General features: G+C 45.6%; 3 protein-coding genes and 1 pseudogene across 9 annotated transcripts; 2 read left to right on the top strand and 2 right to left on the bottom strand.

Annotated features, from left to right (window-relative positions):
- Nucleotides 1–33,894: 33,894 nt before the first annotated feature.
- LOC126539049 (multiple PDZ domain protein-like) lies at nucleotides 33,895–331,751 on the top strand. Of its 2 annotated transcripts, XM_055075156.1 has the most exons (12): nucleotides 33,895–34,669; nucleotides 130,539–130,956; nucleotides 298,536–298,650; nucleotides 301,524–301,678; nucleotides 306,661–306,764; nucleotides 308,152–308,235; nucleotides 314,896–315,022; nucleotides 316,168–316,246; nucleotides 317,575–317,605; nucleotides 319,041–319,160; nucleotides 321,814–321,980; nucleotides 323,863–331,751. In XM_055075156.1, exons 4-12 carry the CDS (start codon nucleotides 301,549–301,551, stop codon nucleotides 324,119–324,121), a joined length of 1,101 nt encoding a protein of 366 aa, XP_054931131.1. In that variant the 5' UTR covers nucleotides 33,895–34,669; nucleotides 130,539–130,956; nucleotides 298,536–298,650; nucleotides 301,524–301,548; the 3' UTR covers nucleotides 324,122–331,751. The 2 variants fall into 2 exon arrangements, with proteins under 2 accessions (XP_054931131.1, XP_050041716.1); XM_050185759.3 differs by lacking the exons at nucleotides 33,895–34,669; nucleotides 130,539–130,956 and having other exon boundaries at nucleotides 298,001–298,650.
- LOC126539282 (U2 spliceosomal RNA) lies at nucleotides 290,195–290,375 on the bottom strand (annotated as a pseudogene).
- A 9,586-nt stretch (nucleotides 331,752–341,337) lies between the features above and the next one.
- LOC126539048 (probable RNA-binding protein 46) lies at nucleotides 341,338–402,359 on the bottom strand. 3 transcript variants are annotated; one of them, XM_050185758.3, is made up of 9 exons: nucleotides 402,101–402,358; nucleotides 387,027–387,981; nucleotides 365,023–365,197; nucleotides 362,876–363,101; nucleotides 361,029–361,128; nucleotides 348,271–348,396; nucleotides 346,285–346,414; nucleotides 344,699–344,812; nucleotides 341,338–343,018 (listed from the first exon to the last, which is right to left on the bottom strand). In XM_050185758.3, the coding sequence occupies exons 1-9, from the start codon at nucleotides 402,139–402,141 to the stop codon at nucleotides 342,954–342,956; spliced, it is 1,932 nt and encodes a 643-aa protein (XP_050041715.1). In that variant the 5' UTR covers nucleotides 402,142–402,358; the 3' UTR covers nucleotides 341,338–342,953. The 3 variants fall into 3 exon arrangements, with proteins under 3 accessions (XP_050041715.1, XP_050041714.1, XP_054931130.1); XM_050185757.3 differs by having other exon boundaries at nucleotides 342,936–343,018; nucleotides 344,599–344,812; nucleotides 402,101–402,359; XM_055075155.2 differs by lacking the exon at nucleotides 402,101–402,358 and having other exon boundaries at nucleotides 342,936–343,018; nucleotides 344,599–344,812; nucleotides 387,027–388,304.
- A 9,321-nt stretch (nucleotides 402,360–411,680) lies between these two features.
- LOC126539047 (uncharacterized) lies at nucleotides 411,681–430,686 on the top strand. Of its 4 annotated transcripts, none has more exons than XM_055075152.2 (7): nucleotides 411,681–412,158; nucleotides 414,829–414,957; nucleotides 417,776–417,837; nucleotides 420,389–420,550; nucleotides 422,550–422,772; nucleotides 425,287–425,347; nucleotides 430,501–430,686. In XM_055075152.2, the coding sequence occupies exons 1-7, from the start codon at nucleotides 411,927–411,929 to the stop codon at nucleotides 430,550–430,552; spliced, it is 921 nt and encodes a 306-aa protein (XP_054931127.1). In that variant the 5' UTR covers nucleotides 411,681–411,926; the 3' UTR covers nucleotides 430,553–430,686. The 4 variants fall into 4 exon arrangements, 3 of the variants coding, with proteins under 3 accessions (XP_054931127.1, XP_054931128.1, XP_050041710.1); XM_055075153.2 differs by lacking the exon at nucleotides 430,501–430,686 and adding an exon at nucleotides 426,424–427,640 and having other exon boundaries at nucleotides 411,682–412,158; XR_008614134.2 differs by lacking the exons at nucleotides 425,287–425,347; nucleotides 430,501–430,686 and adding an exon at nucleotides 425,045–425,155 and having other exon boundaries at nucleotides 411,688–412,158; nucleotides 414,829–414,989.
- Nucleotides 430,687–433,241: the final 2,555 nt, after the last annotated feature.

Below are 433,241 nucleotides of genomic sequence, written 5' to 3'. Positions count from 1 at the left end.
GACGGACCGCACGCATGCATGCGCACTCACTCACTCACTCACTCACTCACTCACTCACTCACTCACTCACTCACTCACTCACTCACTCACTCACTCACTCACTCACTCACTCACTCACTCACTCACTCACTCACTCACTCACTCACTCACTCACTCACTCACTCACTCACTCACTCACTCACTCACTCACTCACTCACTCACTCACTCACTCACTCACTCACTCACTCACTCACTTGCCTGTCATGCTATAACTGATTAAAGTTCATGCGTTCAAAATCGCGCGCACACAAACACCCACATGCCTGAAATTCTGAAAAGTAGCCAGAAATGTCGCCAACTGCGGCAAAAACTGTCTCCAATTGGTAGCCAAAAAAGTACGTACGGTGCGACAGATCGACAATTGTGAATTTTTGACGCGGAAATTAAGAAAGAAGGCGAGAAAGACATCAATGAGGGTCATAGCGCTGGAAGACACGGGCAGGAGCGAAACAAGAACGACGAGCACTAACTTTCAACTCAGTGTTTATTTCTAGAAAACCACAACATTTGTAGGTCCTCACACCGAAAAGGACCCAATCACCGCACATGAAGACGAGCCGCTCCCAGGAACCCAAATTCACTTGTGGTCAGTGCACCTGAAGGGGAACCAATGCAGCTATCAGCGGCCCTCGCTATCAAAGCAGCTTCAACAACTTCTCGCCTAACGTTATCTAAATTTTTATACAAAACAGAACACTTCTTAAGGGTTTACACCCACAATCACCGCAATGAACACAGACATGACCATCCTGGTATCCGTTCAATTTCGAGTTACGTTCTGTTAACCTTTCATTCAGGCATCTCCCAAACTGCCCAATGTAAACTTTTCGGGAAGATAAGGGAAGGCGATACACCACGCATGACACAAAAGCCAAGGGGGCCGGTGATTTTTCTTACAACCTGCGCGTTTTTTGGCAAACGAATCTGTAGCACTGCATAACCTGAGCAATTTTTGCGGAGCGGAGAATACTACATCTACTTTCACCTTTCGTCCAAGTTTCTTTAGTGCGCGTGAGACATTATGCAAATACGTCACAACCACCTTTTTCATATTGTCAGAACTGCTTATGTACGTGCCCACTCTGCTTCTTTACCTTCTTCAACGCACATTCTGCTACTGATACAAGTACATGACCAAAGTAACCTGCATCCAATAGGCGCTTTTTTTTGTAAGTCAGGGCTTCTAGACATTTTATGGGGGCATGATTTGCGGAGCGCATTGTCAAAACACAATTTAGCGATTGCTGTTTTCACTAGCTTAGAATGGGATGAATGATGCGGAAGCAGCATCGTATTGTCACGAGGATGATATTCCAAAGAAATATGATTCTCGAACAAAACATTCTGAAGTAGATGAACTGGATGGAATTGTTGACCGGTATTTCATGTGTTATCACCACACTATAAAGGCATCGAGAAAAAATATTAACTGCATCAGTTGCCGAATGAGTGCAATCAAATAGGACTACGTAATCGCTAACATATCTAAAGATGTTGGTGATCCTTACTTCAGACATACAGGTTTCTATGACCTTATCACAATGGGCCATTTTGAACATTTGTATGCTAGAGGAAAGCGCTTTTTCGGTTGTGCTTTTCCTTGCGGGAACTCCAGAAAGACGAGGAGTGCGGTCAGCCTTTCGCTAGGTCTTCAGCGTTAGTCAAAAGGTACGAATGCGTTCCATATGTGTGCCGTATATTCTGAGGCGGCAAAACAGGACTCCAGATCCTCGTGACTTTGACAATGAAGGCCAGTTCCCTAAAAGTGGCTGAATGACACTCTTATTCGATGTTTTCGCATTCCACAAGTATTGTCAATATGGCTACTGAGCTTTTTTTTTTTTGCGCAAGAATGGCTTCAAGTCTGTCGCAGGAACGGGTGTGGACCGATTGCTAGGTTTCGTTGCTATAGGAGTTGCTATATTGGCTCCAAGCTCGTTACCGACTATACACCTGTGCCCAGGCACCCGACATATTATTACTTGTTGGTTAGATGCATATGTATGAATAGTAGTGAACAGAGGTCCTTGATTACAGGATTTTTATGTTTTCGTAGCGATTGTAAAGCTTTGACGACACTAAAGGAATCTCTGAATATGGTGGCTTTTGGGAGCTTTGCTTTCTTAATGTGTTTAGTAGCCGACAGTATTGCATAGGACTCTACCGTGAAGATACTGGTTCCAGGGTGTATAAGCTCGGATTCCGAAAACGATGGGCCTAAAGCCAAGTAAGAGACGCCGGATTGTGACTTTGATTTGATTTTTGCGACTTTATGTTTTGTTACATCTATAAATGATATGTCGCATTCAAGGCGTTACCATTACCACGGCAGCAAAAGCTTTACTGGAGCCATTAGGCAATGCTCGAGGATTGGGACACCCATTCCATCACTAAGTTTTCTGATCCGCATTGAAAAAGGGTTCCTCACTGAGAGTCGATTACGGAGCAGTGCAGGACATGTATCCTTAACGCATGACATGTCATACCACCGCTACCACCGCTCTCACGGCGTTGAGAAAGAGCGTGCGGGTTGGCGTTCGTTTAACAATTTTGGTTTATTGTGTGACCACCCTTAGTGCGAATCACCCTCCCGGTGTTTCGGAGACTTCAAAGCGCGCGAACGCACCAAGTCACTGATCAGTCAGACCATGTTGCGATGCTACACGTCGCAAGTACGTTTCGAGAAGTTGAGAGTACGTAATGACATCGCTGGCCCGAACTTCACTGCGGTGCCGCTAATTAGGTTCTCTGCCTCCACGGCTATAGCTTTCTAACGGCGGGCAACAATATAGGATAACGTCCGCGCGCTGATGGTATCGTAGGAAATAAGCTAATGGTTATTCTACACTAAATCAATGTAATTGTATCTTTCAGTAATGCTAATGTAGACCAAGATCAAAGAGAGCTGCACCATGTCACCCCTTCCAGGTGTTTTGGAGTAGGAATCGTTTTAGAAAGCCGCCCTCGTAAACCGTCGCAGCAGAGTGCTTGAACGCATTGTTGCACTTTTTAGGGATGACAAACCTGCACAAGCGACCCCAGAACTGACAAGTGGTAACTGTTATTGTTAGCCAGTGCTGCGTACTTCATCGACTGTGTGCATGTGTTCTGTTTCTCTCTCTCTCTCGCTCTCTCTCTATCTTATTCTTATATTTCTACGTCACCCTCCCTCAACCACAAACGTAGGGTAGCATACCGAACTTTTTTCTGGTTAGCCTCCCTGCAGTACTTTCTTCTTTCTCTCTCACTCTTGGCGCAGGTACAATTCGATAACGTGATTTCCGTTAGAGCGTTCAGTGGTTCAGCATTTGCCGTAAGCCTGTAGCGCAACTTAGATTACGCCATTTCGCAGCTTTAATTACTGTCACGTACTCCTTTCCCCAACATTCTTCAGTGGGCGTGCAAATGTCGCGCAACTGCATGCGCACTTCAAGCGTAAGTAAATGCGAATTCAAGCGCGTCTTTTCTCTCGTGCACGCCGCGGCATTTCTCACCGCCCAATAAAACTTCGGCATAGTTTAAGGTAAAACTTAGCTAACCAGGCAAGAAGCGTGTCACGTGGGTTCGGCAGGAAAAAGATGACATCGCACTGGCGGGTGTTTAGAGAGGAGAGAAGGTATCTCCGCATGATATACGGGGCATGGCTCCACCATCGGTCACCTTTCACTCGCGGGATGCTAAGAAACCTTTATTTTTGGCCTCGTGCGCGGCTTATCATCGTACTGTCTGCCTAACAATGTCCATTACAGGAAGAATTGCGGTCCAGAAACGTACCTTCTTGTACCATCGGTGCTGCGCCAAGAGTTTTTGCAATTTTGCAAGCCTGCCACGATTAGCCATGTGGGGGACACCTGAGATTCACTAGGACGTTAGGAAGGATACGACAGAAGGATTGCTGGCCCTGGCTGCTTTCTTCTGTGCAATGGTAGCTGAAAACTTGCCGTGATCGGCAGCGTCGCAAGAAACCGCCCGTTACACCGGTTGGTTTTCTCCACCATGTAGGCTCTCCTTAGGCATCGTTGTAACAAATAGAAATGGATCTACGTGGTCCATTTCCAGTAACCTCGCCTCGCAACAGATGAATAGTCGTGTGCTACCGACTACTTAACCTGGTACGCCGAAACCGAAACTATTCCGCAAGGAAACTCTTCTGAAGTGGCCAAGTTCTTTGTCAGCCACATCGTCCTTCAATATGGTGAACCCTCTGTTGTCATCGCCGATGGCGGTGCAGCATTCACCGCCGAATGAATGTAGGACGTTCTCCAGTTAACGCAAGGCTCGCACCGCAAGAGCGGTGTGCATTATCCTGGTGCACCCAATGGTAGCGATAAACCACGTGATCAGCGTGTGCCAAAGGGAGTGCTGGAAGCGCGGGGAAAACTAATATGATACTCTGCAACTTGTTTTTCAAGTGACTCTATGCTACCGATGAGAATTATTGCTCCGCGTTCCGCAGGAATTTGTGGCGCAGCGACAAAGCCTCGGATTGCTCTCCTTGAGGAACCCACATGACGCGGCTTCCCATCCACACAGCACCGCAGATAAGTTTTGAAAGATTGCATTATCGAAGAGCGCTGTCAGATATAAAGAAGGGGCTACGTAGATATATATCTACACGGGCAGAAAGTGTCTGACCAAGGCTCAGAATGCTGATCGCACTGAAATACTGCGATCGCATGCCATGCACAACAAACGCACTCTCTGTGCTACTTACAGAGCCTGGTTTTGGAAATAGAACTTATAACTCGGTGCAAACTCAAGTTTCCCAGTACACAAACATGCAAAACGCAGAAATGCTATCCTTGGACAACTTCTGAACGAGTTTGAATAATATTCACTGAGTCGAAAGGAGAATGTCAAGTTTTATCGAATGATCAACACGAAGTTTTGAATCATGTCCTCGTGGAAAATTTCAATATATCGTGCAGAGTTATCAAAGGATCTAGTTCGCAGCTCCTCAGCACGATACCAAAAGTAGATATTGCGATTTGGCAGACAATATCATAGCGTTGAATGGTGACAAACACGAAATATTAGGCTACGATTCACGCAAAATCATTAAGCTGATTTTCATGAGTTTTCGGAGAGTACGCTTTAATAATGAGCGGTACATTTCGAAGAATCCCATGGAAAACACGTATTTTTGTTCTAGATATACAGCTACGAGATCTCGAGATGAAGCTATCCTTAAGGAACACTAATGCAATAGAAAAGCAAATTTAGGCAGTTTGTAGATGCAAATGAGTGCGTGGGAAACAAGCAAACAGACAAATGAACAGCACAGTTTTTCAATCATACCAGTTCCTAAACCCGGCTTACAACTCTGGGCCTGCTCACGTGCAATTCTGTGGGGGTTAATGAACGTTAACTGACTGACGCGTCACCATTGTGCAACAATATAACACTCAACACCTATAGCTTTCGAAGAAGTGCCTAATACAGCTAATATGAACGAAAAAAGAAAGTGTTGATTGAAATTAACCCACTTGCTTCGCTTTGCCTGCATGCGAATATATTTGTTGTTGCAGTGGGGAAAAAAAGCAGCGTTTTAGGGTTAGCTTGGTTGTCCCCAGGTGACGCAACTATCAGCCTACTCCCACACTGCTCTGCATTCGCTGTGCAGAAGATAGAAAAAATTGGACCTTTACTGACTTAATACTGTTTTAGCGCATACTTTTACGAAAAACACAAAGGGAACACGGACGGGACAGGCGCCCCATATACGAAGTTTCGCCACTGTTTTGACTGACGAGTCATAAGAAGAACAAAAAAAAAAAAAACAGAAATAGAAGCAATGGTTCTTTTTTTTTTCTCTCGAGTATTTTCACATGTTGTCAAGTTTTCCCTGAGTTTGTTTCTTTTCTTTTTGAGTAAGGACGTTTCGTCGTATTAATCGGAAAGCAATGAGCACGGCTTATACGCACATGGAGTGTGCGTGTATTTCTTCGATGCTTTTGTTTGAACTTGGTGACGCGGCTACGATGCGAGTGAATAGTAAATACCGAGTCTGCATCTTAGCCCGATCAGTTGCACTTCTTATTCGGAGATGGTGGTAGGCGTGCGGAGAATAATGAACCAGATACGGAACGCTGGGAAAGAACGTTAGCTCCTTCACGAGATAAATCTGCCGCAATAGATTTGAATTACTCTCTTTCGCTCAGTGTTGAGGCTGTGGCTACTACACGACTGCATGCAGTACATTCGAATTCACCTCATCGGCGTACCACTGCGTTCCCTATCTCGAAAAGGGGTCAGTGGCGTGCGGAGAACGGGCCACCGCCAAGCCGGACGAGAGTAAGTGCATCGGCAAACATGCTCGTCCCTCGAGAGCAGCAATCTATCGCAACGTACGGAAGCGGCGTTATGAACAAGCTCTCGGGCGGCAGGAAAAAGAGCGGCCACCGCGGTTCCACCAGCGTCCCAAAAGCATGCGCCACAACGTCCTCGCATTTGCTGAACACCTTTTTTTTCTTCTGCAGTACATGTATTGTAGCCCTCGTTTTATCTTTTTGTTTATTTTACCTTTTTCAGAAGCTAAGCGAACATTTCCGACGGGTCGGTTCCTGCTTATCGTGTCTCCCCGAGCGGTACACTGTGTACAACAGTTCGAAAACAGCAGAAACAGTCGGTCGCTTATCTGTCGAACACGTCTAAGCACTCTCCGGCCGCAAACGATTCCCCCGTCAGTCCTCCGTCCTTTTCTATACCGTCTCCTTTCCTTTTTCAGTTCTATCTACGGGCGGGGATGCCGGAAGCGAGCGTTTCCGCCCAAAAAATTGTCAATCCCGACACATATAAGCAACAACGTATCGGCACATTTTTCGGCGAAACGCGTAGTGCGTGTGCTCGTGTGCCGAGCCGGGCGAGACGGGCAACACGCCAAGTCGTGATGGAGAAACACGCGCTATCGCCGCTGGCGAGGTGGACCACACTTTTTCGTTGAGTTTGCGAACTGTCCCGGACGAATAAGAGAAAACACGACGCGCGGGAAAGCGACACGGTGCAGATACATTAGCGAGATGGTTGCTGTAGAGCAGAGCGACCGATGGTTTTTTTTTTTTTGGCTTTTCTTTACAAGGATATCTCACGCGGCCAACAGTCTGTTTCTATGATCGTACCAGAGACTTCATACAGCACTTAGAAAAACATCGCATCTCAAATTCGATATCGTGAAAGCATGTCCTGTTCATAGACAGCTTCAGCTAGACGTTCTATTCACATTTGCCAAATGAAAAACGCCTGGAATGCAGAAATGATAACATTAGGCGACCACTCAAGCCATCTGAATGCAATTTTCGCACGAGCCTTGTATCAGAAGAACAGGTGTGTTCATTTGTTTTATAAACGTTCTAGAGACCAAGCAACGTTCTCAAAAACAATATGCATTTACTAGGCCGTGCAAGAAAGTCTTGTTCGTAACAACTTTTCACTTTGTCGATTTGTTTATTCGAATACGTGCCAAACGCTGAATTCTCAATAAGGTATATCGTACCATACAAATAGATCAACAAAACAGCAAGGCATCAGTTGTTAGTAGCGCGGTGTCCTGTGTGCCTTTTCTGCTGTCGAGCGTTTCTTTGCGCTAAAGCCTATTAACAAAGAGATCAACATTACCAACTCCTCCAAGCCTAAATGTTAGTGCGAAACCGATATCGGCTTGTCCAAGCCAACAATTTACCTTGTACCCGAATTCTCTAAAGCTAGCACGTCCTGCACTTAAACTAACTCCATCTAGCACAACAAATCACTGCGCCAAACTGTCGCTGTATATTCGATCATGTGTATTGAACTTTTAGCCGAGCCGATGCTGTCCGATGCTGTCGCTGTGATGTAAACGTAGCTTTCAGGCTTTTGCCTACTGAAAGAAAAAAAAGAAAAGAGCCGTATGCCTCACAACTTCCATATCCAATACTCCCACGTGACATACGGGAAAAAACGAGTTCTTATATGGGATCCCATATGTTTCATACCTGATTATTGGATACGGTAGTTATGGTGGGCATGTAACATTTTTCTATAGGGTCGTATCTTATTATTAGACTGAACTGTATCTGCTTAAATGAACACAGACTAAGAGAGTTGTTATATACAATAAAGCGCCGGAGACGTTTAACTGCCTGACGGCTTGGCATGTTACTCCAGGTGTTGTGTGAAAGAGAAAATAAGTACAAATAAGTACATACAGCAGTGGTAAAGTTTACCTTTGCGCTTGGATTTTTCGGATGGTGTTGAAACTACACGCAGGTGCCAAGTGGCATGAAGCAGCACGCGAGGCAACTCCTGCTGTGCGGGAGGAACAGCGCCTCGCCATCTACCGGGCGTCTCACAACGCTAGCGTTGTGAGATGTCGCCATTTGTCTCGCAGGCGTCGCATCTTGATAGGTGCCCGAGATGAGACGGACTGGAAACCGTTGGCGTTATTCAACATCCAGTCAAACAGTACATCAGTTTAGCTCGACATTTAGTGCTCAGACTGGAGCATATATGTACACAGGAGCTCAGCAGGAAAGCATAGTGCGTTATTAGTGCGCATGCTCAAAACGCTCGTGACATCAGCGGAGGGCAGAACGCATGCATCCTGGCTCCGCCACCAAGACCATTGACCGCGTACACTTCGCTTCGTCGTTTTGGCAGCCAAACGCGACTCTGCATCTGTGGAGAGCCTCCGCAAGCAAGCAGTCCCGCGCCGCCAGCGAGGCAGCGGGACAACGACAAAGGCGTCAGCGCTGAAGCGTCATTGCGCCTCGAGCGTCAGTATGATTGCTATCGTGATGATATATAACATAGAAAGTTATCAAACACACAAAAAGCGCGTACACCCACATAAGTGCACAAAAAGTCGACTTCGTAAAATTTAACGGAATGCTCGTGCTAACTCTAATAATGATATTTCGAACAAACTACATCCCCCCTCTCGCCCTCCCCCTCCCCCCCAAATTTAATAAAGTAACAGCACCGGTAGATCATCTCGCCGAAGTTGCTTTTTCATTGGAACTTTACTACGTGAAAAGCAGTGCTTCCCGTGTCCCATCCCCAAAATACCTTTGTGAAAAACTAATGCGACGCAAAACACCGCACAAGCTCGGTCGACGCAAAGAAAAAGAAAGAACAAAGAAAGGCTCCGTAAAGCCTATTTAGGAGACAGTTCAACGCCCATGTCCGTTTGTCGCGGCGCAGCGAAATCACAACGGGTGAGGTTGCTCCTCGTTTGGTGGGGCAACGTAGGAATTCTATCGCAGGTTAAAGTGCGCAACGCAGTTTCGGTCGCGCGCGTTCGCATGACGCAATCCCATTTCCGAGCCTGACCTCGCTCGCACAAATGCGCTTGATCTCATCTTGGGTCGCATTTTCGGCCGGAGGCCTTAGCATCCCAGGTTATGCATCAATAGAGCCACGTTTATGCAACCCCGCATGCCAAATGCAAGTTGCGCACTTTAAAATTGAAGGCCGCGATAGTCTGGCGTGTACCTCATGAGCGAGCTCTACAGATAACTTTGCGGAGGCTCTTCGCATGAGCCAGACGAACGGTGATACGGGGTTTATGACATTCCAGGGTTCTGTCATGCGCAGGACGTGGCGGACGAACACAGCACAGCACGTTAAGCATGGAGACAGGTGTATACACAACGCGTACTTCTTTCTTCCGTCTCTGCCTTATGCTTTGGGAAATGTGGCACATTACTGCGACCGCAGCAAAGCGCTCGAAACTAGATTTGCCTCTTGCTGGCCGGTCGTTCATTCCGTTATGCTGACGACCACCGTTGTTGTCATCGACGTTGTTTTGTCGTCGTCAGGCCGACTTCTCATCCTGGGGACGTATTCTCTGACGATCACTCTCGGGGTACTATCGCGCGACTTCGCTTGAGCTAGTGCTCAATCAGCCAGCCACCTCATCCGATTTCGCTCAAATATTCAATTAGCGTGCGCTTAAAGGCCGCAGTGATAGCAATGCCGAAAGTGATCGTCCCCGAATAGGTCCCTTGAACTTCACCACCGAAAGAGGTTGCAGAAAAGAAAATATTTTGTCACCACGACTACCAGCACCACTGAAATTCAAACACATGTCACTGCACCAATGTGCACTTCGGAGGCGGGCGCGATAACCACTATGCTAACGCGATACAGAGAAGCAATGTCGAATGAATTAAACAAGGCACGTCATCAGTCTAGGATCAGGCAAATCTAAACACAAGTGAAGGAGGCGACACCAGTCAAGTGCGTCGGTAGAGCGCTCGTACATCCCACATGTGTGAATTATCTCTTTGTTGAAGATACTTCTGGTTGTTCGCAATAGTCCGGGATTTCTATTCATCATTCTTGCTCTCCAGAGTCTATGCAAACCAAAAAAAAAAGAAAAGAGAGATCGCGCGGCAAGTTAATGGCTTTTGTCACATACTACCTGATAATGACTGGATCATTTTCTCTCTGTTTGCCATGTTTGCTATCCTCCCCCCCCCGTTTTCCCACTCCTAAAAAAATGCTGCACCAGCACAATTGCCTTTTTTGCGTTCTTGAATAGGCCCCGTCAGCACCGTCAGCACCGCTGGATGAACTTTATTTACATTACATTGGCGAGCGCACACACACACACACACACACCCACGCAAACACACACACACACACACAAACACACAAACAAACACACACAAACACACACAAGCACACAGACACACACACACAAACACACACTGAAACACACACACTAACACACACACAAGCACACACACACAAACACACACACACAAACACACACACACCCAAACACACACACAAACACACACACACAAACACACACACAAACACAAACACACACAAACACATACACACACAAACACAAACACACACAAACACATACACACAAACACAAACACACACATACACAAACACAAACACAACCACGAACACACACACACAAACACACACACAAACACACACACCCACACAAACGCAAACACACACAAACACAAACACACACAAGCACACACACACACAAACACAAACACGCAGACACAGACACAAACACACACACACAAACACAAACACACACACACACTCACACAAGCACACACATACCAACACAAGCACACACACACACAAGCACACACACACAAACACAAACACACACACACAAACACACACACACTCACACAAACACAAACACACACGAACACAAAACACACACAAGCACACACACGAACACACACACAAACACAAACACACACGAACACACACACACACAAACACACACACACATACACGCAAACACACACACACACGCAAGAACACACACATAAACACACACACAAACACACACACACGCAAGCACACACACAAACACACATACACAAACACAAACACACACAAACACACACAAACACACACGAACACACACACGCACGCAAACACACACAAACACACACACGCACACAAACACACACACACAAACACGAACACACACTAACACACACACACAAACACACACACATACACAAACACACACACAAAAACACGAACACACAAACACATAATCACACACACAAACACACTCGCAAACACAAACACACAAACACACAAACACACACGAACACTAACACACACACGCACACAGACACACAAACACAAACACACACACGCGCACAGACACACAAACACAAACACACATACACACAAACACACACACTAACACACACACAAGCACACACGCACAAACACACACACACAAACACAAACGCACACACACGCACAAACACAAACACACACACACAAACTAACACAAACACAAACACACACAAACACACACCCACACAAACACACACACACAAACACGAACACACACGAGCACACACACACTCACAAACACAAACACACACAACCACGAACACACACACAAACACACATACACACGCAAACACACAAACACAAGCACACGCACACACAAACACATAAGCACAAACACACACAAACACGAGCACACAGACACAAACAGAAACACACACACACGCACTCACACACGAACACACATACAAACACACACACACAAGCACCCACACAAACACAAACACACACTCAATCAAACACAAACACACACGAACACAAACACACACAAGCACACACACACAAAGACAAACACAAACACATACTCAAGCACACATACACACGCAAACACAAACACACACACAAACACAAACACACACAAGCACAAACACACACGAACACTAACACACACTAGCACACACACACAAACACAAACATGCAATCACAAACACAAACACACACACACAAGCACACACACCAACACAAACAGACACACACTAACACAAACACAAACACACACGAACACAAACACACACACGCACACACACACGAACACACACAAACACGAACACACACACACACAAACACACACACACACACGCAAACACACATACACACACGCAAACACACACACACACACACACAAGCACATACACACAAACACACACACACACAAACACAAACACACACACAAACACACACATACACAAACACAAACACAACCACGAACACACACACACAAACACACACACAAACACACACACCCACACAAACGCAAACACACACAAACACAAACACACACAAGCACACACACACACAAACACAAACACGCAGACACAGACACAAACACACACACACAAACACAAACACACACACACACTCACACAAGCACACACATACCAACACAAGCACACACACACACAAGCACACACACACAAACACAAACACACACACACAAACACACACACACTCACACAAACACAAACACACACGAACACAAAACACACACAAGCACACACACGAACACACACACAAACACAAACACACACGAACACACACACACACAAACACACACACACATACACGCAAACACACACACACACGCAAGAACACACACATAAACACACACACAAACACACACACACGCAAGCACACACACAAACACACATACACAAACACAAACACACACAAACACACACAAACACACACGAACACACACACGCACGCAAACACACACAAACACACACACGCACACAAACACACACACACAAACACGAACACACACTAACACACACACACACATACACACACATACACAAACACACACACAAAAACACGAACACACAAACACATAATCACACACACAAACACACTCGCAAACACAAACACACAAACACACAAACACACACGAACACTAACACACACACGCACACAGACACACAAACACAAACACACACACGCGCACAGACACACAAACACAAACACACATACACACAAACACACACACTAACACACACACAAGCACACACGCACAAACACACACACACAAACACAAACGCACACACACGCACAAACACAAACACACACACACAAACTAACACAAACACAAACACACACAAACACACACCCACACAAACACACACACACACAAACACGAACACACACGAGCACACACACACTCACAAACACAAACACACACAACCACGAACACACACACAAACACACATACACACGCAAACACACAAACACAAGCACACGCACACACAAACACATAAGCACAAACACACACAAACACGAGCACACAGACACAAACAGAAACACACACACACGCACTCACACACGAACACACATACAAACACACACACACAAGCACCCACACAAACACAAACACACACTCAATCAAACACAAACACACACGAACACAAACACACACAAGCACACACACACAAAGACAAACACAAACACATACTCAAGCACACATACACACGCAAACACAAACACACACACAAACACAAACACACACAAGCACAAACACACACGAACACTAACACACACTAGCACACACACACAAACACAAACATGCAATCACAAACACAAACACACACACACAAGCACACACACCAACACAAACAGACACACACTAACACAAACACAAACACACACGAACACAAACACACACACGCACACACACACGAACACACACAAACACGAACACACACACACACAAACACACACACACACACGCAAACACACATACACACACGCAAACACACACACACACACACACAAGCACATACACACAAACACACACACACACAAACACAAACACACACACAAACACAAACACACACACACAAACACGAACACACAAACACACACAAGCACTCACACACGAACACGAACACACACACAAACACACACACAAACACACACACAAACACACGCACACGCATAAACACACACACTAACACACACGCTAACACACATACAAGCACACACACACAAACACAAACACACACACACAAACACATACACACACACGCACAAACACAAACACACACACACAAACACACACAAGCACACACACACAAACACAAACACAAAGAAACACACACAAGCACACACACAAACACAAACACACACACGCACACAGACACACAAACACAAACACACACACGCACACAGACACACAAACACAAACACACATACACACAAACACACACACTAACACACACACAAGCACACACACAAACACACACACACACAAACACAAACGCACACACACAAACTAACACAAACACAAACACACACAAACACACACCCACACAAACACACACAAACACAAACACGAACACACACGAGCACACACACACAAACACACACAACCACAAACACACACACAAACACACACACACACTCAATCAAACACAAACACAAACGAACACAAACACACACAAGCACACACACACAAAGACAAACACAAACACATACTCAAGCACACATACACACGCAAACACAAACACACACACAAACACAAACACACACAAGCACAAACACACACGAACACTAACACACACAAGCACACACACACACAAACACAAACATGCAATCACAAACACACACTCACACACGAACACACATACAAACTCAAACACACACACACACACAAGCACGCACACCAACACAAACAGACACACACTAACACAAACACACACGAACACAAACACACACGCGCACACACACATGAACACACACAAATACGAACACACACACACAAACACACACACACACAGGCAAACACACATACACACACGCAAACACACACACACACACAAACACACACACAAACACAAACACACACACGAACACAAACCCACACATGCGTAAACACACACACTAACACACATACAAGCACACACACAAACACAAACACACACACACGCACAAACACAAACACACACACACACAGACACACGCAAACACAAACACACACACACAAACACACACACAAACACACACACTAACATACACACACAAAAACACAAACACACAGACATAAACACACACACGCACTCACACACGAACACACATACAAACACACACACACAAGCACAAACACACACACAAACACCAACACACACTCACACAAACACACACGAACACAAACACACACGGGCACACACACACAAACACACACACAAACACAAACACAAGCACACACTCAAACACACACACACACTCAAACACGAGAACACACACACAAACACACACACACAAACACACGCAAACACACACGAACACACACACACAAGCACACACACACACTAACACAAACACACAGGAACAAACACAAACACACACACACTCACACACGAACACACATACAAACACACACACACACAAGCACACACAAACACAAACAGACACACACAAACACAAACACACAATCACACAAACACAAACACACACGAACACAAGCACACACACGCACACACACACACACACACGCAAACACACACACACACACACACACACGCAAACACACACACACAAGCACACACACACAAACAGAAACACACACACAAACACAAACACACAAAAACACAAACACACACAAGCACTCACACACAAACACTAACACACACACAAACACATACACACAAACACAAGCACACACAAGCACACACACGCACACAAGCACACACATGCACACAGGCACACAGATACACAAGCACAAACACACACACACACAAACACGCACACACAAACACAAACACACGCAAACACAAACACACACACAAACACGAACACACACACACAAACACACACTAACACAGACACACACAAACACAAACACACACAAGCACACACACACAAACACAAACACACACACACACAAACACACACACACACACTCACACACACACAAACACAAACACACACACGAACACAAGCACACACACACAAACACAAACACACACACAAACACGCAAACACACACACAAACACACACAAGCACACACACACTAACACGAACACACACACACGAACACACACACAAACACACACAAGCACACACACACGCAAACACACACACACAAACCCACACACACGAACACACACACAAACACACACACACACAAGCACACACACATACACACAAACACACACAAGCACTCACATACTAACACAAACACACACACACAAACACAAACACACACAAACACAAACACACACAAACACACACGCACACAAGCACACACACACAAACACACACAAACACAAACACACACACAAGCACATACACACAAACACAAACACACAAGCACAACCACACACACACACACACACAACCACAAACACACACACACAAACACACACATACACACACAAACACACACATGCACATACACTCACACACACACTCACACATACAAACACACGCAAGCACACACACAAACACACACAGACACAAACACACACACAAACACACACAAGCACACACACACAAACACGAACACACACGCACAAACACAAACACACACAAACACAAACACACAAACACAAACACACAGACACACAAACACACATAAACACACACACACACGCGCGCGCGCGCGCTATGCCTAAGAGTTTAATGAAAAACCAGCGCAATAGAAGCGCTTTGAAATTAGTTCAAGGTTTTGCCAACCTTGGTTTTGCACTCAACACAGCTTCGGAGAGCGGCGACGTCTGGTCGTGCATTTCGGAGGCCAAAACAAACACTGCTGCAGCAGACGGGAGCGACATTGCCTGCATTACGTCGAAGTTGATTTTGACAAAGTCGCGGGTTGTTCGCGTGTAATTATTCGTCATCATGCTCGCGAAAACAGCATTGTAGGCACAAAGCAGGCGCGACACATGACAATAACGATGATTCTGGAACGTGGGACCTACCCACAATTGAGGACGCGCTACGAATCGCATGCTTGATGGAAAACAACGTGATCGCTGCCAAGAACAACAACAATCAAGTTACACCACCCTGAACAAGTGTCATAAACTTTTTTGTTTACTAAACAGATCCGAGTACATGGTTTTATAAACTCATACAATTAAACCAAACAAAGCCCGCTTATTTATGCCTGAGGGTGCCAAAGTTTTAACGTAATAAACGAGAAGAAAGGTGGTTAGCAGAGGGGCCCGATTTTTATTAGTCATATCATAAGTAGCCAACAAACACTGAGACCAAGGATAACATAGGGTAAATTACTTGTGCTTAATAAATGAAATAAAGAAACGATAAGTTATTGGAAATTAAAGTGGATGAAAAAACAACTTGCCGCAGGTGGGAACCGAACCCACAACCTTCGCATTCAAGTTCTTGCGCGTATTTTAAGCTCCACAACGCGCATTTAAACCCCACCTAGAAACGAAGTTACGCATATCACAAAAACGTCAAAAAGACATTGTAAAAACAGCACTTACAACCTGCTCGGCTTGGGCCTGTGCATACAAACAATCTGCGCACAGCTGCTCAGCGTGAGCGTTATTGCGCATCCACACAACGTTCACACCGGTAGCGGAACCTAGAACTCCGTTCAGGCTCGGTCACGAATCCGACTAAGCGTAGCGTGAGGGTGCATCTACTTATTTCCGTATTTTGGAACGTTCCTCCACTCAACACTCCACGTCGACTAAAGAAAAGTAAATAGCAGCGCCATCCCTCGACAGAAGTGGCCGCTGCGCTTCGTGATCATTCACGGCAATTGATGAGAAGAGTAGCATCTTGATCAGTCGATGTGCGGCGCTGCGCTCAATCAACTCAGTGGAGTGGAGGCAAAACTTTCCAGTCGAGGGTCTTTTGGGTATACGGGCGTTAGTTTCGTCGTCATTTTGCAGCCAAGGCGCTGACTTCGCGTCGCTAGCGTCAGTGGTAGACGCTCTTGTTAGGAAAGCGAACTCAACACCGTTCTCTGTATCTACCTGAGTGTGTAAAATGTCAGCGGAGCAGAGCGTAAAGAAAGGCTATGCTAAAACATGTCTAAAGCCACAAACTACTAATGCAAACAACACTGCTCTTTCTTTGATATAGTAGAGTTTATAGTTGTGTTTCATATTATTTCGCACAATTCGTTTCTTTCCTTTTTCGTTTTTTAACTTGTTACTTAAACTTATGACAGTATTCTTTGTCCACACCTTTCACCGCTCCCCACGACCGAATTCTTGGCAATTGCCCCGCATTGGGCGAGCACAATCCTTCGAGGCAGCAGCGAAGCAACGAGGCAATAAGCAAGTAAGCAAAAACAAGATGGCAGTCTCCACAGTGGCAGGATGAATGCTCCAGTCACCATGAGTGAGTTCAAAGCCGAACGAATACATAAATAATGCGTGAAGTCTGCTGTCATTTGTTTATGTATCAGGCGGTTTAAGTGCTACACGCGTATTCCTTTGAAGGGTTGGCGCGATGACACGCAAAAGTGGCTGGACATTTGCTATTAATTTATAGCTGGTAGTTCCACACATCTACTATGCTTCTTATCCTTTCTGTCTTTGTCTTAAGAGGAAGCTTTAGCTCGGGCCCAACTCCACCGCGGCCTATTCAAATACATGTAAAACGCAAGAACGTTTTTCTGAGATAACCCCCAGGCCTAATTTAATGAAATTTGTTGCATTTGAGAGAGAAAGCTGAATTCTAGTGACTGTTGGAAGCGGAATTTCGATTTGCGGCTTGAATTTCGTTGAAAAGATTTTCAAATATTCGACTGTCTGAAAAAAAAATAGAAGCACTAAGTTTACAAATTCATAGCTATGCATCAAGAACAGATATCGCGGTTCTGTAAACGGCATCCATTAGATCATTCAAAGCGGACAATTGCGATATGTCAATTTACATCTTACGTGAACTTGTTACGTTGGTTACAAGGGTTCTGCAAAAGCTGTATTTCCATATTACTGAATTTCTTTAGATTCATGTGTAACATATCAATTTTGTCCGCTTTAGAAGTACTATTAGATGCAATTCACAGAATTGTATTATCGCATTTCGTTGTTGAGTTACAGAGTTGCAAACTTGATAGTTTTGTTTTTTGTAAATTTTCGATTTTCGCCTATTTTTATAAAACATTGAACGCCTAAATCAAAAATTCAGGACCAAAAGTCACTAGATATTGTATTTTTCTTTTATATGCAACGGACCTTGTCAAATTTGGTGCAGTGGTTGCCGAGAAAAATTAATTCTCCTTTTACATGTATTTAGATAGGAGCACTCGAGCTAAAGATTCCTCTTAAGCGATGATGCCAGCCATGAAATGTTACCAACAACACAAATTTGTCATCCTAACACGTCTCGTATACTTCAAATCTAGCTCCGCTTTACTGTAAAACGATGAAGAGATGCGCCAAGATGTTCCCACGTGGGAGAGCTATGGCACCGTCGGCTAAAGCTCTGCAGAACTATAAATAAAGTTGTTGCCAACCCAATGCGCCAAGATAGCGACGGAGGGCAGAAAAAGAGGCTGAGTTCTTGATCGATCACAGTGGCTAAGCACAGTACTTTTAGCTAAGTAAAAGGAAATAGGTGCCACGAATTAGATGAAAACATTTCACGGTACCCTTGTTTTGACGTCACGTCGATATGGCAAATCAGCTTCGCTGAAGCCCGCATGGAGGAGGAACACTCACCAAAAGGTCCAGCTGACTGGGGCTCAAAGCTACAAAAGAAACCCATGTGGGTTTCTCGGAAAGCAAGCTTTGCAGCCGAATCCAAATTGGTCCGGACCCGGTTAATTGAACTCGAAACCAACGCATTCGCAGTCAGTACGGTCGTCCTATTATCTGAGCCATTCCGCAGGCTAGAAGATTGAAGAGCGAAGCCGAATTCATCGACCAATCGAGGAACAGGGACACATAACATGCCAAACTAGGTCGCATCTTTATCGAGCGCATTGGATGAAAGCCCAATGCAACAAAACGGCGCACTGTAGGTTACGTCACGCAAGAGTGAAGGCATCAGCAAATGCAAACTATGCATAATACGGTGTCAGTACGATCACCACGACCACTTGACAACGCCGACAGGCCTGGCAAAAACAAGACACAGAGACAACAAGACCAGGGGTCATCCTTAATGTTCAAACAGAGGAACGGAGCACGCTACACACTCATCATTGCGAGAAAGGGCGACATCTTGCAAGCGTTCCGACCGGATAAAGTTCGACGAACGCACGACCAAGCGTAGCTAAATTGATTCGCGCACCCAAGGCGCCCGACGGTGCACCGCACGGATACTCGTACTCGCGTGGAAGTGGATGTGGAACGAGCTCCTGCTTTCGATTACATGCCCTGGCCTTCATTTATTTTTCAGTCGCAAGCATTTTTTTTCATCATCTACCTTTGCCTACGTTTTCCAGAAAAGTAAAAAAAAATTGAGTGAGGAGTTGCGTCGTGCTTGAGGAGCTGCCCGCCTGCTCGCTTGATCGATTGTTGAGAACCTTTGAGATGAGCGCTGCAGTGAAACTTCTCCTCTGGAGAGAAAGTGATGGCACAGCGAGCGTGAGAAGAGGTTGGTTGCGTGCGCGGTGCGGCGCACTCGACCCGCTTGCTGAAGGTGCTGTGTGTGTGCGCGCGCGCGCACGCTGTACTTGGCTCCCGTTTGCGTGCAGGAGGTGTTTTTTTTTGTTCTGATCATTTTGAGAGAGTTTTCTCGGATGAACAACAGAAGCGTTCGACGTAAAAGAACTGAGGCAAGAAAGACAAAGAGAGAGAGAAAAAAAAGGGGGAGGGAAGTGCCGCACATACTCGCTCGTAACACAACTGGAATCCAGGTTAATGAACTCGGCTGCACACTTGATGGGTCGCGCTGCGTATGATGATTCGCACGCTAGCGCGAACATATAAATAAAGCTTTTCACTCAATCTACCAATCGTTAATGCGTAGTCACTGGACTGAGGTTAGATCAAACCCAAAACGCTAGCGCGTCCGGGGGAGTAGGTCGTATTTTCTAACGTAATCAACGATTCGAGGATGTTCCCATTGTAATACGTAGCTATCGCGTGCGAGCTGTTGTTTACGCTGTTAGGCTTTGCTGCTACGTGTGTTGTTCTTGTAGCGCACACTGTCTTGCTATTACGTCGTGGCACCGCGGGAATTCTTAACAAAAATAATTCTTCACGGTGAAAGAAAGAAAGAGTTGAAAGAAAGCTTTGCAGTGAAAGAGAGAAAGAAATAAAAATTTAAGAATGAGAAAAAGGCTTCAGTAGGTCATGATATACATCCGACTAGAAATGTACACTTCTCATGGTTGCCTACCATTCCATACAGTTTGTGTATGTGTCTGTCTGTCTGTCTGTCTGTCTGTCTGTCTGTCTGTCTGTCTGTCTGTCTGTCTGTCTGTCTGTCTCCTTTTCTGAAATTCGTAATTGTATGGATTGATAAGTCGAACACACGGTAGCTAAATACGGTATACGTGCTTGTGAATCTGGGAGAGAAGACAGCAGCCACCGATCGAAAGAGTTTGGTCGGAAGGATAAAGGAGAGAGGGACAAGACTCAGTCCCACTTTTCTTTGTGCAGTACTCTTTCCTTTGCTTCGATATCGACTGGGACGTCAATACTGGAGAATAGGGCCAGACCCCATTAATGATGTTCGTAGGAGACCTCTGGGAAGGCGCATAGCACGCTGATAACTCCGACACGCATAAAAGGACCGGCAACGACATCGCCGCCAAGAAGTGAGGATACGACGAAGAAGTCCCACTGCGACGGCAACGGAATGAGTCCAGCATGTCGATTGTAGTTGGGATCTTAGCCGTCCTCGGCCGGAACTCGGAGACCGAGACGGATACGCTTCACCACTGACGCCCGGCAGACCGCGTCGTAAGTTTTTCTTCACCCACTGTTTGACACTCCTTCTGCCCAGTCATTTTGCCACATCTTGCTACATATGCTAGTTGGGATATCACGCGGTGAGAGAAGACTCAACTTCACTCTCGCAAGCGATGAAGTTGCTGTTTTGTTGGACTGTACCACCCGTTTCTGCTACAACGATCTGATGTTATCGACAGAAAGGGAACGATAGTTTCGGGGACCAAGTTTCGTAGCAGCTGCGTAGACACAAAAATTCAGTGGGTAATCAAAAATACGATTAAGAATAGAAAATGTTACTAACAATATGCAAAATACCAGTTAACACTGACCCCAGTAGAAAAGTTTTTCCATTATTTATCATCTACGACGTAAGAACACTTTAGTGCAGATATATTTCGTTTTAAAAACAATAGTGGTCCAAGGTTCTGCAATTATTCCATAACTATTCCTTTAAAGTACAAACATTTATTCCTTATAAGCTGCCGTGAGTCTACCTTCCGCATGAAGCACCGAACCTTACGTTGAAATATTGAATATAAAAAAGCAAAGTTGAGATAAAGCATAATTATTGTCACGGCACTGACAAGCGTTTCTCGCATTTCTATATTTGACCTCACATTTTCTTCAATTTTGCATGCACATTGTGCCAATTCTTCAATCGTCTCCGCTTCAATTATACCCAGCTAAGCGAGTTACACTCAGAACTTGTAAAAATATTATGGATAGACCATCGAAGCTGATTATCTAAGTAGGCAAAGGGCTTTTCGTGCAACACCATGGATCATGCAACACTGGATCCGTGCAACACTATAGATCGCTGAATACCATGGAACGAACCAGCAAGACTATCAATATGACATTTTTAAGACGAATTCCGGGGCTTTACAAGCCAAAACCACGATTTGATAAGAAAACTTTATTGGTGTGTTGCTGAATAAAGAATGACGTTCTGGTGAGGATGCTTTTGGGCGAGTAAAGGCAAACGTGTCTAACAGGTCAATGAATTTTCCTTTAAATCTGGAAGCTTTTCCTTAGTTGGTAGTGCTTTACATGTTAGCAAAACGCACAAGCTTGAACTGAACTGCCAGTGTGTCTGCTTTTTAACGCAAATAGCTTTATTTGCTCCATTCGTCTATTTGCATGCTTGTTTGCGGTCCATGGTCGGTGGTCGGATTTGCGATAGAAATGCGCCCACGGAATGGGCGCACGGTCTCGCGTAACCGAGTTGTGGAGAGGGGAGATGGGGAGTAGAAGCAGGGGGTGTTGTCTTGCGCGTTCTCTTTGTAAAGCGTCCCGTTAGGAAAACATTCGCTCGATGACTCATTCGTTCGTTCGTTCGTTCGTTCGTTCGTTCGTTCGTTCGTTCGTTCGTTCGTTCGTTCGTTTGTTCGTTCGTTTGTTCGTTTGTTCGTTCGTTCGTTCGTTCGTTCGTTCGTTCGTTCGTTCGTTCGTTCGTTCGTTCGTTCAGTTCGCTTGCAGTGACAATCATCGTCAGTGGTTTCTGCGCATTTTTTTACAACGCAGCTCTTAGGCGCCCGTTCACGCGGCGAGCGCCCACATTGTCCCTCGTAACCGAACGAACGAAAACAGCGAAGGATGAAAACCAACGTGGAGCGCAGCGGAAGATGAAAGACGGCGATAGCGAAGAGAGCGCGAGGAGGAATTTGGAGGAGGGTGCAGCGGAACCATGAGGCGGCGAGCGGAGGAGGAGGGTACGGCGAAAGCGTGAGAAGAAAAGCGCAGTGTCGCGCAAGACGGGCTTTCCAGCTACGATGGCTAGCAGATGGCGCCAGAGGAGCGCTCGTCGTCGCTATGGAAACAAAGCGCTGCGCGAGCGGACGTCCATCCACGGTGGATACTGTGAATCGCGCCCAGGCGTCACGCACGCGCGGCCTTTCGCGATCTCCAGATTATCGAGGCAGTTCGTGCCACGTTTCTCTCCGTTTGTAATGTGCCGCACGAGACAGATTGGTCGCGCCAGTCAATATGTCGTGAAATGCAAACACGGATACTGCTGCGCTCAGATTTCGCATTAGGGAGTATCGTAGTCATCGGTGAGTTTTCCTTTCGCTACTTAGGAGACCACGGAACTGCAGTGTTTATGGCGCTGTGCTGCTAAAATGCAAAAACGACCGAGTACCCTGCATTGGGTGCAGGTGGTCTCCAGGTGGTCGAAATTATTCCCGAGTCCCCCACTACGGCGTACCTCATAATCATAGTGCGGTTTTAGCACGTACGACCTCCCCCTCCCCCATTTGACGAAAGATAACTTGGAACGCTTCCGACCTCACGTAAGAATAAACACTGCCGTCATTTTTACCCCGCAACGACATAATCGATCCACGCACATCAGTCTGAGAAGCCCCCACAATTGAGCGACGGCTCCTCACCGCCCTTCGTAAGGCTACGCGTCCAGCCAACAACACAAACGGGAATTCCCGTCTGCGCGCGCATTCGGTCAGACACGGAAAGAACGCGCTCGGCTCCCAAAGAATGTTCTTGGCTCTTAGTTGTGTTCGTGTTGTCGAGTCCTGGGGCGGTATTGTCGAATGATCGCATTCGCAAGAATTCCCGTGATTCGGCACCCGGATGCGTATGATCGTAACCCTGAAAGTGATCGCTTGTGAATACCACCGCAGAGTTGATGCGGAGATGTCGTGTCCATTGGAGCTGGAAGACTCTGGAGACTAGAAGGCGAGGGTTCGCCTCCTTTTCCTGAGCTTTCAAACAGTGCAGATTACAAACGCAGCCTTTATTTTCAAGAAATAATAGCGAAGACTAGGTGTGCGAGTGTTGCTCAGCCCAGCTATTCGACCTCCTGTACATGCAGAAGGTGAAAGATATGTCACCGAGTCAGCTGCGGTCATGTGCAATGTGACACCGGTTCGTTTGACAGTGGTCACTATCACTGGTTTGACAGTAGGCATAAGTGAAACGGGAACAGAAACAATTGATTGGAAGGTCTCCTCCGCATAACTACTCGTCGGTGGAACATGTAATCACATTGTGACCGGCTTCTAAGCATGCGGCTGTACCACGTGTACGTCTTGCAGTCTGAGTAAGACTAGGATAATATATTCTGATTCAAAAGCAGCACTAGAATCATTGGGTGAATATTGTTTTCTTGTCGATTACCTCTCGCAGTCGCGTGTGGGCACAAAGACACCAACCATGGCTTCATTTTCAGAATGGAGTTGAATTTCAGTAGACGTCCCGTAACATTCGTATAACTGGAAACGAGCTAGTGGACCGACTGCCGGCTGATATTCACTCCGTGAATGGGATGACCTGCCCGGAATTCGTTCAATTTGAACGCAACTTGTGTGGAAGAAAGCCTTATTATCTTTTATTTCGTGCGTATGTAACATGCGTGTCTTGATTACGAAGCCCTTTCATATTAATTTTGTGCTTCCTGCTTACTTCTTTGTGGTTGTGCCACTTTTCGCCCTATTATTTCACTATGGCTAGTAATGGTTTTGTAACAGCGTATCACATGTCATCAGTGTATGTATTTATGCGTCACGCCGATGCCTGTCTGGATGTTGTTTTGATGACCATGTGCATGCGCGTGGTCATTTGAGAGCGCAAAGCTCTTATGAAGAAGCAGCCGGAGTTCTTATCGAAGAATGAGTGTGGCATGCTTTGGGAGGTGTTTACTTGTGGCACTTTATTGCGCCATGTGCTATGTATAGGTGGCGTTCCCCTTATCCGCATGTGGGAATCAACTGATACTTCCAGCGCCACCTCCTCAAGGACCAGTTCAGAACCTCTTGCAGCGTCTGCGACCCCAGACACACCTTCAGTAGCTCTTAACTAGAGCGACTGAAAGTGGTGGTTATGACGAGGGATGAATGCGAAAACGCTCCTATTAATACCATGCCACCATGCAGCGGTACGGTATGGTGGTGCCGTACCCCCGTCCGGTGTTTACTGTTGTGTTACAGTACACTACCATCGTCATCGGCCCACTGAAATGGTTAGACAGCCGCAAGAAGTCGTGGTTAGTTTTCAAAGAATGCCGAAGATATTAATAAGTAACAAATAGCCCCATACGACCAACTTGTAAGTGGCGTAGAAAAGAATGAATCTCGACAGATTTCAAATTTCAAAGTTTTGCGAACAAGCTTTTTGGCAGGCTGTGATTCATGCATGAACGTCGGTAACTAGCAATAGGCGGAAATAGAAACAAGACTTCATACTGACAAATTTCGTGCATTCTTAGTATTAGTACGATGTTCGACAAAAAAAAACCTCCGTGTCACTAAGTGATGCAGCTTTTTTTTAGCAGAGCACGGCGTTTTCTTGTTATGTTGTAAAGCCTTTCAGACGCGAAATAAATTCACACTTCCTATAAAATCAAGCTTACACGATTTAGAAGTTTTAAGAGACCCACTTCGACGCTATAAAGACATCAGCTGACAGTTTTCATCCTTATCTACGGCCCTCGAAGCAGCACCAGAAGGAGTAAGTGACAGAAACCTTAAACATCTCTTCCAGCGCTAAATGCGTTTCTGGTATAAAAGCTCAAACTGAAGCGCAACTGATTGCACGAGATACCTACTACGCGTCAGTTCGTGTTTTACCGAGACCGTACGCGTTAAGAGCAAAGCAGCGAAGATGTCTTGTGGGGGCAACAGTATAGGGTCTACACGGACAACTGCTCAGACACCGTCCAACAGACGTCCGCTCCCATTTTCGGAGACTGTTCAAAGGCGGCGCCACGCGTTTCCCTCAATCGGTAGTTTATCCTTTGTTTCTTTCTTTTTTCTTTTCCTATTTTTTTCTTCGTTTTCTATTCCCAGCCCACGCTCTCTGCTAATCCTCTTTGTGCGCCCTGTCAATTGCCGCCGCATGGACACTCAGCTTTCTTTTCTGTATTTTGTACAGAATATTTTCCTGTTGGGCCACTCTTTTCCAAATACGATCAGGTCTAGTTCGGCCACTCTCTTTTGCACGGACAGCTCAAAACGTTACTGCCGCTACATTCGTTGTATCCTTTTCCAATCGCTCTTTTTCCTTCTTCTCTTGGTTACTTCTCGCTTAGTGGCCCGACGAAGACAAGACAGTAGCACAGAAAGCGGAGTTCTTTTTGCACGCCCGTTAGTTCTAGCTGATGTGTCCACGAGACAAGAGCAGGGAATGCACCACGAAGGCGAGAAATAAGATAAAGAAAAATGGTCCGCCATTGTCGGGCCTGGCTTTGTTCCGCGTTTTCTAGTTCTGCGTGCACTTGCTGAGCCCGCTAGGGAAGCAAGAAACGACGTTGACCTTTCGGGCTACACACTGATTAGACTGGCGTCCTCTGACCTTTCTAGCTGCGTGGCAATGAGAACTAATGACCGCCTAGTGTCGACAACGCCTTAGGGTGTCCCGGATATTAACAGATAGCCAATGTGGGCGGCTAAGGTTGACTAGTTGATTGGTCTGTTTCTTTAGTGGTGTTCCACTGATTCCACGCGTGGGCACTTGTCACCTCTGACCAGAATCTTGTTTTGCTGCTTTGTTAAATCCTAATGTGTAATACCCAAATGAAGATACAGGAGGAAATAAAAAAGCTGAGTTGATAAAAATTATAGAGAAGTTGAGGATTTTGTATGAGTGAGTGAGTGAGTGAGTGAGTGAGTGAGTGAGTGAGTGAGTGAGTGAGTCAGTGAGTGAGTGAGTGAGTGAGTGAGCGAGTGAGTAAGTGAGTAAGTGAGTGAGTGAGTGAGTGAGCAAGTGAGTGAGTGAGTGAGTGAGTGAGTAAGTGAGTGAGTGAGTGAGTGAGTGAGTGAGTGAGTGAGTGAGTGAGTGAGTGAGTCAATGAGTGAGTGAGTAAGTGAGTGAGTGTGTGAGTGAGAAAGAGAGAGTCAGTGAGTGCGAGTTAGTTAGTTAGATTTGGTTGGCGCACGTGAGTCTGCGTGTGCATGTTTCTGTATGCGACGATGCCGGAACCTCGGAACCACCGACGAGCATTGTGGGAAAGCCGAGGCTTGCAGTTCTCCGCGGGCGCGATATCAAAATTCTGACAAGATGAGCGATGGCCGATGTAATTTTATCAGCTGGTGAAGGCGCCAACCCGGTTACTTCAATAGCCTGGTTAGAAACTCACTGCGGGGCTCAGTAAGACGGCGCAATATCCACCGAAAGCCACGCACTCTGTTATCCACGATTTGTTCCGCCGTAATAGCACACCGTTGCCCGGTATGTAGTCGCAAAACTGGCGACACGGTAACATTGAGAAGTTACATTAAGTTTTCTACCTATGTTCTTTAAATCCGGACAGCGTGTGTTCAAATTTTTGAGTTCGGATATATTGCGTCGATATATGACGAAATTTGAAAACGCTCGCGTATTTAGATTTCGAAGTCTTCTTATATCGCAGTCTCACAGTATGGCGCGCCTCATAATATTCTGGTTTCGAACCACAAAGCTCCAGAATTTATTTTAAATTTTGCACTATTTGCTGGTGCATTGGAAACGTTAAACAACAATCAATCAACCGGATCGTAGCGTACACTACGACACTGCCTCAGAGGAGGAAGAACCTTACTGGGCAAAAAAAAAAAAAAGAACGGGTGAAGATAACGACACCAGGAAATGAACAATGCCTGAAACAGGTAGAAATGACTCTGTTCCTCGTATCGGATCACCTACTTTCGAGAAGAGCTTCTCGGGAAAGTCGCGCCTTTCCACGAAACCAAGGTACGTCGAATAGAAAGAATCACAAAAGCCCTGTCACTATACACGGCTGAGTCAGCCACATAATAGAGAGAGGCCGCACATATACAGTGGGAAACGGATTGTGGTGCCTCTGTAGTCCCTGGTGGCGGGGAGCCGAACTGCGAAAGTCCAGAGCAAAATCGATGGAGCGCAGCGCCAGCGCGACTCGCATAAGAGAGGCCGTGCTTTCGCTTCGCGAGGAGCGCTTTGCATGCGCGGAGGCAACGTCTCTGCATTGCCGCTCTGGTTCAGCGAGGGCTTAAATTGGCTTAATCAAGATAGATGGCGAAGCGCCACTCGAATGTTATCCCAGCAGTAAAATGGTGGCTTATTAGCGGAATTTAGAGAGACAGAGAAAGGGGGGAGAGAGAGGATTAAAAGGAGAAGGAGAGAAAGGAAAAGTAGAGAGGCTAACCAACTGCGCTACCGGTTTGCTACCCTGCGCAGGGCAAAGGCGTCAATGGATTGAAAGGGGAAACAAAGGATGGATATTTGTAGTTGCCTTCTGCTCCGCGTGCTACAAGAAAAACAAAACAAAAACGAAATGAAAGGACGACACAACTAAAGCGACGAAAGCCCAAACAACAAGCTGGATTATTCGTGTCAAAAGCATGCGGGGACGTCAGCGAGCATTCCAAGTTGCCAACGTATGGCCACGTATAAGCATGATTTTGCCATAAAAAAAAAAAAAAAAAGGTTGGCAGTTCGTGTCATCGCATTTTCTGTCGGTGTCGCCCTTTCCTTCCGTGCTTTTCCCGTCTAGAACGCAGTGCAAGAAAACCACTGTCAAGCGCATCTGCAGCGAAATGACCTGTATAACGAAGGAGTAATTATGTCGCACTTCTTTTGTCAGCTGCTGTGCGGTGCGCGCCCTTTACAACGAATTGACCTATGTAACGAATGATCGCGGAGGTCCCAAGCACTTCTTTATAAACAAAGGTGTTCGACGGTATAGGGAGGTGCACTAGTTAGACGTAGTTTCTTCCATTGCTGGAGGGAAGGAGAAAACTGGAAGTGCTTTCTTCTGGAGCTGCACATAGAGATTACTTACGTGTGTTGACTTCGACGTCATCGTTACGCGCATTCGGCATACCTGCGGTTGGCGCGGCCGAAATTACTGCAAAATGTGTGTGTCTAGCTTTGGTAATAGTGGGAAAAGATAAACCCAAAAGGAGTCAAATTGTTTTTTTTTTGCAGTGTGGCTAGTCAAAACACCGCTTCAGTAAAGATTGATGCTCCGCATTTTAAATTGGTGCTTAAGACAGGCATTCTTCGGACGACGAACCGAAACCAGCATCTTAGAGCGAAACTGCCTATGCAACTAGATGCAGCGAATGATGCTAGGCTAAACCTGGATGAAAATTGATTGAGGCAGGCCTCCATAACATGACGATGATGACGATAATAATAATAATAATAATAATAATAATAATAATAATAATAATAATAATAATAATAATAATAATAATAATAATGTTTATTTTCATCATGACATTGATGAAGGAAGGCAGGTAAAAGCTGCTCTTCTTAGGGGCAGCTTGACAAAGGCCTACAGCTACCTTTGTACAAAACAGTCAGCAGTAGCAATTATAACAACTTGCAACATACAGCAAAAACAACAACAAAAAACCAAACGATATCTGAATTTCATAAATAGACAAAGCACAAGAACAAGTATAAGAGTGACCAGAGAAGCACTGGAATTTAAAAACCTAGCACATGCGGTTTTCGCAATTTCGCTGTAGATGTGAAAGGTCATGTAGAAAATGTCGGTTATCTTTCACTTCGCGCCTAATCGCTACAGTTATGAGTGTCGAGGTTGTGGACAGGTGAAATTGCAGCCTGCTGAAACAATTCACCCGTGTGGGCCTCATACGGTAAGTTAAAAAGTATTCTGATATGTTTATTTTGCATCAAGTATAGATTTTGCAAGTTCGTAGGAGTTGAGGAGCAGCATACCAAAATATAATAGGTGAGGAGTGAATAAAAAATTGATCTATAACGTAAGACCTTTACTTTGAATGGCAACGCACTTTAAAAGCTACATGTCATACCCACAAGGCGCGACAACTGGTTCAGTGCACTATCAATATGTTCGTCCCAAAGCGATTTTTATATGTTTGACCAGCTCAATTTTCATATTACCATATGTAAGTCGCAAATTATCAATTGTTGGCTTACTTTTTGCCTAAATAATACCACCTTTGTTTTACTTGAGTTCATGCTTAAATTATTAAAACGTGACCAGTGTTCTAGTTTAGCCAGAACCTGGCTCATTCTTTCTGGAGTGTTATGCAGAGTCCGAATTAGGCAAACTGTAAAAAAAGATTCACGCAAAATCTCCTCTGGGAGGTGTCTAAGTATGCGTAAGCACTGTTCCACTAGCCTATCTTCACACAGCCCGGTGTAATCATCAATGTTATGAAACTCGATCCGGCCAGTACAGACGACAGTGCTGCAGCGACACGAACTATTGCGGACGGCGGCGCAAGGCACATCAATGACGCAAGTACCACAACTGACGACGCCAGGTGCGCTGATGATGCTCCTATCAATACAAGCCGTTATCGCTCTTTAGCGCCCTATGCCTCTCCGTCGAACCAGTATCAACCGCGACTAAACGTACTCCGGCGCCGGCTGCGTATCACACTGCCACGCGGACCGTATCTTCAAAGCGATCTGCGACACCGACAGAGGGCGCCGACTGCTGATAGCTTCGCGTGCTGTGTTCTCGCCGCTCACTTATGGTTGGAGAGGGATGCACGGCGCCGTATCTTGAAAGCGATGTGCGAAAGGGGCAGATTGCGGCATGTACTGAGAGCTCCGTGAGCGCTGTGTTCTCGCCGCTTCGTTGGCGTTGGAGTGAGAGCGAGCGTGAGGGTGTATTCACTCGCTGCTGCGGGCTCTATCTTGAAAGCGATCGTCTTAAGGGACGGAGGGATGGGCGGACGGACGGTCTGACGGTTTCTCTCGTTGGGTAAGTATCGAACTGCTTACGCATTTAAAATGAAATCAAGGAGTAAGCTAGTCACTCAAGTTGGTCTCTCAAAAAAGAAAGGGTTCACTCATTTTGTATCTTACTCACGTCGTATTTCATGTGCAAATACTTCGACCTTGTCTTCTTTACTGTGGATACTTGGTTTGCCCGTTCTTCTTTGACCAAGAGGCCAGGTCGTGGATGCCGGATATAATATTCCGGATACATATTCGCCCTAATTGGGCCCGTTTCATTAATTTTACCTACCCTGCGACTAATACTAACTTCTTGTGGGCACTGGCGAAACCGCCTTTAATAAATCATAGACTCGTACGAGCCCTGCTTAGCCCAAGCGAGCTCGCCCAATTCCCCAAAAGTGCGCTGTGCGGCGGCTTTGCCTCAGCAGACTTATATCTGCGGCGGTGCACCCTTTACGGAAGTATAATGTGGGTAATCTCTTACTATATTCACACAATTACGTCCGCACTAATAAAATTGTCTACGCTGAGACTAATTGTTGCTTCTTGTATAATTGAAACCTACATATTTATAACACTTGCGACTCTCTACGACACTGCGGAAGCGCGCAAGGGTTCTTTTATTCAGCGGCCTTGCCTCAGCATGTCTATATTTAGGGTGCTATCCTCTTTACAGGGGCACAGCGTAATGTGGATAATAGTTTATTATATTGACGCTAATTACTCCCGTACCGTTAATTTTATCTACTTTGCGACTAATTCTTGCTTCTTGTTTCGTTGAGAGCTACATTTTGATGAGACTTGGGGACCCGCTACGACGCTGCGTAACCGCGAAAGGGTTGCTTATTACTTTTTCGAAGTGGTTAGAAAAAAGCCAGATTCCAGAGACACCAAACCAGCGTGAAGTCAGGTAAGAAGATTCTGCCTTTAAGAAAGTTAAGATGTGGCGCTTAACGTCCTGAAACTGTGAGTGGTTTATAAGGAACGTGGTGGTAGAGGGCTCCGGGTCAAGACTGACCAGCTGGAATTTTTCCCATGCACTCAATGCACAAGAGTGCTTGCATTGCGCCCCTACGAAATGCGGCCGGCAAGGCCGGCATCACGCACACGACTATGCATTCAGTAGCTCGACGCCATGGCCACTGAAGTACGCGCGATGGTTTGATTCTCTGAGAAAGGAGTGTTTGGGTGCTGGCCGTGCCCCTTCAAACAGATTAGGTCTGAAGCCTCTGTGGAATTTTCTGTGAGACAGTGAATTGATAAATTTCTTGTGAAGGTAATGTGGGCATATTTAATTTCCTCCAAGTTCGCATTACTTTTTCATGCTTGTGTTGGCCTTGTAGTCATAAATATTTTTTACACCCTCCCTGATCCGCGAATTTGCACTGCTACCGTCTTGCCATTATGTTATAAACTTCTTGGAGTGTTTTGTGTTTTCATCGTCCTATTTTTGTTTTTTCTACTCACGGTTATGAATAGCCTGCCCTATCTGTGGCCAAAGGTCTCATGTTTCACACTGGGCTTCATCTATGTGTCGTCTCGGACTGTCCTGGACGACTCGAGACACTGCATACACAAAGCTCATTGGATGAAGGTACCTCCTCTGGCTGGCCGGTACTGTCAGGGATGGATAATCTAAGAGGCCCACCGAACAGTAAGTTTTAGCGTGTCCGGGTATTTCACTATACGCAATGGCGTTGGCATAATCCCAGGTTACCGGAGAAGTGTGCGGCCAGCAACAACGCTGGTAGCGACATCCTGCGACGCTTCATTTAACCATAGTGCCTTATAGATACGTCTGTCATGCTCCATGAGTGTTGCCATCGAAAAATCCTACAACTCTTTAATAAAGAAGAATTAAGAAGGATTGGTCGTTTGGTCCTCATCGATCTACTTCCATTCCACGCACGCGCCCAGCCGTATAGCTCCCCGCCATTCAGGGTTTCCCCGCTCCCCTCTTCGCTCACCTCTCGCCCTTTCCCACCCTCTTGAGAAGAGAGAAGCTTTCACACGTGCCTCCAAAGCCGGTCCGTCGCATTCGGGCTCCGGCGTCTCGGCGCATCGCATCCTCCTGCGCGCGAAAGAAATAGAAAGAGATCACGACGGAAAACCGCGGTCGCCAGAGTTTACTATTCTTTCCGCATGAATGAATGGAAGGCCGCAGGAGGGAGTCCCGAAAATCTTTATTTTACTTTAAGTCGTTCCCGTTTCCGTTTCCCAAATGACGTCTCCGACTCGGACTTAGAGCATGCTCCGGCTCGCATCGCACAGACACGCGTCCAGGTTCCTCGGCGCATCTGAGGGTCTCTCGCCACGGCCCCAAAACTCGCGTCAGGGAAGACCTCGAAGTGCATCCAACTACTCCGGACACGCTGCGTCGTCTACAAAGAGCCGTGCCCGTACGTCGTTCTTCAATTTCAACAGCGAGGAGTGAAACAACTGTAAAGCCGCACTCGGGCTTGAGCGCGCTCAATGCAAACTTGGTTTCTCGTCGGTCCGGCCACTGGAATAAATTGGATCACAAAAGATGGTGACGTCGACCCGCTTCACGAGTGCGTCTGGCCGTGGGAACGATCGTCTGCTCGTCGCCTGCATATTCGGTGTATTCCTCGCCGTTAGTGACAGGTTTTGTTCGGTGCAGTGAAGAGAAAAAGAGGGCTGACTCGCTCGCTTGCGGCTACTTCGACGGAGAGAACTTTGCGATGAAAGTGTGAGTTTGAAGTGATGTGTTGTGGGTCGATAGACGAAGGAGTAACACTGGTCACCGAGAAGTCCAGGAATAATTTGTGTGTGCCTCGTTCGGTGCGAAAGGTGAGTCGACGCCGAATTCCACTCTTCTCCTCGCGCTCTGAAAACCACAACCACTTGTGGCGCCTGCTAGCGCGCGCGGTTGTTATTGGGCTTGGACAGCACTTACTTCGGCGTGAACAGTTCATACGCTGAAATATTGCATAAGAGACCAGTAAGGCCAATGAGCACATTATATTTCACGCTGTTGTCTGTAATAACTGTTTAGGAGTGGGAAGGTAGGCTACACAAGAGTCGGCTCACCCAATACACGGTTGAGAAACTGAAGCTATCCTTTTCCCCATATAAACCGCGCGCACATTTCACCGACATAACAGCATACTACGTCTACAGGTGAAAAAGTTAATATAAAAAAAAGGAGAAAGCTCAGCAGAAGCGGCCTATATGCACTGGCGTTAATCATTTGAGGTTCATGCCCACTATGCCATAAACAGACTATTTTACTAGCAGAAACGAATGTCACATTGTTTTAGTTGTTCTAAAAGCAAATACAAAACGCAAGTGTAGACTTCAAGAAAATCTACAAATCGAAGCAAATTAATAAAGTTGATGACCACAATAAGTTCTCTTAAGGCTACTGAAGCGATATTATATTTAGCTCACCATGACGATGGACCCAGCATCTTGTTTAAATAGTAAAAAACGCACACATTTATCCGAGTGACTCAATTTATCGCGCACCTAGGTTCTCCGGTGATCCTGTTGCAGACAGTTTATGAGAAAGTGCTCAACGGAGGCGTCTGAGGTGTCATAGTAGGGGCTGTTGGATGTAGTCTTCTTTCTCGTGCAAAGAACAAAACGTTCTGGGCATACAAGTGATGTCGATAGGTGCTCCGCATAATGGATTTCCGTTACCGCAGAGCAAATGCTTCTACCATGCCGAGTGGATGGTGTATCGCGTAAAAGTGCGAACACCACGAGATCTGTATTTGAGTGTTTCTTTTTACTTATGTGCGTGAGGCCATCTCATCCATTACGCACCGCGTAATATTTTATAACAGAAATTCCGCGCTTACATTTTTTGTCGACTTCTCCACGCATCCTGAAATTTCGATGAAGAATGTAGTGGTTGTAAGGGGAAGTATCGACGACGACGTTCTTGATTCGAGGGCACGAGTACAGACCGCTGTGAGTTTGTTTTGTCTAGGGTTCCAAGCTTCAAAAATGTTTGTAGTTGAGGGTACGCGAGTGCTTTAATGAAGAGCGTAAGCTGCGTAACTTCCACGCCACGTCTGCATTCAAGTAGGTTTGTAGCAGGACCTGTAAAAAACCGCAATTCAGGCTAAATTATGGATTGTAATGGGCGTGGCTATGTTTTCCTTTGCGCAGACGACATTCCATCGAGTTTCCAAGTTTTCTGCTCGGCCACCATCTTGTTTGCAGAGCAATGTAGCCCGCACGGTTTCCAACTGCGACGCTGTTTTCGCGATGAATTCTGTTCTGCCGGCTTCATCTCAACGGGAACGAGATTTAGGGCGGCCGCTTCGCGCATAGCTTCCTAGTTAGTTGTCCATGGCAATTATTGGACTAGAGCCGAGGACAGCATCATCATTCTATTTTATGTGCAGTTGTAGGACGAAGGCATTTTGCGGCGATCTCCAATTTCACCTGCTTTGCGTTAGCGCACTTCATCCTCTGTCCGCAAATATCTCCATCTCGTAACACCGCTCACGTCCTCCATCTCGATAAACGACATTCACTTTTCTTTTTTTGGTGGAACAGTTCGGTTACTTTAACAGACAACCACCTTTAAAAGAGAACTTTGATTACACTTCACATTGCATCGCAAACACCTCACTGACGTTAATTGTCTTCGGAATTGCGCGCAGTTATGCATTCCTAACAAAGGTCTTTCAGAAGCGGTTGACACCTTAGTGTAGATAACGCAACGCCACGCTTTGCGTTACTATTGCTGCAATCAAATATGCATCTCAAACGGCGCTCGTTCTAAACAGAGCGCTCTATCAGCGCGGCTTGCGCTTTGCGGTATTTTCGAGTTTTCCGTGCTATTTATACGTACGTCCATGAATACATTCCAGTGATGCATGTCGTTGTATGACGTAAGAAAGCCATCCTTTAAGAGCTTCCAGCTTTGACAGTGCAACGGCACTCACTTTTCTAAAGCGGTGATTTATATACATCCAGATCTATCGTTTTGATCCAACCTAGGGGATTTTCGAAATGCGTTGGCGGCTGACAGATTTATGTGCGCACACATTGTATTTTTTTGCCATTGTCGTTGATTGGATCACTTGCCGCTACATTGGGATCGGCCACTCGGCGCAACGAATATATGAGATAGAGGGTGTCCCATCTAGCTTTAGCCTGAATTTAAAGATATGCGAACGCCAGGCAGCTGGACAGCACCAAGGTAATGTTTGCCGTCGCTTGGAGATACTAAAGTTATATTTTTCATTCTGCCTAATTACATAATTGGTCGTAGTTAACTTATAAACTTCTCAAGTATCATAATTAGATGAAAAGTGTCAATGAGAAAATTATAGAGCGACAAGAAAAACTCCCGATACAGGTTTCTGCTGCTCAATACTTGCTAGATAAAAGTGTTTTTTCCGAGCGTGAAAGAAGCCCGCGAATACACACAAAGTGCCTCTAGCGGTCAGTCGCTAGCCAATTTTGTGCGCGTTTGCGGGCTTCTTTCACGCTCGGAAAAAACACTTTTATCTAGCAAGTATTGAGCAACAAAAAGCTGTATCTGGGGTTTTTCATGTCACTCTACAATGTTCTCATTGATACTTTTCAGCTATTTATAATATTTGAGAACTTGATTATTTAATTAACACTAATTATTGCAATAGGCGGGATGAAAGTAATAGTATGAGTATCTCCAAGCGACGGCAAACAACATCACGTTGGTTCTGTCCAGTTACGGGGCAATCGCATATCTTTTAACTCTGGCTAAAATTAGCTGTAACACCCTGTATAAACCATGTATAGCTACAAAAAGTGACCTCAGTGGTAGGATAGATATTGATACGTGCGATACGAAGTGTGTTTTTTTTTATAAAAGAGTTTTTTTAGCATAGCGTGTGGCAGATTGCCTAATTGTGGCCCTTGAGCTGGATTACTCGAAGCGGCGGACATTTATTGCGCGAGAAATATACATGCATATGATCTAATTAACAACAATCATGCAATGAACTTTTCAATTAATTACTTTATGGCACACATCGCAATTTACTAATTGCAGCAGGCGAGCTTGGAAGGCAATCTTCTATTATTGCTGAATATTTCAATGCACAGTGCCCTTGCTGACTTGCGCACCGAAACCTAAGCACCGCGCTCAGTCACTGTGACGTCATTGATTTAAAGGTACTTACCAGGAATAGGGCCGTTCTCATTGGCGCAGGAAAAAAAATTAACAGAACTTGAATACAATGCGGTCCTTATTACTGGACAAACGTAAGGAAGTCTAGGAAGGTCCGCGTAACGGCCACCAAAATATTCACCAACAACGCGGGCGGTGACGTCACCCGCGGTATGCTATAGCGCCTCGTCTGGTTTGCCAAAGTTTCATTCACGGTAATGAGTGACCATTCGGCTACCGCAGATATACCGTACACTAACAGAGCTCAGCCTGATATTCCTCCTTATTCTGTCGTCAAGAAACATCGCAAAACAACGCAAAAGTGCGGCGAACAGTCGAGTGCGACAGGCTGTCACCTACACTCTGCCAATCCAGTTCCTCGTAGAATGGAGCTGTATTGTTCGCAAAGCTCTAGCTCAGTTGTTTTCCACACCAATCTGGTGCCACAGTGCAAGAACAATGGGCCCTCTATGGAAGGAGTTATTGTGCTACCAATTTGCGCGCGCACAGACGTTGAAAGAGTAGACAGCTTAGCCTCGTTGAAGAGAGGCACTCCACGTGCGCTGGCCAGAGTTCCAATTTTTTAGGGCGATACAACGAGGCTTTAGAAGTGCACTCCCACCTTCAGGCCTCTTGTTTCAATGAAAATTAGGGTTTGGGCATCGCGGGAGTGCATGGAGTTTCGAAATCAGCACCGCGGTAAATCAGGACGATCTAGGCCGAAGAGATGTCGCAACTCAAATAAAAGGAAGTGGCTATGGTGCTGGGCTACTGAGCACGAGGTCGCGGGGTCGAATCCTGGCCACGGCGGCCGCATTACGATGGGGGCGAAATGCGAAAACACCCGTGTACTTAGATTTAGGTGCACATTAATGAACCCCAAGTAGTCAAAATTTCCGGAGTCCTCCACTACGGCGTGCCTCATAATCAGAAAGTGGTTTTGGCACGTTAAAAACCATCATGTAAAATAAAAGGAAGGTTCCAATGAATTCAGTGTTGATACTGTACTTTAATTCTTTGAAATGATAAGGTACATTATGTTCTGATATTTTGAATCACAGACGTCGTGGCTCATGTTGGACGAACTATATATATATATATATATATATATATATATATATATATATATATATATATATATATATATATATATATATATATATATATATGTGTATATATACACACATGTAAAGTGCAACTGACGACGGTTGTCCGGTCCGGACTACCACCAGTTGCACTAAGCTCCTCCAGGAGGCAGCGTGTCGTGAACAGCACATTGGAATGCGGTGAACGCGGTTTCAATCATGGATCTGGTACATCAATGAGATGTGACGTAATGTTAACACATTTCTCTCGCAATCGCCACTAAATTACCATTTTTTTAGAGTGGGCTGGGAGGTGAGGTGTTAGCGCACGTACTCGGTGTGCCGCCGTCCGCCCCTTCGGCGACACCCCCGCAATATAGGACGTCTTAATATTCTAAGAACAAAATGGCGCTGACAGTATTTTGCTGTTACGAATTGCCGAGTGCAGTGGTACGATTATAATAGCGTGCATCACTGTTTAGATTACAGTTCGTTATAGTATACATTGTATGCGCGCTTAAATTTGCTAAGATAGTTGTCGAAACATGAACACACACGCACACACACGTGGGCCACATGCTGCCCGCATTCATCCGAAACACTGGCAGGACCATAGGCCTGGCGTGAACGCATTTCGCCACATAGCCGCACCAGCGCTGCACTCAACAACGCTACACAACGCACTTGAGCAGCGCTAGACTGTTGCTAGCTGGGGAGCTATAATGCAAGGGGAAAATTGCTGAACCGCTAGTTCCACAATGTTGCAGCGGCACAGGAGCAACGCGCGCTCTACGCCGACACCCGAAATGTAGCAAGGCAAAAAAAAAAAAAGCGAAACCTGGGTTAAACACATCAATGCCAGCGCTCTGCGAGTAACGACAACACATGCTAATGAAGGAGCCCAGTGAAAACGTTGTACCAAAGAAAGTTCGAGAGACGAAAGCCCTGTTTCCCGGGGGCCCGAAAACAAACTGCGCAAGGAAGATGGATGTCTGCAAACACAACCTTTCGTTGCATTCATTTACTTTTCTCTGCTGAAGATGCGCGGCTTGCATGCGTTCCCCTTGCGTGTTGTCTGACAATTAGCCCCGACTTGTGAAAGAGAGAAAATAAAAAAGAAACTAAAGTGTCCCCTACGAACCACGATTGTTAACACGTAATGGCTCGTGTCAAGTATAAAAGAAAATAAACAAATATGAATATTTATGCGGAGAAGGCAGCCCTGAAAAAAAAAAAAAAAGCAGTCAGGAATCACACACCGCGAAGTAGAATAGCAGCGCCTACTATGCTGTCCTTATAAAGCGCTCCGCATAGTAAAACATGGGACCTCTGTCAGCCACTGGACACGAGCGAGTGCTGACGGGATAACATGCAACCTGCTTGCACGGGTTTACCTGGTTGCACTGTGGAACTGGTTTGCCCTGGTTTGATAACCGGTCTTCCCTTGCCGGGCGGAACTGCTCCCGCAACGTCTACCTTCGACAATGCAAAGAGCGCCGACACTTTGCGCGCTAATAGCGATAAGCAGCTCTGCCTTTACGCACAGCCCAGTGACTGAATCCCTTGCCTGTTTTCCCTCCACGTGTAGATAATCATGTTGTGCGATTAACTCCCTGTTACGCCAGCCTCCTCAATTACGGCTTTGCTATTGGTTTCTTCCACTCAAACTGTTTGCACCTACTGTACATAGTGTCGTTTGTATTACTCTTTAAAGGTACCAGAAAAAAGGCTCCGTAGCTGGTTCCTGGGCCCTATAATAACCGTTTTATTTATTGATCGATTGATTGAGTGGCTGATGCATTGTAATTACTATACGGTAACCACAACTCATGACAGCCTAACGGAACTGACAGCGTGGGCGGAAGGGCTCCCAATGGCCGGTTTTCCAGCTCCTATCACTACTGTGGCAGTAAGGTGAACGAACCTGACTGGAAAATGACCCTGCGCATGCCTACATGCGAGGCTACATAACATCGTAAAGCATTAATACTAAAAAAACACACACACTATAGTATACAAGCACACGTACCTGACACCAAAAGGGTTCGTGCACTGCACGCTTTTCGGGAAACCTTGTAACGCAAGGAAAGGAAAATTCGCATAAAACCACGTGGAGTCCAGCGCATTTACATTCAGTACTGAGCACAGACCATCAGCAGATGATTCGTTCTCGCGAAAAGCTCGGAGTCAATTGAGGCACACGGGCTTTGCTTTTCGACACGTTTGTATCGCAGCAATTCGTCTTGTGGTGATGTAAGCGGCAAATGACTTCACCCTTGTCATCGCCCTGCATTTTCTGCGCAGAAGGTTGCAGTAGATAGGTACCGGTTTATATGTATCACATTCTTCGATGCTTCGATATCACATACACACGCCCCCGCGTGGTCAGTCTTCGCGGCCAGCTATACGAGCTCGAATGTCGGGGTATAGTGTTGTTGTCTTCGGCATTGCCATATTTCTCTTTCTTTACCGTCGTTTGCTCGCACAATCCCTTATTCATGCGAAATGAATAAAACATTCTTTACTGGGGGAACTGTGTATCGATGCATCTTATGGGTGAGGTCCACACGGAAACGTAAATACGTGCAGTTTCCTGTATACGCGCGGTAAGATGTATACAAGTCGCTTCCTCGTCGATGCAGCGTGGCGGGGCTTTTTGTGCACACGCTCACCCGCATGAAACAGATCTATATGTAATGTTATGATGACAAGTATCGGAGTGCCGTCGACATATGCTCGTATAGAGACGGGTCCTGGAATGTTTCATCAGGGTCCAAAAACAATATTTTTATGCATCATGAATTTTACGAACAGCGCATATATATATATATATAAAGCTTCGTTGACGTCCTATGTGTACTTTCAACACAGACAACTGTTGATAGTAATATTAGTATTACTAGCACCACGTCAGTGGAGATCAAAGTGGGAACTGGCTCCCACTTCGGGAATAGGGATTATACGCTCTTAAACATGTAATATTTTATTAAGGTACCCCAAGATTTTTAACCCCACAGTGTCATCACATGCCGCGGGAGCAGTTCGTGACGACGTCACTGATCTTGACAGCGTCTGCTCCAAGCGTTTTCGACGCATTCGTTTTGAAGATGTCAGCAAGACACCCTTTGCAAGATGCATAAATTCCCGTAGATTCAACGTGCTGCACGAAGAAACCTTGTATTCCGGGAAACGACGCCAGCTTTTTACTGCGCAGCCGTGACGATGTTGAAAACGCTTGCAGGCGCTTTCGGTGAATGCTCGAAAGGGCACCCGAATAGGTCCCCTGGCTTTGGAAACGAGAGATTGCGAGCGATAAAGTGTGGGGCGCGTCGATAGAAAAGAAAAAAAAAAAAAAAGAAAGAAAGCAGCATGAGCCTTACGCTTGCTTAAGTGCGCACCGCTTTTTTTTTTTTTTTTTAGAGAGACGCGAAACGCAGACGCAGAGGAGAAACACTGCAGAGAAGGCGAGTGAATGAACGGAGAAATTGAAACTGCTGATACAGGCGCTGTCGACCTGCGTCGCTTAAGGGGACACAAAGGAAATACCGTATACACCACTGCAAAAGCTGCACGACAGTGGATGACGGAATAGAATGTAAATGTAAAAGAAAAAGATTTCATTAGCATATAAGCGGCATGGCCAACTATGCCAGACACTCTATACTTAGCCCTTATGTTATGAAATGAAACCATGTATACCCAACTTATTTGACACCTTTACAATGCGTAAAGAAAGGAGCTCCAAGATAACTTTTTCTTTTTTCCCTGCCTGTATCCAAGTAACGTCTTAGTTAATGAGTCCCGTGTACTTTCGCGTACAGCGTTACGGAACTATAAGTTTGCTTGCGTAGCACACAGGAAGCATTACACTGCGACTCTCGCTTTCCTAATGACATAATTATGTTCCCACGTCGGCACATTAGACACGCAACTAATGGTACTTGAAATCTTTCCCGTTGTAGCAACGTGTACGGAGAACGACTGCTGGAGTTCTTTCGTGCATTAACCTGGAACTCTGTGCCCGTTGAAATAAAGGTTGCCAGAAAAGTTTCCGTGTAGACGCTTTCACATCTGCTCTCGAGTATCAAAATAATTTCTTCACAATCAATATTCGTAGTCTTGTTTTGAATGCACTCTCTATTGTTAAACGAATATATCATGCTTTCTCAGAAATCTTTTTTATCAGGCCTGTAGCTGACCTACAGTGACCTTGTATTCGACCAGATATTAGCCGGAGGAGCTATTGATCCATATAATTTTGTGCCCATCTTCTTTCGGACAACACGCTTTAATTAAATAATTAGTTGATTGATTCCTTGATTGATTGAAGGTTAACAAAACAGGAAACTCGTGCAAAAACAAACGAACGTAACCTAACTAGTTTAAAGCATATTCGATGTTCTAAGCTAGCGGGTTTTGTACAATAATGGGCAATAGAAGTAAGAAGACGTTAGGGCTAACTAGAACGTGTTCCTTCGTTTCTAATTTCGCGAATACGTGCAACATCGACACAACTGTATTTAGTACGCTAACTGTGAAGCCCATGCCAGTCCTTGCAGCCAGATAAATAGGGGTGCGATATTACGCTCTCGAGTTAGTAACTGCTAAAGGCGTTTTACTTTCTAATTTTCCAGTTGCGTTTCATTTGTCCGTAGCTGTACACGTCTACGTTATCTTTACCATCCCACAAGGCTGCGTACTTCAAGTTCCTAAGACACAAAACGTAGCAGCAATATCTGGCCTGAAGACAGCATTGGCAAGGACAAAGACAAGCGTAGGACGACAAAGAAACGACAACTTCGGCAAGGCGGCGACATCCGACAGCGGCACAGCGACGACATGACGACAACATAGACATCTCTGGTCAGGGGTCGCATCCCCCGCGGACAGGAACAGAGCTTTATCTACTCGACAGTCCCTTTTCCAGGGATACATGATAGTGGCAAACACGGTGATGACAACTGCGATGATGACAAGAACGACAGACGCCCCGATAGCAAGTTGAAGTAGGGTAAAGGGTTATAGTTGCAAGAAAAGGCAACATTCTCTTATTCGTGCAATAGCCACACCCACCAGCTTTTGCGCTGAACGTCGAAGGAAAAACGCGCGGATAGTACGCGGATCTATACGGTATACGCGAGAAGACGTGAACTGGAAAATAAATGCGGGCGATACACGCGAATTCGCAAATAAAAAAAGGGACGACGTAAAATACAACTCGAAACCCAAGTGTTTTCCTTTGTGACGCTCAGCCCTCTGCAGGCATCCCTTATTCGGAAAAGGAAACATTGCGAGCTAGGCATCGCCGCAGTCGACACCTCGCGAGAGCGGTGTTCTCTTTGCTCCTTTGTCAAGTCTAGCAATTCATTCCGGAAGAGATTGTTAGCGTACGCTTGTTGAAACTCCTCGCGCTCGAACGCTGGCTATTTTAGGACCGGGATCACGGAATATTCCAAACTGGAGCGCAGCCGCGTGCAATATCGCCGCGTGCCCGAGGTTGGCGGAGCCCCTATTTATTATGCAGATAAGGGTTTCATCGGCCAAATTTCGCTGGGACTGCTTCAATAAGAAGCTTTTTTTTCTTCGTTTGTTTAGTTCCCTCGCAATTTGCACATCCTTACATGCGCACACGCTTTGATTCAACCTAGAAGTATAGAGCCTCAGTTCACAATCAAGCGACAGAAACTGAGATAAAACGATACGTAAATCTTGCAATATATGATGGGAAAAGACAGATAAGGTCTCAGATTAGAATAAGGAAAGGTGGACGCGCACAGACACTAAGGTATTTCACAATACCGAATGAAAGCTTAGGATTTCGAGCTGAGATTTTTACTGATGAATACTGATGGAAAGTTTTAAAATGCAATTAATTGAAATGTGGGGTCTTACGTGCCAAAACGACGAGCTCATTTTGAGGCACGCCGTAGTGGGGCACTCCGGAAATTTGGACCAGATGGGGTTCTTTGACGTGCGCCTAAATATAGGTACACGGGTGTTTTCGCATTTCGCCACCATCGAAACGCGGCCGCCGTGGCCGGGATTCGATCCCGTGACCTCGTGTTTGGCAGCGCAACGCCACGGCCACTAAGCAACCACAGCGGGCTGGAAAATTTTCATACAATGGCATGACCTCGTGGCATATGAAAAAAGAAAAGCGTCATGAAATATTCTCGGCGAGGAGGCATTAATGAAAGAAACGACAGGCCTGAACAATGCTTGGCAAGAAGAAAAGGAGAAATAATTAGCCGGCCTTAAGGAGTAACACGAATGGCGCATAGACATGCAAATTGTAATAACAGCTTTAACCAGCCGAGAAACGCTAACACGATTAGAGACAGTTGGGGAAGGCTAAGGGCTAGTCGTCACCACCATAAAAGCATAGTAACGTCTAGCTTTAAAGAATGGCTTTGACATTACGTGGGCTCTTATTTTGGGGTTGGCGATATTGTCGCCGCGTCTAAATGAAAAGCAGACTCGTTATACCTCACGTTCAAAAAAAAAAAAAAAGACAAGGTAAGAAAAATAGTTTCTTTACAAAACTTACCAACTTGCTAGAAGCCAAGCCGACCAGGGGCCTGAATTTTCTGCCACAAGGCACAAAATCAAGCATGTCTTGTCTGCAGTATACGTGCGGCCTTAAGAGATGATCAGAGTTTCATGCTACCAAGCACAGCTGTCGGCTCATGAACAATAAGTTGCGTGGTTTTACTTCGCCAAAGAGAAAATTTGGGTTTGAAGGACGCCGCAGCGGGGGCTCAGTGGACGAGGCCTGGTGCATTATACCCACCATCGAAAGAGGCCGTGTGACATCACAAAATTCACCGACGATTACGATACTCCCTAGTGCGAAATTTGAGCGCAGCTCAATACATCTTTTCACTTAGCGTGTCAATATTTTGTATAACGATTATATAGGTACACGGTTTATATTAGGAAGAGAACGACGTGAGTAGCGTGACTGGCGCGGACAATCTGCCTCGTGCGGAACGTTGCGAACGGAGTGAATTGTGGCGCGACTGCCTCGCTAATCGAGAGATCGCGAGAGGCAGCGCGTGGGTGAGGCGTGGGCGAGATTCCCAGCAGCTGCCACAGAGCCCGTCTTGCACGGCATTACGTTTTTCTTACGTTTTCGCCATACCCTCCAACTCCGCTTTCCGCCTCATGGTTCCGCTGCACTCTCCCAAAGACCGCTCGTGAGGTTTACGTAACGCTACCGGGTCGTACCAACCGAGCATTGAATCGAGTTCTAGCAACGCGTCTTCGAAAGTCTGAGGTTTACTCTCCAAAATCCCTTGGCAAGATGTACGCAAATCTCGGTTAAGCTTGTCTTCTGATTCAACCATTTCGTGTGGTCTTGTATGCGCGCCGCAAGGGTCGCATTCATGCAAACGTGGCTTCGGAGCAAGACGTCTTCTGCGTTACACACTGCGAAAGGCTTAGCTTTCTCAAGATTGCCTCGGAGCGATGCCGAAAAGAGCCGCAAAAGAGACCCGCATCAGCGAGTTTTCCGCTTCGGGATCGCGCTCGCGTTCTAGCATTATCTCGTGAACACTGTACGAGATTAGAGCGCATCGGCAACATCGGCAGCAAGAACAAAGCGTGCGAATGCCGCCAGAGATTTCAGCTGAGAGCACGTACAAAGACGGAATTGTAGTTTCGCAATACCACTCGACAATGTGCTCAAAGGAGTGCGCTATTCCCGTCGACAAACGAGGCTCAGAAACCGCAGCAGTTGCTAGGCGCCTTTTTCTAATGTGGAGGAGCAACACAAAGCTAGTAAGGAACGGTGTGTCTGTGGAGGGGAGGGGCGGGGAGGGGTGGTTGTGGAGCTGGCTTAAAGGCTACGGGGGACACGTGCCAAAGGACTGCAAATGATGAGCATGGTTGCATCAAGAAAAAAAAGTAAGTAAAAAAAAAACACCCATGAGTACAAGAACTGTAAACCAACGCGAAAAAGAGAGGGAAAGAAAGGAAGAAAGAAACGAAAAAAAGTATTGGATTGAAGATTCTTCGAGTCATTTTCTCTAGCGCGGAGTTAATTTTCGATGTTGCAATCTTGTGAAATAGCCCATTATGTTGTTCCGTAGTGGTACACTGATCTGCTGTTTGTAACAGGAGTGCCTACGACATGCCCAGAGTCGGAGAGCAAGTTAATTAGCTGGGATCTAACGGAAGACGGGGCAACGTGATAGCTGTGGTGTAGAATTACGATCGTAATGGCCGCTTCGATGTAGTAGGAGAGCATGGGCAGTGCTTATATAATACCAGATCGTACGCGAAACACAAGCAATTTACTGGACGGATAACCATGTGAATGTTAAAAGTTTGATGTATTGTCGTGTTATTCTTCTTGCTTTTTTTTCTTTCGTGCAGCTGTCAGGTTCACTGAAGTGCTTGGTTTTCGATAATCACATGCGATAAGTCAGTACTCACTGTCGGGTTCAATTAACAAATGAATAAAACCAGTTGGGTCAGTAAATCAATGGATGAATCACATTATCCCACGAGGTGGCTAAGCGGATGCAGCTCCTTTCCTGCTGACCACAATATCCACTGTTTGCAACCTGACAGCGGCGACCGCACTCCGCTGCAAGTGGCATGCAAAATACTTTGGCCCATACGATTTGAGATGCGCGTTAATGAAACCCACGTGGTCAAGCCTGACCAGAACCACTGCAACCCGGGACCTCTAACAACCGTCAAAACCAAAAACAGTAATACGCTACGTCACAGCTTTGTTTCTGATACTTCGAGATGACAAAAGCAGTACAGAGTATTTACCTGTGGGGGTTACCAGCTCAGGATCCAAATGCTCAGCATCATTACTAGCATTTCTTTTACTGCTTTCATTTAGGCAAATTAAACATTTTCATGTCCAGGTGCGGGAGGAGCTAGAAAGTGAAGTATACCTACACCTTAGGCATAGGTTAATACTTCAAGAAAATAAAACAGCGCTACAATGACGCCGACTAAAAGAAGAATGTGAACGACGGACATGCGCTAGCTTGCTTGTCCATCGAATTCTTTCTTCTTTTATTCCGCGTCTTCTTCAAATATGTTACACCAACAAGCCCACATCAAGCTGCTGCTGCTTCAGATAGGTTAATGCACCCCTGTCATAAGAAATAAGGGTTATGAAGGGCTGAAATACAAAGGATGAAGCGAAAAGGAAAATGACGAAAAAAAGCGCTGTGCCTAGGCGCCAGAGTGAAATTTCTCTCAACCCCTCTGTTTTGCAGGCCACATTATTTACACGGCCACAGAGGTTGACAAGCGACAGCGCTAAGTCTACAATCCATCAAACATGGCGGAACATTTTGGACCCTACCCATCTTTTCGCGAGCAGCAGCTGGCGACAGTGATTGAAACGTTGGCCGCCATCGACAGCGCAGGAAGCGCTGTCGCGGCCAGCGAACACGTGTAGAAAGAACCTGAGTGGTCGACAATTTTTTTTTCTTTTTTCCATATACAGTCGTCGCGAACTGGCTAGATACGTCGTGGCGGCTCAGTGGCTGCGGCGCACACAAGGACCCGCCGTGGTTGCTCAGTCGCTATGGTGTTAGACTGCTGAGCACAAGGTCGCGGGATCGAATCCCGCCCACGGCGACCGCATTTCGATGGGGGCGAAATGCGAAAACACCTGTGTGCTGAGATTTAGGCGCACGTTAAAGAACCCAAGGTGGTCAAAATATCCGGAGTCCTCCACTACAGCGTGCCTCATAATCAGAAAGTGGTTTTGGCACGTAAAACCCCATAATTTAATTTTTTTTGAGCACACAAGGCCACGGATTCGAGTATCAGCCGCGACTGCCCCATTCCGATCCGGGTGTAAAGCAAAAATAAAAAGTGTCCTGTTTCTCAAAATTTTCAGCAAGTTAAGAAACCAAAGGTAAGCAAAATAATCTAGAGCCCTTCATGAACCAGTGTTGCTTTGTGGCATTAAAGTCAATCAATCAATCATCCGATTTTCTCAGCAGAGCAGAAGCCAAGTGACGGATTGTAGCCTCTGTTTTCACCTTTGCAGTTCATCTATCCCGCAAAATCATAATTGGACATTTTCATATCTAAGCATTGAATTTTTTTCGAAACGAAAAGCTTTGGAGGAGGCCTACAAGGAAACGCAAGTTTTCACGCTACATCAGACCCACTATAGCACGATAATTTTATACGAATGGACCAACCCACGCCTTTTCTTACAGCGCCTAACTGTCCTCAGGATCATCACGTACTACAAGCCGCATTGAAACCCTAGGGGGGGCGGAAATCGGATGCTTGTATAAATATCGGCGCAGCAGCGAACCTAATGACGAATGTGTCCCATACAAAGAATCCTTGTGCAGAGAACTTCGAAGCTTAGCTACGAACGTAGCTAGAGTCTGTCCGTATAGCTATTGTCTATAGATTCCCAATATAGCGGAGGCTAAAGAAAATTTATTTCCACATCGACCAACACGAAATGGAAGACCCGGATTGCCTTTGAGAGGCCGCAGTGACTCAATACACAATTCCCGCAAAGGAAGTGTTCATTGAGAAAGAATGTTTATCGGGAAAGCTGCACTTGGTCACCCCATTCGAAAGCACACATCAAGATTTGTCATCGCTTACATGCAAATCTTGTATTGCATCTCATATACTACGCGGCCTCTCGTATCGCATGCGAGCAATAATGCAATGCCGACTGCCCATTAGTGTGCGTCTACGCTACTTATGAACAAGTACTAATCGATGATGCAGAATATGAACAAGAATTGCGAGTCGACTGCGAATAAGTCGCCCAGTGCGATCGAAGCAGATCTCAGGAGCAAAAAAATAAAAATAACAATAATAAAATAAAAAGAGATTAGAAAGTGGCCTTTCGCGCGAGTAAACCTAAATATGGCGATTTATTTAGTTATTGGATGAATGAATGAATCAGAAATGTTGGGCACGCACACAAATACCCAATCAAGAGCACTTAGATAAAGGCAGTGCGCTCCAATCGATACTCATTTTAGTGGGCGGCACAAGAGATTTGGTACAATGTACAGTTAACTGATCGGGCAAAGGAAACAAGAATGTGAAAGCAATGAGATACACTAAAGTAAGCATCAATCAGAAATGTAGGGAAGTGTTGAGACATTTCAGAATGAATGCAGAAATGGTGAGCAAAATATAAATAATACAAACTGAACAATACAAATGCTTTAATAAGGGAACAAACAAATCGACAGAGATTTGAGAACTTGAATATAGAAAACACAAAAAAAAGTAGGCGTCAGATGCAGGAAACAGCGATTCCGTTTGTTAACAAACTTAATAAACTTTCGGAGCTCCAGTGCGTACTTGGCTATTATTCCAGAGTCCAAGCAAAATGGCGATTATCAAAACGGTAAAGCGTTGAGCTCAAAGAGGCGACGATTACCACCGTGTGAGTGCCAACATGAGGAACATACTGATTGTACACGAGCGAATGGAAACGAAGATGAAATAAAGCTACTGCGAAGCTGATCTCCAATCTTCGGATGTGCCCCGAATCAGATGCAGTATGTTGAGGTTAAAGGTCACGTCTTGGCTAGCTGGACGGCACCGACTCGAGGTCATTTCTACCCCCAGGGGTCTTTCGAGTCAGCAAACTAAGTGGCTGCTAGCTCAGAAAGTGCTCATTCGTGCTGCTTATGTTTGGGTAGCCCGGGAGACGCAAGTCATTTCACGGCTGTGTTTTTGTGTTATTTTGTGTCTTCTTGTGGGAGAAAGAGCTCTCACTGCTTTGGTATTGTTCTTCCCTCAGTGCAGCGAAAACAACCGCTCGCGAAGTCAGAATTACATGACAGCGGGTTCTGCCATCGTCAAGCGTTTACGCCAGGAAACCGCGGAAGCAGCAGAGAGACCAACAAAGAAAACCGCGGATAGCATTGTTATTCATGCGAGTACAAATGTTTGCTTTTAGATCGTTTTTGGGAGGAGAGGCCCCATCGGGGGCGCTCGAATGACACGCAAAAATAATTTACTGGCGTGGAAGTATGACCTATTTTCTATCAGGACGGAGCATAATCACCGAAGCATAGACTGAGCCAAGGCTAGCAATTGACGCACGCGAGATTACCATGAAATCAAAGTATGACTTCAAATTATTACACGGAGTATAGAAGAAATCCACTGCTCCCAAGGTCACAAGCCGAACGAGAGGGACAGACTCAATTCAATATTTTATGCAGCAGAGTGCAAAAACGCTTTTGTACTACAGCCCAGGTGCGAGTTTGAAAATCCCTGGCGGAACAGTGCACCCGAGAGAACCCACTGCGGCGTTTCCCATTGAGCTCAACGTGTTGCGTCGGGACCTTAAATGCCATCAACTAATCAGTTCTGCTAAGTGTGCAACTACTTGAGCAGAAACAGCGTAAAGCAACAGGACGTAAGGAACGGACCGGCAACGCCATCGGAAGGGGCAGCACTGTTGCTTGTCCCTTTCCTATACGCCTTGTTCTTTTGCGCTGTTCTTTTTTTTTTTTGCTCGAGTCATGAACCAACCAACCCAGGTGCATACGCTTATGCTATTCGACTACTTTGTTGCCTGACTCCTGACTCCTGACAGCGAAATAAAGTACGAAGTCTATGCGGAATTCTGTAGGCGCAGGTGTCAATGAAATAAATAAAAAAAAGCATAAAGCGTTAGAGGACAGTGGTTAGAGAACACGTGACTCACAACAGTGAAGAGAGAGAGAGAGCGAAAATGATAAATTAAATACAGGGAGTTTAACCAGGCCTGAGCCCGGCTGGCTACCCTACACTGGGGAAACGGAAAAGGGGAGGGAAAGGTTAAAAGAAGAAGAGAAAGTCCACTGGGGATATCGATCGGTCACTCAGTCCGGATCACAGGGGGTGACTCAATACGGTAGCTTTCTAAATATCGCAGCAGCGCTTTTGTGGCCTTTTGGAGCTGCGATATGCGAGGTCATGGTCCCAAATATCTCGTTCAAGGTGAACAGTTTTCTATCTAACTGATTTAGAGCTGTGCAGAGGTCAACTCTTTTATTTTCAAAAGATGGTCAGTAGCACAGTAGACGTTCTATAGTCTCCTCGACAACTAAACAGTGAAAAGTTTGAATTCCACCGGTAGAAGAAGATATTTTCTGCTCAGCAGAATTTAGCAACCAACCGCCCAACCTACCGCAGGGAAAGCAGTACACGATGACCCGTTTCTGATCCGTATAGTACGCCTGTGGGCATTAAAATTTAAGTATACTGCTGGCATGGCCGTGTAGCTAAGAATCGCAACATAAGCATCAGTGGTCGTACACGCACACATGCGTTGTGGCGTCACCTTGCAATGTTGCATGTACGGCGGCGACATGTGTACAGCCGCCTTCAGACCTAACCCGAACAAAGAAGCCACATCTATTTGGGCTTAATTTATGCACGAGCTGTATGTAGCAAACATTGAATACTTTGACAGACACATGAAAAGGGCACTATACGTAAAAAATTATGTCAATTCTATTTGTAAGTTACCCTGCTAACAATGCACAAAAAACCCGCTCTCATCGAGAGGAAAACCTTGGCGCGCTGTAAAATAATTTGCACCCTCAAAAGTGAATAAGGGTGTGAATTAATTTAGAGTGCAATGCAAAAAAGACGCAAGCGCGAAAGACGGGTGGCGAAGCCACTTTTACGTTCTCCCACCAGTTCGCTAAAATGTCACGGATTATTACGGTATCTGCTCAGCCTAGTTACTTCATTTATCGATAAAGATCAAACGCTTGACACATTATAAGAGGAATGGGGAAATTTTAGCAAGTTTCAAGAACTTTCACTGAGCTTACAACGGTCCAAATAGGTAACAAATACTTTGAAACCCGTGGCGTCGCGCAGACTTACCTGCACTGGAATTTCGGGGCGATAACCAAGAAATGGAAGTTCGACTTTTATTTTATGTTTCAGAAGCAACTTATTACTGTCGAACTGAGAGATTGCCTTTTGAAATAACGGTTTATTAGTATAAACCAATTCAGATTTCCTATTTAGTACAAATTCAATACAGCACACTCAAAACAACCCAACCAGATATGCCCAGCGCCCTTGGCCGGAGAAGCAAAAAAATGCCACTTATAGGGTCTTAGAGTCAAGCATGGGTGTGACTGTGCGTACCAGCACATGCATGTACGAAAGAAAAGTGCTTTTTCTTCCTTTCTTTTTTCTCTTTCTTGGCACCTGCAGGTTTATACTGTCTCGAATTTGTACAAACGTCTTCCTCGTTTGCTGTTGAGCACAAAGAATGCCGCAAAACTTTATCTCAGTTTGGCGCATTCTCGCAGGAAAAAAAAAAAAGGATCACCGCGGAAACCACGGATTCCAATTAGCGAGCGGCGTCGAATATTTTTCGAAGGGTGAGTCAGGCGTTTCGGGGCACGCATAATTAGTCGTGAAAAACAATTTCCGGTGGCACCGAAAACCGGCGCAGTAGTCTGGCGCGGGTGAGTGGGGCCAGAAAGGAAGGTTGGAAGAGTTTTGGGCTGATTTGTTTGTTATGCCGGGGTTTAGGGAGAGAAGAGTGGGAAAAGTTGGATGTGTCCTATTCTGTGCGGATGTAATACATGAGGTCGCGAAGCAGTGCTCGTTTTAGCCTCCCCTTGGTTCGAAGGCTCTTTGCCGAGAACCGATGCGGAGAACACACGAGGTTCAGTTTTGCTCCCGGCTAATTGCCCGTGACCTACGGAGAGCCGCAGGGCACTCGGCTCATTAGGTCACTGGATTACGTTACGTTACGTTGCGCTAGGAGCACGCGGAGGAGGGCACCACGCGGAGTGTCTCGGCCCCTGTTCCTCCCGCTGAATAATGAAACGAAGTTTAGAGAGATAGAGTACAGCGACTTAGGAGTGGAAAAAACGAAAGACGACTGCTTTTCAGGTGACGATTACCAAATGAAAAGTAGTATGAGACAGGCACAATTATTACGAGTTCAGTCGTATTGTGCCTCTGAAAACCGGACGAACGAACGAACGTAATTAGCACATTTACCAGCGCGCAACGGCTGTTTGCAGCAAACGCAGACCTTTCAGGCGCTACCTGTAATTCAATGTTTGCCACTGACGCGGTAGCTTCACAGGATTAATAAAGAAATAAAAGAAAACGCCTACTTATGGACGGAAAGTAACATTAGGTTGCAGGAATCCTCAGCTGGCGCAGTAGATGTACGCCGCGGTTACGTTGTTGCTTCATTTTTTTTAGCCATATGACTCGACTCTATTGTACATCATTTCTACGCTGGTATGTGATTCCACGCGCTGTGCTATGCTTTCCTCTTCTCTCTTTCCCTTCTTTCTCTCCTCCTCTTCAAGCGAGCGAGCGCGGCGTCAATGTCAGCAGGCAGTCGCTCTTCTAGACCATTCATTTTTTGTGTTCTGTTTGTACGTGTTTTCACGAAAGCTGTAGTAACAATGGCAATTCACACGCTGCCCGGCAGAAGGTGCTCAATTTCGGCAATCGAAAATGTTAGACCAAGCCACGTGATCGTCCGAGTCCCTGGTTAAAGAGAGCGAGGCACCTGCAAAGAATGGCCCACAATTTTTTTTCTCCCGACAAAGGTCCGACGAATGCAGCGTTCTTTTTGGAAGCCGTAATCACGCAGTTTTAGTTTTTTTTTTTTTGCCGCATATTTCGGGACACAATCGCTGTATAGAAAACAGGCACAACTAAACCAGCGCAGTTCTGTCGCTAACTTCTCATTACGCTCTAATGAAATCTGCTTCTAAAACCTTCGTTCTCCTTTTTTTTCTGCTTCAGTTTCTTTTCTTTTTCATACCACGCTTACGTTTAGTTCAAAAGAACATGTATCTGAGCTAGTTGGAGCGCGACATTTACCATAATGGACGCCCAGCAATAGACGAGGGACGACGGAAGAAACACAGACAGGCGCCCTTCACAGCACAAGCGCCTGTCTATGTTGCATCTTGTTCTTGTTCTTGTTTCCAAGTGAAATGGCGCAACCCACTCTGGGGAATCGGCCATGAATCAAGCGGCGAAAGGCATGGTAGCATTTATTTTTTACTAGATATGGGTGAAATGAAATGAGTGTATTGTAACTGGGGTTTAACGTGCCTGCTGTTACAGGAATCTATGTTACTTCTACGTTGCTTCTTCGTTATTAGTCTTTTGCTGCGCCACAAATCTTGGTAATTTATTTTTATTTGTTTGCCGTACCTGAGTTCCAGGTGGCACCGCAGCTCTCGCTTATCTAGCGAAGCAAACTTCGCGAGAGTAGCGCCGTTGCTCGTCCCCACATTTTTCTGTTGTTCAAATGTTTTGCTATTCTGCAGATTGTTTCTGCAACAAAAAAGAAAAAAAAGAAAGAGACGGAAGGCAGGCTGTTCTATATAGAGTTGGCTTACCCATGTTCCCAAATACACTGCTGAATAATTTGTAAAGTAATAAATAAACAAATACACTGCTCAATAATTTGTAAAATAATTAATAAACAGAAAGCAAAATCAATATAATACCAGGCACGACGCAGACGAACACTAATAGGGACGCCACGAGAAGCAGTTCGCGATGCGCGATTTAATAATAATAATAATAATACTTTATTGATGACTTGAGAATCATTACAGTGTAAGAAATCGGGCCTGCCAAAGCCACAGTGGGCTTGAACGGCAGTGCCTGGCAGACAGCGACAGAGCCATCAGAAACACATTAGACAACAGCGAGAAAAAAAAACACAAATGACAGGCTTCCCATCACGCATTAAAGTGTCTAAGAGCCTTTCTAAGACCATATTTCGTTTTCACATCTTGTATGCATAATAGTTACGGAGTCTTCGACCATATCTCGTCTTACAGCGGGGTGTAACGTAAGGATTCTTTGGTCTCAGGGAACGAACAGGCACATAAGGAATTTTATACTGACTTATCCAAAAATGCTTTAAGATAACAGTTTCTAGCAGCAAAGAATTGAAATCAGGTAAGGACAAAGTTTTGAACACATCAGATTTGGGGGAGACATCATAAGCAACATGCTTCAGAATGCCACGAAGGACGGAGTTGACCCGGTTTACCAAATGTTGAGCGCCATGACCATATGTAGATATCCCGTACCGGATCACACTGTAGCATAAGGCATGTGCCACAAGCTTTCGGACAGACAATGGCATGTAAAATTTTATATTATACAAAACACAAGACACTGCGCGAAGTTTTTGACAAATATATAAGAAATGAGAGTTCCAGGATAAATCACTGTCAAAAAACACGCCAAGGTATTTAATTGAACAAGCGTATTGCACTGGGGCACACGAACAGGGATTGCAATGTGATGTGTGCAAATATAATGGGGACGATAGGGTAACTTGCTTGACAGGGTTGTGGAAACAGATTAGTTGAGTTTTGGACGCATTGATATGGACTACATTATTCTGAAACCAGTCCATCACTTTTGTTGTTGCCATTTGTAAACAAGAGATGGCGTCAGTGTAACTTCGAGCGTGTGAAACAAGGACAGTGTCATCAGCATACTGATATAATTTGACGTTCACAACATTAGATAAATCGTTAAAATATAAATTAAATAATAACGGACTTAAAATTGAACCTTGGGGGACGCCAGCTTTAATTTCGGTCAGGTTGCTACGAAATTTTCCAATAGACACAATTTGGTGCCTATGAGATAAGAAGTTTTTCAGAAGCCGCAAAAACGCACCCCGAAAGCCTAGCAAAGAAAGTTTGGTTAGCAGTATACTATGGCAGACGCTGTCAAACGCTTTGCGGACGTCTAAAAGCAATGCACAAGCAATCTGTTTGTGTTCAAACGCAGAGTTTAGTGTATCGGAAAAATCTTCAAGCAGCAACTGCGTACCCCGATTCGGAACAAAACCATACTGGCTAGGAGATAACACGCCATGATTGCTTAAAAAGCTGCTCATTGTCGTGAGCAGATGTTTTTCCAATATCTGCCCAATGCATGAAAGAATTGAAATAGGCCGGTAGTTTTCGATATTGTTACGTGCGGCACTTTTAAAAAGAGGAATGACCAGCGCATTTTTCAGATTATCGGGAATGATACCAGTGGTAATAATAGTGTTTAAAGTGAGTAGTAGCACATCTTTTATTGCTTCGAAAGTTCTACGCAGCTCTAATATTGAAATACCATCAATTCCTGGAGACTTGTTTGGTCTTAGACTGAAAAGGATTGATTTGAGGTCATGTTCCGAAAACATGGGAAGAAAGGCGGATTCTGAAATGCTAGTTTGCAATGTGCAAATATCTGAATGAGGTCTTGTTACACCAGACACATTTGAAAAAAAATGAGTTAAAATCATTAGCGGTGGCAGTACCATTTGAAGAAAAACGAGACATCAGATCAACATGGCGATTAGCGTTTACATCACCACCTCTAAGATTGTTAATTAGGGACCATGTTTTCCTGCTGTCACAACGAGCGTCCGTGAATTTCGCTCGTAAGTTATTACGTTTTGCAAGACGTATCATAGCATTGACCTTATTTCGAAGCTCTTTGAACCGAAGCCGCAAAACAGTACAATTAGGACTTCTCTTTGTTTGAACCCATAACAAGTCTTTTGCCTGTATTGCCGCGAGTATTTCTGTCGACATCCATTTTTGGTCCAATTTACGTTGTTTTATTTTACAGACCCGTGTAGCTGCAAGCCGGAAATCGGTGAACAGCGTTACAAAGTTGTGATAGGCGTCGCCTGGAGGAACAGTCATCAAAAAGTTATGCCAGTCGTGATTCATTACAAATTTTTCGAAAGCCAAGGGGTCAACAATTGAGATTTGTTTGATTTCGTTTGGAGCAACCAAGTTGGTAGTGTCATCTGTTAGAGAGCAGCAGACCATGTAATGATCAGCGAGTTTCGTTGTAATAACGGCAGATTTGACACTTCAGTTATGTGCACGTATATTTATATGATCTATGCAAGATGTGACAAGATGACCAGCAAGGAATTCTTCGCGTGTAGGTTCACAGATCGTGTTTTGCAAGCCCCATTTGGAAATGACGTCGACATAATTGCCAACTGTCGTTGCTGAAGGGCGTAGCGTATCTATGTTGACATCCCCAATTAGGCAAACATGGTCCATTGACGACATCGAGGCCAGGGCAACATCAAGTTCATCCAGGAATATACGACCGTTGCAACACGGTGGGCGATAAACCGCAAGCAGAATTAGTGACAAGGAAGGTGCGCAAAGACGCACTGCCACAATTTCAGCTTGGGAAAACGAGAAAGTCAGCTCAGTTGTCGCCCATGTGTCCCGGATGAAAACTGCCACGCCTCCTCCCCTTTTAATTGGCCTAGTGTATGAAAAAACTTGGTATCCAATAATCTGATACTGATTGATGCAGGCGGACGGAATGTTAATCTCGGTAAGCACGATCACATCGAAATAGGAGTTCAAAGGAGTAATTAAGGCCTGAAAATGGTCCCAATGTTTTCTAATACTGCGAATGTTGACGTGAACAGCACGGAAGGCGCAACAATTAGGATCTGGAAAGAAACTAAGAACCTCGTTTAGATTAGTACATGTCTTGAAGGCAACTTTGTTCATGCTCATGCAATACTCTCGAGATCAGATGCCTTATTGATATACAGAATAGGTGCATCTTCATCCCTCTTAGCCAGTATCCTGCCGTTTTTGGTCCAAACGAATTTAAATTTTGTTTCTTTGCCTTTCTGCCTTGCAAGCCGATACAGCTCCCGTTGGGCACGCGAAAGATTATCGTTGAAGTAAAGCCGCGGAAAGGTACTATCTTGAGCAAGTTCACGTAGAATCCCTCGTGCAGAAAGCCATTGCTGTTTGGCCGAAACAGTGTGCATTTGCACAAGGATTACAGGAATGGCACTGCTGCGTGCGGGAAGTCGGTGAACGGCAGAAACATCGGTCAGTTTGAATTCAGAAATGTTTAGCTTCGCCGCCAGTCCTGACAAGAAGGAAGGCAAATCCTCGCTCGTTGGGGTTATATTGCAGGCCATGAATCTCAAAATTGCAGCGCCGGCTGTATTGCTCTAATTCGCTAAGTTCAGAGCCAACCTTCTCAAGCAGCTCAGCCTGGGCAACAATTTAATATCTGGGACCGTCAGACGTGACCCATCGCACATATGAAGGACTCCACACAAGTATTTTCATGTTCTTCTCGTTGATGGCGATGATGGCGTTGTTGTCGACGAAGATGATGGTGTTGTTGTTGTGTTTGCGTCGTCGTCGCATGCTGTGGCTCGTGTCCACTGTGAAGGATTGTTCAGGTCTACAATCTTGACGGTGTCGAGAACAAGGCACGAGTAAAGGTCTTATAAAGAACTCCGGCTTAGCCAGTAGCACCGAGAACCGATTAGCTTCAAAATGGGAGAGAACGTTACGCAAATGTGGTGGCAAAGGAAGTACGGCTCGTCTTAGCTCGCCGGTGGCATGAGCTAGGCACGCAACCCAGCACGCGGACCACGAGTTAAACATAACCACACGTGCTTCGCACAATTAAAAACTCGTCGTTGACCCTTAAGTACAAGGTCACTTCTAAGAGAACAGCGAAAGGGGAGAGGGGGAAAGGCCTTGAGGCTATACTAAGAAATCTTCTCTGCGCGAGCCCTCATTAACACCGACCCGGTGGCCGCACCTTCGCTTACCGCTTCGCTCGAGATAAACGCGAAAACGAGCCCTCGTTAGGCGCAGCCTTCGTAAACAGCGCTGCCCTCGTTATTAAAACTGCTCTTACAAACGAGGTTCCCTCATTAACACGTCTTGCACTTCATAACCTGCTAGCGAAGTTTTAAGGAGGGTGGTTAGCCTTTGCTTCGTGCTCGTGCGGTCACTTGGAATGTTCAGAGAAGTGGTCAAACCGTTCGATTTTACTAGTTTATTCTCGCTGCGTCTTCCACTCCTGTCACGACACCGAGAAAACTCGAGCTGCCAAATTATAACTAATACATTTTCTAGCAAGCGTGTAGTAGTACTAGCAGCTTAACTGTCTTTAAAAAAAGTAATACAGCTTTTCCTTTTCTTTTCTTTACAGAGTGTGGTTAAGATTGAGCAATGTTCACATATTCCTAATTATAACCGTGAAAGCTGGATACAGCTGGGAACAGTTTCCTGGAAGCAACAACGACATGACGATTAACTTATTGAACGGTAAGGAAACGTTACAAGCGGTCGCATTACAGCCAATTCATTTATAACTTGCGTCGGTCCCGACTAGGCAAACTGAACGAATTCCGAAGGCAATCCAAAGCCCCATAACATTTCAAGTCTCTATCAGAGAAGCATAGCGAAAAACACGGACCAAAAAAAAAAAGGAAAGAAAGAAAGGCGTAAGACATACACAAAGTGACTAGTGTATGCATTGCACCTTGTTGCCCTGTCCATATCCATCCTGGTCAAAGCACTAGCTTTTACATAGTAAATAAAGTGACGAGGTTGTTACTCATGCGTTCTACGCATGGGTATCTGACATAATGCGTAGCGCACCCGGCTATTTTACAGGGGCTCATTTTAGAATGCCACCATCAGGCAAATTTCCTTTCTCCTTGAAGACGTACCAGGTGAAGCCAGATATATCACAGGCGTAAAGAGGCTGGTACAGGGAAAGCGAATGCCTGGTATTAAAAAAAATGAAAAAAAAAATGAAAAGGCAATTGTTACCAGGAGGGTCGCCTTTCGGCTCTATAGAGGAAAGGTATACATGGAACATTATTGCTGAATAAACAAAAAGAGGTACATTAAAGGTACGAACAAGAAGGCGACAGTGAGTTAAGAAGAGAGATAATAATAAACAGGGGTACACAAATAAAATATATTCGTGCTAGAGAACAGCTTCAGAAGGAGACACGTATCTCCGTTACCCACAGCAACGCAGCAACAAAAGTTCATGCGATTTTGAAGCTTTCGCCGAAGTATACCTTTCGGTGCTTCTGCGACGATAGGCATTGCTGTGCCCTGCTTCTTCAGTCACAGTGCATCCATCTGCCGCTTCTGTGCGAGCCAGTGTCGCGTGGACCCCCCATGCTATGCTAAGTCACCAAATTCTCATCGACGCCATATTCGCCTAGACAGGCAATATTGTTCCCGACCGGCTTCTCAAACAGCTTTCTTGCTAAGGACATACGTTTCCTGATTTAAATAGTAATAACTGTGTAACTCTGTATCAATGGCATTAGCAAATGACTGTTCGTGCATAATCACCCTCTAAACTTAGCTGCTGTGTTTTGATGTACTCATGCTTTTATATAGATATTATCTAATTACTAGAAATTATTTTACTCGCATGTCCAATCTACAACCGATATTTTTCTTTCTCCATTTATGTGTAATCTTGAACTACCTTTTGTGTTGCTTAATTGCTTCTAGTATCTTGATTTGTATATTTTATCCTGCCTGAAACCTTAGTTGCCATCTTACTTGTGTTATATTTTATACGTGTTTTAACAGGAGGTGCGCCACACAGTTTTTACTTTGGGACCTCCTTCTGCATTACGTTTACTATCTAACGAAAGAAAAGTGTTTGTGCTTAACGACATAGTAAACTCGAGAAACGCGTCCTATTCCACTAGATCCTCGGACGTCTCCCGGTCATTCGAATCGACTGCACAGCCATGTATGCCAGACGCGGGTGTTTGCTGATCGAAATGGTTTCGCGTGTAACTTTTTTCTACGCCGCAAAACTTCCCTTAGAAGCTCGCTTCCGTGGTGCTTCGCTAGGCCTCCGGCGTGTCCATTTACACAGTAAACATACCGGCAACATCGATCCTTTTTTGCTCGAACACGTACAACCAACCTCGGCTTCTAATCGATTCCCACCGCGGTGTCGAGATTTTATCTCGCCCTTTTTAAAAAGCCAAACAGTGAGGGCACACATGAGCGTTCGTGCGCTCTGCTACGTTTGAATTCCATTACCTCAGGCAACGCTGGGCTACCCATCGGATCCGTAATCTCGGTGCTGGTTTGCAAAGGAAGGAGGCCTGGGTTTTCCCTGCAAACAGTAGACGGCGTGAGTTGTCAAACTGCGCCTACACATTCCTACAAATGGTGCACATTCTGATAATACTCGTAACAAGATAGTTAGTACACATTCCAGATAGATAGGCGTGACCGCACCAAAACAACGCGGAAGGAAATGAGGGCTAGAGACGCTGATTTCGATGAGAAGCTGTATGTGTTAGTCTGTTAATTACTTCTCATGCTACTACAGTTGTTGGGTGATAAATATGTTGATCACCGAAGCACACAGACGGTTCATGCACACACGCACTTGCATATATAAACGCCAATGCTGCTTATCAAGTCTCATTTGGACCCGCATATGTTAGAAAAGATAGGAGCACATTCTGGGCGATGCTCATTCATTGGTTTGCACTGTAAACATGACAAAGCGGAAGGATTGTTCCAGCCATCTACGAAGAGCTTCATTATCAGTTATGCATGCCTCTAAGTGGGGCCGCTGTTACGGATAGCGAAGCAGCAGGTCTGTTGACATGACCGTGAGTACGAGTTCGAATTGACTTCGGCGCGATCACCAAAAAGGCATGACGCTCAGAGCTGATTTAAAAACGCTTCAGTGGAAATACCGTACCGTTGAGTGTAAGACATCTAAAACACGTGCTGAAGAAATATCTCCTTTTTACGGGGGCGAGAACAAAAACGCTTTACAATTACTTTCGTGTACAAAGTTTTGACGCGATTACAAATGAACGAATCGCTCGTGTGGGCGCCTTTAACGAAAAAAAAAAAAGAAAGCAGACGGCAAGTAACGATGGTTCTGTCTGTTCATGATGCATATTACTTTTATTCTTCTTAATCCTCCGTGTAAATTAGTTGCACCTCAATGGAATGAATCCAGGCGAAATTTCCTTCTGGTTTTTTTTATTGATTTTTCCAATTAAAAAGAGAACAGATTTAGGCATGAGGTAGTCATTATATCAAGGAAATTCCGATTTCTAGGCCTTCTTATCTCAGTTGCAATAACAATTCGAGAGCTAATGAGATGTCTTCTGCAAGTTTGTCCCTCGCTGCGCCAAATTGACCCAGGCTGATTAGTTTTCCTCTCATCGTGTCAACCGTCACCAAAGAAAGCAATAAGTCAGGCGCCTTCGGTGCACATGTTCTCTAAGACAGTGATACACATTCTGCATTTTGAGGTTAACTAATTCGTTAGATGCCCCCAACGCCCCTGTATTAGTTCTTCTAAAAAAATGCATGTCATGGCTCCAGCTTTTTCAAAAACAACAGTGTCGCACATGCGCAATGAAACCACATTAGGAGCGCATGACCGACACCACGTGGGAACCATACGGGTAGCGGTTGGCCAGTTACGCGGATCACTGCCGATCAAAACACAATGTACACGCTTTAGAAGTGCCCTAAAGCACAAGCAAACAAGCGAGGTTCGTGATCAGCCAGTCGGAAAGCTGTCGACTCCAATATTGCTTATTGACACCTGTCTCTCGTCATCCTAGCCTACTTGATGCGCAATGTTCTTTGGCAGGCCTGGCAATGGCGTTCTGCACCCATGACACAGGGATGCGCCAACTTTCTATAATGTTATCTCTTCTTTCTTTTTTAGTGCGTGCAAGCGCCTAGCAACGGCTAACAGTGGTATTCTCATTTATGTGATCCTAAAGTTAGATGTCGGCGCCTGTACGCAGCACTGCCTGCTCTTCATCAAGGAGCGAAACGAAAGAAAGTGCAGGGAAGAGAAAACAACGACACATAAATGCTCGTGCGCATGCGTAACGTGAGCACAGAGATTCACGTGCACGACGAGTTGGCCAACACAGAAGAGGCCCGAACGTGGCACAGCCATAGTTATATGACTATATAGGATAAATATGGTAAACCCCTTGCTGTGTCTAAGTAGCCCTGGCTTTATCCGCGCGACAGACTATGAACTCTGTTAATGCGCAGACACTAGGTGTGCGCGTTTGATTGATTAGTTCCAAGTGAAATGGCGTACTTTACTATTGGCAATGCGCAACACATCGCCGGGGAGAAAAAGACAAAAATGAAATGCAATTTTGCAGCAAATGTAAAGGCATGCTGATAGTTAGTAAACATGTTGAGCGGTCATGGTGCGTGGACAATCCCATTTTTCTTTTTCCACGTCTTCTGTGAGTTTTTTTTTTTTTCAGAATGCAACGTTCGTCGTAGGTATGAATGGAGCTGCGCTGAAACGAGTGCCGGGTCGTACGCCTGCCCTACTGCATCGCGTGACACAGTTTTTGGATAAACACATTTATATTCACATTCGCTCAAGGAGATAGCTAGAAAGGGCGAGTCATCGGCTGTACCCTAGCGCCAATCGTTCTTCCTGAAATACTACTGGCATTTCTCGTTTATTAGTGGAATCTCTTGCTTATTGCTAAGGACGCCTTCCAGCACATACAAGCTCACATTTCATCGGAACTTATATCGCAGGTAAACAACTATTCCCCAATTCGGAAAGGTTATAGGGAAAGTTAAAGCCGACCTTCCAAGAAGAGACGCTCTTAAGCATCGCTGCTTCGTAAAATCTCAGCCCCAACAGTTGCTCGGGGACGCAAAGATCCCGAGACTGTTTTGAAATGGTCCAGGAGCTTCACGACGTTTTCTTTCGTTTTATTTATTTATTGATCTATTTTTTTTTAAACGGATGCGACGCTTTCCGCTGTTGTTTTGGGAGTGCCGTATAGGTTGGTCAAATATTTTTATTCCTGCTGGGAACTTCTACGGAGAAGAAGACTACCCTGGGTCTTCGAGGAGGTGCCATCGGTTTTCGTTCACAACACGTCGAACACATCTTAAGTATACGGGAATATTTGCGCTAGAGAGACATTCAAATGTGAGAAATTCAACGTGAACAGACGAACTGACGTAGCGTGACCGCTGCATCAATTGTCGGTCTACCCTGACATGCTCGCCTCGAAACTAGCTAGTAAATAAAGCTCTTGTTGGAATTCACATGTAATGTATGGCCATTCAAACTTCGCACAATGCTAAATGGGTGGATAGAGTAAATACAACACATAGATGGTGTCGGTTTTCCTGCCCTTCCACCCCCCCCCCCCCCCCACCCTCCAACATATGATCGCAATATTCCATTGTTAGTCGAAGAGAAAAGGCAGTTGCTATAACATCCCTTGCCCCTTAGAATATCGCCTACGCGTTCATACAAGCATATCAGCTTTCGTATAATCATTCTAGCTGTTTAAAAATGCGATAGGACTTGTAGAAGGGGCCGCAATATTCTGTGCCTGCACAATTAAAAACACAGCCACGTTGTTGTAACGCACAGAATGTATCACTATTAAGTGATACATTCTGTGCGCCATATGAAATGACTGCTTCCCGTGAACGATCGAAAGAAAAGGGAATGGAAGCAACAGCGGTTGGAAGAAACACTTGTAGCAGAAATAAACATATCCACATAAATGTAACGGTTATAAGCGTCCCTATGGGATTTACGACTGCATGATTCAATGACGCAAGTAATAAAGCAATAGGCTCAAATATTCAACGTCGCGTATGCGCGTTTCGTTGAAGAAAACATTGGAGAGTTTTTTTTTTTTTTTGCATCTAGTGCCCGACACAACTAGCGAAGCTACGGATATCGTTACATGCGCTTATGGGATAGATCAGCACGGACTGAACTCATCATTAGATAAATCCTGCAGTGTTGTATTCAAGCGTCGGTTGTAGTAGGATGTGGAACGTATCCTGGAATACGCAACTACGAAACTCTTACTCTAATTGAGCTCTCTATCACTCGACTTGCAGCTTACTGCCATCCTGCATGCTACAATCTCGAAGGCGGCAACGAAGACAACTCTAACCTCGTGGTATAATGGGCACGAAAATTGCGGACGAGCAGGAGATCGACATAATCACGTGATTGAAACAGTCACACAAGGATTTTGTTAAAGATTGCGGACGAGCAGGAGATCGACATAATCACGTGATTGAAACAGTCACACAAGGATTTTGTTAAAGACTCCAACGTGGTCAAATGTCGAATACAACACTTTACCTTGGTGCACACCATATCCCACCCGTCTCCTTGGGACGTTAAGTTAGGCAGCAAAGTGGTACAGTCTAGTTAACCTCCTTTCCTTTCTTTCCTCGCCTCTCTCTCTAAACTTCTTTTTTTTCAATGTGTCGACCGTACGAAGAAAAAGACAGTGAAGCAAAGAAATAAAGCACGGGGGAAATTGATTCTCATACTTAATTGCAATGTCGAAATAGTCAAGTAAAGCGAAAAGAAAGTGCATGTAAAGAAAGTGTACGTACAAAGTTAGCCTTGACAGTCTTAAGCCAGCTCCGCTCGCTGGCAATGTGGCTGAGAGGTTTTTTTTTTCTTTTCGTAGGCATCACGTGGTACGTGAGCTTAGGAGCAGGCAGCTCGCCAGATTTAATTTTGGTTTCTCTTTGGTTCAGTATTTATACATTTCAAATAAGTTGTGACAAAAGGAAAAAAAAACATCGACCTCCTCGGATTCCTTCAATCTTCTTCCCCACTGTGGTTATTACATTAATTCATCCGGGAAGGTTTAGTACAAGAGACGTGTTCTCGGCTGCATTACGCCTTTAAACGGAAATTTATTTGCGCCATTAAAGTTTTCAGAACAGGCTGATGAACATTTTCACGCAAGGAATCCAACCAGACATTTACTCTATGTTGCTATAAATGAATGTTATCCTTGGTTCTCCTCTGACGAGACCAGGGTATACAACCGGGCGCATAATTGAGTTCTTACATAATTGAGCTCGCTATAGCGCGCGCCTAGATAATGAGGTCATATGAAACTTGAAACTGAGGCTCTTCTGACGAGAGGGCGTTCATTCCACTCCTGCTCGCCGCCTGCTCAAACACAGTAAAGCTATTTTCGGCTTCATCAGCGTTCTGTGTAAGGCGGAAGGCACCGAATTCGCGGAATGTTCATTAGGAGCTCGTGTTTCTCCTTTCTTTCACACCACGTGAAAATACGGACGGAAATAGAAGCTTGCCTGGGGCGGAATACACTCAAGCGTACTTCCGTTGGGGCATTAGCCCCCATTAGGAACCTTAACTGCAACCCGGCGAATCTTCCTGCGCTACCGTATAATTAACGGAGATTAAAAATTCACTTCAATTCAGATATAGTGGATACTAGTACAACATATAATTGGACACAACAGATAAAGCTTATGGTTGAATATTGCAGAAATGCGTCATGCCTGCTTCTACGCCCGCATCATGGCTGTGCATGATGTGGGCGTAGAAGGGGTCTGTGCATCGAAGCTTTACTTTTTTTTTCATATCGTCGCAATATTGGGCTAGAAAATTGGGAGCTGCGAATGGGCGGGTGGTTGGCGACTGGCTGGAAGCAGGGTGCTTGCGACATTCGAGTTTTGCTATGAACTACAAGCCGCAACCCACAGACAATCGTTCTTAAGAATGAGAAGTTGATTGTTCTAACAGAAAAATTGAACAAGTTTGTGTAAGTTCATTCAGGAATGAACAGTCCTGGCGTGTTCTTGTTGCAATAGTTAGCTGTTGTCGTTGTTCTTTTTATAGTTCTTGCTGCTCTTCTTGTTCCTCTTGCTCCTGTTCCAGCTTCGCTTGTCTTGTTGTTCCCTTTGTATAGACAATGGCGGATTGCCCGAGGTTCACCGCGACAACAACTTTGTGTCCTTCGCTGTGTACTTAATCTCCGTCGCATTGTTCCTTCACAATGAATCTTAAGAAACCGTAGGTCATTCTCCCGAAGTACTCTCACGTATTTTTTGTCAGTCATAAAGACTTCCGACTGCCCCTCTTTCAAACCTGGTGTCAGTTAACTCGAACCTCATTACACTTACTAGGTGCGATCATCACGTGAGGGAGCTATACAGGTAACCTGCGTTTTAAGGGTTTGTACCACGCCTTCCTGGCAGCTTCGCGTAATCTCGGCTTCTCATTAACGTCCCACGCGTCGGCCTAATCGAATCTTCAATCTCGAACATAGATGGCGCATGCTCTTATCCTCGTGGGCACCGCGGAAATTGTGAAGCACCTTTTAATTAGCGACAGGCCCGTCAGCTTTGACAGGAGATTAGCGCGCTACCCGAGATCAGGCGGATGCGAAAGATGAAGCGACCCTCGGATCCGCAATGCAAGCGAGAACGCGTTGCGTTGCATACGCAGTGCCTCCTACGTACAGAATATTCTCAGCATACGACGATATACTGGCTTGATGACCCTTCGGCCTGTGCGACTCCCTCGTGCGGCGATGATGAGGCTGGGAACTCGCTTGTTCTGCTACCAGGTATGCTAATTAGGTCGCGTCCTGACAATCAGCGGATAATTAGAAGGGCGACAAGGCTGCCCGCTAATGCAATAAGTCGGCGAGAACAGACCGCTTTCGAGGCACCCTCACATGCGGGGTAGTATAGCCATGTGATGGGAGAATTATGAAATGTCGACGGCAAAGGAACCTCATTAATCGCGTCCATCCCGGGCCCCATTTAAACATCGTTAACCTTTCGCCAAGATTTGTATGTTTTTATACTGTCGAGAGGCGCGCTCGATGACACAGAGCTCAGCGAGTACAAAAGGCGGGGGAGTTTTATCGCTAAAATGTATGCCATTTGACATGTCGAAGATGAAACTTTGCACAACCTGCCTAACCATCGATCTGAGTTACAAACAACTACAATTAAATGATAAATTTCAGTACAAGAAGGGCAGTGGGAAATAAGTACTTCCATTATTTGATTTGTTTCGGTTTTTCGCTGGTGCTACTACTATATCTACAACATTCTGTTATATTGATGAACTTTCCGCACAATTGCCTTCAGTATATCAGGTATCGTACACTTTCAACGACAGTTGGAAATATCCCCGACGACTACGATACTCTCTAATGCGAAGCTTCGTACGGCTGGGAGCTGGGAGCTCGGTGGAGACGACACCTTGCCAAGCAGTGGTTGGAACAACAATAGGACATGGAACTAGTCTGCCTGCTCGAATAAATAAAAGCCCGAAAAAGAAAAACAACCACTATACCAAATAAATGTTACGCAGATCCAACACGCAGGTTCAAATCCATGGGAAGCGAGGCTTCAGTCAAGCGATGTGTAATAAAAAGTATACAACTACAATTGTGCGTCCTCTCAATGTATGCAGTGTGAGACCTCATGCAATACTAATGTTTGCCCACAGCAAATGTCGCAACTTTAATTCTCACGCATTCTTTTCTTTTTATGTCTACAACCTCCATCGCTCACCAGCTATGCCGAAATGAAAACACCAAATTAAGGTGGATGCACAGCGGGAGACGTCTATGAAGCTATGTCACGAAGACGAATGCGGTGTATTGCATTTGTCGAGGAAGTACTTATGATGAGAGCGTGTATGCACAAAAATGTACGACACACACTTTGCTGCATTTTGTGATTCTGTACCTCTTGTGTCGAAGTGGCACATAACCGTCCTAGAAGAAGGACTGGTGAAGAATGCGCACACATCCGGTGGCACGTAGCGAATGACTGCTAGAAAGAAAATAAAGTAAATCAGATACTTCATTCATTGTATGGCGCTATTCAATTAAATGTCTGTCTAATAATGAGGTAACCGTTATCCGTCATTGTATGTTCAAGCTTTATGACATTTTTGTTTATTACTGCACTGAACAAAGATGGGCTTAGTGATACAATATTGGTGGTCGGAATTAAATGGTTATATAATCCCGTTCACTGTTATAAGTATTTCTCCCAAGTATATTATCTTCGTACATATATCCACAAATTTATCTGCTGAGATACTGACCAACCCAGCAGCAGGAGCCATGCCAAACCGGGAAAGTAGGCAAAGGAAGTCTTTCTTTTAAAAAATATCATCAATTGTGAATTCTTCAAGCCGGAGGTTATGAACTCGTGATATGACACATACCTGTATTTACAAGCCAGAGATTTTAGGCTCTAACAAACATTTGCAACATAGATAAAGAATGAGAGTCAGAGAGAAAAGGGGAGCCAAACAAATGAATGAGAGCCACTGTGCACAAAATCATCTAAAACACTTTGATAACTATCGGCACTAACAATGAGGCCTTTCTCGGGAATCAAAGCGCTTCCCTGTATGTTTTTTTTTTCTTTTTTGCAGGCTGGTTACACTCTGCGATTAAGACTGTCACTGCAGATTCGAGGCCATCACTAAATTTCCCGGTGAAAATTTGGTTAAGGCCATCTCTGTCTCAAGGAACAACGGGCACGCATTGCTGCCGTCTTTCACGGCATTTCGATATGTCAGTTCTGCGCGTAAGAACAGAAGCAACACAGACGTGCTGAGCTTCTTTCGAACGCCGGCGTAAGCGCTAGTAGCTCGAGTGCGAAACCTATTTGTGTGAGACGAGTACAGTCCGTGAACACTGTTCTGTGCACCTAGCGGAGTGTGACATGGGATGAATTAAGTGCGACTCCCGACAAAAATATTCCAAGAGTACTACAGCTGCGTTTGCTTCGTAACTCGGATAAGCTGTAGTCCTTCGTATCGAAGGCAGGTGGCTCTGCTGTGCTGTTAACTTCGATGGAAGTACTTGACTTGCCGCGACACTTGAAGTTCAGCTTCATAGTATCACGTTTCAGGTTGGCCAAAACTTGCATGCTATGTCAGAAAGAAATGTCCCTTTAGCGTAAAGCACAATAGTGACCCCGTTCCTACCATAAAAGTTTGATTGCACTACTATGTTTATTCCAACATTCCTGAAAAAAGTGTTCGATTTGCCCAATTTAAAAGCAAAAGAGAGATAAGAATACATAACACAAAGAAACGAAGAGCGAAATCAAATAGAAAAGACTCCTTGACAGTCGTATTTTCCTCGTATGCTAACAAATTTAAAGAGCGTGCGCTGAAAACCGCTTTTCTTTTCTTTATTTAGGACAAAGTATCAGGAGAGAGAAGGAGAGGGAAGGTTTCAGGGGGTTACAGCGTAACAGCTTGCTTCGTGTGAAATGTCTTCCGATTTTATTACTGATGATGTCGGGATAGAACGGCCCTGTCACCTCAAACGTGTATATATGTTTGTTCTCTATTTAAATAAAGGGGATAGCGTCGATTACATACGATATTTACTCGAAAATAGGTCAAACACTAAAAAGTCGACCTTTGTCTATTTAACTAGCCGAGAAATGAAAAATAATAATTCGAATATAAGTCAACCTATATCTGTTTAAAAAACAAAAGACTTTGATTATGACACATTTATTTACCGTAAACTCGGCTACAGAATATCTTCATTCGATGCTACAGACTGCATTCTCGTCAAAAGTGCCAGAGAAGTCGTCCACTTCGAATTCTTCGCATGCGTCCTTGGCACGACAAACAACGTCTTCCTCAGCGCCATCGAGTGCGCTGTATATGCAGAATTTTTAAAACCCACTGGGATAACCTCCAGACTGGCTTTACGGCAGAAACCCGTTCGCTCTGTATTTCTGCAAGCATTGTTATCTCATCTTTCTGTCTCTTCGTTCCCGTTCCTCAGAAGAGGGTAGCCAACCAGACTCATTTCTGGTTAACATCCCTGACTTCTCTCTTTATTTCCACTTCCTCCTCCTTTGCAAGCATTGTTCCCGAATACAGTTCGATACCTAGTTTTGCTTAACATTTTCTAAATAAGAAGGTTAACCCATATTTGAATAAATACGGTATGTCTCTTGCGTTAATCTCCAAACAGAAAGCGAAAGTGGTTGACTACCTATATGTTCTAAAGTGTGCTCCCAATTGTGCACTTTCACAGAGAACTGCAACGTATCTTTTCGTTTCGAGCGTCAGGACACCGACGGCGGAGTAATAGCAACGCTACTAGGGCTACGCCCGGGAAAATGGTCCAGACAAAATTGTAAACTGTTCCAATGACAAAAATAGAGCAATTTTCAGTGGCATCGCATGTTTTATAATAGTGGTACGCCCCGAATAGAGGCGGTACATTAAGGATGACAGAGAACCGAGCGTAGGGCCGATTACCTTGTTTTTTTAAAAGGAAAAACCGGAAACTCTTTGGAGTACTTTCAGCCTCATCGGAGAGACACCGCTATACTGAATTCAGAAAAGGAGCAGGCAGAACGTTGTCAGCAATAAATTAAATAAACTGGAAGACGTTGAGAGAAAAAAAGTCAAGGAGCAGTGGCATGCTAACAAAAAAAAAGGAAATAAAACAGTCGCACAGCACAAAACACAAGAGAAAACGGGAAAGAGTCTTCTCCAATAATTTTGTTCACTCGGAAGAGACAAGGCAATTTACCTGGCATTTTACTGCGTTTTACCGCAACGAAACCCTGGTCTAATTCTTTTTTTCTTTCCTAACTTCATAATCTTTTTCCGGCCTGCGTGGACTCACATGTTGGGAAACACAAGCCGATTATCTTATTTTTCATAACGCTATAACTTTTTGTGCACCGTATCTTCCACCGCAACTTTTCAGAGCCGACATTCAGAGAGCTTCCGGTTATGCCGGAAGCTGCAGCAAACCAGACGCTAATACGATTTGCCGAAAGGGCAGTCATGCATCCGGTTGACCGTTAATCATGCATGACCGCCTTTCGCAGGTCCATTTTGTTCCATCCATTATTCGTGCAACCCTACGTAGGCCGACGTGTCTCGCTATATTGTTTGCGCTGGCATACTTCAAAAAAATATTTCCTCATTCATTTGGAAATGAATATGTGCGTCCACAGTGAAAAAGAGTCCTTAAGCAGCATAACTTCCAGCGCGAAACGTTTTCTGCGGACAGTACTTTGTGTCCTGTACTGTAAATTTTTGACAAGGAGGAATTGTAGATTTAGGAAGTAGCTAGGAGGATCTGAAGCGAATTGAACATCGTTTCTATAAATTAGGTTGGGAAGCTATGCACTGTTACAGAACTGAACCTACGACGTTCTAATACACATGCATATCCATTTGTCAGACATATTCACAAAAGACCGCGCGAAACAAAAGAAAAACCTGTCTCGTTTCCTATAATCATCTTGATTCTTTAAGCTTGAAGGTTAAGATTTAAATGGGTTTCTTTTAACCAATGATACACAGCCTCCCCCTAGCTGGCTAGGTATCGAAGGACGTACTTAATTCGATGAGGATAGCAATAGGCGCTTGTTGGTACGGCATATCTTATTTTGTTATAGCTTGCGCTATAACAAAATAAGATGTATTTAATTCATTGACGACACCTTGAATACGAGTTACCATCGAAGTCGATAAACTTTGTCTTGCACGTCACAGCTAAATGTACTAGTGGTGAGTCACCGGTAATAGCGGGTTGTCACACGTATTGTATTAATAAAATGAAATTGTGCCCTCTAATGCCGTGAAACTGGACAGTGGGCCATGACGGACGCCGTAGCGGGAGTGAGTACCGGATTAATTTGGCAATCTGGGGCACCTCGACATATACTTAAATCTAAGTACAGGAGCGTTTTGACATTTCGCCCTAACTCAAGTGCCACTGTGGCGGCGGGCAGTCGAAATTGGGACCTCGCGCTCAGCATTTGAATGCTATATAGCCACATACCCACCATGGTGGGTTAATAATTAATGATAATAATTAATAATGAAATACTTCTATGTCATCAACGAAGCAGGGATTCGAGACAATACAGCATTTATAGCGCACTCTCATAGGATTGAGTAGATGAATACCTGAAATTTCACCGGAAGGCGTCACCCATGAAAGCTCTTGCAAAACCGCGAACTTTCAACACGCGGCCCACAAGGACCTCAACACTTGTAGACACTTTTCTATCAGTGGCGAAGCGACTCCTTCTAGTTTTAAAGGCACAGCTGTAGTTTTGGAGGCACAAATGTAGTTTTGAAGGCACGAAAGCCGAACGTTTTATTCGAATAAATCTTTCCGACCTACTCGCCAACTCGGCAGGCTCAACACCCCAACGAGAACTTTAAATTCGCTACTCTAGTAAGACAGGAACACAACACTTGTAGACAGACAGTATGAGACACTGCTTTTAGGAAACAAACTACGCTTCACAAGGAGTGTTTGCCTAACCGAAGCAATTTTTTTTTTTTTTACTTCCTATGGCAGACTCACTATCGTTGCAATACCGGTTCACCGGGCTTCACGATATCATCGCGGAGGCTCAACAAATATCACAAATAGCGAGACCATCTACAATCAGCACGGAAAGATAAATCCTAGACAATATCTTGATCAACCCCATTTGGGATCCAGAGCAGTACACCAAAGTTCGTCAAGAAATCCCAGACAACATTAGTGTCGCACCACTACCCAGGAATATGCGCCCGACACATTGCATCAACAGGAGGGTTGCACGAGCCAGGGCGCTAATCAAGAAAGTGGATAAAGGGGCAGAGGGGCCTGCACTGTCGATGTGGTTGCCTACAAGAATCAAACTAAGTTCGCGGCGGCGATAGTGGATCCCGAGGGAAAATTCACCAACTGCGCCACGGTTTGCACTAGCAAACCGGAAGTACCTGAACGAGTTGTCATTGCATTGGCACAAACAGACGATACATACACAGAAACACATAGTGACTCGAAAACGGTTATTAGAGCTTTCAAGAGGGGGCAAGGTTGCCCCACAGGCTTCGAGAATAATTATCAAAGTAAGCCGCAAAGTAATCAATTACATTTGAGAAATGCCTCAGTTACTTTTGTGGGGAAAGTATTGGTAACCGTAATCAAGTAATGTCTGAAGGGTTGCAGAGGGCGCGTTGAGAGGGCCGGGTCAGCTCGTTCTCTTTACGGCATTAGTGCGATGGCAATCAAAGTATGGCGTAAAGTTAAAGTAATCGATTATATTTGAGTAAATGCTGAGTTACGTTTGTGGGGCAGTAATTGGTAACCGCAATTATTTACATTTTCGACCTAAGTAATTGTAATTGGAATCGATTAGCTTTTTGTTGTTGTTGTAGTGTGCCCACGTCTGCTTAGAACTGAGGCTCATTGGAAAGTAATTCTTTATACAAAAATTAATACGCAGGCACTCACTGCCGGAAACTAATCGATAATAAAGGTAAAAAAAAAGGCAGGTAATAACGCGGACGCCACCTTGTGTGTTACCTTTGACCTCAAGTTGCCAAAAAAAAAAAAAATCTGGTCAACCTCGAAGTCTACGAAATTTTTTTTCTCTTCTATTTTTACTATGAAACAAACGCAAAAAAATATAAATATGCCCTCTTCGATCCGGCTGCAAGATCAATCGTATTTTCTTTTTATTTCCGTCTTCATTGTCGCGTAGGTTCTGGGTAGAATAAAAACCTCGAAAAAGTCTCCCAGCCAACCACATGCTTACTGCGTGGGTCGGATCTTCGGCAATGACGGCGGGCGAACTTAATGGGAGACCTGCGTATATACCCTTAATTCGACGGATGCCAGCCATAAAAGCGGTCCTAGCCGGCGGAAGCGATTAGTCCTGCTCGCCGGGCACTAAATCGGGTGGTGGCCCATCCGGATGCCCCGAGCTCCACAGTCTGCTCTCTTAATCCTTCGACCACTGACTACATAGTTGTGAAGCTGGCATACGTTTCTCCGCGCTCGCTCTTCTGTTTTATCCCCGAGCTTAACTCTGGATTCTCGCCGGAAACGCCAGTAACCCGCAGCTAATGTAGACGTCGGTGCTCGGCTTATTGCGTTGTTGATGTAATAAACGATACCGCGGTGACGAGAGCTTAGCTAGTGACGTATTTCTTATCTCTTACATGCGACCCGCCTAACGCTCGACGTATTTGTGCCATACGGTCGTCGATGGAGTGACTTTCTGTTCGCCTCTAAACAAAGGCTGCTGCTGGAGTTATGAAATTTGCGGTAGCTTCCACATCTCTTTTATTTTTCGACATTATTGAAACTACCATGCCTTTTCTTTCTTTTTGTTTCAATACTCTGGAGCGTTCCCGAACGAAAAAGGAAATACCAAAATTGCTTAAAGAAATCAGAGAACAGGAAAGTACAGGCTAGTCGCGAAACGGTCACGGTGCAAGCGAACATTTTCACTCGAATCACGGATGCAAGTTTGGCGAGTGGAAGCATAATCTTTAAAATACCACAGAAAGTGTCATCAATCCTGCGTAGCGAACAGAATTTGATGGCTAGCATCTTCGAGTAGACGCAGGTTTTCGTTCCACGCGGTGTAACATTAAAATTCTAACCATGGGAGCTGTCCCACAATGCGTACTACGAAGTGCCAGACTAACTGCGAGAGACGTCGCTTTAACGGGGTGCACATATAGGTGCTATGTCCAGCACATCTTCGTTCGTGCATCTGCGGGAAACGAAGGGTCAGGCGCGCACTCACTGACAGAGAGACCAATGTTTTGTCTTTCGGGCATTCAATTAGGTTCAAACACTTTGTCGACACACCCCTGAGTTGCTCACGTTTTTTAGCACGGTGCACAAATGAGCCATCGTGAAGATAATAACGGCACAGAAACGCCCTCCTCATTAATAAAGCTGGCCTCAGCCCGAACTTGATGCGCTCTTCAGCACAATTCATTATTACCGAAAGAAAAGCGCCTTCCTATCTCAAGCACCAGTATGGCAGACGGAAACAGTTACACTGGATAAAAGAGAGCGCCCCTTGTCATACGCAAGATTTTCTATTCTCATTAGGAATAATGAAGAAAATGATACAGCGAAAGAAAGGCAATGAGTCAGAACAAAGTCAATAAAACATGCAAAAAAGATTGATTCGTGAGGTTCAGAGAGAAAGAGAGAAATAAAATAGGAGCGAGGTTAATGACCACAGAAAAAAAAAATAACGTCTAGTTGGCTGGCCAACGCATAGCGAATGAAAAAAGAAAAAAGAAAAGCTTATAATAAGATCAGATAGGAAGGCGGTGAACGTGTATACATGAGCGCCGACGGCCACCACACATTGAAAGGCTGTCGAACAAAACAGTCGTTTTCAAAAAAAAAAAATTATAAAAGCGCTCTCATTGCCCTCTAGACAAATAATCGGTAAAGACAGTGCTCCGCTAGCGTTTTTTGCGGTCAGTGGACAATCATCCATGCGCCGCAGCGCAATTAAAACTAATTACCTTTGCCTGCAATATGGAGGCTAGTGGCACAATAAGTTTGTCTATGTGCTCCTCGCAGTCGCTTACAACAGCTTGTATCATATGCATCACTGCCAGCCATAGCCAATAGTTTAAGGTCCCAAGTAACTGTGGGGCTACAAGGAATGCGGTTATGGAGAGCTCGGAAAATAATTTCGACAACCCGCAGTTGTTTAACTTACACTTAAAATGTATGTGCGAAAGCGTTTTCTTTTTTTTTTTTTTGCATTCTGCTCCCATCTAAATGCGGCCGCCGTGGCCAGAGTATCGAACCCGCCACCTCGTGCTCAGCATCAGAACGCCAAAGCCGGAGCTAAACCGACGGTTAAAAAAAAAACAATTAGCAAACGTCAGAAATTTTGCAGGCTCTGAACCCCTTCGCTCCAACATTCGCAGGTTCCCTCGATCGACAGTGCCATCTCGTGAAGAGAAACTTCTCTCCGATGCGCTCAACGTCGAGTTTTCGCCATCCACAGTACCGCTGCTGTGGCCTCCGAGATGCATGCCCTGAGGCCGCCATTCCCAGAGTCTGCGTGGCGCCCAAAACCACGCGGAAATCAAGCGCGCACGTTGCACGCTATCTCATTGGTTAGATCATAAATATAATAATAATAATAAACAGAGGGAATAGGCAGAGTTTTCCTTTCCCCCATCATAAGCTCAACAGGCCACAATCTAGCACGCTCCGCATGCTCCAGACGGGGTCCTACCCCTCCAGGGGCTTTCTGAACATGCTCCACCCGGAGATTGACCCACTCTGCCCAGATTGTGACACTGAATTTAGCTCATTAAATCACATGCTCTGGCAGTGCCCTGTGTTACAGGATTTTACCAAAGAAGAAGACTGGACGAAGGCCATCACAGACCCGAGACCGGACGTCCAGCTCCTGGCTGTCCAGAGGGCCCGTGAACGAGCGGAGAGGCATGACCTCTCTGTTCGGACATGGGACTAGCCAACGCCTGGGTAGGGACCTGCAGGCCCCCGCTTAGCTCGTCAGGACCCCAATAAAGTCTTTTACTACTACTACTAGTAGTAATAAACGGCAGTGGCGGCGGAGGGCAAACTTTCGTTTTTCTACGCCATATGACAAAGGTAAAGCTTAGAATGAGGAGGAGGCCTGACGACGGTGGTCGCGAGAGGTCGATGGTGTAATGGAAAGGATTTACTGATGGACACGGAAAACTAAGTTCCGAGCTTTCAACTGCTCTTTCAGCAAAACGAAATGATATGCCCGAATAAACCGTGACTTACATGGAGCTGGAAGTAAAGTTAAGTTTCATCAGCCTGTTGAGAACTACCAAAAGTGGTTGACCGGTAAAGGAATCTTTATAAACACCAGCACGGGTTCCGTACTGGTGTTTGCCTTAATATGGGCCGCAATGAGTGGTTTCTACCTGCCTTACGAAACAGCAGACAAATGCGCCGCCGAAATCCTGGTCTCTGTCATCCCTGACAACCCAATGGGGCTGCCACTAGCCCCAGGGGAGTGTTATATCTCTACCCACACCGACGCCTCTTGAGGGCCGAGGAATGGCAAGCCTTGGAACAGAAGACAACCAGAACACAAGCAGAAGAAAAAGAAAGAAAGAAAGAAAGAAAGAAAGAAAGAAAGAAAGAAAGAAAGAAAGAAAGGAAGAAAGAAAGAAAGAAAGAAAGTAAGTAAGAAAGAAAGAAAGAAAGAAAGAAAGAGAAGAAAAAGAACACTTGGAGACTACAGGCAGCCTGTCGACAGGCTCGATGAAATGCCCCCAGAGACGACACACGATAGGCTGACACGGATCCGAAAACAAAGAAAATTAAAACGCTGACGTCGAATGTGCGCAAGAAGGCCATGAATGTCAAAACACGAGTGTTTCGTGCATCAGACCAGCGTTTCGAAACAACACAACCTGTGTCAGTGTTACATCTTATGACACTTGTTTATAGGCTGCTATTCTCAAAATTCTGAGGAATACGTTCATCAAGAATGTAAGACCTGGTACGAGCAAATTTAAATATAGAATAGTGGGGCAATAAACCTGCATATACAGCCTGTCATATAGCATGGCAAGGCGTATAGCATGCGTATACCTTAAAGTATGCGAATATACAGCGGCGACGACGGCGGAAATTCGCTCGGAGTGTTCATATAATTACTTTCTCAATAAAAGTAACTTATCGAGACTTTGGCTAGTCAAGGGGTGTTTGTATAACATTCGAATGGTTGGTTCACTACGATTCGCGCCGTGCATCTTCCCAAGTGACGTCATCATTCATTAATCGTAGCGCTTAAAATGACCCGCCCACAATTTCCTCGCCTCCTTCCTTAAGAGTAACAAAAGCTGCGAAACATGCCACACGTTTGCTTTATCGGTCAAGTGCTGTTGAGACCACGCAGACAATATTTAGGCCTCGTCTACGATATTTGTGACAAATCAGAAGAAGCTTTACAGTCGCAACACAGCATCAATTATTGAAACTAAAACATCACTTAAGAGTTTTACCAACATAATTACGCATTTTACGGAAAGTTAAGATTTTTACTGTGAAATTAAGACAACATGTCGGAAACTACAAGATTCGAAACGAGAAGATTTTATAAATAGCTTTTCTTATCCACCAACCGACTCACCAAAGAGCCCCGAGTTGTCTGTTTGCCGGCAATCGCTGGTAAACGGAAAGTATTGTGTAGTTGAAACCAACTCGCAGGGCAAGCTGAGAATGTTCTTATGAACTACACTTTTGTTCACAAGCTCAGCAAGCAGGACGAGCAGAAGGTGCAGCCTGTAGAGCACGCCGTATTCAGCTGGTTTTAGCATCTTTACGCAATCCAGTCATGAAATCGCCAACAATGATTGCTTCAGTGCTTGGAGAAGTCTCAACACAGTTTACTGACATTCACTCTCGTTCGCGCACGACGAAGTCGATAGGTGTGCGAGGAAATACAATGACTCCTCCTAAGGCTTCACTACAAGCACGACAAGGGCTACAAAACAGGTTCGCGCATTAGCTGTGCACACAGCTTCCTTCTGCGCAGCTGTATAGCCATACTTTGGATATGCGCGGCTGCCTGCAGTACGTACCTTGAGCATACAGAGAAGACCTTTTGAGAGTGATGAAGGCAAGGAAAGTGCATTCGTCTTTCTCGAAAGTGAGAATATTATCTCCGAGACCTTATACGAAAATGCGGGAGCGGGATTTCTGACGCCGTCTAGACGGCTTCGCTCGTGCCCTGAGGGCAGTCGACATCCGGAGACTATGCGACTTTTCCCGTGTGTGTGTGGCGACCAATACCACGCGACGGGTTGGGATGCCGTCAGGCTGGCGTACGCTTCAATTTCTAAGCATTCAATTTCCACTGCGGCCGAGGCACGCGTCAAGGAGAGCGCTTGCACCCGTTTCAACTGGAGGTTTCTCGTGGTGTTTTCGTGCCGACCTCGGACAGCGGCGTCGAATACTCTTATACAAGGACATCTGCGTTTTAACAACGTGATTCCAGAGACCACACATCAACATCTTCGCGGGGCTCTCATCTTAGATTTTTTGAACTCCCTTTGCGAATCGTCGTCTCCTTCACGAGCATTTCCCAACAAGTTACTTGCCTGATTGAGCGTCTTGTGTTTTGCTGCACAAAACTGGATCATTTTAATTGATGGATTGATGACCTCTGTTTGACGTCCCAAAGACGTACACTGTTTTTTAAAAAGGCCGTAGCGTTGTACAAAGGTTAAATACGACCGATTAGCTAGAGAGAGAGTGAGAGAGAGCAAGCACAGGAGAGGCAGGGAAGTCAACTAGACGAGCGTCGGGTTTCCTACCCTACACTCGGGGTAAGGGAAAAGGGGAATAGAACGAGGAAGAGAGGGAGAGAGAGAGTACACATGGAGGGAATACACATGGACGTTACAAGCGGTCTCTAGCTAGGATTTCCTAATATACTAATGAGCTTCATAACAAAGCGTCTTTTGCATTCCCACCCTTTTGGAATTCGGTTGCTGTGCCCAGAATTCATTGTCGCGGCCACGTACTGAGCAGCAGAGCAACGTAGCCATTAGGCGACCGCGATGGCTTATTGGAAATTACAGTGTGCCTTTACACCGACCTGACTGATTACTTCTTGACGCCACTGATTGCATAAATAAAATGGATCGCACACGAGCAGCCCAGCAACCGAACCGATTTTAAGGCAATTTTACGTATGCAGTGGCCTATGTTATTCCCGTAGAAGTTATTGAAAAATATCTCGCGTTTTCTACTGCAGTGTGCGCGCTCAAACTTCGCAGCAAGGTCGCATTTTACGGACCACTCTCATTCAATGCAACACTTAGAACTGTCGATTGTCTGGTTACAGAGAAGGCGAAAGAGTGCAAAATTGCCCTCGTATGTGACCCACCTGACGTGACTCGCCTGATTGCACGTGCAACGTAATATGCACGTGCAGGCTTGGTTATATTTTTAATTCTAAAAGCCAACAGCACAAATAATGTTCGTCGAGTTTCATTCCCGCATCAGAAATCTAATAAAAACCTTAGTAATCAGCCTCTGATAGCAGGGACAATGCTTGGATGGCCGTTTGATAACTGTAAGTTTATAGCAGCATAATGATCTAACGCCATAATCCGTAAAGATGATGGCGGCTAGTTGCAGGTCACGGCGACAACGGAGGCATGCTGAAAGACTGGCCAATGACAGAGGCTGAAAACCCAATCCTTAAAAACTATCTTGGGTTTCTTAGTGTCAAGTCGTTTCTCTAAGGCAGTTTGGTTGTACTCGTGAGCAGTGTTTTTTAGAGTGGGCAACCGCGAAGTCGCCCTTTCTAAGCTACAAGAGATGTGGTACGAGCTGCAGAACGAGCGAAGATACTCGACACCTTGGAGCCCGCTTACTGTACGCCCAGCGTAGGAAGCTTCCGCCATTAGCCGCGCAACGCAATCCGTAATTGACGTCCTTTATCACAGCTTCGTTTCCCGGTTAGGCACGCATTCATTGCACTGGGAAAGTTGAGGTTCCTTGAAAAGACTGCGTTTTGCAATCTGCGCAAGACGACGCCTCGCAGGCTTCGCACTAACGAGCAGCGGCTTTATTTTCCTCGTTCGCTGTTAAAAACATGCAAATGCACGCGCTGATTTCAGATTCGCGCTTCCGCGCTGCATTCCAAATCAGAGCCACATATGGAAAGCCTTCTGTGGCTGCCGACTCAACACCTTCAATGGTGCTCGGTGAGACTGTGTGAACTGAATATTTAGGATCTCGAATAGAAGAAGCTCCTCGGATGAAAAAAAAATGAAAGGCGGGAATTGGGAATGCTTTTGACTGACAACAGCGTCGAAAAGCTAGTTAAGGCATTGAATGTCGCAGCACAAGCGGCGCATTCATGCCTGAGCGTATAGTGTCAAGCAAGTAAGCGTCGGCCCACTTCTTTAGCTAGGCACTAAGTGTTTCGTCGTCAAATTCATCAAACGAAGTCAGTAGGTCGCTGTGAGGAAGTCATCACGGAAAGCCGGCATTTCTTTATGTCGTTGCTAAAGGGCATAGATGATAAAGTTATTAGTTTATGTGAGCTCCAGAATTTGGGAGCACAGATGTGGTCGCCTAAAAGATATAGTACACCTATGCTAGCATAATGGCAGAATTCATTTTCGCGCTAACGTATTCGTTTATTTACATCAACCCATCACGACCGACCGATGCCAGTGATGATGCCTAGCTAAAGCCCTGCTTCGCCCACTAAAAAAAAGGTTAAAAGGTAAAAAACCCGGGGCACTTCGCCGACCAAATAAAGACTTAAAAGAAAACAAGACGTTTCGGCTCCCACACGGGAGCCTTGTTCACAGGTAAAATAAACGAAAGTGCTCGAGCAGCTCGCTTAAATAGTCTAGAAAACGTGACGCAGGCAGCGCGCATACACTGACGGCAGATTGCCATCGCTCCTGTTCAGAGTGTGTGGCGTAGTCTGGATCACTCGTCAATGTTAAGGACAAATTACCAAAAGAGAAATTCCCAGGTGTTGTGTACGTTGTCCCATGCGCGGATTGCGACTACGTGTACATTGGCGAAACTGGTGACTTTGAAAGGCGTCTTAAACAGCACAATTATGACGTCAAAAAAGAAAATGTGAAATCCAGTGCCTTGGCTGAGCATGCCACTTCAAGCGGCCACGCAATCGACTGGGGGAAGGCACGTGTCCTTGCCAGGGAAAAAGGGCTATCTCGACGCCTTTATCTTGAGTCCCTCATGATCCAGACTACGCCACACACTCTGAACAGGAGCGATGGCAATCTGCCGTCAGTGTATGCGCGCTGCCTGCGTCACGTGTTCTAGACTATTTAAGCGAGCTGCTCGAGCACTTTCGTTTATTTTACCTGTGAACAAGGCTCCCGTGTGGGAGCCGAAACGTCTTGTTTTCTTTTAAGTCTTTATTTGGTCGGCGAAGTGCCCCGGGTTTTTTACCTTTTAACCATGTTTCATCCCGACCAGACGGGCTTCCGTCAAACACTGAACTTCACTGAAAAAAAGAATTGTAACAGAAGCATTACAATATATATGCCCTATATTACAACAGGGTAGCAACTGGCACATGCTCAAAAGCATGCGCGTATAAACTGTTTCAAGCGTATTGCTCCGGGCGTATTTGAATGTTCCAGGCAGAACATTCAGAACGAGTAATCATGCCCTAAAAGCATGAACCTTTTAACAGAATAGCTGGCCCTTCACCCACGGGCTAAATATTGATTTGCATCAAAATCTGAATACAAAAAAAGAATGGTGTAAGGAGACTTTAAATTTGAGATCCATCTGATGTGCCACGCTACAGTCACGTCAAGCAAGTAGCGGTTTAGAAATTGTTTAACTGCACGAGAGAAACTGTGACTGATTGTGAAATATGTGTGACTGATTCTCATACAAGAAGCAAAAGCAATCAACATTGGTGATGATTATCCGAATCAAGCATACTTATATTGTAAAATGTTCAACCTCCACGAAAAAAAAAGATAAGAGAGATCGACATAAGCAATTGGCCAAACAATTTCATATCAAAGGCCTTATGAACCTATGTATGTTAAATAAATAAATATAGCCTAGTTAGACAAGCGGAGTCTCAGAATGCTAGTATATTCATGTGCGTAGGTCAATTTTCTCAATATGCATTACTATGTGATACAAAAAGGAGGTCGTGTACATCACATAAAAAAATAAAAGGTCCGAACTTGTCTTTTGTATACTACCCTCTTTGTACTATCACAAATTCTATGTGCCCCTAATATATTATACTAAATATTAGTTTCGTTTGTGGTTTAAGTTATGAATTTTTAAATAACGCCATCTTTCCCCCCGAAAACCGTCTTAACCACTGCGGTGCCTTCGGGTTCCACGTATTAGTCGAGGCAAGTATTTGAGAGAGAAGCAAGCAACAAAAACAAACAAACGAATGAAATACTGGTCTTCACTGCGGGAAAATGCAGTTGTTGCAGTAAGTGAGTTCACAGCTGAAGGATTCGCTAAAGTCTGCTGTCGTTTTAAAAACCTCCTTGAGAATGTTGTGGCCTGACAGGATAGTTATCATGCATCACAGTAACAAAGCCCGAAAACAGACTGCTTGTGTACCGTAATATCCAACGAGTTGCCAACATCAAGGGATGTGAGCGAAAAAACAAATGCGTTTTTTGACTGTGGTTCGGGTTCAATGGTTCCACGTTCAATTCGGAACTAATTAGGACAACAATCTCACGTTTGCTAGCGCCGCAGAGTTGATTTTGATGAGCAGCGGTCAGGTGGCAGCAGAAAGCACTAGCTTTGGATCTGTTAGCTTGCGTTTCAGTCAGGCGTGAAAAATCCGAGTTTTTGGCAGTGCCGCGCTGAAGAGCTGTTCAGAAAAGTCTTGTTTCTCCTCTTTTTCGGCATTGGTGAAGTGTTGATTGTTTTAGTTAATGTGTAGCGTGCAGTATAAAGATGTAGCACGTTTTACAAGGTTGCATTTTGAATTGCTAAATCTGACTCGTGCGTTTGTGCGAGACCCACCGAGGTAAGTCAAACAGGTGTAATGCCCAAGTACAAGCAACACATGCGTGTTTTCGTTGAATAAACTTCCCGTTGTTAGTAGCGTACTACCGCCGTCGAATGAAACGCGAACAGCGGAGCTAGTGGAATTAGCATAAGGAAGGTATAGTGCGCGCCATGCTGTCATCACCATCGACAGGCGCGCACATTGGTTTGAACACACTGCCTGATGCTGCTGCCCCTGTACTATACTATACTATACTATACTATACTATACTATACTATACTATACTACACTATAATATGCTATACTACGCAATAATATACTATACTATACTATACTATATATACTATACTATACTATACTATACTATACTATATATACTATACTATAATATACTATACTATACTATACTATACTATACTCGTCCTATACTGCGATATTTTATATGTTCCATCTTCGTTTATGTTCTTTTTTTATTGTCAGACTGACGGCCATCGCTGCATTGGTAGTGCACCTCGCGCGTAATTCGAAGGTAGTGGTTTCATTCCCTGCTGGCGACAAAGTTATCTTTTCCTCTGCACACACTTGCCCTTTTCTTCATTAATTAATGTAGATCCACAGTTAACTCCCCTATCATTTCCTTGGCTTCATTCGCATGGTCGTAATCAATACAAATCGAGGCCATCTGTTTCCCACGATATACACTTATGCATTTTAACTCAATAAATATAGCCTACTTAGACATGTGGAGTCCCAGAATACACAAGTCTGACCAGAACGTATTTTGATTTTCACAACATACATTATATAGATGGTCAGATCTTATCATTGCCCACTACCCTTCTTCTACAAACACCCGCCGTGGTTGCTCAGTGGCTATGGTGTTGGGCTGCTGAGCACGAGGTCGCGGGATCGAATCCCGGCCCCGGCGGCCACATTTCGATGGGGGCGAAATCCAAAAACTCCGTTTATCGCGCATTGGGTGCACGTTAAAGAACGTCAGGTGGTCAAAATAATTCGGAATCCACCATTACAGCGCGGCTTATAATCGCGTCGTGATTTCAAGCAGTGAAACCCAAACAAGTGTATTCATTTCGCAAACGTGTTTATTTGGGCGAGAACTCATCCAGAATGCTACTGAGCACAAAAGAAGGAGGACTATGAGAGGAAAAATCACATAACTAATAACTCAGACAGACACTAGGGTATGCAAACAAAGGAATACATGTCCGGTTATTAAGGTTGTTGTTTTTTAACTGTAGTTCAAAGTTCCCAGTCGGGTTGAAGGCAGCAAAGAAGTCAGAAGAAAGCCGTAGCCCAAGTGCAACTAGTGACGAGGATGATGTGCAAGCGGACCAATAGCGTTGAAAAGTGGCCCGGCAACGGGTCCGCCCGATGCACTACTTTTCAAGCCTTGTGATGTTTGAAACCCGGTTACAACGTGATACAAAGAAGATTAACGGTGCGGACAGAATTCATCCGCGGGGTTGCAACATGCTGTTCGCCATTCATCTCAGTTCGGCCTGCTATATGGCCCACCCACGGCACGCAACTCACCATTCCGACACCAGCTCTGTACAGCGAAGAAATTTGAGGAGGAGCCCAAGCACCTCCCCCTAAAATATCCAATGTCCTCGCGGAAACAAAATACCCCTCACTCTCCAGTGCGGGGTCATATTACGCTTGAGTTAGCCTTGTAGAAGTTTACATTCTGTACCGATTAGTAAAGGGAAAAAGGTCGTGCTGCGCTTTCAGGCACGAACGCATAAAGAAAGATTAAAGCGACCAGTTGGGCGTAAAAAGGCGTCATAAAAGGCTGAACAGAAGTGGAATGAGCCCTCCTTTTTTTTCCTACACATATTTGGAGAGCCCCTGCAAACATCACTTCCATTTGAACGCAACCATTTCTGTTATCGTGCAGTTCTCAGTCTTCCTTCTTCCACAAACGGCTATAGATTAATTCCATGCGCATTGTAATATTTCATTTTCATTCGTCGAAGCACACAGTTTCTTCGCTCCCTGATTTCGGAACGAGGCGAATTCAGCGCGCCTTCCAATTCCGTCGTTCATAAAAAAAGGGGGGGGGGGGGAGGTAAATGCGACGCCAGGTCCCATTTAGAGCCTTTAATATTTAACACAAACACGCCAAAAACGTATTTCCGCTCAGCCCGATTAAATCCACCTTTCTCGAACATTCCTTTCCGGAGCTTTCCATTTCCTCAAGCTCGTTTTCTTTTTCTCTCCGTTTTATCAGCGAAGGCTAAATGATTGTGACCAAGTTCAGATTGCTTTGTCATACGTATATAGTCGAAAGAAAATACGAACGTCACCTTTCCGGTGATAACGGAGTGCGCAAATACCTCGTGAATTCTTTTGAGAATTGAAGCGTCAACAATCACACTGTATTAAAGGTAGACTAGAGGTAAGCACGACGCAGTTCTCCGCTTCTGAGAATCGCTTTAAAGAAGTTGAGTTGCTGATCAAGACGTTGAGTTACTGAATAAGGAACAAAAGGGACAAATAAGCGCACTTTGGCGGAAGAAACATGCCGCTTCGCCATCTTGTGAGTGAAATACAAACTAAAAAACGTTCTTACGCAGCAGTGTGAAAGCAGCTCAACACGTTCTTGATGTCAACAGCGAGAATCACTCCATCGAAACATCTAAAGAGCGTTCATTCCAGCCATCCCCTTCTGAACGCGTGTAGGTGGTGTTTGTCCAAGCGCCCAAAAAATATGTTCCATCGTTTCAAGTACGAGCCACAGTGCAAGTGCAGCAGTGTTGCTAAGGAATTGCCACTTGTTTTATGTAACTGCAGGCCATACTCGGCAGAATGGCCACCTCCGGATAGAGAGAGACAGTGCACGCAACTGACGCGATGCGTCACGTTGCGCTCTCGATATCAATAGTTGGCACTTGTGGATGCGAGGAGAACACTCACCACTCATTGCGCCACTGTCCTCAATTTCAAGCACTAAGACAGTCCCTGTCAAACACATTGAGGAAATTAGATGATCGTCCTCTGAGTGAACAGACAGTACTAGGGCACCGTACCCACCGATCGTCGGCTTGGAAGGCAGTGAAGGCCCTTTTTGTGCTTTCTCAGAAGGTCTGGCGTGCGCGAGCGGCTTTAACTCAGGTACTGTTCGTGCACGTTTCTATACCTTCTCTCTCTCTTCCCCTTCTCCCTTAACCCAGCGTAGGGTAGCCAACCAGACTCTTTTCTGGTTAACATCCTTGCCTTCCTTATATTCCTCTCTCTCGCTCTCACTCGTTCTAGCTCTCTCTTTCTCACTTCCTGTGACGTAATCTTGAACATTCATTTTCTTTGGTTATTGTGATCGTTGGCTGTTGGCTCCAGCTATAAGTGCGAATATTTTGCAAATATTTTCGGCTTATGAAGAGAGGCGTTCCACATAGAATCACAAAACACGTGGAAATCAGAAAAGTACGTGGAACGATGCCTCACATACTTTAACACGGTTCTAGGTATAACTGTGGAAATGAACTTTCCAGATAATAAATTCAGGTACGGGCAACTCTCTTCCGGTAGCACTAGATATTTACGCGCATTAAATATGCGGAACATATTTCACCGTATTTGTTGTTATTGCGGACATAAAAAGCAAGAGGTTCAAATGTATGGAACGCCATTTTTTTATATTTTGAGACATTTTGTTCGACGCTGTTCCATTTAGGTTAAAGCAAGATATTTTCAATGTTTCTCATAAATATTTTCAGATCTTTTCCACTTATGGCTGGAGCCTAAAAAAACAATATTAAGAGTGTAATAAATGCACTCTTACCTCTCCAAAAAATTTGGACACATTTCCAACTACTGTTTTTTTTTAAGTGGTGTCACGGAAACCAATTATGCGACTTCTCTCTTTTCTTGTCACGTGAAATGCATAACTAGGTCTTGCCCGATGAAACACCAGGTGGCACGTCAGTACTTTTACCACAAAATAAGAACGTAAAAATTGAATATAAATGAGAGCAACCCCAGGTAAGAAAAGTACCAATATCGACACGGCGAGAAAATCGAATTCATCGCTCACTGTATCGCCGGCGGCTTCGTTTCACCTTGAGAATATCTGAGTACGCTACGCAAGCGCCGTACAGCTACGTCCACTGTCGAACGTGCAGATAAATTTCGAGCTCCCAGTAAGCGCACCGCACATATGAATAAAAGATTAACTCGTCTTTCCTTTAGAACAAACGACACCGAACGAGATCGCCGCAAATCTAATGCTGCGCTGGATGCTCCGGCTATACTTATTCATTCATATAATAACATAACTGAGGCCACAGCATGAAACTTCGTCTTCGGTACATCGAGACCTATCGAATTAACTTTTAATGTGCACGTCGTTTTCTCCACCAAGAAAGCCCTTATGTTTTGAATCGAAGTGTTTACTAGCTTGCCAGGAGATCCCGGCCTCGAGATTACAAATTGTGGGCGCTGCCCGAACCGTAGAGAAGAGCTTTGGCGCAACCGCTCAAACTCAGCAACGCTGAGAAAAGTACGCACATACGATGTGGAAAGCAGTCGAAATATTTCGGACAACGCGCTTGCTCAATGACGGTCGAACTTAGGGAAGTATGCAGAATCATCGCGATAACAGCGGTCACGTTTAAAGCGCCTCCGTATGCATAAATGATGGTCGTTCCTTACGGCCACGGCCCCCCGAATTCAATTATACTCATGAACAGGAACAATAGACGCACGTTTTCTCGGCATGGCAAGATCGGTAGCAGTTTGAAAAATGCAGCATTGAGGGCAGAACAAAATTACTCAGATCCCACGCACTGCGGGAATTGATAGCATTGCTAGCAGTTCGCTGTGCACCTTCGTTTCTTTTCTGCAATGAATTACCAGATGTACCCACGTTTTTGCCTAAGGCCAGCAACTGTATGCGTAACAGAAGCGTGTTACGTGATGGTGACGACAGCAGCAACGGGATGATGACGTGTCGACGACCATAACATGACGACGAGAGTAACAGCATGCCGAATCTTTCGTTGCACTCCGGTGAACAAGCATTAGAACAACTCTTTAAATTCCTTCATCTATTCTGCTGGATTTAAACAACACCTAAGCAATACAAACAACATTTCACTCCAATGGCCTTATAACACTGGTGTATATTCTGAAGTTTTTGTAGGTACTGGGTATGTGTTCTGTATGCTATGTAGCGCAGCGTTGAATAATGCTGCGGTAAACACACATGAACCGTGGTATGCGTTGATATTGTCATAAAAAGTTTAATGTTTATGTTAATGTATCTGAATTTTCTTCGTTTCCTTTTTTTCTTTAATAATGCAAACTATGCGTCCTGAATTCTGCTTTTCTCACTTTATCACCCCACTACAGTTATCACGCTTTTATCAAACGCGAAGCGTACGGTCGGAATATTTTCGGCCTGGTCGCGACTCCACAAGCCTCTGTGTATGAGAATTCAGTTGTGGCCCTGGCGCGTTTATGCCTGTCCGTTTGTAACCGAAGCGTCCTCACAGGTACTTCCGCACTTGCCAAGGAAATCGCTTTGTCGCGACTTGAAATAGTTATCAAGCTTATTTATAGGTTTATTTAATTCTTTAAACGACCAATGTGAACCGATACTTTTGGGAAGTTAGCGCAAGGAAAACGACGAGGCTTGAAGAAAGGGACAACACGAGTTGTTGTCGTTTTCGTGTTATCCCTTTTTTGCGAGTCTCGTGTTTTGCTTGCAGTAACTTGGCAAAATCATGTATCGCTAACTGGCCTACACCCACACTCTGCTACGAACCGAGGCGCAAGCTATTATCATCACGTCAGTCACCTTATCCCCTATTATCGCATGTGATACGAGATGAAGGCCAAACGACACAATAAACTGAGAGGGACACTTTAGCGAGAAGCTGGAGGCCTTAGCCTAGCTAACAATGTGGCGTAATACTTGGGAGTATTGTCTGTACTGAGAAACGGAGCTTCTCTCAGGAGTGATTAACAGCGGTATAACAATGCATGTCGCTGAAGCCAAGGTCCCCACAAGGGGACTCATCTTTGTCAGTGCAGCAACTGCTTTCCTTAACAGCATTAAGGCAAGTTGTTAGAGAAAACAGTTGTTGCCCTGACGAAGACAAGTTGTAATGTCAAAACGTTGGCTTATGCGACAATCTCTGTTCTACCACTGCTAATCCCTTCAACCCTCCATCTTCCTTTAAACCTCATTCTTGTTTCAGATTCATCTCATTCACTTGTTGGCTAACAGCGCTAACGGCCAAAATTTTTCAATGCTTGCAGAAACTGTTGCCCTCGATTTCGCACGTCATTACATTCAAGATAACTTCTAAAATACGTTAGCACAAAAAGCAAAGGACATCAACAATGTCTGCTCCTACATATTGTTATAAACCGTGCTCCTTAATCGAGCTGAAGCTTGCTCCAAAAGCTTTGAAAGTGCATACTTACTGTTCTAGCTCCCTTATCTTACTAACCGCTCGGGGACCTTTGTTGCAGCCGCCGGATGCGAGGTTTCACAACGGGTACCAATTAGAGATTCGTCACTTACGACACACGTCAACCAAAGTACTCGCGTTAATTGGGTGTGCGTGTACGTGCATGCAACGGTGGCGCAACTCGTGCCTCAACGATTACGAAATTATGTTCACCCCTTAAGTTGCTCGAATGACATCATCGCAAGTCTTGGAAGGAAGAGGGTCCTCTCGAAGAAGCCGCTCCAGATTAGCAAGACACTTGTTAGATAGTTTCGTGCGAAGAGTAGGCAACCTTTAGAAGCCAAAGAAAGTTCAAAGCACGCCTCGTCAAGGAGCCGATAATTACGCCGTGAGGAACTTGCTTCGATTCACCCAAGCAGAGGATAGAGGTACCACAGTTCTTTTTATCAGTCTATAACCCAGCTCTTGTTCGTTACTTTTGCAGAAACTGCAATAAGTTAATCAGCAGCACACTTCTGGGTTTTTTTTTCGATAATGCCTCATATTGTGTGCGGAAGCTCCGTCTAAAGATCAGTGCATATTATGAAAAAATAAATGGAACACATGGCGGCGTTTGTTGCTCAGACATTGACCACTGGAAGCAGGGACAATACAAACTCCTTGAAATCCTAGCATTGTTACGACAAAAAAAAAATTGACCAGAAAGAAAAGAGGAAGACGAGAACCAGCGCTGACGTCGCCACCGATATTAGCAAACATAAAATGTGTCTTTATTCGCCCGTCTATTTCGCAGAAGCTCCCAAAAATTCACCCCGCCCTGAGGTCGGTATGCGCAAACACATAGCCAATCCACCACTTATTCGTCAAGTTAGTGGCGACCAAAGTATCGAGAAAGTGCACAAAACACTCTTCGCAGTGGCATTAAAGGGGCATATCTGATCTAACGCGTATTTTTTATAACAGGCACACAAGTGGAGGCTTAACGCTACCACTGCTTGTCCGCTAAAGCAGTCACGGAAACAGCCAATCCCCCCATACCGCGTTCAAAGAAAATATTCTCGGCGAGCATAAGAATCAGAAGCCAGCTCCTTCAGAAGCCCACATCTCCGCCTCTCTTCATTTGCGATCGATCACGCGATGTCTCATACAACAACGTGAGCATTGATTAGGTACACTGCGAAACCACTAATTTATTGCATTCAGAAAATTTCTCATTTAGCAGTGCGAGAACTGGGTCCGTGCGCCCGACTAATTCTGGTGATTCACGCACGAGGCAATAAACGAGGCGCGTGCTTTCGGAGATGGTCGTCATAAAAATATTTGCGTTGCCAGCCCAATTATGCACAGTGCGCTTTGAAGGTCACGTGCTGGCTCAGATTAAACACGAGTGGCGCCGTGGTGTCTGAGAATACTCGGCTGCTGCACGCGATCACCCCACACACGTTTCCCGAAAAGAAAGTAATTCACCTCCAAAAATCATGTCTGCGCAGAGCAGCCAATATATAGTTATTCGACATAGTCCTTCTCGGCGTTTTACGCAAGTAGTTTAGAATTGAGGGAGCAGACAGGATGGAAATCAGCGAAAGGAGTTCCGATATATCCACCACAACACCCGGCCGCAATTTCCGCAGATACAAAAATTACGCCATTCTCCCAGCAATCCGTAGTCGAGGCCTGCTAGACACGCACGGCGGCACCACAAGCACGTTATTGCACAAGGAGTTGCGAGTGTTGAGTTTTCCTCATCACGCTCAACGCAACGCAAGTCATAAACGCTCTTGCGCATAAGCTCTTTCTAATAGCATTATTCCATGGTAAGCGCGTACGCGGCCTTGTTACGATTTCACGGCAGACCTATCGTCCACACACCTCGTGCGTGTCGTTGTTATTGGGGAAGTAATAAAGTCGCCTGATATAGTGACGTGGTTTATAAGTGGAGAGTAAACAGTGGGAATTGCTGAATACAAAAAATTGGAGGACGCTTAAGCTTCGCCTTCAAGAGTGGAACGCGACAGCGTTCCCGTCGACCCGCCAAGGGGTGTAGGACAATGGGCTGCGGCGCAGCGATCACTTACGAGGCGCCCAGCATCGGACGCGGTGAGCGTCGAGCAACGCAGCGTTCGGCGCGGCAACGAAACGTGCGCCTGAGCAAGCGGAACGAACCAAAGAACTCGGTGTCTCGGAGGGGGAAACGATGCACGCCAGCCAAACGTCGTCGGCACGGGCAGAGAGTGCACGGGCACGGGCAGAGAGCGATCTGAAGAAAGGAGGACGCTTGATTCAGCAACCCGTGAGGGAGCAAGGCGAAGCGTCGTCGGGAGAGAGGGAGTCCGGGCCACGGCGCGCCTCGCACCGGTCTCCGCACAGCCCCAATGCGCGCGTGGCGCGCCACCTGTCGGGGCAGCGCCGTACATTGAGAGGAGGGGGTCTTCTGTGTTTGCCGCAAGATGGCTCTGCGCGTGCGGAAAGCGCAGAAGAAATGTAGCGGAAACGCACTTCGCTACTCGTGTAACTGCGACTTCTGTAAGCTACATGTTCGTAATTACCGATATACACCACAGTATAACTTTCTACAGCTCGTTTCTAAGGCAACACCGCATTCACTAGAGGTGCTTTTGTACCGCTTTGAAGCATCGAACTCGTGGCTGATTGGTAGCGTCTCCGTCTCACACTCCGGAGACCCTGGTTCGATTCCCACCCAGCATATCTTGCAAGTTGTTTTTTATTCATGAAGTGCCTGCCGGGATTTATCACTCACGGCCAACGCCGCGGACACCGACGACACCGGGTTTTCTGCGACACGAGCTCCTTAACGCTGTCGCGTTAATATTTAGGAATAAAGACGGCACATTCCCTGCTGTGCTTCTGTGGGCGCGGGGAGCCGGGGAGTGGGTTGCTACGAGATTACTTAAGATTGTTGTTCGATAACCGCGTGCTCCACTTTTCATTTTGGTTCGCTGTCTTCGCCATAATGAGTGGGTTTTAATACTTCCAACTTCGTATCAGATCCAGTACTACAGGTAGGTTGCAGTCCACCGTCACATCACATTCACCGCGGAATCACCGGTATTGCGCTGGATTGATCTCGCAACCTTTTGCGCATTCTTATTGACGAAGGCAAGCCGTGAGACAAACATACTAATTGCAAGTTATCCGCGGCTCCTTTACCTCGGTGGAATGTAAGATTCAGTGTGTTGCCTTGTTTTAACTTGAGACTGATTGACAATAGCAGTTGTGCTCAATGTCCAAGACCTCGTCAACTTCGCGAAGCCACTGAATGAACTGGCGGTTGTGCTTGGACGCTCAGTCTCTGAAGTGTTGGTCGACAAAACAACTGCGCCAGGCACGTAAGTTATAAAGCGCAAGTTATAGATTACTAACAGTGCACGTTATGAAGTATTAACAGTGCCAGTTATAAAGTAGTGGCAAGTCAAGTTATAAAGTATTAACAACTCCCGTTATAAAGTATTAACCACGCTTTCGAAAGTACTTACAGTGCAAGTTACAAATTACTAACAGGGCAAGAGTACTATGCGGCCTTTCCAATACTTATGACATTTGCCGTAATTCTGCCGTCAACTGCCGTCATTTTCTCATCTGAAGAGTTACGACGGACATTCGCGAAGTTTTCCCGAACGTATGTCGGTATATCAAACGCAGTGGTGACGGACGTTGACCACTTAGAGAATGAAACAGGCACCAGATCTAAACATTTAGCAGGCGATAATTTACTGCCTGCGTCCGCGTTCAGAGCCACAATTTACGCAAGAGTTTGTGCCAAGGTGCAGTTGTACGCAGACCATAGCGCTGAAATTATGTTGCATTTGCATATAGCGCTGCCACGCCAATCGTCGAACTTCGTTTGTGTAACTACCGGCCGGAAGAGCCATCTGTGAGACCAGCGCACACACTAGTCCTTGAGTACTGACCAAACTTAGAAGACTAGGCCAGTTATCTAACTTATTTGAGCATACACAGTCCTATACTCGCTGTCATGAGGAGTGAATCATCTACGGAGCACTGGAACACGCACCATAATTGACGGTAATGTGCGTTTTGGCCATCGCATTCTCACCGATAAGTGTATATGACGGCTGAAACATTTTATTATCGTTCATTTTTGCTAGGCAAGATACAAAAAACTGGAATCGAAATTCCCAGTTTTCCTGAGCAGATTGAATTAAGTATAAATGATGTGGTTTTACATGTTTTAGGTAGATTTAGGAGAATATGCCACTTATCTAGCTTACTTAATCATAGAAAATCCCATACTCGCTGCCATGAGGATTACTGAATACCCTACGGAGATATAGAATGCTCTCAAAAATCGCAGATTTGTTGACAATGAACATATACAAACTGACAACTCGCACCATAATTCACGGTAAAGTGCAGTAAGGCCATCTGATTCTCCAATAAAATTATATATAACATCTGAAACTTTTTCCTTCGGTCATTCTTGCAAGGCAAGATACGAGAGCGAATCAGAAAGTCTATTCCCATATGTTTTTTTTTTGTCAAATTACGGCTGTAAATGCGAAGTCAACATATCCATTTCCAGCGGCGGACCTTCCTTAGTCCGGCCCGGCCTTATCTGCCGGTAGCTCCGCGGCAAGGCGCTGCTGTCCGTTGTTGAAGATGGCGGTTGTGCTTCACACGTCCACGGCCTACGAGCAACGAAGCGTGATTTGTTTTCTATGTAGCAAAGGGCGAACGCCCATCGAAATCCAGAGGGAAATGCAGCCCACGCATGGGGAAAGGTGTCTCGCTTCGATAAGTGTGAGCTTGTGGTCTTGTAAATCCGCAAAATCTGTGAAGCCAGAACAGCAGTCCGACAGTGGTTCCAAGTCAGCCGGACGAATTTTACCACAGAGTCATTTCAAACTTATTGCTGAGATGGGACAATTGTCTGAACCGGCGTGGGAACTATGTAGAAAAATAGTGTAAGGTGCGTAGAAAAGTGCATATTTATCTGTGTGTACCTTATCTTGGCTAATAAAATATAGGGCCAAAGACTTTCTTATTCGCCCTCGTACAACAAACTAGAATCGAACATCGCGGGTTTCGTGAGTAGATTCAATTAAATGAATATGAATTCTGAAATTCTGCGGATTTAGGTGACAAAACCACGACATGATTATGAGGCATGCCGTAATGAGAGGACTCGGGAATGATGTTGGCAACCTGGGGTTATTTAACGTGCACCCAATGCAAGGTACACTGGTGGTTTCGCATTTCGACCCCATCGAAATGCGGCCGCCGCGAACTGGCCGATGCCGAAGCGAAGAAAGCATTCGAAGAACAAGAGTCACTGCTTGCAATTCCTTTTTCAAGAGCGGATGCCAACTGCCTCCTCTCCAGTGTCATGCGAAAATCGACAGAAAAGCACTGGGACAATCCGGATAATCGCCACAGACGACTCCATAGATTGGACCCTACCATGAAATTTAGGCTACCACCGAAAATCCAACGCATTTGCGCCAGTCTTCTGCCCAGACTAAGGCTGGGGGTAGCGTTTACGCACGGATACGTGCACCTCCTGCGACGCACCGAGTCTCCAGACTGTGAGTTGTGCAATGTGAATGAGACTATAGGTCATGTGCTTTGTGACTGCCCTAAGTACGTGCCCTAAGCCGTGCGAATTCTGCGACCCGTCTAGCGACCTCTCCATCGTCACTGCCTCAACTCTTTCATCTAGATGATGCCACCCTCCTTTTATCAAGAAAGGAGCACCTCCGGCGCCGCACACGTGCTCTCATACCTCCGTGTGCGGTAAACCTCCCCCGCGGTCTTACCCGTGCAGAGGAGGTTGCGCTTCGGAGGATCAGGGTCGGGGTTGCCCTCACTCATGCCGTGACTAGGAAGTGGCCGCACTTTCGCCCGTTATATCCTTGTCCTGAGTGTCCACTCTGCAAGTCGCGAAATGCTGAAGCCGACATCCACCACCTGCTGTGGGTTTGCCCTGCACTGAAACCCACGAGCCTCCGGCACCTCGCAGCAGCGGGACTCTCGCCGCATAATCCGAGCGATTACACTGCTTGGACGCAGGGACCGCATTATCGATCCCTCTTGGACTTCATTAGGTCAGCAAATCTTTTTTTCATTCATTTAATCATCCTTATTCACCCCCATCACATAACCCTGTATGCCCTGAGGCATTTACCCTCGCATTAAAAAAAGTACGTGGAAGAGCGTCAAAAGTTGAACAATGACCTTAGGCGTCTTGACAGCCCACCGTTGTCGGAGGACTTTATTTTAGGCCCTTGGCCAGACGCTCAATCGAGTTTCAAGGCCATCCAGGCGTTACTGAACTTTTTAGAAAGTACGGGCCTGGACTATAGGCTTTGAGCATGCCAAATTGCTTGCCATATGTTTTACATCTTCCTTCTCGTCATCGCCACCTATTAGGCATCTTTCTTCCCTCTTTCTTTACCTCTTCCCCTTCCCCCAACGCCGAGTAGAGAGAGAGAGAGAGAGAAAATAATGTAGAGAAAGGCAGGGAGGTTAACCAGAGGTAGTTCCGGTTGGCTACCCTGCGCAGGGGGAAGGGTTAAGAGGGATAAAAAGAGAAACAGAGTAGAAGGGGGAGATAGAAAGAAAGGGAGACAAGCACGAACTAAGCGCGTACACTACAACGCCGAGTAGCTGGTTAGAGGAATATACCTCAGGTCGACCTCTCTGCCTTTCTTATCATTAAACTTCTCTCTCTCTCTCTTCTAGTCAGTAGGCTGTGGTACGGAACAGACTGAATGCGACATAAAGCGACAATACTGTGCCGATATCAATGTAAAATAGAAGTATAACGTGTCACTACTTGTTGCTGGACTAGTTTGTTCATACTTATTACAGTGGTAAAGACACGAAACCACGTGATGAAATCAGGTGCGAGTGACACTCTTTCCTAACAAGATATTTTTTTAATGCTGTGCGCTTTCGCCACCATTATAAGTGAAAGAGAAAGCTTTTCATTGTTTCTTATTTATTTAATCACATTACCTTACAGGCCCCAAGAATGGCATTGATTAAGGGGGGCAACAGTGATTACATGGCAAAAATAGCAAAGTGCAACATCGTTATAAAATGTTATCATGAGGATGGTACCAGCAAGAGTCACTTATTTAAATTTGGATATTTACGGCCATCATAATTGAATCACGGAAAAAGCACTCGCTCGGTGGGTAAGCTTTGATGGACGTGAAACGGCAGTAAGATTGCGGCAGGGATCGCGGGGGTGGGGTGGGGGGGGGTTAAAAACGGCGCACGTGGATTAACTTGATTCGGGAGTTTATGCTCCGTTACCCAAGCAGTCATTGCAGCAACGGAAGCTGTGCAATTTCGAAAGAGAATGGCTCTCTCGAAACGACTCTGCTTCCCGCCTTGCATCTCACTCGTGCAATGCGTCATAGTCCGTGATATGACCACGCCATTCCGCGAATGGCTTATAACGCTTCCTCGCGAAACCCGTACGGCGTTGCGAAAGCAACATTTAGTGGGACCAAATCGCAGCTTGAATGTAGAGAGCTTTTCTTTTTGTGCGTAAAAAACGGGTCATGACAGACAGCGACCTTGGCCCTCTTGCGAAGCTCTCGCAGTGATATGGCTCTATTGCGTCACCTCTGGTTAGGGGTGGCTTTTACCAAAGTTTACTCATTTCTTATTATAATTGCGCCCATCCCAATGTGTGACTCTTGCAACTCTAAAGAAACCATCGAACACATATTGTGTTTTTGTCATCATTAGAACGTCGAACGCGTGAGTCTTCTGACAGTTCTAAAGAGGGCCTAGATAAGGCAGACCATTTTCGGAAACAAAAGAATTCTTGGATTGTGGCCCTGTGCTTCAGAGGCTTACAGAGCAGCGCGTGCTTTGGTTCCATGTTACGACGTCGACTGGCCTCAGCAACAAACTGCAGACGCGATGGAGCCGCACCACATGCTCGCACTGGTCCTGCTTCCCCCCTCTCTCCTTTCTTTCCTTTCATTCCTTAAACTTCTTTATCCTGCGTACGTTAGCAAACAGGACGAGTGTCTCATTGCCTTGCCTCCCTTTTTACCTTGTCCTCGTCCTCTCCATTTCATGCAAGGCTTCGTTTTGCCTTTCTCTGCTATATGCATTGTCAGTGTTACGCATGATGAGCAAAATTTGGAGAGCTCTTGTGTTTTTGTATTTTATTTAGCATTAGCGCTCAGAGAAAGTGCTGCAAATTACGTCGTAATTCGGCCTACCGTGGCTTCTTTGGCGTCAATGATTAAAATACAATATTGGGAAAGTATTTTCCTCGATTTGGACAAGAAATGCCGAGCCGGATACAGATTTCTTTTTAATGAATGACCATTCTTTGCGGATACCCCAGCAATATCTCTCCATGGCGCAAAAAAGTCGCATCCTTTATCTGCAAAATAAATGTATAGTTGGTGAATACATTTAATCGTTATAATAGTCTAAATTTACATGATTGGTAGCTTTAGAATCGGTAAGGAAGGAATGTAAAATGAAAAATAAACATGGCATTTAAAAAATTGTACGTAAAGGGTACTGCCACTGGTATTTCTGAAGACTTTTCGGAAGCAGTACGCAAGAAAAGAAAGATTTTGTGGGACTATTCAAAGGCACACAAACAGGAAGGCGTTAAAGCTACCCTTAGTTACAATTCCCTACTTCTGAACGGGCAGAAGTGTGCGATGATGTAACAGTGCACGTAGCCTCGCAGAATTGACTGTGCCAGACTAGCTCTGTCAACCTTATTGTTCTTTTATCGAATTGTAGGAGCCCAAGAATAGTAAAGATTAATTTTCGCACTCATAGATACAGTCAAGGCTTCAGTCATTTTCAGCACCGAATACTGGTCAGATCCAGACGTTGGTGATGCCGACGTATTTCCAACAGGGTACACTTGCTACAAAGAGGACATAAATGGTCATGTAGGAGGCGTGTTTCTTCTCATAGGTAGAAGCATTAGGCCTTTTCAGATCCAGGTTGATGTTGGCATAAGCGAAGCTGTGTTTTGCAAACCAGAACTTCCGAATAATATGCTCTTAACAGTACGTAGCTTTTGCCGTCCTCCAAATGCAACACCATACGTTCTCACTCGTTTTCAAAGCATAATTGATGGAGTGCATACAGATACCATGACTATTGGGAAGAGTTCAATTTACCGGATAATATATGGCGTACATCGAATGCCATTACTGGAATATGCAATACAGAAATGACGCACACAGTGAATCTGTATGCACTGCACCAGCTAGACTTCTCGCCAATGCGAGAAAACAATATCATAGGCCTGCTGTTAAAAAATCCACCTCATCTAGCATATTCAACACTTGATTCCTGGTAAAAGTGACCACCAGGCTGTCGTATCGGCAGTGTCACTATCCTAGGTTAAAACCACAGCCCATATTAACAGACGAGGGTACGATTACAAAAAAAAAAAACAGATCTATATGGTATGAATCATGTGTTAGACGCTTAGTTTATAGTATTTGAAACAGAAGCCATGCGCAGGAGTGTGAACGAGTTGTGGCGGTTGTTGAATCAAAATTTACTGCAACTACGTGAGTGGTTTGTCCCATGTTGGGTGCTGATGGCACGACGAGGTAAAAACAAACCTTGGTTTAAGAAAATATTGCGACAGTTCGCACAAAAAAGGCAGGTAATTTATTGCGCCTTTTGCCGAACACCATCAAGACAAACAGATGAAAAACTTAAATAACTCGAGAGGTTAAAGAAGTCACACGCAGTGTCAAAGACAGTTATTCGGAAACTATGCAATCACGATTAAAAGGTAAACCAAAAGAATTCTGTAGATACGTGGAAAAGAAGGACAAGGATGTAGTAAATATTCCCTCTCGTGTCCGGTTATGTCACAGTTCATGAAGACGCTGACATAGCAGAATGCTTCAACACCTATTTCTGTTCCGTTTTCAACCCTGTAACATCGCATTCTGTGGACGAACCAACGCTGCTCCAAACAAGTGACATGAATGAAGTTGTAATAGGCATGCGCGGCGTGGAATCGTTGCTTGGAGGGCTCGACTATTCTAAAGCCTGCTGTCCTGATGACTTACCCAACTTCCTGTTCAAATCATAGGCTGGAAGGATATTCAAGCACCTGAAATTAATTTTTGACAAGTCTCTGCTCAAAGCCTTACTTTCTGATGACTGGAATATGGGTATTGTAGTTTCTGTTGATAAGTCTAGCCCTAGAAGCGACATTTCAAGCTATCCTCCAATATAAATGACGTCCATTGTATATAAAATACTACAGCACATTCTATGCACGAGCATTGTAGCTCATTTAAATACTAATTCTACGATTATGTCCTACCAACACGGATTTCGCAAGGTTTTTTTTTTTTTTTGTGTTACACAGTTAGAATGCACAAACGTTATTGCTTCTGCTTTGTAAAATGGCTTTCAGGTGAATGTATCTTCCTCTACTTCAGAAAGGCTTCCGATACGGCACGTCATTCATTGCGCATACGAAAAAAAGGGCTATAATATAAAATTCACCCGCAGGTTGCCTCATGGGTTAAAGAATATCTCACCCTGCGCCGGCAGTTCGTGGTTGTCAACAGGGTTCAGTGACGCCCGCAAGAAACATCCGATACACCTCAGGGCTCCATCTCGCGGTCTTTGCTGTTTTTATTTTATATAAATGATATCGGGGAAGGTTTGACATCGCAGTTAGGGCTGTTTAAAGATGACTGTGCGCTATATAGGGTAACTAGCAGTATGGATGATGCCAGCCTGATTCAGCAATACATGAATGGTGCACCAAGTGGCGCATGCCGCTAATCCTAACCAACACAGTCAACATGACATTTCTCTTACACATTGAACAACAATGTAATAGCCAAAGTAACACAGTTTAAAAACCTAAGTGTTCGGTACACCCCAGAATTATCACGGCAGAAGCAGGCAAGGAAAATACTACGTTTTCTTCGCTGTAACTCCAGATCTTTCAGCGAGTCTACACGAGAGCTGCTGTACAAAACGTACGTTAGGTCCGTTCTCCATTACGCCTGTGTAGTGCGGGACACTCCGACGGCACGTGACTTTGATTAACTGGAGAGATTACAAAATCTAGGTGTGTGGTACGTGTCAGGTCGATACCAAGCTAATTTGAGCACGTTGCGTGTGCTAAGGATCAATTTAAGTGGGATACCTTAGAAGTGCGACACATAAAATTTCTTCTGAAGTTTTTTTTTTTTTTTTCATTCCTTATACTACGGTACAATTGGTATACAGAGGGACAAGTATATAATGCCGCCTCATTACCGGTTAAGTGTACCATGAGCTAAAGGTATGAGAAGTTCCGTGCAAGACAGTACAGCTTAAGAAATCATTTCTTTCCAAAAGATAGAAGAATGGAATAGTTTTCCAGCCGGTGTTGTCAACGTCGTGTCAAATGATATATATTTCTGTCTTGTTGAAGTTACTCAGTTTTCCCGTTTTCTAGACGTTTTTGTTGTACTGCCTATGTACAACTTAACGTGCTCTGAAACTGCAGTGACAAATTTTATTATTTGTTAGTAGCACGAGCATCGAGTGACATTCTTGCTTCGAGCCTGACACTTCCGGTTCACCTCCTAAGAAGACCGGCGCGAGAATCCAAGATAAATCATAAAAAATAGAAAAAATAGTACAGTACAAAATTCATGGGTTTCATTATAGATATTATATCATGGCATAACTTTAATTACAAGTTGGCTTATTGAAGTGTGTGGAACAATCAGAATGAATTAGATATGTCTGAGACGACTGGGTACGAAATTTAAAATAAATAAGAATATATAGAAAAAAATCGTACAGTACCAAATTCATGGGTTTCGTTATAGATATGATATCAAAGCATAAGTTTAGTTACAAGCTGAGTTACTGAAGTGTCTGGAATAATTAGACTTAATTAGAAATCCCGGAGACGATCGGGGACGAAGCTCAAGATAAATCAGGAAAAATTGAAAAAACAGTACGGGTCAAAATTAATGTGTTTCATTATAGATATAATATCAGAGCATGAGTTTACTTACAAATTGAGTTGCTGAAGTGTCTGAATAATTAGAACTTGAAATCATGGATTACCGCACACCACTGCACAGAATCGTAGACTTTAGGGAGCCGCCATGGAAGCGCGACCTTGGCGAAATTGCTGGAAACCCAGAAGTATAAAGCGGAAGTAATGGCGTCACTAATGGCGTCACAAACAAGAAGGTGGCATGCCATTTAACCGGCTAATTATTGGAAAACGGTTGCCTCCGAGTTCGATTCGTGGATCGCGTTCACCTAAAGTTAACCTAAAGAACACCACCGCCGAGCTGCGGGTCACCAAAGTCACACCTAAGTCAAATATTGGGGTCGCCTACCATTCTTTAGTTTTCCTGACACGTTATCTAGAAATAAATCTTTTGTGAACGTTTTAGCTGTCCGCTTCCCCCCCCCCCCCCCCCACCCGTAATGCCTTTTGGCGCCTGTGGGTACTGAATAAATATAAATAAATAAATAAATAAATAAATAAATACAACCGTTCTCGTCATGTACCCTTGACAGTTTACTCTCTCGCATTGGCTTGCATGCAAAGAAGCCTCCTTTTGAGTAGCTGATTGGTAGATGTGATAATAGCGTAATAGTTGATGATTGGTAGTCTTAAAGAAAGTGGTAAAATCACCGCGCTCACATCGTAACATCAAAGGGAAATAACATAAAATAATAAGTAAGTACTGCGGACTTGAACCAGCAGAAAAGAGAAAGAAAGAAGATGACAGATATGAAGAAAAGGCAGCTACGCCGACACAGGAACTGCGAGACATTCAGAGCGAAGGAGTAGCATGTTCCCAGCCTACACAGAAAAAATGCAGGTTGTCTGAATCCCAAAAGTAAGATTGTACACAACGTAGCGATAAAAAAAAGATTGTTATCGCTTGATTCTATGGAGTGGAATGTGTTTGAAGCTTTATGGTATGGTCTAAGCGGGACAGATATATTAAGCAAGAAAAATACCACAGAAACTAAGAGAGAGAGAGAGAGAGAGAGAGCAAGGAGAGGAAATGCAGGGGGTAAGCCAGACGAGTGTCCGCTTTCCTACCCTACACTGGGAGTAAGGGAAAGAGGGAATAGAAAGAGAAAAATACGGAGAGATCGAGCACTTAGTGCATCTGGGAGGATGCGCAGGGACACTATAAGCGGCATTTCAAACCGGTGCACTTCAAGTACTGTACTACTGCACAAATCGTTTTTTGCACCAGTAACGGATGTGGCCACGGTCCTAGTATCTTTGACTCTTGTAACGGTCTCGAGCACAGTCGGTTGAAAGTTGTCTAAAGAGAGAGGCGTTGTGAATTACCTACGAATACGTAAGCATTCTTTGGCACCAGAAAAGCGATGGGTACACATGCGTAAGCTAGAAAAAGCAGCTAAGCAAAAGTAAAGTAACAACCAAACCAAAGAGAGATTACGCATTAGTAGAGTTCTCAGAATTTCTGAAGCATTTCTTTTCATGCCGCCCCCCCCCCCCCCCCAACCCCGCTTTCATTGTTCGCTGCGAACTTATATCCGAAAAGCGTAATGCGCAAGGCGATTGGGCATCAACTTCTGCTGACTCAGTCGACAACGCGCTGACAAGATCTGATATAATCCCAATAAGGCCAATTTTCCCACGCAGAGACGAAGCACTTTTTCTAGGAGAAGGATTACGTAAGGAAAAAGAGAGAAGTATCACGTAAAAAAGAAAGTATTACTGGCTTACGTCGGCCAAGACGTCCCAGAAGAATCGCCTTATCGTTGCGACATACGCGCACATTCTCAGAGACAGAGACGCGGCTGACCGCGATTATACATATCTGGTTTAGTCGGAACGCCCAGTGCGCTTCTCCGTATTTAGCACCACAGTCCCGGCTCAGTCCTTTGGAAGTAGCAAACGTCAGCGAGAACAACTGTTCAGTAATCTCTTCAGTGGAAAGCCGAACCGCGTGAGCGATTCCAACTGTTTTTGTTTCCATATTGTTTACAGGACCATGTACCGAACTACCAGTAAGTCCGCTTATTCCTTTTGCTCTACGCAGTCAAGTTGTAATAGTCAACCTTCTTTACTACAGTGAGAACTACGAGCCGTAATTTAGCGTTCAAAACTGATCGTGTGGTCTTCTGATGCATCTGATATTTGTCACGTTAAGCACCCATACGACTACACCACAACCAACATTTAAGTACACTACTGCCTACATCGTTACATTACCGCTACTAAACTTCTTAAGCTGAGAACTTGCCTAAATGTACTAGCTCTAGCAGCAAAATGAAATCCAGCAATGGCTTCCTTTTTGCTTAATGGTACTTTTACTAAGGCATAAGCACTTACCTTCCTTTCAGTGTCATGCAATTAAACTCTTTCTTTCCGGGAATGTCAATTTCGTCGACATAAGCGCCTCTTCAAGAAAGTGCACTTCGCGGGCAGGGATTGTAATTCACCAAACTAATTACAGGAGCCTATTACTTGGCCCAAACCTTACGTATCACGCTCCTGTCCTCCTCGACCCTCCCTAAAAAAATGATACTTCCGAGCTGCATGAAAGGTATGACAGAGCAACCTCATTACACGTCATTGAGAGGCCAATTAGTCCGCCGGGGCATTCGATAATCACTCAATTATCGGAGAGCTACGATTTTAGGAGACCCTCATCCCGCCTACTCATTCGGCCAGCTCATTATCTCGGCCATCATTTCAGATAGAACTCCTCTAACCGAGCGTATTAATCTCCGCAGCACAAATGATTCGCAATAATTATGCGCGAATGAAAGTGAGAACCTCCATGTGCTTTCGTAATTAGACAAGTATCCATGATTCTGAGTACGGAGTGTAATGATTTTCCTTTTTATGGTTTCACGCATCCTCGCAGACGTCATGTTTACGAGGTAGCTTTAACTCATGGTGCGATATTACTTTCCTAGTGTCCACCGCCTCCCCTGTCCTTGTAAATTGCGGAAACACTTTACAAGCAATCGCACACGTAATTTGGGCATTCGTATTTCGTGTACTGTCGCCAGGAGGGTTTTGACCAACGGCTATGATTACGATGCACTTAACTAATGACACGTATTTTTTACGTCACCTTTTTTAAAACAAATCCGTCAAACTACTCACACTTTCTTCTGCTTACCTATTACGACCAATTACAATTGCACAACTTGCACAAATATCTTAAGTCGTGAGACGAATAAAACAACCAAGGTGAACTTCCGCAAGGACTTATTTCTGTGCAGCAGTTACTCATGATGCGCGCTGTTGGCTACGCACGTGAAGACACTATCTAAGCCGCAACACGTGTGTAGGCTATTTCCTACATTGTAAGACGCGACGTTAGACGACTACGCTACGTAGAGGCTTCGTTATATTCGATAAATGACGCACTCCTACTGGGGTGCGATCATAATGAACCTTTTTTTAAAGATGCCAACAGTGTTTGCGCAGAACTCTCTCAACCGAGACGTCTGCTGGAGTCACGTGGAAAACGATCCTGGAACAAAGCAATACACGTGTTTGAACTCCCTGCAAACAACAAGCATCCAAGAACCACAACCCTTATGGGAAGCTTAGTTTTCTCGATCTCATAATTTATTCCAACTTTGGCACGTATAGTTAAGGCGGTTAAGGTAGTCTCAATATTCACGAAAATTTTATCAACAGTGGACAATCGAGTGATTCCGGAAGGTTCAACTTGATACATCCGAACCTTGCTCAAACACAGTGAATAACTACGTTCCTATCTTCTTGTGAACTTTTGTTGTCATGTCATAAGATGTTTGGCTAACGCTATTCCAAATTTATATTCCTTCGCAAATGACGACCACACACGTTTGAGAAAACAAGCCTAACGTTAGGTTGCGTTACGCAAGTTGGTTGCATACCAATGTAATTTCCGTCAACTCGATCGCTTATCGGAGTAAAAATAGCTCTAGCAGAGAACACACACGTACACACATACACACACAACATGACGCTTTAGCTGAAGTTCCAACTCGTTGGGCTATTTTACGACATAAGTTTGCTGAAAGCTGACCTTGACTGAACCGTGCTGAAAAGCAGTGCGGAAGGATAAGAATGGCTACAAGATGTCGCCCCAGGATTATGTACGCCTGATGCACGACGATCTCAATATCGGAGGAGACATTCGTTGTGCCTAATCCGCACATACTTCGTTCAGGCGAATGGTATTGGTTTGAACGATTCGTATTTTTTTCTTTTCTCGTAGTGACAATGACGTCAGTTGATCGCCGAAGCATGAAATTAGGCAGCGCTTGCCTGTTTTGTTGTTCCTTCGATACCAGTGTGTTATGTTGATCTGCCTGCTTATATAATCGCATTTATTTACGTACTGCTATCTCTGCTATAGATTTTGCAGTTTTTTCTTTCTTTTTCTTACACAAGGTGATCACTCGCTCCTCAGATAGATCTATCATGGGAAATGCAAGACACAGTGCAAGTAATGCACTGCAACCAAGTAATGTGTGAACCGAGTTACAACCGGCACACAGTGAAAGGATGCTCCTGCGTAATGCGTGTGCGAGGGCGCGTGCGTGCGCGTGTGCTTGGTCAAGAAAATTGTTGCAGACACCGAAACCATTTTCTCAGTTTATTCGTAAAACCTCCAGAGCTTGTTGTTACAATACGCCTACCTTTACTTTCTCAGCGCTAACTATATCATTAACTTTAGCATTCGGTTAACCCGACGTGGTTTTCTAGGGACTCCTTGTTTGCGTGCCACCGTATCGACGCCCTTGCGTCTTTGGATCACAATGCTTAGATAATAAACGCTTATCGTACTTCAATCGGCGTCGTCATACAGCGAAGCCCGACGCGCCTTAGTCATCCCATACATGGCAATGGGAACTTCCGTTCATTCAGTTCAACTCCATGCCGGGTGGTCTTATATACTCAGTTTCACTTGAATCCGGCGCAGGAGCGGAAGCTAGAGCTGGCATGAACCATTTGAAAGAGCAGTCGAACAAACAGACACGCGACAGTATCACGTGCTCTTTGCGTCACAGAACCATATGCTCAATCTCAAACGCATTATCAGCCACTATAGCACGCAGCTGTAACTTTCACTGAACTGCCATGCAATCATGCAATCGAGCATGAGCGGCGTTGTGTTGACACGCTCCTGACGCCCTCGAATGAAACGCAGAGGCAAGACCGTTCTGGTAATCATGACGGCAGTGGCAAACCTGATTACGTATTAATGAATATGTTCGCAAAACTGTGTTCTAACTATTCCCGACAACACAGTGCAATAATAATTTCAGCGCATAGCAATAATACCGACATATCGGTCTGGAAGAGGAGGAGCGTTGCTCGCTGCAGACGGATCTAGCTTTACAAAACGTTGCCATTTGATCAAAGCCATTGATCAAATGCTGTGAGAAAAGACCTGCAAGTCCATCATATTACATGCGGTCACCAAAGGGCATCCAGTAACATAAGGTAGTACCAATTGAGCGGAAGGATCTGTAAGCAGCAGGCTGTGAATTATATATCCCAGGTCGTCGGTGCAACACTTCAGGGTGTAATACAAATTCACTGCTAGTCTATATCTTTAGTGGCTGTCTCGGAAGCAAATATTGGCTCACGTTCTTGTTACAAGCTCGAGGTCAATATTTCAAAATGAACATGACAAACCACAATGCAACAGCGTCTACAATCTGAACCCCTTTACTGCCACGGTCACTTTGTCACCACGCTGTTGTTGGCTTCGGGAAAATAGTTTACGCCTACGTCTCTCCAATTACCGTTTCGCTTTCGTAATTAGGTCCCCGCTTGGCTGGCAAACAAGCAGCCAAGCGCAATCACGCCCAGTCGCGAGCATCCGGGGCAGCGCACTTCCGAACAAGCGGGACCGGCGACGAGAAAATTAATCAGCGCGTGGCGGCCGCCGATCGTCGAGAAAACGGTTCCAAGATCCGAGTCGTGCGCAGACGCATTCCCGCATTTTTCGCACGAGTAGCTCGTGCTTTGTGGAAGCCTGTATTAATTTGTCGGGCGCCTTGTTCCCTCTCTCGACCCAGTTTTCTCGGTAAGCTTCGCCGTAGCCGCAGCACTCGGACGGTCTATGTGCTCGCGCAATCTGGGCACACGTGCGTGCCGCCCGTAGCATGCGTCCGCGTTGACGCTGAAGTAGTACAATGCGGCTTTGTTGACAGACAATACATAAACCCTTCCCACTGCCGCCCCCGCGTGAATGTTGTACTCGCCCCGGAGTTGTCTGTGCCTGTTGACATCCCCAATGGAAGTTTGATTTTACTGTTCGCCGTTCGTTCAGCAGTTGGTTCTTTTATCCTTCCGTCCGTCCGTCCGTCCATCTATCTATCTATCTATCTATCTATCTATCTATCTATCTATCTATCTATCTATCTATCTATCTATCTATCTATCTATCTATCTATCTATCTATCTATCTATCTATCTATCTATCTATCTATCTATCTATCTATCTATCTATCTATCTATCTATCTATCTATCTATCTATCTATCTATCTATCTATCTATCTATCTATCTATCTATCTATCTATCTATCTATCTATCTATCTATCTATCTATCTATCTATCTATCTATCTATCTATCTATCTATCTATCTATCTATCTATCTATCTATCTATCTATCTATCTATCTATCTATCTATCTATCTATCTATCTATCTATCTATCTATCTATCTATCTATCTATCTATCTATCTATCTATCTATCTATCTATCTATCTATCTATCTATCTATCTATCTATCTATCTATCTATCTATCTATCTATCTATCTATCTATCTATCTATCTATCTATCTATCTATCTATCTATCTATCTATCTATCTATCTATCTATCTATCTATCTATCTATCTATCTATCTATCTATCTATCTATCTATCTATCTATCTATCTATCTATCTATCTATCTATCTATCTATCTATCTATCTATCTATCTATCTATCTATCTATCTATCTATCTATCTATCTATCTATCTATCTATCTATCTATCTATCTATCTATCTATCTATCTATCTATCTATCTATCTATCTATCTATCTAATCTATCTATCTATCTATCTATCTATCTATCTATCTATCTATCTATCTATCTATCTATCTATCTATCTATCTATCTATCTATCTATCTATCTATCTATCTATCTAAGTCCGCCGGTTCCTCTATACATCTACATGCATAAACCTGTCTATATATACATATCGTCTACCTAGTCACCGAAGTGTCTGTGTGTCACATTTTTCATTTTTATTTCTTTCAATCAGCAATCTTTAACTGCAAGTACCATTCAAGACAGCGAAATACACTGAAACATACATGCACAATATACCTGCATTCAAAGCAAGCAGTTTAGCCCAGAGAAAAGTGCTGATATGTCGTCGTTGCCCTCTCTGTCCGCATATTCCTCACTATTCATTCCTCGTCGTTGCCCATGTAACCATTCAATGTGCCAGAAAAATAGATAAAAAGAAAGAAAGAGAAAAAGAAAAGAAGAGAAAATAAAACAAAAGAAAATAGAATAAAGTGAAATATATGCAGCAGCTCGAACGAGTTGAAATCTATATGCAGTGAAGCTTTGTGTGAGTCCATAAAGAGTTGAAACACGAGTCTGTGTTTATTGAATGTCCGCACAAAGCGACACGGAGGGCTTTATGGAGGCATTGTAATGAGGCTAATGCAATTCCAATGCCGCTTCAGCGGATGCGCGGAAAAGAGCTTTCTGGTTATTTGTTTTTATTTCCCCGGCACGTCCGGCGTCGCAATGGGTGGATGGATGGATGGATGGATGGATGCTATGAGTGTCCTTTTCGGAAAGGAACGGTGGGTTGTGCTACCAAGCTCTTGTTATTATTTTGTCTAATATTCTACCTATCTTAAGAAAAAAGAACATGAAGAATTTCCACCATCAAACTTTTTGCACTCCTATTGGCAACTTTGTTTTTGTACCCCTCCGCTGTTTCTCGTCTCCCTACGTTTCCTCCACCAAACTTCCAATCGGCTCCTACTATTTTCTATTCCGAACATACTTACTTTCCCCCTGCTCTCGCTAAACCCACGGGTTTCAAGGAGGCCAGAGGAATATAAACCGACCGCTCGGCTGACATCTTCACATTCTAATAAAACATACTCCATCCTTTCCCTAGGTTCACCGCAGGAAGCCCATGCTTCTTCCTTTATGTACATCGCTTTACAAGTGCGCGTTCCCAGGCATCCTTATCTCGTAAAGCGCTTCCCTTTGAGTTATCATAAATTGTTTCTTTCCTGATTTCGATTTTCCTTCTTTTAAGTGGTATCCGAGGTGAGCGCCATCTGGTGGTGTGGCAAAAAAACCCAGCAGAGCGCGCGACACGCGTCCTCCGCTGACAGTGGTTAGCCTATTAAGCTCGAGAACAGCCACGCTGCACACCCGGTTACGGAAACCCGTTGACGTTCGCAAGGATTTAAAAATAAGAAAAAGACGCATTCATTTCTTTCTCGCGCTCATCCCTTCGCAGAGCTACGCGTTCAAAGGTCAGAGGTCATCATTCCTATCCGCGCGAGGATAGAAACTGGAGACGACCGCTGAAGATCTAGTTTGCGACATAAAACCCGCTTTCTGCCACCGTTTCATCATTCCAAAGGCGAGAAGCGGAGAATTACACGATCGCCCCGACAATGAAAAAAGGAGGGTCTTTATAAAAAGAATCGGTGGCGATGGTTGACGGCGGCAGCAGGAAGCGACACGCAGCTGTTTCTGAAGAAGAAGAATGAAACCTTGGAGCACAAGATCAAGTATATAACAGCTCAGTAAAACAGGCACTTACTGTGAAAGCAAACATCTGTCTTCAGGTTAATCGAATTCCGACGCTTATCAAGATGTCGCCAAGTTCGATTGATTATAATTGACGAACTAATTAATTAATTGGTTGATTAACGTAGAAAGTGGGGCTAGTTGACGTTGATGAAGTTGCCATGACAGTTACAAGCGCACATACAAAAATAAAGTGGTACAGGGCAGAGCACTCGCCTGTCCCACCGTTTCCTTTCATTTTTTTTTTTTTTTGTCTCGTTCGGTCTAGTAACTACGTCGAAGCAACTGACTGATTAATTCATTCTTTTACTATTTTTTCTTTTACTCATTTAATAATCAACTGACTGGCTGTTGGATTGATTCACGAATGATGGATCGAATGCTTAATTCAATTATTATTTGATTGCCCGGTCGATTGGTCAATTCATAGCTCAACCAATGAAATGTTACACTGGTTGATTCTTCGAATAAGTTGTTTCAAAGGGGAATGGTGTGAAGATTTGTCGCTGGCTCTTTTTTTCACGACGTAGGATTATCACATGAACAGAAAGGAAATTGCATACAAATATTATTCAACGTTAAGAATCCCTGCTGCCAAAATTAATATGATGGACTCAGCTTGGACTACCCAGATAGGCCGTACTTCAGCTTTGAGAAGATAGAGCTCAACAAATATTATTTTATGCTTCATTTTCGCTAACGAATGTAAGCCTTATACATTTTCTAGTCTTTGCGGCCTAATAAGGAATTTATACCATAATTATTCTGGCGGGCTATTCTCTTTGAATGATTTAACGCTTTCTTTGGCACAAGTGGTGCTTGCAATTTGTAGGATTCGAGTGAGCAAGAAAAAAATACAGATGAAAACATTTAAATAACGTTTTCACAAAGAAAAAACCTGCCGTTCGACAGATATATGAAATTTAATTCACATAGCTATCGGCAAGCGAGGAAGCGTCGGGATTGGACGACGCATTGCGGAGAGCATCGCTGTCTCAAATGATTGGACAAAACAGTAGCCAAGACAAGTGGACCATTACTATGGCCTAGCAACTTCCTTATTGCTTCCATAACGAATCCATAGAGCTACAAGTTATATAATGCTGCACACAACTAACAAACAGCCTGCACCCACTCTGCTTTTCATCCGCCTGGTGGCATCTACCAGAAAGTGACCGATATCTGTAATTTGAAGCGACGCGCGAGGACCTAGATCATGGGACAGTAAAAAACAGCGCCCCGATTCACAAAAAGCGCACACGCAAAAATTGTTCGTAAGGCCGAATTCCAGCGAATCCGGCTGTTTGGCACATATTTACATAAGGTAATCAGGCGATGGCAAAATACATTTATGAACGACAAAGCTTTGTGAATTCGATCACAGGTTTCGCATTCGCAATAATGTTCTTACGACAGAATTCTTCGCGGGCGCTGATGCTGGGGCGATTGGGCAATGGCATCTGGATTAACATGTCAGGCGTTATGCTATACTTAAATTGAGCTGTCATTAAACTACTTCGGTTTCTCTCACTATAGTGAATTTCACGCGCTGATCGCGCTTGCGTGGAAATCCCTATGTCAACTCCAGAGCATTTATTATAGTCGGTGTAGTATCACCAAAAAACAACATAACTTGATGGCACTTTGCCTTACTTCGAGTATAAGTTAAGCGTTGTCACCGAAATGGATAGGCTGAAGGTTCCACTCCCGAGCAAGCAGTAGGGAAGATTTTTCTTTAGGAGGGGGCGCGAGGGAGGGGACGCGTTGTGTGCCGTCACATGCAAATGAGGAGCACCCACCGGGGTGGCTAAGTGACTATGGCGTTGGGCTTTTAAGCAGAGGTCTCTACTTCGATAGCCGGTGGCAAGGGGCGCATTTCGGTGGTGGTGAAACGCAAAAACACTCGCCCACTTTTGGTTCAGATGCGCGTTAAACAATCTCCGGTGGTCATGATTAATCCGAACTGCCGCATTACGGCGTGCCTCATAATCAGATCGCGGTTTTGGCACGTGCAGAGTAAGGCTTGCCGGGATTCTAAGAAGTTGTGGAAAGGGCGCCGACTAGGTGAGCCTGCTCCAATCTGCATCGGCAGTAGTTAGGCCTCGGTGAGCGCACATCCCCCTACGCAAACACGAGTGTAGAAGGATATTGATCTTTCTGATTGATATCGATCGCCCCGGTCGTGTCTCGAGAGTACTGCTGTGTCCCGCCTATCCAGGATTGGATGACGGCGTTTGCGTAATGCCATATTCACTGGGGCACCATCGATGAGTAAAAAAAACAAATTACGAACAGGCACTTCCAGGATAACATGATTAAAACGACAGTTAACAATTTCCTATGCTAAGGTGAACAGCCGCACAGACATAATTTCATTTCGTTCTTTCTTCTTTCAATTTCCAAGACGAAGACATGGAACTTTCCGCGATTATGTTTGCCTCTTTGCCAGATATCTTCCGTACCCCCAGATCTTAAAACGAGCATGTTTTAGGCACTTTCGAGAAGATTTGAATAGTACTATATGAGAAGCGGCTGCGAGCATTGCACGAAACACGAGGCTATTATGACGCGAGAAAGAGAAAGGAGCATCAGTCCTGCAAGCGAAACCTACTGCCGCCCGATTCGCGGCCGATACTCCGTAATGGGTTGAGCCATACCTGCAGGCACAAGGCAAAACCAAACCAAACCAAATTTTCTTATCTCTATCAAGCAAGCAAAACAATATTTCCCTTAAATCGACGTAGAAAAGCTACAATCCTCCTAAGGAGGTAAATTCCTTTCTCGGATGGCCGCAGAATTCTGGTGAAAATGTACTGACCCAGAACTATGCCATGCCAGAGAGTGGTGCTTCTGCGCGGAAACAATATCTTGTTGAGTGCGTAATTCTTCAAAACAGTGGATGCATTACCGACGCAACCGGTAATGTAACTGGTGCTCAGTCACCTAAGGGGGGCTAAGCACTACCGGTCGAGACGAATAAACTTCGGGCATCTTAAGTGACCTTGCAGTGTGTTTACTGCCACTGCAGGTAATGGCCATACTATATGGTATATGCAGGTGGGAACAAAATTTCGGGTATTTCTAACATCAGAACATTGAATGTAGTATGAACCATGAACTACTTGGCTCGTATTCTAAGTTTCAAATATAAGCTGACCCCTCAAGTATCGCAACTTTTTTTATGCTGTTACTTCGGTTGATTTTGGATGTTATGTCCTAGAACAGTGCAATGTGAAACATGGAGGCAATGAAAAATAAAAAGAAGGCTTGACACAAAATAGCTGTTTATTTCGTTCCCATTTATTTATTTATTTATTTATTTATTTATTTATTGAGTTTATCGTCCAAAAGCGGCTCTGAAATTCGCCTTTGTGGAGAGCTCTGGAATAATTTTTCAGCCAGCTCTAGCTCTTCACCGTGGACATAAGTCTACTTACGCGAGCGTTATTTCATACCTTTTGTCCATCCCTGCCTTCCCGTTTTATTTTAACTCTCTCTCTTTCTCTCTCTCTATTTTATTCCTCCCGGGGCTGAATTCTTGTAACAGTGCCATGCCAAGTGTCGAGACCAGAAAAAAGGAAGAACATGTCACTTCTTGTTCGCCCCCCAGACTTTTCACAGCCAGCACTCGTCGGTTCAAGCGAGATGTCAATAGCACGTGCCGTCAAGGAACCACAAAAAATAAGCACATAAATTTTGAAAAAAAGGAAGTAAAATTGCTATTCTGCGGGGCGCTCAAAGCCCTTCTCGAGACGTCCTGTCGGGAAGTACTTAGGTGCACCCGATTAAAGTCCGCCGCTTCGACTAGCACCGTGACCTTCTCGCGAAGAAACGGGCCGCCTCAAGTGCGAAATTCCTAGAGGGATTACTCCGGGTGGCGTAATTTCGGGGATTATCCACTACGGCTGCTCATCGCTTCCATTATGCTGGTCGCCCTTCACTATGCAATCACCGAGAGAATCCAACTAAAGACTTATAAGATAACCTTTTTTCCCCCATTCCTTTATGAAATCAGGGATATAAATAACAGCGCTTGTGGACGTTAGAAGTCATGGGAGAGCATCAGGGTAATCCGGGTTGGCTTAGCTATTGCAGTGACAAATTATGTATGCATTACAGGCAAAGCGCGCAAATGAACGAGCTTGATTAGGCGAGAGCAAATTTCGTGTTTCTCTAATCCACCTGCAGACAGTTTTGAAGAAAGCTCGTCGTTGGGTCGAGAGCGGAAGAGCGAGACCTTCCGCGAAACAGTTGCAACGTAACATGTCGACTAAGTACGTGCCGCCTGATTAAAATTTGAAAGTGTGCTTTGGGCGAAACAAAGCGATCGCTTTAAATGAAATATAATTCAGCAACATCGTTAGGTGGTATGAGTGATCCGAAATAACTTCAGCCTTTATTTGAGTATATGTATTCTGTTATGAAACACCTGCCGCTATAAACGCTACTTCCAACAGCGCGGTAAGTTCGAAAACTTCGCGGAGGTTTCACCGTGGTTGCAATAATGACACGAAGAGGGTGTCGTGAATACACGCGGTGATTAATAAGACAGAATGGAGTTATTCGCCGTCTTTACATTGTTACGTGGAAGCGAAGTAGGAAAACTATATACAGGGTGCATTTCCAGGGGTAGCAAGCACTGGCCAACATGGAGACCAGCCAAAATTAGGCAAGGCACGTCGTTGTCGTCAGATCGGGAAGTGGCCCCTTATGGGTACGTCGCACTAAATCCAAGGGCCGACATCATCTTCTTCGAGTAGCACGTAGCATGACACACAGTAGAGGAAGTGTGGTAATGCTTGAGTCGTGAAACGTGGATGAAGTCGCTGGACAATGGAAGAGAAGTAGTGGCACTGGCGGACAGAATCTAGTGCGTGTCTGCCAGAGATGTTCGCAGCTTTTTGGCGCTCTGCTCCTATTTTTGCAGTTTGTCAAGAATTTTGCAGTGATTGCGACACGACTCACAGATCTTAAATAAGACGCCCCTTTTACCTGCGGTCCTACGCAAGCCCGCAGTTGCTCAGAGTTCACCCCAGTCCCAACAACGCCTCCCATTTTGGCCCACTTCGACCCATCAGCTAAAACAGAAGTCCACACTGACGCGAGTGGTTACAGTATAGGCGCTGTCTTGCTTGGCCCAACGTCAACGGGGAGCGAACTGCGTCATCGCTGATGCCAGCATGGTGCTGTCTGCATCGGAGCTAAATTACTCAATTACATAACGTTAGTGCCTCGTTCTTGTATTGGCAGTTGCAAAATTTCACTCTTCTCTATTCGAACCACCATTCGCAGTGGTTTCCGACCAGCATGCCCTCTTTTGGGTCGCCTCTTTGAAAGACACTACAGGTTGACTCGATTGATAAGCACTGCGCCTGCAAGAGTACACCTAGGCGGTCGCATGCAAGACAGGAAGCCTGCAGAAAGATGCGGATTCTACTGCGTCGGTATGCTACTTTAGAGAAATAATCGAGCGCCTGTAATCCTCTCCCAGCGACGCCTCTGTGCGCATGTTCCCCATGAATGATAGTACCTTATATCGGCGTAGCACCTGCCCTCACGGTCTCTATCTTAATCGTGAAGCCCGTAGCAATATCTTCCGCCTAGTTTTATTTGGGGGAGTAGTGCTCGCATAGATTGCTTGGCTCCGAACGAGGTAACGACCTCGCTCATTCAGAAGGCGCCAGAACTTAGCCGTCACTTTGCACAGAGTCATTTGCCGAACGAGGTGGTCGTACATTTGACCTTTCACTGAGGAGCTTTGCTCTTCCGGCAACAGACTCATCAACGCCGCTTTTCGCCGGCGTGCTATGGACGTTTTAATAGCGTAGCGAGTCCTTTAACAAATGAGGTCCTGGCGCGAAATTATTTTCAGTACCATTTACGACGCCTTGCATTTTCGTTTTGCTCGAACATTTACGCTAAACGCAAACAGGCCTGGTTTGTTTGCTTTTTGCTTCAGAACGTTACAACTAATAATGCCAGCGAATGTGCGCCATGTACACGTTCATGTGCGTACGTTTCCATGCACAGCACATTCAGCTACTGACAATCGATTCTGCGCGAAGCATTCATCCTCTAACGTGCAACTTGCAGTTGGGTTATCTACTTTTTCCTTACGCGAGCTTAAATATTGGACGCGCGACGTGTGGTAACGCCAAGCAAGACAGCTGCGCTCGTATGGTTCGAGTTATCGCATGTCCTCCTCCATCCATTGTCGAGTCGATACAATATCATTCTCATCTCCTCCTGCGCGCAAACCAAATTTGTTTCCGTAATACTTGTTTTATCGCAGTCATGCGAATCCTGGTACTTGGTTAAGTATACTTCACGTCACCTTCAGACATCACCGTTCAACTTCACGATTGCAATGAGAGGACTGGAGTCAAGAATTACTTTCCGCGCTTTCGGCGGCCAGTTTCGCAAGCTATTTCTACGAAAACTCATTAGCCTCAGCCGTGTCAAGTCTAAAAAGGAAGTAAAGAAACAGTTTCGTGCTCTACGCAGCGACGCTACTTTTGGAAACCCTCTCGATCTCACGCTAGGTTAAGTTAGGTTAGCCGCTAAAAGAAGCGCATCAAGTTGACTTAACCAAGCCCAGCCTAACGCAACTGCAAAGTTTATTCTCTGTAAGCAAAACTTTTCACTTCCCTACTCCTTATCTTAACCAAAATATGTTCTCCTAACACTTGGCAACTAATCTGTACTTCTCTCCCCAAAGAGCTTAGCGTTACGCCTAATATATTTCATTTTCGCGACTGGTTGCGCGGTGCCCAGTTTCTTTTCTTTTCTTTTTTTCAAGTTCATTTCTTAGTCTGCAATATTCGGCCCCGCCGTCCACGAAAAGAATAGTCGAGTGATTCCATAATCTCCTTTTCAAGCATATCGCTTAGTTGCAGCACGTTAGTAGGGACTGTCTGCTAATCAAGTGCAATTAATTATCGGGAAGAAGGTATATACGTTATCATTTTACTTATTTAGCAGTTTTTCTATACGCTCGACACAAGTAAAATATGATATAGAGCGCTCGATGAATGCATTTATCTTCAACTTCATGACAGCAAGAAATCCGCTTTCGAGTACAAGTTCTTTGGGCGTGTTACAAAACCACTCGCACGGAGCTAAGGAAGTCAGGAAAAGCCCGCGAATTCATCTAAGTACGGAGGAAAGGCGAAACCAAAATAGAAAACCAAGAGGGTGCATAAGAAACAGGAAAAAACTAATATCCGCGCTGCCTGTTCAGTTTTTCGTTGCTTTCCCACACCTTATCCCACGCCTAAGAGGATCAACGGATCTTATGTAGAATAATAATGTGTAAAATGTCTACGCAAGTACTGAGGTTTACGAATCACGCAGTCAGGAGAAAAGAAGCGTCGGTACGGGGCTTCGCAGGCATCATTATTGAACCCAAATCCGCTTTCCACCAAGCGTGCTGGCTCCAAAAGTTCACTCGACTTTCAGATTCGGCAGAAAGCGAGTAACGATGCCTTAGAGCGCTTATTGCGGCCGCCCGGTAGGCTAACTACTAGCAGTAAGTTCTCGAAGCGGGGAGATTACAGGGTGCCGCGATGATCTGATCTCTCTTCTGACTTCGAAGAAACACCGTTCACTCCACGTCAGCCAGTACGGCAAATTTCTTCAAATAATTCCCGGAAGAACTCAAGACATTCCAACGGCCGTGCGCTTTGTTCTTAAAATCCTGTGAGAGCTGGCAGTTTAAAATGGGAGTTACTTCGTTCCTCTAAACGAAGGCACAATTTGAGAAATGTCGATCGCGGCCAGCAGAAAGAAATGCGTGCCAGAAAACCATGCCAGAACTCGACTTGTTGAGACAGCTGGTTTGTGATGGCTCGAGAACTGCCGCCGACAAAACGAAGATCAGAGAAGACAGGAAGACCACCGCAAGATGTAATAAAAGCTGAATGTTTATTTCCCGAGTGCGCAGAGTAAATCGTGGCTTTAAAGAGATTTATTCGTTGTGTTGATAAGGAAAACCTAAACTACGGCATATGATGTCTACACAATAGAAAAAAATTGCTTCGCCGATGAAGCAACAGAAGGCGCAGTGAGACAAGATACATTCACTCTTTTAATTCCAAGTGCTTCCATATGTCTCTTGTTAATCAATCAGTAAATATCTGTTTATTTTCCCCCTTGAATGATATGTGCCGGCACTTTATTGATCCCAAGCCAGCATTTATTCTACGTGAACGTTACAGCTAGGGAAAGCAAAGGAAGGAGGTACCGTAGCCTTGTGGGAAAAGTGTGAACAGAGCGCAGGCTTAATTTCGTTAATACAGAGATAAGAGGAATAAAGTTCAGTCGTATCAAAAAAATTTGCATAGAATAAGGCGATTTGGGTGCATTTTGCATCAAAGGTTCACACCTGCATGACAAAAGTGGCAACATAAATGTACTTTATGTGTACCAGCTGTTCAAGAGCCAAAAAGGAGTTGAGGCCGTATTTGTGAGCCGGCATCTTCATACATCATGTCAATAAAAAAAAAAGAACGCTACTTTCAGAAGCAAACAGCGAAACGTTCTCGTGCGTTCGTCTTAACTTCCACTCCTGTGAGATTTTCAGGCATTCGCCGCAAATGTACCCCTCGAACACGCCAACAAATATATATGTGAGAACCTATGTTCCATAGGTACGCGGAAATTCACAAAAGGTGCAATAAAAAAGCGATCATACAATTTAGCAGAAGAGAATGGCCGCGAGCGATATACATACGAGGCCTCCTCCATCCGCCGATATAAATAGCTGCATTTTTTGGGATTTACGCCAAACATATTATATGCGGAGAGGTTTACTTACCTTCAAAGCCTACTCAAAGTATTGCAGCTATCCATATAGCTCGGAAGTAAGAAACTACTGGCGTTGACGAAATGCTTGCAACTGAAAATTCGTAGTGGGGTTATATTAAACTTCGAGCGTGTGCACCAAGAACCCAATGAAAAAGAAAGGAAGAAATCTTTTTTATAGCTCGTGTGGTATGCACGATACAACGCCTATCACTTAACGAGAAGAAAGGGGGTTAACCGAGGGGCCCGATTTTTATTAGTCGTATCATAAGAAGCCAATCAACACTGACATCAAGGACAACATAGGGGAAATTACTTATGCTTAATAAATGAAATAAAGAAACGACAAATTAATGGAAATTAAAGTGGATGAAAAAACAACTTGCCGCAGGTGGGAACCGAACCCACAACCTTGGCATTTCGCGTGCGATGCTCTACCAATTGAGCTACCGCGGCGCTGTTTCCCCATCCAGTTTCTTGGGTATTTTTGTGTCCTGGTAGAACCCTGGGAGTGTTAGCCAGCGCCACCACTCACAGACCTTCGCGGCGGACGTGGAACGTCCTTCTTGCCGCAGGCGTCACGAGAACGTGATCTTTTTGGGTGAAGGCAACTGGTCAATAAACCCCCATATGCTACCTGAAGGCATCAATGCAGCCGGATTCGAGACCCTCGCTATGTAATTAACGAGAAGAAAGGGGGTTAACCGAGGGGCCCGATTTTTATTAGTCATATCATAAGAAGTCAACAAACACTGACACCAAGGACAACATAGCGGAAATTACTTGTGCTTAATAAATGAAATAAAGAAACGAAAAATTAATAGAAATTAAAGTGGATGAAAAAACACCTTGCCGCAGGTGGGAACCGAACCCACATCCTTCACATTTCGTAAGAGTGATAGGCGCAAACACGTATCACTTGTACGATTCACTTCCGCATTTTCCTGCAACATGAAGTGTGAGGAATGACTTTAACCTAGTAAATAAAATACATCTTCCTCGCTCACTCTGACCTTTTCGGAACACTATATTCGCCACCATCTATCTGAAATTGGCTACGTACCGTACTGTACTGAACGTATATAAATCAGTAATGACTTCATTAGTTTCGGTCATTTGCTGCAAATCACTTTCTGAATTTTTTTTTTTCAGTTGGACATTTTAGTGCTATTGTCTATTGCATAACTCTTTCTGCTAGTTACGGCTGTTTTTGTTAGTTCTATAAATAGTTCGTTCAATGACCCTCGCCACTTGTTCCGTCCCGTGGTTTGACGGCTAAGCCATCCATGTGACTAAAGCTCATGCTTTCCTCTGCACACTTCTCCCGAGAACAAGCAGCCGGCCTAACATATTCGGGCGCCAGCAAACGTAAGAACGTGGGCGTCGGGTACCTGTAGGCAAGCTAAGGCTGTTAATCTTCTGGTGACGCTAATCCGCACGGCCCAGTAATCCGCCGTCTGCGAGGGCGTCGCTCAATTATCCGGGACGTCACCTTGTCCCCATTCTTGCGCAAGGAGCCTTCGACCTATCCGCGTCTGGCCCATGCTCTGAGACCCAGCGTTTTCTTAATTTAGCTCTCCTGGCTGCGTGAAGGTAGATTAAGTAACTCGATCCACACAGTGTAAATAAGCAGCTAAAAAAAGTGGAAACACTTTTACGTACACTCACTTCGTTCGATTCTGAGCAGCGTCACCGGAGTTGCAGGTTAAGGCACGCTTAATGAGCAAAAGCGAAATGAATCACGTACAAACTCTTCAATATGTTCGTCTCACACGTCGCCCGCCATTCTGCCATTCAAAGGCAATGAGAAGCGAGCTTTAGGAACTGGAATAACACGTGCGGTAATGTGGAATAAATTAGTGCCTTTGTACAAAGACTATGAGCAATGGACCTCATGAACAGTCAACAGAGCGATGAATTAGGCTACTGCGCGTTCATTGTTTTTTACGACACTAGGAAGGAAAACACAAACTTTCCTTCCCAGTCGTGGTGTTCCTCTTGTCCACATTGGTGCATGCTGTACAGTTCACAACAGTGAACATGAACAGCGCCTACACAACACGCTCATTTAGCACAAACGCAAGGACGCAGGCCGCCAACGCAAAGGTCCATATGGTGTTCTTCTCTTTAATAACCGATATGTATCAACGTGATAGCCTTAAGAAGACCGTGTCGCTGAAAATCTGGCATCGGCGTCCAGCGTTTTCGAATCACACATAACCTAGGCCATTCATGTGATGCAAGGTATTCCCTGAAATAATTTAATTCCTAGAATTAAAATACGTGCAAAAATCGTAAGCTACGACTTGCACACAACCGACAGATATGATAGTTCTCGTAGTGTAATTTGAATACACGAGAAAGCATAATTCTGTTACGCGACAACTCAAACAAGCTCCTTTTCTAGCGTTTCTACAATGCACAGACCGGGGACGGTGTCCGCTATTTTCGCACACCGGCGCGTAGATATCTGAGAGTGCACGGGGCGGCGCGCCCACTTCCTTGAAACGGCCCATGCTAGAGGCCGTGTTTTCACCAGAAAGCCTGGCTTCGTGCATAGTGTTCGCGGTGAGCGTTTCCCGGTAAGCATTACGTTTGCATGCGCTGCTGTTGCGGGAAGCGTGAGAAGCAGTCAGGAATCTTTGAATGCTATCGCGTTCCACACTTAAAGGCGAAGCATAAGCGTCCTTCAAATTTTTCATTCTAATTTTGCCCGATATTCGTTCGACTTATTCGCGCATGTTAGGAATGCAGTCCAGCTTACGTCCTATGCGGATCTAATATTCACAATATGAAGTTAAAGTGCTTTTTACTATAAAAGTGTGTAATAGCAGCCGGTTTACAACCTTAGAGACTCATCCCACGTTTTCTCAAAAACTCAGACTGGTTGCCTGTAGGGCGTGCTTCATTGCACTAAGTAACTTACCGCGGCGAAGCAGCCTTTGTTGCAGCGTTGGGGGGAAGTTGCTGGGGGATAAGAAGAAAAAAAAAACAGGAATATTACAACGATGATGGAAGTTGTTTAGCCTTTTTAAAGCAGCAAACCACCAACGAGCCACACGTTAGTGAAGGTTTCGGAAGCACACATCACAAGGATGGGCAGAAACAACCAACTCGATAAGTGTTTCTTATTCCTCTATGTTATGGCTAATAACTCAAGCAGGCCTCTTACGACGGGTTCCAAAGGTCACTTTGACTGCCTCATTCCCGTCATCTTGCACCGAAAGATCGGCGTGCTTGTACACATGTAAACAAGGTTCATTGCGGAAGCTACGTGGATCCGCTTAGCTATCCGCGAAGGAGTATCCGGCGAGTACTACGCCCTTAAAAGTGCGACGTACGTCGAAAAAAAAAAAAAAAGCAATGCCTCGTGTATAAACATGAGGCCTGAACACACGTTGCCAAGGCCGCAAAATGGCGCGAAGCGAAGCTGAAGCACGGCAAGAGCTGAGCGCGCGTGGCTGACGCTTATAGGCAGTCCATCATCCAAAAATGAGGACAAACGCGTTGGCGGCGGGAATGTCGCGTCCGGAAACAAGCGAGCGCCTCGTGAGGAATGGCGCACAAGGACAGGCGAAACATCGTTATCCGCTCCGTCTGACCGTGGTTGCTTTGTGTGCGAGGAACTGGAAACCAATAACAAGGTTCCCGTAAACAGAGAAGCTTGTTTGTGTATCTGTGGGCGGGGGAGGGGGTGCGAGGGGGAGGAAGCGTACGCCTGCACGTTGCTGAAGTGCCCCGATGAAATATCAGGTCCATTTGAAGCTACTACATCAAACTTTCGTTCTACAGACGTTCCAATTCATGTGTTGGCATAACATTTTGGTTCGAAGCGGACATAGGTGCAAATAGTCCATTGAAACAAGGCCAAATGTTAAAATATCAAAAACCAGAACTGATTTGGCAAACTTAAATGTGTGTTTAGGGGGTGCTAGCATCTCCGTAGAGGTGGGATACTCCTTTTTCTGTTACTCTCACCTTTTCTCATTTTCAACATATCTCTCTATCGTGTCCTGTGTACGCTTCTCCCTAACTTTGCGCTATATGCGTGAGTGTCGCATAAGAAGGTTCCATCTACCTTGCTACACCACCAGAGGTTCTCCCGTTCGTCATCATTCTTAGTTGCACGCCTCCATGCTTAAAATATTTGAATGAATGAATCGACTTACCAAGAAAATACATTCTTTGCAGAGGGCCCCGGGCCAAGCACCGAGCATGTAGTGTTTTAACATGTGGTAGGTAAATATGAACGTGGAAAGAAGCATCTAGTTTGTCACTTCGGAGCCCTGAGGGTAAACTCGGGAAAAATCTCAATTTCCAAATAAATGGGCTTTTGCTGGCATATATCCGGCTATTTGCTTCCACGCGGCATGTAGTAACGGACATTGAATTTGCAATGAGGAGTTCTACGAACTTCTCCCTGTGTATTATAATTATTGAAGTTTCTCAAATCTCACGGGCGCGCGCTCCCTCTCATATTACGTAACGGCAGCTTGAGATGGGCATAACAAGCACTTAAAAGTTTATGCAAATCTCCTTATTTGGATTAATTATGCTGGGTGAGGAAAGAAGAACACCAAATGTTTGGCCATTAGATTACGCAATTTCAATATTGCTATACACACATTTTGTACAAACATCCAGATGCACAGCTTTCATGTCGGTATCGACCTATTTTGTTTCTGTTGTTAACTTTCATGCTTATGTGGCAGTGGCAGAGTGTCCTAATGTGGTTTCTTGAGCGTGCATCTATTGCAGAAAATTTGTTGCGTAAGCTGTACCCGCAAGTCTACGAAAGTAAACGTGCACGACTGTAATACATTTCCTGGTCCCAAGACAAGAAGTACGACCCATCGAATTTGCTTGCTCGCATCTTTCTTACGCCGCAAAAACACGGATTAGTAATAATATTCCGTTTCATGCATGTGGTGCATCACTCGACTGATTCACCACTATATAACAAAAGGGCATCAGGATTATCCCACTGTTTTAACTCTCAGAATTCTAGCCTTGTTATCAGTTGTTCAATACACCAGCTCGTCAGAGAGTGCCTCTCCAAGCGATGCAGTAGCCAGACCCATCTTTCACGTTAATTATTTATACGGGACGTATTCCGTATAAATGCGGGTGTGTGTGTGTGTGTGTGTGTGTGTGTGTGCGTGTGTGTGTGTGCGTGTGTGCGTGTGCGTGTGCGTGTGCGTGTGCGTGTGCGTGTGCGTGTGCGTGTGCGTGTGCGTGTGTGTGTGTGTGTGTGTGTGTGTGTGTGTGTGTGTGTGTGTGTGTGCGTGCGTGCATGCGTGCGTGCGTGCGTGTGTGTGCAAAAATTTGTTCAAGGCCCTGCCACAGTTTTATTTCCCCATGTCGCAAGTAGTGCGATTATTACTACAGTTTGCGTTCTTCAACTTCCTTTCACTGCGCTAGAAAAATGTAGTTTGTGTTTAGATTTCAGCGACACCAAAGCAGCGCGAAGTGCAGAGCCTAGAAATTTAGGGAAAATAGGCAGGTCACCGTACACGTAAAGAATCGAGACGTCTGCATTTAAAAAAGTGCGAAAAGAAATTAGAATAGCAACAACAAGCTGTATAGCGAGAGGTGTAACCTAGAACTTGCAGCTTGGCTAGTTGGTAAGTCGTCTAAGCAGGCTCCTTCACAGATACAAAAAAACACACAGTCACATTTGCGCACGCATTCACCCCAACAAAAGACGCCTCCCTCGTGTACACTTGCACTTTTTCAAAAGCGCTTTTGTGAAAAAGCGTGCTGTGTCTGCGAGTGCGAATGCGTGCGTGCATGTGTTTTTTTTTTTTTTTTCGCTCTGAAAGGACTTGTTAAGAAGAGATAGAGCAACACTGGGTTTAAGCTAGGATGCCTGATGGGTCCGGGTACCGAAGACAACGGTCTCTCCTTTGCTCCACTTTGGACAGGGCCGGACGTGGCGCCGACCAGCCCAAGGGCGTTTGAATGTTCGGAATACAAAGTAGAATAGTAAAAAAACAACCTGCATTGCTTGGACCCATCATCACTGGCAAGGACCACATTGACAAATGAGAAGAGAGCTATTGCGTAAAACAGGAGCCATTTATCATTCCATTTGAGCGACGCGAATGTAATACACACATGCGTACCGTAGCCCCGGTTTCCTAGATGCCAGCTTCGGTCTTTCAGCCAAGAGAAAGATTTTCGCTTTGTCAGCACTGTACGCGTACTCAAGAAAAATGGCATGCGCGATCTCGTAAACGCTCGATTCTCTTATGCTCAATGTTGCGTGTAGCAAGAAGAATCACGACATGAAAAAAAGAAAACATCGACAAGAAAATATATGCCATACTTGGTGCCCTCCACTAGCACCTATATTTATTCCGCTCATTTTTTTCTTTCTTTTTTTTTCTGTCAACCATCGATAGCTGCTGTCCACTCAAACCCGACGCTTCACCCGTTTAAATCATTTGCTCGTCAATAGACGAGTGTTGCCGGAAATATCCATCTTACATTTCGTAATGAAATTTTTCCCGGAAGAAAAAAGAAGCTCGAAAGTGCGAAAATTGATGTACAAGCAACGATGGAATGAGAAGACTAAGGAAAAATGTTGAAAAGACAAAAAAGAAGAACAAGAGGGTTCGCTCGCTGTGTCAGCTCCGTTTCTCGGCAAAATCTACGCTGTTAAACGGGAAACATTGGAACTACAAGGCGACAGCTCCAGAAAGAAACGAACCGGCCGACAGGTGGCAGTAAAAGTGTCACCGACACCTGGTACACGACGTGCTTTTTTTTTTTCGGGCTCACTTCGCAGTCTAAGCTGTTAAGTAAGAAGAAAAAATTAAACACACATTTGTAAAACATTTCCTTGGGGTAGTTGGTTCTCAGCCGAGGAGAATAAAACGGTAGCTTGAGAAAAACGACGACGAGACAAGTACACAGGAATAAAAAAAATTGGCATTCACTTAAGTATCCTAATGTTATTTGAATGCGACATCATTATGACTCCTCCAATTAGTTGGTTACGTTTACGAGACGTGACGTTATACAATGTCACCTGTACATCACAACTCTACCTTAATCCATTTTTATCCACCTTGCTCTAATTTGTACCAACTTATTTCACTTTAATCCATCTTAACCCACCGTGCTCTAATTTCTACCTACCTTAATCCACCTTATTTTGCTATATTCCACCCTATCCACCTTAATCGATCTTAACCCACCATTATCCCTCTTAATCCACCTTGCTCTTATTTGTCCCGATCTTAATCCACCTAATCCAATTTATTTCACCTTAATTCCCTTTACTACACCTTACGTCGCCTTACTCTAACTTATCCTAACTTTAATTTTGTATTGCTTCTGACGTCGCACAAGACGCAGATGACGTCATTGATGATGATGACATTTGCTACCTCTCGTTGTGGAACAACGCCGGCTTTTCTGCCTCATGGGATATATAATGCTTTCGCATTACAATAAACTAGCACTTGAATGGAACACGTCATTCTATGAAAGCAAGGAGTATTTCTTTACTTCCTGACACTGGCTTCCTCTTGCTCGGAAAGCCCTACATTTGTCGATTCGTTGTTCAGGTGTGGAGTAAATCGATATGCAGAGGTAGCGGTGAGGTTAACAGAAACGCAGTCGAACGGGGAGAACGGAATAAGAATATCACAAAACACGATCTGCTATATGCAAGACAGACTCAATGGACGCAATTGAATGCAGCGTTTTTGGAAAGGAATCGAAAGAAGTTAATTACGGCAACGCAATTATGGAATTATCTCCAACAATAGGCTTGTGGCATGCCTCAACATTTCTAGCAGGTTTACGATATTTCCTAATATTTTGTGATATTTCCGAAGCATCAAAGGAAACTTGTACTCTGTTTATTTAGCGTTTCTTGTTCTTTCTTCTTTTTTGTAAGGACGTTTTCAGCTCTTAGTTTAATTTATTTTTTATCTCACGATCCACTGCGACGAGAAAAAAATTAAACCGCCCCTACGCTTTTCTTGTCGCTTGTGTTTGTAATCATAGCAACGCTGCTTTCTAGACTGAACTACACCAAGCTAGACAGACGACCAAGGCGCCTTAGCAACAGATGTAGTTAGAGCAGAAACAAGCATCAGGACGGAACGAATGCTTTTGCGCTTATTCCCTCAATCCACCATTGTTCATCTCGTCTTACAAAGCTAAACGAAGGAGGAAGCAAAGGCTTCGCTAGTTGCAACGAACACTCGCGTGGAAAACAGCAGTGTTCGAGGGTGGCCCAAAATAAATAAAAAAAAGGCTTCATTCAAAGCACAACTGCAGGTCTGAATCAAATCGCCCTCTCTGGGAAGCCTCACTGATCCTAATTCTTGACTACTTAGGATGTTTTCGATTGTATTTACGATTATTATAGCTTTGCACACTCGTGTTACACGCATTTTTTTAGTACTCCTCGGTGTTTCTAACAAGTCTTTTTTTAAACGTTGCATTCCTGCAGGGCGTAATGCAAAAAGTTGGTGTACCGTGCGTTTTGTGCACTTTAAAGAACCCCAGGTGGTCAAACGTAATCCGGTGTTCCCCAATGCGATGTGCCTCATAATCAGATCGTGGTACCGGCCGGGTGCTCGACAACTACGGGAGTTCCAGACGGTGGGAAGGACACCACCTATTGAGAAGTTGGCGCAAGAAAAACAAAAACAATAACATGCTGTTTAACGTATACATTGCACCCTCGATCAAGATAATTAATTATCAAGATAAAGATCATAACTCTGTCCACTACCAGTGTTCATCCAAACTCTGAAGGTTGCGTAAGGTTTATTAGCTGATTGTAAACGTATAGGTTTATTGCTACATGAAAAAAAAATAAAAAATAGGCAATGATACTCTTGTACGGAACAAAGTTTGTCGCCAGTTTTCTTTTATTGCACGACAGAGATAAAATGCTTTAATGGAAACTGGTTTGCAGCGAACGCCGCCGTGATTGGATGCTACACAATCTCGTCATAGGTCACGTGGTCATACCACAAATGCTCATTCTGCTCGGATGTTTGTACCCGTTTGTTCTATTCGTAGCGAGAGTGTTTCTACAAGCTTCTATTAGCCAGTGCGAAAGTTTGCCGTGTTGTATATCGCTTTCTTTTCCAGAGGTTTCCTTATTCGCGATTTTGAAGACCTCCAGGCTTTTGACGAGGCACACCAAACTTACTTTTTCGCAACTAATTAACGGGCAGCAAAAGAAGGTCGCAAACTTCCGAACGCGAAAGACAAACTGAACTCGTCGCCTGTAGTCTGTTTGTCTTGAAAGTTCTTGTTTGCACTGTCTAGCCTTGGGGCCAATTTACATCACTCTTAACCAGCGACGCTGGTCGATTCGACGCGACTTCTTCGTGCGATGTGAGTCACGAACTTTGCTGTTTAGGTTTTTCTCCTTTCCACTTGCGCGCAGGTGCACCGAGGAGAACCTAGAGACAAGGCAGCGCCCTCTATCGATCACCAAGCAGGTCACGTGGATACGCCGCCAACCACATTGGAGAACGTCTAACAGTCCCACAGGAATCCAAACAACTGACTTTTTTTTTCCCCTGTTCTTCGGTGACCGCCTTCCGATTCTCGCGGCGAAGTGAATGCGCCCGAGCAAGGGAAAGTGGCAGTGATTTTCAGTGCGCGTTTTTAGTGCGTGCAATTGCGTGTGCCACCTCGGAGAAGCTAATCACGTGATCGAGCTCAAGCACCCCCCTAACAGCTGCTCGAGCTTCGTACTGTGCACACGCAAGGAGGGTTCAAAGCATACCCGATATCGACAGGATTATTTCTCGAGCCTTGAGACTCACTGGAACTTGCGCGCCTGGTGGCAAGCGGAGAAGGTGAGTTGGCCACGTCGTACCACATACCTAGATATAGACACGGCGAGTCAGGCTCATTTTAAATTCAGTGCCATAAAGGGTATGAAAGATGTCGGTTGGTCGGCTAGTCAATCAATGACGACACCTAAAGCTATTTCTATTTATCCTTATTTACACATCTTTTTTTTTTTTAACTAGATATCCTCGAAGGCCAGAAAGCGCTCTGCTTTGCGGGGAGGCTTACAAACCGCTTACAACAGTGAGCTGATAATGCATTACATGCCGGCGTTGATTAAAAATTATCTAATTTTGAAAGTGCGGAGCTTACAATACTAGACGAGGAACACCGCCGAAGTTTTTTGGACGGTCAACAGTAATGACTCCACGCTTGCAGCTTCCAAGCTCTTGCGTTGCCCCTTTTGCATTAATTACAATTTTGTTGTATTATCCGCTGACTCTAAACACCTACCCGAAGTTGTAGCTAATGATTTCTAGCCGTTTTAGCGAACATTGCGTAATCAGGTCTGTTTGTCCGTCACAGGTATAGCCAACTGCAATTGTGTGCGCAGCCTAACGCTTTTACAACGAAGTGCTTGGGACCTCCAAAATAATTTGTTATACTGCTGACTTCGTTGTAAAGGCCGCGCACCGCAAAGCTCACAATAGAACTGATTCAAAATTATTCCTGCGTTATACAGGTCATTTTGTTGCAGCGGCGTTTGTTGTATACCGACTGTATACCACGCATCCTATTTTTATAACCACTTTTATAACCAAGAACTAGCTAAAATGACATATTCAGAAGCCTCTGAAACCAATCTATTTCCCCACTCAATCCTTTGTTTGCTGCAAACACTCTTCTGTGTAATTCCTTTGGTAGTGAGGGTATAATTAATAAATAAATAAATAAATAAATAAATAAATAAATAAATAAATAAATAAATAAATAAATAAATAAATAAATAAACCATAGGCTGCCTTTCGAGCGCGTATACTTGCGTTGGCCGAGAGCGATCCCTTCGATTGCCGAAGGCCTTGACTTGATAGCCGTTTCGCAAGAAACAGGGTCACGAGGCTAAAGGGAAGCTCAGCAAGCCAACTACACAGGGGTAGAAACACCGAGACTTCCTTCGGGGTATCAATTAGCAAGTAGCCATAACAATGAGTAGGCAATTAGGGAGGACGCCCGGGCCCGGACTAATTCAATAACGTCAGGGACAACAATTACCGGCGTCTCTCGGGCGAGTGGAATGCAGGCGAGGGGAAAGAATGCCAGGGGAAATTCGGGCAGGTAACTTCCCCAGATTAAAGGGCTGCACAAACGCGGCGGGCAACAATTTTCTTCGCTTGTGACCTTGCCGCGGTGGCCGGTGCTTTCAAGAGGTTGCGAACAAAGTTGCGCAGTTTAGCGCATACTTAGGATAACTACTCTGAACACAGTATTCTTTTGCAGGTCGGGTGAAGACTATGTTCCTCTACGCTACAGTTAAGAGACGGGGTAACGATAATGGGCCTGGAATAAGGATAATGACCTTCGTAATTTGCTCACAGAGGCCGTCTTGGAAGCTGAAGTGTTGCGTTCACAAGCCGTGACGTGCACTAATTTGGGACGCGAAAGCATCGCTAGTCTCTCTTTCTGGCCTTCACAGCAGCGAACCCTGCAGTTTAAGGAGCAGTGTAGGATGCGGGGAATTATTTTAATCGCTTCGCGATAGTGGCGGTGCGGCTACGTTGTCAGCAGGTTCCTGAGGTGGGAGATCGGTATATATTTCGGAGAATCAAGCAATCACTGGATAAATGATTAAAGAAAACCGCTGTCTTGTCTATATTTATGAAAGCAATGTGCATTGAAGATTGAGGAACGTTTAGAACGAGCAGTGCATTAGTCAATGGGAGGTTCTACTCATCGTTCACTAACTAAAAGTAACTGAAAATTCCTACACTAGTACACCATCTATAGGTACTAACTTCACAAGTGAGACAATCTTCAGAGTCGGCCTCTATACAGCGCACTCCACTACATAGGCTTGCTCTGTATAGTGGCGATTAATTACATTCTGGAGTTTTGCGTGTGCTGCTCAAAGGCAACCGCCACGGTGCAAGTACCCATCAACACAACCAGGTGAACACGCGAGCGCGTTCTACACCTGAATATAAATCACATGGTGGCTTGCTTGTGTGAATCCTTTATCATTACAAAAATTGCTGCCAAGGGTAAAACAAAAAAACGAGAGCAAAGTTCGGAACGTTTGCTTCTACTGGGCTTATTAAGACGCGCAATGGCCTCAAGGACAATAAGCAGCCGTGGCTGAAAAAGAACGGTCTCTCTGCAGCCAGCGGTTAGACAGATACTACCAATAAACGAGAACACTAACTACCGCTGTGGTACAGTGGCTACGGCGAAGCGCTGCTTAGCTCAAGGCACGGGTTCAATCCTATCTGCGGCAGCCCCATTTCGATGGGGACGAAATGCGGCCTATACGAAATGCATCGTAAAGAATCTCAGATGGTCTAAATTATTGCGCAGTCCTCCATTAGGGCGTACCTGACAATCATTGTAATTTTAGCGCGTAAAATAGCAGAATTTAATTTAGTTGTTTAAGAAGTATCTGGCTGAGACTTACTCTTTTTGGTCAATGTTGCTCATTACCAGTCTTAACTTTCCGGCGGGCCCTTTGACTTCCAAGGACAAGGAGTATGTGCCGGCTCTTTCTCCAGCTGCCGTGTGTTCCACGCGGTTTTATTCACGCCTGCAGGCACTCCCTCCACGTTTAGCAAACGCTGCGATTATCCTGCCCTCCCCCCCCCCCCCCTTCTCGTCTCTACAGCAGCGCCAGTATTTGTCACAGTAAATGCATTCCGCGATGACGAATCACCCTAAATCTAAACACTTCCCTGCCACCTTGACCTGCACGGCTGAAAGTTAAACGAAAGGCATGGTACGGCGTGGTACGTGTTACCGTTTGGATGCCACGCGTACCGTTCCCATACGGCCGCCCGAGGCGGCAGCGCTTCCAACGATGCTCTTCTCCGCAATGACAACAGTTGCGCTTGGTGTCTACAGTGTTCCTTCAGCGTTACTGCTGCTGCTCCTGCTGCGTGCCGATGAAACTGCTACGCAGAGCGCATCGGTCCCCGGGGCAATGCTCATTTGTTTCCCATTAGCGTACGTTGACGGCACCATTTGGCTAATTACACAGCTGACGTCCAGTCGTACCGTCGTGGCCTCGCCACCAGTTCCGCCCGCACCCACCTGCTGCTGCCTCGTTGTTTGTTCGCGCCTGCGTTTGTCGCGTGCCGTCCCGAGCCGCTTGTGCGCGCGAAGCAGAGCCGAGCTTCACCACCGTTGCGTTCCTCGTCTCGGCAATCACCCGTCTCCCTGGCGACGCCATTCGGGCTCCCGATATCGCAACGACCGTCAGAGCCTGACGTTACAATCTTTCTTTCTTTCTTTAAGACAATGAACAGATTGTCTTAGGGGACACGGCTAAAGGCAAACGTTTGCCTGACTAGGCCGTGCCACCCGTACATTGGCAGCAAGATGGCAGTGACAGATTGGAGCCGGTATCGGTTATCAACTTGTCTCATAGCAGGTAATTACCGCTTGACGAATACAAGGAAAGGTGATCGCAATACCTCGCCGCGGGGGTAAGCGGTAATCGCTTCGAATTAGAGCAAGGCTGAACTGGTTATACCATGGCTAGCACACGTTACATGTGCGCGTAAACAGAGTAACCGCGCATGGTATACAAGCCAGCGCTTTGTTCATTCCGTTTGTCAGGCATCGTACGCTATTACTCCAACGGTAAAATTCTTCTTTATCGCCACGCCACCACACCATTTTCCTACTCAGCACTAGGGCATGCATTTGAAATCACTCAGTGCTAACAAGGGAAAACACCGGGAAGACGGGAGATGTAAATTCAAGACCATGAGCAAAACGGGATCAAGGTAAAAGCGGGAGCCAACGTTTCGACAAATGGACTTGTCTTTCCAGAACCTTGAAACTTTCAAGGTTTGATAAAGACAAGTCCACTTATCAAAACGTTGGCTCCCACTTTTACCTTGTTCTAGTTTTACTGCTAATAAGCTTCACGGGGCAGCTGCAACGGTGAGTTCAAGAGGAGTTTCCGAACGAACCACAAACGCCGGCATGCGCTGGCGTGGGCGATGTCAAACGTCAATCAAAAAACAGCTAGAGTCTCAAATATTTGCTCTTAAACACTTCCATCAATAAATCTACCATGAAGTTTGTCTTGCGTATAATACGTCACTCGAATAGACAACCACTTACTCGCACGCTTTATTTAGCCAGTAGCCTGAAACTTTTGTTGCTCGTGTGGCGTTTTACTGGCTCTACGTTCGAAGGCAGCTAGGAGTTTGTAAGGTTGAGTTATTAAAAGCTGACGGCGCGATGCTGTAACCCAGCCTGCATGCCGAACGCTACATTGCTGCTGCGCTATAACAAGGACCTGAGATAGCAAACAGGCCCATACACTTTCGAAGGTTGTATAAGCGAGTAACCACAACCTTCGAATATCTCGAAACTGAAAAGTCATCCTGAAGATTCGTTCCAGTTCGACCTCACCGGCTGCACAGCGTTAATTGGAATATAAACCATAAATAATTAATGAAGGTGTTATTTGATTTTATTTTTTTACATTGTACGATTAGGCACTTTGATTTCTCGTGCAACCCGCCTCGTTCTGTAACCCAACACAATGACTAGAATTATGTTATCTGCTACAGGCGATGTTTAAAAATTCTGTATGGTCTTAAAAAATGGAAAAATGAAACACCCCGCACACACTTTTGCTGTTTCTACTGTTATTGTGGGTGTTGTTGAAGTATTGCTGCTGCCGTTGCTTCTGCAGCCGCTTCCAGTGACCCGCCATATGAGCCTCATCGCATTCGGTACGAAAGGTTTGGAACTTCCCATGTGAATAAGCTGCCTAGAAATATTTACGAATAACTGACTGTTGGGCTAGTTTGTCGTGCATTCTACTGTTGTAACACATAGCAAAGTGGAAGACATACAAATTGAAAAAAGAAAGAAAGAAAGGCAGACAAGCACGAAAAGTGGCACGGCGAGAAACCTTCTCGTTTATGACAGGAAGGCTCATGCTTGGGTGCCGTCGACATGCAAGCAGCTTCGTCTTAACACGTATAACAATTCAAAGAAGACGAGGCACTCCCCCTTTCTTTTCTAGGTGTTCAGCAATCGCTGTTCACGTCGCAGCAATATCCTGAGAAAAACTCAAACAAAAATTGGGGCCCCCTTGTTCCCCTTCTTCCCTTCTACACTATGTGTACGGTTTAAGCAGCGACATGTCCTGATTTCACCGGCGGTCATAAACTTCAGGCTGACAAACTGAGGTACGGTGGAACTGTGCCTCATTAGGATACGTTCGGAGAATTGAACGGAGAGGGTGCAGCGCAAGTTACTAGCAAGGTATAGCTGTTTCAATGAGTGCGCCCCATTAGACATAATGTTGGAAAGTTTCGGGGATGTCGCTGCTTTTATATCCCTTACTATACAGTTATAAGAAGCTCCATCATCAGTGTCTCGTTTCCACTGTCGTTACCTTTGCGATTTCCAACAATACACCAAGTATCTCTGTCGCGTTTGTCTTGCTCTGTGTGGTCTGTGCAAACGAACACATCAAGCAGTGTATTGTGCCCGTGCGTAGAGTATACGAACGACAAGCTGCACATCGCTGTCCAATACGCAGGAGAAGAACAACATAAGGGCCGGCTTAAACCTGAGGCAATCAAATTCAATACTTCCGAGAGACGCAAGTCTTTAGACTCGCTCCGAGAAAAACAAATAAAAGAACCACCCTCGGATCGCTAGAAAAGTCACTGAGCGAAAAACTAAGCACTTCTAGAATGTCACGGTGTTTTTTTGTAATAGGAACAAGCACAATCTTGTTCCCTCTCTTGTTCGACGTGATTGCACGTTGGAGGATATTTACCTGGCCTGTCGGCAGCTTTCCCGAACTTCCAAACATTCTTTTTATATTCTGGGCTAAACGTTTGCCATTTCTTTTTGAAACAGCAAAGTCTTCGGTTATAAAGCCTTCTGTGTACTTGAGCTATATCATTTTTTTAACCTAGAGGAAGTGGACCATATATCTTGAAACAAATTTATTGCGCACCGGGGATCATCTAAGCAAGAATCTAAACAACGGATCACCAGTGCCGATTTCGACAAATGCAAGTTTCATTTTGTCAAAAAGTTGGCACTAGGCCCAGCCGTTCACTTCCTGTGGGCTCACCCACTTCTTTTTTTTGTGTGCAATGACTTACTTTTTCAAATGCCGCTTTCTCTGCCTTATCATAAGAAGCCAAAAAACAAAGGCACGAAATACAACACATGGGAAATTGCTTTTCCTTACTAATTGAATATATGAAATGTGTGGGTCTATTGACCAGTTGCCTTCAACCAAAAAAGATCACGTACTCGTGACGCCTGCGGCAGAAAGGATGTTCCACATCCGCCACCAAGGCGCTGCCTAACACTCCCAGGGTTAGTTCTAGTAGTAACACATAAACACCCCAGAAAGTGGATGGTAAAACCTAGCCGTGGCAGCTCAATTGGTAGATCATCGCACGCGTAATGCGAAGACGTGGGATCGTTCCCCACCTACGGCGGATTGTTTTTTCATCCATTTTCATATCCATTAATTTATCCTTCCTTTAATCCAATTAGCAATTTCCTCTGTGTTGTCCTTGGTGCCTTTGTTTATTGGCTTCGTATGATACGATCAATAGAGATCGGGTCCCTCGGTTAACCCCCTTTCTTCTTTTTCCGTGGTCTGTACTTTCACACAATTAGTAGTACACGCTTCAATGCTCATTGTGTACTTGTGCACTAACGTATATCAGCTTACTATAAGTTGCGTAATAAAGAATATACATCCTAATAATTACGTCTGTGTATGTGTAACTGATAATATACTTTTTAAGAAGGCCCTTGTACCGCAGATCCCGACTTTTTCGCTGAGGACCGTGATTCGGACGTGCCTGCATCGTGACGCTTCGACGCAACAACAATATTTGGCACATTTCTGAAAGTCTGGATTCACCTGTAGTTTGCACGCACAGTTCCACCATATACGTACTACCTCCGTTCCCCTCTACGCCATGCTCGGTCTAGCAGAAGGTCGAAGGTCAGGTCTAAATCTCTTCCTTGACCTCCTCTTAGACTGGAGAAAGAAAAAGAAACAAAGGCCATAGAAACCCAGTTTGCGGCTTCCACATACTACCCGCTTTCATTCTGCAAAACGTCAAGGTTAGAAAGCGAGATTACCCAAGGGAAACGCGGGAAGGCCTTCCATCAAACGAATTCGCGGCGGAAAATGCAGAGCCTCAGGTTTCAACGCAGTGCGTCAGGAAAGAGAAAAATAACGGCAGAATCGCGCAGTAAGCAAACAGGCGATGAAATGGAGTTGGCAGCACAACCTCGCGGGTTTGCGAAAGCTAGCAAAGGACGCGATGCAGGGGAGACTTAAGAAAGCGCAAAAATGGAATCGCAGCCAGACGGCCAGAAGTAGCCGACGTTTCTACGAGTGGGCTTTTGTATTCGTTTCTACAGGCAGCAGCGGCCATCATCGGGGCGAAGCGGCCAATGGAATGTCGTTAACCGCTGATGTCTTAACCCTTTGAGACGCTATCCACACAATTGTGCACCGCAAGAGAGTGCATCAACAGCAAAAGCACGGATAAAAGTAATCGTATTTAGAATGTTTTTCATACATCTTGAAACCTTTATTATTGGAACTGTGCTGCAATTTTGAATAACGTGCAGAATGTTTTAGCAAAATAAGTGGGAAGGTAGACAGCTGGGTGTTTTTACTGTGTGTCAGTATGTTGTATGTAGCGGGTTCACTTCTTTCATTGTTTTTCACAAAGTCATGCACTAGGCATAATTTTCTAGTGGCTGGATAAGCGCTTTTCAAGCATTTCAAAACATGAAATAGTATATGTTCTCATATTTGATGTTCCTGTAGTTAGTTTTGGCATGGAGTCGAAATTTTGTAAACTTGGCAGAACTGGCTGAACAATTAAAAATTCTTAATCTTTTCTGCAGCTGTACACTTTCTATGATTGTGAAGATGCAAGAGATGTGGTGAAAGCAAGTTTTCAATCAACGGGATAAAGTGGCGTCTGATAAGGTTAAGCTCCAGGAATATGGTCAGAAAAAAAGAAAGAAAGGAAAAGAAGTACTGAATACTTCTTATTGGAAAACGAGAAGAATCAAGAAAATCAGCAAAAGCCTTAACATTTAGTAACAATTTCAGACATCATCAATAGATACGGAAGTCAGGAGAAGTAATGCAGAAAATTTTTTTCCTTGAATTTAAGTAATTTTTATCAAAGGTAGCTAAAGAGCTGAATTTGCGATAAGCAACGTATTTCTAATAAACAAAAAAATTAAAATGATAGTGAAGACAGAAACGTTGCCGTCGATGGCAGTAGATCCTACCTTTACGCGAAATGAGCCATGCAAACCGTTTCAGTACCACTCATGAACTTTCACGGGTTATTTGTGTTCGCGCACTTAACTTAGATCTAAAAAGGTCAGCCAGCGCCACGCACGTTGCCGGGGTTGAATGTGCGGAACGCAGTGCAGAAGGTTCGAAAATACGAGCGTCTGACTTTGTTGTTGCCTACATGCGGGGGCTTTGTATGAGAAAGGAATGCCCATCCGAAGAACGGAGACGGTATAAACTGTGCTGAAAGCAGCTGAAGGAGGGAATGCGACAACACGAGCGCTGGGCTGCATGCTCTTTTTATTTTTTTGGCAGCGAGCAAATTGTGCATTAAGGGCATAGAAACACCCGAAAATGCATGTTTTGCAGGACATATTTTTCCGTACTTTTTGAGCATTTGGGTTTGAAATCATTTTGAAGCTCTGTAGGGCTTCGACTTCTTATGCCTTTCGCACTCGGTGAAGTGAAAAAAATATAAACTGATTTCCGTCTTTAGTGCGTTTCTTTGGGATTTTCAGGTTTAGTTCGTATTTGAAATTTCGGGTGGCGCGAAATACGCAACTTTTGTTTCAAAGTCGTCAGCCAAATCACCCGCACTGTTTCATTTACCGACCTGCATTCGCGCCCCTGTCTGCTGTAAATCGTTCACAGCACCTACTTACATGGACAGGAGGACGGTTCTATTCATGCACTCTACTCCATTTAATCAGGTCTTTGTGGCGATGTCGAAGTTGTCATCATATTTTTTCCCCATTACAAAAGAAATCACTGAGGGAAGTAAAAGTCTGAAATTGTTCGTGGTGTTGCGACTGGGGGTCCGTAGATGTGGAAGGTGCTTTGCTCGTCGAGGAGTAAGGCAAGTGGGGCTGGGCCCGATATCCAGGACGTTTTACAAACAAATTTATATTTACATATTTACAAGAAAACTCAAAGTATTACAAACAAAGTTCCCGAAGAAGTTGTAGTAGCCGATTACTCCCGCCGTCCGTTGCTCTTTTTATCCCCTACGTGGTCATTGTTCAGTCACTTCCCCCAATCTGATGTCTGGAAACCGCTGACACCAGGTCCCACCAATCCGGAAGTTGTCGCGGGATGAACGGCCCATCACAACAGTGCCCAAGTCGACACCGTCCCGCGAAGCAAGGACCGCCATGCCAACAAAGTCGTGTCGTCAGTTTCTTCGCCGTCTTCATTGTAGCATTCGTTCTATCAATAGCGTTATCGTACCGTTATTGTCGCTGTTGCTATCGTCATCATGAAGTCAGTTTTGTTATTGCTTATTACTTGCCACCCGACGGAAAGTTCGGCTTTACTGAAAAGCACACTATCCTGACATCGTGGCTAAAAAAAAAATTAATGAGAGAACAGTTTAGACAGGAAAAAAATAGAATAATCAAAACCTTTCACAATCTTTCAGTGTAAAAGAAACTAGAAACATACTAGGGAATCCCGGTAAATTTCCAACTATGACTTATCATGCGAAACGCACAGCCAGCGCATGACCTGTGAAAAGCATGAGCAATATCCAGTCATGCGGAAATAGTTCGGTTGATAGCAAAGCACATAAGAAGTCACTAACGCAGAGACGCCACCAGCTCCTCCTCGCGCCATAAAAGTAATTTTCTCCGTCCATGTTTCTGTTCGCTTTCTCATCGAGTTCGTTAGAACATATGCTGCAGTCTCCGGTGTCGCTAATTGACATCCAAGAAGCAGCCCTCCACATTCTTCTTTTTATTCTCACTTCGTGAGTACTCGCTGGAACATCCCCTCTCACGCGTACAGGGCGTGCAACTTTACGTTGCGTTGACACTGCTCATTATGGCCTTTCGATTGTTGGCTACTGAATTTGAGTCAATATAATTTCTAGGCAAATAGTTCTCCGTCTCCAACCGGTTTAGAAAAAAAGAAAACCTGATTTGTGTAAGTGGCTGGGGCTGTACCGGTCTTCGCCAGCTTTGTCAGTCGAGCGGACCAGGAAGTCGGCAGTCGGCGTACTTCCGGTGAACGCATTTCCGTCCTCTACGCCCCCCATCCAGTTTCCGCGTCCGATGCAGGCAAATGCTCGTAATCACATTGCCCGTCGCCCCAGTGACGGCCTTCCTGCCTGCATCCCGACGCTAACTCATGCGAATGTGTGGAATTGACGAGGCAGAAAATGGGACGGCATCCTGCGAGAAAACAGCGTCGTTAACAAGCTCGTAATTACTACGCAACTACTAACGTCGCAACTGGTCTCGCGCGCAAGGTGAAGAAGTGGGAAACGCTTGAGAATGAGGACATGCCATCAGATGACTCTGTGAAGGCTGCCACATTTACTCCTGATAATGTGAACGCGGCTTTCTTTTTCGCTCATGTATATTTGATACTACGTCTCATATATCATTTTATTATCTTCATATGAAAAACAAGAACTGTAGAAAAAAAGCCGACGAGGGAATTTTGCAATATTTGAATGCATCAACTTCACTAAATTCCATCAGAGTATTGCATCAATTGCGCGTCGACGTCTTGAATCACTCAATCAATGAATCCCTCAGACTAGAAAAATTAATTATGCTTCGAAGTGCCAGCCCACCAATAGGAAGGAAAGGCAACTGCAGGAAATTTATCTGATCCCACATATCGATTATAGGGTGAGTGCCAATACGAAAGCATTTGCACGAATTAAAGCTTGAAGACTGCTTCTCAATTATGTACCCATATGAAGGCATTTAGTCTATCTGAAGTCGAACTTGAAAGGGCACATTGCTTCATGCGACCGACAGCTAAAAGAAGACAGCGAAAAAGTGAACTAAAGAGCTGGGGAGGGGGAAGAGGGGGTTGAAGAAAATGACATTGACCTACACCACTTTCTTGCCGAGTTTGACTTCTTTTTATTTGGTCTACTAACTTTCCGCACATTCATACCATATCCTCCTTATCGTCCAGTATATCACGTGGGCGCGCTCAAGTGCCGGTACAATATTACCGAACTTACTGCACGATGACGGAAGACGAAGAAGTGGCTCTTGTGTGGAACCCCGTTTTCTACTGTTCTCATTTTGCGAGTTTTTTTTGCGTGTTTTCAGGAGGCGCCGCTTCCGAGACCTTCGGCGATGGAAGTGGAGTCAGCTAGACGTCCGGAGGAGACCGACGTCACAGCGTCGAGCGCTCCGAGGAAGCGCAATCCCCTGATGAGCGACACAGGCAGCGAGGACACCCTGCTGTACTACTCTGCTTCAGAAGAAGATCTGTCGGATGACGGCGACTACTTGACAGTTGTGAGGCAAAAAGGAAAGAGGAGAATCGTCACTGCCTCCTCGTCTTCAACAAGGACGACGGCGGCAGCAAAGGCCCATGACACGGCTCATACCATCCTCTTCTTACCCGTGACGCCGACCGACAACCTGAATCGGCTAAACAGGCAAGCCGTATCTGTAACACTAGAGGCTGTTGTTCCAAATGAGAGCACGGATATGAGAGTTAACACCCGTAAGAACATTCTCGCGGTTGATGTCAAGAACAGAGCAGCATTGGATATCTTGAGTACAGTGAAAATGCTGGGCAAGATAAATGTTCGCACCGTAATACCACAGGACAGCAATACTATATCAGGTGTGATTTATGATGTCGATGAGTCAATCGACGACAACGATTTGCCTATTTTGGTCAAACCCGCCACAGCAGATGTGCCTATTATTGAAATTCGTCGCCTAGGAGATTCACGCTGTGTGAGGATAACTTTCAAGGGAGGTAGCTTGCCGTCCCACGTGAAAGTTGGATTTTTTCGTCATCCAGTGCGACCGTTCGTTCCAAGACCACTTCAGTGTCGTAATTGTTTGAAGATCGGGCATGTCAGCGGCATATGCGAACATTCGAGCGTGTGCGCGAGGTGTTCTGAGCAGCACAGTGCAGATGCTTGCCGTGCGACTCACTTCAAATGTGCCAATTGCTCCGGTCCCCATGAAGCATCGTCGAAAGACTGCCCGAGACATAAGACAGAGCGGAAAGTGCTCAACCAAATGGTGAGAGACAACTCAACTCACAGAGCGGCCGCCGCCAAAGTACGACGGCGTAGTGTCCGCCGTCACCGTAGACGATCCTCGTCTACTAGAAATACTGATACCGTCGCAAGACAGCCGATACTTCCTGAGGCTGGTGCTCCCAAGGCGCTCACCCACACTAACAACACGGTGTCTGATGACGCAGTGAATACCTCTACTGCAAACGACTGGCCTGCACTTCCGACATTAAGTCCTCCAGCCCAACAAAGGTCGACGGTGGACTGCCGACGAACCAATGAGGGCACAGATCACGTGCGAGGTCAAGACAAGCAAGTAATCGCCATAATAAGATCTCTAATGAATGTCATTCGCGTGTTGATAAACGACATGCAGACGCCATCTGCTCGAGGTGCACTACAAGTGCTGGACGGCCTGGATCCGGTTCTTGCGAGCCTCGAATAGCAAGCACAATGGCTCTACCGCGTCAGCCGTTCTTCAGACAAGTCAAGGAACCATCTATTATGCAATGGAATGCCCGTGGCCTGAAATCCCGCAGTGATTTTCGCCATCACGTTTTCACCAATCGATTCCCCATTGTTGTCGTCTGTGAACCGAAGCTACAGACAGCCGTCCGGATCTCAGGCTATGAACCTCATGTGTCATCGACTTGTACTGACATTAGCAAAGTGACCATCTACATACGGTGTGAATTGACTTATGTTGTTCATCCAGTGCGGCCACATGACACTAATCAGTATGTGTGATTGACCTTGAAACATCAAAACCTTGCGTTTACTTTAGTGGGCGCTTACCTTTCTCCATCAAGTCGTTTTGATAGGCAGAGACTGAGTGACATTATAGATGCGACACCTGGTCCATGGATTGTTGTTGGGGACTTCAACGCGCATCATTCACTTTGGGGAAGCAACAAGATAAATTCGAAAGGAAGAAACCTCGTGTCCTTTGCTTGCGACCATGAACTTTGTTGTCTAAATGATGGCAGTCCCACGTTTCTGCGCGGCCGGACATACAGTAGTTGTTTACACTTAGCATTTGTTTCGCGATGCCTCACTCGCTGCGTCCATTGGTTCGCAGATATAGAAACCCACGGAAGCGACCACATTCCTACCTACCTGAAGATAAAAGGCCTCACCAAATCCGTTACATCAAATTTTAAACAAACAATAGATTGGCCCGTGTTTAAATCCCTTATGGAAGACGCATGCCACGAAGGCATTTCGTCCACACTAGAATTTGAGATCGCCAAGGCTATGCAGGATGCTATGCGCTCATTTCGGCCATTAGAGAAATACAGATTTTGATTCGGAAATGCAGAGCCTCCGTGCAATCCGCCGGCGAGCGGAGCGACGGTACCGACGGACTAAATCACTCTATGACCTTAGAGAGGCCAGACGCATTCAAAAGAAAATTCAGCGTCGCCTTGCTGTACTGCACAATCAACGCTGGAAGTCGTTTTGTGAGTCTCTCGACCCACGTAAACCTCTGTCGGTTGTCTGGAGAACAATCCGTAGTTCATCACGCATCATGGCGTGACGGCTTGGTCCCTACAACGTGGAAATCCAGCCGGCTTGTTCCACTTCTCAAGGCTGGCAAATCCCCGTTGGAATTGTCATCTTACCGTCCAATAGCACTGGCCAGCTGTGTCGGCAAGGTAATGGAAAGAATGATACTTACACGGCTAGAATGGTACTTGGAATTCTACAACGTCTATCCAGAGGTAATGGCTGGTTTTCGACGTGGCCGCTCGTCAATAGATAGCGTTATCGACCTGGTAACATACGTAGAACACCAGAAACATCTGAAACGAATCACTGCGGCCCTATTCCTTGATGTTAAAGGTGCGTACGACAATGTAGATCATCATGCAATTCTGGACGCCTTAGAAGCTGTAGGGATTGGTGGACGCACCTTTCGCTGGATATGCAACTATTTGCATGGAAGATCTTTCTTTATTTTGACTGAAGACGGACCAACGCCATCTAGCTATACCAGTCGTGGTGTACCGCAAGGCGGAGTACTCAGCCCTACCCTTTTCAACCTGGTGCTCGTTGGTCTCGCTGATTCGTTACCGCAAACCGTACAGCTCTCCGTATATGCAGACGACATTTGCATATGGGCTTCAGGCGTGACACGTGTACAAGTCCGCGCACGACTTCAGAAAGCCTCAACGGCTGTGTCAAGATACCTAAGAAGACAAGGCCTGGAGCTTTCTGCTGAGAAATGTGCAGTCGTTGCTTTTACTCGCAAATCGATGTCCCGGTATGCTTTGCGGATTAATGACCAAATCATACGATATAGACGCACGCACCGATTTCTTGGCGTCATCATTGATAGAGACTTGTCTTGGAGCCCTCACATCTCGTACATGACAAAGCGTTTGGCCGCCATTGTGGACCTTCTTACGTTGCTCGGCGGGAAGTCCTGGGGCGCAACAGTACCGTCAATGTTGCAACTATATCAAGCGCTGTTTTTGGGCTTCCTGCGGTACAGCTTACCTGTAATAGGTAATACTTGTACTACGAATATTCGCAAACTCCAGAGCGTGCAAGCCCAAGCACTCAGGACTTGTCTCGGTCTTCCAAAAACAACGTCATCGATTGCGACAGTGGCCATAGCCAGAGACGCGCCTTTGACAGTCTACATTGATACAGATGTCCTGAGAGCGCACATCCGACACCTGACTCGGATTCCCTCACACCATCTTGCTTGCTTGCCAGCAAAAAGGCCACTTTCAACTTTTGCTAAAACTATTGTAAGACATCAATCGTACTTGCCATCAGAATTTACGCCCGCTTCACGATTGTCAGATCCATTGTGGTGTCTGCACCGGCCGCAAGTGCAACTGACAATTCCAGGAGTCAGAAAGAAAGTTGGAGCGCCATTGCAAGCTTTGAAGCAAGCAACTTAGGAGCACATTCACAACGTGCACAGATTCCGGAAACATGTATACACAGATGGCTCAGTAAAACTCAACAGCGCTGCTGCTGCAGTCATCATCCCGGCACAATTTGAGGTAATCAAATTAAGAACTTCATGTGTGACCACACCGACGGGTGCAGAACTCGCGGCACTCCGTGCTGCACTTGATTTCATTAAGCAGAAACCACCGCAACAATGGACAGTCTTCAGTGACTTCAAGGCAGCCCTTCAGTGCATATGAAGCCCAATGCGCCACGGACCCAATGAACAACTGGCCTCAGAAATTCGGCCCATATATCATCAAAGCTATGATAAGGGACACAACATAATCTTTCAGTGGCTTCCAGGACATTGTAACATCAGCGGGAATGACCAAGCCGACGAAGCCGCCCGATCTGCACATGAAAGTGGTCAACGAGTCTTCATTCCGCTTTCGCGAACAGACGCTGCGGCTGAGCTGCGATTGATGTCCCGTGAGTGTACTTTGCCCCTGTGGGACTCAAATGTTTTCACCATGTGTCAGTTGCGTTCGTTGTCTCCGGACATACGGATGCACCTCCCGCCTGGATTACCACGACGTGAACAGACCATGCTTTACCGTCTGTGGCTAGGCGTTGCCTTTACAAACGCCTATGCTTTCCTCATAGGAATGGCCAACAGCCCCACGTGCGACACATGTAACATCGACGAGACGCTCGCACACATTATCTGTGTCTGCCCGCGATACAGTGCTGAGAGACAAGTGATGTGCAGGGTACTGGACCAGCTGGACAATCGTCCACTTTCAGAACTAAAAGCTTTAGGCCAATGCTCCGAAAGAACATCCGCGTTGAAGGCCTTACTCGCGCTATTAACGTTCTTGCGGTCTACGGGGCTTCGCGACAGACTCTAAGAATGCCGCCCCCTACCGTTCTGTAGTGTACGCGCTTTGTTCGTGCTTGTCTCCCTTTCTTTCTATCTCCCCCTTCCACTCTGTTTCTCTTTTTATCCCTCTTAACCCTTCCCCCTGCGCAGGGTACCCAACCGGAAGTACCTCTGGTTAACCTCCCTGCCTTTCTCTGCATTATTTTCTCTCTCTACTGCACGATGACACGGCAGTGTCTAAACTCTCTAATGAGAAGATAGCTTGACGTCGAATACGACTTGAAAGTGAAGATGACAGCCTTCATCGCCGACGTGATTGAGAGCAAGGACACAACAAACCCGGTTCCTTCTAGGTATTTAACTGCCGTAGACGCAACACGTGCGAATCTAATCTTCCTTATGGAAGGGCCTTCGAGTTTAGCCCTGAAGTCCTGCCTAACATAAGCATTACTGGCAAGTATATCTTACATACAAAATCAGTGTCCAGGAGGCACCGAATCCAAGCCGGTGGTGGTTTTCTAGTCCAACGCTCCCGCACGTTCTTTAGTTCCCCATCTAATTGCTCGACCGCTTGCCAGTTGAATGTCCACCTGTGACTCCATCATCCTCCCGGACTTGTTAGCTATCTGCGTATAGCACGACTTGTCGGCCGTCACTTCAGAAACCGGCACACTGTGCGTATCTACGGCGGACATCAGGGACGTCCTGTATATATAAGCATAGCGCATCCGGGTCTCCGTGAGTATACCACACTGTGACATCGTCCGCGTAAATGAGAAAGCGGGTATTAAGAACGTCGTGCCAGTCTCCGTGCCAGAGGCAGGAAAACCGACACAAAATAACAAAAGCGCCCACACAGATCCCTGCAGCACCTCGCCAGTCTGGCGCGTCTGTGCAAGGTACCCCGAGCATTACCAAAAAGCAGCTCCACCCAAGCAGTGGGCTTCCAACCAATTTTAGATCGGTCATAAAGCACACCGAAGAGCGGATAGCGGGTCGGAGCTCCGCCATGTCCCAGAAATAGACATCACGCGACGCCGACAGAAAATCGATATGCAATTAGAAAGGCGCGAGGCGACGGTAAATTCAATAACCCTGTAGGAAGACGACCATCGTCCGGCCTCCAAGGAGAGCTTGTGATACAGGCTAGGGTATTACGCGATCAAACTCGTAATATTTACCCACAGCGCAAATGCAACGAGTAATGAGTTTCTTTTTTTTTTTCTATCTCAAGAAGGTACCAAATATAGAACCAAACCTCATCTACCCCACTTAATCAACTACGATAACCTCGACTCCGCTATAAAAGTGAAACCCTCGAGACCTTTGCGGGAATGTCAGCACCTTTGTTACAATTTCAAGCTGGGCTCTCCAGGAAGGACTCAATGTTTACCATTCCGAACAGCCACGACTTCTATCTATCTATCTATCTATCTATCTATCTATCTATCTATCTATCTATCTATCTATCTATCTATCTATCTATCTATCTATCTATCTATCTATCTATCTATCTATCTATCTATCTATCTATCTATCTATCTATCTATCTATCTATCTATCTATCTATCTATCTAACTAACTAACGCTGACGCAGCGGCCTGACTTGTCGACTTGCTTCGGCCGCTAGTTAAGTGTACCTGGTAGAGATGCCGCCGTGGTCATTTCATTGTAGTAATGTATGTGTGTGTGTGTGTGCGTGTGTGTATGCGTGTGAGTGTGTCCGTGTGCGTGTGCGTGTGCGTGTGTGTGTGTGTGTGTGTGTGTGTGTGTGTGTGTGTGTGTGTGTGTGTGTGTGTGTGTGTGTGTGTGTGTGTGTGTGTGTGTGTGCACGAAAGTGGGACGATACCTGTGTGTCGATTTCCATTCGCCCTTTGTGAGAGCGCCTCTGTAGAAACGGCACCTTCATTTTCTTATTTAGGCTGGGCAACTACGAACACGTGATTGTTTTATGTGAATGAAAATGCAAGGTTTCGTTTCATACCATTATGATAAAAAGTTCAGTTTAGTGGATATTTCACAGCGGTTTCCACATACACTATGGCTTTTATTGTGTGTAGTGTTCCTTCAGATATTGTCACCGCTATCTACAGCAAATGTATTACTTTTTTATTGTACGACCACATCGCACCTGATGCCAACTTGGGTGTGGAATATAGTTGCGTATCACTTTCTTTTCTTTTTTTTTCGTGTTAGATGGCGCTATATATAGTACCGCATATTAATAACGTATATTTTGAAACAGGACCTCGCCAAACATATCTACTTAATTAACGTGGTATTATGAGTGGCTTCAAATTGAGGATTTCAAGACACGCCATAAGTTTAACGAAATCAAAGTCCGTAAACTCTGGCGAGTTTAAAAATACATTGTTTCTTTCAGGAAAAGTGAATGAAACTTGGAAAAGGTGTGGCGCATTCAAATCTTTTACCGAGCTTTCTTCACGAACGTTAACAAAGTTTGCTCGCAGTTAGAGCAAAGCGCGGTATCCTACACATCGCTCAACTTTTTCAAAAGTTTCACTGTCACTTCCGGCTCCACATTTACACGAACGACGAGCGTTCTACGCTGAATGTTTCGCTTGTACTAAATACGCTTCCTGAGGCCTTCACGGGCATGTTTTGGCGTAACTCTAAAGTTACTGTGTCTCGCCTGCGTGTCTTCCAACGTTGAAAGACCCGCAATCCTCTAAACCGTCAGCTGCGCAAACAAGGGGCGCTATATGTTGCAGTTATGTTAGATTTCGTTGCGCGAAGGCCACCTCGTCCGAAACAGCAAGCCCACAAGAGACGATCTTTGAAGCAAGCATCAGACAAAAAGAAAAGAGAGAAGTTTCTATTCTCGTGGCGTCCGAAAGTGGCTATATTGTAAGTCACCCAAAGCCTCTCCAAAGTGAGCTGTAAGAAAGCACTTAGGAGCAGGCGGTTGAGGCCAGTACGTCTCGGTCTCTACGCAGTAGCTTTCCCAATTCAGAAGAAGTGCCTTTTCTTCTTCTATTGCGCGTTTGTGTGAGAGAGAGGAAATTGCCGTTTTGATAGGAAGTGGGAATCGCATTACGGATGTCACTATTTCAGAGCTTTAGCTCTTTTTTTTTTAGCTAATGTAACCAGGGTATTTCGCACGACAGTGCTCCTAAAATCTATCTCACTTTCGCCTATGCGAGATGTCGCTCTTTCCTTCTTTCTTCTCCCCTGACGTGATAAGCTCTGCTTTCTTTCTCCCGGTGCAATGCGCTTAAAATAAAGAGAAAACATAAAAAGTGTTTCGAAAAGATTATTTGCGGACAAAACAGTATAGGATGCATATATTTTTCAGCATCATTCCGCAGGTGTAAAGTATGCGTGGTAAATGCCAAAAAGGAAAGAAAAGATCCGAATTAGTAATACCGTGAAATGACTTCTGGTTTTTCTGCGGCCGAAGTTGGTGGCCTCATGTGATAGTGTTTATTTTCCCGCCTTGAAACCCCGATTTTGTAACGGCTGATAACGTTCTACGCATGCAAATTTTCTCCTTTCCACACCCCATCTAGTTGTCTGCCGTCCTCGACCGTGCTTCCCCCTCCTCTTGGCAGCCATCTTGTAACTGTAGTGGATCCCTGTTTATCTACCCTACAATTTACATGGCCTGTACAACTCCATTTCATCCTGTTGTCTTTTTTTTTTTATCCTTAGGGAGGTATAGACCCCGCCGAGCAATGGAACAAAAAAAAAATTTACGGGCGTCACGTTAAGAAACACGCAAGAAGACACCGGTGTGCATTAGAGCAGGAACAGTGGTAGCCACTACTCTAGCCGAGATAAGGAGGGGGAAAAAAAAGATCATGCAGATCCAATGAACATGTTGGAATCTATGTGAATTAAATGATTTACAACTAACGGCAATGCGTACAATTTTGTTTACTTTCATACTATGCAACAAATAATCCAGTACACACCTAGGGGCACATAATCAAAGTAATGTAAAGAAATCGTGGAATATAATTAACCATACAATTCACTCTGCTGTACAGATGTCTTCGAAGAGACACTATATTTCCAAGTCTTATGTAGGAATCGTATGTAGCGGGACATGCCCACTGCGGAGCACTGGCCAGGAAGCGAATCGGAAATACTGAGTCGTTAAATCAAAAGAGTCCGTTATACATCATTCACCATTCCGTTAACCGACCGGTGAGTTTTACCGACACCTCTGAGCCGATGCTATATGTTCAGCTTTTATGTTGGAAATGAATATAATAGTTAATATAATCATGATTTGCACACTTGGTCAGCATACAAGGATTGTACGAGCCCCTTCCCTAGTATCTTATATTACATTTGCACATACATATTCACGAATACTCCCTCCGAAATGACAAGCAGCCCAGCAGCAGCCAACAGCCATGCGGCCGCGTGAAATCGGGGAAAGTAGGAAAAACAAATTAGGCTCTAATCCACGCTGCGAAGGTGGTCAACCAGCGAAGGTTTGGTGTCACGTGATCCGATAGACCAAGGTGACGTAGCCTACAACGGTTGAGCCATGCACTACAGCAAATGATTGACAGCAAGGCAATTAAATGCACTGTACCTAACTAAAAGGTACAGCGTAAGTGTGCTAAATCTGCGTGGCTCACTTTGGGCAGGAACCGCTGCGTCCTGCCTAGCCCGAGCACGACGTCGTTGGGCATAGTGACGTCACTGTTCCCGTTGCCGCTTATCGTGTTCATGCTGCTCTTAGGGAGTTGCCCGCTCCTTGAATTATCTTTTTGTTTCTTAAAAACCAGGCAATTCACTGCGTCAGCTGTTGTAATAGATGTCGTAGACTCCAAAACGCGATTTTTCTGCAAACTTTGAGCAAGAAAAGTGCAGCGGTGAGCGCTAAACCTTTTCTCGAACGTACGCAGCGAAACACGCATGGCTCTCTATATCGCGAAATGAAAACACCTGTAGACGTGTGCTCAAATTTAGCATTAGGGCGTATCGTAATCATAACTGAATTTTGCTTTTAACTTTCACGTTGCGGCAGCCGCGGCAGCCACCGTTTGGCTGGCCGGATGTCATCGCGCAGCGAATGATTTCCCATAATTCCTCATACGATATCCGTATGTTTGCGTGCACCGCTGAACTGCGAATTCTCCGTCTCAAATGCGCGAAACAGGGGCAGTTTCCTTAGCGAATTACTTCGTTTACATGAGATGCGATGCGCTTGAAATTTGATACGATACGCTCCTGTCGCACTCGTGTAAACGCCGCCACTGCCTGATGTGCGAATCGAATGCATAGGTACAGGCAGGATGAGTGGGCATGCACTCAAACTCACCAGCCAGTATTATGTTGTTTTTTCAGGATATGCATTCATATGCACTAAAGTCATGTCCACCAAAACCAACCGGCATTCACGTTTCTATGTTCGTACCCTTTCATGTTCGGCAGCACTCACTCATGTGTCCGTCCGTGCGTGCATGCGTACGTGTGTGTGCGGAGGGGCGGAGGGGGTATGCTGAAGCTTAGAGGGGAGGGGGTGGTGTATATTGGCAAATCCGAGCTTGTTTTTATGTTAAAGAGAAATACGCCTATCTTTGATGAAAATAAAAAAAAACGCGGCTGGTCTCAAATTTACGCGTTCCTTAGCCTAAAGTTTGACAGATGTACACACACGCACCAGAACACAAGCGCAACCACAACAAACTCGCGCAGTTATTACAGGCGTCACTCGTAGCAAGCACACTGACACGTAGACTACCTGACACGTCACTACTACGTGACAATACACTGCGAAGTGGTTTTCTGAACGTCGCCTAACAGTTACTAGAAACTGCTACAAACTGTTACTTTAGCAGACTGAAAGTCTACTATACCGTCACCTTCCTTGGTAACATCCCCCTGCGGTCAGAGCTTTCCTACACTACTCCTTCACACATCAGCGCTCGTCAACGCTAACTGGACAAACCAATTTTCTTCCACGGGTCCTTGTTAGCTACCACGTTTAAGAGAACGGAAAGCCTCGGCACCTCACACAATCCAAGTTACGTAGTGGGGAAGCCATTAAGGCAAATCCGTTTCTCCTCGTCGTCTTGGTGTCTTTTTCCTTACTTTTGTGCTTAAAGCAACGTGCCGACAGCTCTGTTTCTTCGCTGTAGAATCGAAGTTGTTGCTATTGCTGATCCCTCTTACCTGCGTCGCAGTTTTCTTTTCGCGATAGATTTATCATCGTGTCTCCTCTTCAGAAGCGCTTTCATTACAATGTCTCGTTTTTCGAGTGTGCTACAACTCACCTGTTACTTTCGGCACATTCTTCTCGCCAAGCTCTACGCGTTGCGCCTTTCTCCGCCACCTCCATCAGAGTTTCTTATCCTCGCGAGCACTCCCATTCCAGCACTCCGTTTCTTGGGTCAACTCGTATAATGGGCTTTTTCCTCGCAGCGGTGCCCTTCATTCGGAGCTGTCGCAATTCTGGGATTGATTGAGTTACCGGGTGTAGGCTTTCCTATTTCAACGCTTCTTTTTTTTTTCTCTCGGAAATCCCCTTCTTTCGTTTCGTTTCTTTCGCTGGCTCACTCTGCAGTCAACTTGGGAAACACGAGTGAAACTTGCGAGATGACCAACACAACGAGAACAAAAGCGTTGGTCGATCAGCATCGCGCAGTCTTAGTACATGCGGTCTCTGCGCAGTCCGCACGGAAGGCCATTAGTGCCTGCAGGTTCAACGCATATATGTGCTGAGAAACGATAAGAACGGGAGGGTTGCTCGAGTGAGTGGGCGGGAGACAGAAGCGAGGAGCCATTTCGCTACCGTGCTCATCTCGATACAGCAAGATGAGCACGTCTTGAGTTGTGTTCTGCATGCCCTGGGAGGGCAGCGTTTCGCAAGCACACTGCGCATGCGCCGATGTGCGCGCCTGGCAGGGCAGACAACAGGTGGCGGGAAAGATATCGACCAGCGTGTTTTTGGAGATCACTCGCGGCACTTCTGCGTAGCCAGGTGTTGCGTTTCCCTGTCCGGTGTCAGACTGACGCCACGACCAATAAGGCGCCCTTGGTCAACTGAAATCGAAATCGACATCGACATTTGATAGTGATCAAAATTACCCGCACCAGTGATGCCCGTATATAGATTACAGGACTCCTATCGTGCGTGGGTCTCCAAACTGAGATCGCTAGCGGTAAATTTGGCACCGCAGTGATCCAAGCAATAAAGTCCTTGCTAAGCGAGTAGGCGCATCAAACAGAGCGACGCTTACGGTCAGGTCCGCTCTTATTTCACTTGCTCAAATGCTACGTTCAACAGCGTACATTTTGTATTTTCTAATTAGAGTTCATTCCAGACACACAGCCGACGCACGGTTAGTGTGACAGCGATATGACGAAGACCAGTGGACGCACCACCAAACTGCACTCAAGTCAACTGGTTCAGCAACAGGTTGAGGACTATATTTGCGCTTTCAGCTGAAAGCCCGAGCTTTGTGCACATTCGACCTAGAGTTACCGCTTAGCCAATTAGTTCCAAACTGCAAGAAAACAAACAAGTGAAGGTTTGGGGAGACTAGTACATATCGTAGTTAAATGCAGTGACAGTGCATGCGACAGGACAAGCTGAATGAACATAGGAAGCGCTGTGAGCACACCGCGCTGACTAGGACATCAACCTGTGCTTCATCCATTTAATGCGCTCGTCCTGTCCCATGCGTACTTATAGCTATTGGATACACATGTCTGGTTGAAGCGATGGGTAAACTATGGGACTGAACTGAATCTTTCTAGTATAACGGTGATGGAATAAGCGAAATGTTTTTAAAAATCGGGGAGCTTCGCACGAAGTGCGAAGCACTGAAAGCAATAGCAAGGTTTAGGCATTGCGCTGAACGTCTCAGGACGGTACTCCCTAACAATACGCGGGGGCGACACATAGTTGGCAACCTTTATTCTGCGCAGTGTAAACAGTGCCCTCGCAGTAACCAGGCATCTCACGACGCTCGCATTTAATCATTTGTACATTTAGCGGCACGATAAATGGTGTCCCGCACGTAAATTAGAAATCTCCATAACAAAATTACGATGCCGCCTCGCACCATTAAACGTTTACCTATACAGGTAGGTCTAGCATGGCACCGTCCTCTTTGTGTCCTAGCTGCCAGGAATCCGAAAACATTCATCACTTTCTAATAGCACGTAGTCGATTTAGAAATCAGAGGAAGAAACTAGGATTTTCATTCCAAAAATTTTGAATTTGTTTAGCTACTGAAAATACCCTCTGCTTCGGGCTTCTTCATTGTGCTTTAGTCACAGGAACATCTGCGTGGCCATTTGCGACTCGAAATCAATTCTCGAAATCAATAATTGAATAGATCATTAAATCGCTCATCGCGTGTTCGAAATTATTCTAATACCACCCATAAAAGAAACACAAAGTTTGCTGTTTATACCCAATTACAAACAGTTTTATTTCTGCACTGCCACGTAAATCTATTTCTTAATTAACACGAACGCTATACTTCACACCGATTTACTTTTCCCCAATTGAGGTTTTCCTCTCTCTCCCCTTCCCTTTATCATTTAACCGCCGGCTTCTGGCCGATCCCGCGTAGTGAGTAAGCGCCATAAGCGAGGAGCAAGCAAGCAAGCAAGCAAGCAAGCAAGCAAGCAAGCAAACCAAAAGGACACGAATCAGAAGAGAGCAGCCCAGCTACGCTCTGGCGCGACGGGCGGCAGAAGGAGCTGGAGCCGAATTTCGGACACAGCGACATCGGGTGCTCGACACATCGTCGTGCCTATGGACGTGTTGCCGGAAACAGCGACGACAAGGTGACATGTCGTCGGAAGCAGTGACGACACGGTCACTTGGTCCCGTCGATAGACGCAATGCAAATATTTTGAACTTTCTAACACAACGTGGATGAGGACTGTAGAGAAGACGCTTAATTAACTCGCTCTGCACATAGTTTGTCGTTCGGTATGCTTTGCTATTTGGTTTGTAGTGCGTGTTCCTTGTAGATTGATATATTTTCTTTTTATGTTCATTTCCCCACAAAGGCTTTTCACACTGGAAGCGCTCTTGAATCCGCAAGTTCACCGTGCGTGTTTCGATATCAGCGTCTACGGCCACAGTTCTGGCTCCGCGTATTTACGTAATAATTGTGAAATATCTTGTCATCTTCTAAGACATTGGACCGAGGCGGTAAAACTGTCTCTTTGTTACACTCGCAGCGAACTCCTTTTAATTTAAAACTTCGGGGCGCATTCATTCTTCCAAGATGATTAGCGACGTTATTGCGATTAACATTCATTCTCACAATGGGCGTGTAAACAGGGATGACGCGTGGTGATAATTCTTATGATAATGGAACCAACGAGCCATACGAATCTTGTGTAAGGTAGTCAAGGGCAGTACGTTTATTATTAGGTTCTCGAGCTCCTATCCTGACATGCTTTCTTTGTGCAGATACACATTTTTAATATAGAGGGAGTTCTTTCTTTCTCTTGCGGCACGAAATTAAACTAAAATTGCCTGTACTAGGTAGCACAATCCTCATCGCATTATGTCTCGTTTTTTGTGCCAGAAAATTTCTTTTACTTTCTTATGTATATTGTTCTTTCTTGTATGAGAAAAGGACTATCTGTCCTCATTAAAGGGTGACTAGATCTCTCTCTCTCTCTCTCTCTCTCTCTCTCTCTTATTTTCGTTTCAATAAAAAAAAATATGGCCCCTATGTTTCGCGCACGGGACAGCGGTGCTCTCAAAAGGCTGCTACAAAGAATGAACTCTGTTCAACAGCTGACTCGGTGACCCCGAAAAAAAAAAGTCACAAGCCAACAGGAGTCGTCATTGGCTGCTGCAACTAGTAAGCAGTTGTTCCTCCACATTGTTCCACTCCTGTGTACTTGGCTCTGAATGTAATTATACTATTCAAATATACAACAGCGAGGCGAACCTCGTTACCTCATGCTATCACCAGAGCGCGCTAGTCATTGACCATTGATGCATGGTTGTGTCTAGTGATACCAAACAAGGCAAACCAGTGTAACAACCGCATTAGCTAACGCCGAAGTCACTACCACAGTCGCTGCCAGTCTCAAACCGCAGTTAAGGGCGACATTCCATTTGATCGTCTCCACTGCCTCGGTGAAGAGCAGCTATACCAAATAAAAAGAAATGTCAAAGCGTGAACACATACATTGCGTTTGGCTGTCAGAGCGTGAAATAAGCAGCTACATTTGTTAGTTTTTCTTTTTTTCTCCATGCATCAATTTGGGCGATACGCTTCTTCTCCTGTTGGATTTAACGATTTTACTCGCCGAAAAGGGGACGACGCCTGCGCTGTCCGAAGTCAAAAAGACAGCTCGTGTTCACTCAATGAACAAGGCTTTCTCCTCTTCTTCGTGTTCTTTCAAATGGCTGGGACCCACCGACTGAAACACAATCTCCCAGCGTTGACGGGTGCTCGGAACTTGGCTGAAATCAGCGTTCCTTCAAAGCGAAATTCTCAAGTGTCCTTCGACAATCAACCCTCGCAAAATCCTTGGGCATTTGCTCGAATGAAGAACGCTGAGACGATCTCCATCGTGTACAGGTGCGCGATTTCGCAGCAGACTAATTATAGAGCCCGCAGCTCGCTCGAGGAGGAGTACGAGTTTTCCTTGGCGCGTGTACTTTTGAACCACACGCTTTGGCGCTCTCAGGTACTATTCGCTAGGATCGCTGGAGGAAATTATTGTCTCACGACGCAAACATATCCAGCTTTCCTGGACACGTACCAACTAGCGCCCCAAGCGGCCCCGGCACGAAGCTAGCGCGTTTTCAATGGAACGAGCGGGTTTTTCGCGAATAACAAAAGCTGCAGGTCGATTATCAAAAAACGCAGGTTACAGACGTGTTCTGGAAGACAATCCACACGAGCCAAATGCAGTGATCATTCTATGGCACGTAAGAATTTTGTTCCCACAGCGGTTAAAGATTTAGCAATGGAAGCCTATGGAAACGACGAAAATTTGTACTCCATTTTCGAGGCAAGAACCGTGGCTGTGATTACACTACGGCTTCTATCGTAATACGCAGTGCAGCGTATGTAGTCCGGAGACTCAGCTTTCGATTGATGCCTAGCTCGACTCTCCACACATGGCGTAACACTGTTCCCAAAAGCGTTTTTTGTAACACTGTCGTGAAAATTCATGTAGTATCTATAAAAAGATGTTCGTACCACTGCGCAAACCTCCGGAAGCCGTAGCCGAGCGGTAGAATTGCGCGCACCTTTAGCCACGCTTCGCGGTGGCCGCCGTTCGATTCTCGCTTCGGACTTTTTTTTTTTTTTTAGCCGCACAGGACCTAGTTATGTAGTCTCTCACTAGATGGCAGAAACACAAAACCCAGCATTTGCTTTCGGTTCTGGTTTTTCAGCGGCGCAGTTTTTTTTTATAGCCGCATAGGACTTAGTTTTATAGTCTCCCACCAGATGGAAAAAACACAAAACTCATGATTTGCTTTCGGTTCTGGTTTTCCAGTCGTTCTCTTGAAATATTATGTTTTCTATTTTTCCTTCCTAAAACACAGCAATGCCGTATTCATTTGTTAAGTCATCGCATTTATGAAGGTTTCATTCAATGGACATCATAACTAGAAGCTTGCGCAAAGTTTTGTGCTATGCAAAAAAAAAATTTCGTGCTTTGTAGCGTGGAACCTGGGAGAACAAAATGGCCATTCTTATTGCGTCCTTCTGGAAGGTGCGTTTTCTTCGACTTTCCCCTGTCCTTAATGGCACATACTCCGAGCGAATGAGGTCCACCTGGGCCACAATGCCACCCGGTGGCCAGTGCCAATCCTATGCAACATTCGTGCGGAACGAAGTGTCTGCTAAGCTGAGTCGCTGCCCGAACGTTAATTATTTCTAAAGATTCATCCAATTAAGAAATGCACCAAATAGGAGAAGATGTGCAGCGTGTGGATTAATAGCTACTGGTAATGTGTTCCCTACAGCCAAGTGGTATGAATCCGTAGGTGTGGCCGTAAAAAAATAATTTGAATAAATGTCCCGTGCTGTGTCTGCCCCAGTCGCTCTACAGAGAAGCTAGCTTGGCTAGCCGTCAGTATTTAGGATCAACATATGGCGTCGCTCGTTCGGTGCAGTTGCTTTCAATGCGAAGCATTCTTTGGTGAGTGCCCCAGTGATCTGGCAGCAAAATCGTGCGAAATCGTGTCTGTAACGCCAAAAAACTTGACGCATTTCTCATATGAATACATAGGTCTTTATAAAAAGGGGTGGGGTGCCCAACTTGAAATTGGAAGTGGCGTCAGCATAAATTTGGCCGTGATGCAGGGATTGGTGAAGTTGAATGTGGTAGTGATATGGGATTGGCCCAACATAAATTTGGGGTGAAATGGTAATGAGCCAAGCTGAATTTGAGGCTGATATGGGGGTGGCTCAACCTAAATTTGAGATGATATAGGGGTGGGTAAGCCTAAGTTTGGGGGAATATGGGGGGTGGGCCATCCTGGATTTGGGGAGGATACGGGGGTGGGAGAACCTAAATTTGGAAGGGATATGGGGGGTGGGCCACCCTAACCATGGGGCTGATATGGGGCTGGGCGAAGCTGAATCGGGGGTGATACGGGGGTGGGCTAACCTAAATGCGGGAGTGATTTGCGGTGGGCCATCCTAAATTTGAGGTGATAGAGGGGTGGGCTAGGCTAAGTTTGGGGCTGATACGGGGGTGGGCGAACCTGGATTTGGGGATGATATGGGGGTGGGCCAACCTAAATTTGGGGCTGACATGGGGACAGGCTAACCTAACCATGGGGGTGATGCGCGGCTGGGCCAAGCTGAATTGGAGGGTGATATATGGGTGGACTAACCTTAGTTGGTGGGCGATTTGCTGTGGGCCATCCTAAATTTGAGGTGATCGAGGGGTGGGCCAGCGTTAGTTTGGGGTGGATATGGGGGTGGGCCAACCTCGAGTAGCAGGTGGTATTGGAGTGGGCCAACCTAAATTTGGTGGTGTTCTGGAGGCGGGCCAATCTGTATTTGGGGGTGATATGGGATTGGTCCTACCTAAATGTGGGAGCAATCTCGGGGTCGGCCAATCTGAATTTGGGGGCGATATGGGGGTGGGCCAACCTAAATTTTGGGGTGCGTCGGCTCGAAATTCGGAGGACGATTTATGGAAACCAACTTGAAAATTAGGGGTGGCCCAATTGACATTCGGGGTTGAGCCAACTTGAAGTTTAAGGCTGGGCAAAAAGAAAATCGGGCGTGGCCGACTTTAAACTTGAGGGTGGGCCAATATAAATTTGAGGGTGTGCCAACTTGAAATTTGGGGATGGGCCTACTTAATGTTTGGTATGGGCCAATAGAAGTTGGGGGCCTGTTTACGAATAGTTAGATAACACCAGTGGTGTTTCTGCATATTTTTCATCATCGCAAAATACATATATCAATAATTGTTACCTATATCCCTCAAGGTGAGCTACCACTCGGTCGAGCCTTCCCAGCCCACTGAGCTAATGATGTCACGGGAGTGCTCTCATCGTAACGACTGCGACGTTCAATGTGGAGATCCACAAAAACAAATCGCAGACCGAGCTAACCATTTTCACACCAATGACACCGCTAACACTACTCGCTCGTGCTAGACGCAACACAAGCTTACAACGATCATAATTCAACTTTTAATCGCACCTAGTCGACACGTTCTCAGTGCAGAATTTCGTCAATCATCTGAATAGAAACCATGCTGGATGTTTTACTGTTATGTTGGGCCGTTTTTTTCGAAAGCCTTCTCCCACAGAGACAATACATTTTTGAGATTGACGAGGCAAGCTAGTACATAACTCATACGAAGCAAACGTATAAAGGGTTATAGTGATTTCTCAAAAAATATGTTAGGTAAATAAGATTTCAGATAGTATTATTTCGACCGGGCATGACAACGAGTTCTTCCCGCCTGTCACAGCGCTTTCACCGAAGACCTAATCATTTTGCTCAAACGCGTTGCCCCAATACTACATGTGCTGAATGTACAAAAGTGCGGTGCGTGGTCACAGCTTCAAAGCCGGTCTATTTTGTGTACTGTTGTTGTTAGTGTAGTAATGTGGAGTTTTCCTCTTCATAAGAGCACAAAAAGAAAAAAAAATATTACAGATAGTAGCTGAGCGCAAAGTACATCGGAAGATCTGAAACCAGCAATTATTTTTAATTTGCGGGTTGGTCTTAACTGCTGGTAGATCGCTGTCCGATCACTTCAACAAATTTTGTTTGGGTGCAACAGCAGCAAAAACAAAGATAACTACCATTTCATTGCTAGGACCTTTATGCCATTCACACGCACAATAAGGACACCAGATAATTGACACTATCAGTTCATAAACTGATATTGTTTTGCTGATTTCAGTGTAGTGTGGTGTCTGCGAACGGAGTATTTTCTTAGTATCAGTCCAGTGTTAGCAGTGAGAAGCAGTTCGGTCTATCATCTCCGTGAGGCCATACTAGCCATTGTAGCGCTTTACTCTAGGCCAAGTGCTAAAAACTTGGTGTGCTTCGTCCTTTCCGCAGGTCGTCCATCCATTCCGTTATGGTGGCCATCGACGTTGCGTCCGTCAGGCCTCGTCCTCATTTTAGCTGCACCATCGCGAGAGTGGGCAGAGAAAGGAAGCTTTCTTCACAATCAGCCCCAACGGGGTTCCACCACTTGTAACTGTTGCAATTTGCATTAAGTGGCTGGGCATGCTAACTACATCCTTAGTTTCACAATGGCTAGCGCGCGCAGAAAAAGTAGAGCTGTGGTCGCTATCACTACCAGGAACCCATGTCAATGCAGATGTAGGTACGTGGAGGGGCTGGGCATGCTAACTTCTGCGCTACGACCTGCCGCCGCCACCTCAGATTTTCTATGCATACCTGCTTCTGGTTTCAATCACACACGCATGCAGGACAAACGCGGATAAGTAATTGGATTAGATTGGGAAAACGTTTATTGAGCCTGCAGTAAAGCGCGAAGGCGCCTTTCGGACGTGGCCTACGTCGTCATCGTGGCGGTGTTCGGAATGGCCGTACGGGGTGGCAACGTGCCAGCTTTCAGCCCGCAGCACGTGTTCCAATCCCACCAGACGGGGCGCACTTCAGAGAACTGCGGATGACCGGCAGCCACGTGGCGCGGTTAACTAAGGAATGTGGTACTCGGCTGCGCCACCCGAGACAAAGCAGAGTTCTACGAAGCCCTCTGACGTCGGCTCCGGACCCTTTTCCCCTGTGCGTGTGTGCGGCACGTGTTTGTGAGCCCTCTGCCAGAAGGGCTGGTCCACGGGGACATCGAACGGTGGCGTCGAACGATGACGTCGAACTATGACGTCGAGCGGAGAGCTTATAAACAGCGTTTACCGGCTGCTAGAGCGTGCTCGTCGTCGGGAGGTGAGTGCTCGTTGTCATGCTAGAAATGTACTAGTGAGCTGTGTGCTCGTAAGCTGTTTGCTGTATGATAGTCTTGCGGGCTCCATATGGGAGTTGCGCTAAACTGCCAATGTATCTTGCTTAAAATGGTAAATAAATCCTGCTCGCCTAGTCCTGTCGCCACAAGGTCCTCCCTACAGCTACGACTGCCAACTCTTACAGCGGGTGCTCTGCGAGGATCCCCGCTCGCAGTTGCCGGCTCGCCAGGCTCCTGCCTAGCCATCGCCTCGATGACCTGCTGGACGGCCTGTCGTTGTTTTTCTTGGTCTTCGCTCCACGTTGCTTCCTCAAACTGCGGCGGTATATGTCCTGAGTTAGCTTGGCTTGGATGTTTGGAGCAATCCCATAGCATGCGCTCAAATGTGGCCTTCTCCCTGCAGCACGCTCTGCACTTGTCATGGGGGGTGCGATTCTGGGTACATCCTATGCAATAGCGCCGGGCTTGGAAGTGTTCTCGTTTGTAGTTACCTGAACAGCACGGCCTGCGACCTGCTCAGCCCTTTGCAAGGCGGCGGGAGAAGTCTACGGGCCAGCCGAAAGCCTTGGTCAGTTCGTTATAGGTGGTCATCCGGTCTTTGGCGCTGAAACACAGCGGGCAGCCATTGCCTTGGATGCGGTCGGTTAATCCTCGCGCTCGGGCGTGTGTCGCTTCGTTGCGATTGGCATGCTTCTCCGACGCTTGTCCTGCGTGCTCCGAGAACCACTTCATTCGAGTCCTCTTGTCGCGGTATGCCTGTCGGCGCTGGACGCGTGCCGACAGTGGGGCAATTCTTCCTTTGGCGTAGTTCTTCACCGCCTGTCTCAAGTCGCTGAGGATCATGTGGCATTTTCGGGCTACGATGGCCAGGGCGATGGCTATTTCTTCTGCTTCCTCCACTTGCTTGCTCGATGTGCTGGCAGTCGCCCGCACGGAGTCGACCACCGCGATCGCGAAGCAGTTGCGGCCGGCATATTCGGCTGCATCCACGTATCTGGCACCGGTGTCTTCCGCGTGCAGGTCCGTCAGTGCCTTGGCTATAGCGCGTCTTCTGCCTTCGTTGAATTCCGGGTGCATGTTCTTCGGCAAGGGGTCAACCCGCACGTTTCATCGTACGTGGTCGGGCACGGGGCATTTTGGTCCCTGCTGTTCGTGATAACCGATGCCTAGACTGCACAGGATCTTTCTGCCGGCCTTTGTTGATGACAATCTTTCAAACTGAGCGGCTCTTTGCGCTTCGACGATCTCGTCGAGCGTGATGTGTATGCCCAGCTGGAGGAGACGTTTCGTGTTGGTAGTTTCAGGTAGACCGAGGGGTGTCTTGTAAGCCCTCCGGATTAGGATGTCTAGCTTGTTCTTTTCGCTTTTCACCCACTTGTGGAAGGCTGCCACGTACACTGGCAGACTACAAAGGAGTGTATAAGCCTGATGAAGTTTTCCTCCTTCATGACTCCCTTCTTGGTGGTAACGCGCTTGAGCAGTCTGCTGGCATTGGACGCCTTACCCATGATGTGGGTGACGGTGTCTCTGTTCCTGCCGAGCGCTTCGATCGTCATGCCCAGGACTCGGATCTTGCTGACCGTCGGTATTGTGTTACCATCCCTGGTGCGGATCTTGATCTTTTCGTGTTTCCTTTGCTTCTTGATTCTGTGCGTTTTGATCGGTTGTTAAAGCAGGAGCTCCAACTTACTTGGGGAGCAACGCAGTCCCGTACCTTCCAAGCTTTCTTCGACCGTGTCGACTGCCGTCTGTGGCGTGGATTTTGTGCGGGCATCACTGCCCCCGTCCACCCACAGCGTAATGTCGTCCGCGTATATTGTGAGCTTCAGTCCTTCAAGCTGGCATAGTCTTTTAGCAACTTGAATCATAACGAGATTAAATAGCATGGGTGAGATGACGGAGCCTTGGGAAGTGCCCTGGCTCCCTAATGTCTTCTCGTCCGTCTTCAGGTCGCCGGGTCTGAGCTCCGCCATCTGCCGGTGAGGAAGCCTTTGAAATATTCGTACGACCTCTCGCCTAGGTTTAAATGCGGTACCTGCGCGAGGATGGCAGAGTGCGTAACCTTGTCGAAGGCGCTTTCTAGGTGGAGCCCGAGGACGGCTTTGGTGTCCCTGGTTTCGCCGTCGATGACCTGATGTTTGTTAAGTAAAAAATCTCAGTGCCCTCCCACTGTGTGAAGAAAGATGACCAGCAAAGCTGTGTATGTGAGCCCCTTAATGGCGAACTGCACCTCCGCCGTATGTCGACACCGCGTTGCACTGTCTTCGGGATCGGCCCACGTATGGGGAGTGCTTAATGCCTGCTTCACCTCCGCCGCTGGTCGGCCTGGCATGGCGTTACATTCGGGATCAGCCCACGTATGGGGAGAGCTGAACGCTTGCTGCACCTCTGCTGCGGGTGAGGCCGGTATTACGCTATCTTCGGGATTTTGCTCTATACGCGGACGCGATAGTGGGGAAAGTAGCCCTTAAGAGGAACCTTTAGCTCTGGTGGTCCTATATATATACATGTAAAAGGAGAATTCGTTTTTCTCCACAACCACTGCATCAAATTTTACAAGGTTTGTTGCACTTAGAAGAAATACTTAGAATCTAGTGACTGTTGGTTTAGAATGTTTTATTTAGGTCATCATTTGTTTATTCAAAATTGGCAAAAATCACAAATTTTCAGAAAACGAAACCAACTTTAAAACTCTGTCTTTCGGCAATCAAAACTGATATCACAATTCTGTACATTGCATCTAACAGCACATCTAAAGCGGACAAAATTGATATATTACGCATGAATCTAAAAAAAATTAGTAATGTGGAAATACAGCTTTTCCACAACCCTTGTTCACAACGTAACGACTTCACGTAAGATATAAATCGGCATATTGGATTTGTCCGCTTTGAATTGTCTAAAGGATTCTGTTTACATAACCGCGATATCAGTTCTTGATGCGGAGTTATTAATTTGTAAACTTCGTGCTTCTGTATTTTTCGCACTTTCGAATTTTTGAAAATTTTTTACCAGAATTCAAGCCCTAACTAGAAATTCCGCTTCCAATAGTCACTAGAATTTACCTTTCTCTCCCGAATCCAGCAAAATTTATTAAAATCGGCCCAGGGGTTATCTCAGAAAATCGTTTCGGCGTTTTACATTTATGTGAATAGGCCACGTCGGAGTTGGGCCCGAGTTAAAGCATACTCTTAACGACTTCGTTGTAAAAAAAAGCCGTCAATATCGCCACCTCAGATTTTGTCATGATGGCACCGCCACCATCGGCCCGGCTCCGTGAGCAGCTACCAAGCTGTTCACTTTCGTTATCTTCCTTCCCTCGGCGGCAGTGCACTGTCTTGATGCCGACGACACGCTAAATCTGCACCATCATTCCGTCATGCATCTCTTCTGCGAACAAGCAAGCTTTCGGCGACACACGTTCACTGCCGTATTGACATTAAAACTTTAAAATGCTTGCCTTCGAGAAAGCAGCGTGAATAAAAATGGAACGCGACTATGTGACCATGGGGAACATGTTCACGGGGCCATACTATTGATGACAGCATCACAAAAGGCTAGATGTGGTCAAGTTGACTTTACAGGTTTGGAAGGAATGACTGACGGGCTAGTTGCTTCATTATCACATAAACAACAGCGCCTAATGTTAGCGCAGTTTGTGTGTGGTTCCCCCTGTGTGTGTCCCGTCGTGAAGTGCTGTTCTTTCTTTGACTTTACAGATGTTCTTTTTCTGCATCAGTTACGTCTTCCAAGAGTGTTTACTTGGAAAATTTTTGTTCGCATTGCTCTTACAGAAGCATATTTAGTCGAAATTTGTTCGCTTGGCTGCTTAATCTCGAGGACGGGCTCCAAACTGCTCATTTTCTTTAACCACGTAAAAACCATTCCTGAAAATTTAGTTAACGTAGCTTTGTTAATTACGCAAACAACTTCTCAACTTACTCCGCATCTAGAGGTTACCAATCTGAACACTTGAATGATAAAATGATGTTAACATTGTTTGCATCGTTCGAATAGTTTTGTTTCGTGCAGTTAAAAGCAGCCGGCATATTGATGGTGCTGTATATAGGCTTCTTATAGAGTAAGTGTGAAAGTTTGGACAGCTTATCTTGGCACAAATCAACTTCATAAGCTTAAGCACATGACCCAACCTTGCACGTCTGTCTTTACAACCGATTCTCATACATTATACAAGAAGCACCTCAGCCCTACGGTACATCCCACAAGGTGTGCGAGAACACTGTGCGCGCTCCCGATTAGGTTTCTGAGCGTTGGTGGCATCAGACTCGGTTTCCTGGCATCATAAGGAATAAAAACAGCTTCCTGGAGGAAAGCATTGGGTACATTTTCAGCACTTTGTAACATATGGATCAGCACGGATATGTACGTTAGAACGAAAAGTACTGAAATATTAAGGTGAGGGTTTCGCTGCATGTATTTTGGCTGTCTAATGTTAAGATCTAAAGAAAAAATGCTTTGATTTTGTGACAATTAATGCTGACATGAAATATGAGCTCCGACACAGTACCCGTGGTGGAACTGGCCCCTGGAATACAGGGCTACATTAAACCACGATATGCTGGTTTGATAAATACCAGTAATTGTAAAGTGGTTCACTCTTGAATTTCCTGTATGTCAATCGGCGCCGCTGTGCAGTGTTGGGGGCCCTTTTTATACCACCAGCACTATGTTTCAGCTAATATTGAAAGCAACTCTATTCTTTCTTATAAGGGGGGGGGGGGGGGGGGGCTTTTTTAGCGTCTAACCACAGTTCCAAAGTTATCAGTTAGCTCAAGATGCGCCTGCATGTGTTTCTAATATCCAGTATGTTGGCACGAATTCAATAGCGAAAGAGCGCTATCTTATCAGATTGCGCGCGTGAAGCGAATACTGGCGTACATTCTCCATCACATTTGCCGACCCGAGATTGCGCTGCGATGTACGAGCATTCCAATCTGACGAACCGACGCCTTGATCCGTAGATCGGAATCAGAGGAAGCACTTTGCGCGCAGCCATCGTTATGTTTGAGTGTTATTTTCTTTTCCAGCGCAAGCTCATCTTATAATGAGTAACATTCGTGACTGACTCTTTTGGAAGTGTTTCGTTCTTGACATTTCTACAACGTGAGAGTATAGAGGTGCTGCATCTTTATTGAGAGAATACTGGGAAATGAACTAGGCCTTTTCTTGCGTCTGCGTTTACACATTTACCGCACCAATTTATTTTCCATAACTGCTTATTATTTTCCATAAATGCTTATTAGTCGGCTTTCACTTCATGGTAAGAATTTCAATAAAGATCTACTTACGATAATTAAAAGCCTATCCGTTTGACAACGTTTCATCTGAGTTCCCCTTTGCAAGGTGATACAGACTTGCAGATTGTTCGTATTGGGCACCCTCGACATATGTCCAACCGCCAAACAAAGGGTTATTCCGAATGTTTCATTTCAGGAAGGCGTGTTACCCTCCTGTCTTTCATTCCCGTTCGCAAACACGCATAAGACGAAAGTGCTGCGTGAAGAGCGTCGTTAGTCTAAGCCAACTAGCTACCGTAACTCACCTCGCCTATACGCTGTCATTTAAGCTTAGATAAGAAATATTATTATTTTAAACTGACGCATCACGAATCCAAAAAGAGCTGCGCGCGACCAGCCCAGCTAGGTTTCTTTCATTTCGTACATCGTCGTAGCGGGTAATAGTAGCTCATGAAGCAGAGCACTGAGTGTGGATATGGCAGGGAAGGTGTTCTATATAATGTCTCGTCACCCGCCGAGAATTGCCCGCCGTGCTACTGGCCATTCCTAGAAAATTGTATATGTGACGCCCAGCCATTTGGAACACGGCAACTTTGTTTTGCGATGGGAGAGTCCAGGTGAGAGAAAGTGTGGTTATGGAGATAAGGACACGCTATTTTCTGCAGTAACTTAGGCATGCATGGATGAATGCCTTTATTTATTGAGAAAAAGGAGGAGCAAGCATCAGTGGAAGCACGTCTCAGCAGACTGGGAAAGAAGCGGGGGACAAAGAGGAAAAGCTGGGGCCTGGGTGGCAGGCGAAGTCGCAGCTTAGAGGCGAGAGAATATAAGCAAGAGTTGGCGAAACCAGTTGAATTCCAGTGTAGATGTGTGATGCGCCGAGTAAATGATTGGAGTCACCGCCCAGCATCCGTCCTTTGCGGCAGTCTAGGCTCCCACCGTTCTTGGTAACAAACCTTTACTGAAAACCAATCTTCGCAATTACTTATTCATCAGCCATGCCTAGCCACGTATTCCTTAGTGGCATAGTATGTGGATTACAACTACGCTGTCCCGACAAGTTACGACCATAACGTGGCGCTTGCGGTTACGGATGCCATACTCGTGACTCTTACTGTACTACTACTATACTGCGCGAATACTATAAACATGGGTTTACTGCACAAGTTAGTGAACACACATTTTAGAACCGCGTTTTTCGCCTTACATACGCCCAACGCAAGCACCATTGTAGCATGTCACGGTGTGAGTCCCTTCAAGACAGAGACGCGAACGCAAACATAAGAACGTGTTAGAAGACAGGGTCTTGGGCCTCGTGCCAAACATATGCAAGCCAACAATATGATAACAATCATGCCGTCGTTTCTATGCAAAGAGGTTGTGTATTTAAACTTCTGGAGTGACAGTCCAATCCGCCACCTACAGTAGCGCGTGAAGCCGCCGGGGGCCACATTGTTAGAGGAAAAGGAGTGCGGCCACAGTACGTGGCTGCGGTAGACGCGTGACGCAACCTGCGCTTGCGGTTCTGCGATGAAAAAATAAAATTAAACCCCTTTAGGAAGTATATCAGTCCGCCATTTTGTGTTGCAGTTGTCAAAAATAAAACGTCATGGTGGTGGATGCCTTGTGTTCTGTGTACAATATTGTTACGAGGAGTTGCGAAGAAATGGTTTTATTTACAGGAGAATTGGACGATGATGGTAGCGTGATCGTAGCGAAGCCCGGCCTCTCTAACTCCTCGTTTTCTTCGTCCTCTCTTTCTTCTCTTCTTGTCGTGCCTTTCGTATCTGTTACATTTTCCCGCAAGCAGACGAAGCCCGTGGAGCGAGTCAGGATGTACAAGCAGGGTAGAAAGGCTTCAGGCGAGCAATATGAGTCAGCTGAGTTCTGCTTGATGGCCGACCATTGCACAGGAGGCGAGCTATGACGTGAGTGAGTTCGCTCAGGCGGTCCACAACTACAAATGGGCCTGAATATTGTGACAAGAACTTTTGGCACAATCCACGCTTGCGTTGCGGTGTCCAAAGGAGGAATAAGTCACCTTTTTGCAGCGATACTTGTACGTGACGGTCGTCGTATCGCTCTTTCGAACGACTTTGCGAGGCCAGAGTACGAAGACGAGCTATTCGACGCGCTTCTTCGGCGAGACACAAAGTCTTCGATACAGGATCATCATTGTGCAGAACGAAGGGTAAGAAAGTGCCCAGAGGGCTTCGCGGTAACCTTGCATACAGGAGATAAAATGGGCTATAGTTCGTGGTTTCGTGCTTCGCCGTGTTGTATGCATAAGTGATGAAGGGCAGCACGTCGTCCTAGTTCTTATGATTGGAGGAGACGTACATGGAAAGCATGTTAGTCAGCGTTCTGTTTGTCCTTTCAACGAGGCCATTGGTCTGTGGATGATACGGCGTGGAATGACGGAACTGTGAAGTACACAAACGAAGTAACTCTTCAATGGCATCAGCCGTGAACTGGCGACCACGGTCGCTGATGACACGTGGTGGGCCATGACGAAGGACCACGGAACGGAGCAGGAAGGCCGCCAAGCAAGCAGCGGCGGAAGACGGTATGGCTGCAGTTCCCGCATACCGTGTAAGATGGTCTACGCAGACAATTATCCAGTGGTTCCTGTTAGATAACGGGAATGGACCCAAAAGGTTAATGCCTACTTGCTCGAACGGCGTACTGGGCGGTGTCAATGGCCGAAGGGGACCCGGGGCTGCGGTGGTCGGTCGCTTGTGACGTTGGCACGTTTCACAACTAGCGACATAGCGCTTGGTTGTTTCGTACATCTTGGGCCAGTAAAAGCGCTCCTGCGTGCGGTGCAGCGTTCGTACGAAGCCGAAATGGCCGGATGTCACATCGTCATGCATGGCGCGTAGAACGTCGGAGCGGAGACTCTCGGGGACAAGAAGCAGAAAACGCGCTCCATGCCCGGAGTAATTAGTTTTGTGCAGCAATTTATCACGGGCAGTAAAGCGACCGCTGCCTTTAGAAGTACGGGCGGCGACAAAAAGCGGATCAAGGGTAACATCATCCCGTTGTTCTCGCTGAAAGTCTGCCGCGTCAGGGAACGTAGGAGTAACAGCAGCGAGACAGTCGTCAAAATTCTCAGCATCGCAGTCGGTAATCGCAAGAGGAACCCGAGAGAGGCAGTCTGCGCCAGCGTGACGACGGCCACTCTTGTACGATACCACAAAGTCGTATTCCTGGAGGCGCAGCGCCCAACGTGCGAGGCGACCAGAGGGATCACGCAAACCGACGAGCCAGCATAAAGAATGATGGTCATCGATAATCTTGAATGGTCTACCGTAAAGATAACATCGAAACTTTTGTACGGCGAAAACGGCTGCCAGGCATTCCTGTTCCGTAACCGTATATTTGCGTTCAGATTTGCTCAGACAACGGCTGGCATATGCGACAACATGTTCTGCGCCACTGTGACGTTGTACAAGCACCGCTCCTATCCCGATTCCACTCGCATCAGTGTGAACTTCAGTCAGGCAAGATGGATCGAAGTGACGCAAGAGGAGTGCTGACGTTAGTATAAACTTCAGTTGAGAGAATGATGCGTCACACTCTGGTGTCCAATTGAAGGATGCATTTTGTCGCAAAATACTTGTCAGCGGGTAAACGATGTCGGCAAACCGGGGAAGAAAACGACGAAAATACGAACATAGGCCAATGAATGAGCGGAGTTCTCGTGCTGACTGCGGTGGCTTGAAGGAGCTCACTGCTTCAATCTTACGAGGATCGGGTCTGACGCCATCCTTGTCGACTAAGTGTCCCAGGACCAGTGTTTGACGTTCGCCGAACCAACACTTTTTTGAGTTTAGGACCAGTCCAGCTTTCTCAATGCAGTCGAGAACGAGGCTGAGGCGTTCGTTATGTTCTTCAAACGTGCGACCAAAGATTACAACATCACCGAGGTAACACATGCATATCTCCCACTTTAGACCACGTAGTACTGTGTCCATGAATCTTTCAAAGGTGGCAGGAGCATTACAAAGGCCAAAAGGCATGACATTAAATTCGAATAGGCCATCTGGAGTCACGAAAGCGATCTTTTCCTTGTCGGCAGGGTCCATAGGTATTTGCCAGTACCCCGATCGCAAATCAAGTGTTGAGAAATAAGAAGCAGCGTGTAAGCAATCAATGACGTCATCGATTCGCGGTAGTGGATAGACATCCTTCTTCGTCACTGCGTTTAGATGTCTGTAATCCACGCAGAATCTCCAGGAGCCATCTTTTTTTCGGACCAGGATTACTGGGGCTGCCCATGGACTAGATGACTCTTGAACGACACCTTTGTTCATCATCTCCTTGACTTGCTCGGCAATAACTTTGCGCTCGGACGATGACACTCGGTAGGGCTTCTGGCGGATGGGGTGTGCTGAGCCGGTATCTATTCTGTGACGAGCGCGGGACGACGGTAAATGAAGGGGTGCATCTCCATGCGTGAAGTCGAATGCGGCCTCATGCCTGGCAAGGACTTGTACCAGTGCTTGCCGTTCCGATGTACCGAGAGCCTTGCTGATCATGCCAAGCATTAGCTCTTCAGAATGGCGATTATCGCAAGGAAAGCAAGCTGTAGAGACGTCCGTAGTTAGTGCCGCTATTGAACTACATGCGGCTTAATCGAAAAGAGCGATTTTCATACCGCGAGGAAGGACAACCGGCGTGGCGGAACAGTTCAGCGCCCACAATGTGGCGACTCCTTTCGTCATTCACACGACAGAGCATGGCAGAAGTATATTTTTTAGCACAGTTTATGCGGAGAGGCCTAACTACAAGGTCAACACAATCAGCATCAACAGTAGTTGTAGAAACACGAACGGGCGTCAGGCGCCACGATGGTACAATCACTTCATCAAGAACACTGAGTGTGTCTGTGTCCCCATCTTCACCACCCAAGCTTTGTTCAGAATGTGCTGATATAAATAACTTGTTCAATGAGATTTCGCCACAACCACAGTCCACGGAAGCGCCGCACTGTTCAAGAAAATCGATACCAAGAATAACGTCGTGCGAACAACGAGAAAGAACAAGGAATTCCGACACAAACACTTTCCCAGCCAACAAAACACTCACAACACAAACACCAAGGGGATGAAGCCACTCGCCGCCTACTCCACGAAAGGTAATACCGTCGTTCCAAGAAAACATAACTTTGTGGCCTAGCCGGTTTCTGAAAGCGAGGCTCATCACAGACACAGTCGCCCCAGTATCAACTAACGCCATGGTCGGTATTCCGTTAATCGAGAGATTCACTGTGTTTTTGGACATCACAACAGGCAGAGGTATTTCTTGCAAAGACTGTCCGGCGACCACATATCCACTGGCCGCGGATGCTAGTTTCCCGGGGGCGGTGAGGAAGAACGGCGCCGAGGGGACGGAGAGCGACGGGGACGGCTATTTGGTGGCGTCAAACTCCGCTCAGATGCTGGCGAATCACTGCGTCTGGTCTCGTGTGAGAAGTGATCCCTTGGAAGCAAATCGGTCGTCCGCAGGTCATATGAAGAAGTACGGGTTCTGAGTGGCGAGAACATCGATGGTGTCCTACGTGATTGACGGGCTTGGCGACAATACCGAGCTATATGGCCTGTGGAACCGCAGTTGCAGCACACGGGAGGGTCGCGGTTCACAGCGTCTTCCTCGAAACGAATGGTAGACGGCTGCGGGCGGCGAGAAAGTTCGTGGTCATGTGGATAACGTGTCTCTGCTGCTTGCTGAAATCCGTTATATCTTTCATAAGTCGCGTCGTGGTAGTAGGGTCGGTGCTGTTCTTGTCGTGGCCTGACAGAAGTCGCAGGGCCTCGGGGGTAAAAACGCAGCTGCTCTCGTTGTGGCCTAGCGTCATAAGTAGGGCCTCTGTCGTAGAGACGTGACTGCTGTCGGGGCGTGAGTTCATAATCCTCAGTGCCCTTTGCCGCAGGATACGGGGAGAAGGATGCCACGTTTGGCTCAATATCTAGGCGTAGGCGGAAGCTATGAGTGCCTGGATGTGTCACTTGCGCGTGCAGGCTGAGTTCTTCCCGAACTATTTGTCGGATCATTGATTCAAGATCAAGGGGCTGGTTGCTGTCCACGCTTGCAACTGTCATTACATTGGCTAGCCTGCCAAACTTCGGCGTTATGCGCCTCGTCTTTAGTTGCTCGAAAGTGCGACAGTGCCGAATGATGTCAGCGAAGGAAGCCAGGCTGTCTTTTGCAATGAGGAAATTGTAAACATCCTTGGCAATTCCTTTTAGGATGTGCCCGACTTTGTCTTCCTCGGACATTCCAGAGTCCACCTTCCTACACAGTTTTATTACTGCCTCAATGTAGGTCGTGCAGGTTTCGCATGGTACTTGCGCACGTTGCAGTAGCGTCTGTTCTGCCCTTTTCTTTTTCGTCGCGGAGTCGCCGAATCGCTCTTTGATTTCCGAAACAAATCTTCCCCATGTTGTGAATGTTTCCTCGTGGTTGTCGAACCACACCAACGCAGTATCCGTTAGAAAGAACACGACGTTCGAAAGCTGAGAAGCGCTGTTCCACCTGTTGGCGGCACTCACCCGGTGATAATGAATGAGCCATTCCTCGACGTCTTCGTCCGATCTTCAGGCGAAGGGACGCGCATCTCTCAGTTGCAGAACAGAACTTGTCGGGGCAGCAGTTGGAATGGGCCGTTGTTCTTCTGCGTCGTGGGACATGTTCAGCTCCGGTGAATTCGGTGGGAGTCCAGCAAGGCGACGGCTCCGTCGAAGAACTTGTGGTTCAGCCTCCGTCTTCGGGTGTCAATTACGCAGCACCTTCCACCACAACTGTTACGAGGAGTTGCGAAGAAATGGTTCTATTTACAGGAGAATTGGACGATGATGGTAGCGTGATCGTAGCGCAGCCCGGTCTCTCTATCCTCGTTTTCTTCGTCCTCTCTTCTCTTCTTGTCCGTGCCTTTCGTATCTGTTACAATATGTTGCGAGAACTGAAAAACAGTCGCTTCCTGTTTTCTTCATTGAGTAACCTGCCGCGTGCATCGGCACTGTGAAGCCCTTTCGTCGATACGTGGTGCCGGCCCGTATTGACACAATGACATGACCTCGAAATGTAGTATCCTTATGCCACTTCTTAAAAAAATCACTATTTGTGTAAATCAGCGTTTTTGGTTGAAACCAAGAAAACAAGAAAAAGATATTCAACGGTAGGTATCATTTTTTCCGGCATTTGAGTTCTAGCTGAAAAGAGTCGGTGAAAGCAAATTTACAATAAAGCTAAGGCGACCCACAATCTGCACACAGCCGCAAGCCTACATGCGCTCCAATGAGAATAACCTGCCAAAGTTAAGGTCATGCGTGAGCTGGCCGCTCAAGCAATCTTTGCTTTTTTTTTCGTTTCTGCATCCATTCTGCCTGCGTCTGCGGCAAAAACGTGAAGTGGGATGGTGGTGGTGGTGGTGGTGGTGGTGAATTGTAGCAGCAGGCGGGTTTAGCCTGGCGAACAAGTCCGGCAATTGCTCCAGGCAGATAGATAAACAGAAATTTATGAGGCAGGTGGTAGCGTAATGGTTAGCGTGCCCGTTTCCCAAATGCAAGATGGAGCATTTGGGAGATGGGCTCGAATCTCGGTGGTTTGTTTGTGAAGACAGCTTTCTGTGCTCTCTGGTGACTGCGAAGCTCAGAATGAGGGGGCATCCTGACGACAACGGTCGCCGTCAACGTAACAGAAAAAGCGGGCGTGCAAGGTCACGCCTAAAGCCGAAAGCACATTCAGAGGAAATACACTATACTCTTGCCGACAAAAAAAAAAAAAAAAAAACACGTGATGAGTAACGAGCGGTGTTGTTGAGAGAGGCTGTAGACGGATAATGTCACCATAGACAGGACAACGCTCCAATCCCGGTGCTCAGTGGAAATATACGTCGACAGTGTGTCAACTAGCGTGTAATTGATACTTCATTAAGGTCGTTGCGTGTTTGTGTTGTGTCTAGCAGGAGCGAGTAGCGTAAGAGATGACACTGGACAGAAGGCGGTGAGCGAAGACTGCGAAAAGTAATTGAGGATAGCCATATTGAACGTCGACGCCATGTTGAATAAAGCCTGCGACTTCAGTTGCTCAGCCGCCAGAAAGGCTTGTGTCGTAGCATACCGCTGGGCGTATTTGGTAACCACAGCGATAAACACACATTTTGCGGAAGTAAACAGAGGTAAGGGACGTAGTGAGTTGGCCGCCCTTTTCGAGCTCTGGCATAGTTTGAAAAATGAATGTGGCGAAGCATGACGCACAAAATCGTATATGTCAACCCAAACGAATCAGAGTGGTTATACTTGCGCGACACGCCATGGTGGCCTGCCACCAATACATCATGAACTTGCAGCGATGAGAGTTTTCATTGCGTACTTGAGAATAAAAACGAGCACATCAGAGACGTCCGAGGGAAATTTCTAGGGTACAAGAGCATAACGCCCCCCCCCCCCCCCCCCCAAAAAAAAAAAAAAAAAAATCACGAATATAAGCTTACGAATATGGCCGTCGTAAGATCGAGCACTACGGCGCTTGTTGATCTTGTTTAGGATCACGTCAGCATTTCATTCAGCGTTTATTTCTGAGAAAAAGAGTTGAAGGCGCCCGTTTATTTGCATCACAATAGCAGGCGTAATCAGGCAAACATTGACAGCATTTCATTAGAGAGTGCCTGTCTACTCTGTGGAGATTACGCATGACAATGACAACAAACGCAGAAAGCTTTGCTTACATCGATTCGCACATACATTGGATTCGCATAATTTTTTCACTCATTGAATACAGTGCATTCTACGGTGTCATTCTTCGACAGATGGTACCGATTCTCGCTCAATGAGGATGGGAACAAATTGTCTCACGTGCCGGCTGTCACCTTCCTCCTACTGCCAACATTCCTTCCCCTCCATAGTTGCTTAGCTTTTATTGGGTTCGGCTGCTAATCACGAGGTCTCGAGTCGAATCCCAACCATGGCAACGGTATTTCAATGGGTGTGAAATGCGAAAACCCGCGTACTTAGGGTTAGGCACACGTTAACAAATCCCAAGTGGTCTAAATTATTCTCGAATCCTCCACTACGGCGTGCCTCATAATGAAATCGTGGTTTTGGCAAGTAAAACCTCATAATGTGTTATGTAACATTCGTTAAGGATATCCTGGGCAGTCGCACAACTCTTGAATACAATTAAGCGACAGGAGTTGTGCGCGAGGTCTTTGAGTATGTGGATAGCCTTTATGGCGTTCGATAGCTGCTAGTCTACATTGCGGCTATATAATAAATGCGGAACGGCAACATGGTAGAGAATGTGGAGAACACACAAATCCTGCATATATTACTGCACAATAATTTTAAATATCGTTCTTGCTTCACGCACGTGGACAACCGCCATAGGAGACTACTTTGGAAACTAACTGCAAGTACTGTATATGTCGTACCCAATGGTGTACCTGGCCTGGTGGCTAGTAAATGGAGACGTAATATTGCGAACAGCTTCGGCTATAGCATGCTAACGGATGACGACACAAACTGAAGTGACTAGTGCAAGAGTGGACAGGGAACACTAAAGACGCTTCAAGGACAAGCGCCCAGTTGGATGTTTGCGCTTATCCTTGTCGCCTCTAGTGTCCCGTGTCCACTCTTGCGCTAGTCACTTTAGCATGGAATACCAACTAGCCCGGTCTAACACCCTGCGACGACACAGGAACAGTTTGCCCAACTCTTGTATCGTGACTTTTGTGTTAAGGTGAAAAACCAACTTATCCATGTATATGTCTTAATGCTTAAGCACATCTAGATTTGCAGCTGCGACGGTAGCCCATGAGTGCGCATTGCAATGTCGCTAGTGAAATAATTGTGTGCACCTTAACGAATTCGATAGTGGAAAATCAAAATCCGTCCACGACGGCGTCTCTAGTAGACGCTGTGCGATGTTCGGACGTTAACATTGTGTGCCGACTGAAGAAAGGCTGCCCCGAAGTACTTCTGACGATTAGGCTAGCTTCTTTACTCCGTAGAATGAAAAAAAAGAAAAAGAAAAGGAAAAGAAAATAAGAAAAAAAAGAACCGCATCAAAAGCCCAGAATCAACCATTGCTCGTCGCGACTAAACGCTCTTAGGATGACGAGTAATTTCTAGGCGACGAGCGAATACGCTTGATCAAGACCACTGATAACACCGGCGGGACAAGCATTGTGGCGAAGTTCAATGCGCAGGGATAGCTTTTTTTTTTTTTTGGTTGACGTCATCACGCGTCACCGCGGGAAGCTTGAAAAGTTTAAGGTTAGTACGCCACGTGGTGGCACTCACGCGAACTAAACCCTCATGTCCAGAAAAGCTGGATACGTTAGCAGTTGTGCGCGGCTTTTGTCTCGGCGTGACAATCACAGGTACGTGCACTCTTTCGCAATGACACGTCTGAGAGCGCTGCTTGTTGTGAGACGATCACGCATTTGTTGGTCAAATGTATGCCCACTCTTGCGCAACATTTGAAAGATCTATTCACTACAGCATTTTCTTCGGCATATCGTACAAGCCGACACTGTCTGAGCAAACGGTTCTGTGGTTTTATTCCCGACCTACATTCAGCCTTCAGACGCTTGAAACGGTGATTTGTTTATTACCTTTTGGGGTGCAGAGTGGTTAATAGTGACTGCTGCCATTTTAGTATTTTCCCCCTATTCCACAATCGGCTTTGTCATTATCCAAAAAATATTCGCTGCTATTCAGCCTCACTGCTTCTCATTGTAGGCAGCACTAACTTTATGGCTCTTCTTTCACGCTTGTGTAAGCACCTTCTGCGATGGCTCGACGAAAACGGTCGGATATCTCTCGTGTCTGAAACCCAATGCGGTGCGGAAAATCCTGAGGAAAAGAAAGATAAAAATAGATCTAGTGTGCTGAGGAAAGTATAAAAGGCTCTCAATAAGAAGAAGAGAATGGAGAGCACCACTACCGGAAACAAAGTTCAGCGATCCTTTCTATTTTGGTTAACACAGAAACCGCTGGAATAAATTTCATTGTGAGTTCAGCGAACGATTTAAATGAGGTTGCGGCAAATGATATACGAGACGACAACACACAACGGCGTGAACCTGCACGTTGTTACATGTGTTAAACCCTTGAAAATCCCCATAGTCCCTGTCAATTTCCTTCGTTCTTTTGTTATTATGCATGCAGTGGTGCTTTCTTAGTCTCTGTCAGGAACATATGTTTTAATAATATTGGGCTTTACTTTAGAAGCAAGCTTCGTTGCTTGAATGCAATTGTTGCATTACCGATGATAGTTATCAATTGACCGTGCGTGTCCCTCTTCCTTCCTTAATATCTTTTTTTTGTCACCATACCTAATGTCGGCGCGGAACAACGAACCAGTATTTCCCGTATAAACTACTACTTCTCTCTACTGCCTCCATTTTCTATTTCTCTTTTACTACATGTAAATATAGAATCCGAAAAACCATGTAGCTGTGGAAGAGTTACTCCACAAATGTAGAATATGAATAATACAAATTATTGACCATGGAAGATAGACGCTCTAAACAACTGGGCATCTCTTACCAACGACCGCGAGAGACATGCAAGCCGGATTTCAAGTGGAAGCCAACACTCGCTGTTAGTTCATTTCACATTTTAATGTACACTGAAATTTCACGCCTAAGCAGATACAGCGAATTCTGGAACCTCGGAATGTGGGTACTTAGGCACTATGAATGAAAATACAGAACGAAGAATGTTTACTTATTAAAGACAGACAGAAAGAAACAATACGCAAAAAGGCACTTGGATGCGCTTGATCGAATCTTAGAGAGACACTGTTTCAAAGAGTTTCAAGCCATACTTTCAGCACGTACATCCAAGCTACGCGCGAACCATGAACAGTACTGTAATTCGGAACCCCACATTACGTCCGGAAGCTAAAAGATTATGAAGATCGTTCGATGCCCGGAATTAGAGACAACTTTTTATTTTTTTATTTTTTTAACAATACCACTGCAATCTCAGCGGTGCTCAGAGGACAGTACGCCTTCAAAGTCGGCAGCAATTGCCTCTGCCTCAGCGCTGACACAGCGGGTCCTCGCACAATCCTGACCGCAAGCATTAGACGGTACGGATCGAATTCGCGTTCGAGCTTCCGCGATGAGAAAGTTCGTGGATGCGGCAGAATCACAGAGAATGCACACGGCACAATCACGACCCACGAACCAGCGCCGCAATCACAAACCCATTCGTCACGAGCTCATTGCCTTCGTTATGCCTCGATGATCGCCGACCATGGAAACGAGAACGACTCGAGAAACGAGGTCGTCGAGTGCCACTGCCGCAGAATAATGCAGAATAATGCAATCGCAGAATGATGCGCCGCCCTTCTCTGCGTTTTGCTTCTCGTTTGGTCTTCAAGACACGCGGCGCTGTTAATTGTTTAGTGTCGTATTGATGTTTTCTTTCTTTCCCATACACTGTTCCTTTTTTATGTAGACATCATAAGAGAAGGAGACTTCTTGGCTGTTGAACAGGTAGTTCAATTCGAAATATGGCCCTGTACACTTATGCACACAGTTTGCGTACATGGACGAGTGGAATGACGGTTGTTGCACACTAAATGAGAATATACAACATAACAATTGAAACGGGGCAACGGCTTTGCAAAGAAACTTTCAAGGCGATGGTGCGAAAAAGAAAGAAAGCCAAGACATTATCACATATAGCATAAAAGGCGGCAGTACAATTAAAGAGCACTCCTATGGACAGTGATGGAAACAATCCTTGCATCAGGTAATAGCGTCTAAATATGTCAGCATCCGCAAGAACTTGTTTAAAGTGCGGTCTCTTTCAGAAAGGGGCATATTTTCACAGTGTAAATTTCTTTTTGCCCTAGGTAACGGTAATATATCCTTCATAACGGCAGTTCGTACTTAATAATGCTAATGCGAGTTTGCCTTTAATAATGATAATACTTAAAGCAATGTGGGCCCAAAATTTAGATGAACGAGATTTGAATTTCTACGAGCCAACAATACCTAGTCACGACGCAGGATTTATTTTACAGAATATATATATATATATATATATATATATATATATATATATATATATATATATATATATATATATCATGACGCGGGACGTGCAAGCTTAATGCGAATAAAAATGGAGGTTCTGAGAAGTGACCAAGGAAAGAAAGGATGATCAAACAATCAATCAGTATGCCAACGGTAAGCGAGCACCTCTTCGAAAACGTTAATCCGTGATGCAGACCCGCTCATATATATTTCAGGTCAATCAATCAATCAATCAATCAATCAATCAATCAATCAATCAATCAATCAATCAATCAATCAATCAATCAATCAATCAATCAATCAATCAATCAATCAATCCTTCAATCAATCAATTAATTAATTATTGATTATTAATTACTTAACTAGTTGGCCAACGTCCTGCGATTATTGCGTGGAAATGTCTCAATGCCAACAGTCGCTAGCGGGGTGTCCCGCCGAAGATCGCACCAATGTTTAACGGTTGTGATTCGTTAAATTTACAACTATATCGTATCACTGAATTTCACGCTATTTGCCCATAGCTAAGAACTCTCGAAATGAAACCTCTCACAAGAGCGATTCATTATGTGTCTGGACAAAGTATCATGCTTCGTCCTCCAGACGACACGGAAATCACGCCCACTTCGCTTCTCCGCGAGCCTTAAATGCGAGGTTCCGATGCCACTCCGATAATTCCATATTTCCCGCGCGATTCTCGCTCATGCGGAATGGACGCGGAGTTATGTACTCCGCGTTTCAAAACGGAAGTTTCTTTTTTTTTTAACTTTATGCGAAGGGTACGAAACGAGGGAAGCTCAAATGGAAACATTTAATTATAGGAACGCCTCTTATCTCGGTTTGTTTCCAAACGTACAACGCCTGCTTGCTGCAAGATGATTTTGCCAACATAAGCCGGATTGTAGCAAGCTTGTTTAAACACGGACTTTTTTCAAAGTGGTACACTCAATATGTCGCGAGCAATCAGCACTTGAAGGGATTTCCAGAACTGCCTGGAACCCGCTTCCACGTTTACTGCGACACGGATGAACGTTGCATGCTCCGGCAACCAGAGCGTGGATAAGTACAGCCGCCGTTCTGCTCGCTGATCAAAGGCCCTCGCTCGGGAGGTGCGTTTGTTTTGCTTCTGTGGCCATCACGCATCACACGATATTATGAGTGGAGGTAGAGGTAAATTGCTTTTGAATTGAAATTCGACTCGTTTCCACGGCAACCATGGATGTGGCAATTCAGCGAGCTCGAAAACATATTGAGACCGCGAAATATGTTATAATATAATCGGCTCGAGCGCTAGCTGTTTCATAAACCGACATGAAAGTAAATCGTTATATTGATAGCAGTAAAAAAAGTAAGCATATCAATTACGTGCATATCAAATATATTGATATATTCTTTTTTTGTGCTTGCAAATTATTTCATGCACAACGTATAGTCAGTTTAATCATTAGAAGGCCGATACAAGTAATGACACATGCATACGTAAGGCACAGTAGTTACAACGCACACAACCATGCGAAACTTCAAAACGACAGACCCCGAAGGAATACCAGTAAATAAACGCGCCATCGCCAGTGGCAGAATGGGACGGAATGATCGACTTCGAGCAAGACAGGCACTGCGCTGCACGCACTGCTGGTGCTAGAATGATCCAGGAGGGATCCATGTGCTAGTTCGTTTTAGCCTTTGTTTACGTTAAAGGCCCGCAGACGTTTTTTGCCGGGTTACGCTTAACAAGGACCGAAACGCGCGTCAGTTGGAACATATGTATTTTCAAGCGCTGCCAAGGGTAAACGTTCTTCGACGAGAAAAGGAGATGGCCAGACCAAGGCACCTCTAACAATTGAAAATGCATGAATCTTATGTTACAACTATATATCCCGTAAAAGGAAACTGCTGGAGTCATTTTTCCTATGGCTTCACATCAGACAGGAAAATGTCTCAGTGCATCTTCGGAGATGCTAAGCAGGAGGGATTGTGGACTTGAATAACGCTTCACTTTGGTCAGAGTGTGGTCAGAGAGTGGCGAACTTTCGAACTTCATCGACGCCATCTCTAAGAAGCTTTTATCTTTCTTTGCCTCCTCGGTGTTTTGCTAACAAATACGAAAGTTCCACTCGAATGATGCTTGGGGATCGAGGTTACCATTTAATAATGAAGACAAGTGCAGCCGCACATCCATTCCGCGATTGAATGTCAGCAGAAAATTATATTTGTGACGCCACCTGGCCTTTGGCAGAAACTGACAAATCTCAATATGGACCAAGTTTCAACCCTGTGATGCAAAACTTCTACATTAAAGGACCGGAGCAAGAAAATGTGGGTCTCTTTTCACTGCTGCTGCTTCTCCATGCCTCAAAATCTGCCTAAAGGTCAAATCTCCATCCTCTCACGGCTGCTGTTCCGCCAAAAGCATGTTCCGCACATCAAAGGTTGGTAGTTTTATCGAAGCCTGTGCATAGGTAAATAGACGTCACCCGCCTCCCGAGGTAAGAGAATCAACCTCGAGTTGACTTTTTCTTGAGACGAGACGCTTTTAAGCCTCTTGGCTCCCCATCTGTCCCAGCTGCAAAAGCCGCGCTCCAGACATAGCTTCGTTGCAGCAAGCTCGAGACGCTTGCGACATGACGCGCTATTTCTTGAACCGGAACTTCACGTAAAGTTGCTTTTGGAATATCCAAAATCTTGTGAGCCTCCCTACATTGCGCCTCCAAAAAAAAGAGATATTGAAGATTCAAGGCTTCGATCGCGGCTCAAGTAAAAATGTCGAAGTTCAAAGCGCTTGCGAAATGTGGTGACATTTCTTGAGCCCCAACTTATTCTGCACACTCGCTTTCTTTCTGCAACGCTTGTTCAAACATGGCCGTCTGCCTTTACTTTCGTGGTGGCACCTTGTCCATCCTCCATAGCTAACCTGAGGCTGCTATCAACATGTCATTTTTTTTAGTCCCAGCTTCCCCAATACATTCTGTGGAACTGCAACTTGACGCGGTCTCGCGCAGGTGCTGGTGTACGTGTAACACACGACGCGTCCGTGTGATGCAGGTGTTCTCCTTCGCCATATGCTCGTTTGTCAAGGTCAGCTACATCGTGTCAAAACGCGTGGTGCCCCGTCCGTGCTCAAATTTATTGACCAGTGTGAAAATTTTATTTCGCCCCCATCCTCGTAAATTCACAAGAAATCAATGTAAAGCGTCTAAAAGAGAGGGATAGAGAAAGATTCTTTAACAAAAAAATAGGTAAAGAAGCGTCCCATCCCGACATTGCTTTATTTTCTCTCTCTCTCTCTCTCTCTCGCTCTCTGCGGTCACGCGCACATTTTCGCCGGAAGTTTGAATCGCGCGGGATCTTTCCTCCCAGGAGTCACCGAGAAGAAAGTCGACCGTCTCACAAAGGGCACACCTGCGCGTGTTTTGTCGGTACGTAATCGGCAGCTGCGCGTATCGAACCAAAGATCTAACAAAGCCGAGGCGCACACCGAACCACTACATTCTAAACTGCGGTTATAAACTTCTTATCGCTCTGCTCACATTCAATTTATACTTCCGTTCGACGCCATTTTCTTTTTACTCGCTCGTTTTCCAGGTTTTTTGCGTTGTCAAATTAGAAATTTACTTTCGCTGTCTGTCTTTTTTTACTTCTTTTGAACACAGCATTTGTTCACTTAGCTCTGCGGTGACGAGATTTAATTAACTTCTTTCTGTTCAGTTATTAACTGGTGTACAATAGAGTATAGTCTGAAAAAAACCAGGGGTCGAATTCCTTCTCCTTACAAATGTTGTGGGCTTTTTATAGCGTTTCACTTATTTTTTTTTCACTTGCCTTTCCTGTATGTGTCCCTACGGTACGCTGGCTCAACACCAATTAATAAGTGACTTTATATAAGCGTATGTGGACTGAACTAATGCACAGAACTTTGCGACTCATGTACTGTTGGAGTGTATATCTTTTATTCATCCAGTGTTCTACTGAGTGCCATATTTCGTGTCGATATTCTCACTTTTTACGCAAATTTGATTACTTTGCCAAGTGACAAGGAGTAGCCGGTACACCTATAAAGGCGCCGACCTCTCCTAATATTCATCTCAATTAAAGAAAAATAAGTGCAGCTCGGAAGAAACAAATGCCGGCAGCTTTTGCAAGACTAAGCCAGCCTAAACGCTCGTCCTCGTTCTTTTTTTTTTCAGGGCTCATTTTTTAATTGTCACGCATAACTTATTTCTCCACACGAAAAGTAGAAAAATACTCATCAAGAAAGGGGTCATGCAACCAGACACATTCCCTCCAATGCTATTCGCTGCATGCTTAGAATTATTCAACCTGTTAGACTGGGAAGGATTAGGAGTGAGGATGAACGGCGAATCTCTCAGCAACCTTCGGTTTGTAGGTTACATTGTCCTGTTCAGAAACACTAGGGATGAATGATTGATGACCTTAAAGGAGAAAGTACAAGATTAGGGTTGAAAATTAATATACAGAAGACAAAGGTAACGTTCAACAGCCTGACAAAGAAACAAATTCCTGTCGCCAGTCAGCCTGTAGAGTCTGTGCAGGAATATATTTATCTAGGTCAATTACTCAAAGGGGACTTTAACATGGAAGGAAATTTATAGAAGAATAAAAATGGCGGAGGAGGGGGGGGGGGGGTTGGAGTGCATATGGCAGAAATTACCAAATCCTTAGTGAGAGCCTACCACTGTCTTTGAAAAGTGTGTAATCATTGCATTTTACTGACGCTAATATATAAGGCAGAAACATGGAGGTTAACAAAGCACCTCGAGAACAAGTTAAGGACCGCGCAAAGAGCGATGGAACGAAAAATGTAAGCGTAACGTTAAGAGGCAGAAAGAGAGTGATGTAGATCAGATATAAAACGGGGTTGGCCAATATTCTAGTTGACATTAACAGAAAAAAATAGAGCTAGGCAGCCCAGTTGACCATTGGAGCCAGTGACCCAACCGGTGGACCATTATAGTTACAGAATTGGTGCCAAGGAAAGGGAAGTGCAATCGAGGACGGCAGAAAATGAGGTGGGGTGATGAAATTATGAAATTTCCAGGTGCAAGTTCAAATCGGCTACCGCAAGACAGAAGTAACTCGAGATGGCTGGGAGAGGCCTTCGTCCTGCAGTGGCCAAAAAAAAAAATAGGCTGTTTATCATTACAATTACGATGATGACGACGTTAGCAGCAGCAGGAAAAGAAATTCCATGTAACCAAGCTGCTGCATCCACTCACGACAGAACCAAAACTTGTATTTCATTGCGTTAAGCTAAGATTAATATTTGCTCCAGCGTCCGGCAAAAGTGAATAGTGTTCAGGGTCCCCAAGGCGGTGCTAACTTTATCACCGACCGTTCGACGGAGACGGAGGCAAATCCTAATCTCAAACATTACGTGAGGCCTTCGAGCCCTTCGCTCTTCTCCTGAGGCGTCTGGCAAACAACGAGATTACTTCGCGGGAAAAGGCCGGCACCGCTGCGCTCGATCAAAAAGGTGCTGCGGGCACGTAAAACAGAATGCATCGCGTGCTAGCCCAATCCATCATAAGTACGGAACGTGAATCAAGCTAAGAAACAAGATCGACGAAAAGCACAAAGGTTGCAGAGAGGATTTTTTTTTTTCATTTCAGCCACCGCTATTTATAGAACTTGCGTCCGCATTTTCCGACCACATCGACCAGCTGAGACCACACAAATGGTGCGCATCCGGAAAAAGAATGAAGCTGGCTGGAATCGTTAAGTTCATCAGTGGTCGGCACGTCGCTCCTAACGCATCTCAAGCCTCTTCGTCGAAGAACTTACAGTAGGTAGAGAAGCCAGCGACAAAGTAGGACCTCAAGTTACCAACCGAGTCCGAGAAAGTTGTTCATTCGTCCCGGGCTACAACGCATGCGCGGAAATTCCGCGCTAGCTTCCTTACCCCCCGTATTGAGAAATATATTTTAACTTGAAGCTCACGCTTGACTTGAATTAAAGGACGCTAGTAGCGAACGCACCAAAGGAAATGCAATGGGCGTCTTGGGCACGTTCACGGAGGCGTCATCTATATCAAATCAAGCATAAGCTTCAAGTTAAGATCCATTTCTGAATAATGGGGGTTAGGGTCGTAGACTTTGTTGTTCGTTCTACGCACGCCGCCGGAGCGTTGTCACTTCACAAACCCTAGGCGGCATGCCCCAAGCGACTGTAATTTGACGCCTCTAATTTCATGTCAACCGGTTGCAGAGTCTCGAAGTGTAGAAGTGCAGGCAATTTGGTCCGGCATAGCTAACGATAAAATAGCGCAAGAAGAACTAAAGGAAAGTAGCCGAACAAACACGAGCGCTAACTTGCAAATACATACGCACTGGGCTTTCCACTATGGTTCTGTTTACTATAACATAAATTGTCACTATGCCTTGCAGAGTGAATAATCGCAAAGTCATGCGGGCCGCAGGTAAATGAAAAGCAACAAGGTACTTGAGAAAGGAATGATTTCCGAATGTATTTTAAGATCCAATTTAATGCTCGTGTTGTTTCCTCTAGTTCCCGGTACTGTATATTGCAGAATGTGCGTGTTTGTGTGTCTGCATGCATGTGAGTGTGCGTGTGTGTGTGCGCGTTTGTGTAGGTGCGTGCGCGTGTGTGCGCTTGTGTGTGTGTGTGTTTGTGTGTGTTTGTGTGTCCGTCGTTTTTTTTTTCTCTACTGACGGGTGCAGTGCGTTTCTATCTACCGCCATAAATGTGATGTCATGCGAGTGATTGGCTTCTCCCAAGCAGACGAGGAAGTGTGTACTGTACCCGCGTTCTCCACAAACACGGCGTGCTTCAGCGCTGCCTCCCTACGACGACACAAAGTTTCAGCGTAAGGCCACCCTTGACGACAGAGCGGGCGATACGAGGCAAGCGGTGGCGCGGATGACAGCCGGAACAAATGTGGACCCGACCCGGACGCTAATTAGGCCGCACCCGTAGCAATCAGCGGTTAATTAGGAGGACGTCAAGCTCTGCCGATAATTAAATAATGGGAAGGGAACAACTTCATTGTAGAGATCATAAGTAGAGCGGAATGGGGTTTCAGCCTTAAGAAGGAAAAACACATGGAATAATGAAGATAATGCCAGGGAGCGGTGATAACAACGTCGTCCACTATTGTGCGAGGCTACGGAGAGAAGCGGCAGCTCGCCGGCAACGGTGACGGCTTTGCGCGCAACGTTGAGTAGCCGCACGTCACCAACAGTGACAGCTGTGTCACGCCATGAGCTGCAGAGGACGATGACAGGATTAGGGCGGGATAATAACAGGACGACGACGCTCGCCTGACAAGGACGGTGACGCAAGACGACACGAAAGCAGCGACGACTGCGGCATGGCAACGATTGCGGCAGACGGGACGTCAACATCGACGGCTACAGTATAATGGCGACGATATTCGGCCAACGACATATTTGATGACAGCGATAAAAATGTAGTTGAAGTGAAGGGGAGGTTAGTAAGGACTTGGCCAGGTTGACTACACTGTACTGGCAGAATATGATGGCGTTCGACATGATTAAGAAAAGAACGTCAGAAGTTGATGTGCATGGAGTCACAGATGCACTGGAAATCTCAGAGCCGTCCCACAGGCGGTCCTCGGTCCCGTTTACTCCACAAAACTCCAATACCACTCTCGCGCCCTTTCTTTAGATGTGATGTCTCAGAACACTGCCCCAGAATTTTGTTCAACAAGAAATCTAGCTACATTAGGGCGCTACAAAGAGTAAACCTTTCATCGTCGAAAAACGGGCAGTAGCATAGGAGTCACTCCGGTGGTTTTTTTTTTTCTTTCTTTCTTTTTTCGCAAAAGCATGCGCTCCAATCGGCGCTATCGGTCATTCCGATCAGGTATGAGCAGGGTTGCGTGTTCACACCGGGTAATGGGCAAAAGCTTTCCCAATGCAGAGCCAAGGTCCACATATATATATATATATATATATATATATATATATATATGGCAACGTGCACGCGCTAAGCGTCGTGGGGCAACTCGGACACAATTGCAGAAACGTATCAGATTGCTGCGTGCGTTAGTGAACTCAGATGACAGCACGTGTCGATGCGAAGAGCGGGCGCGAATGGAGATTCAGCCATGAGGAGGATTCCATCATTGCGGCTAATAGCGCGCAAAATAGTGGCTCAATCACGATTTCTCAACTACTCCAGCACGCACAACATTCTCAAAACGCACTTTTACTACGATGTTTTTTTTTTTTTACATTTACATTTTACATCACTTGCCGGTACCGACGGTTCTTGTCGCGCTGAGCTGTGTGAAATGGACCATGACTGAAGTTTGGGCTAGTTATTAAGAGATTAAGAATGAAGAAGCATTGGAAAGATAAAAATGACCCCAACGGAGAGATAATGGGAACTTACCGAGGCAATGTACGATTGGCAAAACAGTTTACGAAACAAAAGGAGACGTATGTCTCCCTTTCTTCCCATAATTTTAGAGCGCAGCTCGTCGCAATGACCTATCAGAAAGACTCTAATGATCTCATTCCGTCTCTTTTCATTTGTTTTCACGCTTTTATTTTTGTCACCGCTCTTCTTTCGGTCTTTACTTGACCTTTCCCTTGCCCTAGTGCAGGGCAGCAAAGCGTAGGTTTTAACTCTGGTTAACCTCCCTGCCTTTCTCGCATCTGTAAGTCTCTCTTTCTCTCTCTTAGTCGCGCGTTCCTGCGTTGAGCGTCGGCGTAACCGAGCGAATCAGCACAGCGAAGGGTGAAACAGCGAACGCCGAGCGCAGCGGGGCATGAAAGACGCGAGGAGGAAAGCGGAGGAGGAGGGTATGGCGAAAGCGGGGGCAGAAAAGCGTAGTGCCGCACAAGACTGTCTCTGCGGCGACGACCACTACGAGATGGCGCCGGAATAGCACGCCGTCGTCTGTTGACCGATGACAGGCGGAGAGTAAGTTCACAGATACCATATATGGAAACAAAGCGCCGCAACAGGAGGGGTCCCGTCTGCGGCGGCTGCCGTGAATCGCGCGCCCACGCGCCACCTCTAGCAAACTCCCGATTAGCGAGGCAGTCGCGCCACACTTCGCTGCGTTTGCAATGTGCCGCGCGACAAAAATTGTCCGAGCCAGACAGTATACCCGAAATGAAAGCACGTACACATTTCGCATTAGGGAGTACCGTAATTATCGGCAAATGTTTTACTCACGAAAGAAACGGTACAACATGGATCGAAACCGAACGCGGTAACATGTCTCGCAGCGTCTTCGTAGCATTGTGCTGCGAGAAGAGGACCGGGAAATGAGAGCCGAGCCCGAAGGGCAGGGGTGCAGTTAAACAGAGCGTCCCACAGCATTAGCTGTCACGAGGCGAGAATGCGACAAACTGACGTGCTCCCAATCGAGACGGAAGGAAGAAAGTCATTAGTTCTGGTGGCCGAATGGAAGCTAGAGCGCACACAAGTAGCTCGTGCTATGTCACACACGAAATAGACGTGCCAGTCGTGTCGAAGAAGTGCAATACAGTCGAACGCCTTTATAGCGAAGCGTTTGGCGCCTCCGAAACCCTTCGTTATACAGGTCGCTTCCTTGCAAAGGTCGCGCAGCGCACAGCTCAGACATGAGTAGGTAGAAATGTATTCCTTCGTTTTGTAGATGTGCTCGACTACAACACAGCGTACACCCTACGCGAATCTCACTGGAGCCAAAGAATAGAAGCGCAAGCCTACGTGTTATCCCCTATGACCAGTACAGTCACTCTGCTAGTCTTTGTAATTTTCTGACAAATACTTCGCCATTGTATGAAAATCGAGAAAATCAGAGCAGTCTTCGCAAACTGCTTCGGTAGCAGCGAAAGTCTCTTAGCTCAATATATCTCACGCAAAGCCCTTAAAGAACACAAACGGAATCTTCAAGGTCATATTTGGAATGAATGCGCTTTTTGAAAGATGAAAAGAAACGACAACGTCGACGCCGACCCTCATTTGCAAGAAAAATTGCATTACGTGAATGTCACCGTGTAGGTGTGGTGATGCTGGGGTACTTTCAGTGAACCTAGTTGACGTCAAAAAACGTTCATTGAAGAGCGGCAGAAGGAGACGAAGAAAGAAAGGTAGGGATGTTAACCAAGAACGTGCCCGGTTGGCTACCCTACACTTGGGGGAGAGGAAAAGTGAAGAACAGATAAGGAGAGAAAAGAAAAATTATGGTCAGTCATTCGCAGTCAGCCGCAGAGGGATCCCAACTGCCACAAGTGTTCACACAACCCTGTGTCCTCCAAGAAGCGCAGAAGGGCTTTTATGGCCTTTTGCATGCAAGAACGCATATGCAATTGTTCAAGAGAGAACGAGAGAGAGAATTACCATTTATTGTAGTAGAGGTTGTTTGTTTATGGTGGGTGAAGCCCCTCTTCCAGGGCCGCACTGGTTACAGCGGCTCGCCGGGCCCGGTCAAGGGTCGCGAATGGCCTCCCAATTCCACTTCCACGAGTGGCGCCTCCCACGACCAGTTATGTTGTGTGTTCTGTAGCAGCGGCGAGATGTCAGCCGCCGGGTGTAATGTCCACTGGAATGTTATGTGTTCCAATGTCGGTGTTCCTTCGCACCACGGGCATTTGTTGCTATATTTGTCTGGGTTCATTTTGTGTAGCTTGTATAAATGTGGGAAAGTGTTTGTTTGGAGGCGACGCCAGTACCGTGCTTCCTTCCTGTTTAGGTTTGGGTGAGGGGGGGGGGGGGGGGGGTATGGTTCGCCTACTTATTCGTTGGAATTTGAGGATTTCTCTCGGCACACCGGGTGTTGAGGTGTTCTCTTGGGCGGTGTGGCCCGCGGCTCGGCCTATGATGCCTCGAGCCAAGCGCTCCGCCCGTTCGTTCCCCGCTATCCCTGTGTGCATAAGGCACCAGGTCACGCACTGATCCACAGTGAGTTCTGTTCTTATGATGCAGAAGACGCAGCCCGGTAAAGCACTCCCCCCCCCCCCCCCCCCCAACCCCTCAAGGAAGGGGGGGGGGGCGCAGGCGTCCTTCGAGTCCGCCAGCACCTAGGCCAATTGGCCCTTAGGTTCCGCGGCACGTATGACCAGGGATATGGCCACAGCTTCGGCCGTTGCAACCGATTTCGTGTGTATAGTTGCTGCTGTGATTGCTCGGCCTTGGCTAGTCACGACTGCTGCAAATGTATTGAGGGCGCCTGTATTTCTGTGATAAGGACTCGCGTCTGTAAAGTAAGTATCCGGATCGCATCGCCGCCTTGGTAAGTTGGCTGTCCGCGCGCGTTTCCGTGCCGCATGTTGGACTGGGTGCAGTGGCGGGTGATTGGTTCCACGTGGATCCTTTCTCAGATTTCATATGGCAGTAGTATTGTCTCGTCGTCGCAACCTTGTGGTGTGAGTGGATAATGAAGTCCTTGTAAAACCGAGCTTCCCTGAGGTGTCGTGTTTAGCCTTCACGCAGCGCTATTAGTGTAGCCGCTGCATATTCCTCGAATGTGTACATCATTCCCAATTCGTCCTTTCGGATCGTGATTGTGCTTTCCAGTGCTTCTTTACAAGCGATTCTTATGAGCTTGTCCGCGTGTTCGATGTCGTTGCGCCGCGTGGTTTGCAAAGGCAGGGCATACGTTAGACGGCTAATGACGAAGGCGTTTATTAGTAGCATCGTGTCTGCTTCGGTCATGCTTTCTCATCTACATGCAACTATAGTAATAAGCCCGGTTACACTCCGAACAGTGCGTTTGCGATTGGAGAACGCTATGCTGACGCTGCCCGTTTCTTGAATGCACATTCCCTGCACGCGCAGGTTGGACGCCCTATTGATGGGCTCTCCCTCCCAGGTGAGCTGCAGATCTGGAGTCCTAGTCGCTCGGGTATGTCTAGGTCTAATATGAATGTACTCCGATTGCGTTGGAGCTCACCTCGTACCCACTCGCCTCATATGGCTTTCAATGGTATTGATGCCCTCTTGAAGCGTGTCCTGTGGGTTTTCGTAGGACCCTTTGCAAACCCAGAGTGTAATGTCGTCGGCACTTTGCCATGGTCCGAGGACCTTTTCTCCTGAGAGCGCTCTATTATCTAGCAGTTGAGCTTCGCATGTAAAGTACGTCGTTGAGTGACAAAGGATGGGCAGCGACAAAAAAATGTGCTCTAGGGTATTATCGCACCCGCACAAATTAAACGCCGCACTGTTGGCCATTCCTATCAGGAATGAATATGAATTTGTAAATGTGACGCCCAACCAAGCTACGGAGGCAAAGCGCGCACAAGTGAGAGCGCTTCTGAAAAGAGTGCCGCGTTTTAATAAGCGTTACTTTAGGCTGGGGACGACAAAACAAACATCTTATTAGCAACAGTTAAGTAAGACAGAACACACCATTGAGTGTAAAGATTTACTTATTTTGCGGCTTTTCCCCTCCGCGTTTGAGGAAACGCGATACCGTCGCACGTGGAATACGCGTCGATTCAGCGTCTTTTCCGAGCAACCAAAAGCACTGTCAAACGCTGCCGGACTATTTCACCTATCTTCAATGTCTTTCTCATCATCATCATCATCATCATCAGCCTGTTTACACCCACTGCAGGGCAAAGGCCTCTCCCATACTTCTCCAACAACCCCGGTCACGTACTAATTGTGGCCATCCCGTCCCTGCAAACTTCTTAATCTCATCCGCCCACCTAACTTTCTGCCACCCCCTGCTGCGCTTCCCTTCCCTTGGGATCCAGTCCGTAACCCTTAATGACCATCGGCTATCTTCCCTCCTCATTACATGTCCTGCCCATGCCCATTTCTTTTTCTTGATTTCAACTAAGATGTCATTAACGCGCGTTTGTTCCCTCACCCAATCTGCTCTTTTCTTATCCCTTAACGTTACACCTATCATTCTTCTTTCCATAGCTCGTTGCGTCGTCCTCAATTTGAGTAGAACTATTTTCGTAAGCCTCCAGGTTTCTGCCCCGTAGGTGAGTACTGGTAAGACACAGCTATCATATACTTTTTATATATTATATAAGCTTATATATTATATACAGCTAGTATATAATGTCTTTCTATCTAATCTTTTATACTTGGGCTCACACTCGATTAACTCTTCTTTTGTTTTTGTTTTGCTTCTTTTTTTTCATTTCGCACCAATACCGTCATTTAGGCATCAACTCTGATGCCGCATTTCTTTTTGTAACCACAAAATACAGACGGTGTCAACATAAAAGTGAGTTCACTGAGATTTTTTGCCGTAAGCTCGAAGTTTTTACGAAATTCAATATGCTTGCTTATAAGTCGGCAGTACATTTTTTTTCCTGCAGGGCCTTTTCCGAGGTCCCGCAACCATTTATTAGATTCAGATTACGTTCACATACAGCGCGCATTCATTAGCCACTGCATCAGCCCCAACGTTCTGGTCTTGCGAAGTCCATTGGCTTAATTGGTGACATACAATTAAGCTAGAATTTTAAGCTAGAAGGAAGTAATTATGATTACTCTGTGGCACGGTGCGCATACTTTAAAATATGGGACCAGCACAGTTCTTAGATTTATTCGCTAAATTATAGCACGCCATTCAGAAAACAGCGTTCGTAAAAAATTCCATTTGCCAATTACTGGTGCAGTCAAAATAACGCCACTGCTAGGTGACCTCTTTCGTCTTTTGGTACCTCGGGGACATGCTTAAGTAATGAGCCCGACAGGATGAAATTCTTAAACTATTTAACTATCTCTGGTTTTATGTGCTTGTTCTTATTCTCTAAGAAACGAAAGAAAACCACTGCCTGACGTATAATTTCGTATGCTCCGGGTACGAAGAAAGGCTCAAACGATACCTTATTTTTTATTTTTTTACTGTTCTGCGCTTTTTCTTGAAAAAGTGATCTTTGCGCCTCACTGATAATTCCACATGCACTAGAGGTTACTCAGTTGGTTAAGGTTAGTTAGAGTTTCAGAAAGAGCTCTAACTATTGCGCAGGTAGCACGGACGTTTTAATGCAAAAACACTTTGCGAAATTTTCAGTTAGAGACTTCCGGAAGACTAAAATTAAAATATTCGTAGCAGGTGCTTGAACAATATAATGACGCTGGAGAGAGAGTGGCTTCGCTAGAAGGCACGTGAAATACTATGCGCAAATACAACTCGACGTATGTGCTTTCTGCGAAAAAAACAAAAAAAAACGGCAGCCTGTCACTCAAAGATTTGCATTATTTTTGCCCCATTAACATTCACATCTGTCGTCTTTTTTGTTAAGTAGACGGCCGGTGGCGCAAAGTCGAGAACAATGAGAGAGAGAGAGTGAGGGAGGGAGGGAGGGAGGGAGGGAGGGAGGGAGGGAGAGAGAGAGAGGGAGTTGTTAGCTAGTACAAATCAGTCGGCTACGCTGCGCTGAGGAAAGTGTATAGAGGGAATTAACCGTAACTGAGAGACAGCCGAGGGGAAAAAAATGCACGATTGCGATGCGGCGCGCGACGATTCTCAAAGTCAGTCACTAAGTCCACTTGTCCTCAAAAAACTCTACAAAGTGGGCAACGCCTGTTGTGGTGAGGACGCCCTCGACCAGTGTCCGAGAATTCCGGTTTCCGACAAAGGGCCGTTGTTCAGTCTGTCTAACCCAGTTGAAAGTTCTCTCTTGGGCGCATTGAAACAATGACATCCCCAAAGATGCGGAATTGTATCCTCTCAGCCACACCCGTCGCATGTACGTTGTCAGCCATTCCGAGCTGGCAAACGAAACACCGTGTTTGTCATGGAGGAATAGTAGTGTGGTCGGTTGCAGGGCTACAGATAATAACTCGGGTTGTTGTTGTTGTCGTTGTTCTTTTTTTGCTTCTTCTTCTTCTTCTTCTTCTTCTTTTTTTTTTGCTTTTTGATGCCAGGATAAGTAAGGAGAGGTGCAGGCACTGCAGCCGTAAAGATGGTATTTCTGCAGGCGTGGAGCTCGATGGCAGAGTTGCGTGATTAGAAGCAATGATACCGCTGCATGCCGCACGTGGCCCAGCCGCAGTAACGGGGGCGAGCTGGTGCAAGGAAAGGCGGGTGAAATATCTGATGCAGCTCCTGAAAGCATAGACACGAATGTATGTTGTGATTGGATGATCATGCGCGGTTAGCACAGTCGGCACCGAAAATGCCCACCTGGGAAAGCAAAGACATATTCCAAGAGCTTGACCTTGCAGCGACTGAAACACAAGGGTGTTCGTTTTACGACTTCTGCCTAGCACAGCCAAAATGTAGTGGAGGAAAACCAGAAACAGTGCAATGTCAAGCTTAAGCATCGGTCGCACAGATGCGCGCTACGACTCTCCCGCAAGCAATCTTAGGTCAGTATCTTTGCCAAGCAGGAAATGTGCGGGCTCCAGAACAGGGCCTCGATCTATTTTACTGCCAGAAAGCGGTGGGTCTTCTCCTAACTGAATGCCTGTCCATTAATTCTAACCACGTATGATCCCATTTCACAGCACCTGAAGGCAACCAATGAGCACTTCTCAGATGACAGCTCCAGCTCTTCTCTTCGAAGGTACTGCGGCTTTACTGTGGGCGCTTTCTGGAACCTGGCACGCACGTTGAGACGCGTCACCCCAGATACAGATATAGTCCGCATAGATTGACACGTGAAGAACTGGACTAATACCAATAAGACCGATTATACCATCAATAAGACAGATTAGCGCAAGCTTAAGAAGTGGTGGGCTCAGCGCTCCACCTTGAGGCACACCACAACAAGTACCATGGTGCGATGTTGCACCTTCCTCTGTATGTACAGAAAAGGATCTGTGGTTGAATTACCTGTGTAATCAACGGGAGACACGGCCTCTGAATTCAACATCCCCGAAGGCTTCCATTATAGCTTCGTGAGTTACATTATCGCATGCCTCACTCAAATCCAAGAACATCACTGCGTATAATTTCTTTGGGCTTCTTTCTTAATGTTGTACAGTTGAAACAAGGTCAATAACGTTACCTGCAAAGAACCGTCCGCGCCGAAAGCCGGGCATAGCGGCAGGGTTAAACCTTATAGTGATCGAAGTGACCACTCTAGGCACGTCAGCCCCATCCTATTCATCGCCTTTCCTAGACAACTGATCAATGGGATAAGGCGATAACGCGGCATATCAAAGGGAGGTTTGGCCGGTTTCAAGTGGGACGAGGTGGCTAGATTTCTGCAAACAAGGAACCAAACTGCCGCGCCTCGAATCGTTGTATACAGTTAGATGAGTACGTCGGGCTGTCTGTCCGAGGTTGCAAATGTTATAACTTTTACAATCAGGCCCAGGTGATGAGCAACGCAAGCACGCTGCCAAAGCTGCTTGCAGCTCGTCAATACAGAACAGACTATTCATTAGAGAAGCACTCGAGGGTGGCGCGTCGCCTGGATTACTTGCGGCGAACGCGGACCGGCAACCCTCACGCATGCATCTTCCGTTAGTTCAATTTTTCGACGTCCTTGGTGGAGAGCAAAGCATTTCAAAGGGTGACGCTGTTGTGACGATGTTCTTAGAGCGCGAACAGATCTACACACACATGTCATAAATGCTTCTGTGGGTCAAGTGACTCACCAAAGGATTTTTACCTGAGAGACTACACTACGTCGACACGACGCTGTCTTCTGCATCCGCCTCGCCTAACTCAAGTCGCAAATAGATTTGGTGCGCCTACGCCGTCGTTTGGCGCGACGACTGATGGCTCAGAGCTGCTCTAATACCACTTCAAATTGACAAGCGTTTGGCATAGGTGTCAACTTACTCAAACGTCATACTTAATTATACCTTCCAGATTCACAGGAAGGCAATCTTCATTTCCCTGACACCTCTCTGCCATTAGTGAGAACAAGGAACTCGCAACACAGAATCAAACCTCATATCTCCGACGACAATGACAACAACAACGACGACGACAACTACGACAAAGTATTCAAGTCGGCGCTCTCTCCGTTATTTGTAAAATAAACTGCGGTTAGTTAAAACCTGGATTCTAGTTTTTCCTTGGTTGTTGGCCTTTAAACGTTGCACAGTAAAATATGTTTTCTCGTTCGTGCAGATGTACTGCCACGCCACTACTACCGCAGATGTCCTGCACAAAAATTTAATGAGGGTTATTCCGTGTAAATAGCACACCGCTACCGATTGGCGTCGTTTGTGTGTGTGCGTGTGTGTGCGTGTGCGTGTGCGTGTGCGTGCGTGCGTGTGTGTGTGTGTGTGTGTGTGTGTGTGTGTGTGTGTGTGTGTGTGTGTGTGTGTGTGTGTGTGTGTGTGTGTGTGTGTGTGTGTGTGTGTGTGTGTGTGTGTGTGTGTGTGTGTGTGTGTGTGTGTGTGTGTGTGTGTGTGTGTGTGATTTGTGTGTGTGTGTGATTTGTGTGTGTTTCTACTTCTGACGATATAGCTATGTGTCTTCTCTCTGTATATCTATGCTTCTTTCACTTTGTAGCTCATTACACCGCACAATGCATGCACAAGTGCACTGTTGGAAACTAAGCGACGAGGGTCGTTCCAAGAAACTGCCTGATTAAATCTCTTAGCGTAAGAGGCTGCCCCTCACGACGCGGAATGTTCGTTCCTTAAGCAATCACTGGTGGCCGTCTAAGGCCGAACTTCAACATACTCGACCAGCGACGTTGCATTGAGTCTCACGCAGCAGTTCGTTAAGACTTTCGAAGAACAGGGAGTCCTCGTTCAAGCTGCAATTAAGGCGACTATTGCCACACGTTTTCAGGATGTCTCGCTCGCCCCCGGCCTCTCTGCATGCAGCCTGTCGTGCATACTCACGGTGCAAGCGAGGCGTCTGTTCCGAACATTCATTGCACGATATGCGGCGGGCTTTGTGTTCCGTGAATCGCGAGACCAGAAAGAAAAGGGGGGGGGGGGGGGGGGGGTTCGAAGTGGACGTTGAACGCGCATCTTGTAGAACGTCGCGCCAGGCCGCTGCGCCACTCTCGTATTCATGAGCGCTCCCGTCGCCGCAGCGCGTTCATGACGTCACGACGTGGCCTCGGAGAACTCAGCGCGTTCATTTGGGGACCGGCGAGGCACTCGGTCTCTTCGAAACAGAACGACGGCGCCGAAAGCGTCCCGCTCGCCCTCATAACCGGGCCAAGGAGTCACCGTCCTTTTGCATTCTCTGACCTCCGGTGTCCCTCGCCATGTACATAATTCATCAAGAGCTGCTCTCTTAAAGGCAGCCGACCGAAGCGCTCTCTCCCTCTCTCAAGATGGAAGACGCGGAGGAAGGTTGTGTATCGTTATTGTTCATACAGACGGAAATTACGCGTACTCATGTTTTCCGAAAATCCCGTTCACAATTGATAGACTCTGAATGCTATGTCATTTGTATCAACCTTAGACTTCCTAGGAGACGAGCTTTAGGGAATTTTTATATCGTCGTCTTCAGGACTGAAAAGCTGATTATGAAGCCTAACACTTGCACTTTTTTCGTTTTCCTAAATTACTAATTCGTGAAGAACTTCCCAAAAGAATCGGATGTTTAGGCACATAATGTGGCCGAGCTGGTTAATGATTACCGTTTTCCTTTCTTTCGGAGGAAGCTAATTTTACGCATATTGCATGCTTGAACAACGACTTGTCCACTCCTACAATTCACGAGTTCCTGCTGGTTTCATGCTCAGTTTTATTGCAAACATGATTAAAAAAGGTACAGTGAACTCGTGCTTTTATTCTAGCAAGTTTAAAAGAGAGTTTTGCCCGTTCCCACCTTAATCAGCCACTAAACTTCGCTGCGAATTTCATTCGTAAGCATTATTGATTAGCTCACTAGTTCAGGCCTATTAGTTACTAACAGGCCGCTACACCACCAGTGTGCATAAACGTACTTCTCCAACAAGGCGGAGGGTAAAGGCCGGTGGTTTTATTATATAGTAATTGTGTTATCGAACGAACGGCAGGCCAGTATGCCAACTCCATCAGGGGACGACGCGTGCGAACAATGTGCCATTTCGTTGGGAAATCTCAACAACAACCAAGAAGTGCTAAACGCAAATTGTTCACTTTGCTCTGTAATGCTCATTGCATTATAGATGTTACGCTGAGTAATAGTTATCTCGAAATTCTGATATAAGCAAACATAACGATCGCCTATATTAGCATTTGTGATACGCTGGACCAGTTTCTGGTTGTGGAATACGGCGAACCAATAACTAATTAGTTAACATTAAATTATGGGCTTTCACGTGCCAAAACCACTGTCTGATTATGAGGCACGCCGTAGTGGAGGACTCCGGAAATTTCGACCACCTAGAATTATTTGACGTGCACCTAAATCTAAGTACACGGGCAACCACGGCGGGTTAACTAATTAGACCCACCATGGTTGCTTAGTGGCTAAGGTGTTGGTCTGTTAAGCACGAGGTTGCGGGATTGAATCCCGGCCACGGCGGCCGCATTTCGATGGGTGCGAAATGCGAAAATACTCGTGTGCTTATATTTAGGTGCACGTTAGAAAACCCCAGGTGGTCCAAATTTCCGGAGTCCCCCACTATACGGCGTGCCTCATAATCAGATCGTGGTTTTGGCACGTGAAACCCCATAAAACGTAACTAATTTGTTACAGTAATTTACTGTTACTCAGGTAACGTTTCATTATTTCTTGTGCAAAATTACTCTTCTTGGACAGACGTCAAGGCTATCGAGTTGCACTAGCTTTCCTTGACGTGAAACTTTATTTGGGCACTACAGCCCTTAAAATTGTCAATATAGCCGCCGCGGTGGCTGAGCGGCTATGGCGTTGCGCAGCTAAGCGCGAGGTCGCGGGATCGAACCCCGGCCGCGGCCGCCGTATACCGATGCTGGTGCAACACAACAATGCCCGTGTCCCATGCATACGGAGGCATGTCAAAGGGTGGTCAAAGTTCATTCGGTGTCCCCCACCATGCGGCGTGCCTCAATCAAATCATGGTTCTGGCACGTAAAAGCCAAGAATTTATTCATTCGTTCATTCATTCTTGTTAAAATAAAAACGCAGCTTCCTGTGCATTGCAAGGAGCACCCGAAGTTTTCAATAGTCTCTCAAGTCACGTGCGTGGACAACTCTCAAATGCATTAACAGTCAGGCCGATGCACTCTCGTTGCGCATGCGCAGTAATTAAAAGAACAATACCTTCACAGTTGGGCGCATCAAGCAGGGCGAGCTCGCAAAGCAACGAAGGGATCTCATTTGGCGAAAGGGGTCTTCCGCGACGCAAAAGCGCGAGATCTCGCTTAAGGGGGCTCGCCTTCGGCACGGATGCCCGGAAGCGCAGTCATTTGCTCTCAGACCCCCGAAGCGAGACTAAAAGGAATTGCTTGTTCCGGAAAACAGCCGGAAGGTATGCGTACGCCGCCGGATACAGCCAGCCTGGTGCTCGGTCTTACGGGCGACGTTGCTGCGCGGCTTGGAACGCGAATGTCAACACAAAGATGCATGATTGCGATTGTTTACCGCCAAACTTTCTTAATCTCAAAGAACCCAACCACAAACTGCAGTGAAAAAGGGGATGTTACTCTTTCCGAATAAAGTAATTCAGAAATGCCATTATTCTTACCTAGCTCTTTCTCGAACTTGCGAGGGTGAGAGAACTAACAAAAAGAAGCAATGAAAATAAAACTAAAGAAAAGAACGACGCTCGTGTTGTGATAGCTGTTCGCCTCTTCCAATAAAATTAGATTTCGCGCTCTTATTATCCTGGGAGGGACAGGCTTCTGAATATCCTTTTTGTTCTACTAAGCCTTCGTTAACTTAAATTGTCCATTTCTTATTACCTTCGTTCGTGAAGTCCCGCACGAAACTCAGCTAGGAGGCCGCGTGAATCACTTAAATTCCGTGCAGTCTTGAAATTTCCGCGTAAACTGGACTGCGAATCGGTGCTGTGGCATTCCGTTTACCTGGTAGAACGAATCGCACACATAAATTATGTGCAGGAATGCGCATTGCGCTGCTCTGCTGGTTTCGATTTCGGCGCGGAGGCCGTTCTCTTGTATACGGCCGGGCCATACCGTATATCTTACAAACTGGGCTGCCGTGTTCCGCGTGCAACTTCAACGCGCCTATATCATCGTTCCAAATTAGGCGATTTGAAATCTACGGCTATCATTCGTTTTATTAGGATATTTATTAAGAATATCGAGGCTTGTTACTCTTACAGTTATATGTAAATTTATATTTTGCCTATACAGTGCCCTACGGAAATAAAGCTAACAAACAGTGGCAGTTTCGCTGCACGAAAAAAAAAACATTTATTTTTGAACATTTAGAAGTTGACCGCATTATCAGCGTTGTTGTTTTTTTTATTTCTGTAACAAGTTTCATCTTTATTTAGAGCACTTGTGGGCGTCGTTATAAGTATAATAAGTTGTAATACAGCCCTCACCGTAACATTCTCCACGTATTCGTCACCTACTCTTTTCACGTCTAACTCCGTAGTCGCGTTCACTGAATTCGAAAGTAAGTGTCTCGATTCTCCGAGGAGGAAACGCAACACCAGCTTGCCCTTATAGGCCACTGAAATCAGATGGACGACACGTGTCCGGACCTCCTACCATCTCAACACAATCCAAGTTAAGCCGTTCTGCCTGTCCACATATAAGCCAAACCAGTGACAAAGTGTTAGAAAATCCGGTTTCTTTTAAAGGATGTGAACGTTTTTCACACCTTTTTCAGACAGTGTTGTGGAAGACGGTTTTCCGCTTGTCACAAACGCTAAACAAACCACAATGACTGATAACAACGCCCCCAGCCGTCGCTATGCTATTGAGCTCGCACGTTTTGCCTCAATGTCCTTGCTTCCAACGGCACTTACACGCTATACAATACCCTAGTTCAGGCCGCTTGGAGATTAGAGCGTGTGAATAGGCGCACAAATGCGGAAATATGCAGCGAAAAAGTTTCTTTTATATCATAAGAAAAGCCCCAACAGCTCCCTGAATGCTTCTTGCTTTGGGGCTCCCTGTGCATCATCGATACATAACGTATCTTTATGTAAAAGTGACAGGACTGGCGATTAACCTAAACAATGTTTAAGAAACATCAGCAAAAGACCCTCTTACCTCCCTTCCGCGCCTTTTGTATCAACAGAGAAAGTGTGGGAACGTGGCAAGTCACTGCAGAATGTCGCAAGCTACTAAGCCAGGACGACGTACCGAAATCCGCTTATAGTAAGCTAACAGGCCACCCTGGCTGCAATATTTCATAGCCCAAGAAAATATTTCCAGCAGAAAACACTGACAGACTGGAAGACGACACACGACACGACACGACACTCATCCACTGGATTTATATTCCTCCATGTTGCTACAAGTACCAAATTTCGAGGGCAAAAAACACGCGCAGTGAATAAGTATGTTATGCAGCACATAGTTGCATAGTTGCAAGTTTGTTCCACTGCATGCAATTAGGTGAGCAGAGTAAGCAAGATCATTACGACTCGCGATGTACGCGACACCGGACATATGCAGAGCTAAGTCTGACAGCTCCGGCGAAGCCGCGCAGTTCGCGGCAACAGTCAAGCCCTCTGGCCATGTGAATGGATGTTGCCTAAAACGGAGCTTTCAGCTGCTGCTGCTGCGAATCACTTTGTTCCTAACGCTGTGCTTTTCTTTTTTAAACAGCAGTGTAATGGCTAGTTCTCTGGAGCTTCTCGCTTCTTCGTCATTATTTCCTTTTTTTTTGCGAAATAACGAATGTCAATTTTATTAACGATATCGGGTAAGCACTTTGCGCTGTTTCTGAACACAGAACTTGTATCTAAACTAGTTATAACTCAGATGAGCTAATCGTTAGGTGCTTGCCTCCTCGCCTAGTACAGCTGATATTTTCAAACATCTCAGCGCCACTGTCGGCTTAGTATGACTTAGTTGAAGCGCCCAGAGGTGAAGTGTTACGACAATGGAAGTTTCCATTAGGAGGTATTTTTTAAATGATAGCACTGACGCGTGTCCTTTCGCACATTCGGAATTGTTCAGGATTCGCTCAGAATTCCCTACTTGGAAACGCTATCCGCTTCTAAACGTTAAGAGATAATTGGGAGGCCCTGACGCTTTGTAGGAATCGAACCAAGGACCTCTTCGTTATGAGATACGTGCGTGACACGTCTGTTGGATGGTGTCATTTATTTTGGACGGCGATAACCACACGAGCTTATAGGAGCCTACATTCACCGCAGAAACGTATACCGTCGAGCACAAGAGTTTCTTAGGGCACGAAATTCGCTAAAAAAATTACTTTCTGCGTTTTTCACCCCCTACCCCTTCTAGCGGACTGAGTTAGGATCCCTTCCGGTTTCTGTACAGAATAAATTTTTTCTACTACTACTACTTATACTACTACTACTACTACTACTACTACTACTACTACTACTACTACTACTACTACTACTACTACTACTTCTATGACTACTACTACTACTTTGCCGCGATTTCAGCATTAAGCCGGGAAGTAAGACGAGAAACGTGGTAGTCCTACGTACCATATTCAAACGTACTTTAAGGTCCTGCGGTGGATGTACTCAAAAAAATTTTAGTTAGCGATAAGTATAAATAGCACAAACTCTAGCGCAAAGAACCTAGAAACTACTACACAGTGCGTTTCTCAGTTTTCAGCTTCGCTCGTATTTGTAACAGCGTCATATTTCGCCCTCCGAAACGTACAGTAAGAAATGAACCCATGCTTATGAACCGGCCATCGATTTTTTATAGCGCGTCGCGTTTCCACCCAACAACGCACAAGAGGCGTTCTCGTCATGTTTCTTCCCGTTCGCTCCTCGATTTATGCCAGCGGCATGTCGGTGGTGATTAGCGGCGCTCGCTCTAATTGAGAGCTAACCTCTACGAGCTATGAAAGTACTGTACAGCTTACCCCAATAGAAGAAGTGGCTCGGAAACGCAGGCGCGCTGCGCCTTCTCCCTCACGCCGAGCGATGTAGACGGGGATTCCGGAAACTGGCAGCTCTGCCACAGAAAAGTGCGCGAGCGCCAAGCGAGAAGGAGCACAGGGCGTTGAGAGACGAGCAAACAAGCAAGGCGACTGAGCACTGCACTATGGCGCGGCAATGAAGTTGGTTCGAAGGATGCGCGTACACCGAACAGAACCGCTGCGTCATTCCGAGGACAGGAGCGTGACGCGGCTAGACCGCATCGAATCCTACCGCCGCGATTGGCTCCGCTGCGGAGCTTTCAAACAAAGCGCGACTCAACGCCGTGTAACTATGCCACGTGTGTGCAGCCAGCGAAATGAGTCAGCGATTATTTTCCGTTGCGCGAAGCCCAGCTCGGTCGACCAGACGCAGTGTTAAACTAGCAGGAGGAAGGGAGATACTTGTAGTGGAAAACACGGCACAGGGAACGCAGGGAAACAGTGGCAGATAACACCAACCTGTTCCGATGGGTGGGCAGCGCAACCCGGACGATTCACGAGAGAACATAGGACGAACAAGACGAACACAGCAACATGTTCAATCACCAACTCGCCCAGCTTGCCGTGTTAATTCAGATAAAATCAAAGCGAACTTGAGGCTATGCGCGGGGGGCCACCATCTCAAGGAAAAAGTGCGAGCGAAGGCGAACAAGCACGAATCTTCCGGATTCGTCAGTCCGCTTCATCGAGCAAAGTTGCCACGCGCCGCACAATACGGGTTGCCATGCGATTGCGCTGACTAGTGGAGACCCGCCGTGTCCCTTAGGGCGACGAAGTAAGCTGCTGGAAAGAACTGCAACGTAACGCCCACGTGTACAATAACACCGGTACCGCATATTATTCCTCCCCCCCCCCCCCCCCCCCCCCCGTACGCGGCTCGAAATGGTCCCGCCGCATCTCGGCGATGCAGACGATGCCATCGCGGCCGAAGCGGGAGCGTTGTCGAATCACTTCCTCACCAAGCGCGGCGAACGTACGAAAGCAGCCTCCCAAGAGGTCGCTAAAGCGTCACGGCAATCGTACAATATGTGCATAGCTGCAGGTCTAGTGGAAACCTTATTGACAAATTGCGAGCTGGCGCATATGCCTACAGGTACCAGGGCGAGAATCATTCTAAGGCAGAGAGTTGGGGTAGTTGTAATTTGGGCCAAGATGTGTTCCAGCGCGTCAGAAAAATGAAAAAAGGTGCAGAGACAAAAAGGACGGCAGGAAACGTACAGCGCTGGTCGGACACAGGCGGATGATTTTCGTTTTGTCCCCATGCGTACGGTGCGATACAGCAGCACGGGGTCGAGTTCTGTGTTCGACGCGCGCCTGGGGCATTGCTGAACTCAAACCCGTCACCCTTAGCAGCTTTCTTCCTTTCTTTTCCTCTTTTTTTTCCATTGCTGGGTAAATTTACCAGTAGGTAAAACGTTTCGTGCAAGTGGACCCCGGGAGTCGGGTCAGAAACTGGTTAATCTAACCTGCTCTGTTCTGTGGAGAGGCAGAGAAAGAATGTCACGGAAAGGCACCTCAAAATTACAATACCTCGGGTGCTCTTGTGACTTATCTTTTCATTCTTTTCTCCTGTGTTCGTTTGTAGACGTTTTCTTTTCACCTTCTGAAAGTTCAATAAAGCGCCCCGTGAAATAAAGTGACGTGAAATACAACTATTCCTTTGCCGTGCTCTCTCATATATATCTATATCTACATATATATATATATATATATATATATATATATATATATATATATATATATATTTCTTTTTCATCTCTCGAGCACTGATGGATGGCAAAAACAGGCCACCCGTTGCAACGGTACTCATTCGTCAGGAACCACGTTCCAGCAAGTTACGCTTTCTTCTCGCTTTACTTCAACCTAAGCTGAACGATGGTTACCGCCCACTCGAAACAAGGTGCTGCGCTCTTCCCAGAAGCTCTGTCTCAAAGGAGCAATTCATATCGCCGGCTGCCATGTGGCCATTGTGGTTTTCTTTTCTTTTGTATATCTGTTCTCTTTTGAAAGTCATACGCTTCGCTTGTCAGGTCGACATTTTTCGTCGGGTCAACGGGTCGCTATTAAATGCGCTGTTCTCTTTACCTACCCGTACGTTTCTTGGGAAATTCTGAAGAAAACCATTAGTTAAAAAACAAAGAGAACTATATATGCGATGTTGCAATAAAAACGTTGAGCGCCAGGTCGGAGCGTTCCAAGTATAGTTTACCTCGATCGTAAGCGCAGAGACTGTGCTGAAAAGAAAATCACCTGAACGGCAAGACTTGCCTGCGCGTCGTCGTTCAAGCCTGATACTCTATATCGATTTTATTTTCCTTTGACGAAGGCTCCCTTTTTCTTTTCCTTTTTCCGACGATGCATTCTTTTCTATCCATAGACTTGCGTAACTTGATAAGTGAAAGAAATGAAAAGTTCTTGTACAATTTTGTTGGAGGAGCTTGCCTTACAGAGATTCCTTTTTTTTTTTCACTTAGTGTTTGCCTGCCAGCGGGTTCGCGCGATGTTCTCATAACTCAGTGTAATTCCTGATCTGTTTATATGCCCATCGCAGTCTACATCACGGCCGTTTGTGTGTGTTTGTGGCTTTGTGTACAAACTCATTGGAGTGCAACTTGTATTTGACTTTTATATTGTTATGTTAATGGCTGTATAGGACTGTGTGCTGTGGATGTCCGACCGTATGATGTGATTTCGTGTAATTTTCCTAGATATATTTTTATATTGTTGTTACCGCTATGAGGAAAAACAGTACCCGTCATCATTATCAGGTGAAGACGTCTCTTTCTTTTATTTTCATTTCAATAAAAAAAGGTGAATTATTATTTTTTTTCACACTACCTTACTGCCATCCAACCGTACAATAGGCAGCACGGTGTGTTGCATGCTCAATCGAAGAATCGTGTGCTTTTCAACGCGTCACAATACTGGTACTATGGTGCTGAAGCATTCATAGTGGAGCACGTATCCGAGACTATTGCAATGAAGATGTGACCGCGGCGCGGTTGGTGACGCTACCTTAGCGGCCTCCGCTAACCGGGGGTCGGGCAGGTGTTGAAACGTATGGTCGTCATCGATATGAATGGGAACGGCGAGGCTTTATTTTTTGCTTTTTAACATAGATAACTCGTGATGCATGGGTTCAAATCAAGGAACTTGATACATTGCAATAAGTTTTCCTGACGAACTTCAAGTCTCAATTTTCCAGAAGAAAAAGTTCTAGGACACTTTTCCAGACGGGTTTCGGCACTCAAAGCCTTAAGGGCTCTGCTCAAGCTTTCAAGGGCTTGTGAATTGTGCGACCGTCTCTGAATGTTGCAGCACGTAGCATCGCGTTATAGTGCGAATTTTTCTCATTTGTTTCTCTTCTTTCACCTTTTATTCCCTTTACCCTTTCCCCAGCACAGGGTAGCCATCCGGTACTTATGCTGGCTAACCTCCCTGTCTTTCCTCCCTTTGTCTCTCTCTCTCTCTCTCTAGTCTCAATTAACACTGCGGAGGTCACGTGCGTACGGCCCCTATGCGGGCGTCTGAAAAAAAACAAAAAGCTTCAGCTGTTCCCGTCCACATTGATGACCCCTGTAAGTGACCAAGGAGCATCGGAGGTTCTGTGGGCTCGAAGCGCGCACCCTCCACAAACAATCAATGAGAACGCTTCAGATGTTGCGCGCAGCTGCGCCCCGCAACAGCTGCGGTAGTCTCAACGCTGCTCGCTGCATGCGCGGCTGTTCCTGACTCGCCTCCAAAGAAGTGCGTAAATAAAGCGGTGTTTAAAAGCCTCCCAGAGATTGTGTCCTTCGAGGCCTACAGCCCCCAAATGCTTGGCCAGACACAACAGCACTCAAAACGCTGTCATACCCATGTCTCTTAACCTTTAGCAGAATAGTATAGTATAGTGTACTATAGTATAGTATAGTATAGTATAGTATAGTATAGTATAGTATAGTATAGTATAGTATAGTATAGTATAGTATAGTATAGTATAGTATAGTATAGTATAGTATATCAGTTTCGGGAGGTTGGTGCTTTTCGTTGTGTCTGTCCTTTCTGCTCCTGTATGCTTCCGTGCTATGAATTTAGTATCTTGACGCTGAGCTTATAGTTTTCCATCTGATCGCTAATTTCTGGCTTTTCCAGCTTGCTCACGAATTTTGTTTTTTTTTACTTCGTGTTCTAGTTTCGCATGTTAGCGCTAGCAAACTGCATTTGACCTGTATTGCTCAAAGAGGTCGGTAAGAGCCCTATAATGTTATGCTTTCGGGAACGCATTCGTGAAATGTGTTTGAGGAAACCACAGGAGCAGGATTACCGGGGAGAATCTCACGCTCCATTGTCACGCGGAAGCAAAACAGGCCACCCTTGCTACTGCCGAAAAACCCATTTGCACTCCCGTGTGGTGCTCCACTGACAACATCGCCTGCGAGCGGGGTCGTGACCTTTGGCTATGGTCTGGGATATAAGCGGGACGCCCTTTTATTACAGCGCAAGCTTCTCCCAGAGCAGCTGACGCGGAAGAAGCTCGTAAACCCTCGACCGAGCTCTTTTGCTCGGGTCCAGCTTAGAGCGAGAGCGTAGAGAAGAATAAAAAAATCAACCTAAGGCGACTTAAGCGCAAATTCGCCCAACTCAAAGAAAGAAACGCCCCATTGGAATCTTCATGCCGTCGCCTCCATTGTTTGCGCGAACTTCGCTGAGAAGCTCGCGAGAGATTAATTCTCTGCGGAACAATAGGAATGAACCTTACCTCTTACGGCTCACTATGCGGTGGGCTTAGTGTTATAATTACTACCGGACAGGTACGCCTAAGGCATTCGGCTGGGCGGCCAGGAGCATAAGAACGCTCACACGAAAACGGGAGCGCTACCCATCGTTTATTCAGGGACAGCCTTTTTTTTAAAGCTGCTATCAAGCAGGCATGACACGTGTGCTTTTCACACAAAAAGCGCAATGGAAGGCGACAGTTGTGCAAAGTAAAGCAAGTTTCAAATGCGTCTCTCCACTGCAGAATCGTAGGCCCGAGAAAAGCTCAGGACAACAACAGTCCGGGCAAAGCTGAATATCGGTAGAGAAACTCGAGAGAAGTTTGAGAACGAAAGGGGAGCTTTAAACAACTGCATTTTCACGCTCCAAGGCTTCTAGTTCCCCTTGCATTTACACGAGAGCGTATCTGGTTTAGAATGAGTGTCCCTGTCACTGTGCATCTGATGCGGTATGACAAAACATTTTTTTCTTAATTCTTTCTCTGGCTTCATCGTTCTTGCCACGAGCTTTAAGTCGAGTTTTTCGTCCAAAGTTTAAAAATAGTTGCAGTTATTTTATCCTTGCTTTTTTTCTTTATGTAAGGATACTTTTTTTTTTCCTTTTCTATTTCTTTAGGTACAACCGGTGATATGTGTCTCACTTACTACTAATACCTTGCTACACGACATAATCTTCTAAATAGCAAGAGATAAGCCACAACAGTTCCTCACTATACTATTTTAAAATGTAGGCATTCATCTACTATGAAGAGGAATTTAATTAACCTACTTACCCTACGTGCCTCTTTGTTTCGGTTATCTTAAAATAATTCCTAATGTATGAAATACGTAGGTCTTGACATATTTATGTAGCCAGTATGCAACAAAACTTACATAAGTTCTCTGATTACGCATGGAGGACCAACACAATATTTTATTCTATAATCAATCTAAAGGCAATGATTGATTAGAAGGGTAAGGCTATAAGATCATTATATTATCTATTCCCAAGTAGAGATCTCCAGCATCCACGAAATGAGTATTCTCTCTAAACATCTAGATCAGTCTGTAGAGCGTGTCTAGAGACAAATTGTAGACAAGAGTCTATTAAAATGTTAAAGGCCAAAAGTGTGCAGGCTGTTCGTCGAAGTCTACACAAAAACCTTCAGACTTCTTATACAACATTTGAAAAAAATGACTGGTATATATGAAATTAACGCAGTACATTGAAAAAAAAATAACGACTCGCAAGTAGACTGTGCTGCTTTCTCGGAACGAGAAACCAGTCGTGCAATCTTTTGATCGCCGTCGGATACATTGCTGTCCTGAACCCGTATCGCACCAAACACATCAAGCGCAGAACACGACAGGTTGAAAGCCGCGCAATTACTACAGGCTTGCGCCACGCGATATGAAACAGATAAGAAAGTGCGAAAGCCTACGTAGGATTAAGAACTCGCTTTTTATGAAGTAAAAATGAGATCTGCAATTTTCCTGTTCGCACCGTCGGAGCTGCACGCCCGTTTTGGTCATTCGTTATCCCAGAAATAGCCCTACGTTCGACAGCGCTTTTCTTCGAAGCCGTATTTTCGTTCCGCCTTTCCAGATCGGCGTCGAGATTTACAGCGCGCACGGGGGACAAAATAACGCCCAAAAGAAAAAACCATTTTCGTTCGCTCATCCCAGAAATTCTAGGCTGCGCCCGGTTCGGCGATGCTACTTGCGAAGGCTTGCCTTCCGCTTTCTGGAAAATTTTTCCAACTCCGGCGCAGCGCTAATATCGCACGTTACCGGGCACTCACGCGCGAACTATTCATCATTACGACCGTACTGCGCTGACCGCCGATGCGTCGCTCCATTTTCGCAACGAATTACGTGGAACGGCCTTTCGCACGAATGCGGTTCGTACGCGTTCTTTGGAGGCGTGCTGAGCAGCCTGTTCCGTTTTTGCGCAAGTTACGACCGTTCGCTCTTTCCTTCTTTCTTTACAAAAAAAAACAAACATCAGAAAAAGAAAGGAAGAAGCTCGTGTACTTAGATTTAGGTTGACGTTAAAGAACCCAAGGTGGTCAAAATCTTTCTCCGGAGTCAACCACAGCAGCTGTTGCTTCGCAGTCACCGCACCATATAGTAGTACGTAAAACCACAAAACTTGACCTTTCTTTTTTTTTAATACACGTAACGGTGATGCGCATACAGTCGTATGCGATGTGTAACCTCACTCAATACTTGAGCTTATGCACCACAAAGGTCAGAACTTTATTCTTCCAAAACTCTTACGTTTGCGCATCACGCACCGCTCGCAACTTAGGCGGAAATGCAAGCAGCGAATTTGCGTGTGCGCGCGCGTACGTGCATACGCGTGTGAGCGTTGCTTGTCGTCGCCTCCCCGTCGTTGCGAACTGCGCCCCCCCCAACCCCCCCAAAAAGTTACAGAAGTGTCCAGGTAAACCGGTAGTAAGGTGCATCGAGCTTCGCGAGCACCTCGAAACGGCAGCTCTGGCACAACCACGCGCACACACATTGAGCCACGCACGGTTCAGAATCTGTTTACCATATGCGGTCGGTATACACACACAACCCTGCATCGGACGTTGAAGGAAGAGCGTCGCTAAATCTACAAACCATCAAACACACCTGAAGCCCAGAGGTGCTGACATCTTTCTACAAAAAAAAAAGAAGCTTCGGGTGACACTGATCGAGAACTTAGCTTGTATACGAAGCGCTCACTCAAAAATCCTATTTCGCCGCTGCCTCACTGGTTAGAAGCGTCAGGCACTGAAGGTTTCTTGCTTATTCTGTTACCTAAACAGGAAGGCAATGTAAACCGTTCTCGTGCTGATGAAATTAACACGCCGATTCGCATGCACCCACCCGTATTACGCTTTTCAACCTTGAACACGCGGTAAGATGAGTGAAAAGAAAAAAAGATCCCTGGCCTGTAGACTCGTATGGTGCGGAATTGAACGAAGCACTATTTACGTAAGCCCCTCACGGACATTTGCCAGCATAGGCATCGATCTCTAGCTTTTTTATTAGGGCTACGAATGTTTTTTTTTTAGTTTTATTTTTAGTTTTAACAAGCAGCATTGTGCAAGCTTTTACCTCAGGCGTCCTCACTTTTATGTATTGTTGCTGCTATGTACCGTTTCGTGCAATTGGTTGAGTCGCTAAATGCACGTATGAACGGCAGGGGAAAAAATTAGGAGAGGTAATTTGTATAACTGGCGAACAAATGTGCATGCTTACGTTTCTCTTTCTCTCTCTGCGTCTGTTTCTTTTCTTTTTTTATTACTTTTCTGTCTCCCCTTCGCGAGTATAGGTTAGCAAACTGGATGTCGGTATTGCGGTTAATTCCACCACCTTTGGCATTTGACTACTGCATTTCTCTCTTTAGGAGACATCATTTTGTCTAGGCGTACTTTATATACTCGTGTAGCAAAATCCGATGACCCACACAAACATGCCACGAAAAAGGTCTATTCGCGAGTCGACGAGTCCCGTTATCTCCTCGCTTGCCCTCGCATTTATTCGCGTCCGTCTCACGATCGCTGCTGCTGCCGCTTGCTGACTGAGGTCGTCTTTCTTGCTCCGACAGTTTGCGGCTGCATTCTCCTTTCGCGTTGCTCATCTCTGCCTCGAAACATTTCCTCCAGCTTCCTTCGCTGTCCACATAGAAGGACTAAGAAGGATTGACTGGCCCTCTCCTAGATGTTTTGCACCCGAAAGCGACGACAGGTTCCTGGCGTAGGCCACGAACGACACGAGGGGGCTTCAGCCTCATAACGTTTTCTCTACCGCTACCGACTCTGCCATTATTTGAACAGCGACTGCTTATCAAATCGTGTGTCTTGATGCACAAGTTGACGATGCTGCCCGGAGACAACGAAGAAAGTTCAGAAAACGCTGCGCGAAACTCTAACAGTTGTGCGATAACGATGAACGAAGTGCTTTATTTAGCTCGAGCACTGCAGAATAACGAATCCGTTTTTCAGGTACATGGCGGGACAACCGCGTAAGAGGAACAATAAAGGGGAGCGTTGAAAGATTATTTATGCGAGCGAGGTTGATTGTGCGTATCAACATTACTTTAACATATTTACTTATGTTCATTTATGCATACTGCTATCCCAACGTGCCTGGACATTGCAGTAGCGAATACAGCACAGAAAACAGAACAATATAGCATTAATCAACAATGCCAGGCAGTTCCATCGCGCGAAATGCAATTAATTCATTGCACAGTTTCTTGGAAAATTCTGGATAGTAGTAAAGCTAACTAGAACTGTGGTTATTACAGGGTGCGAGTACCTGATCATGCCGTCCGTATTAGAAAATTCACAGCAATAAAGTTAACAGTGGACTTGGTTAGAAACATCACACGCCAATTCCACATAAGGCAATTGCCGCAATAAGCCACAAGACAGCGCCTGCCCGGTGTCTTTCTCGGCTTTTCGGGTGTGTGTTCCCGTGCGCTTATTTTACGTCGATCTGCAATGCACCATCCGGCCCGTCAGCAGGCGTTGTTAAACTAGCTCTCAAGCCATCTAAGCTAGTCCAAAACCGAACATTAAAAAACGCCAAGAAAAAAATTTGGAGCAGCTTAGAAAAGGCACATACGGTTCAATGTTCAACGGGTGAGTGCGACGGGTAGCTGCGGCTGAAGGGCTCTGGAAGCAAATCGGTGCGTCGACATTAGCCTGACCATAAACAAAGCTTGCGAAGGGTTGAAATGCGCTTGAACGTGCGCCTGCCTTCGAGTGTGCCAAGCGATAGGTCACCTGCAGAAAGCGAGGGTGTGATCGTTTGGTCCTAACGACTATATATAAACGTTGTTGCTTGAAAAATTGATCCCGCAGTTTAGTATCTGGCGCTCCTTCTTTTTACCTTTCTGATTATTTTCGCACTTTGTTCAAAAATGTCTCAGTCACCATCCCCCGTCCTTCGCAGAGTGTCATGCGAGCGCAAGGATATGTGCCTCTGTATAAAGTCCCTCTTTTTGTCGTCTGCTTGAAGGCCTAAGCATTCGCGTTAACTAAACTGCACCATCTAAAGAGACATGTTTTGATATTAAGGGCTCGGGAGAAAGAGGAACTAATCAAATAATGGGCGAAAAATTCTAGCTCGTACTGTAATCCGTAAACGGAATTTGGATTTAGAAGAACTGAACCTTAACCACCAGATAATCCTGCGCAACAACTGCTTTCTTCGTTAAATATGAAATTTGGGAACTTCAGCCGCTGATAGTTCCACTTATCCAAAAATCTTAGCAAAGAAAAACAAAAAGGAAACAAAGACCACGAATTTACTAAGAACGGGCAAATGTCTATAAAAAAATGTGTCATAGCACTATCAGAGCAATCACATGAATTACCGATAAAAATGATCCATTGCAAAAGTTTCGCAGCCGACACGGTCGCCGACAATGTTGCCGAAAACCCGCGTAGCACCGCCATTATTGGCAATGCTGGTCAGAACGGGACCAGCGCTGCCAAACTTGGAACACGTTTTTACCGCATCTGTGGCTACGATAGCGATCACGCGAAAGCTTGTGCAACAAACTACATTTATGCTGCGCCAGAGAGAACAAAGTAACAGTGCAGCTTAGTTCCATTTTCGCACGGTGCGCCTACGATTAAAGAGGAGCACAGATGCGCATTTTTTCTTTCTTTCATCCGCTTTCCATAATCCTTGTCGTGTACAGCACGACACGGAGCCAATTAAGGTGGTAGGCCACACACAAAAAAATATTCGTTAAATCGAAAGCCAGAATTTAAATACCCTTTTCTCTTCAATAAAACGGTCCTATTAAACTTACTCAACTACTTAAAGTGCAGAAAACCGATCACCTTATTATTTTTGTCAGGTAATTTTTGTCATAAGATATGGTAAAAGCGCTAGACGCGCCAGCAGTGATAAATACCTTATGACTTGCCGAATTGAGCAAAGCTTTGGAATTTATGTAGCTAAGTGTCGGACCTATGCAATGTACTAGGATACGCGCAATGTGACAAAGATTAAGAAAGTAAAGTTTGAAAAACTAAGCAAAGCAAAAGAAAATGCCAATTTGGACCAAATTTATTTGCGAAGTGAAGCTGTAAATTCAAAAATATTGCATCGATTTCTGTTCTTGTTCGTTGCACAAGTCTACATGTAAGAAATGATTGCGCAAACTATCGCATCGAAATATTAATTGAAAAGAAAGTTATCAAAGTTTGCGTAACATCAGGCGGAGCAAAATGTTTTTTGAGAAAAGCGGAAACAAGTCTTTAAAGATGTGAAAGATGACAAAAACAACACAGACGCCTAAAGTGCACCTTCCTCATAGTGTCAGGATTGGGGGCTCAATCCCATCGCTCGTGATCCGTTGTCAAGATTGGAGTCCGGCATGAATTCGAAGGTAGTTGGCCCATGCCGTCGTCCAACTTATCCACGCTGAGGACATTGATGAAGGGAAGCACTGCTTGTCATCGAGAACGAGAAATATGGGTTTATTTACAGTATTTATATCAGTCTAACATGACTGTTTGAGAAAGTACATCAGTCTAACATGACTGCTTGAGAGAGAGTCTCAGTCCAACATGACTGCTTAAGAGAAGTGTGTCGAGCATCCGGACAACAGCAGTTTTTAAACACTCGGTCCTCCCGCGATACAAGGTGATGCGAACGTTCGTTTAGTCATCGCAACCTATCCGCCTCTCCGCAGGACAGTTTACACACACACATGCACACACACACGTGTTTACGGTCCGAAACCGACACCACGCGAATTTCATAGAACTCGGAGCCGTTCCGGGTAGCGCGTTGTCTTGCGTCTTGGTCGGGGAGTGGGAAGGAGCGCAAAACGGCGTTCCCGCGGCAACTCGCGCACCCGTAGCAGATCAGGTCCACGTTGGGGAGTTTGGTAACAATAGTTGGCCCGCCGAACTCATTCCGTCACAACGGCTCCTAGCTGAACCGACTGAGAGTGGAGGTTGCACTTATTGATATCGACACAAAGTCGACTTCTCCACGCCGTGGCTAGTGGTTGGCGGCGATGCTCCCGAGATGTTGCTTCCACAGTCGCAACTGGTTGGCAAAACTTGCACTGCAGCTGGCCGTTCTTAACAATAGTCAGAGCCACCAAGAGATGCGCTAGGGTTTCCTTTGTTGGTGTGGTTGCTCGGCGACAATATAAAAGGAAAAAAGAATTTCAGTAATGTTTATATAAAAGAAATAGTACTGATTTTCGGTTTCACACTACGTGGGTCCAGGTTGGAAAACTCACTGTAACTCCCAAAATAATACAGATAGGATGAGAATTTCTTTTAAACGCGCTGCTGAACGTTTGGTATACATAAAATCTAAAAAACAAGAAAGGCAATATTTATAAACGCAAACGACTTTTGAAGGTGGCTTACTACCTTTAGAGTGTCAAGAACTTTTTCTGTAGTTCATTGCTTGGTCTTTAAGTCATTTTTCATCTAAAACACGAAAGAGGTGGTTCATTATTTATTTATTTATTTATTTAATTACTTATTTATTTATTTATTTATTTATTTATTTATTTATTTTTCTGAGACCTCCCACCTAGTTTGTAAGAGAGGACATTGGGAAGGTTTGCATAATAATATTTTTACGCTCATGTTCTCGGCTAGTGATAATCAGTGTACCTGATCACAACAGGCCATGAAGTCCGTGGGACGGCTCTTTTTCGTTTTTTCTTTTTCTAGCATTTTAGCTCTGGAAGTTACCTATCGCTAAAATGCATCGCGAAAGCCGTACCAAGTTGCCATGCAGAAAGTAGAATTCAAACAAAAGTAACTTGTTTCACGCACGTGTCTCGGCCTTGACGCTTGAAAGGTTAGCACGCGTCATCTTACTTTCGCTAGCGAAAAATTCATTAGTCATAGATAAAATTACCCGTCGATAAACGTCTTCACAGAACCGTCCTACAGTCCACGCCATATTACTCGTATTTTCTTTTTTTTTCTCTCCTTTGAAATGCGGGCGAACACCTATTCTTCAGTCGTAGGAGCAATGAAGCCCACCCAACTATATTACGAAAGCGCAGACACACACTTGAGAGTTATAACGATCCCTAAACAAAACTAGGCAAACTTCGACGTGAAATGCACGAAGACGGGACGATCAAACAAGTTTTTGAAATAACTCTGACGCTTAAAGCCCGTTTCGACATTCGCGCTTCAAACACGAGGCCCACGTGCCTCACAGAGAAGCGCCCTGTGAATGCAACTCATTGTATGCCCGCCTGTCAAAGGGTTCCCGGCAGCAGCCAGAGCGGATAAATGCAGACAACGTTGTTTTTATTTTTCTTAATCTCTAAAATGCACGCTCGCTGTGAGAGCAGCAGTTGTCTACTTTCCTCGCACATGCCCTGACGTCTCAGTGTACAATCGCTGCATCGTTGAATAGAAATAATGGCATCGTGAGAGAGAGAGAGAGAGAGAGAGAGAGATTCACCCGCTGCTTTCCAAGTAATTAGCGAAGCTTATTCTAAAGCTTGCGCTCGGCTTATCTCAGCTCTGCTCAGTTGAACGTTTCGTTCTGGTTAACGTCGTCGCTCAGCCTGCTGGGGCACTGTTCGGGATGGCTCGTGAACGTAATGATGAACCTCGTGAACATTCGAATGCGTTAAAGCGGGACTGTCGGCGCGACCAATCTAGTTCTCTCGCTGATGGTTCTCGCTGATGAAGCATCCAATCCTATAGGCAATATATGCGGCAGAAACTACCGCTTAATATTGTTTGATATTAACAATGGTGCTTACATTAATTGTGTCCTGTCACGCTAACTTTGTGTACGTTGAGATGACCTGCTTTATTACGGTTGTGTTTGTGATCTCGATTATTTAGGTTAACTAGACATTATTTTGCGCGAATTTGGGATGCAACAAGCAACCAAGGGTCCCGGTGCAGTCTCTGATTTTGCGGCCCTTAAGAGCACATGATTCGTATTTAACAAATTGTATATTTAATGAATAATAAACTGCAACACAAAAAAAACACTACGATTTTTTAAATTGACCACTTCTTGCCTCGATGGTTTAATGTTATTTTATTACCTTCCGTTTTCTGGGCTATGAATTTTTAGAACAGCCGGCGCTTTCGACAGTAAGATTACCCATATTTTGTTGTTCATCGAGAAATAAAGGCACTGTCGATACACCCTTAGAAGCGCTTTGCTCTTGAAAAGAATAGATCCCAAGCACTGATCCGCAAATTCTCGAATGTGCCATAGCTCTTGCCTTTGCCTTATTATTGAACACCACGTTGCCGAGCTTCCATTTCACCCACTCTTGCAAGCTTTCTAATGATTGCTACTTTGCACACCAACGCAAACAGGTGCGCAATAAAGGCTCGTTTTACATGCGGTAGTGTGGTTCATTGGCATCGGGACTGAACCAACGATCGAAGCTGCCGACTCATAATTTAAGATCGAAAGGGCTGTTACCTTTGATGAGGCTCCAGTTAAGCAACAACATTGCAGATGTTGGAGAAGCACAAAGACTCTCGTTGAGCAGGAAACAGCGCATGCACGAAACAGAAAAAGTGTAATCACGAGAACCACAAGCGCGCTTATTCGAGTGGGCTGCCTTTCGTTTACTATAGGACCAGCTTCGGCCGGCATGCATTTCAGCACGTAGCATCGGGCACCAGTTTTTCCGAAACCACCAAGCAGTGTCAATCTACTCGCGAAAGCATAATCAATGAGCGAAGGCAACGTCACGGTTAGCTAGAGAAGCCGATATGCTCGAGAATGATCGCCTGCCTCAAAGAGGTTCTGTAAACACATGGGGGATAAATTATGAAGGAGAGGCTGTCATTAGAGCCGGCATTTCGATTATAATGATCTGCTTGATTTCGGCGCCGAGAACAGCGAAGAGGTGATCCATCTCGAGGAAATGTCAAACAGACGACGTCGCGAAAAGTTGTGCCTAGCACAAAAAGAAATATCAAAGAAAAATATGAGTTTTTATGTGATGGAACCACTGTCATCCCCTATAGTAACTGTGAGCGATAAATGTGCCATCCACAAGTTAAAAACAAGGAATTGTAAAAAGAAAAATAAACATTTAAATGTGGATGTTCGCGAGAAAGAGAAAAAAGCAATTAGGACGTTCGGTGTATAAAAAAAATGTCGGCGGTTCATTATAACTTCTTTCAAGAAAGAAGCTAAATAATACGTTGTGCTTCCACCCCCCTCAAATGAAGCTTTAAACTCAGTGCGTGCGTGCGTGTGTGTGTGTGTGTGTGTGTGTGTGTGTGTGTGTGTGTGTGTGTGTGTGTGTGTGTGTGTGTGTGTGTGTGTGTGTGTGTGTGTGTGTGTGTGTGTGTGTGTGTGTGTGTGTGTGTGTGTGTGTGTGTGTGTGTGTGTGTGTGTGTGTGTGTGTGTGTGTTCGTGTGCGTGTGTGTGTAATCCTACCAGAGTAATGTCTTTAGAGCTTTCTATAAAGCTCCCTGCAATTGTGGGTGAAGCATTCAAGAAATTAATTGCTGTCTGTTTCTCTGGTACCCGCTTTATGACCGCAGAGACGAGCAAAAGCCCACATCGAGAACTTCGTCCACAATTCTCGTGATCCCTCCTTGTTGCCCCTCGGGCACGTGCGAGACGAAAATGTGCGGCAGTCGAAATCGCACAGCTATAACGGGACGTCATTTTCGCGAGCTCCGGCTTGAAACTTTTAAGACACTTTTCCTCGCTGTTGAGCACGCCTCAGTTACTAGAAATTTCTGAACGGTGGACCACGGATTGCAATCACGGGAGCCTTGAGGCAAGGACTAGAGCGAAGGGCGATTATGAGTTTGCGTACGGCAGCTCGCGTTTACTGCCGAAATAAGTGACTGACTGCGAATTAGAGCGACCCTACGCTTGGAAAGTGAGCGGGGTTTTTTTAACGCTCGCAGGTTTTTTTCATGATGTGCCTGCAGACGACATTTCAATCCTAAGGACAACCCTCCCCTTTCCTTTTTCTATCTATCTATCTATCTATCTATCTATCTATCTATCTATCTATCTATCTATCTATCTATCTATCTATCTATCTATCTATCTATCTATCTATCTATCTATCTATCTATCTATCTATCTATCTATCTATCTATCTATCTATCTATCTATCTATCTATCTATCTATCTATCTATCTATCTATCTATCTAAATGTATGTATGTATGTCTATCGGTACTACTGCACAGGCTAAACGTATACAGTTCAACATAATTTATTCCACGCGCAGCGGGAACAAATTAGGCGCTTTGCAAGGCCACAGACCTCCTTGGAAATCGTATAACGCATACACGCGCTGTCGCAAAAAAAAAGAAAACAAAGAAAAAAATCTAGGAGCATCAAATTTCTTATTCTTATTTTCCTCAGCTGACATCCCCCTTTCCTGCTTGCCCGGGTGTATGGGCAGCAAAATCGGACACCGTCTTGGTCGACCTCTCTATCTTTCCACCTTCCTCTCTATTCGAATACACCGTAACTGACGCACTAGAAGCAAATCTGGCGCGACAGCACGCACACGCACACGGCCATGCAGTTGGACGCACGCACAAGCACGAACGTCGGTTATGTTGCTCTCTTTGTTGTTCTGCAGCGTTCCTGTTTTCTACGCCTGCTTTTTCAGGCCACAAATTGCCTTCTGGCACGTGTACGCACCCCTGCCCATCACTGCACGCCGCAGGACCACTGCCTCTTCTCTTGAGAATGACGCACGTCGGCAGCACCTGTTTCTGTTCGTGCGCTCAGCTTTTTCTCAGCAGAACACTGCGAGCCTTTGTGTACCCCGTTTTTAGCGTCTGTTACTTCTACGGCTGCGTTTTTGTCCATCTGGTGTTCTCAGTATTTATCCGTTGATCCAAGCCACCATGGTAGACGTGTGCGGCTCGTATAAATAGACATCGTAATCGAAGTATAGGCGAGGCTTAGCCGAGACGTGGCGACGAGATAAGCGTCATTGAAACATCTCGGGAGGTTACCTCGGACGAACGGTAAAATAGGAAATAAATATAGTAAACACGAGCGGCAAATCTTTTGTTAGTGTAGTTCCCTGCCTCTCTGTTTGTGTACCACTTTCAGTAACTTGCGGTGACCTGCATCAGAGCTACAGCTTCAGAAAACTGCCTCACGTCTGCGCGACGCCGCTGTTGTTAGCAAGTTTTTCTCCGCTAGGTCCAACCACAGGCCCGCACCACCGGTCATCTCCACGGTGTCCAAATCTTCTTCGCCTTGCTCTGCGCTATTCGGAGCCCAATGTCACGCCGATTTCTGCGAGACTATGTCTCGCCGAGATTGGATGAGACCTGAATGACGCGAACTTCAAGCGTTCCACTGCAAAACTGGAACCTGCGAATGGTAATTCATGTTGCGTCAGAAGGGCACCATTTCCTTATTTCTTTCGTTGTTGTGCTCCAGCCCAGATCGTTTTCAGAGATTCAACTGCCGGACAACCTAGATTTCACCAGCGAGTTTTGTGCGTAGGCCGTCTTCTCAGCAGATAACGGCGAATTTATGCGTGCGCCGTAAATGTCCCGAACGAGCCCAGACGCCAGTGCAGACAAGCGCTGCTAGTTGACAGGGCACAAATAATCTGCCATCTCGGGGAATAATCGCACATTTATTCGCATGCTGCCAGCCTAGCCCACCTGTCACGCAATGCCTTGATCCGGCAAGCATACCGTTGCATTTGTAACTTGTCTACCACTCAGGTTATCCTGCACAGTTAACGCGGTCAATGCTGATGATTTTGCCATTGCATCAATCTGTAGGTATACAGAGCTATGAGCATTCGTACAAAAAATACATAAGACCAAAAAGAACGTCCGACCAATAGGCGACCTGCAGGTGCCTTTCCTCAGCTGTACTCAACGCACGTGATCAATCCTGTCCTTTATCTCTCTCTCTCACTCTCTCACTCTCTCTCTCTCTCTCTCTCGCGCGCGCGCGCTCTCCCAGTCTTTCGCTCCCCCATACCTCTCGATGCTCCTGTTTGGCGTGTTGTATCCGCTGTCATAAATATGATTTGGGGCGCTCATACATTCTTGAGCTAGACGACAAAGAGCCCGCCTAAATTGGATGGGGACACTTCCGACAAATTGTGGCCATTTGGAGTTCTTTAAGGGGCGTCTAAATCTAAGACCACGAAAGCTTTTTTTTTTATTCCAGCGCTGCGACAGACGCTATGGAGAAGCGCACCCCAAACCTCGCGATCAGCAGCTGATTACAGAGTGGTTGCTGAGGCACTGCGGCTGAGAAAACCAAGGACCAATTTGAAGGCATGAACGGGGAAATGAGAGCAGCTCAACGTTGTCCAACTGTGCCGGAGTTGTGAAGTAAAAACTAAATAAAAGAATAATAAACAAAAGGCACGTAACGCATTTTTTCACCAACAATATCACCACTAGAATGTCTCCATCTGGGTCATATCATCGTCAAACAAGTTGACTCACACTCACTCGAAAGTCGCAGTGGGACTAGATTACGCGCACACGTTTCAACAAATAAACGCGCACGGAAAAGAGTAATAACATCAGAATGTCCTGAAACTAATGCACGCAACAAAGGAGCCGGTTGCCCGTCTGGCTTCACTGAGACGCGAAGTGCTGAGTCAACGACACTTGCACATGTTTGCAAAGGGCTAAGAACGGTTTGAGTCAGCGACTGCTCTGCACCAGTAACTCTGTAGCTTTCGAAGCTCCAAGGAAGCTGGGGATTTCGTAGTCAGGCGTGGGAGGTTCACAATACAAAATATGCGAGGCTCAGCTGGCGGCAAATCTAGGTAAACGCACTTGCTATTCTCAAGCTCGCTGAGCGAAATCAACACATTGTAAAGCTCTAGGAACAAGCGAGAGAAAAAAAAAAAAACGTATGCGCAAGTATATTTTGTGATTCGGTAGGTCTTCTATATATGTCCTGATATGTCTCAAAAAGGACAAGCACTTGGCGAGACACGCACTTCCATTCAGTCGGCGAGTTTCATGCCAAAAATAACTCTCTACGTTGAAAACTCGCAAAACGGATGGGAATAAATTCGTGCGTTCCGTCAGGCCACCAGACGGCCAACGCAAGGAAGGTCTGTTTGTTTGTATGGCTTACGTACAGGGAATTTTATTGAGCAAACAGTGTGCTTAGGTTGCTAAACAAACCCGCCATGCTAACTCCTCGCGGTTCAAACTTTGAACAATGTTGCTCTGAATGCGTGCAAATGCGAAGTTGAGCTGCTAAGTATTTTGCAGAAATGCGACTGAATGTATAAGCAAACAAAAAGAGATATATTGCTTAGCTGCTGCTGTCAGGGTTATTTTGTTTAATGCACGATATGCGCTATTCTAATCTGTAAATTCTTTGAACTGCAATGCTGCACGTGTTGTTCCTAGGAATTTTTAAAGCTTCTTTTTCATCTCACTGCAGCATTTTTTTCTTGCCACACTGTATTTCTCTTGAAATAACGGGAAGTTTAGGGCACATTTCTTGGGGCCAAAAAATTCTTTTCTTTGCGTTTTTATCAATTGATCAGAAACGGCGATATACAGGGTGTACCAGCTAACTTTAGTCAGAGTTTTAAAATATGCCGCTGCACTCTACGACAACGCGACCAAATCCATTTTGCTCACTATTGTATGGAGTAGGTGGCACGATCTCTTACAGTCTGTTTAATCGCACAATTAGTCAAGAGAAGTGATTCTTGTGGGGAAGGAGGAAAGGTTAGCACTATTTTCTGCAACCCTTGCGGGAGCACGGCTCAGCGCCGGAAGGGTGGCGGAGACGGGATTAAAAGAGAGAGAGAGGGTACGAGGGAGAAAGTTAGAGGGTCATAGAGATGGAAGCGAAGTGGTGGCGGATCAGCAAGCCCGAGGTGGTGGGATGGCCGTGAGGCCATCCGTCTTCGTAGAAATGTCCTATAGTCTCGCCGAGAGCCTCGACGAGTCGAGGTACTCGACGACACTTAGGAAGGCGACACTTAGGACACAGGGGAAGAGGATATGTTGCTGTCATGAACGTGGGAGCCACAGGCGGTGGAACTCTTGCAGAAGAAGACAGTCAAGGTTAATTAACCAACTGTAGTCCTCTACAAAGAAAGTAACAAAATCCACAAAAAAGAAAGGCGTCAGGCAGGGAGATACGATCTCTCCAATGCTATTCACAGCGTGTTTACAGGAGGTATTCAGAGACCTGGATTAGGAAAAATTGGGGATAAGAGTTATTGGAGAATACCTTAGTAACTTGCGATTCGCTGATGATATTGTCTTGCTTAGTAACTCAGGGGACCAACTGCAATACATACTCACTGACCTGGAGAGGCAAAGCAGAAGGGTGGGTCAAAATCTTAATCTGCAGAAAACTAAAGTAATGTTTAACAATCTCGGGAAGAGAACGGCAGTTTACAACAGGTAGCGAGTCCCTGGAAGTCGTAAGGGAATACAAATACTTAGGGCAGGTAGTGACCGCGGATCCGGGTCATGAGACTGAAATAATAAGAAGAATAAGAATGGGCTGGGGTGCGTTCGGCAGGCATTCTCAGATCATGAACAGCAGGTTACCATTATCCCTCAAGAGAAAAGTGTATAATAGCTGTGTCTTACCAGTACTCACGTACTGGGCAGAAACCTGGAGGCTTACGAAAAGGGTTGTACTTAAATTTAGGGCGACGCAACGAGCTATGGAAAGAAGAATGATGGGTGTAACTTTAAGGGATCAGAAAAGAGCAGAGTGGGTGAGCGAACAAACGCGAGTTAATGACATCTTAGTTGAAATCAAGAAAATGAAATGGGCACGGGCAGGACATGTAATGAGGAGGGAAGATAACCGATGGTCATTAAGGCTTACGGACTGGATTCAGAGGGAAGGGGAGCGTAGCAGGGGGCAGCAGAAATTTAGGTGGGCGGATGAGATTAATAAGTTTGCAGTGACAACATGGCCACAATTAGTACATGACCGGGGTAGTTGGAGAAGTATGGGAGAGGTCTTTGCCCTGCAGTGGGCGTAACCAGGCTTATTATTATTATTATTATTATTATTATTATATTATATATTATATTATTATTATTATGACAATGATTATGATGGTGATGATGATGATGATGATGATGATGATGATGATGATGATGATGATGATGGATTAACCAACTTCGGAAGCAACGAAGTTAGGCAGAAGCTCCAAGTAGAAAGTTGTAGAACGCCTAGCAAAACGTCCGATTAAACAGTTTCCAACTTTTTATCTGTTGGGCATTAGTATCTTTCCGCTTACTGTGGATGCCCGCGAAATACAAACAAACCACGTGACATGTCCACTTACGCGCCGTGATTTGAGCGCTCCCAAGCGCTCCGCGTACAAACGAACAAGTGTGCTGCCGCTGCGCCTGCTTATCGCTATCATGAAACGCCACGAGCGAAGTACATCGGTGACATAAATCGCACCGTCAACACCATTTTAAGCGGCAGTACAACCTGCTAGTTTATAGGTACGTTCGTACGAGAATGGTTTGGGAGAAGAACTTTCTGTGGGCCTAGTTGGTGCATATTTGACAAATATTTTTAAAGCACTAACAAGAGACACGGCACGAAAGGAAGGTCATACACAGTACAGGCGCTACTTTCAACTGTTTATTCGACAACTTCGACATTAAATATATGACACAGACAGATGCGCAAATGTCTGTATGTAAAAAACGGAAGGTATGAATGTATGAACAAGAAATGACTGATCCATGTGCGGTTCGAGGTATGCAAACTCTTTTCTGTACAGGCTTAACGAAGACTCAGGGAGACTCGGAGTAACGAAACTGAAGGGAGTTCTGAATGGGAAGTTCATGTGTGAAGGTCAATCCCCTTCCACGTCGGTTAAAAAGATCTAAAATCACTTCTACTTGGTGCTCATACAGGCGCTCTGCCTGTGGCTTCAGCAATAATAAAAATCGTCAGCAAATCTAAAAACACATAAAACCTTCCCGTCTTCTTTAAACGCATGGTACTGTTGGCTGCCGAACTTCCAGTCCAGAACGCCCTTTAGTTTCTAGATACCCATTTTAGTTTTTCTGGGGGACATGTGTGCTGTTCTTATAGCACTCGGGCTAGGAAGGGGATCCTACTTTTTGATTTGTCTCTCTCTAAGATAGTGAAGAGGGCTATAGCAACTCACTGCCTGTGAATTTTCGCTAAAGAAATCGTGCCACCACAAGATGCAAGGAAGCTTTCAAGCGTAGGTGACAAAACTGCGGTAGCAGGTTACCCCCCTACAGTCATCACTGCAGTTGCCGAGGGTCTGTTAAGGAAGTTTAAATAAAGAAAATAGAAAGAAATTAAAGCTTTCAGGGGGAAAAACGCGTGCGCTTGAAGTAGTTCCCTGTATTCATAAAGTCTCGCGTAATCTCAAGAAGGTCGCGGATAGCACGACGTTGGAGTGGTTCTTTACCCCAGCAAACTTTGTCGCCTTTGCCCTCGCATAGCTACAGCAGGCGAAGCAAGACAAGGTTGCCGAAAGAAGCACCGTTGGCCCTATTCAAACTGCACCGGCGAGGTTGTCTATGACATTCCTTTGACCTGTGGAAAAAGCTATATCGGTCAAACAGGAACGTTTGTGAATGACACATTTAGAGAGCCCGCCTTGAATATTAAAAAGACGGAAAGAGTGCATTTGGCGGATCACGTGAACTCTTGCGAAAGATGTGAGACATTATTTCTTGGCCCAAAGATTCCAGGTAGAAGCCATAGTGAGTCGGCCCGCTTGATACTGGAAGCATATCACATAAAAAAAAGAGGGACGAGGTTGCATCAGTGAGCCTTCGTTAAGCCTGTACACAAACGAGTTTGCACACCTCGACGAGCACATGAATTAGGCAGTTCTTAAAATTAAATTAAGGGGCTTTAGTTGGTAAAACCACTTTCTGATTATGAGGCACGCAGTAGCGAAGGGCTCCGGAAATTTCGACCCCCTGGGGTTCTTGAACGTGCACCTAAATCTAAGTGCACGGGCGTTTTCGCATTTCGCCTCCATAGAAATGCGGCCGCCGTGGCCGGGATTCGATCCCGCGACCTCGTGCTCAGCAGCCCAACACCATAGCCACTGACCAACCACGGCGGTTAATTAGGCAATTCTTGTTTATGTATTCATATCTTGTATTTTTTTTTCATACATGCATCTGCGCATGTGCCTGTGTCATACATATTTCATGTCGACGTTGTCGAATAAACAGTTGAAAGCAGCGCCTCTCCTGTGTATGACCTTCCTTTTGTGGCGTCTCCCTTGTTTGCACTTTAAAAATATTTGTCAAGGTTTGGGAGTGCTGCAATCAGGACGCGCAAGCGGAAACGTCACGTGGTATTTTTTTATTCGTATTTCGCGGGCTTCTGCAGTAAGCGGAAAAATACTCATGCCTAATAAATTAGAACTTAGAAACTGCCCTATCATACTCTTTGCAATGCGCTCTAGAACTATATAATTCGAATTTTTAACCTAACTTGATTAGTTCAGAAGTTGGTTAATTAATCTTGTCTAATTATGCAATTAAGCAGAATACAAAATACAGTGTGACTTACTCCGTACAATAGTCAGCAACATGCATTTGGTCCAGTCGTCTTAGAGTGCATTGACATATATTTAAACTCTGGCTAATTTGGGTATTTGAGTATTTGGTTACAGCTGATATTCTAGCGCAAAAAACAACAAGGAAATGATTCTACTTGGGCTGGTCATGTGATGCGTAGAGCTGATAAACCATGGTCTGTCAGAGCGTAGACTCGGTATCCAGAGCTGGCAAGCGCAGTTGATGACAGCAGATTATTAAATGGTGTGACGATTTAATGAAATTTCCAGTAATAGGAAGGAACTGTTTAGGCATACAATAGGTAAGCGGAGACACATAAAAGAAGCTTCCATCCTTGCAGTTACCTAGACAAATATGACAATGATGATGGTGATGATACCAATAACCATGGAAACTTCAGCTTCAGAAGCGCTAGACAAGTCAAACATGCCGGTGGAAGGCGCCGGAAAGTTCGCGAGAACGTCTTACGCCAAATGATTGGAACCAACGACAAAAACGTGGCCCCTTAATCTCACTGCGCTAATCCGACTTGGCCTCTTATGAGTCCAAAGGGAGCATTTGCTTTCCGCCCCAAGAAAAAGTGAGTGCCGCGAGTCGGGCCGGCTCGTAAATCCTAGGGCAATGGCAGGAGTAAAAATGTTAGGCGACTGCTGGCGGTCTGTTGACGTGTCGTTCGAGGAAGGGCGCACCTGGGAATATGCCCTCGCCTGTTCCAACAACAAATATGACAAAAAGAAACGCGAAGGCGGTCACGTGCCGAAGCAGGAGTCGAATGCTCCAGAGCTCGCCCCGCTGCACTACGCAGCCGTGCCCTCGGTTTTCAACGAAAAAACAAGCTAGCTCGATGTAGAAGTATTACTTTCGAGCTAAATAGAAACTGCAGTCACACAGGGGAGTGTTCAAGAACTTGAGAGCTGTAGTGTGACCAAATAGTTAGGTATGTTTGTCTTGTTTTCTCTCTCTTATTACTGACCGCCTTATTTCGATGCTGTTCTATTTTTGGGAACACGTGTGTGCGTTGCTGTGTATCTGTGACGAAACTTTGTGTCTCTGTGGGCTGGTTGCGTGCCCCCCCCCCCAAACACACACACACACACACACTTTTCTTAAGTTGACTACCTCCCACGTGAATTACAGCGTATTCTGTTTTTTTTTTTTTCTAGATCAGTGCGCGCATTCTTAAGCTATTCTTGCGGGGAAAAATTAGCTGACGCCACATCAAAGCATCAACATCACACCTATATATTAGCTTAAATAAAAGCGAGAATATAGGGTGTGGGGCTGAGCGAGGGGGGAGGGAAAGAATGAAAAGAATTAGTGCACAAATCAAAACCACACCTCTTTTCTGCCCTCCTTCTTCTAGAACACCCTCCCCCTCTTTTCATCTCTACCCCCTGGATTGCAGTATATTGCATGTAGGCGAATATATTAACTCCACCAAACCTCTGTCTGCGTTTGAATTAAGGGTTCTTTATCTCACACATGCACACAGATGAGTTCGGCGGTAGCGAGCACCAAACGCAACATTTTAAAAGCACATACACGTGCAGAGACTTCATTAGTCTTTAGCCTGCGCTTATGACGTATTGAAATCCACGTTGAAAAACGAAGTTATATGTGTCGCCACGCAACTCAATGCAGACGAAACCACGTTTCGAAATGAAGAGGTACTGAAAAAAGAAATATATGCGCAGAGTAGGGCGGAGTCGATTCAGCTACAATCCATCACCTTCCGTGCGCTGGCGTCATCGGGATGATGTTTCCGCGACGTCAAAATGGTTTCGTAAAGAACCAGAGGGAGATCTCGGCTGACCTTAAATGAGCAGCTCGCCGAAACGCGTCGTAGGCACATGCACACGAGATATATTGAGAAAACTGATGAACATGGCTGCTAAAGACGTTGAGCTCGATTTTTCATCTACCCTGCACGGGTCAGGTCGAAAAAAAAAACGAGAGGACGAGACGCGGAAACGTACACTTCGTAATATTGAAGAATTGAATTCTCTTCCGGTTTCCCTCATTCAAGGTAGAAAGTATACCAATGCATTAGAGGAATTTTTTTTACTCAATGCGCCTAAACTTGTTACGCCGTGTGATTGACTGTATAGTTTTTCTTCCGGAGTTCGTTCTCCTTCCTCTGAATACATTGTCCGCTGAGCAGAATTACAGTCCATGACGATAGTTGAACTTATTGTCATAGTGGATAGTTCAACTTGTTTTTTGGTTCTTTCGCAAGGATGCTTGCAACGCTAGTGCTCATTTGTGTTTTTTGTTGTGTGTGTGTATGTTTCTTTTCTTTTTTTTTTTTTTGCCCGTGCACTGGAAAATGCCCCTCATGCCAGGGCCAAATGGCCTCCAATACCTTGAAATAAAAAAAAACATAAAATTCACAGTAAGCACGCACACATAAGCGTATACGCCCGTCGTTTAGCCAGTAGCGAATAGTCGCACAGGCTGATGAATCTCCCATAAAGATAGCAGCTTTTTTTTGCGAACTTGTACTACACTGCAGACGCACGTGGCCACGCCCTCGTTATCTTGCTCTTCTTGAGTAAGTGCCCTGTCGCATAAACTTCCTAAAGCGCAGCGAAGGGCCAGCCTCTCAAATTTGAATAATGGGCTTTCGCACAACAGGTTCCTTTTTTGTTGTTTCTGTTTTTAAGATTTCTTCGGCACAAAGCCCTGCTATATTGAAGCATGAAACGAACGCGTTACGTGTACGATGTTCTCTCGCAAATGATGAACTTTGAAACTGTCTCGTTCTCGGCATACATTACGTGGTCGCAAGTGAATGAATTTCGTTCAAGCGAGAAGCGATAGCGTCACACGCGCGAGAACATCTGGTCTGGCCGTCGGAGCGTGAAATGAGACGGCGCATCTGACTGTTTCTCAGTATTATTTTTTTTATTTTTTACTTTTTGTTTCCAATATCGCTTTGCTGATCAGAAGCTCCCTGTTTCGTTGATGTTCTGCCCCCTCGCTGTGATGACTGCTTCATTCCTGTCATTTATTTTACAAAAAGTTCCCTTCAGCAGCTATAAATGTAAAAGCCTATACAGCAAAAAATGCAATACGACAACGCAACTACGACAAGATGAGGGATATGCCCTCCAATGGATGCACACTCTGCCACGACGTAAAACTTGAAGGCCATTTGTTTTTCCTTACAAACACATACAAGAGAGAACGTGTTACTTGTTTTCTCGTTCCTTGTGTTTGTTCATTCCTTCATTTGTTATACACACTAATACTTGAGTATCTCACAATATTCGTTTAGCTCTGAGGCGGCAAGAATAATTGGCTCCACTCGGACACACGGTCATCAAATTCGATATCCTAATGTTGTTACGAACATCTGCTTATCTAGAAACACCAATACCAGGTAGTCTCAGAACAACGTCAGCCACCGAGCATGCGAATACTGGAAAGCTCTCTGCGGGTCACGTGTGGGCGCAGTCGTAGTCACGCGCTCTGAAGGCTTAGCGTTGAGCGTAGGTGAACCCGGAACATAGGACTCTCGCGAGACTCTCGCCATGCCTGCTCCTGGCCGTCATCCAGAACCAGCCAGACTACGCTATAGAGGCGAACGTGCCCGCTTTCTCGCGTTGTTTACGTTAAATAAAAAAAAAAATTGTGGGGTCTTACCTGTCAAGATCACGATATGATGTTGTACGCCGTAGCAGGGGACTCCGGTCGAAGTTTGAACACCTAGTGCTTAGTTAACGTCATTTGAATCAAAACGCACGCGTGCCTTTGCATTCCGCCCCTACCAAAGTGCGGCTGCCACGACCGGGTATCGAACCCGCGACATCATGCTTATCTGTGGAACGTCACAGCCACTAAGCCACCACCACAAGTATAACTTGTTTACGTTGACACGCAGCAAACAAAAAAACAAAAAAGGACTCCGAGAGGCCTCTTACGAAAAATCCAGCGTACCCTGAGTCTTTCTTCTTATATATGTTTTTTGGTTATTTTTTGTTTTCTCCGAGTAGAAATAACGTAGGCACTTTCGGTCAACCGTGTCGTAGGAACAAACAGCGTGCGTTGAGAGAAAAGCCGAAATGAATCTGTTCTTCAAGACACACGATATGCGTGGTCGTAGAAGTAGGGGTAAAGCCTCGCGAATAAAGACAGAAATCAATCTGTTTTTCAGATCTCAGGAACTGCGATGTTCGTCGTTTTCTTCGTTACCTTTTTAAGGAGCCTCACCGTAGAGCGGTTTATTGAAGAAAGAAAGAAAGAAAGAAAGAAGGAAAGAAAGAAGGAAAGAAGGAAAGAAAGAAGGAAGGAAGGAAAGAAGCAAAGAAGGAAGGAAAGAAGGAAGGAGGGAAGGAAGGAAAGAAGGAAAGAAGGAAAGAAGGAAGGAAAGAAGGAAAGAAGGAAAGAAAGAAGGAAAGAAGGAAAACAAGAAGGATAGAAGGAAAGAAGGAAAGAAGGAATGAAAGAAGGAAAGAAGGAAGGAAAGAAAGAAAGAAAGAAAGAAGGAAAGAAGGAAGGAGGGAAGGAAGGAAAGAAGGAAAGAAAGAAGGAAGGAAAGATGGAAGGAAAGAAGGAAAGATGGAAGGAAAGAAGGAAAGAAGGAAAGAAATAAAGATGGAAAGAAGGAAAGGAGGAAGGAAGGAAAGAAGGAAGGAAAGATGGAAAGAGGGAAAGAAGGAAAGAAACAAGGAAAGAAGGAAAGAAAGAAGGAAGGAAGGAAAGAAGGAAGGAAGGAAAGAAGGAAAGAAAGAAAGAAGGAAATAAGGATAGAAAGAAAGAAGGAAGAAAGGAAGGAAAGAAGGAAGGAAAGAAGGAAAGAAGGAAGGAAGGAAGGAAAGAAAGAAAGGAAGAAGGAAGGAAAGAAGGAAAGAAAGGAAGAATGAAAGAGGGAAAGAAGGAAAGAGGGAAGGAAGGAAAGAAGGAAAGATGGAAGGAAAGAAAGAAAGATGGAAGGAAAGAAGGAAAGAAATAAAGATGGAAAGAAGGAAAGGAGGAAGGAAGGAAAGAAGGAAGGAAAGATGGAAAGAAGGAAAGAAACAAGGAAAGAAGGAAAGAAAGAAGGAAGGAAGGAAAGAAGGAAGGAAGGAAAGAAGGAAAGAAAGAAAGAAGGAAATAAGGAAAGAAAGAAAGAAGGAAGAAAGGAAGGAAGGAAGGAAGGAAAGAAGGAAAGAAAGAAGGAAGGAAAGAAGGAAAGAAGGAAAGAAGGAAGGAAGGAAGGAAAGAAAGAAAGAAAGAAGGAAGGAAAGAACGGAAGGAAAGAACGGAAGAAGGAAAGAGGGAAAGAAGGAAAGAGGGAAGGAAGGAAAGAAGGAAAGAGGGAAGGAAAGAAAGAAAGAAGGGTAGAAGGAAAGAAAGAAGGAAAGAAGGAAAGAAGGAAGGAGGGAATGGAGGAATGAAGGAAAGAAAGAAAGAAGGAAAGAAGGAAAGAGGGAGAGAGGGAAAGGAGGAAAGAAGGAAAGAAGGAAGGAAGGAAGGAAGGAAAGAAGGAAAGAAGGAAAGGAGGAAAGAAGGAAGGAAAGAAGGAAAGAAGGAAGGAAGGAAAGAAGGAAAGGGGGACGAATGACAGAAGGAAAGAGAGAAAGAAGGAAAGAAGGAAAGGAGGAAGGAAGGAAAGATGGAAGGAAGGAAAGAAGGAAAGAAACAAGGAAAGAAGGAAAGAAGGAAAGAAAGAAGGAAGGAAGGAAAGAAGGAAGGAAGGAAAGAAGGAAAAAAAGAAAGAAGGAAATAAGGAAAGAAAGAAAGAAGGAAGAAAGGAAGGAAAGAAGGAAGGAAAGAAGGAAAGAAAGAAAGAAAGAAGGAAGGAAAGAAGGAAAGAAGGAAAGAAAGGAAGAAGGAAAGAGGGAAAGAAGGAAAGAGGGAAAGAAGGAAAGAGGGAAGGAAGGAAAGAAGGAAAGATGGAAGGAAAGAAGGGTAGAAGGAAAGAAAGAAGGAAAGAAGGAAAGAAGGAAGGAGGGAATGGAGGAATGAAGGAAAGAAAGAAAGAAGGAAAGAAGGAAAGAAGGAAAGAGAGAAAGAAGGAAAGAGGGAAGGAGGGAAGGAAGGAAAGAAGGGAAGAAAGAAGGAAGGAAAGATGGAAGGAAAGAAGGAAAGATGGAAGGAAGGAAGGAAGGAAGGAAAGAAGGAAGGAAAGAAGGAAGGAAGGAAGGAGAGAAGGAGAGAAGGAGGGAATGCAGGAAAGAAGGAAAGAAGGAGAGAAGGAAAGAAGGATAGAAAGAAGGGAAGAAGGAAAGAGGGAAAGAAGAAAAGATGGATGGAAAGAAGGAGGGAAAGAGGGAAAGAAAGAAGGAATGAAGGAAAGAAGGAGAGAAAGAAGGAAGGAAGGAATGAAGGAAGGAAAGATGGAAAGAAGGAAAGAAGGAAAGAAACAAGGAAAGAAGGAAAGAAGGAAAGTAAGAAAGAAGGAAGGACAGAAGGAAAGAAAGAAGGAAAGAAGGAAAGAAGGAAAGAAAGAAGGAAAGAAAGAAAGAAAGAAAGAAAGAAGGAAGGAAAGAAGGAAAGAGGGAAGGAAGGAAGGAAGGAAAGAAGGAAAGATGGAAGGAAGGAAAGAGAGAAGGAAAGAAGGAAAGGAGGAAAGAAGGAAGGAAGGAAAGAAGGAAAGGGGGACGTATGAAAGAAAGAGAGAAGGAAAGAAGGAAGGAAAGAAGGAAGGAAGGAATGAAAGAGAGAAGGAAGGAAAGAAGGAAAGAAAGAAAGAAAGAAAGAAGGACAGAAAGAATGAAGGAAGGAAAGAAGGAAGGAAAGAAAGAAAGAAGGAAAGAAAGAAAGAAAGAAAGAAAGAAAGAAAGAAGGAAGGAAGGAAAGAAGGAAAGAAAGAAAGAAAGAAGGAAAGAAGGAAGGAAAGAAAGAAGGAAAGAAGGAAAGAAAGAAAGAAGGAAGGAAAGAAAGAAGGAAGGAAAGAAAGAAAGAAGGAAAGAAAGAAATACCCTGAATTTGCCGCTTGATAGAAGAAATGTTTTCGCGATGGGCCCCTTAGATATCCGAATATTTAAATTTAGTAAGCTAAAGAGGAATCGGCATTGGTTTTATTTCATAAAAAATAAAGAACAAACAAGATGAAGTCTACAAACTCCTAGGGGAGACAGTTTAGCTAACGGCTGACATCGTTGCGGAACTGCTTTTACTCGCAGTTCTGTCTGCCTCTCCCCGATACACATCCCATCGACGAAAAGAATCGCGAAGGAGCCGACAACAGAGTTGTGGCCGTTCCATTTCACATCCCCGCTCCGGTTTCACTAAAGGATCCCTCGTCCAAAATTTCCTGGCTCCACGACTCCCCGCTGAAGTGAGCGCGAAAGAGCCACGCCAAAGAACGGCGCTTAAAAACAACCAAGCCGCTTTTACTCAAGAGATCAAAATACCAGAGATGCAGCAACTGCGGTGCATGGCGAACACAAAACGCGGGACGTTTGTTCGTCCATCCCTTTTGCGGGGAGCAGACTCAACCGTAAAGCACGCAAGCGAATCAGACTTCAGTAAGCTACAGATCGAAGGATGCCTACAGATAGAAAGCTGTTACTCTAGCCTTGCGAACCACATCGTAAAATGTGTGCGCAGAAACCTAGTTTCTACGGTCCTTGTTACAGAATGCAAAGCCGAATGCGGGATACGCTTCGGAGGAAAAAATCTCTGGGCATTTCTCCTTTTATTTTACGTGTGTTCTTCCTCTTTCTTTTTTATTTTTCTTATTTTTGGCCTTTGCATACGTTCGGAACCGGGTAGATAATCAGGAGATGCGGCTCGTCGAAGCGTGAAGCTCGCAAAGGCAATGCGGACGCTCAAAGCAAGTTTATCCAATATTATTAAACGTTCTGCTGTTCGATCCTCTACTTCAGCTCAAGAAAGGGGAATGCAGATCCACCCATCATGTCGAAGCGGCCACTGCGTTTCAATGATGTTCCACGCCGACTAAGTCAGTGAAAATTTGGTAACCACGCAATCTCAGCGTACATTTGGACTCTCGGCCATGACGCACTGTTTCTAAGCAGCTCGGCGTCTTCTTCAGACGATAAGCGGCACTGCATACAGATGGTGAAATTCGGACGCGGCATCAAATTACTTCCGAAAAATACCAGCCAAATCTTTCCAAGGCAATGACGAGGTTGTGTTTGAGGAAAAAAAGAGCATGAAGGAGAGCCAGACATAAAAGGAACTGGTGCCGACACATTTCAACTGGAACAAACCGAAGAAAAAATTCGTAAGTGCACATCCACAGGGTTAGACGAGGTTCCCGTTAGGCTGATTAATGAACTAACACCAGAATGTAAGGGACTTCTGTTGAAATGAGTAGAAAAAAGTTTAAAAGATAAACGAATGTCATACAATTGCTGACAAAATAGAATTAATTCAATTTATAAAGGTAAGGCGGAGAGAGAATTCAATCGTATAGACCGTTGACCATTACATCGGTAATATACAGGTTCGCCATGCAGGTGATTAAACTAAAGCTGCAAGCAAGGGCAGGGAATAATGCCATTTTGGGAGAACTTTAGAATGGCTTCAGAATAGGTAGGCGTCCGGATGACAAGTTATTCGTCCTTACTTAGTGTATCGAAATACCCAGAGTAGAAAGGACACCATTATATGCGGCTATTTAAGACATTACAGGAGCTTATGACAACGAAGAGCGCAACATATTGTGGTATATTCTGGAAGGGGAAGGCTTAAGCAACGATTACACAAAGCTTTTAAGAGAGATTTACCTAGAAATTACCGTTAGCGTTGAATGAAAAGTAATGAGGGGCGAGGAAAAAGCTGACATCAACAAGGCACTGAGACAGAAGTGCCCTTTATACGCACTGCTGTTTCTGATGTACATAGCAAGGATGGAAACGGAGCTAGAGGGAAGTAATACTGGGTCTAATCTCTCATACAAACAGGCGGGTACAGTAGTAGAGCAGTAGCTTTCAGGTTTGTTTTATGCGGACGACATTGCGTTGCTACCTAACGAGCAAAGTGATATGCAATGTCTGGCTAAGATCTGCGGAGCGGAGGGCGAGTGAGTAGGTCTCATATTTAGCGTTAAAAAATCAGGCTTCATAGTATTCAATGAAAACAGTGAACAGACACTGTCAATATAGGGCCAGGAAATACCTCGGGTAAAATAACATAAATACCATGGTATATAGATAAACGAAAGCAATTGATACATGGAAACACAGGAAAAAATTAACACCAAAAGGGAAGAGAAATGTGGCCATAAAGAAACACAGAGCGCTATGGGGATCAAATAGGTACGAGGTGCTCCGGGGTATTTGGAAAGGTGTAATGATTCAAGCACCTACATATGGAAATGCGAATGTTTGCTTGAAATCAGTGGCACATTCAGCAATCGATGGCAACCAAAGGTCAGTGGGACGCCTCGCATTGGGAACTTACCAGAAGACTTCAAATGAAGATGGGCTGGGTGATAAGGGCTGGACAACTTTCGAAGTGAGGGAAGCTCACAGTAACATTGATTATGACGAACGACTGAGGAATGTGGAAGAAAGTAAATGGGCTAGGAAAGTATTGAGATATATGTACAGGAAATACATTGATACGCAGTGGAGGAAAACAACTAGGAAGCTTACCAGCAAGTATTCGACCAGTATGGTGAGCAAGATGGCAACAAGGAACGTCAAGCGGAAAGTCAGAGATGCTGAGATAATCTCATCGGCGGCGGCAATGGAAAAGAGACCTGCTATGAGTAACTACTTAAGAGAAAAAAAACGAAATCACGAAAGAAACAATTTATGATGACTCAAATGGAAGCTCATTACTTTTGGGAGAGAGATCAGGATGCCTCATAGCACGCACTTATAGAGCGAGATACAACAATGAAGATGCATGTGCTTACTGAGGTAAAGCTAGGGAAACGATGGAGGATGTTTTATTAGAATGTGAAAATGTCTGCCGAGCGGTCGATTTAGCACTTCTGGCCTCCTTGAAGCCCTTGGGTTCAGGGAGAGCCGGGGGAAAGTAAACATGTCCGCAATAGAGATTATCAAGAGGCGATTGGAAGATTCGTAGAAGAAGGAAAACTACAAAAAACGGAGGCGTACAACAAAGTTCCCAATAGATGTTCGTAAAGTTTTGCGAAAGGAATTCTTCGTATTTCTTTTCCTTTCACATTTTCTTTTATTAACATAGGTAGCGTATTAGGCAATACAATAACAAAAGCTTGGTGGCGCAGCCCATTACCCCGTTCCAAAGAGGACGATCCTAGCAGCCATTCATCCATTCAACCGAAGACTCGGAAAACATCCGGGTCGATGCCCTTTTGTGGGTAACCTCAAAATGAAGCTTCCCTTGCCTGTATTTACTATTTTGCTAGCTCTAGGAGACGCCACCGAACAGGGCTCCCAATTATGCTTTGATCACATGGGTCGTTTTGCGTACACCCCTACCAAGGTCGCATACACAGAGAACACGCTCTCACTGTTTAGCGACGCGGTGTCACTGACACTGCGTTGGTTAATATTGAGCATTGACTTCCTGTGATTGTACCCGACACAGATAATTTTATTTATCTCCCTCTCCCCCTACTTTCTTTTTTTTCTTCTCTCTCGTCATTTGAACCCTTTTTCTCATTCCCACAATACGCAGTGTCCAGCCAAAGAGAGAGATATCTCTTGTTAACATCCTTGTTTTTCGTTTACTTTATCTATTTCCTTCTCTCTCCTTCTCTCTCCCTCCCTCTCTATCTATCCATCTATCTATCTATCCATCTATCTATCCATCCATCTATCCATCCATCTATCCATCCATCTATCCATCCATCTATCCATCCATCCATCTATCCATCCATCTATCTATCTATCTATCCATCCATCCATCTATCCATCCATCTATCCATCCATCTATCCATCCATCCATCCATCCATCCATCCATCCATCCATCCATCCATCCATCCATCCATCCATCTATCTATCTATCTATCTATCTATCTATCTATCTATCTATCTATCTATCTATAGATAGATAGATATGTGTCTATCTATCTATCTATCTATCTATCTATCTATCTATCTATCTATCTATCTATCTATCTATAGATAGATAGATAGATAGATAGATAGATAGATAGATAGATAGATAGATAGATAGATAGATAGATAGATAGATAGATAGATAGATAGATAGATAGATAGATAGATAGATAGATAGATAGATAGATAGATAGATAGATAGATAGATAGATAGATAGATAGATAGATAGATAGATAGATAGATGGATGGATGGATGGATGGATGGATGGATGGATGGATGGATGGATGGATGGATGGATGGATGGATGGATGGATGGATGGATGGATGGATGGATGGATGGATGGATGGATGGATGGATGGATGGATGGATGGATGGATGGATAGATAGATAGATAGATAGATAGATAGATAGATAGATAGATAGATAGATAGATAGATAGATAGATAGATAGATAGATAGATAGATAGATAGATAGATAGATAGATAGATAGATAGATAGATAGATAGATAGATAGATAGATAGATAGATAGATAGATAGATAGATAGATGATGGATGGATAGATGATGGATGGATAGATAGATAGATCATGGATGGATAGATAGATAGATCATGGATGGATAGATAGATAGATGATGGATGGATAGATGGATGGATGGATAGATGGGTGGATGGATAGATGATGGATGGATAGATCTATCTATCTATCTCACATACTCATCACAGTCCATGGGAGCTTTTGCCTATTACCCCTATCAGGAACGCGACCGCCGCCGCCGGGAGTCGATCCCGTGTCCTTGCGCACGATGGCCGAATGCCGTAGCCGCTGAGGCACCCTAGGAGTGCCGGTATTAAAAGCACTCGCCTGTATTTATTCATCCCAGCTGTTTTTCTGCCCCGAGGGTGTGAAATTCAATTAACGAGCGACAGAAAGGAGCGCGTCCTTCAACACCTCGGTCTGTGCAAACGCTGAAGCTGCTAGGACGCGTATTTCACTCCGTGCAGCCACGCTCCCTACACATTACACGCCACGAGCGCGAAGCAATATTCGTGGATGGTGCCTTCTTTTTTTCGCGCACAATAACGCTGAGGGCTGTTATACGAGCAAACAAGGGCATCGTCGTATAGGCCCTTGCTCTCCGCGTGCTAAACACTCGCGACTGGTGCATTGTTTTTTTTTCCCCTTGTGCTTTTCCCTTGTGCTTTTCTTTAAGTGGCCTGTACGACGAATCGTGCTGGCTCAATGGGTATGGCGGTCTGCTTTTCACTACTACGTGCAGCGGATTCAAGTCCGGGCCACAGTGGCTGCAGTCCAATAGCCAACGAGAGGGCAAAGAGAAAGCTCTCCAGGTCAAGTAACTCCCTAGGGTCAAAATTATTCCGTAGCCCCCTCGCCCCGCCCCAACCCCTGTCTTTAAGTCATTCGTTAAACCACACAGCGCACCATTGGGACGTCAATGCACAGTTAGTACTTTTCAAAGAAATGCACTGCGGGAAAGAACGAGGCTGCGGTTACGCATTGCTTGTTGCTCGCAATTATACCGTAATACTATTCGCCTGACTGAAATAATGAATTTGTTTACATAATGAGAAAATGTTTCAGAGAAGGATGTGACCGTAGAATACGTTCCACCTACTTGCAAAGACGACAGTAGGGAAAAATTTAGCTCCATTGCGTTCCACAACCTCCAATTTTCGGCAGAGCACTTTAGCCCTCGAAGTACCTCTAGCAAAGCATTGACGTTTTAACGCATACTTGAGGAGGCAAATATAATTTTTTGTGTGTATGTGTTTTGGTTTTCACGCCACATCATTCCGAATTGATTTGCTTTATTGCACCTCTAGACAGCAGTAGCTTTTACTTTTGAAAAACTATTCATTGTCTTTGTTAACTATTTTTTTGCTTCGAATGATCGGTGAGTGTATCGTGCCATCTGAGCAGCACCGCTTTTCGTGTTTCAACTTTTGCAGCTCAGCCTCACTCACCCATGCGTACCGAAATGAACGGCGAATGTGAATATTTTATTCTCGCGCTCTTTCTTTGGTAACTCGAGTGCCTGTGTGATTAACCGTTCAGCCGTGGACTTCAGGGATTATACGGGTAAAAAATAAGCGATGACGCTTTCAGACATTCGAGCAGACATCCTTATAAACTTTTCAAGCATTTTGAGCATTTTTCACGCCAATAATGGAAGCGCAGTAGCTTCTCCTACGTGTGACGCAAGAAAACGTGCGGCGCCATCAAAGCTTGAGAATTGGGAAAGTTGAGAACATCTATTTCTCAGTAAAGCTACAACACAAGATCGATTGTTACGAGAGCAATATAGATATTACAGGACTGGGCGTGTTATGGAAGCAACAATTACGGCTTTTTTTTTTTATGAAAGTCTTGCTCGGGTAAATTAGGATATAGAACCGTCTACCTTTATGACTATTCAGCGCTGCTTGTATCAAGGCTAGCACCTTCCATTCCAATTTCCCGCTCTCTGATTCTCATTGTACATTGGTACTGATTCAAAGTGTGGCTTTCCCTACACATTTGCTATACTAACTATTTAGCTATGGCGTCTTCTATCTGTCAGTGCAAACGAAATAACCAAAGAATAGTCCAGTGTTTCAGACTGAGTAACCACAAAGTAGAATCGTTAATGCCATCCTTTCATAAAAATCACGCTCACGAATAGAGCTGCAAAATGTTAACGATAATGTTTTAAACGCGATAATTATTATTAGATATTGAGACACTAAATGATTTGGCTCGGATTCAGTAATAAGAGAACAAAAATGAAACAACGAATATAAGAATGCACACAGCATAGGTAATGCAGAAAATAGGACATCGCGCACAATAATCCTTTGTTAATAGGTTTTACAATCATGACTAAGCCTTCAGAATACATAACGTTGTCCGGAAGGTTGGAAAAAAAAAAACTCTACAAGCACAATGCGCGAAGACAGAAAAAAAAACAATGAAATAGAAAGTAAATATTTGTGAAAGAACAACAGTTCAAGCAATGAAATTACAAGCAAGTGTGACAGAGAGAAATTGGAAACACAACTCGGCGAAATCCGAACACCACTTCTACACAAGAAGTTCAGACCCGTGCCGAACATGTTTAGAAGCCGGTACGAGTGGAATAATTACGTCTTCACGTCATGGCGTGAAGGGAGGAGGTCCGCATGATCGAGAAAAAGTGTCGCGAAAACTCGAACATCGGGAACGTCTCAAGTTACTAACTATCGATCGCCTCTTCACGCATCTGTTCCACGCGCGTACTCCCATAACAGCGAACGCTCTGAATTTTCCACTCACTTCCGCCTCATCTTTTCTCCCGTTCTCTTGACGCAGTACAAACTTAATGCCAGCAGCATCGAAGAGCCCTGAGTTGTGGCTAGCTTTATCAGCAGAAAGAAAGTTCGCACGCTGTAATACCACTTTGCCTCTCCGCGAAAGGTTCTACATGCATACGTGCGTGCGTGCTTGCGTTATATCGTTTGACTGCTGCACAGCGGGGATAGTAATAATACATCTTCGCAGCGATTTATGACTTAAAGCTACGACTGGACTACGCGAGCATTCATGGAAAGAAAGCCGTGAATAGCTGTGGATGTTCGCATTGCGGCTCGCCCTCTGACCCTTCCTACACCATTGCGCCTCAGAAACCAGGCGACTTGCACAGCACTGTAAACATAAAGCTCAAATGGTAACTTCACGTTATTACGCGAACAATACACTCGAGCGGTTCGCGCAACCACTGCGTTTGATCATAATTACTCTTTCTCTCAGCGCGAAGTAGCGCTGGCTAGACGTGGTCAACTTGGTATTTTATCTTCGCAGTGCACTGAGCTGTGTTTTGTCGGAATAAGGCTTATTCATTTATGTATTCACGTCGGCGGTACCGTTAACTTCTGAAAAACATTTCCCTCCCAAGTACGTGAACCCAAACACGCAAACTTGGGAGTGAAATTTACTTTAGCTTCTCCACGCACGTACTCATAATGCAACAGAGCACGCTTTACAGGCAGAAAGAGCCGAGTACTAGTTGCAGACGTGCCCTTTCAGCCACCAGACAAGTTATATAACCACTGAAACTCCGAAGTGCTGCCCACTTGGCCGACATGGAGCTCTCTTATAGAGGCGATGCAATTACAGATGAGATGTTTTGTGGCACCGTGCTAAGCCGCTGCACATGTACGCAAAAGCTGTGTCGGTACGGCAATACTCCAATCTTTCTTTCTTTCCTTCTTTCTTTCTTTTTTTCTTGTGCTTGGGTTGCCACGCGTCATAAAGTCATAATGGAGCTAAATATAAGCATGCAGGCCCGTTTCATAGAGATATTGCAACAGCGACTTATAAAATATGTTGCCCATAAACCCTGTTTCGTACTTTTCAACTTGATCACTATTCAATTTCACACCTCTGAGAACACTTTCGCGAACTATCGCTGAGGAAAGTGGTGGTTGGCACCGAAATAATGTTGTGGTGTCTTTGGTATTAGCGGTCGTCGAAAGCGCATACATGTCGCAAGTGTATTCACATTCAGCTTCTAACAATAATGGAGGAAAATAAGCCAATTGCAAATAGATGCACAGCAACGTATGCCGTACAAGAGATAATATTAGAGTGATGTGTATGTTCAAAAAGACTTTGGTGCGAGTACGGGGAGTATCTGAACAGCAGTGACCGAAGACACTAACGTAATTATTATTAGGGGCGCGTGTTATGGAAACAAATTTTTTATCAAGTGACCCTTCTAGATTGAGTTAGCCACAGCACCGGAAGCGCTCCCGGACAGTACCATTGACGTCTTGTCACCTCTTGAGTAGCACATTCGAGAATATTCTCGCCGATTTCGCACGTTCTTGGTATCCTTCTTACTTTATTTATTTCTTTATTTATTTCTTGAATATTTTAGACGCAGAGTACAGATAACGTAGAGCAGTCTCAGGCAATACGGCTAAAGGCGATAGTTTACATGACTGTGCCACAACACCCTTAGACAGATTCCCACTGCGCAGGATACAGCTGACAACAGCGAGGTACAACGTAGCCGAACAGAAAAAAAAAACAAGCATACAATTGCAAATACAGTTGCGCATACAAGTGGTTTTCAGATGCTGCATCGATTTTTTTCAATGTACCTTTTTTAAATGTTCTTTGAACAACCATAACACATAATCGTATCTAAGGCATATTAAGACATCCAGCCACTTGCATTATTAGTGCTCTTTTAAAAGCAGAAGCAGGTAAACCAGAGGTTAATTCACGGAGTATTAAGGAGCTTTGTTTAATAAAGAACAAATTTTGAAGGTTACTGCAGAGTGCCGTAGCTTGTACAAACGGGCGGCGTTACAATATTATTTTGCCTAAGTCTGTAGGTAACCTTTTTGAGACGGTAAGTGCTCTAGAAATATTGGCTGTTCATAATTTTTTGTTGAAAAGCTTCAACAACAAGCCTGCAGTGGAACAGAACTTCTGCGGGAAGTATGTTAAGTTTGACAAGGTATGCTGTAGTGTCTTCAAGGAATGCAAAAAAATAAGAATTGACAGTATAGCTCTATTCTTGAGCCTTATCAGTAGAGCAAGATTAGTGTTATTTAGAAGTGGTTCCCTACATAAGAAAGCAGCAGTGTAAGTGAGAGTGAATGACGGTATAATAAAGCCGCTTTTTATACATGTTGGAGCATAATTGCGCATCATCTTCATTATCTCAGTCACCTTCCGAAGGTATTTGCGAATAACTTCAAAATGAAGAGGACCAAGTGAAGATTTCATGAAACCAAATTCCTAGAAATTTTATTTATGGTGCAATTTGCAAGGCCTGGTTCTTAAATGTCAACTTCAGCTTTCCTCGTGGGAACATATTTCTCGGTCTGAAGAACTAAGAGATTTCGTTTTGTCAATATTTAGTCGAAATTCGTTCGCTTGTTGCCAATGGTCCAAATCTTCCAGTCATGTCTTTGCGAGCATGAAAGATTATTCTAGATTAAGGCCTCGAAATAACACAGACGTGTCATCGCCGTATAATACAATTCAACGGTTATTTGGAATATTGGCTATGTCATCTATATAGAGGACAAATAAGGAGAGGCCCCAAGACTCAAACATGAGTAACCCCATATACCAGGATTTCATAGCACAAGATGGAGTCACAGAACGAGACAAGTTGTTTTCTTGACGTCCAATCACTTGTTATCTTCCCTATATCTCATCGTGTCACTTATAACGCGAAGAACGACTACTCATGTGTCATAAGGTCACTTGCACGCTGAAAATATTTAACTGGTGGGATAATCTGGATTTAACAATAAATATATCTATAAAAATGTGATATTACACGAGCTACAAGTGCATAAACCCTGAACTTGCCAATAGCCAAGGTAGTGCTTTGCAGAGAAACTTGCATTATTTTGGGCGTCAGCATGTATGCGGCGCGAACACAGCCATGTTTACAAGTCACGCCTTGTTGAATGACACAAAGAAATACCGAAGAAGAGGAGGCCCTCTTGTGTTAGGAGTGATAATAATTTAGACCATGATCACTTGTTCTTACCATGCAATAAACCATCATAATTCATAATTGAGGTAATGCACAATATGTAGTACCACTTGCAAGGTCAATTTCTACTTACGCTTATCAAATATTGCACGTTCTTTGTGAACGAAGATAATATTATCTATGCTACACGGCGGAATAAATACCTTGTACCATTAACGTAGATGTTGGTGGCGGCACCTCTAAACGCTAATGCATTAAAGCCATTTTTAAGGTCTGTTATCGTACTAATATCAGAATCGGCCTCCAACACCTTTGATTGCACAGCCTCGGGCATTGTCTTGCGTTGTGCATTGGCATGATCGGTTGACCGAAGCGTTTGCTTACATTGCCTCAGAGATCGGAACTGTTTAGAACCTGGGTACAACTCCGATGTACAAGTTTTGACCTGCGCAATAATATCGTAGTATAAAACATTATATTCAGAAAGATTCAGTAAATTCAACAATAGTCAGTAAATAATAGCAGAAATATTATGATTAATGTTAACCTTGCAGCAAGCTTGCAATAGTTGTTACTTGCGCTTCAACATATAACCTATCAGACTGACGAGCCACGTCAGCCGCTAATAAATACCCACGATGATAAAGGAAACTTCCGATATATTGACGGCTATTGGAACATTGACACCAATGTTATTACAGTTGCCTTGACTGGCTACAGAAACAAGAGAAACAGCTGTAATCATTTCTCTTTCGAAAGCTAGCGCTGCAAATCGCAAACAAAATTTAAATTCTTCGCGTTATATAGCGTTTTATTCACGACAAGATTGCATATCCGCCACAATTTTTATTTTTCACCGCACAAACCCCTCGTTTCGCGCGACCTTTAATGCTCCGTACAAATTGAAAACTTCCTGGGCTGTCATTTCTCCTGCGAAATAACTTTAATCTGTCATTGCGGTAGAATTAAAAAGCTGCTCGCTGGACATACAAAGGGTACGCAAATAAATATAGGACAAGGATTTCATAAGGAATGGGTGGGGGACGTGCTTCTATTGACGCGATTGTCATCGCCCCTCTCACAGGAGCGCAGAGAGGCACCGGCATGTGTTACAATGTGTTAGCGTGCCTCATAATCAGAAGGTGGTTTTGGCACGAAAAACTCCTTCATATAATTTTTAGAATGTGCTAATCAGCTTCCTGCACTGCCAGAATCACGCCTCTCACGGTCGAAATTGCCATAAAATGTCTGCTCTTTCCGCTCGGATTCCTGAGAAAATTAATCATGCACATCCGTGTTTTTGCTCTGTTAAGGCTCGGTCAATATTCACGTCAATGTTCTTGTGCACGGGCGCCCAGATTACGCTTCTAATTGCTTCCAGAGGACACCAGTTGCGGGGCCGGGATGGGCGGGGGGGGGGGGGGGGGGGGGGGGTGCTCGCGCTATTTTTCGTGCTGGACAGGTGCTGGCCGCAACAAAATTATCGCACCCGCTGTGGTTGCTCGGTGGCTTCAACGATGCGCTACCAAGCCCGAGAACGCGGGATGAAATGGAAGTGTGTATAAGAAGCCGAGGTGGTCTAAATAAATCCGGAGTCCCCCACTATCCGTCGTGCCTCATAATCAAATCGTGGTTTTTCGCACGCAAAACATCAGAATATATAGCTTCTTTTTTTTTCTTATTATCGCGATATACACTGTCTGTGACCGCACTCACCTTCGTCAAACGTCATAACACGCACAATAAAAGTCCACGGTGGAGCTGTCAGCTATCGTCGCAAACATGTCTGATCGTCACGTGACCGCCGCCACTTCGCACACAGGTAGGTGACGCCACGCAAAGGGCCCTCGATGGCGCCGAATTAAAAGTCGAAAGCCTGCGAGAGAAGTTGCGAGACAGCAAATTATAATGAATAGGTAATGGCTTTATGACGACCGCTACTACTAATATGGTCCTAAAAGGCTGCGCTTTATTTAAGGACAATTAAAACTGAGATATGTAGTTCTATAACGCAATCACAACGCAATGCTCTAGATTTTAAAACGGCGTTATTTGGGTGCGCATTGCAGAGAATGTGGTAGTATCGCGCATAAAGTGATTTGATTTGATTTGGTTTGATTTAAAGCATCGTTAGAACTGTGTTCGTATACATGAAGTAGGCAGGCTGTCAGCGACACACGGAGTCACCTACACTTACCTTTCAAATGTGCAAATAATTACTGGAACATTCGAACGTGTTGCAGCCTTTTTTGTCTGCTCTGAGGTAGCGGTGCCGCACAAATGTTGAGAGGATATCAGCAAGAAGCACATAGAGGTCAATACCCAAAGCAAGACATTAAAGCAGCGGCGTTTGTCAATAGGTCCGGATTGCTGACTGCCTTGTAAGATGTACCATTCAGCTTTTTTACTCCCTAATCACCTGTATCTCTCCGAGAAAGCAAATAAAACAATATTAGCAGATGTTTAGTAAATTATTTTATTTATTCATTAATCTGAAATAAAACCCTGAATATTTCCAGCCTGGACTTGGAGCCTGGTATTCAATTTCCAGCCTCTACTAATAAATCAGTGCAACATACAAGTGAACGGTTTTTCTGGCTATGGTCAAATACCGATCGGAGATTTAACGCCTATCCATTTCCGCCGTCCGCAATCGTTTGACGCCAACTGTTCCTTAGAAAATGTGATAAATAAATAAATGAATAAGTAATAAATAAATAAATAAATAAATAAATAAATAAATAAATAAACGGCTCTCGTTCGACGAAGTGAACCCCTATTTCATGTCAGCATACTTTCTTTAATTTCTGACGTCATTGTTTACCTAATTATTGTCTTATTGTTTACCTAATTGTTTATTTTATGGTTCGTCTACTTGTTCTCATTAGGTCATCGCCTATTCTTATTTAGGTCATCGCCCATCCGCCGTGCCAGCTGCGCCGCCGACCTCATTCTTGGCGATGTGCCAACTTTTATCGCCGAGCTTCATACGCCCGCATCGCGAACCGTCAAAGTGGGGACTTATATCCTCACCCGTAATAAATAAATAAATAAATAAATAAATAAATAAATAAATAAATAACGTGGCATAAGATCACGAGCAAGACAAACTTGTTTGACACGCCCAACAAACAACGAATTTTCGGGCGCTCCAAAAGCGCGTTTCACAGAAACCCGCGGGCGGCTTTGTCGTGCAGCCTGAACGCTGGAGCGCGCTTGCAGAACCTGCTCATTAAGGTGAGAGAGAATCCGCCGCAAAGCCAGAACAGCGCGCGCCTTTTTGTTTTTCTTCGAAATGCGTGGTCTGAGCCGTAATCACGGTGTTTTTCGGAACGTCACGACTGAAAACAAAACAAAATTTCTTGGCGTCTCCACCGATATTTTTACTCTAACTATATTATTTTGTTAGTTCTTTTCGTCAATAAACTTTTCTGGTTGCATTATTCTACCCTGCGGTTTGCCACGCAGTTTTCTTCTAGCACTCCAGAGCCTCATTAGCACTTGCAAAGCGACTTGTTTAAGCTGATTTTGCGAACTTAAGTCGTATTGAAAGTTAGGTGTGCTTCAAACAACACATTGGCACTTTGTACAGCTATGTTAGCCTTCCAGCTTTGCACGTGAGAAAGCTCAACGACACAACCGTACGCATACATCCAAGTCTATGGCTGCATGAAAGAAGTCAACGGGCCCAGCCAAATGAACTCACCACGCCGGCTTGGGACACAACAGCGGTGGTTAGGACAAAGAGTCGTTTATAAATAACGTATCTCTCTTTTGGTTTGCATTCCCGAAGAAACGAAATCCTAAGTACGTCAGACAACGCAAGGAAGTCTACGTTAAACCCTAATCCTTTGAAACAAGTTCGTTTCATAAAAATTTCCCATAACTTATTTTTTTCACGTGTGTATCCACGAGCGCCCGTCACCACCACTACAGACGTGGTGTCATTCTTCACGATTAAGTGCTTTCGATGGGTGGTGTTTCAAACACGGCGCCGATGACGTGTTCCTGGCTCCCCAATAGCTTCCGGCGTATTCAGCCAGCAAAAGCATAGCCTTCGATATATGGTTCTGTTATCCAGAGAAAGCAATCGCTGGGGCGTCAAAAAAATATCTGCTTACTCCAGCGATTGCAACAGATGTGAGCTCATTCGCCGTCCCAGCAGCAGGCCCTCAAAGCGAACACCGCCAGCTTCTTGGGAACAAATTCTGCGGGATTCACCCAACGCGTATCACACAGAGGACGTGACGGAGTCAGGCACAGCGCTATACTTACTCTTGCGGCCTCCTATATGCACGCGCAGACGCCACCAGTCTCGGAGTCTGCGTAGCCTCACACAAATGATCAAGCTCCGAAGCCACGCGATAGCAAAGTAGTTATTTAACTTGTCCAGTTGCCAACTGTACGTGGCCGTAGGTCCGAATGCTAGTGATGGTGGCGACCCGCAAAGCTTCATATTTCTTCGCCCTATGAAGAGGTTCACGGTGATGATGAGCAGTTGGCCTGAGAATCATTTTCACTTTCATTTTATATCCTGAAAGATCCTTTGCGGCGCATTGGATAAGCCGTGGGAGCACAGGATATTGAAGAAGGCGTTGTCCACAATGTGATTTACAAAATACCGTTATTTCTTCTGTGAATGAGGATAAGAGCGATGCGGTAAGGAAGGCCGTTCAAATCTACTGCTGCTCGAGGGGGCGGGACGTACAATTAGCAATTACGACGACGGCGACAGCAGCCGGATTAACGTCGACGAACGAACTGGCAGAGGGGAAACTCGATTTCCAAACCACCTTAACAGTGCGCGGGAGGTAGGCTAGTGCAAGAAACTCAACCTCATATATATATATATGCTTGGTTCGAACAATCTCCGAAGTAACTAATCTCTAGCGGGTGGTTGATTCGGCTTAACTACTTACCATAAAAGACATTTTAAAGAGGATTGAAGAAATACCAACCTCAGATGCGCAATGCCTCGGGAAACAACGGTGAAGCAATTTTGTTCGTGTAAGTCGCATGAGCTTTATCTCTTCTTTAACCTTAAGTTAATGTCGTAGCAAACTAGACTTGATAAGCGAACCACAACGTTGCAACATTGCTCCTCATATCGGAAATGCCTTCAGGGTATTCCGAAGCGCGCATTGCAATAGCCAAGTACACGCGAGGCACCGCTTCGCCACAGCAAAAAAAAAAAAAAAAAAACCCGAAGGCAACGACTCATGCCAAGCTCCCGCTGCTCGTCAAATCGCAGAATTGCCGCACATAATCCACATTTTTAAGAACGGATCGTTATACCTCTGATTATAAAGTAAGGATGTGCAGGGAAGTCGACTTTAGACCGGGGAACAGTTTCTTTTTCCCTGAGCGTCCCACGCCATCCAAGGAATTCGCAATCCGGGTCCTCAACCTCTAAATGAGGTGATAAAATGCGACGCATTGCGTTTTTGGGGAGGCACAATTCGTCAAGTGGGCCGCCTTTCATGCTGAAAATCTCCAGGGCACGCAGGAATTGCGAGCACGTAAACGCATCGGACCTGAGCCGAATTCTATTGTTCTTCGTTTCCTGCCCTTTCTTGAGTCATAAAGGGTCTTTTGACGCTTCACAAACGCGTATTCGAGGACGAATCTCACGCTACGGAGCGGAAAATTCCATTCTCTCGCAACTTGCTCCGGCTTTCGTGCCGCTATAGCACCGTAAGCAAAGCAATAAGCATTTAGGCAGTCCGTGTAGTCAGAAAAGCGGGCGCGTTTCACAATGCCTAATTCAATTCCGCGCGCATTCCATCTCTCTCTCTCTTTCTTTCTTTCTATCTTCCTTTCTTTCTTTCTTTCTTTCTTTCTTTCTTTCTTTCTTACGGTCTTTCTTCCTTCCTTTCTTTCTTTCTTTCATTCTTTAAAATTAATCCGCAGAGTCTCATGCGGACGAGCGGCGCCACTCGTTCGTGGGCACTTCACGTGTTCCTAGCATATATCAAATTCTGAAAGTTTCGGCGTTCTTTCGTATCGCGTTTCCTTGCGCAAGAAGAGTTGGCGGGAACGTAAGTTTAGAAACATTTTCTTCTACCCTCCCACAGTAGCGCTTGTGCCTTGTCTCCTCCGCAGTTTCTCGGTAACGTTTCTCAATGATTCACCAATAGTTTTGCCAACTCGCCTGTTTCTATTCGGCTGTGTTCGGCAGTTTATATATCCCTACAAGTTCATCACTAGCTCGTAGAGACCTCAGGGAAAGCCAGGGGGGTGGGGGGGGGGCGGGGGCGGCTGCACGCCAATTCATTTAGGACCATACAGGAACTCACTGGCTGCATCAAGGCTTCAGTGAAAACCGCAAGCAGTGCTGCTCGCAACACAGCACGGTCAAATTAGCAGTCAATGTTCATGGAAGATGAGTCCGGTGTAACAAAGCTGTCGAAGTAAGTGGTGTATAATGTTGTACGTAGCTGCGCACAATGTTTTTAGCGTAACATGACCCGAACGTTAGCGCAGCCACTCCTCTTTTCTTCTAAGTGCTTGGCATACTTGTTGTTATAGTCCAGTTAGATAATCCCCAAAGAGGAAGTAAAGGCACACAAAAGATCTCGAAGTGAGGCCAGAGCAAATCGAACACTTCAGGATGAAATGTTCCAGCAATAAGGTTATTCAGCGACTATAGCAACGTATAATACACGAGCACGAATCAGCTCCTGAGCGTGTGTAGAACTGGCAGCGATAGAAGCCTACTTTCGAATGTAAGCCGCATTGCAGACATGTTCACCGGGAGGTCAGGACACATCCCTAACGCGTTCGCTTGCATTCCCTTCAAGACCTTCATGTTTGTTCGGGAAAGGCCGTGATAGGCGGCAACACCGCAGTGTATCCGGAAAGACCGTCGCAAGTTAGCGCGCAGCGGGGAACGCGATGCCGCTAGAAAGTAATCACAAACTGGAAAATCGGAAAATATGTATATATCTATGGTACTTACAAGACATTACCGTCATTCCTTCTGCATTTCTCTTTTTTATTTATTTATCCTGTTTGTGCATACATGCAACGCGAAATTAATAATGATGAGCTTAAGTTCTGAAGTCTAGAGCGTGAAATAAGAATACTGAGGCCATCAGAAATGATTTCGCAATACAGAAACCTTTTCTAATACGAAGTGCTCAGAAGCGGCATTGAGTGGAATCGTTGTAGTGGAGCAATAAAAAAAACAGAGATAGAGAGAGAGAGAGAGAGAGAGAGAGAGAGAGAGAGAAACTGACATACACAGATCATAATTCAGGTTACGTAACCATCGTACATATATCAGATCAGCGAGTAGACAGTTACTGTCGCCCACGTGCCGACGCTACGTATGGCCATTGCACAAAGTCGTTTGCGACAGAAGATTTGGAGCCGCATGTTTGCGGACGATGTGACCGTTCTGCGACGCTGCTACATACGCGGGCTTAGGATTTATGATGACGCCAACACGGAGAAAGCCTGGCAGTGCATCGTGCGCATCGCTATACTACGTGTCAGTTCTGTACTTTCGTTCGATTCGCCATTGCCGCGCGTACATTATTTTACTTTTGTCGCGGGTGGTCATTTTTTCTATATGTATATGAGATTATTACTCCCATCAAGTATAGTCCGGTGCAAGACGCGCGTTAGACGACACCTTTTCTCTATAGAATGGCAAATGATACTTAATAACAATTGTAATCATGTGAAAAGCGATCACCGGGAAGAAAAAGGAAATTAATATACGCCTGAGAATGACATTATCCTCAGAAAAGCGAGCAACACTCAAACCAAGACGATAGCGGCAGGTTACGGCGCTCAACACAGAGTTCGATTCTTAACGCACAAAGTTTGGCACTGTCCGCCTATTTAGCCGTATAACAAGGCGACACTGTAAATTTCGCATGCCGCGATCACATTTTGGTCTGACAGCGCTAGGAGAAATAGGCTAAAAATTAAAATTAAGCTCGCGGTTTTACGTGCCGGTACCCTGATCTGACTATGAAGCACGAACGTTGTAGGTAACTCCGGATTAACTTTGACCGCCTGGGGTTATTTACTCTTCACCTAATGCACGCTCCATGGGAGTCTTAATTTTTTTTTTTCATTCCATTCTATTGGTATGCGGCCGCGGCGGCCGGTATTGAACCCGCGACCTAGAGCTCTGCTCAACGCAACAGCACGTTGAGCTACGAAGGCGGGTGGAATATCTTGCTATCCTATTCGTTCCTGTATTGTCAAAGCCTGCCACGTCGCTGTTTACAATGTATGTGTTCTCCCTGTTTGGTTTCTGTTCAGACCGCGCTTAAATCTCGGTTTCCTACGCCCATCCGACTGTCCTCGGTCTTCGTCATCCTATCGTCATCCGTTATTGTGTCGTCGCTGCCACGCCACCTCTTCATCGTGAGCTAGATCATGCCGAAGAAAAAGAACTTGCGCCGCCAGCAACCCCAATTAGAAATCAGATTCATAAGCCAATTAGCATATCTTTTTTTTTTCTCGCCTTGTTTGCCACGCGACAAAATGCGGATCAAATTACGTGTAAGCATTTATGCCCGTTTCATGCAGAGTCTGCAGTAGCGACTTACGGAATGTATTTTTCCATGTGCCATTATTCATAGCTGTCAGATTTGTGAGTTCTATGCAGTTGGGCGCGATAATCACTCCAATATACTGTGCAACCTCGGCACTTATACGTGGTCTTGCGCGATACACAGATCCCGAGAAAATCAGTGCACGCATTTCGTAGGCCGAAGAAACAAAGTTGTAACGGATGAACAAAACATCGTGCACATAGCAAAGAAACTGTTCTCAAGAAGATGGCGATGCCCGCTGAAAGCCACTGCTCTCCCGATAAGCGAGTTCCGAGCCGGATTTATTCGCTTAGATCTTGTTTGCGTTCAAGCTTGAATCCCATCACTTTAGAGGCGATTATCAACTACTGATCGTTCCCTATTTGCCTACTGTCCTTATATGTAGCGAGATAATCGCGAAGAAGCATCTCCCGTGCTCACCACGCTGCACTTGCACCATAACAATTAGCACACAAAAGAACCAAGACACAGTTTATTGGAACTTTAGAGAGTTATGACGCAATAGTTCTGCGGAAACCCGCAAGGTGAAGACAAGTAATTAATACAGGAAAAATCAGACATCCACCCATTCGTAGCAATTGCTGAGAAACCCGTATGGGGGAACCCGTATGAGGAACCCGCATGGTTTTCCTTTGTAGCAATTGCTACCATTGGGTGGATGCCTGATTTTCCCTTTATTCATTTATTCTCTCCACCTTGCGGGTTTCCGCAGAACTATTACGTCAAACTCTTGCCTTAGCTTCGAGTTGTTGACAAATTCGAATTCGTCCTGCCACCTGCTAGCCGTCTGGTTAGCTCAGATTGTAGAGCGGCTGCCCCGGTAAGGCGGTGGTCCCGGGTTCGAGTCCCGGACTAGGACGAATATTTGTTCAACTGCGAGGCTTTCCTTTGGAGGAACCTGTATGGGTTTACTTTGTAGCAATTGCTACAAATGGATGGATGTCTGATTTTCGCTTTATTATTTAGAGAGTTATAAAGCAGCGTCGCGGAAAAGAAAATGCTTATTCTTTTTTTGATCACAGAATGTAGAGATAAATAAAAATAAACAAGAGAGAAAGCAGGGAGCTCAACCAGACAAGGTTCCGGTTTGCTGCCTTGCACCAGCGGTAAGGGAAAGGGTAAAAGAAAGAAGCAAAGAGGCAGGAAAAGAGAGAACCAGCACTGCACGCGCACAGCAGGACACACAGCAGTATTACAGTCTGTCACTGAGGCCGGTGTTCCTCAAGAACTGCAAACACGCGCCCGAACAGCATTCTGCGCCATCATTGAACATGTGGCTAGGGTCCAAGAATTTATGTTTGCGAAAATTTCTGCCTACGCACCCTCGACCCTTTGCTACGGCTCCAGGTGTCAGCTAGCCTTTCCCGCGGATATGCAAAACTGCTCTCCCTCCTATGGCTTGGTGTGGCACTTACGAACGTGTATCCTTTGCGTCTTGGAATGTCCGATACAGAAAATTCACGACACGTCTGGTTCTGCAGAAACCATCGAACGGGCCCGTTGAGCACTTGGCCTCCAACGCGACTTCCAGCGCAGATCTTTACAGACTGCACTAAGCCGACTGCATTCACGGAAAGGAAGCCTCCGGATAAGCGCCTAGCTGGCTTTCCCGTGACACACACCTACAATTTATTCTACCATTCTCGGTAACACTATTTCCAGGTATCTTTTTTTTTTCAACCGTGCTTCGTTCCTATAAGTATTCAGGAGCAGTAAACTCGGATGGTTAAGTCCATTCGAAACCTCGCTGTCCGCCGGTCAGGATTATGAAACCGCCTGTAATTCCAACGGGATATCCCTGAGTTTCAAGGACTGCGTACGCTGAACGTCCCAGCATACTGCTTGCTCGACGTTACGGAATATAAGCGAGCGTCGTCGAACCACTGCATAGCGAGCTCTTGAAAATGTGACCTTGGCGCTCGGGTAACCGGCCAATTTGTGTGCCGTGCCGTGGACTAATGAATTCATTACAGGGAGAGGCGGGAGCTTCCGCGTACCTCGCCTCCCGCAATCAGCCGGTCACTAGCTCATCGCTGGCCTCGATTACCGACTGCTGTACTTTTACCTAAGCCTTTGATCATCGCGCGGCTTGAAATGGGACGTGGCAGCGTCCGTTTGGTCGAGTAATCGCGGTGGTCCTTACGTTCAGGCTCGTTTGGCGAATCTGTTTATCGCGTCCGTCTCATTTCCTTAGACGTATGGGTTACGTGCGCAAGTGCCTGATGCATCAACATTTTGTTTCACTGCGATAAGGAGCTAAGGAACGTCGGCTCATCTTACCAACTTTTAATGTTCGTCATGGGCGGACGGAAAGACATGAGGGGATAAGATTTAGAGTGAAAAGGAGCCGAATTTACGAAAGATATTAACTGTATACTTATAATAAAGCGAAGCTGTTGTGAAGGTCAAGAGTTCTTCTGAAGCACAATTTTAAATTACAGATGCCGTGACGTAAGAGAAGAATACGGTCCTAGAAGAGAAATAAATATTACGGAGAGAGGAAGAAGAAAGACAAAGAGACCGAGAAATTACGGAGCTCAACAAAACACCAATTCGGTTTGCTACCCTGCACAAAGGCAAGGGAAAGCAAGAAGAGAGAGGGAGGGATGGAAGCTCTAGCACTGGGCACACATGGAGCTGCCAATCACACCTGCATTCGAACACTGATTCGCCTTCGTAGGAGCAAAGGCATTACACAATCGTGAAACGGTAGCAATGATAAAAGACCTGGAAATCTCTCAGGGGAATATCTCCTATAAAAAAAAGTGCGCGAGCAACGTTTCCGGAAGTGTTTAACCTTACTTGCGTTGGGAAACTCTCAAGCGTCGGCACACATATACGGCCCCTGAGAATCCGGCACTTCGGGTCACACACAACTCGAACAATGAAGAACAATTCCTCAAGTAAACGCTCATTATTGCAATACGCCACCAAATCTCCGAAGCATCTCTTGTTCCTGGATGCACTTCACCGCACGTGGCGCCTTCACTTCGCAGCCATAAGTTCTAGTAGTTGGAGCCTTTCCACGTGGCGCTGTAATTACGCGGCGCTATAATTACGCGGCGCCATGGAAGCATAAAATAGCCACGCTCTCGGCATGCATGCAATTTCCCTCGGTTTGCGAGGCACTCTGAGAATGGCAGGCGGAAAGAAAAAATGCCGGAAGCAAAGCGTCGGGCCGGAAGGGAAGCCGGACGCGTATTTTCGATGATTCTTCGTCCTCCGAAGTAGTCAGCGTGCAGGAGGAGACTACAGTCTAGAGGATGGGCACACAGCTATCCGGGAAGCGGTGCCACGTGCAACGTCGACAACGCTCTGATGCACAGGGGAAGAAGCTAGCTTAGAATACGTTGCTCGATTGGATGGGATTGGAGTGAACTTTATTTATGCCTGCAGTTGGGCGCTCGCGCGCCCCGACGAGGGCCTACGTCATCTACGAAGTTACTCGGCGCGGGTCTCCGCTCGCCGTTGCCGGCTCACTGGGTCCCTGCCTTTCGAGTGCCTCGAAGACCTGCTGGACGGCCCAGAGCTGTTCGTCTCGGTCGCAGCTCTTCGCGGCTGCCTCGAGCCGCGGGAGGAGCGTTCTTGATTTTGCATCTTCTGGATTTTTAACGCAGTCCCACAAGATGTGCGAGTAGTCTGCGGTCTCCCTCCGGTAGACTCTGCACTTATCGGTCGGATATGTCTCGGGGTACATGCGATTCATCAGTCTCGGGCTCGGTAGCGATCCGGTCTGGAGCTGTCTCAGTACTACCGCATCCGCTCTACTTAGCCTCGGGTGCGGGGGTGGGAGAGTCCTGCGAGCCAGGCGGTAGGCCTTCGTTATTTCATTGTAATCCGTCATGCGGTCCTTGGTCGAGAATTCTGGCACTGTGAGAATACGTCAGAAAACAAACGAAGCTAAGAAAGTGGTTGCGATTGGTGGGAAGATTTTGGTAGCTGGTTCGAATGAGGGGACCAGTGAGTGACAGAGTGAGTGAGAAAGCTCGGCAGGGAGGGACCGAGCTTGCATATTTGTTGCTTATTGGTTGCGAAGAGCCTGTAGCTTGGTGGCTGGGAAGTTGGCTATCTGCAAAACCTTAGCAAAAAAGGAAAGACAATAAATACAAGAAACAGAGAGAAAAACGAAAATTGCAGAAAGCTGAGAGGACATACGCTCCTGACAGCTGATGGCTTCCTAACGACCACTTTGATGTTGTTGTTGTTGTTGTTGTTGTTGTTGTTGTTGTTGTTGTTGTTGTTGTTGTTGTTGTTGTTGTTGTTGTTGTTGTTGTTGTTGTTGTTGTTGTTGTTGTTGTCTGCGCGATCTAAAACTTCGCCACAAAGAATGCCAGTAGAATCTCGCACTGTGGAAGCATGATCAGTTTTGCGTCAACGTCGGCTGTGACTACCCTCATTTCCGGCTGAAGCAGTAGAAAAGCGAAGACAAAAAAAACACGGTTGTCAGGTCAACCATAATTAATGGCTCCCAAGCACCGTCGACTAATATCGGGCGTGTAATTACGTCCTGCGCTGTGATTACGCAGAGGCAGTTTCGGAAACACTGCACGCCAATCCATTTTGGTTCGAGCGTTCATTTTGCGGGGAAGGTCTCCCAGCCCGACCAACAAAGACAACCTTTCGAACCGCGCAATCACAGCCGCGTCCAAGAGAGTGCGCCCTCGATCGCGCATTCCGGAACCAACGCGGGCACAGGCGGAGAGGCGACGAGAAAATTAATCGCCGTCTCTCGCAGCGCTTCCAGAAAGGTCGGGATCGCAGTCACGCGAAGCCGCGCGAGTGACATTTTCCGAGCAGCTAGCTGTGTCGTGTTTTGTTAGCGCCGGTATTAATTTGGTCCGACGGCGAGACACCCCTGCTCTACCCGGTGACGCGCGGAATTCTTTTGTGCGCTGGAGCATCCGGACGCGAACGCTTGTGGGCCCGCGACGCGTCTGGGTTGACACGACGCACTGCCCGTGAACGCTGTACTTTGCGGCCTTGTCGACCGCTAAGCCTACGCACTATGTCTGTCGCTTGACGCACCGAGTGTTTGGTCGGCGCTCCCTTTATTACCATATTAACATTCGCTGTCTGCGTGCTGCCGTGACGTCGCCTTATTGCTCCGCTTTATTTTTTCCTCGTTGTTGGTGTTGTACCAGATAGTATCTTTTTTATTATCAGTGCACTAATTACCGCGGTAGCGTGGCAACTATGGCATTGCGCCACCAAACTCGACGTCACGGTTTCGATTCCCGCCGCATCTCGACGGGAGCGAAATGAAGAAACACTGGTGCTTTTCTTTGGAGCAGTAATAATTTATACACGGGTATAAATAACACATAGTAATGCAGTGAAAACTTAAAAAGTAAACAGAGTTCACTTGGTTTGTGAAAACGTTTCCGGTGAACTTCATCTACCGATAACTGCCAATGTCAACGCAAGAGCACCTCAAAGAAGACTCGCTCGAAGACTCATAATCAACATAACTATGGGCATTGTCATAATGGGTACCGCCGTTATCGCTATCCCTACCACCAACATCACTATGCACATTAGTATAGCAAAACCACGGCATCGTCACTATGCGCGTCACAGCATCGCCATCATCTTGGCACCTCCGTCAAGGCATCGTAATGGACAGCATTGTCATCACTGCCATCATAGCGGAGCGTCGTCATGAAACGTCACGAAACGAGAAAAAAGAAATGTGTACCCCCTGAACGTGGAGCACACATTGATCCGCCATATTCAGTGTCCCTGCTCTTCCAGTTGTCGATTACATCGGTCACGCTATAGTCAATCTACTGGCGTCTTGGTTAAGTCCGATGGTAGACAGGCGACAGCTGCAAGGCGTCAGACCCGATATCGACCTTCTCACCTGGGCAAGTGTTTCTTCAACAGCGAGCGTTCTTTCTCGCATACTCGCGCGGATTTTCTTTGTAGCTACGTGCTGCCAGTCGTTAGACGACCCCCTTTTTTTTCCTGTACTTTCGTTCCTCCAACTGGTAGATTTCCGAGGAATTAATTTGCGTTAGTCATTGATGCGCCGACAAACACACAATGCGCGCGTGTCAGACTAAAGTTTTACGTCATACAGCTCTGTGGCGCCATCTAGGACTCCTAGCATCGTATAAGAGGACAGATAGCGAAATTTTGCCTCAGCGTGCAAGGGTGGGCAAGGAAATGCTCTCGTATTAAAAAATATTACGCGTTGTAATCAACGAAAACCAAAACTTGCGGTCATGATAAGCCCACACGCGTCCTGCTAACACACACTACTACGCACTAGCTGGTTTCGAAGAGCAGGACCTAATGCGCGCACATGCTAAAACAAAGATTTGATTGAAGCAGGAATGTTTTCTGTTCTTTTTCGTGATGTACAGCGAGCGTTATTGCACAAGCCCTGCGCACAGATCCGTATGCGTCCAAGATTTGCTCACGCAGTTTACAAAAAAAAAAAGAATCATACTACAGCGCACGTGAATTTCAGTTTTAACTACTTTCGGAAGGCGCGGCTCTTTCCTCATTGCTCTTGGATGCTACAACTGCGGGGAAGACACAAAAAGAGGTTTTAGAGTTTCTCTACAGGCCACAGAACTGGACGGACGGCTTTAGTAGGGTATAGTTGTGGAATTACATTATGGGGTTTTACGTGCCAAAACCACTTTCTTATTATGAGGCACGCCGTAGTGGAGGACTTCAGAAATTTCGACCACCTGGGGTTCTTTAACGTGCACCTAAATCTAAGAACACGGTTGTTTTCGCATTTCGCCCCAATCGAAATGCGGCCGCCGCGGCCGGGGTTCGATGCCGCGACCTCGTGCTCAGCAGCCTAACACCATAGCCATTGAGCAACCACGACGGGTTAGTTGTGGAATGTACGCACTTCCTACTCGTAATTCATCACTATACTTTCGCTCCCCTTTCCCCTCTTCCACCAGAGCAACTGAAGTAAATTCGAGCCCTGCCAGCTCAGGCGAACTTCTTTGCCTTTCCGGCAACAAAAACTTTAAACTTCCTAATTAAAAAAAAAGCAAGAGTCGCGAAATACCAGCACGACATGGTAATTCAGACAAATCTAAATTGGATTTAAGTAAAGCTAAATTTTCCTCTAAGCCACTCCCACCTTTCATCTCATTAAACATTTCTCTCTCTACACCAAAGCGGTTCGAACAGATTCGTGAGAAACAGGCACCAACAGTGGACAGCATCATTAGTGAAGGCGGCTGGCTAAATACAAAGGCCTGTTATGAACTAAAAGCTCGAGCATTAAGGTCGAGATTCTTCACGCTACACTGGCTTGTAAAACGCGGAAATATTCGCCAGCAAACACACGGACAGCCTAGTTCAAAAAGCCGAGCGACAAAAATCCATTTACTGTATGTTCGGATGGTCCACGGCAAATCTCGTTGTGCCCGGGCGCAGCTTACGATAGAAAGCCACAAAGGTCAAAGGTCATCCAGTAATAATCTTCCGCTTCGAGGTGCCGACCGGTGTAAATAGAGAGAGCAAGGGGCACTGGAAATCTAATTCGCCTGTTCAAAAAGCCTTCTTACTTCGCACCGCGCTTCTGATTCACTCAGAAAGACGTCAAGCGGGAAATGATGAAGTCATCCCAGGTGTAAAGAAAAAAAGAACGGAACCATTCGATCATGGCACCGGTTGGGACGGTGAATGGGATGCGCGTTGTTAGTCTAGCAGTTCTATCACGCCGAGATGTTGCAACGGCACGAACGCTTCGCACGGTGAAGTGAGCGACATGCTCAATTCGTGCTTCCCTTGAAAGGTGCGGGAAATAAAAACGCTCTCCATTCACGCAGCATGAAGAAAGAAATGGGAATCGAATAGACGAAGCTCGAGAAATCTCATAGCATTTTCGACAAACCGTACCGATGTGATTCGTTGCGATTTGCCGAGGGCGCTATTATCAATGTGCGAGTCGCAACGTAATAGATTGCTGTAGCGTATATAGTGACTTTTACGCGCAAGCCCTGTGTCTATCACTAGCTCTTAGCTGAGACAAAGTGAAGGCGAGGAGTGAATTGATTGTCTGGGCCCCTGAAGCTTATATGCTGAACGGTCAATGCTTTTAGTGCCAGATGCCGCCTCTACTTTTGTGTGCACTTAAGTATTTTGTCTAATTGACCCTCTATCCATCTGTTCTTTCTCGGTGCGTGTACCCGCCGTGGTTGCTCAGTGGCTATGGTGTTGGGCTGCTGAGCACGAGGTCGCGGGATCGAATCCCGGCCACGGCGGCCGCATATCGATGGGGGCGAAATGCGAAAACACCCGTGTACTTAGATTTAGGTGCACGTTAAAGAACCCCAGGTGGTCGAAATTTCCGGAGTCCTCCACTACGGCGTGCCTCATAATCAGAAAATGGTTTTGGCACGTAAAACCCCATAATCTAATCTAATCTAATCGGTGCGTGCGTTGTAGTGTAGCTATAAGGCATAGGAGTTAGAGTACGCCTCAGAAGGCGTCATTGCCTGAAATGCGGTATCACAGCTTCTAGCGCTAATGCACCAACAGTGGCCTACCGCTGGTACGTCGCTCATATGCGTTGCTTGTGGAGGAGTAATGCACATGACCTGCGAGGCGGAGATGCACGTTCAAGATTGAGTTCGTCCAGTGTTCTGGCTTGCACGGCGGCCGAATTTCGATGGGGACGAAATGTAAAAACGCTCGTGCACTTCGATTTAAGTGCAAGTTAAGGAAAGTGGAGCAGTCAAAAACCAGTCAGAGACCTCCACTACGGTGTGCTCCATAGATAAATCATAGTTATGGAACTTAAGACCCCTGAATTTAATTATTTTTATCACGAATTTGTTACACAATGTACCCCGAACGGTTCCCAAGCCCGGACTACCCTCTGTGTGGTGATTATGCGGACTTCGAACATGTCCTGTGGGGCTGCGCCTCTGCCGGTCCCCCTTTCCCTCAAGAGGAAATGATGAAGTTAATTAAGGCCCAGGATCAGACCTCTCAAATCCTGGCAGTCCAGAGGGCTCGCGAGAGGGCCGTCAGGTTTCACCTGATGGTCCCCGAGTGGGCCTAGCCAGGTGACATGGAGCTTGCTTACGTCTATAGTGGACCGAATAAAGTTGTTTCTCTCTCTCTATCTCTCTCTCTCACGAATTTCTTGGTTCGTCTTTGTCAACCGCATTCTTTAAAACCATGCTTGAAATTCCAGAAAAGCCTCAGTAATCTGTTAAAAACATAACTGGTATCGTTATTACGCATAGCCGATGTTACCAGCATAAATAGCAAAGCAAGGACTTCGTTATTGTGAAGTGGCCTCCAAGATCACAACGGGCACCGGTACGATCTCGAAGACCGCGCATGCGGCTTCTCAGCGCTTTTTCGCGTGTTCATTCCATTACCTTCGCAGCGTTCCATGGGTCTAGTGAGTTCCAGTGTAACTGCTTAGATTGCATGTAAGCGGAAAATTACCTAACGCCAGTCACGGAACAAAATGCACAAAACTAATGTCTTACGACCTGCTACATTCCAACTCCCTATGACTAGAGCTCAAAGTTACTTTGAGTGTCCTGGCATTGCATCGGTACAAAGCACCCCACCCTAACGTCTCCTATAATGTACGCAGGCCAAGCTGACGTTGAAACAAATATTGCAGCCGTGAAAACCACGGTCCTACGTGTAACTCCTTGCCTACCCTTTCAACTGCATTATGCAACTTAGCCATTTGCGTAGAGAATGCGACCCAACATGATTAGACTTCTGCTTTCGAATAAAGTATAGTTGTATGCTTCGCCTGACGTTACGGCAGCCTAATGCATCTATATCTCCCATGCACATTGAATGAGCACTCAATAATGGCATGCAAGAAAGGTATCGTACCTTTTCAGCTTCAACATTTGGAGGAAGAAAAAGGAACTTATTTCGTGGTGTTCTGCAGCACTGGGGACAGCGGACTAAACGACTGCTACTTTCACTCATACTTGGATTTGTCCGAAATCCATGGCGAATCACGAAAAAAATAGGACCGCGCTTGCGGCCTAACGCTGTTGCAACTGCAAAACTGTCGTGTCAAACATAGAGCACTACAGTCGCCCGCCGTCTCGTTCTTATCTCGCTATCACGGTGGAAGTGCTCGCCCGGCCTTCAAATAGACGTTACGTCATGGCAAGAGCAGACAGCTCGGGGACCGCCACAAGAGCTGCATCATTGCGAAGCCGTGCTGCACTAACCATGGTAGCGCAGCACAAAAAAAAAAGAAAGTGCAAATGGAAAGTTTCGAATGTTAGTTTTGGATTTCATTTGCGTTACAAATGAATTTATCAAGCTTCGAGCTTTCTTTTTCAGCAGGTCAACATTTCATTGAAGAAAGCCAGGATCACGTCGGCATCATGTCGAGCGGGCCCTCTGGTGATCGTCATCAAGCGTGGTTGGAACAAGGCATAGAGTTTCTGAACAAGGAGGTTAAACTGCTGGAGTACAAGCCGCCTATACCGGCCTATGGGCTCGGCTGAAGCCAGTGGTGGCCATCTTACGGGGGGCAAGAAACGGCCTGCCAAGAGCTTCGCAGCCGCTGTTCGGTGACTTTGCCAGCGGTTTTTGATTGCGTAACGGATTTTCAGGTTCTGATGCAACACTGTGGGCGACGAGGCCAGCCATATTGGAGGTCTCCGGATCGCACATATCCGAGTACCCAAGAGAGCACCCAATCGACGGCAGAGGAGAGTTCGCATGCGTTCCCTTTTCTTGTTCCTCTTCTTAGAATACACTGCCGGAACAGAAGTTTGGAGGACGCTTAAGCTTCGTCTTTAAGAGTAGAAGTCGATAGCATTCAAGGATTCCTGACTGCTTGTCACGCTCCCCGGCAACAGCAACTTATGTAACTGTAAATGTTTTACCGGGAAACGCTGGCCGCGAACGCTATATGCACGAAAGCGAGCTTTCTGGTCTTGCGAGGGCTGATCCCGGAGGTAGTGGACAGCCACCCAAAACAGAAAGAAGAAAAATGACATCATTTTTAAGATTTCTGTTATTGTTTTATTGTGTGTTATTGTGTGTTATTGTGTAACTGTGTGTTATTGTTTCGGACTTTTATTATTTAAGTCTGAGAAGATTTAACATAAAAAGCATGCGATGTCGGTGTTTTCTTTCATGACATGTCTTTGCGTGGCCTGTCATCCTCAAAATTTCGAGGTATAACTTTGCCAAGAATGTAAAACAAGGCATCAGCAACTTCAGTGATAGAATAGTGTGGCAATATAACCCGCATATACGGCATGCCGTATAGCAAGGAGTGGTATAAACACCCACACACACACATACATATATATATATATATATATATATATATATATATATATATATATATATACGTCAATTTTCGCTCACGGACAACTCCGCCGGTGCCGCCGCCGACACCAACACCGGATTTCGTCCGACACGGGGCCCTCAAAGCTATCGCGTTAATACATAGCACTTTACTTGCAATGTTAGAGGTGCTCGTGGAACATCAGAAGCCTTGGAATCGGTCAAAAAAATGTTGGGCACTAACATTTGAGTTTAATCAAGTGATATATGCATCCTTCTTTTACTGACATGAATACAGAAGGCAACAATGGCAGCGACGTATGGTGCTTGCTACATCTGTTCATGTGAGTAACACGTGAACACATGGAAATGTACCACGTGACACAACAACAGAAAGGTAAAAAGAACACGTTATAAATTGTTTTCTTTTTTTCATTTTTTATTGAATTTATTCATACGGTAAGTTCGTGGATCAAAATATGGGTGCACCATGTAGAAAACCTCGTACGGAAACGAGGGGCTCGATCAATGGCAACCGCGTAACAACCATGGCCAACGGCTAACAACTGCCAAACCAACAGACAAGAGGGACGCGTGCGAAGTGCGCTTTCTCTGAAACATAGCTGGCATAACACGCTGCCATTTCTCAAGCAGGGTTTGGGTACGGGCTAGGCTAGTACAGGCTAGTAGGCGGCGCGCGCAATTTAGAAAATGAGCCTTACTCTTTTATTATCATCCAAACTTCGTACCTCTCTGCGTGATCAGTTAATGAGCGCGACTTTATGTTTAGTTCTCTTCACTTTAGGCTGCTTTGCTGTAATATATCCTTATTGCTACATAGTAGCCTGTCATGCTTTAAATCACCAAATCCTTTTTTTTTAATATCAATACAGAAGAAAAGTCAGTTTTTCTACATTAAGAGCTCCGGTTCTAAATAAGGCAATTACCTCATCCAACCTATAGACGCGAGAACTGCCTTTTTGAAGTGCGCCGCACCACTTGCTAAATGAATTGCACTTTTCTTTTACCTCTGGTCTATAGTTTCGGGTTCTTGCGGCAACTGGAGCAAGGAGTCTTATCCAACACACTGGCGCCGTTACTTTTGGAAAATGGTCGTTAAGCAAATGAGGCCTCACCGCTTGAGTCACTTGCTATGGAAAAACAAAGTATTTTTTTCTTTTGTTACCTTTCCAGTTTTCTGCAGTAAAGCCCATAAACATTAAAATATATTTTCAGCTTGTTTGTTTGTTTGTTTGTTTGTTTGTTTGTTTGTTTGTTTGTTATCTGACACGGATCGTGCCTTTCACGCCCAACTAAGCGCGCACGTGTACTCGATGCACGAAATACAGAATTTCATATCGAGCTTCAGACATCCAGCTCTATTATTGCATCGTAATTGCTCTCAGACGGTGAAAAAAAGAAGCAGCAGTTCAGACGGAATTTAAGCTCTGCTAACATGGGGACGAGGCTAACGAACTTCGCCATCCTTGGCGTTACCCTATTTTGCTACGAAAGACCTTCGTTCAACTATAGCAGTGCGTTCAAAACACTCTCTCAAAAATATTGACGATCTTGCTCAGCTGCGAGCTGCTTGCAGTGGCGCAAAGCTTTGCCAACGGCAAGCAAGAAAGAGACGGGGAAAACCGAAAATCCCCCTTACACACAAGAATATATTTAAAAAATGTCTAAGCCATCCAGCTTTTTCATAACGACCTACCCTACCGAGCATATTCTAGAAGCCACGGCGCAAACTAAAGCCAGTGGCTAGTTGTCGTACTGCAGCTTTCTTCTTTTCTTTTTTTCATTTATTTTTTGTAATCTGTAGAAATCCCCCCAAAAAAACCCTCGTACCCGATCGTGAGTTTAGGCCTCCACTATTTCAGTTCATTTAAAACACGCCGGATTCTTTCTTGCTGGTCTTCGAGTGGGAGAAGCCGAAACACAACGATAAACCAAAAAGAACTGGCACTGCGCTTATTTTATAATCCGTGCCTAGAGGCGAAAAAAAAACCTCGGTAGCTTGGTTCCTAGTCACGGACTTAGACCTAATCTATTTCGGCTCAGGTAGAAAAAAAAATAAAAAAAATCTGCACATTAAACTACTATTTTCCGGAACGCGCTACCCGTAGGTTAACAACGAAATTAACATCCAATTTTGCCAGACGCATAAATAACAACAGCACCGAAAAAATTCGTTACCTTTCGTACAGTTTTTTGTACCGCATATTGACACGTACGTAAGCTGATTAGGTTACTCGGACGCCTGTTCTATAGCTCGAAAGTGCTAAGCTCCGTGAATTGTCTAACAAGGACGTCGTTAATTGCGGCTGCACGATTTGGTCCGCTTTGTTATCGAGCGAAACACCAACTCACACTTGAACCCACGCGAACCCAAACTTAGTGGTGCTTTTTAGACAGCGCCTTCACCGCAGCTAAAACGTAGCGGGTTCGTCCATGGAAGCTTATGAACACAACTCACGCATTTTTTTGTTCATCCTTCACATCTCAGATTTCTAAGGGCACTCTGCAAAAGCCGGTCGCCATACTCGAATGAGACATCTATATGTGCAGCCTTAATATTTATTTTCCGGAAAATTCTCATAGAATTTCGGCACTGTGTATAGAAATCCAAGATGGGGTCTGTCAACCATCCGAAATATTTGTATTGCACGATAATTGCTTCCGTATGCAGCCGCCTTTGTTCTTTAGTTTTGAACGTAAAAAGTGAAGGCGACCACCCTGAAAAAAAAATGATCATTTACCGATGGCTAGCCGCCCCGAGTGATAGAGAAGGTATATTAGATGACACCACGTGTCCAGAGAGAGAAGTGTAAGGGAAGAACAAGGCCGCAACAACGCTTCACACATGAAGAAAGAGAGAGAGAACTAGAAGACAGGAAAGGCAGGGAGGTTAACCAGACGCACGTCAGTTTTGTTACCCTGCACTGAGGGAAGGGGGTACAGGGATGAAGAGGTTTCTGAGGTGGCAATACGGTGTGGCTCGACGTTATTACTTCAGTGCCAATCTCAATGACCTCGACATTCACCATGAGATCGGTTCTGTCGCATTTTTTTTTATTCATTTAGTTAGACTGTCAGCGCCTCTAATGAGGGCTCCTACAGAGAGAGCATAGAAGTCAAAAGAGACGTGCATCCTGGGTGCACGCAGAAATCAAGTCGCTGCACAACTTTGCAAACGCGGGCCTCAAGATTGCTCAAAGCAATAGTTCAACAACGCCCGTTGAAAAAAAACCGTACGGTGGAACACGTGAGTGAGACAAAAGTAAAGCCGTATAATGCAGGTGCAATTAACACGAGCGCTTCGTTTACCTGGAGGCCTCACGTGTATCTTTTTCTTACTCAAAAATTTAGCTATCTTTGCCGCGCCTGATAAGCGTGCGCGATCGTGACGCGTTCCTTTAATACGACGTTGTGATCCTTTGATTTCTTTGTTTTTGTTGTTTAACCAACCAGACTCTTCTAAATGCGAGAAACGACACAAACATTGCTGTCGTATTCGCCGACGTCCTATACTTGTATCCCGACGCCATGGAGAGTGCGAACAGTCAACGTATCGGAATGAAACTGCAAATCGACGAATGGTCGTTGGGAAGAAGCTCTCGCTCAAGGACAACTGCAACATTTTTCCTCCTATTCGAACCTGACGCGAACATTCTTTCATTAAACAACCACAGAAAAAAAATAAATCAAACAAAATTTGTTGAATTTAAAGAAGGCTAATATTTCGGTAATCGCTGAAGCATTCTTCTCTTCGTTTGGGCCGCCAACACGGTTGCAAAAGTTTTCAATAACCGGAAGAGTTTTTTTGAGAAATCATGCAACATTTTAAAGAGTGAAATGACGCGGTTTAATGTACCAAAACTGGCGCAGTGGGCCACGAAGTAAGCCACAGTTGAGGGCTCGAGATTGATTTTGAGCATCAGGGGATCCTGCAACGAAATGCGGAGATCGCGGTCAAGGGTCGAACCCGCAACTTCGTGCTCAGCAGCGCAGTGCCATAGCCACAGAACCTCCGGCGGCGGATAAAACACCAAGTTTACTACTCCGTTAGTGTATACATATAGCTGGGACCTTTGAGAAGCACCGCTCTCAACGCTTTTTTTTTTTTTCATCTTAGTGCCGTTTACCTAGGAATCAAACACGGCGAATACGCACTAAGGATCAAGGGGTCTCTGCGAGCAAACAGTGAACACATCGCAAGCCATGCATATTGGGCGAGGATATTTCTTTTTTCAGGCACCCTCATTTCTTTCGCCTTCCGCGGAAACGGACCGACGGGAAACAGTTTGCCTATAACCTTCTTCCTTTGTTTACTCTTGGTTTTCGGCTCCCAGCTCGGGCTTATAGTGAGCGGTTTCGTTCTCCTTGCGAGAACAGTTCTCCCGAATCGACGACACCGAAGTGAATGCGGAAACTTCTGCGATGCGTACAATAAACTTCGGTGCGACCAAACGCAGCGTGTTTTTGCAACGATTTACAATGTGGGCTTACAAAGTGCCGCTTCTTTTTTTTCTATAAGAGCATACTTTTGTATAGAGTAAAAAACAAACAAACTACGAAAATGGTCCCGTAATCACATGCGGTTCTCATGCTAGAGTTGTTCGTAAGAGAAAATTCTAGCCGATCCTCATGCTGAACACATCGTTTGAGAATGTGGTCGACCAATGGTAAAGGAAACTTGGGAACGAGATGCTTTGTGAACGCGGCCCATGATAAGTGATCTGCGAGTTCCGTTCTCCACGCAGTACGTGCTTTCTTGGCGCAAGAAAGTAATTCGTATAGGTGCTTCGGATGGCCATTTTCTGTAACCTTAAATTATGGTACTGCATCATAATTATTTGCATACTACTGGGTATACACTCAGGTTGTTATTGCCTTCTTTTGTATACCATTATACACTGACGTAATTAATTGGCCATGCTCCAACTTTCACCATGAAAAGCGCGCTTCTAAGCTTAACATGTTTGTGCAGCTACAGTACGAGTGCAATTACAGAGTTTCTTTTTCTCTCGTTTCAAGCGAATGCTAGAAGGCTTAAACATAAACGTGCACTATACTTTAGCAGTCTGTAACGAGAAAAAAGCCGGAAGTGTAACTAAACCAAGTAACCCATTCATATCAACACAGTTTTACGACTAAAACTTCAAAAACAAATAATAAAGCGAGAATCTTTTGAAAAACTAATTTTCCTCAAAAGTAGCAAAGCAACTCACGGCAGGGAAACGACGAAAGCCTCGTATTTAACTCTCGCGCGAAAGTTGAGCCCCTAAGAAGGAAGTGTCATCTTGAAGGAAATGGCAACGTACAGCAGCACTCACTGTACCGAAGCCGCTTCGCAACAGGAACGCGTTCTCAATTTCCCTGTATGTTGAATACGCACAATCTCAGGGCTCCTTATGCGAGACGAAGGGATGCCCGTGGCTTCGAATGCACATACCCGCTCCGAGGCGATCCTGAAAGACGCTGCTAGTTGCCCCCCGCATTTCGTTTTAGGCGCCCCGCTTGTGCGACGAACCGGCTCAGTAATCAATGCAGCACCGTTGCTACCACCGTTGTTGCTTGGTTTTACAAATCTTCTTCGCAAATGAACTTGGTCGCGAGTTGTTCCACGCCGTTCAATTATGCCACACGCGCACGTATTTCGCGTTTCAATCCTGGTTCGAGCATCGTCTCGCTAGCCTTCCGAACTGAATGCAACAAAAAGTCACAGTTTCGCTTGAAAGGCGAAGTCTCAGTCGCGATAGCAAATTAGTGGACAGCTATACGAAGTAAGGACAGTAGTTTTATCGGCCGCATACAGTAGCAAACATAGGCGTGGTACCTAAATTAACAAGCCTGGTGTCACGCGCGCTCCGATGGCCGCGGAAACTCGCTGTCAGAACGCTGGAGTGAGCAAGCGCGGTAGGGCGTGAATTGACCTTCGTGCTGCCTCTCGCGTCAACGCGAACTAAGCTCGGAAAACACAGTGCATGGTGGATTCTGTCCCCGTGACAGATAGCTTTCAAGGTACAGCGACCCGGGGGAGCGAGCACGGCTGTCCAGGATGCCCTCCCCTCTCCTTACCCTCCCTTCAGAGCCTAGCTCGCGACGGAAGACGGCGCGCGTCCTCCCTGATTTTCTCCGTTGCGTGCGCGAGCTTGAGTAGAGATCGCCGGCTGACCCTCGCACGCTTTCACTCGCACATACAGCATACGGCGCGCAGCGACGATTTCATCGCCTTGGACTTTATACAGAACCTTCTGGCGACGGTGACGCCGACTGCGGAAATGCGCCTGGAGTATCCATGTAACTCAAGAAAAAGACGATAGAATACATTTCACCCTGTGTAGAAGTTTGACGTATGCTTTCTGGTTGTCACAAGGCGGAGCATAGGAGGAGTTAAACATGCTTATCTATGGCCTTTAGCGAAGATTCACTCGATCAAGTTATGGAGTTTGACTCATGTGGCCGGCGACGTGCTGCGCGCAGCTTCGCAAGCAGATTTGCGTGGGTCACCAACAGCTTCAGAACTGAATATAGAGGCAAGAATATCGAGTACCACTTTAAATAGCGCATGCGTATCGTGAGCGGTTAAGACGGTGGCAGTCATCTGCATATATAGAAGTTGTGTATGTATGAAGTCCGAACCAAGTCGCGCAAGAAAACAAAGTTGACAATCACTTCAGTATCTTTACGTGATTTGAATGCGAAAGCGTTAGGATTTGTATCAATTACCACCTTAAGTTAACTGTACACCTTAATCCACCTCAACCTACCTTGCTCTAATTTGTCACCACCTCAACCCACCTTAATCCACTTTAATCCACCTGAATCAAATTTTGGGAGTGAACTAGGTCGGTGTTTTGGTTGTGGGTCACAATGCCCGCCCGACGCCTTGGCTGTTGAGCGTGGGATTTCGCAGTGTAGAAAGCAGCAGGTCTAGTGCCGGGAACGTGACGTCATCACTTGGTCACAGGTTTTCGTCTTAAATGCATTTTCCTAAAGGGACCATAACACTTTCGCATTCCCACACCTAAGCAGTCCCTAAAGTGTCTCTGCAGAATTTTTATTTGTTTAAGGATAAATCAATATCACACTATGCGTGACACGTGATAAAACGATGAACTTTGTAAATGTAAACAATAACAAGGAAACAGAAATTTGATTATAAAATCTAAGGACGCCAAATAAACGTACACATACAAGAGAAGAGAACGGGACAGGGCGCCACTCGCAACTGTCTTTATATTAGATACGTCGCACCCGTCTTTATATTTTATAATTAACAGCTACCAACTAGCCCAACAAGAAGTGCTTTTAAGAAATTTCATCCAGCTGATGGATAAAATTGATGGATGATGGATGAAAACGTTACCGTTGCGCATCTCGTATTGCGAGCCTCTTTTTGTGTGCGTGCGTGTGTGCGTGCGTTTTCAAGAGGAAGATTGAGCTCGGTACTGTGCTTAGAAAAAGTTTCTTTCAACTAGAGACGATACGAACACTCAGTCAATATCACGGCACAATTCCACCAGGACGATAATATATGCAAAGTAGGAAGCATTGCATACATGGTACATTTTGAAAGAAGTGTCCGAGTCCATATTCACTGACATATATAACTACATAGACGGACGGAAACGCGCAGTTACACATAAACTAATTGTCACATTACACAAAATGACGTTCAATATAAACAGTGTACACAGTGGTTATATACAATGATGATGTGACTTTACATAGCTTTGTAGCGATTCTGTTCAGAAAAAATTTATTTCAACAAAAGACGACACGAACAATGAGTCAGAATGACGGGACAATTCCACCAGGATGACAACACCTACAAAGTACGAAGCATTGTACACATGGCACGTTTTGAAAGAAATGTCCGAGTCCACGCTCACTAGCGTAGAACCACGTAGACCCACGGAAACGCACAGTTAAACATGCGCTATTCGTCACATTACACAAAACGATGTTCAATATATACAGCGTACACAACGGTTATGTCCAATGATGATGTGACTTTACATAGCCTTGTAGCGATGCTATGAGACGTGTATATACACAGATGATCATGCATACGAGAGCACACAGAAACCACGGGCACCTACATACATGTATATTCAGTGAATACTTTTTATGGCCTGGCTACTAGAACCTTAACCTTAACTTAAGCCATACGCGTCCATCAGCCACTGACAGGAAACGACATGACCACTGTCAAAGGAACTCTTCTTCCCCAAGTAAGAACTACTCTGACAGAAACTACAGTACCTCAGAGTAGAACTTCCCCAGAAGTGGAAACAGAGCGCGGCGACGTTGCCCCGCGGCAACTGCCTCGCACCGGTTGCGCCATAGACAAAAGGCCGCCGCAGCAATTAATAGTCGCGCAATGCGGCCACCTGAGCAGCGACCAGATGTAATAAAGTGGTTAACTCCAAGGCCATGGAAACCAGTATGCACGGCCCTGCAAAATATCCTGGCAACGATGCATTGCAGCAGCACATGTTTATTGGATTCTTGAAGGGGGCAATTGGGACACAGCGAATATGGGACTACACCCCACCGCTCTAGCCTGTCACGAGTTGGAAGCACTTGCCACCCTAGACGCCACATGAAGTCGCGTAGGTGGCCAGGCAGAAATGACGCCGTTACCGCGTCCCACTACACATTATTGGAACGCGTTCGGCGCGCTGGGGGAACTAGAGGAAGCAGTAAGGCTGACATCGTATCTACTACACGGTTTTCGAGAACGTCTACATCAGGACATACCTGTTGTATGCGGCAATAAAATGCCACGGCTGTACATTAAAATGTAGGTGCATTTAACACTTGTGGTCAGCGCTTTAAGTGCACACCCGGTAATATGTAACGAACTTTCGTGCCAAAGAAATAGCAGGCGAGTTGACACGCTGGACACTGATCATGCTGCAAAAGACGGAGCAGAAATCGCAGAGCAAGCAGCCGGCAGCGGAGAGACACGGATGGGAAGGCGAACCCACCGCGAGAGCGTGGTTGCCCAAGCGCCGCGCGACAGAGCAGTTCTGTACTTCCCGACCAGAAGAAGGAACCAAGGGATTGCAAGGACCTAGCAACCCGTAACGGTGGCTGTACAACGTGACAAACGTACCACACTCGGCCGCAAAGTGCAGACGGTGCTAAGTACCTTCTTTCAATTAGGGGTAAATCGTACCCTTGAACATCTTGAATATTTCGCCTTGCATCTTCAAGAAGTGAGAGCCACACAGAGCCTGATATGCCATAACACGTGTAATCAAGGACTGCGATCCGGTTCATCCGGTGAACTGTTCTGAACGTGTAATGAAGGCCTGTGTGTTCAGAAAAAGTTTATTTCGACAAGAGCGAATAAGGAATTTTATTCGTGACTTAGGTACATGAAACAGGTTCCAGTGAGGTGACAATCGACAAGTTCACAGACAGGTTCCAGACAAATTGAAACACACTATTTCACATGGTGTATTACAATAATATGTTTACAAGAATATGGCAGGTTCTATATCCCTGCTAAGGACACAAACAATACACTTCATGTCCTGCACAACCCTTCAATTGGGGCGCACTGAAATTTCACTAGAGCGATGTGGCCCATTCTACGACGGCTTCGAAACGGAGCCGTTCTAGGAGACTAGGTCACCTCTATGCCTTACCACACAACAACCATCGTTGCTCTGACCATCTTTGCGACTCTTTCATAGTCACATCTACCAAATCACCCAGAAATGCAAAGAATTTGCAGAGAAAAGGAATAAGTATCATTCTCGGAGTAAGTCTTTTATCTGAACTATTCCTTGACAAAAATCATAAGCGCGACACCAAACTTTTGCGCTCAACAATGCAGAGACTACGTGCAATGCACTCTCGCGTCTGCCAGCGCCATCGGAAGCGCAGCTGCCGCGTGCGACGGTTTCGCATTTGCCCATACGTGGAAGGGAGAAGCAGGAGGGAAAATAATGTCACAGGTCTCGGCACACGCAGCGCCGTCACAGCGTAAGCTGGAGGAGCTGCATTTTCGGCACCACGCACTGCAGGGTCTTCGCGGGGAAGTCTCTTCGCGTCGTCTTCACGAGAACCATCTGAACTGCCTGCCCTGCCTCGACGGCGAGCTGCGGCTTGTGCTGCGGCTTGAGCTGCGGATCTGCAGAGGGGTCGGCTGAGCCCGACGTTCCCCGGTTGCAGCCGCGCGAGTAGCACTGCGACTCGCTTCTTCAGCAGCGGTTCCCACCCTGCGAGGAGGCGCAATAACGTGTAGCGAAGAGCAAACGCAGGTATCCAGACTACATGGCACACGTGTGACATCCCTTGACCCATGGCACGATACGATACTGTTGATGCCGATGATGACGATGGTGGTTGGTTTATTAGCATCCCCTTCGAAACGGGGCAGTGACAAATAGTCACTTCGCGTGCCTGAGTTAACCATGCAGCCCGCAACTGCTACATGCAACTGCTACATGTCGGGGCACCTGGCGGAAGATAACGCAACTGATATGCAAAGTTTGCCCGTATCGACGCTACGAGGCGCGCATGTGACATCGCGTGACAAACGGCGCGATACGATGCTAATGATTATGATCATGATTTCACGGCGTTCCCTTTGAAACTGGACTGTGACAAGTAGCCACCTAGCCTCATTGATTTAATCAGGTATGCTACACGTCTTTTTTTTTTTTCATTCTAGCGTCCTTGTATATATCTTCTTAATAATCTTTTTCTCCCTCAAACCTTCTGTATCTTCCTTGTGCAACTATCTATGCAACTGCTACCTGGCTTGCCATCTGGTGTCTGCAACCGCAATATCTGCAACCGCAATAGAAAGCGTGCACGTAAGCACGCTACGCGGCGTGCACCTGACATGACGTGACAAGTAGCTCGCTACGATGCTAGTGAAGAGGAAGAAGAAGAATATTTTTATGGTGATGATGATGATTTATAACAGTCCTCTTTGAACGAAGGCGGTCACGCCTAGCCTGCTTGATTAATTCAGGTATGCCATAGATGTTTTCTTTGCAGCAATATTTATACATCTCCATAATCGCATTTTCCTTTCTCAAGACTTCTTTATCTACCGTCTACCGCTACGTATGCAACTGCTACATGGCGTGCGACCTGGTGTAACAATACGCAACTGCAATGCAAAGGGCGCACGCATACCCGCTACCGCCTCGCGCATTTCACTTCACAAGACGAGTGGCACGATGCGATGATAACGCTGATGATGATGATTTATTGGCGTTTCTTTTGAAACGCGGCGGTGACCTAGTCACCTAGACAACTTAATTTATTCAGGTACACATATTCTTTTTTCTAGCATTTTGGTATACATCTTGTTCAACTTCTTTTTCTTCCTCAAATCTTCTCTAATTACCTTGTACCTGTGCATCTGCTGCATGGCGTGCCACCAGGTGTAATAATATGCAACTGCAATGCAAAGTGAGCACGCATCTATACTACGCGGCACGCATGTCCTGTCGTGTGCCTCCTCCCGCGCTAGGACGTGTTTATAGGACTTTTTTTTCCGCGGCAAGTGAGCAAGAGCTGGCGAGGCTCAGCGGTAGAGCAGCTGACTCCCGTGCAGTGGGCCTATGTTAGACGCCGTCGAGAAGCAACTGCTACGAACGGGTGGCTGTTTGATTTTCCCTTGATTAATTACTTCTCCACCTCTCGGGTTTCCTCAGAACTATTACGCCAAACTCTTGCCTTTGCTTCGAGTTGTTGACAAATTCGACTTCGCCCTGCCACCTGCTAGCCGCCTGGTTAGCTCAGGTGGTAGAGCGGCTGCCACGGCAAGGCGGTGGTCCCGGGCTCGAGCCCCGGACCAGGACGAATTTTTCTTCAACTGCGAGGCTTTTCTTTCGAGGAAGCCGTATGGGTTTCCTTCGCAGCAGTTGCTACGAAAGGGCGGATGTCTGATTTTTTCCTTTGTTAATTACTTCTCCACCTTGCGGGTTTCCGCGTAACTATTGCGTCAAGTACGAACAGTTCTGAGTCAAGACAAATGTAAGACAATTTCCGCGAAGTAAAAGTGGGGCTGATGATATGCAGTCATCGTGATATCTACCTCTTTAAACAAGGTTCGACGAAGGACGAGTCCCTAACGACATTACGAATTATAAAGCATTATATGCCCCATTACGCGAAAATCCGGCGTCATAGTCGGCGGTGTGATCGAGTGATGGTACTAAAAATGGTCGACGGCAAAGCGTAAGACCACCTAAAAGAATACTCTAATCGACGTAAAATTTCACGTGGAGGTTCCTGTAAACAAAGCAAATTAATGCCTCTGAAAAGAATATTAGCTGAGTTTCGGTATGGATGGGAATCGAACCAGGGCTTCTGGAGAGCGAGATGAGCACGCTTCCCCGATGCCAAGGAGGCTCTTTTTTTATTTGCATGGGAGTTGAATCTTCAGCAGTATAATAAAAGCAAAGTGTTACAGAAATTTAAGGTAACTTAAAACGCATTCAAAAGTCAGGCAAGCACGTGCAAGCGTCCAATAAAGGCATCCAGTCCGGTGTGGTTCCTTGTGCAGCTTACACACTACGAACGTGGGCAGCAGATTCCCTAAAAAAACGACAGATTGCTTCCCGGTGGTTCACCGTTCCTGTCGCACATCCTACTGCGCCAAAGGCTATGTAAGCCCTAGTAACATGAACATATCACATCGTGGGTCCCAGGGATCTTTAAACAGTAGGAAACAAATTCTATATGGTACGATATCCAAATACTTTTTAAGTGTTCTTTGTAGAATGTCCGAGAAGAACACGGCGTCCCTACAATCTACAAAGCAGTGACCAATCGTTTCAGCGTGTGGACACATTGCCCCCCTTTTCTAACCAGGTTTTGACAGGAAGGGTTGCCGAATGTAATTTAAAGAAAGTTTTGTTCCATGGAGGAATGATTATTCGACGGACACGCGTAAGTACATCTAGGTAATAACATTCCAAATAAGGCTCACTGTAATGGAGAATAGGAAGCGACGTGACTATGAGTGCAGCAGAAATTTCTTTGCGGGAGGCAGTGGAAGTATAATCCATACTAAAGTGAGCCTCAAGAAAGTGAAAGCCTTCAACAACCTCCTTCAAGAAGCCCCAAGGAGCAGATGGTGCATCTCTGACAGATGACGACACAACTATTTCTGGAAGGTAATTGATTAATCGAAGTTGTAACATCTCTCTCAGAGATTAACTGTTTACATCACGAAAGAAACATAGCCGGGAGGCAAGTTGCCTAACAAAAAGGTGAACTAGACCAAGACCCCCACTCTCAAGAGGAAAAAAAAAAGGTTATCACTCCGCATGGCCTCAACACGTGAGTTCCATATATAGGTAGCGAACACACGATGAAAAACACACGATGAAAACCTTGTAACCTAAACCGCTAGCGGTGTAATACCTGCAGGACATCCATAAGCCGAGCTGCTAGGAACACATTGCAAGCTTCCGCTCGGCTAAATATGGACAACTGCCGTCCCTGCCAGTTGTTAACGTTACGTTGCACTTCAGCAACTTCCTCTGACCAGTGTGGATTACTATTGCGATATTGAGACAGGGGTGCACCTAAGTACTTGAAGTCTTGCCTCCACTCAATACCTCGAAGTGGGTTGGCATCGTAAACCATAGACCAAACCAAAACCCTGAACTCTTCTCAAAGTTTACTGCTGCACCAGAAGCTGAGCGAAACTGTTGCGTTATCTCTACAATTTTTCTTGTCAGCACAGCAGAAGGCTCTGTAATCTGCATAGGCAAGTACCCGGACCTCAATGGATAACAATTTGGATCCGTGAAAGGTATGATCGTTCAGAATACGTGCGCAAAGCAGTTCCAAGTACAAAACGAATAAAAGAGGCTACAAGGGACAATCTTGCCTTACCGAAGCCCTCAGGTAGATAGATTCCGATAGACAACCATTAACTATTAGGCTTGTTGTGCCATGGTTGTGCCACTGCCGAATTTTTCAAATTGTACTACCTTCCTACTGCCATCAGTAGCGGTCATCATATACGAACTAATTGCCTAATATGGCCGGTTCATCCAATACATTCCGAAGAGACGCATAGCTACAATGTGTAAGATGGGCTCAGCGGTCACGTTAATACGAAATCACGAGCGAAAAATGACCCATATGAAGACGAACCACGACAGGGAACAAAACAGACAGAACGTGTACGCACGCCCAGTCCCAAGCGACATCCATCATCCCTAAACGAGAAGAAATGACACTGCCATGGAAACGACGCAGTGGGAACCACGGCTGTACGTAGCGTGAGACTGCATACAAGGAGGCGCGAAGCCTCGTTATCCGCCCCGTTGAACCATCGTTGTATAAGTGTGGGAGGGCGTGCCAAAAAGAAAAAGAAATGAAAAGGCTTTGCCAGCGGCCACAGAGCAGTGTAGAAGGAAAGCCGCATGGCCACTGAACAGCAAGACTAAGCCTTCGTGATATCAGAGACAAAAGGAAGCACGTTCGTTTCTTTTTACCTTCCCTTTGCTGGCTCCCGTATTCCCGCGTCTGGCAATGCGACAGCCCTACCGGACAATACAGCTGCTAATGCATCCCTGCTGAGCAGGGCAAATATGACTTGCGTTGAGGAAGTCTCGGGTGAAAAGAAACACGCAGAAGGCTCTGGGAAAACATTGAGCTTCGGAAGAGCAGGAATGAGTGAGATGTTCCCGAGGCCGTTCACGCTGGTCACGTAGAAAAAAAGAACGAGAAAGACAGGAATGTGAATGCTGATGCGTGTCATTGTGGTGTGTTGCTGACACGTCGTCACCGCTAAGTGGTCATCGATGGAGAGACCGAGGCGAGAAGAGCTGAACATGTATGCGCCGCTGCGTTGCATCTGGCCTTCTTGTGTTCTAGAGCGCCTTATGCTGTCCTTCGCGAAAACATGTCCCCGTTTTTTTTTTTTTTTTGCGCATTAGATGTACGACGTCATGTGTAACGCACTTTCGTTACGCTTCATAAAACGAATTGCTGGATTGGAGATGACGTCTCTAAAGTGAAGCTGCACCGGTTCCTTCTTACCATAGGCACGAGGCAACGTTAGCGAGATGACGTCTCCAAAGTGAAGCTGCAGCACCGCCATCTTACCGTGGGCACGAAGCAACGTTAGCGAAGAGCAGAAACATATACGCTTTTCTTGCCGCAGTGTGATATCACAGATGGCCTTTTTTTGCGTTCGGATATATTTCGATGTTGTTCTTTCTGTTACTGGTATGAGAAAGCACGCTTAAATTCCGTTCTCAAGCATTACTGCACATCGGGATATTAGCAAGCAGCCAAATTTTAGCCAGACATGGCGAATATTAATTTTACAAACAGCCTATAGCATTTATAAAAGCTGACCAAAAGCAAGTGAGCTGTGAGTGGATTTCAGCTGTAGCGGCCCTCTTTCTGAGTAGAAGTATCGGCAAACTCTGGCTTCGCCTGTACTGGTAAGAAACAGGGGGGCTGCAACTCCATCAATTTCGTTTATAGCTCCTTGGCCTTAAGCATGTGCTAACAGGTGAACACAAAGGGGCCCAGGCAGACACTACTCCAGTTGACATATACGTAAAGCGAAGCAGTATTGGTGTGAGTTTGTCATGAACCATGATTGTGCTTGAGCGTATGAAGTGCCGTTTTTGATATATAAATCTCCGTATTAACGAGCAGAATGTTAAACGAAGAAACAACTTTATTTGCAGTGAATTAAAGACAGGCTAGATATTACATAAACATATTTACGTGCACTACATGGCTGCCTCAAGTGCATATTTATATGCAGTACGCCACAGCCTAACGTGCATCGAGCATGCACGTCAAGCTGCCGCGACGGGCTCCAAATAAAGAAAAATCCTAAAAGAAACAACGAAAATCAAAATGACCTAAAACAATGCATTAACAGCCGTATACCACAGTTTGTTTGTTTCTAAGGATGAAAACATTCTTCATTCAATACTGAGCCTATAAAAAGAACAGTTTCGCATAATTGCGGTGAAAAAACATCAAACTAGGTCTAAGGGCGAACACGGGCGCTCAAAAAAAGTATGTCTAGCTTCCACAGCGTTTCACTTCATGCGATAAAGGGAGTATAGCCAATGCTGATGCTGGATGTATTATTAGTAGAGGCGGCTGACCAATGAGAAAGAAATCTTATGACCAAAAGGCTTTTGTGCACTCGAACCTAGCAGAAATTCCCAGCGGAAAAAAAGGGAATTTGTTATGACCCATTGCAAAATTATATCCCAGATAAATGCAACATGCTCTTGGTGAGGACTAGTTTGTTCATCTTCAAAGTATAAGCTGAATTGACGAAGTATACCAGGAGAAAGCAAGCAAGCACGCACAACAGGACAAGCGTTCTTCCGCGGTGCGCCTTTATTTGCTTGGTCTGGTTTAGTTGTGCTGTTTCAGCTTACGTTGAAATAAAGGAAACTCTTCAAGAACGAACTCTGGTATCATTACGCGCTTTGAAGCGAGCTTGCAAGGTGATGTATCGACAGCTGCCGCTCACTTGCGAACGCAGCGGTTCGTGCTTTCAAGTTGCTCTCTCGAGCGCAAATAATGCCTCTTCGTACATTGTTCGCCCTTTCTTTCTTTCCTTCACTTTTTTTCTTTCAACCCAATGCGTCCAGCCGTCGTCGTCTGCTTGTGTTTTCCTTTCGGCAGACGTAAGGTTTCGCGTAGCACATCAACGCTGTTTACGGGCCAAGTGGCACGCTATAAAACGGGGTTCCCGAGACTGCAGAAATAAGACCCGCAAGAAAGAAGAAAAAAAGACATAGCAGATTATGACTACGTGGCAGTGAGAAACGTCGCTTGCACCTGGCGACCTGTTATTCGTCTGCAGCCAGGTGCGAGCACGCACGTAAAGTTCGTAATAAAAAAGAAAGAAAGAAACGGTTGCCTCCGGGGCTGCAGCCATCGTCCTTTCAGATATATCTGCGTTGTTTTTAATGCCATAACATTACAGAGCTCTTAGCGAAGGCGTTGTTGGATCGGCGCCCGCAGCCAGAGTTTTCAAAACTGTAACGATGCACGATCGATGATTTGGGGGAACATCGACCACGCTGCGCTGTCCGCCCCCTCGACAAACCCGCTGTGGTGTGGTCGTCGCAGCACGGACGAATCGTGTGTGGTAGTATTGCTCACTCCTCGCCACGATGTAGGATATCAGTGGGTCAGTTGTTATTTGAACAAATGATGGCACAATGGAGGCGTTGTGAGAAACGAAAACGTAAAAGTTTATTTTCATGGCAATTTCAAACTTTGAAACTGCCCTGAGGAAGAAAGTTCCACTCTCGAAACCGTTGACATAAGTATACTTGGCAAGTTTTCGTTTACCGCAATGCCTCTATTGTGCCATGAGAGAGAGAGAGATGCAAATGAGAGAAAGGCGGGGAGGTTAACCAGAGTTAAAACCTCCGGTTTGCTACCCTGCACTAGGGGATGGGAAAGGGGGAAGTAAAGACGGAAAGAAGAGCGTGACAAAAATGAGAGCGTGAAAAAAAATGAAAAGGGACGGAATGGCATCATTATAGCCTTTCTAATAGGACACTGCCGCTCAGACCAATCACTGCCGCTCAGACCAGGCCACTACCGCTCAGACCAATCACGCACGCTAAGCACGGCACTGCGTGTCTACAGCGGCGACCCAGTTCTGTCGCCCTCGGGAAGCGCATTGAAGAGCTCGCGCGGCTTTCTCGGGTCATCATCGGCGAGGCCAGGCTCTCAGGGCCTCTACTTCGGTGAAAGGCCAGTTGTCCGAGTATGCTCAAGGCACGCTGTAGTGAAGCGGAAACAATGGCAAAGGAGGAGGTAATCGATAGTCTCCTCACGTCCTCACCGAGCGCTCGTGGGAGAGTCGGCTGTTCCGAGGCGACGTCTCTGGGAATTAGCGAAGGTAATTTTGATCCCCAGCCGACACATAAGTGTTGCGTCGTGTCGTGAGAGATTTGGTGGTAATTGTCATGATAGCGAGTCTCCATTACGTGGTGCATACCCTTAGCGAAAAGAATAACTGGAACTGGTGGCTCGATTTTTCGTCGGTTACAAAATTCTGAAGCGAGCGTACAGTGAAACCTGGGAAAACACATGAAACGTAACTGTCATTGTTCTTAACGGAAATGCAGGAATAATAAGGAAAAACATAGAAAAGAAAGTGCATAAAAAGACAGGTTCCCGCATCTGGGATCTGAACTACGTTGCACATGCGGGGCTTTACCGTTCACGTACCGCAGCCGGTTCCCCTCACATCAATTTTCTCGGGTATTTGCTCATGCGTATGAGATTAACGATGGGAGTGCTAGCCAGCGCCCTTCGCAGCTGTGGCGGCTGATCTGGAGCAGGAGTCACAGGGTACGTGACGTCACGTAGCCCGCTCCCTTTCCTTCCCCCTTATTTTCTTATTAATGCTACGTTTCAATTAGCAATAACACTCACTTTCTCCTGCGCTTTCTTCGGTGTAACTGTCTGATTAAATCATATGGCATACGCTAGCGGTGATTTTTGCACAGTTGCATTAAAACAATTTCTGAAGGGATAAAAAAAAAGGGAGGCGAGGGGGGTTAGGAGCTACGAACACAGGCACTCGTGTGTGACATTCAAATTTTCTTTCTTGTTGATATGTTTTTATTCCAATCTCCTGACGTCAAATTTGCGTAACCGCCGACGCAAGCATCGGGTAGTGACCCGCATGGTTGTCTGAACAGACCAATGGAACGCTCTCCTCGTTGGTTGTTAAACCAGTTATCCACTGAAAGTCGATAACTGGTTTAAGAGCGACTGGTACGCTTTCCCTGACTTAGCTTGTGGTGGCTGGTTGAAAATCGCGGCGGCATGCAACTGAACTTTAAGAATGCCGCTAAAACGGATCCTCAGCAAAGAAGAGTTGGCAGAGCGAGGTCATAAACATGCCCAAAAGTGCTCGAAAAGGTTACACTGCCAGGCAAAAAAAGTTTTATTGTACGCAAGTAAACCCAGCTCTCCGGCAGGTGCAAGTAGCCAGTGCCTAAGGGATCAGCGGCAGCCATCTTTTATTCCTTTCGGAACGGGGCAGCCTGCGGCTATTCAGAAGACAATTCAGTTTTGTTTGACATATTAATGCATCTTTAACACGTACACGTCACTTTGACGCGGTGAGTTTTCGAGGTTTTGTGACGTCGCGTGACAGGCAGGTGAAGTGGGTGCAGCCCGAAATCTTTTGACAAATAGCCGAGGGCTAATGGAGAAAAGCGTCGAATCAGAAATAACTATTTTTCTTTTGTTCGGTCCAATCACGCATAATCAGTATGTGCACGTCATATCAGATGGAGAGCTATCGCGGTATTCGTGACGTTGCATGACAGAGAGGCGAAGTGGAGGTGGTCCCAATAAGTTTTTGACGAATCGCGGGGGGCTGACTGCAGAATTGGAATAAAAAAGTTTGCAATAGTCTTACATTATAACGCCCCTCTGATACGGCACCTTCCCACTCTCGTTGAGCTCGCCATGAGTGCTAAAGGCCTCATAAGCCAGAACTTAAACGTTTCTGCGTGACGAAGGTGACTTTGATTTAGATAATTAAGCCTTGCTATCACTCCTGAGCCAGCTTATCACATCAATTCAACTTAAACGATACCTTGCAGGAGCTTGCAGCGGCTACAGAAAATAAAAAAAAAGGGGGGGGGGGGGGCTACGACCCTTCCGTTCGCGCAAATTCTTTTCCACGTGCCATCACCAGGATGAACAAACCTGCTGTTTATGGCGAACGTAACAGGGCGTGTAGTTCAACCTAACGTAGTGTCGAAACGCGTTCACTGCGAAGTGCCGCCTCACTGAGAAATTTCGGCGTGAACAGTAAGCCATTTAGACTAATCTCTACGTGGAAGCTCCTATTTCAACAATCAGTCATGAAATTTATTTTCTCCGCAAACAATGCAGTGTTCCAGCGATAACGGGTGGCCAGAGATAAAATCTGCAGCTTGGCTAAGCTCCAGTCACCCGTAGAGCAACTGTGACACGGCAATTCACGTGATAAAAGTTCATTTATAGAAGCATGTATGTGCAGCTATACCATGGTTTTCATTACACAAAGACACATACTACGATATACATATGACAATGTACAATGTACAAGTAAACACACGAGCAATTCAAGAAGCAAGTACACAGGCAAGACAAATACGTCTTTTGCTACTAATGGCCAGAATGTTAACTTATTTCCTGCCTGGGCTGCTCACTGTAGCTGCAAAAATGTATTCACATCTTTCTTTTCCAGTGGGCGCGCGAAAAATAAACGCAGTAGGGCGGGTGATATTTGAAAGGAGAAGAAATCGTGCTTTCTTTTTGTTGAAGACTTCCTAAATTTAAAATGTTATTCCGCTGTACCTAATGCAGCGTTTATTATTTTTTGTCGGTTCTTAATAATTTGTGCGCGTGCATGCTTATGGTACAGTCTGCACTTGTCCGTTGTGCATCGTTCGGACTGGCTGCGTTTCATTTCCTTACTGACCTAACCACCGAATCATTTAGCTATACTCTCGGCACAGACTTGAGCGGCAGGAAGATCCTACGCGCAACCTTTCCGGAGAAGCCTGCCTCGTTACCGAAAGGACGCGGCTTGATCATTGGTGTAGGTACACGGGGGGCTAGGGCCAAAGGCTAGGAGACCAAAGTAAGCAAGACGCGAAGGTTAGCCAAGCTTCCTCACGCCAAGCTTCCTCACGGGTATCAATTAGCCAGCTGTAGCCATGACAACGGGAACGTAATTGAAAGGGTACCGGAAACTGTTAATGCAATGTCGTTGAGGAGACGAGGCAACACCGACGAGCAGCAACAACGCAACGAATGGACGTGGACAAGCAGAAACAGCACAAGCGCCGTCTTACAGCAGCGCTTGTATCGTTTCTTCTCGTTCTTGCCCTATCCGTTGCGCTGCTACACGATGAACGTAATCCGATTCGCGCAGTTCCCCATTCTCGTGACTCTACGCCAATAACCCTTATTTAGTATATGCTACGGCATTTGGAGCTAGTAGAATGATCTAAACACCCTAAACTTAAGGGGACTACATAGAGCTAATAGGCTGCCTGTGCTGCTATTGTTTGGAAGCCCTGTTTTAATTCACTGGACAAAAAAAAAGCAAGGTTGACTGCGATTACTAGGGAAAAAAGAGGCCTCTATAGGTCCTCTTTCTTCAATTTCGCTCCGAAACCTCGATGCAACTACGTCAGTGTGACGTCACAAACTTCAAAGTATATTGTTGTTGTTTTTTCTTTTGGGCAGCTACGTGTGCGCACGAAAAGTATTTACAGTTTTTCTAAGTGGAGTATTTACCCGCCATGGTGCATAACTCAAGTGCTTATGGTGTTCAGGTACTGAGCACGAAAGCGCTGGTTCTATTGCGGCGGTATCACTCCAAGGAGAGCAGAAAGTAAAAAAGGAAAACACTTATTCACCGTGTTTTGGGTGCACCTTAAAGAACATGCAGATACATGTTCAAAATTAATCCCGAGTTCGCCACTGCGGCATCCTTCATGAGCCATTGTACGGTTTCGGGGACGTTAGATGTCATATACTAATTATTGAGTAATGGAAGTTGTGTATTAGTTGCTTTAGGATGCTATGAAGTCATTCGTTGCAAATAACCAATTAGAGTTGAGTGTACACTTCCGCGAACTAAGACGTCACGAACGGTAAGCTGATGCGAGAAGTTCAGGTAAGCTTAATCCGCCAGCTGTCTTTCATTTCTGCGCCCTTGCTTTGCTCGCAAAGGCTCCTTGATATTCTTCTTTCACCGTCGTCGACGTCGTCGTGATCGGCTTCATCATATTCATGCCCCCTGCTGGACGAAGGCCTCCCCGAGCAACCTCCGATTTGCCAAACGAGGCATTTTCCATTACATGAAAAGGCACTGAAAAACATGATTTGTTCACTGTAACACGGTTGCTTCAAAATTTGTAGAACATACTGGTCATCACTTCTAAAAACATGCAGATCTTATCTTCTTGGTGTCGAGTGTTGATTCTTGCTCCACGATTCGCTCCTTGTTCCTGTTAAGCTTCCTAAGTGTTAGTTCTCCTCCATTATCTTGCCATATGTCGATGCTAAAGTAAATACTGCATGCTCGTTCGGTGATTTTGCCCGGCCAAGAGCCCAAGCCACTGGCGGCTTTGACAGGCCCTCCTGTTCGGATTGCAACGCTGAGGAGCCTGCCTGAGATCAGAGCCTGAGGAAGCGTTCCCAAGCCCTGCTTGCAAGAGCAATATTCGCAGGCAAGTAGCGTCAACACGTCAGCACTGCTTCAATCGTAAACAAACATGGCGGACGCAGAACGACACACTACTACGCGCACACCCGCAAAAACACCAGTAGCGCTGGCAAACGAAGTCGAAGCAGCCACGTGACCGGAATTCCGCCGAATCTCGATTGCGTTCGAGTTATATAAACTGAATGCTGCCATAAGGATAGAGCATGAGCAATGACACACGATAACGTATAGCGTTACACCGGGGGAACTGTTTCTCCCCATCAGCCATAAGTTTATCTAAATAAACGTCTGCTAAGGGAAGATTTATTGGAACGCGTAGCTTGTTCACAGATAGCTCACATGATCATATAAAAATGAACGCATTCATCTTGTTGCCACACGTCATTACCTTATCAGGTCATTCATGCATGCCAAATCAACCATATCATAGCATCACGTCCTTGCTAATTTCTCGATTTGTCGGTTGCTCATCTCTGGTACAGAGGTTACAGTTTGTCCTCCCATACTATATTAATCATTAGCCAAAACAAAACCCTGTCATCAACCAAGCTGAAAGATGAGAGAAAAAAAGCGCTCACGAACGGTAGCTCACTGTACACGTTACAAGTAGGAGCCACCGTAGTGGTTCTAGGATTGTCGAAGATGCTGACGAAGTTGTTATTGAAAATTCTTGAATTTTCTAAACCTCGAACGGCCGCAAAGGAGCATTTCAGGTTCAACAAAAGTCTTTTTAGCTGCATTTTGTAAACGACTAAGCAAAAGGCACAAACTGACATTTATGCTCACAACAATAATGAAGTGGATCAGAAATAGGACTCGACTGCGCGGTGACTGCTGTGTTGAAGATGATAAATAACCACATTCACAAAGCCGTTTGAAATCAGAAACACGGTAAAGAAAATCTTTTGCATCCGCGATGTGGCAGCAGCGCGCCCGTGATCCCAGAGAACTTCCGGACAGCCATTTTTGCCAGTCCAGTTAGCCAAGAAAAAATAAGTGTTTTGTAGCATAGTGTACTGTAGGCACATATTCTTGATGTTTTCCGATTTAAAGAACGTGCACCATGCATCGAACTCATGTATGGGCTTTTTTTCTTGTTGTTGTTGCCCTTAACAATACAATTCACTTGTCAAACACTCCAACTCCCCAACAAAACTGGCGCCAGCTGGAGGGTCTTATAAATTTATAGGCTATTGTAATGTGTTTATGCGGAGGGCTTAACCGTAAGTCTTCTGGGAAGTCTGCTTGTAAGCATGAAAATGGTTTTCAATACTCGCAGCTCCCGTAAACGCACGGGGTGTTCTTACGAAGATTTTCAGCAATATTTAAAAATAGCCGCTTTGGAGTAAAAGGACGGTTCCTTCTGAGACATGCCGTCAGTGGTGGCGACCATGAGGTGACGGATGATACGTGGTAATCAGTCGATAATTAACAAATATCTAATAATTAACTTTGAATCTTTTAGTTTCAGTGGGCTAGTCGTAATTGTGAATTTGAGGCAAATTCTCTGTACGCGCTGTCGTTCGCTGATTTTGCCCGGCCAAGTCCCCCAAGCCACTGATTGCTTGAGGGGCTTTCAACGTTTGGATCTGGAAGAATGCGATTACCCGCGGAACTGTGGCACGGCGAATTTTGGCAATCAGAGTGCGCAAAAGTGAAACTGGCAGTCTGCAGCGAGCGAAGAGTTCTGGATCTTCAATGCGTTTTCATGGCGGCCGGCGGCAGGAGTTTCACAGTCGATGCAAAGGGCCCGTGCTCTAGAGAAATCGAGTTGGTCGCCATTGGCTGTATTAGGTTAGATTAAGTTAGATTAAGTTAGGTTAAGTTAGGTTAAGTTAGGTTAGGCTAGGTTAGGCTAGGCGAGGCTAGGCTAGGCTAGGCTAGGCTAGGCTAGGCTAGGCTAGGTTAGGCTAGGCTAGGTTAGGATAGGTTACGCTAGGCTAGGTTAGGCTAGATTAGGCTAGGCTAGGCTGTGCTAGGTTAGGTTAGGCAACCAACTCGGTTAGTTGCCTCTTCGAAACGTACACGCTGTCGCACGCGAGTTTCGTGCCGCCTAAGCGGTTAGACGCGGTAATCGGTGGTCGCGCTGTGTCGCGCTTCTCAGCTGCCTGGCCTGACTGCTGCGGGGTGCACTGACGCGCGTCTCTTGTCGAGATGTGCCGTTTCGTCTTGCCGGCTTCCCTCGCTCAGACAAACTCCCACACTGCGTGGGATCTGCACAATCTTAAAGCGCACGTACGGATGAGTATATCTGGCCACCGTGGAACAACCGAGAGGAGAAGGAAGCGCAGGTGTGCAGCCGTTGTCACGCCACCGTCGTCACGCCTTCACAATTCCGTTGTCGTCGTTCCATCTCGATCACGCTGCCGTCGTCGTCGTGCCTCCGCCGTCGCCGTGACGTCATGCCGTTATACCGGGCATTTCCACGATAATGTGCGACCTTCCCCCCTTTCTCCATCGTTAAATACCTTTGTCGACGCCAGCAGTGTAAATCGAAAGTACTGCTAGTGCGTCGATTTGATTTCTGCTGTCCGCATAAGGGGCCATTAGAGCGAAGCTAACTATAGTAAGGGTTTCTTGCATATTTGTTGTGCGTGAGCAAAAATCGTGGGCTGATACCGGAGACGGTGCAATACCGGGCCGACCCGCGGCGGAGGTGAAGCGGGCTTCAAGCACTCGGTCAACTTGGAAAAATAAGTTTATTATCTTAGGTCGAAATAGAATCCGTATCAGATGTTAAAGCTGATAAGAACAGATACTACACTTTGAATCTCGTCGGCCGTGTCTACGTTCGCACCGCCCTCTCGTTGCCGACGTTCCAAGCGCTTGCGTATCGACTTTCCTTTCCTTCCGCTCTCCCCTGGTGGCGGTCCCATCGAAACGCCACGCGCGTCTAGTTTCCTCCGGCTCCTCGGGGAGGCGGTCCCGTCGTCCACGCGAATGTAGATAAAAAATCACCGTAAATGAGATCGCTAGGGTGAGCCGCCGCTCTGCCCAGCTCCGACCTCGGCGACCAACTCTGGGCCGTCCAGCAGGCCAGCGAGGCGGCCTTGAGACAAGATCTCGAAGTCACGTCGTGGGAGACCTGAGCCCGCGTAGCCAAAGACTTGCCGGACAATTCAATAAAGTTGTAAACAACCAAATCAGTTCGTACCTTTGTGTCGCGTGCTAAACAGCTTCGCAGGTCATCCACCTTCACAGAGTGGAACGGCTCATCATTTTGGCTTACTTCGAGGATCGTTCTCGTTCGTTTCTCCAACAATTTCTTGTCGAGATTCAGGGCTTCTAGTTGGTCAGTTACCTCCTCCCAAGTTTACTTATACTGCGTGAGGCCCTGCGGCAGAAAGGGTGTTCCACATTCGACGTCACTGTCCTGAGTGGTGGCGCTGGCTAACGCTCCCAGGGCTAGGTGTAATACGTATGCAAAAAAAAAAATCCAATAAAGTGGACGAAAAGACTGTGTCGCGATAGATCAATTGGTAAAATCACCGCACACGTAATGCGGAGATGAAAGTTCGTTTCCGACCTACGGCAAAGTGTTTTTTTTATCCACCATTCCTTTCCTTTTATTTCTTCATATCCACTTCAATTTTTTTTTTTAAATGTACTGGACACGTTCCTTGGCTTCATTGTCTGTTGGCTTCATGCGACTGCGATCAACCAAAATCGGGCCTCTCCGTTTCCCTCCTTGTCGTTCATAACCACCTGAAAAAGTAGTTTTTATACATTAACAGGTAATGATAACTTCCTGCCCAGTGATTCAATGCGTTACGAAAAAAAAAAATCTACTGTGAAATGCACCGCAGTGCAGGGTGCCTGGTTAATTTCGACGACAAACTACGGTTCTTATTCGTTTACCATAACCTGGGTATACGAACGTTTTAGTTCTTCCTTTCTTTTAATGATAATGCGCCCCAATTGGCACCCAGCCACCAGAGTCGGGAGTCGAACCCACAACCTCGCGCACTACAGCCTAACGCCATAGCGACGCAGTCGTCGCTGCGCGTGCGAAACGCAGCCTCCAGCAGCTGGCATAACGATGTTCGTGACTCCCGTGGTAATTCTTAATTCCAGCAACGGAAGATTGATCGGTCGATCGATCCATCTTTTTCAGGTATTGGAAATGTTGGCAACTTGTGTTGCCGGCGGGAGACTATAACATCACTATAAGGTGAACAAGTTTTTTTTTTTTTTTTTTTTTGTGCGTACATAAAGGCTGGTGTCTTTCGGCGTGTCCCGCTAAGTATATTCAAGGGTGATCGAGAATAAAAAAAACGTGAGCGCAGGGTGGTTTATTCAAATGAGGACGCTTTGCATGTTTAATAAGAATCTGTTCCCACATTTCTTCGCGCGATTTAGCTTCTTGCAGGGCATTATGGCCGAACCCCACGTTACGATATACTGCAGCCACTCGAGCGATTGCTTCGAAAAGAAGCAACTGAGAAAAACCCTGACATCGCTTCTTTCTTTTTTTAAATTCAAATTCAAGTCCGATGATTGATCACCTCGAGAACAGGAAAGTGGCTGCGCGAACACCTTTACAAAGTTTTTGGTTGCATTGTTATCACGGTAACGACCGGCCATGGCGCTCCTAAACTAAAGGTCCATACAGTACGAACCGGAGTGTAACTGTGGAGTTTTATGCAGACATGCAAAATGCTGGACAAAAAACTGTAACAATAAGTTGCAAACGTTGTTATTCTCTGTTTTATAGTTATAGAAATTGCAAACATGAAGCAACACCAATGTAATCAAAATCGTAGCTTGGGCGCAAGGCAACGCTTACCAATGTTCATAATGTCTCATTATTTCCATGTCCAGAAATTTAATATATTCGCTCAATCTCCTGTGGAAAACCCAGTGGCCACATTGAACTTTCGGCATACTGTAAACACCCTTCCCGCTCATATTAGATTTCCATTTCCCTAGTGTAAGGTAGCCAACCAGGCTCGGCTTGGTTAACCTCCCTCCCTTTTTCCTCATACAACTCTTGGGTGTAACTCTTGGATGTAGGGGTTACGCGCCCTATAAGCACCTTATTTATTATTTGTAAATGAATTTCCACATCTCTATCTTTGTCGTACTGAACTACGAACAAATTCTTCAAACAAGAAACCGCTAACGTAGCTTGCGTACGTTAACATACTACTCTGCGATAACCATACAAGGTGCGGACGTGACTGCATGTCAGTCTCGCGTCTAGAGAGTGCTTTACAACTTAAAGTCAAACTCGTCCTGCTTGATCGGCACTATTAAATCGCGCGCAGCAGCGAATAGGTTTGTTCTTGTGAACTTTGATAGCTTAACCCCAGCCAGACGCGAGTCTAGGCTAGTCCGTATTCTAGATTGTTCCTCACCATCCGCCCATTTGTCCAACGTGTGTGCTGACCCACGCATGCCGACTCTCTGGTCATTTTGTCAGTCGCCTTGAGGGCGTTAACTATTTTGGCACATCACGGTAGGTCCACGTGCCAGCATCCATTATGATTTTGCTGTAAGCCATCCTATTGGGGGTTCGAACTTCACGGATTCGGCAAATGTTTGTCTGATCAGGTTTCATCATGCAAGGCGGAAATTGAACGCATAGAATGGCCAAGAGGGCATATGGCGCGAAAGGTAAAGGATTCACGTTTTTTACAGAAATCTAACTAGTTGATCGTTCATCGCCAACAAGCAAGGCGTACAGGTTTACCAAGAAAGTCCGTAAGGCTTCCCAAACACAACCTATAACCCTTCGCCTTAGTCACTTCAATTGACGGCTGTCCCGCTGGCTGTCTAAGTGGTGTCTGACCTATCTCTCTCAACTTTTGTAAGATTTGCTATTGCAGTGACACCGCTTTCGACGGAATCCTGGGCAAAGGCAACCGCTGCAGTCATCAACGGTGCTATATCGGCGTTTTTTAGCTTATCCGTCAACTTCTCACCGGTTTACCAGTTTACCGTCGCCGTGGATGGACACAGCAAGGTTGTTAGCGAAATGTACTGATGCTCTGTCCAACAACAAAGCGTTCGAAACTTTTTATGCGTTGCGGTAGTGTTCTTGCCGAAAGCAAAATAATAAAATGACCGTGTGTTACCGATTGCGCCGCCACAACACTTTAGAGCAGCATTCAAGTAGAATACAGTAGCTCATCGCAATATTAGCTTTGTGACCTTTCTGCGTCACAAGCTGCCGCTAACGGCGTTGCGGCTGTGGCACACCTCTCCGCGGGGAAGCCCCGTATTCCAAAAACGGTAATACGTTTAGGGACAAGCTGAAACTATCAGTATGCTCGTTAAAATACCGCTCGACGTAGCTACGACGACCCTGTGGCGCTCGTCCTTCGAATCTCACTAGTCTTAGAGACGCCGGCTATAATGATTTCTGCTGACGTCGCACGACCCAGACAACACGCTGTCAGCCCATATCAGCTAAAAAGGCCCATATCAGCTAAAAGCACACGAAACCTGTGACGCCTTTCGCGATTGCGTCACCGCTGCCACGGTCGGGGCACGAGAGGGATCGACAAGCGTAAAGGCTATTTACGTTTCTTTGCTATTTTCTCTGCACGCAAGTCGTCTTTTCGCCACCGACCAAGATGTTGTCAGCAAGAGAATTAACGCGTAAGCGAGCGACGTTGATATGACTGAGATCGAAATCAGTTCGCTTAAAAACGCTACACCGTGGACAACCACTGCGATTTTCGGTTTCCTGTCCTCTTCAGACCTAACGATGAACCTTCGGAGAGCGAAACAAAGCTTTCCCGAGAGCTGCCTACTGGCTTGTATCACACGACTGGCGAGACAGAGACGTTCAAAAAGGCCCGAAAGGATTCATCACGTGTACTTTCTAAAAGCCCCATAAAGCACAATGCCGCTTCCTAACCTCAATAACATTAGCTGCCTTCTGACTACTTGTCCAGCCTGCTAAGAAACACTGACCTAGTTTCCGATGACAACTAGTGCGCAAGTTCGAGAGGAAAGCTTCCTTCGGCAAAACCCTATACAGATAAGAATTGAATAGGAATTAGCAGTGACTTCCTGGGGCGAGAAGCTGGCCGCACGCAGAAAATTGATCCATGAAGACTAGCGCGCGGCCATCAAGTCTTAGTCAGAGCACGCGACTCAATCCGGTGTGTTTATCTTTAGCGTCATATTAAGGCTAGTGGCTAAACAAGACGACGAAGTACAGACCGGTCGTATACTAAAAGGTCAGCGGTCACAACCCGAGATGTTCTCTCTTTTTTACCCTGTCACCGGGGAAACGTATAATAGGAAGCACGGAGCGGACCCTCTTTTGTGGCGTCAATATGCCCCGTTTCGTCGGCGCACCCCCGGGACGGCGGGCTGGAAGTCAGATTACCCAGGAGACAACCAAGGGGGCGGGCGTGCTCGATCAAAGAAGCCGTGCCGACAACGAATGCAGCGACTCACGACGGCGATAGTGATATATCCGATAGCGAAGGACGTGAATTGTGTGCGCCGTATCCCGCGATTGATCAAAGCAAGCTGGGTTAGCGCGCTCTTCCTCAAAGGCGGGATCGAATTTACTGAAAGGAGAACCCACACCTCCCACAACTCGCTATGAAGTTAAGGCGAATGATTGAGTCACGTGTTTCGATGCCCCAAAGCGACACTGGAGATATGGCAGACGCCGCCCCGTGGAGCGCTTCGGATAGCTTGTCAACATTAGATTACGCCCATAGTGGCAAGATCGTTGTCGAATAAAAGTGCAATAAACGCAGACCTCATTAGAAATCGGAAGCAGCTTGATCTGCTCGGGTATTTAGTTCACATTTGTGTTTGGCGCGCTTAAACAATAAGTAAACTTGCCTGTTCATTTGTTCTATTGTAACGGGTGCGTTGCTGAAGGCTCACGTTTAAAGAAAAGCAATCGGCCGAAATTTATGCGCAGAGCTCCGGTAAAAATGTTTCCCACGGCTCCACATTAGCCCTTGACTTTACTCCTTCGCTCTGACTCCTTGCTTCTGGACGGAAATTAGGCTGCTGAAATAATTAGCGCCTGGACGATGGTGTTGCCCTCTGACGCAGAAAGGAAATTGACTTCGCGAAGCGTGCGCGCTTCAGCCGTGTACTTGTGTTCGCTCCTTTGCCAGCTCAGTCATTCAGGCGGGGTTCGTTATAGCGACGTCAAAGGAAGTTGGCAATCCCGGCACTTCCGGTGAACGCGCTTCCTCTGCATATGTGCTCGCCACCCAGCGTTAGCCTTTCAGCGCGGCCTCTACGCGTGAACACGTGACCACTTGCCCATCATATATAGGTGCGTCGTGTGCACAACAACAATCGTTAATTATAAAATATGAAGACGCCAATTGAGCGGACACACACACGAGAAGAGAACGGGACAGGGCGAATGAACAGCTACCAACTAGCCCAACAAGAAGTGCTTTTAACAATCGTTAAGCAAGCCTCATCGAAAGTCACACAGAAATTCCAAACAATTGCGGAACAAACAGCGTAACACGCTTCCAGCTACTATGACGCGAGTTGGCAGCACAAAAGGCTGCGATGAGGACCAGTCGGCGTGGCATCTTGGAATGCTAGCGTAGCGCAAAGCAGACGAAGACCATATCCAACCTAACACAACCTAGCATAACCTAACTAGCGCCGTGTCTCTGCGTTTCGTGTGTTCTTCTCGTCTCCTCGCGATCATTATTTAATGGATTAATCAGTTAATTAGAGTCCGCGGTTCTACGCGCCCCCCTCCCCCCTCCAAAAGAAATAAAAGAAAACACGATCTGATCATGAGGCACGCCGTCGTTGGATACTAAGGAATAATTTCGAACACCTGGGCTTCTTTAACGCGCACTCAATGCACGGCCGGTACTCGAGCATTTTTCTGTTCGGTCCCCATCAGCGGCAACGCAGCCCCATTGTCTTTAAGCTAGCGCGGCGCATGTGTTCCTCGTGTTATTTGTACTTTATTGGTGTCCCTGGAAGCGCAGTCAACGGTCAACACGTGGGAAGCAGTCACGGGGCACGACACGTAGCGAGAAGGACGTTCTACTCGCGCATCCAGCGAGGCGTTGCGACGGAAACACTTTTTGGCCGCGAATATGGGGCGTAATTGAAGTGGGGAAGGCCTGCCTTTTATATAGAATACGCACCCACGTATAAATTCGGATCTGCGTTGTCAGAGGAAGATGTCAGACCCGGTACGAAGGCGACAACTATACGGTGTCGACACTGTGAATTTGTAGATATATATACATATCGATGTATTTAAATAAGCGACGTGAGATCCACTTAAATAAGCGGCTTGGAAGGGTCGCCATTATGTTCCAGATTTTGGCTTCCCATTATTCCATTACGTTGCAGGGGTGTGCAGCGCGCAGTAACTATAGGACGAAGTCCTTCTCCCCCCCCCCCCCCCTTACTTCTTTCGTCCCCATTCGTGTCTGATGTCCAGTTGTTACTACTAAGCGCTTACGTCCCCGCAGCATAATCAATAAATGAATAAGTAAATAAAAGAAATTAACTCTCGTGTAGTTTTCCCCGGATACTTGAAGAAAACGCCAACCAACAATTATTCTTATATTAAAAAATCGATGTGTCGAAGCCCGACCGACCATTTCTTCAGGGATGAGATGACCTGACGCGTGGCAGTGCTTACCTGCGTCCTTACTTTATTTTTATTTTTCTCTCTCTTTATTTCAGTTGTACCCAACTATGCATTTACCTGCCGAATGTTAACCTTTGATTATACAAAACAGTTTTGCAGAGAAGGCCTGTCCTTGAGTTCACTGATCTAAATGCGCACCTGAATTGAATAGTAAAGTACACTTTTCTTAAACTATGACATAGCAGCGTCATCTGACCAGTGCAGCAAGTGGATAGCGTAATTTTAATAGCTGCGCTATTATAATTGTGCTCGTCTACACTATCCGAACTTTGTTTCGCGGAATACTTAACAAATATCAGCTTTCGTGCGATTCTCTACAGCGTCTAAAAAAAATAGTCAGGGGAATAAAAAAACTTTATGTGTGTACCGATGCGAAAGTTTACCTCAGGAAGGAAGGAAAAAGTGGAGAAGGAAGGCAGGGAGGTTAACCAGTTTTGCCTAACCGGTTTGCTACCCTACACATGGGAGCGGGAGCGGGATAACCTCAGTGTGTTGCAAATTTATAAGGGGCAGCATTGTTTATTCATTTATAAGGTTTCTCGGAATGAAAAAGATGGTAAATTTAAATATAATAAAAGCCCTTAGAAAGAAAGCGTCAGCCTTATCTAGCATCTCAGTCCAGAGTTCACTTCGTAAAGCAGGTTTTAATGAACACCCGCCCCCCTCGCCCACCGGTACCATTTTTTTTCCTCAGAAGCATAATCAGACTAGCGGAGAGCGCGCGCATCGAGGCGCCGTAAATCAGATTGAGGCACGCCCTTCCTGCCGAGATAACATCGACATGGAAAAAAAGACCAAGAGAAAAAATAAAAGGGTGACGCGGGAATTCTTCGCAGGGGGATTGTGAGCCATTATGCGCTAAGTTACTTAACAACTGCGGCACTCAATCGAATCTTCCTAACATATATATGTTAGGAACGCCCCCCTGGCCTCTCTGCTGAGCCGATTGCAGCCGAGAAGGACGTTGCGGCCGCTTGGTTTTGTCGTCGTTCGGGTAGAGCAAACAGGGTGCTCTTCTGGCTGCCTTTCCTGTCCTTGCTCTCTCTCTCTCTCTTGCAGCCGAGCTTACTGCGCGTTTACTTGTGTCTGGTATACGCGCTGTGGCGCGCATTTATCTAAAGTGCGAAATTGATGCTTGCCGCCCCCCCCCCGCGGGCGGTGCTCAGCTAAAAAGCCGCCCAGTAAGTTCAAATGTCGTTGTTTTGATGTCAGAACTGTCTGGTCGTAACAACGCTCTTTTTTTTTTTTCGTGACACTTTCCGCACCTCTTCCCTGTAACCTAATTACGTTCTTTCTTTTTTCTTTTCTTTTTTTTTTACAGATGGTGGCGCCTCACTCAATCCGGAGGAATCTGGCTGATTAGGAACCCGAGGCGTGACCACGGCACCCGCATCGGCTGAACCTCCTTTGTCGTGCTGAGATCGCGCAGAATTATGGTAATACGCCTCGGCTCATTCGTCCTCGACGTTCATTCATTCATTCATTCATTCATTCATTCATTCATTCATTCATTCATTCATTCATTCATTCATTCATTCATGCATGCATGCATTCGTTCTTTTCCTTTCTTTCTTTCTTTCTTTTATTTTAGGTTTCCATAACAGCGCCGTGGCCACTGTAATGGTGCACTGAACAAAATTTAAGATAACTATCTAGAAGTACAACTTCTTATATGCCACGTCATTGTGTCTGCTTGCTAAAACCCAAGAAATATTATTATCCTATATATAGAATATTATTATTATATAGAATAAAGCGCCAATTGATTCGCTCAAATAAAGCATATTGCCGCCTATTTGCTATTCCTTTCAAGGGATCAGTGTATGTATAAACTGTTCACGCAGGCGTGAACCGTACCTATCCAGAAAAACAAATCTAAATCCTGCTGTATTATATTTGCGGCAATTATTTGTATTTATTAGCCAAATGAATATTTTGATGTATATATTTCAATTATGGCGTCCGAGTGTCATTGACCGCGTTCATGCCACGTTTGATGTCTGATTGATTTGTTTCATGTTTTAGATGTGCATCTAAATACACGCTATAAATTTTCTACATTATTTTTTTTTCTCTTTTTTTCGACGCTCTGCGTATAGTACCACTTTTGGGAGAGACGGAAAGAAGAGTGACAACTATACTTTTTTTTTATTCTATAAAGAAAGCGTCAATTTTACATTCTCGATTCTCCGCAGCTACACGAAAAAAAAACTGTTTCCTCGAAGCGCGAAGTACTGGCACAGATAGTTTTAAATTATTAATTAATGGACGATTATCCGAGTTAACACGTCCATACCCTATGCAACTTAGTGCGAATTATTCCAGTTTTGGCAACAGATAACTGAAAGGAGATAAAGCTTTAGCTAGCCAGATATAAAACAGCTGCAAAGCCAATTACGGAATAGTGTCAATGAATCGCGAAACTTCGACCTTTACTACCCAGTTTAATTGAGCCTCGATCGCCACCTATTGTTTTAGGAAGCAATCAAAATTCTACTTTCTGTACCCAGTTTTAATTTTTGATGCTTTCTTTTTCAGTTTCCTTTTTTTTTTCCTCGGTTCTGTGTATACGTCAGTGTATTTCTACCTTATCAGTTTCCGTTGGTGCATTCGTTCTTTTTGCTCCTTATGGTATTTGCAACGCATTTGGTTCTTAACTGTTAACTGGATGTTAAAGAGTGCCGTGTATTTTTTTCAACTTTCTTTTTGTGCGCCTCAATGTTTAGAACACATTGATGCTAACCGCGTTCATGTGGCTCGTGGCTGTAGGGGCCTGGTCGGCTGTCTCATGTCGACACGTTACGCATCGGCACTCCAACAATCACGTGCATTCACAGTTTTCGTCAGTCTGCAACAAACAGACTCTGTCGAGCCAGACGTGGGTAATCTTGCAGTTTTTTTTTTCTTTTTTTTTTTTTTTTTGCAGATTTCCTACACCGACCGTGTTTAGAACAGTGGGATCTGAAAGATTATACCGCATAGAGCGTCGACCCTTTAGCTGAGAGTGTATGTGACAATGTCGTGAAGGCGAAGATTGTGTTACGCGGAGTGGCGGTTCGCATTGCCAGGCCTCATACGTTTATCGGCGCTTTGCGTAGTTGCTCGACGCTTGCGCCACGAATATACGCACAGCCGCGAACAATATTAGAGGGAACAAGGAATTCGTGTTTTAAGCAAAGAATACTCGTGGTGTGTGGAAGCTGTCCCGACGTTTTCATACGTAAAAAGCAACTCTCTCATGGACAATTAGCCTCACCGAGCACATTTATGTTGTGCATGTACATTTACCCTCCACATCCTGTTGTAAGCAATTTGTTTGTGCCGCTTCCCGTTGCTCAAGAGAGTACAGTCACTAAGGCGCAGGAATATAACGCAAAACATAAACATGTGTATACTCTGATGTTCTGATGCGTAAGGCCAATGTAGAAGGACATGCACGTTTGGTTTTGGCGCACAAAACCAAAAGCTCACCACCCGCATTCTTTTTTGTGCGCAAGGCTGAACGTGCGCTTGAAAGGCGCTTTCGCTTTCGGCGCCGAAAGTGAGTGCATAAGTCATTTCTAAAACAAATGTCACAAAGGTCATCCAGCGGAGATGCAGAGCCTAGCGCAAACCAAATCAAGTACCGACATCGCTGATTCTGACAAGATCCTATTCAAAGCATCGTGGGAGGCTCACTGCTACGGCCCGGCTCTATACTGTTTCGTATGTCGCATTAGGTGGTCTGCGTAGTTCTGGGCAACAGTGAGACAAAGTAATAGGACGCCTCAGCCCACCCGCTGCGGCGGCCCACTGGCTATAGACATTCTGCTGTTGAGCCCGAGGTGCCGGGTTCGATACCCAAAAGCGGCGGCCGCGTTTCGATGTGGACGAAAGGCACGAACGCTCCTGTAACGCTTATATATAGGTTCACACTAAAGAACTCCGGGTGGTCAAAATAAATCCGGAGGCCTACATTACACGGAGTCTCTCACAGCCCCAGTGTTGCTTAGGGACGTTAAACCTTATGAATCAATCAATCAATCATCAGCGAGCAGAAACCGTTTCGACATGGGTACTTGTATTTGCCAGCGTCCTGACAAATACAAGCGCACTTTTCGAAATGTCGGCTCCTGGCTGAGGCTTCCCTCATTCGTCCGCTACCGATAAAAATGTCCAAAATGACCATCTTCCAGTGAACACACTGCCTTGTTTCGAATGCGAATACTTTCTCTAGACACACGTGAGCTCGCCGGACTGTGTGCGTACTTCCGTTTCGTCGTAACTATCCCGTTCCTTTGTTCACACCTCCCCGTCTCCTCTGGTGCAGCCTTGTGCGCCTGGTGCGCGCCAGCATGACCAACAAGGACAACTACAAGATTGCCGACGCTGACGCCCTGTACGACCCCGTCGACCTGTACATCGACTCGACGCCCCCGTGCGACCAGAACCGGCTCTCCCCGCGGCACGCGGTCTTCCCCAGGGGTACGTGACCCCCAAACATGTTTTCCCTTTGATATGTTTCGCAGGTGTCTAGACAACACAAAGTCGAAGTTACATTCGCCTAAAAAAAAACAAAGAAGGCGGGGAAGCGGGTGGGGGGGGGGGGGGGAGGTAGTGTTTGTTCTGCGATTAAGAGGGTAAGGTCCGCCAAGAAAGTGACCCGTTCAATCACATTGTGCGAGCAAACGAACAGCAAAAGAAACAGATAATGGGAATGGTCAAACATACATGAACGAGGCAGAAGAGCTGCGTCAAATGTCCTGGGGGATAGACAGCTATGTGCCGTCTCTAGAAGAATGAACAGGAGGCCACTCCTGAAAGCTGCAAAACGGCAGAACTGAAGCTAGCGGCCGCGCCGACAGGACCACCGGTGTACAGGAACGAGATTGCGTGGTTTGGTTCCTGTGTGGTGAACTTGGTGAGGAAACGGCGAAATAACCCGAGCGGATTTCACCACGTCTCATCCCTTCGTTCTTACCTGTCTTTAGCGGGCTCGTGTATCAACGAGTACACACAAAATATCCTAAATAAAAAGGCGGTATCTTTTTTTTTTTTTTTTTTTTTTTTGCTAAGGTAAAGCAGGAGGGGGGAAACGAGACGAAATACAGGTAGATTAGCCAGTGTAAATACCGGCTGGCCACCCCTGTGTTGAGGGAAAGGGCAGCGGTGAAGGTGATACCTAAGATTAGGCGGACTTTTGAATAAGGTGAGATGAATCGTGTTGTACTAACAGGGCGTAATTAATCACCATTGCATCACTCTCGCTTTATATTAAAAAGTTGGGAGTTTACTCAGGCACCTAATTAAGTTCATATTGCTGGTGAATTAGCTCGGTCGCCATTGTTGCTGTGGACGCAACACGCTTATTCACAGATGCACGAACACAAAAATAGACAAAACAAAAGCGCAGAACGTTGTCTTTAGGTGGTGTTTCTTTATGTGACGTAACTCAAATCCGTGATAACTCATGTGCCCGCAACCAAACTCTGGACGCAAGCAAGGCGTGTAATGAAATACCTTACAAACATTTTGCAACGTTAGACTCACATAACTCGTTATCTTAGTCTGTTATCTGAATTACCAACGATGCGTCTGTCCGCAACCTCTTGCTAAAGGTGCAGTGGGTATAACAAACAGCTCCACGCGAAATGCTAACCGTTCCAGACGTTCACATTGCTGAACGCAGAAACTTAATAATTTCCTATCTGGTCTTTAAGCAACTCTCCCTACTCCACCTCCAAACGCTACTACAGAGAGATCTTTTTTCTTTCTCAACATGAAAACAAGTGGTCTTTATCAATCAAGTTGAAATATTCTGTAACGGTGCCTCGTCAAGCAATTCGAAGACAATTCATCAGGGACACGAAAACAGCGCCAGTCATCACGAAAGGTGACGCGCCGTGAAAACACGGATCAAAAAAGTGGTGCTGCCGCCAATGGCAGTGATCAGTATGGTTGCTATTAATGGCACCATGTGGCGTTCTATACTTGCGGCCTCCTTACGGCATCGGAAAACCGAGTTCCATTTTTCTCAAAACATCGCTGCAACGCCTCTTTCCCCATCGTATTGCATCCTTTCGATGTCCCTTGGTTAAGGCGGCTTTCCCTTACTATTGGTCGCTTAGCAGCAAAACAAGCTTTACAGGGCAAACCAAAAACCATATTTTAAAAGGCAACCGAGTCTAGGGCAGATATAGATTCTCAAGATGGGTACGAATGCGAAGAAACGGATCGAGCTGGTTCCAGGCGGGTCTGCCTTGCAACGCATGGAAGCAGGAAAACGGGCGATGGCTACGCAACGCGCTTTTTTAAGATCGCCGTCTGCCCACCGCTATTCAATAATGCGTTTCCTCAAATCGTTTCGCCATGCTTCCCAGCTATCGTACCCAGAACCCGCGGAGAACGACCTGGGCGTTCTTTAAGTGATCACCGAGCAGCAAACCATTCCCCAAGGCCATCGCTCGACGCGGCCCTTGAGCTAAGCGCGAGTAGCACGCCATTGTCGTCCTGACCCCAATATTTCTTTTCACACGAAACTTTTCAGAAAACGATATTTGCCGCTGGAGAAAGCATCCGACATTCCCAGCGCACTGCTTCTGTTCTCAGTTCCTTACACTCTAGCACTAGCTACAGCATATCTGCCTCATTTTCGCCCGAATGTAACTAATAGCAGGAATAGAAAGTATTATTGCGCAGGTTTTGAACTTGAAAGTTCGTTCCCTCATTTACACTACCAAATTTCCCACCGATTTTAACTGGAGAACTGTGAACCAAGGCGTGTCGGACCACTGCAAATTGATTATGGCCACCTGGGATTGTGTAACGTGCCCCGAATACACGGGAGCGTTTTCGCATTTCGTCCTCATCGAAATGCTGCCGCCGCGGCCGATATTTGATCCCGTACCCTCGTGCATGGCAATTCGGCGCTTTTAAACAACCTTTGTCACACGAACCAATCACACGGGCAAATCGAGGCTCGAAAAAAAGAATGACCGGACTATACGCTAAGCGTTGCTCGCCAATCCCCTTTAATGGCACGTGCAGCAGATTTTCGCTGGTCTTCAACCCCTCTTATGGTTTTTAAACATGTAAACGAGGAGACGCCGTTCGTACCCCGAAACTTGAAACTGAATAACGCCCGCGGCTACGCAGTAACTACTCAAACAGTCTTACCTCGTCCGTGAGAACGCTGCAACCTGTGCTTCTCCAGCTTGAAGCATTGAGACCAAACATAGCGCGCCCCTTCCTCAAGGCGTGAGAAAGCGCCAGACGGAGGCGGCGATTCAAATTATTTCGGACGCCTTTCGCTATCTTCTCAGCTCCCCGTCGTCTTTTCCTCCATTCCCTCAGTCGCCTATCCGGGTCGCCGGCCCGTTCCACAAATATCGCCGTCTATCGCAGGCAGCTATTTCAGAAAGTTCGGCTGCCTACGTCACGGGCTTGTTTGCCGTGCTACATTGCAATCCGCTAGCGCTCGCTCCAACAGTGCCTTCGCGTCTCGGTTCCTGGAAGCAACCGGCGCGGGACGATGCGACGGCGTTGCAGACATGCTCAGAGGTGTTTACGGACGACAGCGACGCAACTGTAAGATGACGTCATCGGACGATTCTCGTAGAGGCTGCGAATAGTGCAGTTACATTAGTTCGTTCTTGCTGTTCTTTTTCTTGATCAAGCTCGGGGTTTCGCGCTTCGCGATATGATCACGAGGCGTGTCGTAGTGGGGAACTCCGGCATACCTTCGACCACCCTGGGGTTATTTAGCGCAACGTCGAAGCCGTTACGCCACCACGGCGGGCTGTTCTTTTCTTCGGGAGCACCCTTAGTAAATCCCGCGCTTTTCACATTGCTTGATTCAAGGAGCTCTGTTTCCAGTGGGGGGGGGGGGGGGGGGGGGGGAATGGCGAAGAGTGCTTCTATCAGGGAAGAAGGTGCCGTTATCAGACTGCACCACACTTGGTTCGGTTGGTCCCAGCAGGACATCTTGGTCAAGGTCCGAGCCAGACGACGTCGAAACTTGCGAGGAGCCGTTCGATAGTTAAACCACCACGCATATGTGTTTTAGGCTTTATCGTGTAATACAGCAGGGACGAAGGTGATAAGATAGGCAACGCGTGGAAGCCTGCTCTAACTCGCTTCAAACTGAAAGCGAATCTTGGTCTGCGTAGGAAGTTTCTGAGAGGAGAATAATTCTGAAAGCTAGCCGGCGTGAATAACTTCGCTTATGTATGACGGCCATCGCTCCGCTCAGGCGCCGCCTTTGAACGCGTCTAGTGTTGGTGAACGTATAGGGGGTTCCAACAAGCACGGACGCGAGCACAAGTAAAAGGAACGGACAAGACAACGCTGGACACCAGCGTTGCCCAGTCCGTTCCTTTTACTTGTGCTCGCGTCCGTACTTGCTGTAACCCCCTATACGTTCACCGTGCACCAACTGGACTGGCCCAGCAAACCACACTACTTGTGTTGGTTGTAGCGGCGATAAAAGTGGGGGTGAGTTATCTGTGCGGCTCTAGATAACGCCAACGGGAAAGATGAGCCAGCTTGCAGTAGAAGCTGGACTCTTCGTAGACACGACAGTGTGGCCGCCTAACCGCCCATCCGCTTCACATAAAGAGCTTGCGAATCATGCCAACTCGACATGCGTTCAGCAGCTCTGAGTCGCTCGTAAACTTCAGGTTGTAGTATACTCTGACTTGCTTACATTAACCATTTAATTCACGGAGTTTTGATATGGAGACGCAGCTTACTGCGTCTCCATATCAAAACTGGTGAACGTTCCCATTGGTGGCTACAAGTAAATATGTTAAACAAAGTTCTCACTGCAATTGTAACGCCCTGTTGATCAAAAAGAATGCCATAAGTTACTTTTGTATGCGAAATAATGGTATTTTGAGAGGTGCAATGCCAGGCTTGACGACAAATAAGACTTGTTGCTACATGTATCACTGCTGTTAATTAGCTGTGTTGTATCATATTTGATTGTATATATATATATATATATATATATATATATATATATATATATACACAAAGCGTCTGAAGGAATCCTCAGTGATAGCCAGTGTGTCTGCTTGTAACAAATAGTTCCGGTCTTTTCATGATGTAGCGGATATAACGGATATATTGCGGACATAAGAGGTGAAAATCTGTAATCGTTTTCGTAGTTACTATGACCAACTTCATGTGGCTTACATATTCATGATCCATGTCAAAACGATTTTTTCTGTAACCTTGGCACCGTGTGTCCAGAAATGTGTATACATTTGGAGGCCTTACAAACGCTCAATCATAATTCATGACTAAAGGAGATAATTTCCCAGTTTCTGACTTCATTTTCTTCATTTTCATTTTTTTTACAGAAATTACAGAAGTCTATTAAAGAATAATAGTTCCAGTGACATATTGGAAGGGAGTGAAAACAAATTTTGACTTGTGCTTACGTTTCCTCCTCTTCCCGACCACAGCTGCCCTCAGCACTGTGCAGGACTTCGTGGAAACCACGATAGTGCTCAGGAAAGAGCGGAACGAGCTTGGAATAAGTATCATGGGGGGCAGTGATACCTACTTGGTAAGTGTGCGGTCCCATCGATGCCCCTAAATATTTCGCGATATTCCCAATATGCCGCGTATCTCTGACAAGAATGCTTGTCATTCTATAAAGCGGCCGAGTGATTTCTTTACCTTCGCAATTTTCAGCCACAAGTTAAAGAAAAATAACGTTTTTTCTTTCTTTTCTCTTTAGGCAAACTCTCTCTCCTCTCTCTCTCTCTCTTCTCTCGTTTTGTCTCTCGTTTTATCTCTCGTCAATCTGAACAACGCAGAGAACAGGACTGCGTGAAGACGACAACACGGGCTCGGGCTATCAACCCTTATTATCAGCACTGATGTTAGTTAAATGTCAGCACCGGTGTTGTCGCATTGTCGCAGTCCTGTTCCACTGCGCTGTTTGTTCAGTATGTCGGTGTTCAACCAAACAGCCCCAAATTTGCGCTCTTGCCTCTCGCGTTTTGTCTTCGCGAGCTTTCGCGCCTACCAAGACGTTGTCGTTCATCCGTCACAACAAACTCGAACGACATTTCGAACATCCTGAGCGACGTTTCTTTCTTAACAAGCAGAATGACGTAGAAATATCTGTCATTTTATCGCTCGTAGTATTGCGATAAGCTTGACGGGAAAACTTCTGTAGAATAGCTGTTGCGCTCGAGTCGATTTCATGCTGATAAGTTCAAAGAGAAAGAGAGAGAGGTAAAACACTTATTGCGTATAAGTCGCAGAGAAGCGCAGGGGCTTTGCGTGCGAGTGGAGTCCTCAGCCTAGAGTCCCGTAAACCATGGCCGCCCGGCACTTTCTCCGGACCAGATCGAGCTGGTACTGCGAGTTGAAGCTGGACAGCGAGGCATCTCAATGTGCTTGTTTAGGGCGACGGTTACGGATGAAGGTTGCGATGTATTGAACGCGTGTAGATAGATGGGTTTGTCGCAGTCAGAACACCTGTGTATCTATAGTGCGGGGTATGTGGCTTGGTATAGTGTGAAGTAGTCACAGCATCAAGCTTCTGTGTAAATCAAGTGCATAAAATGGTATTAAAACACCCGTTTCCTTTATTTTTTAATGATTGTGCGTTAACAAAGTGCTTCGCAAGCTGTGTGCGCATTCCATTCTCTTAATAAATAGGCTGGCAAAGACCTCTAAAAGACGTATTTGACTACCTAGATTTAAGAGATGTCCACACTTAATTTCTCAAATAAACTGTGCCATTGCCCAACTTAGTTAGTTAGTTAGTTAGTTAGTTAGTTAGTTAGTTAGTTAGTTAGTTAGTTAGTTAGTTAGTTAGTTAGTTAGTTAGTTAGTTAGTTAGTTAGTTAGTTAGTTAGTTAGTTAGTTAGTTAGTTAGTTAGTTAGTTAGTTAGTTAGTTAGTTAGTTATAGTGTTTTTTTTCATCTTCCTCTTTCCAGGAAGCCATCTGCGTCAGTGAAGTACACAGAGACGGTGTCGCCTACCTGGACGGTCGAATAAAGAAGGGCGACGTCATTCTTGCGGTGAGTGCGGGAAACGCTCTCATTCTGTAATGCTGCATCTCCTGTGATACTCTCTCTGGCTGAAACGTGGCACAACACCGCATTATTATACTAGAACTAATTAATTAATGTTTACTTCGGTCAGTATATGCATGCAACCTAAGTGCAACATGAATAGAAGAAATTAAACTCAAGCAGACTTAGCGACATATTTAGAAAGCTTCAGCTCGAGAACAGCTCCAACTTTATTATTCAAATGCTTTTCTTTTATTCTTACAGATATTATTTTATTAACCTGTGGCAGACAGCACAATTATACTGCAGGAAATGCCTGTATATTACTCCAAGAGATTGACAATAATTGCGTAAGAAATCGCAATAAAAGGTAGCTCATTAAAAAAAATGTTATTTAGCTTGATAACTACTTCTTTTAGTACACATATTGCGAATGATGAATTTAAACCGATGAGTGCACAAGGCACGTTCACATTAAAAAGGATTTTGCAGCGAAGCACTAGTTTTGAGATAAGCGCCGTCAAACTTAAAGTGTTGTTCTACTTACATTGTTAATGAAACGTCTGCTTAAGCAGTCCTGAACATATTAAACTGAAACACTAATAGATTTCATCGCAAAATTTTGGTTTGCATATTTTGCAACAGGTGTTAACATCAAAATTTTGTCTAAGTGGATATGTCCTGATAACTCACCAGCCCCAATTCGTAAATTGCAATATGCACACCCAATGTAATCAGTTAAAGATGAATAAAATTTGGTTGATCAGACAATCGCGCCTTTTTATTTTTTGTACAAGTGTTTTCATCGAGCAATCCATCTCAAGCAGAGGAATCTTGTTGTCTACCATACACCAAATTTCAAAAATGTGATAAGATTTAGAAAACACCTGGCATGTGCGGAATAAAGAAGCGCTATTTAAGTGATCGTTGAGCTTAGCTGAATTAAATTCGATTTCTTCAGGACATTACGTAACATTGTACCCATTGTTACGAGCAGAAGTGACAGTTCGTTGAACGGGCAGCTCGGAGACTTTTTAATCACATCAGGAAACCGTTTTCTCTTTCTTTCTTTTTTTTTATCTGCGCCTCCTCTCATATGCGACACATTTCAATTCGCATAAGCGCAAACTAACTTTATCCGAGCTAATAGCACCACATCGAAACCGAAACTATACCCGACCGCTCAGCGAGCTGCCCTTCATGACGTCAGAATTACGTCAGAGCGGGCAAGCGCAGCTTGCTGCAGCACTAGTAGAAACATCTGTTGAGGATGTCCTCAACTACTGCGAGTTGAGAACGCTGTTTTGCCGCATCTTTCTTCTTGGTGAATGAATAAATAAAAAGATTGCTTCCAAAATAATATAATTAATAACTTAATTATTGAGATTGCTGGCCAAACCTTTAGCCAGCCAGCCAATAAGTTCAACACAGCCGGTCAGGCCTTAACCCTATGATCATGCATGCAGGATCCCTGCACAACAGCTTCGCTAGATGTCTGCACCAGCACTGGTACTCCAGCTCTGACGTCACAAGCTGAAGTCACAGAGTTGCCATTAGAAATCATACGTTTAAGTGCATGGATTGCCGATGAGCACGTCTATATTCAAGATCAATTTTCGCAAAAATGACACAACTCTCAGTCACACCGTTCGGCGTAGACAACCAAAGTGCCCAGAAGAATGTACGATTGAAATTTTGTACAGATACGCAGAACCTAATACTTGCGGACGTCAGCCTTTAAAGGCACGCCCCTCGCTGCTATACCAACGCCGACTGCGGCGATGATGAGTCGCAGTGGTACGCGGGCTGACGGTCATTGTTGCAAATAGAAGAAAAATACGCTCACGTACACGACATTGTATTTGTACTGAACAAGTAACTTGCGTAAGGCTCGAAAAATCAGCGCGCTGCTGAGAGCAGGGAGGAAAGAACTGCTTAAATGAAAATAAACTTACGACTTGCCACGTTTGAAATTACCCAAAAGGAGTACTCGTCTGTTTCCCTGCCTTCAAAAGAAAAATAACGTGACAATGTTTTTCGCAATTCACTCAATTTTATCGAACTTGGGTAAATTCGAGAATTGACGAGGCCGCTTGTGGTGTTTGTGTTGCGAAACGATTGCAGTAAAGCCACAGAAGCTGCAAATGAGCGGCGTAAAACTGGGGCGTAAAACCCACACTAAAGCCAACAGCGTGATAACAGAGCCGAGAAACGTCGCATGGGTACCGAATGATTCACACAACTTCTTTACGCTCAGCAGAAGGCAAATTTCAGAAATACAGCTGCCTTCTACCTCCTCTTGCAGCCCTCGTATCACACTTCTGCTTCCCTCTTCACATATCTAAGAAATTTGGTACTTATCCTTCTCTGAGCGGACACTTAAGTAAAAACAGTCGTTAATGCTTATTTCCGCGACAAAAGCATATATTCACGAGAACAGCGGGCAATCCGAGGTTTATGGCGGTATCAGTAAAAGCTTAACTCGGAACAGACAGTAATAAACGACGAGCTGGAAATTTCACTCGTCCAACGAGAGTAGGCGCACTTTCCTCAAGAGAGAGAGAGAGAGAAAGAGAGAATAATATTGTTACGATGCATTTGGACAGGACCATGCGCGCAAGAGCAAGACGAAGAGGAAGTGGTAGACTGTCTCCAGGAGCTGTGACCTTCGCCTAGCCTGCGCGAGAACCATAAACTTTTCCCCATGTAAATAGTTGTAAATACATTTGCGCATCGGGCTTCCTCTTCGTAACATTTGGTGGAGGTGCGTCGCAATTTATTTAAATTGCGGCTCAAAGAGTGCTTGGAGAAGTGGGTAAGGGCAAGGGAAGACATAGCAAGTAGGCCTCACAATAAAAACTTCACATGCGAAGCTTCATAGTAAGATAAGTGTCTCATTAAGGTCAGCCTGCTGCCGGATCTAGTCATTGAAGGGTTTAACCGCATTAGGTTAGTACTTGTCCTGGAAGGTCCTTAGTCCCTCGTATTTTTACTATACGAGGTGATGCACACTTGAAGTTACCTCCCTCACGCATGCATAGCATTTTAATAGCGTAGAGAAAGAGAGATTAAGTCTAATGAAAGGCTGGAGAACGCTACCTGGCATGCTGCTCCAGGCTTTGGATGAAACGTATGAATTACGCAGTGATATATACACAAAAATGGCACTTACAACCCCCACCTCTCTCTCTCTCTCTCTCTCTCTCTCTCTCTCTCTCTCTCTCTCTCTCTCTCTCTCTCTCTCTCTCTCTCTCTCTCTCTCTCTCTCTCTCTCTCTCTCTCTCTCTCGCACAGTGAGAACATCGGGGAGTCCAATAACAAGAGTCTTGACTTGCGGAGGCGACTGCGGGCGGTAGGGGTCATTTAGCTGCCGAGACGAGAAAGATTTGAAAAGTCATCATCTCAGAGTGTTTTGCTCCTTTTATTTACGGAACGCAGTGAAGCAGTCGCAGTTACGTTCCAGCGATGATTTTAGACGCAAAGCTAATAGACGGGAAGACAGCGCTGTGGATTATAATGCAAACGTAGGTAGCCTATATTATAGCTGAGACTAAGACAGGCACGTACCCAGGATTTTTTTTCGGGGGGGGGCCCCAACCCAAGGTAACTTTTCTATGCAAATGAGGGGGGGGGGGTACCTTTACTAGTACAAATGTGAATAACGCCCACCATTCGCCATAAAAACACGTAAACCCACAAAAAAGAAATGAAATAAGGTGTACTTTACAGGTGCGCCTGTGCGATATGCCTCTCTTTTACTTGGCAAACAAGGAACCACGCCAAATGGACTTGCGCAGGAAAGAAGCGCAAGAACAACACTGCCAAGAACAAGTAAAGAAGAGAAACTGGAAAATAAAGATTACTTTAGTAGAATAGAACTTTAAAAACAGTAGTTGGAAACAAAGGCACACGGACCGCGCGGAGTTGTGTTACTCCGCCAGCCAATGACAGAAGCAAAAGAAAAAATCGTCGTCATGCGGCCTTTTCAACATGACGTCGTACTTGATACCTCCGGAGCGTCTGCTGTTCTTCAAAAGTCTTTTCATCGGCGGAAACCATGAGGTGTGCAACAGACATGGACAAGATGTATCGACTCTGAGCATTTCACGCTTCAAAAGTCTGCTGTGCAGTTCATTTCACTGCTGAACCCGTTTTACTCATGAAACTTCACTGCCAACTGAAGTGAAACTTCACAACAAATAGTTGTATCGAAGCAACCATGTTATTTCAGTTCAATAATGAATTAGGCATTCGCCATTCCGCTATAATAGGCGAGGAGAAAGGTATAAAATTACGCGCTAATAATTTTATTTTTGTAGTTACCGCCTTATTTGGGTAACAGAAGAGGTTTGAAGCCCGAATTATTTGCAGCCTCGCGGAGGAACAGTGGCTGGCGGTTATGAGGGCGCGGGCAAGGCTTCATTGCAGACTTAAGACGAAGCTTTAGCTCGGGTGCTCCTATCTAAATACATGTAAAAGGAGAATTCGTTTTTTCTCGGCAACAACTGCACCCAGTTTGACGAGGTTTGTTGCATTTAAAAGAAAAACTTAAACTCTAGTGACTGTTGGTTTCGAATTTTTGCTTTATGTTGTCAATATTTATTAAAAATTATCAAAATCGAAAATTTTTAGAAAACGAGACTATGAAGTTTACAACTCTGTCTTTCGGCAACGAAAAATGAAATCACAATTCTGTGAATTGCATCTAGTAGTACATTTAAAACGGACAACAGTGATATGTTACATATGAATCTAAAAAAATTTAGCAATATGGAAATACACCTTTTGCAGAACCCTTGTAAGAAACGTAAAAAATTCACATAAGATGTAAAACGATATATCGAATTTGTCCGCTTTTAATGGTCTAATCTATGCCGTTTACAGGACCGCGACATCTGTTCGTGATGCAGAACTATGGATTTGTAAACTTCGTGCTTCTATTTTTTTCAAACTGTCGAATATATGAAAATATTTTTAACAAAATTCAGGCACTAATTAGAAATTCCGCTTGAAGCAGTCACTAGAATTTAAGTGTCTCTCTCAAATGCAACAAATTTCATTAAAATCGGTCCAGGGGTTATCTCAGAAAAACGTTTTTGCGTTTTACGTGTATTTGAATAGGCCGCCTCAGAGTTGGGCCCGAGCTAAAGCTTCCTCTTAAATTGTACCCCACCATAGTAGCGTTTTTTGAATTATCTCTGGAAGAAATGTACAGAAATATATATTTGCAGAACAATCACAGTTCTTTTCGATCCCTCGTTTACTGCTCTGACAAGTTAGGAGCCACAACCGACTCTTACGGTTATTTGGGAAGTTACGTAACGATGCGTGGCCGCCAGTCGCGTACAATCGCGTATGGCGCAGGAAGCTGCGACTCTGCACGTATTGCGCTCACCGCGGAAGGTTAGAAAAACATCTACGCAAGCACGGCAGAGAAGTGGCAACGTTAAGCGGCTCGAATGATAACTGTAGAAGCGTCATTCAGAACACGCGGAATTGTCCTCCACTTCCGGCGGCGTTTTCTCTACTCCCTCTTTAAATAAAAAGATGTTGATCCATGAATATTTTCATAAACAACGGTTGCATTTGTTAATTTTCGCTTTTCCTTCCTGTTTGGCTGTTGCCTTGGCTCTCTCCCTTAGTACATCACTTAATTTCTCAAGTCCTTGCGACTCTTGTTTCCAGTTGGCAATTTTGCACGAAAAGAGCTGTACCATCAGGAAAAAACCAGACGAGTTAACAGGTGACAGTCATATTAATTTGCCCATAAGTTTCAAGATTATTACAGGGATTGATGATGGATGCTATCTCGCATTATTTTATTTTCCACATTATCTAACCCATATCACGGGTATATGGTACCGAGAATCTGTCAGCGTCGCGGCGAGCCGTCACTCGAGGAAATATTGAAACAAAAAGAAAAGTTAAACGCAATTGGCGTTTTCTCTGGCCACCACTCGTTCCACGTGCATACGGACCAGCTGACCACGAACTGAATCCCTTTCCTGGTCCCTGGATCAGTCTACACGAAGAAGGTTGAACTTACGAAGAAACAACGATGGGCGTGACCGTTGAATAGACGGTAACAACTGAATGCATCTCGAGTTAATCGCGCGGGCACCGAATTGATGAGGAAACTGGCCATCACATCCCAGGACGACGCCGATAACTACCGCCATCCAAAAGGAGTGAAAAAGGCAGCAAAATGTTGACCGCGGAATAACTGTCAAGTCTCAACATTGAATTGGCGGCGCCTTAGGAATGTGTTTGAGAAATGGTGGCGTGGGCGGGAAGTAGGGGGGGGGGGGGGGTATGCGTCTGAATTTCGGGGGGGGGGGGGGCGGGCCCCCCCGGGCCCCCCCTTGGGTACGTGCCTGCACTAAGAAGAAGAAACGGAGCTGTGCTGGCCTTGTGATTCGTATAACAGACCAACGACTGTCTATTAGAGCTGCATAACGGGTGCCAAAAGAATGGAAGCATAGTCGAGGACTGCAGGGGAATAAAGTGGTGGCAATTGAAGTTAGGAAATCTGCAGGCGAAACTTGGAATCAGTTAGCGCAAGACAAGGGCAATTGGAGGTCGCTGGGAGAGGCCTTCGTCCTGCAGTAGACAAACAGAGATTATGATCGTGATGATCGTGATGACAGTGGCGCATTGATGATGCAGGTGAACGAGCTGTCTCTGCGAGACGTGTGTTCGACGGACGCTGTGCGGGCCCTGAGAGAGGCACCGTCACCGGTGAGGCTCATGGTGCTCAGGGAGAACCCGCAGACTCTCTTCACTACCACCGAGAGTGAGTAAGATGCCCCCCCATCGAGAGGTCAATAGCATTATTCAATACCAGTCGACTCACTCGAACTCACTCAAGATTCAGGGCAACCCGCGAGTCTGAGTCGGAGTGAGAACGGCTGAGTAAAATTTTGGTGAGGCTGAGTCCTAGTGGAGGCCCGGCTGAGCATAATTCTGGTGCGTCTGAGTTCGAGTGAGCTCGGCTGAGCAAAATTTTGGGCGAGTATGAGTTCGAGTGAGATCTAAGAGTATATATATTGTGGGTGTGTCTGAGTGAGTTCCGTCTATTTTGCCGACTTATTGTCTGGGTTATAGAAGATAACCAACTCTAGCCAGTTTAAGAAGTACTGTTTCACATCACCATGATATGGCATAACGAGCGTGCTGGTAGCGTTGACCGTCCTATAGGACTTTGTGAAAACGAAGTTCGCACTGACTGTTAGAGATTACGGTGCAGTGGGGAGGCTTGTAATCTACTGATGCCTTCGATCACACGATGCTGGTACGGTGGAAACCTCGCGTAGCGGTAGTGTTTCAAGATATGTTAGCTGTTCTTAATTGTCGCCGAGTGTCTTGGGGTTTACTATCCCCGTTGACGAAAGGCTATCTTTGGCGGGGCTCAAGTGCACAGCGGCTCCGTGAGGGACCATGGAGGACTTAAGCATTCGTGCAGGGACACATGAATTTGCGGAAGGAAGGTGTTGCGCCTCCTAATTACGTTTCTTAATGACACCGATTTGTTCAGTAAGTGGCGAAGGATTTCTGTACTTGCTTAATGTCACTTGTAGCTTGATGTAGCTGGACTGAACAGTGAGGGTGCAAATGAGGGAACGCAAACATCCTACCCCTCCGCCACATCTAGTCAAAACCTTTTCATTCCACTTGACAACGTTAACGGTACGTGACACACTGACGATGCATTTATCTCTGTGGCACGGTTAGCCCCACACAAGGTAAAAGGATCCACTCGGGGGGGGGGGGGGGGGGGGGGGGGATTGCTTTTCAATGCTAGATGTGCGTGTAGCCAACACCATTTACCTCCTCATTGTAGATAACAGGCCTTAATCGCTGAGCACCTCGGCTGCGCCTGAAACTGCATTTCTATGTCAGTGTAACTAATGTTTTTCTACCTTTTTTTTCTTCTGCCAGAGCCTTCCAAGTTCATCACGGTTGAGATGCGAAAAGCAAGCGTCAAGGACCGTTTAGGCATCAGCTTCATACAGAGAACGTGCGTATGCTCCATTTAGCTTGTCAACCTGACTTTGCCTGAATTTGAAGTGCTGCTGGTCGTTTACTTGCTTTACAACGAACAGCACAAAAACACGAAGGAAACTTGAAGGGCCAATCAGCGATGAGTCTCTCTTGCGTCCTCCCGAACACCCCGAATCACACGAAGGTGTGGTCCCGTTTGTTTTCGTAAACTAAACTGTTACAAAGTCTTCGATAAACGTGAGGAATACAGCCAGGAATACAGCGGAACCCAGACAACAAAAGCGCGGGCAGAACTATTCAAATTGAGAAGTGTCATATCAAAAAGCAAGACCAGCCAATACAAAGAAAAGCAAACAAAACAAAGCATGCAAATGTGAAATAAAACGATAATTCAATGCAGCAAATTTCAAGAGTAATGCAACAAATGCGGATTTTCAGACAGCGATAGTATGAATGCCGGAAAAGGTAAATGACGCTTCAAGCCTCAAGAATGAATTAGGCACAGGTTAGGCAACAAATAATGCGTTTGTTGCAGTAGGAAAAACAGTTATTTATTTCAGCGTTAAAAATAAGTAGTCATAGGTGCGACTAAAAACTTTTGCGTTCATTAGCGACACGCTTAGATCTGGTGGTTAGATTACCACTGGAGTCTTCGGCTGACAATACATCCACAAAGCATCTGCAGCCTGCCGCAGAAGCTAAGGAACCGTATATACCAGGACTGTGGCTGACATCTTTAGCGTTTATTCTTTCTTTCTTCCTTTTTTTTTCTTTCTTTCTTTTCTTTCTTACCTTATATAGGGTGTCCCAGATAGCGTTAGCCAAGCAGCTGTTCAAAGAAAATAAGATTTAAAGAAAGGTACTGTGGAAGATACGATTGTAAGACCTACGGCGTTCGGTCATCACGCCCCTGTCAACCAAACACGTTAAATCTGATAATAGTATCTTGCACCATGGTATTTCTCTCTTTTTTTTTCAACAGCTTGGCTAACGTTAGCTGGGACACACGGTAGAGATGTCACATATCATGTATGTATCACCGCGATTTTTTTTTTTCGTTTTTTTTTTTCGTTTTTTAGAGATTTTCAAAACTACCAGATGATCACTGCAAGCTGCTTACAATTCACCTCCTTGCTTGTTAAAACCAACGAAGTCCCTGTTATTTGGCACATTCCTTGAATAAGGGCATAGACTGCTGACCACTACAGCAGTGATGCAGACAATAAACTCGAATCAAACAAACTAACGCACACAAGTTTCGCTTAGTCACGTCTGACAATCATTTCTCATTTTGACTACGACTGTTCTTGCGTGATTCTAACGTTGTCTCTCACTTTTTTCCAGAAATGGACGGGGAGTCTTCATAACGTACATCGTAAGTACAACTCGAGTTTCAGTGAAACTCGATTTGCTAGACCTTATCTCAAACATCGTTGGAATTCGTCTCAGAGGGAATGAAGACCTTCACATAGCAGCAAGAGCCTGTTATAGTCGGAAAACGTTCCCATGATCAAGTCGATTCAGACTGGCAGATCTGGAAGAATGCGATAAATCTTTACCGCAATTCGACGTCGTCAAAAACTCGTTTTCTCGAAGCCTTTCTCAGGGACAACGCTCCGCAGCGATGACTTGTCATTGGAAAATTGCAACATAAATAACTTTTTTTTACCACAGACTAGAATAACGCTTTCGCATTCATTGCACCGTCCCTTGGCTTCAAATGTGAAGGAATCTTTACCTCGAAGTCACCTCCATTTCCCTCATGACTGGAAAACAAAGGAGTGTGCACTTTGGTAATCGATGAACAGGTTTGGAATAAAGTTCTTTTAATTGAAAGAAAAAATCTAACGGCCGTTGCGAAACAGATCATTATTTAGGTCTTCCTTTTTGTCAGTCTCTTTCTGTGCCGCTGCAGAAATTATAATCATTACAATAAAATACTATGAATGCGCTCTTGCGAGTCTATTAGATTGGGACAGGGAGGGAGGTGGTCGCATATTAATGTTCAGTTAAAGTACAAATAACTGAAACAACACAGACAGAATAAGAGAGAATAAGTGCCCCCAAAAAATACATGCTCACACAATATGGTACATGAGCGGTAGATTACGGAAGATGATCAATACGGAGTCAAAATCAAAACAGCTACAGATTCGCCAAACACTGCGAATGGCAAAAGTCCTACAGATAGTTGTGCAACGAGGGGAAGAGGAAGCAGCGACAATACAATATGGCTTGTTCCGAGGCGCTGCGAGCAAGATAATGAAATCGATCAAGGCACGCAGTTTCAGTGAACGCGTATGATGGAAGGTTATTCGAATCTCGTAATGTTCTCGGGATAAATTCCCAGGCTAAAAATGTATGAGCGACAAATGAAGGCCTTTTGTTTGGCACGTGCCATCACGTCGATAAAAGATTACCGACGGATTTTTAAATTAGTCATGACCTGATTAACGACAACGTTTATAAAACGGCGCTAGGCGATGGTCTGAAAGAAGTGCGACGGGTGTTACACTTCGACGCGCCTTTTTAGTTCTCTTGCGATTTAGTAATTTTCAGGATTGACGAAGAAATAATCACGATTGCAGGGCTTCAGTGTCGTAAACTAGGCATGAGTTCAGGGTCGGCAATGGTGGAAGAATGGTGGAGTTTACGGTAAATTAGTGATAGAAAGCTAACGTTACACAAGTATGTTGTTTGCGTAGGCTTGAATGGTAATTAGGTGCTCTATTTAAGAGTGAACCCCAGTGTGTATGTTCGTATGTGTCGAATGCAGCCTAGAGTGTCCTTTCTTTTCCTCCCGTTTTCAGCAACCGGGCAGCATCGCCGCCCGGCACGGCCGCCGCGTCATGCAGGGAGACCAGATACTCGAGATCAACGGTCAGAACGTGCGCGAGAGCAACCAGAAGGACGTCGCACAGATGATACACGTGAGCGCTGATGCATGCCTCACTTAACGCGATTCTCGCGAGAGTGGATCACCGGAAAGCCAGACACTCACCAGAGACTCAGCAGATCACCAGACACCCGCGGACACTCGCTGTCAAAAGGCTGGCGCAAGGAAGCGCAGCAGCAGCAGCGAGCGAAGTGAAGTTCGTGCTGCCTATCGCTTCGATGCAAACTAAGCAACGAGAACACAGCGCAGACGAAGCTATCAGCCTTCGGCGCACCTAGACTCTGTCCCCATCGCAGGTCGCTTTCAAGATAGGGCCCGCGCCGCCGTGTTCAGCGGCACCATACGCAGCTGCCACAAAAGTAGAGAGCCCCCTCCCCACCTGTGCCTTGCTCGCGATGGAAAACGGTGCACGAGATCGAGTCGCCTTCCTCGGCTCACCACCCGCCGTGGTTGCTCAGTGGCTATGGTGTTGGGCTGCTGAGCACGAGGTCGCGGGATCGAATCCCGGCCACGGCGGCCGCATTTCGATGGGGGTGAAATGCGAAAACACCCGTGTACTTTTATATAGGTGCACGTTAAAGAACCCCAGGTGGTCGAAATTTCCGGAGTCCTCCACTACGGCGTGCCTCATAATCAGAAAGTGGTTTTGGCACGTAAAACCCCATAATTTAATTTTTTTTTCCTCGGCTCACCCTCGCACGCTTTCACTCTCACACACAGCATACGACGCGCAGTCACGATGTTGTCACACTTGGACTTTGCACGGAACATCACGCCGACGGCGACGGCAAAAATGCGATTGCGGTGTCAATATAATTGCTATCGCAATAAAATGTGGCATGGTTAAACATTTGCACTTCAAGAGCGTATTACTAGCGCAAGCAAAATTTCCACTTTTCAATTTTCTCCAATATGTACTCAACAGGACGGAAAAAAGCTCCAGATTATCTATTTTACTTTACTTTCATTTAAGAAAACTTCTTACAAACTTGTGTGCATCAGTAACATCGTGTTACTTCACGTGGTCGCCCTCAAAGCAGTTCAATGGTTCGACCTCTTCACTACAGATATAGACAAAGGTTCTTCAATGGCTGCTGAGCACGAGGTCGCGGGATCGAATCCCGGCCACGGCGGCCGCATTTCGATGGGGGCGAAATGCGAAAACACCCGTGTACTTAGATTTAGGTGCACGTTAAAGAACCCCAGGTGGTCAAAATTTCCGGAGTCCTCCACTACGGCGTGCCTCATAAACAGAAAGTGGTTTTGGCACGTAAAACCCCATAATTTAATTCTTCAATGAAATTTGGAGAGTACAAAAATACACCGTGCGTTTACTTAATTTAAACTGGTTCATCACGCCTATGTTGGTGACTTACAGCTGGGGCACTCTTCTGGGTCAGTTTACAAGAATGATCTTTACCGCTGTGCCCAAGAGAATCAGGTGGGTCTTATCTGTTTGATACCGCATCGCTCAATACTCCACTGCCTTCAAAATTTCGCTTCGATGGTTTGTTCTGCCTTCATCAGCAAAGCAGCCACGTGCACATAAATATCTGAAAGCTATATTTGCATATTAGACCGTTTCAAAGCTCAGTGCAAAGCTTGGAAGTCATCATCAATCATCATTAAAAATCTTCACGCCGGCAACCTAACAAGGATGCCACGGCAAAGTGATTTCCGCCTGCTTTTAAGGGGGTATGTAAAATCTTATTCCTCGCCCGCTCGGTATTGATGATGATTGATGGCCTTTATTGGAGCAAGGGCCAGTCTGCCCGCTATCATTTTATCGTTCAGTTAAACAGCCATGATTGCTCACCGAGTGTCGCTTCCGTGTGCTCCATCGCGGATCTCCACAAACTGTCGAAAATTGGGAACTTGGCGACCTTGATACGGCTTACGCAGCTCAGCGGTAGTGTTCCGCTGGTACGCAGCAGCTTAACCGGGACCGTATCCCTGGACGCAGCGAGATTGTTTCTAATCAGCCTGTGGTTCTTATCGGCACATTCGACGCCATGTGCCAGTTCAATAGCGAGAGAGAAGCCCATAACAGCTGTCACTATAGTAGAAAACATTTATATAAACGGTGACGCACTGCGAGCGAGCCGAAACTAATTTTTTCACGGTCGGCGACTCCTGTAGCCGCGGCGTTTTCGATCGCTTTTAAGGGGACTCTAAAGGAAACTACTAAGTCGACGTAGACTGAAAGATTCGGCTTCTGTAAGAGCAAATTTGTCATTCGCTATTACAGAAGCCCAATCTTTCAGAAGCCGAATCTTTCACGAAAGCTTTTGTCTCGCTACAAATTCGTCATTTGTAGCGAGACCGGAGCTTTCGTGAACGAGAAAAAGGTGAAAACGGAAAATCAAAGTGGCGCCACCTGTTGTCAACAACTGTGCCTTTCGTGTGACGTCAGCACTGGCGGATTCATAGAGAACGGCAACGAGGAAGGTCCCGCTGAGATTACGTCGACTTTGTCCGTTTTACGCACGGGCGGTTCAAATTGAGGAGCAACGACAGCGGACCTTCCGGCGGCAATTTTTCCACGCGACAAAGTGATACCTTGGCATAAAGAAAAACGCTGGTATAGACTTATAGAGGACTAATCTACCGATCTAGCTCGACCTAGTCTTCTCTTTAGTGCCCTTTTAACTTCGAAACCACGACACCCCCTCCCCTCATCTGTGCAGAACCTGGACGGTGCCATCGTGCTGCTTCTGGGTCGGGTGCCCAGCCTGTACACGGCCATCCAAGAGTGGGCCCGAAAGAAAGCACAACAAAGCCTCCGAACGCGCACCTCCACGTGGTCCTCGTACACTGGAAACAACAAGGAGAAGCTCCAGATACAGAGGCCCAGGTGACACTTCAAAACGCCTATATGGACTCCCCAATCTGATGATACGCTGCCTTCGTAGAGCTTATCGCTGCTCAACTAGTGCAGTGCGGGTTATTAAAGTTTCAAGAACTTTATTAACCTCCTTTACTGAAAATGATATTGGCTCTCAAGCGCGCAAGATGGAGGAAAAATTGTGAAATTAAAAAAAAAGAATTGTCATCCGTCTGACAGTAGCCGAAGCTGCAAAAAAAACCTGTTTTTTTTTTCAGAAAATTAAGATTATCAGTTAAGTTTCGCCTTCTGTCGGCTGGGTGGCAATTTTTTCTTTCCTTTCCTGCCTCTGTGTAAGATTTAGTATGTCGTGGCGAGTTTATTTTGTATCATTCGGTTGACTCGACTAGTTGACTTCTGTTTAGTTGCAGAATGGGCCACTTTGTGTTTGTGTGTATTGGCAGTAAGAGCACGTTTACGAAATGTGCGTCATCGCCGGAACGATTTGCATGTCACCCCCTATCATTCTTTGATCACTGAAAAATTTTTTGCTTGCAGAGGTGCCGGCGACGCCAATAGCTTCCAACATTTCCAATTTCACTCAAGCAAATCACTCACTGCGCTCCTCGTAGCCAATGATGCTGTTCTTGGTTTCATTGCTGTTGATGTCAAATGCTTGGCGCCTACAGGAGGGGGATACAGTGTTAGACAACCTGAAACAACAAGTCACGACATTAAATGCAATCACTCATGTTCCCAGTTATCATTCCAGTCCTATGGCGAATTCAGCAAAAAATAAAAAGCAGGCTAGTCGTCATTCAAAATCAGGCTACAGGGGGGAAAAAAGACATTTAGACCAAAGCCCACAAGAGGATACACCACACCTTCAAAGACAACTTCCTTTTAAAATCTTCTGTATATAATTTTCATACAGTGAATTTTGAATTGCACCTCAACCTCATTTGTTTTATTTGCTTTTTTACTTTTTTATTTGTTTCCAGGCGAGAGTGATCGCGTGTATGTGCTACGTTTCTGTATTTCCTTCTTAACCTTCTACCTCCTCCTCTCCTCCCTTTCTGGTGTAGGGTAGCAAACCAATTTATTTTTCTGCTAAACCTCCCTCTTTCTCTTTTATTTCGTCCTTTCTTTTCGTTTTATTGCTATTACGTAACACCCCCTGTCATGATGCTTGCCGTGGAGTATTGCAGCGGCTTCTTGCAACTTAGTGAGTTGAAATGTTATTGCTAGTTTCAGAGTTTCAGTTCTCGGTAACTTTGAGGACATGGCTGGCGGTTTGGGTCGGCTAGTACTGCATTTCGACTGTACTCCTCTGAGCAAAAGTGTACAGGTGAGAGATTCTGGGATAAAGACAAATTTTAAGATTCTCCTCTTATGAACGTAACGTGAAACAGAGGACCGCTTTCAAAACTTGGCATCGTGAAATTTCCACTGCACTGGTTAATTTCAGTTTGTGGGCTTGAATTGAAAATAAATTGTTGTTTTCGGTGAGCCCGTGGTCCATTTATTTAAGCTCACAACTGCACATCAGCGCTTCACACGGGGATCAAGAAAAGCGAAGTTTGGTTTCCGTTCTTTTCCCTCCCTGTTTGCTTCACAATATACAGTAAAAGGCTCAAGGAAATAGCGCGTGAAAAAGACAAGGACGAAAGGAAGACGTGACACACACAGGCGCTACGTCTTCCTGTCACGTCTTCCTTTCGTCCTTGTCTTTTTCACGCGATATAAACCTCACGATGTCTTACCAACAAGCCCAAATCGCTGCATTACATCAAGGAAATAGTCCTTTTTTTCCTTTTCTGATCCACGCGTCACAGCGCCGCCTAAGTTTATAGATATGCATATCGTATCACGTGACAACAACGCATAAATGTGTGCCTTCCCCTGCCAACAGCCTTCCCCTGAGCAGCGAGAGCTACGTGGTGAGCCTGGGCAACTGCGTCACCTCCATGCTGGTGGCCACCAGCTCCCCGAGCGGACCGGCCTCCCGGTCGAGAGAAGTGAGCCCGAGCTCTTCGCTGCGCCGTTCCCGGCTCAGCATCGTCGCCGAAGACGTGCGGCCCTCGGGCGGCGTCGCCCGGACTACGTCACTGGACGACGCCACGTCGCCCAGTGCTTCCGGTGTGCCCAGCATCATGGTCACCAGCTGCTGAGAGACGGCGTCCACCGTTGTGCAGTCCGGAACCTCGGCGCTTCTTTTGATTCGAATCAGAAGGACACGAAAGATGCCGTCGGGTATTCTCGCCTTGGGACTCGGCCGTTGGAGGGTTCGGCGCTTCTTCGGAGCGAGCCTCGTTCCTCGAAGCTGATTGGTGCACCGAGCGCTTGTGGCGACCTCTGTTGGACGATATCCGAAGTAACCCCGGGATCACAAGAGCTCGAGGCCGCGGTTCCGATTCACTATAGTGAGACTTCAAAAGTGATGACCTGTGGTGACTTTTTTTTTCGGTGAACCTCGTGTACAAGGACCTACAGCGTACCGTGGTAAAAGAGGTGTCCCTCGTTATATATACGGCAGGTGCACCGCCAGGTGCGCCTAAGATGCACTCGGGATTACATGAGCGACCGAGGCTTAGCTGCGTCTCTTGTGCAACGTTCAGTTTGGGTTGAGAATGCAACGCTATAACGTACGCTCGCAGGCGGCGTTTGCTACCCATTTCGGCAACTGCAGGTTTCGCGGTAGATCACACGATTGTTCGCAGTGTGTCAGAACGCACGACCGTTGCAACCACTGGTGTGTTAAGTGACTCGGCTGAAGCACTCAGTGTAGTGCCGAGACTGGCGCATTGTTGCTTTGTTGTGGCATCGTGCCTTTCCTCACAACAAAGGAAAGCCCGTCGATTCAGCACCGAAGGCATATGCGTCTCTCCAGAGGTTGATACGGCCGTGTGTTTTTCGATTTAAGTGCTCGAGACGCTCATATCAACAGTGGAAACAGTAAATACTGTTTAAACCCTTATATCGCGATCGCGCTACCTTGCAACGCCTGCGAGTCGCAATCTTTAAAGAATGTACGGTGTGATAAAGAAAATATCCAGTGCTCACGGAAAGCGAAAATTTTTGTCAGTATACTAAATATAAATGTATCATCAGAATGAAACATACGCAAATCACGCTAATATGCAAGATGGCGCTGAACGCCACCAATGAGCTGAAACTACAGTTCTCGAGAATTCGCTTGTACATGACCTTATCTGACAGATTACAAACCAAACACCATCTGAGTGAGAATTCCTACTGAGAGTTATCTCAGCAAGAATAGCACGTAACTCCTCAATTTCAAATAGAATGGTGACCGACAAATTTTCACGAGCACTTTTTTTAATATTCTCCGAGGTGCACAAGACCAGACTATTCGATATGCTGACTTGTTGAGATCGCAACACCACGCAAGCTTGCTATCGAACCAAACCCGCAGTGTTCAATGGTTACAATATTTAAATGTTAACGTTGTGACATGTTCTAACTTGGTTTTGAGGCCTCGTGATCTCTTTTGCAACTTCAGAGGCAGTGAAAAAGTTTTTTAAAAAAATGCTTCGAAGTGCACTCAGCATGATGTACTTCCTGCTTCGAGCAAATATTTCGAATGTTTTGTCTGCCGCTGTGTAGAACACTGTTTTGCCGGCGCGTTCGAAGTGATCTGCTCCATTGATGTGTTTGTGGTGGATGTACCAAACGCTATTTGCCTCTGACTGGTTACTCGCACAGGAACGTATGTACACACCGCTATTGCTAAAGATCGCTAGCTTTACCGGGGGAATCCATATGGAGTAGTTAAAAGCAAGAAGTCTCCGGTTACACCATTTCACGTTTCTGCCTAGCTGTGCCTAAAAAAAAGCGTTTGGCACTGCTTTTTGAGGGCAAGTCGCACAGCGCAAAATATACAGTCGATATTTTTGACAGCACATTTGACAGTATAATTAAAATGAAACACTCAGGCGCCAATGTTTCAAGCACATCAGGGTCTCGTACAGCAGAAGTTATGACCAACCCCTTTCACCAGCAGAGTCTCGCTGCTATTGTGCGTCAATCTCAGCTGAGTTTTCGGTGCAGATTACTCGGAGGAAGTGACAGCGAAAGTGTCGCATATATGAGATAAAGGCCGTAACATTCAATCAGCGGGCCACAACTCGAACGCTTTCTACAAACGCCGAAGTCTGCTTCTACAGCACAATCTTCTAGTTTTTGGTTTGTCTTGCTTTGTTTTTAAATCTAGAGGTTCAACTTTCGAAAACGTCTCAAATAGGTCTTTATTTATCTTTCTTTCTTTTTTTCTTGCACATGGCTACGTCATGTCACGGTTCGCACTGCCGCTTGTGCACGCTGTCAATTTTCCGTTGTCGTCGCGAGTGGTGACATGCGAGTCCAAACGGCGCCTTCAATAACCGAAATATCGACCACGTGCTTCTGACCCGTCTCGTATCCATTCAACTGTGTGACAGACAATCGCGTAGCGAGTGCGTCGTCTTGCATTGCTTTCAAAACGACTGAAAGAGTGAAAAGCGTAGAAAGCAAACTTTTCAGAAGATAATTTACGTAAAAAACAAACACTTCTTCTTTTCCTTTTCTTTTTTTCTTTTGAATTTTCCCCGGCGTCCGCCCCGCAAACGTTGTTCGTTGATCAGCAGTGTTTACAAAGGCATGTCTTAACAGTGTTGCAATGCCACCTTCCAATACCACAGTAACCCTTCTGCTCACAGAGCGTCGAATATCAAAAATAGGACGACCGGAAAACGTCGAAAATCACGTCGAGCATCGATCCTAAGGTGGAGCTCCCATTCATCAAGAAGACTTGACAGCTTCTCGGGAAAAAAAAATAATTTCATGCGCTTGGGGCGTAAATATCCTAGACAGAAAGTCGTGCAGTCTCTCGTAATGTACGCCGACACGCATTTCTTAGTCGGGATTTGGGCGACAATGCGTAAAGAACTGAAAGGTGTACTACATCGACCTATTTTTGTCAAGCTCGCCCGACAAAACGCGGATGCGATTTTAAAAAGTAAGAGCAGCTTACTTGCTCTGAAAATAGAAAATTGCTTCTGTGTGCAGAATTCGGCGAAAGTAAACTGCCCGCTGTCTGGCGTGAAATTTCATCCCCTGACATTCGTAGCCATTTTCATATTTTAAATAATAAGAAAAGAAAGGAAGAAAGAAAGCCGTGAACATCAGCGTGGTGGGATATTGAAGAGCTTCCGTTATCAGACAAGCGTATTAGAGCCAGAGAGAATTACCCTTTTTTTTTTTTGCCTTTTCTCAGTCATTCATGCAAAGCTAAAAGTAATGCCATACTGCGTTTGTGATCTTACAAGTCATTTGTACTTACGATCGTTACCCAACGTCGTTAGCGGCGAGACTGAACTCCCACACTCTGTTCAGAAATTATTATTATTATTATTATTATTATTATTATTATTATTATTATTATTATTATTATTATTATTATTATTATTTAGCATAACAAAGCGAAAGAAAAACGGGCTAGCAATTGTCTCCTAAAAGAGACACCACGCCCACCCATTTGCAGAGCAATGAAAACAAGATAGAAAGAAGAAGAAAAAAAAACAGGAGAATAAAGAATACATCACACAGTCACACGCAGAGCACTAGCGTTGCATACAAGTCTAGTCCCGTGATTGGCAAAAGCTCCGGTACAGCTTTGCGAGCCTTATATAGAGTTCACGCGCAACCTTTCGGAAACAACATATCATTAAGAGGAAGATTTAGGTCGGCGGCCTCCTATCCAAATACATGGGAAAGGAGAAACCATTTTTCTCGGCAACCACTGCAGTGAATTTGAGGAAGTTTGTTGTATTTAAAAAGAAAAAGTTAAAATCCAGTGGCTGTTGGAAGCAGATTTTTTCATTTAGAACATCGATTTTCTTTTTAATGAAAATTTGCCGGAAATCGCACATTTTTAGAAAACAAAACTACCTATTTTACAACTCCGTAACTAAGCAGCAAGAAAATGATATCACATTTCTGTAAATCACGTCTAATAGTACATCTAAAACGGACAAAATTGATTGCGTTCTACAGTGCTCTGCAATATACTCTTCTTATGCGAGCTTAACGTTTGCAACAACCTGCTGAACAGTGTAATAAATTCACGTAAACCACAAATTTATACATCAAATTTGTCCGCTTTAGGCGCTCTAACGGATGCAGTTTCCAGAGCAGCGACATCTGTTGTTGCTTCGGAGGCACAAATTTATAAACTTCGGGTTTCCTTTTGAAACAACCTTTGTAAAAAGATCGTTTAAGTTCGCTTAAGATCTTCGTCAAAAAAATTGAGATCCTAAATGAAAAATTTTGCTTCCAACAGCCACTACAATTTAACTTTCTTTCTAAAATGCAACAAACCTCCTTAAAATCGGCCCAGAGGTTATCTAAGGAAAGTGTTTCTGTGTTTTACATATGTCTGAATAGGCGGCATCACAGCTGGGCCCGAGCTAAAGCTTCTTCTTAGTCGCAGCTCTTGCAATATTGCTGAAATTTACTCAGCAGCACACCGAAGAAAGTTGGACAGTCTAAGGACGAGTGCTGAAGCGTTTCGCTGGAGGAATTCCCAGCGAAACACAGTTCGCCGCCAAGTAAATTTGAGCGCTTAAAAGCGAAGTGTTCAAAAGAAAAGTTGCTCAAATCCGGCTTTGAGTAACTGTAGACGGCCATAAGGTGTAAAAAAAAGTTGTTGTTTTTTCTGTCCTTAGTGAACGTCCTGACAAGAGTTCGATGGGGACAACAATTTTAGTGTATTATGCTGCTTTTAGCTACCGTCTAATGCTTTAAATTATCTCGGAGATCTACCTATACAGAGCACAAGGACAGACGTTCAGGTTGAAGATTCGATATACCCTGCTATCACGGAACGTGACCGATTCAGTTTCGTTACCGGGCCCGGCAGCACCTTCTAGCGAAGCTGTGACCCTCTTCAGGATAACTTCTTCTTGGGCGGGTTGGCTTTTGCTTAACGCGATCCTTTTAGCGCAAAAACTCGAAAATGAAAGATAACAGAGGGGAACGAGAGGAAAGGAAACATGAGCGCTGCTGTAGCGTACGTCTCTTGTCGAGTCTTTGCGCTACGAAGATCATGTTGCGGCCGTCTTCATTTCCCAGGCGTTCGCACTCTATAAAAAAAACGAGGTTAACGCTTTTAAGGCTGCGACGAATTCCCTTTCACAAACGATGCAGCTAAATAAAGAAATACAGCCTTGAAAGCGTGCTTCCCCACAACTATAATCATAATGTGGAAAAGCCTACTTCGCCCCTTATGTGATAACTGAATTTTTTCAGATGCCGTCCGTTCGTACGATCGGGACCCTCCTTTCGCCGAGCGCATTTCTTGGTGGACACTGTAAATTATTGCAGCGTCCTCCATCGACGTAGTAACGTGACAAACAAGGACCGACGGCGTCGATGAGAGAGAGCGCGCGCATAAAAACACGCACTGGTATTGTCCGCAGAGCAGGTTGCGGGCGGTGATGAATTCGAGGAGACTAACGTCCCATGTGGTTACCAGGGGCGCCGTGGTGTAGGGCTCCAGATCCATTCTGACCATCTAAGGTTGCTTAACCTGAGCCCAAATTAAAGTATAGGAGAGTTTTCTTCTTTCTTTCTTTTTTTCATTTCGCCCCCAGGGGAATGCAGCCACCGACGCTGGGACTCGAACCCTCGACTTCGTGCTCTACAGCGGGACGCCACAGTCTCCGTTACGCCGCGGTGGGCAGGCGTGATTAAATTTTATTAGCGCTGACCCGATGGTGCAATGTTTATGCGGAATACACGAAGCTGATTCTGACTTTCTTTCTTTCTTTCTTTCTTTCTTTCTTTCTTTCTTTCTTTCTTTCTTTCTTTCTTTCTTTCTTCTTCTTCTTCTCTTTTTCTTTTTAAGCGAACTGAGCTTGTATTGAGCTGTGCAGACAGTTTTGCTCGCCGTTATTCATGCTAGCGATTTCGATGATGGAGGAACTGATTGAGAAATACGAACTGACAGAGAACAAGGTGAAGACGTGGATTTGCAGAAAGGTTTAAAATAGTCAATATAACAGCAGTGAAGCCCGGAGCACATAAGCTGTACTGATGAAAGCACTATCCTCTACCGTACAAAGCAACTTGTCAATTACTCTCCGACGACAACACAAAGCGTCTAAATGAGACTGCCAAAGACAAAACAAGACTTTTGCCGGGTCCTTTCATCGGCGAAGTGACCTCGCTACCCAATAGAGCACAAGTTGGTACAAACCGAAGTAATTAGTCAAAACGTTGCACGTTTCTCGACACTTGTTTCAACACGATTGTAGAACTACTGAATAAAAGACTTATAGAAATTCGCTTATAAAGTTGCATTAGATATAAAATTTACACCGTTTGTATATGAATGCCTCACAAAGGTAGGCGCTGAAATGACGTCTTTTCAACGGAGACAAGGGCTTTAATAGGAACTATGAAGATGCCCGCACCAGAAAGCGATCATCACACGGTCATTTTCTTTGTGCGTTACACGCCAGTTCCTCAAGCATATATTTACTACACCAATGTTATATACCTACTTGCTGTGCAAAATGAAGTTTGACCATTCATTCGCTTCATTTATTGACTTCTGAATGGAAACCCGAGATAGGGCAGTCGCTAGGCAGCTGGTGAGTGGATCAAACATCGCACAACAGTGGGATCACGAGATAGCCGTCGCCATTATCGTTTTGTGACGCCGCTCAATCGCAGCCTCCGAGATGACCAAGGACAGTGACCTCGATCTCGGAGGCCACAGCTTAATTCTTTGACGCGTTAGATACATGTGGGTTTAATATTGCGTAGCACTCCAGTCAGTCTTTTCGTTTTTGTTCTTGCTTTTGTTTTCTAGGAACTGATTAGTTTTCGCTTGTTTGTGTCCGTGCGTAATTAGACCGACACTTCTGTTATCCTTATGATGAAAACATAGTTGTCTCTTTGCTATCCCCTTAGTCTTTCTTTTTCCACGCCACGTCAGTCTTGTTGCAGTGTCATCGTATTGCTCACTTGTGTCCGTGTTGTTCAGTGCTCGCGTAGTTTGCTTGTGCCGTTCTTTGCAGTGAACTTTGTGCGCTTGTAAAAGCTTGTGTGCAGTAGAGCATTTACTAGTTCATTTATCGAGGTGACAGTGGTTCGTATTGCATCGTGTCCCCACTATTTTTTTTGCTTGAATTACAGTTCTATTGGTTAATATTTTATGATGCGTCCCCGCAAGGGAACATGAAATGAATAAAACGGAGGAACCGCCTAAACTCATTTTTTGGAAACATACCGACGGCAGTATCTAGTAGAAAATACTTTTTTCTATCTTTATGATTTGTGTACCAGAGTACAGAGAGAAAATTATTTCCTTCTCCAGAAAGCAGATCTTAAATATTGAAGCTGTTCCTCTTTGCAGTGGTTCAAAGCGCATGCACATAAATAAATGAATGCCCGTAAAAACAGTGCCTCACGAACAAAAACAGTAACTCGCAACGTACGGCGTTGAAAACAACTATAATCTTCCTAAGCGCCGTCTATGGCAAGTACTATACATGCTAGAACAAGGCGACAGACTTGTGTAGCTGTATTTTGCATACTGTGTTCATCGAAAAAACGAAAACAGTTGTTACAAATTTTGTCAGTTGCGGTCCGTTTCGAGCAATAACGCTTCCTCGGTTTGTTTGCGCGCAATGCCGTTTTCGTTCTCATTGGTCGCAAGTGCGCAACGTATTCGGCGGAAGCGTTTATCGCTTACTGCTCTTGTAACGAAGTGAATAAAGAAATATTCTTTTTCAATGCCTTTCGACCTACAATCCTTAAATGGGGCCCATGATACCAAATTTTCGAGTTTCACAGCAACAACAATGACGTCATGTGGATATCCTATGGACTTTCACTGCCAGGACGTGAATATCCTAGTCGAAGATGTGGATATCTTATGAGCATTCACTTCCAGGGCGTGGATATCCTAAGATATCCGTCGAAGATGTGGATATCCTATGAGCACTCACTTTCAGGACGTGGATATATCCTAGGATATCCTAGGATATCCGTCAAAGATGTAGATATCCTGTGGACATTCACTGCCAGGACGTGGATATCCTAGGATATCCTAGGATATCCGTCAGAAATGTGGATATCCTGTGGACATTCACTGCCAGGACGTGGATATCCTAGGATATCCGTCAAAAATGTGGATATCCTGTGGACATTCACTGCCAGGACGTGGATATCCTAGGATATCCGTCGAAGACGTCCTGCGGCCGCACCTTTCACCTTCGTTCGGCCGCATTTACCGTGTCCTGCGGACATCCCTTGCATGTCCGCGAAGGACGTTATGGGGACATGCCGCGTTACATTTTACGGATATGTGTCAGGGCCTTTTGCACAGCGTTCGCCATAATGTATGTTGTGTTCGAAGCACACGCTGTGCGACAGGTGCAACGGTCCGAGCACCCACGAAATCAAGAATAGATACGCTGTGTGCACATGTTGCGCACGTGCGCGAGCGGAAGCGCAGCATACTCGACATCCTTCTAGGACTTACGACACACGCAAGTGGTTCATCGAACTGACTAAACTTTTCAACGTAAACTGCGTCAGAAAAAATTCGCGAAGTATGACGTACACAGGAGCTGCAGACATGATAGCTTCTAATCGTAATTCGAACATGCGAGAAAACATAAATCCATCACAAAGAAACTTAAAGACAACAGCCTCTTCGAAGACGAATAACCACGCGTATGCCAAAGAAAAGGTCCCCGTGCAATATTATTCGTATGTCCCTGGTAGGATACCTGAAACTGGACGTCCGGCAGACGCCCTATTTGTTTCCGAAACGCGGTGCATGGACATTGGGACACGATTCGGATGTACTACGAGCGATTTGTTTTCACTAGGTTAATGTGCGCGTTACATGTTAAACTGTACGAGTCCCACCGCAAACTGGCGAATTAAACATGAGCGCATTCGGTGGAGTTCTGTAAAACAAAACATTCTTGTCTATTTCGCGAGCGGCAGGAGTTGTACCGTCCTGTGCGTAGCTCGGGTCTGTGGTGGCGCAACTCGCCAAACGCCTGCACACCGCAGACGCGCCTGCGCGTAGCCTGAATTCCTCCGGAGGCTGTGTAACAAGTAAACACGTCGCCCTTTGTCAACAGTTCAAAGCATACCCGCAAGAGCAGCGTGGCTTCGGACGTTAAACAGGAGGCCGGACACCATCACGGGAACTGGAATTGCCGGTAACGTGATACCGTACTCCAATGACACGCTGGTCCACACCTTGACCATGCTATATTAATGCGCAGTAGCACAAACAACCGCATAGACAACACAGAGCGCTATCAATTTCTGATTATTCTTCGATTCTGCAAAATATGAACAGTGGACGCTCGCATCATTTTTGCGCTGGAGAGAGAGAGAGAGAGAGAGAAACTTTATTTGGTTTTTTCAAGGATTTAGCGTTTCGAGGTCTCCGTCGTCTTCTTGGGTGCCGGCGACTTGGAGCCTCTTCCGGCAAGGGTGGGCCCCTATTCCAGGGCTCCACTGAGCCTAGCTACCTCACTAGCGTGCTGCACTAAGGCCCTTTGGGCCGTGAGCTCGCAGCTGGTAAGCCGACTCTCCCATTGCTCCGCACTCGGGTTATTGTGTTGGTGGAATGACTGATTGTGTTTGCATTCCCATGTGACATGATAGAGTGGGTGTGGCCCCGCACCATGGGCAGATGTCTCTGTATTGTGTTGGGTACATTTTGTTTAGGACGTATAAATCTGGGAAGGAGTTTGTCTGCAATCTGCGCCAACTCGTTGCTTCCTCCTTCGTTAGAGCTTTGTGCGGTGGGGGATATTGCGCTGGAAGATAGCTTTATGCCGAACCAACTAGCCCAACAGTATCGCGGCTGCGCCGTGAAAAGTTGAGTGCACCGAGCACTCTACTTGATTAAAAGGAAGACCAAAGGACCCCCTACCACTCAATGTCATGCAGCTCAACGAACGGACACGAGTGCCAAGAGACGACACAAGTGCTCCTCGTCCGTGTCTCTTCGTTGCGCTACTGCACAACGAACGTGTCCCAACTGGCCCTGTTCACTATTCTAGTCCCCTACGCTCGCAGAGAAGCGAGAGCATAGGAACCCCAAGCGTAAATGGGCTTTGTCGAGGCGCGGCCAACTGCACTGTTGCAGTTTTCTTCAATGAACTTGGTCAATGAACGCAATAAGGCCATGTTCCAACCGACCAACGGAAAATCGAAGTTGTAATAACACCGCGTCGCGATTTACGGCTGACGTAGCGAGGTCCCCACGCTGGTATAACAGGTAGAAAGTTCAGTTCTCGTGCAAGGAAATTTTTTTAAAATTCAGTTATATCGCCTTTAGACGCCATTTATTTCTGTCCATGAAAAATTCAGTCTCACCGAATTTCTAGCATCTTCACAATCATGAAATGCATACTACAGCAAAACCGATTTAGGAATTTCAATGCGACTAGCATTGTTTGCCTACGTAGGTAAGCCATTCTGAGTGAGTGAGTGAGTGAGTGAGTGAGTGAGTGAGTGAGTGAGTGAGTGAGTGAGTGAGTGAGTGAGTGAGTGAGTGAGTGAGTGAGTGAGTGAGTGAGTGAGTGAGTGAGTGAGTGAGTGAGTGAGTGAGTGAGTGAGTGTCTGTCTGTCCTCTCACGCCAACCCAGTGGACCAAGTTGTCTAACAGCGTGTTGCCACTAGGTATGTGCTCGTGGTCGTGATGCCGCCGTCGTGGTCGTTGCATCGTCGTTATTCCTGCTTTGTTAACAGATTCGTCATGCCGTCATCAGTCCGCCATCGTCGTCATACAGGCTTCGTGATACAGGCGTAGTCACGCCATTGTCATCATATACTAGTCATCCCATCGTCCTCATACCGTTGTCACGCTACCGTCGTCATTGTGTCGCCGTTATACAGTCGTCGTCACGCATTGGTCGTCATACCGTCGCGCTCGCTCCATCATCGTCAATCAGACTTCGTTATCCGGCTCTCGTTATGTCATCATCCTTACGCCGTCGTCACACATTTATTGTCATCCCTTGGCGTCATGCCGCTGTCGTCACGCTGTCGTTTTACCATCGTTATCACTTCAACAACGTCATTCCTTTGTCGTCATGCCATCGTTGTCATACCGCCTTCATCGTTCTATCGATGTCGATCTTCCTTCGTCATTCCATCGTAATTATGCTGTCGTCATTCAATCATGATTATGCCCCCGTTGTTATGCCATCATCGTCATTGCGCGGTACATACCAAGTTTTTTTAGTATGGTACATACCAAATAATTTTGGTACATACCAAGTTAACGAAACGGCCATCACCAAGACGTGGGCGGCTGTTTCATGACCTACATGACACGTCATGACATTCATGTCATGGCCTGTCATTTATGTTCGTCAAAAAAGAATGTCATGCTATGCCAGTTTTAGTACATACCAAGACGTAGGCGGCTGTTTCATGGCGTACATGGCACGAATGTCATGACATTCATGTCATGACCTATCATTTATGTTCGTCATACATTCTTGTCCTACGTGATAGTTTTGGTACATACCAAGGTAACGAAACGACCATGACAGCACCAAGGCGTGGGCGGCTGTTTCATGACCTACATGACACACGTCAACATTCATGACATGGCCTGTCATTTATGTTCGTCATACACTCTTGTCATACTATGCCAGTTTTGGTACTACATGATACATGGTACCTACATGACACACGTCAACATTCATGACATGGCCTGTCATTTATGTTCGTCATACACTCTTGTCATACTATGCCAGTTTTGGTACTCACTAAGTTAACGAAACGACTATGAGAGCACCAAGACCTAGGCGGCTAGATTGATAGACAGATAGATACTGTCAAAAGTGGCAAACGTTCACCAAGAAATGCTTTGCTTTTAGAAAAATAGAGAGTTGCAACTTCGCCCAAATAGCGAAACATTGGCAGCGACAGCAGAGCAAGACTCGTAGTAGTTTCAAAGGCAGTATAAATATCAGTAAACATTCACTTTTACACACTGTTTCAACGTGCGTAATGTACTCACGAGTTAAAAGAAATAGTGTGCGGCCCGCTTTGTAAGGCGCCATTTTTGTTTTGTTGTTCTGCAGAGCGGCCGAGGCCGCCGCCGGTTGGTTGGCCGGTTGTAATCCCGCAGCGAATGCTTTGCCATTATTGTCGATACGATGCGCTTCCGTTTACATGCACCGCTGAAATGCGCATTCTCCATCGAAAATTAACCCCATTTGGCGCATTAGATGCGATGCGCTTCCCTAGCGTATTGACGTTGTCGTGGTTGGCATGAACAAATTACCCTGTTTACCCTGAAATGCGATGACGTCATTCTAATGAAGTCTCAAAAGTATAGTGTACTAGAAGTGTACTAGTGTACACTATACTCAAAAATGAAGCCGTACCACCGCCATCTTACCATAGGCACGTATAATCGTTAGTAAATATCGGTGGTTATACAAAGCGCTTTCTTCCTACTCCCTATGGTTAATTTTGCCTTACTGATGTTCGAAGTCTTTCTGTCACTGATTTGAGGTGGAAGCCTAAACGGCTTGTCAAATGTTATGGTAAATCATTACTTAATACGCAGCCGAAGTTAACATTTCAGCTAGAAACCACGAGCTTTTATTTTCCAATTAGGCTAGCATTTACAATAAGTGAGCAAAATTAAACGAGCTGCGAGTGGATTTCAGCTGTCGCGGTGCAAGTACAGGCAAACTCTCACCGGTGTTGGTAATGAACTACGGGGGCTGCCACTCCAGCAATTTTCTTGCGTACCTCCTTCGTATTACCCCATTAGAGCGCGTCCATGCGGCCGCTCAATTCGATCCAAACTGCCGCTCGGTGCCGATTTGATAATTGCAAACTCCTAAACAGCATCGTTGTTAATTTTATTCCGTACCGATGCATTCAAAAGTATTGCAGCATGTCTGGACAACCATCAGCTCCCCGAGGATTGGAAGGCAATTCCGCTTTCACAAAGTACGTTAATAAACAGAAACTTCCCAGCAGTTACGGTTCCATTTTCCTCGCCAGCAATTCCTCGCCAGCAATTCCTCGCAAGGCATTTCAGCATGCATATACAGGGTCCTGCTTATTTCGTTTAGCGTGTTCGAAAAAGAATGTGCTTACTGCTCCGCTGTTCTTGCCCACGTTTTGCAGAAGGATCGCATTTTGGACTATACGTCATTCAGTGTAACGCTTGCCACACAAAGGAACCCTAAAGGCAAGTATTAAGTCAAGCTAAAGTGATAGATTAGTGCTCGAGAATCTCTAGGGCGTCAACACTATGGCGAACAGAGCCTTAGTAATCCAGAAATTGAGGTAAATGCAAGGCAAGATTAGACTCCGCCGGAACATTCAAGTGCTTGCCCGATGACGAAGGCACTACCCACTTAAATTCTGTCACTTTTACTCAACCAATCTTTATAAAAAACAATTTCATTGCATTACAAGACGAAATGCTACTTGTCCAGCTCCATTTCATTTTTAGAAAAAAAGAACTCATTGGCATTACCCTTGATAACGATGCGGGCGGTCGAAAAGTTTCGTTTTCGCTCGACTGTGCGCCGCCCGGGCGTGCGAGTTTCGGTAGTTCCGTTTTCGCGTAGTGCTGAGCTATGGTTTTTCTGGCTCGCGAAACTCGCACCAACTGCAAGTTGTCGCGGAATGCCCGAACGGTCCACGCCACTTCACCAAGGCAGCTGCAAATCCACCACTCTGTCTTGGCTCGGTTTCTCCATGGCCGCGCGTTCGCGTTTTGTGCAAAAAGTCGTACCGCCGTCTGTCGGGCACCGTTTTTACTCGGCGACGGCAGCAAATGGCGGCAACGGCGTACGCAACGTCACCACTCCCCGGTTGGGTGGCGGGAGTTTTGAATTGCGATAAGGCTATTCGGAGATTTCGGATCAAACTTCCTCGTAGACTCGAGTCTTTTCTTGATGCGAAACAAGCGTTGCGAGTTTTCTGGAATGGTACTTAAACGGTCGCGAAATGCGCAGTTGCTGCCGAAGCACAACGCAGCCGCCCCCCTCCCTCCCCCTCCCCCCCCCCTTGCCTTTCGCGTGATGGAAGACGGCGCGTTTGCTCTCCGCTTTCTTCCTTCGCTCGCGCCCGATTGAGCCACGATCGTAACCTTCCCTCGCGTGCTTTAACTCGCACATACAGAACAACATGCGCGGCGACGGCAAAAAGTGTGCCTAGAGTGCCCATATAATTGCCGTCATGATGAAAATAGAGCTATTGAGCATTCCAATTTAGGAATTAACAGAAGATATATAGTAGACTTCCTTCAGTCCGCGAATAGCTTGATTGACATACAAAAGTCTTCACTTTTTGGTACATATGTCGGGACACCCTGCACGATTGCCGCAACCTCTTCGGCGTTTCATTATTCTGACCAAACGTGATCTTTTTTCTTTTATGGCATACTTTTAAATTTCTCTTGTTCCAAAATGCTCATTATAGGTTTTGAACCAATTCGTACTTTAAGCATGCAAACCCCATTTTTCATTACTAGGCAGTGTGTGCGTGTGTGCGTGCGTGCGTGTGTGCGTGCGTGCGTGTGTGTGTGTGTGCGTGTGTGTGTGTGTGTGCGCGCGCGCGCGCGTGCCATCGCCACAAACGGTAGTCTGAAATTAGGAAATGCTTTTTTTATTTTACAGAGCTTCAAAATTCAACTATTTTGAGAGACAAATTTCGGCATCAAAGAAAGCTTTTCACCAATTCTTCCACTACAAAGACAGGTCATGAAATGTGTGGATTTTCATGAAGCACAAAACAGTGCATAGAACTTTCCCATGGGGGCTAGCACCATGTTTTCAATACCCCCTGCCAAGAGGCACCGAGAACAAGTTTTCAATAGCAGTCTTCAGAGTGCTGACAAAGTGCTGCCATCTATGTAGTAGAACACAAAGACCGCAATAAATGTAACCTTGAAGCATTGAAACTTTGCAGCACATCCAAGGGATGTGCTCCATTCGTCCAAATCTCCCTGAAAATCGGAATATTTGCTGTTAATGTGCCGAGCTTGTCCAAAGCATTATATTCGTCGGAAATATTCCTTGGAAATATGCCCAGCCTCAACAAGTTCAGCTTTTGCTGAACTCCTCCAAGCTCAACCAGTACTGTCTTGTCCATAGCGCCGCCTAAGAGGTCAAGTACGTAATGATGCATTGAACCTACCTTATAAAGAAAAGAAAACACTGACAATGCACGTGACAGAGCAGCAGTCTTGCCAACCAAGCATTTCACCATTCAGTATCATGCAAGATCTGGTTGGCGTAAACATCCTTCAGAAAACCAGTTACACGTCAACTTAAACACAACTTTATTTAACATTTCAAGAAGAATGCAAGAACCATAAATAACACATCAGCAGACGAACCCGGCGACAAAAACTTGGTGGCAAATTGCTCTCGTGCCACGCCAAGCATGACCAACGCACGCACGCAACATCTTATCTTGTGATGGTGACGCTCTTGCTCTTTTACAGCATAAATACTAAAAAACCAATGAGCATGAACATTCACATCGTACATAGGCACAAAATGTCGGCTTTTTTAACATCTCATGCATGTTATGGTGGAAATTAAAAAAGAAAAACATTATATAAACTTCACTGTATGGAGCACAAGTGTCCCACCAAAATTGCACTTAAATCTGGGCACGTGGCAGTACGCACCAAATAATCCAACCAAATTACAATGTTTCCATTGGCCCAGAATTTTTATCACATGAGCATTGAAATCAAAGGCACATGTCATGCCCTAAGTGACAGATTTAAGGCAGGGCAGATGCAGATTGCAACAGATTTCAATAACTCAAATGACAAAAAGCTTATTTCCAAATCATTTGGCCAAGCAAGTGTTTAAAACTGATGGTTCTGAATCGTGCAAGATGATCAGCCCAAGAAATACTGCAGTTTGAAATCAAAACAATTAAAATGCCGAGAGATCTCGTAACGTTTCAGTAACGATGAACAATGCTTTAATGGCATCCACAAACTCTCTTGCTTGCAAATGTCAACTTTGCAGGAAACAAAAAGCCATGTAAAACAAGAAAGACAATGTCCCGCTAAGCCTGCACATCAAGCACCTGATAATGTAATGAGGCAAATTCTAAAAGGATTACTAGAACGAGTTGCAAATAATAAAACAGAAATGCTTCCACCAACTTGCACATCCGATCACATTTGCACAAGCTGGTAAACAGCAGACATTTAGCAGCAAAGGCTAACTTTCTATCTGGAAAATTTAGATGCCTGCATAGAGCTTCAACAATGGCCGACGACGTGACAAGAGGTGGCACTCGCAATGTTCGCAGCCACAAACATAAAAAAAAGCACATTTCTTGGAGACTTCCAAGAGTCCGAAGTTAAAACGTAAATTAATGTGTTAAGTAACTAGGTCAAACCTTGAATGCAGTTAGTCCCATATTCCAGAATGGATTTGAGATGAACAGAAAAAGAAAAGTTGGGAAGACCCAGGCACACATAAACGAAACGAAAACAATTCAAATAAGCAGCGGAATGTAATGTAGCACTCGCATTTAAGCTATGATAAGACAGCCTTTAGTACCGCGTGACTAGATGGACTCACCCAAGCAAACCCGAAGTTAGCACATTTCTTTGGAAAAGCTGGAACAGTGAAATGCTAAGAATAAAGATGGATGTAATAAAATGAGCTTGGCAAAGTACAATAAACTTGAAACAACATATTGATAGAACAACACTAGACACATAAGTAAATACGTAACAGCACTGCAGTGTAGTGACAGTGTCATGTGACCACACTCCAAAAAGAAAAACGTACAAGCTTGGCACAAGCTGTAGTTTTTTCCTTAACTCAAGCCAGTCAACTGCAGCTTTGCACACAAGAGAATAAATAACAAAAGTGCAGGATGCCCGTGTCCTGCACCAGAAGCAAACGTACGTGCGCTTCACAATACTATTCACTAGTTTGTGCTGGTATGAGCTTGTAACACAGCACAGAGGGGTCTCGCAAGTCGTATAAAATAGTTAAAATTACAGTTGAAATAAGCAACAGGAAAAGTATGCCCAGTCGTTATATTTGTGCTGTAAAACATTCAGGAGGGAAAAAAATGTCACCATTTGCATTTGCATCGACTAGCGATTGTGTTTTGAGCATATTTTTTCCCCGCTTTTACAAGAAATAGACAGATAAGCTTTTCATAGAACTGGGCATCAAAATATGGAGTAAATCGAAAGATGAAGGCTGCACCATTGCAAATTTTCAACACGACACTGATGTTTCCCCCCCCCCCCCCAAAACCTTAAAAAATATTAACTCTAGCGATTATGGTCAAATAACGATTCCCAACATATATGAGAACTCATTTCCACATCCAATTTCCTTGTTTGTGTGAGGCAATTGTCTAGAGGCGCCCTTTCCTTTTTGTATGTGTTGGCGAACAACAACGCGCACAGTTCAAAACACCAAACATCACTATCCCAAAAATACATCTGCCTTTCAAAACTTAATATTATTTCACTCAGACTGTTTCTGCAACCTTTCGAAATGTTTTTTAAGAAATTATTGACTCCTCTACGAAAAAATGTTGAACACAGATTTTCATATTTAAAAAGGCACAAAACAACTTTTTATTTTACAGATTGTAAATTTTCTGTGCCTCACAAAGTTCTGAAGTAAATATTTATCTGGCATTCACGCATGCACAATACCACAATATTTCCGGCAAGCAATAGGCACTAACCTGAAAACCTTGGCTGATCGCAGCCAACATTACACTGAATCATCATTAAAGTCGGTGCAGTTCATCTTTCAATGTAGGCACTAAAATTTTCCAATGCATATACACATCACAATCCTGGGAAAGCCAGGCTGCAATTGTCCAAGGCGAGTGAGCTAAAAGGAATTGGCAAGACCTCCCGTGCGCATAAAAAATAGAAAAATAATTGGGTATAAAATAAATAAGGGTTTTCTTTGGCAAAAACGTGGGCACAGCTACCTGGCTGTACTACTACGATACACAAATGGAATGCATAAACGCATGAAATACCTAATCAATAGTCATTTGATGGCACCAGTTGCTGACCGACTGGCCACTGGTACACTTCCACACATAAAAGATACAACGAAGATAAAAGATAAAAATAAAGCAATGGCACATCAATAAGGTATACAGCACACCAAGATTTCAATGGAAGACAACCAATTACTAAACACGGAGCAGAACAGATTACAGAACAGAGAAGACGACACATCATTCACAGTGGCAGGTGTCCAAGGGCTTGTGTGATAATCACTAATGGCTACTTCAATTTCACTATTCGCTTTACTTAGCAACTCCAGGTTGTACTTCGTGGTTGCTAAATTAAATGAACCAGTATGCAAAGCACACACATTTGATACAAATCCTCCACCTAGCACCAGTTCTTATAAATATGTGTTCAGAGTGCATTGCTACTCCATTTAGACATTTCTTCATTTTTTCCACACGGTTTACACTGCAATGGACACAGCTAAAGGAAAACTTCCCACTGGTTACAGCAATGAAATTCTGCCGCATATTTTGAGCACGCATTTCGCTAACCCGACACTGGTCGCAGGATTGTCTGAAATGAACTACTTTTATGTACTGGCAAACTTCCCAATTTTGAAAATGTTGAAGCAACAATGCACCCCTATAGTTGTTCATTAAGGAGTTAGTTTGACTTTCAGTAAACTTATATCCGATTATCACATAGGTTCCAATGTGCACTGCCAAGAGATTGCCGAAAAAAAGTTTTTCTGCTATTCTGTACTGCGTTATGTTTAATAATCCGTGAAAAATCTCCCGTGAGACACCCTGCATACGAGTTTCGATGGCTCAACCAAAAGCACGGCTAGGTGGCTACGCCTCTCTGGTGCCCCGTAAAGGAATGCAGGGCACCGCGAGAAACTTGAGATCCTGATGAAGCCAGTCCCAGAGGTGCACGGCACATCAATACGTCGTGCTGTAATAGGCAGGAATGTAGACTGGCTGCGCAGCTGTGTTCAGGAAAAAGCCTGCAAGTGACAGTATAAGAAAGCAATCTGCACAATCCGAAATTTACAAAAAAGGGGGAGGGATAAGAGGTGCACCGTAATTGCATTCAAGCCCAGCATACACATGAGTACACCCACTCATACTCATTTCAAAAGTGTGAGCAAGCGAGTGATGAGGGGTGTGTGTAGACGTGAATATGAACACACGTGAATGCCGGCTAGTGCGAGTGCATGCAAGAACACGAGCGCACAGCTATTCGTGCGAGTAGACTGAAGCGGCAACCACATGCATGTAATATTTAAGCGACATGTGATGCGACAAGTAGACCCCATCACACTGTACCGTTGCGGCATGCAGCAAACATATGGAAGCAATACAGCAAAAAAACAGTAGCAATGAATATAGTGTTGTCCAAATAAATACAATTGCGCGCCCTTAAACAAACCACAAATGTATCACGAGGCTAGTGTTCAAACGAAGGTGTGAGGAACAGTATCTCGGGCTCTAATGTAGCCCTCCATCACTGTACCCTGGGCTGTATTGCAGATCATTCACTCAGTGTATATCATATCAGCACCCAAACCAGACACTTGCATAAAACAAAACTGAAAGCATCTTGAAAAGCAACCAACCAAGAAGAGAACAGAACCTCTGGTCAGACAGAGCATTGGGCAGGCACAGTTTATAGACTAGAATTTTGAAGACAAGAATGCTAATGGAATTTTGACAGTAAACCTAACATTCTTCAGCACAATCCCTGCCTGTGCTTTCCCCTTTTCCAATGAAATTCTGGCTTTCGCGTAAGAAAGCAAATTTTTTCAAGGTCCCCGCCAATTTCGTTATTGCAGAGGGTTCAACTGTACTACAGCAGACTTACAACCAAAACAAGAATAACAACCGGTACGCTTGAATGTACCAGAAATCAACAATACGCAGCAAGACTGGTGTATCAAACAAGATTAGTATGTCCAGTATGTCCCAGTTAATTATTTACTTTTGCCCGGTTGTATGCCACACTGTATCGTGAATTTATGGATTACCGACTGGTCAAAACCTACAGCCTGCTCAAGTGCGTTTTCAATGCTGAAATACCGTATATACTCGTGTAAGGGCCGCACCCTTACTTTGGAGGGCAAAGTTTGGGAAAATTCAAAACATACCACCAGAAAGTAAAGTTAGTTTTGTTGCTGCTAAATGATGCTAGGTGCTTTTGTCTCAGCTGTGTTGGCAGTGTTTCCAGTCAGATTGGTGGCATTTCGCCTCTGGAGAAGGGAGCCCTGTTTGGGTCAGCACTAACCAGGGACAATGGGCTGGCTTCTGAGGTTGTTCACTGCAGCATTGTCATTTTGCACCTCTCTTACCCTCTGCTGCAGTTGCGGAAACAGTAAGAACCTTTAGCGGGCCATCGTCAGCCGGATTCATGTAAAGGCCACATCCAGCCAAGATTCTAGAAAAAAAATGCGGCCTTTACACGAGTATACACGGTCCCCCTAGTATTTTTTCTTTGACACTGCGCAAGAAGCAGAAAGGCAGGAGCCAATGGCCAAGGCATACAGACTGGCCAAGCCGGACTAGACAGAGCAGACAACACAGAGCTTACGCAGGGCAGCAAAGCGCACAGCCAAGCTACAGCGGCGGAGGTGAAGGCGGTTTGTCGGGGTTCTGCTGCTGCCAAGGGGGTCCGTTCATATCGGCACTACCTGCTCTGGGTTGTACGGCAGTGTACGGTGGGTAGCCTTGACCCAGGGCTGCAGCTGCCGGGGTAGCCACGAACACTGGGCTCGTCAGGTGCGGGTACTGGGCAGGAGTACCCACTGCAGGAAGAGCAAGTAAGCTCATTCAATGATGCGTGCCGCTAATGGCAAGGATCGAGTTGGTTTACTTGCGCCTCATTACAAAGATAGGAAAAATGGCTTCTTCAGGCTTGCAAGCACCAGAGTTGAAAGGTTAAGCCACAGGAAATACATGGCGTGCATATTTCACTTAAAGCGTCTGACAAAATATTTTGGATTTACTGCAGCACTGTTCTTGCTCAAGTTTGACAGAAAGATTGTATTTTAATGCAAAAGCATTATATGCCCCAGTTCGCGAAAATCCACTGGCGGTATGACCAAAACATATTACCAAAAATGGGCAATGGCACAAAGAGTAAAAACACGTCGAGAAACGCTCAGATTGGCGTCAAATTTCTCGGTGTCTTTCCCAACCCGGCATTGTGTCTTCGCTATATGCAAAAGCTCATGCGACACTTTTGATGGTGTGTGCTTCGCCGTCCTCAACCTCTTCTACCATGCGCGGCAATGCTAAGGATCCTTCAATAGGAAAAGGCACTGCTACGTAACCCTTTTGATGGTGTGCAGGTCAGTGTTGTCATCGTCTTCTAAACGCGCTGACAATCCTTCAAATAAGAAATAGCACCGCTGTGCTCCGCATATCCATTTCTTGGCCAATCTCTCATAGCAGGTAGGAGACATATACACGACGAGAAACAACAAAAACACTCTCGATGCCAAACCATGAGTGTATAAAATTACGTGTACCACTGCCATCACTTCTCAGAAGGAACGCTGTGCAAGTTTACAACGTGCGCGACGAGTTGTAGATGAATACCTAAGTGAAAACGTTTTTCCAAAGCGGTCACATTGCTTTCGCATTCCCACATGTAAGCAGTCTTAAGTGTCTTTACCGAAATTTTTTAGTCTACGTCGTTCAATTTAAACACTTGGCACGCTTAATTGCCTGGTACTTAAGAAGAAAACGCGAAGTTGCTTTCGTTCATTGAGATTCAAACAGCTGTCGTGACAGCGCCAGCATAAACTTGTGTGCCGCCCACAGACTGCCAGCAGCTGCTGAAATTGCCATCCAGGGAGGGTTGCCACGTGCTGCCCGGACCTCTGGAACACACGACAACCCACCCTGAACAGCTACTTTCTGCAGCTCTTGGCAGGCCACACTAGAAGAAATTTGTACATAACTCATGCCTTGACTTAGAATTTTTGGTACAGGTTATCCTGCACAAAGAAAAGTTACTGCTTGTAAATATTCACCCCCCTTAACAATATTAACAGAATATTCAAGTTAATAGGAGCATAATCAAGGGAATACTATTCTACTACTCATCATTACCCCCGAAATATTTGAATGGCTGCGGCACCACATCTCCCTCAAGTAATTGTGAACATCCCATGCCTGAACTCTTGTACCATAGAAGTTTAGAGATGCCGTGATTAAGCTTCAGGACGGCATTCACATACTACACAGATGAAGAAAAAGCAGGGACACTCACTTTCAAGTCTCAGCAGCAAATGGTGGAGGGCATACTCGGCAGCATACTCCCGGGCTTCTTCGACAGTGCGACAGAACTTGTTTGGCGTGATGGTATTGTACATTGGTGGCGAGACGTTTGGCAGAGTCACCTGGAATGATTGTCCTAGCTTTATTTTTTTTTCCGACATGGCAGGGTCAAATAAAGTCGAACCACATTATATCAGACAGTGCAATGATCGTAAAATACAGTTAAACCTCGATATAATGAACCTCAATATAAAAAAATTTTCAATGTAACAAAGCATTTAACTTTTCATAACCTCTTGTCCCTAGAACACCATCTATTTAGAATCTCAATATAGCAAAGTGTGTTTGTATGCAATTTCAATAGAACGAAATTTCGCTTCCGCCTTAATGAAATGCCGTGATAATAAATGGAAACTTCTGCACACTCGGATGGTTAAATGAGTGAATTACAAGCGGCTGTTTGCAAATGCACCTCTCAAATCGCGTGCGGTGCGACAAGAGCGACCACCGCAATGGAGCCGCATCATGTTCTGTTTAAAGTCCAAGAGCGCAAAGATCCTATCGTGGTCCGCGCACTTTCTGCTATAGGTGCGAGTGGAAGTGTGCGAGGGCTTCACGATTTCTGGTGCGTCCCGGCCATGGCTTTACATGGCTGTAAGCACAGCATGTGCAGCATACAGAGCTGTGTGCCCTGCTTTAGAGGTAATCTGCCACATGTGCAAAGAGTGGGCATGCTAAACAGCGTGGCATCATGTAAGCTGTCTCCCCGCACGTTTAGTATTGGAGGTTGCATAATGTCTAGTTTCGGTGAATCGTTGGAGCGAGAGGCAGACAAAGCATTCGCTCCCCGCTGCAGCGCTTTTCACGATAGCGTCGTCCCAGCGCGGGCGACGCTATCAGCGGCAGGGGCGTAGTGCATGCAAAAGTGTGGCTGGCTTCGCTTAATTTGTACGGCCTATGTGAAGATATCGCTGACAATGCGTGAAACCGTACCATTCGTCGCCGACTCCTAAATTCATCAAAATAAATTGTTTTCTCATTCAAATTTGCTTTTTTCGATTGCCCGATAATACGGAAAACTATGCGGCCCCTTTCCTTGCAAGAAAAATCGATCGGTGACTGTACTTATTTGCATAAAAAGTTGAATTTCAATACAACGAAATTTCAATGTAACGAAGCAAATTGCCAATTTTACCTACTTCGCTAAGTTGAGGTTTAACTGTAGTTCGATATAGCCAAAATTGGATATATAAATTTAGGAGCAAAACAAGGGCAACACAAATGCATAGGAGCTTGGCTTAACTACTAAACTACAGCATTTTCGATTTCAAGGAGGTGCGGTGCGATTGCTGTGTCATCAATGAGCATCAGGCTCTCCGGCAAAGCGCGAGTCGCTTCTTTGCATCAACTGCCATCACATCACATAGTCCGTTGTTACACACAAGGACATCTAATGTTATTACAGAAAAATGACTTTTGCAAATGAATACTATTGCTGAACAAACAAAGTAAAAGTAAAGAATCCATTAGAGCAATTATGTTCTCATTTTTAAGCTTTTTTTCAACGTTCCAACTTCATCATCTTCGTCACACCCCACCATGTCAGCCACATTGCATTTCCATCTTACTGGATTCCTACCTGGCTCCAGTGTTGTCTCAGCTTAGTATGTGCAAGTACCAATATTGACAAAACATGTTACATTATTTCTGGATGAATGCCATCAAGCTATAAAATAGCTTTTATTTTAAAAAATGCAAACATCAAAGATCATTTTACACATACTCAAAACTTTTTCTGTGCCTTATAGTTTTCGACGCATCGAGATTGCCATTGTCAGCAAATTACACTACCTTCTGCCGTGCAGCAGATACAGCACCTAATGTCATTTGACAAATCAAACGTCGTTAGAGACAAACTATATTAGACCTTTTTATATGTGACAGGCGTATTATGCCCACTCCCCGATTGCACACAAACCTTGAAGAAGTGAAGCGGTGTCTGCGTTTCATTGCTGTCCGGAGCGTTGCACTCGGAGCTCATCACTGTGACCAGCTGGAACTGAGGCTCACCCCATCCTTGCCTTTCACACATGTCCACCAGAATCTAGGAGACGGGGACAGGCAAAACCTTAGCAGAGTACAAACAACCTGAAATCCCTATTTTCGTCTTTGCGGCTTGCAAGGCACCAAAATGTAATAGCCAACAGTCTTAGTACCCATAGGAAACATAGGCGAAGTGCAATAAGTCAGCAATCAACTTCTACAAACATTTAGAGCATCAGATTTGCCATCCTTCTTTCAGAGCACAAATATAAAAATGGAGGTTCACAGGAAGATGCAGATTGATCATTAAACAAGAAAAGAAAGAGATACAAGCATTAATGATAATGCTGGAGATGGTAGCCTGGCATGCTACTGGATGATCACGGTATACACACATTCACATACACAATGCTATTCCTGAAGTTTCATGCGTGCCTGTGGACATCAAATATATGCTCGCAGAGCTTTTATAGCCTGTAATACACAACGCAGGTGGTGCTTTTCCATGAGCCAAGGACGTGCCACAGCATCAAGGTAGAGTTGCACGGCAAGTCAAGCGCCTCTTCGAAGATTGTCTCGCTGACAAGTAGCAGCAGCAGCAGTCGCATACGGGGTGTTTCCAAGAAGACGGCTAAAAATTTTTGAAGATCACCTGTGGCAGCCACCACGATTCTAGTCTTTAAGGCCTGATTACTCAAAGAGGTTGACATTATTTCCACAACAAATTGAACCAACTACTGAAATTCATTAATTAAGTCTAACTAATTACATCCGTGCACACAACCACAAACGTTCGTGCACGCTGATATGTCAGCATATGAAGTATTTTCGTGTGTTGGGCTGTTGTGCTGCACTAAAGTACTCAGAACTTGCCAACTTCAGTTTCTGCTTCCTTTAGTACATGATGTACTACATCACCACCAATAAACAATTAACCTCTTAGGTCGTACGAAGTCAAGCTAAATGAAAAATACAAGGCAAAGGTTATCGGAAAAACTTTTGATACACTGTAATGAAGGTAACCCAAGTACCACAGGGAACACCAATATTGGCCAGGCATTGCCCAATATTGGCCTTCATTACTTATCTTTGTGCTAATGCCGGCCCAGATTTTTGTGCTCCTAGGGGGGCAGGTGGGTATTGCTGTACATTTAAGATTTTAGTATTTACACAGGGTTCGTAGAACATTCAGACTCAATATTCAAGGACAATTCAAGGACTCCAAAAGCCAAAATTCAAGGATGTGCATACATACATACTTATTTACATGCATACAGTGGAAAAAAGCGAAATCTCTTTCACCTTAGCTGCAATGTTGAGCTGCGAAGAAGCTGCTCAGCTCTAGCTCATCAGGCAAATTTTCATATGAAGCTAGTTTGAAAATGGGGCTAGTTGGTTCATTTTGAGCATCTTTTTTTAAAAGAATGCGCCACTTAAAAAAGCACTAGACAAAGAAACAAGAGGGAAATAAGTTGGTAGGACAAAGCGCATATTTTTTTTCCACGTGCGATAAACAGACAGGACACTCACATTTTTCTGCTCCCAGTAAAGCCATGAGTGTGGATTTACAAATCATTCTTTCCTTGTAGTCTTTTATTCGCTCTAAGGTTCTTGTTTTGGAAAACACTGGTGTGCATGGGCATCGATTGCAGTGCGTACCTACATTTCTGGGTTGAGTTAGCCGCTTACAATTGTTTTTATGCTCCCCAAGCATGGTTGGTGTTAATGCAACATGACATTTGTCTAATATGTGTGCCCTGTCCCGTCAACTTGTGTTTCCCTTGTTGCCCTATAGTATGACGGTTAGGCTTTGTTCGGTTAGGCAATGTCTGGCTTCAGCCAAAGATACTCGTAGCGTTAGGAGGAAGTTTTAGCTCAAGGGTTCCTATCTAACTATACGGAAAAGGAGAAATCATTCTTCTCAGTAACCACTGCGCGGAAATTGATGTGGTTTGTTGCATTTGAAAGAAAATGTTAAAATCTACTGACTGTTGAAAGTGGATTGTATACTTAAGCCGATTCATTTCTAACAATTCGTTGAAAATTACACAAATTTTCAGAAAACGAAACTATTACAACTGTGTAACTCGGCAATAAAGATTATGTAACAATTCTGTAAATTGCAACAACTGCACATCTAAAGTGGACAAACATGTATATTATACATGGCTCTTAAGTAGACCACTAATATGCGAGTAGCACCTTAACACTAACAAATTCCCATAATGTAGATTAATGCATCAAATTTGTCCACTTTGGATGTTATAACGGATGCACTTCACTGCGATGTCTCTTTTTGGTACACAGCTATGAAATTGTAAACTTCGTGCTTCTCTATTTCTTTTTTTTTTTTTCAAACTTACCAGTTCTTGGCAATTCTTGCAAAAAATTCAAGCAAGCTAAATAAAAATTGTGCTTCTAATAGTCGCTAGAAGATCATTTTCTCTCTCTAATGCAATGAATTTCATTAAAATCGGCTCAATGGTTATCTCAGAAAAGCATTCCTGCGTTTAACACGTGTTTGAATAGGCAGCATCAGAGATGGGTCCAAGCCAAAGCTTCCTCTTAAATCCAAATCGCTGAAACTTATAATTAAATATTACTTTCCGCCAGGATTTCTAGAACCTAGAACTTGAATATGGAGCCATGATGGCTGCAGTGTGAGCCAACTAACAAAAGCAAAAAAAACAATAGTATAGCTTGGCTGACTGATCCGACTTCGTTTACCTTTGCCATGACAATGGTAATTTAAACAAGCCTGTCATTGGTGGCTGTGGACATCGCTTAGCGACACTCTCAAAAGAGTAAATCTAGGATTGCTTCCCGATAGACAATGCGCATGAAATCGGCCCGATACAGTGTTACTTTGAGTTTTAAAAGTCGCAACCAACATTGTTTTCAAGGAATTCAAGGAACAAATTTATTTTCACGGAGTCTTAAAGGCCCTTGAATCCCTTTTCTCATATCCAAGGGTTTCCGAGGATTTCAAGGTGTGCAAACCCTTTTTGATACTGCATACTGTATCGCAATATCGTTCTCATTCGAAGAAGCTGACCTCCACGAATCTCCACGCTTTCTTTTCTTCTAAAGGGACACTAAAGGGAAATATGAAGTCAAGCTAAGGTGATAGACTAGTGCTCAAGAATCTCGAAGGCATCAATATTATCGTGAGCAGAGCCTTAGTAATCGAGAAATTTATGTAACTGCAGGACACAACAAAATTGAGCTAAATGCAAGACATTTGCAAGACAAGGCACATTTAGGTCCTTGCCTAATGACAAAGGCACTCCTCATATAAATTCTGTCAACGGTATGCAACCACTTGTTATAAAAACACCACTGCTTTGCATTATAAGATGAAAGAAAATGCTACTGGTCCAGTTATATTTCATTTTTAGAAAAAAGGACTGACTGACATTACCCTTGACGACGACGCGGGCAGTCGAAAGGTTTCGTTTTTGCTGAACTGTGCGCCGCCCGCGCTTTCGAGTTTCGGTACTTTCGTTATCGCGTAGTGCAGTGCTGGTTTTGCTGGCTTGAGAAACTCGCACAAATTGCAAGTAGCAGAGAATTTCACTTCTATGGGATGCCACAGGTTGCTGAACGGTCCCCACCACCCGACTAAAAGCAGCTGCAGCGGCAAATTCACTGCTCATTCTTCGCTCGGTTTCTCCACGGTTGCATGTTCGCGTTTTATACAAAAAACCATACCACCGTCTGTTGGGTGCCATTTTACTCACCAACAGCAGCAATGAGTGGTGATGGCATATGCAACGTAATTACTGTCCGGTTGGGTGGTGGAAGATTTGAATTGCAATAAAAGTATTTGGATCCTTCAGATGAATATTTCTCGTAAACTAAGTCTTTCCCTGGCATGAAACAAGCATTGTGAGGTTTTTGGAATGGTATTTAAACAGTCCACGTCAACTTACTATTTGCCTTTAGTGTCCTCTTAAACATGACTCTGAAACGTTCACTGCATGATTCCAAGCGTTCACTCATGTCCCGGAGGATGCCATTTGAAATGGCAAAACAAAAATCTGTGTTCACAATTACACTCGTCAACAGGCTTCTTGCACTGTCACTTAAAACAAGCACAGAGCAACAGAGTAAGTCAAATAGTCTTCAGAGCCGCAGAAAAAATACTACAGCGTGGTTGATGAGTTGTGGCCTCATTGCTTATGCACAAAAAAGGTTAATTAGGCCCTAGCAAATTTGGCTAACCAAATCTTATTCATGCCTCAGGGCCCTCTGTACCAATTAATATGGGCACTTTTGAGTGTTACACTATTTCCACTATATAGTAATTATTAAAAATATTTTAAAAATCGAGCCCCCGCTATCATGGACAAGTACTTCCATCTATGAACAACATTTCTGATCAAGTATAGCGTACATTACCCGTCATGCCATCTATAAATAAATTTTGAAACTAACCATACCTTCAGCCTCAAGCCCAGTAATTCGACAGCTTTGCCAATATGGCCCCCGTTGTTAAGCCCAGCGATTCACTGGTGTTGGTAGCCAATGGGGTTAAGCTAGCAAATACCTCGTCGCAGCATGTCACGCAGCAGCCAGCAATGCAGCAGGCAATATACGAGGCAATCCAATAGTCAGAAAAGTCAAAACTCAAATATTCAGACGGTATACAAATTATCACGGTTTCCACAGAGATGCACAGGCGTGGGATTTTCATTTTCATTAGAAAAATTTTATTCCGAGAATAATTGCATTAATAGGTAGCACTGGGGCACCTACACAACTAGAGCACCGCCCATTAGTTGCAAATGTAACTATTCTGTAAACAAAACTTTAGTCAAAAAAAAAAGAATGCTGGGTCATGCATTTCTGGGAAAATGTCATTGGCCACTGTACATACATTTTCTCAGAATGTTTACTTTTTCTGTCATTTCTGAATCACCCAATAGATTTGCATGTACTCTCCGCGCATCACTCTCATGTTCGCACCAAGATTGGTTAACCTTGCTACCATACCATCTCATTCTACGTATAGACTGGAAGGCCAACAGCAATTAAACTTGAGACCCAGTAAAAAGTCTAGTTTCATAAAGTATATAGAGCAGCCTTTGCACAAGATTTTACATCTGGAATACGGGTCAATTAATTACAACAAACTAACGGGAATAGACCATAATATTAATGCTATTCTTGCTCCCAGGAAATGAATACCAGCAATGCTCCTTGGCATCATCCCTTGAGATTAGTCATCGCCCCCGGAGCACCGAACCCCAAAGGCAATGTGCTGTGATTTAAGTCACATGTACTAACCCCCAGCTGTATGTGTCATCTACTTGGATGAACGAGAAGGGGATTAACCGAGGGGCCCGATTTTTATTAGCCATATCATAAGAAGCCAGCAAACACTGACACCAAGAACAACATATGGGAAATTACTTGTGCTTAATAAATGAAATAAAGAAACGATGAATTAATGGAAATGAAAGTGGATGAAAAAACACGTTGCTGCAAATGGGGAACGATCCCACAACCTTCGCATTTCGCGTGCGATGCTCTACCAATTGAGCTACCGCGGTGCCTTTTCCCCATCCACTTTCTTGGGTATTTATGTTTCCTAGTCGACCCTGGGAGTGTTAGCCAGCGCCACCACCCACAGACCTTGGCGGCAGACATGGAATGTCCTTTCTGCCGCAGGCGTCACGAGAACATGATCTTTTTGGGTGAAGGCGACTGGTCAATAAACCCCCACATGCCACCTGAAGGCATTTGGGTTAAACTGTTAATAATGAATTTACAATTACCAGCATAGTAGCTTTGCAATGTTTGACATGTATTGCACTTGGACAAGTGTTTGTTGCACAGCCCAAGTACAACACGTGTCATAAAAAGCAACAAATAAGTTATTTTTCCTTAAACGAACCCTCCACAATGCAACTCGAGAAACCAAGCACTTGTTTGTCAGACCAATCCTAGAACATGCGAACATATTGTGGTTTCCGTTCACAAATACAAGTATTTCTGCACTTGAGAGCACACAACACAAGGCAGTAGGCTTCAACTTTAACCGCTACAAGCGAACCGATTCACCTACCGAGCTTCTGCAGCATGCAGAGCTAACTACACTGCGCAACAGAGCAAAGATGCATCGCCCAAAATTTTTTTTATCAATTGCTGAATGGTCATCTAGCTTTCATTAACATAAAGGACACAGGGAAAGTGCACCAAAAGCACGACTCAATGTACAAAGAATATTTCTGTGATAACAATATGTTTCATTTTTCTTTTTTACCTCAACTAATCAGGGAATGGAACATGCTTGACCAATTTCATGTAGAGCAGCCAACAGTAGAAAAGTTTCTAGAGGAAATTGAGAAATGCATACTGCCTATGCTCCCACGCCAAAGCAACAAACTTTTTGTGTGCTGGTAATTTTAGAGTGTTTTTTTATTTTTTATTTATATTGACACGTGTACTTATCTGTATCGGGTGACCACGTTTCGCCGCCTAACAAATCTTATCGCACAGCGCGGGACGCGCTTGCATGTATCCGAACTTTCTGGAAAGTTATCGGTGCTTCTATCCGCAATCTGTTGTCGCCCAACCTTGTGTTATCTGATTTATTCACCTAACGCGAATGCTGTAGAACTTTGTGGAAGGCACGCGGGTCCTAACGATTAGTCTGGAACATTCGACGATTCTGTATAAAAGCCGACGCGCTTGACCCGCTGATCAGATTTCCGACGATCGCCGACTGTGTTCGCCGCTTTCGTTGTGCTATAAGTGTAGCCTGTTTTGTGGGCACAAGTTCGCCCAATAAAAGTTACTTTTCTCGTTCACAGTATTGCTACTGTGTTCTTCTACGTCACCACCACGTGACATCTGGTGGAGGTGCTTTACGTTCATGTACCGGACGCCCCCAACAAGCCGTAATTCAAGCCCGGACCGCAAAGAGAACACCAACGTACTCCCGGACCATCGAGCAAGCCGCCGTCTTCAACAGCTGCCTCCGGAGCACGGACTTCTACCTGAGAAGACCAAGAAGATTGTGGCCAAGGCAACCCCAATGGCAGCCCCAGCGTCCCCCATCGTGCTGCAGCAGCCCAGGGAACCACCGACGTTCCGCGGTTCCACATTTGAGGACCCGGAAAGCTGGCTGGAAACGTATGAGAGGGTCGCTACGTTTAACAACTGGGCAAGCGACGACAAGCTACGACATGTCTATTTCGCATTGGAGGACGCCGCCAGGACGTGGTTCGAGAATCGAGAAGCCACCTTGACGACGTGGGACCTCTTCCGAAGCGGCTTCCTGCAAACATTTACAAGCGTCGTGCGAAAAGAGCGAGCCCAAGCTCTACTGGAGACCAGAACGCAGCTGCCAAATGAGACGATCGCGATATTCACTGAGGAAATGAGCCGTCTGTTCCGCCACGCCGACCCAGAAATGTCCGAGGAGAAGAAAGTACGCCTACTGATGCGTGGTGTAAAGGAGGAACTTTTCGCCGGAATGGTAAGAAGCCCACCGAAGACCGTCGACGAGTTTCTTCGCGAGGCGACGAGCATCGAGAAGACACTGGAATTGCGGAACCGGCAATTCGACCGACGCACCAAGCCAACAAGCTACGCCGGAATTCAATCACTGGCCACGGACGATCTGTGCGAGACCATCAGGGCCATTGTGCGTGAAGAACTGCGCAAGGTCTTGCCATCGTCGCAGCCTCAAGTGGCCTCGATCGCCGACATCGTGAAAGAAGAGGTGCGCCGATCGCTTGGTGTTGCTGAGGTGCAACCACAAGTACCGCAGCCCCAGCCGGAAGCGATGACTTACGCCGCCGTCGCCCGCCGTCAGGGTCCCCCTCCACGACCGCGCCAGGGCCCTGTAACGCCGCAATTCCGTCGACCACCACCGCCGCCGCCAGCACGCCCACCCGTCGGCCAGCGCAGCTACCCGAGGAAGACAGACGTTTGGCGCGCTCCTGACCACCGCCCGCTCTGCTACCACTGCGGAGAAGCGGGTCACGTCTACCGACGATGCCCATACCGGGAGATGGGACTGCGAGGTTTTGCCGTGAACGCTCCGCACCCGCAGCAAGGTGAACGCCCCCGGGATATCGCCGACTACCTCGCCGCTACTCAGTGGAGCTCTCGACGACCGTCGCGTTCACCATCACCAGGCCGCTACCTGTCGCCGCAGCGTCGACCATACACTGGCCCAGCCCGGGGCCGGTCAGCGAGCCCATATCCGGAAAACTAAAAGCAGCAACCGATGGAGGTGCGGTTGCTGTTCGTCGAACTGACGAAGATCCTCCGCCGCCGACGAAGACGCCGAAGAAACCATCTCGACGACATAATAACGACACACCGCCGTCCCGAGGAAGTCAGGAAGCCAAGACTACACCGACGAAAGACGACTTCACGACGCGACGTAACAACTTCAGTTCAACACGACGCAGCCGTGATCCGACGCCAAGACCAAACTGCAACGCAAGACAAAGAACCACCGACCTCGACGTGCTTCTAGACGGCCACGCAGTCACCGCCTTAGTCGACACAGGCGCCGATTACTCAGTCATGAGTGGACACATCGCCGTCCAGTTGAAGAAGGTTAAGACTGCATGGGAAGGCCCTCAAATTCGGACCGCTGGAGGACACCTGATTACGCCGACAGGAATGTGCACGGCAAGAATTACCATTCACGACCGGACTTACCCTGTCACCTTCGTTATCCTCCAACAGTGTTCACGAGACGTCATTCTTGGCATGGACTTCCTCAACCAACACGGCGCAGTCATCGACCTGAAGTCGAAGTCAATAACGCTGTCGGAAGATCATGCGATACCGCCGGAGAGCCCTCGTAGTCACCACGCCTTGAGTGTGCTCAAACATCAAGTGAGCATCCCGCCTCGCTCCAGCATTCTTATTTCGGTCGGCACCGAAACACCCGCTGACGTAGAAGGCGTCATCGAAGGTGACCAACGTCTACTGCTAGACCGTCAAATTTGCGTCGCAAGAGGGATCGCTCGACTGCACGGAGGACACACGAAAGTGTTGCTGACAAACTTCAGCCAGGAGTTCAAGCACATCAACAAGGGCACGACGATCGCATACATAGAGGAAATTCAGGAAACCAGCGATGCCTTTGTCCTCTCGGATTCTGTTGCATCTACCCCGACGACCGTAGTTCCTGAGCCAGACTTCGACATAAATCCAAGTCTCCCCGTGATTAAGCAGCAACAGCTCAGAAGTCTGCTTCGACGATACAAAGACTGCTTTTCGACCTCATCGAGGATTCGACAAACACCAGTCGCAAAGCATCGCATAATAACCGAAGAGTGCGCTCGACCACTACGCCAGAGCCCTTACCGAGTTTCGACGCGAGAACGTGAAGCTATTAGGCAACAAGTCGACGAAATGCTGCGCGACGACATCATCCAGCCGTCAAAAAGCCCGTGGGCCTCTCCTGTAGTCCTGGTAAAGTAAAAGGACGGAACCCTACGCTTCTGCGTCGATTATCGTCGACTGAACAAGATCACGAAGAAGGATGTGTACCCCCTTCCACGGATAGACGACGCATTGGATCGGCTCTGCAACGCTAAATACTTCTCGTCGATGGACCTCAAGTCTGGCTACTGGCAAATAGAAGTCGACGAGAGAGATCGCGAAAAGACTGCCTTCATCACGCCAGACGGCCTCTACGAGTTCAAGGTCATGCCATTCGGACTGTGCTCGGCGCCTGCAACGTTTCAGCGCGTCATGGACACGGTGTTAGCCGGACTGAAGTGGCAGACGTGCCTTGTTTACCTGGATGACGTCGTTGTCTTCGCCGGAAATTTCGACGATCACCTTAGGCGGCTTGCGACAGTGTTAGAAGCCATCAAGTCATCGGGGCTCACTCTGAAGCCGGAAAAGTGCCGTTTCGCTTACGATGAACTTTTGTTCCTAGGCCACGTGATCAGCAAATCAGGAGTACGCCCCGACCCACAGAAGACAGCTGCCATCGCAAAGTTCCCGCAGCCAACCGACAAGAAGGCAGTGCGCAGATTCCTTGGCATGTGTGCCTACTATAGGCGCTTTGTCAAGAACTTTTCACGCATCGCTGAGCCGCTGACAAAGCTAACTAAATGTGGGAAACGCCGCAGGCCGACGCATTTCAAGAACTCAAACGACGCATGCAGTCGCCGCCCGTACTTGCGCACTTCGACGAGCACGCCGATACCGAAATACACACTGACACCAGTAGCCTAAGCCTCGGTGCCGTCCTAGTCCAGAGAAAAGATGGACATGAACACGTGATAGCTTACGCTAGCCGGTCGTTGTCAAAAGCGGAAGGCAATTATTCTACAACCGAAAAGGAATGCCTCGCCATCGTTTGGGCTACGGCGAAATTTCGCCCTTACCTCTACAGCAGGCCATTCAAAGTGGTCAGCGACCATCACGCGTTGTGTTGGCTAGCTAACTTAAAGGACCCTTCAGGACGGCTGGCGCGGTGGAGCCTCAGACTACAAGAATACGACATCACTGTAACATACAAGTCCGGAAGAAAACACTCAGATGCCGATTGCCTATCACGCGCCCCCATTGACCCACCGCCGCAAGATGACGAGGATGACGACGCCTTCCTTGGCATAATAAGCGCGGAAGACTTCGCCGAACAACAACGAGGGGACCCGGAGCTAAAAGGCCTCGTCGACTATTTGGAAGGGCACACCGACGTTGTCCCTAGGGCATTTAAGCGTGGATTATCTTTGTTCACGCTTCAAAACAACCTACTCGTGAAGAAGAACTTCTCACCAGTCCGCGCCAGCTACCTTCTTGTTGTACCGTCAGCGCTGCGTCCAGAGATACTGCACGCCCTACACGACGATCCAACCACTGGGCACCTCGGATTCTCCCGGACGCTGTCGAGAATACAGGAAAGGTATTACTGGCCGCGTCTGACCGCCGACGTCGCCCGTTACGTCAAGACATGCCGAGATTGTCAACGACGCAAGACACCACCGACAAGGCCAGCAGGATTACTACAGCCGATCGAACCTCCTCGCCGACCATTCCAGCAGATTGGGATGGATTTGTTGGGGCCGTTTCCGATGTCAACATCCGGGAATAAGTGGATCGTCGTGGCGACGGACTATCTCACCCGCTTTGCTGAAACTAAAGCTCTACCAAAAGGCAGCGCAGCCGAAGTGGCGAAATTTTTCGTCGAAAACATCCTGCTGCGACATGGTGCCCCAGAAGTCCTCATCACCGACAGAGGAACGGCTTTTACAGCAGAGCTCACCCAAGCCATTCTGCAGTACAGCCAGACAAGCCACAGGAGGACAACTGCCTACCATCCGCAGACGAATGGTCTCACGGAGCGCCTGAACAAGACCCTCGCCGACATGCTAGCAATGTACGTCGACGTCGAACACAAGACGTGGGACGCGGTCCTGCCGTATGTAACCTATGCGTACAACACGGCGGTACAAGAAACAACACAGATCACGCCGTTCAAGCTGGTCTACGGCAGGAACCCGACGACGACGCTCGACGCCATGCTGCCGCACGTCACTGACGAGGAAAATCTTGACGTCGCTAGCTATCTCCAGCGCGCCGAAGAAGCCCGACAGCTCGCCCGCCTGCGGATCAAGAACCAGCAGAGGACCGACAGCCGACACTACAACCTCCGACGACGCTTTGTCGAGTACCAGCCCGGTGACCGTGTTTGGGTTTGGACCCCTATACGCCGACGAGGACTGAGCGAGAAGCTCTTGCGTCGCTATTTCGGACCGTACAAGATCATCCGACGTATTGGCGCATTGGACTATGAGGTCGTGCCAGACGGCATTTCGCTGTCACAGCGGCACCGCTCACGACCTGAAATTGTCCACGTTGTGCGACTCAAGCCGTACCACCAGCGTTGAACTTTGGAACTTCGCGTAACTGCCCTTTGGATTTGATTTCTTTTCGTTGTTTTGTTACTTATGTTTAATAAGTGTCCTTTTGTGTTTCGCTCTCGTACATTTGGAGCATCGGGACGATGCTTTTTAAGAGGGGGGTATTGACACGTGTACTTATCTGTATCGGGCGACCACGTTTCGCCGCCTAACAAATCTTATCGCACAGCGCGGGACGCGCTTGCATGTATCCGAACTTTCTGGAAAGTTATCGGTGCTTCTATCCGCAATCTGTTGTCGCCCAACCTTGTGTTATCTGATTTATTCGCCTAACGCGAATGCTGTAGAACTTTGTGGAAGGCACGCGGGTCCTAACGATTAGTCTGGAACATTCGACGATTTTGTATAAAAGCCGACGCGCTTGACCCGCTGATCAGATTTCCGACGATCGCCGACTGTGTTCGCCGCTTTCGTTGTGCTATAAGTGTAGCCTGTTTTGTGGGCACAAGTTCGCCCAATAAAAGTTACTTTTCTCGTTCACAGTATTGCTACTGTGTTCTTCTACGTCACCACCACGTGACAATATACCGAGTACAATTAGTGCTTGTGACTGTATGTTATCCGTATTAGACACCCACTCCTGTAATTATCCCACCCTTGGGATCAACAGTATTCCGAAATAAGATAAATTAATGTACAAATAAATCTACTTTGATAAGTGCATGTTACAATTATTTTAGCCAAAGGAAAATTTTGTGGCAGTCGTCCTTTTAAAGGCATAGGGATGGGAACAAATGTGGTGTCGAGTAGCACTGCAGAGCAACGCCTTACAGGGACCAACCTGAATCACTTGTTGACATCGTGATGTCATTCTGGCATTTCCTCGATGGGGGAGGGCAGCCCTTCCGTTGTGACAGGGCATTAAGTCCTCGCCACCAGGTCTGCATACATACAGGAAGACCTTGTCGGTGAAAGTACTCCCTTGCACAGTACAAAGGCTACCAAAAACGCATATTAAAGATTGCCAAGTAAAAGACTGAATGGCTAGTAGCAATCTATCACGCATCTACACAATTCACATGCCCCTGCCCAAAAATGGCAAGCTGTACGTCAAAACGTAGGTCTGGACAAACATTTTTTTAAAATCTTGTTTTCATCGAGGTATGGTGCTGAAAACTTCTACACATGTATGTAATGTTATGTTCCTATTTCGAATAGAATGCCCATTATTGTTTTTTTTTGTTCCCATTTTACGCAAGCTTTGTTTGATTTTCTGCAATGATTTGCAGAGCATCAATTCTTCAGATTTTACCTAACAGCATATCAATGGCTTCTGTAAAATTCAAGGAATGCCGTAAGAGCAACCTTATTGCTCTGCGAGAGCAAGAGTTTTCTACGAAATTCTACGAAGCCATTGATACCCTGACTCGGCAAAATCTGAGGAACTGATATCTTGCAAATCTTTGCAGGAAATTAATTAACCGAAGCTAGCATAAAATTAGAACCAAGGGGAAGAAACAAAAATGAACGTCATATCCGAAATAAGCACATAACATTGCATACACCTACAGTTTTCAGAGCCATACCTCGAAGAATAACGATTTTAAAATATTTTTGGTCTAACTTGCTTTTTTTGCCAATTTGGATCTGCTCCAGAAGGTTTCATTGGATCAGCTGACTTATTAAAACAAGTTTCACTGTAATGCCCAGTGCAGCTCCGCACCAGAAAAACTGGCAAATTGTTCATCTTTATTTATGACCATGAAGAGTACAAATGTACAAAAAAATATCTGTGAAATGTTATGAAGTAACAGCTTCATTACAATACCAATTATTTAGTAATAGGTTTGTCGAGCTATGCGCCGTTGAAAATTGCACTCTAGCATATCAAAAACGTGACTATGTGCATTGCACTAAGTTTCCCGCACCACTTAAACCAGCATTTTGAGGCATTAAACTCTGTGGCGTAGACAATATCTTGAGCATTACAGGGTTATAGGGTGCTGTGTGGGCTTTTAAGTCATGGGGTGTCATGGGAGACTTTCTACACAGTGTGTGGCATGCGGTATCTTTGAAAATGCATAATGCACATGCACAACACATCTAAAAAATGCACATATGAATTTTTATATACAGGATTACATTACACTAGGAATACTAATTGGTGTTAATATGTGAACCCACTAGAACAGTACGAGAGAAAAATAATTAATATTAATTAGACATCTGATAATTACTGCAAAACATGGGCAGAGGAAAGTGGGAAGAAGAAAGAACAACGAAATAAACAAACGAGAGTACTAGAAAAAAATCACCAATATTGCCCGATGACACACAAAAATAAATACAATGTAACAAGAGGGAAAACAAGTTAAGTTCAAGCTCTGAACAAAAACCACAGATTACAAAAGAAAGGAAAAATGGGCAAAAAATCCAGCATACAAGAGGAAGTTGCGTCATGTCAGAGGAAAATGCATGTTTAGTTGTCAGCAGCGTTGCCAGAAATACTTATTTCATACTCAAACGGCCCGAAAAATGCTAAAAAATTACAGGTTAGTAAAATTAACGATTACGGCAACGAGTATGCCAAGGAAAGTGGCTTCAGAACAACAGCTAGCTGCATTTGAGTAAACGAACTGCCTGTTTTTTTTGTTTTTTTTCAAGTGTTCAAAGTCTGCAGAAACTGACCTGCCAGATCCAATAGGCAGTGGGACATGGTGTGGGGCCAGTGGGTAGAACCCATAGCCGACAGCCGCCACGGGTGAGGGCATCATCACGGGGGCTCCGCAAAGGCTGCTACCACGAGGGGGTGCTTTGCCTTTCTTTGTAGAACCAGCCATGCGATCGTAACGCCTCCAGTGGTTCACCGGCTTTGACCATGCGACTTCAATCTGAGCTCCTTCGATCTCGGCACCTGAGGCACAATGATGCGCCATATAATATAGCACATTTTCTGCCACCTTTACTTGCTATGTTAACTATAACCACAAACCAATCAAGTAGTATATTTTTAGAATCAGAATGACATTGAAAATATTATGACTGCATAAAAGAAGTTTAGTAAATTTGATATGTATCTCCAGAATTCATTTGGGGGTTAAAGGGTTAAAAGGTCACCAAGAGAAATACAGGTTGAGCTGTGCTAGTAAAACAACTCTTACCACGAGGGGGACACTCAGTCATGAAATTCCCATACCAGCCCACGGTCATGTCATGGATTTTGATGACATCTGCTCAGGTCTAGTTAGCTTTTTATCAGTAAAGACAAACTGGTGCATTATATTCGAAAAGAGCCAAAGATTGAACTGGACAAGTTTTGAGTACTTTGGTGTGCCAAAGGGACCTCAATACAAGAAAATACATACACTGATCGAAATCCATGACAACATAGTAACGTACCAGTGAGAAGGTTTTGGCATGAAATCAAAATTACGGAAGCTCAGATTTTGTTTTCTCTTATAGAGGTCAAAGCTCTTGCTTCGAATAATTTAAAAAATACTTTAGAACAAGCTTTTATCAGTCTTAAATGGTTTGGTGCTTCTCTTGAGAGCCGTAGCTTTTAAGACAGGAACCTTACAAACTTCTCATGCCCTTGTTCTTGGTAAAGCTTGCAGTTTAAGTCCAGAAAGGGCAATTCCATGTTACAACCTAACCCCATAAGATGCAGACTTCTTGCTTGCACAGACACTTTCGCAATGCCAGATGATATATCAATTCCATATTGCTCTATAGCCACAAACAGGCTTCCACAATCCTCAAACAATGTAAAAGCGTTCACTGTAAAAAAGTTTTTGAGTACTGTATTTGCTGGACTATAGATCGCACCGTTGCAGAAGTTGCACGCCCCACTTTTTGTGCATTTAGGAGAAAAAAAAATCGTATATAAGTCGCAGCAGTGTACTATAAGACGCACTTACTTCAACTCTGTCGGCATGATGAAATGCGATCATGCACCCTTCTACACTGTCGTTGCAAAGTGCCGTACTTACCCATTTCAGGGCACTAAATTTCCACAAACTAAATTTTTATGAGCCACGAATTTCAGAGAAAAAGCTTCAATCAACGCTCTTCTCAAATGCAGAAAACCAACATTTACGGCACTTGACTCAAAGCCATCACAGGCTTCGTCACCCATCAGAGTCGGAAAGCTCAGCTACTTTGGCCGACAGCATAGCTGGGTCACCGTCGTTGGCCTCTAAATTACTTTTACGATAAGTTTCAGGTACGTCGATGACATAACTTCTGTGGCATGCCTTACTCGAGGCAAAAAAGTACGCTCAAACTGGTTGTGCCAGCATGCATGGTTTTCTGCATGTATAAGTCACAGCATTGTATAAGACGCACCAACAAAAATTTGGGGGAAGAAACAGACATAGTCTGGAAATTACGGCCACTTTTATTGGCATGCATTTATTTTAACTTATCTCCCTGAGCACTTCTCATGAAATTATCATAGTTATATTATTGCTCGGCAGAAGACGTGCTGCTTTCTGTATTTGAAATTTCTTTAACGTTGTCAATTTCGTAGCACAAGGGACATGTCTATAAGCAGATTTCATGTACAACACAAAAGGGGTGCTGTACAATCTCAAACCTACACGCGTAACAGCGATTGCTATGGAATGCCATAGTGCCATTCAAATATAGACAAAAAACTTGACGTAGGATATTAGAGTAGACAACAACTAAGTGTACTCGCTGCTATCGTTGTCAGTAAGTGTTACTCTACTACCTGGGCACAAGTTCACCCAATAAAGAGCAATCTGCTTCATCGCTGTCACTACACTATAACAATATAATGATGAAAGAAGCGTCATTGGGACCAAACGCATTACCTTTCATTGCTTCCAGTGCCAACGTTGCATCTTCTCTGCTTGAGTAATGAACGAACGCGAAGTCGCGGATCTTTTTCACCTTGGCAACATTGAGCTGGCCCTCGAGGGAAAAGGCTTCACGGATCACGTCCTCGGAGGTGCCCAGCATGAGGTTGCGAACATACAGCACCATGACCTGTAGGACCAGAGGGGGAAAAATAAGAGAAAAGAATAATCACTCTCATTTACTACTGGTTAATGGAAGCTGTGCTGGGATAATCGGACATTATAAATAGGACGGACATTATAAATAGAACTGCTTGCACAGCATCGATGAAGACAAACACCAAACAGCACGGAAACTATAGCAGCAAAATACAATGGGAAAAAGACACTGCCACGAACTATACATTCAGGTTTCTTTCAAGTTCAGCTAAGGAAAAAACAAGTAGCCTTCCCATTTCTAGACTGTTCAAAAAGACAGACACAACTGTCCCAAGTGAATGACTATGCTAAGCAGCTCCAATATCAGCAACCCAATCGCACGATCCACTAGGAAAGGAGGGGTCTGCCATTGCTAACCACTGGACCAATGACGAAAGGCAAGAAGATTCGAAATTTAAATTAGATTTTAAAAAATACCGTCCTGTGACTATGCATGCAAAGCGTATTATCATGGCCCTAGTTAGACGGGGCAGCATGTATCGCATTTGCCTTTGTACCACGAGTGATGTGCTTCATCAACAAAATGCAGCAGAATGTGGGAGCCAGTAGCGTTGGCAGACTGGAATGCAAGGCAGCTCTCAGCAGCTAGATCGGTTTGGCACGTCACCAGGTAGCCGATAACTAGGCATGGATTTTGTCGATTAAAGCTAGTTACAGGCAGCATTGCGCACTAAGCAATAACCCAGTGGACCAACAATATCCAACAGATATCATGATAAGGTCCGAACGCAAAGTTCGGCACAAGATGTTCAACGTAAATCCAATAGATATCTGGCCAAGGTCTGAACGTGCAAGTCCAATACAAACCGTTCTGTGCATGAACAAGAGGACCCGCATTTTAGATCGCTCAGAAGAACCACTAAGTTTTATTCTGTGGACCCCCTACAGGCTTCGTTACTAGGACCTTAGCCCACGGTCAAACCACAAACGAGGCAGTGCAGGGTGACACAGGTTGGGGCTATTTTGAATTCGCAGAAGCGCAGAGCAAAATTAGTTTTGAAGAAACCCTCGGCAACATGAATCAGCACAAATGGGCGGCCAAAGTGCGCAAGTATTTGTACCTGAAAGGCGTGGAAACAGAATGAAGGAAGAGGTCAAGGAAGTTGGCAACCAAGTGCAAGGTAAGTGAATGCGTAAATAGACAACCAGGAGTTATCAAAAAGAGAGTGAGAGAAACAGATACAGTAAATTGGATGCAAATGGAAATGAAAAAAGACCGTGGTGATTACAAGAATGGGAAGAAAGAAACTAGAAGGGAAAATCTGTACGAAAACACAAAGGGAAGTGCCTTGCTATATTTGAGGCTCGCGCTGCTTGTCCAAGGACAAAAAAATGCCGGAGCAAATATTCACAAGATGAGGCACACGTCTGCCACAGCAAAATTCCAGAGACCATTCAACACATCCTAATGGAATGCGAAGGTATTCATCAAGTGAGACCCGTAGGGCAGCGTATGCATTCCAGAAATGCTTGGATTCAAAGTGGATGGAAGGATCAAACTGTCAGCAATCGAGATAAGCAAAAGACGATTAATGTATCGGTGGAAAAAAAACCAGGGAAGAGATTGATACTACTGGATCCATTGTGGGCATAGGTAGGGGTACATATATTGAGAAGCTTTGAGGAAAAGAGACAAAATTAAAGAAATGTATACAAAAATGCTGAATGAAAAGTATTTATAGCATATCTGATAACTTCAAGCAGGCTATATGACTATTTGTCCCAGCCCCATTTCAAAGGGGATATGCCAATAAATCATCATCGTCACGATAGGGTGTCTTGCTGCCTATGCAACATCGCACACAGTACGAGGGAGGAGGCACACATCGAGGCACTATGCACCCAAGTGTTCAAGTACCCTGTCATCGATGCGCACACACGGATGCAAAAGCGGTGCACCGGCCTCATTAATCTATTCAGTAGCGAGCCTTGGATGCCGTATCGTTATACTCCAGGTTCATACTCCAGCGTAGCGCAGCATAATCGACCTTTTCAGAAATGCGCGGGCACTATCAGCAGCAGCCACAAGGCAGTATTGGGTAGCCGAAGGACGGGTCTTCGCAGCCACCGGAAACTCGCCTATTGTTCACGCTCCCTTCTCCCACAATGCCTTTCGCATAACCGCCAGCGGTGCGGCCGCCACTGGCGATGCACGGGCATTTCAGAAAAGGTCCATTCTGCAACTCTGACAAAAAGTGGATGCTCATAAAGGCGTGCACATAGCCTGACAAAGAGCAGCCGACCGCACTCTTTGTCTTTGACAGTACGCAGCCAAGGTTCGCCTGCGCACCAAAAACGTCGGGGACTATAAACGAACCTTAAGAATACAACTAGTGTCTGCTACGTTGCAGGACAGCCAAAGAGACCCGATAGGTATCATCGTAATTGCCTGTGAAATACAATATAATAAGGACACAAAGTGAATAATAAACATAGAAAAGAGACAAAGTAGACACAATATAATCATTCGAACAACTATTTACGTTGACTGTGCCTTCTGTAGCGTCTGTACTTTGTTGTCACTTTCCTTTCTTTTTCGATAAACATTACGTTTCATTCCTATATTAACATCGGGATATAACGAACAGGTGCCATGTGACTATCACAGTCGTTGCAAGCAGGCTTGACAATTAGCATTACAGCTTACAGCAGGACACAGTTACAACCGATCACAACAAGCACTTGCTTTCGCACAAACTTCAATTTGTTTATATTCTGTTTGTTTGTGATGTGCCCAAATTCGTGGTAGGTGCTTGGTGGTCGGAGTTAACTGGACTTCCACACAGATACAAAAGCGCCGATGCACAAGGCTCATGCTCTCGTAAAACAGAAGCATTCCTCCCCGAACGAATAACAACTATTGATTCTTCAGTCTGGCACACTGGCAGAATCCAGATTAGGGGGTGTTATACGTAACAGCTAGAATAAAATGCATGTCCTTGCAACAAAACCAAAAAGTTGCCTCAAGCAATTTCTTGGTTTTGCCGATTTATTGGCACTGTCCGATACTTTCTTATCAGTCCACATCACACATCCGTGATCACAGCCTCGTTTGGTCGCTTGGCGGCTCGCACAAAGCCATGGGCATGCATCTGCATGTGCGCGATAAACATGCTGTAGCAACACACAGCGTTAGACCACTGCGCGACTCCACTCACTGATCATCTCAGACCTCCGATTCCAAGGCTAACTGATACTCTATAAAGGTCGTACGATGCGAACAGGCAGAATTAAATGCAAATGCATCCTACGCTTTCTGTATAACTCAATTCCACAAAGCACCGCAGATGTGTGACCACGCCATTACCATGAACATGGAAACAAAGGGTGTTTTATCACGCCAGTTGCCTCACGATTGTGAATGTGTGCACAATGATTAAATGGCCTTTGCTTCCAGCTCAGATTTGTGATTGCTGCCCAATCGCATGTAGAAGAACATATATTGGTCCATACAAAAATTTCCTGTTCACAATGACCCCACACAAGAGTGTACTGCAATGAAACGTCACCGAAACCGATGAATAATAAAAAAAAAAAAACTCAGCACAGGCATTGAATAGCGTATCTACCAATTGATATCAGTTATGTCACTCCCATTTTCCAACACAATTAGAGGAAACGGAAAGCTGTACAAACATCTCTCTACATATGATGGCACTACAGGTTTATAGCTGGCACAGACAATACCGGTATCGATCAGCTTCCTACTCATAAATTGACACATAGCTTGAAAGACGGAAGTGGGAAGACACAAACATTATGAGCGCTCCAACAATGGTTTTAACCGAAACTATGCAAAAAGGAATCACTAAGTGGCATGTCAGATGCCGGAACAAAAAAGCTTTTTTTCAAAAGCTTGAGTTGTTTCAAACGACTTACGAGAGCACAATTCAGGCATCTCTTGCACATGACGTTGATGACGTACCATCATGGTAGGTAATCTTTCTCATTATAACCACTTGAAAAGCACCTTGATAAACTTGAGCTAGCAAGATGCAAATAGTATATATATCATGGCGAACCTCTCTGCTGTGACACTAGGATACCATAATGTCTTCATCACTGCTCCAGAATGGCAGGCAAAGAGAAGCAACGTACAAGCGGCGGGCAAGGAGGACATTGATGCATCCTATGTGGCACTAAAGACGTTATATGTCGCGGTACTTTGGTACCATCTACCATGCACTCGCTAAATGCGGCTCTTGTCTGCGAGATCTCGCTGCACACCTCTGTATTTTTTTTTTTTTTTTTTGAAGGCCAGGTCTTCTTAGCAGGCTTCACACGGGTTGGCGTATCTGGGGTCTCATTATTTTGTAACCCTTCGCAGAAAAAAATGGTCGGCTAGGTGACTTGTACAAGTCGTATGAACATCCAGATGGTATTAAATGATACCTGTCCTTGCAGAGAATGCATTGCAATAGTCAGCATCTAAGAACATAAGAATAAATATAATTGGCCTTGTGATGCGAGTGCCTGTGTCGCTTTTGCCTTCTGCTGTGCCGCCGCCAAATACTAACAGCCGCGCCCCTCTGCCAGATGGCGTGAAGTGCCCAAATTTAGAGTTGGCAATCAAGTACAGGATAACAAAGTGTAAATAGACAACCAGGTGTCGAAAAGAAAGTAAGAGAACACAGAGAATGAATCGGATGCAAAGAATGGAAATAAAAAAGAGCATGGTGAGCTACAAGAATGGAAAGTAAGAAACTAGAAGGGAAAATATGTACAATGACATAAAGACATAAAGGGCAGTGCCTTGCTATTTGGACAATAACATACCAGAGCAAATATTTGCAACAAGATGAGACCCCGGAGGTAACGTACACATTCCAGAAGCGCTTGGATTTAAAGTGGACAGAAGCATCAACCGGTCAGCGGTCGAGATAAACAAAAGAATTTGACTTTTGGTGGAAAAAAAATTCACCGAGAATTATGGTACACCTTAATGTGAAATTTGAGCACAACTCTATACGTGTTTTCATTTCATGATATAGTGGCTGGCGCGGAACAATCTGTCTTGCGCGGCACAGTACAAACAAACCGAAGTGTGGCGTGGCTACATCGCTAATCGGGAGATCAGGAAAAGCAGCACGTGGGTGACTTGTGGGTATGATTCACAGCAGCCGCCGCAGACAGACCTCCACTCACACTTTGTTTCCATATATGGCATCAGTGGACACATTCCGCTCATGCCATCAGTGAACAGACGACAGCGTGCTACTTCGGCGCCATGTCACAGAGATTGTTGCTGCAGACCTCGTCTTTCGTAGCACTACGCTTTTCTTCTCAAGCTTTCGCCACACCCTCCTCCTCCGCTTTCCACCTCTTGGTTCCACTACACGCTCCTCCTCTGCTTTTTTTCTTCACACTCTCTTCCATATTACCACTCAATCATTCTTCGCTGTGCTCGTTTGCTCGGTTAAGCCGACGCTCAACAGAGGAACAGGCGCCTAACAAGCTGCGCTCTAAAAGCAGGTAAGTAATTGATACGACCGGATCTGTTACAGGAATAGATACCGATACGAGGTAGATCGAGAAATCTTGAGGGAAATAAAGCATTATGGAGATGCATGCGAAAATGCTAGAAGGAAAAACATGTACAGCATACCTGATTAAATCAAGCAGATTAGGTAACTTTTCGTCACCGCCTCGATTCAAAGGGTATGCCAATAAATCATCATCATCATAATAGAGTTTGGGACGAAGGAGAGCTGGATCGGAGAAGCAAGGAGAGCGCAGAGCAGCTGGTTGCACGATGTACTTGGGCGTGTTTTGAAGATGCCGCAATCACTCAGTGCTAATAGGCCCTATGCGGCAGGGTAACATGAAAGATCAAGATGATAATCGATGTGATGGGCACATTAGAAGACATACTTAAAAGCAAGAAAACCAGAAAAGCAATGAAAAGAAAAAAAAGCAATGATATTGTATGGCAAAGGCGATTGACTAGGCTGTCATGACAGAAAAGCTATAGCCATTTTCTGCAAAGATCTCGGTCTTCATCTTCACTCACGCTCCACTGAAACCAACTAGACTGCTTAAAAATGAAATCTGCGACTCACAGCAATATATGTTCCAACTATTACAGCTAATGAGCGAGCACAAACTCCATGGTTTATTGCTAACTTAGCACTGCCAAACTATATGAAAAAGAGGCAATTTAGACCTGGAAAGCATTCGAATTCTAACTCTGTATGGACGAAGTTCTACACTGCCGTAAACAGGTACATCGCGTCAGTTACACTAGCCCAAAATCATTTTTACAATTACACTCTACAATCATTGCTACGACACAATCCCAAACGAGCTTGGAAAACTATTAAACCTAACGAGTCAAATGGTACTTCATTATGTGATACTAATGGCTGCTCTATAGCTAAAGATGAAATTGCTAATGCACTAAATATCACGTTTTGCTGTCTTCTGCGCATCCCCTGATAACCCTTATCACATTTTGCCCAATTGGTGTTGCTAACATCATTAATAAACCAAAAAATTCGTCATCAGTTGGAACTGACGGTATAAACGCTGAAGTGCTCAAGGACATTAAACAGGTAACTAGTTTTATTTTATCCCGCATATTTCATCGATCACTCAATACAGAATCAGTTCCAACAGACTGGCGGAATTAAAAGGTCGTTCTTGTATTCGCAAGAAAGGTAACCGGTCATAACCAAACAATTATCGTCCCATAACCATCACCATTGTATGCTTCAAAAAAAAAAAAAAAAGGGAGCATATCATGTATTCTGAAACGGCACGCTTCCCGTCTTGTCACAACGTTTTTCACCCCAATAGGCACGGATTTCGTCTAGGCCACTCTTGTGAAACGCCAACTCATTCTTGCTTCATGAAATACACCCACACCTTGATCATAATATTCCCGTTGATGCACTGTTTCTTGATCTTAAAAATTCCTTTGATGAAGTTCCTCACTGTCACTTATTACTCAAGCTATAATGCTTTAAGAGGAAGCTTTAGCTCGGGCCCAACTCCGACACGGCCTATTCAAATACATGTAAAACGCAAAAACGTTTTTCTGAGGCAACCCTTGGGCCGATTTTAATGAAATTTGTTGCATTTCAGAGAGAAAGTTAAATTCTAGTGACTGTTGGAAGTGGAATTTCGATTTATATCCTGATTTTTCTTAAAAGGACTTTCAAATATTCGACCGTTTGAAAAAAGTAGAAGCATGCAGTCTACAAATTCATAGCTCTGCATCAAGAATAGATATTGTGGTTCTGTAAATGGCATCCATTAGATCATTCAAAGCGCACAAATTTGATATGTCATTTTACATCTTACATGAATTTGTTACGCTGGTTGCAAGGGTTCTGCAAGAGCTTTATTTCCGTATTACTAATTTTTTTTATTTTCATGTGTAACATATCAATTTTGTCCGCTTTAGATGTACTGTTAGATTCAATTCACAAAATTGTATTATCATTTTTTGTTGTTGAGTTAGAGAGTTGTAAACTTGATAGTTTCACTCCTTGAAAATTTTCGAATTTTGCCATTTTTTAATAACAAATTGACGACTTAACACAAAAATTCGAAACCAACAGTCACTAGATTTTAAGTTTTTATTGTAAATGCAACAAACCTTGTGAAATTTGGTGCAGTGGTTGCCGAGAAAAACGAATTCTCATTTTACATGTATTTAGACAGGAGCACCCGAGCTAAAGCTTCCTCTTAACTGAGATTCGTGTGTTCAACTGGATTCACGATTTTCTGATTGCCGGCAGTTCGTTGCTAACTCTAGCAGGACTTCCCTCTTGTGTACACTCTGGCATCCCCCAAGGTACTGCACTAGGCCCCCTCCTCTTTTCAATTTATATAAACAACCTGGCACTCAACATCGATTCTAACATAAAACTTCATTGCAGACGACTGTGTTCCATACCACCCCATAGCTAACATGTCTCACTTTCCCGTTTTGCAAGGGACCTTATCAAAATACACGACTGCCGTGCCAACTGGCAAATGTCCATCAATATTAGCAAGACCTTAGCATTGTCTTTTCACGAACACAATGATTACAATAGCCTCCATTTACACCCTATACAATTGTCCTATACCCTCTTCGAGCACCATTAAGTGCTTAGGCATTTGTATTTCCTGTGATCTAACACGGTCCCAACATGTTAACATTACTAATTCTGCTAATCAACCCCTGGCTTATCGTCATTGCAACCTCGCCTTGGCACCTGCCACCACAAAACTATTAGCATATAAAGCACTTGTAAGACCACCAGAACCATGGCTCAGATTCATTATCTCCAATTGCTCGAACACCAGTATAAAATCTGTAAAAGATCAGTTTGACCTTCCTTCTCCTGCCTCTTGTAGTAAAATTATGCATTTGTGTCTTCATCATGACTTTTTCTATTCCTTGCCAACACGCAATGCCTTCGTCAGACCAATCCATTGGGTATCTCGCCATTGCCAACCCAACCCCGTATATACCAAATGCACCCGCACAAAGACCGCCCAGAAATATTTTTTTACACATACAACAAGACTTTCTTTCCCCACACAAAAATGGAACCCTGATGGCGACACCGCCTTGACATTCCCACATTGGCTCGCTGTGACATCACGAATTTCGGAGATGTTTGCTTGAGCCCAGTTAAATTTTATCAGTAAAAAAAAATTCTAAGAGAGCCATACTGAACTCGGGAAGTTTCAAAAGCCTTTACTGAACCACAACGGCTGAAACGCGAACAAAAAAATTACTTCGCGATCCGTGACGTCACACTCGCGTATGGGTACTGTAGTTTCGGCGCGAAATTCAAAAATGAAACTATGACCGTAATTTTCTCTTTATAGAAACAACCTACTATCGATCAATCAACGAAAGTGATCCTCTTCAAAGTGTCCTTTTTAAGGAGTCATGAGCCATTACCGGCCGGTCACGGGTCACGTTTCCGCACTCGGTAACAGTTTCTATGGCTGCCCTGCCGGACAACCCTGGATAATTACATTACTCAATGCGCTGCGGCGATAGCGGAGCGGTAGTTCTCTTTGATGTAGGCAACTTCCGTTTCCCGTTCTTTTCTCTTCTTCCCTATTTTTTTTTTTTTTCGACTCCTGCGGGATTTACAGAGGAAACCGCTTGGAGCGGGCGTCGACCGGGCGCGAACACACGCTAACGCACAGCCGGCGAGCGTCGCGATAAGCCTAGCATGACGAGTCACTCGATAGCGCGGGTTGAGAAAAGGCGCAGCCACATTGCGCGGCGGGCAGGGTAAACACCGGGGATCGAGATTGGCCGCAACGCGACAAAAGGGGAGTTATATAAGCTGGCGGTTTTCGACTCTCGAGGGCCGATGCGTGTCGCACGTGGTAGAGCGCGCGAATCGCGGTTATCTCAAAGCCTACACAGAACGCGCGAGGGCAATTTCGGCGAGTTATCGCTATACGCTTCGAGACTCCTCCTCCCCCCCCCCCCGCCCCCCCGTATACCTTCGGTGCATTTTCGCGAAGTCGATTACAGCACGATGTTTGGAGATAGGCGATGGCGCACAGGGCCCGGCGATCTGTCAGGGGGAAACAGCGACAGTATGGCCGCTTCATCGACTAGATTAGTCGACAATTGGACGAGCGCTATTGGTTAGATTTGCAGCGAAGGAACGATGTTCGAAACTGGATTCGGTGTGTCCTACATAGTGTTGTCACCTGACCGCTTTTCAACCCGCCCGAACGGTCCCTCCTCTCCGCCTTCCTTCTCGCCGTCTTTCATCCTCCGCTGTGCTACTTCGCTCAGTTACGCCGACGCCGCGCCCGAAGCCCAGACCACACGTACGCTCGCGTCCACGCGCCTTGCGCCTGCCGCGCGTCGCGAGGAATGGTGCTTTGCATCCACAAAGGCACGCGACGGCGCGCGCTCGCTGGGCTCACTCGCACACGCCTTGGAAGACGCCACTCCGTAATTTGTGTTTCGAGATGCCTCGACACCTACAAACGTAACTGTTATGTATTTAAAGCTGTCATATCAATATCAACACAAAAAAGGACAGAATAACCACTTTCTTGCATTATATAAATATGTTTCACTGAGACTTGAATGGACAGCGCCGTGGCTGCGTAGCAACCCAAGCGAGCGAGGAGAGGAGCTGTCACCGAGTTGCGCCGCGTCTCGACGCGTACGTGCCGCGTTGCACTGTCCGCGCATGCGCGGGCGCGCGTCCGCAAGCATGTGGTCTGGGCTTAAGGGTACACTAAAGGTTACTATGAAGTCAAGTTAAAGTGATAAAGCAATGCTCTAGAGCGTCTAAGGCGTCCATATAATCGCGAACAGAGCTTTAGTAACCGAGAAATTGAGGTAAATGAATGACACCATTTGAGACTCCCCAGCGACATTCCGGTACTAGCCCGATGACGTAGGCACTCCTCATCATAATTTATGTCACTAGTACTCAACTACTCGTATTAAAAAAGATAATTTCATTAGATTGTAAGGCGGAAGAAAATGCTACTTGCCTATTTATATTCGATTATAAGAAAAATAAAATAACATTTTGACGTTACCCTTGAGTAGTACGGGTGATCGAAAGGTTTCGGTTTCGTTAGACTCTGCGCGCTCGACTTCGCGCCGCGCGCGCTTTGGAGTTTCAGTTGTTTCGTTATCGCGTCGTGCTGCGGTGGTCCTGCTAGCTCGCGAAACTTGCATTTGGAACAAGCAGCGACAATGCCACGTCCATGTGATGCCGTGGGATGCGCGAACGGTCCGCGGAACTTGGCCAAGGGCAGTTGCAGCGGCGAATCCAACATTACTTATCAATGTGTGCCAACGAGCGAACCTCTCCGTTCGAAGTGGTTAAGTGCCGTACCTCTGCCACAGCGCACTGGTAAAAAGCCGAAAAATCACGTAGTGTGCTCGCTGCACTTTCATCCAGAGGATTACGAGTTCAACACCGACTTACTGAAGTAGTGTGGAGTGCCTTTCAAAGCAGGCCGCCGTCGTAGTAGTACGCAACGACGCCGGCAGCGCGAGCCCTCAGCAGCAGGTCACGTTCATCAGTGCTTAAATCGCTGAGTCGAGCCCAGAATCCCGAGCCAATGTGTCTTTGTCAGGGTCGTCCATTGCAACACGAGCGTAGAAGTTGGCGTCATAAAATAAAGAACCAGCTTATCGTCGCGCGCTTTCCCTTCCGCTAGCCACCATGCCTAGTTGCGCTACAGTGTACTAGAACATTTTGGGCCAAAGTATTCTAGTACACTGTAGTTGCGCTTTCGCGCTGCTGTCGGCTCTGTCTTGGCTCTGTTTCTGGCCGCGCGTTTGCGTTTTGCGCAGAAAAGCCGTAGCGCCGTCTGCGGGCGCCGTTTTACTCACCGACGGCGCAAAGTCACTATGGGACAATGACGTCACCATTCCTCGATCGGAGGGCGGGCGATTTGAACTGCGCTAGAGGTACGCGGACGCTTCAGAACGCATTTTCTCTAAAGATAAGTCTCTTCTTCGCACGAAACAAGCGTTTCGAGGTTTCTGGGATGGTATTTCAACCGTCCACGTTGACTTAATATTACCCTTTAGTGTCCCTTTAAGAGCTGCGCTCTGGAACGACGATCCGTCCACCATCTTTGTTGCGTGCAGCTTGCTGTTAGTGTGCGTGCGCGCGCGCGTGTCGGTGCGCACAGCGGAAATAAATAATTTTGTTTGTATTTACGCCTCCATTTAATTAACAGTACGGCCGCATTTGAGTCTCCAGTGTGTACAGCACCCCGCGTACACTTGTAAGGAACTCTGCATCGTCTCGGTAATCAGAGACAGACGTGCGACGGACCATGTACCCATGCTTGCCCGCGCGCCAGGGCGTAAGTCATCCGAACGCGTGGCCACGTGCCCGGCGCCAGCCGCTTCCGCTTGCAAAGCGATGCCCGCCGACGCCGCAGCGCGAGCGCGCGCGTGCGGGCGGCCGAGAGGCGTCGAGTTCGCAGCGGCGGCGAACTCGAGAAGCGCCGCCCAGCTGCTGCTGCTGCTGCTGCTTACTCGCACCGCACCTATCGCCTCTGGCGCCACACGGCGCAAGCGCTTTCAACGTGACCGCAAAACCACCTCGGAATACGGCCGCTTGGCTCGTCGTCGTGTAACAAAGCACACCGCCGGTGACACGAGAGAATTTTGAGTACACCAGTGAGCATCATCGGAGCACTCTTACTTGCTCGCTGTGACTCACTGTTACGCGACAAAACAAATAAATAAGTAAACAAATGAGCAATGTTACGGTAGAACTCATCTCGTGGCGACTGTCGACGGTGATGTAAACAGTAGTTCGAGCGATGTAGCGACGGGCGATATTCCTGAAGTCACGCTTGTAGTTGGTAATTATAAGACTTTTCGTTGCTTCGACTATAATGCGACGCACACGTAATCCGATATCGTCCCACTTTGCGATGGCACTCGCTTGTCTAGGTCGCCGCCCATGAGCATGGAGGTATGACGACTCTTCACATTCCAGTAAAAGCCCTTCTACTAAGGCGAGTAGCTTTTTTCAGCGCTTCAGACAGTGTTCTTTCATTCTATGTAACCGTTTTCGAAGGCCGATCTCGCGAAGGCATTGCAACCTAACACGGCGTCTCGAAAGCCCTAGCTTCGAAGAGAGAACAATGCAAGAAGCTGAGACGCTACGCACGCCGCGAGATGCTTTAAAACGCTATACTTTGGCACGATATAATAATAGCATTCCCGTCATCGTGGCCCAGTGGTTAGATTGGGCTGCTGACCGGGAAAACAGAGGTTCCATCCCACCCGTCGGTCGCGCATTTCTTTAGAGCATTATAGGCCGTTTGGATGCATCTATACAACAGAAAACTCGAGGTCTGTATCACATAAGCGCGAGAACGTCACGTTGTGAGCGATATCGCAACTTTGTAAGGAGACGCGACGTCTTGAAAAGTAACGTCAATAATGCGAAACAGGCTTTTGAAAGCGTTTGACTATTTTCTTACATTGACCCTCATTGTCCCGATGGTGCTTCTTTTTTTCTTGACGGCGCGCATTCATGCATGCACACACACACACACACACACACACACACACACACACACACACACACACACACACACACACACACACACACACACACACACACACACACACACACGTTAAAATCACGTCGGGCTGTTGTCCCCTCTCCCGCTCTCGATACGAGCGCGTCGGAGCTGCCTCGGCCTATCTAATATTACGTAATGGAACAATGTCGGTCGAAAGAGTGGAGCGCCGCAAGTGTACGCAATATCGGATTGCAACCTCACCTATTCACGATGACGACGCCCCTTCGAGATCGTCGGCTTCGCGGATAGGCATGATAGGTGCTCGCCAAGCGACCACTCGGCTCATACGTAATGCCCCCCCTACTTTGGGATGTTAGTCGGCTGGTGAGCCGAGTGGTCGCTTGCGAGCACGTATCATGCCTATCCGCGAAGCCGACGAACTCGAAGGGGCGTCGTCATAGTGAATAGGTATGTGTATTATATATATATATATATATATATATATATATATATATATATATATATATATATATATATATATATATATATATATATATATATATATACGTATGTATGTATGTATGGCCACAATTAGTACATGACTGGGGCAGTTGGAGAACTATGGGAGAGGCCTTTGCCATGCAGTGGGCGTAACCAGGCTGATGATGATGCTGTACGTACATACATACATACATACACACACACACACACACACACACACACATACATACATACATACATACATACATACATACATACATACATACATACATACATACATACATACATACATACATACATACATACATACATACATACATACTGGGTGCGTCCCATCAAACCCAAGTGTACACATCTTCGAATTTCCCGTAGCATAATACAGAGCGCTTCAGCGAACACTTTCAAAAATTCTTAAAGGGTTGCTTGTGGCAGATGGCACAATTATAGTTCATTAGGTGGTCTACTCGAAGCGGCGGACACTACCTGCAAAAATAAAATAGAATGCGCAATCGACTAATTAAATAATCGACTATTAACTTTCTAACTAATTTCATTGTGGCCAATATTGCAATTTACAAATTCTAGCCGTGGAGTTACAAGGCTGGTCCACTCAGAACGTTTTCTCATGATGACACCAGTTTCGAGACATTAATTACCGAACTTTGCGGAGAAATGCATTGGCGTTGCCAGTTACACTTTCTTAACAAAACGTTGTTTTATGCATTCAAGCACAAAAGTAAAGGTAACATGTACACATTGTGGATACAGAAAACAAGAAAGTCCTACACCTTTCTCTCTTCTTTTTTCAAAGACAGTATCCCTTGTTCGGTGAAGTCTACCTTAGTTGCAAGGAAGTCACCAGTCTGTCGTTAACGCGGGGCCCCTTTTTATCGGCACCTAGCAAACAAAGCCGGCATGGCTATACACGCGGTCACAAACCTGTAAGGTGGGAGAGATAAGCGCGCACTTTCCTACGCCAACAAAACATCGGAGAGCTCCGCGCGAACCCTTTCCGTGTCTTTGCCGCATGTGTCACGCGTATATCACCCCTTCGTTCTAGCGATACGGAGAGCTTGCATGTTCCTGCTTTACACACACAAAAAAAAAATTAAAATTATGGGGTTTTACATGCCAAAACAACTTTCTGATTACGAGGGACGCCGTAGTGGAGGACTCCGGAAATTTCGACCACCTGGGGTTCTTTAACGTGCACCTAAATCTAAGTACACGGGTGTTTTCGCATTTCGCAGCCCCATCGAAATGCGACCGCCATGACCGGGATTCGAGCCCGCGACCTCGTGCTCGCAGCACCCCAACACCATGGCGACTGAGCAACCACAGCCGGGTTGCTTTACATATACACTACGGTAGAAAGGGGAACAACAGAGCAAAACGAAATATTAATTATGCAATCATCAAGAAGGAGAACTCGCCAAACCTGAATGATAAATCAGTAACAAGATTTTTCGTTCAGCTTTTGACGCAAGAGCATTTACACAGGATGCGCGTACGCCTTTGTTGTCGACGTGAAAGTAAAACTGCTTGGCTTCGGAGGCAGTGCAATGAGAGGCGTGAGTGAGGTCGATTCAAATAAACGCCACATCATTAATGAGGCGAATTGCAAGAATGCGACAGGAAGCGTGACGCTTTTTTTTTTTTTTTTTTTGCCCATCAAGGTAACTAGTACTACGCGACAGAATTTAAGACTAGCATTCCACTGTGCCCTAAACAAGCTATAGAGCCCCCGTTTCCGGCGATACTGGTTCCGCGGGTGAGAGGAGGGGAGAGAACACGATGGCAGCCTTCTTCCTCTCTCCCTTTCAATGCTATATGCCAGCGTTCACACACACCGCGCGAGACGACATACTCCCTCTCGAACTATATAGCACGCTAATGTCGCATCAATGCGGTTCGCCTTCCTTGCGCATTACCGCCGTTTACACGAACGCGATGCGCTATATGCATGCGATGCGGTGCGCCACTTGGTCGCGTTCACATAAACGCCGCGCTAACACAGTCACTCGAAGGACCTCGCGGGTATTTTCTTTTTACGGCCAAGCTGCAGGGGCGGATTTCGTAACTGCAACCACGACGGTTTTCGTGTAGTGGCAACGGCGGCAACGTGATCGGTATAGCAGAGGCACGACTTGCTTGGCCTCCGAGATCGCGATCTCGGAGGCCATGGGCACAAGCGCGTTGTACAGAGCGGAGCCGGCGCTGCATGCAAGGGCACGCGTCGGATACAGCGGAGAGCAGAAGTGTCAAGCTTGGATATAGTGAAGTGTTTGAACATACTCGAGTATTTGCGAATGGACTGCACCTAGCTCATCTAGTGGCGTGATTGTAGTAACGTTTCGGGCAGACATCGGGCAGTGGCAAACCAGACTTCCTAGCACTTCCGAAGTATGCGGGAACTCAAATTACATAGCTTCGTTGTCTTTGGCATAAGAGTTGCTAGGATTTGCATAAATCTGCGGATCTTTTGTCCATTTGTTTGCACACCGCTTCCTCCTCAAGGTCCGTGGGTGCAAGAGAATGAATGAATGAATGAATGAATGAATGAATGAATGAATGAATGAAATCGTTCGGAGAGCTAACCGGAAGCGTCAGCAATACTGCCAGCGTATATAAGAGTCCACACTGTTCTCGCTCTGGGCGTGGTCGTAAAGAAGGGATGAACGAGGCACGGCCTCTGTAACCTAATCTGTAACCAAAGCCTAGTATAAACAAGCGCGTTCCCGCTTAGCTGGAAACGCCCGCCGACGTCATTCAGTGCTCAAATTACGCGTTGTTCCTGTGACAGTGGTTTAAAACTGCACGGAGGGCTCTCGGATTGTGCAACAGTAGCTGAACGCATGAATCAACGACCTGACAAACGTTGTTTACCATCCGCGAGCCCCCGGAAGGCAATTCATAAGCTAAAGTGATTCTTAGTAGTGCAGTCCGTCTCCCTGCCTTTTCCTTATGACTTCCCCCTTAGTAGCGCAGTCGGCGTCAAAAATTTACAGACCGCGCGGAATGTCCAAAAAAGTCTGCACATTTCCACATCCCCCGATACACACAGCCAGATACTCGAAATTGAGGCATGTTACTGTAGTAATGTGTCCGAACAACCGCGTTCAGCAGTTCAACTAGTTGCGGTCATAAAGTTCTTGAATAATCAACGCTCTCTGAGATCCCGCGGTCCGCAAACTCTTGACGCCTACTGCACATTGTTGTGAAGCTGGAGGTCCGAGTAAGCATACCATGGCTACTGCCATGCCAGATGCTGGGGGAAAGAGAGGTCCAGAGCGACGTCCTATACTATGAGAAAATAAAGTTTTGTGTACAAAATTTACACGTTTGATGTTCACAAGAAGAAGGCTGCATGGTCATTGGAACACACGACATGTCGGAGAGCCTCTACATGTCCGAGCACTCTACACTAAAGGGCTATACGCTTACGTGACACTCAAGCTCCTCTTGCGGTAGTCGGTTGCCCTCTTTCGCTCTACCAGGGAATTCCATGTCCTTGTTCGCAAAATGCCACCCATGGAGTCGCACCACTACGCCGCACTCCCGCCTTTGCTTTCCGACCTTCGAAACCGCCGACGACACAATGAAGAGGTCATTGCACGTGAAACAGGGGTCGGTGCAGTTCCCACGGGAGTCGTCGGCGCTCCACGCTTGTAGCGATTTCAAGAATCTCGGGTGTTCGCAGTCGCCACTGCTTCACCCCGAAGGGAAGCTTCTTTCTTTGCCGTTTATAGAGAGACAGCGTGACCCATGACGCAGTGCCCTTTGTGGCTCCAGAACACGTTTCGTTTGTCAGCTCTAGGTCGTCGAACAGACAGAGAAGCGACACATGCGCGTCGTCAATTACCTTGAGGTTACGCTGGTTACGTCGCGAGCTCTTTGACGTCAAAAAAGAAGACGATGAAGCGAAGATGGCGTCCTAAAATTGCATGCTTGCCGGTGAAGCACCTTTTGTCCAGGCGGAACGCGCCAGGCATGACAAAATGCAGCGGTAAATAAGCAATACAGCAGACGACACGCGAGTGGCGCTAGCGAAGAAATAGGAGAGGGAGAATAGCTCTTGAATAACAAAAAAAGAAATGATCCGTTAATTCGACCCCGCAACTCGGCGGACACTTGAGCTTCGTGAATCGACACCTTTCTGGCAGTGTACAGACGTGTGGGGAGCTTTGTGTTACTGACCTACAAGATATCGAGTGCACGAGGCCCAGGGAAACATCGCAAAAGGAAACTAAACGTATAGTAGCTTTTAGAGGACGCTTCTTACGTTCATATAAATGAATAGAAAGGGAACAGAACTTAATTGAAACAGGGCCCGTACATTCACAAAAAGCTCTCATGCTATAGTTACTCCTATGAAAAAAAAAAAGACAACTCCAGTGAATACTGACGCTGGACACACTATCGGCGAAGGAGGCCGGCCTGTGGCAAAGATCCCTTACGAACGAACACTTTTGCGAATTCGGCCACAAAGATTAAAAGTCAAACAGACACGCAGTTACGCGTGCCACATTTAATTCAAATTTCTTCAGTACAACCTTTGGAACGAGAGGAGTATACGCGCTGGGATGGTGGCCTAGTTAGCGCTTGACTAATTAGGTCACGATCACACGGACACTCATCTCGTTCCTAGAAAATGTGCGACGTAGTATGCCAACTTCATGTTCGTCCAATCTAATCATGTTTTAACATATATATTCGCCGGAGCCCAAATGACGTCGTCGCTTTTGACGCACCCCACACGACGTAGACATAGGTATACGTACGATCGTATAACAAACACGTAGTTGCTGATGACGTCACAATCCACGTTTCCCTCGCTTACGCTCGTCCACTACCCACGTAGGAACCCAACAATCGTCATGTAAAAGCTCGCTTCGAACCCGTCGGCGCAGATGTGCTTTTGCTTGCCGTACGATGCGTCTTTCGACGTGGTCGTCGGCGTGCTGCTGTAGTCTCACGCACGTACGCGCCCGACCCATCCATACACACTTCTCAATTTACGAAAAACTTTGTTTCATCCCTGTGAATAATTGACCTAGGTAAACGTACTTCTTCACAGACTCTGGCGGCCGACGCGATGCTGAACTCTTGTTCCTTTGCCCGGCTATTTATCATTATCTTTGTCTTCTGCATATTAATCTTCAACCCCACTCTTACACTCTCTCTGTAAAGGTCCTCAATCATTTGTTGTAACTCGCCTGCATTGTTGCTGAATAGAACAATGTCATCGGCGAACTGGAGGCTGCTGAGATATTCGCCATCGATCTTTACTCCTAAGCCTTCCCAGTTTAATAGCTTGAATACTTCTAAGCACGCAGTGAATAGCATTGGAGAGATTGTATCTCCCTGTATAACCCCTTTCTTCATAGGTATCTTCCTGCTTTTCTTGAAAAATTCACAGAAGAATAAGAATGGGTTGGATCGCATACGACAGACATTGCCAGCTCTTGACTGGAAGCTTACCATTATCAATGAAAAGGAAGGTGGACAATCAGTGCATTTTACCGGTGCTGACATATAGTGCAGAGACTTGGAGAGTGATAAAGAAGCTTGAGAACAAGTTAAGGACCGTGTAAGGAGCGGTGGAACGAAAAATGCTAGGCATAACGTTAAAAGACAGAAAGAGAGCGGTTTGGATCGGAGAGCAAATGGGTTTAGGCGATATTCTAGTTGACATTAGGAGAAAAAATGGAGCTGGGCAGGTCATGTAATGCCCAGGGTAGATAACCGTTGGGCCATTAGGGTTACAGAATGGGTACCAAGAGAAGGAAAACGCAGCTGAGGACGACAGAAGACTAGGTGAGGCGATGAAATTAGGAAATTCGCGCGGGCGCTAGTTGGAATCGGTTGGCGCAGGACAGGGGTAATTGGAGATCGCAGGGAGAGGCCTTCGTCCTGCAGTGGACATAAAACAGGCTGATGATGATGATGGTGATGATGGTGATGTTTCATCTGGTAACGGTTTTCGAAACCCCAAACAATTATGTATAGCCAGGTGTATCTGCAAAATTTATTCGCATAACAGCGATTCCCACAGTGCGTGGGATCTGCAAAATTTTACGCTTCTAAAGTAAATTTTGGGTTGGCGTTTTCTTAGCCACTAATTCGGTTACTGTTCCCAGCGAGGCAAATGTCTGCCAAATGCTTGCCTTTGAAGGCAACAAATACTAGTATTGACACGGCCTTCCGCTTGCACAGGTCACTTGCAGGCTGACTTCACAACAAAATAAATGTTTCAAAGCAAGAGGCAGAGTTGAAGTGATCAATTACCATGCGGTCGAACGGGCCAGTCTCAGGCTGGAGCCAATGTTATTGACAATGAGACTTCTCTTTTGTCGAGGCAATGCCTGCGTCCCGGCGAAGACGAGGTCCCCTTGTCGAAACGTTGGCTCCAGCCTGAGACGTCTCTTGTTCTACCACCACTGTTGGGTCGCTGCACGCTTAACGTGTGCGTTACTCTTGCACACAAATAAGCGAAAAGCACGGCAGACACGCGACTCAGCACGTTTGTAGAAAGGGTTTGACGCGCCTCGCGTTCGGTATTTCCGATGTTCTGCGGTTTTGGTAACTTATACCCATGCCGCTAAATATATTGCGCCAATCTTAGGTATAAGTTACTCTCCGTCATAGTGGTCGCACCAACGAAATTGAGATCAAGAGCAAATCGTTTTGTATACTGCAACTTTGTGCTAAAATGTACCCTTTTTCACCAACCTGAAAGGAAACCACGCTACCCTCCCATGTTCATTCGTGCTTCCCTTACGTTTCAAGTTCAAATAAGCGGAGTCTGTTCTTCTCTGGCGATTCAAGTCCGCTTCCTCTGAACTCAAAAGCTATATCGTCTCGCAATGCCTCGACTTACCATTACATACCGCAAAGACCAGCCGTGCTTTCTTACGATTTTTTTTTATCTTTTCCAAATGAAGCTATGTCTAAACAAGATTTTACGTTCCGACTACTTAGTGTGGCAACTTACTCGTAAAAAAAAAACGAGAGAAACAAAGGCGTTGCGATTACATGATTCGTTCTATACGAATGAATCGGTTCAGTGTACTTGGGGCAAGTGGTGAAGATCTTTTGTATTAGTATCGATATTACCATCGATAGCGCGCCATCAATAATACTATTGAGAGCGCACTATTGATATTCATAATACTATACTGCGAGCACTATCGATAATGCTAAATCATGCGACATACCTCACTTAGACATTGCCACATTAACTTGGCGACGTTTCCCTGCTCATAACTGAGTGAACTCTAGTTACTGTGTGCTTTTTGTTCATTTATCGCGATATCTCTCCCGATATCACTAGCCAAGAATGATAAAACTATCGATCGCTTTGTCAAATAAGCGAACAGCCGCAGTCATATCGATGGTACTACCATAGGTAGTTTTATAGCGAAATATCGCAATTCTATATGATAACGCTATCGATATATCGGCGGTCTTTTTTTCGATAAAGAATTAATTGTTGGACTGGTTGGCCTTGCATTGCCGATGCATACCGCAAAAAAAAAAAAAAAACGACGCGCCTTTGTCTTTCCTTCCTGTTTGCGTCGTATTTTTGTTGCGCTCAGGTTTTTTTATCCATACTACCAAAAAGAAAAGAAGAGGAAACTAGCGATAATATCGACAGTTTTGCGACACTACTCGTGGCACGAAGTGATGCAGCGACATCCACGGGTCAAACCGTTTATATTAGACTTCCAACGGCACGCGAACACGTCACCCGCAGTTCCAATGTTTGTCCAAACGCATCCGCAACTACACCGCAGTTTTACTCAACTCAGCGCCCCACCGGCGCCGTATAATGGAAGAGACGTGGGTTACGCGTAAACAAGTGAACGCTCGGGGATGTTTTTGCCGCCAAGTTTGATTTCCGGTTTTCTTTTTTTTTTTTTTTTTTTTCGTCCCCGGACATTTTTGGCAATGCTCACACGCCAGGCAAAAGGAGACTTCAAGCATGGCCGATACTCTTCGAGCTGCACATTTCAGAACAGCGACTCGTCTATCGGAGCGGCGCATCGCAAAAGAAAAATTGGCGTTGCGAGGCAACTGGCGTTGTTCGCAACCTAAGAGCAAGGAACACGCTTTGAGCATGTGAAGTCAAAGTCGATTATTTCGGGGGCGAGCACTCACGGGCTCCATACGAGACCTCCGCGCGTGCAGCTCCTGAAACGCCAAATTTCGCTTTCGTTTTTATTAACCTCCGGAGAGTTCTCGTTAATTAATTAACCGCAACTGACGAGCGCGGGGACAAGGCCAGGACGCGCCCAACGACTCACCTTCTTCATGGTCTCGTCGTCGACGATGGGCTCGGGCTCGGCCCAGTCGACGGCCACCTCGTAGCCTCCCCACAGGGTCATCTTGCCCGGGATCATGCGTCGGCGGGCCACCGCGGCCGCCTTGTGGTCCGCGTACTCGACGAAGGCGAAGCCGCGGTTGCGCGTCTTGTCCGCCACGTTGGGGTACAGGATCACGTCCACCACGCCCTCGGTGACGCGCCGCATCTCCTCGAGCACGTCCTCGCGGCTCTTGTCGCGCGGCAGGCCGCCCACGAACAGGCGGCAGTTGTCCAGCGACTCGCACACGCCCACCCGACGGCCCCGCCGGATCTCCCGCTCGTCGAGGTCGCGCACGGCGATCCGGGCCTCGCGTCGCGTCGAGTACGTGGCGAACGCGTAGCCCCGGTTCGAGCCGGCGAAGTCCATCATGAGCCGCACCTCGTACAGCCGGCCGGCCCGCTCCAGGAAGGGCACCAGCTCGTCCTCGTACAAGTCGCGGGGCAGCTTGCCGACGAACACCTCGCAGCCCTTCGGGGGCGGCTCGCCCTGCCAGAAGGGCGGCGGCCCGTAGCGCCGCTGTCCGTTGTCCTGGACCATGGGGTACCCCGTCCGGTCCATGAGCGTCAGGAGGCGCCTCTCCTTCGGCGGGAGGACCGAGACGGACTTCCTGGTGGACGCGGCGTCGGCGGCGCAGGAGGCCAAAGAAGACGACCTGGAAGAGGAGCCCTGCGATCCGCCCGCTCTCTCGTGGCCGGCCGCAACGGAGCTGGATCGGCCGTCGCCCTGCGTCGGACCGTGAATCCCGGACTCCGGCATCGCCCCGGGATGAGGATAGTAGCAGCCGTCGGCGTAGTAGTAGTGCAACGGCGTCCCGGCGAGCTGCTGCTGGGAAGGGCCTCGCCGTCTTCTGTGACCGGGCTGCTGCCGGTTGTTGTAGCCGCGCTCGCCGGACCCCCTGCAAACGTTGCAGGGTAGTACGTGACTTCTCTCTTTTTTCTTTCTGTCAGCGGATGTGACGACTCGGAGGTAAACGCGCCGCGGATTTCAGGAACGGCGAGCTCGGCTCGCCCGTCTGAAGCATTTCTTTAGATCGCTAAATCGGCAGTCCATTCCACTCGCAGCTGTGGTCGCGCGCTTCACTTAACACTGCATGCGACGCGAGGAGAAAAAAGAAAGGTGAGCTACGCGCCCGTCTCCCCCGACTCGCGTGCGTGCGATATTGCACCGTGGACGTCGACAACCGCTCTGCGCCCAAGGTCCGCCTGCCGGCCAGCGGTCTCGCCGCTGGCTTACCCTCCCTCGCGATGTGCGTACAGTTACGTCTCCGTTCCCTTTCCAACGTGCCCCCCCCCCCCCCCCCTATTCGCCATCCGATACACGAGCCTGTTCTTGCTCGCGTACACAAACGCTTGGGGCGTGTGTGTGTGTAAGCGGGTGCGGGGAGTAGTGGAGGAGGGGGAGCACTGAGACTTTGTCCCCTCCGCCGCCGCCGCTACGCAACAGCCACCCACGCACACGGCTGGCGAGGGAGTCAACACGAGGAGGAGGGACGGTGAAAGGAGAAAGACTACGGAGGAACGAGAGCGATGCGCGCCGAGAGGTGGGTGGGATTCTTTACTAACCTGCGGCCACCGATAAGCGGCCGCGGTCGCAGAGATAAAACAGTTTAGACAAAGGAGCCTGGAAGAAGGACGTGGCACGGGAGGAGGAAAGAGAGAGGACGCGCGGGGCACACGGAAGGGAGGAGTGCGCGGAGATCGGAGATATTGCGTTGACACGTCGTCGTTTGATGTCGAGCCGTATCTCGCTCGCTATAGTGTCCGCGCTGTCTCTCACTAAACGTTCCGGTCCCTTCTCTCTTATCTCCGCGAAAACACGTAAGCCGTCGATGCAACGCGCTACAGATCGAACTGGCCGCGGCACGTATGCGCACATTTTTCACATACTCAGCCACCCGTGCAAGTTGGTCCGACGGTTGGTTTCGAATCCTGTTCCCTCAGCACATCAGCCCGATGCGCGACCCAGTGACCCAGGTAGGCGGGAAAACGGTTACATACATACATACATACATACATACATACATACACACACACACACACACACACACACACACACACACACACACACACACATACATACATTCCTCGGAAAGTGTGTTAAGTACCCCAAGAAATCCTAGCGCATTAAAAGAAAGGGCGGCGATGGAACCAGAGACTACCACCGAACGGTTGGTTTCGAACCCTCTAACCTCTGCACAGCAGCCCGATGCGTTACGCTTGGCGGGAAAGCGGTTAGACAGACAGACAGACAGACAGACAGACAGACAGACAGACAGACAGACAGACAGACAGACAGACAGAGACAGACAGACAGACAGACAGACAGACAGATAGATAGATAGATAGATAGATAGATAGATAGATAGATAGATAGATAGATAGATAGATAGATAGATAGATATGTTCACATAGCTAAGTGCATAAGCACAGCAGGCGCGTCTCCTGACTTCGAGAGGCCAATCCTTACATGCGACTTTTCGCGGATTCTTGTCGATTTAGAAACCGTCCTGCCCCCCCCCCCCCCCCCCCCCCCCCGCCCTTCTTTCTACAAGATCGTCAACCGTTCAGCGGGAGCGTTACATTATGTGTTATACAATAGCCTTCGTGACAGTTCGCAGAGCAAGCATGACCTCGGGAAAAAAAAAAACCTTGCGTTTTAAAAACGTGTCGTCCCTGGGCGGTGACAGTCACCTAGCCTGCTTGAGTTAATAAGATTTGCTACTGACCCTCTTCGCGAAACAGCTTGCTCTAGAGAAACGAGATGGCGCTTTCGGCAGCACGCCGGCACGTTGCCTCAGCGAAAGCGCACGAATACGAAAACATTACCTCTTCTGCCCAGCTTCTGTGCGATCAGCTGTCGGAAACGTAACTGGACTTTAGCTAACCCACTGTGTTCCATTCATGTTGCAAAATATGAAGCGGTGAATTGAAGGTGTGTACAGTAGTTGGCTGCAAAAATTATGACTGGCATATTAAAAAGTGGAATCGAATGTGTTTGTCCAAGTTCACGGACCGCTGCTACATAAGCACTGCCTGTGTTGCCGGCTCTTCGAGTTGCACGGCTTCCCTTGTGGATAAAAAAAAAATTCACTCGTCCGCCAGCGTTGTAATTGTCGCGCTATAACCTCGTAGGAAAAGACTTCAAAACCGGACGATCTGCGCGATTGAGCACCGCTCGCTATACGGTGGCAAAGGGAGTACCGCCGCTTCTTAATTGGCATATAGTGAGTTTCTCGCACGTTATCCACACACACACACACACACAAACACACACACACACACACACACACACACACACACACACACACACACACGCACGCGCGCGCAAACTGACACCCTCTCTATCGCTAACGTATCAATAAGTGAACGGGCGCACACTTGAATCGATGCGTCGAATCATGGGTGACGGCGGCTATACCGGCAGCATACTAATATTCGAAGCTCAACTGGCTGAACGTTTCGTAACGGTCCACATAGTAAGCGAGTGACTAGCGATAATACGTATTTGTTACAAGCTATTACAACGTACATAGACAACTGAACACAGCCACGAGCGATCACGCAGAAAATAAACAACCAGACAGTGACCGCCCGGGGAACTTCACTGAGTAAGAAACTTGACAAGCCGCTGCTTAAATGTATTCGATGAATAAACAACGAAGAGATAAACACACTGATACTGATTCAATTCATAAGCAGAAAATTAGGATAGCTTGGAAAACATTTTTAGCCCCGCTTTTATTACAAGCACCGTATACGCTGCTCTCGCCGTTTGGACAAAGCGTAATGAGCTCCGAAAGCGCTTACACGTCCTTTGAGGTTGTAGCCAAAGCTTCGAGTGTCGTCCACCCAGTTACCGTCTACGATATCCGCCGAAACATCGGATTGCAGAGCCGCACCGACGTCAGGTACACCCATTGTAAACACAGAGGCAACGGAGGCAGCTGAAGCAAACAATGGACGCCGCACCACGTGATCAAACATGGCAGCGCCCACGGGATCGCCGTGAAAAGGGTCAATACATGTTTTTCATTCTAGCATTTTTGTATACCTCTCCTTAAGCTTTCTTCTTCTCTTCCACCGCTACTTATGCATGTAACGGATCCGGTCGTATCAATCTCTTTCCTGTTTTTTTTTTTTTTCCCCACTAATACTCGAAAGTTCTCTTGCTTATCTCGACTGCTGACCGGCTGATGCTTCCTTCCACTTTAAATCCAACCGCTCCGGGAAGGTGTACGTTACCTACGGGTCCCACTGGGTGAATCCCTTCGCATTCCACTAGGATGTGCTGAGTGGTCTCCAGATTTTTGCTGCAGCCTACACATGCCCCATCATGTTGCATCACGTGAACATATACACCAGCCCCACCAACTTAGTCGTCTGTTGCAAAGCCGGGCGATTAATTCATGCCAGACAAAAAAAAAATCACACGTGCTTTACACTTTACGTACTGCTCAATAAACTTTCGCTTGAAAAAAAATCGCACAAGTTTTGCGGTAATTGTAAAGAGCTGCAAAAAGAGTGGTTATGTAAACATTACTTGAAGGCTTTAGGTATTCGCATTCATTAGTGAGACACACTGTAAAATAATTTACACCCTAAAAAGTGAAAAAGGGTGTCAATGTGTCTATAACTCACACCCTTAGGGTGTCCGTTTGCGCCCTTTTTCACTTTTAAGGGTGTAAATTATTTTACAGTGCAGTGTTTCTAATGGTAAGGTATAACACCGAAAGCAAACTAAATCCCAGTGGTACATGGTCCGTCAGCGCTGGGGCACATAATTTTAGAATTCGCTGTCACCGGCCTAGGAAAACGGCGAGATATATGCTGCACTATCATCGGGACCGCCCCACCGAGGCGGCACGATTCCACGCCCGCACGCTCGTTTGCAGAGAGAAAAAAAAAGAAAGAGAACTGGCTATATTCAGAGAAGAATGCTTCACACTGCCGCCGCCCTCTGGACTGGCACATAAATCCGCCCCTGTCTTACGCCTCGACGTTTTGTATGGACGCCCGAGAACGCTTCTCGCTCCAAGGTCACCAAAGCGGAAGCGCAACTGGCCTTCGCCTGCGCGCACTTATACGTTACTGCCGGGGTAAAAGTTCGCAGAACACGTTGCGAGACCAACCTCCGGCGTCTGTCAACGACGCATGCAACGTCAGCAACAGGAGTTTTTTCCGCGAAGCAAGCTCCGCGCAAGGCAGCTGACCAGTCACGTGACACACGACCTTTAATTCATTATGACTACAGCGCACGGTGCACTCAGGCCGCATCGGAATGCGGCCGCGCCCCGGCCGTGAGTCGAACCCGCGACATCGCACTAGTACTCAGCAGCCCAGCGCGATAGCCAGTTCAGTCACCGCGGCGGGTGAAGGATGGTGCAGTTAGTGCAAATAAGGCACTGAATCGTAATAATGCATTGTAGTATTCGAACTCATCGATCTAGCCGATTATTCGTTTCCGTTATTGCGTGGGCGTGCGGGTGACTTGTTTTGGCTGAAACAGAACGAAGTTATTTTAATTTTCCCGCGCCCGATGGCGCAATTGGCACGTTAGCTGAATTAGTTGGAGAAGCGGACACTGCTGCGTATACTAACAAATCGAGGTGTCATATGAGCTAACTATAACAAACTTTCCCCGACTAATTTTGCCAGCATACGTTTTAGAGGCAGCGGATTTAGTTGCTCAACAACTCAACAATCAACAAGTGACGTATAGAGCGAGAGATTCAGGGAAAAGGGAAAGCGACTGCCGTTATGTTGCGGATTGATTAATGAATTTCAACAGGACGGAGCAGGACAGACAGGACATCCGGCCTCAAAACGTTAGCGGAGAGTGTAGCTCTTTGTCCTGCCGCTACTTTTCATGCGAAGTATTCATTGGCTTACCCCGGGAACTTTGCACCAAGTGGCTAGCTTCCTGTCTCGGTTAGTTTCATTCAAAAAATAATTCGTGTGTTTCATAAAACAATTCGGGGGTCTATCAGCCCGGTGCTCTAATAGGCACTTTATCTTTTTTTTTTCTTTTTCCTCGTAATTGCGATCTGTAATAAAACATGGACTTGAAAGTATAACACGTTTACACATCCAACGGCCTGTGTAAGGCTTGTTACATTCACTCATGCAATTGCAAATGCGTAAGGACATCTTTCTTTCTTTTTTCTTTGTACATATAGCAACCGTAGAAAGGGTTCAGGGTTATCGCAGGAGTGCGGTAAAGACAAACATAGCGAAATACTCGCTCGAAACTTAAAAGACAATGTCACCAGCTGTCAATAGCAGCTACAACTTCATTCAATGGCAAGGACCTAAGGTCACCGGGCAACATATTCCCAACATTCGATTGCACGAGGGAAGAGGCTATGTTTCAGTCTTTCGGTTGTGACATAAATCGCTACAATGTTCGGAGGGTGAAAATCTCTAGTCGTATAGTCGTAAAAGGTTTGGCAAATATAAAACCAAATGAATCAGTTCTTCCTCAGCCCCTCGGGTGTTTGAGCACGTCTCACTGAGCTTCGTAACATTCTCAACGAAATTAGCGTTAACCGATCGTGCTTGGGCGTCAGTGTTTCGAATACCCATACAATTGCGTGCATATTCTTGCTCGTGACAACACCTTCCGGTTCTTTAGAGACAACTGTCGCGTGCGACACGTCCCACATAGCACGAGCCATAAACGCGCGCGTGTGTGCTAGTTCGTGTCTGTCCTGTCGTCTCCTTTGCGCTTAAAGTTTTGCAGGCATGGAAAACCAACGAGCCCGCTCTCAAGTCTTGCTTAAAATTTCAATTCTAGTTCTCATTCCTCGCATCCGACTTGCCACTCTGTCTTTCCCTTGCCTCACCAGCGGGACCGCGTCAGTTTCTCCCATCCTTTCCTCGTGGCCGCTAGCGCTTTCATACGCTGGCGTTATACCGGTGTCACACGGCGTACTTTCGGTCGCGATCGAGCCCCATCCGGATCGAAATTCTCGACCGCGACTGGCTCCCTCCCGTAGCTTGAAGAAAGAGCCAATCGCGACCGAAAAATTTAAATCCCGATCGGGCCCGATCGCGATTGGAAGTGCGCCGGGCGACACCCGTATTAGACTGCACGGCCTTCGGGATCGGCCACCATTCGCTGAGAGACCCTTCCTCGTATTGGATCATTACCGCTACGAAGGCGTTGTTCGACGTTGTGCCGCCTTCGGAATTGGACCAGAGGTCGTAACGAATTTATTCTCGCGCTTAAAAACAGAAAGAAAAAAAAAAGCTGTCGTAATGCCGTCGCCGTCACACAACTGTCGTCGTCATCGCCGTCGTCTTGGTTCTGCCCTCACATGCAAGCTGGTGTCAAACACAACTGCTTGCTTTACATAAACACGCTGGCTCGTCTGTATGTAACTCTTCCGAGAATCGAAAACGGTGCTGGATGGATAGCCAGCTACCTGCAAAATGCTTCACCTAACATCTATTCCCCACAGTGCGTGGAATATCTGCAAAGATTTAGCTTCGAATTTTTTTCGCGCTACGTCCGTCATGTCGCATTATCCTGGGCGCGTGAGCTAATGGCGGTCTACGGGAATTTGCTCACTTCTTCGTTTCCACTACCAGCATAATAAAACAGCCAATTATTTCTTTACTACTACTACTACTACTACTACTACTGCTGCTGCTACTATTACTAGTACTACTACTATACCTTCCTGACTTTAAAATTAAATATGCAGCATTCGATTCGACATTCGAAGCCATATTTCTTAGAACATTCTTATTCGACAGAGGCAACTAAGACAGCGAGCCCCAAGCAACAATCCTTACCCGACGGTGCAACCCCGAAAATTGGCACGTCACGTACTATCGCGCTCAGTATGAGCTACAGTATATATACAATGTGAAAGCGCGTAGTAAATTAAGGCGGTAGCGCTTTGTAGCGCAGACTGAGTGCGACAGTACAGCTGTCTAACTTGGACACAGTTATTACAATAAACACAGTTATTACAATAAACACAGTTATTCATCAGCTCAATCCAGGCTCTCACGATTAATTCGGTTCCCCCCCCCCCCCCACACGCACACACACATTTACCGCCGTCTCGTCTCTTTGAAAAACCTCTCGTCTATCGTGTACACCTCTCGTTTCCTTCTACCCTCGTCAGATGACCCCAGCGCGCCGACCTCGCCCTCACTTCGCCAGGCAAACGACCCACGGTGTCGCCGAAACCTCTTTAACCGTGCATTTGCTCAACTGTGCGCGACAATGGACCCCCCCCCCCCCCCCCTTTCGCCGGCGCCCCTCAGAAGAGCTATCCATGCATCTGTGACCGACCGGCTCACCCGCACAACACCAGAAGAAAAGCTCCCCGCCTAACCGCAGTTATCGTCACGGGGTTGAAAATTGCACCGCCGTACACGGAACGCAGCAGAGGACGGGAGCATGAGGCACCGCGGGACTGATCGGCATCTGAAGGGTGACGGCTGAGGCGGTCGAACTTCCGGCCCCGAACTTGGGACGAAGGATGAAGCCGGCACGTATACTCTCGGCCTCGCGCGAGAAAGGGTGTGGCGCGGCAAAAATAAAAAGAAATACTCGTCTTCCCACGGCTGACGAGATTACCGCATTTGCGCCAATCTAAGCACCTTTCCTTAGACTATAGGCCCACGTCCAGTTTCTCCGCCGACGCCAGCGCTTGTCACTGCGAATCTCCCTACCGAAGCAAGGCCAACTTTCACAGGCGCACACGCGCCCGTCCCATCCGCTTATCGCTTCGCTAGCTAATAAAGGGAAGATTAGACATCCACACAAACGTAGCTAACTGCTGCAAAGGAAACCCATGCGGGTTCCTCGACAGGAAAGCCTCGCAGTTGAAGAAAAATTCCCCCTGATCCTGGACTCGGAACACGGGACCACACACCGCCTCTCCGGGGCAGCCGCTCTACCATACGATACAACCTGGCGGCTAGCAGGTGGCAGGGCGAAGTTGAATTTGTCAATAACTCAAAGTAAAGGCAAGAGTTTGACGCCTCGCTAGCAGGAGCTCTCTCGCTCTGCACGTGGCCGACTCTTCATTTTCAATTCACGCGAAAATATCAACATTTGTCGAAGATGGGGTGTCTCTCGAGCCAGCGCTTTCAATAATGGGATTTGCCTTCGTCGAGGTAACATAATCAGCACGTGGCATCATAATCATAATCAGGACGTGGTATTGGCACGTAATACCTCAGCATTTTCGAACCGCGTCGCCATACGGTCCTCTTTTTCGGGCAAGGAAGGAGTGGCTGGCACGCACAGGGTCACACAAACATGTCGCCGAAGTGACAGCACAAGCGTTTTGTTTATATCCCGTTTTGTTTATATCGCTTTCTTTGTATGTTTTTAATGCGTCAGCCTCAATTTCTATGCCTACCCAATGAGGAAACAAGTCCGGCCATCCGTCACGTCAGACGATCGATTTCGAGATAGGGCGCGCAGCAGCGAGGGAATTCACCTTCGTGCTGGCTCTCGCTCCAACGCGAGCTATGTATAAGCGACGATATGGCAGCGCACACGAAGCTATCAGCACTTGGCGCACTATGTCCTCATCGCAGATCGCTTTTCGAAACAGGGACCGCGCGGCCCCACCATACGCCGCCGGTGTACGGTTGATCACGGTTGATAACTGGCCACCGCAGATGGATAAGGCGCTAAAGAGCGATAACGGCTTATAATGATCGGAGCGTCATCAGCGCACCTGGTGTCCGCCGCCTGCAATAGTCTGCTTGCGTCATCAATTCAACTTGCGCCGCCGTCCGTAGCAGTTCCGCGCCGCCGTAGCGCTGTCGTTCATACTGGTCGGATCAAGTTTCATAACACTGATTATGAAACCGGGCTGCGTGGAGATGAGCAAGTGGCACAATGCTTGCGCATACTTATAGAGAACTCCCGGAGGAGTTCCTGCGTGAATTTTTTTTTATCTTATCGGGAAGTATCTAGCTTCTTCCCTTCCGCCCCAATCTTCCCTTCCGCGGTCGCGCGAGTCCTATCCTTACACCCCGCGCGCGACCCGCACTGTCTACGGGATCGGCCCAATTCGCTAAGTCGGGGGCCTCTACAACGAAATAACGTGTAAAGCGAAGGGATACTAGTGTCCCGGTTCTATTTATAGCGGTGCGCGACCGTTACAAAGAAGGGGAATTTTTTTTTTGGGGGGGGGAGGGGGGGGGAACGCCTTGTTATAAAGGCGTTCGACTTGTACTTTTTCCCAGACCACGGCCAACTTTGTTCGCCGACAAACCGAGCAGACGGGCGCGTACTCCGCTGTGATTGGTTGGCTTATTCGGCAAGAGAACAGCCAGGCCGCAGCACCTACGGTTATGAAACCCGGCGAGGTTCGCAAAAACACTCTTTATTGGGCGAACCTGTGCAAAAAAAAAAAAAGTGACGGCAGAACAATAGTTAACGAGCACCTGCGTCGGTCGTCGAAATCTGATCTGCGGATCAGACGCGCGCATCGGCTGTTTCCACATGGCTCAACGAACATCCCAGCGTGATCGCTGGCGCTCGCGCAAGTTCTGGAATGTACACCACTATTCGGCGGCGCGTATGCAATCGATTGCACAAGGATCGGCGAACAGGCGACAGACAGAACCTGCAATAACATTCGGGCAACTTCTCGCGCTTAGCTATAACCTTTAACCTATAGCATTTTTTTTTAACATGCGGCAACCTGAAAATAGAAAAAGAAGTACGCGTGCCGACATGCCTCTTTCAAATTTTCATGTCGTCGGCTATATATAGCCGTGAAGCTATATTCAAATAACGGTAGCTCGGCGTCGCACGGCATGATCACGCCCGACTCGATGCATGACACGGCGCGCCACCACCCATGTTCTTTCTTTTTTTTCGTTTTTTTTTTTTTTTTTTGCGTAGAGGCCTTGGTCAACACTACGTGGTGTTGCCCTGGTGCGTGTGACCGACTCGCGAAAACTGGGAGCGTAACCTCCTCGAGAGGGTATAGGCGTGCGGCGTTTGGCTTCTGTAGAGTTACTGTATATGCTGCCAAAGGTATGCTACCTTTGATAGCATATACAGTAACTCTACACATACCTTTGGCAGCATATACAGTAACTCTACAGAAGCCAAACGCCGCACGCCTACCCTCTGTTACTGTATATGCTACCAATTACTGTATGTGCTATCAAAGGTATGTGTAGAGTTACTGTATATGCTACCAAATGTAGCATACCTTTCGTAGCATATACAGTAACTCTAGGCTTCTGTTTTCGGCGGCGCCCCCTGCAGGCACGATCGTCAGAGCGTGATGTGTACGCTACGTTTTTCTCTTTAAAAATGGCAAGACCTGGTGAGAGGTGCTGAAATACGCAACCTTCTGCAGCTCTGCTCAACCCACTTACGAAGTTCAAGTGTGATTCGTGACTCTCATACGCAGCACGACCGATAACAAATGAAACTCGATCGTGACTATCTGCACCCTTTATTTGACTAAAGCCTTCATGGCGATCAGGCCGACGGCAGAGCTGGCAACAAAGCGTCATTCCCCGCGTCACAAAGACGGCGGCATAGTTATGGTATGTCTCTTAGCTGTGTCAATTATGCACACGCCCGGTCAAGCAACCAGACACAGGGTGTCTACCAAATTGACATGTCCAAATTCCCTGAGTTTTCCAGGTTTTCCTTGAGTGCCTTTGCAAAATTCCCTGAGTGATGTAGAACTATGTTTATGTACAGACGGGCTGAAACCATATCGCCCGATGCTGTCACTCTCTAGTAAGCATATAAAAAAATTAAAAAAAACGACTTAATCCAATTTGATTGCTAAGCAGTATTGTTTAGGTTATTCAAAAAAAAAAGAATAGAAGGGAGTGGTTAGTAAAATGCACAGCAAATAAAATGTCTCCGAAAAAAATTGCACATCGAGTCGGACATTATCAAATACGAATAAAAAGAAGATGCATACAGAAGCAAATATTTTCGAATACGAGCTATTTTTGTCAAGTGATAGCAGGCTCAGTGATATTAGGCCCGAACTTTGGCACAATTGAGATTCTCACTTAACAGCTCGCAAGTCAACCTCAACGGTGTCCTGACATACTCTCAGCCCACGCACGACGCCTCAGTGTTATGTTTCACTGCTTTAAAAAGTTTATTTTGGTTTGGATGAGGGACACCTGCATCTCGGCATCAGCCAACACTTTGTTTTTTGAGCTCAAGCTCCTTCAAAACAGCGGCAGCACGCTTCCTTTCCCGTTCATTCCTCAATGCCTAGGTCCCTTCTGTTCTTGTCCTCCTTCCGCACTCGTTCGCCCCACGGACCATTTGAAACATCTTCTTGGTCAGTTGCACAGTCCACATGCGATTTTTCGAACTCCCTAGGGGCCGCGAAAACGTCCGAAAAATTGGCCAGTTGGAAAAAATAAATGCATGTCATTTACTGCCCTTAAGGGCTCAAACTGCCACAGGCACATTCGAAAACGCTCTAAAGGCCTGTCGGTACACGTATTAGGCATATCGGTGCTCGTACTGTGACAGGAGATACCGGATGCACGCGTGTATAATTAAGGAATACATACCATGTCCCGTGGCAATAGCCCCTTCCCACGCTTGTTATGCTTCACTGCAATACTTTTGCGTATGCCTTACCAAGTAAGATTACTGTACAGAGGCGAAGCTGACTTTCGGGAAGCGGCATTATGCAACGCACCGTGCTTTCCAAGCTTCTAAGGCAATCACGAGGACAACAAAGGCCGAGTCCAAGCCATTGCTGACAGCAGCGAATTCTTTCAATTAAAAATGCGGCACCCAACGGCAAGAAGCTTCAAACCGAACGTCGAAGCAGCTAGGCCTAGCGTTGCCGCAGTGGTGGCTACGGCTGCCAGCGGGCCTGCGTGCGAGAGTGCCGGCTCGAGGCGGCGGGGTAATCAAAATGGCAGCGGTGGTGGCTTTGATTAATGCCGTTTCGGACCTGTGGTCACGGCAAAAAGTCTGGAAAATCGGACAGTGAAGGGTCCTTGCCTCTGAAATTTCAGACGTTCTGATACATTGACTCTATCGGGTACGTGGTGGTGCCGTGAAGCCGTCCAAATTATCGGGAATCCGGAAACTCGGTCGTTGACTGGACACTGGCAACTCCTCCAGCCGATAACAGGGCGTCAAAGACGATTCATTACGATTTCTGCCTGTTACTCGAGCCAGCATTACCGCGACTTTCGACCCTTTCAAAAAAATTACAGCTAATTTTTCCTGTTAGAGGCACAAATTCTCTGAGTTTTCCCTGAGTTCTTCCAGACTACTCAACATCCCTGAGACTTTCCGGTTTTCCCGGTTGGTAGACACCCTGGAGACATTGCGAAAACGTTGTGCGCGTGCGTCACGCGATCCTTCCACGCTCTGTTGTACTCATACCCTGGCGAAAAAAAAAAAAAGAAACAGAAAGCATGCAGCGAAAGCGTGATCATTACCCCGTGATGTGGTCAGTGTACGCATTATTGCACTTAAGCGATCGCTCGTGCAACAAACAGTTTAACTTCAAATGTGTTCAACAATAGCACGAGGACATTGACGTCAAAGCAGTAACATAAACCTAAAAAAACCTCAATAATGTAAACGCTGCCTTCCGACAAACGTAGCCAGTGAAAAAAAAAATAAAGAAAGAGAGACGTTAATCACGGATGTTAATCGACCAAGGTTGATCGTCCTGATACTCATGCCAAAGATTATACAATATCTTCAGCTCAAACACACACACACTTGATCCAGGTGATCGACAATTGGTGATCGACCTCCGACCAGACTCCACAAGGAGCAGTGGCCACGTAAGGCCTGAAAACCCGAGCAGCTGTGAAGTCTTGAAGGAGAACGACATCAAGAGAAAGGGCCCGCGTCCAGTCCACTTAACTGCACGTAATGGGCCAGTGATACATATAACTTCAGTTAAACATGCGCACGCAGGTACGTAATTTACTATATGAGTGAACAGGAAGGGTCGACCTGACTGCTTGAACCCAGAAACGAAGCGGTCACATGAGTCTGAAGACCCGAACAGATGACGTTTGCACAAAATCCAGTCCAGAAACCAGACAGCGAAAGAATAAATAAGAAGCGCCGTGACGGCATCCTGCGCTAACACTACATATCATCACGACTCTTATTGCGCCAACGTTAATCGAACGTCAGAATTGATTTCGAAGAACCTTAGCGGCTAGGCACATTCCCCGCATAAAAGTATTTGATGAGACTAAACGGTAAATCTACTTGTTTAACATGTCGAATTCGATTCCGCACATTATGAATATTTGTTGCTCAAAATAAAGTTCTGTGTTCTCTCTCTCTCTCATATTTCCCACAATAGTAACATTCGCCCATGAAAGTATGGAAAGAAGAATCGTCAGTTCAAGCACATGTAACAATTAATTCAAAAGATGGTATCGATTTCTGACGAACCTCGAAGCAAGTCAATCATCATTTCACTTGAGAACAGACGGTAGCGAAATCAGCGCTGCGACACAGTCACTCATACAAGCGTCACGTAGGTAATCGGCAGCATTAATCGTTACTGTAACTGTACACAGCTGAATCGTAAGCTTACATACACGCACATACGCCATACATACGATCTAAAATGGGCTGGAAAAACTCCGTCAAGCTGTCTAGTTTATCACTCCACCATAATTTAAATTTAAAAAAAAAAAAACGAGCTTAACCGCGGTACGTTGCAAATCAACAGTCGCACTGACAAACAAAACATGCACGTGGAATTTCTTCCAGTGTGCTTTCATTTCAAATGACATGATTGTGTCAGGCAGTCGCGCCGCAGCAGCAGGCGGCTGTGGTTTCAGAATCGGACGACTGCGTAGTTTGCGGACAAGCCTTGGTGGTCCGTCCTGCTGCTCAACTTTACCGCCGCGCCTCGAGCTAACAGCGTCGCGGCATACGACGCTTCAGCAAGCTATTAAATGCCCATAGTTCAATGGTGGGGACTCCAACTCGTAACGCCCGTTGATTGCAAGAAGTATGAGAGATAAAAAAACGTCACTACTCACCCCCGCTGCGAACGGTCCGGCGTGAAACTGCCCGGCAGCATGGCGCCAAAAACGAAGCGCACAAGCGGATAACGGTAACACGGTGAGACAACTGCAATTATGTGATGCCTGATGATCTAATTCAAATGATGAGCTTATAAGTCGCACTCAGATGAGCTTATACGCAAGTTACGCTGCCGATACCAAACACATAACACTTGCCACAGGTCGTTGCAGGTCCACCAAATGCACAATGAGCGTTACAGCACATCTGCAACGACTCGCGCTTGTTTTTTTCGCTTCGCCCTCACAGATAGTAAAGAAAAGGACCGAAGCAACATTTTACTGCTTCTAACTAGAAAACGGAAACATATCTTGCAGAAACGTAGCGGTTTATATAAATTTGGAAGTTGCTGTCCTAGGGGAACGGTTTCTCGAATTACCGCCAGGGGCAGCACATGTACGCGACGTACAAAGCCTGAAGCCCTGCAGACATAGAGGAAATAATAAAATCAAAATAGCTTTAGGATAACTTCAAGGCACAGTCTGTTCGAGGCCAGATCAAAATGTTCGAGAACACACGCTTACAGTGTTGGGAATAGCGCGAATACCAGAGCATCTTTTATTTTGCCAGCATGTCGCAGTAACAGTACATGTCCATGTATATAGAAATAAATCTATTATGCCGTTTGAAAGGAGATACTCCTAACATCTATCCATATATTCATGTCCGTATGTTTTGTTTTTCGAATTCCGCGCAGCGATGGCACGTTGTACAGCGAAGAAAAAAAGGAAAAGGAACGCTGTGTTTGAATTACTATAATATATTACGGTGGTGTTCCCCTTGATTGAAGAACATACCAAGTCCAGGGAACAATTCATTACGTCACCCCCCTCACTGAAAGCTTGCGCATCTTGTGTGTTTACGTTTCGTTTGAATGAGCAATCACGTGAACAAATTATTTGCAGTCCGTCGAAATTCGTTCAAGTTAGGTTTTTACCAGTTGTGGATAAATCACGCATCGTTTGTAGAGAACGATGAGACCCTGCTGCTGCGGATGGCTCCGTGTTAGTTAAAATATTTTAACCCATGTTAACTCACTTTCTTCAACGTACTATCAGCATAAATTGTAATCTGTACAAGCGTATGTCTTGAACGAGCAGATTAGTGAATAGGAAAATATTTTAGCGTACCAAAAGAATAACGACGACAATCTGTGTTGTCTAGAAGTGGTCCTCTGTTTTCTTTTTGTATATTTTTTTTCGTTTTTCTTTTCTGCATGCTCTAAAACTTTGCTATTCAAGGAAACTCTGATTGGAACTCCTGTTGCACGTAATCGCAATAGCTTGAAATGTGCGATCGCTCTGTACACGGTTCCTGAACATGATTTTGTACCAAACGTAAATTTCGAAGCCTCAATCGAGCCACCTTTGTGAATGCAGGCGAGCTTGTAAACACAACGCGTTTTACAGTCATTTCCAACCTGTTTGCGTTTGAATTTATGCTAATCATGCGTGTGTCCTTGAATTTTTTTCGAATTGAAAAGCAGCCGACTACAGGTATTTAAACTAGCTGTGTCCTCGCGCTAGAGAAAGAAATCGTCGAACTGTCTTAAACTCTTTGGTTGTCACGTTTGGCACTCAACTATACCCTTTCCGGTTCAATGACTGTTTTAGAGTGATACATAATGCTTCGAAATTACTGTTGGACACACGGGAAAACAAAAACCAAGACTAATATCAGAAATTAGCGCTCCAGCAAGCCCACGCGTGTACTCGGCGTAGTGAATCGCTGTTACGCATTTCTGGCTCTTGAAGTCTAACACATAAAATCAATAATATTGCTACACGCGTGTGGTATTGGATTGTTTGAAAGAGGCGCGTGGGCGCCATCACTCGAGAAAAGAGGAGGAAGAACGAACTGGGCTCGCGCAATGAATCTAGCGCTGCAACCGCTGTTGTAAATATAACCGGTAAACAGTTGCTCGTCTTACTGACTCGTCCTTCGCGTAACATTGTGGTGGAGATGCTGGATAAACAGAACAGTTCCGTCTGGGGCGGCCGCGCAGGACAGGAGTACAAGGGTCGAAGTTTTCGGGGCGATATCTGCATCCGCAGCAATGACAAGTTCCTGAGTGTCGGGAAGGGTAGCCACCGAAGCAGGTGTTTGCGGTGGCGTAAGGGCCACTTCGGCACGGGAGCAGTATATGATGGCGCTATGACGCGAAAGGAAATCCCGTCCGAGAGTAACGTCGTGAGAGCATGACGGTAGCACCCAAAAACTGCATGACGCAATGTTCACCTTGAATAACGACACGCGCGGTGCACACAGCTGAAGGCGCAATGTACTGTGAACTAGCGGTGCGGAGCATCAGTCACGAGAGCGACGTGTTCACTTCTCACTTTTTCTTTTTCATCTTGCAGCATATGCGGAAAGTTTTCATTTTTCTTTTGTAAAAGGGCCCCCCCTTTTCCGGAAAAAATGAAAACTGGCGACCAGACTTCCGAACCCCATGCATATATATATATATATATATATATATATATATATATATATATATATATATGTGTGTGTGTGTGTGTGTGTGTGTGTGTGTGTGTGTGTACGTATATTGTTACGCGATGGACGCGAAGGTTAGGACTTACTTGGCCCTTTTCCTCTTTCTACCTCTGGACACAGATGGATCGCTGTGACCACGGATTACGCCACGCGCTCCGCCATCACTCGAGCGCTTCCTACAAGCTGCGCCACAGATGTCCCCGATTTTCTTCTACGTGACGTGGTTTTATTACATGGAGCTCCGCGACAACTTCTCAAAGACCGTGGCCGGACATTCCTATCAAAAGTTATCGCGGACATCTTGCAGCCCTGTGCCACGAGGCACAAGCTATCCACGTCATACCACCCGCAAACAAATGGCCTCACGGAGCGTCTCAATCGCACTCTCACAAACATGCTCGCGAAATATGTCTCTTCAGACCACACTGACTGGGACCTCGCTCTACCATTTGTCACATCTACTTATAATTCCTCGCGCCGCGACACAGCCGTTTACTCCCCATTTTCCCTTCTGTTGGGCCGAGAACCAGCACTGCCCCTCGACACAACCCTCCCTGTTCACGCGGCGCCGACCAGTGATTATGCACTTGACGCCATCGCCCGCAGTTCCCACGCAAGGAAAATTGCCCGTGACCGCCTTCTGAAATCCCAAGAGAGTCAAAGGCGTTTGTACGATCGGCGACACCAAGACGTGCACTTCCCACCTGGTTCTTTGGTGCTTCTATGGTGTCCGTCGCGTTAGGTCGGCCTGTCAGAAAAACTGCTGTCTCGTTACACAGGCCCATACCAAGGGCTTTGTGCCGTGACTCCCGTCACCTACGATATCGCCCCTGACGCCCCATCTGCTTCCCAGCCCCGTGATATCGTGCACGTTACACACTTCTGCCGCCGGGGGATTATGCTACACGCGTGTGGTATTGTATTGTTTGCACGAGGTGCGTGGGCTCCATCACTCGAGGAAAGAGGAAGAACGAACTGGGCTCGCGCTGTGAAGCTAACGGGTCAGCGCTGCAACCGCTGTTGTAAATATAACCTGGAAATAGTTGCTCGTCTTACTGACTCGTCCTTCGCGTAACAATATAATTATATACCTCATGTCGCATGTGAAGTAGTTTTACATGGTTTGTGGTCAATTGTCATTCATATTTTGGTTGCGACAAGTGTGCAAAAAGGTAACATGATCACAACATATTACGAAACCTAGCGCAAGAAAGAAAAAAAAGAAAGGAGGCCTTAATTGTAATGGATAGCTACATGAGCCACGTGTATGATCTTAAATTTCATAGAAATTCGTTAGTCGTGTACTTTGGATATGTTTTAACCTTGATGCCATTATAAAATTATAATGCATTGTATATAGTGAATTGAGCGTCGAAACGCAATTGCGCGCTTATCTGTTTTAAAGAATCAATAAGGAATTTCGAAGTGTTCGTTAACCATAAACTAAAGCATTTTGAAATACTAAAAAATAAATAAATAAAGATGTGTTTCGGAGTAGACTTAATGACAATTACGTGAAGCTGTGATGGCCGTAGAGTTCCCCAGCAAGCAAGTTCGCGACCGCGCTGGAAAGCTAGCACATTATGCCATAGAGTTTCATACAATAGTAATTATTGTAGAAAAGTCTATGAGCACTTCTACGGCGTGCTATATAGCCACATTCGCTATTCTCCTCCCCAATAGACGCTGGATCACTGTACGCCGACCACGGAAGAATCACTGGACTCTAATCCCATGGGAAGCACCAGCTCTGGAGTAGCATATGTCGCTGTGTTCGCCTTGAGCATCAGAAAGGCGTTTTACTGGTCTGTTACTAACGTTACAATCCTTAAATTAAATTATGGGGTTTAACGTGCCAAAACCGCTTTCTGATTATGAGGCACGCCGTAGTTGAGGACTCCGGAAATTTCGACCACCTGGGGTTCTTTAACGTGCGCCTAAATCTAAGTACACGGGTGTTTTCTCATTTCGCCCCCATCGAAATGCGGCCGCCGCGGCCGGGATCCGATTCCGCGACTGTTACAATCCTTGTGTGTGTGTGTGTGTGTGCGCGCGTGCGTGCGTGCGTGCGTGCGTGCGTGCGTGCGCGCGCGCGCGAACGAATTTCTTTCCGGGAATAATATTCCCAGTGTGTTCTTCGTACGCTCGGCCACGAAGAGGACGTTTTAGCCCGCGAACGTTTGTCTAAATGCGTGGTAACGCAGAATCGTGGCACGATCGTGCCACAATTCGCCACTCGTTACTCGAGTAACGAGTGGCGACGACCGCCTTGGAAGTTCCCGCATCGCTTTGTCGTGACGTCATGGATTTTCATGGCGTCTCATGGGGTCTAGTTAATTGTTCATCAGTGCAAATCGGCATGTCCCCCAGGATATTGAACATGTGAAGTTACGAGAACCTTTACTGGGCCAACATGGCCCAAATACGAAAAATAAGAACTTCAAAATCGTGACACCACAATGACGTTCCATCACTGGTGTTTCGGCGCGAAATGCGAAAAAGAGAAGTCACCTTCATTTCTTTTCTAATTATACATAAACTATTACCGCAAAATTAACGAGGATAAAGTTTCCGAGAAGTTCTGCTTCCCATAATGGCTAGAATTTAGCTCTCTCTCTCTCTCTCTCTCTATTAAATGCTACAAATTTCAGAATTCCCTCGCCCAGTTGCCCTGCTTCGTCCTCTTCTTTGTTTATGGGTGTCCAATTGTTACGCAAGCTGCTAGGGTTCCAGCAATACCCAAGTACAGTTTGTGTCCTTGCACTTTACGCAATACGCACAACGGGATACGAGGAACTCGATGTAGGGGAAGGTTCCGGATTAATTTTTACCGCATATCTAGGGTTCATTCATGAGCACCCAAAGCAAGGTTAGGCCGTATTCACATAGCCGGCACCATCCCCGTCCGATCCCGTCACATCGGCGTCCATCAGAGGAGAGCTCATTCGCATCTGCTCTTGCATTAAAAAAAAATCGCTGATGATTACGATACTTTCTAATTCAAAATTTGAGTGCAAATGTATACGTGCTTTCATTTCGCTATATATTAGCAAAGAAATAAAGTTTTTATCGATAATTTCTTATTACTAAAACGCATGATCCTAATTGAACTCACTTTCGGGTACAAAATATAGATTCAGTGATTGTTGTGCTGCCTATTGACGAACAAAAAAAGATATTTATCAATAATTTTTTGTTACTAAACCGCACGATTGTACCAAACACGCTAGTAATAACTTTTCAAAAATTAAACCCACTTTCGGGTCCAAAATACAAATTTGATGATTGCGGCGCTGCGTTCTGGCGAAAATCTGAAGTATTTGTCGATAATTTCTTGCTACTAATGAACACTGAAAAAAGTTTGCGCGAAGACACGAGGACAATGCCAACAAAAGACAACCAACTAGCCCATGAACTAGCCCTACCATCTGCTCTCCTAATTAACCAGCTGTTAATGCCTGTTAAAAAAATTGAACTCACTTTCGGATTCATAATACGGATTTGATGATTGTATCGCTACCTTTTGGCAACAAAATAATGTAAATGTCGGTAATTTCTTGCAAATGAACGGCAAGGTCGTAATTGTCACGCTTAGTATCACCTGTTTAAAAAACTGAACTCACTTTCAGGTGCAAAATACCAATTAAATGATTGTGTCGCCACATTTTGGTGACGAAATAAAGTAAGTATCGATGATCTTTTGCTGCTAAACTGCAAGGTCCTAATCATCACGCTTAGTAGTAATACCGGTTTAAAAAAATTGAACTTGCTTTCGGGTTTAAAATACGAATTTGTTGGTGTTAGCGCTACCTTTCGGCAAGAAAACAAGGTATTTATTTATAATTTCTTCTTACTAAACCACATGATCCTACCTAATAAACACGCTTAGTAATAACTGTTTAAAAAATTGAACTCTCGGGTTCATAATACGGATTTGATGATTGTAGCGCTACCTTTTGGTAACGAAATAAAGTAAGTATCGGCAATTTCTTGCTACTAAACCGCAAGGTCCTAATCGTCACGCTTAGTATTACCTGTTGTCGTCGTCGCCAAAAGGCACCACCTTTTGGCGACGAAATAAAGTAAGTATCGATGATTTTTTGCTACTAAACTGCAAGGTCCTAATCATCACGCTTAGTAGCAATATCGGTTAAAAAAATTGAACTCACTTTCGGGTTCAATATATATATATATATAATAAAATTTCGTGTTTAAGATCGAGAAGCAATCAAATGCAAGCGATGAAATGTGTCATAGTGACCCTTACTAGCTTTTATCGACGATATGGCACAACCCTGACTGTCGTTATGGCTAGGCGCACATTGTTCGCGAAACCCAGCAGTTCACGACAACTTCGAATTGAAACCATTAAGTAGCTCTTTGCAGCTCCAATTACAATGCCTATAGCGTACTCGAGGCACTACAGCGCAGCTTAGGCTGCGATGAAATGGAAAATGCAAACACATTCTGCCTCAACATCTCTCGATCCTGTGTTGTTTAATTACACAGACTGAAAACTATTTGCTTCGTCAGTGCCTAAAAGAAGACCTCGCGTACCCGCCTCTTAAAGAGGCGGGTACGCGAGTACGCGGGTACGTAGCGCAAACTACCAGGTAGTTTGCGCTACGTCCGTCCACGTCCTGTCCTTCCTTAATATCGTCTGTGTAAAACTGAGCGCAATATAACCATGAACGTTCGCCAACTAGCCCCCTTCATTGCTTTACTAAATTCTTTTCTGTGTGCTGCAAACAGGTGTAAACTTCAGTCAGCTTTGCTTCAAGTTACCGCCACTTAAATTTAACCGGTGAAGAACGGCCTAATTTTAAAAACCAGTTAAAAACGCAAGTGGTGCTCGCCGAATCTAAACTGCAGTCGTAAAGTCCTCGTGTTACTGCCGAGGGTTTCTGTGAACAAATAGAAAAATTCGATATTATACCGTGAACTATTCGTGACACGCATATTGCACCATGGAGGGTATGGAATCTTAACTAGATTCTTATGTGCTGTGCTTTTGCGTCTATGTTTTTATTATTCACGTGAGCTACCACTGGAAAGTGTAGATCCGCGCATGAAAAACCCGTAATGGGCTGGTCTGAGCTCCCTCGGGTGGCACTATAGCGTTGCCTTCGAGAAATATACTGTCGTCTAGGAAATAAGCTCCTTGATTATATTTTCGCCAACGAAGACACCATAAAATATATATTTGAGAGGCCCGTGATAAGTATACAAGCATTGGGAACGAGAGCAAACAAACGGAAACACTGCAGAAGGCGTCCGGACACCGCCCGAACTGCACCAGACGACAGGCGCGAGTCCGTGCCCTGACGTCACGCGAGCGGCGCTCGCAGCGCCCCTCTAGGTGGGCGTCTTGCGCTGGAATTTGAGGTATAGTAGCGGCGCCTGGTGGGGGCGGGAGAAACGTTATCTGGGTAGTACCAGCTTGGGTAGTATTGAGCCCTGGCTGTGGCGAAGCACGTTTCTAGCCCGAATTTCGCGTCGATTCGCGTTTTTTTCTGCCCTGTTGCGAGTGCAAAAAAGCTCGTCCCTTCTCACAGACCACGCTGCGAGCGCGCCGCAGCTATAGTTTAACGAAAACGGACTCTCCGTGAGACGTAATGCTGGAAGCAGAAGGAATCGCCGACGCCGATCCGGATGAGACCTAGCTCAGCCTCGAAAAAGCGTCACCGTCGTTACTGCTGCGTCGTGGGCTGCCATGAACAAAAAGGCCTGAATCCCAACATCAGATTCTACCGTTTTCCTTCAAGGCTTCACGAAGCGGGGCGTCTGGTACTCTGGGTAAGCGAAACCTGGCACCATGCTGACTGCTTCGCCTGTCTTGAAGCTTGCTTGATTATCTGCGTTCTAAAATTCGGTCTTTTGCACCTACAGTACCGACAGCAGAGCGACATATATATAGCAGCAGGCATGGCTGGTGATTCACGATTCGAGACCCGCCACTGCGGCAATTAACAATTAGACCGGTGCGAAGTGGTGAAGTTGTGTGCAAATGAGCACAAATGGTCGGGCTGATTCGGTGACAATTGTCTACCCCACTACGAGCTGCACAGGTATTAGAGAGTTAAATGTGCTCATCCTTGACCTCAAGCCAGCACGTTGAGGCAGCGCAGCAAGGTAGAATTGATTGCAGCACATCGATGTTCGAGCGCTGTCATTAAAAACTACATCAAGCGAGCAGCGCACGAGCTCGCGCTGCAGCGTGATTCGCACGTACGTTACTGCGAGCTCATGCACATGCATTGCATCAGTTATTTATCAGTTGCCAAAGAGACAGATGGCCGCTACTACAATGCAGGCATAACTAGTCTAGTGGCATGCAGTCAACAAAGATTGCAGGAGGCCCGCCGTTTCGCGGCATGTCGAAAGACCGCTGCCGTCGCGGCGCGTACCGTCGTGCGCTCGAGCAGGTCCGTACACATGATGTCTGCTTATCGCTGCTGTGAATTCATTTATTGCAAGCATTTCCTCGCCTTTGTGCGCCTGAATCTAGCAGCGTGCATATTAACCTTACCTGAAGTTCGACTTCGTGCGCGACTCGCTTCACTTGCAATTGACACCGCGCTAAAACTTCGCCGCTTATTTCTTGAACGGCCTACACGCATTCGGCGTTGCATAATTTATTGCCTTTACGCAGCGTGCCACCCCTGAAAAAATCTTCGGCGCCCGATTTTCGCTGCAAGCCGTGGTACAAAAAAACCGAAAGTGGCGTCTCCATATTGTAAACGTACTTTTCCGAAGCAGACGACTGAGCTTGGTACTACCCAGTTCAGGACAGAGGGCGCTTTTTAGCACCATTTTCGCAGCGCCCCTTGGGCAATGCAAGAGCCCCATCTGGTTCGTTATTACCGACGACGGAGGACATTCTATCAGCAACGTTCGATCCTTCAGTCTGTCAAATTTCCCGCCATTCGGACTTGATTATTCGACGGTACACCAGTGCGCTTTTGAACACGTTGAGCACAAACATGCCGTTAATTCAGTATCACATCCATTACCATATTTCCATCCTGCTGCAGGCGTTATCCGATTCGCGGCGCGGTCAGTGCGGTGGCATAGAGAAAGAAATTCAGCGGTGGTGCCACCTGAACAACGGTTTCAGCAGCTACTGAGAGAGGATTGACAACAGCGCCACAGCACAGAACACCCGAACACCTGTGCACCTCCACCGAACGTAAAGCGTGACGGATCGTTCGCGTACGGTGGTTCGCGCGTCTTGACCAATTATTTTTGGTTTGGGTGTTCGGATTTTTCGTCCTTGGTTAAGCTTTCATGGATAGAACGATGAGAAAGTTTAATGGGTTTAATAGCAATCGCATCTGCAGCGTTCCGCATTGCACGAACCGTGCCGTGAACGGAGAAACCAGCCTCCATTCGTTCCCGCTCGATGCGGCCAAGAAGGAGGAATGGTGTGCGAGACTTCGCATCTGTAAGCCGGTGACCCCGGCAATGAAAGTTTGCAGCGCGCACTTCGTCCCTAGTGACTTCTTCTGGGGCAACGTGGGTAAGCGCGTTTACGTGGACGCGATTTGTCTACGGCGTGTTGACTTGTGCTGCCCTTGTCGCGGACTTGTTTTTGTAAGTGCACCCTTGCAACAACAAGCTCCCGACTCGAGCCGGTGAGTTATGCTTCGCGCTCGTGTTCATTGAGACCGTTGGATCGAACCTTCAACTTCGTACTTACAGCTGAATTTGTCTGTACGATGGTATGAATTGCTGCAGCAAACTGATACCTTGCAGCTAATCAGCAAGGTGAGATCACGGCACACAATCCAGGCCAGTTGTCTTGAGGCACATCATGGCAGTCCTATTTCACTGCTTGAGGAAACTGCTGCTACTGCTGTCTTGGTGGTTATTTTTACAACCATTCGAACTTGTGAAGGTGTGCTCATATAACAGCCAGAGCCATATCCAGGAACACAAAGAGTGTTGTCTCTAGGGCAACAAACTAAAAGTAGCTTTTCAGCGTCATGAAAGTGCCTGACAAATTCAGTGGTGATCTCTTTCGATGACCATTCGGAGTCCACATAAGCACAAGTCCCACGTCCTTAAATAATTCAATGATCTTTAGATTCCAGCAGTGCACTAGAAGACCTGAAACATGTTTTTGTGATACAAGTATGCTGACAAAACCAGTCCTAGTATCCCATTTAGCTTGCTTTTGACAATATCTTAACAACGCATATCCAATTAGTAACTCATTTGCATGAACTATTCACCATGCCCCATATACTTAATCTCACGTCGATAGTGCACAAAGTTTATGCTACCTTTGCTGACACTATTTGTTATGACATTTCTCTTTTTTCGCACTTTCACTCGCCTAATGGAATCCTTTACTGGCTTGTATCGCCACGTTAATCTAGCCAGCTTCATTTCAGTTTATGCATCGTGTGTTTTTGCAAAATAACAAGGTTCAATAAGTATGATTTTGCTCACTTCTGTGTAAGCTTTTTGTTTTCTTTATTTACCATTTTATTAGTATTCACATTGTATTACTCTGTTCCTGTAGTATGCAAAAAAAAGAAAAATGCATTCTGTCCTCAATCCTGTTTTCATTCCCCCTCCTATGTAGTGCCCTTTCAGGCCTTTAGGCTTAAAGGTGCATAAACATAAATTCTTGTGACAAAGCTGCAGGGGCACCAGCAAAAGACGTAAAAGAAAGGTATTTTGGTGCTAGCGCTTGCTCCATTTTACCATTTACTGACCTACTGTTATGGCTATCTTAATTCACAGCATAGACCATACCTGGAGCTAAACTTGCGTTAAAAAATAAACAAACCAAGTCATCAGCTGGGTTGAAAGCTGCTGGGCATGACACCCTCGCAGTATAGATAGCGTATTCTTACGTTTCTTTTTCTTTTCTTGCAACCTAACTGATTCACTGCTTGAAAGCATTGTTTTTCTCTGTATTCACATGCATTCTAATTAGTAGTTTTTCTGTCCATGTGGGGTATTTATACTGTTCTGCTTGTATTTATGGTGTTCTTTAGTTCTGGATATTCTACCCGTATGTTGATATTTATTTCATTTTCTAGTACCTATATGCATGGAAGTACTACGTAACACGATATTTCACTTGTGGGTAAATTTCATTTCGCTGTTGTATATTTTTGTTATTTCCTGCCTCTCTTGTTCTATGCCATTCAACCAGGGGCCTCAGACCCAGTCAAGCTAGCGACTAGCTTTTTGTCTGGAGTCCTTGAAAGAATAAAATCAGATTCTGATATGGCATGTCGTGTGAAAGTGCACCAAACTATGTTTTCTTGAGGCTGATCCATGAATGCTGTCGCATGTGTTTTACGGGTACACTGAAAGGGCCCCTCCGAGGGGTCACTGGCATAAAAGTTTTATTAAATTCTGTGGTTTAACATTTTATTATAACTCATTGGCTATGAGAGATGCAGTAGTGAGGGGCTGCAGATTAATCTTGACCACTTGTGGTCCTTTCACATGCACCCGAAACACGGTACTCGAGTGTCTTTGCATTCTCCCTGCATCAGAATGTAGCCGCAGTGGCTAGGAATAGAACCTGTGACCTCCGGCTAAGCCGCAGAATGCCATAGACACTGGGTCATTGCAGAAGCACAGTCTGGAAAGCAGTGCCTTAATTGATGTGTCATTGCATAGATGGTTATTGCACAGAAACACATAACTGGCATGATATTTGCTATGTAAACGATTGGACTTTCATTGACTAGTTACCTATTTCATAATTGTAAAGCTAGCTTTCCTGTGAGGCAGTTTGCCAAGCTAATGGCGGTGTCATTTCTGCAGTCAGCATGTAGGAGTACAGTCTGCTTGTCTTTTGACAAGGAAAATGCTGATATGACTTGTGATGAAACCATGCGCAAGGAGGCGAATCCTAGCATGTTTGTTTGTTTGCCTTTCGTTGATGGCTCATATCCACTATGGGGGATTGGCCAAGATTCAGGCGGAATTAAAGAGAAGGTGTTTGGTACTGCAACGAAAACAGCCAGAATATTTGGGGAAAGATGCAAGGTGTAAACAACAACATAAAGAACTGCGGCTAGCACTTTGTCTTCATTTGAACCACATTGTGTACTGGCAAATATGCAATGCAGAAAATCACGCTTGCGAATAAGGAAGTGGGTCTGTTGCTACTCACAAAGAACCATATTCTGAATGCTTCACTTCCTTTTGTGTTATGCAGACCCACACGTGTGGGCACCTCGTCGCAAGAGGCTCAAGAGGACCGCTATGCCTTCACAGTGCTTGCCTGCGCAGATGCAAGGCAAGAAAGGTTTATCAAGGCGGCAGGCATCCCCTCAAGTTTGTCATGGTGTGTCTTTCAGCTTGATGCAAGCACCAATGGTACCTTTACACTCCTTGAGGATTTACAGAAGGGAGTTGTATATTTAGAATGCTGAATGTACAGAAACTGAAAACAACTACAAAACTATTTAAAAAAATCACAATGAATACGTTTGCACAGTATAGAAAAAGCAGCAGAATGTTTTGAAAACAAAAAGGAAAATGACGTATGCTTTAGCATAAGTGTACATAAAGTCAGTTATAAGCAATGTAGGACAAAATTACTACAATTGGATATGATGGTTGATCTGAATTTCAGGATAACAATTTTGGAAAAGTCACAGCCAAAATACACTAAGTGCAGTGTGTTCAGTTTTGTTGTTACTCGTGAATTCTACCTAGTTTTACTCAGCTGCAATTCATGATACAAATTTCTGATCCTCGTGAGACTTCCCAGAGCTGCACATTCTTCTGAGTCAGCGCATGAGGTCTTGGTGTTCGATGATCCTGACAGGGGCCTGCACAATTAAGCAGTGCTCAATGTTGCTGAAGAAATTAGCACACTTTTTTTTTATTTTAGAAGTGTTTAGTTGATGCAGAGTCCTTTAATACTTCTTTGGTTGATGCCTTTAAATGGACACTAAAGGCGAGTACTAAGTCGACATGGACTGTTTAAATACCATACCAGAAACCTCGCAACGCTTTTCTCGTACCAAGAAAATAATTAGTTTACGCGAAAATTGCATCCGAAGTGTCCGAATACCATTTCTTGAAATTCAAATCTCCTGACACACAACTGGGGGAGTGGTGAGATTGCATACGCCATCACCACCCTCTGCTGCCGTTGGTGAGTAAAACGGCGCCTGGCAGACGGCAGTATTGAGCCAAGACAGAGCGGTGGATTCGCTGCTGCAGCTGCTTTTTGGTCAAGTGGCACAGACCATTGGGGCATCCCGCGACATCACATGGAAGTTGAATTCTGTGCGACTCGCAATTTATACGAGTTTCACGAGCCAGAAATATCAGCACAGCACTACGCAATAACAAAACTACTGAAACGTGAAAGCGTGGGCGGTACAGAGTTGAGCAAAAACGAAACCTTTCGACCACACCTGTCATTCTCAATGGTAATTTCAATAAGTTCTTTTTTCTAAAGGCGAAATAGCACTAGGCAAGCAGCATTTTATTTCGTCTTGTAATACCATACAAGAATGTTTTTTTGCAACGAGTGGTTGAATACTAGTGACAAAATATAACTGAGGAGTGCTTTTGTCATTGGGCAAGTACTTGAATGTCCCGGGGAGTCTAATCATATCCTGCATTTACCTCAATTTCTCGATTATTCGTGATAATAATTACGCCTTAGAGATTCTCAAGCACTAATCTGTCACTTTAGCTTGACCTAATATTTGCCTTTAGTGTCCCTTTAAGTAATTACAGGTACTGAAAGCATACTGTACTCATTACAAAAGAAAAAAAAAGAAAAAGTAACCAACTGCAGTTACTGCATTAAAAATTGTCCATTTGTCCATTTACTGTCCTGTGAAGCAATTCAGCAGTTAATAAAAAGTAATCAATTACTATTATGTTACGTCCCTCCCAAATTATGTTAACATGCCACAAATTCAGTAAATAAAATGAGCTGGCTAGGCTCTTTCAGTGTCTTCCCCAGCCCTTCACATGTTCTTCATCTTCCCTAATTGCTTTTCACTATTTTCATCAGTCTGCTTCCCTTACTTTAGGCAACAGCAGGGACCCTGAAAACTCGCTCAGTGTGAATGCTGCAGAGAAGGGAGGTGCTGTAACTTACAAACACCGTGTGCAGTGGTTACTCAGTGCTGCGTTGCTCATGCCCGAGTCATCTATGAAGTGCAGTGTTGCTGGGGCTAGGGGAAGGCACTCCGACTGTACCAGTGAAAAGCTGTTCATAGGCGATTTCTTGGCATCAACGCCTAAATTGGCCCTCGTTATTACCCGCAGAATCTGCAGTTCCCTCTCTCTTCCTAGCTCTCAACTGTGGTGAACAAACGCATAACAATGTGACGTAGCACTCTTATTTATTTATTTATTTCAACATTACTGCCAGCCTCTGGTTAGAGGCCTTAAGCAGTATTGGTTACATACATGATGGACAATACATTGAGTACAAGGTGTGAAGCATGAACAAAATGAAATAGCACTGAATTTGAAAATATGAGCAGCGTGTCATTTGCGAAAACGTAGCATTTAGCGCTAACCAATGTGAAACTATTCCAGAAGAAGAAAATGTAAACTGCTCTTAGCGCCAAGTTGACGAACACTTAAGAGACAGAAAAACTAGACTAGATGAATATATGTATACAACGCGTGGCAAACGATTTCAGAACATACATCCTATCAGACAAACATAATGTAGTAGTGCGTAAAAATGTGTAGCAGTGGCAGAAGCATCAGAAAGCACTTGGGTAACTTCGCTTATTCAGAGGTTTATCCAAAAGTTTCCCTGTTGTACTTCATTCCGTGAGTTTAGTACTCGCAGCATTACACTCCTCCACATTTTTCCCTCACTGGCTTTTCATCTGCCATCAGTGGTGCCATCAGGTGCAAGTTCATATGCATATGTCAGCCGAGATTTCGAATTATCTGATGCATGTCATGTTCTTGGTCGATATAATAAAAGACACAGCACATAGAAATCCCTCCATTGCTGCTGACAGGGGCTTTTGTGTGTGTATTAAATTAAGGGAAAAATTGACTTTGTTTGGGGTTTAGTTAATGGAAGTGGGCTCAGTTCAGTTGTGATCGGTCATAGTGTTCTTTGTGTGAAAATTCAGCGCGGTGCCACTTGTCGGTCTCGATTTCTACAGCACGCCTACCATCACCGGCTCTACCCTGTGAAGGAAAATGCACACATGGAAAGCTTATCCAAGTAAGCGCTCATTATCACCATTTGGTTCTAGGGAATTACAACATATCTTATTTTGTTGTATCGCAAGCTGAACAAGGATAACAGAAACGCACATCTGACACACACAGTGCTATGTGTGTCAGATGTGCCTTTCTGTTGTCCTTGTTCAGTTTGCGCTACAACAAAATAAGATATGTCCTGCCAACAAGCCCCTATAGCTATCCTCAGGGAATTGCAAACTTGCCTTTCAGGGTGCTCACTAGAAGAAAAAAAAAAAAAAAAAACTTGTCCGATCTGTGTGATTCCTCTGGCTTTCAACTCATTTACTGTGACAACAGCTGTAGCAGCAGCCACCACGTTCTTCTCTTCAAGAACAACTGTAGTTCAATTTCAATTTATTGGTTTGAAATGTGGTACAGTGGATGGTAACAAATATATGGAAACAGGTCCAGAAGGAAGTACTGTAGTGAGACCTCTCATTATAGTGACTCTTAAAATGTAATTGGAATAGCAGCTGAACAGAGTGGTCAAGTACAGAATTATTAAGGGCACGGAAAAGCAAATAGTGTATTCAAAAAGCATCGGGAACTACGAAATGTGGAGAAGGACCAGAGAACAGCAATTTATAATATGAATTATGAGAGCTGCATTTTTTAGCAGTCGTTTGAAACCTTTTAGGCATGTGACAGTTTAAATATAAGTTGGGGAGTCATTCCGAAATTTTATGGCTTAGAACCAGGATTATTTGCTTCCCATATTATGGGGCAGGAATAAGGAAGATTATTTTGATTGGCAAATCTATATGTGTTAGATTGAATAATCTGCGTGGTGTTCGTTATAATTAAAACATTAGGATTATGTCGTTGCGGTGCTCACAACTTCATCTTTGGCCTTTCATGTATTGCCTTTTGTAGCCTCCAGAATGCATGTACAAGTGCCACTGCTCCCAGAGCCTGCATGGCACGCGAAACTCTGTACAAATTGCCAAGCGCCAAAGCTATGTGGCAGCGAAGTGGTTAGCACCATGGAGATCCCTATATATATCACTAGAGGGAGCTCTGCCGCTAGTAGAGCTGCAAGTAATGAGGGTGCGGGGCCACCATTGGAAAGGCTGGCACTGCCCTCACTGGGACCTAGCATGAGGGATCACGAGGGTGCAGCGGCCACCCTGTCCGTGTCGTAAATAGAGGAGCCAAACTGAGAACACGTGGTTTTAACCACGCCATATCAGCCTTAGCCGCGCTTTGGTTTGCTACGAAGCTATGATAAATGACGATACAGTGAAGAATTCGTAGCATAACAAAAGTATTTTTTGAATAGCTCCCGGAAGGGTTTATGCAATGATCACTGCGTGATCTTTGCAATGATGACTGCAGATGCCAGTTTCATAGGCTTAGCGCAAGCTTAGCATAAGCACATCGCAGAAAGAAACAGAAGAAAAAAAGGGCCACGAGGTACAGCATTGCTATCACTTCAGCTGAGAGGGAATATGCGAGAGTGAACAATGGCTTCCATGTGGAAGCTTCTGAAACATCAAACCCTTTGACAACACCTTTTTGGTGAGTGTACTGCTTTTCGTTTTTCTTTTTTTTTAATAGGAAACATGCAGTTCAGGTGTAATAAGGAAAGCAACCCTTGCACTCCTTGTGCTAACTTCCATTCATGTAAGGGTGAAAGAGTTTGTCTTGAGTGCCAAGTGGACATAATTTGTCACGCTCTGCTAAGGAGGGGAGGAAAGAGAAAAGTAGAAGGCAGAGAAGTTAACCAGAATAAGGTCCGGTTGGCTACCCCACACCGGGGGAATGGGAAAGGAGAAAACAAAGATCACAGGGAGAGAGAGGAGGGAAGGAAAGAAGGAAATTGCGGCAAGTTCGCTGACGCGTGTGGTTTTACAGAAATTGCATTAGTCACAGATGGTCGCACAAACCCGTCGTCCTTAAGAAACACAAAAGCGCCTTCACCGCTCTATAGGCCGACGGGCGATGGGGCGGTGTTTCAGCAGCACCTGCACAGAAAGCGGCCGATTGTCCAGTTTTTGGAAAGCTTTGGCAAGTTCTACGCTCTGCTAAAGTTACGTGGCACCTTAGGGCCTGTGCCTTGCCCTTCAGAGCATTAGTGGGCCTCGAATTTATTGTCCTGATACTTCTCAGAAATTGACCTTCTTGGAAAGCTTTAAACAAGGTTCACTTGACGACAAAGAAAGTATTTTCCTTTTTTTCCACTCTCCTCTGGAATATTTTAATCCCCTACCCTACTCCCTATACAGAGCAGCATGTCAGCAGTCATATGAATGCTGGGCAAAATTTCTGCATTGCAATAAAGAGCATCTCTCTCTTTCTCTCTCATATAAGGCCCTATCCAAAATTTCTAAGAAAATAGATTAATGGTATTCTTTGGAAGGCATTGCACTTATTTTAATTTGTTGCCCAGCTTCAAGAAAAGGCATTTGAGGGCCTCATTCAGAGTGCAGTCAACATGCCGGAGAGTTATATTACTATATACAATTTTGTTGAAGATTACTTTTCCTCTAAAACTGCTGCTGCTTTATTTAATTATTTGCACCTTGATGCAGGTGCAAGAAAATCAAGACAGAGAGGATCTGGAACGTGTCCTTCCTGATAAAGGTGTTACTGCCACTGGCATTGCAACGCAGGAGGATGAGGTCGTGGAGGTTCTTCTTCAGCTTAAAGCAGTGCATAACACAAGAAAAGACCTGCGAAAGAAAAGTATCCAGGTGAAAACCAAATTTTCGATCCCTTGAAAGCTTTCATATGTGCAAGCTGTCTCATACCCATGTCACATGGGCACCCGTGAAGACCTTTAGCTCCGTCTTTATCTCAAAGAAGATGCATTTATCTCAAGGAAGATACATTTAATGTTACACGGTTGTCCTTCTGCTGAGGTAGTTTGATGGAGCTTTTGGTGAAGGGGTTTGGTGATCTTCCTTGATAAATGAAATGAGTAATCTCGTTCCCACAGTGCTTGAGATACAATTGAAAACTTAATTTTTGTTTGTGTTAAGTTTACTCTTGCTTGTAAATATACTAATGATTTTGGTTGGACATGTAAAACAGTTCAGGCACTGCTCAATCGTATTTATGCTTGCTGCTGTCGACAACTTAAATGTACGTAGAAGTGTCATATATCTTGTTTACTGTGAGGTTTCCTGCACATGTCTTGTCGTGGTCATGCCCCACCGTGCCTCACAACTGTATGCGAAGTAGGTGGTCTAGAAGTTGTGCAGACTTTGTAACAAAGAAGGCTCACAAAATTATCTGGCACAAAGAGTTGCGATATTAAGAAAGAACAGAAAAAAATTGCTAGCCGCTCAATATCGTACACAAAAACGTGGGTAAGCATAAGGTTGCCAGCATCGCTGTGTTTGTCAAGTGTACTTTACGTTTTATAGCAGTAGTGAATATTTCACATAACCTTTCTATTATAGTTCTTTTTTTCTTGAAACAACCTTAAGTGAGGTAGTTCTAGGCATAATTAAAGGTGAAATGTTTTTGGACTTGCACAATCTGAACAGCGCCTGATATGCTCCTGGCAACTATTGTTATAAACTTACCGTATTTATTCAAATATAAGGGCAAATTTCTTTCCCAGAATCCTTAGCCTCGAAGTCACTCTTCGCCTTATATGCGAGGGTGATAGGTGCATTTACTATTTCAATATGGCAGTGCCATATTTCTGGCAATCCAGGTTTTAGGCTGGAGCAATTAAGAAGCCTTGGCAGGTCAAGCAGTACACTATTTTTGTGCATATAACCTGCACCAAGAATTCTAAATATTTAACAGTCATATGCAAATTTCACCTTATGGTGTGGCTCCATGGCATCGTGGTGCATGCTGCATTGAAGCCACATAAAAAAGTGAAATTTGCACTGCTGTGAAGTGGCAGCTCTGGACGAAATTCATATATAACCCGCACTGATTATTCCGGGGCTTCCAATTATTTGGTATTTCGGGTACTCCCTGCCGAGTCTCAAACATGCCTTAACTACTCTATGTTGCCTCATATTAGTGTGTACTTGAGTTCTTTTTCTCAGGTTCCCCAACTGCACCCTCGCCTTATAATTGTGGCCGTCTTATAATCAAATGAATACGATATTACTGGTGGTGGGACTTGACCAGAACTCCTTTGAGGTCTTACTGCAACTTGTGGCTGTCAGGTTAGATCCAATTGCATGTTATTTGTGCATCTTTGTGCTCCAAATATATGACCTACGATGTTTTGGTTGCGAGCACTAGTGGTATGCAGTGGCCCCTGGTGGCAGGAACCTGTCACTCTGGTCATTTGGTGGTAAATAGGCAGGTCTGTGACGTCTACCATGTAATAATTGCGTCATATTTTGTGCCACAAAAGTGTGAGACAATGTTGCGTTGAATTGTGTGACCGATACCTGCATTTTTTCCTTCTTACATGATGCGCTATGCACATATTTTCTGGTTGTGAATGCAAGCAGTCGTAGCAGTCTCTCTAGCCTTCGTAGCATAGCCTGCTGCCTACATCTATGAAAAGGAGTATAAGCAGAAAGATTCCCCTGCTTCTATTGTTGTGTTCAATCTTTGCATGCTGGCGTTATCGGCTGTTTTGACGAAACTTTTAACGACGACGCAAGCCTGGTGAAGGCTAGCACATTCTCTGCTCTGTGAGGCTCGTTTAGTGCAGTCATCGACTCCAAGTCTCTAACTGCCTGAAGACTGCTTTGTTTTTTTGCTTTAAAACAGTGCATCCAGAAAAGTTCGAGTGCAGCAGAGCGACGCAGTCATCCTGCAAAAAGACGCAAGAAAAGTCATCTGGAACACCCAGCTGGCACTGTTGCACGGAAATGCCACAAGCGAGCAGCTTTTGCAGTAAGGGCAGCCTCAAACCAGATGCCCAAGTTTGCCGCCCGGAGATGCAGACACAACACAAGGGCAGTGCAGACCTATATCAAGGCTCCATCTGTCGGTGAGATAATTTTGCTGTTGTATGTGACTGCCTTTGAATTTTCAATCAGTACTGTGTGTGTGCCCATCACTTTCCCACACTTTCTGTTCTCTCTGTCTTTATGTCCCCATTCCCTGGTAGTGTAGGATAGCAAACCATGTGCAACCTTGTTCATCCCTGTGCCTTTCCTTTCCTTCTCTCTCTCTCTCTCTGTCTTCCTGCTGTTGAGCGGCACGTTGTAGTTTTTTGTGGCTCGGCAACCTGTTCACATTGATAGCTTAAGCAAGAATTTTTGGTAGGCAGGACCCACAAGGCAATACATTGAGGTAGGCAGACTGCATCAAGCCATCAATGCACCACAATTTCGTACCTGTGCAGTACACTCACATCCCAAGTCAAGGGGCTCTCAATCTGGACCAGATACATACAGGATAAGGTATACATGGTATGCAGCTTATGATGGTCAATAGAGCTTCACATAAAATTACTAGAGGGCACTAGTGTCCACACCTGCTACAGGTAGAGGGCTTCATCAAGCATGAGAATGATGAGTAGTGCATGGATTTGCCTGCACTTTGTCCCTATGGCTTCGAACAGCCTTCTGCGTTGTTTTAAGCTTACCGTATTTACTCGAATCTAGGCAGGCCCTGATTCTGAGCCGACCCCCGAATGTCCAAAGCCAGAAGAAAAAAAAAAGAAAGAACTTACCTCGAATGTAGGCTGAACAAAAAAGTGAGGGCAGTGTTCACAAAATGAAAACAGCATTTATTTAATATGAACATGCCAAACTCACTCTACGCCATCATCGCTGCTAGCCTCCTACACTTGCGTACGCGCTCCCACACGTGCACAGACAGTGCGGCACGGCTTGTGCGCGTCAAAACGTGACGCAGTCTCGGTGAACAGCTCCTCTCTGTTATTGCGTGCTTATTTTTCTCGTCGCTGTCATTTTCTCGTTGCGGCACATGCAAAAAGCGTCCCCCGTTGCCCCCTGAAATGACTGCCGTTTTTCTCATCGATGCTGAAGTCCCGACCAGCTTGAACGTTTAACGATGCCTCTGCAGCTAGCACAACTTTTCATTTGAAAGTGGCACTATAGTGGCATTACCTGTTTGGTGCCATTACGATAACTCCACGCCATGGGCCACGCCGCATGCCGACACGACACAGGTCAAAATAGCGACATCGCTCATGTACTTTAGTTAGCTACTGGTACGGCTAATAGCAGCTGTGATACTTACTTTTTTAGATGGCGCTAGCTATGCACCATATTTATCATTTTCAATTACAAACTGGCACATTTTCTAAAATTCTTGAATCTAAGCCGACCCTGGGGTTTGGTATATTATCATTTGAAAAAAAAAAAAGCTATCGGCCGAGATTCGAATAAATGCGAGTCATTAACACCTGGGATTTGCTGTAAGGCAATGAACAGCCTAACTTATTGTCTAGTTTCTACCACTGTATTGTCTTCAGGACATTAACAAATAAAAAAGAACTCTTTGGAACGTCTAAAGCAGTTATTTGTGGCGAGTGTGGCCCAGAAGCCATCTCTATCCAACATCTCAATTAGAAGTGTCAAGACTTAATTGTGTATCTAAAGATAGCTTAATTAAAAGAATGAAAAGGATGCCAGCATAAAATGTTTGGCTTCTTGAAAGTACAAGAGTTTTTTTGCATTCTGCTGCCATTGCAATGCAGCCGCTACGGCTGGGGTCGAACCTACTATTTCAAGCTCAGCAGCGCAATGCCGTAGCCACTGAGCTAACACGGTGGGTGTAAGATGAAACTCCAAGGTGATAAAATTTAATCAGGAACTCTCTGCTGTGGCTTCCCTCGTATGCCACTGTGCAGCTTTATAGTTAAAGTCAGATTGTGTAATTTATTTGTTGTTTAATCGATAAATAAATGGATAAATGATTTGATTGCATGCATGTGATCTAGGCTTTCTCATTTGTGGCAATGCCAGGCTGTGGCAGCCACATCTTGATTGAGGTGCAATGCCACCCTTTAAGATGAAACTCCACAATGTATTCAAAATTAATTTGAGACTCTTCACCATGGGTTTTCATAGCCTACTGTGCAAGTTTAGGACATCAATCAATCAATCAATCAATCAATCAATCAATCAATCAATCAATCAATCAATCAATCAATCAATCAATCAATCAATCAATCAAATCAGTCTGTCAAATGGGTATGTGTAAGCTGGGATCTTGCGTCAATTCGTTTGTTTGTGTGTAATACTATGGGGCAAACAATTTACAGGCGCCCTGTGCATTTGCCTTTGCAGGGGTACAGGCCAATCCACCAGTACAGCACAGTCATGCCCAGACTTGTCACAGGCTGCTTTGGCGTGTGGCAGCTGTCACATAAACCATGGTATTGCCAGTCTACAGCGAAATCCCGTAGTGTTGCTTCAATTATTGATGTGCACAAGTAAGCACAATCAGTGATACTTGAACAGAATGGAAATGAAAATTTTTCTTTCAAATTGTTATGAACAATATTTACGTTGTCGTCTTTTATTTTCAGGGCAAATTACTTCAAGAAGAGTTTGTGCTGCTTTGAAGAATACACTGAGGATGATGCACATGTAAGGAGTTACTCGTCTGTTTGGTCTCACTAATCTTAATAATTTAATATTCTTGAAGTGTTTGAACAGCTTTGCAACATTGTTACACGAAGGATAAATATGTGCAGATTTACGTGCACAAGACTAGGTTGAATGGCAGGCAGAATAGAACATCCTTAAGAATTTCCTCCATGCAAGCTAGCGTGTGGAGACGCTTGGAGCGTTTTCTGAACGTGGACGGTCTCCCGTCAGTCTCTCCTCGTGCATCCTCGGTATGTGATGCGTGCAAGATCACTGGCGGCACTCTTTATTCTTTATCTCATTGGCATTGCCATAAATATTGTAGCTTACACTGTGCTGTTATTTACGTCCAGTAGGAGTCTCTTAAATAAGAAAGTGCTGCATCACGCCAAGATGTTGCACCCTTATATACTTTGTACACTGTCTGAGGAGTCCAAGCGCAGTGCTGAACCTTGCTATCACAGCCAATGGTTCACCGATTAGGCGAAGCTGCCAGTCTTTTAAATAAAACAGTCAATTAATTTTTCCAACGGCTGGATTCGAACAGAGGACCTTTAGCACAGAAGCTTGACAAGTAACCATTACGCCACTGACGATGTTCCCCTGCAACAGCTTGCCTTATAATCAGATCATAGTTTTGGTCCGTAAAATCATGGAAATTTTTAAGAAGTTAAGCATCATTATGCATCAAAATGTGGGCCAATACCGAATGTGGGTGCACTCTTGAAATCTATGCAGATCCCAAGGAGAGTATAGGCACAAAATTTAACAGTCCAATGCTCCTCTCCTCATGCAAGGGATGATGCGATAGAATGCCAGGTGCAGTGACTCCGCCCCTATCTCAACCCCAACTTGCTCAGGAAGACTTTATCCTTCATCAACTTCAACTGGAGGTTGAATTGCTTTCCAACTTCTTTTCTCTCTCTCTTCTTATCTTTTCTCTCCATCTATCACCTTTCATTCCCTTTATGCATTTCTGAAGCACAGGATAGCCATCCAACATTTACACAGGCTAACCTCCCCGTTTTCCACTTCTTTTTTTTTTCTCCTCCTTCTTTGTATTGCCCCTCGTACAGTGCGGTCTACTGCTAAAGCAAACAGGAACAGACCAACGTGTTGCTCTCACTCTCCTGGCACTCCAGCTCCAAGTGCCAGCTGAAGCTTTTTCAATGCACTGTATGGTAGTGTGTAGACGTGCTGGCATCGCCAACCGCAAGTGACCTGCTGCAGAGCTGGGTGCTTCCACACTTGACAGAGGGGGATGTTCATATGCCTTCTTCAATCTTGTATTCCCTGTAACAGTAGATCACACTGTAGATGCATGTAACTTTGACCAACATTAGTGAAATAGGGCACCGAAGTGGCTTACGTATGCAAAAACCTAAGCAGATGTCAGGTTGGATGCACAAGCTGCTTGCATCTGCTTGTCTAAAGCTCTCTACCCTTCAAAGATATACTGTACGCAGCTCCAGTACTCGAGAAGGGTCTGTGAGCTTAATGCGGAGCGATCTAATATTTTTCGAATTTTTGGCTGCAGCTCTTTCACGAGTGCGATCCTTACTCAAGTTGTGCGGCTTACACTACTTGGGCCCTGTTCTGAGCATTCCTTGTGTATGTGTCTGTAAAGGATGCTCTGACTGCATGTAGATGAACATAGTTCCTCCATGCAGTTGAGTTTGCCAAGCATTTGTAAGGCGCTTTTTCTCTTCGAATGGCAATATCCATTCTACAAATCATTCGTGTGATGCCTTCTTTCCAAAACCTTTCGAGAAAAAATATTCTTTTCCCCAATGGGATTCTAACTGCCAACTTTTCAGTTGCAAGCCACATTCTAACTACTGCACCAAGGCAGTTTCGTTGAATTTATAGAAATTATAGCATTTTAATTACGCTTGAAAGATGTGCATGGAGGCATTTAGGCACACCACTTTGCCTGTGCGTCACGAAATGGTGCTGCAAGCATTGGGATGCAAAATGCGCAATCAAAAGCACAAGGACAAAAACCTGGTGCCGCAAGTACTGTGACTGCACTCACCTGGCTCGCCTAACTGCCCGAATCCAATGTCACCATTTGTCCTGCTTGTGGTATTGTGGCGGAAAAATAATAAAAAGAAAGGAATAAAAAGATATGGGTCTATAATATGGCTTTCTTGGTTGGGGCAATTACCCATGCAGAAATAACAACGGCCTTGAAACTTTGTTCGCCGCTCTTGCCCGACACTCACTCTACTATAGAATCAGTGCCCACCGCTTTGACCGAACAGCCACCGATTATTTTCTTCAGTTTGTATGACCACGACCGGTCTGGAGTATGTGCAGGCTCTCAGAAGCACGCATTTATTCCAGGCTGGCTGTGTAATGACTAAAGAATGTGCCAGGGGATATTCTCAAGGAGGCGCTGCATACCTGTTTGAAATTTCGAAATGGGGAGCCTACATGAAAACTTTCACTGTTAGAAAAGTATGCACCCTTTCGTGCTTATCATGTTCCTAGACTAACAGTCATCTTATGTGCCTTTTCTTTATTTAAAGCTGTATGTTCGATACTTCCAGGTGATAAACAGCGTGCATGTTATCAGCATAATATAACATTATTTAATGAAAACTTGCGAGTGACAGTGCTTTCAAGAAAGCAAACGCAAGCAAGACAGCTGGGGTGCGATTTTGTACGCGTTCCAAAATAAAACGGAGGCGGTTCGTTCTTTACTTCACGAAATAGGCGGTATGTTCCGTTCGTCCGATAGCAGACGACACGAAATGATTGACAGCAGATATCACGTCACAATTGACGTCATGGCGTTCGGCACCGTTCAAATTGACGAATCGTATTTGGCTCGGTGGGACGAACCGCCTCCGTTCTATTTTGGAACGCGTACAAGATCGCACCCCTGATGATCATTGTTTGAGAACCAGTTAAACTCCAGAATGTGTAAACATATTTAGATTGTTGTTTTAGTGTCATGACAGCCTTTGCAAGGGCCCATGCCACTCAGTCAAAATCATGGCCCCTTGCACAGGTAACTAGCGCCGACAAGGGTGCCTGTAGTGGTGGAGCGAGCATGTGTTGAGATCACAGCCGTGGCAGCATTATTATACGAATTCTGGCCACTCTCACCTCCTTGTTTTGTTCTGGATCATTTACATTTCAACTGAAAACCGAGGTTCTCGGCCTTAATTGCAATAAGTCTGCGTTCAAACTGCAAAGCCTGATGTGCTGTGGGGTGCAAGAGTGTTGACAGCAATGCTCCAGGTGAGCAGCTTTCGCTGGCACAGATATCGGTGAAGCAATGGCTTGAACTCTTGACCCAGCTTGTCTGTTGAAGAAAACAAGCTACATGCTCGGTATTTTCATTGAATTCGTTTCTGATGACAAACTGGCGCATCGTGGAGTTGCCTGTGGCACATTTCTTTAACACTAGGTTGCGCTTGCTTTGTTTGGGAAACCAGGCATAATGCGCACGAATGATGAAAGTAAATACGAATGCTAATGGCTGCTAACTGGCATTCAGATGTTAAAATCGTGATTTAGGTCAGCAGGAATAACCATGCTACATTGCCAGAACTGCCATTAACAGGTGTAATTATTTTAGCACATTTTGGAACAAGCAAGCATGCATGTGGCATGGTGCTGACAAAGATATGGTGACGTCTTGCAAGCTGCTGTCTCCAACATTACTAGACTGGCTGTCCCGTTGAACATATTCTTTGAAAATAATTTGCCCATCAAAAAGAGTTCGCAATCTAAACTGTGTGGCCTTGATCATCCGCCAAGCGGTTACTTGCACACAATAGACTACTGTGTTTTGAAAAGCAACAACCAATGTTTTGGGAGGGCTGAGGCAGCGCGTGCGTGTCAAAGTGACGAATCTGTTTTAGTATTCTTCACCTCAACACAAATGTCTAATAAGGGGAAGCATATTGATTGGATGAAGACGAATTTGGCACGTAGGGTTACTGTCAGTGGGAGTTGTCAGAACGACATCCGGAAGAGAAAATCAACCCAACCATACAGCTGCTTCGCTCTGGACGAAAGCTTTCGCATAAAAAAAACGCTGGTAGTGGTCAAAAGAAAGCAAAAAGATGGAGGCAAACAGAAAGAAAGATTAGTCACACCGACGATGAACAAAGAACCGACTAAGAAATAAGTATAATCCTGTTGCTAAGTCCACTCCTGAGAGTCGTGGCGCACTGTTCACGTGATAAGAAAAATTTAAATTCAAGCACTGGCAAGACAAACAGGCAAGACCGTGAGACTGCATGCGCGTACTTGCCTTGCCGCTGTTTGCCATGCTGTTTTATTTCATGCCGGACGTATACCACCACTCGTCGTGATGTTCTTCCTTTGAGCCAAAGCACGGACTCAAAGCCAGCTCAATTGTTAGGGCGACTGCCCCGGAAAGGCGTTGGTCCCGGGCTCGAATTCCAGACCTGGATGAATCCTTTTCTCAACTGCAAAGCTTTCTTGCTGTGAAACCTGTTTGGGTTCCCTTCGTAGTTTCATGCTACATTCAGGTGAATGGCAACTTTTCCTTTCATGAGCGTGTGAGAATGGTATGCGGTGCGAAGTCTACGAAGGTGCAGCAGACCTACTGTTTCGCACCTGGCTTCACGTGTGGGTATTAAGTGTGATGGAGCTGCAGGGAATAAAACCATGTGGTGTTCGTTTGGCGTTTGTGGAGTAAAAAAAGGGAACAACCTGCTGGAAATGGCTCCCTGTCGACCTGGAGCGTTTTCTTTACTTCATCTCAGGTTTCCCCCACCTCCTGAAATTTGTAAGAGACAGTCTGGTTCATTCAGGTATTAAACTTCCTGAAGGGCATGCTACTATTGATCACATAGGCTGTGATGAAAGGTGTGATGCTGCACTTAAGGCTACTTGCACACACAATGTTTACTGATTTCTTCACATGAGGCAAAGAAATGAGTTTTTCAATCAATTTGCTTTGATAAAATGAGAATAAACTTTCAGTTCTGGCTTTTCAGTGATGAGGCACTCGGAGGACATAGGCTGTATGAAAGGCGGGATGCTGCACTTAATTAAGGCTACTTGCACCTACGACGGTTACTGATTTCTTCACATGAGGCAAAGAAATCAGTTTTTCAGTCAATTTGCTTTGGTAAAATCAGAATAAACTTTCAGTTTTGGCTTTTCAGTGATGAGGCACTTGGAGGACTCTCCTTGTACAAAAACGAGATTGAGAGCTGACATGGAAACTCGGCCCTGACTATCAGCTGATGACACAATGTCTTCTGCATAAGACAAGACTGCGAGCTCCTACTTTATTATCGGCCCTGTCTGTTTGTATGAGAGATTAAACCTGATGTTGATTCCTTCTGGCACCCTTTCCATCCTTACCATGTATATCATATAAAATAGTGAGGATAAAAGGCACCATTGTATTTGTACTTTAGAGATATTAACTTTCTCCTGGCTCTTCATCCCTTTCCATTCAACACAAACAGTATTTTCTAGCTAAATCTCCCTCAAAAGCTGTGTACAGTCTTTGCCTAGGCCTTCTCCTTGCAGAATATCCCACAGAATGTTGCTGTTGACATCATACGGTCCAATAATGTATAAAAAAACCACATGTAACGGTCTGAATATTTCTATATGCTGAGTAAATAAGTTATCATCCAGACACCTACTGATTCTGAAGCCATACTGAAGTTCTCCCAATATGCCATTATATTCTGCCCATGCTTGCATATCTTTAATTTATTCACCTGCATTGCCAACCTGTATATCACCGATGTAATAGTCAATGGTCTACATGAGTGAATTTTATCTTTTTCCCCCTTAGCTTAACTTAACTGTCTCATATTTGCCTATCTTGTAAGCTTTTTTCTACTGCTTCCTTACTTTTTGGTCCTAGTTCATTGATCAGCATAACGAAAACCTTATCTAGCCCTGTGGTTGTGCACTTAGGAATTTTCTCTGGGGCATTTTTTTTTTTTTCAGTTGAAGTTTCTCATCACCAGCTCCTTTTCTGTCTTGTTCTTGTCGATGCTCTTTTTTTGTCAATATCCTCATCATCATTGCCTTTAAATGATTCAGCTGTTATTTTTTGGACACAATTTAATGCCACATTCCTTTCCAGCTTGTTTCCATCTTTGTCTAGGATATGTTGTATTGTTCCAGACTCCTGGCCTAATATGTTAATGTGGTTAGAAAGTATTCTATGTGCAGCCTTTTTTTTCCTCGTGTATTTCTGACAATCAATGGTCACTTTCGAATTTGGGAACCCCACGCCATCTGGCGGAGCAGCTATGTTAGATGGCACTTGGTGGTGGCACGGCAGAAGGCGACAGCGACACAGAGACTTGCATCTGATCCTGTTTACAGCTATTTGTACTCGCTTTTTATTATATCCTTAGTTGACTACTGGTAGACAATCTCGCCATAACTAGGTATCATTTAATACCATATGATGTCTACAAGTCCCCTAACTGTCTGTTTCAAGATAGCCAAATCGCAGCTACGCAAAATCAGTCTGAAGTCAGCTAAGGAGGCTTTCTTCAAAAAAATTCTAAGGAACCAATTGCAGTCCCCTCCGGATGAACTAGGGGCATGGTGGAGAGCTGCACTGACTAGCTCAGATCTCCAGGACCAACTTTGGGCCATCCAGCAAGCTCGGGAAGCTACCGAGAGATCTCTGCTGCCCCGGCGCAGCCTAGACCCAGGCCATCAGTTTGCAGGATTTTCAATAAAGTTGTCACACCAAAGCACTTCTTATGAATTGTGAATGCATAAGCATTTATGCCCTATGGAATGCTGCTGGGTGCTTTGAGTTTTGCGCTGCGAGTAATGTTTTTTAGTTTTGCTGTGGTGTATGTTATCGAGTTTTGCAATTAAATTGGTTCAGGTTATATTTTATTTACATTTCTATGTTAGCATGTTGACTGTAGACTGGAATCTTTTGGACGATATTGCAGAGAAATCGAGTGCATTTATTTTCACACAGTGCGTTCGCTAATGTCTATGGGGAGGGTCAAGCAGACGATGTCTTCGGTGGCCACGATGTCTTTATTCCCATTCAGCTAGTCCGCTGCCTGCTTCTTCGCTCGTTTTTCTGCGTTCTTCCGCTCCCTTACGTTGTGGTGTACTGGCGTGGACGGCCGCGTTTCGCTACTGTCGAGGTTGCGGCTGCCAACACCAAATGCTTCAGGCTCCATAGTGGTATGTGCTGCCCGATCCACCAAGCAGCAGCAGCCTGCGGTGCCAACGCACCATGCTACTGATGTCCTGCGTGCCGAGAGACCAATGAAGCAACAGCGGCCACCAAGGCCGGCAGGCCAACACCCTCTAGAGAACTTCAGGAGGTGTTGGGCAGGCGCACAACAACTAAGCCCTGTGGGGCTGAGAGAGAGATATAAACTGCATGCCAGCTTCCGAGAGCAAGGGTGACGTGGCGTCGCAGCGATGCCCTCTCCCCCCATGCAATATCTGGCGCATGAACGCGGCAGCAGGTGAGCCCTTTCGCCCGCTGTGTTCCGTCGATGGGTGCTCGTGACGTGACGTTGCAGCCAATGCGAATTCAGGTGCCGTTTCGCCGCTACAGACGCCTGATTTTTCGCAGAAATTTGATGCTTTTGCATTAAAAAAAAATAGCATGTGTACATAACACAATTCCGCATGTTCAGGAATTAGGTGCACATGACTTCCACGACAAGTCGCAATGTCCAGGTAGATAATTAAAAAAAAAAAACAATTTTTATTTATTCACTTTAAGCGCGTGCCTTAGTTGTAAAATAGAAACCGAGTAGTAGTGATCAAGTCACGTCTGCTTGGCAGAGATCCTAGTACCTGCATTATTTTCGAGATAGCCTCCAATGTTTACTAAATAAATGCTTGCCAGTTAAAAGTGCTGATCTCTACTATGTGTGGTTAAAGGGAA

The sequence above is a fragment of the Dermacentor andersoni genome, chromosome 11 (assembly GCF_023375885.2).
Source record: "Dermacentor andersoni chromosome 11, qqDerAnde1_hic_scaffold, whole genome shotgun sequence".
NCBI lineage: Eukaryota > Metazoa > Arthropoda > Arachnida > Ixodida > Ixodidae > Dermacentor > Dermacentor andersoni.
This window is presented reverse-complemented; position numbering and strand designations above follow the sequence as displayed.

Bases quoted from the DNA above. Each gene is read 5' to 3' on its own strand.
- LOC126539049 (XM_055075156.1), top strand. From the start codon at position 301,549: ATGACCAACAAGGACAACTACAAGATTGCCGACGCTGACGCCCTGTAC. The intron at 301,679-306,660 runs GTACGTGACCCC...TCCCGACCACAG, and splicing joins GCACGCGGTCTTCCCCAGGG to CTGCCCTCAGCACTGTGCAG. The intron at 306,765-308,151 runs GTAAGTGTGCGG...TCCTCTTTCCAG, and splicing joins GGGGCAGTGATACCTACTTG to GAAGCCATCTGCGTCAGTGA.
- LOC126539048 (XM_050185757.3), bottom strand. From the start codon at position 402,141: ATGCTGCCGGGCAGTTTCACGCCGGACCGTTCGCAGCGGGG. The intron at 363,102-365,022 runs GTAATGCGTTTG...ATTGTGCCTCAG, and splicing joins GGCACTGGAAGCAATGAAAG to GTGCCGAGATCGAAGGAGCT. The intron at 348,397-361,028 runs GTTGGTCCCTGT...CCCGTCTCCTAG, and splicing joins GATGTCAACAAGTGATTCAG to ATTCTGGTGGACATGTGTGA.
- LOC126539047 (XM_055075152.2), top strand. From the start codon at position 411,927: ATGGATAGAACGATGAGAAAGTTTAATGGGTTTAATAGCAATCGCATC. The intron at 412,159-414,828 runs GTAAGCGCGTTT...TGTGTTATGCAG, and splicing joins CTTCTTCTGGGGCAACGTGG to ACCCACACGTGTGGGCACCT. The intron at 414,958-417,775 runs GTGTGTCTTTCA...CGATTTCTACAG, and splicing joins ATCCCCTCAAGTTTGTCATG to CACGCCTACCATCACCGGCT.